Source organism: Rhinolophus ferrumequinum, chromosome 8 (assembly GCF_004115265.2).
Source record: "Rhinolophus ferrumequinum isolate MPI-CBG mRhiFer1 chromosome 8, mRhiFer1_v1.p, whole genome shotgun sequence".
NCBI classification, from domain to species: Eukaryota; Metazoa; Chordata; class Mammalia; order Chiroptera; family Rhinolophidae; genus Rhinolophus; species Rhinolophus ferrumequinum.
In genome coordinates, this window is record NC_046291.1 from 68,424,999 (window position 1) to 69,001,714 (window position 576,716).

Here is a 576,716-nt window from a genome sequence, read left to right on the forward strand (position 1 = left end):
GAAATTTTCTCTTGTTTTCTTCTAAGAGTTTTATGGTTTTAGCTCTTATAATTAGTTTGTTGATCCATTTTGAGTTAATTTGTGTACAGGGTGTGAGATAGGAGTCCAGCTTTATTCTTTTGCAGGAAGTAGTTACCCAACACCATTTGTTGAAGAAACTGTTCTTTCACCAGCCACTTTTTGACACTGCTATAACATACCCTAATGGTAATCAGTTCTAGGACCTAAGTTCTACAAACCGATGCATCAACCCCATAGCTGTATAGTTTGCAGTTCTAAGAGGTAACAGCCTTGCCTCATCTGACCACTTGTCACATACTGAAGGGGAGTCAGTGCTATCGTTAGTGTACAGCTCCTAGTGGTGAACTGATACCCCATGAACAGATATTCCATGTGTTAGGTGTCAATGGAGAGATGGTTTTTAGCTGTTACATGTATGTTTTCCCTCCAAGTAAATTTGGACAAGTGTGAAAAGGGCTGTGTTAAAAAGAAAACCAGGACTTAAACCCTAGCCAAAAATAATTCTATTTCTTTCCTGGGAAACCCCCGAGGGATTTTCACCTGCATGTCATTAGGCAAAACCGTGTCGTAATGCTACTCTTAGCAGCAAGTGACTCTGGGAAAGTATTTTTCTTTTCAGCTTCTAAATATAGAGAAGGGAGGGGAGAAGATGATTGAGAGTGAATGTGGAATGTGCCATTCTGTAGTGTCTGCTACAGAGACAGGCTGTCCAAGTGTGCTTCACCTATGGGAAGTATATTCAGAGTCAAATTGGTCGGTTGCTATTCCGTGGTCCAATCAGCAAGGTCTTGTTAAGATTCTGTAATGTAAGCATACCATAGTTTCTAGTCAATAAAGGCTAGAATTGATATATTTACATCTGACCTGATTGTTAAAACTGGGTCATTTTTTTAAAACCTTCTCAGGGGAGACAGCGAGGGCCTGCAAGTGGAGATGGGGATAAAAGCTTCTAACTGCTCCTGTCTCATCTGAATACTTTGAAATAGATGAAACAAAGATCTATTAGCAATCATTAATGAATTCATTCAATAACATTATTATTATGTGCTGGGGAATCTAAGAATTTGAGTTTCCAAACCTGATTTGTCTTTGTGGCTGCACCATGCACTAACTAGTTGTGTAACATTAGGTGTTGCCCTTGGACTTGAAAATCATTTTCATATACATTGTCACTGAATTCTCATAACACTTCCTAGAGAAGTGGAAGAGATTAATCTTCACAAGCTAGTGAGTGGCAACGCTGGGATTCTAAACGGGGTTCTGTCTGATGCCCAGGCACGTGCTTTTTCCCACGTCTGAGTGCCTATTTCCTAGAACTACTTTGTGTATTAAGGTTGTCAGGTAATATCCTATAACAGCTTCCTTCCCCCCAAATGGGGTCTCAAAGGGCTCGCCTATGTATAAAATGCCTTCCGATGTGAGACTCCTCATGTAGGAAGAGCATAAGAGTGGATGGATCGATTTAATGTGTGTATTATAGTACAATTCTCGCAGTCGCTCAGGTGGGCTGAGACCAGAGAGCTTGATGTACACAGCCTATCTTTTTCTAAGAACCTGTGAGGAGGACGGGTCAAACATCAGGGAACATAGGAGCTGAAGGAGGCTTAGAGTTCTGGGTTCTGTGAATGGAAAAGGACAAAATTCAAGGAGTTGCTCTGAGGAAACCAGCAGGTGACAACTAGTTGAGGCTGGCTTGAACTACTTAGGAGAGTAGTTCTGAGTTGAAGCTTAGGGACCCAGGGCCTACGCACATAGCCTGGTTTCTCCAAAGGTCAAAGTTACTCAAAAAAATCCTCCAGCCGGAACTCAGGGTTCTGTTATGTTCTGAATGAGGGCCAAACTCTAGAATTACATGTTAGGTAGGGTCTTCACGATTGCATCCTTGGCAGCCCTTCTAACCTTTTCCACTTTCCTGCATACACGCTAGAGTCCAACCCCCAAACCCAAAATGCCTGAGGTGCCAATTGTGCTTTTTCACACCTGTGTTTGGCCCTGTTGTTTTTCTCTGCCTGAAATTCCTTTGTCCATCTAACAAATTGTCTTTTCCGGTGTCAGCCCAGATTTCACTGATTCTGGCCCCAGACCCTGCTGCACTTCTGTACTGTCTTGCAGCCATGTTAGTTAGAGTCATTGCCATGTTGTATTGGAATGATCTGTCTCTGTGTCACAAGATACTATAGTTTGGCTCATTCAGTACGCGTTTCCAACCGCCTTATTTATAATCTTCTATGTGGAAATCAATAAACAAGATAACAGTACTTGCCTTCCTAGACTTCTTTGCACCCAGGGGTGGCAACATGACATGGTTTTGGTCGATGAGATACAGGTCACAGTTCCTGTGGACGGCTTCCTAGGATGAAAGAAAATACTTTGAAGGAAAAGGCTTTTGGCTCTTTCCCCTTCTCCTGGCTTAGGAGGCAGATGCAACGTCAGGAGATCAAGCAACCATGTTGTGACCAAGAGGAAGAAAGTTATGATGGATCAGGGAGATTAAAAGTACTTGGCTTTTGGGGAGGCCGGATGGCTCAGTTGGTTAGAGCACGAGCTCTGAACACCAGGGTTGCCCGTTTGATTCCCACATGGGCCAGTGAGCTGCACCTTCCATAACTAGATTGAAAACAATGAGCTGCCACTGAGCTGCCAGAGGGGCAGCCGGCTGGCTCAGTTGGTTAGAGTGCGAGCTCTTAACAACAAGGTTGCAGGTTCAATCACCACATGGGATGGTGGGCTGTGCCCCCTGCAACTAAGATTGAAAAACGGTGACTGGACTTGGAGCTGAGCTGCGCCCTCCACAACTAGATTGAAGGACAACGACTTGGAGCTGATGGGCCCGGAGAAACACACTGTTCCCCAATATTCCCCAATAAAATTAAAAAAAAAAAAGTACTTGGCTTCTTGATGAAACCTTTGAGTGGATATACCAACTCTAAACTCTCTTCCTCTGGACTTCTTCATATGTAAAATCAAACAAACTTATCTGTTACCCCTATTTGTCCCGTTGACTACTGTTGGTAGGTTTTTGCTATTTGTATCTGAAAGCGTTCCTCCCACCACTAGGTCTGTAAAGTCCTCCAGAACTTGGAGCTGTGTTTTACTCATAGGTGTATCCCCAGGGCCTCGCCTAGGCCACATGGAATGTTTGTGGAATGGAGAATACACATCTCGGGTGCGTGGCATTCAGGAAATGTGTGTTTTCTTGGACGTTTGCTTACCCTTGTGCTTGCTGCTTGTCATCATTCCATCTTAACGTGTGACAGGATGTATTTTATACTGGTTGAGCATGTATTGCAGGAGAGCATTTTATTCCCTTAAAAAGCTATTCAATCACCAATGCATCTTAAACTCCAAGTTGTCCTAGAATCCGGAGACTAGGACATTATTTTAACTATCAAGAGAAAAGGGGGCTGGAGTCCTGTCTAAGTGTCAAGAAGATCAATGGCTCTTAAAAAAAAAAAAAAAAATCTTGGTGTCTCAGCACTCATCAGATGATACTCATGGATGCTTTCCGAAGAGGATGCTCGTCTCTCCACTCTGAGCGGGGAGCCTGCAGCAGAGGCGGAAGCGCGGGAATGTTTCCTTCTGACGTGTGGCAGGAAACTGTGTATCACAGACCCTTGCTATGGGCTGGAAGAGGAGTGAGTGGTTATGAAAAACAATAAATAAAGCAGTCACCTAAAAGTTTGAAAAGTCATAGTCAGATACTTAGGCCGGTGACGTTAGCAAGATGACAAATATGCCTGGTAAAAGAAATAATAGAATAAAAAATTTAAGTTAGCTAATAGGTAGCATCTGAATATAATTTCCCTTTTACAACGTGTGAGTCATCTTCATAGTAAGTATACTTAAAACGTAGATTTTTAAAAATTTACTTCCATTATCATCTGAGTCGTCTGTGCCCTTTGTAGTTGTACTCAGAGAAGAGCATTTTCACTGGGTTTTATAGTGTATAAGTTTTTGAGGGTTAAGAAAGTGAACGTTTATTGGATCTGATTTCTGAAAATATAATAATCTTTAATATCCTGAAGCTCCATGGCTTGTGTGCCTTTGAACAGGTTTTCAAAGTTTGAAACAGAGCTTTGGGGGCCGAGGGAAGGGAGCGAGATAATTCCGGAGAGTATTCAGAACAAGAGAAAGGAGATCCTCCAAGACAAAGACTCAGAAAATTTACACTGGGGTTGTTTGGACATAAATGTACGAAGGTTAAATCCACGAACCCATAATATGCAATTAAGCACATGAGCCACTATTGTGATTTTGTATGCTCCTAGCTTAAAAATACAAACAGTATTCTCCTACATGTATGAACACTAGCCAAAATGTATTATGATTTCGTTTTTAACTATGAAACTCACCATCATCTCAGCATTCTGAGTTCTCTGACTTCTGCAAATCATGTCTTTTTTTTTTTTTTTAACAGCACCTTCGATAGGACTTCAGCTGTAGGAAGCACGTAACAAAATATTTATTAAATGACAGAATGAAGTTTATGAAGAGAGTATTTGTAGCTGACAAAGGGATTCAGCAGTGTTGAATGTTTTAGGAAAGAAAGTGGAGTATAATAGTGGTTACTGAGTGTGGTCCATTTGTCAAGATTTAGAAAACAATATTAATACATTATTATTAACTAAAGTCCATACTTTATTCAGATGTCCTTAGTTTTTACCTAACGTCCTTTATCTGTTCTAGGATCCCATCCAGGATACCACATTGCAGTTAGCTGTCGTGTCCCATTAGGCTCCTTTTAGCTGTGACAGTTTCTCGGACTGTCCTTGTTTTTGATGACCTTGACCGTTGTGAGGATTACCAGTCACCACTGCATTTGTACACTGTCCCTCCACTGGGATTTATGTGACATTTTCCTTATGACTTGACGGGGGTTATGGGTTTCGGGGAAGACGGCTACACAGGTTAAGTGCCCTTCTCCACATGTAATATGAAGGTTAAGGACTAGCAGCCTGACATCACTGTTGATTTTGATTTTGGTCACCTGGCTGAGGTAGTGGTTGTCAAGTTTCTCCACTTCCCCCTTTCTACATTGCCCTCCTTGGGAAGAAGTCACTAACGTGCAGCCCATACTTAGGGAGGGAGAGTATCTACTGTGTTTGCCTGAAAATAAGACCTAGCTGGACCATCAGCTCTAATGCGTCATTTGGAGCAAACATTAATATAAGACCCGGTATTATATTATATTACATTACATTGTATTATACCGGATCTTATAGTAAAATAAGACTGGGTATTATATTATATTATATTATATTATATTATATTATACTATTATATTATTTAAGACCCAGTCTTAAAGTATATTATATAAGACCTGGTATTATATTATATTATGTTATGTTATGTTATATTATATTATATTATATTATATTATATTATATTAATTTTTGCTCCAAAAGACGCATTAGAGCTGATGGTCTGGCTAGGTCTTATTATCGGGGAAACAAGGTACCTAAATTATTTGGAATTCCACGTAGGAGGTTTGTCTCTTCCATTTCTTTTATTTTTAAACACTTATTTTTATCAGTATGGACTCATGGATACTCTTTTTATATTTTGGGATATATTCCAGTCCTACCTTGTTTTATTGCTCAATTATCTCAACTTTGGCCATTGGGAGCTCTTTCAATTTTCTCCTCTGTCCGTTTGATGTACCCCCAATCATTGTTTTTCTTTTTTCTTTTTTTTTTAGAACACTTCTCTACTTTCTGGCACTATAAGATGCTCCAGGCTCATCTTGTATATTTCCTGCACCAGTCCTAGAATCAGCCATTTCTTCCAGATGCCTGGTTTTTGTTTTTTTTATTAGAGGATGGTATTAGAAACCATGACTTGGATACTAGATGTGTTTGTTGCTAACTGAGATGTCATTATTTCTAGGCCCTCAGTTGAGAGCAAGAAAATATATGTGTGTAGACTAACCTGTGTACATATCTATAAATATTTCTCTATATAGCGATCTATATTTATATTAACCACACTTGAGTTCACACTGATGATCTCTGCCTTGAATCCATTACCACATGGATCATCCGAGCCTTCCCTTGTTTATCTGTAACTGTCCACTGCAACCATGGAAAACATGGCTCTCATCATCCGCCATCCATTTACCTAATTGTTTAATTCCAGTATACATGTACAGTGATTTCCGAATTGTTGACCTCTACCTCTCAGGAAACCACTTGATGAACAGTTGCTTATGCACAGTTCCTTTTGCCTTTCGTCTTACAGACTCCACTAATTTCCAAAATGACTTAGGTCACCACCCTTTTCCCCCACCTACTTCAGTGAAGTTGTTTCATATATTTGTAATGCAGTTACATTTTTTGTCACATTCTGCATTCTATCCTGGAACCTCCTAACTTCCTAAATGATTTTTTTAAAAATTTGACCATTAACGTTCGCTGTTTGGGCTGTAAAGTTCTATAGGTTTTGACAGATGCAGTGTCATGTAGCCAACATTACAGCATCAAAGTAGTTTTAGTTTTAGTTTGACCACCCTAAATTATCCCGTGCTTCACTTATTCACCCCTCCTCCTCCCAAAACACTGACCTGTTTACTGTCTTTATAGCTTTGCCTTTTCTAGAATCTCATATAAATGTAATCCTGTAGTATATAGTCTCAGAGTAGCTTCCTTCACTTAGTAATACGCATTTCAGCTTTCTCTATGTCTTTTTATAGCTTCTTAACTCATTCTCTTTTATCACTGAATAGTATTCCATAGTATGATGTTACCATGGTTTGTTTTTATCCATTTACCTATGGAAGGACATCTTGGTTGCTTCCAGTTTGGGGCAATTATGAATAAAGCTATGATAAACATTTGTGTAGACATAAGTTTTCAAATTAATTGTGTAAATATCGAGGAGCATGCTGGATTGTACGCTAAGACTATATTTAAGTTATTAAGAAACAAGCACACTGTCTCCCAAAGTGACTGTACCATTTAGCTTTCCCATCCCCAATGAATAAGAATTTCTGTTTCTCCTAATTCTCACTAACAATTGGTATTGTCAGGTATAAACAAATTTTAGCCATTCTGATAGGTATGTAGTGGTATTGTATTGTCGTTTTAATTTGCATGTCCCCAATGACACATGATGTTGAGCGTCTTTTCATGTGCTTATGTGCTATCTATATATCTTTTTTGGTAAGATGTCTGTTCACCTCTTTTGTCCATCTTTTTAAATTGGGTTGTTTGTTTTCTTATGGTTGAGTTTTGAGAGTTATCTATATATTTTGTTCACAAGTTCTTTATCAGATTTGTGTCTTGCAAATATTTTCTCCCAGTCTGTGACTTGTCTTTTCATTCCCTTAACAGAGTTTTTCACAGAGCAGAAGTTTTTAATTTTAATAAAGCTCAACATACCAATTTTTACTTTCTTAGATCATGCTTTTGGTGGTGGTATTTATCTAAAACCTAATCACCAAACCCAAAGTGCTGTCGATTTCCTCCTCTGTTTTCTTCTAGAAGTTTTATACTTTTGTATTTTACACTAGGCTCTATAATCCATTTTGAGTTAATTTTGATAAGGTCTGAAGAGTTTTTTAAAAAATAACAGCTTTATTGAGATAATTCGTATACCATACAATTCATCCATTTGAAGCGTACAATTCAGTGATTTGACTACGTTCACAGGTATGTGCAACCATCACTACAATTAATTTTAGAACATTTTCTTCACCTCAAAAAGAAGCCCTCTACCTTTAGCAAGCACCTCAATACCCCAGCCTCCCCACCAATAAGCAACCACTAATCTATTTTCAGTCTCTACAGATTTCCCTATTCTGGGCATTTCATGTAAATGGAGTCATTTCATAAAACGGAATCAAAGGTCACAATGTATGACCTTTGTGATTAATTTCTTTCACTTAGCATATTTTCAAGGCTCATCCAAGTTGTAGCATGTATCAATCAGTACCTCATTCCTTTTTAATGCAGAAGGACATTCCATTGTAGAGATATACCACATTTTATTTATCCGTTCATCAGTTGATGGACATTTGGGTTGCTTCCACTTTGGGCTACTATAAATATTGCTATGAGCATTCTTGTACAGGTTTTTGCATGGACATATGCTTTCATTTACCTTGGCTATATACCTAGGAGTGAAATTGCTGGGTCATATTGTAACTCTATGTTTAACTTTTTTGAGGAAATGCCACAATGTTCTCCACAGTGGCTGCGCCGTTTAAAAATCCCATCAGCAGTGTATCACAGTTCCAATTTCTCTGTATCCTTACCAACACTTGCTATTATCTGACTTTTTGATTATTGCTATTCAGGTTGGTGTAATGTGGCATCTCATTGTGGTTTTGATTTGCATTCCTTTGACAACTGATGATATCAACCATCTTTTTCATGTGCTTATTGGCCATTTGTGTATTTTTTGGACAAATGTTTATTCATATTCTTTGCCCAATTTTAAAATTGCGTTGCCTTTTTATGACTGAGTTGCAAGATTTCTTTATATATATTGTAGCTAGGAGTCCCTTATCAGATACATACTTGGCAAATATTTTCTCTCATTCTGCAGGTTGTGTTTTTACTTTCTTGATAGTGCCATTTGAAGTACAAAAGTTTTAAAATTTTGACGAAGTCCATTTTGTTTATTTTTCCTTTCGTTGCTTGTGCTTTTGGTGTCATATCTAAGAATTCATTGCCAATCTGTCATCATGAAGATTTACCCTAGGTTTTCTTCTAATAGTTTTACCGTTTTAGCTCATGCATTTAGGTTTTTGGCCCATTTTGAGTTAATTTTTGTATGTGGTATGAGGTAAGGGTCCAAGTTGATTCTTTGAGTTTCTGTGCTGGGGGGACAGTGGTGCCCCTCTCTGAGTGACACCCCCAGTTTCGGAGCAGAGTGCTTGACAGGAAGGGACAGCAGTCCCAGGTCTCCTGGCGTGCCTCTCTAGGAGCAGTCGTGACCCCCGTATTCTCAGGGGTGCTGTGCCCACAGTACAGCCTCCATCTCACAAGTGGGGGCTGGGCTAAGGAATGGAGCCTCCACCTCTCTGCTGTATTTGATGGCACCTAACCTTCAGTAATGGGGACCTGGGGGCAAAATGAGAAATGCTGATTAGGGTTTCCGGGTGGGAATTCCCACCCGTTCCAATGAATGTTTTTTGCTTTCCCATTCCCGAAATCTGAGAAAAGTTGGTCGGGAAATTGGGAAAATTGGTTCCTTGAACCCAGGTGGTTGGTAGTATCAGCCATCACTTTGTGGAAACGATTCATCGTGGAGAACAGAAAACAGTTTATATTTACACAGAGAAATAATTATTTTCACAACCCAGGATTTGACAAAAATGTCATATCAAGGTAAACTGCCTTAGATTTCTTTAGTTCACCTGAAGATGACTTTGTAGTCAAATCCTGGGTTGTGAAAATAAATATTTTTCTGTGTAAATACAAACTGTTGTCTGTTCCCCATGATCAAATAAATGTGCTCGATTTACAAGCGCTAAAACTAGCTGGTCATTTGATATCTGATGCTGTTGTCAAGTGTGCATGTCTGGTGGCATGTAACATTGTAACACAATGTAACTTTAGATAGCGATAAATAGGAAAAATGTATAGGAGATACATTGTGACTAGTATGTTTATTTCCCATTGTGGGTATTACTGGGTTCAAGGAACCGATTTTCCTGATTTCCCGACCAACTTTTCTCAGGATTCGGAAACGGGAAAGCGAAAAAAATTCCTGAGAATGGGCGGGAATTCCCACCCGGAAACCCTAATGCTGATGTCCTGTTCCTCCCAGGAAGATAACCCTCATACTGGGAGCTGAGGAGAGATGGAGCCCCATGTTCAAGTCTGCACCAGTGTGGAGTGGAATTCCCCTCTTGCTGAGCTGACTCTGGAAGCAAGGAATGAGGAAGCAGGTCTTGTTTCAAATATCACAGACTCACTTTTCTTACTGAACTTTAGTGAATTTCCTTGAATAAATGCTTATTCCTTTGCTATGTTACCCGTAGGACCACTTTCAGAGATTTAAATGATTTTAAAAATAATAATTTTCACCAGTTTTGCTGTGGGGTAGGTGCAGAGAGGTCCTCACTGTCATACTGCTATAGATTCTTTTTGAGAATTCAAAGTCAGTGAGACTATGGGCAGTGGAAAACCAGAAAACTCAAATTTCGATGCCTACATAATAATCCATTCTCTATATATTAGGAGTCAACTATGAAAATGGCTCAGAACTAAAAATGGATTGATTTAATGGTAACCAAAGCAGGGAGTTCTGCATTGGCAGACACACCATTACCCACACACGTTATAGAGTATCTACTTACATATGTAAGGTAGAAGAATAGAAGATAAAAAGCTGAAAATCTATTTCAGAAACTAGGAGATTTTCACAAAAAGAGCATTAATAAACCAAGGCAGCCTAGACTAAATGCCTAGAGAATAAATGCTCCAGTTTTTCAGGAACACGAGAAATGATCCAGGACTGGAGTGGTCAGGAAGGATTTCTGTGGAAGAAGAGTGAGCTCAGCCAGATTTGGAGGACAAGTAGGATTCAGCTGTGTGTGTATGTGTGTGTGTGTGTGTGTGCGCGCGCGCGTGCATGTGTGTTGGGGGAGGGCGCATTCCAAGGCAGAGGTGCTGAAGTGGGATTGTATTTGGTATACTGAAGCAATAATGTGCACACCTACCTGCTTGCTGAAAGGTCTGTATGGAGAGATCAAGTTGGAGAAATGAGGTGGTGACCAGAAAAGCAGGGTAGAGGAGCGCTTTCTTGTTGGGCCATGAAGTTTGATCCCTATCTCGTGGGCTGCTGAGAGCAATGAGTGCTTTTTAGAGAAGGGTGCCTTGGGCAGAGATTGTAGGAAAATGGCTTTGCCTTAAGTGTGTAGATGGAATGAAAAGTGTGTGTGTGTGTGTGCGTGTGAGAGAGAGAGAGAGAGTGTGTGTGTGTGTGCGCGAGCGCGCGCGCGTGCATGTGTTTGCAGTAAGTAGCCTGGCTGCAAGGAGACTAGTTATTAGACTATTAAAAAGAAATGAAGTCTGGATAAAGTGAAGGGAGAAGGAATGGAAATAAGTATCTTGTGAATGGTAAGATATAATCAGGACTTCAATAAGGCAAACCAATTTATAAAACAAACATGGCAGTTTCTATATATATAAAAAAAGAAATCCTAGAATGCAAGGTGATTTGGGCTGATTTAGCGATTTAAGATACTATGCATATTTTAAAGATGGATTTCTCATGCAGTAACTATACTTGAACGGGGTCTTTTTATTTTCCAATTCGCATGTATTTTTCTTCCCTCTTCTTATTTCTTCAAATTCCTCCTCTCCACAATTCGCTTGATCTCAAATTAATCTCTTGTATGTATTTGGAGGAGGAAACCCAGGCTTGCAACAACGGCAAAGCTTGTATGTGGTTTCTTGGATGACTCTCCTCCCTTGAAAACAGCTATCCGCGCAGAAATGGGAAGCACGTGGCCAACTCTTGCTTTTTAGCAGGTCTAACATGACCTTCAAAACTCCTTAGGACAAGCTACTCTCCTGGGGGGCAGTATCTCCGGGCAGACTCAGGTTGGCAGGGTCTCCGAAGCTGCCCGGGTGTCTATGGCTCCCAGTTCTGAGAAGAGAGTTGGCAAAACAATATAAAAACACGGACAATAAACAAACCACAAAACCCCATCCCCTACCACAGTGGGCTGATAAGTGAAGTCGCAGAAGGAAGGTACGGCTCTTGCCCTTTTAAAATTCCAGTGCAGCAAACACACACACACACACACACACACACACACACACACACCGGTCGGTTCTTCCCACTCCTTGCCACATGGCACCAGCGTCCCTGCCCAAGTCCTGATTCATGAACCGTGCCACCTTTGTCTCATTTTAAACTGTGCAGACTATTTTAATCCTCCCACCCCCACCACAGATTTCCCCCTCCCTTCATCCTCTGGAAAGCTCTGATGTAAGGCGCTCGCTAGGTGGGAGAGCGCTCTCCTCATCGCTCGGGTGGGCGACATCCCGAGAAGTCCCACCGCCGGAACTTCCCCTGCGGGGGCCGCTGCCGGGACCCCGCTGCGGGCGCGGGGGCAGCGCGTCTGTCCCTTTAAGGTGTCGCGCTCCCAGAAGTGCGGGCCGGGAGCTGGGAGCTGGCGCGGTCCTGCAGCGGGTGGGGAAGTCCTGCCCCCCCGCCCCCCGCTTCCGAGCCTCCGGGGGCCCGTCGGCCCTCCGCCCATCGCGCTCGGGCTGGCCATGCAGCTGTGAGCCATGTCCTCCTCCTACGCCAGGAACGGAGCCGCCGACGGGCCGCCCTCGCCCACCGCGCAGGTACCGCCCCCTCCGCCCCCCCCCCCCCGGCCTCCGCTGCCCGGCAGGGCCCCGCCTTCGTGCGGGGCGCGCGGGCCCCCCAGTCCTGGGAGTGAGCGGCCTCTCTCTCCCACCCTCCTCCGCGGCCCTTCCTCCTCCCGCTCCTCCTCTTTCTCGTCCTCCTCCCCTCCTTCTCCTCCTCCCCTTCACCTGGTCGGTTCTCTGCGCTCCCGCTCCGGAGCCCGCAGCCTGCCCCAGCGGATGCCGGGGACTCGGACCCCGCGCCCTGAGAGTCTTTGTTAATGGATGTGGTGGGTGCTCGCCGGCCGCACCTCTCGGGCATCTTTTCAGCGGTGCAGGCGTGGAATGGGTGGGTGGGTGGGGGTGGGGGCTGGATCTGGGGACCACGGAGGACACTTGGGTGCGGGCTCCGGGGGACCCCGGGGCGCTGGTCCAGGGGCGGACTCTAGCCTGGGGTGGTCGCCCGACTCCACGCTGCGGTCCTTACCCGCTTCTCTCTGGCCCCGTGTGTCGAGTCCAGGTGGCCCGAGGCACCACGACCCGAAGGAGCAGGTTGAAAAGATCCGATGGCAGTACCACTTCGACCAGCTTCATCCTCAGACAGGTAGGAGGCAGGTGCGGGGCGGAGGCGGGGCAGCAGGTTGGGCCTGAGGCCGAGCGCCTGGTGCAGGGGTCCGAGGGCGGAGCGCAGACCCCACATGCGGGAGCAGTGCGTGGCGTCTCCACGCGCGGCTTTCCCGCGCCTGGCAGGATCTCCGGCTGCGTCCTTCCCTCTCTGCCCCTTGCTCGCGAAGTCTTCGGGTCCAGGCGTCTCTGCACCGCCCTAGGAAGTTAGTTTGTGCGTGTGGAGGCAAGTCGGCAGGGACTGGGTTTCGGGCAGGGCCATTTAATTAGAGACTGGAATATTTCTGGTTGCATCTTCGTGCGTGGGGAGACGTCTTTAAGTAGTGTAACTTGACTTTGAGTAACCAAAGCCCCTGTGGCCGGGCACCTGGTTTGATTCGGCTGAAAGTGAGGGTTATTTTCTGTTTAGCCCCATTTTGAATACTGTTTTCTGTCTAGGGCTTGGGAGAGATGTCCGAGTTCTGGTCAAAAGAAAGAAAAGACACTGAACAGAAAGTTTGGCCCCACTTTGGGACCGCTTCTTCGGGTCTCTTAATTAGGGAAAGAGTGCCGGATCTGGTTAAATTGAAATAAGGGAAGGCCGGCACTAAGTCCCCCGGGGTCCGGGTGGTATTACACTTACTGTTTGTTTCTTAGTGGTGGTTTTCTTCTGCGTGGTTCTCATGTGTGTTGTGTGTGGTAGAGAGAGCAGGTTACGCTGAATGCTGAAGTGCCTTTCATCTTGACCCAGGAAATTGGTCTTTAGTTTTCATCCTGTCCATGCTGCTGGGTGCCAGAGAGATCATGGAAAAGTGAGTCACCTTGATCCCTTTATTTTGGAATAGAAACTGTCCAGGTGTGTGCCTTTGGGTGACCTAGGAGGACTGCTCATCGCACCAAAACGCTTTTATTTCAGGCTCCATTATGGCCTGCTGGAGTGACCTTGGGAAGTTCTTTTCCCTCTAAGACATTCAGAGCGTTGGGAATGTATTTTTAACCTATGATGGCAGCTTTGCAATGGTTCTTTAGAGATTATCTCACCACTTTAAACCGGGTATCCATGACGAATGGGCATTCGACTCAAAATTGGACTCACACCTCTCCTAAAGGGTCCATAGAGCATATTTAGATAATATTTATTATGTAGATACTCATACTCCACAGAAACAAATTATTACTATTTCTCTTTAATTCAGTGAGCACTAGGCATGTGCATTATTAAAATACATTTAGGATTCTGAATTCATTCTAAAAGTGCATTCCGTCCCCTTTGTGCTTCGGTTATTTATGTATTTGATACAGCAAAGACATCCTCCATCTTTAAAAAAATTTTGAGTTATATGACTGTTTGAGATCTTGTTCTTGTTTATTTAGTAGGTGCCTATTTTGGGTAGTGTTTTATTGTTACCAAACTCGTAGAAATACTAATTATACAGCAGTGTATTCCATGAATGGCTTGACTAAAACTTGTGAGTTCATGTACACCATCACTTCACTAATGCTTCATTTTTTCCCAAGCACAAAACAAAACAATCAATATTCTTTCTAATGTTCTTTCCCCAATTTGCTCCAATAAATGATTGAGATAATACATGTATAGGTTCTTGTTGAGTGTGCTATGTATTGCCTTAAAAATGTAAAAAATATTGCATGCTAAATAATTTTAGGAGTAATTTAAACCAACGCAGATTTTTAGAATAAATATATTTCATAAGTCTTTCTGAAACTGGGATTTGGTAGTTTAATAAAATGGTCTAATTTACATTCAGGAGTTAGTTGTAATTGTATCGTATACACAATCTTCCAATTTTTTTCTGCAAAAAATACATAATTTTTGTGAGCATTTAGAGTTCAGTAAGTATCCTACACATAATCTCCTTTAAATGGCATAATGCGGAGTTCTGTAATGGCTACAATAAAAATGAGGATTGTTATTTCTTTGAGAAGAGATGAAAAATGACTGCAAATAAAATTTAACAGTGTATTTTTTGAAATAAAATGGAACAGTTTTCACCCAAATGCCAAAAAAACAATTGTTTTTTAGAACCACAAAAGTTTGTTATCATAGTCTCATTATTTGTTAAATGACCAGTAATTTATTGTTTTTGAGTTCTTGATACATTAGAGTGATGGACTTCCTTAGATATTTCCCAGTCTGTGTGATGCTTTTGCACATGAAGAAGATAATGGGGACTACTGATAAAACTAGTGCTGTTCATTTCTTTGTCATATTCTTTACAAATATACAGAAAGAAAGCTTTCACTAAAAAAAAATAATTGATGTATTGACTCAGATGGAGCTGGTGATGAAGAACAGAGGACAGTTGGCAAACTCACCTAATAAAACAATGTTTATTCTTTGAGCTGGCAAAAAAATTGTGTGTGTACATGCATGCACGTATGTGTGTGCACACACGTGTCCATACACACATGTGAGTTGGCCTGAAAACAAGCAGACTGAAAAAGAGCTTGCCTCTACTCTGAGGGATGCGCACAAAGTCCCTCAGGTATCCGTGACCTTGTTTCCTGGTTTACTATATTGCTGGCCTCCCCAATTTAGGAGGGGTGGAGGTTTTGGAATGAATCCAGGGATCAACTAAATGGTTTCTCTGAGGAAAGGTGAGAAGACGAAGTCTTCCGCCCCTGAAGGGAGAGAGAGCTACGGGTGATCAGTCATGATCTTTAAAGTGTACACAAAAGCCTGCTTTGGTAATGTGATGGACTGTTCTAGGTCTTCACTGAGGATAAAACTCAGGAATTGGCTACAATTCGAAAGGAATGCTTTTTTACAGTAAGGCGTTTCTCAGAGTGTTGCTATCATTGGAATGGCTTTCCAAGTGAGGCTGTAGAATTTTCTCCCAGATCACTTCTGACAGGCTATTTATGAATGGGTTATTTATTCATGTTTTAAATTTTTAGGAAACACTTATTAAACATTAGCTATGTGTCCAGCACTCTGCTAGCTACTATAAAGGGGGAACGAAAAAATGACTGAGACCCAGTCCTTGTACCCAAAGGATTTTATAATCTAGTTATGCAGACCTAGATGTGTAGAAAGAATTATCTATGTATGTCATAGATGTATAGCAATGTAGCAAGGAATGAGGGTGTGGGCAAAATGCCCATGTGTGTTGAGTATTGAAATACCCGTGAGTGTCAGTGCACATACAGTTTGTGTGGTGGAGTGCTCCAGATCACCGCACTGAGATCTGTCTTAGTTTTCTCTGCACTGGAGTTTGAAGAGAATATATGATCGGAGTGGGATTAGTTGATTGACCTGTCCTTGTGAAGTCTGCCCTTCTGGGGACTGCAAAGACTTCCAAGGCCTGGCCGCTACCAGCTTCCAGCTTCATCTCGAGCTCACCTCTCTTAGTTCTAGAACAGCTCTTGAATATACCACCCTTCCTCCTGCCATAGCCCCTTTGCACGTGCTGAACCCACTCGTGGAGTGCTCTTTCTCTCCCCTTTGCCTGGTTAACTTTCTCTCCCCTCTGCAACTTGACTGTATTTTTTTTCTGTTTTATTGTTTCTAATATTCTGGTGGAGTCGTTAGGGTTTTCTGTGTAAGGAATCAGGTCATCAGCAAACAGTGACAATTTAACTTTGTCATTCCCAATTTGGGTGCCTTTTATTTCTTTCTCTTGCCTGGTTGCTCTGGCGAGGACTTCCAGTACTCATTGAGAGTGGTGAGAGGGGACATCTCTGTCTTGTTCCTGAAGCAAAAGGCTTCAGTTTTTCACCGTTAATTATGATTTTACTAACGATTTGTCATACATGGCCTTTATTATTTGAGGTACTTTCCTTCTATACCCATTTTACTAAGTATTTTAATCATAAATGGATGTTGTATCTTGTCAAATGCGTTTTCTGCATCTATTGATCTGATCATATGATTTTTATCATTTATTTTATGTATGTGATGCATTATACTGATCAATTTGCGTATGTTGAACCCTGGAATGAAATCCACTTGATCGTGATATATAATCTTTTTATTGTATTGTTGTATTCTATTTTCTAGTATTTTACTTAGGATATTTGCATCTGTATTTACCAGAGATATTTGTCTGTAGTTTTCTTTTTTGTGTGTTATCCTTACCAGGTTTTGTATCAGAATAATGTAGAACTCATAAAATGAGTTAGGAAGTATTGCCTCTTCTTCAGTTTTTTGGAAGAGTTTGAGGAGGACAGGTATTAGATCCTCTTTGAATGTTTGGTAGAATTCACTAGTGAAGGCATCTGGTCCTGAACTTTTGCTTTTGGGGAAGTTTTGGAGGATTGTTTTAATTTCCTTACTGTTGATTGGTCTATTTAGATTTTCCAGTTCTTATAGACATGTTTGTCTGATGAAATGCAAAATTTTCTGCAATGAAATGCAAATTCATCAACAGAAGGTGTATATGCTTCGTTCACAGCTCTAAGAAAAGTCTTATGTCTAGAGGCATATATGTATATGCAAAACTTATCCATAAACTTAGAATTACAGAATTTTAGAACAGGAAGAGATTGCAAAGGGAAAGTACTGCAGTTCTCCATTTTCAGATGGATGAAACAGAGACCAAAGGTCATGCAGGCCTTACCAAAGTTACACCAATCGATAGTGGTGGGATTGAGACAGTCTCAGATTCTACAGTTTTTTTCACCAGAACACTCTTCATCTCTGAGTAATCATGACAGATATACAGACACACATAGATGTGCACACATGAAAGGGCATATGGAGCTTATTCCTCTTAGATCCTAGAAATATTCTTCATCTGTATGGTTACTGTGAAGAACAAAGCAACAACTAGAGACTAGGCTTTCCCCCCCCAAATTTTATCATGGGATGGATGGAGATTTTGTTTGCGTGGTTCATGGTTCATGGAGGTTTGTTTGTTTGTTTGTTTGTTTACTAGTGTATGACCCAGAATCTAACCAGGAAACAAAACTTGAGTTTTTACAACTGAGGGACTTGAATGTAGAGGGGCTTGAATGGTTAAATAGGTGATGGAAGAGACTAGAAGTTAAACCGAGACTTTAGCAAGAGCAGGAAGCCACTGTCACCTCTAGGCTAGAAGGACAAAAAGAAGAAACTGTGATTGGAGCCCAGGGTCCAGCATCACCTGGTAGATTCTGGATCCACTGGGGTACTGTTTTGCAGGAGCAAGAGACACAGAGGATATCACCTCACACCTGTCAGAATGGCTGTTATAAAAAAGACAAGAAATAACAAGTGTTCTCACGGATTGTGGACAAAAGGGAACCCTTGTGTACTGTTGGTGGGAATGTAAATTGGTGCAGCCACTACGGAAAACAGTATGGAGGTGCCACAAGAAATTAGAAATAGAACTACGATGTGATCCAGCAATTCCACTCCTGGGTATTTATCTGAAGGAAATAAAAACACTAACTTGAAAAGAAATGTGCACCCTCATGTTCATTATTGACAATAGCCAAGATAAAGAAACAACCTAAGTGTCCATCGATGGATGGATAAGGAAATTGTGGTATATATGTAGTGGAATATTATTCAGCCATAGAAAGAGGGAAATCTTGCTATGTGCGACAATATGGATAAACCTTGAGGGCATTATGTTAAGTGAAATAAGTCAGAGAAAGTCAAACACTGTATGATCTCATCTTTATGTGGAATCTAAAAACAAACACCAAACAATCCCCATCCCCCATCCCAATAACCTGAAGCTTATTTATACAGAGATCTGATCAGTGGTTGACCCGTAAGGCCAGGTCTTATATAATGTAATATAATATAATACCCTGTCTTATATAATATAAGACCAAGTCTTATATTAATTTTTGCTCCAAAAGACGCATTAGAGCTGATTGTCCGGCTAGGTCTTATTTTCGGGGAAACACGGTACTGCATTGAATACTTAAAAGTTACTAAGAGAGTAGATCTAAAAGTTCTCATTACAAGAAAACAATTGTAACTGTGCGGTGATGGCTGTAAACTAGACTTCTGATCATTTGCAATATATACAAATATCAAATCATTATGTTGTATACCTGAAACTAATATAATGTTACATATCAATTCTATCTCAATTTTAAAAAGGGAGAGACACGGAAGAGATGCAGCCTCTGCCAAAGAAGCTGCTTGAGGTGGTGAGAATGGGGGCAAATACTCTGGCTTCTTCCTTCTCTCTGCCCCCAACCCCAGTCTCCTGGAGTGCCTTCCAATGGCTGAGCCCAGCTGGGAGCCAGCTGACATGGGAGCCTGGGAAACAGCCCAGGGAAAGTGGAGGAATAAATCTGAGGGCAACAGGCCAGGACTGGCACAACCATTATTATATTTCAGTTGCGTGGAAGATAATAATGAATCATTTTTCACCAGCACAATTGGAAGTTTTTACTTGCTCTGTAAGTAGAACTTCCTTGCTAAGTGGTATAATCCAGTTACTATGAACTTGAAGGAAAAGTTTATACCTGTTTTCTTTGTGAAGTTTTCCAGAATGCACCTTCCCAAATTGAGACCTGGTAAAGCAAGAAAGAACTCTGTCTCTCGTGGCAAACTGCTTTGTGTTTGCTCTTGGGCTTGAATAAATAGATTTGAATGGATGAAGCTCCTGATTGAGAAATCAAATCACTGGGCAGCTAATCCGTGAACCAGTTGTTTTTACCTTTTTCCGAATCTCTGTTCTTGGCACACAGAGTTCCACATATCTCATTTTAGTAGGGAAAGAACTGTGTATCCTTCAGTTTAGGATAGTAAGATTTTATTGAAACTTGGATAAATTCAGATTCAAATTTTAATCTTTCTAGGAAATTATAGGATGCTGTGTGGAAACCTCAGCTGAAAATGATCTTGGCTTTGCTGTGGCCTCTGTCCTTCATGACTCCACCTGCTGCCCCAGACAGTGTGGTCCCTGGGTTTCACGGAATAGAGACTGCTGCTCAGCAAGGGAGAAAACAAAGATGGAGCTGAGAGAATGTAGTTTAGTCAAACCACATGGTGTATGTAGCTAGTTGGAGAAACCATTCTCTCCATTCCCGGTGAGTCTGCTAACTTGATGGGGTCAGTTGGGCCCAGCAAATCTAGTTCTGACCCATCTTTTCTAGCTGAAGTCATGGCATTGTCCACGCTCACCATCATCCCGTGAGTCTGTCCAGTTCTTGGTCTCATTTCTGCAGTTCAGACGCAGAAGAAAGCAGAAGCCCTAACCAGGGCGAGCAGGCTTGCTTGCAAGTCCCCACACCACTGACAACTCCAGGAACCTTCCACAGACACATGGGTAGTGGGCACGAGGGCCCATTCTGCTCTGTAGCGCTCAGGGTTTGGCCTCTGCATGCTTTTTCAGCAACATGTTGGAGTGGAGTGCTTCCTAGAACCACAAGCAGTGCAGTGCCATGCTCTGCTTCCTCCCACTTCGCTGCTGCTTCCTTTCCATGAGGAAGGTATTTGCCAAGGATGGGTCACAGGTCTCAGATCCATAGCTCCTCTGAGCCCATCCTTCAGCGGGGTGTGCCTGGTGTAGGCGGAGCCCCTGGACACTTCGTACTTCCGTAGAACCCAGGTGCTGCACCAGTATTCCCTCTGGGGGCTGTGCAGCGCACTCCCTTAACCACCCGCAATCGCATGCGCTCTTCAGAATACCCCTCCAGATTGGTGTACATCCAATTGATGTCACAAGAAGAGCTGGGCTGTTATTGCCAAAGAGCCCCCATCACACGCATGCTGAGTTAAGCAGCCAGTATTGTCTTGCCTCCACAGTTACAGGCCCTGGTCCTTCGTGAACCAGGAAAACACTGAGGTAGAATTCAGCACTCTTCATTCTAAAAGAAGTGTAAGTTAGAGATTACAGGGCAGCAAATCAGGAATTTTACATGGAAGTGATCATGTGAATTGGGGCAGGGAGAGTGGGTAGGATTAGAGCTAGAAGGCTGAATGAATGAAAAGGCTACATTGTAGATTCAATTTTAAGAGAATTGTTTTATTGCGTTCCAGTAGCAATAACAATATGCTGTGTGCTACGGCTGCCTGCTTTCTGAAATATTAGGTTGGTGCAAAAGTAATTTTGGTTTAAAAGGTTCAAAATAGGGGTGGCCAGTAAGTTGGTTAGAATGTGGTGCTAATAACAAGGTTGCCGGTTCCACCCCTGCATGGGCCACTGTGAGCTGCATCCTCCTTAAAAATAAAACAAAATAAAATAAAAGGTTAAAAGTAATTGGAAAAACCACAATTACTTTTGCACCAACCTATTAGAGAAGGCTGATTTCTTACAAACACCTGGCCTAAATATTGGCCATATTAAAATTCCTTGACAGTAGTTCTCATTTTAACTAAACATGCCCCTCTGCAAACTTTCCTATTTTCTTTAACTTAACCTTTCTTATTACACACGTAAACAGAGCAGAGGTAATTGCTTGAACCTGAAGGGATGGCATTCAGCACTTATACTTGAGGTACTGAAAGCATTATTCGAGAGAGGCTGTAAAACTTACGCCACATGTTATGATATTCTGATCATTTCACTGCAATCATTTGGATGACAAACCTTGCCTGTTTTATTTTTCATTTTATGTTCTTCTCTGTTGCTTTCTCCAGGGTTGCAATTTCATTGTTGTAGCAATAATCTTTGTTTTGAGAGAAAATATTTTGTAAACACAAACTTGAAAAGAACCTGCATTTTTGGGGTTGTCGAAATCACTAGAAATGGTTAACTTTTGTAGTGTTCTCTGTGTCTGAATATTATGATATTATTTTGAAATTAGGAGTTTTTTTCTGGAATTTCTTTCGTAATGCAGGAAAGACCAACAGTAGTGGAAATGCATAGTAATTTATGGAGATTAATTTATTATACTCTCCTTATACTTCTCGAGTGACCCAGTGCCAGTGTTAGGAACTCAAATACTGATTGTTTCCAATTCAAACAGTTGGGTAATATGATCATGTGAAGGGTTAGAGTGCTCTATATACATGACTCTATTTGGCCTCAGTGTGTGTGTGTGTGTGTGTGTGTGTGTGTGTGTGTGTGTAACAGAAAGGAGGAAGTTATTCTTTCAGGAATTCAGAGGCTGTATTCTGTTATAACCATAAAGTAATTTAGAACACTTTCACCACCTCCAAAAGAAACATTGTACCCACTGTCAGTCATTCCCCATCCTTCCACCGGCCATCCCCAGCCTTAGGCAGCCTTTAATCTCTGTCTCTATAAATTTGCATATTCTGGACATTTCGTATAACTGGAATCATGCAATAATATATGATCTTTTATGACAGGCTTCAGATTATTTTCATTAACATATTGTCTATACCATCCCGAGGGTTCCCAGTTGTAGCCCCTGGTCTAAATCTGCAGATGCTGGCCTGTGTGTGGAAAGGCACTTGTCTTTCCTTAAGAGTGTGTCCCAGACAAATTTTCAAGAGGTCATGTTGAATGGGGTGAATCATATTTGTATTTATTTTGGAGCTGCTGCAGTCTCAGGTCATAAAGCTGACTTTTTTTTTTGCGGAGGGAGCTATTTAACTTGCATGGAAATCAAACCTCTGACCGTGTTCTCCGTGCCCTCAGGATTGCACAAAACGGAGTGGCTCTCATCTATAGACGACGATTTATATAGGATGGGATGAGATCGACCGGATTAAAGAAAAGCGTCTGAGCATTATAGCTGGTTATTGCCATCATTCGCGATAATTTTTAGGAATAGAAATGTCTTGGGTGCTTACAATTCAAAATACTTCTCTTATTTTATCCAGATGTTCGTAATAACTCAGTTTTGGTAATTATAATCTTTCTACCATGAGAGATACAATTAAGAAGAAAGCAGAGGGCTTGAGTCCCAAGCTAAGTACAAGATTTGTGGGAATTACTGTGTACATAAAACCGTACCCTCTATGTGACAGGTGCTGCTCAATTATATTTGTGCACTTCCCTTGGGGACAAAAGTCAATTATCAACACAGTCGTGTGGAAGAGAAGTAGGGCAGCTGCAAACATTCTCTGCTCATTTCAGAAAGCTTGAGGGGTGATTTAGTTTGGGGGGATAGTTTTCATTCTTTTGGTCTCCATGTTGTGGGGAGACCTCCTGGTAGTGAAGGCTCAGGTTTTCATTTGGTATTGGTTGTAATTCTCCTTTACTTTAATATAACATATATATTTCTTTTGGTCCTGTAAAATGAAAATTAAACCAGATAGTATCTTTTTGAAAACTATGTCAAAGATACATTGTAAGACTATTGTGTATCACAGGTATTATTACTATTACTGCTATTTCTACATGAATAGAGGTGCTCCGGGTTTAAACTAACCCAATAAAATGCAAATATAATATTTCCAAATATTTTCTTTAATGAATAGCTCTACACACAAAGAGTAAAAAGTGTTAATAGTACAAAAAAAAAGGAAGCACATTGGTGGTTTTTTTTAAATTATTTTTTTTATTGTATAATATACAGAGTATTAACTTTACCATTTTAACTGTTTTTCGTGTATAATTCAGTGACACTAAGTACATTCATGGGTATCATTTTTTAAAATGATTGTGGCAGGTTATTTAAAAAATACAAGGGAGACAACATGTAGTGCAGGGTGTCAGGCAGGGTCTCTGGTCCCACTCCCCACATAAGAACGCAGGACATGGCGAGGCCAAAAAGGAACACCCACGGAGCCATAGGTAGGGCAGTCACACCACTATACTCTCACTGGCGACTGGGTTGGAGACACAGGAACCAGGAGCAACACAATTCTCAACCCTCACTGTGCCGCTTGCAGACTCAGCCACCATCTTCTTGCTAGCTCCCCCTTTTTTTTGCTAGCGTAACCACAGCAGTTATATTCGTGGCCAATGGCTCACTGGTTACAGCTGACGGCCAACTAGCCACAGCTGCTGGCCATTTACTGCCTGAGCCAGCACCTTTCTATGTGAGGCCGAGAGCCTGGAAACTGCTTTTTGGGGCTCTGTCCCCGCACAACACTTAAATATATTCAACTTATAGATACGCTAAAAACATCCCCCATGATCCGGGCTTCTCACCACAACTGTGGCCTTATTTAAAGCAACAAAAAACAAAAAACAAAAGCAACAGAAAAGAAACCCTGGAGTGTCCACCAGGCTCTTGGTCCCCAACTTGAGGAGAACCAGGAAGCACTGTGGAGGCTGCCTGCACCCTCAGGGTGCACGTACGAGTTGGGCCTGGGACGGGGCCCCTGCACGGCCTGGCACCCTGCCCCAGGATGCCCGTCCTCACACGCCTCAGTGCTTTGCTTTTCCCTGCACTCTCTGAAATCCGAACAGTTGCAAGATGATTTGGGTTACTGAGCAGCCTATTTTTAAAAATGTGAATGTTCCCAGGAGTCGTAAGGGGCTGTAGTCATTCATACACGATTGCAATTTGGCTCACTGCTCACAGATGCGCTCGTCTTAACCATCTTACAGACGCCCACCACTCAAAGCCGACATGGTCCCCAACGAAGATCCCAGTGTCCCTGGGCTGTTTGTCCTTCCACACAATGTCCTCCCCTTATGACCCTGTCGGAAAGCTTGTTGAGAAAGCCTGGAACACGGCCTGAACAGAGGGAAGCATATGGTGCTACCTCGCTACAAGCACATACAAGGTCGGACAGTTAAGTTCACGAACTCATCCTAGAAAAAGTGCTACATATCTCACTGTTGAATATCACTACAGTCACCTTCAAAGAACTCCCCTTGGGAAGCTATGCACCGACGTCAGTGCCTAGTCCACCCTTCAGAGCAATTCTGGAACTCTTTTTCTGGAATGGCCATCAGAGCTGTCGTCATATCACCCTTAATGTCCTGAATGTCATCAAAATGTCTTCCTTTCAATATTTCCTTGATCTTCGGGTAAAGAAAGAAGTCATTGGGGGCCAGATCAGCTGAGTAGGAAGGGTGTTCCAATGCAGTTATTTGTTTACTGGCTAAAAACTCCCTCATAGACAGTGCCGTGTGAGCTGGTGCATTGTCGTGATGCAAGAGCTATGAATTCTTGGCAAAAACTTCAGGTCGTGTTCATATAACTTTTTCACACAGTCTTTTCAGCACTTCCAAATAATAAACTTGGTTAACTGTTTGTCTATTTGGTACAAATTCATAATGAATAATCCCTCTGATATTAAAAAAAAACCCTTAGTAACATCGTTGCAACAAGTTCGCGAACTTAATTGTCAGACTGCGTATACTCAGACTTGGACTCTGTTCCAGTTTTCTTCCCTCCACCCCCTCAGTCCTGCCAGTCCTTCTCTTCGAAGAAGGTCTCAGCATTCCCACTTGACGATGACCTCTCCATCTATCTGTCAAGCCCTTCTAGAACCTCCTCCCCCACAAAGCCCATACTGTGTCTTCAGGTCTCCCTCTTTGGCACTCCTTGACATTCTGTTTTGACTGTTCACCTATTAAATTCTCCTTTGTGTACCTGGAGGTCCCCCTGTCCCACCAGCCTGTGGGTCTACATGGACATTGTCCCTAACGTATCATGTGAGACGAGGAGGGAGGAACAGGAAAAGAAGTTGTAAGGTATCAACATTAAAAATCCACATTCTGCTTGTTCACCTTTCCCACATATAGGACCTCAACAGCTTGTCTCCTATCGTGTTTCCCCGAAAATAAAACCGGGTCTTATGTTAAGGTTTGCTCCAAAAGACTCATTAGGGCTTATGTTCAGGGGATGTCCTCCTAAAAAATCATGCTAGGGCTTGTTGTCCAGTTAGGTCTTACTTTTGGGGAAACACGGTAGTATCTTGCCCACTGTGGAAACTGCCTGGACCCTCAGGGTGCACATGGGAAGTGAGGCCTGGGTTCGGGATCCTGCACAGGGTGGTGCCCTGCGAGCCCAGGGCTGCTCATTACTCTGTCCCTGGATGTCTGCTGCCACAGCCTGTGAGGGAGGCTTCTGCTGCAGGGGCTCTGCCTTTGTCTGTGACAACACCACTTCCTTCTAACTAAGATGCTGTTTCTCAGGCAAAACCTAGGAGGTGACAAACATCACCATATTCTTCAGCCTCTGTGTTCAAGCTGTGTGGCAGACTTCCTCCCCTCTGGGTCACATTCTGTGTCCTGGGTCCTCAAGTGGCACTTCCTGTGCCCTGCGTCTCACAGATAGATTCCCTTGTAAAGCCAGCTTCTGTGCCGTCAGCCTGCATCTCTCTGTCGGGTTACAAGGGGGACGGACAGCATGCTGTCTCTGCCCTGGGATGGTATGTATACAAGACTTGCTTCTAGCAGTGATTCCAATCCATGTTGACCTGCATAAGTTGATGTAGACACAAACTTGGAATTCCCTTTAGGCTCAGCTGCAACCTATAATTGTGTAGTTTTTTCAAATTTTTGTGTTAGGAATTTGTGTTGTTGGGGTGTGGAACAGAAGAAAGAAGAGGAAAAGGGAAGGTGATGTCGGGGACTGAACCACTTTGGGAGTTACTGCAGGCCTCCCAAGACCACTTTGGGAGGGTAGGGTATCCGAATGGAGATCTTGGAGAGGAGAGCGATGTGCCTGGGGAGAAAGACAGTGGCTGGTAGGAGGAGATGGTTGTAGAAAAAGAAGTGAATGGAGATCAAATTTGGTCTATTTCAGACTTTGTTCTGGAACTGTATCTGTTAGGAATCTTTCAGTTGCAAATAAACAGAAGCTCAGCACAAATTAGTAAAAGCAAAATATTGAATTATTGGCTCATGTAAGTGAAAAGTCCAGGAGTAGGTCTGGCTGGCTTCAGGTATGGCTTGTTCCAGAAGTTCATGCCTTCATCAGGTCTTCTGCTTTCTTTCTCTGCAGTTCTGTCAACACTACATGCTCTTCTGTGCTCAGTTCTGTGTGCAGGCTTAGGCCCCAGTTTCGCACCTGTCATGGTGGCAGCAATGGCAATAATGGTTCAGGATCTCCCTTCATCTATTGTCCTGACCGTTGGAAGAGAGAGCCTCTTTTATGGTAGCTCCAGCAGAATGCAAAAGGGTTTTGTTTTTATTTTGTAGACACGCTCTCTTCCCTTTGCAAAGCGCACACACACACACACACACGCTTGAATTTTACTGGCCTGAAATGGCTTATTAACCAACACTGTGGCCAGGGGACTGCCTGAAGCTGGTGGGTGGTCACTCCTAGAGATAAGATTGGGGTCAGGCTGCTATGGCTGAGAATAGGGAAGTTCCTTAAGGGAATTTTGGGAGCTAATGGTAGATGGAGAGGCATATGGCTATTGTAGAAAGAATTTGCCAGACGTTTGCTGGAAAAAGGACTCTCCTGGGACCCAGGCAAGATGCTTGGAGTTTCTTCTCTTGCTCCTCCTTCTTCTTGTACCACATGTTTCAGCCCCTTCCTGGGTTAAAAGGGAATTTTCAAAAAACTGTGTTAAAATACATAGAATATAAAATTTACCATCTTAACCATTGTTTTATCAGTGAACAGTTCAGTGACACTACATACATTCACTTTGTTGTGCTACCATCACCACCATCCATCCTAAATATAATTTTGTAGGCTAATCTGGGAGTCCAACTTTGTATTGTAACATTGTTTTTAATGAGAAAATATGTACCAAGTTTCAAGTAATTGGCTAAACAACAAACTTCTGGGACACCACCCAAGTGTTAATACAGGAGTACGTACCTGAATTAATATTTCTCAGGGCCTCTGTTTTCCTTTCTGCGAAATGGGGCTTTGAGTGGGGTGGGCTAGGTGACCACTGAGGTTCCTTCGAGCTCTAGTATTATAGGACTTTATGTCTTTGTCCACAGATGTGTGTGGTCAACTCATTTGTCTTGGTAGAAAACTATATTCTGTCATTTTTGTGGAAATCCTGTGACATTTAGTTGCTGCGATGAACTCATAAAACATAGGGTCATTCAATATCAAATATTATTGAAGGTGTTAGATGAAGGCATTCTTTTTAGAATGTAGCCAAGAGATGATGTGGAGAAGTTTACAAGAGGAAAGATAATTTGGGGTAGAGCAAAATCTATAACTCTTCCGAAGTATACGCATACAGAATGAAAGGATATGCAAAGAACGGAGTGGGTTGTCAAGAATGAAGCATTTGTGAAATGTGGCGAGATGGTTCTCAGATGTGCATCCTGGAAGCTATTAAGAGAAAGCTGGCTGAGGAGGGAGTCGTGTAGCTCCTGCTATTGTGATTATTAAACCCACCAGGAAGAGCAAGGAACTAATGGGGCTTTAAATGTATCATAAGAATAACAAAAGTTACCAGACTGAAACTCGGCTGAAGGTGAGTGGAACCACAAGATTGATTCTCATCACCTGAAAACACTGCATTAGGAGCTTTCAATCCTGACTTGCCTGCTTATCCCTAGTCTCTCAGGGGCATGACAGTTTGCATATGTAGTTCAGCATGGCTTCCTGTATTCCAATAAGTGTGGCAGGAATTTCTGTTTCTAAGTGATATTTAATAGGAGGTCTGGGGGATATTTGTATAATAACAGACCTTGTGTGTCCATCGTGCCTGGGTACGTTGGTTCACTTGACTATTTTCCTTCTCATCTCTCTTCCAGTCAGTGGCACATGCTCCTTACCCATTGTTTCAAAAAATATATTTTTATACTGCTTTGTTCTGGAAATGACTGAAGTAACCTTGTATGTTATCACAAATTACTAAAATGGACCAAGGAGAAAATAAGGGTGAGACTGTGTGCTGAGTACACAAAATGTGTGCCAATGAGTTTCTAGTCACTTGCTCACTGGTGGCCTCAAGTTTGACTCTGAACCTTCTAGGAACTACCCAGAGAGGAAAGCAAGAGCATTTACAAGGGTTACAATGTCTAAGGGTAAAAAGAAACCTGTTGTTTTCGGGAAGCACAGATACTTTCTACTCTGAGACTAGAGAAGAATTTCTCCCGTGTTCTCATAGAGTTGACACTGTGTAAGACAGTCCATTAAACCCCGAAGTGACACCTTACCATAATACTGGAGTTGTTGCTTATAATATCACTCAGTATGTAGATAATGTCTCTCATCATGTTGGGGTACAGTGCAGTAGAAGCAATTATTGGGAGCCACTGCAGTATTGCCCACAAATGTCTGCCATTCTTAACCTTGGCTGCATGTTGGAATCACCAGGGAAGTATATAAAAATCCCCAGGCCCAGGCCACATTCCAGCCTAATTAAATCCGGACTTCTAGGGGGTGGGACTCAGGCATCTAAATTTTCCAAAACTCCCTAGGCGATGAATGCGGTTCTCTGGTCTCATGTAATCCAGGGGAAGATTTTAGAGCATCTGCTTTCAGCCAGGATGTATTGGTCAGGATAGGTTAGGTGATGCTGCAATAATAAAAACGTCCTCCAAACGGCAATGGCAACAATAACAACAACGATGGCTCGTTTTGTACTCACACTCCAGGTACCTCCTGGAGTAGTTGGGGGCTTGCCCACTGTTGTTCTCCCTCCAATAGAACAGCCGCTATCTGGAACACTTCTGTTTGGTGCAGAAAAGGGACTGAAAGACATGGTGGATCATACAGTGGCTGTTGAAACTCTGCATGGGTATATGCTAAGCGGCTGTAACCAAAAGATACAATGTATATTTCTTTGTCACTTAACAGTCCAGAAGTAGGTGGGCAGTTCAAAGCGGGTGGATGATCAGTGGTCCAAGCTGGGTAGGCTCTGCCATTCTCAATATTTAGATTCCATTTTTGGGTGCAGTGTGGCTGCTACTTCTTAGGCAGCTCACAGGGGGAAGAGGAGAATAATTAACTTTATTTTTATGGGGATGACCTAGAAGTTAAAAACATATTTCTTCTGCTCACACAACCCATTGGCCTGCATTTCGTCATGAGGCTAGATCTAGCTTCAAAGGAGGCTGAGAACTGTGGTCTCTAGCCGGATAGCTATGTGAAGGCTAAAAATTATGATGGCTCTATTTCTGGAGGGAAGGTGAGAATGGGTATTGGGGCCAGTTAGGCAGATTCTGCCTTATTACAGTAGTGGTTTTCAAAGTTTGGTTTTAGCATGGAAACGCTATTTCTTTCAGATGAAAGTGCTGAGATCATTCTTGGTAATCAGCATATTTGGAGATGCTTTGATTGATGTGGGAGGGTACTGTACCTGGATCCCTCCTGGTTTCCCCCTCTTGCTGTCTGCAGCAGTCCTAGAGGCATCTTAAAGGATCCATGAAAGTCAATGATGTAGAGATGACGGTTTGTACATCCCCAAATACTGTTCTTCATAGCAGACCCTCAGAATGATACCGAAATGATGGATCTGAATAATTCTTCCAGTCACTTGGTTCTAGCTCAGAAAGCCATCTCAAATCCATCCATTTCTCTCCATCTCTCCTGTGGCCACCCTCGTTCCTACTTCGAGCCACCGTCATCTCTCTTCTCGTCTACTGAAGGAGTCTCCCTGCTTCCAGATCCACTCACTCCAGATCCAATCTCCGCGTGACTTCAGAGGTTATCTTTGTATTAGGTTGGTGCAAAAGTAATTGAGGTTTTTGCAATTACTTTTAACCTTTTAAACTGCAATTATTTTTGCACCAACCTAATAGAAAGGAAATCAGATCATGTCATTCCTCTGTTTCAAAACCTCCTATGGATTTCAATTGCGTTAAAATATAGTCTTAGTTTCTTATCGTGGTGTACAAGGCTCTGTAATGATCGAACCACTGCCATACTCTCATATTTCATCTCCAACTCTCCTGTTTACTGCTCTGCACTCCTTTTCCTGTCCATCCCCCAATCCCTGGTCTTCTTGAGTTCATTGAATCAGCCAAGATTAATTTTTGTCTCCAGGCCTTTGTACTTCTGTTTTTTTTTTGTCCTGGAATGCTCTTTCCCCAGCTCTTTACATGGCTGTGCTCTTTCTCATTCTCGTCTCAGCCCAAACATCTCCCTCTTAGAGAGATCTCCTTTGGATGCCCGTCTAAGGTAGACCCACCTTCTCCCAGGCTTACTTGCTGTCACATTCCATTGCTATTAGAAATCTCCTTATTTATGGAGTTTTCTTTTCACTTATTCATTCCTCTCAATTCTCCCTGGAATGTAAGGTTCAAAAACGTCGGGAACTGGTACATCCTTGTCATTGCACGTCCCAGGTGAACAGAATAGGCATCTGACACATAATACGTGTTTAATACATGTTGATTGGTAAGTGACCAGAATGACAGTGATTTTGAGATTCAGTGGCTGGGTAAGAATCTGAGTAGGACCCAGTCTCTGTTGTCACTTAAGTGAGAAAACGTGCTAAGGATAGACTTGATATTTTCCTTTAAGAATTGAGGTATCTAAGAAGAACATGTTCTTGAAAAGAAGGCTTAGAGGTGATCCAAGCCCTGAGGGTATTCTCAGAAAGTGGTTTGGAGTTTACTCAAAAATGCACGAATGGATGTTCATGGACCCATAGTTTCAAGCACAAAGACAGCTGCAATATTTTTGGCTTGGCAAAAAATTAAAGCAGTGGTGGCCACATGGCCCTTCAGCCCCTACCATGACACATCTAGTTTTGAGCAATTCCCTTCCTAATCTACTTTCCAAAAAGACCTGATGACAAACTATATTCCCCAAGCACTGAATAGTGTCACTTGATGTCAGGGATATTAAACTTCAATTTGGTGAAATGCAGGTGAGCAAATACTTTTTATTTGTTTCATTTGGGCACTCCATCGTGGATTTGCTTCAGGACAGTTTCTGCCAGAATTAATCTAAGAAGCCTCTTGGTCATCACTGACTGAGCAACTCCCGGCCTCAGCTCTTAATCTTCTTGTGGCTGATGCTTTGGTCTGGTGCCCGGGGTTGGACACCTGAGTTCCTGCGGAACAGATCCTTTTGTCCCAGACTTCCTCAGGAGGCAGCAGGATCCTTGGACTCTGGAATTTGAGCCAGAGTTCAGAAGGGTTGAGATAGGTGTCCGTGTGTATGGCTGAGGGGTGTATGGCTCTGTGGGTGTAAAGAGACAGCAGAGAATTTCTCCAGACCAGAAGGGAGGCTCTCAGTCAGGCCAGAGGTCAAACGAGGGGAAACCAGCAGAGCTAGTGGGAGTCAGGAAACTGCCCGTGTGTCTTTCTCACCTGCTCTGCTCACGTTCCACCTGGAATGCTCTCCCCTCCAGTGCTTTTTCTGGTGAACTCCTGCTTTTCTTCATGATTGTATAAATGTCATATCCTCCGGAAAGTCTTCTCCAATACCCCCAGGCAGAATTAGTTTCTTCCTCCCTTAGTATACTTCTCACATTGTTTTGAAAGGATACATGTACAGGCCTCTCCCATTACCACATCAAGGACTTGGCTGTCTTAATTTCCTTCAGAGAGGCAGCGCAGCAGCTCTTAATGGAATTGGTTGTGGAATCAGGTGGAATGGAGCGTGAGCCGAGGCTCCATCTCTTTCTACTTGTGTGACCTTGGGCGAATAATACCATCCCTGAGGCTCATTTTCCTCCCCCATAAAATGGGAATAACAATACCTTTCTTCTAGGGTGTGGTGAGGATTTTGAGAAATGAAATAATACATGCACATCTTGGATGGAAATTACTTTATTTCAAACCACAACCTGCAGTAGCTAGTGTGCTTTTTTCAGCAGGATAGTGGTCATAATTTGTGTCATTACTGCTGCCTTCCATTTTTAGAGACGGGTGGTCATGGATGGTGGTGGTAGTGATCGTGGTTGTGGTGCTGGTGGGGGTGGAGATATTAGTGAAAAGTGGTGGTGCTGGTGATAGTGGGGTGTGTGTTGGGTGGTGATGGTGAAGGTGGCTGGAAGTGGTGGTGGTGATTCTAGGATGGTAGTTGTGCTGACGGGAAGGGTGGAGATGATGGGAGTGGTGGGGATCGTGATAGCGATGGTGGTGATGGTGAGGATGGGGGGTGGTGATAACATGGTGGAGCTGGTGGTGACAGCATCGGCAGCTCTGAACGTTTTGGGAACAAGCTGGTTTCTGGCACTTATTCTGGGTTCCTCAACTGTTGCTCATCCTGCCATTTGGGATTCATGGTCCCCAGCTCTTGGAGTGATGCCCACAAGCTTTGTTTTCTTTTGTCCCCTGCCTGCCTTATTTTGAACTCAGTCTCCTCCCCATCGGCTTACATGGGGCTCTATGCCTGGCTCCCAGCCCTGGACTCCTCTATCTGGATACTGTTATGGCTTTGGGGGCAGTTTCCTGGATCTGGCATAGAATCGTATCCCTCCTGCGCCCATCCTCTACTCCATACAGACTTGCCTCCTCTGGTCCTAGATCCCTGCTCTTCACCCAGGAGCCAGGGGCAGAGACATCCCCAATGAACTTGTCCTTTGAGTTTGTCAAGTGAGAGATTTTAATGCTAGAGGACTACATTTCTTGTTGAAAGGAATGCTCCAAGTTCTGAGAGCCACCTCCCACCCTTGAAGGACATAGCTTGCAATGGAGAATGGACTTTCTTTTAAGCAATGACAGCAGATTGACAAATCTGGTCACAATTTTCTTTTTAATGTTTTTTCTCAAAATGTATCTTTATTTTCCCAGAGAGCTTTTATTATCCTGTACTGTGTTCCAGTCTCTTAACATGACTTCACTGTTTATTTATTTATATATATATAGCAGTTCATTTGTTTACAGTGCTAGCTCAGCTTGTTCAAAATTCATAATTCCATTCTTCTGCTAACTTATGCCAGACTTGGTGATGACACTAGAATCTGGGGGCGGTGGCTAAATTCTCATGTAAACACAGTGGAAACATGATTGCCAGCTTACTACGTGGGAAAACATTATTGAGCTGAAAAAGCAGCTACTTCAAAGGGGAGAACACTTCTAGGTATGCTGAATTTGGTGCAGGGTGGGATGGGAGACATTTTTGGCCTTTGATAACAAGGAAGAAGGTCACCTCTTTAAGGAAATCATTATACTGACGTTGTAACATTTGTATTTTCTGATGGCTGGCTGTCCTCAGCTTTCTGGACCTTACTCATTTTCTGCCAAGTGCACAAAGTAGATCCATATAGATTTCTTCCAAAGACCAATAGCATTTGCGATATATTGCTCTGTGGGAGCATTTCCCTGTTGTTTTGTACAAAACTCTTAAATTGACACTAAATTCTGGTCTAGTAGGAAGAGCACAATATTTACAGCAAAAGCTCAAGTTCAAGGTCTAGCTTAACCATTTGCGAGACCTAAAGTCACTTCTTTGAGTTTTAGTTTCCACCTCTGTAACATGGCGATAGTAACTGCTGTGCCTTATTATAAGGTTTTTATAAGCCTTGACTGAGATAATATCTGTGAAAAAGGTTTGTAACATTGAAAGTTTACTATCGCTATTTTTATATTTGACTTACAGCACTTATCTTGAGGCATGAATGCTCTTCAACTAGGAATTTTGCTGCTTAGGAAAATTAATACAGATATCTCTGATACTTGTGAAAATCATTATACTTTTAAATCATTTTGCATCCAGAAATTTCCCTGAAATTTAATATTCGTCAAGCCATTCTAGCCACACTGAATTTCTCAAATTGTCTGGGAGCTGTGAAATAAAGCCAGGTCGGTGGCAGACATTCTCCAGGCTTCTGCCTCCCCACTGTGCTCTCCTGGCCTGGAATGATTGTCCCACTTCTTGCCTGTTGTATTCCTACTCATCTTTCAAGCCCCAGCTCCAAAGTCACCTCTTCTGGAATCCAGCTGCTCCTGGCAGGAGTCATTTCTGTCCTTGTATAGCTCCTTGCTCTTACCGCTAAGCTGCCCCTCTCACTTCTTGTCATCTAATTGTAAATTGCACCTGAATGTAAGCTCCAGGAGGGCAGGGATCTTTTTGTTGCTGTGTGATTCCCAGAAACATGCCTAGCACATAGTGAGTGCTCAGTGAACCTTTACTGAAAGAATGATTGAGTGACGAACGGGTGAATGCATGAAGCAGTTAGGTCAGCTCCTTCAGCTTCTTTCAGGCCCAAACTGGTTTACGTTGATGGTTTTTGTGCCTTCATCTTGGTCAGGGCTTGGTGTCTACTCAGTTTACATGTTTGTTGAATGAATACCTTTCTGGATTAGGGACTCATATATCTAAAAAATAGAAGAGAAACGCTAAATATTATAAGGTGCTAGAGATGTCATTGTACTTCCACATTGTAATTATTTAAAATGCATGATTTTTATTTTGTTTTTAGGTTATCAAAGACCCTATTGCTATTTTTATAAGAATCTGTGATAAACATCTGGAACAGTTTTTAAAACCAAACAAAACAAATAATAGGCTTCCCAGGATTAGTTTTTAATACCAATTTTTAATTTTTTCCCTAAAAAATGGTATAAACATCATTAGTATAGGACATGCCAAAATGTTTTATATCTTTAGTATCCTAATGTGCAGATATGAATAGCTTACTCATAATAAGAATTACAAATCCATGGGTAGTATCAAAGTAATAATAGCCCAGACTTTTGCAAATGACCATTTGCCAGATTTTCTGTAACTCCCGCTCGCCTGCTGTGATTGAGGAAGTCTTTCTCATAGTAAGGTTTTTAGAATTCTACTTACAAAATTTTATATCCTCTTCAGCAGATGGGCTGACCAGCTTACAGTCTCCATGGCAACAAGCTTTCTGTATTCCCCACCCCCCAACCCTTTTAAAATAGCCTAAAGTCACAGAAGGGAACTTAGATATTAATAGCATAAGAAATTTCAGTAAACATACAGCTTTTGATTACTTGTTTCTTGATCCAGAATTATTTATGATATATAGCAACTATTACTAAGCATATATGAATATAATTTTAATACTCGCGCAAAGTAGGATGTGGCAGTTGGTATGCTGAAATGATTAACTGTTGGACCACCAGTTTAAATTAGCCTCTACTTCCCAGCTTCCTTTTTGCTAGCCAAATCAAATCAGGTACTATATTCAATTTAGGAGTCAACAACATAGTAATAATGCATTACATTATTTTAACATCTACGTGAAAGACAAAACCAGGTGCTGTGCAGTTTCTGTGGACACCCATTTATGTTAAACATAAGTGTGGTGTTTGTGCCAAATATAGAAAAAGCAAGGATGATTTTTGGGGGCTGCCAGCAGCCTCTGTTGACATTGATTGACACGTATAAAGAATTGCAACCCCAAACGCAGCTCATGCATAAATGATTTTCTAAGACTAGTACACTAGCAAAGCATGGACAGGTATTTTTAAAAGAGAGGTGTATTTGGTTTGCTGAAATTTGGGCTTTTTCCCAAGAAGTGCTCTGTTTTTGATACAGCATGGTTGGGTGTTACTGATTCTTATTTTTGGGACTACTTCTAAATGTTTATTTTTGAGAAATCATGATATATTGTTACTTGTTTAGCTGTAAACATTTACATAGATTGTTATTCCATTACAAGATCTAGAATAAAGGCTATATTTTTCTCTAAAAGAGCAGAAATGTATTAAGCCTATCTGGAGTGCATGGCTTTGTGATTGGTTTTTAAAAATATGTTATTGGAGCTAAAATCCTATTACAAGATTGTCTGAGAGTTTCATTTAAATAGCTACTGAAACTTTTTTCTCCTTGTTTTTCACTGTCATGTCTCTATATTTACTTTCTTTGCTGTCACCTGATTAGGTTGAGCTGTAAAAGACCCAGTGTGGAGGGTATGTGTGAAAGTAGCATTTGATTCTACTGAAGAAAAAGGGGGCTGGGGGTGGGGAGTGTTGCTTATATCCTTGTGATGGGAGATTATTTGCGGTGGGGATCTGCTGAGGAGGCTCTTGTCATCGCTGTGACTTCTGCTGTGGGACCAATTTCCTAGCAGGCTGAGGTTTTGAGCCGTGCATGGTGAAGCACTTCCTTCTGTGCTCTTCTCCCTCAAACTTTTGGGCTATGTTTTATGCAAGTTTCCTCTGAAAGCTCTTGGGCAGGGGGTTTATTTGGGAAGTGATTCCAGGGAGTAGGAGTGGAGAGAGTGAAAAGCCAATACCAGAATGTGTTAAATAAGTTGGCCGCGGCGGGGCGCATCCTGATTGGTGACACCATGCTCCCTAAGGAACCTTCAGAATGCATGTCAGAGCTGTCCACCCTGGACAACAAAAAGGGGGAAGCATTTCTCCATTGGCTTCTGTCCTCCATTGGTCAAGAGTGGCCTCCCGGGGCTTGGCTCCCTCACACTACCAGGCTGCACCTGCATGAGTGCCACGTATCCTGCACCTCACTGGCAGGGAACCCAGGAGACACACGGAGAATGCATTCAGTCTCCTGTGTAGGCCTTCCAGCTTTACAATTAGTTCCTGAGACTGATTTTCAACGTTGTCTGCCTTGTGGCTGCAAGGGATGAAGATCAACCTAAATGCTGTCAAAGAAGCCTTTTGCAGTGCGCCTTGTGTTAATAGTTGACTGACTCGGACGTGTAATTTTAACGTTACCTCCTCAAGGCCTCCAAAGCAGTTAACAAAAGCCAGACAACTCCGTGATTCTTACCATTATCACTGGCCCCCACATCATTCAGGGGCCACAACTAGCACTCAGTGCAGTATTTCATGTTCCATGTGCATCTCCTTCCAATCCATCACAGGTAAGAGTGTTAGTGAATGTGATGCTACCACAGGCCCGGGATTGTCCCCTGCCATGGGGTGAGTGACCTACCTCCATCATCCGCAGGGTCTGCTTTCCAAGTCCACGTCCTTATTAATTAGCTTGTGTCCCTAAGAAAGCAGAGCCTGAGATAAATGCTTGCATGCGGGTAGTTTATTTTGGATGTGACCCCAGTTGGAGTAGAGGACGTAGGAAGAGAAAAGGGAAGGAAAGAAAGCCAAAACAAGAATCATTATCAAACACCACTGCCGAGGGCAGCAGGTGCTGATCTGTTGCATTATTTTTTTTTAATTTTATTGGGTAATATTGGGGAACAGTGTGTTTCTCCAGGGCCCATCAGCTCCAAGTCGTTGTCCTTCAGTCTAGTTGTGGAAGGCGCAGCTCAGCTCTCAGTCCAGTTGCCGTTTTCAATCTTTAGTTGCAGAGGGCACAGCCCACCATCCCATGCAGGAATTGAACCAGCAACCTTGTTGTTGAGAGCTCGCACTCTAACCAACTGAGCCATCCAGCTGCCCCTCTGGAAGCTCCACAGCAGCTCGTTGCCTTCAGTCTAGTTGTGGAGGGGGCAGCTAACTGGTCCATGTGGGAATAGAACCGGCAACCCAGTTGTTCAGAGCTCGTGCTCTAACCAACTGAGCCATCTGGCTGCCTCCCCGCCCTTGTACTTTTTGAGGAGCCTTATAAAATGCATCTCTGAACTGGCTTGGCTGTTGGCTAAAATGAAGAAGCATGTAGCCATTGGTTTCTGCCACTATTGATCATGTGTGACCCATAGGTGAGGGCTCCCCTGCACTTCTGGGTGGCGAATGCATGAGAGTGGAGTGGGTACCTATGGCCCTCTGAGCCTCAGATGGCACCAGAAAGCTCTGGAGCAGGAGGGGTAGGGTACATGGAGGGTCAAGCGAGACAGAAACGAGGTGTTGTTGGATTACACCTGCTGAAGCTGGCTGAAGCCTGCATGGACCACGTTGCCTCAGCAGGGCTGGATTGAGACGTGGGGTTGAAACGTGAAGTGCTGGGTGAGGGATGTCTAATGCAGGCTTCATCCCACCTGATCCATTGATTAAACAGATTCATTTCTTACGCTCATTAACGGTATCCGTTTCCTCTTTACTTTCTGCTTTTTGTAACATGAATATATTCAACCTTTGTAATCAAAAATAATGTTATTAGAAAATATTACCCTCGGTGAGAGGGTGTTTCACAAAGTGCGAGGGATATAAATGATAAACGTCTAAGTATTACTTTGTCTTGTGCACCTGAAACTAATAAAAAAAAAAGAAAAAAATATTACCCTCGTCTTAAAAAGACAAATACTGCAGTGTTCAAATGAGAATATACAGGACTTCCTGGGGGAACAGACCAATGAGGAATATAGAGAAGAAAATAAATTATGAATTAAATTGCCGTTTGCTGTCACTTTCCAAGTGGAATGTAGGAAAGGTAAACATTATAGCAAAGAATCTGTGCACTGTGTGAAATCCTCAAAGATCTGGTCAGAGCAGCTCATTGCTAAGAACCCCTCTTTTTAGCACGTCTTTTCCCTCTTTAGGAGGATTACCTGTGTGTTTTTAACAGATTTAACCAAGCCTTAGAAATAGATGTTGTTATCAACCAAGGAATTTGCCAGAACTAGAACTCTGTGGAAAAAAATATATCACCCCTCTTAAAACTGGCACTGCCAATGAGGGTTAGAGGACAGATACGCAAGTAAACAAAATTTACTGCACCAGTAAGAATATATATGAAGTGCCCACTACTGCGCTGTGCAGCTGGCCCAGAAAGGTACGTAAGAATCAACCGTCGCCCTCAGGCGCTGTTCCTTCTGCTGACCCTGATTTCATGGCCCTGCTGTGAAGGACAGCTGACTGGGATTGATGGGTCAGGCTTTCTGATTTCACACTGAGTTTCTTGATGACTTCCCTCTGACTTACGTAGATGGGATTCCTTGGATTTCATGACTATATAGGAAGAATTTCTTCAATTTCATGGCCTAGTTTCTTTGCCTGAGTGTGTTTTGATACCAGCGTTGGTGTAACTATCATAGCCAATTATTTTGAAGAAGTCTTTCTTATGCATATCTATTATTTGAAGGAAGTTTAAAGGAATGAAAAACTGGAAATATAAATTTGAATATTTTCTTCCTGCACCCAGTGGGTGTTCTTGCATACCATGTGGAGTGCCCAAGTCCACTCTGGAGACACTCAGGTGTCTGTGGTACATTCACATATTACAACAGGGGTGCACCTTGAGAGATGTGTGGATTCATGTACTTGCCATTAGCTATAACCAGACCGAAACCAACCTCTGTGTGCACTAATAGTATACTGAAGACTGCCTTCTTAACGTTTCAGGACTTCCAGTCATTTCCAGTACTGCGCTGTTCAGAAAGCCACATTACACTGCCTGCTGAGAATTGCAATGCATCTAGGTCAGAGGTGGCAGCCTGCGTTTGCAGATAGGTATTCTCTGGCTCACCGTTCAGAGAAAATAATTTTGAATGAGTGCCAAGGTTTGAAAATTGGGGGGATTTTATATAAGATACCGAATTTTCAACTTGTCTTTATTTAAAAAAGTGAGAACTGACAAAACTAGCTCTGCCTTCTTCTAGGGAGATAATTGTCTGGAGATACTCCTTTACCATAGGTGTTGCTCTCTGGGTCCTGGGTCCTCACGAACTCACCTCCTGTACCCGCCTCCCCACCACTGACCATGTCACAAACCCAGCATGCTTCATTCAGTTATGCTATCAGTGTGTCTTCTGTGGAGTTTAAGTTGTTTCCTTTGATCTAAATTTTGCAAATGATTGTTAACAGAAGTTTCTTGAAAATACCTAGTGTGCAGAAAACGTGTTCAAACCTCATTCTGCAAGGAGTGCTGTTTACCTGGTTTCTTCACTCAGAGGCCCAGAATCTCGAAGACGTGTGCCTGTTGGAGTTAGCTTTGTATAGTGTGGTTTACTGTAGTCTAGTGGTTACAGCACAGCCTCAGGAACAGAGTGCCTGAATTCAGCTTCTGTGTGCCATTTCCTAACTGGGACCTCAGGCATGTTACTTAACCATGTCCTGCCTCAGTTTCCTCATCTGTAAAATGGAGATAATAACAAATGGATACATGTAAAATAACTGGCTAATAACATTGCTTAGTATGTAGCAAGCAAGTGTTGGCTGTTATATTATCTTTGATTTACCAATTTCTTTAATTAGGTATTTAATAATGATATAGAGGTCTGTAACTGTTAAATCTAAAACTGGTTGAGAATAACTGAACCCACAATGTGGAATGATCTTTACGCAATTTAGTGACCATAAATATGTGTGCAATGAGTTCCCAATAGCATTCTGGTGTCTCTGATCGTAAATCCAACACCTCCTCACTAAGGGATTCGTAAATGCCTTAGTGGAGAGCAGCCACAGGCGTTGTCTCTATTCTGGTTCATCTGGACGCTTCCCAACTCGTCTGCTGATCCTCTCCTACGTGACCGGATGGTCCATGCCCAATGCTGACCTGAGTCCAAAGGGTCACTGTCTTGTCCCAAAGCAGATATGCTAATTTCAGAGACGTGCCAGCCTTTGTGTCTAAAATTGCTCACAGTTCACACCTCACATCCTGCCTTCTGCTGTCTCTTTCCTAATTTGTCATTACACAGCTCTGAGCAAAGCCAGACTTGAAGGAAGTTTCCCCTCCTCCCGTGTCCTCTGCCACATGCCTGCAGTCCATCTTGCCGTGCTACTTCAAGTTCAGGGCTCCCTGACCAGCCTCCTTCACTGTTCAGAGATGAGGAAATGATTGCCTCTGTGGCATCTCCAGTCTGGACTAGCCACACGGGCTTGCTGTTTGCTTTTCATGCCCATTCTGGGTGGGTACCACCTTTGTTTGCTTTAGGAATGCATGTATCCGTCAGAAATGCTGTTTTGCTGAGTGTTTCTTTGCAGTGGTGGTTTAAAGCAAACTCCGCTATACAACTGACACAGACAGAAAGGGACTGACTGGATCAAGACCGAAAGAGGGGTGGTGGGGAGGTAGAAAAGGGTAACGGGGATCCAATATATGGTGATGGAAGGAGAACTGACTCTGGGTGGTGAACACACAATGCAATATACAGGTGATGTAATATAGAATTGTACACTTGAAACGTATATAATTTTATTAACCAATGTCACCCCAATAAATTTAATAAATAAAAATAAAGTGATTTAAAGGAGTGGTCAGTGAAGTGTTTGGTCAGTGTTAGTCTCAACTCTGCTGAGTTGTCAAGACCTGTGGCTGGAGGATAGGGACTTTTGTGTGCCCTTCGCAGCATTTCAACTCCCCGAATACCGTTTTTCTTAGATTTTCTGCCTGTTGTTTTTTTTCCCCTTGTCTTCATGCATTAGAAGTTCCATATATTGGCCTGTGCTTATTTGTAGGACTAATGAAAAGATTAGTTAACCGAAATTTTCAGAAATTTTTCCAAATAAAACAACATGTAAAATGAATTTATCTACCGTGTTTCCCCGAAAATAAGACCTAGCCGGACAATCAGTTCTAATGTGTCTTTTGGAGCAAAAATTAATATAAAACCCCGTCTTATTTTACTATAAGACAGGGTCTTATATAATATAATGTAATGTAATGTAATATAACATAATAAATATAATATAATGTAATATCATATAATACCAGGTCTTATATTAATTTTTGCTCCAAAAGATGCATTAGAGCTGATTGTCTGGCTAGGTCTTATTTTCGGGGAAACTGGGTAGTAATCTTCTGCATTTGCTGAAGAATTACTCAGGATATCAGAATATACACAAAATACTCTTTTTTAAAAAAAAGATTTTATTGGGGAAGGGGAACAGGACTTTATTGGGGAACAGTGTGTACTTCCAGGACTTTTTTCCAAGTCAAGTTGTTGTCCTTTCAGTCTTAGTTGTGGAGGGCGCAGCTCAGCTCCAGGTCCAGTTGCCATTACTAGTTGCAGGGGGCGCAGCCCACCATCCCTTGTGGGAGTCAAGGAGTTGACCCGCCAACCTTGTGGTTGAGAGCACACTGGTCCATGTGGGAATCGAACCGGCAGCCTTCGGAGTTAGGAGCATGGAGCTCCCACCGCCTGAGCCACCGGTCCGGCCCCACAAAATACTCTTAATCATTATTTTTATGATCACTATTTTGCAGTTTGAAATGACCAGCTGCACCTGGAACCATTCATAACATTTTTCTTCCTTGCTTTGGGAGTCAGAAACCAAAGCTCTGTATCTGGCTTTTTTTACTTTCTTGGTGTGTAACTTGAGCAAGTCATTTACTGTGTGTAAAATGTACTTAATAAACTCTTTTACTTCACAAAGTTTTGAAAGGCTCAAATAAGCCTACTTATTTAAAGTTGCTTTTAAAAGTAAAATGGGATAGATTATGTTAGGTGCTTTTACATGCCAGAATTTTAATTTAGTACCTTTTCGATTGGCAGTCCTTGTTTGCTAAATTAGGATAATATTAATTAATTCTTTTCTCTATTTTTAAGCAGATTTAAATATTTTTTATTCAAAAGAAATACATGCCTATTGCAAAACAGCTGAGAAATATAGAAAAGTATAAAGATAACCTGTAATGTGATGATTAACATTTTGGTGTATATCCACGTTTTTCTCTGCATATGTACGCAGAGATATGGGCAAGTGCACTTTTTGCAAACATTTATATATAATTTTGTTACTTGTTCTCTTCATATAAGACTATATTGCAGACAACTTTCTCAGTTAATAGATAAGGTCTAGTTTATCGCTTTTAATGCAATGTGTGGCTATACCATGATTTACTTAACTTGCCCCTGTGGCTGAATATTTGGTTTCCCAATTTTTTATTTTTAAAAATAATAGTGCTGTTTTATTTTCTTACGATAAACTCCTAGAACTGGAATTCCTGAGCAATATTTTTAATAATTATTTTAGTGGTTTCAGCTGTACGAAACAAGATAATTATTAGACATTTACACCCCTTACAAAGTGATAACCCCCAAAGTCTGCTAACCCCTGGCATCGTACATAGCTGTTACAATACCATTGAGTACATGCCCTATGCTGTACGTTATATCCTGTGACTATATATATATGTTTAGTTAGAGTTGACATTCCATATTATTTTATATTAGTTTCACGTGTACAGCACAGTGGTTAGGCATTTATACAATCTATGAAGTGATTCCCCCCAATACGTCCCGTATCCATCTGACACCCTACATAGTCTTTACAATATTATTGATTATATTCCCCATACTACATAGCAATTGTTTTCTAAGCTGAAAAATCTAACATACTCCCACCATGAGTTATAGAATATCTAATAACATGGAACATACTTTTTAAAAGAGTGTTAATTAATACATTGTGAGTCTCACAGCATACTATAGTACTGGATTTATCAGAGCAATAGTTTTTCTATTTAAAGGAGTTATAATTATTTGAAATATCTGAGGACCTTATTATAGTATAATTTCACTTGTGGCCCAGCACAGTGGTTGTTCTGTGCATTAATAATGTATTAATAATTAATTTTAAATGTAGATCTTTTAGTGTAATGGTATGTCAATGAATACACATTAAGCAAACATTTACTGTGTTCTGACTGTTTAATCAACTTTTTACCATGCACTGGGAATATAAAGCTGAATAAAACTCAGTCACTTTCTTTGCAAAACTCAGTCTAGTGGGGGAGACAGACATGTAAACAAATAATTATAAAACATCATGATAAGTTGTATTACATTTACTATATTATACTATGTCCTTGGAAAAATAAAAGTCCCTCTGCCCACTCTCTGCTCTAGACAGAGATTAGAGAGAATGGTTATATAATATATATAATATATATAATATATATATATGTTTTATATATATTATATATTATTATATATGTTATATATTATATATTTATATATATTTTATATATATTATATTTATACATTTATATATTATACATTATATATATATATAAAACATATAATGTATGTATTATAGAAGGTAAGATAGAAGGTGTCATGGAAGAGGACGGAGAGAAGATGGACAGAGAGGCTGAATAACACAATGAGTGGCCAAAGGATTCTTCCAAACTAAATGTCCAGTATTCAACATTCAGCTTTATGTTTTTAGGATTTCTATGATGTAAAGTCTGTCTGTCTCATGAACCATGAGTAAAGTCTTCTGTGTACACAGAGGTCCCAAGTGAATGGGGCTGTTGGTTTGTTATGTTTTTGTATTAGTTATCCATTGTTGTGTAAACAATACACATTTATTATCTCATAGTTTCTGTCAATCAGGAATCTGAGCATGGCTTAACTGAGGCCTCCGCTTCACCTCTAATCACGACTGCAGTTGAGGTGTCAGCCAGAGCTGGGGTCTCATCTGAAGACTTGTGTGGGGAAGAATCCACTTCTAAACTCACTTATATGGATGGTGGCAGGATTCAATTCCTTAAGGTCTTTTGGAATCAGGATGGCTGTTGACTGGAGACCACCATGTGGCCAATTCCTTGCCACATGGGTCTCTCTAATCAATGACAGGGAGTCTTCTAGCAAGACAAAAGTCGTTATCTTTTGTCATCTGATCATGAAGGTAACATCCCTCGGTGTTGCAGTTTCTATTGGTTAGAAGCAAGTTATTCTTGGGGAGGGAATCATATAAGATCAGGAATACCAGAGGGGAGGATCATTAAGGGGCCGCCTTACAGGCTGCTTACTACAGTTTCCAATGGACATCAGCATCAGGAGTTGAGGTCCATGTTTGTGGAAGCAAGATATAATCACATGACACAGAGTAGAGAACAAGAACTCAGTGGAGGTGGAAAGTCAGAGGTAACAGTGTCCACAAAGATGGAATACCACCCTCCCCTCGTCCTCTAGGAATTTCATAAATCTGGGATGGTTATTGAATTTCCCACAGGGTAGAACTGTAGTGTGGACCAATGGTAACTGGAGCATAAAAGGCAGGGTGACTCCATTTGCCATGTGAGTTATAATAATAGAACTATGAAGAAAATGCTGAGGAGATCACAAAGGTAGAATCTACTAATTGCCTGGCGAAGTCGGGATGACTTTACCAAGGAAGTGTAAAGTCTTCATGCATTTGTAGGAGTCTGCTCTGTGGAGAAGACAGAAAGTACATTCAAGAACAAAGGAGGGTTTAGGGGTCCAATGGTTTTTGGTAAACTGAGAGAAATTTGATAAGGCTTAGTGTGGTAAACACAGGAGATAAACATGGGAGATAATTGTAGAAAATGAGCTAGGGAAGCATTTGGAAACTGTCACATTTTGCCCAGTTTCTATTTCCTTCCTCTGTTCTAGTCAGAGAGAATTTCAGGAGGTTAGAGTTCCTCTGAAGAAATTTGTCTTTGTAACAACTTCTTAATTGTGTTCTTATCTGAGAATAAGGGGTTATCATTTTCATACCTATCTGTCACAGCTATTTTAAGTATTAATAATACTGAAAGCCTCCAGAAGCTTAAAAATGCTCAGAAGTATAGACTTGTGAGCATTCGATAATAATCATAGTTCTAATCAGAGAGCGGTAGGACTCAATGGCTGTGAAAATCCATTCATGTCTTGCATCACCTGTGGGCTGCATATATGAGGGAGTCAGGCCAAGGAGAGGCCCTGCCACTAACGTGGAGCAGAATCAATGCCTGAGACTGGGAAACACGAGCTGAAAACAGCTTGCTGTAAAAGGAAGTTGATCTTAAGATACGACGCCAAGGCACACGTCACCAAAGGAAAAACAGATAATTTGGACTTGATCAAAATTAAAAATTGTTTTGCTTCAAAGGACGCTATCAAGAAAGTTAGAAGACAGCCCAGAGAATGGGAGAAAATATTTACAAATCATATGTGTGATAAAGGACTTGTATCTAAAATATATAATGAACTCTTACAACTCAAAATAAAAAAGACAAAAAAATAGCCCAATTAAAAAATAGGCAAAGGACCTGAGGAAACATTGGTCCAAAGAAGGTATATCAGCGGCCAGTGATCACATGAAAAGGTACTCAATATCATTAATCATCAGGAAATTCCAAATCAAAACCACAATGAGATACCACTTTACAACCTCTAGGATGTCTCTAATCAAAGAGACAGATAATTTTTGGCAAGAATGTGGAGAATGCTTACGGGAACGTAAAATGGCCACGCCGCCTGGGAAAACAGCGTGGTAGTTCTTCAAAAGGTTAAATACAATTAGTTACCTTATTCTATTTATACCTAGCAATTCCATTCCTAGGTATAAAGCCAAGAGAAATGAAAGACTATGTCCATGTAAAAATCTATACAAGGATGTTTATTGCAGCATTATTCATAATAGCCCCCAAGTGGAAACAACCCAACTATCCATCAGAGAAGAGGGAGAGAGAGGGGCTGGGTGAATGGGGAAGTAAAATATTGTGATCCATACAATGGAATGTTATTCGGCAATAAAAAGGAATTAAGTACAGATGTGTGCTACAATATGAACGGACCTTGAAAACACTGTGCTAAGGGAAAGAAGCCAGAACCCCGGTCCCCCATGTTATATGATTCCATTTATGTGAAAAGGCCAGAATAGGCAAATCTACAGAGACAGACAGTAGGTTAGTGGTTGCCCAGTGATAGGAGGTGAAGCGGAGGCCTCAGGTAAGCCATGCTCAGATTCCTGACTGACAGAAACTGTGAGATAGTAAATGTGTATTGTTTACGCAACCATGGATAACGCATACAAAAACATAACAAAAATATAACTTGGGAAGTGACTGCTAAAGGGAACGGGGTTTCTTTTTGGGGTGATGGAAATATTCTAAAACTGTGGTGATGGTTGCACGACTCTGATCATACGAGCACCATTGAATTGTACACTTTAAATGGGTGATTTGAATAGTATGTGGATTCTATCTCACTAAAGCTGTTACCAAAAAAACGTCGATAGTAGAAAGCCAGAGGGAAAACCGGGCTACTGAGTTGGGATGGGGATGGTCAAAGAAAACGACTTTATTTATCAGTCACCTGTCTTTACATGATGTCATTACATATATGCCTACATTTTTCTTTCCTCACTAGACTAGACCTGGCGCCATTTGCTTTTTAAAAAGCCATGATCATTGGAGGAATATTAATGGTCCGAACTGCATTAACTTTCCATCTGGCTGTTATTCTCCAGAAGTCTCTTTTTATTTGATTGTGACTGATGTTTCATTTGTGCTGATTTGGCTCATTTAGAGTAAATCTAGCTTGTGATTTTCCTCCTCCCATCCTCCAGTAGTTCCAAAAGCCCTTATTTAGAGGCTGTTTTCTTGTCATAAATAGCAAGTGATGCTACTCGTATTTCTGATCAGCCGGTGTGAGATAAGGATTGAGGCGGAAGTGAGAGTTGGAACTGGGTGTGGCAGAGCCCCGAAACTTTCTCTCCTGTTCTCTCAATGACAGGCAGCGGGCTCAGCACAGTGTGTTACTTTGGAAAGTCATTTTCCTGGCTCAGCTGTGATGAGCTGTATTTCACCGAGGAACCCACGGCCCCCGCTTCACTTGCTGTGTCGTGGAGCAGGGCCAGCTCTGTCAAGATTCGTCCACACAGCACAGGCAGTCTCAGACTGGGGTTCTGCAGGCCAAACCCCACCTCCATATTGTGGCTTGGTTGTTTCAGACACAATTGCCTTGCAAACAAGTCCGACATTTGGCTGTCACGAGCAGTTCCTCACCTGAGGTTGATGACGGTCGTTTACAAACATAGCCATAACTCAAGTCCTATAAAAGTAATAAAATGGTTCCCTGTTTATCATTTATATGATAAAGCTGGAACTTAGCCTGTGGAAGTTTCATCCTTCAGGACACAGTTTGACTTTCTTTCTATAGTTTTGAATCTTTTAAGGAGATGGAATCTAGGGCTGTGGCTGGTAACCTACTTCCTTCTTACGATGAAGAAGGTCAGGGAGAGCGGGAGAAAGAGTGAAAGAGGGAGGCGTGGAAGGAAAGGAGGGAGGGAGAGAAAGAACAAGAGAGCCACAAAGGAAGGATCCTAAAGAATGAAGGGATCTGAGTAAAGAACAGGGAGAAATAGGCTTGTAAAGTGAGAGTGAAAGAGCATGCAGATGGAGGGAAGAGTGGTATTAAGTTATGAGCCAAAGAACAAGTCTGCATAGATAGGTACAGATGTAGGGAATGCTGAAAATGTACAATGCTACTTATTCATTCTCCTGTCTTTATGTTCTAGAAATTACATTTGATTGTTGGTTGCCTTAAGTCTCCCTGACTTTCCTTAAAAACCTGGCTCAGGCCCTTCCGTATGCATACCATGCAACCATGCTTGCCTCGCCAGCTTCTTTTATAGTTGGGAGGGCGGGAGGGGAAGGTGGTTTAGGTACTTCTTACTCTCTCGTTTCCTTTCCTTCATTTGGCTTGGGGATTGAAGTGGAGGCCAGTTGGTTTCCGTTTGGACAAATTCTTACCCTTTCTAACCTTGGTCCCGCTGGTTCTACCTGCTGATGGGCCTTCCTGGACCTAACACATTGTCTCTGGAGGGGTCGGGGGTGGGAGTAGAGAGGAGCGTTCAGACTGACATTTCTGATGGTGAGGAGCAGTGGGATGGAATCTCATTTTGCCCCAGTGGTTCTCAGCTGGGGTGACTTTGCCTTCACGAGGACTTTTAGCAATGCCTGGAGACATTTTTGGTTGTCACAACTAGGGGGTGCTACTGGCATCTATGGGGGTAGAGGCCAGGAATGCTGCTAAACATCCTACAACACACAGCCCCTTACAACAAAGAGTTATCCGGCCCACGCTGTTCAGAGTGGCAAGCTGAGAAACCCCTCTTGACCTAATCTCATCTTCACAGTAGCTCACTACCCACATTCCAGGACTGGGACCCTTTTTCCTACCTGGGCGGAAGTACCTGGGGACCATTTAGTCCGGATATCTGGGGCTGGGGCAAGCTGTCTGAAATGATCACCTGGCTAGAATTTCTGAGTTAAATAATTTAAAAAGCCAAAGTTTGATGAAAAGCAGGCAGAATTCTCATCTCCTTTTGAAATGCCTACAGCGTAGCAGGCATATCTTAACTGCTGTCATCAAAGGGCTCTGGCCAGGGTGACATCTTAAAAAGGCAGAAAGAAGGGCTGTCTTAGATGTAGCCTCCCCGTGGTCAAAGTGTGGCGCTGAATAGATTTAACTGCCAGTCATGGAGACTTAAGTGGGAAAGGAAGTGAGCGTGAGACTGTAGGGTGAGAGACAGATTTTTTTTAAAGAGCAAAAGAGATTGTCCTGTTTAGTTCAATCAAGTTGAAACCAGCCACAGCTGAAGGGAAGAAATGGAGGGAAGATTGTCATCTTAGAGATAGTTCTATAAAATTGCTCTAGGCCAAAGATGTTTGCTTTAACATTTTTATAACTTAATCTCTTTTTAACTTGCTGAGCCACAGAGTGATTTTGTGTTCCTAACCTACCTTCTTTCTCCACGAAGAAATTGTTATGTGTGACAACATGGGTGCTCTGTGTTCTGGGATGTTCTAGTCTCCACCAGACGTCCATGGAATATAGGGTATCTATACTATTATGTAATCAGAGTTTCCAGCCAGAAAGCTGTCATTTCCTTCCTGATAACGCTTTTCTCTTTCTATTTCATTAAAAAAGCTAATTCAAGTTGATCTTATTTATACATGACTTGATTTCTCCCACCCCCATTACAATAGAAGTTATTACAGAAAAAGTTTCCCATCCTTTCATTGTTTCTCAGTTACTCTGAAGATCATGATTTGTCAATTTCTAATGTGCCTACGTACTAGTTCATTTATCAGAACTTTTCATTCCTTCTATTCCAGGGTCTTTCAAAAAAGAAAAAGAATCTTTCCAACTGTTCATTATGTGTGGGTTTTTTTGTTTTGTTTTTTGTTTTCCCGTTTTCAATGAATCTGCAAATGTTTAAAAACACCAAACCCTGCTATGGCTGCCAGTCTCTGTTTTTAGAACTGTGGGGTCTGCAGTTATGGATAAAACACGACCTTAACTCTCTTGGAACCAGCAGAGGGAATTCACAGGACTGGGAGTCCCCAAGTATGTGTTTGCAATGGGATGTGTGAAGGAGAGGGAGGAGAGGTTACTTGTAAATCTGTGAGGCGATACGTCCTATCCACTTTCCCAATCCTTTTCGTTCTTTTAATTGTGACAAAATGTAGCATTTTGACCATTTTTCAATGTACAATAAAGTGTACAAATAAGTACATTCACAGTGTTGTGCAGCCATCGTCACTGTGCAGCTCCGGAGCTCTTTCATCCTCCCAAACAGAAATCTGTGTCTGTTAGACAATAACTCCCTGTTACCTCGTCCCTCCAGCCCCTGGTAACCACTCTGTGCTCTGTTTCTGTTGATTTGATAATTCTAGGTAACACCTAGAAGTGGAACTATACAATATTTGTCCTTTTGTGTCTGGCTTATTTTACTCAGCATAATGTATTCATGGTTCATCCCTGTTGTAACGTATATCAGAATTTCATTCCTTTTTAGGGCTGAACAATATTCCCTTGTATGTATAGACCACATTTTGTTGATCCATTCATCTGCGGGTGGACATTTGGTCTGTTTCCACCTTCTGGCTACTGTGAATAATGCTGCTATGAACACGGGTGCACGCCCAATCCTTTTCTTTTAAAGTGTATTAAAAAGCTCATCTGCTTTGTAAAAGCACTGAACAGTAGTTCGCAAATGATACCTTTCCATATCCATATATATCTCCACATATTTATGTATTTGTCTAGTTATATGCACTAGGAATCGTTACATCATGGAAATGAATTTCCTAGTGTCAAGTCTTGAGCTGGAACAATATCCTTTCATATACTTGCTTCAGATCCTCTCTTATTTCCACTCAACCTCTCTCTCTATCCCTCTCTCTACCACCATCTTTCCCTATCTCTTCTGTCTCTTCATTCAGATCAATGTAAGCAAACTTTATTATTATTATTATTATTATTTTAAAAATATTTAATTATTTTTTTTTAAAGTTTATTGGGGTGACAATTGTTAGCAGAGTTACATGGGTTTCAGGAGTACAATTCTGTAATACGTCATCTATATATCACATTGTGTGCTCACCACCCAGAGCAAACTTTTATTATTGAGAACTTTTTGGGTACAAGATGCTCGGGGACTTTTGAAGAACAAACTGCTCTTGGATGGCTCATAGTCTCTTACTGGAGACTAGACCCTCAACACCAGTGGTGTGAGCCAAACCATAAACCTGCCGGATTAGCCAGGCTGTCCAGGGACGGCAGAGACAGGGCAGACATGATCCAGCCAGAGAAAACGACCCTAGCGAAGGATGTGGCATGGGAAATGTTGGGGAGTTTTCATTTTAAGCTGATTTTATTTGTATGTGGCCTTTAACTGTTTTGCATTACTGTGATGTGCTTGGTAAGTTCTCCAAGCACTTACTTCTCCAAGCACTTATCTGGGAGCAATAGTGATTTCTAAACTCTGGTAGATTTTATATAGGAAGTTTCTCTTTAATAGTTTTGTTTTAAAAGATGTGCTTTTTTGTTTGATGTAATGTTAATAGATATTCTTCATGGTTCAAAGAGAGGAGAGGGTTGTGTTTTTAGTATATTTTACATCACTAATTTATGTTGATTTTTTTCCCGTATAATTCTACTGTGTTTGTTTTTTAAGTAAGTCTGATTGACTAAAATGTTTGTGAAGCCTAGAAAAAGAGAAGCCTTCTCAATTTAGTTTAATATTTGAAGAATGGATGTTGCTCAACTGAACAGTTTAATACTTGGAGAATGAAGACATTTATGTTGATTTATTTAACATTTAAGAAACAAGTGATTCTAGATATTTTCCCATAAACATGTTAAAAAGTCAAGTATACGTATATGTTTTTATGAATGTATATATATGTATATATGCATATCCACACATCCTCTCTCTTTTAATTCTAAGGGTGAAGGTAAAAAAGTTAACAACATTTGCAGTCAGAAGGGAAAACCTAAGATTTAAAATACCATTTTTCTTTCTCTTGATCATCTTCTAATGATTATCTGCTATTAGCAGATGGTCATACAATATGAGCAGTAAATAATGTAGTAAATTTGGCTGGTGTTTCTGGTCAGTGGTACTGCCAGTCTAGCTCCTTGGACCTCCGCCCGACTTGAAAGAGTAAGTCTCCTGGTGTGCAGGACTCACTCAGGAAACCTCAGGGACCTGAGACAGCCAGGCCTTTTCTTAAGCAGGGACCTAAGAAATATAGTCCAACACCCTGGGAAACCACAAACATCTGAGAACAGGGCCTAGAGAGGGAGTAGATGGAGGAAACGAAGTAGACTTGGACAGCATTCGTTGGGTTAGAAGGGGACAGGAGCAAGACGCTGCTTGGACATGGTGACTCCAGATTAGGTAGTAGGAGGACCCAAAAGGCTTTGTAGCCTCCTTCCCATCCTAGCAGCAAGTAGTTTGGAGCTTCTGGGACCTTGTCCCTTAAAAGGTCATCGACTTGGCCCTGGGTGTTGGGGAGACAGAGTACTGCTTCTGAAGCAGGGCTTGGCCCATTCCAGCCCTGCATTGGGATGAGGTCTGGCTAGAAGAGTGGTGGACTGAACACATTACATAGTTTACTCATTCATGCACACAGTCCTCTAATATTTACGGAGCACCTACTATGTGCCAGTCATTATTCCAAGTGCTGGTGATGATGAAGTGAGCAAGGCAGAAGCCCTATATGAAGTTAATATTCTGATGGAATTTTTAAAATTCGATATACGTGTATATTGTGAAATGATTACCACAATGAGGGAAGTTAACACACCGGTCACCTCACATAATTACAACTTTCTCTTTGTAGTGAAAACATTTATGATCTACTCTCTCAGCGACTTTCAAGTATATAATACAGTATTTTTCATTATAGCCACCATGCTGTACATTAGATCCCCAGAACTTATTCATCTCTCTGGTGGAATTAATGGGAGAATTGGTGCTAACAGTTGGTCTTCTGGTTTCTAGGTATATATCCTTCCAGTCATGCTGGACAGAACACGATCTTTTAATTACGTGCAAAATCTCTCCTTTGGATGGTTTTGGAGAAATGAAGAGAAGTCACACCCAAAGCTGTTTCTTGGGTTCGTCTTTTTCAGATAGTCAGAAGATTACTAGAGGGAGGTGTTTTCAGTGGTATAATCTCCAAGTCTCTTGGACATGGACTGATTGGCCCCAATTCTTCTTCCTGCAAAGTCTCTATGCTCTGGCCTCCTGTCAAATCTCAGACCTTTCATGTAGTGATTCTTGTAAATTCTCTTATAACCAGCAATAGCATGTATCCAGCCCCGCCCTGGCCAATGATTGCCTACTTTCTATGTTTCTTTCCCATGTCATATTCATTTTTTTTTTTTTACTGGATTTAGTCACTCGTGGCAAATTTAAACAGAAACACTTATAGTCTCCATTACAGATTGCCTTTTACCTTATTCTCTTGAGTACTCAGTTTATGCCACTAAAAAAACGATGATGACTTACAAATTCATGGTTTATTAGACATATTCTTAAACCTCAAAACACAGACCTGTCTATGCACAAGGGATTCTGCACTGAAAAATTCCAACAGGAGCGAAATACTTTGGGACTAGCTCATGAGAAAGGGAAAAGTCATCTGTCTGTCTTAGTGTCTCAGGATCATTGCATCGAATGCCAAGAGGTTGATGAGAGAAACCAGGAGGGCAGTTGAGATCCTTGTGTTCCTTACATGGAGTTCACAGATTCCCCAGCTGGTGAGTCAGACTCCGCCCTGAAAGACCGAGATGGGGTTACAGTCGTTGTTCTGTTGCCTTGATGGTTTTACCAAGATGATCAACAAGGAGGTTTGATCATAACGCAGTCTTGTTTATATGGACATTTTCCACTAGGAAATTGTCCTGAAAATACCAACTTGCTTCACAGAAAATATCACCTAGGGGTTCACCACCATCCCTGGGCACTGGCAATATGCATATTTTAGTGTGAACTAAAATAGGGCCAGATTTTTAGATAAGGCCTACACATTTCTCTGATCTTGAAAAATTCTCTCTGAATTTAATTAGCTGAAGGAAATATAAGTGAAATATGAGACCTCGGATAGACATGGCATCGTATGTTTTGGTTTAATTCTTATCTGATCCATATTTGATAACATTTATAAATTTGAGATTTATAAATTTGAAAGTTCTAGATGTTACTGAATTCTTTTTAAAATGTCGGGGTTGAATACCATGAGACAGGAGAATTATGAACTTTCTGATACAGCGGCGATATGAAAATCTACTTTTTAACTAATATATGGGTTAGACCTCTTGGTATTTTTGATACTTCAAAAAAAAAAAAAAAAACTCCAGCTAATTTATTCAGAATAACCCATAAACGAGACATTCCCATTTAGCTGCAAGGAAAATGAGGGGCCATCATTTATCACCCAGTATTATTTTTTTGTAGAAATAGAATGTGGAATTAGAATTCATATTCCGTTTGGATGTAAAGGATATTTATTTCCCTAATACAATTAAGAGACTTTAATCTTTGTCAATGAATTATGCCCAAAGTGTGCACAAGATAGCGTGTTGTCATAAATACCTTGTTTTCAGTCCCTATTAAAATAGATGCTGTTTGATATATGTTTAGGTTCAAGTTTTATATATATGTGCTTACTTCATGTCTACAACTGGGTAGCTAAGGACTTATTGAGTGCCCTCGGAGCTTGGCGTTGCTCGTCCAGTGTCATAAAGGAACTTCTGTGTTGCTGTGAGCACCACTGTTCCCACCCTGGTGCCTTGCCTTGCTTGGCTGCCATGGGCAGAATTGTCAATCAGATAGTAAGCGGTAGAAACAAGGCTCTTCTCCTCAAAGGGCAAATGGTATCGTTGGAAAGGTATGTGAAAACAATTAAGAATATTCTAAGGGCTCCGTATGCTGCTTGGCAAGTGAATAGAGTAGGAGAACTGTTGGTTGTCTGCCAAAGGCTGGTCAAGGAAAGGTGTGGATTCAGCATTGGGGATGATAAACTTTTAAGTAGTTAGAGATCAGAAAGCTGTATTTCTTGAATTTTTTTTTCTTTAAATACAAGGAAATATTAGTTTATAGAGCTAACCCTCTGAAAAATGCTGTGTACCCCCCATGTAAACTAAACAAGGGACTTCAGTTTTATACTAGTTTCTTCTCTTTCCTCTATACTGGTCCAGAGTTCTGACAAGGGAGTCATCTCTGGGGTGGGGCCCTTTTGGGGTGGGGACCTACAGGCCTGGGGAGACAGTGGGTTTCTTTTTGGCCCAGGGCGTGTCCTGGGCAGGGAGGCAGAGGCCTGGGCTCCTTCCCTCTCCACTGCTAACTTGCTGTGTGACCTTGGCCCGTCTGTGTGGCAACAGCCTCCAATTCTCACGTTCAATGCGTCTTTGCAACTGGCCCTACCTTTTATGAGACTGTCTGGTCCTGCCTTTTAGTGCCTGTGTCTTTCATGGAGAGAGATTCCAGAAAGAGAAACCTCAGCCTCTTGTGTTCATTTGCTGTAGGGGGTGCTGGGCTATGGTGAAGGGCCCGGCCCAGGCTTTCCTCTGCTGTGCTGCCAGCCGCTCCCTCACACCTCCCCACTTCAGTCCGATTCGGGGCCCGAGGTGGCAGCCCTAAGTGCTCATCATCTCTGCTGAGCGCACTCATTATCTGCAACCAGGCCACATTCCAGCTCCTGGCCTGCCATTTGCCAAACCCCTGTTGTGTTTAGTAGAAGCTGGATGGGGGAATATGCGTTCTGAATGTGGGCCATTAGGCCAAACAAAGGCAGATTGCAGAACTTGGAAAGGAACAAGCTAGGGAAAGCTTGTTTTCTAGTCCCAGCAACTCATGCATGCTCTGGTGCGAGAATTAGCAAACCCCAGAATTACATGCTCCCCGACCTCTTGCCTTACAAGGCTATTTGTTCTGTGTTCCCATTGCATGCGAGTGTCCTTGATGCTTTAAAGAATTAAGGAACTTTGCCATGAAAGCTACTGGCACTCTCATCGCCCGCCTCCAAACACAGCATGGTAGATCACAGGTTCCTGGTGTGCATTTCTTTGGGGACCGCTCTGATGCTCCCCAGGTTTTCCTGCCAGTGTGAACCCTGAACAGATTCCCTCGGCCCTGCGGTTTTATCACAGCCTCTTTGGGGGGCCTTGCCTTTAGCATCCAGCTGCTGGAGCCTGGCTCTGCTGTCCCTGAAGGTTGGGGCACTGCCAGCTCCCTGCTGTGGCATTTAGCAGGCTGCCCTGAGGATGCAGGGCAGGCAGCAGGGCAAGCAGGCCTGCCCCTGTCCTGCTGCAGGATGCCACCCTGGCTGACTTACAGCCGACTGGGAGAAGGAAAATCTGTCCGGCCAAAGCATCTTCTCTCTTCAGGTTCCACAGGGAAGCTGTGGCTGCCCTCCTCTCCCTCCCAGCTTTGGGAAAAGAAGAGTGTCATCCTAAATGCTGTGCCCTCATCTGGGGTTAGGTGCTTTTGGCCAAAGCAAGAAGAATGAGAAAAATGTAGCTCCACTAGGAGTCAGAAGAAGGTCACATATTTCAAAATGTGTTAGCATATCTTTCTTGCCATAGCACGTATTTCTTGCCTCTTTTTTTTTTTTTTTTTTTTTTGCTTTGAAGTACCTAAAACAAGAAGTCAGATATGTCATGATTTGCAGAACCAAAGGTTGTATAGACTCAAGAACAGCAGGATTCCTCTGTAATGTCTGCGGATGTATTTCTTTGTGGAGATGGAGATTTGGGCCCAAGCACGATTTATTGCTCTTGGAATGACTCAGTTTGTAAATCAGTGGGATGCAGAATGCCACACAAGCACCTTCTTGAACTTTTACTCAAAGGAAGGAGTCTTACATTATTAGGTATAGGAAGTATTTTCTTACATCTACCGTAGACCGCTCATCAAAGGGGGTAAAAAGGGTATTATCATTATTTCTGCCTAAACCAAGATTCTCAAATATGACTCACTGAGAAGGCAATAAATCAGAAGGTGAGGGGAAAAGACCCTAAGTAAGCACTTGGGAACTTCCTATTTGCCCCAAGAATTAACTCTAGCAGGAGCAGGAGTGCAACGTGGTCTAAGAGCGCCATCTTGTGGTGTGGGCATGATAAATATTTTGAGAGAGAAACATTCAAGTAAGGATTCTGCCCCAGATTCATTGAGTTTTGCAGCTGGAGTTGATGACAGCTGCTTTCCAGCGTCTAGAGCAGTTCCTAGCATACTCACTTAATATTTGTCAATTAAACTTTTTGAAGGGATCTCATGTTGTGATAGAGGATACTTCTTCTATGTTATAGGAGAATGCATGGCCAAGACATTGCTTGACATTTTGTCTTTCAGCCACAGCCCATAGGCCATTGGGTCTGTAGTAAGACAGAATACTCTAAATCCAGTCCGAGAAATCTAAAATATCCTGGAGCACCACTTCCTGTGCTCTGTAAACTCTGCTTCTACAGGTTGACATCCTTGTTGAAATTCATCCTTCTTTACGTTTAACAGTTTTATTCTCATTGATGTGCTGGGGTTTAAAAAGCTTCTGGAGATTTTAATTTATTTTTGAAGTATTAAATTCAGAAATGCTTAAGGGAACAAGCTTGAGGGAAATTTTTTCTGGATTAATCTGAGGTGGTCTTGTAGTTTGTCAACAAGGACAGTCATAATCCACCTCAGATAAATTCTAATATTCTCGTGTTTTTTAAAGTCATCTTAAATAAGTCATCTGGAGCAAGGAAGAGAATAATATACAAAGTAAAATAGTCCATTTAAGAAAGTTCTTGCCCCCCAGGATGCATTTGGAGATTGCTTTAATACGGTGGAGACAATGTTAGATATTGATCTTTCATTGGAATGTCAGACTTTCCATCTACCCGGAGGTTTGGGGTTTTGAAGGGTATTGGATTATAAACTAGACCAGCCAATTTATGATTAAGTCAAGACATTGGAAATTTGTTCGTTCAACACCAGGACCCACTTATCAACCACTGACAACGCTTTGCACGGCATTTCCTGGACTCCCAGTTACCCAAGTACTTCCTTTGCACCGTTTCTCTGCCTCAACCCTGCTATTGATTCCACTTCAGATGGAAATTCAAAACGAGTTAGTCCCATCTAAGCAGCACAGTAAAAATAAAAAGGCTAGCTAGTGTCACTCTTTCCCTATAACTTTTTTTCACACATGGTACCCTGTGTTTGGAAACATGTTGTGAGGGGCACCACTGCAGACTGCAGCAACTCGACGTGATACCATCCCCGGGTCTTTTAAAGCTAAGCTGCAAAAAAAGCCTAGGGAGCAAAAAAGTCACATCCTCCCAACTCATATGCAAAGCATTAAGTTAAAATTGGTGGTTTTGTGACGCTTCTCCTGAGAGGAGGCTTTTTCTGTAGGGAAGCTGCCTGCCGTGTCCCCGTTTTGTGCTAACAGGGCTTGAAATACCGAGGGAAGGCCGGAGCAGACAACAGCAAGGTCGGCTTGCTCTTCCTGCCTGATCCGGGTTGTCCTCACTCTTAATTCCCCCGTAGTGTGGCCTCTACTCATCATTGCTATCGCCTGTCACTGGAGCCCTTGGTGGCCACCCTGATGGAGACTTCCAGGGCATTCCGTCCATTTCGTTTTGCCGTTCAAATCCCAACCTCTGTTCCCACTTCCTCCGCAGAACTCTGCTGCCCAGCATGGGTGTGTTAAGACCTACTTTGCGAGACATGACTTCTGTTGGGATTTCAATTTGAAATGAAGTTTAAATGCACTGACCCTGTGCATTCTGGTAATTTTACGGCCCTGTTGGGAGACAAATAATGAGGAGAAAGTTGCTCTGAGTCCATCTTGCTCAGAAGCCTGATAGTTTTTTTCGGAAGAGCTGCCTGTTAGGGAGGGAGAGACACTCATTTTCCCCCCTGCCTAAGGAGCTATTGAACTTTATTTTTCCCCCAGGTGTTAGGAAACAGGAATTAAAAATAGTAGGTGACCCAGACACACTGAAGTTCTTTCTTCTCTTGTGTTGCCGATTATCTGCTTCTTGTTAATAAGGAAGAGAAAGATCTTTACCTAAAGACTGAAGGTGTGAATAATTCTATTCAGGGAAATTTCATGTATCAGAGGAATTAGAGTATTTCTTGCAAAAGGGCAAAAGCTGACAGTTTTCATTTTCCTCTTCATTCCCTGTGGCCATATGACCGTTGCCTTATAGCCTCCGCCCCACTTCCTCCCACCCCTACCAGCTAAAGGTTGTGTCAGATTATGTCGAAGTTTCGAAATAGGGGAGAAAAGAAATTCACCCAGCTTTGGCTCCTCTGAGCTTTGAGAATATACAATCCGTGGAGGAGAATTTATAAAGCGATGGAAGTTGGAGCTTCCTGGTATGTGTAGAAATACATGGTATTTCCCCGGATGACATTGGATCTGGCTCTCGCCCTCAGTGGCAGACACTAGTCCAGTGGGATCTTCATGTGCTGGCAAGCCTCCCCCAGGCCATGCTGAGACCCCGCTGACCCGCCTGCAGAGGCTGCCAGGCCTCGCCTGCAGTGCCCTTCTGGTGTTTTCGGTAACTTGAAAAGGGTGGCAGTCAATCCACAGCGCTCAGAGGAGGAGTTAACCAAAGAGATTAGTTTGCATCAGCAAGTAGACATGTGCACTTTTGCGAAAACGCAGCATAACTCTTCCTCCTCATGGTTTCTCCTTGGGGGTTATTTCACCAGCCACATGGGCCTTCTTTCTGGCCCTCCACTATGCCCAGCTCATTCCCCCCTAGGGCCTTTGCCCCGCTTGGCGGGGGGTGTTCTCTGGTCTGTGCCCGGCTCCCTACTCCTCACTCAGGCCTTAACCAAAGTGTGACCTCTGCAGGGGGCCTTTCAGCACCCACTTGGTCTGTCGTTTTTCTATTTGCTCTCTTCATAGCATTTTCAGTTCCAGAAATGACCTATGTGCCCATGAAAGCCGACTGGCCCCAGATCCCTTAGATGTATCTCAGCCCCACCACTTGTGGTGGATGTCTTCCTGTTTGCCCTTCCAGGTCCAGCTTCTACTCTGTCCCTCGTCCTTCTGTGCTCAACACCTCCCTGGGCTTCATACCTCCTGCTTCCACTTCTGCTTCCTTCTGGCTGGCCTCAGCCAGTGCGGGGAGGCCGGAGGAGAGCTGCGGTCAGTGCAGGCCAGTCCAGGGGCCTGCACCCTCTAGGGGAGGCCACACCTTCAGCGAGTGATACTGTCCACTCAACCACGCTCTCTGGTTTCGCACCTGCTCCCTCACCTGTATCCTTCTCACCTGGGTGGACATGGGCCCCCTCTGTTTGTTGCCTGGGGTTCTGCACTACCTTTTGTTGGTTTTCTGAAACTCTTTCCACACCTTTGTAAAAAGAACCTTCGTTGAACGCTCCTCAAATTATTCAGTTTGAGAATGTCATTTATTTCTCACAGGGGAGTATAACTTAACAGCTAGAAGGAGTTAAGTAATGTCTCTGTGCCTCAGTTTCCACATCTGTGAAGTGCACATAATAGAAGCAAATCTCTTCATAGTTGTTGTAGGATTAAGCAAGCTAACACCTGAAAAATGCTTAGCACATGGTAAGTACTACGTAAGCATTTGCTGTTTTAATTGTTGATGCTGTTATTATTATTATTATTATTATTATTATTATTATTATTATTATTATTATATGCTTATTGACCCATGTACTCATGTATTGCTTCCTTGGACCCTGCTAGAATGCGTGCTTGTTCGGGGTAGGGGTTCTGTCTCTTGCTGCATTCCAGGTTCTAGAACAATGCCTGCTCCATAGAAGCACTCTTATACATATATTTTTAAACTGGCTGTCAGATAACCAAAAACTCTATTCCATAGTGAAGTTCAATCAACAAACATTAATTGCATGTGTCAAGTCTTATTATTGGAAAAGTTCAAATCAGTTATTAATTATAAATGAATATTCATTGAATCAATAATATTTTAAAAGTGAGAATAATTTTAAAATTCTTCAAATACTAGTTTTATTAACTTTATGAGTTTCAGATTTTCTAATTTTTCAATTTAGTAAAAAAATTTTTCTTAAATTACCTAAGTTCTCCAGGGTCTTAATCAAACTTTTCTTTTAAGCAGGACTGTCTGGCAACTTGGAAAATGTAAAGTAAAGCTAAAAGTATGTTTTCAGGGGAAAATGTTTCTTTGGGGCTTAACATAATCCATCAGTGAGATATACAACATGTTACAAGGTTTGCTAGGAACATATTTTCCTGGGGGCGGGGGATGTAAGATTTAGTAATGGTAATATACCTAGCTAGTGAATATTGTCTTTTTTTTAACCTAAAATTAATCAGTTTAAAAGTACAATTTACAGCCTAATAAATGCATCATGCACTGTAAACTTCCATGTCTTTTCTTCCTTTAAAATTAGCCAGATCACAAATTTTCAAAGGATCATTGGTTTTGTGTCTTTTGAATGTCTCCTGATATCACATATTTACTGGCAGTGGTAATTGGACTATTTAGTAAATGCATTGAATAAGTCCTTTAAAAGTTTTCCAGGGGATCAAACCCCTCTTGGTATTTAGCAGGAGTAATAGGGCTGTAAGTAGCTGCAATCTTGGTCTGTAGCATTTATTGAACTGTAGACTGTACTAGGGTGGGGAGCAGGGGAAGTGGGGAGAAGAAAGGATGAAGAGGACCAAACATGAAATAAATTGGAGACATAATCCTTTCTTCAAGCAGTTTATAGTTTTATCATATATGTGGAAAAGGAAAAGACTTAAGGCCATGTAGAGATTAAATGAATATATATATATATATATATATATATATATATATATATATATATATAAATTGAATGAACGTATATATATATATATATACACACACACACATATATGTATTTTCTGTGTACACAAGGGGACTTTCAAAACAAGGATATTTATTTAGTTTTCTAGGGAGTTTGTGTCAACGAAGATCATATAACGTTGTTTTAGCAACACTAGTAGTTACTCACACAGTAGTCAGTGCCCTGATTATACAAGGGAAATGAAATTATGGGACTGATTCCAGTGAAGAAAAATTGACAGATATTACTTAGAAGATGTCTAAACTAATTTTGTCCAAATGGTGGTTGACTCAGCAAGATTCCAGTATGACAAAAAGAGTAGGCCAAACCCTTAAAGCTTGTAATGGGACTTAGAGAAGTTGTGTAGTGTAACAGCTCCAGAATCAGACTTTTGGTGTTCACATTCTGGTGCTGTCCTGTCATCTAGCTGAGTACCTTGGTCAGATTTTGCTGCCCTCAGTTTCCTCATTTGTAAAGACGGATAATAATGGCCGTGTCTCACAGCGTTGTGAGGATTAAATGAATTAATACTTGTAAACCAATAAGTTCAGTGCTAGCTGTTATTATTTGACCTGCTTATTAATCTTCTAGCAGAAATAACAAAAACTTTGTCAGGTGAAAAGATAGAAAATACATTGACATCATCTTTGGCAAGAGGAGATGCATTAAGTAAAAAAGCATTTAGATTTTTGAATTACCTATTATTAAAAAGTAAATTTTATGAAAGCATCTTGATAATAGGTGGTTAAACCATGGTCTTTGTTTTCTTAAGGAATTTGTAATTTATTACAGCATTCTTAAAATCGGGACACACTGAGTTAGATGTGCCATCTTCACTAGTTGATGGATTAAATTAGTCAATTGTTGATTTTTGTGGGCTGCAAAATATGTTTTGGTCTAAGGTGCTTTAAAGGAAGAAGGTTAAGCTGAGTATCAGAAAATCTGGCTTTTGCCCTTCGCCTTGCTGGCTGCGTGGTCTCTCGCAGTCCTTCCCCTCTGTTGGACCCATTCCTTATCTGTGGAACTGGATACTGGACCAGTGAGAAGAGGATTCTTTCCGGCTTTCACAGCCTGTGGATCTCTCTCTTTTGAAACCATCTGCAGGGCAGTTTTAACAGAAGGTCTGAAAAATCAGACTTGGTCATATGCCTCCAGTTCCTTTTTTCGTCCCCCTTCTTTGCCACAATTTTCCCACTTTGAGGGAGGCAGACACTTGAATCATCAAGGCTGTGCTGCAGTCTGCTCTTGCCTGAATATGAAACGAGGGAGTTTGCTTTCCCCTAATTCAACCTTCGCTAAAGCTCTAAGCCCCAGGCTTTGCAAGGCCATCCTCACAGTGTTTCCCTGACAGAGAGCTGGACGCCCATAGAAAGGGCAGACGTTAAGCATGGAGGGAAATACCCACTTTCTAAAATGGATGACTGTTAGAGCATTCTCCTCTTTTGTTTGCCTAAGTCCTAGTTCGTTTCCACTAACCCCATGTCATCCTTCGGGGTTTCCCAGAGTCTCCACTGACTCTCCTTTTGCTCCTGGGAAGGTCTCAGGACTGTGACACTTGAGGATGTAGTCCCCCCAGGAGGTGCTGTCAGGGAGGTGAGAAAGCCAGGATTAAGGATGAGGAGACCTGGGCTTGTCTGTGCGTCAGTCATTCCCTGCCCAGACCCTTCGGGCAAGCCCCTGGCCATCTGCCTCAGGAGGTGTGACCCAGGAGGACACTGTGGCGTCTGCGGTACAGATGGCAGCATCTGTCAATCACGGAAGGTCAGGAGGAAAGAAACCTCACCCATGCTCGGTGTCCTGTGCTGCCAGTTTCTGAGCTATCCTCCTACCACGCCAAACGACATGTCACATGTCACATATGACTGCGATTTAAATCATGACTCTTCGTCACTTTTATCCTGTCCTTATTTCATAATACCTCATACTCATTACTTGCTCGGCTTTAATAATTTGTGACGTGTCCTTTGTACAGTGACTCAGGGGTTTTCCAGGATGTGGGACGGATGTTAAGTGCTACACCCAGGAAAGTTTCAGGCCAACCAGGATGGATAATTAGCCTTCTGTTAGGTCCTCTCTTTCTGTCAGGCAAGGAGTTTCTCAATCCATTGTTATCTCTTCCTCTATAAAATATCTTGTTATCCCACAGCAATACCTTTTGTCTAACCCAAATGCCCTTTGCCTGGGACTGCTATCCCCTCTTTCCTGTCACTCACTTGTCCTGTGCCCGTTTCCGAGGCTGTGTAGTGAATAAGCCATCTTCCTTGGGCCCTGTTTGACATCAGTCTTAATCTCAGAAGGTGAGTGTGCTCAGAGTTGCCTTTGAAAGAAATGAGATGTCGTGAACTAGGGCTTCAAGGTTCTCTATTCAGTGCATCCTTTTCTGTGATTTCGTGTTTACTTATCATCATGATACATGCCTTTGCTTCTGTGTGACCCATACAATCCATCTTCTCGGCCTTAATATATTTCTCCTGGATGGAATGTCCTCTCCCAGACGACTTGGAATTTTCTCCTCAAAGCTGCTTAGTGCCATCTTCTGTGAAGCCTTCTTGAACAATCTCTGTCCTTCCTTTCACATTCTCAGCATTTGTTGGTGCCTTTTTTTCCCATGTATTTGTCCTTTCCTGGCTGATACCCACTTCTGTAATATTTACTACATGAGTTCCCTGTTGCTTATTAGATTTTAAGCACTAATTGCAGGGATCTACTTCTCCTTTTCTGTGATTCCTCTTCAGCTCACTGCAAGCTGTTCACCAAGTGGTGACAGATGAATATCTTTGACCAACAGATTGCTCATTTGGTCTCAGTCTTGGCCGGACGACAAGGGGAACAAATGAAAATAATACTCTCTTCTGCTTCTTTCCCAAGACAGATACAAGCGATATGATCATACCGATCACATCATACTGATTACCATGACTGCATCATCATCTGGAAATCATGTGGGTTAAGTATTCAAAGGTGAAGTAAAGGAGTGGTTTGTCTGTAGGCGACAGTAGAACTGGTTAGTTGAATTGGGGGCAGTGAGAAGCCTTGGGCTGTTCTGTGCTATAAAACCGGAGGTGTCATTAGGTGTCAGGAGAATGCGATTGACTCATGCAGGGCATGTATGAATCTGGGCCACAAACAATGAAGTGCTTGTTCATGTTCTATTTCTATGTTTAGGGTAGTTTTAATTTTGTAACACAACTTTTCCCACTTGTGCCCTTTGCTGGTCTGGAGGTTACAACAACACCCAACAAATCAGTAACCCTTTGGTTTAGCATCCACCATCCGAATGCCTGGAATTCCTAGTCCTAATTGATTTTCTTTTCATTGAAAAGGGACTAAGGATTACCCCCTCGTTTGTTCTTCCCTCATTCCTTCACTGCATTTAGGTCTAGCCTCAGATGACCCTTTTCTTGTGGTTGCTCCAGTGGGGTGGAGAGGGTCCACCTCTCACCCCAAGTTTGGTTCTATGTCAAGACTGATGATGCTGTACATGCATGAAGAGGGTATGAAGAGATCGATTCCTCTCGAATCGAGGTTCTCTGTGGAGAGCAGGGCAAGATCCCAAGCAGGTCTGAGAATGGCTTGAGACAGCGGAGATGCCATATTGGGTATGGCTTCGCTGGTGATTAGGGGTTTGGGCTGGGCTGGGGTTTGTGTAGTTTGAGCTTCCCACCAGAGCAAAGGAGAAGGCACATGGCTTACCTACCAGGTTTGCCTGACCTGGATCCAGAGGGGAAGAAAGAGGCAGGGGGCTTGAAATCTGTTGGCAGTCCAACATCAAAAATGGAGGCAGCCCTTTTATTACAGTCGTTCTCAGGGATGCTTCCTCTGACAACCACGTGGCATTACCTGATTTTATATTAAAAGTTTATTTATGTGATTGCTGTTCCCCCACTGGATTATGAGAGCTATGTCTGATTTATTCACCGCCCAGTTCCCAGGGTCAGGAACAGTGCAGTGAAGGTTCTCAGTAGATAATTGCCGAAAGAAGGCTGTGGTGTGACTGGGTCCCACCGCTGACGACCAGCCGCGTCTCTCCCCTCCCCCCTGTGAGATGCGTCTCTATTCCTTCTCATCTGTGGCTCCCAGGCCACTAAGTAGACTCTCCTTTGTCACAGCGAGTTCATCTATGTTGGCAACATTGTCAGAGCGGCATTTGTTCCCCTAAAATTTGGAGAAGTGATTAATCTTGGGGATTAGCAATTAGCCCCCGGATTTTCTAATGGTCAAGAGCCTACGTTTTGGAGTGAGATATACTTGGATTTGTATCTGGGCCGTAGTAGTAATTGTGTAACTTTGACACTTCACTTACCATTCCCTGTAGATGTTTTCTCATATGTAACGTGGAGATAATAATAGAACTTCGCTCGTAGGCTTGGTGAGAGGCTGAAATGCGTTAATACAGGGAAGTGCATAATATTGCCTGGCATATGGAAAATACTTAATAAGTATTATAATTATTGGCCTTCTCATTCATCCATTCAACTCCTGTCTACTGAGTCCCTGCTATAAGCCAGGCCCTAGTTGAGGTGCTGAGGAGCAGCAGTGAGTGAGCAAAATGGACCAGAATCCCTGCCCTCATGGAGTTTACATGCCAGCAGGAGAAGCTGAAAAGAAACAAGGTAAACAAGAAAAACACATACGATGTTAGCGTGTGATAACTGTCAATTAGAAAAATAAAGTAAGGTCAGAAAAGAGTTGCAATTTCAAACAGTGTTGGCAGGAAAAGACCTCAAGAAGATGACATTTAAGTAACGACCTGCAGGAGACAGAGAGCGAGGCAAGCGGTTGACTAGGAATAGTGCGTTCCAAGCAGAGGTTACTGCAAGTGCAAAGGCCCTGAGACCGAATCATGCTTGGTATGTTTGAGGAACCAAAAGGGCGAAGTGGAAGATGTGATCTAAGAGGTCACAGGGGCCAAGTCAGGTCGTGCCTTGACTTTTACTCCAACTGAGAAGGGAAGCCATTGGGAAGTTGGGAGCAGAGGAGTTACGCGTTCTTTCTTAACGTTTTAACAGGTTCTCTCTGGCTGCTCGGTTGAGACTATATGTAAGGTGAAAAGGAACAGCGGAAGCAGAAATACTAGTCAGGAGGGTATAGCAAGAATTCAGACAAGAGCTCACGATGGCTTGGACCAGGAAAGGGGAGGTGGTGAGAAGTCATATTCTGCATGTATTTTGAAAATAGAGTCAATAGAGTTTGCTGGTGGATTGAATTTGGGGAGTGGGAAAAAGTATGAGATTGAGGATGACATTGAAGGTTTCTGGCCTGAGCAACGGGAAGAATGGGTTGCTGGTTTTGAAGATCAAAAGAGGAGTAGGTTTGGTGGGGGAAAGGAGTGGATCAGGAACTTCGTTTTGGACATGTTAAGTTTGAGATGCCGATTAAAAATCCAGGTTGGATACATGAGTCTGGAGTTCAGGTTAGGACTAGATATATACAGTTGGGAGGCATCAGATGTGCCACCTCACTGGGGCACCAGTTGGCTCACCTTTGGTAGCGGCCACGGCTGCGTTAGGCAGGTTGCTGTGAGCTCAGCCTCACCTCAAGTACAAATTGGGTACAAATTCACTTCCTGCTGCCTGGCCTTCTCTGAAGCTTACTGCAGCCCAGAAGTAAGTGCAAAGGAGTTGCTGCCTCCAGGGAAATCCTCCACCAAGGGCAATAAAGCAAGTGGGTAGATGCTTCAGCATCCTGCGGTGGGGATAGGGAGGGTGTCTAACACTTTTCTGGAGGCCCAGCAGAATCTAGTCCCTATTACTATAACAGTGACCTTGCAAACACACTTTCACATTGGCTTTTCCTCCTCTTCTATTCTCCCCACACCCTCACTCCCGATGAATTGGAACACGTTCAAATGAACTCCCTGGACCAAGTCTTAGACTTTGCATTCAGATAAACCCAAACCTGAGATGTCCATTTGTGAAAGGTACCGTAAGGCCAGCTCCTGGATTTGAGACCTCCCAGGGAGTGAATGTAACCAGAAAGAGGACGGGTCTGGGAACCCAGCGTGGGGTGTTCCAGCTCTTAGAGCAGTGATCTTCAGTCCCGAGGAGCACCAGTAATTATCTGGGGGAACCCCATAGTCCTCCTGTGCCTGTCGCCCTCCCCTGAAGAATTCAGTCAGAATCGTTGGGAGTGGGCTGTGGTGTCCCTAGCCTTTCAAAGCTTTCTAGGTGATCCTAGTACACAGCTAGGGTTGAGAACACTGGTTTAGAGGTTAGGAAAATGAGGATCCAGCAGAGGAGACTGCGGAGTGGCCAGAAAAGTAGGAGGGGAGCCTAGAAGCCAGTGGAAGGAAGGGTTCCAAGGAAGAAGGAATGATAATTGTGTCATATGTTGTCAGTAGGTCAAGTTACGTGAGCCTGAGATTCACCAATAGATTTAGCCGTATATGGAGGCCTTGGGTGACCTGGTAAGACCAGTTTTGGTGGAGCAGTGGGCAGAAAAGCCTTCTTGAAATGGGTTCAAGAGAGGATGGGAAGATTGAAATTGGTGTCAGTTAATGCTGGCAACTCGTTCAGGGAGTGTGTGACACAGGGGAGTGGAGACATGGGGAGCTAATTGGAGGGAGAAGGGGGGCCAAGAGAGGGTTTTGTGCCAGCATGTTTATATGTTGGTGCCGGTGGGGATCATCCAGTGGAAAGGAAAACACTGATGGTGCGGGAAGAAGAGAGGGAATTGCTGGCGCCCAGAGCTTGAGCCCAGACTCAGTGCGTGACTGGAGGGGCTGGTCTTGTAGGGAGCCTGGACAGTTTGCTCGGAACAGTGGGGAAAAGGCAGAGTGCTTGGATGTGCAGGTAGGAGGGTCGATGTGGAAGTTTGTTTGCGATAGCTCCCAGCTATCTCTTCTGGGCACTCTTGCAGAGGCCCCCAGTGTCACCGGCCCTGACCCCGTGCCCTCCAGAGGTACCAGCTGCATTAGCACCTGCAACTAGTACCCTTTGCAGGTTCCATGCCCACAGCCTCCTCTTCACTAAGCACAGAGATAGATGGAGCAACACTTCTGCTGTAAACACAAGTCTTTGTGTGCATTTATCTTTTTCTGCAATGCTCTAGGCACAGCTATAATCACATTAAAAAACAAATGTAAACAAAAAATGCACCCAGGAAAAATGCAGTTTTTTTGGTGTAACAAATGTTGACTTCTGAGACCACGCGGAACATCTGAATTCTTGTTAAAAAACCACATGGGGGCACTATTTCTTTAAAACTCAGTATTTCCAATTTCAATGATTGAAGCAATGGCTTCTTTGAAGTTTATTTTCCTGTGAAACAAGAAGCCCTTGTGTCACAATAACAAATATTTCTGCACCTTATAGAGCATTTGAAACGTTTCAGAGACCTGGATTTTTAATTTAACCTGGCCCTTGAGCAATTATTCTTTTACAGCCACTTCCTTTGCACTTAAGGCACAATGCTTATTTTTTCTTATTTCAACTTTTTCCTATGCTTACAATACAGCCTGTAACAAATCCAGTTTGTGCTCATATCTGGAATAAGGTAGATTGAAGTCAGCAATTTGGGAGAATTTGGAGAAAATGTCCTTGTCTTTCTTGGTTCCCGCTCCCCCCTGCCCAGACTCATAGCTCTGAATCTTGCTGTTGCACCTGTTGTGGTGTGAAAAAGAAAATTCTGTTGAAGCATTTCCTGTTTTTGTGAAGTCATCATACTTGATTTATACAATTGAAAGTAAAGGTTTTCGAGCTGTCGTAGGATTGGGAGAACAGTAAAATTTAGAATTTGCTTACTGGTTTAGCAGTATAGAAACAAGTGGTTGCAAATGATTTACCCAAAAAGGCAGATTGGTTCAGAGTTAATATTGGGGTTTAGATTTCTGGTTTTGTAATTTTTAAATGAGAGCTAACTACCATATTGTTACGGTGACAAGTCACTAGGGTGGGGGGGCAGCAAACGCTTCAATTGTATAATGATATGCTTGTGGGGGAAAGATAGTGGTGCCTGTTATAGTTGGTATAGTAAGTTAATAAGCAATGACTACCAGTATTTCTCACCTCTTTATTTCACGGTTCAAAGCTAAAATGCCATATAATATTTTAATGCCATTTTAAGGACTATGAAATAAGAAAATTACTATATCCCTTACGTAAAGGCTTTATGGAAGCTGCTTAAATATAAAAGAAAAAGACAAGCAAAAATGGTGAAAAGTAGCCATCATAAGCTAAATAATTACAAAACTAGTGCCTGCAAATATTCACATTTAGCTACTTTGTGTTTTTGTTAACTTGAACTTGTAAACAGTTAGTTGGTTCTTAAACTAGATATTTTAGGGTCTTCCTGACATTTTAAATACTGCTCCATGGTCCATTCATTGTGCTGCTTCATCTTAAATATAAGTTGTCACAATGTAAGTAAACAGATGTATGTGTCTTTAAGCCACAGTTCTAACTTATTTGTGCTTTCAGAGGTTTTCTTTTTGGCTTTGTGGTAACAGAAATGCTTTCAGTTTTCTGAATTGTACCCTTAAGTTGTTTTTCAAAGCAGAGAGCCAACTACTTTGGTGGGGGAAAGCTATTTAAAAGTTAATCCCAGGACTTAGTATTAAATGTCAGTACTATGCCCTTCCCATCCCCACCACGATGGCCTTTACCCAGAGTTCATTCTCTCTTCTTTTTTCCATCCAAACTTGTTTTGGTTTTGCTTTCCTTGGACCTCCTCAACTTCTCCAAGTGCAAACACTGTCAAGAAGTAGAAATTCAAGCAATCGCAAAACAGCTCCCAGGTCCTTTGCCCTCCTTACCTGGGTCCCAATGATTACAGGTGTGAGGCCTGTACCTGATCTAACAGGTGAGTCGTGGTAACACTGTAGGTGATGGGTGCTGTAGATCCTGGTGTAGCATTAAGCTTTCTATAATTCTTTGATTTCATGTTATTTCATTAAGGAAAAATTATACCAAATGGCTTATTTCTAACTTTGCAAGGAGGACTGAAACAAATGTAGAGATTACAGATCATTAAAAATAAAAAGTCCATTCTTTCATTTACACACATTAAGCATGTTAAACAAATGGAGATATGACAAGCCGGCATCGCTTTGGGAAGGAATATTGCACTTCTTGTCCAACTTAATAAAACCAGGAGATTTTAGAAGAATCGTAGCAATGGATATAATTCTTGACGACTCCTCGTGTTTTTATATTGTACTTGGGCCGAATTCATTGCCTTTGGACTCTGACGCACCTTGCTCTTGTATGACTTGAGCCATTGATTATATTCTGTGTAAACTAGTTGCTGCTTTCACATTTCCTTTGCCATTTCTCTTTGACGGCTGTGGACTGCGTGATTCATCGCTGCCCTTCACTCCGAGTATAATGAATAGGGAAAACTCAACAAACTGGGTTGATTTGCAGGAGTTCAAATAAGAATAGTGGCTGGAGTGGTGTATGTTTGGATGAAGGTGATGCAGAAGTGGTTGGAGGGGAGAGACGCAAGGAACAAGCAGATTGCTGAAGAGAGGAGCTGAGTCCTTTGTCTCGAGTTTCATGTGGTGGCTCGTGCCGTGCAGTCACTCCAGTTGCAAGAGAATTTGTCTATAACTTTGGATCAAGATGGTATATTTGAAGATAAGGAGCTTATACTTCTTGAATGTACATAGCCTTAATTGTAAATAATTTTCTACTAGAGAAACTCTTTTCAGGAAGTAAACAAACTGTAGAAACCCATGTGCAGTAAGGTGAAGAATAAGCTGTATCCCTTCTTAAGAGGTGAGAATTGAAGAAAGGAAGTAAAAAAAGAAACATCCGGTTCCTTTCAGCTTTTCAGTTTTCTTCCGTTCAAGACGTGGTGTGTAGTTCCGTGTGTGTTGTCTCTAACCCTGTGATGTCTTTAACTCAAATGATATTTTTACACTTGATAAAACATACACTTTTTATACTGGACATTTTGCACGTGCTAAAAATCACCAATTAACAAATGAAAGCACAAGAAAGGAAAATAGGCACTTTTTAAATTAGTTTCAGGTATACAAAACAGCATAATGATTAGAAATTTACACCCCTCACAAAGTGATATCCCCAACTAGTCTACTACCCCTCTGACATTATACGCAACGATTACAAACCACTGACTCTACTCCCTGTGCTGTATTTTACATCCCATGAAAAATTCTATATGTAATATAGATTTAAATTATAGTTGATATTCAGTATTATTTTATATTAGTTTCAGGTGTACCGTGCAATGGTTAGGCATTTATATAATCTGCAGTGATCCCTCCAAAAAGTCCAGCACCCATCTGACACCCTACATAGTCTTTACAACATTACTGATTATTCCCCCATACCGTGTTTCGTATCCCCATAACTATTTTGTGACTACTAATTTGTACTTCCTAATCTCTTCACCTTTCAATAGGCACTCTTTTAATCTTTAGAAAGGATGTCAAATGTTCTCAAAAGGAAAACATTTTCATCGTAAGAAACTTTTCCCCTTGCTTTTACTGATAACCTACTGAAATTTCTAGGTGAACCAAATAGTATGAAGGATGGGTTGATGGCTTGATATAATTAATACCCTTTTTTCGTTAAGTTAAACTTTGGCTGTCTGAAGGATAACATCTTTCCTTACTTGTAGTTCTAACTCTCTTATGTATCAATCTATAATTCTATTTTAGTTGAAATCTTTCTAAAATGGGTTATGTACTTTTCTGCTGTACAGAACGTAATTTGAAAAAAAGTTGTTTTAGAGAAAGATAAATACCTTATGGTTTCACTTGTATGTGGAATCTGAAAAATAAACAAACAATTCAAATAAACTCATAGACACAGAACATTCCGATGGTTGCGAGTTGGGAGGGGGGTTGAGGGACTGGGTGACAGGTGAAGAGATTAAGTACAGATTGGCAGTTATAAAACAGTCACAGGGATGTAAAGGACAGCATAGGAAATATAATCAATAATATTGTAATAACTACGTATGGTGCCCGATGGTACTAGACTTATTGGAGGGATCAATTCGTAAGTTATATAAATATCTAACCACTATGCTCTACATCTGAAGCTAACTGAAAACTACTATGCTGTACACCTGTCAACTGTAATCGAGACATTACAAAAATTAAAAAGAAAAAAGTTGTTTTAATGTCTTAGAGTTGTTTAGTGCACTTGAGGACAAGTCAGAGATGCAGGTGGCAGATTAAATATATGCATTTATAGAAAACACATTTTAGGTGCCCCAGTTGAAGCTTTTTCCTCTTTTGCGTATTGCTTTCCTTTCCAGGGCTTCCTCCTCCATGTTTGTTCTTGATCCTCTAACCCCATCACTTGTGTCGTCATCTGCTCATTATCGCCGTTGGTTGTGCCCTTGAACTTCCGTCTCCCCGTGCCCTCTGGGAAATTCTCCTTTGGCTGCAGTGGTACTTAAGTATACTCCATTCTGAAATCAAAGCAAGAATAAAAACAAAAAACCACCAACTCCGTACAATTTTCCCCAAACTGCTGCCAAATCTCTCTCTCTCTCTGCTTTCCTTCACCGTCAAATGTCTTGAAAGAACAACATTTTATTCACTGCGTTTATTTCCTCATGTCCAATTTACTTCTCAGACAGGAGCATTTGGCTTCTTGCCCCCATCACCCTGTACTGAAATGCTCTCTGAAAAGCCATCATGACTTCACTGCCAATTTCTAAGTCTTCATAGAATACTTCTTATCTTCTCCGGAGCATTTCATCTTTCTGAAAACTCCTCACCCGTGACTTGTGAGACTTTCCTCTGTCTTGACTGTATTGCAACCCTCCTTGCTGCTTGTTCTGTTTCCTTAACTGGCTTCTCTTTAACTACTGGACTTTTAGTAGTTAGAGCTCTCCAGAGTTCTGACCTGATCACATTCTCATCCTTCATTGCATTGGACAAACACATCTATTTGCATGCTGAATACGCCCACTCATTTTTACTGTCCCCAAATTGTCTTTGGAAGGTCAAAGACAAAATGGTCTGTTGATTCCAGCACCCAAGTAATCATATCTCACTGTCACTTGGAACTGTCCTTCCAAACAAGACCATTCCCCTCTTTGAAAAGACTCTTGTTTGACAGGCAGCAGTGGATGATGATGAAACATTGTCACTATATGTTAGACATTGCAGTGGCTCAGACTCGTGTCACTTGATGTTGCTAAAGATATTTCATTGACCAGACTTCATCTTTTTACCTTGCTTCTCTTTTCATGTCATGTCCAAATGTTTTCTCTTTTAACTTTAACTGGTATTCTTATTTTGCCACCTTTATTCCTAGATGAAGTTTAGAATCCCATTTGAATAATGAGGTCTTTAATAACTGTTTCGTTATTGCTGCTTGGTTAGACCTTTTGTACAAGCTTATATTTTCTGTAGTGCAGTGTATGCATCATGGCTTAACCTATTTCTTTACTATTATGCATAAAGGGAGGCACTCTCTTTTCTCCTTGCCTTTGGAACCAAGAGGAATATATTCACCAGAGGCAACCAGAATACTTATGACATTGGAAGGTTACAGTCACAAGGACAGTTTCTGGGGCCACTTGTGCTCTCCATTTCTATTAACTTGTCAAAGCAATGTGGATATAACTCTCTCTCTTTCTGCTCCTGAGTCGCGATCAATTCTTATCCGGGAGTCCCAGATAGGAGACATCCTAGGAGGGTAAGGAGGAGAATACCACCCACCATCTTGATCTCACCAAAACGCAAGCGGACATGGAAATGCCTGATATTCTCTCTCAGTGAAACTGTCATGGCCCTGGCATCTCACATGGACACTCTTGGGTACTTATCAGTCTGAGAAGGCTCTCCTTTCCCAAAAAGGGTAGGGCTTTAATAAACAGGACCCGGACCTGTAATCCTGCAGTACTGTAGGCTGCAGGATTAAAAAGTCTTGACTTGGAGCCAAATAGAAGCATAGTGATTTTTTCCCCCTGAGTTTTCCCCTGGCTTTGTCCACTGCCTCCCTGGGCCCTCTTTACCCAATCAGCTCTCATCCTGACTGCCTTGTAGTCTAAAGATCCCTCTTTAGGGATCTGTATTGCTGACTCGGCCCACATTTCCCTGGCAGTGTACTCCTGCCTTTCTCACAGCAGCTATATGAGTTGTTTGACTTTTCCAGAATAGTAAGGGAAAAGAGGGAGAAAGCTAACTCTCTTGAGGAGGACCTCCATTTTTGGTCTTTTGCATAAGTACATATACATGTGTGTGCACACACATATATATTTGGTGGTCATCTGACGATATTCAGTCCACATGTCATTTTAACATCTTTTAACCATCATTCCCAATATTATTTTCTTGGGGAGATGCCATCTTCTGTATTGTCAGGAAATTCTTTAATTAATTTATCTATTCGTCAGTTCATCCTTTCACCTACCCACCTGTTCGTTTATCCTCCCTCCCTCCCTTCCATCTATTCTTCTCTCCATCCTTTCATCTGTTAAACATGTACTGAGGCACTGTGTTGTGCCATCACTGTTAGATATAGAGAACTCAAAATCCGAGAATGATTTCTGTTTATTTTACTATCTCTCTTCTCTTACACACACAAACATTTAACTGTTTGAATCAATTCTAACTGACCATGAGGAGAAGACGTGGGATTGAAAAGACGCTGGTGTATAAAATGATATTCCCAAGGGACAGAGGTAACCAGAAATGATCTGAAATAACTCTGTCATCCACTTTTACTAAAGGAAAAGGAGACTGGTTGAAAATTACCATCTAGGTAAGGGTCCCGAAAAGCCCGCACTGTACTCAAAAAATACTCCCCACGTGCAAGCACTAATGCAGTACTTGTCTTCGTTCAACATGAAATCTGGTCATTGTGCCATTGTCAATGCAGCATACATTTTCCAGGCAGCAGAGGGCAAACCACATTATGGTGGGTATATCCCCCTTTTCCAAACCCAGGTCCTAACCACCCACCTCCCCCAATAAATCGTCTTACATCGCTCTTGCCTAATAGAGAGAATGGTCACATACCAGCTTTTAAGCACCATATTTTTGTTTCAAATGGAAAGGTTCCTCAAATGTTTGATCCCACTGTCCTTTGAAAATAGTGTACAGAATAGAATAAATCATTAACCCCCCCCATTATTTTTGGATAGCTGAATGTCAACAATACTATTTTTTTCACCATGTTTTAAAAAACATAGTGCCTCCTCCAGATGTGTGGAGGAATCAGGATCTCAACCCTGATACTCGCCGGCCGCAGTGCTTCTTTAAGAATGTTTGTATTCTTCAAGTTTTCTTTCTCCTGCCTCCTTCCTCACTTTTAACCTGCTTCCATCCATTGCTGTCAGTGTTTCTGCCTGAGGTCCCTTATTTCCCCTTTTATTTTTGCTTCTACTCTTCTGTGATCTTGAAAACTAGATCGCTGTACTTAGACTTGTGTACTAAATCAGAAGAAAAGAGACTCTGATCAAAGGTCCGAGGAGAATTCTAAGGAATAAAGTACCAGAGATTTATTGTTTTAAGACTTTTGTTTTCTACTTTTCTGTCCTCTGAGGTTTTTTAAAAGGCTATCTTCTATTTTTCAGCTTCCTCTGGATAGCTGAAGTTGCATCATCTAGCTGCAGCTGTTCATCAGCTGATTTGGGGTAGGTCAGTGTTTTTCAAAGGGTGGGCTACAGAACACCTGTGTCACAATCACGAGGCGTGCTGTTAAAAATGCAGGTGCATGGTTCCCTCCCTTGATATGTTGAATCAGAATTTCTGAGTGAAGGGCCTAAGAATATGTATTTTTATAAAACAGCCCTGGCTATGTGTATGCCCTAGAGCTTGAGAGCTATTGGTATGGGTGTTATGCCTGTATTCCAAAGCTGAGCTAAGCTTGTCTTATATTTGTAGTTGCAAATTTCTGAGATGCTCGGAGAGGCAGAAAAGCTAGTGGTTAAAAGTGCAGGCTCTGGAGCCAGTCTGCCCGGGTTCAAATCTCAGTTTTACCTCTAACTGCTATACTCGTGTGATAACCTGTGTAAATGTAAACGCGTTGTGCCTCAATTTCCCCATCTATGAAATGGAGATGATAATAGGACCGACCTCATAAGGTTGTTGCATCAATATAGAAACAATTAAAAACAGTAAGCACACAATAAATGTTAACTATTATTACAATCATATTTTTGTATCAAAGTGACTGTATCACACACAGCTTTTACGGTTTATCCAAAGCATAGTGATTGCTGCTAGTACACATAAAAACATCTTCCCCACCCACTCTCAAGCCTGAGTATGTGTACATAGATACACATACCCGGTACCGTGGGTGACATATTATGACCTGGCTTCAAATTGCGCAACTTTCGGTCATGATCATGTTGACATTTACTCCCACCTCTTTGAAAGCAAAATATCTAAGTTTGAAGGAGTATCACTGTCATGAACCTTGATTTTTTTTATAGGTATTTAAGCCTCCAATTGTGAGACTCATCAAAGGATTCAAACCAGAGTCACGGCTTTGTTTTAAGTTGAGACAGTGAGATAGGATTCTTCTCTGCGCACGAAATTATGCAGCAATTATGATGGAATCCCATCCAGAATTCTATTGGTTTCTATGGCAACCTGAATTCAAAATAGGATCTTAGAAGCCTTTTCAGAGTAGAAAAAGCAAGTTTCATTCCTCCTATAGTTATGGAATATATAGTTTATGCAAAGCATTTTCTAAACGGAACTTTTGTCTTTTTACTTATCTTGCCATTAATAATTTTAACGTTGTTGTAGTACTACATTTCTAATTTTTTTCTGTAGCTCTGAATGAGAATTTTAAGCCTCCCTAAAGGGCTCATTTTGCTATGAATAGCTAATGTTTCACTTTGTTGCTCATAACAGATGCACTATGTATTTGCGACTTTTCTGACTAATAGTATAGTAATTAGTAAGAGGAGAGAGCAACTGCTACAGAATTCCCAGGTTAGCAAGTCAACCTATTTTTAGTGGGAACTTAAATAAAAAGCTTTTGAGTAAATGCCTCATTTGTGTAAAAGACGTATTTGAGCACGTATCCGTCTGAACAATTCCAAAATTGGAGCTTGTAATCACGAAGACCAAGTCTTTTGCAGATACTAAGTGACTTGGCAATTTTGCAAGTATAGCAGAGAGGATAGGTTAGGTTTTGCTGTATTAAGAAACACACCCAAAGTCTCAGTGGCTTGTGACAACAAAAGTTTGTCATTTGTGCTTCTGTCCATCCTCTCCTTGTCATCTTCACGCTGGGATCTGATTGACAGAACAGGCCCATTTGAAACAGTGCTGGTGTTAGGGTAGAGAGAACAGAGAGCACGGTGAAGTGATTTCTGACTCTTAAAGCTTCTACCCAGAAGTGACACACATTTCTGCTCACAATTCATTGTCCACAGCAGATCTCATGTCTGGGCCTGAATCCACAGGTTGGGGACATGTAATCCCCCTGTAAGGCAGTGAAGGTAGTCTCCCACGGCAGGGCCATCAGAGCTCGGAGATAGAATTTTTAAAGGGGTGATGGCAGTGGGGAGTAATGGTAAAATCACAGAAGTTCTGAGCTTGAGAAATGATCCATGAGGGTTTGTAACTAAAATCCTTGCTGTCATCTAGTGGCAGGGTACCACTAAACCCGGTCTCTTAGCGCCAAGTCAAGCCTTTTTTTTCTCTTTAGAATTAGGAGACGTGGTCTCATGATTTTGACAAATGAACTTTTTGTATGAGATAGCAGTGTAGTCAGCCTTGAGTTAAAGTGCTTTCTCTTCCATTTGTTTTTGTCCTTTTGATTAACGTTACTTTGGATAATTAAATTAAACATTTTAGTTTCTGATAGTGGGACACAGTGACTGCATAAATGTTTTTATAATTGGTTCTCGGAGGCACAGGACCTCCAAGAAATGCAAATGGTCCAACAAGACATTTTTCCAAGGGTAGTTTTTCTATATCGATTTGGAATTGTGATCCTTTAGATTGCACCCAAATCATCGGAAAGAAGAAAGCTCTAGAAAGAGACCTCTATTGGACCAAGACGTCCTTTTCTGAACCGTAAGGTATTGTTCATTCACATATATAAGCTGTACGCGATCAGCACTGAGCATCCAAGGGGCACCGTGTGAATCGTGGGATTAGGTGGAGCTACGTGACTAATTCTACATCAGTTTATGCCTGAACCATTTCCTTCCTGCGGTATCTCCCCAGGAGAAAATGTAAGTAAGTGGTCCATCATTGGCCTGCCTGCTTCTGTGGGGGTATCGACAGCAATTGAGTCCTCAAGGTCACTGTCTACCTGGAGGAGTCAATGACACTGGCCATCCTGTTGTCTCCCTGGGTCGTGTCAACGTTGGCCCAGCTAGTTTGGGAAGGCCTGATTTGCTTAGCCAGTGAACTTACCTACAGAACAGATGGGGAGACCAGCGGAAGAGACATATTGGTTCAGACGACTGTGGAAGTGGGCTGTGTTGTAAAACTGTATTAGGACAGTTGAGTCTTGAGTTTCAGGATCAGAAAGGATCTCCAAGTTTATCTAGAATTCTAGATCACTGTTCCTCTAGATCCTTTGGGACCTCTCACCTGGGGGGAGGCAGACCTCACTGCCCCATGAGGCAATGACTCTTGGAATAATTTTTTTTCTCTGTTCTTTATTTTAGTGAACTTAAGTCTAGTTCCGGCCTTCCTTAGCCCCATTTCTGCTTTCTTTGACCACCCTTTGCCTACCCAGGAGCCCTTCGAATGTGTGGAGGAACAATCACATCACCTTGCAAGGCCTCCTTTGGGGCCAAGTTTCTTCTCTCCATTTCTCACAGGCAGTGGTTTGAATTTCCCCTCCCTCTGGGTGCTGTCATTGGGCTGCGTCCCCTTGGGCCCTTGGCCCCACTTTTGACCATGCTGGGCCTGGAATAAAATGCAGGATTCCAGCTATGACTGGGCCAGTGCCGTCTTGGCCTGAGCAGAACGGTCCTCATGGAAGGGGCACCAGCTTGGCCATCGGATGCACCTGGGATCAGAATCCAGCTCTGCCACTTGCTGGCCGTGTGACCCATGTGTCGTTTTCTAATTGTGGAGTCTGAAGTGTATTCCTTTTGTAGAATGGGGACAGTAATTCCTTCGTCTAAGGGGTATTGTGAATAATAAAAGATGACATGTTTGAAGTATCTAACATTTGTGTGTGGCATATAAACTGTCCTCAGTAATGTTTGTTTTCCCATTGTTCTGAGCATTCTACTTTTATTAATTCAGGATAATATTATATCAGCTGTTCGGTAGCCATATCACTCTTTTGCCACACTGAACTGAAAATGATCCCAGCTCCGAAAGTCTTCCTCATGTGCTGTTGTTAAACCCGTCTCTTCTGTTCTGTTGAAAGTTCCTAACAAGGGTCTCCTGGAGATAACAGCATCTGCCTCATAGGATTGGTCAACTTTTAATCTCAGAAATGGATATTCAACCCAAGAAAGGCAGACAACTCAGTGCGGGACTATTTCTTAGAGTGTTGTGTCTTTAGTCCCAGATTCTTGATATTCGTTTAGCGGGTGGCTTCCCTCATGGAGTAAGATGAGGAGCCATTTAGATTGCAGGGGCCTGTCCCAGGCCCAGCAGAGGGAGGCTGACTGATGTCAGATACAGAGACAACCAGCTGCTGACCATTTTTCCTCCGGGTTCTGAAGGTGCCACTTTGATTACACAAGTGTACCGGATGTACCAACCTATTCCCAGTTGGAAATTAATGACACAAATGTTACATCCTACACATCTGTGGCTGACTGTCATTTTGACGCCCTGCCTATTCTCTGCCTCCTTTTTAAAAATAAACTTTTTATTTTAGAGTAGTTTTAGATTTGCGGCAAAATTGTGACGGTAGTACAGAGAGTTATACCCCGCAGCCCATTTTCCTCGTTGTTAACATCTTCCGTTAGTACGGTGCATTCGTCACAATTAATGCACCAGTGTTCATACTTTACTCAGATGTCTTAGTTTTTGCCTAATGACCTTTTTATGTCTCAGGATCCCACCCAAGATGCCATTTAGTCATCATTTCTCCTGAAGCTCCTCTTGGCTGTGACAGTTTTCTCTGCCCTATTTTTCAGCCTGCTTTGAGCTACATTTCAAGAGATGCTTTTGCACATTTTTGATAAGTGCCTGAGAGTGGGTGTTACCAGGGCTGTTAATTTTCAATGAGCAAACGTTCACAGAGCACACCTACCGGATGAGGGGCCGGAGCCTAATGACAGGATGCAGGTAAATTGCCTTTCCACATCTTAGTGCTACTCAGCTCTTCATGCGCTTGCACATTAATGTGCCCCTTGGAGATCTTGTTAAAATGCAGCTTCTGGCTCAGTAGTTCCAGGACAGGGCCCGAGAGTCTGCATGTTTGACAGGCTCCCAGGTGCATCTGTGCTGCAGGGGACCACACTTTGAGGATGAAGACCTCAAACGTGTGCAGAGCTCCATATTAGGTGTCGGTGGGAGCTAGGGTGCTGGGATAGAGGTTGAGAGAGAGTTACACAAAGTGTTTAAGACAATCTCTGTCATCCAGAAGTTTGTGATTCTGTTAAGAAAAAAAAAAAGACTGAACCAAACACGGGAGTAAAAACTCAAGTACAAAATGGAGACGAAGACAATAGAAAGTAAATATTTTACCACCAAGATGGCTATTATCTTAAAAACCCAGAAAATAACAAGTGTCATAGAGGATGTGGAGAAATTGGAAGCTTTGCACGTTGCTAATGGGAACATAAAATGGTGCACCTTCTATGAAAAATGATAGAGTGGTTCCTCAAAAAATTAAACACAGAATGATCATATAACCCAACAATTCCACTTCTGGGTATATACCCCAAAGAACTGAAAGCAGGGACTTGAACAGATATCTGTACACTCATGTTAGCAGTATTCCACTCATGGCATGATTCCAAATTCTCATTCACGTTATTCATTGAAAGGAAGGAAATTCTGACACGTGTTACAACATGGACGAACCTGCAGACATTATGCTAAGTGAAATACGCCAGTCACGAGAGGACAAATACGGTATGATTGCATTTATATGAGAGACCTAGAGTGGTCAAATTCAGAGACACAGTAGAATGAATGGTGGTTGCCAGGCACTAGTGGGAGGAGGGATTGGGAATTAGTATTTAATGGGAACAGTTTCAATTTTGGAAGAAGTTCTGCGGATGGATGGTGGTAATGGTTGCACAACTGTGTGAATGTGATTGATGCCATTGAAGCATACACTTAAAAATGGTTAAAATGGTAAATTGTATGTTATGTATATTTTACCATAATTTTAAAATGGTTCCTAAAAGACACAAGCACAAAAGTATAGTAGGTGGCAGAGTTGTCAGGTGAGGAGGACAAAATGAGGTAAGGCCTCATTTATGGGCCATATGTGATGTTAACGTATTTAGCCTCCAACAATTACCCTGTGAAGCTTATTAGCCTTGTTTATCAACGACAAAACCAAGGAAGGGAAAAGTTTACTGAAGGCTGTAACAGTCAGGGAGAAGTGTCCCAGGTGGAATTTAAGGGGGGCCTTGGAGGAGAGACGGGATTTTGGAGGAAAGACTTTGGGACGCATTCTAGATAGATAGTGGGAAGTGGCCGAGGAAAGATGCAGAGCCAGCAGGTATGATTGCACCGGGCGTGAAAGGTTCGTGTGAATAAAGCATGACTAGAAGGGCCGACCGTGAAAGGCCTTCGAATCCAGAATAAGAGATGTGGACTATCTTTTAGTGTCTAAACAGGGAGTATCACACTCAAGTGTTTTCAGAGCCAGCAGATGACATGAGCGGGAGAAGTGACTTAGTGCAAGGTGCCAGGGAGGGGTGTGGACTCTGGTATCGTGAAGGGCGCACATCCCACCCAAGACATTTGAATCTCATACATAAACAGCCAGCAGTGTAGGCTGTTGTGGGGCTTTCAGGCAGGCATTAGCTAATACTGAACTTCTCAAGATGCGGTCCCTGCTTCCCTGAAGGTATGCAGAGTAATGCTGAGGGCATGTAACACCACAGGATACATGAAGCACATCTTCCTGGCTGTGTCAATGGTACTGGAAGATTGCGGGTAAAAAAAAAAAATCAATGCAGTTTCCCTAAGTACTTAAACATATTATTTTTATGTTATGACAAAGACAAATGGAGTAGAATCCTAGTGTATCTAAACAATTGTTAGCATCAATTATTATGTTCCAAATTTTAAAAATACATTCTATCAATGAAAATAATGCAAAGCTAATACTAATGGAACACTCACTATGTGCCAGGTGCCATTCTGAGCACTTTGCATGTTATCTCCTTCGATCCTCCTCACAGCCCACGTGCTCAGTGCCATTATTGCCCTGTATACAGATGAGGAGATGGGGTACGGAGAGGTGAAGTCACTGGCCCCAGGTGATTGTGGCAGAAATCTAGGATGGTTGCCGCAGTTGCACCTATAATTAACTCTTGAGTTTCATTTCTATTTTCGTGGCTGTAGTCCAAGAGTAATCAAGAGTAATTTAAATAGGGACCACTAGATGTCACTACTGTGTGTTCCCTTAAAAGAGCCAAGGAACCCCATGACTGCACGTTGAAGAAAACAACAAAACACATAACCACTGGTATTTATGGTCTTCCTGTTGGAAAATGCTGATATGACCTAGTTGCCATATCACTTCTGTCTCCTTTCCTCCCACTCTTGGTCCAGTCCAGATATGGGTGCTATTGGACTCCCCACTCTCTCTGCTGGTGGATTTTATAATTTCAGGAAAACAGAAGGGGCTCTGTCTGTTCCCTCCAGGGGGTCTGGGTTGGTGAGGGATTTTGTGTGTGTGTGTGTGTGTGTGTGTGTGTGTGTGTGTGAAAGAGAGAGAGAGAGAGAGAGAGAGAGAGAGAGAGAGAGAGACAGACAGAGAGAGAGAGAGAGAAACTAAGTTGTTTTTTCCAAGTTTGAATAACCTGAAACATTTCGTGCTAATTGGACTGGTGCTTTCAACTAAGACTTTTTCCAGCACGGTGCTTGCACAGGGTAGAAGCTGGACAAGCATCTGCTGTTAAATAGCACAGAAGGGCAGGAGTGGGGTTGTGCACAGGGTGGCAGCGAATGAGAGGAAGATCTGGAAAGGGAATAGGGAGCGTCCTGGGCCTCTCAGGGGCTGTGGGGGTGGAGGAGAGGAGAATGTGCCAGAGTTCATCAGGGAAAATACAGGGCGGGAGCATGGGCCCTGCACCTACTTCCTGGCGCCCGCCCGACACTGATTCAGGATGTAACTATAGAACATGCACGTGCTACTTTAAGTGCGTAAAAGATGTGTCCAAAATGAGCAGATCAAACATGTAAGATTAAAGGATGTTTTTTCTTCCTTGATTTCAGCGTCCTCCAATTCATGTTGAAATCTTCCTTCTCTACTGTAAACTTCTTGAGAGTTCTGTACTTGTATCTAAACACAGTGAATAGAATAATGAAATTACGTTTTTATTTTTGTTCACCTCAGGCAGGAAAATGAAGTGAGGGTTCTCTACAACATGGTGCTCATACAAAAGTAGAGCAGAGAATTAGGAAAAAACTGCTGGAAAAAAAAGTGAAGTGTTCGCTGAAATATGTCTCCTTTCCTTTGGACAGAAGGTCAGCCCATAATAGACACATCAGGAGCTGTTTTGAAAAATGGGGCTAAGTTGTGCAAACGGCTGCAGAGATCTTTTTTAAAAATCTGGACAATAAAGCAACTAGCACAGGAAGAAATGTACTATATCAAATTAAATTATAGGAAGAAAATGTCGTATCAGGGAGAACTTGATATTTTCCGTGGGCCCTGGAGATTGAGATTCATAGGCACAGAAGTGGAATGCGTGCTTTGCGTTGTGGTCCTTGAGAGCATGTGTTTTGAACATTTGGAACAGAATAATGGGTGCTTGCAAGGAACCTTTCACTTTTACTATTTTAAATGGAGACTTTCTGCTAAACACAAAACACAAATGCTGATTTATTTTCAAATAGGACCACTGTCGACATCAACCTCTTTACTGTACAAAACTACACATGCTTCCATTTGAGTCCTGAGTTATCACCACCGCCAGAGAGAACGGCAGCAAGCTCATTTTGATGCTGCTGTATTCATTTGATAAGATTAATAATGGCCATAGCACACATTTGAATCCCACTTTATCGTATGTGATTACATTTAATTCTTACAGCAGCTCTCTATGGCATAAGGTACTTGTTGTTAATTATATTTGATAGATGACAGACAGATGAACAAAGCAAGGCTCAGAGAGGTTCACATGCCCAAGGCCACAACAAGTTAGTTGCATAAGTTGCATATTTGATCATGGAAGAATTCTTATTAAAATTCATTAGATCCCATTAATAAACATTTTGCTTTGGGGAAATATCTGCAAAATCTTCCACTGCAGAAATTGAGACTACAGTCACTGTGTAACCTTGGTAGTGTTTGTTGGATACGGAGAAATAGCCAAGCAGATATATCTTTGATCTCTGTTAACTCCATGTTATTTGGTCTTTAAAAAATTATCTTCCAAAAAAAAAATAATAATCAATCATATTCCTAGATTGTTGAATCAGAAAGCGCCATCATGTTTGTTATGTTTTGCTTTTCTTCCTTTTTTTTTTCATCAAGAGGAAGAGGTTTGAGGTAGGAACCTCCTCCCCTTTCCACTCCCCCCGAAAAAAACTTCAGTGTAAAATATTGCTACATTGCCAGTCAGCCGGTTACGAGACTCTGAAACAGTTTTGTTTAAAAAGATTCTTGGAGTGCTTGCTTTGGCAGCACATATATTTAAAAAAAAAAAAAAAATTCTTGGTACTTTCAGATAGTGAAGGTAGGTGCAGGCACATCTGTGATCATGTCTGACGCAAGCAAAGGACAGTGGTTGTAGCCCTTTTGCGGGGACACACAGTTTGCAAGGCTTTGGTGTGCCACAGACCACCCCTTGGAGGGTTGGGCATTGTCAGCATCTTTAGGTCTTTGCCTGGCAGGATGGCAGAAGCCAATTTTTTCAAACGACCTCTCATCAGTCTCCTTGGTGTCTTCAGCATTGTCATTCCACCTGATTTGAAAAGCTCCCACTGACCCTTCACACTGAATCACGTTCTTCTCAACAGCCTGAAAGAACCACATTTCCCACACTCCTTGCCCGAAATCCCGGCCTGATGTAAACTTCATCCTCCCAAAGTACTTACACTGGTATAACTCATTTTTTTTTTTTTTTAAGACTTTATTGGGGAAGGGGAACAGGACTTTATTGGGAAACAGTGTGTACTTCTTAGGACTTTTTTCCAAGTCAAGTTGTTGTCCTTCAAATCTTAGTTGTGGACATTCTTAGTTGTGGAGGGTGCCGTTCAGCTTCAAGTTGTTGTCCTTTCAGTCTTAGTTGTGGAGGGCGCAGCTCAGCTCCAGGTCCAGTTGCCGTTGCTAGTTGCAGGGGGCACAGCCCACCATCCCTTGCAGGAGTCGAGGAATCGAACCGGCAACCTTGTGGTTGAGAGGACGCGCTCCAACCAAATGAGCCATCCGGGAGCTCAGCAGCAGCTCAGCTCGAGGTGCAGTGTTCAATCTTAGTTGCAGGGGGTGCTACCTACCATCCCTTGCGGGACTCGAGAAGTTGAACCAGCAACCTTGTGGTTGAGAGCCCCCTGGACCATATGGGAATCGAACTGGCAGCCTTCGGACTTAGGAACACAGAGCTCCAACCGCCTGAGCCACCGGGCCGGCCCTCATTTTTTTTTTTTTTAACTGAGTGGACACTGCCTTGCCTGATGGTGGTTTTGTCCTGATGGTGGAACACACATAATTCATCTCCCCGACTTGACTGTTAACTTGAGGAGGGCAGGAGCTGGGTCTCAGGTCCCATTCTTGCTACCCACCTTTCCACCTCCCCTATGTACCCAGCCCTGGGCCAGGCCCAGTGCACCGAAAGGCAGTAGCTGTGGTGATGAAGAACCTGTACCTTGGGCCTGATTTCCTGGGTTTGCATCCTGGCTGCTGGTTACTGACTATGACCTTTAGCAACTCAGCCTCTTAATCTGTAAAATGGAAGTCACAGTGGTACCTGCCTCATAGGGTTGTTGAGAAGACTCAATGAGATACGGTACCTGGTGCACTGTAAACATGATAGATGCCTTAGCTATTGTTATTCTTCGGGAAATCTCTGCAGGTGAGAGGCTAGAGGCCTCTGTAAAGGGCTCTGGAGCAGCGCCTGTGGGAGAGCTGGCTCAGGGCGCCATGGACCTTTCTCCACACTCTGCCTGGGCTACAGGCACCAATCTCCACGTCGGTTTAGGCCCTTTTACCAGCACACGTGCTTACTGAGAGTGGAAAGAGATGCCAACTGCCATTGCCCAGAGAGAATTCTGAGGCAGAGCGGACAGGATTTGGTTCATGTCCGAGTGGACGCGCGGGAAGCACATGTGGAGTTACGGATGCCTTCCAGCTTGGACGACTAGGTCAACAATGATGCTGTTCGCTGGGAAAACGATCCCAGAGTGGAACCAGTGAGAGGCGCAGGGAATGAGTTCAGCTATAGACATGTTGGGCTTGCCGTGTCTGGATGCAGCCAGATGGAGCCACCCAGTAGCAATGAAAACAGATAACACTATTGAAAGAATATCATGTCCCATCACCATTCCAATGCCTTCACTGGTTCTAATCCACTTAGTCTCACAACCAGCCTGCGAAGGACATTGATGAGGGAGGAGACCAGGTGCCCAGTGGTTAAGTCATTGGTGTAAGGCCACACTGCTAATAAGGGATGGCGCACAGACCGGAACCAAGCAATCTGGTCTTGGAGCGCCCACATTTAGCCCCACTGTATGCCGACTGTGTAACTGTGGTTTTGGACGGAGTCGGGTCTGGCTGTGTCCATGTGGTGAATCCATGGTTGTGACGATACTGCTCAAAGAGTGACTGCAGAGCGAGGTGGGTGTTGGCTGAAAGAAGCGCATTTGCTGGTGTAAGTGAACAGCATCATGGGAGATACAGGTTCAACCGAAGGTGTGACTGGGCGGAAAGGTCGAGTAAGGGAATAAAACTTGCTATGACTGAATTTTTGTCCCCATCCCAATCCACATGTTGAAGTCCTAATCCCTCAGGTGAAAGTATTTGGAGGTAGAGATTTTGGGAGGTAATTAGGTCATGAGGGTGAGGCCCTCACGATGGGAGTGGTGCCCTTATTAGTAGGGACTCCAGAGAGCGCTCTCTCAGCCATGTGAGGACACAGCAAGGAGGTGGCTGTGTGTGTACCCCAGGAAGAGGGTCGTCACCAGAACCTGACCACGCTGGCACTCTGATCTTGGACTTCCAGCTTCACAACTATGAGAAACGAATGTGTGTTGTTTGAGCTACCCAGTCTGTGATGGTTTGTTATGGCTGCCCAAGCCGACTAATAAATACTCTTCTTAGAATCTCCAAGATAAAGTTACGGGCTTGATTTGACACAACACGTAGGTCGCCCATTTCAGTCAGCAAGGTTTGTTTAAGCTGCTCTCAAATTCCATAAATTAACACTCTTGTGAGGTAAGTAGGTAGTAAGTGTTACCATTGAGAGTACAGGAAGAAATGAATATGGAAATAGGATCTTAGCTAGATGCTCCCTGGCAAGATTTTATTTAACAAAGTACCACTGAAAGAGGGTTCAGGTTGCAAAGTACTAGTTATGTCCCGGCGTTAAGATAGTAATTTTCACTTCACTTTTAGGTAGCATGGCCTGGTACCTAAACAAAATGAAGTGGCTGCTAATGGCTTATTTTGTACATCGCAGGGGGCCTTGATTATACCAAGAGGTTTAATGCTCTCAGCTCTGGCTTCACGTCAGAATCACAGTTACCTCAGTACAATATAAAATAATACCAAATTAGCTCCCCAGGGCTGTACTACTAAGGGCTGACATCCCCCCAGTGCTGTGAACACCCTTTGTCGCACGTCTTCTTTGTACCCTTGCTCTTGTCCTCCTCTAAAGTTCTGTCATCCAAGTTGAAGTGACATTAAAATCTTAATTTGTATTTTCAATTGCAATGAGACTGAACCTCATTTCATGTTCTCTGACCATCCCTGTTTCTTCTGCGAAATGCCTCTGAATGTTTTGCCTGTTTTTCTGTTCATTAATTTTTCCATATTGATTTGTGTGTACAACATATGCACACATATAAATACATACACGTTTTACACACAAACACACACATAATTATATATATATGTATTATATATATATATATATATATATATATATATAGAGAGAGAGAGAGAGAGATTATTTAGGATATTAAACATTTGTTCACATGACTTGCAAATATATACTTTCAGTTTGTAGCTTATCACTTTGTACCTTTTGATGAATAAAAATTCAAAAGTGTAATGTAAAAAAAATGAAAGGATTGCTATCACCTCAGGAGCTTTAGGAAACTGCACACTTAGGCCCCACTCCTGAGAATTTCAGTTCAGATAAATCAGGGTCGGGGATAGAGGAGCAGACTAGTGCTTTAGTTTTTGAAAATAGGTGCTCTTTTTGTCAAGATGATGGAATGACATAGTAGTTCCTTTTCACACCATAATCTCATTGAAATGATTTCCTCAAAAGGTATAAGAAAGAAAAATAAATCCATAACCAAGCTGGCAAACAGGAAAGGGTACAATCACCTGATAGGAAGTTCTGAGGCCTTTCTGGAAGATACCAGCAGGTGAGATTGGATTTCAGAAGGTAGAGTAGAAAACTCAGAAAGAGCTGGCCCACCTTGCTTGAGGTGAGTGCTGTTCTTTGCACTGGAGCTGGGGAGAAACACCATGGCGCCATGTAGTGGAGGTCAGGAGTGGACCTGGGAGTGGTTGATTATCAGGGTAATTAATTAAACAACACCCTGTTCCCACGTGCTTCCACATGCCGAGCAGCTGGTGGCAGCATTCGTCCCCACACTAGAGCTGCAAGAACAGTTCTTTAAATAAAATTTGGGCTCTGTCTTGGGATGAGAGTTCCCAGCATTGGCACAGAGGTGACAGAGAAAAGCAGAAGGTGACTTTGGACTTTGAGGGGAGTGAGGCTCACCGCGCTTGTCCTACTTTGGTGGAGGGATTGATTGGTCACGTGGACACACACACACACACACACACACGGGAAGACTGACTGTCGGCCTGTCTGCCCAGGTACGTGCTGATTCTCACAGACTCGGCCAGACAGTGCTGAATTTAGGGGAGAGGCCACCTGTACAAATAGCCCTTCTGGGGTGTGTGCTGAATAAAATAACATCCTGATCCAGATTTGGCATGAGTAGCCAGTTATTAGCCATATTCATCGTTGATTCTCCTCAGTGGATTCCTCGGGGCTGTTTGCCTGTTTTGCCTGTTTGTAGAGGAGAGATAAAACAATGAGGGCAACTGTTGATTTCTGTAAGGTCTCCAATTACTTTCATATCTGTGATCTGAGCCTTGTAATAACTCTGAGAGGTATTGGTACTGTCATTCCCATTTTACAATGAAGACAGCTGAGAGTAAGAGAAATGAAGGCACCAAGTCAAGTTCATACAGGTAATACATGGCAGCGTTAGGATACAAAACTAGGCTTGGGGACGTCAGCTTATGTTCTCTTTCCTCTTATCACATAGTTTCCAATTAATTTCAGCTACTTGGTAAACATTTGTATCCAGAAGCTGAAACAGACTTGGGGATCTTTAGGTAGCACTTGCTATATGGGCCAACGTCGTTGATTAATGATGCTGCAAAATATTGAGAAGTATTCTCAAATGATGGCTCTTGTATGTAAGTGAGATGGCAGTAGTGCAAAGGACAGTTTCATATATTTAAAAGGGGTTGATATAGGGATTTGATTGTAGGTGGATAGAGTGTCTATTGGTTTCCTGAAGCTGCTGTAACAAATTACCACAAATTTGGTGCCGTAAATCAACAGACATTTATTTTCTCATAGTCCAAAATCAAGGAGTCAGGAGGGTCGTCTTCCTCTGAAGACTCTGGGGAGATGCCGTTTCTTGCCAGTTCCAGCCTTTGATGACTTTCGGCATTCCTTGACTGCTCAGCTTGTACACTTCCATCTCTGCCTCTGTCTTCACATCACCTTCTCCTCTGTGTCCCTTTGCCTTCCCCTCTTCTGTCTCTTCTAAGGGTACTTGTCATTGGCTTTAGCGTCCACGGGGATAATCCAGGATGATCTCTCAACATTCATAACTTAGTTGCATCTGCAAAGACCCTTTTTCCAACTAAGGCCACATCTGTGGATGTGGATGTGCACATATCTTTTTTGGGGTGTACCATTCAACCCACTACAGAGTGTCATATTCTATTTATTTATATATCGTTTCGCAGCGAAATAAAAATTCCTTGGCCCTTATACCCTGTGATGTCTATTTACACCACCCTCGGTGCACCTCATCTCTAAGGGGCGAGATCTGTGTTATTTTTTGGTTGAACACCAATAGCTAACAGCTACTGGTAGAAAAACCGGAGTTTTTCTTGAGCCTTTCCCATGCCTGTCTGTGATACTTCCTCTGACCCCGTCCCTCCTGCCCTTTCTTCAGCTTCCTACGCGAGGGTGGGATTTTTCAGTCTTGGAAACTGCTATTCAGACGAGAGACAATCAAGCAAAAGAAAATCAGAAAACTGTTCTGTGGTTTCTGTATTCTTTCGTAGTGGAAAGGAGTGGCTGGTTTACTCAGCTCCAGATGGGAAAGAAAGATAAAAGTCTTAGGAAGGGAGGGGATATGCTGGCCTATTTATTTGAGTCGCTCACATTCATCAGTTTGCAGATGGAAAACACTGAAGCCAAAAGGCTTATATAAGGTCACTTGGCAAGTGGGAAGCGGACCCGGTGTTAACACGGGGAGCTTCCAAGTTCTCTGCTCTGATGCCTTAAATCTCAGTGCCTCAGGGCTTCTTACTCCATTAATCTTTGGCTGTCTGGGCCGTCCATGAGGGTCTGGGCACTCACAATCAAACGTGCAGGGGAAGTTAAGCCTTAAATTTGTTGTGTTTGAGCCTCATTCAATAAATGAGGATAAAAACCAAATGCTGTGATTGCGTTGTCTGGGCTCTCTGAGCTAGCTAGTGGTACGGGGTCTGCAAGCAAATGGATTTTTAAAAATTTCATACCTTGGGCACTGCCTCTCTTTTAAAAACAGATGTATATTAAAATATAGCTAACATACAATTTTATATTACCATGTTTCCCCGAAAATAAGACCTAGCCAGACAGCTCTAATGTGTCTTTTGGAGCAAAAAAGAATATAAGACCCAGTCTTATTTTACTATCTTATATTAATTTTTGCTCCAAAAGATGCATTAGAGCTGATTGTCTGGCTAGGTCTTATTTTCGGGGAAACACGGTAGTTTCAGGTATATACACTTATATACCTAAAAAAGTAATCACCGTGATAAGTCCAGCAACCATCTGACATCGCCAATGCCTTCCTTGAAGCCAGCTAAACTGTAGGACCACCATGGCTGGAATCGTTGTTTATATGGTGGTGTGAGAAGAACAATAACAACAAAACAGAAGACAGCCTTTCTTCGTACTAAGGACTTGCTCCAACTATTCATCTAAGAGCACATTTTCCCTTTGCAGACTTTGAACTGCTTTGAACTTGTTTGCAAGGTCAGCCCTCCAAGATTTCAGTAGAATAAAAGCTATTCGGGGAGCTGGAGTAAATGTTTAAGTGAACCGGGCCAAAGAAAACTTTGCTTCATCTCAGGAGCAATTGATAGCTCTAACAGGTACTGGTGGGTCATGTTTTAACCTAAGGCCCCAGTGCCAGGCGAGATTGCCAGGTTCCTGGGATTTCTAAATGAGAAACAGACTTTCATGAAGCATGTCTGTTAGTGGTATTATGCTTTGAATCATTTTGTCTGTGAATTTAGTGCTTTGTTTTCTTGCTAATGCTTATCAAATCTATTGTACGAAACTTCCTTTTGTGGTAAGCACATAACTGAACAACTGCAAGCCACAAACCTTATACTCAGAAAGTTCACATATGATGTGTTTTTTCATTTGACCTCATGACTGCGTTGGCCTTGTGCTTCATTGTCACTGCCTGGGGAAGTTTTCAAGGTTCATTTTTACTTTTGTCATCTAAAATATTCAAGAACACACCTGGTGTGTATCTCAGGGCATGGTCATGTTGGCAGTTTTATGTTGGCATATAAGCTTGCCAACCTTTTAGAGGTACTCAATGGGCCAGTAATAACTTGAAATATGTTTTGGTGAGAATAAACTTCTGGAAAGCTCAGAAACCAAAGTATGTGCACATTTATCGAATTCCTGGTTTGATCAGCATATGGGCTTCAACTCTAAGTTTATTTTCCATTTTTGCTTGGACACAAAAGTCATTGCAAGAATTTGCAAGGCTAGTAGAAGTCAGTGGACTAAAATGAACCTGGCCTGAATAATGTTATCTACTAGATGGAGGCTAGGCAGGCAATAATGCTTAGAGAGCCACAAGGCATCCTACAGAAAAGGCACCCGTTTGCAGATTGCAGATAGTCAGATTTAGACCTCAGTATGACGAAGTTTGGTACATTAAAACTGATTTTCTACAAATGTGTTTCTTTGGATTTATACATTTCACCTTTAAAAGTGGTCCCTAACCTATGTCCCTTTGTTCAGAGAAGTAGCCTCTGGAAGTAGCCTATTTTTCTGATTACTGACCTGGCACCTCATCTAATTTGTTCGCCATCCCTGGCCTGTGGATTTCTCACCGTTGTGTTGTTTCATCCTTGCTTTGTCACTTTCGCCCTATGCTCCTTCTGTTCTGACTCAACTTTCATTGGTTCCCATGAATATCATCTCTCCTGGGCCCCAGGCATCTAGTTCCTGTCCCTGAAAGTAGGTCTGGGCTTCCTGGGTCAAACAAAAATGGTATCTACAAATTACTTTGTCTCAAAGAGTGTTTCTAGATATAGTTAGTGATCAAAAATGTGTTAAGAAAACACGGTTCAACATCTCTGACCCTGTCCTTATCCAAGATATTTTCTTGTCCTTTCTTCCCACACGTACCAAAAAAAAAAAAAAGGCACCAGAGTTGAGAACCTTGTGAGAGCCACTCAAGTTTAGCACTGTCCGTGGGTGTGAGGCAACAATAATTACTGAATTTGGAAGCCTATGAAAGTGTTATTTTGACAGTACTGAGAACTGAAGTTTTCTGTTTGCAATACTTACAAAATCATTCACAATTTAGGAAGCGGAGTATTTCCAAAGCTTCTTTAGTGACATGGCTTAACCTTGATTTTGTAGGGGTTAAAGGTCAGTCAAAACATGTGAAATGCTCAGCTTGCATCGACTAAGTGCTCGTAGCATCGGCTTTCTCTAGGGGTGACAGGATAGGTCCCAGATGGAATAAAGGAAGAACTGGTGCTAAGAGTTGCATCCTTGATTGGCACAGTGGCTAGGGTCCGGTTGCAGCTTTCCCAGAAACTTCACTTTGCTCCCCAAGGTGCTGGTTTGCATTCACACCTGTCAAGAACTATGCTGTTTACAGAAAAGGCTAGAGCTTGGTGTTGGTAAGGAGAAGCCCTCCAGAGTAGGTATTCACTTAGTGGTTCCTGCCAATGGTTATTGTATTTCTTTTCCTTTCATAGTTATGTACTTACCAACCTCCCAAAGCCATAGTTGCTCTTACATTTCCTTCTTAATTACTTGAAAGATAAACTAATAATGCAGGGAGTGAATGCACACCATTATTAATTAAAATCCCTATGAAATGGGACAAACTGAAGAGAAAAGGGCTTTTTAAAAATAGTAAGCGTAGCTCAGCGTGCACGGCGTAGAGAATCTCATACCCACATATAGCTGTAGCTGGCACTTCTTGGGCCCCAGGGCACATCTCCTCAGAGCACCTTGGGTTTCCACTGCAGCTGTGGCGCACAGTCCTCACGCATGAAACCTGTTTACCTTCCCTCTTTTTGCCTCAGAGTTTTGCCCTGAAACCTCTGGCGTTTACTCAATCCTTGCTAAAGCCTGTTCCAAATACGGGGAAGTTAACACTCTCTGAACCAATGGGTTAGGAGAGTTGACGATACATGAACTAACCTGTCATCCTTCAGAGGGGCAATTTAAAGGGCATTGTACTCTGTTGCTCATATGTCCTCAGTGGGATTGAGCTCCAGGTACCTGAAATGACAAGTTAGGAAGGCATGCTTCATTGTCTTTTCTTTCTTTCCTAATTCACTATCCTGTCTCCAGCTGAGATCACCTCCTAAAGTCCTTTATCTTAGGTTGTGCTTTGGGGGAAGCCAAATTAAGACAACTGTCATTGTGGAATGAATGGTGACGAGATCATTAGAAGCATCTCTTTCAGCATTTCCTTTTAGCTCCCTGTAGATAAAAATAACATTTCCAGATTTCATTTTTTTAACGTGGAAGCCAGAAACATGGAAAGATGAAGAAAAGTATTATTTGTTTCTTATGGTCATGTCAAAAAAAAAAAGCCTTTCAGAAGCCCTGCATTCAGATAGTTATGGCTTCAGAAAGTTAGAAGCACATTCTTCACACCCTGTTTTCAATTACGGGCATGTCATTTGACACATTTTCAGAGTTTGACACCTAATGGCTGCTCCCGGTTCAGAACCACATATGTGGGACTGTAAGATGAGACAAGAAAAAGTCATGTGGTCAACTCTTCAAACAGGGCAGGAGTTAAACCCAGTTGTCTTGTGATGGGTCAACGTGAAAAGATATTCCACAGTGAGCTTAACAACTGGGGAGAATAACTTCTGGGAAGTGTGGTTTCCCAGACTGGGCTCCATCCAATCTGAAAGTTTGGTCTTAAGGGTTATTGATTAATAGGAGCTGACCAAAATGGAACTCCAAATGGTCTCCAAAATGGGACTCCTGTGCTCAGACTCCTAAAGCTAATCTGGAGCTGAACTCGGAGTGAGAAGGTGATGAGCGGCCCAATTCCATTGTTTAGAGCAGTAGCCAAGCCTTCTTTCTAAAGAGATTCAGTAAATGCTTTTGTGATGAGAGCATGTGGAGATAATCTGAGTTTCATCAGGAGCAGGCTTTTGTCTGGTATTTTCTGATGTAACTTAAGGTTTACAGATAAATAGGAGTTAGTCATGTAGTTTTTGAAAGAACTTAAGTATAATTTGTATTCCATATGTAACTCATTGCTAATTTATTCCCACTAGATTATGTCACTTTATGTAGCTATTCAATTCACCATCCCCAAACTGGAAAACATTCTAACGTGACATTTAAAACAAATTATTATCAAGATTGTAAATGGACTTGTCATTTTATTAAACTAGTGTTTGAAAATTCTCCTCATATCTCTTGTTATATGTCTCCGCATATGGCAACAGTCTCTTTCTGATGCAGTTGACTGGCTGCTGCTTTGTTCTCTTTGCTCAATTGAAATCGCGGCTTCATCCGGATCAGTGGATGACATTGGTGTGTTAGGTGTAATCAGACAGTAAAAGGGATTAGAATGTGTTTCACGGAAATTGCTTTACCGAGGATGAGGTTAATCCCAGAATTTGTAGAACTCTTTCAAGTATTCACATAACTGGAGAGCACATTGTGTGTAACAGGCCGGCAGTGGTTGTTAGGGAATCAGCAGGGTAACAACGCCCAGTGCCCAGAGCTCCTGGAGCTCATGTTCTCACCTGAGTGGGGAGGACGCAGTGGGATAAGTGCCATGTGGTGGCACCTGGACCTGGGAGACCCTGCAGCAGGGACATGTAATCTCTGACTGCAGAGGGGTGTCCTTTTCCAAGGCTCCCAAGGGGTGAGATTGCTCAGGCTGACTTTTGAATGAGAAAATAAGGAAAATGGAATGCGGCAGTGAAACATCTTTTGAGGAAGAGGGTTCAATGTGTTCAGAAACACAGGTAGCAAGTGCAAGTACTTTAGGAACTATATTGTGGCATGGCTGGAGCAGATGGTGTGAGGAAGTCCTATGAGAGAGGAGGCTGGTCACATCAGGAAGTGGCTTGGACTTTATCCATGAAAGAATTTGAATTGTGTCACAACAAAAGGGAGGTGCTTTTGATGATGTTTAGGCAGAGTCATAAGATAACATTCGCAGAATATTTTGTTTTTAAAATAGAAAGGTATGTGGGACCTGAGTGGTGGCACAGGTGGTGGTAGGAAGACCAGTAAGGAGGCTATCACAGTAAGCAGGGAGAAAATGAGGAGAGCCCAAATACCTGGGGGCTGAGAAAAGACGAGGCGTTCAAAAGGTGTCAGGGGGAATAAATAATAAGGGAACACGGGATTCAGTGGGGAGAGGGGAGGGAAGCATCGAGGAGGATCCCCAGATTTCCAAATCAGACAACTGGGTGGAAGTGACATTCTTTTTATGGTCCAGGGACTCAGTTTCAAAGGAGATGGAGAGGAGTTCACTATTGGATATGTCAAGTCTAACATGTCTGGGCTGTGGGACAGCTGAGTGGAGGCATCTGAAAGGCAGCTGAATCTGTGGTTCTGGAACTCCAGACATACATTTGAATTGAATGTATTTGTTTGTGAATTAGCAGAAAATGGGAGGTGGTTTAAACTGACAGACAGGGGGAAGTGGAATTCTGGAAAATTGGTAAGGTGGCCAGAGAGTTTCCTTGGTAGCCAAGGAACAGGAGAGTCTCTAAGAGAAGGGAGGTGTCAGAGGTCATGAAAGATGAGGTGCTATTAGGTATAGTGACAAAAAGGTCATTGGCGACTTCGGTGAGAACAGTTTGAGTCAGAGATGAGAATAAAGAACAGATTATGAAGACTGGATAGTGTAGAAGAAATGAAGACTGAGAGTGTAGATGCTCTCTCTGGATGTTGGCTGTGAAGGAAAGATAGAAATAGGTTGCTAACCAGGAAAGGCAAGCCCAGGGAAGGGTTGTTGTTCTTTAAAGTGAGTGGGACTTCAGCATGTTTATGTGTTGAGGGTAACGGCCAGGTAGGTGTTAGAGTTACAGTGGAGAGAGCAAATGAGGGCCGAGAAACAGAGATTCTGAGCACAGGCAGAGAGACCAGCCTTAGGACGAGGGATACCTCGTCCACAGACATGGAATGGAAGGAGGTCCACTTTGTGGGACAGAATAGGAAATACAGGGAATGTTGATAAGTTTGCCTCCTGGGGAGTAGGGAAGTGACATAATCTATTAATGGCAAAAGAAGAGGGATAAAGTAGGAGTTTCAGATTGATGCCGATTTGTGTGGACTGCGGAGAAAAGCGGTGATAGCGACTGGAGTGCTGGACAGTTGTTACGGGCGGAATGTTTATGTCATCCGCCTCCCTCCAAATTCATATGTTGAAGTCCTGATTCCCAGTGTGATGCTATTTGGAGGTGGGGCCTTTGGGAAATAATCAGGTGTAGATGAGGTCATGAGGGTGGAGGCCCCATGACAGAGTTAGTGCCCTTATAAGAAGAGGAAGAGATAGTACAGCTTGCTCTCTCTGTCGTGGAAGGATATGGCAAGGAGGCCCTATGCACACGGCCTGTGGCTCTCACCGGACACCAGATCTGCTGACACCCTGATCTTGGACTTCCTGGTCTCCAGAATAATTTTCTTTTCTTTCTTTTTTTTTTTTTTAAATCAGACTGTATATCCACTCTGATGTAGGGTAGAGAAGAAGATTTTTAGATACCACCAGGGCGTGGGTGAAGTGAACATAGGAAGGGCTGAGGTATTAGATAAAATTGGAGGTGTTTAGGGTCTGGAGAGCTCGCAGGGCCAGAGAGCAAGCAAATGAATGAGAGACACATTTAGAGGAATACGTAGGAAAAATTGTATCTTTGGGTAGGGACCCTGGTTTGTCCATCCCTTTCCTGGACAAAACAGTCAAAATTATAGTCCACTTTGACATTCTTTGAAAAAGAATGGACAGTATCATTATTTGGTAATAAAAAGAGAATATAAAAATTATTTCATAGAATCAAATTTTCAAAAGGAAGGGTACAATCTCTAATAAATATATATGAAGACATTTTTCAGGCAAATTTATGCATATATATAAATCCTTAAGAATGAACACCAGAAAGTGATAACATAGCAACTGGGATATTGTCATTAGAAATGGAAATATACAAAAGGGAAGACATTTAAAGTGGTGGATCTCCTAGAAACTATGATTCACTCTCCTTGTGCATAGGTACTAAGTTATCTGAGTTAACAGCGTTTCTAATGGCACTAAATTTAGAAGAAAAAAATGAAGAGGAGGGAAAGTGCTGGCGTGGTGATTTACAGTGACACACAGCTAAATGCCTAGGTGTGAATGTGTGACCTTGTGATTACACTTTCGTATATGTGTCCTGGTTTGCTAATTCCAGTCACCACGTTTGGTACACTTATTAATGCTTTTTTCTTCCACTTGGTTCAAAACATCAACAAAGTCCGTTTTTTTCCGGATGCATCATCATAGCTTATTATGCTCAGTGGCCTCCACGCTTTTCTGTCCTGAGGCTTTTTTTTGAGGATGAGGTCCATTGCAGAAACAATCTAAAGACAGCAAAGTAGTCCCTGGAAACAGATGAACAGCGTGAAGCACAGTGTTCACTTCACTTGTCTCTGAACTCAACCAAACCCAGAGACTGAAGCGCCCACCCCCCGCCTGCTCTGAGCTGCAGTCGTAAACCATAAAGAATATTCATTGCCATATAAATATTTAATTTCTGAAGTTCAAATAGCCCATCCATCATTGTCAATTAATTTGTACCAAGAGCTCAAGGTGGTTGGCATGGTAATGCTGATACTTTGGTGAATTTATGTGCAGGACAGATAAAATAATTCATTTGGACTCATATTTTATCTTTGAAATCATATCCCTTGCTTTTCTTGTTGAAAATTGGAGGGAGTTTTCCACTTCTGGATTTGTCAAGGATAGGATTTGTCAAGGATAGGAGTTGACGCATTTTGCTGACTGACCTGGGTCTCAGCCCTTAAGTTGGTACCCTCCTTCCCTCGCTTCTTTTCAGAATGGTCTCTCTATGGTGGTAGGGGACAACCACTTGAGAGGGCACCTGAGAGGGAAGAAACAATCTCTGGAAAATCTCTTGCAGACCTTCTTGTTTGTGATCCCCAGTAGGAGATTAGGCTAAAGGTAGCGCTCAGGTCCAGGTAACGCTGGGAGTCTGATTGGGCCCAGGCTGTTCTTGTGCTAGTGTATTCCAGCCAAATGGGATTTACCAGAGTTAATATGGGGGAAACTTCTCTCTCTCACATCAGCTCTTCTTTTTGCCTCTCACATTTCCCCCATTATAGTGTTAGCTAACCTAGCTCTGAGAGTGAGATGAGGGCACTTGTTAAGCCCAGGTTATGACAGGTTGACAAGTACACTGAGACATGTGACACCAGTATTAGTAGCCATGAACTGTCCCAATCTGATGCTTCATAGTAGGTTTAACTGGTTGTTTACAAATGGAGTGGGGTTGAGGGTTGGCCCAAAGGTTAGCTGGGATCTCCTATTTTGGTAAACATCACCAGAACATAGTAAATAATGTGAATACTTATCCCTGACCCATGCAATACAGGCTGAAGCTCTCCTTGAGTTGGAAGAAGTACCATTTTGAAAATTCACACGAGATGCTTATCCTTTCTACCATGTAAATCTGCACTTCTGTCAGATGCTGATTGTATAAACAAAAGGTACATCAATATTTAGATTCTTTTCATGTGAAACAAGATCATTTTTAGAAATGAGACTAAGAGATATGGGCAGTGTTATGTCACTTGGCAAAAGTCTGTCTCACAGGGCGAATAAGTTGCTTTATGGATATAAGGGCAGCACCTTAGAATAAAATGGTAGTTTGGGGCATAACGCTCTTCGTCACATGCCTAAAGAATTGCGTGCAGTAGCTTATTCACCTGACAGGTGTGATATTTAACTGTTGCAGTTTTAGCCCAGGGGTCTTCTTATTCAATTGCCTACTTAAGTGGCAGTGGGATTTTTAGGAAACATAAATGGTAGAACCTCTACTGAGTGCGAGTTTCCCGAGTGTAAATGGATTGTAAAAGAGCTCCTCAAGCGGTTCTGATCATCTGCCATCATTAAGAGCCACTGTCTCAGATGCCATCTTTACAAGACTTTCCCCCAAAAGAGAAATAAGAACATCCCAGTCTCTGTCACTTAGATGTGGAAATTCCTCACTCAGAGACAGTAGATTTGCCATGCTTATAAAAAAATACAGCGTTTTGTGTATGTATATTTTCACATAAATGTATTCATTGGCAAAAGATGCAGAAGAAAGCATCAGTAGATGCCACTTTTTTGCATATCAAATTAACAGATTTATAAAATTAGACGCTTAGGTCCCTCGTTGCCCTGTTACTGGTGATAGGGCTAGGAAAATACATTTTGTTATCTTATTGTTTCAGAGTGGTGTGATGTTAGGAAACTTTCCCATGATTTCTGACCCTTCAGATCTTTCTGGTTGTGTTATGTTCATCAAGTATATGGTTAAGTGAAGTAAACACAACCAACAAGAACTGAATATGAAAGGAAATGAATGACTCTGCTTGCTATAAAATTAGCCCCGTCATCCGTTTTCCTACCAGACCTTTTTCTTCTTCTCTCCAAACTTTTAAATACTAGTTGATTTGCTTGATTGAAAGTAGGATAGTGATTTCCAAAGTTTCTGTGCTGGTTAATCTCTTACCATTCTAGTAGATAATCTTTTTTAAAACTAAAGTAAAAAAGCTTTATTAGCTGACACCCACAAGCCATGTGCCTGACACTAAACAGTCCTTTTCTAAATGCCTGCTGATAGTCCTCTGAGAGCAATGTGTTTAAGAATTCCCCTTGTTTTCTGTAATGGACTAGTAGTGTCTGTTATATCCCTTTCATATACACATATGCAGATTATGTTAAAACAGTTGTTCCTTGTTCATGGGATCCGTAGATTTAAAGGGACAGTTAAAGGAGCCAAGAAACCTAAGGAATATTGTGATTTGACATTATTTCCAGACTGACTAGTTATTAGTTGATTATCTTGTAATGCTTTATATTTATTTTGAGCTAATTTGATGTTGAAAGAGGAACTTAGAGGGACTATTAGAAATAGTTTGTTTTAAACTACTGTTTAGAAAATCGTCATACTATTGCCTTTCCCAGTTTAAAAGAAAATAGATTTCCAAGGTACACAAGACCGGAAGGTCAAGTAGTATTTATAGCTTCCCCTCCCACACAAGGTTCAGAGGCGCTGTGAGGCACATGGCATCTAAGTATTTGAACATTAGTATTTAATTTCCAATCTACCTTTCTTAAACATTTGATAAGTCACTTTCTGTTATTAAGAAAAATGCGTTGCTAAACAATTTTGCAAAGCCGTGTGTGTGTGTGTGTGTGTGTGTGTGTGTGTGTGTGTTACCAAAGTCTCTATGCTTAGTTTGTTTATACTTTTGGATTTCTGAGACCTGCAGATGTACGGGGTTATTGATAATTTTTTTACATTCTCTTCTATTTTCTGTCAATATAAATGCACAGTGTTTTTATTATTTGTCCCCAAATTTATACTATTTTTTATGGAGATGATTCCTATTTTCTTTGAATATTTGATGCAAAATCACTTCTGAGAATTAGAATTTAGATCAAGTAACTCAGCCTGTTTCTCTTTGTGCCTCTTGGGGAATAGTTTTAGACTTACAGCTCCAACTAATTTTCTATCCAGGACTACAGAGGAAATGACCAAACAGATTGGAACTAAGAGAAATTATACTGAAATTCCAAATCTTCATGAGGAAATCCTTATGGACTTTGCTAAAAGGTGGTGAATATTTTTCTCTTTGCAGTGGTCTACTTCAATTAAAAAACTCAATAGAGTTGAAGATTTTCTTTGAATTCATTTGGGCTTTGAAAAAGCAGTATAAAAAATTGGCAATTTATATGTGTTTTTGTTCACCAACATTTTGTTTTTGTCCCTAATCTTTGGTTTCAGTAAATAAACAGGCTTATTGTGGTTTCACATTTACATGACAATGTTCTGATTTTATTGGGAATGGAGGGGTGGGGGTTGGGATTGACTATAACTGACCACCATCTTGTTTTGGTGAGCATTTTGTGAGAGAAGAATTAAAAGAAATGACACAACCCAGCGAGGTGTCCTTTTCTGAGTCCATTGCCTACCTTCTGGGCATATTTTTCTGGTTGCCATGTTTCTGCTCTAATGAACTCTATATTTTAGTTACTTTTATACCTGGTATTAAGTAGCATAAGCTACTTCAACAAAGATTCCCCAAGTAAAGATGCCTAAGTACGATGGAAGTGTCTTTCTCTTTCACCTGGACAGGAGAGCAGTCCAGGACAGGAGAGGAGCCCTCTCTACAGGTCATTTACTGATTCCAGTTTCTCTAGCCTAATTACTTTTCATCACCCATCTGTATGGTAGAAATTGCTTCATCAGCACTACATCCAAAAGAATGGGTAAGAGAGCATGTGTTGGGAAATCAGTATCCTTTCAAGGATGCGATGTGTAAGTTGGACACATTACTTTCTCTCACATTCTGTTAGCAAGAATAGGGTGACATCTAGTGACAAGGGAGGCTGTGAAAAAATGTAGTTCCTAGTTGGAGTGTCATGTTCCTTGCTAAAATTAGGGGTGGAATGGGGTTCATTGCTAAAAGGAGGAAATGGAGAATGGATACTAGGGCTTTTAGTCATCTCAGCCACATAGAATAATATAGAAGTCAAAGCTCAGCACCAAAACCACCATTCTTTCATTACCACTCACCGAGTTGCATAAACTGAAAACTGTCAACCTGAAGTCTGAGACCAATTCATTGCCTGAGATAAATTTACCTAAGTCTAGCAGTACTCTAGAAAGCTCTAGGTCTACTGTAGGTGGGACCTAGAAGGAGTATTGCTACTTTAGGCTCAGTATTTTGGAATAAGTCAGATTTCTCTACTCCCCTGTTGAAGTTCTAGCATGTATAGTGCCTAAAGTTGCATGAGATATAGAACTTGAGACACCTGGTCCTCTCAGTGTTATGTAGTATTGTGGAGGTCATCTATATCATATGAGCTTATTCAGCTTTTCCCAATGTACTTATCGAACTTCTATTTTCCAGTTTTTGTGATGGACACTGGGTTAGAAAGGGATATATTAACAAGATGAGTAAGGCATAGTACCTGCCCTGGAGGTATGAGGTACTCGTTTCCAAAGGGAAACAGGTGTTTCCCCAAAAATGCATCCCGAGGCAACAAAGTTTTGGGAAATATCCCAGGACCCTAGTTACCATCCATTCGTCATCCACCAATATCCCCTCTGCTCATAGAGTCCACCCAAGAAAAATCTCTCCCACTGGCCTGACTCTAGTTCACACCTGAGTTCCTGCTACCCTTTTCCATTTTGTGGTTTGTTTTCTAAATCCACAGCAGCCCTAAAATTGACCTCATAGATTTCTGGCTCAATTCCTCTAGTGTCTAATGTCTGAAGGAATTGGGTAAGGTCTTGGTGACATTTGCGTTGGACCTGAAAGAAGGAATGAATTGACCATATAGAAAAAGTTGAGGGCACGCTGTGGCAGAGTGGAGGTGGCCTTCCAGAGAGAGGGGACATCGTGTGCAAAGGTATGAAGGTGCGAACGATCATGGGGTCTTTTCTCCATCCCCAAAAGGAAAAACAATTGCATCAGCACATCATAAATTATGTTTTCTTTGAAATAGAGGCATTGTTAAAACCATACCTCTGTGTCACACCTGGATTATTTAATTTGTAAGAATCTGAATCTGAACAGGACCATTCTCTCCCAGTCAGGGCATGCAGACAATTTGGTGAGGACCCTCTAGGGGTGTTCATGTTTTGGGTGTTTTTCGCTCTAAAAAATATCCACGTTTCACTTTATGAGCATGTGGTGTGTGTGTTTTTTTGTTAGTCACTGTACTGTTTTGGCAGCCACAGTGTGGAAGTAGCCAAAGAGTTCAGGGCCATCGTGAACTATTCACAGGTTCATTGAAAGCTGTCTATGTGCTAGGCAGTGGGGTATAAGGATGAGTAGGAAGCTGTCTGATTCCTCCTTCCATAGAACTCACCTTCTGGACACAGGTACTAATTCATCAGTCTCGCTAATGTGGGCAGGGTCGGGGGGTGTGTGGCATTAGGCAAAGGGCTCAGAATAGACACAGTTTGGTGATGGGAAGGCATGTGACGTATCCAAGAAAGCCAGGCTGGCTGTAGAGGAAAGAGAGAAGAGGACAGAGGTGCAAGATGAGAGTGGCCAGCTGCTGGACCCTGTTAAAAATGCGGGTCTTTATCGTAAGAGCAGTGGGAAGCCTTAAAAGATTTCAAATAGGAGCCGATGCAATCTGATCTTTTTTTTTTTGGAGGAGATATTAGTTACTCAATAAGCATTTGTGGGTGTTTACTAGGTGACTGAAGGGATCTATGCGTAAACTGTGTTAGCACATTAAAGAGAAAAACTACCACTAGGAAGGAAAATCATGAATTTCTACCTAAAAGCAGTAACAAAATAGAAAATAAAATTTTACATAAAAAACAAACTGAACCATTTACTGTTTGTAGCAATTTGGAACCATGGGAAAGTGGTTTGCCCAAGGCCATATAGTAAGTTGTCTCATTTCTGCCCTGGTCATGAGCGAAACTGGTCCCTTCCTTCCCCTTTTCCTACTTCTCACCCCTGCTGAATCAGATCACTCTCCAGCTCTCACTGGAGCTTCTCCAAATTGACAGCTTTGATTATAACCGTCTCCTTGGTTCAGTTTCTGATATCCTTGGTTAAGGATATCAAGTATTGCTACGAACCCATCCTTAGTCGGCTTCCAGGAGGATGCAGTCATGTCTTGTTGATCTAGTTCGCAGCCTCTCAAATAGTGCAGAGCAGTTGGCAATTGAAAGCTATAATTGTTAAATTAGCACTGATAATATTAGCTGAGTGATGTATAGGCAACAGGGAGGAAGTCAGCTGGACCAGTCTCCTCAGTTTATTTTGGAGAAGAGTGCAAAATAAAGTTGCATAGTGTTCATGAAAATTGTGGCTGTATGGAATGTTTTTGCCAAGAGATTGGCTTTTTTTTAAAAAACAGAAAGCTCATAAAGTGAGAGATTTCTGAGTAATACGTCAATCATGGGGAGGGATCTGTCATTTTCTGGCAAGTTGAATAGGCCATGGGAATTTTTACCTTACCTACGCTCACTCTTTTATGAATTATGAAGAATAATTTTTTTCCTGGGGCCTTTAAGAATGCAGGGAGGAGGGGAGCTAGTCCATATATTCATTCTTCCTTTGAGTATCTCTAGGGTTTTCTGTCTCCCTTTATCCCTTTATCCCTGTCTCTCTCTCTTTCTCTCTGTCTTTCCCACTCTCCTCTTGTCCCCTTGGTAAGAACCAGTAATGGCATGTGTTACAGGATTTCCATGGGGACATTTTCTTGGCAGTGGCTTGTGACAGGTTAGGGCAGTCCCGGAGTGGCTGGTAGGGGTGAGGGAGGTCAGAATTCTAGTTTGACCAAAGGCCAGGCTATTGGGGAAGCCAGTGTGGAAGTAGTAGGTACTTAGGGCACACAGGAAAGCGCAGCGTTCAGTGGGGTGGCTGAAGGGTCGTGGTGTTTGTTTTCAGGCCGTGGTGGTCCGGGCGTGCATGCCAGCTTCAGCATAAGGAGCAATCAGCCTGGCCAGATGAAGCAGGTAGGAAGCCGGGAGGAGGCTGGCATGAAGCTAAGTAGGGCAGCGGGAGGCAGGATGCTGGTCTCAGCTCTGCTGGCTGAGACTGGGGTCTCAGGTGGGGATTTAGAGCAACCAGGCCAGCATCAGGGGCAAGTAGTAGGAATCCCACCCCAGAAGCAAAGGGTACCAGGGATTCTGGCCAGACCCAAAGATAACAAGCAGCTGATGCTTGGGGAACATTGAGTTTGTGCCAGGCACCGTTCTGAGCCCTTTCTTCTGTCAAGGCTTTCAATCTGCACAATAATCTTGGGATAGCCCTCATTTTATAAATAAGGAAGTGGAGGCACAGAGAGGCAGCATAGCTTGCCGAGTGTTATTCAGCTGGGAAGTGACATAACGGGGCTGTGTGCGCATCTGGCTCCAGAGCCACCCTGCTCTGGACCCTTAACCACCCTGCTGCATAGTATTCCCAATACACCACGCCGGGGGTACCAGTCACACCGATGGCAGTGTGGGGGCTGCCCATGGAGGTGGGCGATGTAGTGGCCCCAATTCCATACTACTTCCCTTAAAGAAACGCTGATTCTTCCTCTGCTTTCTGTGTGCCAAGGACTTTCTATGTCCCTTTCATATATTAACTCCTTTAAATCTAGAACTCTTATCTCCATGTTATGGATGAGGCGCAGAGAGACGCAAGGACCCGCCTGCCTAGGTAGTGAGGTCTACGTTCAAACTCGGAGGACGACTGAAAGAGGAATCGATCATCTGTAGTGCTTTATTTTGTTCTCATTTCTTTACCCTGCGGCCGCCACCTGTCTAAAACACATCAGGGAGGAAGTGGGTTACAATATCAAAGCCTGCGATGCCACACACATTTCTACAGGCGAACGCACGAGTGGATTAGCTCTTGCAGAGCAGAAGAGGGAGAAAAATCATCTAGCACACTGTGGTCACTTAGCAAAATTTCAACAAAAACAAAGAGCAAAATAATGCCTGTAGCTGAATTGGCAAGCCAAGGCTTTGACTTGTGTTCTAATTCATCCTGACCTTGCAGAGTCTTGCTGTAGAACCCATAACTACACTGGCTTAGAAAAGTTAAATTCCAGAGAAACCTGGGTGGAAAATTGGATAATCAGGTTTCCTTTAACTTCCAAATCGACACCATTGTCTTGATCGTGGCTGTCTAAAACTCACAGCTGATCAGCACACTCTTGACTTTTCTCCGCCTCTTCTCCCTTTCCAAACAAATGGAAAAAAGGATTGCTTGTTCTTTGTATCCCACTGTCAATTCCATGGGTTTGCTGTACCACAAAGCCCCGTCCAGGTAAAGGAAAGCAACTCCTTGTCCCTACATTTGAAGCCGACAAAAACTAACTGAAAGTAGTAATCCCATGAGATACGTAAGAGAGCTTTTCTGATTGGTTGAGGACCATACCATTTCCTCTGCTGAACTGAGCTCCGTGGAGGCCTTTGTCAAATAGTGAGAAAAACCGCCCCACCAAGAATCATGTGTAATGAATGTATAACAGAATCATACAGGCAATGCCTTCTCATAGGGTTTTTGACTTGACATGTTGATCATAACGAGAGATGACTTGAAAGGAAGTGGGTCAGAAACAGAGTCAGCAGAGCAACCTCAAAATCGGAGGCAGTCATTTCGGGGCTATGTGGTTTTGGAGGCTACTCAGTGATGCGAGGTGTGTGGGTTACTGGGAAACACAAACACAAGATAAGCCACAAGGCTTTCAGACTTGTTCTCATTGAAACCTCCGGGAAGAGAAGTAGACCAGGGGAGAGGGTAGTTTATCTTTCATCTTCTCAACCAATCACGTCCCTGGAGAACTCTTAAAGTCAAACGTAAGAGGCGGCCGAGCCCTTAGCTACTTTTCACCTCTTGCTGCAGTGAATTATGACACCCTGGAAATTTGGCCCTCAGAACTTGGACCTGCTGGAATCCCGAGACCTTCTCATCTGAAAAGTCCCAGAAAGTTCCCAGGGTCCTCTCACTACTTGTCTCCCAACTTTCAGTTCAGAGAATAGTGGGACAGAGATGGTCAGTTCCAAGATCCTCTTGGAATTCTAAGTTCATTTTTCTGGGAACTCCTCAAAGTTCCTCTGGGGAAGTCCAGACTGAGTCTCTCACTAGGGTTCCTCTGGAACTCTGGGACCAGCCTGAGTATGGAATTGAAGCCTTTAGGTAATTTGCAAGTACAGTGCTCATTCTGTGTAGGTCCCAATGCTAGGGGCAGACTCTCCAATCTATTAGTTGATTTTCATTTATCAGCTTGTGGGTGACCACATGACTCGTAATTAGACCATTTTTAGAATGAAAGGCGTGGGAAACCATAGATCCTCCCACAACCAAAGTGACCTCCTTCTGTTTTACCAAATTTCTCCTGGGAACACATCCACTGCTCCTCATCCCTTGTCTTGAAGACCCCGTCAAAAAGGGAGTAGGAAGGAACATTCAACTATAGAAAATTATGGCTTTGAATACAGGAATTTAATCATTCTGCATATTAAAATGAGGGCTGGATTAGGTGACCTCTGGGGTTCTCCCATCTCCAACAACTCGTGATTCTGAGTCCAGCATCTTTCTCACCTCCTGGGGAGCAGGCCGAGGCAGCCTGCCCACGTTTCACATCGGTTCTCAGTCTGAGGGCTGGGGTGCAGGGTTGCAGGGAGTAACGACAGGCCACTGTGCTGGATCCACTGCCTTCCTCCCGGCATCCCACTCGGAGTCAGACTGGTTTACTGCAATGCATTAGTTTATCACAAAATGAGCCCCCGAAAAAAAATGAGCCCCTGTTCTTTAAAAACTTCCTTTAAACCCTCACATTAGCTATCGGGACCACTTTGAAGCAGGAAAGCACAGGAGAAGAATCGAGCCATGTACAGTTTTCCCAGTAGGGAGCAGCTTCTCTCATCTTGGTGAATTATGCAAGTGAACTGCTTCTCTTCCTCCCCAATCAGGATTTCCATTTAGAGACACTCAGGAAGTATCCATACTCTCAATTGAAGTGGTAAAGGAAGGAAATGATGTGGAAACCGGAAGGAGAAAAAAGACCCTCTTGCTTCCATTTTCTGTAGATTCTGACTAAAATAGCACATGGCTATATAGTTATAGAGGTATTAAAAATAACAGAATGGCATACAGGGATTTGAGCTTACAAATCCTTTGACCCGGTCCTCTCGCGTTATGAAGGGGAGAGCTGAGGTTCAGCCTGGGGCGTGACTTGCGTGACACACAGTTGTCAGCAGGTAGAGCTGGCACTGGGTTTCTTTCTGTGGACTCCTGCCGATTGCACCCCTCCTCTTTTGCCGTTCTCCCTCCGTGTAGGCACAGATGGCATCCTATATGAACCCTACCATCTGGGGTTCTAAAGGACTGATGAGTCCCCTTGCCGTCATTTCAATTTGAAAGCGACTAAGTAGTGGTGCTATTCCTAAGGTGTGCAACTGGGATTGAAAGACATTACTGGATCATTGTAGCCCTGGAAGAACTGTGCTCTGCTCAGCAGGTGTAGCTCTGGTGTTGCTTTTTGTGACCCGACCTTGTTCCTTTAGAAGTTACACTTTTCAGAGATACTGGCTGGAAGGACAGGCATCATTTCCTAGGTCCAGGGCCAGCCAGTTTTTCCTGGGCTGACAGCTCAGGAGCTGTAGCCAGTGCCTTCCAGCTGACAAAGCAGGGTTGTCATTGGTAAGTGTTTATGTTGCACTTTAGATTTGCAAAGTTCCTTCTCTGAGTTATTTTTTACCTCAATTTGGCAGGTGAAGAAACTAAAGCCTGTAGAGTGGTGATTGGTCCAGCCATCCAACCAGTAAGTGGTGAAGCTGATACTGGACTCAGATCCTCAGAGTTTCTGGGTCATTGTTTACCCCAGTGAGTCATTCAGCTTCTCTATCTTGTGCTCTTTGCCCCTCACCACCTTCTTTTTTTCAAACATAGCTGGTTCTTTTAGAGTAAGTTATAGAGCTCTCCTGTTGCAAAGCTGCAGTACTTTATTGGTTGACCAGAAAGCTGTAAGTATCTAAGTACGCTCCAGTGTGGGACCTGTCCTGGGTCAGACTGAGCTGTGGTGTGACAGGAGCAGAGGGAGGGAGTAGGACTTCCCTGTTTGGATTTTTGGGAAAAGATCAATGCCTTTTTAGGAAACTAAAGGTCCAAAAATTAAAAAGGGGATAAAGGATTTAAGGTAAAATATTGGCCGTTGCTTAAAGGTTGTTTAAAAATTAAAGAGACATTAAAAATTTTGCATCTAAATAAAGGCTTTTGAGAGCTTTGGGCTTCTTTTTCAAACTTCACTGATTGGGTTACAGAAGTATTTTCTTGCCAGTGAGGCAGAGAGACTTCAGCGAGAATATTGAAAAATTTTACAGTAGAAATTCCCACAAGAAATCTTACCATCTGTTTATTCTATCCATTTTTTTACCTTTTTTTTTTTTAAAAAAAAATTTTAAATTGCATCTGCTAAGTACACATGTTGGGTGGAGATTAGTATCTATTTGCCTGTCTTTACACAGTATTCTCTGAAAATAAAATTTCTCCTTCACTCCCCTACCTCCCTCCAATTGTGAATTTAATTAAGATGAGCAGTTGTGTTTAGAGTAGTCAGTAGTCTGCCTTTCCAGACATTCCAAGCAGCCTTTGAGATATTGATAAGTGTTTATTGCAGAACTACACAGTACGGGCGAAACAGGAAGCAGCTCTTTGCTGGGTAGGATGCTCCAGTCGCGCTCCACTCTCCCAGGGAACGCTCTTCAGCTGACTGAAGCAGGGAAGCCGAGCCAATCAGAGGCCGCTTTCCTAGCTCAGTCACCAGTCTGTGGCTGAGGAAGGGTTTTGCTTTTTTATGCTCTGTATTGGGAAGGCAGATAAAATGCCAGGTCTGAACTGCCTCTGGGGATAACCTCACCCTCTGTGATGTGAGTGAATAGCATCGTGCCTGGTAAACCCACAGGAATTGATAAGGCAGGCGCAGTTCTTCCAAACAGGCCTTTTCTATCTTTTGGCTCTAGCTGTGGCTTCTGTAGCAGTTTTGTTTTTGCCTTGAAAGAGGTGCTCGGGATTATCAGACCTCCATGTATGACAATCTGTATCTGCATGGAATTGAAGACTCGGAGGCTGTAAGTATTTTCAGAGATGGCTGATTCCCTCTCCCTCCTGTTCCTCCTCCCACTAACCCTCCCCCCCGACCCCCCCCCACACACTTCTTAGGCAACGCAGGGAACATGGAGCTGAAAGCGAACATCTTTCAGGTGCTTACTGGCTGCTCGGTCAATGTTCTCTGTATAGTTTAGCGTGAACGGAAACAATTCTTCATTATATAATTTCTTGTCTGGCCAAAAAGAAATTAGGGTGATAGCAAATGCATCTAGGAGTGTAAGCTGTTCGGATTTGTACATTACTTGGTCCACATTTGATCTCACCTGGGGTAACTAACTGCACCTTGTAGATCAGTTTAAACTATGCAGAAAGTGCCTGTGTTTCCCAGCAGCAGGGTTTATAGAAAAGGCTCATTCATTATATAATACACATTGTTTACTGAGCTGGCATGAATGGAAGTTCCCCAGCTGTAGCTGTATTATGTGGTTTCTGGCCATACAAGCGGTGCAGATCTACTGCTTCTTTGTTAAGGAAATCAGATGCAAAGGTTGTGGTCGTACAAGACCCCAGTGCAGAGGCAGAGGTAGTGTTCCTGCACTCTACCCTGGAGGACTGGAGTAGGCTCACGTGTGTGCTGCCTCAGAAAACTGGACTCCTTTCCCTCCACAGGTCAGGCTCACGTAATCTATGAAAATCCGCTTGAAAATGGTTTTCTGAAATCCCCTAAATCATACCATCAGAATGCTAGCTTTTGAGTAGAGGGTAAAGCTGATTCCTGACTCTTTCTTTTACTATTGCTACTAGTGGTTCTTTCATTTTAATCAATTATATAGAAACCATGCAGGGGAAAATAATTCGGGTAGCTAATGGGACCTGCTGTGGGGAGTCTGGATGTGTGCAATGCCATACATGTTGCTCCATCTGAAGCAGGAGGGTGTTATATAAGGTTCTCTGGCTAAACCGCCAAATAAACAGATTATAACAACAACAACAACAAACCCCCGATGAAATACGTCAGTGCAGACATATGTATCAAAGGATGTGCTATCCATGAAAGATAGACATCCTGTGTTCTGATAAGGCATTTCATTTTTCTTCCCCGTCGGTGTATTAGCTCTAACTCTAACTCTGTTTCCACAAAGTCTCTCTGCATGTTGCCCAACGTGCTCGTAAATGGTCAGACTGTTAGTTTACTGCAAGGGGCTGTAGTCAGAAACAGGGGTGGCTGAAATAGAGAAGGTCCGCACTTGGCAAGCGGGTAGGAGGGTGGAAAACGCCACGTATAGGAGTTCCGTAGAGCAGCTGCCCTGGCTGGGTTTGTCAGGAGGCCTGCTGCTTCCTCATGCCCCTTCTTTCCACATGCTCATTTATGAAACATGGGATGACTTCAGTGAATTGTAACTTTTAATTCTCTACCATTCAGCACTGTGTTGCCCTTAAGTGGATTGGTGGAGTTATCTTAGAATAACCGGTTATTTTAGAAACCAGCTGCTATGAACAGAGTCAGCTAGGAACTAATGTATCCAGCACCTTGTTCTCCAGAACTGTATAAATTTCTAAAACACTGTTTCAGCAAGGAGCCAGTATAAGTATGAAAATATATATTTTTTCCTTTTGGTCCAGCCTCACAGGACGGCCGAGCCTTTCTGTAGGGTGGGAAGTGTGCAGTGACCTGCCTCAGGGATGGTCGTGGATGGCAGGTAGTGCTAGATACTGCAGTGCTGAGCTCCTGTGACTCAGTGGTGGCCAGCAGGCTGAGCTCCTCCAGGCTCTGCACATCTGTGGAGGCGAGGAAGGTGGGAAACCCAAGGAATGAAGACAGGCATCTGGCTGATCCTCCGTCGAAAGTATGGGAGGCTTTCGGAAGGGTGGGCTCGAAAGCGTGTCACATAAATCAGAGGGGAAGGCAGAGGTGTTCGGAGGGGTGAACTGACTCTGAATGCTTATTTGAGTTTATTTGTTTTTATAAGGAAGAATAATGTGATGTGTTACCCAAGATGGTGTGAACAAAGCTTCAAGCCAGTGGAGAAGACTAGGCCTAAATAGCTGACCCGGTGAAGTGAAAAATAAAGCCACACCTGGAGTGCCACATCCCCAGCAGTCTTTCTCAGTGCCAATGCATTTATGGCTGTAAGTGTGGGGGGTTGCCCAGACGGAAGGAAAGCTCTCAGAACAGGTCCGGTGGATAGGCGTGGAGAGGCTTGTCTCAGAGGGTCAGCTGCAGTCCGAGAATATACAGGCACTAAAAGCTGAGGACGGCACTTCCTTTGGGGGGTCGGGGAGCCATCTGAATATGTCTACCGTTCTGTGCTGTGGAAAATGTCTCTGTGGGGTGTGTGGGGTTTAACATGTGATAAGTGGTTACATTCAGTGTGTTCACCCAGTAAGACTGTAATAAGCTCATCTTGCCTAGGGACTATTTTATTCGGAATAAGAATAAAGCATTATTAGCCACAGTTAGCACCTTACACCCCCGCAGTATGAGAGATATTTTGGTACCGTGATGGGACGTTTTTCTTAAGAATCTGGTCCAGAGGTAGATCGTATACTTCCGGCACCCTTGATTTTGACTTACAACCTCTGTATTTTATGTACTGTATATATAAAGGGAAAGGAATAAGGGCCGTGTTAGAATACACTTGAGTCTGGGTTCGTGAGTCCTATAGAGCCTTTTTGGGAAAGTCCATTAACTTCTGCTCTGGTTTCTAGGAGGGTCATTAAGTGTCAGCTTCATTCAGAATTACAAGGAAGCCTAAAAGTTCCTTCAGGGCCCCCACAGCAAGGTTCTACGTAGGAACAGGAGATTTCACGCATGCCACATTACCCCTTGTGTTACCTTGACAGGGATCGGGGTGTGTGCTCCGGAATGAGTCCATACCTAGACCAGGCCTGTTACAATCGATTATGCGCACAGAATCTCACTACATGGTCTCTTCTGTGTGAGGGTCGTCCCTTTCCTCTTCCACTGACCCCACTGGGTCTTCACACAGGTCTTGGTGGCCAACAAGCGGTTCACTGACTGAGCCCCCATTATGCATTATGCATTTTTTTTATCTGAATCACAATAGATTTTGATAGACCTGTTCCTTGTTTCATAACCTGTTGTTTTGATAGACCTGTTCCTTGTACACACGTTTCATAATTGGGTATTTTGACGTTTGTGGAATCATTATAAGAGTAGATTCTTTTTTCATACTGGAGGCTTGTTACGCAGACGATAGGAGGGATGATTTTATAGGGATAAAATGGAAGAAGCAGATAAGGAACTTTTTCTAAAGTTCCTTAGAATCCTCCCAGAGATAATCCCGGTTAACTATTGCTATGTATCCTTTTAGACTATCAATGCACATATGTCATTCTAAACCTGCTACTGCATGTTGTGTTTCTATGAAATGCTGTTTTCACTTGACAAAATATTGAGCACACGGGGACTAGAATGGCCTGTGCAAGAGATGCTTTGCAAAATTTAAAGCTTCTACATGGAGCTTCTGGAATTTGGGGCAATTTAAATGAAATACAGATTCTTGGAATATTTGGTAAAGTGAAGCCAGGGTTAGCTGCATATAGAATTAATAGTTGATTCTCTGATACAATTTCTTCCACTTCCAAATGCTTAAATTCTAAAGTATTTAGGGGGAAAGATCTGATTTTTTCGATGAAAAAGATGATCAGATCATAATTCAGGGCATTTACTAAGGAGTAAAATACCTTTTGCAGTGTTTTCAATCCTAGGAAAGGAGCCATAATAAATTTAATACTTTCAGCAATCTTATAGATGTAAAAGTTAAAGCAGAGTTCAATTTTACAAACTATAGTAATGTGTGTGTATATGTTTAAATTTGTATGTACCTGTACTTTATTATAACTATCTGTTAATTATTTAAACTATTCATTTCCTATAAGCTATGTAACTATGCATGTTTACCCAAATGTTTATGCACCGGTACGCACTTACACACTAAATATCCACATACACTAACACACATTCATATATAGACATGCCCCATGCTTTGCTAATTGATGGTTAATGCTAAGTGGGAGATTTCTGCCATAGAGTTTTTGGAGAAGGAAAATCAACTGTTTTTGACATAAAGAAAGATACCGAGAGGGTTGAAAGGCAACACATCCACAAGAGAATAAAGGATTGCTACTTTCAAAGGTATGATAAAGTTGCTTTAGGTAGGGAGATATGTTCTTGGGCTTGCTAGGGAGGAGAATAAACTTAGAACAGAAGGCTTTGTGTGTTTAGGGACCTTCAGAAACACACTCTAGGGATATTAAGGATTAAATTCCTTTTGGAAACGAGAAGACCAGAGGTCTTAATGGTACATTAGAGGATCCCTTCTGGGGCTAGAGAGTCTTTGTGGACTATTTCTAGAGAATGAGGTCTGTTCTGTAAAGGAATCCAAGGTCTGGATGTTGGCATCACAGGCCGGAGAGGAAAACAAAACGCTGCTTGTGGTTTGTGTAAGAAATTCGACTGAGAAAATCAAGTTGTGTACTAAGTTGAGTGATTTTGGTGTTTGTCCAGAGTCTAAGTAAACGATGAACAGAAACTTCTCTTCATCCAATCAATTCTTAGCAACGATGGTTTCCTAAAATATATATTGAAATGATTTCTAGATGTAATTGTCATAGAGCTAAAGAGAGAAATTTCTCAAATCTTATCAGAACCCATGAATTTGCCTCTCCAGTTATTCTGTGGTACAAGATGTTCTGTAGGAAGGTCAGCAATAACTATGAAACCATATGCTTTTGCGGTGATGGTGGGGAGGCATCCCATTGCCTTAGTCCTTCCTTTTCTATCAGATTTCAGCTAGAATCGTATTCCCTTGTGGATAGTTCTCTTCATTGTATTGACCACCTCCCTGTCATATCCCACACCGAGGTAAACTGAGCCACCCGAGGACAAGAAGGCATAACAGGACTGGTTATCATTTTTTGTTCTCTCTCTTCCCTTTCCTACTCGTCTTTTACAATAATCAAGTCATGAGCTCAGATATTCATGAAGCTAAGTTAAAAACTATACGAAGAGATCTCTGTAGACTCTGTTTTCTTATCTCAATAAGGCTGAATTACCGTGTTTCCCCCCAAATAAGACCTAGCTGGACCATCAGCTCTAATGCATCTTTTGGGGCAAAAATTAATATAAGACCTAGTCTTATTTTACTATAAGACCAGGTATAATATAATATAATATAATACAATATAACAAATACCAGGTCTTATATTAATTTTTGCTCTAAAAGATGCATTAGAGCTGATGGTCCGGCTATGTCTTATTTTCGGGGAAACACGTTAGGTGCCTTTTCTGTGGTTGCATCAGGCCAAACGGACTTTAAAACAGCAGCAACTCAACCTCCCACACTGTCAATGACAAGATGTTTAAATGCCTGTGACCTCACTTATTGAGGATAGGGCATTCGTAGGCCACTGCTTCGTGTGTAAAGTCCAGGAAGTTTACCGTTGATATAAAATAATGGCAAACAGATTGGGAGTTGTCGATTTTTATGCCTTGAACTTTCAACTTTTTAAAACTTTGAAAAGTGTGGATCTAAGATAAAACTGTGTGGCCCTTTTTACTGTACTTATGGGTATGCGTAAAGGAAGATGGCTCAGAAAGCTCACGTGATTGTTTTTGAGATCTAAGGAGACAAATATTTGTTCTTGCTCTACATGTATGTATTTTTCTAAAAACATAAGTGTGTAGTGTTAGTAATACATATTTTTCTCTCTTGTGAAATGGTGCTACAGTATGAGTACTTCCTACATCCTATTTTTTTCTTCTGCATCTGTTCTCAGAAATATTGAAATGGCTTAAACTTAAAACAGGATGTTTTGAATTTGTTTCCAGCCTTTCTGTGCAGAAGAATTGATCAAAGAGACGCATCATAACTGGAATATTGGCAACTGTCAGTTATTCAGCAGCTGGATTGTATAGATTGTGAATAATTCTCTTATTTTGCCTTTTTGTCCTATTCCTCTGTAACTCGTTCTTCTTTTTAGCTTGAGCATAATATAGGCAAAGGAATCTGACCTCCAATTTTACTATTGTATTAGCAGATTTGTTGAAAAGTTCAGTGAGTGATACAGTTGTAGTTAAAAGTGTTTCTCAATCTTTTTTAACCTCTGTAAAACTTTGACAATTTTATCTTCTACTAAGAGTATCTATCAACCAGGGAAATGTCAAGTTTATGTTTTTGTACTTTGTATTGTGAAACAGTAACACAGTGTGACAGTGCTGTGAATAAAAGGGGATAGTACAAAATTGCTAGGGATTAAGTCCTCCTTCCTAGTTTGCAGCCCTGGGTACAGTTCTTAAATTTTCTGTGCCTCAGTTTCCACATCTCTGAAGTGTCAATAGAACTTGCTTCTTGGGTGGTTTTGAAGATTAAATTAGTTAACATGTGTAAAGCCCTTAAAACATGTGTCTTCTGATATTATTATACATATAATGAATATATTTATACTTTGGGGGAACTAAACATGTCCCTTTCTCTGTAGGTTTTGATGTTTCCACCAAACACTTTAGTTTATTTTCAGAGTATTTGCATGGTTTTTGACAGTGATTTCCAAAAATATTACAGAGATTGGCAAGTAAAAGAACACACTAATTTCCTAAGGCCTTGTGAATAGTTTGTTGAATTTTGTTTCAGAAAAGAGTCGGTAGAGTATAATTCAAAGAACATTAGGAGTTGGAAGTCTTGGTCTTTGCCATTTATTAGCAGTGATCGTGGGCTGCTAAAGTCATTTAATCGCTCTAATACTCAATTTCTCCTCTAAAACGAAGAGGTTTGACTTAGATAATCTGTAATGTTTCTTTATATCCAAAATTCTACTCTCTTGGCTGATAAGCAGTTTCTTCAGTTGGGATGCAAATACCACCATAGGCCATTTGCTTTTTTGAAATGATCAATTACCATGGTGTCTTGTGCATACTGAATAACGTGTTAGTATTTGGACCTTGAATCTGGATGTTTGGCCTTTTCAGAATCTTTGAAGGAGGAAGGTGTGTGTGGTGCATATCTTTAAGAGGACTGGGTATTTGAAAATGAAGATATTTCATTTAAGATTTTTAACTCCAGAAGCCATAAAAGGATGCTTTGTGTATTGCTCATTTGCTTGCCAATACCCACGGTGCACTTCTAGCCCACAGCGATTTGAGTTGGAAACACTTGAGTCTCATCTCTAAGGAAGAAAAAAAAAAAGCCTAAAGCTGTCTGAGAAGTAAGTTTCTCCTAACTCTTACTGATGATCGAGGAGAGGTATTTGTTCTTTAAATTATCTCTCTCTTTCCTTCTTGACTAAGGTAATAAGATGCCTTAGCAGTACACTAGGAGAATGTTAACCAAAGATATGTTTAAATAATTGTTTTATGATTATTGTGATGCTTAATCATCAAAAATGTTTATTGTTTGGTGTTTTCTTGCTTTACGAAATTTTCTTCAGTTCGTCATTATTATCTTTTGGGGTGTAATAAAAAACAATAATCAATCAATTGGAAAACCACAGGAATATAATAAATTATAGGAGACAGTCATTATTTTTTAAAAGGCATTCATTACTTTTACAAAGAGTAACTGTGCCTGATGTGTTTAATTTTCCTCTGATAAAATGAAAGGCCACAAAGATGAAAGGGGCAATTACATTACTGTAGCCCAATCTCTCAATCATTCTCTAAATGTTATTTGAATGTAGTAAGAGTTGGAGGCAAATTTTTATCATCAAGACAGAAAAATATGGTGAACGTCATGCGAAAATAGAGAGAGTAAACGAATTAGTTCCCCAGTTTATTTTCAAAGAGTCATTATCGACAGCTTAATAGTGTCTGATTTCTAATGATGTCCCAGAGATTAATGACTTGGGGCTTATTTGACAATGGCTCTATTGATCCAAGGAATGGAATTAAAAACTTACTTGTCAGATTTCTAAGTCATCTCACATTTGATCATGTGGGTAATGCTAAGAATATAGGAATGGAATTAAGGTGAAGTCGGTAAGGAAGGGAAGCACAGAGTATTTCTGTTATCCCGGTGCACAGGGCCCTTTGTGAAGTGCTAGATACCAGAGTAGAGTGAGGAATAAAATCACACAGATCAAAAAAGGCTAGGTCGACATTAGATTTAAAAAAGAAAAGACCAATGATGGTAATGTTTAATTATTAGTTAAGTGAAAACCACAAATTTGCTACATAAAACATGTTGTATCTTCCCAGAGTGCCGATGTTAGTTTTTTTCTATAGTGTAAAAATTTAGGAAGTCCTATATTAGAATGAGGGGCCTACACCCCTCATTTCCATGTATCTAAAATGGGGTTACATCTTAAAGTGAATGGTATCTGGTAGTTTTATTGGCAGTTTTCTTCCCTTAGTGGTACATAATCTAAGGTTGAGTCTTAAAATAATTGGTATCTTAAATTCAGTGAGATGAGATATTTGGGAAAAAATATTTAAACAATACAAAATTACATAGTGTGAAAAAGTGGTCTTTCTTTACAACTTCCCAACCTATTCCCCTCCCCACAGGTAGCTGTTCTTAACAATGCAATGGGGATCCATTCAGACCTTTCTTCTGTACTTTGACAAACATGCATATTTAGAAAAACATTACTTAAAAACGCACATGTCTTTTCTGTAGGTTTTAAAAATACAAATAAGATTGTAATAAATATTATTCTGTGACTTGCTTTCTTCACCTAAAAATGTCCCATGGATATTTTTCCATATCAATGTATTCTTTTTAGTAGAATGAATTACGGAATGACTGTATAATGTAGATGTACCCTAATGAATTTAGCCCAGTAATGGATTTACAATATTTCCCATTTTTCAATCCTATAGATAAGTGCTACACTTAACATTCCTGTGTATGAATCTTTGCACACACACAGAGCATTTCTCTGAAATAGCTTCCTAAAATAGCTGGATAAAGGGTTAGCTCATTTTTAAGATTTATATGTATTGGTGAGTAAGTGAAAACATTTTATATTAAAATAAACCTTTTTTGCTTTGAGAATAAATTTTTAAAAAGTTCAAAATTTTAATCTGAAATACAAGACTTCAAAGAAGTTTTTGGTTGTGGAAAGCAACTTTGGGCTATGGCCTCCAAGTTCCATAAGAATTTATTTACTCTTTGTTGTAATACTTTGGTTTAAAAAAAATAAACACAAAACCTTGAGAAGTTGCATCTACCCACCTTCATTTTATACATGAAAAAAACCGAGGCCCATAGAGGTTGGGCAACTTGTGTAGAATGACCCAGACAATGTGTGGTGGAACTGGGTCTAGAAACCTCTTCAGGTCTCTGTCTAGAGCAATGTTCTTTTTATGATGACAATTCCAAGAATTAATATTATTAAAAACTAGAATAAACTACTAAAGGGTGGTATAATCCTATTATTTGTATGGTGCTTGCTTGACAGCTTTCAAAGCAATTGGGAGTTGGGAGGATCTCCAAAACAAAGAACAGATTGCTCTCGGACCCAAATGGCAAGACCTTTATCTACTTGGAATCCAGATTAGAATCCCAATTTCTTTCAAGCTTTCTTGGTTGATGTCGCTTTCTGATATGGTTTGAAGTTCCCAGTCACTGATAGACTAAAATGATTATCCATCCACAAAACTTATATGAACATAAAAGCTCAATGCTAGAGAAAGTTGGAATTAGGTAGGTGTTAGGGAAGTGTTTTTGTTATTTGAATGCAGATCTTGATTACAGTTGCACATTGATGCTACATTTGACTTTAGCCACAAGTGCCTAAATTCCATTTTTATTCTGTCTTTCTCATTTTTGATTCATCTCCATGAGCTTCCAGTTCTGGAAAACATTTGCATGATTCAATAGTGATATTTTTAAAAGGTAAAAAGGACAGCAATATTTGCAAAAGGTAAAAGGGACTGTAAGTTCTGAGTGGAGAATCAGAATCCCTACAAGAAAACAGGTAACATCCTCACACAGGATAATCTGAGAGGGTTAAATACATTGAAATTGTGTTGGTACGGTGTAAGGACAATACCAGCGATGGTGCAGTACCCCCAGGGCTGGTAACTGCAGACCTGTTCCCACCTCTAGGGCCTAATGGGATCAGCAAAGGGCGTGAGTGCAGGAACCTGGGAGGACTGTGTCTTGTCAGGAAGGCTACCTTGAGAAGGATGCATCCTTCCCTGTGGAGGGATACAGCCTTCCTCCCATGGGGAGGAAGCCAAGGGATAAATGCCCCAATCTCATTCCCTTTTCTCTCTCTGTGCTCTGTTACGGCCCCCATTGGCCGAAACCAAAGAGCAGAGCTGGTTGTTCAGCCAACCACATAGTGTAAGAGCAGAGTGGGAAAGGGTGGGGGGAAGGGTGATCTGGAGAGGCAAATGGAAGCTGGTCCACGTTTGATGGGTCCTGTCTGAGTCTGTTGATGTCAGCAGATGAAATCACGCTATTTGCAGGCATTCTTAAAACACACCTCTGAAAATGCCAGGGAAACTGTGGAGGAGATGCTATTGGTCCTTTTCTATTGGAGATGTGTGTTGTTGACTTTCGTATGTGAAAATAGTCCCACTACAAATGATGACTTAGATTTTAATTCCTGTACTCTTCTTTTAAATGAAGATTTGGAGTACTTGAACAAGTTCTTACAATGGAAGAGAATAATAGATCTAAATGTTAGTTTTATGGAGAAAGCTTGAGAAAAGCTATGCTCTGTGGGCTTCCCTGACTGCCTTCAGATACACAAAGGTCTCTGCAGATAATGAGCACATACAGAAAAGCATGGAGCATACCAACTTGTGGCTCAGCTGTGTTCCACTGTCATGACCAGATCTTAAGAATTTCTCCCCAGATGTCATCATCATATCATAATTCCCAGCACATAAAATAGTGGGGGGATTGCTGAGAGGATTAGCATCATGAGATTTTTACGGTGCTGATGACAGCCTCCTTATTTAAAGGTGTATTGATTGACTGGAGGTGGGAATGCTAGCAGAACGTCTCTTTTACAGTGTTGAAAGCAGAACTTCTTTTGGAAGCTATAGGAAGCCCATGGAAAGTAGCAGCTTGGAGACTAGGCCTTACCATTTTTAGAAAAGCTAAACAGACCTCGTGTGTCTCTATTAAAAAGTCAGTTTTGACTGGTGGCTGATGACAGTGTGGGAAATTGGTGAGAATCCATTGAATTGTACACATATGATATGGGCAAGTTACTGTATGTGCATTATACGTCAATTCGAAATTTTGGAAGTCTCTTTTGGGGAAAGGAGTATAACTTGTGGGATTCTGGAAGCTGGGATTGAGATTAGGAAGGACATAATGAAGGCTTTTGCTTCCCATTGTTAGGGTTTTGTGAAATGTAGAAGGGAGTAAATTCATACACTGACTAGACGCCAGAGTCCTGAGTTTAGACAGAGCACTAATCCTTGACTGCTGGGCACGTTGGCCAAGGATGGGACACATGATTCACCACCAGGAGACTGATATCCTTCCAGTGCCTGGAGCAGGAGGTTCTTTCACTGACTGATGCTTTTTGGCCTTTTGCTTCACTACCCTCCCTGGGACATCCCTAGTGTGCTGCTCACATGCCCATGCAGTGCAGGTGCCTCATCTTTCTGAAAACCATGATTCTTAAGGTAAGGCGGACTCTGGGGAGGAGAGGTCGTACCTGTCTCCAGCACTGTCTGCAGGGTCAGGGCCAGGCTCTTCTCAGTAGTGAGAGCTGGTCTTTGTGCAAGAACCGTACCGGGGCATCAGCAGAGAGCCAGTTCTGGTGATGAGGAATAAAATGATGATTGCCAGGAGTCTTGGTGGGGTTTATTTTAATAAATTTTTAAGGTCTGGATGTTTGCTCCTGGAAGGTTGTGTGCTTAATACATGGTGGGGGGGGTACATAAATACTCAATAGAAAGGTAGTGCATAAGTCTTTACGTATATGTCAGGAGCTGTCTTAAAGCTCAGCTAAGCATACATATTACACGAACACTGTTTGAATGTTTTCATTTTCAAAATTTACATACTTATGAAATAATGTGTTATTTTTTAAAGATTAGTTTCTTATATTATTTTTATAGCTCTAATTCATAAATTATTACTACTGCAGAGTGCAGTGTTGTAAGAAGGGGATGGTAGATCTTATCATTGAAGTACATAATTACTGTTTGCTATTCTAGATGCTTTCTTCAGCTGTGGCATTTTGCATGGTATGTGTGTTAAATCCCTTAAGTCAAAACTATAATGTAAAGAACTGTGCAAACTATGCAAGATATTATAACTCTCAGGATTTTATTAGGACTGAACAGTATGCTGACAAATATGATATTGTTTTGTCTTGCTTTTGAAATATGCACTGGTCTAAAGGTAGCTCAAAGAAAAAACAAAGTTGTTTGTGCTGCATTCCCAACGTAGTGTCGGTGAATTATGCCAAAAAAAAAATTTAAGAGAAAGAAAAAGGGAGAAACATATAAATAAGGTAGAAAAAGGGCACAGAAATACATGACCTAGATTCTACGAATGTTTTGATTCATATCCCTTTTAACGAAACATATTCTGGCTGTAAGATGTGCAACTAGTTGTTGGAATTTTCACTTGAGTGTTGCATTTACATAGAGAAGCTGGCTTTCAAAATGCCGGCCAGCAGCCAATGCAAATACTGAAGATTTGTCTGACTTAGTGACTAGTTTAGTAAGATGACATCTTGAGGACATTGCAGGGAGGGAACACATCAGATACCTCGTACTGGAAATTCAGCCAGAATTTTGTCCATTGTGGTCTACCCGATTCTTAGGTTATTTGAATTTTCAGTTCTTAATTTGGGGCGTACAAAGGTGCTAGGCCTCAGTCCTCCAGCTGTTAATCTTGATTCTAGCTAAGAAAATTACTGGCTTCATCCCAAGTTTGTGAAACAGTTTTGTTCTGGAGAGCCAGGACCCCCAGTGACCAGGAACTAGCTACAGAATAATTACATTCTAGCTTTCTCCCTTCTGAGCCGTGTACCCACCCTATGATGCGATATCTCGAAACCATAGAGGAAACATGTCGTGCTCCGCTAGTCTCTGTCTTGAGAGACTTCTCAGTAAAGAAATCTTCAAATTGATTTTTAAACATCCCCTTTCACAGTAAATGAGTATTACTCCAAGTGACAACTACACTACAAAAAATTGTATTTGGGATATTGCTCGGATAGTAACCAGGAGGAAAACTATTGTTTTTAAATCTTATTCTCTTATATATGTTTTTTTTTCTTTTAAGAAGTAAAAGATCATAATATATTTTTCCAGAGTATCTCCTATCTCTTTAATTTTGGTAGAGGAGTTTCTAGCCATTAATTTAGTATGCCCGTTGATATACATGGAAAAAAAAAATGACCCCTATCCAAATAAGTTTGGTAATGACCACATTCTGTGCCTCCTTCTCAAAGATGCAGAGCACACAGTAGGCCACTAAAGTCTCTTAACATTTGGTAATAAATAAACCAATTACATTTTGTTTAACTGAAAGATATCCTAAACTCGTTTAACCTTAACGCCCCGCCCCCACTTTTTTTTTTTTTTGCCTGAGGAATACCTATTAACTACTTGAAGACCTAGTATTCTGCAGACTTCAGTTGAGGAAGTGCCGGTCTAGTTATTGACAAAAGCCTTATTTGCTGCAAATAATCTCGGTGTCTTAAGTTGGTTGGATTTTGTGGGATAGAATGGAGTTAACATTAGATAGATAGATGTGTTTCTGGGGCCTTCCTCTTAGAGACTTTGATATACAGTTAATTTGGGATGCAGTTAATTTGGTTTAGGATTGGCATTGTTGGAAAACACTCCCAAGATGATTTTCTTGTAGTTACTTTGAGTAGTCCTGGGTCAACTTCCGGCCCTCCTCAGCCAGAGAGGTTGTGACAAGGCACAGCGCTTACAGTTGCCCTTTTCCTTTGGTCCGCATTTCCTTGTCCTCTCTCCCTCTGGGGTGGGGAGCCCTTTGAAGTAGGGATGTCGTTCTTCTTCACCTCCCCACCCTTGCATAGCCTCGCTTGCGCTGTGTGCTTGCCCGCGACAGGTACTCAATAAATGGTTGCTGGAATGAATTGAAACGGAATCATTTCGATTCCTCCAGAAATCGAGAGGGACCCCGGGAATGGTCAGAAATGACTGAGCAATGATATATTTGCCAGGGATTCCCAAGGGACGCGTATATGTATCCATGATCAGCCGCACGATTATTTTTTCTTTGAAAAATGAAAGTAACAATTTTAAATGGAAGTTAGCAGGTTTAGGAAGTTAAAAGACCTCTATTTTTAAAAGAGCCAGAGTGTGGTATGGGGAACTCAGTCTTTTCTCCTTATGTTTCCCATGGAGCTATATCGATGGTAAACAAATTGGTGACAATATAAGTCTCCCGCTCCTCCCCCAGACTCCTAGACCCCACTTTCTTGAGTTCATCTCTCTTAACAGTTTGTTTTTTAAATAACAGCTTTATGGAGATATAATTCATATACCATACCGTTCACCCATTTAAAGTATATAATTCAATCGTTTTAGGATATTCAGAATTGTGCAACCATCACACAGTCAATCTTAGAACATTTTAATCACCCCAGAAAGAAAGCCTCTACCCATGAACAGTCACTCCCCATTTCACCCTAACTTTCCTAGCCCGAGGCTGTCCCTGTGGATTTGCCTACTCTTGACATTTCACACATATGGAATCGTACACCATGTGGCCTTCCAAGAATGGCTTCCTTCAGTTAACATAATGTTTTCAGGCTTCATCTATGTTGTAGTACATATCAGCATTTCATTTATTTTTATTCCTAAATAATATGCCAATGTGTGGATCTAACACATTTATCCATTCATCCATTGATGGACATTTGGGTTGTTTCTACTTTTCAGCTGCTGTGACTAATGCTATCAACATTTGTGTACCAGTTGTGTGTGTATTTGGAACTTAACAGTTTCTTGACCAGTCACGTCAAAATGTAAGCCATTTGAGATACACTAACGACATATGGACGATTCAAGGTATTTTTGCATCCCACTCTGGTGACCTGTATCTCAGCTATTTTCATATGACCCTGCTCTAGTCAGTGTGGTCCTCTCACTATTGCGAGAAGGTAGTGTTCAATCTCAAGTATAAGAACTGTGGACACCACTCCCCCGTCTTGGAAAGCTCTTCACATTGCACAAGGTCTAGCTCTTACCCCACGTCTTCTGTGAGGCTTTTTCCATTCTTTCCAAACTCTTCTGATCTCACATAGTAGCCTCTACCCCCCTCACCTGGGCGTGAACCACCTGCAGCTTCTTGTGGCTTCTTCAACTATTTCTATGTCTGTGTCTTATCTCTGCAAAAACAAGATGCTGAAGGACAGGGATCAAGTGCTGCCATTCTTTTGTGCCTTCCTTCCCTCATCCGCACCTACGCAGGGTAAGAGAGATGAATAAGAAAGACAGGTAGCGTGATGACACACACATTAGTACTGGATGAGTGAACGGGTGCTATGGCTGAAAGCCTCTGTGACACCGATGTCCTCAGTGCATAGTAAAATGGGACTGGTTTGCACCAATCACGGAGGAAATGACGAGAGTCGTCAGTTAAACCAGGTGCAGCTCTGAAATTGCGAGGGGCTCATTTAAAGAGTTGCTGACTTGTCACAGAAAATGCTGAAAGGCATTCTGTTTAGAAATAATCCTGTCTGAACATCATATATTCTCTTCATTTCTTCGTACTTGTTCTCATTTGCAAGGACACGTTGAGGAACATTGTCTTGAAAATAGGATCTTTGCAACTTCCTCTCTTTTATTTCTGAGCTAGGATCATAATTTGGCAGCTCTGTCATTATCAGAGCCATTATGTCTATGGTGGTCGTATCCGAAATTTCCATGGCTTCACAGACAAGGTCAGTTCTTGGAGTGAGCCCCACACAAATGGACCTTCTCATGTTAATCTCGAAAGCCAAATGGAAAACAACAACAAAAAATCATAGGACATCAGACAGAAAGGTCTAATAATTCGAAGCAGAATAAAGATACTTTAGTTTTTCCGGCACTTGGTAATGAAAATTTCAACCATTTTTCTATAAAACGTACTCTTCAGATAGTTCTCTGTGGATAAGACTATTAAGCAAATATTCCCAGTATTTTATGAGCTAGTTATGAAAAATTCCATGGAAATAATTCTGCCTAAATACAACTAATCTATTAATTCATAGCCTTAATTTTTGTGTGATGCTGAAAAGAACTATGGACCAGGATAGTAGCCATTGGTAACTGCTGCCCTGGTTTAAAACGAGGGGCTGGCTGATGGTTGAATGGGTAGGTTGTCCAATGTAGTGAAGCTGTGGCTGGTACTTAACACTTCAGAGCCACGCTGATTCGCGTGGGCACAGCTGTAACAGGTAGAACAGTGATAGCTTCCTTCTGTAGTATTGTGTACTGGCATCCCCAAGGTCATTCATGGAAAGACGGGTCACCTGGGCGATTTCCTTAAGTTTTTACTGTGCACGTATATTGACATATTTGTTCAACAAACAGATGGAATTCTTTTGTTAAAGCATTAACTCCGTAAATGAATTCTAGATCTATCTATTGGTGGCCTTTGTACAGAGCCAGTAAACAAGTCAGAATGTTATCAAAGAATTGTTTACATAAACTTTTTTTTCCTGGGCATTTAAACAAACAGTGAGTGAGTACCTATGGCATATCCAACTTTTATAAGGGTAGTAGCTTTTATAAGAGTAGGAGGAATAGAAGATGTTTCCAGTTGAAAATGCTTAGAATTAAGTGAAGAGGACCAGATCCATGTGTATGAAACAAGAAGGGAGCATAGAATAGTGGGATGGACTTTATTTTGCAAGAAGACGTGGATTCATCACAGTGCTTGCCATTTACCAACTGTTTGAATTTTGACAAATTACTTACCTTTCTGAGTCTATTTTCTTATCAGTAAAATGGGAATAATAATATCCTTATATAGTTATTGTGGTGATGAAATTAATTTAGATAGCATATATAAAGAGCTAAATACAGGGAACTGGGTGAGAAGGATGAAAACCAGTTTATGGCTTTGCTCATCCGTTTGCTCGCACAGTTTTCAAGGCTTTAGACCTGGTTGGATGAATAGCTGAATGAGTGAGTGAGTGAATGGCTTGTGGAGATGAGAGGACAGGGTATGTTTAGAGAAGACACTGAACATTAGGTGGGGTATTAATTTCTACCCTCAACTTAAGAAAATTAAGGATGTCTCAAATGAGAGCGTCTGCTCGGATACAGGAAATGTATGTTTAGAGGTTCAGTCATCAGTAGGAGCTCAAAAAGGGAACAGGTGCAGTAATGTGAGACCACCACAGTCCCAGGATTCCTCCATGGGCAAAGGAAGCCCCACGTTGAGAGGGAGTGGCTCCTTTCTGCCTACAGATCAGTCCAAACACTGGGGTCCCACAGCCATGTCTGATCCATCATCAGTAAGTCCCCGTCCTTATTCATCTGCCACTATTTTGCTTATTCTTTCTCTTGTTGTGCTGTTTCTCCATTTGATCTGCCATGCCCTCCTTTCTGGCCATGCAAACCCCTCACTTCCCTGTTTTAAATAATGTTTAGATATTATTTTTATAACTTGAAGAGAGCTTTGGGTGACTAAAATCAGATTCAAGAGGTTTGGTATAGAGTTTAAACATAGACACAAAGGAATTGGGAATCACCAAAGGACTTTGGAGGCATGAAATTAGTCAGTATAATTTCATAAAAGTAATAACATTAAAACCAGACTACTGTAACCATACTTACCATGTGTTGTGGGTCAAAATTGTTCTAAGGGTTCTACATGGATTCTTTCCCTTAATTTTCACAACAACCTGATGTTGTCATTTATTTTCTAGGCATATGAAATGTTAAGTGATTTGTCCAAGGTCACGTAGCTAGCGAATGGTGGAACTAGGATTGGAATTCAAGGGTATGACTCAGGGCCTCTTCCTAAAACAGGGAAGTGAGGGTGGCTAGACAGGAGGACATGGCAGATCAAATGAAGAAACAGCACAACAAGAGAAAGAATAAGCAAAGTAGTGGCAGATGAATAAGGACGGGGACTTACTGATGATGGATCAGACATGGCTGTGGGACCCCAGTGTTTGGACTGATCTGTAGGCAGAAAGGAGCCACTCCCTCTCAACGTGGGCCTTCCTTTGCCCGTGGTGGTCTCACATTACTGCACTTGTTCCCTTTTTGAGCTCCTACTGATGACTGAACCTCGAAATGTACATTTCCTGTATCCGAGCAGACACTCTCTTTTGAGACATCCCTAATTTTCTTAAGTTGAGGGTAGACATTAATATCCCACCTAATGTTCAGTGTCTTCTCTAAACATACCCTGTCCTCTCATCTCCACAAGCCATTCACTCACTCATTCACCTATTCATCCAACCAGGTCTGAAGCCTTGAAAACTGTGCGAGCAAAAGGATGAGCAAAGCCATAAACTGGTTTTCATCCTTCTCACACAGTTCCCTGAAATTTGCCTCCTATGCCTAGGAATATAAATGTTTCAGATATCTTTGAGTAACGGTGCCAGAATGTGAATCAATTACATCATCAAACATGCTGTTAGTTCAGCTGACATTTTCCACCCCACCCCCGTAGCAATCCTTTTTCGGTGAAGGAATCAGGGCATTGATTTGCATCTGGCGCAAGCTCTTCTCTCCTTCGGGGGCAGCCCTTCAACTCCTGGACTAGCTGCTTCTGAGGTCCTTCTATTTGGAGCCTCTAAGCCAGATTTAAATATACCTCATACATATTTACATTCCCTTTGTGTATTCTTCTTAAGATTCTGGGAAAGAGGATCCATTTCCCCCCCCTCTGTGGAGATCACCTGTCTATAGAAGGGAAACGTGAGGAAGGGGAGGCCCCGGGCAAGGCGGACCTTCAGAGAGCTTTTCTGGTCTGTACTTGCCTTTGTCCATCTTATACTTAGAGCTGTCCAAGAGTGGTGTGTGTTTTACAGCAACAATGACCCCCGAAATCCTATCTGCCTTTTCCAATTACTTGTTAGCCTCCATTGAAGGCTCATTATGAACCCTGGACTATTTCAGGGCTGATCAGTATGTGATTTGTGCAGTGCACCGGAGGACGTGGCTGGTGTCCATTCTGATTGGATCGCTTTTTTCAGTGTTAGTTTAGTGTTTGTTTCGATTGGTTATCAAACAATTTGAGTATTGCCGTGCACTTTCAGTAGGCTCTACATGATGTGTATCATTTAATTCTCACAAGAGCAGATGAAGTACGTGTTATTATTATCTCTGTTTTACAAATGGAGAAACTGAGGCGTAGAGAGGGTAAAGAACTTCCCATGCTCACACAGTTAGTCCGTGGCAGAGTCCACCTACCTTGCCCGAGCCTCCAGGCCTTTCTACTATGCTCTGCTCCTTTCCTAGAAAGTCCTGTCTCAGCTCTCAGTGTGCCTAAGCAATGCCTCGCAGCTTTGTTCTCTAGGGGAGGTCTCTCAGAATACCTCCTCCTTGAGGACCAGGGGAGGAAGGTGTAATCAGCTTTCCTGGGCACAGCACTCCAACTCCTCAATAGGCTTCTCTATTAGGAAGAAACACAGGTACAGCCGTGGCAGAAGCCAAATAAGTACTGCGGTCTGCAAGCATCTCTTGAGCTACTTTCCCCAAAGCCTTTTGCACCTGCTTCTGCGATGGGACCTAAACTTTCTTCCCATGCGTGGACCTCATCTTGTTACCCGGATTTATGACATATCTCATTCCACCTCTCAGAAGAGCAAACTGCAACCTGTTCTCTCCGACCTCCCTGATTCTGCTGACTCCTCTAAACTCTCAGCATCCTTATGAGAAGTTGAAAAATGTGGTCATCTGTGGCTGCGTGCCAGCACTGGAGGTCTTGCTCTGGTCAGCTCCAGCTGTGTAACACTTCAGTCATCAGGAGATTGATTATCAGGGAAGAGGGTTGGAGAAACAGGAGAGTGAAATTAGGCTTTTTTTAAAAAAAAAAAAAAATTTTTAATTGAGGTGAAATTCACATACCATATAATTAACCGTTTTAGAGTGAACGTTTCCGTGGCATGTAGTACATTCGTAATGTTGTACAACTGCCACCTCTATCTAGCTCCAAAGCGTTTTCACTCCAGAATAAAACCTAGTACCCATGCAGCACTTATTCCCCACTCGGTCCCCTCTCCGCTCACCCTGGGCATCCACCAATCTGCTTTCTATTTCTATGGATTTGTTCTGTTCTAGATATTTCATACAAGTGGAATCATACAGTATGTGACCTTTCATGTATAGCTTCTTTTGCTTAGCATAATGTTTTCACGATTCATCCATATTATCGTATGCGTTAGTACTTTATTTTTATGGCTGAATAATGTTCTGTTATATGGATATGCTACATTCATCAATTGATGGACATTTGGCCTGTTTCCACCTTTTGCTGCCAGGAACATTTTTGTAGTGTTTGAGTGTTTATTTGCGTACCTGTATTCAATTCTTTGGGGGTATATGCCTAGCAGTGGAATTCCTGGATCATATTGTAATTCTATGTTTAAGTTTTTCAGGAACTGCCAAACTGTTTTCCACAGGGGCTGAAGCATAGGTCATTAGCTTTTTTTTTTTTTTTAAAGATTTTATTGGGGAAGGGGAACAGGACTTTATTGGGGAACAGTGTGTACTTCCAGGACTTTTTTTCAAGTCAAGTTGTCCTTTCAATCTTAGTTGTGGAGGGTGCCGTTCAGCTTCAAGTTGTTGTCCTTTCAATCTTAGTTGTGGAGGGCGCAGCTCAGCTCCAGGTCCAGTTGCCGTTGCTAGTTGCAGGGGGCGCAGCCCACCATCCCTTACGGGAGTCGAAACCAGCAACCTTGTGGTTGAGAGGACGCGCTCCAACCAACTGAGCCACCCGGGAGCTCAATGGCAGCTCAGCTCAAGGTGCCCTGTTCAATCTTAGTTGCAGGGGGCGGAGCCCACCATCCCTGCGGGACTCGAGGAATTGAACCTGCAACCTTGTGGTTGAGGGCCCACTGGCCAATGTGGGAATTGAACCGGCAGCCTTCAGAGTTAGGACCATGGAGCTCTAACAGCCTGAGCCACTGGGCCGGCCCCAGGTCATTAGTTTTCATAGAGAACTTTCGGGCAGACATCGTGAAGACAGTAAAGGACATATGACTCTGTCTCTACAGAAAGTCTATGCATCTGGGAATAAGGCTAAAAATGTACATTCGGATGTCTTCCAGAGACCAGTATTGAGTAATACAAAAATATGGCTGTATATGTATGGGAGAGAGCTTTTCTTATCTCCCTTGGTCCACCTCCCACTGGAATTATTCACATAACCTCGTTGATGGTCATTGTCCATCTGCCAATGTGCCTTTCTAGTCCTTCCCTTTGGAGGGGTTTGCTCTCAGAAATATCTTTTTCAAATGCAAATCTCTTCTATTACTCACCTATATAAAATCCTTAAACTGTTCACCATGGCCTGCAGAATACATTACAGATCCCTTTCCTTTGCACATCAGCACCTTTACACGCTGGCCCTTGTGGCGTCTTTCACTTCAGCTTCTCCCTCTCTCCCACAGGCATCCTCATACCTAGACCACATCATCTACCTGTACGGCCCGAGAGAGCCATGCTCGTCCATGCCTTCTTGCCTTTGCACGTGTTCCCTCCTTTGGCCCCAGGGTTGTTACATCTTTTGCAAGGCTCGACTCAAACACCGTACCTGCCAGAAGTCTCTCATGACTCCCCAGTCTGAACTTTTGGTACTCTCCCCTGTATTTCAGTTACTTCTCTCTGTCTTTCACTAGGCTCCACGAGGACAGGGGCTGTTATGCTGTTTAGTTCATCGTGCATCTCAAGCACCTGCAACAGTGCTTGGTACAAAAGAGCTCTTAAATTAGGTGTTGACTGAATGAATGGGGGACGTCCCTCTTAGGTCAGGCCAACATTTTTTATTTTATTTTTCTATGATCTGGTTGATAGTAGGTATCAAATAAATGTTAGTTGAATGAAAAAAAGAGTGGAAACAAAGGGCAAATGAGCGAGAAAGCTAGGAGAAGGAGAGGAGGACAGAAGAGAAAAGAAGAAAGAGCAAGAGAAGCAAAGAACAAGACAAAAGATTTTTAAAAAGAGAGGGGAGAAAAGAGGTGTGAGAGGGAATGAAATTGTGGAAGGCCAGGGTATAGTTAGGCCAACAATGCCTCGCTTCAAAAAATGTAGCCATTTATTCCACAAATTCTAACTTGCTACATTAAAACATGTGCTTGCACATGAGAAGGGTAGAGGGAGACAGACTGAAGGAGTGAAAGCCTTCAAGTCGTGGAATGAATGCCTCCGGATCCCAGGCCATTCCGTGTACATTCTGCGCTGTGACCAGAGGTGGGAAAACTAGTGTTTTCCAAATCCCTGAAGGTGTAAGACACTTGGCAGGCATAACTGCTTTCATGAGTCCCATCATCCCTAGTCTATTTGGGGACCTCTGGGTCAGAGCACATACAAGGACATTCAAGAACACGGTGGGAGTGGCGGTCTTCTGTCCAGCCTAAGCGTCTGCCCTTTGCTTACGTAGCACACGTTATATAATTTGTACTTTGCAAGCAGCTACTAGGTGATGCCGCTATCTTCTGGCTCTGCAGCTAAACAGGAAAGGCTCACTTAGGAAATGCTGGCGTGCTACTAGAAGGCTTTTTAAGTTCGGGTCTCCCCAGAGAAATGACACCCGGTTCATTCCTAGTTTCTTGTAAGGGATTTTTAAGCAGACACTCTACATGCAATAAATACACTAATGACACTATCATTCCAACCCACATTGCTTTATGCATGCTTTCAAAGAGTGGAGGCAGGCCCAAGAAAGATTCTGAGTGAGTCATTGGTCTCCTAGAGCTCCTAAATGCAGCCTTAGAATGTCCTCACCTACCTCTGGCAGCCCCCAGCCAAGGAAAGGCTCTTCAATACACCACTTCTGGACTCACTCAGTGTCCTTTTCTTCCCTTGTGAAGGCTACTGCTGCTTGTTTCTATAAACCAGGGACTAGTCAGCCAACAAATCGACATTCTCATAGCAGTGATTAAATCTGATCTCATATGTCTCTCTGCTGGGCTCTGTTGGAGCAGGTACCCACAGGAAGTGCCAGGCAGGCTCAGAGAAGGTGAATGTTGCTGGCAATACTCACTCCCAATTAGAAGGCCCCGCTGCCAGAGCCAGAAGACCTCACGGCTTTTTGCAAATCAAAGAACCTTCTCCTTACAGAGGGAGCCCTGCAGGAAATGTTTCTAGAAGCACATTTGGAAAGTGTATAGACATTTTCAGGTCACTCAGGAACCATTTCTAAATGTGTTTCGTCTTTAATCTACATGAGATCCAGAACCCCTGCAGCAGTGATTCTCCAGATATGGTCCATGAGCCTCTCTGCTGTGCATTCACCTGGGAAGCTGGTTGGGAGTGCAGTTTCTGGAACCCCACTCAGGATCCTCTAGGGAAAGCAAGGAGCACTGTCTTTATAAAGCACCCCAGGTGATCCTTCACGTGCTGTAGTGCCAGAACCACAGTCTGGCAGGTTGACAGAGCAGCACATCTGGAAAAGGAAGCCCTGGACATCTATTTACACACCTGCAGAGCTCCTTCCCTGTTGTCTCACCTGGGTGAGACATGACCCATCCCACCAGGCATCACCTGTAAAGGCCCCTTTTGCAAATCTGATTGAATTCCTTCTTTTCAGCTGGGTTGCTTTTTCTGATGACTGCTCTTTTCTTCACATTGGCCACATACAGGATGGTTCTCATCTGGTGCCTCTCCTTGGGAGGCTGGACTGAAATCAAATCTCAGGCTGTGAGCACATGTCACACCAGGATTTGTGGCACAGGGCAGCAGGATTCACTTGGATTTTGTTTTCTAAAGGACTCAGAATTGCCACAGTCCTTTAGAGTCATAATGTCATTTTTATAAGGATCCATAGAAGAAATCCTTACCAGTCTGGTAAAGTACCCTTCACTTAAGGATGGTTTCTGGCAAAACCGTGTGGAAGAAACAGCGTATCTCCTGGGACTGTTGTTTCTTTCCTTCTTTCTCTTCTCCCTGTTTACCTGCTGGCCCCCTTTCTACCTCCTGAGCACTTGGCTGGTCAGGACACACCCTGAGGGTCTGATCTTTTTCTGATGGCTAATTATCCACCAGACCTCATCTGTAATGTGGAGCGTGTTTTCAGAATTTTGCTAGCTGCGTTGATGATCTAATTGTAAATTAATTATAGCATTAAGGAATGCTAATGGTTTAAACCAGCACAGCAAGTTCTGAGATAATGTTTGCATCTCAATAACAACCTTTAGTGAAGTGAATGATGTAGCACTTTGAGGCCCCTTTGGGTGACCCCATCCAGGTTTGCCTGGGACTGACCTGCATCCTGGGAAACCCCTGAGTCCCAAGCAAACGAGGAAGGTTGGTCACCGAAGCCACATTGGGGAGCAATTTTATAATAACAATAGCAGCAGCAGCAGCAGGAAGAGCAATAATAATAGCTAATACTTGTACGGTGCTCTGTGCTAGGTGCTCTTCTAACTTCTTTACAGACACAGAGGGTGCCAAGAAAAAGTCTACACATTTTAAGAAAGGAAAAAACTATATTAAAATAGTAACACTCAATATATACTGATAACAAAAGATGAATACAAGTCAGGTGTATATGTTTTTTTGGCACTACTGGTATTAACTCATTTATTTCTCTCAACAACCCTATGGCTCTCTACTGTCATTATCCCCATTTGGGTAAACTGAGGTACAGACACACTTGCCCAAGTTCATGCAGGAGATCTTTCTGGAATTCGTAAGTTAGCCATGTGCCTGCCTGTTCTACCTCTGTGTAAGGCCACCCTGCAAGAAATAGTCCTGGGATAAAATTGTCTTCAAAACCTGAATATTTTCCCTTATCCCATGTGGCCTTTTGATGAACTTTCCTTGTAGTGGGAAAGTTGGGAAATCATTTTAACAAACAAATACATTGAGGCAGCTGCAGAAAATTTCTTGGTGCTTGCAGTCTGGATTTCTGTTTGTTGAATTTCCAATAAATATTGTCCTAGTGAGTGACTGAGACCCTGGTTATGGCTCCTGGAGCAGAAGCAAGATCTAAAGGAGGCCCGTGATCTGTGTGTTAGTCTGATTGGCCCGCCATAACAAAAATACCACAGATTGGGGGGCTTAAACAACAGAAATTTATTTTCTCACAGTTTCGGATGCTAGTAGTTCAAGATGAAGGTGCTGGCAGGTTTGGTTTCTGGTAAGGTCTCTCTTCCTGGCTTTCAGACGGGTGCCTTCTCCCTGTGTCCTCAGAGCCTTTCCTCTGTGTGAGTGCATTCCTGGTGTCTCTTCCCTTTTTATAGGGACACCAGTCCTATTGGATTAGGGCTCTACCCTTATGACCTCGTTTAACCTTAATGACCTCCTGTAGGCCTTACGTCCAGATACAGTTACACCAGGTGTTAGGGCTTCAGCGTAAAAATTTTGGAGGACACAATTTGGCCTATAACAATCTGGAAGGCAGAACTTCCTACTTCAGGGCTTAGTCTGTCACTGGTTTGCCTCCTGAATAAATGATGATTCTAAAACTTCTTAAATAGGTAATTCTGTACAGTAACCTGATAAAATGGTTCTATTCAATGGAGAATGTGGTATAGTCTAACTTGGGCTCATCTTACTTAATGCTCAGGTTCCCCAAATCCATAACTCAGACTGGGGTTTTTTGTTGTTGAGTGTGTATGTGTATGTGTAACTGCAACTTCCATCCATCCATATAACATAAAGTAGTTATAGCAGAGGAAACTTCTATGGGGAGCAGAGCGATTATAGAGTGATACAATGGGTGGCTTCGCTACCATAAATGCTTCTTCCACTCTTGGTGATCTTGGAACGTCAGACGTTGGACCCCAAGGACAGCTGTGTTTGGCATGTTCGCTCCCCGTCCTCGATATCTTTCCTTTACTGTTTTTCTTGACACACGATGTCCAGGGCTTTACTCCTCTGATCCCTCCTACATGACCATTGCTGTCATCTCTTCTACCTTGGAATCTCTAAGTTGCTCTTTCCTAAGATTTATTTTAAACTTTGATTTTTTCCCCTCCTATTTTCTTCCTGGAAGAGCGCTTCTATTTCAAGCATCATCTTTATTGCCGTAAATCTCACTCAAGTCTTTATCTCTATCGCTGCTTTATGACCCAGTTTCTAGTCCACAAGCTCCAATGGACTACTAGCTATTTCCACTTGAGTATCTTGTTATCACTTCAGTTCCAGTATCCTGAATAAGCTTATGCCTGTACCCCATCTCCCCTAAGTAGCGAATGACTAAATCCTGATAACTTATATTACGTATTATACCATTTCTTTCTTATTCCTGTTAATATTGACCCAATCCAGATCCTCTTGCCTCATAACTAGATTCCTGCCACGGCCGCATTTCTGACTCCTGAGCACTGGTCTTTCTTCTTTCCATTCCATATCCTCCTGCTAGAACTGTCTTTGGTTACAATTTTTATCAGGCCTCTCTCCTGCTTAAAAATCGCCTCACTTTTATCCTGCAGATCAGACACTAACTTTGACCTCTGTGACACTCTAAATCTCTGTGAATCATACTCAGCACTGAAAAGGACCTTAGAAAGTCTAATCCTGTATGTATCTGATAATCAGTGTCCCACACAAGCTGTCACTCAGGAGCAGTTTTAACACCTTCAGTGACAGGCGACTTCCAGAAGCACATTCCCTTTTGACACACATTTTAATTGTCAGAAAAGTCTTTCCTGAATACAGATAAAATGGAAGTCTCTAGAATAAGTGCCCACTGTCCTTAGTTTTGCCCGTTTTTCATCAGCTAGCCTTTCAATATTTGTGCATGGTTAGGGACCATGTGTTATCATCCCCAAATGATACATAACCAGTTTCTTCACATGATCCTCCAAAGACTCCTTACCCTCCTGCTTGTCTTCTGGAGGCCCTCCTGGTTGACACTGCTTCTCCTAACATGAAGCCCCTAGAACCAAAACTCATATTAGCTTCTGGGGGCAGGATGCTGACATCGTTAATATTAACTTTATAGCCAGCTAAAACCCCAAGCTTTTCTCGTTGTTATTTGTACTACTTTTAATTCACGCCTTCCTACTGTACTTGGGTAATGCCCCCGCCCACACAAATAAGTATATTTATCTAAATTAAATTTCATCTTGTTCAATCTGGCCACCATTTCAGCCAGAAGAATTCTTTATGGATTTTCCGTCTGTCATTCAATGAAGGAATGTTCTCTCCCAATGTCACAGCCAACTATAAATTTGAACATCAATGCCATTTATGTCTTCAGCCGAGTTTCTGATAATGATATTTTGGGTAGGACACGTTTTGGAACCAGCAATACAATACCGGAAACCATCCTCCTGCCTGGTATTTGACACATTATTATATGATTGTTCAGACACTTGTGAATCCATCTTGCTATCTGACAGTGTCCATCTTGTGGACAACTGTTAGATGGCTTGATGAATTCCACATAGCATTTCTTGTAGCTGTATCAGAAAAGCTGTATCAGCAAAGCATTGAAATCAGGGTGGTACCTTATTGTCCCCCTCCATGCCATGGTCAGGGTCACTTTTTTTCATCCTTTCTGCCTAAAAGCTCTCTCTTTTTTACCTTTTACTTATACTCTTAATACTACTTCATGGCCAGAATAGTTCCAGCTCCTCCAAGAAGCCAGCACTCACTTTGTCGCCAATAATTCCAGGCATTCATTTTTGCTGTGGAACACAATTTAGCACCTGACCTTAGGTGCTTTGTGTTGTTTATACATTGCTTGGCATGACCTGTATGCCCAGAATGAAACACGCACTCAGGAGATATTTGTTGCATGAGTGAAGATTAGTCTTGTCGTCTTGATCAGAACATAGCCGTAAGCCTCTTGAGGGAAGTTGCTAGTCTTACAATCCTTCCCCCTCTTTTACTGAGGTGAAATTCACATAACATAAAATGAACCATTTTAAAGTGAACAGTTTACAATTCTTTTAAACCCCTGCATGGCACAGAACTGGGCATACAAAAGTGCTCAAATAGGCATTAGCTAACAATAACCTGATGTAATTAATTTATCGGTTTCCTCCATAAGCAAGCTGTGACTAAATGATTACTTACCCAGATCCTTTGAAATGGATTTATAAACATAGCCAGTGTTTTATTTTTGGAAACTAATCTGTGGACTAAAGGAAGCTTTATTCTGAAAATATTACACTGTCCCATGCTATTATTTAAGAGACAAAGAAGTCTTCTGGGTAAGCAAGTAGCACTTAGAAAGTAGATTTCTGTTCAGGATCTCCAAGGAAATACATCAAATGAACCAAGCCAGACTAGGGGTGATTTAGAAAGAGAGACACTGCTCCAGCTGATTTCCTAGTCCATTTTGACTCCTAAAGAGAAAAGTGCCACCGCTAAGGTGACAGTAATGAAATAATTCATTCGTGCATCTCTTGTCTAAGATCCTTTGTTATTCCACCACTAGTATTAGAAACACAAGCATTTGGCGAAGGTATTTTATCCCCAATTAAATAGTTAATACCCCATAACCCTCTCTTCTCTTTTTTAATACTTTATAGTTGACAAAGCATCTCCACCTCAAGGATATCACCTCAAGGTGATAGTGGTATTGTGCCCACTTTACAGATGAAGAAATCGAAGCTCAGCTAGGATGAATATCTTGCCTGAAAACCAATAGTTAGTAAACACTGAGCCCGAGGGACTTAAATTCCAGCCTGTGCCTCCCAAGTGTTTGTACGCCCCGAAGGCACTCCCAGCCCTCAGATTTGCCCCAAGTCGTAAGGAGTTAGTAGTTGGAAATCTGGCTTCCTATTCTAGAATCCTGTTTTAGAGAAGCAGTTTAGCTAAAACTTTCTATTTGCTCAACACTAATAATACCTTTTCACCTTTGTTCACACACTGCTCTCTCCTGGTACCACTTTCTGTCTAAATCTTACTCTTTTTGGAGACTTTCTTGAGATTTTTAGAAGGCCCACAGTCATGCTGTATGGTTTGTGCTTCACGCCTCCCACACGTAAAGTAAGGGCTCAGAACACTATTTGTTTATAAATGTCACATTAACCAGAAAGAACCATTCCTCTTAGGAAAAAAACTGGATTCCATTGCTTATTAATTTAATTTTTCCTTGTGCATAAATGTGCGCATTAACACTGCTAATCATGTAGATAAATTAGGGGTCGTTGTTTGGGCAAATTTGATTAGAATGGAAAAAATGTTTTTCTTGGGTCGATTTAAAAACTAACAAGAGTATAACTTAGGAGTAGTGATATAAAACTTACATAATCCTCAGCCAATACTATCTAAGAGGTTTGGCTTTTTTTGCTTTAAGAAATGAGTGAAATAAGTGAAAGAGTTCTTTTTCTTATTGGCATTTTAAATCCTTATGTTTGTATAGTACTTTTTTTCCTCTCTCCAAGAATTTTTATGTCCTAACAGGATGAGTTTCACCATTGTCTAGGCCCCTCAATCTTTTTTTGATAATGGAGGCGACTGATAAGTGCCCCCGGTCCTTGAGAACAGGATTCCTTACTTGGAGCCATTTGGACGGGGCTCAGCTAGTGGCTGGGCCATGGATAATGACTTCGGCTGGCTAACTCCCAGAGGAGGCGCCCACATCTGTGGATGGAAATTCCTCACCTGTCAAGAGAGAAGAGTCCTGCCTAAGGGACCCGTTGTGATCCATAATCGGTAATGGATTTGGCTGTGTTCAGTGGCTTCCAGACTTTGTCATTTGTTCAAGGAAAGGCATGAGCCGTTTCCATCTATTTCCAGTGGGCCCTCAGTCCCGATCTCCTTGTCTGAGGACCCCTGCAAACCTTGTCTAAGGTCAGGCTCCCTGCTACCCATCCCTCTCTCCATCCTCAAAATTCAGGTGACCATCTGGTTTCCTCTGGCCTTCTCCTTAAAGATCTTCCCTTTGATTCTCAAGGGCACACTCTTCTCTTCACCAAACCTGCTTCTCTGAAATAAGCATTTTGACTTTCAAAGCTGTTGTTTCTCATGTAAGTTTTTTTTTGTTTGTTTGTTTTTTAAATCTATTTTGGAAGTCAAAACTGAGGATACACTCGTTTCTCACCGCATTCCTGCTGTTTGGATGCCAGTCCTAAATCCCCTGGAGGCAATGTGGATGGCGCGGACTGAGGGGAAAGGACTCCAAAACAGGAAGGGCAGAAAGCTTACTGTCTTAGAACAGCATACACTAGCTTTATTTGCTTCTCTTAGGATAGACATGGATATCATAACCCATGGATAGACATCTTAGAAATAATCTTGGAAAGTCTATAGGGAAAGTATCATGTCTACTGTATAGATGAAGAAATGAGATGTAAGGAGAGCCAATGAAGACCTCAAAGCAGAGCCTAGAAAGAATCTAAATTTCCTGGCTCCCAATCCAGCTCTCCTCTCATCAGAAAACATTGCCAGTTCTAATCTTTGACTCCTTGCATTGTATTTACCACAGTGTTGGACAACTGAAGCTGTGTTTACAACTGTGTCCCTTCCCCCTGATTCTCCAAATGCAAGAAGAAATATAGATTATTCTTATTTTTATGTGGAAGAAGAAGAGTGATAGTTCAACCTTGCTCATATTTCAGATGTCTTTTTTAAAAAAAGTATTTTTATCTCACTGACATTCTGACATCCAGGTAAAACTCTGAGAAAATAGGGAAGGTCTTATAGAAATCCAATCTAAGGTGAAAGTAAACATGGATGAATTTCTAAGCACCCATGAAAGATACTCTGTGCCCATCTAGACCCAAGAGAGCAGGCCCCATTCCTTGCTAGCCTCACTTCCGCACTTAGACACAATGCCATCCTGGAAAGACATAGATGAGAAATGGAGACTTTGGGGAGGGTTTTATGTAATCAGTCAGAGACTTGTTAGTTGGGGCCGAGATTTCAAAATGTTCTACATATAGTCCTTCTAAAAAGAAGATGCACATATATAGCTATAAAAGAAGAAACCAACAGTTAAGAGAAATAAATAGGTTGAATAGTCTCCAATTTCTTTTGGATAGGCAGGGATATTCTGTATTCCATGTCTGCTACACAAAGTTGACATGGTTTTCCAGGAGGCCATATTAGCACATTTGTATACTTTGAAAGAGAACCTCGAACAAGACGTTCACTCTCTTTACTAATTCACATTTGTTGAGAATATGCTAGATTTTCTTTAAATCAAAGCCAGTGTATTTATTATTCCCATTTCTGGTGCATAAAAGACTCACTGAACATGACATCTGTCTTCAGATATTTGAATAACTGTCATGTATGTCTAGCATGTTCTGTGGTAACTCAGGATACTGGATTAGAACCCATGGATAGACATTTTAGGGAGGTAGACTTTTATAAAACATAAGAATAAAATTTCAGAACTTTCTGAAAATTGAATGGGTGGGTTCCCCAGCCCTGCAATGTTCAAGCGGAGACTGGAAAACCACTTGGCATTTATTGTTTACTTGGAATTCAATTTTTAAATTGACAAATGAACTACAAGATCTCTAAGATATCCTTCAAACTTGAAATGAGGTAATCCTGTTTGTAAACTGGAAGTCAGACTTTGGAATTTGGCCATTACATCATAGGCCATTTAGCCGTCATCCAATATGGTACCATGACATAAGATTCCATTGTTCGTTGCAAATTCTGCAAGTCCCCATATGTCCACTCTCTACAGAAAAGTGGACCGTGAATGATCCCTGCATAGCATTCCCCAGACTATAGATACAGAAATGATGCATTGATTCCTTAGGAGACCTTCAAGTTTTTTTCTCTGACTTCTGATCAGGTACCATTCCAGAATATCCTGTTTATCTTCTCCATAGTACACAAAAGTACATAGAAAATAGAAACCAAATGAGAAAGGTCTCCTTCCTTTTGAGGGGCCCTGGCACCTCAGAGCCCTCTCTTTACCATTCTCTTTCATCTCTAGCTTTGAACTAACTCTTGGGCAGCTGGGAAGTAATCTCTGAGCTGATAGCTGAGAAGGGCTTACTGTAGCACCACTCCCAGAGGTCTTTGCAATTTCATAGGAATTTCTGGATGATCAAGACAAAACAAAGCAAAACTCTAACACTGAAAAGGAAAAACTCACTTATGGTAGAATTTGGTCCTAGGACTGGCAGAAAGAGATTTTTTGGGGTTGAGGTGGGGGGTTGGAATTAAAAAGAGCCTATCCGGCAGATAGGTCATTATCTAACCTAGCCACTTACAAGGCCTGCTCGGATAGGAATTTACTGAAATGTGTTAATTGTAGTGGTTTCCAAATAAGAAACTAAAAGTGTGGAATGGAATTCATTCATTGCTGAAATTGGGTTGAAGGGTAATTTGTGGCTTTCCCTTGACTCCCACCTGTCTCCTCTGACAAGACCTCCTCCATCCCTACAAAGAAAACCTTATTCAGTGAGCCATATAAAGATACCAAATACACTGTCATGAAATGACCTCCATAAATCAACTGAAACATCTTCAGTGATTTATGCTGTAAGAGCCCAGAGAACATTTATAATTTTGAAACATAGGAGGGCTTTTAGAGGTTTTTAGTGGCAGTTCTTCTGGTTCATATTAGACCAAAGTATATTAATGTGTAGGAAGAGAATCTGCTTTATACCTGATGATGAAATAGGCATCTTGTTCCCTAATGAGAGGTGGTCCAGGCCCCAGGGCCTTCCCAACCACATATTACTGGGAGAGAAAGGAGAAATGAGAAGCAGACTTTCACTTTCCAGTGTCAGACTTGCTCCCAGGAAGACTGCTTTTTATCCCTGAAGGAGGCATTTGATATACAAATGACCACAGAATCAAATACCATAGGACATCCCAGGCACAGAACACATTAATTCTCAGAGCTGAAATTAAACAACATGATTCATTTTCAACAATCATTTTCACAGCAGGACCCAGAGCCTTTTTACTATTCTTTGTGGAATGGGAACCACTTACGCAAAGTTACTTGCACGAAATTTCTTTGGAGGTCTGACTGCCATTTCATGCTTCTTTGGCCAAGGTTTTTGGCTAAGATTCCCTGAAGAAGTGGGCAGAAGCAGAATATACTATGATCCCTGAATGTCCACTAAAACGTAAATGTGACTTCATTGCAAGAAAGCTACAGCCCTCTGTGTAATAAACAGAGTTGGCTGCTCCCCAGATTCTTCAGTCAAGGATTACTTACAAATTGCATGCTGTTTGAACTTCCACTCCTTGGAAAATTAACATGGGCTTTCTGGCACACTGCAAAACTGTTTACATTTCTGTTTCAAATAGCACAAACTCAGGAATTGTACTTTACTCCACAACTTCCGATTATTACCAGATTGCTTAATTGACCAAATCTTGGGAATCTTAAGGTTAAGTTGATATAGTTTTGTATGTTCGTTTCTTTTGTTTTGGTTTTCAGAGCTGGCTTAAGAGTTCCTGCATTAATTAGCACATGTGAACTCGATGCATACTAGTTTGGGAATTTTTGAAAAATGAGTAGATTTGCTCATAGAAAAAATTATTTCAAAAGGATAAGAAAAAATTATTGCAAATAGTCTTTCAGACTATTTCAAATCTTTCAGGTCATTTGTATATCAAATCCAGATCTTCCTTTTCTTGGTATTTCACATTCTTTTAAGGAAAACCTTTTTGAAAATTTGACATTTCAGTTGAATAAATGAAAGCTAACAGTTTAATAAATTACTGTGTCTTCAAATATTGTAACAATTTTCATATCGATATTGGCATCACTTATTTTGATAATTTGTAATGAAATGTGATGAGTATAAAATATTTTGAATTTTCTTGAGTTCAGCATTTGCGTTCAAGAACAGGGGATTTAGATCCACATTTGGATTCGTCTATAGTGATGTGCTACAATTACTGTAGTGATTGTTTCCAAATGTTTATTAATACTAATATAGTTTCTCTAGGTTTAAATAGCTAGGTCTTATTTAAGTCATTCTTATGTTAAAATAAGAGTCTACACAAACGCAAAATCAAAGCATCAATTTCACATGTTCAGAGATGTTACATTAGACCCTATGGTAATTTCCTTTGATTCAACCCCATGCTAAGTACATTGATGCGTCTTCTCACTTTTACTCTAGGAACGAACCTTTTGGGATGGATTGATATATATATGTATTTCCATGTTACAAATGAAGCAACTTAGAATGAGAGAAGTAGTCACCTACCCAAAGGGCACAGATGATACGTAGCAGAGCCCAGGATTTAAACCAGTCTCTGATTCTAAAACCTCTCAATTAATCTCTTCATTTTGAGAACTTTCTTTCCATCTGCCCAAGAAAACCTTGTTTCAATGCTATGCAAATGAAGACATTATTTTGAATTTCTAATGGTTCTAAAAATTCTACATTAGTTAACAACTATCAGCCAATCAACAAATATTTATTTTTCACCCACCCATGCTGTTCCAGGTAAATCTTGGGAAGGTACAGAGGTCTTTATTAACTACACAAAGGAGAGTATCACTGGTAACTTTATTTTGAAAACATGGAGCAAATACATGTATATTTGGCATAGTCATACTGGCTATGTATGTTTAGTTATAGCATATATTAATCAACACTCAATCAAGAAACAGTATTGAATTCCTATATGTAACATGGTATCGTAGAAAGAGTAAATATGGATTTCGTTGAGTCTTAGATCTACCACTCGAAGTTCCTTCCGTTTTTAAACCTTTGTAAAGTGGGAATAATACTACCTGCATCATATTAAATGAGACAATGCCTATTAAGCACCTAGCATACTATCTGGTACGTGGTTCACTAAAAAACAAAGCACTCTGCCCTACTTCGCTCACCTCAGTCTTGCAGAAACCTGTGTATCCAAACAAGTGTATATCTACGTGTACGCACCACTTCTCTTGAACACCCTCTGACCTCCACATCTGACCAAGTGGCCACACTAACTTCTTTGGCCATTTTTCCATTCTCCAAATTTACATAGTTAACATGACATAGGAAGAAAGCTATTGGTTTGACGTAGGAAAGATGAATTTTCCTTGTGTCCCTGTGAACACACTGGTTGGGGACAGTGATCCCAAGTTCCAGTTGTTCAACCCACCAAAACAGCTGTTCTTTCCCTCGGCATCTTACAACATTTATATAGTTTAGTTTTTCCTTCCTCCTCAGTCGCCTACTAACTTTACGTAGAACAGGAGCAGAAGAATCTACACCCCTCAGAGGGGCCAAAAGCCCAGCTTCAAATTCTGTAGCTGTGAGACTGCAGGTTTCATATTCCAAATCAATTCCTACTTTATCAAATCTGATCATTGAAATTTGTATATTTGGTTGCTATGTATTAGGGATGACTGTCCTGATAATCTCCATAAATTAAAAAAAAGCCCTCAATAGGTTATTTTAATGGTGACCCTCTGATTAAAAAGAATCTCAAAATACATAGACTTGGATTTCAAGTGTCATTCACTGCAACTTAACTGAAGAGCCCAAATGTGTGAGCCTACCCTTTGCTCAACATAGTGCCGTGCTTTGTGGGGGAAGCCTGAGGAGAGGCAGTGGGGTTTAGCGGTTCCAAGGATGGACTTGGAGTTACTCAGACCCAGATTTGGGTCCAGGCTTCTGCCTGTGATCTTGAGTATGTTGCTTAGTCTTTCTGAGCCACAGTTTATCTGTAAAAAGGGCAAAGATGATAACCTCAAGGGTTGTGGGGGTTTATGTAAAATACTGTATGCAAAGCACAATGTTTAATATTTAGTAAGGAACCAAAAGTATTAGGTCTCATTATACAATAAAATATGGTCAAGGTGCTTTCCTATCTTGTTGCAGCGACAACATGTACCCACAGAACCATCAGAGAATATAATCCTCTTAGTAGCACACTAAATTGGGTGCAATATGTGCTAAGGCTAGCATTGAGACACTGAGGTTTTCAGTTTACCTTGTTAGATACTATGTTAGTTTTTGGGGGCTGCCATAACAAAACACCACAAATTGGGAGGCTTAAAACAACAGAAATGTATTGTCTCCCAGTTCTGGCGGCAGGAAGTCTGAAATCAAGGTATTACGACAGCCATGATTGCTCGGAAACCTGGGAGGAAAAGACCCTTCCTTGCCTCTTCCAGCTTCTGGTAGCCTCAGCTGTTCCTCGGTGTTCTCCACGTGCATGTCTCTTCACATCATTTTCCCTCTATGTGCGTCTGGTGTTGTGTCCAAGTTTCCTTTTTTATAAGGACACCAGTCATATTGGATTGGGGTCCACTTTAATGACCTTATCTTATCTTGATTACTTCTGTCAAGACCAAATTACCAAAAAAGATCCCATTGGGATTTGCTGGGGGTTAGGACCTCAACATATCCTTTTGGGAGGACTCAATTCAACTCATATTGGATACATATTCTCTAGTGTTGTCTATAACCTGGAGCTCCACTGGTGAAAGTCCCTCATTTGTGGTGTTTATTGACTGCCATGCATTGGATATTTCCACACTTGGGACTCATGTCTCATCTATAGCTTTCAGATACGGTAAAACGTAGTCATTTTAGTCATTCTGTAACTTTTACGGTGTTTTAGAAGGGCCCCTGAAACACCTCAAAAGATTTGGCATTGCGCGGGAAGTGTTGTAACATAAGTGATGAAAACTTCTAGGGTATGTTGTATGGGTACACAATGGTCGTCCGTTAAATGACTAGTCGGGACTTTGGGAAGCCCAAGGGCACCGCTTGGTCCTTCCCAGCTCCCTGACATCAGCATGGTGCATTTAAGGCGTCATCATCGATGAATGAACTATGAACTGACATTACTGAAAAGGGACGTCTTACAATATGGCCAAGCTCCTGAACGTGTATGAGATCACTTTCAGTACTCTTCCTGACTTATGTCAATGTTTCACTAGATACCAAAGACAGAAAAAGTGAGACAGAAAGCAAAACTCGGATCATGATAGTTCCCAGGGTAGAAAAGATCCAGAGTGTTTTTTTTTTGTTTTGTTTCTTTCCGCAATGAAAGCCATAGACCTGACTACCTTCCATTTACTTGCCCTTCCCTTTTTGGGAAAAATCTGAGCTCAACTCAGATCCTATTGTTATTGTATTGCCCCAGACCCAGTGGTCAAGAAGACAACATCAGTACTGGGAATTCCTAGGAATGAGGCTCCTTAGCTCTCTGAGACCACACTGTCTAACCAAAAGGCTGGTCATCAATGCGTCCTTCGGATTGAGTTACGACCAAAAGGGGGAACTGTGGATGAAAAAACAGGTTATATGGAAAGTATCTCCACAGGATGATCCAATAATGAATTCCTAACTGAGCAGGACATGGTGGATAGTCACTTCCCATGCATGTAACTTTTTAGTAAAAGGTTTATCTTTGCCTTCTGCAAGCCCCGGCTATTGTTTCTGTGCATCTAGATTAACATACCTTGGAAATAAGTCATAACCACCCTCGAGAGAGCACTTAATCTTCCTAACTATCCTGTAATCCAATGCCCACCTTGCTTTCTCCCAGCTCTATGCAGTCTTCCTTGCATTCCCTCCTTAATTTCAAATGCGTAAAAGCAGCTGCTGAACTGTTGTTCTCCAGAGAGCATTTGAGATCTTGCTTCCCAGTATATATCGTTAGTTTAGCTCAAATAAACTCTTAAAAAATTCTCTCTCAAAAAAAAAAAAAAAGAAAGAAAGAAAGAAAGAAATTGGTCGTTCTAGCACAGATTCTTTCTTTCAGGATGTAGACTTGTTCGGTGTTCTATTTTACTTTCTTTTAAAATGTTTCTCCCCTTTATCTTATAATTTTAAAATTGCAAAAGTATTGTGTACTTATTGTAACAATTTAGATATATATGAAAGCAAAAGTTAGCCATCTCTCCCTAGCTTTCTTCCATTTTCATCTCCTCCAATGGTAAAATCAATATTAGTAATCTAGTGTCCATCTTTCCACTTATTTCTCCCTGTTCAATCATGTGCAAATGGACCTTGTTTTTTTGGGGGTTGCTTATTTTTACAGGAAACGGGATTATGCTGTATTCATCATTTTGCATCCAAGTCAATAGATAAAGAGCTGTGGTGTTTTTTTTTAATAGTTGCATAATATATGAGTATACTACAGTTTTTTCAAAATTTGTGTAAAGGTTATTATTTGTGTAAAAGAAAACGATTGGTTCTTATATGTTAGTAAAGTAACCAACAATTAGCTCAGTTGATCCTCTTGAGGTTTCTAGATATACAGTCATATCATCTTCAAATAATGGTAATTGTTGCCTCTTCCTTTCGGTTATGGAGATTTATTTTCTATCTTGATAAAAATATATTTGTATGCTTTTACCGAACAGAGAATAGTATGTTTTGTTTTCTGATTCACATAGGTTATTTCACATCTTCAAACTGCAGTTCATGACCCATTTATGGATCACTAAATCCATTTAGTATATCATGACCAGCATTTGTATAATCTGAAATAAAATAGAATAAAAATAGAATAGAAAACTATCAGAGAGCAATACATCTAGTAAGGGTAATGAATCTTAGGTTTCAGTTTCGAGTGTGCACATGCATGCATGTTTACTTTATCACAGGGATAAATTAATGTCTTACTGTAGGTTGTGACTTAAAAAAAAGTTTGACATACACTCATATAAGTGATTCCATTTCTGGAGCTTACTAATACTTTTCCTCTGGCAGTTGGAGGACACCCTCTCCTCTCGGCTGCATCTAGCCTCGCCTCCCAGGAGTAACACTGAGTGGTGTTATGTAAACACTGCCGTGGCTTGTTAGCCTTTTAGTGGAATGACAGTGGTGGCAGAAGCTCTGGGTTAGAATGTGATACCTTCTGCAGAATATCCAGGAGATAGAGACTAGAACCAGTTTGCTGAAAAAAGCCAAAGGTAAAGGAACTATTTGTTGAGTTCAGACAGAATCGTGAGTCCGTCTGCATTGCCTTTTTTGGAAAACTATGAATTATTTGCCAAATAAAGTGCAGGGATTGCAAATCCATACTTGATTTTTCAGCTTCCTTTCTGACCACTTAGGCAACTCAGTTTATCAAGGAGGCAGAAATAGGTGAGATATAATCAGGGCATCATCCCTTAGGTGTGATTGTGCCTACGCATTTGTAGGCCACCTCTCAGGCACAAAGGGATGTCCCAAAAGGCACAGGAATAAATGAGGTGTGGTCCTTGCCTTCACGGGGCTGCTTTTGCTTCTGTTACATTACACGTAGTTACTCAGATATTTCCATTTAGCCTAGTATTCACATGTCTCCATTTGAACACAAAATGTAGAAAAAGTGCTGTTAAGGAGGGCATCAAGCAGGTCAAAAGCTCCCATTTGTAAATTAAAAGTCATTCAGTAATAAAAAAGTATTTTTTAAAAAGCAGGTAACAAATGGCTCTCATTTACTTTTATACCCTTTCATTCAGATAGCTGTAGGAACTCAGAGCCCGAAGCAGCTCCAGGGACCAGGTCCTGAGCAGGTCATGCCCTGAGCGGCAGGAGCTGATGGTCTTCACTCTGAGGCTCAGCTGTTCACCTGACCAAGTCTTCTTCTGTACCTTGTTCTCACCTCCAGGTTCTGGTCACTTAAGACGTACTTACTCACCACCCGCCATGCCTCTCCACTCTACAGCTTTGCAGCCTCTGCTCCGACTGCCGCTGGCCTGATGATTTTGCTTTCTCTCGTGTTTGACTCCCAAGAAAGCGGGAGACATGGCACCGCAGAAAGAGCAAATGAATCTGACGGACCCACTCACCTCTTTTGTATGAGAGCACTTTGTGTGCTAGCCATTGGCGCTCTCAGCGACCTTGCCATTCTCTTGCTTTGGCTTCACTTGCACAACCCTGGTGGTATCCAATTCTCTACAGCACTTGCACTGCTGTAGTGGCATAAGGTTAGCGTAGAGCACACAATCGTGCTGACACACTTGAAATTCATGATCATTAACCTCGTGAGTCCCCGATGTTCTTCTCCAGCCGTGCTCCATTTCACGCGCCCGTTTGCTCGCCTGCTCTTCTGGACGACCATTTCATGCACACTTCTGCTCTCTCCTCACTGTGAGCTGATGACTTTGCTTCTTATTTTGATGAGAAGATGGGAACAATCAGAAGAGAACTGCCATAGGGTCTCATGGGCACCTCCTCCCACCTCCCTGCTTCTCTGTGCATCCCCTAGCTTCTCATCCATCACTGCACAGATGGCCGTATCTGAGGCCAACCCATCCACTTGTGTATTGGATCGATCTCCTCTTGGCTACTCAAGAGTGTTACTTTAGTAATTCTCCCTATTCCTATATCACCATGTCACCCCTCTCTACTGAATCATTCTCATCTGCATACGAGTATCTTTTTATTTCTCCCAGGTTAGAATACTCTCTGTGGATGCTTCCTCTTCATGCATTTTTCCCTTCTATTTTTCGCAGGTATTCTTTACTTTTTTGTGGAATACCTTTAATGGTCTGGTGAAGACGATGGACTCCTCTTCAGAATAATGTTTTTAAATGCTTGCAATAAAACATAGGATTGCAAAAGAGACAGATTATATTAAAATATGGTTATCGAAATAACTTTTAACTGTTGTGATATGGTAATGTGTTATTCTTTATTAATGCATTAAATAATACATTGAAAATATAGGCAAACTAAAGTTTAATTTTGTTTTTGAAAGATGTAGTGCTGCATAGGTTCTCTCCAATCATAGCTCTTGCCCCTACCCGTGGCACAAAAGGTTGTGCCGTCTCATGAGAGTTAATAATTCTCATTTAATCTGTCAAGTTTTGTAAGATTTAAAGAATGAGAATCACACATGTCCTTCCATGTATTGATCAACAGGTAACTATGGATAGAAAAGGAACTTTGGAAAAGAACAAAGATGCCTGGCTTCCCACTGTGAGAATGTGTACCTTCACCACCAGGTAGCGGCCAGCCGTGTTTTTAGGCGCCCTTGTACAGCAGATCACAGTCCTGTGAGAGCTGGTGATGGCTCCGCTAATTACTGTAAATGTGAACTAGTAGTGATCATGATGTTTGGAGATATCTGTGACGACTACATTGTGATATAAAGATATCCATCCTTTCTGATGGTGACCAAGAAACAGACACTGATAATTTTACATTAGTAATTAAAGAAAATGTTAGGTTAGCTGGAAAATAGTGAAAATTAAGATGTAATCCTTTTCCCATCTACATTCATGAGTTCTCTGAATTCTATTCACACATTTCTTAGGGACCTTAACTTAAGAGGCCTTGCTTTTGATAGCAAAATTCCCTTTAAGAGTTATATTATATTCTCTGCTGTCTACTTCTCTTTCCCCTGTATCTAATGAGTCCACTCCAGTCACGTTTTTCTCCCCTTAATTCACTAAAACTTTTATATTGAGGTCACCAATGACTTCTATATTGTTATAGCCAACCATCGTGCTTACTTCATCAGCAGTATTTGAAACAATTGATCATTCTGTCTTCTTTGTATACTTTTCTTCACATCAAGAATATGTACTCTCTCAGTTTTCCTCTTGCCTTTCTGGCCACAAGTTCTCAGATCCCTTTTCTGGTTCCCTGTCTCCTGCCTGCTAAATCTTGGAGTGACCCAGAACCCAATCCTCAGACAGCTTCTTTTTCTAGCTATACACATTCTCTCGTTCATCTCATCCAGCCTTGCAGCTTAAAATATTCATTGTATTCTAGTGTTCCTTCCCAGTAATTGTTAACTCCAACTGTGACCTACCCGCTGAATTCCACACTGCCTACTCAGTGTCTCCACCTGGTTGCCTAATAGGCACACAAATTCATCAAGTTCAAATCTAGGTTACCGATGTTCTCCCCAAACCTGCTTTTCTTACCGTCTTTCTTATCTCAGCAAGTGGAAGCTCCATTCTTTCAGTTGCTTTGATCAAACCACTTGGAGTCAGGTGTAACTCTTCTTTCTCTCACATCCCACATCAAATCCATCAGCAAAACTTGTCAGATCTAGCTTCAGAGTATAATCTGAGTGTTACCATTTTCCACCATCTCACTGTCGCCACCCTGACACAAGCCTCCAAGGCCTTTCCCTGGAAATACCATAGTCTTCTCACCGCTCCCTGCTCCTTTTTTCTATCCCGAAAGTTGGAAGTTCAGAAATCTTACAAGCAATGCATCCACTCTACTCCTATGAACTCAGAAGCAATATGCATAGTTTTTTAACTACATTGAAAACTCTTCTAAGTGCCAGGTACTGCTAATGTACACAATTCCAAAATGATGGCTGTTTTTCCATGAGTAACTTATAGAATTATTCAGTTCACTCATCGTTTACCTGATAGGATTTTAAATGTAGCTCTTCGGGTTTGAAACCCATATTAAGACAATTTAAAAAGCATGATACCTCAACTTTAGAAGCTTATTTTTAAAGGATGCTCAGAAATTCAAATGAATTTATGACCTGTATCCCCAAATTATTATGTTATTTTTGTCACGTGACTGCCAAATACACAACATGTGTTAGTTAATAGCCTCATTCTTCTACTCTTCATTCTCTGCAATGGAATCAGAAAATAGTAAAAATACCTCAGGTACCTTAGAGTGCTAGTAACCTTTCTTAGCCATTAATTACATCTTTCACTCAATAAACACTATTGAATGGCTTTTATGTGCCAGGTATTCCAATGGGTGCTGGGGATACAGAGATGAATAAAATCCAGTGAACGTTCTCAAAGGGATCACAGGCAAATGGAGGAGGCAGAGGAGTAAATAACCAGGTACAATGCAATATGCTACACACCCTAACAGAGGTGGTAGGTATTAGGTGCCGCAATAGCACAGAGAATGGAATGATCAGCTTGGTTTAAATGCCCCAGGAAGTTTCATCCGTAGGCGTTGTCTGGGATTCCTTGAAAAATAATACACTCTTGGTTACCATGTGTAAAAGAGTACCTGTCCCTACCACACCCCAACTCTGTTCCAGAGCTTGGAATTCTAAAGGATGAAAAATGGATATCTTAGGTAATGTAAACATGCTGGATTGGAAAAATGCCAGCCTGAAAAGTTCCAGAAAGTGGTTACTACTCTGAAACTTCCTAAAGCATGATAGATATTTTCCAGAATCTCTCTTATTCATTCACAGATTGGAAAAGTTTCTTAGGGATTCCTACCTTATAAATAATTTACCTTATAAATATATATGTATATATGTCAGAGAGTCATATTTTTAAAAAACAGCCTTCCTGAGTGGAGATAAGATGGAGACTCATGGAAAATTATTAGAAATTTCAGAATTATAATAGACCACCTGAGTACGTTAAAGTATCACCTTGCTCCCATCGTACTTTACTAATGAGAAGTGCGTGGAGCCAGGACGTAATCCCCCAATCCTCTTCATATTATTTATTAGGAAATTGAGACCAATTTGGGGGCGAGGAACTTTCCTGGAATTACTCTGCTAATCTGTAAGAGCCTTGGGAATAGAACCCAGGTGTCCTGCCTCAGTCTGGTGCTGCTTTTTCCACTTGATGAGATTTCATTGGCTGATACACAGAAACAACTTTTGCCTTCAGGATTCTGTAGGCTGACCTGAGGTTATTTAGCCAAGAATACATTTGTGTGTGGGGAGGCTGGAGGGGAGGGGATGGAATACCAGCTAGAAGCCATCCATTGGCCCTTGTCCAGGCTCTCCCTCATCCCCCCAGTGGCTACAATGGAAAGGCTGCATGAATAGCTCTAGTAGTCCTTAAGCAAGGGGCCACCTAGCATGCATGGACCTGATGCCAACATTCTGGAGCAAAGCACAGAGAGGTTCAGGGTCTGGACAGCGACGTGTCGAAAAGCAGGCTAATGCATGAGAGATCTAGTACCTAAATAGAAGAGCAGAATGGGATGTCAGCGTCTTTAAGGGCAAGAAGGAATTGGGGGGGCAAAGAGACGTGCAGCTCTAACGGCAAAGTGATAGTGACGGGTCCTGTGGAACTGGAGCGGTTTGGGCCAGGTTCAGAGTGGAAGCGACCTCTAGCAGACATAGCAAACTTATAGCCTGGCAGCTAAACCTGACCTGCACTTGTGTTCGGTTGAGAGTAGTTATTATTTTTTTAAAAATTCCTTTAAATACTTTTAGGCAGGTCCCACGCTCTCCACAGTCCCATCTGTTGTCTCGCACCTACTCAGCCATGTCCTTAATGAGCCCAGGCTGCTGTTTCTTTAGGGGTCCAGGTGTTGCACAGCTGGATGGGAGTAAGCACCGCTCCTTCACACAGCCTGACAGTGCTCATAGACTCACAGGTATGAATGTGGGTACATTGCAACGTGAAGTTATTTCACAGTAGGCAAAAATCAACACATCTAGACCTGGTCCTTAGGAATCAACTCAATACTTTATGCAGCTGACTCACAGAGTTCACAAGGTCTCAAAATAATGGTATGAAAATAACATTTGTGATTGTAACGGCTTTGTAAAATACCTTTTTTGAAAATTCTGATTGTCAAGAAATTCCAGAGTGTACATGCCAAAGGTCTGACACGTGAAATGTCGTGAATCTTACAAACCCCTGCCTCACCCAGGACATATTTCATTATAAACTCCTTGTGGTATAAATGGCTTCCCAAAGATGTCCATTTACTAATAGTGATTATGTTAGAGGACATGGCAAAGGAGAATTAAGGTTGCTTGTCAGCTAACCTTCAGATGAGGAGATTATCCCAGGAGACCCAATGTACTCACTAGGGTCCTTGTAAGGGCAAGAGGGAAACAGAAGAGACATAACCCAAGAGTTGGCAGGATGAGAAGGGATCAAGCAGACATTACTTGCTTAGAATATGGAGGAAAGCGTCTGTGAACCAAGGAACACAGGGGGCCTCTGGAAGGTGGAAAAGACAAGGAGATAGATTCTCTCTCAGAGCCTCCAGGGGGAGTGGAGTGCATCCCTGACAACACCTTGGTTTTAGGCCAGCACGACTTATTTTTACATTATCTTACCTCCAGAACTATCAGATAATAAATTTGTATTGGTTTAAGCCACTGAGTTTGTTGTCATACAGCAGGAATATAAACCTGATCGGTTGCTAGATGAGGAAAGTATGAATGAGTCATGACTACCTCGGTGTGGTTCAGCTACTACTATTCATGGTGATTGAAACCAAGATTCCGCATCTGATATATGTATATTATTTGGCATTTACAACAATCATCATGTTTTGATGAAACTGTGACTTGTTTCCAAAGGATAATGTTCGTGAGGTTCTTTTGACTTCCTAAACCAATCAAGGGAATTTTAAAAAGGCAAAAGCTGAGGATTCCAAGGCCAGCTCTCAAAATTTTGAAGACCCATCATAACTATTCATTTAACACCACTTGTCACGTGTGATTATGATCATAAAACACCGTTGTATGTTTAGGTGAAATTTCTCCTTTGATGAGTAGAGGACCAAATTTCAAATTACATTAGACTGATGTCTGAGTTTACTACAAAGACTCTAGACTTGTAAAGTAAAAAAGGAATATAAGAGGAAGTCTTTTTACAATTGTTCTACTTCTATTCATTAGTATTCACGAAGGGAAAACATATTCTGACCCCTGGTAATTTCTAAATTGGTGTGACACTTGATGCGTTGCCATCATAGGATTACCAAACATAGAGGAGGAGCTAATAATAACAAGGCATTTAATTTGGACATCACCACCATTGCAAAATGGCTTTAAAGCTGGATTTTTGTGTGTGTGTGTGTGTTCATCATGGACAGGAAGAAAAATGAGTTAGTTAGGAATTCAGTCCTGTCTTGTCTGAACTTTCCAAGGTGTATTCTGGTTTTTAGTTGTATGAGGAAAAAAAAAATGCATCTTGGTAGTTTTTGTTTTTCAAACTTTCACTTAAGATGTGCCTCTTTTATGGTGGATCTGGTCTTAATGTTTTCTTTATGCATTGCTAGATCCTGGTTCTTCAAAGTGTGAGTAGAAGACCCGTGTACAAATTAAGGGGGCTCCAATTGGGAGGGAGGAAGAAGGGGAGAGGTGAGCAGTGTGGAGCCTCGGGTACAAAACTTCGGAAGGCGCTCACTCTCTGTAACATGCGCATGCCAGCCTCCCCTCGCATGACCATGAGGGTGGTGCCTCCATGAGCGAGAGGCCCCAGCTCACGCATGTAAGGAGGACTCAGTCTCAGCGGCGTCCCTGTGCTGAGTCAGCACTTGCACCATCCTGAGGATGAGTGCCTCCTTATATGTTGTACCCAAGGTGCCTCTCTTGTCTCAGTAGTCTCACCCTGGAGGTGAGGGCATGGCCAGTGATGGCTGTAATGATAAATAGATGCCAATCTTTAGCTCCAGAGTCAGGTTTTCGTCCTGGGACTCCTTATGCATTCCAGACCACCCCTCTTCGGCAAACCCTGGACCATTGAGGAGATTATACAGAAGGTTTACCTTGGTATGGCTCCAGCTCAATCCAGAATTGGGCATGATCCTAACCATACCTTTTATGGCAACCCTGGTCAAGGAGAGCTTGACTCCACAGTTAACCCTGATCTAAAACACACCTTCCAAGTGTTACAGAACCTCAGGGAGCAGGATTCGTTCAGCTCTCCTATACGCCTTTTGATTTCAAAAAACTCTTCAGTCAGTGGTTATCTGAATCTATTCTGTACGAATAGAAACATTTCAAGTTTCAGAAAATCTGTGCAAAGTCGGGATGTAAACTGTAGAGATAGTTAACATGATATTTGCATCTCTGGACGTGCTGCCATTGCCAATTCCGCCTTTTATGCAAGGTGTCGCTTGCATGGAATGCTAATGCTACATAGTACCGCTATAATATGGGTTTTATTTGGAGAACAATTAATAAGCAGACATGTAGCGGCATGCACACAATCGTTTGAACTCTCCTCCCACAGCGTGGGCCCGGCGTGGATGTCTGTGTGCACCGTTCATAGCCGTCGCTCTGGTAGAGAAGGCTCTATGCACTTCTAGGGTCAGTGGTCAGGGCACCTCTGTGTGATTGCGTAACAGTGGAAGCTCTCTGGTCAGGGAAGTGGCCTTATTAGAAAGAGAAGGCCTCTGGAGCCCAGTGCTTGGTATCAGCTTATTTTCCATTGAGCTGAGCCAGTTTTCTGCTCAGCTAGTGAAAGAGGAAAGGAAACAAGTCTCAGGAGCCATCCATATTTATATTTGTCTCTTGCTAACAATAGGTTCACTGTCCTCGTCTGATTGTGGAGCAATTTGAGAGAAAAGACAAAGTCATATGGATCTTTGCAACTCCCATGGTGCCCTGCCTGTGGTTGAGTGCTTAATACATGCTTCTTGATTGAATGAATGAAATAATAGATTTCAATCAACACTGAATGAATGCTGTATTAAAAAAATAAATAAATGTATGCTTTCATGGCAACTTGAAAGCATGGGCTATGCCTCCACAATGGCAAACCTCATATTTTGGCAGAGAACAAACCAGTGCATATGGTTGAGGGTGGCTGTTGTGTGTTCTTAATGTGGAAATTGGTAGCCCCATTTCTCCCCCAGCCCTTTTCACTTTTGTTTCATAACATTTGTTTCTGCCATATTGAGAGGAGGAGTTAAGACAAAAGATCTCCTTTAGTCATCAGAGCACTGAGGATTACAGCCAACTTTCTCTGTAATGCCTTTCTAGTTGTGCATAGATAATGCATAGGGAGGGGAGAAGTCTGGGGATAAACAATAGTTTTCATTTCTTGGAAATACTTTTTTGAAATATTGAAGATACTCTTTTGTGTCGATTTGGTATTCACAACAACAATGACAATCCTCCTCCTCATTATAGCTACTATATTTTCAAGCATTGTGCTCTGTGTCCTACGGTGCACTGAGATCTTTACGTCTTTATGTCCTCAGTGCTATGTGGCGGTTACTCTTTATTAAACCTGTTACTGGCATCCTCCCAGACCCGAATTGACCTCGGAGTCCTTCCAGGTGTTTGTTTTATAGTTATATTCCTTATACTCCACAGCTGTCATATAATAGGATCCCACTGAGATCCAGTCAAACAAGTTTTGCTGGGTCTTCCCAAAGCCTTTCAAGTTGGCAGTCATCTTTTCATCCAGGATGGTTTCATTTTTTCATGGGAGGGAACTACATCCTATTCTGGATATTCAAGGGGTATGTGATCAAAATTCCAGCTTTATAAATATTGGCTAACATTGTATTAGTGTCCCTATGTCCTAGCTATCTTCTTATTGAAGTATTTGTTTGAAAGTGAAGCTATAGTTGGTTGGCTGTTAAATAGTTTTCCTGTTAATCAGAAAAACACAACCATGTTTTTAAATATATCTACTTAACTGAAAAAAAACATGCTGGTCATTAAGGAGAACTGATGATTGTAAACGAGAGTTTCTTTTTTCTTTTTTTAATATATACAGTTTGATGAATTTGGACATAAGCATTTACCCATAAAACAATCATCATACTCAAGGCAATAGACATATCCATCACCTCCAAAAGTTTTCTGTGTCCCTTGATATTCCCCCCCCCCCCCACCGTGGTAAAAACACTTAACATGTGACCTACCCTCTTAACACATTTTTAAGTGCATAGTACAGTATTATTTTTTAACTATAGATATGTACTATATAATATAGCAGATCTCTATAACTTACCTCACGTGACTGAAACATGATACCCATTGAACAATTCCCATTTACCCCTTCCCACCAGTCCCTGCAACCACCATTCTATTCTCTGCATCTATGAGTTCTATTTTAGATACCTCATATAAGTGGAATTATGCAGTATTTGCCCTTCGCTGACTGGCTTATGTCACTCAGCATAACGACCTCCAGATTTACCCATGTCACACATTTTTCTTCTTTTCTTAAGGATGAGTTATATTCCACTATATGTATGTACCGCATGTTCTTTATCCATTCCTCTGTTGATGGGCACTTGGGTTGTTTTCATATCTTGGCTGTTGTGAACACTGCTGCAATGAACATGGGAGTGAAGCTATTTCTTTGAGATCCTAATTTCAATTCTTTTGGCTATATACTCGGAGGTGGGATTACTGGATGATATGGTTCTAATTGTAGTTTTCTGAGTAGCAGCCATACTGTTTTCCATAGCACAAGCCAGAGTTTCTGAACATCAGCACTGTCGCCATCTTGGATCAGATAATTGCCATGGGAGCCTGGTCAGTGCATCCAAACATCCTAACATGTTTTGCAGCATGAGTGGCCTCTACCCACTAGATGTCAGCAGCATCCCCTTGTCCCCTAATGTGACAATCAAAATTATCTCTGGACATTTCTAAATGTCCTCTGGGGAGCAAAATTCCCCCAATTGGGAATCACTGTTCTAAGCCCATAGTTTTTGAAAAGGTTGACCATGCACCAGAACAGAAATTGGTTGTTTCCTGTGCCTCTGCAGGCAGAGTGTATGCAGTTTCTGAATTTTGGCTTTTTTTGTTGTTGGATATGAGTAATCATTAAGTACTTTATAGTCCTTAGATAAATATAAATATGCATAATTCCTTCTCTTCAACAACTTATAATCAAGATTTAAGGTTTCTTTAGTTAACTATTTTAAACCAGTGATAGATTCTTATGTTGAATGTTTTATTCCATGGGAAGCCTTTTTCAATGGAAAGCTTTTAAAATAGGCATGAGTAATTTTGTGCTTTAAGCACTTTCATCCTTCCAAGTGTTCCTATATAGAGTAGACTCATTCAATTTATATTTTTCTTGATCTCTTATATTTCTGTTTCTTTTTCTCTGTAACAAATAGAGAGGGGTTATATCAGGAAATCGTGTAGAAAGGGGGCCTTCTATATTTTAAAAAGGAGATAAGAGGAACTTCCATAGCAAGGCAGTGTGGAGATTCCTCAAAAAATTAAGAATAGAATTACTGTATGACCCAGCAATCCCTCTCCTGGGTATCTACCCAAAAAGTCTGAAAACATTTATCTGTAAAGGTATATGTACTCTGATGTTCATTGCAGCTTTATTTACGGTGGCCAAGACATGGAAACAACCTAAGTGTCTTTCGACAGATGATTGGATAGAGAAGATGTGGTACATATATACAATGGAATACTATGCTGCCATAAGAAAAGATGAAATAGTACTATTTGTGACAACATGGATGAATCTTGAGATTATTATGCTAAGTGAAATAAGGCAGACAGAAAAAGTCGACAACCGTATGATTTCACTGATATGTGGGATATAAAACTGAAAGCAAAAAAGGATGAAATATTACAGAATTGTACACCTGAAACCTATGTAACACTAATCATTGTCACCCCAATAAACTTCAATTTTGTTAAAAAAGGAGATAAGAGAATGTAATCATTGTAAGAGACCGGAAAACTTACCTAAAGTTTTCTTCCTAAATTTATCCACTTACCATTTTTTAAGCATAATACCCATTCCCCCTTTAAAAAACATTATGCTTAACAAAATTCAGAGGTCCTTTATGTTGGCACTTTTGCTTTTTATTTCATTAAAGAAAATGGGAAAAGAGCTAAAACACCAACTTATACTCATTTAAGTAAACTCTCAGAACTCTAAAGGACCTTGAGAAAATAGGACATGAACGTCTATAATCTGTATTAGAAACCTAGTCCTGTGCATAATAACTCTTATTGTATTGGACAAAAGAAATGTGTTCTTATGTCTGACTTAAATCTCTCATGCTGCAAGGAAGCACATGTTTTCTTTCACTCTGTCTGCACTGCAAAATGACTTTTCCCCAGCCCTTGACTTCGAGCCATTCAGATTCTTAAAGCGTGTTATTTAAAATCTTCCCTTGACTTTCTCTCTGCAGATTAGTTGATCCGAATTCCTTTGTCATCATCTGCCATCATGTGCCACCCGCCACATGCTTCCTGCAGGATCTCTGCTTTCCTTTGCAGAGCAGATCGCTCACATCAGGCAGGGTTCAGGATGCCAGGTATCCTGATTGGCCTGAAGCTGCTGTTCTCACTGGAATACAGTCCTCTCTTCTTTGGCAGCAAGCAAAAAGTTTAACTTCCCTTTGCCATAAAAATAGCCCCCGCGTGGTATCTGCTTTCACACTTTACAAAGTGCTCCAGTTCACCACCTCTACCTAAATATAATGCTCTATCTTATAAGGCCTGGGAACATGGAAATTAGCAACAAATGAGCCCCTTACTTTCTGCTGTTAAAGCCCAGTGGACCTTGAAAGTCCCCTTTGCTGCAGTAAGGCTCCCCTGGTTCCTTTGTTCCTTTTCCCATGGTGGCCTTCCTCTCCAGCCTCCCTGCCTGTTTTTGGACAGCAGCAAAGGCCCATTGCATTCTCATATTCTCCGCCTGCAGCTCTTTATTCTATCCCACAGCGCCAAGCTAAGCTACCAGACAAAAGCCTCTTGAAGAATATTTGAGAACTTTTGATCCACATGTGATCCCTTTGAAAAACCAACTCAGGACCTGCTTTATTACCGGTGTCTCTTTTGCTGTCATCCCCACTCTGCCTCAGTTTCTTTTATTTAGAAACTGCCTGCTGACCTGATTGAAATATTCTTAGCCCACACGAGCCAACAGCTGTGCCCGGCAAGTGAAGCAGGACAGCGTCAGCTGGGCTCTTCCTGGCTGGGACCAGGACGAAAGGCTGCCCGCCTGGTCATCACGCATGAGATGGAGGAAATAGGAAGAATGGCGGAGATGTTTAATCAGTCTGTGAAGCATTTTTTCTTACTCATCATCAAATCAATATTTGATTTAGAAAAGTATATACTAATGGTACTGTATATAGAAGTATATACAATATGGTACTGTTTTCCCAAAAATAAGACCTAACCAGAAAATAAGCCCTAGCATGATTTTTCAGGATGACATCCCCTGAGCATAAGCCCTAATGCGTCTTTTGGAGCAAAACTTAATATAAGACCCGGTCTTACTTTTGTGGAAATATGGCAGGGCTTATTTTAGATTACGAGCATCCTGAAAAAAAATCATGCTAGGGCTTATTTTCTGGTTAGGTCTTATTTTCGGGGAAGCACGGTATCCTCCATTGTATACTAGAACACAAAAAAGGACATTAGTGGAAAACTGGTGAAATCCGATCATATCCGGAGTTTCGTTAGTGGTAATGTTCCAATTACCAATGTTAGTTTGTTAGTTTTGACAAATGATGACGGTTACGTAAGATGTTCACATTAGGGGAAACTGGGGGAAGGATATGTGGGAACTCTGTAGTATCTTTGCAACTTTTCGGTAAATCTAGAATTATTCCAAAATAAAAAGTTTATGTTAGAGGGCTCCAGCTGAGTGCCAGACCCTCCTCACACTCACACAGACTGTCATATGCACCGGATGGAGTCGGGTACACTGAGGCAGGAGAATTGCTACACTGGACTGGAAATCACAACAGCTTGCCTTGGCCCCTTAACATTCCGTCCCTCCGAAAGCCACTTCTACTTTTTGAAGCTGACCGTAACATAAAACTAAAGAAATAGAAAATTAGTGTAAAAAAAATTTACTTTAAAAGATAGCATATATAGGTTGTTCATATCTATTTCTTCGATGGTCAGTATATTAAGGAGCTGATTCAAGGAAAAAAATATTAAGATGCAGTGCAGCTTTAGCACTGTATTTTAATCGTTTAATTGTTAGGGCTATAACTCATCCATGTCCCTAGGGAAAATATCTGATCATATATTAGTTCCCTTGCTTGCGCTGTTTTCCCTATCTTCTGTTCTTGGCTTATCTATAAATTATTTCCTCATTTATGTGTTCCCTCATTCAATAAACATTTATAAAACCACATAGGGCACTTAACCCTGAGGGGGAAAGAAGAGATAAAGAAAGCATGGTTCCTGCCCATCAGGAGTATACAAGCTAGTGGGGAATAAACATGCAGATAGATAATGATTTTTAAACTGTAAATGCAGTGATAACAAATACACCCAGCAATAGTAATGGAAACTAAGGGAGCCCACAGTGGGTTATCAGAAAAGCATCCTGAAGGTGACACACCTCTTCTTCCAGGATGAGGAGGACTGAGGAGGAGCACACTGAAGAGACACATCGGGTAGGAGGCTACATGATGCACTCAGGGAACTGGGGAGCTACACGCTTTCCGCTTCGCCTGTGGGGTGGGCGTGACGACAGGAACGGGTGGGACGTGAAGCTGGAAAAACAGACAGGACACTGTCTTAGGCCATCACTTCTGTGGCTGGACAAGACGATGGTTGAAATGATGAAATAGTAAGAAGGCAAAAGATAAAAGAACAGAGAATCTGGTCTTCCCCTTATTTCCCGTCAATTACAGTGGCTCAGGCATTTCTTGAAAATGTGGCTGACCCTGAAGGAGCAGTTTTCTCCATGAAAGGAATTGGTGGCTTTACAGATGGAATACTTAACTCTTAGGCTCTTGCCCTCTGCCCTAGCAGTTGTTTATTTTTAGTGTTTATATAAGTACTAGTGCTCAACAATGATTGCTACTTAAATGAAATATAATGCATATGATAATTATTTTTTACCCCTGAAAAAGAATGAAGAATAAAATCCTTGGCTTTTATTCAAAGGGCAACTAATGTCTTCGGTTATTTCTCATTTTAAAAGCTCATGTGATGCAATATAAGTTATTCAAAGAAGCTGATAAGTTGTTTCTTTTAAAATATTTTTACACTATTGATCACATTTGAATTGAGGATTTCTAAGAATAAAAAGACATCTGAGTAGATATCTTATTTGATACCTAAACTTTTTTGGTCCCTCGTTTTGTGGCGAAAAGCCAGTTTTTATAATTCCTGGAGGCTGTTGAGTAGGTAGATGATACCATGGATGTGTGAGTGTGTGTGTGTGTGTGTGTGTGTGTGTGTGTGTAAAAGGATAGAATGAAGTAGCTGCTATCTCCTCAGACAAGGGAAACAACAGGAAAAAATAAATTGGGCTACATCAAATTAAAAAGCTTTTACACAGCAAAGGAACGCATCAACAAAACAAAAAGACCGCCTACTGAATGAGATAAGACATTCGCCACTGATACATCTGATGTGGAATTAATATCCAAAATTTATAAAGAACTCATACAACTCAACACCAAAAAACCTCCAAATAATCCAATTAAAAATGGGCAGAGGACCTGAGTAGACATTTCTTCAAAGAGGACAAATGGCCAACATACATGAAAAGATGCTCAATGTCACTAATCATTAAAGAAATGCAAATTAAAACCACAGTGAGATATCACCTTGCATATGTCAGATTGGCTATCATCAATAAGTCAACAAACAAGTGTCGGTGAGGATGGGGGAAAAAGGGAACCCTGGTACAATCGTGGTGGGATAGCACAATGGTGCAGCGACTATGGAAAACGGTTTGGAGGTTCCTCAAAAAATTGAAAATAGAACTACGTTATGACCCTTCAATTCCACTTCTGGGTATTTATCTGAAGAAATCCAAAACACTAATTCGAAAAGATATATGCACCTCTATGTTCACTGCAGCACTATTTACAGTAGTCAAGATATGGAAGCAACCTAAATACCTATCAATAGACAAGTAGATATATAAGATATGGTACATATATACAATGGAATATTACTCGGCCATAAAAAATAAAATAAAATCTTACCATTTGCGACAACATGGATGGACCTAGAGGGTATAACGTTAAGTGAAATAAGTCAGACTGAGAAAGACAAATACCATATGATCTCACCTATATGTGAAATCTAAAGAATAAAACAAATGAACACACAAAACAGAAACAAACTCATAGATACAGAGAAAAAAACTGATGGTTGCCAGTGGGGAGGTGGTGGGGGAGCTGGTGAAAAAGATGAAGAGATTAAGAAGTACAAATTGATAGTAGCTACAAAATAGTCACAGGGATGTAAAGAACAGCATAGAGAATATAGTCAACAATGTTGTAACAACTATATATAGAGCCAGGTGGGTACTAGACTAATTGGGGGATCACTTCATAAATTATATAAATGTCTAACCACTATGCTGTACACCTGAAGCTAACATAAAACAATATTGAATGTCAACTGTAAGTGAAAAAAAAATAATTAAAACAAAAAAGAATGAGGTAGCTGCTTAGGCAGAGCTAGACAGAAACCAAGGTAGGGTTTTTACTTACGTAAAAGGGTCCAGCCTAATCTGGTTTTACGCCCATGAGGTTGAATCTGAACTTGATGTAAGAAGCTGAGTATTCTTTCAGTTAGTAAACAATTTCATTAGGAAATTACTTCAGATGATAAATGATGTATTCCTCTTTTTTTTTTTAATTATTTTATTTCCCCTAAAATATATATATATATTATTATTATTATTATTATTATTATTTTAATTTATTGGGGTGACAATTGTTAGTAAAATTACATAGATTTCAGGTGTACAATTCTGTATCACATCATCTATAAATTACATTATGTGTTCACCACCCAGAGTCAGTTCTCCTTCCATCATGGATGTATTCCTCTTTTTAGTCAGTGCATGATTCTTGACGTCTAGCTCTCCTTGCTCTAGTCTCTCTGTTTGGGTTTGTGGAGATCCCAACCACACTTGGTCATCTTTCCCCTGCTGAGGCCAGTGAGGTTTCCCTGGGATGTGAAGAATAACCATTTGTTTGCCAAAGACCCTGCCCTGATAGACGGCAACTGATACTTAAAGGAGCAAACTGAACTTAATCCCCACTCTGCACTGCAAGGAACAATATACATATTTGTGGCCATTCTGTCATGTTCTTATTTTCTTTAGGGACCTGAATTAAAAAGAGCAGGTTGTCTACCCAAAACCGCAAGCACTTGGCTTTGACAATCAAATCATGTACCTGTTCAGCTTATGAATTGTTCTTCTCTGTTACAGACAGAGCTAGATTTTTAGTGCACATCTGGAAGCTATGTGTTTGGTGGAATCAATATTCAGTGCACATTATCTGTGGCATATGAGAAACTGTACATTGATAATACAGTATGTTAGCAAATTGAATGATAATGGGTGACGAGCAACTGGCTAGTGAAATCTCCAGCGTGGGCGAAGGAAATATTTGGGCATGGTGGCTGAGGATTTTCTTTCCTCCTTCTTTGGTGAATGTGTTGAATATTTTAGATTCATCTGCAGTCCTATATTGCATTTAATAGCACAGTATCCTGGCAAGTACTTGAACCATGCTGAGAGGCTGACAGCCAAAATGAGCTGGATCACGTTCCCACTTCATCATTTGATTGCAGACTAGAAGGGGAAATGATAGTATTCTAGTTCTTCTTTTTGGGAAAGTTTCAGAATGTTTCACTGCCAGATATTACGTAGCTTTTAAGTGTAGTTCCTCTCTTCCCACCCAGCTAAATAAACTTTAAAGCCAAAGAAATGTATTTACTTCCATTTCAGTCATTAACATGTCACCAGTTGTTACTGTCTTTATGTTTAATGTCTCAGGGTTCCCTGATTTATGGGATATATCTGGATTTTTTTGTAACCTGGTTAGTAGAAGAAAACAGGAGACTGAGTGGCATCACGTTTATTATGACAGTAACCAACAGTGCAACTGGAGTTGGCAAACATGTAGCTTTTGTAAATTACTCAGTTGTTTGTCAATAATGGAACAGGTCATTACTTGATTGTGATTGGCTAAGGAGTAACAGTAACTCTACTTCACTAGATAAATACTGAGGATTTGAATCTTTAGTAAAATTAATGACAGCTGGAGGAATTGCCAGCTGTACGTGTATCTGGAAGTGCTTAGCTACCCAATTAATCCTAAATGGATGGATTCAGGGAAACACAAAATTCGATCTGCTTTTGCAGGGATGGTTTTGAGAAATTGGAGGCAAGTATCTTTCGCTATTGAATGCAACTCCGTGTGACTAAAATAATGCTATATATCTGGTTTTTTTTAAAGAGCAATGCCAATAAATGTTTGTCCCTTCCTTCCTCTCTTCCTCCCTTCCTTCGTTTCTTCCTACCTGCCTACCTACCTACCTACCTGCCTACAAATATTTATTATACACCTACCATGTGCCAATCCCATGTTTGGAGCACAGAAATGAAAAAGATTCCGCACCTGTCCTGATCAGTTATTGCCAGAAAGATAAAATAGTTACACATACAAACAATTATAACATAGTAGTTGATGGATAAAATGGAGTTTTCCAGATGGACAGTGAGAAAAAAGTGTTTTTCAAATAAGAGTCAACACCCTACCCTGTACAAGGGCGGGGAGGCATCAGAGCATTCCCCCATCCTTAATTCAACAAGGATTTCCTGAGCGCCTACCATGTGCTACACACATGCCTACTATGAAGCATGTTTGGAAACACATGAGATGTGTAATGTGACTGGAGCATGTTGGAGGAGAAAGACGAAAGACGAGCCTGGATGTTGGCAGGGACAATTTAAAATATCATTTTAATACTGTTGCTCCCAGTTTTGTTCTTCTTTTCAAAGCAAATGAACAACATTTTCTTATTTTTCTGTTCTAGCTTGTTGTTGATGAAATAAAGAGTACTGTGTTGGGACAAAGATTTTGAGTTGATTTGGTACATGTTTATACCCAATCTTAATACAAAGAATCATACTGAGTGAATCACAAACTCAGCATTCAAGGGCCAAACTAGGCCAAACTGAGGCAAAGTAAACTATTTAATTTCTTATTTGGAAACTTCCAAATGGATGGCTAGCAGCAACCGGGGCAGACAGCAAGAGAGGGATTGAAAACCTGTCTGAAAAGAGAGACTATTAACATCTATTTTAACCAGAGCGCAGCAACCAAGGGTCAAAATAACTATCTGTATACTTCTGTAAAGAAAATGGAGAAAAGTTTCATTTATCACAAATGGTAGAATAAAGTTTGGTGAAAATTATTGTGTTCTCTTTTTCTTATTATTATTTCTACTTGTACTTCATCCAGCAGAGATTTTGAAGTGGCTTGAAAGACTCCGTAAAGCCCCCCGCCCCTCCTAAAAGTTAGTAACAAGCAAAGTATCAAGGTCATGGAAAATATAAATTAAGATAGGAGATCTGTACCAAGAGGAAAGTTAGACCTTAGCTCTGAGCTTCCTGGTGGCCGAAGCAAAAGACAAAATATACTCAATTATAGGCTTTTAGTTATCCATAGGGAGGACATATCTCAGGACAGATGATGACTTAATTTTTATTATACAGAACATAAAAGTCTAATATTTATGAAGAGCGCTTCTTTAGTCATCGGAGGTAGAAGCTGATTGTAGAGAACCTTCCATGTCTTGGGGCGTGTTTTCAGGGGGAACTTTGTCAGGGTATGCATGGGGCATTTTTGCTGCAGAGTTTTCACGGGAGCTTTAATTGGCGTTCCACTGACAGACACGTCATAATGGTTTCCACTAAGAAGACATTGCGACTTCAGCTACCTCCTCTTTATTCTCCGGAGGACTGCTTTTTGACAATATGCATAGTGATTCGCTTTCTGGCAAAGTTTGGGTGTCCTCCCAGTGCGAGCCTCATATCTCCTTCATATTCAGCATCTTCGCAGCGTTTCATGCTAAATGATGATAGGTTTTATTGTAGTTCCAATTTTGTAATGGAGTCATAGAATTTGCAGTAAAACCAAGTTCCCTGGAACCCGTTCAGTAAAGCAGTGATTGCTTGAAATGAGAAAGGCTTGTTTCTTAACTTCTGATTCTCAAAATTAATATAAGCCTCAGCCTCTGTCCGGTGAGATGTTTTGGTTTCCATCCTTGTCCATTTCTATGCAGTCTTTGGTTATAAATAACTTCTGGAACAAGTACCAAACCACATAACAATAACAATGCTCAAAACTCAATCCACATTCCTTTTTAAATCCTTTGTGATCTCTTCTAGGAGGGAGGATTATTTACTAATTTTAATTTTGCCGTGTGGTAGCTAGTATTGCCTAAAACCCGCACCGCTCAAGTTGGTGAAGAACCTGGTCACAAGATACGAAGTTAATATTGAGGACTTATTGGACTCGTTAGATAAAGGGCTCCATATATTTTAAAACTTTCCAAGCTTTACTACATTTTCTCTCGTATCAGCTGTGATTTTTGTTTCTTCTTGTCTCAGCCGGACAGAAGATAGATAAAATGCTGATAGTTTGTTGGCAGATTTAACACATTAAAAAAAAAAAAAACCCAAACAAACAATGAAAACCACTGGCCTTCAAGTTGAAATGATTAAACTAAAAGATGTTTTTTACCTCCTTTATCACCTTTAGTCTGCAACTAATATAGTGCCCAGGCCACACTGAACAGTCCGTAAGTTGCACAGCCCCTGCATCCTGTGAACTGTCTGTGAGAGGTGTTGGTGGTTTACCTTTGCCGCCCTTTCCCTACTACCATCATCCATGGGTCTCCCCATCAGTGTCTCTGAGGGTTCTTTCATACTTCCGGGCACACTTTCCCAATGCTCCCTTTTCCATCTGAAACTCTCCCACTCAAGCATAGCATCGACCAGCTCCCCACAACCAGAGGGCTGCAAACACGTCATCCTGGCTTCCCCAGTTTGCTGTGATCTGCATTGACTCCACTCGACAATTTTGTTTCCAATTACTGCTCAACATGAACCTCTGAACTTCTCGTTCCCCAACACGTAAAGCAAGGCGCTGCTTTCATGCCTGTGCTCACACCGCCTCGGCCTTTTCTCCAAATGCCTCCCCCACATTTTTCTGACCCCAGCCAGTCCTTAATATGCAGCACAAGCCCTGCCTGCACCACGCAGCTCACACAGCTCAGACTGACCTCTACCTTGCTGCAAGTCCAAGAGCAGTAGCCCTAATTGCTTTTTGTAAATAACATAGTTCTAGCACTGAATTTTTGTGTTTCAGAACACATATCTGTTCAATTTGATTGTAAGCTGTTTAAAGGCAAGAAACATGCCTTTTACACCGTTAGCGTCCGCCACACCTCCCACCCCTATACTGACTGTAGAGTTGCCAAATGTCATCATTTTCCAAACATTTCCGTTGTTTTCCTGCCCTTGGGCCTGGCTGTCCTCCCTCCCTGGGATTCCCTGTCCTAATGTCTTTGGCAGTACAGACTATTCCCAACAGCTCTGTGTAACATCCCCCACCTTCGTCCAAAGTTCTTGCGTTCCTCCCAACTGAATTAATCTGTTCTCTCCTGTCATGGCTGGACTTCTCATGCTCTCTTTCATAACTTTCTGCCCTATCCGATGAGGAGCCCCTCTGATGCAAGGACCATCTCTTACTCATTTTTGTGTCTACTGTTGCACTTAGCACAGGTCTTATACATACTCATTTTGCAGCACGTGTTTCAGTTTGAATCCCATGTGGGATAGTAGACAATCTGACGTGACTCAGTATTGTTGGGTCATAGTATCTTTTGTATGAGTATCCAGTCCACTGACCTGCTCAGTTATCGGTTAGGTTCTCCTGCTTCACATATACAGAAGGTGCCAAAAGACTGTTTTAGAAAAAAAAGAATTTTAAGAAAGGAATAAACTGTATCAAAATTACACTGATGGTAACCACTTTGAGCACCTCTTGTAATTGCCGAAGTCAAATGTAACTTGTATTCATCTTTTGTTATCGGTATATATTATGACAATTTTTATAGTTTTTTTCGTTTCTTAAAATGTGTATCCATTTTTTGGCACCCCCTGCATATTTTTAACAACACTTGTAGGAATTCTTTTATTTAGAACGTAAGAAAGACAACAAAATGCTTAGTATGAGTGACTAAAGCTAAACTGTGGAGTTAGGGCCAAACAGGGAAGCATAATTTCACCACTGTGCATGCAGCAAGCTGCACAGACTCTGCAAGGTCGCTGAGTACTGATTTCTGGTCCCCTGTCAGGAGGAGCTGGTAGTTCCCACACCTTGGGGAACATAAGGAAACTGTCTCTGGGCTCCCATCTTTCCAGGTCCTTGTGCAGCACTGTTTACTGGTCCAGTAGCGTTCTGTTTCTCAGGCTGCCTCCCCTGGAACGCTCCTTCCTCATCTGCAGCCTGTGTATTCCCTGCTTATTGTTAGGCAGAGAACTCTTAGTGTTTGTGTCTCCACGTGCCCTAAGTTTCCTATTAACATGCAGAGTCTCCCTGGATGGAATTCCTTGGACTCGGCTCTCCTGGTCCCACTACCCAGTGTGTGGGTACACGCAGCCCCGGAGAGCTGGAAGCGCCTCTCTCCTCCACTTCAGCCTGCCCAGCACTGGCTGCGTTTCTCGGGGTCGTCCTCTTCTGCACTGTGGGTCTCTCTGAGCTTTGTTGTAGCAGCATGGAAGGAGTTTTATGTCCCTTGAAACATTGAGGGGAGGACCAGAGCTTTCATGATTTGCCCAATGAGGAAAAAGCTTTCCCACTGAATGCACAGCACCTCTCTTGTGTGTTGATAAGAACTCCCTACCTCTCCTCTCAGGCTCTTGCCTTCTCTTGGACTTAGGATTTGCTCTACAGCCGTCATCATACCTAACAATAGAGACTATAGGACCCTGGTATTCAAACATTTGTTAACTTACTTCAAACCCAGCCATTGGGATTATATAGGTTTATGGTGCATGATTTTTTTCCTTATCAAGTTGTAAGTGAGAGTGATAACAAAAGACCTATGTTTAATACATTTACCAGAGCTTTTAAATGGGAGTGTTTTTGCTTTTTAAGCATCTATTTCAGGGAAACAAAAAGAATGAGAAAAATTGATTAAAATGTAGCTAATTAAAGCATTGCTACCTTATTTTCCTCACTGAAATGACAGAAGGGCATACGCTATGGTCAAAGTGCCTATATTCTGCTTTTGGAAGGGAAAAGAGTTGTTTCTCGGAGGTGACCCCTTGAACCCATGTAGGAATCCAAAAGTCTCTGATGGATCGGCTGGTTTTGTTGCCAGGGCTGGCCTTGAACCCGGGGTGTGGGTGGGGTAGCAGAGGACACGAATGTGCTTGCTCTGTGACTGGTGACTGCACCGAGCCCTGGGCCTCTTGACCCGGGCACTGGAGTCTTACAGAGGAGGGCTGCCATGTCAGTCGGGGCTAATGGGCCTGTCACCTGGCGCTGCCACGCAGCTCAGAGGAAACCGTGGGCCAAGGGCAGCAGCACCATAGGCAGAGGACACAGCCCTGTCCATCATGCTGCTCTCTGAAAACGAAAAACCTGATCAGGTTATTCCCAAAGAGGAAATGCCTCCTGAGTCAACACAGCTTTTGCAGGCAGAAAAAATATGGAGGAATAAAGCCAACCCGATTCCTAAGTTTCATTTCAGGTAATCCCTTTAGTTTTCTCAAATGTTTTACCGGAGTCTTGAATTTCTCCTCACCTTGATTAATGTAAGCTTTACCTCTCTGTCCATTTTTTAGAGAGGGGTTAAAAACAGCAAATTGGGCTCACCCAAGACACACAGGGCCAGGATACATCCATCAAGTGGAGTGTACTTGCTAACCCGTACTGTGCGACTCCTCTGCTAAGTGCTTCCACTGTTTGTTCTGAGTACATAATCTTCACAGCAGTTTCATACGTTGATGTGCTCCCTTTTAGAAAGGAAACTGAGCTTAAAAGACTCATTGTCTTGTCCAAAAGCAAACATCTAATGAGTGGCAGCCTTAGGATTGCAGCCCAGGCAGTCTAGCCTCAAAGCCCAACTCTGAACTGCTTATTCTATTCCAGGTCTCATATGAATAACCATTCTGTCTCCTTACGTTCCCTAATGAAAAATACAGGTGATTAGAATAAATTGAATTGCAGTATCTCTCCCAAGCTCATTCTAATCAATAATTTTATGTCTTAACTTTTCTTTATTTGGACCAAGAGATTCTAACAAAAAAATGAGCTGGGGTGGATTTTCTCTCTGACCCCTTTAGAGACATTTATGAGCTAATGGGTAGATAGGCCTGAAGGAACGGGAGAGAAAATCCTCAAGTTTGATAGCCACGTGCTTGGTGATAGTTGATTGAATGTATTTTGATGTCAGTTCAAATGAATACGCCATCACCAAGTACTTGAAGACCTAATTCCTGGCACTATGCAGACATCTTGAAGAACAGACCTCAGAGAAATCTTTGAGATCATTCAGGAAATGCTTTTGCCTCTAATGCAAGTCTTGGCTTCACCAGCTAATGGCTGGGTGACGTGGGGCATACAGCTTGACCTATCTGTAAGGTCTCCAAAGAGCTCTGGAGAGAAATCAAGTTAATGTACTGGAGAGAATACTGCATCCTCAGTAATTGTCAGTTCAGTGTAACCTAAAAGAGAGAAAGAGAAAGACAAGGAGGCAGAGAGAGAGGAGGTTGGTTCTGCTTTTTTTATGCCTCCAGTCCCAGCAAGCTGCTCGTCCAGCGGAACCTACCAGCACCTCTCCGGGGCTTAGGTACTGGCTGGTAGCAAGGACTTCAGAGTCGGCCAGTGATCGTCTTCACCACATTTCACCACATTTCACCAGCTGCGTGGCTTTGGTCAGATGACCGCTATCTCTACGTCAGTGTGAACAGTGAACTCTACCTCTTCAAGTTTTTATGGTGACTAAATTAGATCACGACTGTAGCGTGCTCTTTTATTCCAATTAAAGCCTCATTTCCTAGTAGTTCCAAAGGTTGAACTAAGAATAAGTTTTTTCCTTCTAACCTAATGAGCTCTAACACAGAATTATCAGATGGGAGTCAAAACACAAGGCTTGCTTTCATCTCTGCCCACTTTCGAACCCACTGGGGAGGAAGAGCGTGGCCCCAGGGAGGGGTATGGGCTGTTGCCACTCCAAACTCTACACGGGATGGGTCCATGCTAATGGGAAGGGCCGGGCACTGTGTCAGTTGCTACCAAGGCACTAACGAGCTCAGGAGGGAAGGCAAGTGTGGAAGGAATCCAGCAGCCTGGAGGACAAGTGTGCTAACATTAAGCTGTGGCAGGTTTCTTCTTCTGTGGAGATAACTAAGGGTAGGCGTGCCTCTTAGCTAGAGAGCAAGCACTCTCTGTGTGCAGAAGGGACCCACCAAACCTCTCAAATACCCTCGAATCAAGTCACGGTCTTGTAATTCAAAAATAGCATTTGTACCTAAACTTAAACTACTACATTAAGTTACATCATTATGTTTTTAACCTAAGATCTATTGGCCTCACAAATATAGGAGATTGTCTGGGGACAAAGACAGAAATTCATGCTAAACCAGCTTCTGTTAGGGGCCCCAGGCCTTTTACAGGGGATATTCTTCTCCAAAGAGCACAGTTAATAAAAGTGTTTGACACTAACGATGGGACATAGTACGTGCTCAATAAATTATAGTGGTTATTATTTTTGATATTATACTGATTACTGATAATTAACGTTGCCTATCAAAATCATCATTTGAAGTTAATGCAGGTCATTTCAAGTTATTTGATTCTTTGTGAAAAAAAGTACATATTTATTTACATTATATATATTTTTGTTTAAGAAATGAAATAGGGATCTACTCTTTTCTCCCCAATTGGCTAGTTAAGTTTCCCAACAGTGTTTGTTGAATAGTCACTCTTTTCACATTGATTTGAAATGCTTCCTATATCATATTTTAATTATCAATTTGTATGGGTTGACTTGCAGACTCTGTTGTGTCATTGATCTGTGCCAGTACCAAACATTTAAAAACAAATTTTTTTTATTTTTCAATTACAGTTGACATGCAGTAGTACATTAGTTTCAGGTGTACAACATAGTGATAGACAGTTATATAACTTATGAACTGATCACCTCAATAAATCTAGTACCCATCTGACACCATACCAAACATTTTTAATTTTTGTAATTTTATTATGTTTTAGTGTCTGTTAAAAAGGCCAATTTTTCTTTATTCTTGTTAAAACATTTCTTCTGAGAAATCTTTGAAAACGAATTTTTCCAAATGAACTTTAGTATCATATTGTTAAATTAACATTGGTTTTGGTTTTCACAGTTCTTTCCAACAGTTTCCAGCAAAACCTGGAGGCAGGAAGTGTGTACTGTACACAATTTTGGGTGAGGTCTCAGCATTACTGGGTTATCTATTAATGTTTTTCTCCCTCCCCTGAGACCTTCTCACTCACTTTTTCATTCAGTAAAATGTTTTGAGCTCCTATAAGGTGCAACACTTTGTGCTGGGTACTGTGAGGACAATGAAAGCTGATAAGACATGGTATCTGCCTGAAATGAAGCAGATGCTGCACTCTGCCTTCCATTATGCCTACAACCATCTCTGGGGAAGCATTGCTGTTCTTGATGACACACCTGGATTCTTTCAGCTGTCATCACATATTCCCTTACTGAGAAGCTTTACGAACAAAAACTATTTCCAAAGAATTAAAGATAATTTTTCATCAGTTTCCGTGGCTACAGAAATGATACAGGAGGGGGTTCAAGTCCTTTCCCACTTTCTTCTTTTCTTCTAACCCAGCCTATATTATCTCTCCCTTTATATGCCCAAAGGAAAAGTCTTTTTTTTTTTTTTTAAGATACAAGTGATTGCCCTAAGCTACTTTTAGGAGAAACATATTTACTATTATTGTATCATTAATAGGACTCTCAAGAAAAGAGACCACAAAATAAACGTAGTGATTTGTGTGCTACTTTGTACACTACTCTGGGGAAATGGGAGAAGGAAGCACTTTTTAGTCAATCACTTTTCCAGAAGGGTCATAGTCTATTCACAAGAGATTGTTAGTTGTCTCCTCAGTTCGTAGTTCTGCATCTATGAGCAGCACATTCAAGATATCCTGAGCAAATACTGTCCTTACCTCGTGAACATCTCTGCTGAAAGTAGATTAGTGCAGCTTGAGCTGCTGCCCTTGAATGAAGACCTTGTGCTGTGGCTCATGCTTACGGTGCCAGTGCCGGGATCAGCCAGGTGTAGCCACCCAGGCACTCACCTGGGTCACATGGATTGGTCAGAAGTTCTCACTAAGTTGTGACCAGGCAGTGCTGGTTCCTGGGGAGGCTGCTCAATGTCCCATGCCTGATGTTATTCTGTGGTGTGTCCATAGTAAAGCTTGATTGCTTGAGGCCACCTTCTCCCAGCAGGTGATCACTTTCTCTTACCCAGAAGGAGTGTGAGCTCCGTAATCACACCATTCCTACATTTAGGATAAAGTTCGTATTGAATGCAAAAAAATGACCATGACTTTTTTTCAACTTCCGTTATCCTTTAGTCTCACAGAAGGGTTTGGCTTTATTGCTCATTGTGTTCATCGATGGAGAACTTCTTACATACTTGTTCAGTATTATCCACGGATTATCAAAGCACTTTTTGCCAGATAGCTTCTATATAAAGTAATCTTCGTCTTTTGTTCATCCCCCCATGTATTAGGTTGAACCCTATGAAATTGCAATTATTATAGTAACTCAATATACGATTTACTATAAGTAAAAGAAATCTGGTCCACTGTTACCACCTTTGCCATCGATTTAACTTGCAAATCTAATGTTAGCCTACATTTCAACTTCTTTTTCACAAGTGCCTAACAATGGCCCTGGCTGATACAGATTTCCCTCCCATCTCCATCTGATCTTTTTGTCACCTCCATCTTTTTTTGTTGTTTAAAAGTCTTTTTTTTTAAAGGCTACAATATTATCGTAGTTATATTAATTTCAGGCATACAATAATAGTGGTTTTTATACTTTCACATATGATCGCCCCACTAATTCTAGCAATCATCTGTCACCATGCAACTGTCACTTCCTTCTTTGTACTTGTGCGATAAGTTGAAATTTTTCTGTCATTGTATCTCCATTAATGGGTCCTTGGACTGGAAAGAAATACCTATTTGAAATCAAGCAGTTACAGTAATTGCCAAACCAGTCAACCTAACAAGAAGGGTAATGTTGGCTAAGTTTTCTAAGTGAAGATTATCACTTCCTTTTAAATAAATTATGTAAAACAGTTACAATAGAACCCATTAATTTGGATTCCACTAATGCCATAATTCACACAAAGCATGTACTTTGTTTTTAACTATATTTTTATATATAATTATAATTTAATGATAAAAAATAATCTGTCAGTAAGTAGTATGAACATAATTGGAGGAGTTATCACTTAAGAGAAAAAGAAAATTCTCAAGGGTAGTTGAATCTCCGACCAATAATTAAAATCCTGAGGAAAAGCCTGTCATTAAAGCAGAAGCTCAAAGAAAGCCACAAGCCAAAACCTTACTAAATTGGAGATATCACATGGAGTGAGAATCAGCAAACATGTCTTTTGAGAAGCAGTCTGCAGTTCACTTTCCATGATCTCAGATTGCCATTTCTTGACCTACATGCATTATTCCAAATTAGTGAAATTTTGGTGTATGAGCAATGTTAACAAAATATTGCAGAATGTTGCTCTGTTTAATTGAAGGCAACTGAAATCATTGACATTTTAATGTAAGTTTTTGCATCAAATTGTGCAGAGGACGTTTTTTTAAAAAAAGATTTTACCTATACTCCTGCCTCCTGCACAGTGCCTTCTGATGGTGGCACAGAGGGGGTCTCTTACCGTCTGTCTGCGCCTCAGATGCCTCCTCTGTGAAATGGGGATAACCACAACCTACTTTGTGAAGTTGATGTGATCATTTAATGTCTGTAAGTTAGTGATTCGCATAAAGCAGGGGATGAGTCAGCATTTATTTTCTTCCCCTTCCCGTAGGGCCTTTCCTGAGCACACTCCTTTTTCTGCCCTTGACTGTTCTTTGAAGCCTATGTGCGACGCTTAATCCGATTAATGCTTGGGGCTGAACTGTAGGTCTTCCATCCAATAAAAAGTGGGCTGCAAAGCTGGCCTTATTCTTTCATCCAACATTTTTGGAAACCTCCTATTTACAAGAAATGGTACAAGGTACCTTAGAGCAAAGTTAAATTGTCATCGCTAAGGCATAATTTCACTTTTTTTTTTTTCTGCTTAAATGATGGCCGTGGGCATGTATTATCCAGGGCTCTGAGTTAAGGTATTGAAAACCACAATTCTAAAAGAAAAAAAAAATTCATGTCATAGGGGTGGGATTGCTAACATTTCACATCCCTTCCAGTAAGCGTAAACCTTGGCCAATGAACCAGTCACTTGAGAAGAACTTAAAATCATGGAACAAAGAATAGATTGATTTAGATTGATTTTGGTAGGTGTGAGAGTATCTTTTTTGCAACAAACTTGAGGTCCTGCTGGGTGGCAGACACTACCCAGGCCTCTATATTTGGAGACACAGCCTGAACCCTGCTAGCTGGGTGCCCTGGCAAGGAGCTCTGGCCACGTTTAGTGAAGACGGTTGAAGGAGTAAAAAGTCTCTGCAAGAAAGCAAGGGACTGGCTTGTTGCCTAAGAGACTTTTTTGCCTCGGGCAGCCTTGTGAGTGGCCTATTCACCCATCTACCCTGGGAAATCTGACAGACTGCTCAGGAAAGGGCTGTGTTCCTTCTGCAGTGTGGAAAAGTACGTTGTCAAGTCATTACAAGCTCAGTGGAGAGAAACAAGCTCAAACCCATTGGAAGTGATATGTTTCTCGGGACATTCCAGAATCAGTCCACTTGATACAACCATTGAAATACCAACTTGACACCAAGTGTAGCACTCCCTTGTGAGATCCGGAAGCGAAATTGACATCTGGAGTGTCTGCTACTTCAAGGCCCAATACGGCAGCCATGAGTTACATTTAACTTAATTAAAGTGAAATAAAATTTTGAACGTTTAAAAATTAAAGGAAAACTTCAGGTCTTCAGCTTCCTAGTTACATTTCAAGTGCTCCATAATCACATGTGGCTACCATCTTGAATAGCACCCATATAGACCATATCCATCATTGCAGTAAGTTCTCTGGGACAGCACTGGTTTAGGAAATGCCATTATTATGCTTGTACGCTATGTTGTACTATATTATCTTCTTAATTTTCCAGAATGACCATGGAGGGTTTCATTCCCATTTTGCAGATGAGGAAAGACTCTCAGAAAAGTTAAACAATTCTCTGCTTACATAGTGGCCACGACAGAACCTAACAGATATCTGGTCAGTGTCTGGTGAATATCACAATGTCCAGTGTCCCAGTGAATGTCCAGCTAAGCTAAGAAGTGAGAAACCTGGGACTGTTTGACCATGAAGTCTGAAAGTTTGAACAATAACAAGGTTCTTTTCCACTATTAATGCATTTTGAAATCAAGCATTTGTAAACTTTCCCTTCTCCTGGCTCTAATTTAATGACATATCTAAATACTAAAATTACTCATAAAAAGAGAAAGTATATTTCAGTTTTAAAAGTACAAGATAAGGAAGTGGATGCCCGGGTCTAGCAGTGGAATTGGAGAGTGACTACAAATTGGCACGAGGTTTCTTTTGAAGTGATAGAAATGCTCTAATATTAGATTGTGGTGTAAATTGTGTTTCTTAAATTTACTAAAAATTATTATACATTTAAAATGTGCAGATTTTATAGTATATAAATTATACCTCACTAAAGCTGTTTTTTTAAATAACAAAATATAAATCCTGAAACTCTAGAGCAGCCAAAAATTTAATGTTGAAAAGCTGTCAAAAAGCTTAATGACTGAGTCAAAGATTAATTGATGACATTTCCTGAATTTCACTCATGATGGTAAAAGAAATGATGTTTCATCTCAGATCAAACACTGGGAAGCTCTAAAAGGTATGTATTATTACCCTTATTTCACAAGGGAAGAAATTGAAACTCACAAAGTTAAAATAAGTAGCCTAAGATACACAGCCAATAAGAACTGGCAAGTGTCAGAACCAGTACTATCTGGCCCCAAAACCCATGGTTGCTCTACAAGGTTGGACAATTAGGTTCGCGAACTCATCCTAGAAAAAGTGCTACATACCTCATTGCTGAATATCACTATGGTCACCTTCGAAGTACTCCCCTTGGGAAGCTATGCACTGACGCCAGTGCCTAGTCCACCCTTCAAAGCAATTTTGGAACTCTTTTTCCGGAATGGCCATCAGAGCTGTCATCGTATTACCCTTGATGTCCTGAATGTCATCAAAATGTCTTTCTTTCAATATTTCCTTTATCTTTGGATAAAGAAAGAAATCATTGGGGGCCAGATCAGGTGAGTAGGGAGGGTATTGCAATACAGTTACTTGTTTACTGCTAAAAACTCCCTCACAGACAGTGCTGTGTGAGCTGGTGCATTGTCGTGATGCAAGAGCCATGAATTGTTGGAGAAAAGTTCAGGTCGTCTAACTTTTCCATGCAGCCTTTTCAGCAATTCCAAATAATAAACTTGGTTAACTGTATGTCCAGTTGGTACAAATTCATAATGAATAATCCCTCTGATATCAAATTAGGTTAGAAACATTGTTGCAACAAGTTCGAGAACTTAATTGTCCTACCTCGTACATCATGTCTCCTCTCTTTGGGAATAAGAAACCCTTCCATTGTTTGACTTAAGGTAACTTTCTGTGTTCCAGGACAAAAAAACAAAACAAAAAACAAAAACAAAACACCAACTTTCCAGTATTGTTATCAGCATGTAGTATTTTGTATTCAAGAAAATCCATGAAAGATGTGAGGCTGGAATCTGTTTTCAGTATTGAATAAAAGTGGGGGAATCGGAGCCGTATGTTAGTGGAAAGATATGTGTTTCATTCTTTTGATGTTCACTGGGATACATTCTTTTGTGGCTTTTTAAATTATACATATGTGTGTATGTGTAATATGGATGTATGTAATATTATGTATATGAGAAGACTTGTAGCAATTGTTTCCATTTTCCCCCCTGATTTAGTCGGTTCAGTGGAGACTCTAAGATGAGACTTGCCATGATGTCTGTTTAGGAACTTCTGAGGCACTGTCCTCTGTCATGCCTCTCACACGTGGGTTCACATCCCAGGATTGGCTCACTCAAGACGTTGGATGGCTCACTTTTTGCCCATTTTATGAAATGGAATTCTGAAAAATGACAAGCTGATGGGGCTGCCTTTTCCAGCTTTGGACGGCGCTGGTAACCTTTACATCTTCCGTTCTGTCCTCCTAGCATCTAGCGTTATTTCCTTACTCCTGATCATCAATGGTTAACTGGACATCTGGGCCGTCGCCCTCCAACCCTCCAGTCTTACGAAGCCGCTGAACCCCCGGTCTTCCCTGAGTCCTTCCTTTAGTCCAGCCCAGACAGTCTCCTCTTGCCTCTCCGTGGCCCTCTTGTTTTTCTCTCTGCCTTTGTAATAACCTTTTCTTTTCCTTTTCCTTCCTTTCTCCTGGGATATGTCTATACTCACTTGTTGAAACAAAACAAAATTAAAATAAATAAAAACGAGAAACCAATTCTGTACCAAGTCAGCAGATCATGTGGCTGGGCCAAATTCGGGCTTTTGATATTGGCCCTCTGCTTTCTCGAGGACCTGGAGAGACCACAGCAATGATTTCTATAGTCAAATGTAGATGTCATCCTTAGAAAAAACAAAAATGTAAATGTTGTGATGATATAACACTGTAAGTATAAAAATGAATATCATAGTGCTTTATTATTCCCTCTACGGATATTCTTAGAAACAGAGAAGTCAACAGAAGCTTCTGCTTTTACATATTTGGCAATAGTATAGCTTATTAAGTAATTTTGAAATTCTTACAATCTTGGTCACGTTTCAAATTGAAGTTCATTTGCAGGAGTCCTTGAGTCCCTTCTTGTGTGCTCAGAGACAATTGAATGCCAGGATTCGAAATGTCGTTAAGGTAGTTTCAGGAAATTAGCCATCTCCCAGTGTCAACAGTAGGTTGTGTATTTTAGCTGTTCGACTCACTGCTTCAGTGGGCAGCCTGCTTTCTTGTGAACTGTAGTCATTAACCGTCCCCAGCACATGTTTTCCAAACAAGGCACGTGCCTCCTTCCTGACTGCGGTATCATAATCACTTTATGGTCCAAAGATCCTCACACTCCCAGTCCAACACCGTGAAATGGTCCACCGCACACATCGCGCTTCAGCAAAGCATCTCGTGGGGAGGAACAAACGTTCCTCTACCCTCAAGGTTCTTCTGGCTGTTCTAATGATCAAACAGACACGAGGCAAATTCGCCAATTTAATACATCCATATGTATGAGAACCCCATATCCATATACATGAGAGAGTCAGAGACCGTACAGTAGATGCAGGAGAGGTTCAGAGATAGAAAGGGAATATGGGAATATAAGAAATCCTGAGCTAGGGATGAGTAAGGTGCCTTGGGGGCTTCAGAGGGTCATTGCAGGATGACAAGAAGAGGGGTCCTTCAGTAAATAGAAGTTTGCCCTGCCCTACAAATAGATCAAAAGATGTTATCTCTGATGATCTATATGGGCAAAGCCTATAATTCAAATTCTTCTGAGTAGGTAAGGGTTGTGGAGTGGGGACAGAAGTTTCTTTTGAGCCTGTACTTAAAGTCTTTAGCTCAAAACGATCTGCATACCACAGAGGCACATCTTGAGCTGACTCTTTCTTGACACCCCCAGCCCCCACCCCAGTCACCTAGGACTAACTCAAAACTGTTTTCATATATATTTTAGAAACATCGTTTCCTTTCTATCTTACTCTGGACTTCATGCAGGTGTTCTGAGAGAACTCTCTGTTTCAAAGGATTTCAAGGTAGCGCTTTTGAAAGCAATCTATAAAACAGTCATCCTGTATTTATCCTTTTGTAGGTCCAGATTTTTCCCCAGTAAATTAGCACCAAAGAATTTGGTTATAATTAGGTCAGCAAATACATTTTCTCTGTGAAGGCGACTTTCAAAAGTGCTACATGAAGTGCTTGCATTTGGACACATTGCAGTTATCAAACTTACAGTGTATCCAGACAATAGTTTAGTGGTTACCAGAGGGTAAGGGGGGAGAGGGGTGGAAGATGAGGGTAAAAGGGATCAAATATATGGTGATGGAAGGAGAACTGACTCTGGGTGGTGAACACACAATATGATATATTGTTGATGTTTTACAGAATTGTATACCTGAAACCTATGTAACTGTACCATTGTCACCCCAATAAACTTTAATTTTAAAAACAGTGAAAAAACTTATAGTGTATCATTTTGCAATATGTAAGTGAATGAAAATCAACAGGTTATACAATAAGAAAAACAGATACCTTTCAAGATGGGCTATTGTGCACATATAAATGAATTGAAAAATGATAGAATGTGTGAGTTATGTTTTTAAATCAATGTAGAAATGTTAGCGTTGGGAAGGAGACATCGGAGAGGATGTGAATGACTACTCTGTGCCTACTACCTGCCAGGTCCTGGAGAAAATATTTTAATATCAAGTGCAGCTCAGTGTGGGGCTTGAAACTGCGGGCTCTAAGGTTGAATGACCTGAGTGTGAATCCCAGCTTCCACAGTGCTACAAGGATTCAGTGACGTAAAGTGTGTGAAGCTTCTGGCCCATGCTGGTGTAATAGTGGGGTTTTAATAAATATTGGCTATTCATTATATTTTATTCCATATAATCCTTTGATGTCATCAGTGTCCCCATTTCACAGATTAAGAGATTGAGTCGGGAGCAATCTAAGTAACTTGCATAAAGTTTTCAAAATTAGGTTGCAGAGGCACAATTTAGAACTGGAGTTCTCCTGGACACTCTGATAATAAAACTTCTCACCAGGGTACTGTTCTAGCCTTCCGGGAAAATCTGTGCTGGGATTTTTCATTTGTTTTGTTTTGTTTTTAATGGTGGGAAAAACCACACCAGCTATTGAGAATGACACCCACTACAGAAAGACAAAGTTGCCCTTACAGGCAGCAAATTCACAAATAATGTATAAACAAACAAACATTTCTAACTTCAGAAAAACTTTTCAACAGGCCCATTTCAGCAGTCAGCCATTCTTAGAATTCTTTTTTTTTGCATTGGATAGAAACTTCTCAGCTACATGAATAGGTCTACGCTTTTCACAGATGAATAGAATCTGTGCATGATGGATAAAACATGCCAAATACAAAAGTCCTGTCAGGACCTCTGCTATGTAAATGTCATCATCTATGCAAATATCAACCTGTCATGTCAGCTTGAGGAAATTGGAAGGGTGATGTTCTGTTAGCAACTGGAAGGTAAACGTCTAGGGTTTTTTGGGGGTGGGGTGGGGTGGGGTAATTTTTGAACTGCTGTGGCTTTCATCTCTTCTTATGTCATGAGCGGTAAGTGATGCTGGCAGGGCGTCCTCAATCCCTTGGCCACGTCAGTCAGGCTGGATTTCAGTATTGTTCAAATAGCCCTTCTAGGCAGGGGCTTCAGTGGAACACATCCTTGTTTTCATCGTCAAGGGTCATGACTTAGTGGCCATCATGACCAAGGATGGCTACTACAGGACAGTGACTGACATTTTAATCGTGAAAGAGTTCAATGGTATTGACACTGGAACTGGAAAATCATTTTACTAATGCCAGATTCTGCTTTGCTCTGTTGAAACCCTAAACCAATTTGTCACCTCCAACCTAAGACATAGGATGTTGCTCTTAACGATGGCCGCATCTCTTTTTCCTTTAGAGGCATATATGTGAAAGAGAAAACGGAGTGAACCGGCAGTGTCACAAGCGAATATGGGTTTAATATAAAGATAGCACAAAACTAGATGAACTGGGGCCGAGTATCACGTAATTTTCATTGCAGTTTACTTCCTAGCACTTCATCGCGTCAAAATATTTTCTTCACAACATTGCTACCTTTGGAATTACTCAGACACTTAACTATATTCTTAACTGTATTCTAAATTTATATCCGCAGTAAGGCCCAGAGTGTAAGCATCAAATTCTATGCAAATGGGAAGAACTCACTTCAGGATACTGTTCTGGATGTGACAGTTTAAGAACCTCCTCATCACCTCATTTAAACCACCCTGGGTTTTCCTTTCCAGGGTTCAGCGGATTCCTACACGAGCAGGCCGTCGGACTCCGATGTCTCTTTGGAAGAGGACAGGGAAGCGATTCGGCAGGAGAGAGAGCAGCAAGCGGCTATCCAACTTGAAAGAGCAAAGGTGACTTTCTTGCCCTTCTTTGGTTCCAAAGTGGAATGTTGCTCAGCAGGTAACAGCTGCTCTTCCCTGGCCTCAGATTTCCCTGAAAAACTTATTTTATGATCATTCTGAATAAGGCACTGGATGGCAAGGCTCCCAGATCCATTCATCCCTCAGAGAAGTTAGTAACACTCCCAGGCGGCCGTTACCTGAGACACCCTTCACCCTTTTGTGTTTGGTTTGGTGGTGATTTTTTGGTCCTCTTCAAACTTAGTAGTTGTGGCCAATACCCATCTTGCCACACCCGGGGTTGGCAGAGAGCCCCCTGAGGTGTCTGTTTGCTCCATCCATTCTTGACCCCTCTTTCTCCATGACATCAGCCACTACAGGCCACACGTGCTCTGTGGTTCTCTGGGCCTCCCTGGTGGGTCTCTCTGCTTCCCTATTGGTTTCAATGTCCCACCTCAAGTTCCGCAGGAAGTTCAGAACTTAGAACGAGTACTAGCATTTCAGCAAAGACGAGCAATAAAGGCTTTGCCAAAGTAGATCTTCAGATATTCCCCAGGGAGCGGCCCCCCTAAGAATCTCTGCACCCCAAAGAAGCAACAAATTGCGTTTTTGAATGTTAGAATGGGACGAGTCACTAGAGAGCTCCCCTTCTATGTCTTTCGAACTGTTTTTTATATTTTAGCACAGACACCCTTTTTGTCAAATGAAATTTTATGCACAGTAGCAAAATCTAAAGCAGGGATCATGGCCAGCCTTTCCTCCTTGCCCTCGGTGACAGACTCCTGAGGCATATTTGTCAAATCTTTCTCATGTTTAGAAGAAGAAAAACTGAAGCTCACATAAAGGGAATTCCATTTCCTGTTTTTCCAGTAAAATTTTTAAAAGAGCAGTAAAAGGAGAATGATGCAGGTAATAAGGGGTCTTTATTTGCTTTGACACCTGGTTGTGTGCGTGGGGGTTTGGGGCAGGACCTGTGAAAGGACATCAGTGAGCCTCACTCAGATCCTGCCTTACTTATTGCAGCCAGTCATGCTCCCAGCATGAATGAAGCTGCCAATGACAAACCAGCCCGGGATCACAGGATTGGGGATCTGAGTTGTGGCTCTTTTTTGTTTTCGTTTCCTTTCAAAGCCTGTTTTGTGGCCCTTGCGGTCACCCAAATGTCAGCGGCCGTACTGTTAGTGGAGGTGGGTGGTTTGCTTAACTTCTGCGAGGCTACACCAGCCCAGGAGCACTTTGTTGGGAAGGAATTTGTCTAAAAAGAGTTCGGAACCAGATTTTATAGTTCGGGAGACAATGACGTATGAGCAGCTCTGCCCTTCGTGTCTCCCCCACCACCTGGCCTTCCTTTGCCCTGGCAGGACGGGGTAGTCTATTGAACGGGATCCCACAGGTTTTCAGATCTGAGCTACCCTCCTCTTACCCCCGCAACAACCTTTTTATTTAAGACCCAGCACACACTTCCTGTACTCAAAGGGGTGAGGGTGTCTGTTATCATTTAAAATAAGAAGCATAAGTTGTATCAGGAGAGTACAAAGCAGACAGCCCCTCCTGCCTTTCCATCTCTTTCTAGTACATCAGGGCACATTCTTTGTTTGAGATGTTGGAAAGTACCACAGGAGGGAGGGGGGAAATGTGTGGGATGCAAGGACTGAGTCATTTGCAGCGTCATCTCTGCAGTGATGCCTGAGAATGTGAATCCCATTTGAGATCCCCCTTTGGAAAGTGATTTCCCTTACTGCCTGGTACTGTTGTCTTATTACTATGTTTCACTATGAAAACTCCTCTTCTGACTTCCTCCCTCCATCCTTATTCCCCAATTCTATCTCCAGTCCAAACCCGTAGCCTTTGCTGTGAAGACGAACGTGAGTTACTGTGGTGCCCTGGACGAGGATGTGCCTGTTCCCAGCACGGCCATCTCCTTCGATGCCAAGGACTTTCTGCACATTAAAGAGGTAAATGTGGGGCAGTCTGTGTCCCTCAACCTCCCCCGTGGAATCTGAGCCAAATTGTACACAGAGGAGCCCCGAGGAGCTGCCAAGGTGTTATCTCATTTAATTTGCTTGGCCTTCCAAATCCATGCGTGCTCACTGAGATTTAGAAGCCTGCGATCATTGCTTGCATTATCACACATTTAAGACATTGGATCACCGTCCTCATAGGATGGATTTAGGACAGAACTGTGGTTCTCTGGTCACCTTTTAATCACCTTGCATGACCACTGAACCATAGACCTGTGGTTCCAAGTTAGGGAAGCATGAGTTTGGTGGCGTGGCGCCTACCCATGAGAGACCATTTCCAAGGGATGTTGTCATTATAAACATCTGGGCTATAATCCTGTGGACCTTGGCCTTGGAAGCAACACTAGAGAGTATGATAATTAAAGTGCTCAACCTAAGAAGAGGGCAGAGGACTTGGGGAAATAGAAAGGATTAAGGGATTCAGCCGTATCAGGACTTGAGGCGTCTCACCTCGAAAGGTGGAAGAGTAACATCCAAAAACTTTCATTTACTCAGCTTAGGTCTGTTGACATCCTGCTTCCTCTCAGACATTGTGCTGGGCGGGCATTGGGGGATCAGAGAGGAAGGCTCACTTTCCCCGCTGCCAGCGAGCACCAAGTCTGGTGGAAGAGACTGACAAGCACCCAGTTCCTGCACGGGATGACAAGTTCTCTTACAGTAACATTGAATGGGTATAGTGGGAGCCCAAAGAAAGAGCAGAGGGCCCACTTGGCTGGGGAGGAGGAAAATGAGGGCTCCGTAGTGCGGAAATCGGAGGGAGTTCAGGCTGGGGTTGGGGGTGGGGTGGAGGTGGCGACAGGTGGCAGGGACAGCCAGGAGCAATGCCTCATGGGTGCCTCAAGTTGGGAGTAGTACAGGGGATGGTCCAGGGCAGAGAGGCAGGCGCCTGATAAAAAAGGACCTCTTAGGCCAGGGCAAAAAGCCAGGCAGTGGGCTGGAGAAGAATTTTAGATAAAGGACGGATGTGACCAGCCTTGTATCTTAGGACGGATATGATAAGCCTTTTATCTCAACATGATAACTCTGATGGTTGAGGGCGTGTCACAGAGACTGAGGAATCATGGTAGGTCCGGACAGTGGCTGTAGCAGAGAGCATGGAGAGACAGAGCAGCTTGGGAGACAGTTAAGGGGCAAATAGCCAGGATTGGGAGATTTCACATGAGCCAGGATATTGGAGAAAGTGAGATAGAGAGGAACGAAGGGTGGAGGCCAGTTTTTCCAGCTTCCTTAAAAAGGTAGATGGTGGCATCAGCTATCAAAATCAAGAAGTCAGAGATGGGAGAAAGCTTGTTACAGGGATAGCTGTGGTTATAAATTTCCTTTTAGGTATACTGTGTCTGGGGTGCTGTGAAACTCCAATGAAGATACTTAATAGACCTTTATCGATATAATGTGGAGGCCAGAAGAGAGGAATTCCAATTTTCTCTTCCTAAATGCTTCAGGTTCTAGCCAGAAGAAGATGGCGTAGAGTTGAAGGATTGCTTTTAAATTTTGATTTGCTTTTTTAAAAATTATTATTTTTAGGATGGGAAAGATTTAAGGATGTTTTCCATGCTGAGATGTTGAACCCAGTGAAATATAATGGAAGGAAAAGGTATAGCAGATGGAGTAGAGGCTGGAGTAGATGGGAGAAGATGGCATCTGGAAAATGGGCACGAGAATTAGGCTGAGTCAGAAGGAAAGTCTTGCTTTCCTTGAATGTCTCTGTTCTGCACATAATTTTCCAGTGGGGTTGGGGGCATACCCTGGAGGGCCTGCTACTTGCTGGTCTCCATTAGGTCTGCTAGGAAGGAGGCATTGGAAACTGGATCTTAGGAAAAAAGAGAGTGTAAAGGTGGAACAAGAGAGTGAAACCTGAGAATGGAGTAGCCAGAGGAATGTGATCAACATAAACATATCACTTAATGTCAGTCAGACACCCGCATGGTAAACATATAACAGTTTTGAAAGTCCTTGTCTTTGAAACTCTGCGTTCTATAAAGGCATCAATGGCGCTAAGACATAGTTTTAACATTTCCACAATTTGATACCATAGATCAAACATCTGTATGTCTACAGATGTCTCACTATCTTTGTGTGGTGCCCATGTGACCTGGGTGAGGTTCAACATTTGTTTGGTCACTCATTCGAAATACAGTTCTTGAGCTTTTAGTATGTGCCAGGCCCTGGCAGGTGTCCAGCAACTGAAAACAAAGCAGGCAGCGTCCTCTCCTTCATGAACTTAAATGCTAGTGAGGAGACAGATAATGAACAAATAAGTAATTCCAAATTGTGAATGCTTTGAGGGGGGAAAATGAACCAGATGCTGAAATTTTTTAAATATAAAGATGAGGGGGTTATATATTTTTAAATATGGGGTGATCAGAGAAGGCCTTTCTGAGAACGTGACCTTTCAGGATGAGGAGGAGCCAGCCTTAAAAAGAGCACGGTGGGAGAGGGGGACCTTCTAGGGAGAGGAGTCTGCATGTGCAAAGGCCCTGAGGTAGCACAATGGCCTGGCACAATCAATTAACTGGAAGATGGTCATATGGCTGGAATGCAGTGAGCCAGGGGCCGAGTAGCAGGAGACAGAGTTGTAGAAGTAAGGAGGACACAGGTCAAGTAGGACCTTCAAGTGATGGTGAGACTTCAGGTTTTATCCTAAATGTAATGAGAAGCCATTGAAAACTTTCAAAGCAGAGGAGTGGGATGAATTTTTTTTTAATAGGTTCTCTGATTGTTTTGGAGACAGTGGATTGGAGTGGGATAATGTGGAATCAGGAAGACCATTGGAATCATTCTAGGTGAGAGAGAATGGCATTGAGCCAGCATGGTGGTAGTGAGATGGAGAGAAGTAGACAGATTTGAGACACATCATGGAAATTCAGTGAGGAGCACAAGTGATGGCCCATGGGTAGGAACTAAGATTGAGCAACTGGGATGGAGATGACTAAGGCGGGGAGAGAGGCTAGGGAGTGGACGTTTCAAAGGAGATACCAAATAGGAAGTTAGATATAAGAATCTGGAGCTCAGAGGAAAAAACTGGGCCAAAGATATAAAGTTGGATCATTAGTTTATGTGTGGCATTTAAAGCTGTGACAATGAAGAACATCACCAAAAAGAGAAGAGAGGGAGGAGAGAAGGCAGCCCTGGATCAAACCCAAAGGAATTCCATCCTGCAGAGATGAGGTACGTGAAAAGATTCAACAAATAAGGAAACTGAAAAAGGGACGTCTGAGATATAGGAGGAAAACCAGGATAGAGCAGTGCATGGCCAGCAAGAGAGAAGAGTGTATCCACAAAAAGGAAGCAGTCAGCTGTGGCAAGTGTTGTGACATGTCACCTAAGATGACGAGTAAAGGAACGGACGTTGGATCGGGAACATGGTGGTCAGCATCACGGAAGTCATTAAGACCACTGTCTGAAGTGTGGAGATGGAAGCCGAATGAATGGGTTGATGAGGAGGGAAGGGGAGGTAGAAAGTGTATTTAGCAAGGGTAGACCATGCTTCCAAGGAAGCTGACACTGACCAGGCAGTAGTCTGAGGAGGGTATGAAGTCAGAAGAGGTTTTCTTTCAAGACAGAAGCTACTGGAGCGCCTGTGCGTGCTGACATGAACACACAGGGAGAAGAAGAGATTAATGGGAAAGAAGAGAGAAGCAAAGGAGTAAAGTTCTTGAGTAGGCAAGCAGGGTGAGATCCAGACCCTGAGTGGAGGCACAGGTCTTTGACAAGAAGGGGAATACTTACTCATTGCAACATGCAGGGGAAAGATGAGTGCATGCTCGATGGCCTTGCTAAAAGGAAGCAGAGGAAGCATCAACTTGATGGTGTGTAGTTTCTCGATGGTGTATGGGGTGAGGGTATACACATCAGCCTGCAAGGCAGCCACCCTCAACCTGAAACATGGGCCCTGGCATTTGAATGGTTAAGTTGATTTGTCTCACGATTTGCACCAAAAAATGACCAAACCATATGCATTAGTTGCTAACACTCATCGTTTCCAAGGGGAAGCAGCACTTGCAGAGGTAAGAGAAGTTCTCACATATTCCATGCACATTGACTCACACCAATAGACCTGCCTTGCTGCGTGGTATTGCTTTCCTCCCTTCCATCAATAGCCCCAATTTGTCCTGTTGGTTGCTTTTTGAGCTACGTGCTCCTTGATCGATGACTTTCTCTTCAGTCTGACAGTTTGGTGTAATGGCATTGGGCTGGTAATCCTCTGTGGATCAGAGCCACTTGTTTCAGATCTTGAAATATCGGATAAGAAAACATCTTAGAAAGAGAAAGCATTAATCATTTTAGGGAAATCAAAATGAGAATGATTTGAACAACACTGAGGTGACCTTGCCAGAAAGCTGGCACATGCTCCCAGAACATCAACACAAATGAACACATTTCTATAATTAGATTGTAGCCTTTCCTCTCATCCATCGCCTAGGAGGCCATCTATTATGCACCGTTTTAAGTACTTTCTCAGTAATGAAAAGGCTCAAAGACAGAGAAAAGCCACAGCTCTCCTTATCACATACACTAAATGATGAGCAAATTAAGCTCTTGAATGTGTATGGCGACTTTCTCACAAGTAGCTCAAGGAGCTTTCATTTAGGTTGAGTCAGATTCTCACTGTGCTTCACCTATTTCCTAGAACTAAGTTAAGTATATCGAGAAGTTGCAGTAACCATTTCAGGAAGCCCTGTAAGGTCATTTGGGTACCATTTAGTAAATTAGTGTTCCAGTGGACTAACATAATTTCAGGAAATAACTAAGCCCTAGGAAACCGTGACTCATGGTCAGCTTTTTTCCCACCACAGTAAAATTTAAATACCAAGCCTGTGCACCAAAGATTCTAGAAAGGTCCCCTTGCCTTTTGTTAATTCCAAAATGAAAAGGCCTGTTATCTTGAAATAAAAGATGGGATGATGGAAGGAACTACGACCTAGATTGTTCAAGATGTTACATCAAGTCAATTCACATTTCTTCAGTGCAGTCTCCTACTACATGCCATACCAGCCTGTGTAGAAGCGTGCGTTATAAAGGCCAAATCGCTAAACCATATCCTTTTGCTTTTGAGTGTGAGGCTGTTTCTCAGAATTACTCAAAGTTATGCAGAATTTCATGGTGGGGATGATTCAATGAAAGCATCCATTTTTCCATCACAGTGTGTTCCATGTTATATACATATAAATTCCACTTTTCTCTGAGCTAAGCAAAATGTGCTACCTAAAGTTATTACATTTTGAAAAAAAATAGATACTTTTGGATCAAGTTAGAGAGTTGTCTTGCCCAACACTGGTAAAAACAATAAAGGAAGCTTTTGGAATCATCTCTGGAGGATGTAAACAATAGAATTGATATTTGCTCTCTTGAAATCACTTAACTGAAGCCTTCCCTTGAGGCAGGTGGGTTGGATTAAATGTGTCTTCTACTCTAGGATTCAGCAAATCTATAATTATAAATGCAGTTTTGCTGACCCATCAAATAGGGCCATGTTGACAGAGGCTCCCCACATGTTGACTGAAGCCTTTGTGTGGGTTTGTTTTTCAAGTTTACATGTCATGGAACTTTATTTAAATGGAAATCCTGGTGTTCCTGTTGGGCTTCAGGACATTTGGGGATTATTTCAAAAAATCCACATACGAATACATAATGTGCTTAGCCTTTGTCAGAGTAGGGTTCTTTTTCTTCAGGTAGTAAGGTGGACCTTACTTTGCAAACTTATACTTGGAGGTGTGGGGGAGGAAAAATAATTTTCCTTCTACCCTTGTAAATGCTTCTGGCCAATCTAATAACCCAATTGAATGAGACAGATTCACAGAAGAAAATAACCAAATTTTTTACATATGTCCATACAGGGGTTCCTTAAGAATATGTGACCCAAGGACAGATTGGGCAGTTAAGGTTTATAAGTCATTCTGGAGCTAAGGAGAAAGTGTGTGTGGGGGTTTGTGGGGTGGAGGGGAACGGTAGGGGGGACTTCAAAGGGCAGGAAGACACTTTACATGGGATGGAAAAGCAAGTGTTTGGTGTTTGCTGGTCCACTTTTAACAATGGGACACAGAGAGGACTTTGATCAAATGGCCTTGCTAGGTTCCCCGTGTCTATCACCTTTAGTTCCTATTAAACTATAGGTACCTATGACAATAGCTCCCTTCCCGGAGAGGGTCCTCTAGCTAAATTCTTTTAGGTAGTTAGGGGGAAGATTAAAGGTTTGTCCTGAGTCTTTCGTTTCTTGACAATAACTAACTTAAATTAATCAATATCCCAAAAGGCATATTTTGGGGTGGCAAACTCTGCCGGTCCTCAGAGGATTATAATTCTTCCCCAATGAGTAGTTTACAAATTCATGGATTCAATACAAATCCATAGATTCATGGATTTTTTTTTTTTTTACAGAAAGCTTTTGACAACTAACAGACTATTGAATATATTTTGTTTCTAACTTGTCTATCTTGTCTTCCAGAGTTGTAATTACGTTGATGCATATATATTCTTATAAAATCTATTCCTTAAGAATTGGCTAAGGCTTTTCAATAAGGACCAAAGGAATCCAAAGGTTAAGACCTGACTTTAGTCTAGGGATTGACAAACTGTGGCCCACAGGCTCAATTCAGCCTCTGCCTTTTTGGAAAGAAAAGGTTTATTGAAACACAGCCACACTCGTTTACATATTGTCTATGGTCTCTTTCACCCAAGGACAGCAGATTCAAGTAGTTGCAACAGAGACTATGGACAGCAAAGTTTAAAATATTTATCATCTGGGCCTTTAGATAAAATGTTTACAGACACCTGCTTTAGTCTATGGTCCCCCCCATATATAGAAAGATGTAGGTATCTATATATAGATATATCTAATATAATACGAAATTGACAATTAAGTTTGCAAACGCGTCCTAGAAAAAAATGCTACATACCTCATGGCTGAATATCACTACGGTCACCTTTGAAGTACTCCCCTTGGGAAGCTATGCACCGATGTCAGTGCCTAGTCCACCCTGCAGAGCAATTTTGGAACTCTTTTTCTGGAATGGCCATCAGAGCTCTCATTGTATTACCCTTGATGTCCCGAATATCATCAAAATGCCTTTTTTCAATATTTCCTTTATCTTTGGGTAAAGAAAGAAGTCATTGGGGGCCAGATCAGCTGAGCAGGGAGGGTATTCCAATACAGTTGTTTGTTTACTGGCTAAAAACTCCCTCACAGACAGTGCCTTGTGAGCTGGTACATTGTCGTGATGCAAGAGCCATGAATTGTTGGCAAAAAGTTCACGTCATCTAACTTTTTCACACAGCCTGTCAGCACTTCCAAATAGTAAACTTGGTTAACTGTCCAGTTGGTACAAATTCATAATGAATAATCCCTCTGAGATCAAAAAAGCTTAGCGACATCATTGCAACAAAGTTCGCGAACTTAATTGTCAGACCTCGTATACTGTAAATAGTGTTTATATATATAGTATTTATATAATACGAATAGTGTTTCATTCTTCTAGTCCCCTGAAATTAATTAATGGAATGTGAAGATAAATGAATTACTATTGATAGCAGTTTTATTCCTGCATTTCAGAAATATAACAATGATTGGTGGATAGGAAGGCTGGTGAAAGAGGGCTGTGAGATTGGCTTTATTCCAAGTCCACTTAGATTGGAGAACATACGGATTCAGCAAGAACAAAAAAGAGGACGCTTTCATGGAGGGTAAGCCTCTTTCCTTTCTATAAACTTCTCTATTTTTTTTTTTCTTTTTTGGCAGTGGGATGGGAACATTAGGTGATATTTTCAAGTTTGCTTGTTGGGTTCAAAATGTATGCTTTCAAAGTAAAAGAGATTTTTCTGTGTACAAGGTGTTTCTGAAATTGATACAAAGGTTTCAGATAGTTTACTCTTCCTGCAGCCAGGTACCACTGGATCAACATGAATTCCGCAGTCGTCTGCTGCCTCAGCAAACCCTCCATGGGACCTAAGTTGTCCTTTATTAGAGTCACATAGGACATCCTTGCTCAGTGCAGGAAGTGGGAGCGTGACCTGACCCGGCATCATGGCTCTTCTTAGTTATCTTTCAGAAACTCTCTCTTAAGTCGGCACAGAATACGATGGTGCATGCAGGCCCCAGTACTAGCAGCACCTTCTCCACCCGGGGCTTTTTGTGACATCTGCCATCTCTTAGTAATGGGGTGAAGACTCTGTCTAGCTTAGGATGAATCAGCCTCTAGTGAAGTAGCCACATAGATCTCAGAGTGCAGGTATTTAAAGTCCCAGGAATACACTAAAGCTTAAGAGAAATCAGAATCATATTGAACCGACACATATGGTGAGCCTACGTTGAAGCATTGATTTGGTATGTTATCATTTTTTGAAAGCCCTAAAATAGAAGCAGTTCTTTTTTTTTTTTTTTTTTTTTGACTCTCAACCTCATTTTTCTGTTGGATCTTTTTCTATTTCAAAAACTTCTCTGTTCTTTAGGAAACCTTTTGCCTTTGCCATATGGGAACTTCTTAAACGGTGATAGGAAATCACGAAAGTATAGTCAGCCCCACTTTTAGTTGTCGATCTTGTTTAGTATGTAACATGCCTGTAATATCATTAATGATTAATCCTTCTTGTTCCATCTACTCTAGACTTTTTGTCTCTTTTGCTGCTCCTTCAACACATCAGGAACACATGTTTCTGCCTCAGGACCTTTGCACTTGCTGTTTCCTCTTACTGGAACCCTTTCCTTCACTTTTTCACCAGATCATTCCGTCATCTGCTTCAGATCTTTGTTAAATATCACCTTTTCAGTGACCCCTTTCTTGCCACCATATTTAAAATTGTACCCACTTTCCATATCTCTGCTGACTTAGTGTTCACTGTTGCATTTATTACTATTGGAAACACTATATACAGAGGGTACCAAAAAAATTTATACACATTTAAAGAAAGGAAAACTGTATTAAAATTGTAATACTCAATATATACCAATAACAAAAGATGAGTGTAAGTCACGTTTGACTTCGGCAATTACAAGAGATGCTCAAAGTGGTTGCCATCAGTGTCCAGACACTTCTGATTATGGCAAACTACTGCTTGAGCAATGTTGACCAAAATGTCCACATGTATACATTTTTTTTGCACTGCCAGTATTTATCTATTCATCTGTTTGATACTATCTCCCACTAGAATCTGTCTCAATACAAGAAGGGACTTTGCCAGTTTTTTTTTTTTTTTTTTTTTTTTTGCCCCCACTGTTGTATTCCTAGCTTCTAAAGAGTGGATACTCAATAAATATGTGTTGAATGAAATAATAAGTGAATTATTATCATCATTTCTGTAGTTAGTTTATTGTTATAATTATTATTCCATAATATTATTATGTGCTTTTGAACTAAAAGCTTACTTGGTGGCAGGTGCAAGAATAAAGCCAAGAGCTACAGACATGGTCTTATTTTATCTTTATTCCAACCCTCTGAGGTGTAGCTTCTCCTTCTATAGATAGGGAAACTAAGGCTCAATGATGTGATATGATGTGCCGAGGTCCCACGACTAGTAAGTGGCAAAGCCAAGGCAAGAAATCAGATTGTTCTGACTCTGGGGACCATACTCTTAGGCACAGAAAAGGAGAGACACTGGAGAAGTAGGAAGGTGCGTTCCCGAGGTCCCCCGTGAGCTCTAGGAAAGCTTCCAGAGCCATGTGAAGAGACCAATGGTGACAATGTTCCATTCCGGGTCACAGTTAACATTGTGACCAAATCCTTCCTGTCAGTTCTTAATTCTGACCCTCCCCCCTACCCCCGACCACACACACATAATTGCTTCTTAAAAGAAATGCTTCTTTTAGGTCTTATTGCTTGTTTTGAACTATGTTTGACATCCACCTAGTGCCCTGGTGACCGGTGTTAGTTAAGTAAACCACTGACAATGTTCCTGTCAGTTGTTTTTTTCTCCCTAATTTCTGCCTTGAACAACTAGGAGAGAGATTGTTGCAAAGTATTTCCAGGTCTCAGTTAATTCCCCACTTTCTCTGAGAAAGGAAATCAAAGAAAACATTTGGACAGATTCTTGAAGTTCTTGTCTATGACAGGATTTGGTGTGTTTTGAATTATTTAGTAGGATTAAGGCCAAAGAAAGCGTGGTACTCTCAAATTCTCTTTTCAAGGAATCTGGAGAATGAGTCTTAAGTCGTTTTATGTATCCTAGGAAATCCAGTGGAAATTCTTCTTCAAGTCTTGGAGAAATGGTATCAGGGACGTTTAGAGCAACACCCACATCAACAGGTAAGGGTTTTTGTTGAACTCTTTTTAATGGTATGTATCCCTTGCTTAATATTTGAACATACATACATGTAAGTATTTTTACTAATTTGGAAACAATTTAAAAGACACGATTTGAAGATTCTTCTGCTATTTCATTGCTCATTTGTCGTCCATAGTAATTTGATTTGATTTAAAGGATAGTTGTACTAAAAATTCAGAGGTTTGTAATATAATTTTGAAAAATCTTACCCACCATCTGGTAAACCAATCTGAAGCAAGTTTATTATTCCATTCAAGAACGCTACGGACTTTAAAATGGTGAGGGCCAAGGAAAGGGGAGAAAAGTTGTAGACTCTTAAGAACATGCTGTGTTCCAGTTTCCATGGGAAATTTTAGGATGTGTTGGTACAGCCCGGGCTGTGGAGATTGGGAGGCTTGAAGCAGAGAATGAGGTTGGGCCCAGATGACCTCAATTCTACTTAGACAGCAGATGACTGAGCCCTTGAAGTAATGGTAGTGAAGGAGACAGTGGTGGCCCAACCGGGAGTGGTTGTTCCTTTGGAAATTGTAGAGATATTCAGGTAGGAATTTTTCTGCGACTGCATTCCCTGACTCCTATAGGCTAATTTCATAATGAATTCTGATTCATGCTGCATTAGGGCATCCAGTATTACCCATTCAGAATGACAAGTTGAAGATCTATCCTGGCCTACCATAACTGCGGGAAACTGGATTGGTTCTGGAACAATTCTGAGTGTCTGGGTGCTTTTCCATGTGAATCCTTCCTTATCTCAGGGCTCTGAACCAAACTAGGTCTCTGGGTTGCCCCCACATGACCTGGACCTGCTTGGATGACCACAGAACCACTTTTATCAGATGTTGAGTACATTTTGCATTATCCCCATTTGCTGAACATTTAGGGCATTGCAGATTTTCACTATTACAAACAAGAAAAAACAGGAATAAGTGGTTATAAACTGAATTGAAATTAAGGGCCACATAGTAGGAAAAATATGTCAATATCATGGAAAGTGACCCAAAAAAAACCCTTAAGAACGCATAAAGGCTGCAGAATTTCTTCATGGTTCATCAAAATTACAAATCCAAAAATAATGAGTGATTGAGGTGGTCACCCTTTTTGCCCAAGTTGTCATTCTAAGTTTATTTTTATGACATTTTACTTGTCCCCGTTGTTCTCAGCCACACTGTCTGCTGTGTTTGGCAGGGAATAACCCATGGCCCATGCTGGCCCAGAACTTCCAGTGTTGTTATTTTGTCCACTCTACCCACCCAACGTGAAATCAGGATACAAGGTGGTTTGTACAGGGAGGATAGTGTCTGTTTTCTCATGTCTTCAAAATTGGCCTGTCCTGAACGAAATAAGAGTACAGTGTTCTACAGAGTGGGTGATAGTGGAATGATGAGAATTAGAGGGACAAGGTGGTCCATTCTTCCATCTTTTAAAATCATGTACTATTATTTACAGAGATTACATATTTTGATATGGCTCTCATTGTTGTCTTTTAGCAAAACAGAAGCAAAAAGTGGTAAGTTGTGTTTCCTTTTTAAATCTACTGTTAAGGTTTCTACCCATATGTGCCTGCAATGCTCGATGTCAGTGACTTTGAAAATAAGGGATGAGCCTTGTCCGTGGGGACTTGTGGTGATCGTTTTTTCACTTGACCTGAGAAGGATGAGTGTTGTGGCTGTTAAGAGGTGTACTTATCCTCACCTTGTCACGCGTGTCGAATCCTCTCTTTCAGACGGAACATATTCCTCCTTACGATGTTGTGCCATCCATGCGTCCGGTGGTGTTAGTGGGGCCGTCACTGAAGGGTTATGAGGTACAAATACCCGTCTGTTATGCGTCAGCTCTTGATCAAGAATCTAGGAGACAGACATTTGGAGCTGGCTCCTCCGGGGCTTGCTTACATATAGGTACCGATGGAAGCCACCTATCAGCAGTGAGGCGGGTGGTGCAGTGTGGGGTTTGCCTTGGGGCTAGTGAATACTGCTGGGTCATTCCTCAACACCTAGGAGGAGAACCAAGGGGGACATTTTAGTAACGGAAAGTGTTTAGAATGAAAAACACCTTCTACAGTGACCTGCCCCCTCGGAGAGGACTAGGCTATGATAAGGTCTTTGCTCGGTCACAGTACCCTTCCCTTCCACCTCTCTCACTTTTGACCTCTTTCTCTCTCTCTTCTCTCTCTCTCTCTCTCTCTCTCTCTGTTTGCCTCATTCTTTTTTTCCTCACCTCTGCAAAGGTAACAGACATGATGCAGAAAGCCCTCTTTGATTTCCTGAAGCACAGGTTTGATGGGAGGTGAGACATATAGATATTTTTGTATTTTTATTTTCCTTTAACCAAACATGTATGATAGATTGCTTTGTGGATCTATGTTTCCAGTGATTGCAAAAGATCTCTAAGATAGATTGCTTTGTGGATCTATGTTTCCAGTGATTGCAAAAGATCTCTAAAGTTAACTCAGTATTTAGGGAATAATCTGATAATCTCTGAAAATAGGAAGTTATAAAGTATAGCATTGACTCTCCAAGGGAAAAAGGACTTTGAAAAGGAAAATAATCCTTTTGTTTTATTTAAATGTATGTGTTGGTCTTTATCTTCTCACTTGTTAGTGAATTCATACTAAACTTGTTTTATGAAAATTATTCATTTAAAATATAGAGTGTTTCTGATAAATATGGCAGTTTGCTGGATAAGCTGGTCATTATCATTGGGAATTACACGTGTGTATGTGTATATATCAGATGAAGGTATAAATAGAAAGTACTCAACTTCCTCAAAAGAAGAGTACAATAAATGTTTTCCTCATAAACCATTTTGTAGAGAATAGTATGTCTTTAGATGTTTTTTAGATGTTTGTTTTAGTAGAAATTACCTTGTGATTTTATTGGTTTATTTTGTATCCTACCCACTGTTGATATGGCTCAGTCTTTAGCCATCAGATCAATTCATCACTTCAGTTTTGTGAAAAATACCTAGAATGAGCTTCCGTATTTTGCAGGGAAATTGTAAAAAATTCATACTGACTCAATACTAAGTACAAAGCTCTTTCACAATGCAGAGTGCATTCCTTGTTAAAATAACCACCTTCAAATATCTGAAGACTTATCAGAAATGAAGAATACTAAAATAGCATGAACTGAAAAGTATCGTTAAATGAATCCAACTTACCAAGATTTAATAAATACTGTATTTTAAGAAAAAAAGCAAACACAGTATTGCTTTAAGTATAAATTGTATATGTTTGTCAAAAGAAAAGGCTTCTGGATAATTGTGTTAAAAATATTCATTGCTGGGACAATATACAAAGAAATTAAACTGAGATTTTAGTTCCAATAATTGAGATTTAGTTTAAGAAACCAGAATGCTTCAGTGCAATTATGTGAATTTCTAAGCACGTTGGTATAGGACAGGCTACCTTAATAAATCCCGAAATGTATGATTCAAACACAATGGAAGCTTACTATTGCTCATTTAACAGTCTGAGGCCAATGTTCCTCAGCTGGGAGGGGGTGAGAGTGGGGGCAGGGGAGGACTGGGCAGAAAGTTTGTTCCACTCATCATTTAGGGCCCTCCGCCTGAGGGTGGTCTCTGCAGTCAGCTGGTGAGAAACATGCTGGTCTGGAAGTGACACACATTGATTCTCAAATTTCATTGGTTAGAACGTGGTCACGTGGCAACACTTAATTGCAAAAGGGGCTGGGAAATATATAGTCTAGCTATGTGTCCAGGAAGGAACGGTTATAAATCTTGTTGAACAAATAACAGTGTGTGCCGTGTTCATCTAGTGGACCCAAAGAGCTATAAAAACAAAACAAAACATGGGTTTATCTTATTCCCCTCTTTTTTTTAAAAAAAGGTAGGCAAAGAATAAAGTAGTTAGAAAGGAAACACTAGTTAGAATAGCACTGAATACTAGAATATTGGAGTTGGAAGAAAATGTAAAAGTTATTTTATTCTAATTTCTTTTCTTCAGTGGCCACAAACAAATGGATAATCTGCTTCTGTTTGAAAACTTTTGGCTATTGAGAATTCACTCCTTAAGAAAGCAATACAAAGAAACAGCTGAACTCTGACTCTTTCACTTCATAGTTTTAGTTGGTCCTGCCTTCTGATGACCTTTATACTTATGCAGCTCTCCATGGATTGGCCTTGGAGGCAGCTCAGTCTTCTGTGTTCTTGCTTGCACATGCACATGTCCTTCAGCTATGCTTGAAATCACATGGTCTTAAACTGCGGTGCCATTTTGCTAAGGAAGTTCTGAGTAGTGCCTCTCCTTGGGGCTGCATAACAGCCCTTGAGCTGAACAAATTCCATCCCATAACACAGCCTCAGTTTGTGTTAGATTGCTTTGGTCCCCGCATAACATCCTTACACATGATAATGTTAAAGGTTTGGAATGTTTGACCTATGGTAAGCAAGAAAACAATGATAATTTAGCAAAGAGAAAATGAGCGACTTAATTACTGCTTTCACGAATGAAGAATCTGAGGTTCTACCTCAATCCTCAGGCCCAGAAAGAGAAAATACATTTAATTGTAACAGCAGAGATTTGTTTTGAATCAGGTAGAGTTGTCTGCATCAAACACTTATCCACATTATTGATGATGGTGTTAGTAGAAATAGAATTGAAATGCAGTGTCTAGTGTTCCTTGGTATCTGATGACACAGCAGAGGATCTGCAGATATGAGGAGGAATCCAACAGTAGCAAAAGCAATTGCTAGAGAAAGAGATTCAGCCACAGACAGATCTGATGTATGGCAGAGTTGGAGAAAGACAGAAGTAGGTGAGTGGACTTGCTTTCAAATAATTAGGGTCCAGTGCAACAGAAAAACCAATAATGAATCCATTGGTTGAGTGTATGTAGAGACTTTGAAAATGAAGAGATTTGCCAGTAGCTTCACATCAACTCTGACATGTCCGTCCTTACGTTTTGAGCTATGCCAATCTGTTGCATCATGTTTTACCAATTAATAAAGGAGAGAAAACAACAAATAGCCTTTAATTGAAACCAGCCAAGAGAACAATTACACAGAAGGCTTTAGCACAGTGACACAGCATAAACAATATGTTCTGCCGGAAACCTACTCAGAGTTTCGTTGGCTATGAATGCAGTAGGTTAGACAAAATCATTAAGAGAAAGTCGTTGTTTTCAGAAAGAGCGAAAAAGGGATCCATTGGCTAAGAGCCTTGCTTCTTCAATAGTGTTTTTCAGATCTTGGTTAGAAAACAATCCAACCAACGGGGTTAAAGTCAACGGCTTGACTATTACAGAATCATATACTTGCCTTTTCTTGATACCTCAGAAATTATTTGAGTTATTTTAGAGCTACTTATTACATAATTTTATTGCTATAACTGCTATTGTAGGGTCGAACTGTAAGCTATGTAAGAAAAATGAACAGCACAGTATGAACTAGTTCCTGAGGGATCCCTGTGCACAGACCATAAACTAAGTAAGCCTAACAAGCCGCTACCATGGCATCAGCCTGGTGAGGACACCATGGATGCGCACTGAGTGGCACAGAGCTCTTCTCTCTCCATTTTACACCACAAACGTCCATTGGGGATCACCCTTTGCGATGAGGTTTGTTCAGCTGGTTGAATCTACCATTCATAGGCTGAAGAGCAAGCAAACTAAGTGCAATTTGTCGTTCTATGCTAAGAATTTCAAATCCCAATAAAGGTGTTACTTTAGGCTTTTTGACCACTGGATCAGATCAGCTCGATGGCCGTTGTGGGAGACTTGGTCACTGAGTGGTCATAGCCAAAATTCCTAAATGAATAGCATGTAACTTATACAGATAAGATCTGAAGCTAAAGGAAGTGATTAGTTAAAGGGGAAAGAAAAGGATTTGAGAAAGAATTAAAGAAAAGAGACTGGGAATACAATTTAGGTAGACTCAGAGAAGTAGTAGATATTTATAAAAGGAAATGGGAGCAAGGGATGCTATCCCAATGTAGCCAGGCCATGGAAGAAAGAAAACAACTTGTAATTGCTGTCAACAAATGGAAAAGAACAACGTAGTGCCTTCTGTTTCATAATCAATGTCATTCTCTTGCCATCTCCTCCTATCATTCTTCTATTCAAACGGAGACTCATCAGTGGACAATCAAACCCCAGAGATAGTTAATTGAATATTTGAATGCGAAACATGAATATTTCAGTTGGCAGGTTTTGATGATAATATGTCCTACCTGATTGTCCTGCCCTTGAAGCATATATAAATTTCACTGACTCTGGGGATTGAAGAGTTCATCATAGGCTGCTAAGTTTTGAGGATAGGATATAGAGGAACTATCCTTTTCTAGTCTTCACATCTCCAATAATTGTCTTACATATATTACATATGTGCCTATTAGCATAGGATACGATGAATAACGATTTAAGAAAACACTTTTATAAATTACCTTGTTTGCTCCTAATGAAAATCCTGTGAGATAGTTTGGCAAAGCTACTATCACTATTATATTGATTACAATACTCAAGTTCACAATATAGCATGGCTTGGCCATGTGACCAGCAAGGGAAAGATCCGGGAAGAATACTCAGGTCTATGTATGCCTTTCATTCCTGTTTTGACAGTGCACTGTCTGTTCTTTGGAACACTTTTCTCTATGAATACTAAGACTTTTAAAAAAAATTAATATACCAGCAGGGCTGTATATTAGTTGTAGCAAGGACCGAGTATAGAGGGAGCTTACAGCTATTCCATTACCAACATGGAAATACTAATTATTTTTGAATGAATGTGTCATAACCGAAAGTAGTATCTTTCTATAGAAAAATCACAGAAAACTAATACTCATAGCTCACGATGAAATGCAGCAATTATGATGAATTCCAAAACAGAAATAAGCAAGAGTTGGGGGTTCAGATTTGCTAGATTTAGAGAATGATTTTTGCTAGTTTTCAATGACACTTGCTACTTACTATACCCAGTCTGCTGAGGAACCGAACTTCTCTTAGTCTTTTATCTACTGACTAGTACATCAAAGGAAAGTTTCCAAGGGAACTTTTTAGAGATGTATGTCAAACAAGATGCATAGAAGTGCTGAAGGACTCTACAGGATATGAGTATAGCAAGAAAAAAAATGTAGAAGGGTATCATTTTAAGAACAAACAATGTATATAAACTAGATAGCATTCAATGGTGAATTGCTGGGAAGCCTTTAAAAAAAAAGTTCACATTTGGTGTCTGATGTTGATAACAGTAAGCATTTTTCCTTGAAAGTAGAAACTCCTGCTTTGTCTTATTAATGGGTTGTTGGGGCTGTGTATATCTTCTCTTGGCCTCTTTCATGCATGCGCAGTTTTATTAAGAAATAACTTAGTATTAACAAATTAGCTAGTATTTTGTTAACCAATAAAACAAGAAAAAGAACCCTGCATTGGCCACACCTTTTCCTGTTTTAGGAATGTATGAAGCAGTTTCTCTCTCTCTCTCTCTCTCTCTCTCTCTCTCTCTCTCTCTCTCTCTCTCTCTGTGTGTGTGTGTTTGGTAAAAATTTGGATGTGTTTGAAAATGGCTTTGTAAGTTTTATAACCCAGAAAAAATTAAAATGTGCATCTGTTGTTAATCTCTTAAAATTGTAAAACCGAGGGTCACTATTTCGCTTCTTTGGCACTAGAAAATTTGATTTTCACTTAAGCAGAATAGACTCTTTGGGCCTTTCCAAAAGTAATTATTCTAGAAAGTTGAATTCTGCCCATAATCCAACCCACTTGTCTCCAATCATATGTTTGAATTGCTGTGGAACTTGGCTGTGTGTTTCTAACTAGCAACTTCATTCTTAAAACAACAAAAAATAATAACAACAACAACAAAACCAGAAACAAAAATCAACAAGCAAACCCTGTTCTGTAAGTAAAAGGAGCTATGGCCGACCGCAAGGACTGCCTATGAGATTTCATGCCTCAAGTTGCAGCAGGCAACTGAATAATGGTGACTCAGATATGGAGCTCGCGTGACTCGAGCCTGAATAAATCCTGACCATCTAGCAACACATGGCCGGGAATGACCGTGCATCTGCACTTGATGACCTGGCTCACATCTGGAGGTCTGGGGTTGCTGGAGAAGAAGACTGAAACTGTAAGAACTCAATTGTAAGTCAGGTGACTAAGGGTTGGCCTGCTGCTCGAGGCCGTGGGTTTTAGACCTTCTTGGCCACTACTTAAATGAACTGTGTGGAACTTCCTCTCTGTGTCTCAGTTTCTTCTTGGTAAAATGAAGACATTTTACTTGACTGGTGTTTCCCAATGTCTTTTAGCCGTTGAACATCATTTTTACAATGAAATCATATAAAGCCCCGATGTAGAAAACGGAAATGCAGAGGTGTTTGCCTGTTACTGAGGGTGGAAAAACCCGGAGCCCCAACGACTCAGCCTGCCTTTCGTGTTCTCCGTGGCCTTGGAGGGAGTTCACGAAACTCTTGGTTTCTACAGAAGACAATTTGAAGATGTCTCAAGTAATTTATTAGGGCCTAAAAGTTCAAAACATTTAAAACTTTCTGACCATCTACACCTTACACATACAATGACACAAGCAAGGGGTACTTTGCTTTCAAATAGCAGCAGAATTTTTGCTCAGCCTGGTACTTTAAAGAAGCTATTTCCAACCATTTGTGGAAAACGAATATTTTTAATTCCCTGGAGTCAGGGGAAGTGTCTCCTGAGAGTTCTGATAGTGTTGTCCCAGCACTGGTGTGAGCTGACATGTGACTCAACAATTGTAAGTAACTCCGCCCCTTCCCTGCCCCAACCCCCAAAGGAGTCTGGAACTCTGCCACACTGTGAAGACAAGAATGGAGAAAGGTCCATGGTGGTAGGAACGGGCTTAGGAAGGCAGTTTTTGCATTCTACAGGTAGACAATAATCTGAAGTTGCACAATCCCAGTTTAAAAATAAAGAATTTTAAAATGCTGAGTTCCAGTGATTCTCATTTGATGAATCCTATGCAGATAGTCCCCTCTCTGCATTCATTTGCAGTGTCTTTACTTTGTGCTTCCCTTGTGCCATTCCAGAATATGGTCTCACGTACTCTCCTGGCATGATACTCGCACTGTCCTCAGTTATAGTGTCTTCTGTCGGCCCATCTGCATTCAGAGTCATGCACATATGCCAAAGAATGTTGTGCCTGCAGAGAGAAATCGTATTTTTCATATTCTCAGACATAAAAAAATTCCTTTTGGCCTGTGGAGAAATGCTTCATGTATCATGAATGAACTGTTGAGCACCAGGAATGCAACACAGCTACCAACTGGTTGATTGTCTTTGATGATCAAAATGAAGAGGATTTCCCCCTTCAAGGAGCCCCGTTTATATGCCGGGGCAAAGGATTTGTAGTTCCTGAAGGTCTTGTTCAATTGCAACTCAACTGTGAATTGGAGGGAAATTGTATTGCTGCTTCCTAGAAAGAGCATGGTTTATTCATAGGTTTTGAGTCCCTCCTGGTATGGTATGCATTAAAGAGAATTCAGCAAAGCAGACAATAGTGGAGGGAGAGCTGCATTTTTATAGTAAACAGTTTTTGTTAAATAGCCCAAACCTTCCCCCATTCTGCTCTGCTTGTGTTTTAATACTAGCTAAAGCCTGTTTAAAATGCTTGTGGCCAATGTTTATTTTACTGGGGTTGCACTGTAGTATGTAAAGTGGGTATTAAGTAGTATGGTGATGAATCACTTGGAGAGCCCCATAACGTTTTTACTGGCTTGTTTTGTTCTTTGTTCCTATTCATAGGATATCAATAACGAGAGTGACAGCTGACATTTCTCTTGCTAAGAGGTCTGTCCTAAATAATCCCAGCAAGAGAGCAATAATTGAACGTTCGAACACTCGGTCCAGCTTAGGTAAGGTTTTCAAATGTCATACTTTTTCATGCTGTGCTTTCCGACTGCCATGACGTGTTGCTTTTGGGAATGGCTTTTCCAATTTGCTCCCCATTCTGAATGGGGAAGCGCTGATTAACTAAAGAAAATGCCGTCCATGGGAAAGAAGGGAGCAGAGTCCTGCAGCAGCCAGAGCCTCCTCTCTTAGCTCTAGTCAATTAGCTAATTAGTAGTCTGGTGGGAAGAACCCTCAGGGGGCTCTCCTAGTCTGTTACTGCCTAACCACGTGAAGCCACTCACCTCCACTTTGCCCAAGTTTCTCATGCAGCTAATGTTATGTGTCATACCTGAGTCACCACTGACATGAAAGGAAATGACATGTCAGCCCTCTCAGGTCTTTAGAAGAAAGCTGGATCACCGTGTTCTTAGTGTTGCTGCTGATGCTAGCTGGTAGCACCCAGAATGGTCACATCTTTAAATGCACATAGTAAGCACCAGTAATAACATGAAGGGAGTTTAAACATCAGCAGGTAACTTTCCTGGAACAATGGTTAGAAAGCATCCTGAAATTCACCATGATGGAGACAAAACAAATGCCATTATGTGGTTAGCTCCATCAAGCCGTATACGGACAGGGCTGTGGAAGGTGAAATCACCACCCACAGAAGTAAGCCCGTGCTGCTGGTGAATCATAACATTCATCTCAAAAGCCTGTTTGTGGTTTCCATGCATGCCAAGAGTGGTGTGGTCCACTTATAACTTTCTAGGAGTCTCTTTTGTCTTCACCACTGAAGGCAACTTGTTTTACTGCCCTCTTCCTCATGGGCAGGGTAGGAACGATAGGGGTCTTCGGTGCCCCTACATTTTTTAAACTACTGAAATGAACTCTATAGATGATAGGAAACTTAAAAAAAAAAAAAATTCAAGAAAAATTGCTTGTCCCATCAAAAATTCATTGAAGGCTGTGCCTTGACCCCGAGCCAAGAATTGTGCAGGTTGGAAAGAGGCTACAAAGTATAATCTCTGTATTCCTGGCATGGGAATGGCACGTGCCAGGAATGTTTGTTGGATGGCTGCTTTGTGAAAGAATGCTAAACATACCAAAGGGATAGTTGTCAGCGCTTTTGAAGACAAGATCCCAGACATCAGTGGGTTTTAGTTTTCAGTCCTGTATTTAGAGCTTTCCACATACAGAGCAAAACAGTCTGAAAGGCACAGTGTTTTGACATTGAGGAGGTGAAAATGGCAGAGTTGATGATGGTGAATCAGGTTAGCAGCTGTCTAAAGTATCATGGGTGAGAAGCATGCCACATTAGATCGAAGATTTCCCAAACCAGCACCTGTTCTCTGTTCTCTTGTCTTCCATTCTTTTCTTGCTCCTCACAGTGACTTTGACTTTTAACCACTCCTTCCTCTGATGTATAATGAGACGCTGAAGGAGACACTTAAAAGCATGAGCTAGGTTGCCTGACTCTAACCATATGCACCAGCCAAGGGTTTCATGAATATTCTTTGAAGTCATTTGGGTAGTCTAGTCAGCTGTTGTCAGAGTCAATGGAGAAGGTCGGGTGGAGTTAGTGTAAATGCTGAGAAAGAAAAAGGCTAGATGTCAGTTCACTGGTTTGGCCCTTTACTCTGTAAATTCATATACCACAACCACTGGAGTTAATTTAATGGTAATCTCTTATAATAACCCCTCCGTGAGCCACTTATGTCTGTTTGCCTGCTTGTTAATGGCGCCCATTTGTAGATTCCTTCATCCACTGTTTAGTGAACTCTTGTTCTGTGCCGTGCATTATGCCAGATTTAAGAAGTGCAAAAGCGACTAAGACAAAGTATCTTACCCATGAACAAACAGAAAGAGGAAAGAGATGGTTAAAATACTGTCTGATGATAGAATCATGAGCAAAGAGCTAGGGGTATTTAAAAAAAAAAAAAAAAAGGATAGAGTAAGAGGGCCTGAGAAGACGTCACAGAAGTTATATTTGAGCTGGTTCTTCAAGGCCGACAAGAATGTACATCAGCATAAAAAAAAAAACCACATCGTGTGGATGAGGAACAACTAATTTTGTACAGAGCATGCTTAGAAAAAGGGAGTGGGTGGCATGGTTTGAGAGCAACAGAAGAAACTGAAAAAGCAGATTGAGACCAGTACGTTAGGGCTGTGCTAAAGAGATCTCCAAAATAGATTCCATGAAATGTTAACTGTTTTTTTGACATGTTAATTTTAAAAGATAGGAAATAGTTGCTACATCCAAGATGTTTTCCGTGGTCAAAAAAATTTGAACTTATGAATTAAACAATTGGCAGGTTTCTTCAGTGCAAGACTTCTTAGAGCCATTAAGATACAAAGGGTAATGCACGTTTGAAATCCCAAGAGAAACTATTATGGTATGCAGTATTTCCCCTTGCAGAAAACCCTCTTCTTCCCCCCATAGGATAGCTTAGGGGATTAGTGTCCCAGGGTACTCTGGGAAATGTTGCTTGGAGTCCTAGGGAGCTATTAAAGTTGTTCAAGCATTTGGGTAGGAGAAAGATCACAGGTGGTAGAGATGCTGGAGAGCGGCGGGTCCACATCAGTCGTGGTCAGGTTATAGAAGTGTTCATTGAGATGTCTCCAGCATCACAGTCCATACTTAGAGCTTCATTTGTCTGGAAAAAGCTCATGACGGAACTTCCACTGGAACCCTTCTTGAGACTCAGCCAAGGTAGTCAAAACTGTCAGGTTTGATTAAAGATTTTTTTTTAAGAAAATGAGCTATTTTCTTAAATATACCTTTCTCTTCTTCACACATATAACTTATGTATTGCATTCTATCTACATATTATCCAAATGTTGGTCCCACTCCATTATATTCGCGTGGCCCCCTGCAGCCTCCTGGCTTGCTCTGCCCAAGCACCTCTCTGCGCATGCCAGAGTGCCCATGGATCATGGTTAAGCAGTAGGTGTGCCTGCCCTCGGGGCTTGTCAGAAACCACACTCCCTCGTTGCTGGTGCAGAGTAAATAAGGCCATTATTTCTGAGTTATTTGCACAGAGACTTACAGGTTCTCTGTACGAGAGCAGTCCAGTTTCATCACTGCCTTTTTCCCACTACAGAAAACAGTGTATTCAGATGTGACGCTTTAAACAATATAGACTTGTTCTAGTATAGGCCTGGCCAGAAGTTACATTAAACCAGTGGCAGTTTAATGAAAACAACAAATGGAGAGCATACCCCAACCACCTGAGGCTGAAATTTACTGCAATAAAAATCGACTTTATTTTTCAAACTTCTCTCATAAGAAAAATCTCTCTTTTTTTGAAACTGTTTCTGACACGTGAGAAAAGGGACAGGTATGTTATTATTACTAACAAATCTAGAATGCGATTTCAGAAGAATTTTGCAAATAAGCCTAATTGTCTAAATTCTTTACACTGATATCTTGGAAGCCAGTCACCTTTCAAAGCAACATGAAGTATTTCAGGCCATTGGATTGGGTAATATGAAAAATGATAGATATGTTGATTCGTTAAATTAATACTTCTAGTACAGGTCATACATTAAACGTCAATGAAGTTGTGGGAAATAAGAATTTTATGCTATTATCCAAAGCCCAAGAAAGTAGAGTTGCCTGATAGTCTTGAACACTCAAGATCCCACACACCCTGTCAATCCGTTTGGTTATAGAAGGGAGAGCTTTTCGATGGGTGACGTGAACTCTAATTTATGTTGGACAAGCAAAACAAATAATGGATTCTGGTACAAGCCCTGTTCAATGAGTATATTTAAAGCAACATCACCTTTTCCTGGGCCATCTTTGAAGTAATTTAAATTAGGTAGCTGTGTCTACTCTGTGCAATTTGGACATGATTACAATGTTGTTAAGTCACACCTATAGCCAAAAAATAAAAATAAGTAAAAAGCAAAACAAGATCATCTCTTTGAAAATTAAATCGCCTAATTTAGACTTTGGACATGACCCAATCAGTCACATGACTTATAAAATATATATTAAAAAGTTCAGAAAGCCACGTTATGATTTTATAGATAATCTGTTTTGCTTTTAGAAATAGCTGGATTGCTTTAGATATTGACAATAATGAGAGTTTTCATTTGACCAGATTCACACATAGATTCGGGTAACTTGGCTATTACAGCCAGCCAAATAGATTTGCATCTGGAAACATTGCAATAATTTAATCTAATCGGTCTTAGTGTTTTAAATAATACTAAAGATAGTTATGTGTTAGACCACTGGCCCTAATGCTTGAATTAAAACTTAGCAAAGCGCTAGTTATGAGAGTAGACTCAGAATGTTTGACCTGGGGTACAAAAATGTGCACATCAGGAAAATTGTAGGAATTTTTTAAAAAAATCCATAAAATATTAATACTTAAGTAGATGGTTGATAGAAATATTTAAGGGCAATTTGCTTTCCATGTGAGGTTGCTCTGCATGTGTATTTCAGTTATTTCCTAAATGTGGTTTCAAGTTCTACAGTTAAAATAAAAGTTCTTTAGACAAAGCAACAATTAAAAATAACATAAAGATAAATAAAGAGCTAAATATTAGGCTGAGTGTGAGAAACAAATCCAAAGGGCCATCTTAATTTTTTTTCATCAACTGTTTGGTTTTATGAAAAACTCAACCCATCTCTCCTTAGAAAAGATCTTAAGTTAGATAGGAATATGTAAATTTGAAATGTTCTCTTTTTCAGTGTAGACAAACATATCTGAAAGGGGTACTATCCTTTAAAAATATAAGAACTACTTAATAAAAATAACCATGACCTGTTATGTATGACTTCTCCTTTTAGCGGAAGTACAAAGTGAAATTGAAAGAATCTTTGAGTTGGCAAGATCTTTGCAACTGGTGGTTCTTGATGCAGACACCATCAATCACCCAGCACAACTTATAAAGACTTCTTTAGCACCGATTATTGTTCATGTAAAAGTCTCATCTCCAAAGGTAAGTTAGCTCATTTCTAGCTTAAGGATCAGAAGCTCTTTTTTTTTTTTTTTTTTTTTTGTTCTATGATTTTTTTGTTAGTGGGCAAGGAGACTGTCTTGTTGAGACCTTTTTTAATTAGCACAGATTTTAATTCCCACAGTTTGTACAGGTTGTAGAAATTCTGAGATAGCAAGTAAAAAAATAGCACATTCCTTCAAAAATCTCACGTCTGTTGTGGTTCCCTAACCAGGCAGTTATTCAAGAGTATAATAGAAACAGAAAATTAAGAAAGGTGAGGAAAAGTGAACTCTGGCTTTTCAGATACTAGCTTTTACCTTGGTATGTGTCTTGGGTAATACTGATTCTTGTGTCACCAGTTGAGAGAGTATATAGTTGAAGAAAAAAGGTATCTATATTTATCATATGTAAAGTCAGACATCACCATATAAAGTCTCTTATGGAAACATTATAGACCCTTACGTTTGTGCTTAGGTTGGGTACTTCAAGGAACATAGTTATTCTGTGATTAAGCCCAATGAGATATAGTCCATGTATCTTCATGCCACCATGGAAGAAAAAAATAAAAAGTGTAACAGTTTCAAATTGGTCACTTTCGATTTGGGTGTTCTTTCATTTTTAAAAAGTGATGATGTTCTAGAAAATGAATATCAAATAGATTGCCTTGGGAGGTACCACCCTAATAATCAGTTTCTTGTCAGTGCCTTCACGATTGTATTTTAGTACTTAAATGCCAACTCAGCGTCCAACCAGAACAATAGTGTCTCCTCGCACCGGTGGACAGTGCCTAAAGAAGCTGTGGCCGTCTTCTACCCTTCTGACGCCCTGAGCCTTCCCTCTCTGGCTCTAGTTCTGTGCAGGATGAGCTTGACAAAACCGGGACATTTTGGAAATCATTAGAAAGGACTAAAATTGCCTTGACTACCTGGAGGTCTCTTTGACCCAGAACTGAAGGGGATTCAAGCACCCTTCACTGCTGTGGAATAGATTTCAACCCTTCTCACCCCCTGCCCCAGTCACAATGAGGCTCACAAATGTAGGAACTAGAGCTCTTGTGGACATATGTGCCAAGGTCTCGTAGAACCTCATACACTAGTACTATTTTGGGGGCAGGGCCCTGTTTCAGCCAAAAAAAAAAATTAAGGAATAGGACAATATATAGCAAAATGCAGTTACAGCAGTTCCCAAAAGACACATATATCACTGGTTTGTATGTGACAATATACCAGTGCAAATGTTTTGCTTAGATTTCTATCATGAAATTATCTTATTAATGTAAAAGTAAACTGGAATGCCTCGGTAAGTATCAGCGACAAAAAGGACCAAATATATAAATGACTCTGATATTTACCTGACATTGAGATAGTGAACTCCAATATTACTCAACTGAATTTGGACATAAATGACCTAGTATAGAGCCATTCTTCCAGTTTTGCAATTTGAAATCTCTGGGTAAAATCTAGGGCAGGAACTCAAGATTCCACCGAGACCTCACGTGGCACGAGAATAGGATGAACACATCAAATCCACTATAACTGAAAGCTAGTGGAAGTGGATGATGTCCTTGCAGAGTTTATACATATATATATTATATTTCCTGTCTATTAATATGCAGTGCTACACAGGCTATAAAAATGGGCCTTGGTTTATTTGGTTTCCTTTCAACTTATTGACAATGTTATCAGATTCATGTCTTCTTCTATCAGGTTTTACAGCGGTTGATTAAATCTAGAGGAAAGTCCCAAAGTAAACACTTAAATGTGCAACTGGTGGCAGCTGATAAACTGGCACAGTGTCCCCCAGTAAGTACAACCATTTTTTTTGTCCTAATCATTCTCGACTAGTTAGGAGAGGGTGGTAATTTTTATTTCCTATTAGCATTGTCATTTTTATTCTAGAATGATGGTGATATTGGTATGTGGTCATAAACCTAAAGAATTTCTTGGAGCACGCTGAAGCTGTGTGTGGGCTACACGCAGGCCTCCAGACCTGGGTGGTGTCTGCTACGTCATAAGACATGAACTTAATGTCTGGTGCCCAGTGTCCTTACTGCTGCCTTCGTAACCTCGCAAACACTCAGCAAGCTACTTAATTCAGTCACGTGGGCACTTTGATGAAAAGAAAAGAAAAAGGAAACATACTGGTTTGACATCCCTTAACTTTTCTGCCTGAAAGTTTGGATAGGCAGAAAAGATTATGACATTGAAGGTTGAGCATTTGTTGGAACTAGAACAGCCCTGTGGTTATAGCAGATGAAGAGGTCATGGTTAAGTAAGGTGAAAAGCCACGTTATAGCAACTTGTTTCCTCGTGCCATTGCCAGAAAACAGCTGCTGAGTTGGAAGCCAGGCAAATGGCTGGGAAGTGAGTGGGTGGGGCAAGGTAAGTGCTGTCACGTGGGTCACCAATGGCTGGTCAGTGTACACCTGGGCAACTAACTTCCTAGTTCTGTGCCTGTGTTTCTCTAAAGAAAACTGATTTGATTCACTACATTTTTTTATGTATTTGCATAAGGAGCGTTTATGCTCTGTGGAAACATAAAATCCACTTCAGATGTTTAGACAGGCAACACAGCATAGCTGTTAAAAGTATAGACTCTGGAGCCAGACTACCTGGGTTTGAATCCACACTAATCCACACTACAGATTACGTCCCTAGTCATGTAGTCTTGAGCAAGTGTCTACTTCATGGTGTTGGTGTAAAGACTCATTGAGTGAATATATGGTAAAACTCTTAGAACAGTGTCTGGGACAAAATAAGCGTCCTGTAAGTGTTTCTGTTATAAGTACTAGAGATAGTTTGCACTGTGCTATGCCTAACCTATCAGGTTCTGTAAGGATCGGTGCCTCCCTGGTTTACTATTATATCTCAAATTATTTTTTAAAATATTTTTATTAAAATATAGCTAGCATACAATATCATGTTAGTTTCAGGTGTACAACTATAGTTATTCAACATTTATATAACTAAAGAAGTGATCACCAAGATAAGTCCATCAACCATCTGACACTGTACCACGCACTCACAATTTTATTGACTAAATTCCTTATGTTGTACATTAAATCCCCGTGACTTATTTGTTTCACACCTGGAAATTTAAACTTCTTATTCCCCTTCACTTTTTTCTCCTTTTTTAAAATTTTTCAATTACAGTTGACATTCGATATTATATTAGTTTCAGATGTACAGCATAGTGGTTAGACATTTATGTAATTTAAGAAGTGATCCCTCCTTTTAGTCTAGAACCCATCTGGCACTATACATACTTATTACCATGTTAGTGACTATATTCCCTATGCTTTACTTTACATCTTCATGACTATTTCATAACTACCAATTTGTACTTCTCAATGCCTTCACCTTTTTCTCCCTGTTCCCCAAACCACCTCCCGTCTGGCAACCATCAGCGTGTTCCCTGTATCTATGAATCTGTTTCTGTTTTGCTTGTTCATTTATGTTGTTCTTTAAATTCCACATATAAGTGAAATCATATGGTATTTGTTCTTGTCTGTATGACTTATTTCATTTACCATAATACCTTCCAGGTCCATCCATGTTGTTCAAACAGTAAGATTTCATTCTTTTTTATGGCTGAGTAATACTCCATTGTATAAATGTTCCACCTCTTTGTCCAATGGTCTATTGATGGGCACTGAGGTTACTTCCATATCTTGGCTATTGTAAATAATGATGCAATGAATGTAGAAATGCATATCTTTTCGAATTAGTGTTTTGGATTTCTTTGGATAAATACCCAGAGGTGGAACTGCTGGGTCATAAGGTAGTTCTATTTGTAATTTTTTGAGGAATCTCCATACTTTTTTTCTTAGTGGCTGCACTAATATGTAATCCCACCAACAGTGCACGAGGGTTCCCTTTTCTCCACATCCTCACCAACAATTGCTTTTGAATTATTAATGGTGGCCATTCTGAAATGTGTGAGGTAATATCTCATTTTGGTTTTAATTTGCATTTTTCAGATGATTAGTGATTTGGGGCATCTTTTCATGTCTATTGGGCATCTGTATGTCCTTTTGGAGAAATATCTATTCAGTTCTTCTGCTTACTTTTAAATTGGATTGTTAGTTTATTTGGTGTAAAGTTGTGTGAGTTCTTTATAAATTTTGGATATTAGCCCTTTATTGGATATATCACGGGTGAAAATCTTCTTCCATTCAGTAGGTTGTCCTTTCGTTTTGTTGATGGTTTCCTTTGCTGTGCAAAAATTATTAGTTTAATGTAGTCCCATTTGTTTATATTTTCTTTTGTTTCATTTGCCCAAGGCAACGTATCAGAAAAAATACTACTAAGAGCAGTCTCAGACAGTTTATTGCCTATATTTTCATTTAGGAGTTTTATGGTTTCAGATCTTACAGTTAAGTCATTAGTCCGTTTTGAGTTTATTCTTGTATATGGTATAAGAAGGTGGTCTAGTTTCATTTTTTTGTATGTATCTGTCCAGTTTTCCCAACACCATTTATTGAATAGACGGTTTTTACTCCACTGTATGTTCTTTGTAATAGATTAAATGACCATACATGCATGGGTTTATTTCTGGGCTCTCTGTTCTGTTCCAGTGATCTATGTGTTTGTTTTTATGCTAGTACCATGCCATTTTGATTACCACGGCCTTGCAGTATTGTTTGATATCAGGTAGTGTGATACCTCCAACTTTGTTCTTCTTTCTCAAGGTTGCTATGTCTATTTAGGGTCTTTTATAGTTCCAGATAAATTTTAGGAATATGTGTTTGGGTCCTGTGAAAAATGCCATTGGCATTTTGATAGGGATTATATTGAATCTATAGATACTTTGTATAGTATGGACATTTTAGTGATGTTAATTCTTTCTATCCATGAGCATGGTATATGCTTCCATTTATTTGTATCTTCTTCAATTTCTTTCTTCAATGTCTTTTAATTTTCCAAGTACAAGTCTTTTACCTCTTTGGTTAAATTTATTCATAGGAGGGTTTCTTTGTGCAATTGTAAATGGGATTGTTTTCTTAATTTCTCTTTCTGATAATCCATTATTGGTGTATAAAAATGTAACTGATTTATGAATATTAGTTTTGTATTCTGCTACTTTATTGAATTCATTTATCAGTTCTATTGGTTTTTCGGTGGACTCTTTAGGGTTCTCTCTATATAGTATCATGTCATTTGCAAATAAGGACAGTTTTACTTCCTCCTTTCTAATTTGTATGCTTTTAGAGAGCCTCATGCTGGGCAGTAATGTCCAGGCTCCAGTCCCCAGACTGTGCTCAGCCACTGGCTGGGAGTAGCCCGAGAGAGCATGACCTTGGCTTGAATGCTGTGAAGGATCCAGAAGGTGCAGCAGCTCAAGGCTGTCTGCTGCCTGCACTCATCACAGCAGATTCTCACTCAAATGGAAATCAGAGCATGCACCTCTATGAACACCCTAGTAGATAACATTATTCTTACTTTTCTAGAGGAGAAAGCTAAGTTCTTGCTTAGGAAACTTGTTGGAGGTAGGAATTAGGAAATGAACCCCAAGATTCTACCCTAGATCTGTCTGACTCTGACAAACCTCTGTGCACTATGCCACCCCACCTCTCCACATAGCTTTGTAGTGTGGATGAATCTATGGTCCCCAACTTGGGCATGCAGGATGTAGCTCATTTTCTACTTTGACCCCCACCCGCTGGCAGGCAGGATATTTAGCCATGCCCATAGCTACCTTTAACCTAATCTGTGGCAGAATAAGGACCCTGAGTCCTAAGGGTGGGGATGGTGAGGAAGTTGAGGGAGTGATGGGGAAAGTCCCAATTTAGAAAATCGTTCACCAACTCCATGTAATCCTTAGGAATGGATGCCCTGCTACACCAGACTGCGTCTGGAACAGAGGCTCTTTGGTCAGGCAGGGGGACACATAGCCCCTCCTCTCTGGGACATTGGCCAGGGAGCTCCCTATCTTCTCTGCCTGAGGGAGAGGAGGTGTCTCTCTCTTTTCCCCTATTGTTGCTGTTAAAGGAACTTGTTCTCTGCTTTGGTTATAGTAAAAGCATTCGCACCATCTTTTGTTTCCAGAAGCAGTTAGCAAAACCTCTCCAACCAATTTAGGCTTTTGGGAAACAGAACGCAGGAGGGGAAATGGAGAGCTGACAATTTCCTGCCACAAACTCCCTGTGTGACAAGGGAACACAGACCCTGTCACCTGCTTGAGTGGTAGACAAGAATGGGGGAAAATACAAAAGGAAAAACACAGATTACTGTCTCAAAACTTGTTTGCCGTGTTTGTCTTCACAAATGTCGAAAGCTTTATACTGTGAGGGCGGACTGGTTCTGTGAGGTCCCGGAGGTGGCACTAAGATCAGTGGGAGTTTCGAGGAGCAGGTCTGAGTGGACGTAAAAGCAATTAGGGTGGTCTAATTTCATTTGACAGAGTGATCAGATTGACCCACTCGGAGGAAGGCATTTCACAAATCTTCCCAAACGCAAATGCCACAAAGAATGAAATGACTTTCTAAGTAGCGAGCTCTTTGTCTCTAACTGCATTCAATCATAGGCGGGGGTGTGGGTGGAGCAGGCTGTCTGAACAGATGTGAGAGATATTGTGAAAGGAATCTCCTCTGGTGAAGGCTATAGATATGGCATGCTATCTAAGATATGGATGTGGTATGTAAGATTCCTTCTCCACTCTAAGGCTCTGATTCTATCTAGATGTTAGAAGTAAGCAGCATACAGATATTGAATCCATGAGAGTTGTGGAGCCCAGGGAAGAGGAGAGTATGAAAATAAGATACATCAAGTCAGATGAAATCCTCATCATTTCAAAACATCATCACTATCAGATACGCCTGCAGGTCAACATGTGGGCATGTCTGAGGACATGGTATCGCTGTGGCTAAACATGACAAGTTCCAAATATTTAGTCATCTCAGTTCCATGTGGCTCACCTACAATCACCTCTCTCGGCAAGAATTAAAATACATTCAGCGAACATTACGTAAACATGAAGCCTGGTACGTTGCTAGGTGCAAGAGATACAAAGACATGTTCCTGCCTTCAAGGAGTGCAGAGTCTAATAAGATTACATTTTGCTAAGTCAACTCTTAGCAAACAATTTGGTAGGTCATAAATATGCTTACAGATACTACTTCATAAATCTCATAGATTAAAAGAGTGGTTTAAATCAGGGTTCCCTCCACCTCAGCATTATTGACATTGTAAGCTGGATAATTCTTTGTTGGGGTGGTTGCAGTCCTGTACATTGTAGGATGTTCAGCAGCACCCCTGGCTATTGGCAACCCCCAAAGTGTGACAACCAAAAACATCTCCAGACATTGCCAAATGTCCCCTGGGGGTGGGGGGTGGGGAATCATTCCTGATTGAGAACCACTGGATTAGATTAATAGGTGCACAAGTTTTAGGGAATAATGTTATAAGAAGTCTCAGTAATTCCTTGAGATATATGTTAGGTGAATTGAACTTGTTTCTTGTTAATTTGATCTTTTTATGAGAATGAGTTTATTAACATTTATTCTTAATAATAACTAGAGAAAATACTTGTGCCTTTTTAAAATTGAGGTATTTTATTGCTGAGAGGGTTGATAATTGAGTAGTTGTGCATATAATGCAACTTGTTACACCTGAAATGCTGGAACCAGGAAAAGATATGTGTGCATTAAATGCAGATAATACTGTGAGCTGCTTAGGACTCGTCTGTACATCAGGGATTTCAAAAAGCCTCATGCAATGGGGAGACAGCCTTGTCCTATCATTATGTCTCAGCAGGATAAATACTTCCTTGTTTTATATAATTGGTCAGATAACCTGGAGTTTTAAATAAGCAGTCTGGGTAAGAACGGTTACCTTGTAATGAATATTTTCCAAACACTGTTTGCATTATTAAACATGTTCATTTGATATTGTGTGAATAGTATTTGTAATGCTAAGAAGGAATAGTACACTCTATTTTGGCGTGCATGAAGAAATCTCTGGATTATAAAAACTTGTAGTAATCTAAAAATGTGTCTGCATTTGTCCCTGCTTTATTTCAAGACCGTAATTATAATTGTCATTCCAAAGATTGATGATCACTGTGTCATTTTAGTTCTCCGAGAAGCTTCTCAACTTGCTGAATTGGCCACTGAATCTCCAATCTGAAAAGTCAGCAAATTACTCCAGCAGAGTCTCACATTGCTAAGAAATTAAAGGCAGCATTCTTTGGGAAGGGAAGTCTCAAAGAGTGCTGAAAAAAGTGGACTCTCTGTAACCAGAAAATGAATCCTAGGCTCCAGGACTGTGGAAGCAAAAAAGTGACAGGAGCACCTGGTGTGGTATTTCCTGGAGTGCGCTCCTCCTAATATGGTTCCCATACGATGTCCACAGATGTGACGGGGAAAAAGCTCTGATCCCAAAAATGTTTGAGAAAACACACAAACAAGGATAGAATGCTTTCTTGACTGCAGAAGCCTTACTACTGAGCATTTTATATGTCCATTAGGACGGATAGTATGCAGTGCTTCCCCTACATTTTGATTATAGAACCATTTCTCCACCGAGCATCCTATGGGTGTTTCATGGGATACTGCTAGGCAAAGACTGATGCAGTCCAACTTCCTCATTTTATGGAGGAGGGAACTGATACCAAAAGAGGTGAACTGGCTTTCCGAAAGTCATTTGCCTTGGCCCAAGTCAGCGTAAAATCTCTGTCCTCTTTTAGCAAGACTTTAGATAGTGATTAACAACAGGCTAGTTATTATATATTTTCCTAGAGAGAGAATCACGGGTTTTGTGAGAGAGGGGATAATTTCCTCTTTTTTCCCTTCTAAGTTTTTCTGCCTGGTCTAATAATCAAATTGACATGAGACAGATTAGCAGGAGAAAAGACCCAAATTTGATTATGTATGTACATACCGAGATACTATAAAATATCGAACCCAGGGTCAGATCTGGCAGTTAAAGCTTCTATGCCATTTTAAGGTTAGGAAAAAGAGGGGTTGTGGTTTGGGGCTTCAAAGGGCAGGAAGACAATTCACATGGATGGAAAAGCAAGTGTTTGGTATACAGATGTTTGCTGGACCATCTTTAACCATGGGACACAGAGAGGACTCTGATCAAATGGCCTTGTAGGTTCCCTCTGTCTATCCCACTCTAGTTCATACTAAACTATAGTTATCTGTGATGACAGCTCCCTTCCTGGAGCAGGTCCTCTATCTGAATTCTTTTACACAGCTAGGGGGAAGGTCAGAGGTTGTTCGTGAGACTTTTGTTTCTTAAAACTAAAGAGCTTAAAATAATATCCCAAGAAGGCCTATTTTGGGGTGGCAACCTCTGCTTCCTCTCAGTTTCATGCGGCGGGCTTCTTCTAAAAGAAGGTGGCAAGCTTTTTTCAGTAAAGGGCCAGATAGTAAATATTTTCAGCTCTGTGGGCCATTTGGTCTTCTTCACAAAACTACGCACCTGTGCCTTCATAGCAGGAAAGCAGCATAGACAGTAAGTAAATGAATGGGAATGTTCCAGTCAAACTTGATTTCAGGAGCAGAAGGCAAGCTCGATATAGCTAGCCCACCAATGTTGCCACCCTTGTTCTGGGACAAGGTTCTAATTATCTGTTACTGTGCAAAATTCTACCCCAAACTTGGTGACTTCAGACAACCACTAGTTGGTAGGATTCAGCTAGCAGCTGACCTGGTTCCTTTGCAGGGATAGCTGGAAGGCTGAATTAGCCAGCTCCTCTCCCTCTCTGTGTAGTCTGAGGGCTGTTCCATGGGAACTCTCCAGCAACATTCTGCTAGTCAGAGGAGTCACAGAGGCTGCCCGGATCCAAGGAGTGACAGAGGCTGCCCGGACAGATCCTCCATCTCGATGCAGGGTGCATCAAAAAATTCGTGGCCATTTTTAATCTGCCACAGACAGAAAGACGAGCTGGGAGGACGGGCTCCTGAATAGTTCTGCTCTGGAAGAGAGAGAACTTTCCTTCATTGCCCACCCTGGATTCACAAAAGAAAAGGTGGATGAAAACAGAAAGGGGCCTAGGAGATGAGGACCCACAAGCCCATTTCGTATATACTTTTGATATGACCAGCCTGAGTCTGTATTCGTAATACACATCTATACGGTATATTGTTAGATTTCATTTGCCTTCTACCAGGTATCCATTTCCTTTTCAGAGAATTTGAAAGTAGTACATTTTAAGAAGACCAGTACCCCAGTACTGTGGTCATAAGCCCTACATAATGCATAGTGAGAAAAGCAGATAGGCAGACAATTGAATATATAAATGAAATGTAATCCTTTAATCCTACTTAGTTACAGGCTGGCTTGTATTACCAAAAACTGACCCTTAGGCTCTTTGAACTATGTTGTGTGTGTGTGTGTGTGTGTGTGTGTGTGTGTGTGTGTGTGTGTAAAATGACATTGATTGCTCTCTCTGCTAGAGGGAAACTGATCTCCTCCACAGAGTTTTGCAAAGCTCTAACATTACGGTAACCATAGTAGCTCTCTACTATCACCCTCTATTTTCCATTGCTGGATGGACTCGGATTTATTCTATTAAACACAAGAACTCTGAATTGAATGATAGTGCCCAGTATCCTTGATCGTATTGCTGTCCCAGTAGAAATTTTCCACTGCTCTTTTCCAGGCTTTATTTAAATTATTTAGAGTCATGTGGATTCACCCATCTACTTGAAGTGCCATCCCCACCGGTGCTTTCATTCTTACAGAGCCTCTGATGTTCATATTTGAATTTGTAACACCGCTTTTGAAAGAGAGAATAATCGATTTCAGATGCCTCCATCACGAAACAAGGCCACATGGGAGCTTGTTTCTCTCAGTCCAAAGGAGACTGTTCTTGCTGCAGGGACCTCAGCCACCCTGCTTGGATATGCGGCGTTAGGCATAGTTCACTCCCACCAATGCTGATTTACAGCACTGGATGCATATGGACTTAAAAACACTGGGTGCCTTTTCTATAGACAACAGCACTGGTAGGTCGTGTTATGATCTTTGAAGGCGAAGGATGGAGGGAATGACAATAGACCAGATGGAGCGGTATAGGGAGGAAAATGTGGTTGGGTTCATAATGAATGTCACAGATTACTAAGACAGAGGAAATCGAAGGGATCAAAGTCACTGATATTCTTAGCTTCTATGTGTTCCCCACCAGAATTCTGATTATCTTTCCAGTTTAGCTCATTAAGGTACGAACTATGCCTGAGAATAACTGCTAGAACCCCACAATATTAGAAGGCTTTCCTTTATCCCCATAGCACCTCTTAAATCTTTCATAATCCCTTTAATTTACAGTCCAGTTTCTGATCACCAGTTGACCAGTGAGTTAAGTACTCAGGACTTCAAAAGCTTTAACAATATAAAGAACGTAATTTCGATATGAAAGAAACATTAGTAGGTTATTTTATAATTAACATTACATGTTTGCCATTCAACCATTTTATTTCACTGAATGGTATTTGCCAGTTGGTTTTTTAAAAGGTGGAGATTCAGGATCTTTATTTTCCAGTAACAAAGAAATAAAAGTATTCTCACCCCTATTATTCCTTTTTTCTACTTAGAAATAGGAAAGATGCCCCACATGAGGTTTTTATCTATGCACAACAAATAAATGTAAAGCAATGCATATACCATAGCAAAGTTTTTATATATTTAATCTGACTAGCTAATAATCAGTAATGCACCAACTTAAAAAAAAGTTAAAATTAAACTGCAAAATTAATTTCTAAGTTTTAGAAACTTTTTATTAATAATTTGTTCAATAGCAACTTCCCAAATAAAATGTATTAGAAATTATGCTTAGTTTTTGTTTTTAAATTAAAGTTTATTGGCGTGACAATTGTTAGTAAAGTTTTATTAATGAGATTCTTCTCTCTATGGTAGAAAGTATGTCTTTCATAGTCATAAAGAAAGACTTGCCCACTCCCTCTCTATATCTAAAGAAATAAGTAGAACCTGTTCCAATCCTTAATGTAGGAACTCAAAAGTGCTCTATCTGCTCCAGAAACTAGGGTGACCGACCATTCCAACTCTTCCCAGTTTTCCAGATTTTGGCACTGATAGTCCCAAGTACCCAGAAACAGTTGTGGGCAAACCAAGAGCTGATTGCCTAATTCAGGTGCCTTCCCTAGGAAAGTTTGTGATACTCTGTGAATGCAGAACCAGACAGTTCGTTAAGTAGTTACAACTTTTTAAAAAGATACAGCAGATCTTCTTCATTTCCGTTGGATTCAGCTTCAATCTTTCCCTTGCTTTCTTCCCTGTCATTTTCATTCTCTGGACCACTGGATGAGCTAGAGGCATGTTTTTCACTCTTGTTATTTATAATGCTTTAATTGTTAATTTTCCTGAAAGAGCTTATCCAGAAACGGATTGGTTTCGTACTGGTTTGTTTTGACACCTCTGTTCACTCCTTCTGCACTTCAGCAGCCGCGTTCGTTCTTTCTGCCCACTTCGCTGAAGGAAATAGCCCATCAGAGAATGTCGGAGGCGTTTGCTGTGGCAATGCTTTGGAAAGAGGTCAGCACTACCCTTATCTCCGACAGTCACCAAGGACATGATATCATTGAGTGGGTAACTGTTCATGGCTTGTGACTGTCCCATTACCCACACCTTCTTATGCTTAGATAGCTCTCTGAATCCATATACCATGCTGGAGGGCTCACGCACTGTAGTGCACAGTCAGGAGCGAACTAGCCTTGAACTTTTAAATTTATGAAAAATTGGCAAAGCTTGTTTGCATAATCCGTTGGGCTGCTTCTCTTTTTCATGTATAAGTTAAAAAAAAATTGTTTTTCCCCCATTATACTCACTTTCTAACATCCTGGTCTAATCGGCCGTGTTATTTCCTAAACAGTTCAAAAGAAAAATTGTCACCAATATACAGGCTGTGAAATTCTTCTTCATTGAAAATAAGTCGCATATGTCAGTATTTCATTCAGAAGCTGAAATTTGCTTTCCTGTGTGCTTTTGAAAGCCTAAAAGTAGTTTCAAATCATCTTCCATGATATAGCTGTCTTTTTAGCAGTGCAAAAGCATAGTTTACTAGAAATGATTGAGGCTTAAGCAAACAGCTATATGCTGATATAGACAAATGCTATCCATTAGCAAAGAGAAGTACTTTATTAAAATTACTTGTAATTAAGTGTATGTTTAACTGTCTGCAGCCATGACAATGTAATATCTGGGGCAGTCAAGTATATATAAACCTCATTCAAATAACATTCTGCAATGGGGGCTGTTTACCTGGTTTTGCCTTCTCCTCTCTAGGCTTTGCTATCCTGGCTGTGATAGTCAGAACCCTCTGTCCAGGGGTGGCCGGAGGCTTTTTTAACTTAAGACTTTATGAAAGCAAAAAAAATGATTTGTTGAAATGACACACTGGTGAGAACCCACATTATAGAATGAAGCCTATGTAATTGAATTATACAGTTAATATAAATACAATTGTATCAACAGCTGACTCCAAACAACATATAGCCTAGAATTTGTGAACAAGTTTAGCCTGGAGTGGCTGGTAGAGTGGTCCTTTGTTCCAGTGGTGGCTGGTTTCCTCTTTCTTTCTGAGTCTGTGGATGCTTTTTGGGGTAGAGCTGTTCTCGTCCGTCTCCAGTAAGCACTACAGTGCTATCAGAGAATGCAATGTTTACATCAGAGCATTACGCACAGATTCTATATTTGTAACTGTTAAAACTTTACATTAATGGGGGGGGAAACTTCTGATTGCAAAAGACAGAAACTCTCTTGAGTTAACTTTAGTGGAAAAAGGGATTTCCTGGAAGGCTATATGTTCATGAAACTGTAGGCACTAGCAGTTTTCCCCGGCTCTCATGGGTCATGTGGTGATCTTCCAGCATGCTTTCGCTTCTCATTATGTTTTATTCTCTTCTCCCTACAGATAGAATTCTTTGACTTACTCCTAATTTCCCCTCCCTCATAAGTTCAGCTTTCACACGTCATTCTTAGCCTCCTCCTAAATCCAGAACTTTAAGCCGCAGCTCCAAACATTAACTGGCTCCGATTCTTTATCATTCTAAATTAAAGACCCAATGTGACACAGATGATTTTGGATTTTAATACTTGTCTCTCCCACCACACTGTATGTTTCTTGAGTGTAAGGGTCACGTCTGTTTTCTTTGTCATGGTATATTTACAATGCCTAGCACAAAATAGGTACTGAGTAAATATTTGATGAATTAATAAAATATGCAGAACACCATCTGAAATCTACTAATAAATGTTCTTGTTGGGTAATGGCTTCTTCGTGAGTTGAACTGGCTGAGCGTTGGACGGAAGTCACCTTACTCTTTTCCTAGTTGCTAAACATTTCTCTGGGCTCCAAAGACTTTCAAACTGCTTTGCAAATTAAGGTCAAAATGTTCAGTAAAGACTCATGCAATGAAAACATTCACACAGTCAATGTTGGAGGAGCAATTGTTTCCATGGTGATGTCTGCTTTAGGCAGCCCTCACCCTAATGAGTGAGTCAGCTGACCCACCACCGACTCAGTCACCCAGTTGCCACTAATGTACAATCCAGCCACAGTATTAGTGCTGATGGCAGTAACCCTGTATTTGATTCATTACTGAAAGGTTCTTATTTTGGTAAAAAGAGCTCATAAAAGCAGGTGGGTGGTGGTGGCGGTGGTGGGAGAAAGTTCGGATCCAGCTTTCACTTACCCGCGGAATGGCTTTTCTCTTTGTGAGGTGCTGTGGGTTTCTGACTGTCCCTCCAGGGAATGTGTGTCCTCGGTATATCCTGTCTGTATTCCCGACCACACTGCAGTGACAGAAGGGCCACTCGGCTGCTTTGGATGGAAGAATACTTCCTGATTATAGGACAGATGAAGTTGTTACTGACAGAAACACGGACACCAGATACTTCATGTGTGACGCTCATTCCCTCCCACAATTAAATATGTACTCCTTTTTCTTTTCCAACCATTTTACACAACGATCTTCTGTTAGTGGAAATCACTGCCATGTGGTTTTCTAGACTTAATCCCAAACCTTCTTTCCATATTGTTTTACTGTGAGACGGATAACGTCATTTTCGCCAACATTCTGAATATGATCTAAGTTAATGTTATTCCCTTCACTGCAGTTGCTTGGAAGGTGAAATATTTATTCCCATGATATGGTCATTGCCCAAAACATTTTAGAACTCCTCTAAATTAATCGCTTCTCTCATATTCTGAAGTATAATTCACCTCTGTAGGACTCTATGGATGAAGACGTGAATGCATGATCTTTTCCCTCTAGTCTACTTATAAGAGTTTTACACTTACCTTTTTCTTCGACATAATGAAAAATCTAAATATTTAATGAGTACTCTCATTTTTGGGTCAATGTCCATGTTTGCCCGTGGTTAACTGTGCAGCTCGTCGTTTGATTTTTAACTTTAGAAATTGCCAATATGACCCCTCACATCTGATATTTGCTACTACACATTATCACGCCATTATCTGCATTAAGTGGAATTGGAGATTTCATTGCCAAAAATGTAAAGTGTGAGTAAAATGGATTTCTCTTGTCATCTGCAGGAAATGTTCGATGTTATATTGGATGAAAACCAGCTGGAGGATGCCTGTGAACACCTGGGAGAATACCTCGAGGCGTACTGGCGTGCCACCCACACAACCAGTAGCACCCCCATGACCCCGCTGCTTGGAAGGAATTTGGGCTCGACAGCACTCTCACCCTACCCGACAGCCATTTCTGGGTTACAGGTACTGTCACTTTTCACTGGTGCTTTTACAATCGTACTTTAAGTTTCTATGGGGAACTCAATTGGAAGAGAGACCGATTGTCCTTAATCTAAAGAGGGAACCATGTGTGGGCATTATAATTTTAAAAAATCTAAATATTACTGCATCATGACCTACCCTAAACGAAGGTACCCAGACAAGGACCCTTTCCTTAGAACTTTGATCCCTGTTAATTCATAATGGCTTTTACTTAGATAAGTTGCCTCTATGTCTAGACTCTGCTAGGGAACTTAACACCTACTCGGTGCAACTGTCCATTACTTCTCCATGTCACTTCTTAAGAACTGGCAATGGTGGCAGAGTCAGGCACCATGGCAGCTAAGGTATCTGGGGATAGGTGGACCTTTTAACTGCCCTTAATGAATCCTGCCCCAGGTGCTGGGTCCCCTTGCTTGCCCAATGCAGAAGGTGCACATGAGTAGAGCTCCTCTGTTTGCAAACAGTGACAGATCCCTCAGTTTTCAGTGGTCGGGGGGTGTGGAGGCCCACCTTGGTCAACAACTATGAAAAGTATCCTTTAGGGAAGCCGGTGATGAACACAGGTTCTCTCTAGCTGTTAGGTGCTGCACTCAGAGCTAGATGTGGGGAGCCAGAAGCAGTATGATACAAAGTGAATCTTGTCTGCCTCAATTACTATTTGCCATTTATCAAGCAGCTGCTGGAATGTGGCCAAATCCCTAGCTGACCGAGGAACAGGTAGTCAGTTGAGCGCCTTGCATCACGACTAGCTTTGTATTCATGGGTTTTAATGACAGTGATAATTGAAGATTATGATTCATTCTGGAATGCTATTATAACTGGATTACTCTGCTACAAAATCACGTCTTTGTAAACAGGAAAACTGCCACCGAAATGAATAGCTTTTGAGGCTGGAAATGAACGTGGGAACTATGCTAAATATAACATACATATATCCTGTATGTAACATGTAGTACATTGTATACAGGACTGTTCCTTGCCTCATCTCACTGCCTGTGTGCTGATCTGAGTGTGGCATTTCCACTGACTAGTTTGACTTGGCTCCAGATTGTACATTGTAGGATGAGAAATGGATGCATGAAGCAGTATGCTTCTATAATGTACACAGAAATGAAATGTTGCACATTGTTTCTAAATACAACACTCCTGACTGCTCCTCTCAGAGACATCCACCTCCAGTGGTTCTCCCAGTGTCACTTGGGTTAATATGGTACCTTTATCCTGTGGCCTATTTCTCCTAGTAACCATGACATTTACTTGGTAGACCCTGGTTGAGGTTAAAGGCACAGGCTGTGACTGTTGAATGAGTTTCCTTCTGTGTGAAGGTGAGTGTACCTTTAAGGGAAATGTCTCTGGGTCCTTGGTTTTATCAGGAGCCGGTACCTTAATTGAGGTGACCCACCTAAGCAGGTAGGTATAGCTATGTGTTTTCCATGATTTGAAGGAAAAATGCTAAATAACATTTTCTAAGACATTAAATAAGTGTCTGAAGATATTTATTTCAATTAATGGTATTAAAAGGATTTAGTTAATATCTGAAGATTATTTTTGCAGGACATTTCAGTTGAGGAAGCAAGATTCATAAATGTATCAGTTAGTTGGCTCCACAACTGTTGTATACAGAATGTATTCTTTTCCTTTGGAAAGAATAATGCTGAGTCTTACATTTATGTACGATGCAGAGACAAATGCAGTATTTTGTGGGCAGCACAAATCATAATTGCATTAAAATATTTTTAAAAGGTATAAGACACATTTAGCTAGTTAAAGGTGAAGTGTGTGACTATAGGAAGAAAAAGATTTTATCAGTTCAAGAGAGAAATAATAGATGCTGCCCTGAATTTGAAGTTATTTCCCAATAGTAAAATAATCCTCATTTTTTGCAATAGACAGAATTATTAGGCCTTCCTAAATATATTAAGTTCCATTCAGCATTTAACTTTCTAGTCTGCATTTTTACTAGGTAACATAATCATGCAGCATTATGTAATTAAATTCACACACTATCAGCACTTTGGCATCTTTGCATGTTACATGCCAAATAAATAAGATCAGATATTTCAAGCAGACCATTTGTGCATCAAAATGCTTTATTACACTAGATATTCAGCATCTTGTTGTACAGAGCCAACTGTTGTACATACATTTACATGTTCTAGGTGAATGAAGCTGACGTTATTTAATCAATCAACTGTCTGATATTTTTAGAGCCAGCGCACGAGGCACAGCAACCACTCCACAGAGAACTCCCCAATTGAAAGACGAAGTTTAATGACCTCGGATGAAAATTATCACAATGAAAGGGCTCGGAAGAGTAGGAACCGCTTGTCTTCCAGTTCCCAACATAGCCGAGATCATTATCCTCTGGTGGAAGAAGACTATCCTGACTCATACCAGGACACTTACAAACCCCACAGGAACCGAGGATCTCCTGGGGGTTACAGCCATGATTCCCGACACAGGCTTTGAGTCTGCAGAAACAAACAAAAAATTCATCTGTTGACAATTTGCCATAGCACGGCTAGGATAAACCAATCATCTTAACTTGGCAAGTACAGCGCGGTATTTACTGTGCTTATGGGCTGCTGTCATTTGATGCTAAGTAAGGGAAAAAAAAAAACAAAACCAGAAATGTACATTATCCCCTTAACGCTAGATGGATATTAGATGCCCAATCATATAGATATTTTTAAGTGCAACATTTACATAGTAGTTCCTTTTGTTTTCTTCATTAGATTTAGACACATCAATTTGTAATTTAGGGTACTTATCAAGGCACATATAAAATAATTTCCCATGCTGGAAATTCCAAATGACCAGTTCCAGTTGGAACCAATTTATAAACCAATTCCTGTTGGAATTTGGGTGAATCGACTAGAAAGTCTACTTGAGCATGTTGCAATCAATTTAAAAATCTGAAAAAAAAACCACAACCAAACACCTAATTAACGAGAATATCAAAATACTAATAAAGGCCGAAACCAGCTATGGTATTTATTTTCTGGAAGCTAAATTTACACTTAAAGTTGGAATGTATACACATTTGAATATATGTTCATGTTGTCAGAATGGCTTTTCAAACTTACCAAATGTATTGATAGTGCCAAAAAAAAAATAGTCAAATTAATGCAGAAATTATACAGTCTCCTCAGATTTTAATATTTTTCTTTCTTTCCTGACACAGCTGTTGTTTCAAAGTGTTTTGCTTTTTGTTTAGTCACTACTGTTCATTTGAAGCTGGCAAAAAAAAAAAAAATCTCAAAATTTCTTTAGCAGTGAGAGAGAAGCGTAACAGGAAGTCCGTTCATAGCTGGTTATGTGAAATGGAAAATAGGATGTTGTTTCCCCTTTAGTCAGTCTGAGCACAACTACATACATCCAGGAATCTAGAATCAGATAGTAAACATGGGCACAGATCCTCCTGAGTGCAAAGCTAAACGTCTCCAGGAAGAAGTTTATTTATCCAACTTACCACAAACATGGGTCCCATATTTCCCACTAGGCACAATTTAGTATCTTTCCATTGCTTCACTCAGTCTCTGTCTTTGAACATCTGAATTTTCTAGCCCTTCACCAAATTCTTTATAATCATGGTAAGGATTTTAATTTTACATGGACGCATTCAACTTCGATATTGAAAGATGTGTTTATACAAAACGATTACTTTTTGAAAATGTGAAAACAAACGATGGCTTTCAAAGCTTGAAATAAAAAGTAAAGTCATAGATTCAGAATATGTTTGTTCACTAAACTTACAGCATTTTTATTGCAAAGAATTATAAAGAATGTGGAGCTTGAGCTGCCTTATTTCTAATCAACACTCCTCTTCACCTAGTATTAAGTCTTCACAATTTTTCCAGTGGCTTATAATTATGGAATTGGTGACCTCCTCTCTTATATTATCAAGGAAGCCTTAGCTTCACTATTAACCAAGACACTATTGAAATTGACCCTTTTATACAACGCACAAATGTCTTTGGGAAAAGACTCTTGTTTCTAAAAGTCCATAATGCATGCATTTTTCTAAAGCCCCAATAGGACCTGCATAAAAATCCTTTTGTACTGGTACATGTCATAAGACCTATTTTTTGAAAACAATAAGAATTCATTTTCTATTATCTTATTTTCCCCCAGGCCTTTCAATATTTAGGCTCTCAAAGCATGCATCAGTTCAATCATTTTCCTTACCATGAAAGTAAGTTTCATATTCTTGATTACTGATACATACCTTAAACCCCATGACGACCTCCCACATTCCCTCCTCTCATGTTCACAGTACAGATCCCATTATGAAGCTGTTTAGCTGCTAAGGAGGGTGCCTGTAATTATATAAGTTATCTCAAATATGTGATACAATGAAAAACTATGGGCTCAGTAAATTCAAACAGTGATCATGCAATACTGGCGTAGGACGTTATTTGTCATCTGGTAAAGCTTACAGAACTTTCAGTTAAGACATTTAAAAGAGGGGTATCCATTAGGCACTTTAATAAACATATAACCTGCCATTACTGAATACTTTGTTAGAGCACAGAGAGCATTTTCCAGCAAACAAAAATATATTTATTAACATGTACAGCACATACTTGCATGAGAAAGAAAACATTAGCCAAAACATTTTTCTAGATGCTTTACTGGTTTCTTGTTTGTGCGCATTAAAGTATTTAATTGCAAAGAGTGCACCACAGTGTACAAATTTAGACTTAGACAGCTGTTCAGCTTTTTCTGTAGTAGCATTAGCAATCTGATCATTTAACTACTTTAAGATACTGACATTTTATGGCAGGTCGCTATAACAGCATTGACATATATTTCCTATTCAGCAAGATTACCATTCTTTCAACTTTTAAAAACCACTTTTTTCTAAAGGCCTCTCAAAGCCTTGTTTCTAAGTCTTCCATGCTGATGAAGCGAGAGGTCCATTCGATATCTGTGCACAAAACCAGTATGTCATTTACCATCCAGTGTCCATACCTGTTTTGCTTTGCATTTTTATTCAAAAGCTAACCATCTTGGAAAGGGTATAATGTATATTTTCTTGATGGAGATATTTAAAATTTTACTTTGAGATGACATATTCTTCTCCCTTCCTTTTGTAATAAGTTTATCTCCTCCAAATAGTAGATAATGCATTTTCCTTTCTTTTAAGCCTTAGAGTTTATTGTGTAAATGATACTAAAATACAGATATATACTAAATAAAAATTTTTATTTTTGCCAAGCACATCAAGCACCTTTGAAAAACACATACTCTACAAATACTCTGTTTTTAACTGATTTCATTTAAAAATAGCAAACACATACTCTACAGAGACTTTGTTTTTAACTGATTTCATTTAAAAATAGCAAACGATAAGCAGGAAAAACAAGTCTTACAATGTTTTGAGACTCTTTTAATTTGTAGTGTAAACCACATATTCTGTAATTTCAGTCATCGAACATGTAACAATGTAGGCTCACGTGACAATGTGGAAATGTAATCCTGGAGAAAAAGGAATGCAATTTGCCAATACTGATGTTAATTCTCAAGGCTATATAATGTGACTCCAATATTATAATCAACAGTGTGATCTTGTTTACTCCAGTACTTAAAGCAACACTTAGAAATGTTTATAAATGACTGATGGTTCTCTCTTATCTTTATACAGTTCTAGGGGAAAGAAAACTGAAATTAACAATTTAGACTGAGTCTTTCCTAAGAGAGAGTCTTAATTATGTGATGATATTTCACTGCACTTAGTCCTTAATGAAATGAATTTTTTAAATACAAAACAAATTCTGAGAAAATTATTTGTTCCCTTTAAATAATTTGTTAATTTATTATTGTTGTTCGCAAATGTATTTTTGGAATGTTAACCTCTTTTCATACCTGCATACTTGAACTTGTCTGTTGTGTGGGGGCCTTAAAATTCACAATAGGAAGCTAGGGCAGTGAAAGGGAGGGAGAGAAGAAAATTATGCCAATAGTTGATTTGCAAATTTAAACTCTTTGAACGAACATATCTTAAAATGTTGTTGAGACCCAGGATGTCAATTAAGAATGTTTCTAGGCAATCTTAATTTGCATGCTAGTATATTTTCTTAGTTATACAATTTTATTTTAGTATTTGCTAAAAATAAAAACTATGTAATGCCACTATAGAAATGGCCCTATATGTTGATATTTATACTACCTCTTCTCTAGAGAAGACAAGCTGTCTTTAAAGAGAAAAACACTTTTCAATAAGTAGTGATCAAATTTACTACTATTCCTACTAACCTTGCTGCAAAGCTAAATACATAAATTGTTAAAATATACCTTCCTTTTAGATTTTAAACTAAATGCTCTTGTCACAAATGCTCTTGTCACCCTTTCATTTCTTCCATGTTAGTGAAGTTTTCTTTGAATTGGTTCACAGTTTATCAGGAGGCAAGGTTAATTAAATAAATCATTCATCATAGGGAACAAAACAAACTGCAAGGGAATTGTCTTTGTGTGCAACTTGTTAAAATATCTAGTTCTAAGTCTGAAAGAGAGTAGATCTAGAGAGGATGTTTAAGTGCATCTGGTTTGAAAATTCAAATTTTGTTGAACCGTGACTTCTCCTATGGATACTTAGGCATTTACTGGGTAAGGATATACATTCTCTTGGATGCCCATGTTATTGAAAAAAAAACTTCATAAAATCTTTCAAATAAATGGGAATGTACCCCTTATTTCTTTTCTATTTCTGCCTTTGTCTTTCATGACAATGTTGCATGTTCTTTTCTTTTTAATTATATAAAACTCATCTTTAAATGACTATATGAATGAAAACATTATAGGAAATTATATAATAAAATTGTTGCGTTAGCTCCTCATACCTTTGAATACGGTTAACACTATAACTGTTACTAAGTTACTTACTCAAGCTGGTGTTTGTAGGTCAGAGAACAGTCCTGCTCTTTTAAAAGGCAATCGTGATCAAACCAGTCAATATAAAAGCTGTCAGACAGAAAAGGATAACATTTTCGTTGTTAACTTTACAGTCAAGTTAGTTAAAAATAGTAAAATTGGCTTGTATGGACAGACAGAGCTACAACATTGAAAAATTACTTTTTGAAGTTTTCTTCTTTTCTTAAAACAAACATTCTCAAATGAAATTCATTCTCTTATAGCAACTATATCTACTTGTGGCTAATTTAATCCCAAATGCTTCATATAATTGAGGAACATTATGCGAAGGCTAGAAAATATCTCATCAGATAATCTTGACTAAGGGCTGTAACTCCCACTTACCTAAAAAAATGTATAAATAAGTGAATAGCAATGAGTTTGGGAGAGTCATAGTTACATATGAATCTTTCCTTTGTTTCTTTTGATATATGTAAAATGTTTGCGGAAAATGGTAAAAAATGTTTCTAGAATTTAGAGTGGTTTGGGGAATACACTGATGCTTCCTCTTTGAAAATTATAAGGAGTTAAAATGAGAACTATCTAAGAACCAAAAGTGGCTGGCCTCTAGCTTTCCAACACTTTGTAAGTGTTCTTGTTTATGTTTTGAACACTTAAATTTCTCAACAAATGGCTATGTCTACATTTATGTAGGGGCCACTCGTCCTACTTGCATGCCACTTTCACACAATTTTAACTGAAATCAGTGTGAATTCTGTATGCATAAGGGATATATTAAAGATGCAGGATCATTAATGCTATATTGTTGCATACTGTTTTTCATATGCCTTACAATATTTTCTGGGATGTTATTAAAATGAAAGCATTTTATTGCCAAAACAAATCTATGTTGTTCTACTCTGCATTCGCAGTAGAAAAATAATGTAGCAAAAACATATATTGTACAGTACAAAATTAGAAAAGATATATATTTTGCCAATAATATGAAAATAGATTGAGGAGAAAGAAGCACATTTGTTATAGCACAAACTTGCAACAAATCCACTGTTAAATTTGGCAGTTGTATTTTTTAAAATTATATAGATTTAGTTATAAGTTTTATCAGATTTATTTCATTTATCATCTTTCTAACTCGCTGCTTAATACTTTTCCAGCAATTTGCTTCATAGCCTTGCAATCTGTGGATGTAATTTATTTTACTTTATCCCCTTCCATAAACTTATTAAATTTTATTTTGTGATAAGACTCATACTATATTTACTGTTCTTATTTCTTCTTCAATCACAGTTACAAAAAGTAACACCAAATGAGTTCATAGGGCTACTATGAATTTTGGACATATTTGAAATGTTATATATTTTTCACAGCCTAAAGTCAGAACAATAAAAAATGTCCCAACAACAACAAAAAAGTATTTAGGGATTCTTCAATGTGTTTTGTACTGAATATGATTTTGAAACATAAGTTAAAGCCATTAGCTGTTTTTGTTGAAGGGGTGGCGGGAGGGAGAAAGAGAAACTTACGAATGCTAAAAATAAAATGGGAAATTGATGAAAAAAGATTTCCCTACTATCCTGGGGGCTGTTGATATCCCAAGCTATTGCTATATCTCCAGCTACAAAGTGGAAAAAAATAATCACCTTTGTCAAGTAATTTTTTTCCTTTCTTTAATTTTAATTACTTATTTTGATAATTTACCCCTTTTATTTGTCTTCTATAGGTAAATGTGTAGCATTCTACAAGGCATGCTGGGTAAAATATACTATGCAAATGTGTACAGTGCTGCATGTTTTGTTCTCCCTCTGCTTCAGTGGCTTTAAAGGGAAAAAAAAAAATGTGTTGTTATTTTTGTGAACCAAAACATTTAACAAAGAAAATGCAGAGTGCATGCATATAGTATCCTAATTTCTATGGATTTGTTTTATGGAATTTCAATGTGTACAAATCAACTGCATTAATTTTTTCTTTTATATAATAAATGGAAAAAAAACACACTAAAACCAGCGTTATACCTCTCCTTTATATTCTAGAGATATAAGGAAGAAATACTGAAGATCAATAGGTATATTTCGATACCTTTTTTTAAGGAGAGCGCAGCTCACAGAGGCTCATGCGGAGATCAAACCGGCAACCTTGGTGTTATGAGCACCTCGCTCTACACAACTGAGCTGACCGGCCGCCCCTCTATACGTTTTCTACCAAAAGAAAAAGTCCACATTCATCCTCAAAACAGATTCAATTAAATGATGATTTCCTGACTACTCTGCTCTGTGCAATGAGCGATCACAATAAAAAAGAAAAGTACTATCGGTATACTAGTCTTAGGAAAGAGCTTGTAAGTTAAATACACACATGAAATAGAATAGAATATATGTGTGAAATAGGGTTGAATACAGTGTAGAAAAATAAACTAGATAAACCTTATTATTCACAAGAAACCCTTAAGTGATTAATGTAGCAGTTATCAGATGTTTCTAAAGATATTCTGGACCCATAAGAATTCCATGGATGGCATATGGCTTGTGACTTGAATTTCATGTGCTCATTGTCAGTTGACCATGCTTTGATTTGATTGACATTTGACTGTTCTCTCATTGCAGTGTACAAGAAATTCAAAAGAAATGTGTATTAGGTTGATTATTATCGCTGCATTAGAAATAATTATATAGTCATTTATTACAGCCAACTTATCTCACAAGCTTCATCACATGTAATCCATGTGATCACCCTGGAAAATAGGCAGGGCATAGATTATTATTAGACCCAACTTCAAATGAGGAAACTAAAGCTCATTGAAACTTTTCTTTTTCTCTAAAGTACTTTTATCTAAAAATACGTATGTTAGATGCTTTTAAGCTGGTAGTCATCGGAAGCATACAAAATAATGTCTGGAATACAATGAATGTTGACCGAATGAACGGTACCTCAGTTACTGGAGTTCTACATGAGGCTTTTCCAACTATCAAGGCATTGCAACCAACAATCCGAAGCTCCAAACTAGGAGAATTGCAATCACTTTGTGGACCCGGCCAAGTGCCTGAAGCCACCTCTTGTCATCAGCACCTCTCCACTAATAAGATGGATGGTAGAGAAAAGCCATCTTGTTTGTCCTGCCACACTACAGGCAGATCAGCATAGTGGTTAGACTGGGGCCTCTACCTCTCGCCTGGGTTCAAAACCGAGATCAAGCAGCAACTAGCTGTGAGCTTGGGGCAATCACTTAACTTCTCTGTGCCTGGATCTGTTTCTGCAGAGGGATTTTTCTTTTGGCTGTGGGTCACCCTTTCCTGTTTTCTTAAATAATCAAAGACCTGATTAATACGACATAACACAGAAAATTATTTTGATAAAAAAGAATCTTTTCCTGCTCGGCAGAAAATGTTCGTAATACCTTATCAGGAGCAGACCAATAATCCAAGAAAATTTTGTCTTTTTAGCAGATGACAGAATATTAAGTTTTAGTACACTATTGATATTAAGCTTAGGTTTAAAACCCCTTCTAACAAATTTATTCAATCTCATCCAGCTTGATCACATATAAAATTTTTTCCCCAAGATTCCTTTTTACAAACCTACAAATTTTCTGTATCTCTTAGTTTGCCTCCTCTTATTCTTTCAGATATTACCAACTTATTTTAGGATAAACCATTTTCTTTTAATTTCCTCAAAAATGCATTCCATACCTTATGTCTTCTTTTACTGAAAACACATATCCTTCCATAGTAATTAGAATTCTAAACCCTTAGAAACCTTAATTTCTAATGACAATTAAAAAGTAAGCAATTAGCATTCTTTAGATTGGCAAATTTATAAATACATTTTATAATCTCTAGGAATACTGGCAAATATATTTCATAATTTTTAGAAATGTCCTTCCTCAACAAAGCACAAAACATTCATTAACAGATCCAAATCTTTTAGTATCTCTGTAATATGAAGTTAAAAGTAGATAAAGTTATTTTAACAATGTTACAGTATTTTATCTTATTTGGAAATGATCTGTATATTCAATGAATTTAACCTGGCTCATCATTTCATTTGGCAAAACTCTTAAGATTTCAAGTTACCAAAAGATTTTGGGAAACTATTTAAATGGATATAGCATAAACATACCAGTAAATAATGCTGAAAAGTTCACTCCAAACACTTTTTATCCCATCTACATGTATTTATTTTACTTGTTATTAATAATTGTGTTTGGGTTACTTATGAAAATTTCATCATACTGAGTTAATTTTTCTTGCTGACAAATTTTGCAACAGATGAACTTATTTGACTAATAAGCCCAAGTAGAATAAAAGTATTATACTTAACGCAAATAACTCTAAAGTCATGCCTATTTAACCAAAGCAAACTAAAACCAACTTTAATATTAAATATTTTCTAAGATCACATGATCCTGAAAAGCATTGGGGTAATTTCTATTATATTTTTGAGAATTTTTAGATAAATGCTTAATTCCTTTAAATCAATTAAACAGTTTTTTACAAACAATTCTAGCAATATCCTCTGGAGATAAAACATACATACCGTGCTGTACACGTTCATAAATAGATGCAACCAGAGACCTGATAGTTTCATTGTGAATTTTTGGCCCTGAGACAGATACAATAAGGTAAACAAACAAACAAAAAAGTTAATTTATAACAGTTGGAGTAAGTTAAGTTTATTCATTCAGATGGCTAAGACTTTTTCTTACTACTATTTGTGGTGAAGACAAGATTTGTATTTTTCCTTGACAAGGAGCCTTGGAGACAGAACAGCAATTTGTTCTCTAAAAAATGCTTCTTTCCTATTTTTTTTTCTTCAGTCAGGAATTGAGGATGGTGAAGATAGGTGGGATTTGAAGTACTTCTAGAGTTGCATTTCTGATTTAGAAAAGATTTATAAGAACAGTTGCTTTCAATTGCCCCCCAAAATTAGGTTGTAACTTAAATGACACCGTAGGTTGATCTACCTGTCCAACTACACCATTCCTAATTTTCTTCTTTTGCTCTGGGTACTGTTTTAACTTAGGAGAGGCAGCCTTAAAATTATTCCTAACAGGCTATGAATCTTTAGCTTCCAATTTTGCCAATTTACTGATCAAAATTTAAATACCTTTACAGGTTTTAGGCAGAAAAAACAGTAAGCATCTGCTCAGATGGCCACAGTTTCTTTTAGATTCCCTTTTGAGCTGTTTTTTAAATGTCAGTTTGTCTTTTAGAAGCTTCTGCATATCAATCAAAAAATGCATTCCATTGTCCCTAAGAGGTTTGGAATTTTTTCTTTAAGGGAGGCCCCTTAAAGTGGACTTAAAACAAACTTTTCCTTAATGGCCATTAAAATTTTTAATTATTTTGGCTAAGTTGGCCCATTTTATTAAAAAGGCACAAAAGGAGGAAACAAAATGTTTGTATACATGAATAGCTAGAGTTCCAGGGAAGGAACTTCTTGAGAAGTTTTTAGAGGGTCCCATGTTAATGATAAATTCCCCTGTAAGTTGTCATGGCCAGACAAAAAGACATATTAGGGCTATCTTTGGATCATTGAATTTCTTAGAGGCCTCTAAATACCAATTGAAAAATGCTTTTCATTCAGCTTGTTTAACATTTCTAAGATTCCCTAATTATGCTCATAAATATATTAATTTCAGAATCTTGAAAGATCTCCAGAGTGGCCACTGCTAATTCCAAATTGCCCTTCATTTCAGAATCCATCTAGACAAATACTTAGCAGAGGATGGACCATAAATCCAGTTGTTATTCCAGGACGGGACTGTCCCTCTGTAACAGACTTAAAAATAGGGCACCCCACTATGAAACCAGTATCAGAGGACCCAACAATAAAGGTAACCTCAAACAAAGGAAGGAGGGGCCAGAACAGAGAGTACTCACAACTGGAATCCCGGAGCCTTTGGGAAGGTGACAGAACACAAAGGCCTCGAGCAGGTACTTTGCTTGAATCCAACGGTGGCACTGAAATTGAAGTGGAGCATTCTTTGGATCCCATGTTAAAACCATAAATGTTGAACAAACTCAAAAAGAGTCTGGAGGCTTTGCTAGAAATAAATGAGTAAGATTTCTTCAAGGGTCCTAGGATTTGCAAACCAGAAACACAACTAGGCAATACCCAGTGTTCCAAAGAAGAAAAAACAGCTGCGAGTTCTTATAGCAGAAAGTATATTTTTGAGAAGAATCAGCCCTGCATTCTTAGCCTTTGGATGAGTCTGAGATGGTAATCCTCTAAATGACTAGTGGTCTGGATAATGGATGTTGGGTGGTCTGGATATGTGAATATTCTTTCCTTTGTCCTTCAAGGGGTAATCAGAGGGTTATCTAGAGGTTTGACGTATATCCAGGCATTGACACAGGACTGGAAAGTTCAAAAGTTTTAAGTTTCCAGGCTAGTTAAAACTAGAATAGCATTATTTCCTGATACCTCAACCTACTTGATTTGAGTATTGTAGCAGCTTGACAATAGTGACTCCTTTTTACGAGTATTTCTTCACTCTATTCCTCAGTGGATTAATATAAGTTTCTTCCCCTTCGTGTGTCTTCTTTAAACTTTGGCTTTTCAACCATAAGCCCCCAAAGAAATCAAAGACTTTTGCTTGCACAGATGTTCAAAAAGAGGCACTTTTCACTTATCAGTGCTGCCCTTTGTGTTACAGATACAAGTTTTTTCTAGCTCAGACAACTAAGAAAAACTGTAGACTCTCTTGCGGTTTTACTCACATTCTCTTCTTTTCTGTGTGTTGAAAGAAGATAGTGTACGGCTGAGAAAGATGCGGTACAAAGGTGTAGTTTATTGTAGATTTTAATTTCATTCAGCTCTTGCAGATGGGGGTCAAAGCAGTCCAAAATGCATTTTACAGCCCCCCTCCCCTTTCTTTCTCTTCCTTTTAACCAAACTCAAGTAGAATAGAAGGGGATGGAGCCTTTTCAGGTTTGTAGAAGAGAAGTAAACAACATTCATTTCTTTTTTTCCATCTCTTGCCTCTAACAAGATTAGAGACTAATTATTGTAGTCATCAGATGACCTAGAATCAAAGACCTCAGAGACAAATCCTCTGCTTTTACATATGTGAAAAATGAGGCTTAGAGAGGTTAAGTAACTTGCCCAGCTTAAAAATAACACATAGAACGAGAACTCTAATATCAAGTTAACTAATGATTCACGTATATTCTCATTTTCAACTAAATATCCCACAGTAGAGCTTTGATTAAATACAGTGTTAACACTCGATACAGTTGTTCAAGCCGTACAGGTAAGAAGACTGGAGAAAGAGAGAGAACATTTGACCAGTTGTTACCCAGCTTGGAATAACGTAAGTTACAGCTGGAAAGGACAGCTGGGGCCATATTGTAAAGTTTGAGTATTTAAGGTGTTTGAATTTCTGCTCAGTTTTAGTGCCCATAAAGATTTTAAAACATGGGAGTGACTTGATCAAAATTGTCGCTGAGGGCAAGATTGACCTGAAAGCAGAGGGAGATTGACGAGAGAAGAGCCCTGAGGTACAAAGGTGGCCATAAGGCTACTGTGTAGGTAAGGCCACCCCGCTAGGTGTCGTGGGCAGAAAGGTTCGAGAGAGAAAAACGCTGAGCTTCTCTCCAAGACCCTGCTGGAACGCCATGTGTTTGAGAGCCAGGACGTGGGAGTTTTGGTCCTGCGTATGTGAAGCGTTGGGGATGGGCAGTGGGCATTCCATAACATGTTTACATTATGGCTCCGTGGAAGCAATGCAGAGAAAAACAGAACGGCAGCGACACTCCAGCTAGCAGTTGAGGGCCATCTGCCCCAAACCCGCAGCCCGCATTGCCCGGGTCTCCGGGCTCAGTCTCGCCGCCTACAGGTCGCCTGGTTCAGCTAAGGGCAGGCGGGCGCCCTTTCCCAGGCCCCGCCCCTTCGGCCGCGCGCCTGCGCCCTCCCGCCCCGCCCCGCCCCGCCCCGCCCCTCACCTCCCCCGCCCGCGTGGTCTCCGCCACCGCAGCCGCCCGAGAGGAGCTGGGGGAGGACGGTGGCCCGCGAGGCTCGTCGTAGACAACGCGGCGGCGATGTCCGCGAGCCAGGAGAGTGCTGCGGCGGCAGCGGCGGGGCCTCGCGCGCGGCAAGGCGGCCTGGGCTTCGGCCTCCCTCCGGTTTCTAGGAAGCCGGCCGGCGGCCAGCGCGGGAGCAGCGGCAGCAGAGGCGGAGGCTCCGGCGCGTCGCTCTCCTCCCCGTCAGCCTGAGCCGGGGGAGGCCAGGCGGCCCGGGTGGCTGTAGGGGGTCCGCTGCCCGAGAATGGGAATTCTCTTCACCAGGATATGGAGACTGTTCAATCACCAGGGTGAGGGGCTCAGGCCGAGGGCCTACGGGTGGGCGAGAGGGTCAGCCCCGGGCGGGTGGGTGGGGGGTCCCCGAATACTTCCGGAGTGTCGGCGGCGTGGTCCCGCGCGTCTCTGCGCGGGGTTCCGGCTGCGGGGATGCGGGCCCGGCTTGTTCAGCCCCACTCCCGGCTCGGGGGTGGTTCCCGACTCGCAGCTCTTTGTCTGAAGGTACCTTCCTGAACATCCATTCCGCAAATACACCCATTGCTCCGATTTCGGTTGGGAATCGCAAAGATCGGTGTAACGTCCCTGAGGGGCATAGCCTTGCCTACCTTTCATCCCTTTGCCCTCCAGCAATTGGGTTTGCACACCATGGAGAAATGCTGGGGTTCTCTGGGATGAAGGTTATAGATTGTGGCCCCAGCCGCACCACTGAGCGACCGAGGGTGGCAGAATGCGGAAAAGACGAGGAATCGCTCTCGGCTTGTCCAGTACACCTCAGGTTTATGAGCCTCCCCTTCACCTGCACCCTCCTTTGGGGACACTCTTCTGCATCCTGAGTAGTGGATGCATATTTCTTTCTGGCATATTTATTTATAATTGTGTTTAAGGTTAAGCTTAAGGTCATTTTTCTACTTGTGTTGCTTATTTGAGGTGTTTTTTTTTTTTTTGGTGGGGAGTTGGTTCGTTTAAAAATGGTGGTGTTTCACCGAAAGCATTTAAAAACCGTACCATATGAAGCATTGTTGATCGTCGGTAGCTAGCAGGTCCCCCACAGAATGTATTACTACGAGGATGCTTAAGTTCATCTAAATTCACATGTTACCCTGAAACGCACATCAGGTTTATTAAAATTTGTTACAAAATGATGCATAAAACTGGGAAAGAGGATGCAATTTTAGCAAAAAGTCTCTATGGTCATTAAGATCCGATGTAGTTAGTGGTACACTTTTGTTTCTTTTCAACTCAAGTTGGGTGATTCATCATTCCTGCTGTCAGTAACTTCATTTGTGTTTTTCTCTTGTGTATGCTGGTGGTGGTGTCACATCCCAGTTTTCCAATACTGAAATGAATGCTGCCATCTATTATGTACAACCATTAACCCACCTCCTTCATGATTCAGCTGCACGACTCTAAGAAGGTGATGGGAAGGTAGCAGAACTGGAACGTGTGGTCTGTATGGTATCTTTTTTTCAAAAATAAAGTGTAGATTACATGATACTAAATGGAAAAACAATATTTCCATTTATTTTTCGGACATGGGGATTTTTCATAAACTGGAGAAAACCAGTTCTAATCCCCACTGCCTCCTGCTAGCTGTTTCTTTTGGGAAAGGGGGAGTGGGAACCAGTCACTTACCCTCTCTTGCTCGGTGTTCTCACCTAGAACTTCAGGGATCTTGACTATGTGACTGTTGAGCCTACAAATCTTGAAAACTTTAGGTCTCAGGTATTGAAACTTACATTGCAATAAAGCTGGTGGTGCTTATAGTAGGTAAGATCTATTCTAGTTTTAACATTCATAATTTTGTGTTCTTTTTAGTGAAGCTAGTATTTCAACTCTGCTAAGAGAGTTTAGAAAGACTGCTTGTAAATTGATTCTAATACTGCAAGAAAGTTGGATATCTCCACTTTGTATTTTGAGTCAATGATAAAATTATTTGTCTCTGTAATTTAAGAATGAATCAGAGATTTGCCAACTACTTGCCAGTAGTAAGTAATAAGGATGTGTGCACTGTTATCACTAAAAGTCTACTAATTGTAGTGTTCTTATTACCTGTATTTCATTGTAAATTTTGACTGGACATTTATTTCAGGGCTGAGAAATTACTAGTAAGAGGAATTAATCAAGTTAAGTTCTAGAAGTTTAGATGTTAATATTGTGAAAATGTGAATAAACTGTTTCTCTTCAGCTAAATGATATGATTGTGTTATCAGTAGGGTCACTTTTCAAAACAGTCACCATTAAATCTAATGTTAGATACTTGTTGGTCTTTTTGGTTCTCTATTAAGTTGGATATATGTAAGTTAGATGTATCTTAGATGCTTATTTTACCTCCAGTAGAGACAAAACAACCCTGTGTTCTTTCCACATGAAGTCTTGGAAGGAAGATTTGGGGGAATTACGGAGTTTGCTATGCTGATGAAACTTTATGCCATATTTCTTTTTTCTGAAACCCCTTTAGAACAACTTTTTCAGTTTAAGCTTAGATAGGTTGTACAGTGAAAGCTGTACAGAAACTGCCCAAACTTGAAAAACCAGAGTTTGCATTTAGGTGATCTGTATTTAAATAAAATAGAGTACAAACTGTTCTAGATGCTGTCGTATACATATCACTTAAAATATATTTCAGTAGTCCTTTGAAGTAGTAATTCTTTTCTATTGAAAAGAGGAAATTGAGGTTCCAGTGGGGTGATTTTCCTAGGTCATACAACTGGTAAATCCAGGCAAGTTAAAACACTGAAGGAATATGTCACTGATACTTGTCTTCTTCAAGAAGACATTGGTATCATTTTTTCCTTTTTTTGCCCCGTTGACTCTTAATCAGTTACTAACCTATAAGTTTTTAGGACTTGGAAGCGTTGCCATTAGTATCTTTTAGTATTGAATGGCATGTGATCAGTGGTTGGTTTCCAAATAATGGAGTATTTTTGAGCACCTATTTTGTGCCAGGAACTGTAGCAGGGGATAAGGCAGGGGAGAAAACAGAAGATAACACCTGCCTTTATGGAGGGTTCATTCTTGTGTGGGGAGACAGGAAATAAGTTAACTTCATCTCTATAGATCAAATAATAACAGTTAACATTTACTGACTATGCAAGATTAGATCCTAAGTGCTTTACACAGATTAGTTGATTTAGTCTTCACTTAATTGATTTACTCTTCACAACAACCCTAAAAGATAGATATTCTCCCCATTTTATAGGGCAAAGAAACATTAGGTAACTTGCTTGCTTAAGGCGCTGCAATTAAAAGTGACAGACCTGGGATTTTACCAATCGTCCAGTGCCAAGTTAGCACTTTAAAAAAACACACACACACACACACAAAGCTTTCTTTGAACTAGAAAGATTCATATTAGTTAAAAGGAAGAACTTTCTGAAGCTGATGTGAACTACAAAAGAAATTACGAAGTTTTCTTGTTGATAACCTTGTGTCATTCTTCTGATTGGTCTTAGAAAATGAGTAAGTAGTAAATAAGTTCTGGAGAAGGTGTTTGTGCTGCGGGAGCCCGGTGCTGGGAAAGCCACCTCTACTTCTGTTGTTGTTTTGTTGTATGGGAAGTCACACGTGTAGAAGAGTGCACATAGAAACTGAGTAGCCCAAGCGGTGGACGGTGTCAGTTATTAAATATTGTAGCTCCACATTCACAATTTGTGCATGCTCTGTGGATATGGAGCTGGGTCCTTTAAATAGTTTTCTTTTGCTAGCTGGCACAATGTTAACCTTTGTCAGTAGACAGCATTGGAGGGACACTGCAGAAGGAAAGGGTTTTTCTTTGTGGGTAAAGTGTGCTCTCAGCAGGATGTGTCCTGCTCTTGCATTGTAAATACCTCCAGTGGCTGGTTCTCGCACTGCATAGTGGTCAGCAGCAGCCAGCAGCTTCCCTAGCACCCCCCACTTCAGTTGATTTCAGAACGGAGACCCTCCAGCAGAATACCTCCCAGTGAACAGCTTTCCTAAGCACCCTAGAGCGAGAGGATTTTCAGCTACTTCTCTGACATTCAGTGAGCCACAGTCAGGCCCTCCAGCAAAGTCTGCATGCCAGTCCAGGAGAATTGGAGGAAGGTCTTTGTCAGCCTCAGGGATAGTCAGTGCTCCATATATTTGTCATTCCTACAATCTTTAGAGTTATTTCTTATGAGCCAATCCCTCATTACTCCAATCCCCTGTAATAGTTATTTTCTTTAAATTAAACTTCGCAAGTTCAACTTATTGTGTCATTTCTGTTTCCTGATTAGGTCTCCACTTTTGCCATGTATAACCATTGCTTTTCATTCAGCAACCTCTTACTGCAAAAGAAATGGGGTATTTTCCTAAAACTTGACTACCATTACTATAAGCAGCAAATTTATTTTCAAATTTTGTTTTATACTGATGATATTTTTAGATTTTGAAAATGGAATTTTTAATACATATTAATTTCATCAGTGATCTCCCTTCTAACCTTTATATCATCTAGATTCATTCATTCATTCCTACGTTATTGAGCACGTGCTTTATTCGAGGCTCTGTGCTGTGGGCTGAGAACTACCGCACACACGACGGACATGGATGTTTTGCTCTATGTGAGAGAATCGATAGGGCTTGGTGATAGTTTGGGTATGAGGTGAGAGTGGAGAATCAGGATGACTCTCAATTGATCTGCATTAGTATTTGTGTTTTCGGACTTTGGTATGATTCCAAGAGAGAGAAGGTTTCCAGGATGACAATGACCATATATATATATATATATATATGCACACACACACACATATATGTATATATGCTTAATTTACTCACTGGTGGTTTGAAGAATATACTGGGGGTGCCAAAAAAAAATGTATACACATGACCTGTATTCATCTTTTGTTATCGGTATATATTGAGTATTACAGTTTTATTAATACAGTTTTTTTCCTTAAAATGTGTATACATTTTTTTGGCACTCTCTGTATATTGACTCTTAAAAATTGGTAGTAATTGGAACTGGTAGGCTGCCTGGGTGTATCAAAAGGGAAAGTAGAAGGATTTTCATGACTAAACAGTAAAGTACTGATTAGGATACTAAAGCCCAAATGATAACTCAGAATTTCATCGAAATATTGTAACAGTGCATTGTTGTTTTGGCTTATCTGGATAACTGCAAGAATGCTGTGGCATAGATATTCTAAAAGGAAAATCATACTAAGCAGTGAACTTGTAATGAAGCACATACATCAAAGAATTGGAATAGCCAAAAATTTTATTACATTTGCCCATAATAACATTACCTCTTAGTATGCATATTTTATGTTCTATGGAGTATTTGTTTTGAAGTATATTATAATACTTTATGGCTACACATTTATGTTTTGTATAGAATGCTGTTGCATCTTGGTAGTGCGAGGAGACTGAAATAGTGCAAAAGCCTAAGGATGGTCGAAGGAAGTTGATTTAGTATAGGCATACCTCGTTTTATTGCACATCTCTGATACTGTGTTTTTTACAAATTGAAGGTATGTGGCAACCCTGCATCCAGCAAGTCTCTCGGTGCCATTTTTCCAACAGCATTTGCTCACTTCCTGTCTCTGTGTCAACATATGTTCACTTCATATCTCTGTCACAATTCTAACAATATTTCAGACTTTTTCATTATTATAGTTTTCATTATGAACAAGCTTATTCCTCTTTGTTGTGGTGATCTGTGATCAGTGATCTTTGATTTTACTGTTGTTATTATTATCTTGGTGCACCACAAACAATGCCTATATAAGATGGCGAGCATAATAAATGTGTATGTTCTGATTGTTCCACTGGCTGGCCATTCCCCCATCTCTCTCCCTCTCCTCAGGCCTCCATGTTTCCTAAGACACAACAATGTTGAAATTAGGCCAGTTAATAGCCCAACAATGGCTTGTAGGTGTTCAAGTGAAAGGGTCACCAGTCTCTCAATTTAAATGTTAGAAATGGCTAAGCTTAGTTAGGAAGGCATGTCAAAAGCCGAAATAGGCCAAAACGAGGCCTCTTTTACCAAACAATCAGCCAAATTGTGAGTGCAAAGGAAAAGTTCTTAAAGGAAATTAAAAGTGCTACTCCAGTGAACACATGGATGATGAGAAAGTGAAACAAACAGCCTTATTGCTGATATGGAGAATGTTTTAGTGGTCTGGATAGAAGATCAAACCAGTCACAACATTCCTTTAAGCTAAAGCTTAATCCAGAGCAAAGCCCTAACTCCCTTTAATTCTATGAAGGCTGAGAGAGGAAACTGCACGAGAAAAGTTTGAAGCAAGCGAAGAGGCCATTTCCATAACATAAGAGTTCAGGGTGAAGCTGCAGCAAGTTATTCAGAAAATCTAGGTTAGATAATGAATGAACGTTGCTACACTAAACAGATTTTCAATGTAAACAAAACAGCCATATATTGGAAGATGTCATCTACCCTGTTTCCTGGAAAATAAGACCTAACCGGACAATCAGCTCTAAGTCTTTTGGAGCAAAAATTAATATAAGACCCGGTTTTATATTGTTACATTATATAAGACCCGGTCTTATTGTTACATTAAATAAGACCGGGTGTTACGTTAGTCTTCGCTCCAAAAGACGCTTTAGAGCTGATTGTCCATCTAGGTCTTATTTTCCGGGAAACAAGGTAGGACTTTCGTAGCTACAGAAATCAATGCCTGGCTTCAAAGGACAGGTGACTCTTGTTAGGGGCTTATACAGCTGGTGACTTTAGTTAAAGCCAGTGCTCATTTACCATTCAGAAAACTCCATAGCCCTTAAGAATTAGGCTGAATCTATTCTGCCTGTGCTCTATAAACAGCATGGTTTACTGACTATTTGAAGCTCACTGTTGAGACCTACTGCTCAGAAAAAAAAGATTCTTTCAAAATATTGCTGCTCGTATGTTACAGTGCACCTGGTCACCCAAGAGCCTTGATGGCGATGTACAAGGTTAATGTTGTTTTCATACTTGCTAACAAAAGTTCCATTCTGCAGCCCCATGGATCAAGGAGTAATTTCGACTTTCAAGTCTTAGTTAAGAAGTAAGGACAAAGTAAATTGAAAAATTTCTGGATAGAATTCACCATTCTAGGTGCCATTAAGAATATTCATGATTAATGGGAAGAGGTCAAAATATCAACATTAACAGAAGTTTGGAAGTTTATTCCAACCATCACAGATGACTTTGAAGGGTTCGAGACTTCAGTAGAGGAAGTAACTGCAAATGTGGTAGAAATAATAGTATGAGAAGTACAATTATAAATGGAGTCTGAAGATGTGACTGAATTGCTGCAATATGATGATAAAACCTTAATGAATGAGGAATTCCTTCTTACGGATGAGCAAAGAAAGTGGTTTCTTGAGATGGAATCTGCTGGTAAAGATGCTGTGAAGATTGTTGAAATAACAATAAAGCATTTAGAATATAACAAAAACTTAGTCGATAAAGCAGTGGCAGGGTTTGAGAGAATTGACTCCAATTTTGAAAGAAGTTCTGAGGGTAAAGTGCTATCAGACAACATCACAGACTAGGAAGAAATTGTTCATGAAAGGAAGAGTCAATCAATATGGCAGACTTCATTGTTATTTTAAGAAATTGCCACAGCCACCCCAACCTTCAACAGCCATCAAAATCAAGGCAAGACCCTCTACCACAAAAAGATGACTACTCACTGAAGGCCCAGATAATGGTTAGCATTTTTTAGCAATAAAGTATTTTTAATTAAGGTATGTACATTTTTTAGACAGCATTATTGCACACTTAATAGATTACAGTATAGTGTAAACATTTATGTGCACTAGGAAGCCAGAAAATTTGTGTGACAAACTTTATTGTAATATTTGCTTTATTGTGGTGGTCTGGAACCAACCCTGCAATATCTTTGAGGTCTACCTGTATTAAAAAGTATGAATAATCTAACCTCATTTGGCTGGCTTTTTACCATTGAGTTACATTTCTGTCTTCAAGCCCGTTATACAATTATGTCTTAATTGTGTAGTTCTCACTGGGACCCACATGCTGTACTACTTAGACTTAGGAAGCTGTTAAAAACAACCACGGGTACTTTATTGTAAAAACACATGGAAATTCAAATAGAGACAAGTCTTGGGAAGGAGTGGATAGAAGTTGGTAATGAATGTGGGTGTAGGTGTTCAGGCAGGATGAAGAGATCAAGGTCTTCTGGATCATGGATTCCTCATTGAAATGTCCTCCAAAGAGATCTCATACTGCTCCACAGAAGTGGGAGGGGAAGGCGAGATTAACGGAACACTTCTCCTGGTCTTACAGGATGTTCTCTTGAGTTCCAAGAAGGTGTAAAGTTCCATGCACTGATTTATACCATAGCTGGAAAGAAAGGGTAAAATAGGACATTTAAAAAGTTTGTTTTTAATTAACAAATCATTGGTGTTTTCTTTATTTCAGAGCACAAAGTTATCATTGTTGGGCTGGATAATGCAGGGAAAACCACCATCCTTTACCAATTGTAAGCATTAACTACTTCAAAATTTTTATTTTATTGTTTATAGTGACTTTTTCTGCCTGGGTGATATATTTGTAATGAAAGCAACAAATTATATGGAATCTAAATTATTTTGTAAGAAGTCAGGTCAGCCATAAACCAGGAGCCAAATTTAAGAGACTGTTCCTAGAGGAGCGAGAAATTTATATGGCACTGAGCATGTTCAGTTGTTTTGCTTTTAGAAAGTAAAGAAATGTGTGTTTATATAGTTTCCTGGAATGAATCTCGAGTGTTCTAGATAGTCTACTTCCTAGTTCCACCTCTGTTTAAACCCTTAGCTCACTCTTATGAGGTACTGGAAAAGACACATTTGGGTATATAACACAAAAGGAGGACATGCTGATTTATCCTTGATTGAAAAATATTCAAACAATCTAACTTCCTCGCTAATGGCAATGTATTTGAACTCTTTTTTTTCAGTTCTATGAATGAAGTTGTGCATACATCCCCTACAATAGGAAGTAATGTAGAAGAGATAGTGATTAATAATACACGTTTCCTAATGTGGGATATTGGAGGCCAAGAATCTCTTCGTTCTTCCTGGAATACCTATTATACTAACACAGAGGTAATGTTTCTTAATATACTAAAACTTCTATGAGCAGAAAGCTTGGAAAACACTGTCTAGATATGAACTCTTATAGTTAATCTCTTTGAAATATCACTGTATGTTAACATAAGTAGAGTTTAAACAGTAGAATTTTTGATTCCCTGTTTCAGAGTTATTGTTCTGTATGTCTACTCTCATTGAACCTCTATAGAGAGAATTGGTGATTGATTAGTCTGATTGTGTATTGATCCCAGAATATGTCTTAAGTAGTTGTTTTTATAATAAGTTCCATCTCACAATTTGTAATTTCATTTCTTTTTTTTTTTTGTCTGTAGAAGAAATCTACTTAAATGACAGATCTCTGGTGGTTTGAGTCCGGGTTAAAATTTTACTGTGGATTTTCTTTTATGCAACACAATTGCACATTAAAGAATTTTTTTCTTTTTGGTTATAAAACTATTTATACAGAATCGTGTTTTTATTTACATGCTATTTCCCGACAGGAAATTTCAGACCTATGACATTTGAGAACTTCATTGTATAAACCTTATAAATTGAAGGACTGTGACAATTGTTTTTGTAGTGCTGATTAAAATTTAACTCCAAATGTATATAAAGGTGAATATTATGCCATTAAGACTCTGTTAAGTGTTTCTAATGACCCAATCCCGTAAAATTCCATTATACATTTAATCATGTTTTTTTAGAGAAGGAAATGTATATGGTTACTATTGCTATATATAATGCTGCAGGTAGCAAATTCATGGTAACACGTTGAAAATTAATACTTTATTAAAGTGCCATGAAATAGAATGGGTCTTATAGTAATAAAGCCACATATCAATATGGAGAAAAGTGAGAGAAGAGGTGAAATAGCAGTTCTCTTATCCATCTGCCTAATGGTTAATGAAATCTGAACAATATGAAGAATAGAACAGACCCTGAAAATTACAGTTTTTTTGGAAATGAAAAGCAAATTGTACAAAATAAAATAGTGCATGTCAATAACAAGCCGTCAGAATTAATTTGGGTATCACAAATGCCATCACAAAGTGACTATGTTTCTCTGTTTCTCTGGTGCTTTTTGGTGGTTGTGGCATTGAGGAAGAGGTGCAGTGTAGCTGAGTCCTGCACAGCTCTTCCGAGTCTTCCATTGCATCTTCTGATACTAGTTTCATCCTCAAGTCGGGACAGAGTTGCACTTGCAAGTAGCAGGTTGGAAGAGAGCATGGCTTTAGATACAGATACATTCTTTCAATGTGTTGGTTTTTAAAGATTAATTTCTTTATCACATTACTTTATTCCCATACACATGCCCTTTCAGATTTTCAAATCTACTAATAAATAATATTTATCTGGAAGTAACTTAAATTTAGGACTATAATGTATTTTTTCTTATTGACTTATATTGTAAATAGATAGATATAGGCCTGTTATTCAGATATTAATTTAGAAAACAAATGTGTTATAAATGTGTTATATTGGTTAGAATATTAGCAGAATATTTTAATAGGATGTTAGTATCATATTCTCTTTTCTTGTATTTTCTCTTAAAATTTAGTAAATAAATTTGAATTAAAAATGGATCAGAATTGTAGGCTTCATGATGTATAGCACGTAGCTCTGGTTTTCCAATAATACCATATAATAAAGTTTTAATTTCTTGATATTTGTAGCCTGTAAGTCAAATAAGCACTTTACAAATTTTTATAAATATCAAATTATGTAGTCACTAATGATTTTTTTTTTTGTAATTATTTTAGTTTGTAATAGTTGTTGTGGACAGTACAGACAGAGAAAGGATTTCTGTAACTAGAGAAGAACTCTATAAAATGTTAGCCCATGAGGTAAGTAGGAGTCTGGCAGGTATGGGGGGGATATTTCTATCACATTTCTTCTTTCTACTTGTCATGAGGATACTATTTCAAATTTTTTAAAAAAATTATTTATCTGCTGGCCATGCCTGCTTTATAATTTTGACACTTCTCAAAATGGAAGTGTATCTGAAAGCAGCAGAAAGATTGTGGAGTCAGTTGTAGAATTTTATTTCATTTACCCTAGATAAATTTGATCTGGAAGTTTTCCTGAGTAAAAGACCTAAATTGGCTTTCATTTTGCATTTTGAATAGATTAATTATACAAAGGATTATCATTGGAAATGAGATTTTTAAAGTCTCACAGACACATAGCGAGTCTTGATTTTAACTCTGTTCTGAGACTAATATTTAAATATTGTTGCTCTTAGGTTAATCGGATATTGTCCTTTGACTAAACAAAACTATGTGACTATCCACATTTTTTAGTCCTTGAGAAATATTACTAGTAGCATTATTTAAAAATTGAATAAACTGAATAATATAGTCAATAGTGATAATAGTAACTGTAAAATCGGAATTTATAGTGGCAGTTGATTTTTTTGCATGCCTTTTACTTAACTCATTTATAGGTAGAAATAGAGCAATGAATATTTAGATGTATATTATGTAATTTTTTATTTTAGTGGAATTTTAATAAAGCTTAAGAAAACTGAGATACCTTTGTAATAAAATTTTATATTAATTTTAATATTGATTTTGAGATTAGAAATTTGGTATATTTCAGGCAACTATTCAAAACTTAAGGAAACCTAGTAAAGTAGTTCTGTAAATTGAAGTTCCTGTTTTTCTTAGTGATCATGCCCAGCACATGTACTTTCCCCTGTTTTGGAGTGATTTTGGGCAGTGGTGATAAATACTTCGGGTTTTTTTAAAAAAATACATCTTGCCATTGTACATGCTTTTAACAAGTTCTGATTCTAGTCTGGGAAACAGACTATATAAGAGAGGCAGAAGGTTAAGGATTATTTTTCATTTCCCCTTTGTATTTTACAAAAATGCAGCATTTTTCAGTTTATACCAAAGGGTTATTTTGTTGTTGTTTATGAAGACTTGGGAAAAAGAAAACTAAGAGATGTATATTTGTGTCTTGGCTATATTTTTTATTCTGTTAACAGGTAGTCTCCCTATCTTGAGTTTTACTCTAATTGGCCAATATGTAGCAGGATCAGTAGATAAAGAGCCCAGTCAATAGTCGGGCTCAAACAAAGTCACTTAATTTTACTTGGTAGGGGCATTAACTTGGGCAGGTCACTTGACCTCATCTGTTCTGGATGAGTACACCAAGGCCCAGAGGTTTATGTGACTTGACCAGCATTTTAAGAGCCAGGATTTGAATTCAGGCGTTCTCATCATTCAGGCTTCTTGCTTGGGGGGGCGGGCGGGGGAACAGAAATAGGGCCTATTTGGAAAGTGAAAGGAAACTGAATGGGGGGATTACCAGAGAAGAAAGGAATAACAGATGAAGTTGGGAACTAGAGTTAGTCACTTAATAGGGTCACGAAGAGTCAAATAGAGTTCTGGAAGGAGAGAGAGAAATGGATCAAAGAATAAGAATGTGTTAATGAAAAACAAATTTTGACGTGGGGTTAGTTGGATGTTTCATGCATAATACAATAACCAACTAAATCTTATCATCATTACTGATAATGATTCTTTACAGGTATTACTAAGTATAAAACTTTAAAGTGTTTTAAAATACTGCTGAAAGCTTCATCTTAAATGAAATGCATAACTTTGAAGCTCATGAATTTTAAAATAGTTCCAAACACAGGACAGATGGAACTTTATTCAGAATGACTCAACTTCTAGGAATTATCTTCACAAATGAAGCTTTGAGGAACAGATTGACAACTACATATGGCACATAGAAGATGCTAAGTAAATATATCTTGCATGTGCTATTATTCATCTTCTTGACTAAACTAAAATATATTTTTAGACTCTTAAGACCAGAAATCTGTAATACACAGTAGAAAGTTTTTCAAAGTGTTTTAAAGTGGCTAATGTACAAAAGATCACACTGAGTACTTTGACCTGTTGTTAAGGCAAGTTAGTGAACAGCTTTAATCCAATGTCACATAATTGCTTCTGAGGTTCTTTAATAAAAAGTAAAGGAAGATTTTCTTTCCTTTCTTCCTAAATATTTAAGAATAGGTAAAATAGCTGGGGTTTTTTGTTTTTGTTTTTTTATCAAGAAACTCCAATAAAAAAGTTTGAGCCTATACGATCTAGAAAGATTATTATACTCAATATGTATGGGTTTTATTTTGTTTTTTTGAGACCTTTCAATATATGGCTTTATTTCTTATGCTTTCCAACTTTTAATTTGGGGGCCTCTCCAAATAATTTCATCACTAAAAGTTATGACTATAGATTGTTTATAAATAAAATAGTACAAACTTACGTTTCCTAACTTGTGCCGAGTATTTCTGTTGTCAAACATTTGTTCTTTGAGCATGTCAGCATTATCAATACTGACCTATATGAAAGATTTCAGCTGACACTAGCAAGAGATATTGAAAACTGGAAGATAGGAATTAAATCCCATGGAAAGTCCATCGACTCAGTGATTCAGCCACATATCAACTATTAATCATCATTCCATTTCTGTTTAGGATAAGAGAAAAAAATATGTGTATCCTTGATTTTTTTTTAATATATATATATATACACACACACACACATATATATATACATACATATATGTGTGTGTGTGTGTGTGTGTATAAATAGTAGTCCATTCAGATTTTTGTCTTTTATATAGACAGGTGAATGAACTATAGGTAAATTGAGTATGAAATCTTAAAAGTTAACATTCTAGAGGATCCTTTTCTGACCACGCTATTCAGGTAGCTGCATTCACTGCAGTTGCATAGCTGCCATCTGCAGAGGGCACTGTACTAAATGTCAGTTTCCATTGTTATGTAAAACATTTTACACAACTCCTTTTAACCAAATAAGAAATTTACTACTATTATTTTTATATCAGTAAGAATCAGAGATGTCAATGAAATTATATTCTAACAAAAGTAAAATACTGTGGAACAATGTCATTTTGTACCTATTGAAGACTTTCTTGCTTCAAACACATGTACACATGATTGAAGACAAAATATTCCACTAAAATTCCTAAGAAGAAAGATGGTATTCAATACAGTTGAGAATACTTACAGGCATAGCACCAAAACCTCAGTACCTTTTAATATATTTAGGTAGAATTTTAATCCACTGAGTGCATCCATCATGGATTCTTAGCCCAGGATCCATGAATGGACTTTACGATATCTATTAACACCTTAAAATTATACATAATTTCTTTTTTCATGTATGTGCATTTATATTAGGGAAGGGTCTGTAACTTCCAATAAATTACTAGGGAAGTTCCTGGCTATAAAAATGGTTGGGAGAAGTGAGAGTGGAGTAGAGTCAAAGCAGACTAAGAATCGTAAAACATCATACCAGTCATTTTAGGTAAAGGTAATTCTTATCATCGGGGCAGTAAGTGAACTAACATTTGTTGAACTGTCACCAAAAACCAGGTACTAAACTGAGTGTTTTACATGTATTAATAGTAATTCAATGAGTCATTCAAATAACATCTCTAGGATGAAGGTGGTGGAAAATTATACATAATTTCTTTTTTCATGTATGTGCATTTATATTAGGGAAGGGTCTGTAACTTCCAATAAATTACTAGGGAAGTTCCTGGCTATAAAAATGGTTGGGAGAAGTGAGAGTGGAGTAGAGTCAAAGCAGACTAAGAATCGTAAAACATCATACCAGTCATTTTAGGTAAAGGTAATTCTTATCATCGGGGCAGTAAGTGAACTAACATTTGTTGAACTGTCACCAAAAACCAGGTACTAAACTGAGTGTTTTACATGTATTAATAGTAATTCAATGAGTCATTCAAATAACATCTCTAGGATGAAGGTGGTGGTCTCAGTATTTCACAGATGAGGGACAGTAGCCGTAATGAATGGAAAGATCTCAGCTCAAACTGGGTCCTAATGTTGAGTAGCTGTATCACCTTGTATAAGTCACTTACATGTGAGTCTTATTTCCTCTTCTGTAAAGTGGGACTAGTAAAGCTTACCTTACAGCAATCTTGTGAGGATTAAAGAGATTTTGTTTGGAAAATCGTTAGTATGATGGGTGTCTCGTGCAGATTAGACACTCAAATGTTGGTAATGAGGAACAAATTCAGAAAGGTTAAAGAACTTGCCTCGGAGTCAAAGCGTAGAAATAAAACTATCTGACTGAGAAGTTTGATATGTTTAATATAGTCAATCCAAGATGGTCCTATCAGATATTCAAATCTAAGAAATCTGCGTGGACAGAAATAGAGGAGCAAAGTCTCAGAAGATGAATAGGATTGGGTTAGATTAGTACCTCTCAACTGAGAATTAAACCCTACGGTTCTAAGGCATGCATTGTGTAATGAATTAGTTTCTTTCCTATGCACCTTGAAGGTGCCACCTTTAGGTATAGGTACCTAAGGTATAGGCTGCGGTAGAATTTTGAAAAGCTCTTGAGTGCCGTGCTAGAGTAGTTCTTAGTAGCCACAGAAGCCTAGTTTGGCGTAGGGGGCATAGAGGATACATATATGAAGACATGACTGTTTGTTAAATATAGCACTTAAAACTATAAATGTAATCTAGGACTATAAGAAATATGTAAATTCATACAAGTATAGATTGATTTATTTAAAATGTGTTCAGCCTAAGAACTGTGAGATGCTTTTATGTCAAGTAGTTGAGAAATGCTGTGTTACAAAGATTATCAAAAATACTCTGTTGTTGGAAAACCTATGGAAAAAATACACTGGCCCTTATGATTTTGTTTGTTTTTATAGGACCTAAGGAAAGCTGGATTGCTGATTTTTGCTAATAAACAAGATGTTAAAGAATGCATGACTGTAGCAGAAATCTCCCAGTTTTTGAAACTGACTTCCATAAAAGATCACCAGTGGCATATCCAGGCATGCTGTGCTCTTACTGGCGAGGGGTAAGAAGTCTTCCTCAGGGATAACGTGTTTCGCTTCGAAACATGCATTCTTAAGATCAAATATTTAAGGTTACCATGTACAGAATGTTGTAAGGGAGAGATGTAAGACAGAATCCATGTCTACAATGAGTTTTTAGCTTGGTTCTGTAAATAATAAAGCACACAACATACATATAACATATAGTACACATAAACATAAATGCTTGTGAGCATATAGATAATAAATAGTTGCTGTTGGAGTTCAGAGAAAATTGTAATGTCATGGAGAGCTGGAGAAGTCAGGAAACAGTTCTTACTGGAGGTGGGACTTACACTATAAGAAAGGAACTAACACTTGCTGAGTGTGTCCTGTGTCTTCAGTGCTTTTCATACAGTGTATCATTTATTTCTAACAATTATGTAGGCCAGTTATTTTTAATTCATACTTTATGCATAAAAAAGCTGAAATAGAAGAGGATTCATGTGTAAGACTGGATTGGGGATGCTCTGTTTTGCCATCAGTGTTGTCATGATGGAGTTGTTGCACTTAGAAAAAAATGAGTTAGAATTGGAGAGAGTGTGGCATGAGGGTCCTTGGTTCTGGAGAGAAAGGTAGGTGCCTACAGTAGAATTTTGCCCTAGTCTAATGCCTAAAGATGAAAGGACTTAAAGAAGGAAGTGGTTGTCAGCATTTTTGAATGTAAGGTCAAGGACCAGAAAGATGGAGAGAGTGCTATTAGGAGAGATGGAATAGAAGAGGTAATAAGTAGGATAAAGAGCTGAAAGGGTGAGCGAGTTACATAACGTTGTTGTTGTTTTTCCGAAAGATGGTGGGTCTGTATTTAAAAGCAGAGAAAAAAGAACTAAATTAGAGATGAATTCTAGAGGTCTTAAATTTGGAGTTGAGGTTCTTCAGGTGCTAGGAAGGGCAGAAGAAACTTGAGGCACAGACGGATCACTTCAGGAACCCGTGTTGATTGACCCTTCACCACAGTCTTGAAAGACAGAGAGTTTCTCCCACTTCAGCTAATTCATCAATTTATGCCCCAAGCTTCTGGCCTTTCCTAACACCTGTAGAACTTCAACCAAAGAGTAAGGCCTCTACTTAGACTCGATTAGGTATGCACTATTTAAAAGCAGAGGAAAAAGAAGTACATTGGAGTGAAGCTGAATCTTGAACGAGAAGGCACTATTACCTGGTTACATACATTTGGAAGAGTGTAATTAGAACTTCACAAAAGCAAATCTGTTTATTTAAAGAAAAAATCATAGATAATACCAACTGTCAAGATATATATATTGTATATATATTATATATGTTATCTTCGTCTGTGAAAGGTCTTTAAGCAAAAGCACTGATTATAATACCAAATTTGACAACAAAGACAAATCATCTAGGATTGATAGAATTTTTAACTTACATACTTTGAGTAATAAGTTAGAGTAGATATGAACTTAGTTTCATTTTGCAGTGCCATTCAGTTAGCAGTGCCATTTGCTAACCTCTAAGCCTGGCTGCCCTCTAATATGGGGGAACTAGTCTTAATGTTGTGAAGAAATACTAAAATAATGAATACTAAGTGCTTAGCACAGTTTCTAGGTTGCTATTAGGTAACTACTCTTCATTTAATAATTTTAAGTTAAATAATTTATTCATCTGTTATTATTATTTTGTGCCATTTCCTATCAGTAATTTAAAAGTAAGGAATCTAGTATCAGTAGAAAGTATGGACCACCATGAAAACAACCATTTATGTACCTCATTGCCTTTTCTTTTTTTACCTTACTTCTTCTTTATATTGTTCGACTCATGACGGTGGGGGCAGGTGGTGAAAAAAGTATTTTAAATAGTCTTGCTATGTATTGCTAAATGACTTCCTCTGGGCAGTCAGTGTATAATTATTGAGCTGTTGTTATGTGTTAGGCAGTGTCAAAACAAACAAAAAAGCACAGATATACTGTGTATGAGAGTGTAGCTTCACCACAATTGCACCAACATTGAATATTATTGATTTTTAAATCTTTGTTGTTTAGGGGAATGAACAGTGATGATGCCTTCTTTTAGTTTGCTGTTCATAGCTTTTTAGTGGAGAATTTAATCAAATGGTTTTATTTTCTGTCTAGATTATGCCAAGGACTTGAATGGATGATGTCACGACTTAAGATTAGATGATCTCTACTGATCTCTTCTCATAGACTTTGTATAAACGAAGTGCTGGACTTTACCTGAAAGCTGCAAAAATGACTGGTTCAGATATATTTATAATAAACTGATTTAAACTTTTTCTATAAGAAGAAAAATTGAGACCACTTATTTGAAAACAAAGATGAAGTCTCATCTTCCCATCTGCTTTCTTGTTACTTTCCTCCAAAGGATTAGTTTCTTCCACAGGTCTTAAAGCTGTGATCGACATTTTTCTCATAATGAATCCTCTCAGGACGTTGTATAGCTGTGGTAAGTGCAAAGGGAGAGGAAGACATTTTTAACTTCAAGAGCTTTATTAATCAGTATAACCCTCCTTAGTCGAATGTTATTCTCTTCTTGTTCCATTAAATCAAAATACAAATCAGCACAGATACTCAGTTTCCAATATTTTAAAATATTATGTTACTTAAGAAAAGTATTTTGCATAAAGTTGTGTATGTATTGTGTATATACCTCAAGTTCAAGTTAATGACTTTGATTTATGTTCTAAAGAAAAGTGAATAACAAAAATTAATGACCTTAATTATAACCATAATGAGATAAGTACTGACATTGGCGTTAAGTGCCAATTTGTACTTTTCACCTATGTACTCTGTATTGTACTAACCAACCCCTAAAATTGTTGAGCTGCTCTTCAGAAAAGAATAAGAAAAAGTTTGACATTGTATACCTATTTTTTTGTTGATCAGAGCACATATGGAAACGTATAATATAATGAGTGGAATATCATATTCTTGGCTTAGTATTACTAACGGGCACAGTTGCACAGTGAGCAGTGACCAGTTATCAGATTGTCCCCTTTCGTGGACCTTACGCCATCTAAATTACTGAGTAAATTGTTAATCCATTAATCAGTCTTAATTGTGATTAAAATTACCAACTGATTTTTTTCAACATTAATTGAAAACTGTTGTGTGAAATGTCTACCCAGAGAAGTGTCACCTTATAAATTTTATCAAATAATTTCGATAGATTCTTCTTAGGTATTAAATTATATATTATATGTCAAGCCTTTAAAGTGAATTTGAGATTAAAAGTAAAGTATATTTTCCAAGCAACAAAGATAATTTCTTAATTTGAAAAATTTTTATTTCTTGAGTTGAAATAGTTTGAGATTTTTTTGTTTCCTGTAAGTTTTCTTTTATATCAAATGAATACATTGTTTGACGATTATACAATGTAAATTTTTTTCATGCTTTTAAGAATTTGGTTTAAAAATGATTGAAGTGATATTTTTATTAAGAAGTAACCTTTTATGTTTGCTTAGGCTTTTTTTTCAGTATCTGAAAGTCAAAGGTAATTTCTGTTGTAAACAAACATCATAAGTGTGTTAAAATGTATTCTTGGGTATTCTGTATCTTTTATTCCCTAAAAATCTGAAGGCTAATCCAAACTGGCATATTCAAGAAAAAAATTACTACTTTTAGTACCAGCCTTTTAGATTTCATGAAGATTTTGATGAAGAATAATAGTACATACTATAAGCACTGACAAAACTTTGGAAGTTCCTTTCTATAAAATTAAAATATTCAATATCTGAAAATCCAAGTCGGACACGGGAGATCGGTGTTTAACATTGGGTATTTTATGTTTTATATTTATATTATGTTCAAAATGCAAGTATAATATTTTATTATTTGTCAACTTTTACAAAGCAAATCCTAAATTACTAAGCTTTATTTGTTCGTATGTTCTCAGACTTTTTTCTTTCTTTTTTTTTCTCATCACATTTGTCCCAAATTATGATTTAATGAAAAGTGAGCTGCCTTTAAAGATTTGAGTGGTCATAAGGATACATTATTTGAGACTGAAATATTTCCATATATAAATCAAATTGACATGAATATCAACAAAATTATACCAACTAAAATGTGCAAGAAGCTACCGAAGGAAAGGTGCTATTGAGGGACAGCATCTACACTTTGGTCCATCTGGGAAATCTAGAATTCAATCCACTAAATTGAACCTTAATTTCCCAAAACTCTTTTGAAATAGCATTTCCATTGATCTGCTTCATAATGGTATGACACTGTGGTGACAGAAAGATTAAAATTACTGTTTTAGCAGTACACGACTAAACTGCTAATATCAATCTATATCTATTAACAAATTCTACCTTAGAATTTTAAGGGCAAGAAAATGTCTTTCCTCAAAGTGAAGCACCTCACATGTCTAATTTTTATTTGCTGGATACAATGTATGTTTTTAAGTTGTTACAGAAAATACCGTTGTAGTCTATATATTTTTAATATTCAACTACATTCAACATTTCACCATCATCAAATATCTGAACCCTGAATTTTCTTTCAGGAAATTTGAAAACCATCTTTCTGGATACTTCTCTTTCTTCTGATACAATATTCTTTAAAGTTACTGAAGTCATTTATTAGCTCTTATTTCTCTCCTGCCGTATATGACCTTCTTTTTGAGTTCTAGCTTGAAGAATTTTTATGTCATGATGCCGGCCTCTGATATTAATCACTCTTCATTATTGTGATTATTTTAGCAAAGATCTTCCAGTTGCTGTCGAAACAACAGATTTTCACTTTGTAGCTGAGAACACATCTCCTCTAGGGATTCCAGCTTTCCATTGTATGTGTTCACTTTTTCTCCTTCACTTTGATACATGTGTTCAATTTCCTTTTTTTGACACTGTGCTTGGCTTAGGTCTCTGTGAACACGTTCTAAAACCGAAGTTGTTTCTCTAAGAGCAACTCTTGTGTGATGGCACTCAGTTTCTAGACAATTGAATTTACTTTCAGCTTTAGAGAGTTGTTGAGAAAGAATCAAATTGTTATGTTTTAGGTTAGACATATCAAAATTGATTTTGTCCCAAAAACAAACCATTCATCTCTTGCTCCCTGTCAAGCAAGCTGTAGGTCTCTGTTGGATTTCTGCCTTTGCTCAAGATTATGGATAGCAGTAAGCAGTCTGGAAATGTAGGATTCAACTTCTGTTTCCAGTCTTTCTTCTTTTGTTTTACATTCTCCTGTTCAGAGGTTAGCATTTTATTCTCAGCTGTCTTATGTTGAGATACTGTTTTTGTTAGTGTTTCCTCATTCAGTTTTATTATCTTTTGAAGACGGTCATTCTTTTATTTTAAAATGGCAATGTCCTCAAAATACTTGCTTTCCATTTCCTGATTCTCATTTTTGACTGTGCTTAGTTCCAGTCTTAGTATGGCGATTTCATGCAACAGATCTTTTTCTTTTTTATGACTCAGAAACCTCAGAATTCATTTTATTAAGATCTTTTTCTTTCTCCCTTTGGTTGCAAAGATCATTGGTCAGAATTGTATCTTGTAATATTCTGTCATTGTGTTCTCGAGAACATGGCCTCTGAGTGTCATTTTGTTCTAGTGTGACGTGAGGGTGGTTATGTTCACTTCCATCAAGCCTCACTTGCTCTTTCTCTGATGTCATGCCTAAGTGTAGTTCTGCTTCTCCAGTAAGAATGTATTTTCATCTTCGATCTGCAGTGTCAGAGAAATGATCAACATACTTCTGTGGACGTCTTGCAGAGAAACTCTCAGAATCCCCAGGTGATTTTGCATCATCTTCTCCTAATCCTAATGCTGACATTTTAACTTTTTTCTTTCCAATTGCCGGCTTTGTTGCTTTTTCCTTGGCATCAACATTGAAGCCTTTATTCTCTGATGTAGACCGTGAACCATCCATGCCAGGTTTGCAGGAAAGACGCTTCATCCTGTCTCTGTCATTCAAGCTCTCTGAATAGAGCTCGAGAAGTCTCTCTCTGCACTTGTGGTCCGTTCCCCGTGCAGGCGGCTTTGTGGATCTTTCTGAGATCTTTCTCTCGAATGTAGTAGTTGTCTCCAGTCTCAGGCATCCTTCCAACACCATGGCTCTGCCAGCTGTTTAAGGAGTCCAAGGGCAACACACGCATCTGACCCCCAAAGTGAAAAACGTTCCTAAGGGCTCCGGAACCTCCTCAGCACTCCCCAGGCTTTTCAGTCTCCTGAGCCCAAACCACAGTGGACTCTAGAGCAGCCAGCTGCCTCTCCCAGAATATCCCAGCAGGGCAGTTAGGCAGTTTGGAATCTCTCAGCCCAGAATGGCTGTCACCAAGCAACGGTGCACGGGTCAGAGGCTGATGTCATTGTGCATGCGCACAGAAGCCCCGTGGCCAAGGGCACCCAGAGGTCACGTGCAAGGCCCAGGCGTCCCCCATCTCAGAGGGTGCTTGCGGGCAGCGCTGGGTTCCTTTTGCCTCGTGATTTCACCCATTTATTCAGTCGAGAATGGCCAGAAAAGATGTACCTTTCTCATACTTTTTTCAAATCACTCTAAGGAATTATTTGTTACATATTAAAAACTCCCTTAAAAACTCAGATCTGTTTTGTAGATAGTGTGGTTTCATGAGAGACAAATAGTCTGTCCAGTAGCCCAGCAAATCCACACCTTTCATCCTTTTTATTTTTTGAGTAATCACAGTGTAGTCTCTTGGATTGCTGCCACATCCGTTCGACAATATACCAGCACATACCCTTGTCATGGTGTGGGCTAACGTTTATTCTCAACTGGATGATTAAAGCATTCACTACATTGTTGCGGTTGGTTAAGTGTAGTATATTATTGACATGGCATCATGCGAATGCATAAACTCTTATACTACATTTGCAAAATATTTTTTTGTTATGTTTTACCCTTCCAGGCTAACCATTAGAAATAACATGTTATCTATATACTTGTGCATAAAAGCAAAATTACAGTGGGGAAACATTTTTAATTAATGCATGAAAATGCATTGAAATAATTTTAACAGTATTCTAAATAAGATGGAGAGGCAGATGAATAGTCATATTGGCAATTTATATGTAGTTTAAGTGGAATTATGCAAAAGGCAATGCTTTTGGTTTTCAAATATGCTACTTTTGGATATAAATAAAGATCTTATTCAGGGTCATTGTGCTCAGCTTTAAAAAGAGCAAAGCTTCATACCTCTGTCCATGTGGCTGGATTTAAATATCCTGTGTTTGACACTAATTTTGAAAGTCACATGACTTCTCTTGATGTCTCGGTAAAAGTCACCATATGCTATAAGCATTTAAATATGTTTAATTTTGTCCTAATAGCATTTATAAGCATATCTTACACATTATATTGAGGATTCTTGTTTGAAATTTTCAGCTCTATCATCTTTGGCTCTCATGATGGGCAAAGAATAGATTGAAGGGAGGTAGTTTGGAGAAGGGGTAATTGGGTAGGGAAAAATGACATTTTGCCTTAAGAAAAAAAAAGTGCTTCAGCACTGCTTACTGGCATTTTTAATGCAGGTAGTTAGAGTGAGTTTAGAAGTGTGGCATGGATAGAAGTTTTCTGGCCTTTAAGTAAAGTGCCTGGTAGAAAGTTACACTGAGATCACAGAGAAATGCAGGGTGCTTGAGGAAAGTCAGGATGTCCCTGCGATACTCTTTTCTTTTTTGTCTGAGTGTATAGTATTAAGATGCCTAGAAGTGGGATCCTAATGCACCCTCTCTTACAGGCGCTTAACATTTCTTGCTGTGACTACAGCAACCACATACAGTACAGACAACCTCAAAATCTGTTTATATTAGTGTAAATAGAAAAACGATAGACAATTTTCTAGCTTTCTCTGCAGGCATTTTGGGGAATATATCTTTAGTGTGTCCTACTTTGTATATAGCGGATAGCAGCACATCCCAGATTATCTATGGACTTTGGGGTCATCTTCTTTCAATCGCCCAGTTGTATCTTGGCATCACTATGTCTTTCAGGGCTGGGTAGAGACAAGGTTTCTTTGCATGACTTAACTTTGATCCCTCCTACTGTCCAAACATAATCTGAAACTTCTTGCTTCAGGATCAGCTTTCCCATAGCTCAGCCAGCCTTTGCTCTCCTGTATCTTCATTCACCATCAGTGAAGATATGTTATCTCGGTCCTAGAGGTATTCTAAACTTTGCCTATATCCGTTGTACCCCAAACAGTTAGTTTCTAGAACATTTTCTAGTTCTTTGCCACCCTCCCACGACTGGCTTGATTCATTGACTTTGCTCATTAGAGAGTATTGTCAGAGTTGTTGAGTTCATCAAAACACTGGCTTGCTGTTATACGGCATATAATGCCATAGTAAAGTCTTTTAAATTATACTCTATTTAACATTTGAATGCTTCTTAATTTTAGCTTCACATGCAGGAAAGTAGATTCAGAAAGATAAGAGAACTACCTAGACTCTGCCAGGTCCTTGAGCTAATAAGTTAGATGTGGAAAGGACTCAATTATGTGAGTATTACCTTTCCATTACCAAAAATGGGTTACATTTTGTAAAATACCAATACAAATAATTCCAGTTGGGAAAAGATGTCAAACCAGATTTATATGTAGTCTTTAACCTGAAGACATCTTTACATCCTTAAAACCATAGACCACGTTCCATTTTTTTCCTCATGTTTACCTAAAGACAAAAGATACTAGATACCTAAAGGAATTAGTAATGAGAAGCATATCTTTACAAAATAAACCTGTTAAAATGGACTTTAAAAGATATTAAAATCATCAACTGTTAATGTGTTTACTGTGCAGATGCAGACATAGCACAGTAAGTACTTCTTTCAAGGTCCACTTACACAAAAATAAAACTTGGATACCGTTCTCCCTCAAAGAATTGATGACAATTTGAAGACCATAATGGTGGAGTAAAAGAAAGAAAGACAGAATTTAAAAACTGTGGATGCTAAAAAGAGTAATTGCTTCTACTCTAAAATTGTGTGTGGAATTGTAAAGAAATTGTACCAGGATACAGTTGGGTTAATTATGCAATATTTTTTATCAATTGTCCAGCTCCTTATATTCTAAAAACTAAAGCTTAAGTCTTCATGGTCTTGCCTGCTAGATAGATCTTTGGTAGAAAACTCCTATAGTCTGTACTCAAGAAGTGCCTAAAATTGATCTGTATTGATTTTTAAGTCCTCTAATAAATTATATGTGTTTTCTATGGTATTGTATGTGCTTGGCTTACTGATGGGACAGTGCTGAGGGTTTCTGAGTCACTATTTGTGCTTAATTTGAGTAAAAAGCTTTGAAATTGAAAATACCCATCATAACCCTCAACAAACCATGGTTTAAAGAACATGAGTGAAACCATTTTTATTCCTTCCTAATACAAGTATTCCGTGACCCTGATGTTAGTTAATGCAGAGACTAGAAAACTGAATTCTCTTTCTTTTTTTAAAAAGTTTTAACAGAAAATTATATTGTGTTTTGTAAGACCCTAGTGAAAGTTCGTTGCTTATGTAAGAGTAGCCTCTTAATTCTCCTCATAGTGATTTGTAATGTTGAGTCATACATAGCATTTAGTTCTTGAGCCATTTCATGTGTGTGCATGCCAAAATCCTTCCTCTTTGTTTAAATTCTATGTAGTAACCAAAATATTTGATAGAATCCTATTATGTTTCTCATATATTCTTACCCTTTCTTTCTTTCATTCTGTCTTTTTTTTCCTATCCCCTCCCTTCCTCCCTTCCTCTTTCCCTGCCTTCCTTCCTTCCCACAGAGTGTGACTGGAAACTCCAGGGGCAAAGACTTGACTGTATTTTCAGTGATTTACAATTACATTGTGTTCATGTTTTAAATCATTCTGCATGGAAAATGTATTTTGTGTATATGATTTTCAAGTATTGTAATGTATACTCCTTTCTTCCCCAAAACTGCTTACATTGATGATATACGTACAGAATTCCTCTAATAATTTTTGCTTGACACTAGTCCTTTAGATTCAAATAGTCTTTTCTTACATATGTCCCTGTATGGTTCCTTGAGAGGAGGTGATAACCTGCAGAGCACTTTTAAAGATATTTTCTGGGTTAATGTTCAAGATAACACGTTGAAGAGGAAGCTATATAACTATGTCTAATGAGGGTTCTTCTGGTTACTAGAGATGAGAAAAATGTATACTGATTTTAACTTGTGCTGAAAATACATTTTACTAATGGTATTGATTTTAAATGTGACAGATTCTTCTTGTAAGTACTCATCTTCCTTGCTTATTGTATGTTCCTAGAGAAACCTACATGAAAATGTGTTCCAACTGGTATCTTTGTATAACTCCTCCTCCCCAGTTGAGCTCTGTGTACACTGACATAACTGAAACTGCGTTTAATACAGCAAACTAGAAAACCCTTTGAAAATTTTTAGGTTTGTTGTATTGGAATTTCTAATATGCTAAAAGGTTTTGACTCAAGCTTTATATGTAAGAAGAGGTAGAAAATTTGTCTTATCTCTATCATTTTATGAACTTTCTGTTTCTCTATCCTAGGAGAATTTTACACTCAAGGAATATTCCAAAAAGCCATGATCTTAGAGCACTTGGGTGCTTTTGTATTTCATAAGTGCTGATGTGTTACGTGCTCAGGGAGATCATGCTTCAGTACCTTCTTGATAAGACAACTTCCTGGATGGCGGGGGGGATATTTACGTTTGTGCTCAGGTTGGGAGGGAATGGCCAATTGGAGCAGGGACCTCTCCATTGATAAAGCAGTACAATCCGCTGCTTTACAGGTGTGTTAACTTCATTCTACTTGTAACAACATTCTTGTCTCTGTGACTTATCAAATGGCAAGCTACAGAGCTGTAAGGCATTGGTCCAGGTGACCGATAGTAGGACCTTGTTTATAATAAAGTAAAGAATAATGTTAAGATATGTTTTGGGGGAAATGAGAAATAAGGTTTTACTGGTGACATTCTATGTTTAATATGTACACTTACTTTTTTTAAAAGTTGCATGTTAATCTGGGATAAAGTATTGTCTCTGCTTTATGCTTTACTGAGTAAAAAGAAAAAGAAAAAGACAAGTTAAATTGTTACTCTATTATGTACTATTACACGCATACCTTTTCTTTTCGAAAGGGCTAATTATAATTACTATTCACACGTCTCTGTTGTCAGTGTTTTTATTCTGGTTTATTCTCTGAATGTGTGCAGATGTGATGGTGGTTCTGGTAACTGTCCAGGGCTGGGGTCTGTCAGGGCACTTGTAACGGCATGACAGCTGCATTATGCAAATGGAAGAAGGTTGTCCAGATCGTCTCTGTGGAACTGATCTTTTATGGAGCTTAATTAATAGAGAGCATTCTATTATTTACTTCTGCACATTTGAATTGGACATGAAACCTGATAAATAGTGACGAGCGTGTATGATCAATTTGTCTTAAAATGTAAGGAAAATCGAGTCATTTAAAATGCATAGAGTTAAAATGAATATTCATAAGAATGGTTGTTAGTAAACAGAAAAAAAATGAGGGAAAAACGTTGGGGATGATTACTCACCCTCATGCACACCTCCCCTCCTGTAGTTTATAAGCTCCGGGATGCCAGTGACCGTGACTGTTGTGCTTACCACTTTATGTGTCTCAGTGCTGAGCACAGTGCCTAGTATGTAACAGGTGTTCAATTTATATGTGTTGATGAATGAATGAATGAACGAACGAACTACTAATGTTTTTGTGGGGTTTTTTCCCATAGCGATAGGTTTTTCTTACCTATGTGACTTTAGCACACTGCCTCATTTAATTCTAATGTCAACTCTTATTTAAATCTGCCTTACTTCAAAAGGGATTCAAAGTGATTACCGTGTATCACCAAAAATAAGACCAGGTCTTATATTAAGGTTTGCTCCAAAAGACGCATTAGGGCTTATGTTCAGGAGATGTCATCCTGAAAAATCATGCTAGGGCTTATTTTCCAGTTAGGTCTTATTTTCAGGGAAACACGGTATATGTTTTTCTCATTAGTTCTTGTAGTAGAAATCAGACTTTTTCAGGCCTTTGAAGTGGCCTGAAAGCATCATTCAGTACAAATCAATATGTACAAATTTTATTTCTTTGAAATCTATATGGCTCTTGTCTCTAGAAATGTCAGGAATGTACCACGTTTGTTGTAAGCATCTGCAGACATTGAAAGAGTAAAATTGTACAACAGCTCTTTTGGAAAAAGATCTGTGCCATCTTCTTCATCTTTTATGCCTTTTATTTTTAGTTTTCGTATCTGGAATATCCTCTTTTTGCTAGTAAATAACCTTTGTCCCATGAAAAGAATAAGATTTTTACAACATAAAATAGCCTTTGGTAGTCCTTTCAACCATGTTCCTTATGACTGGTACTGTGTTTCCCCGAAAATAAGACCTAGCCAATCAGCTTTAGTGTGTCTTTTGGAGCAAAAATTAATATAAGACCCGGTCTTTTTTACTGTAAGACCGGGTCTTTAATATAATATAACATTATAATATACTATAATATATAATACTGGGTATAATATATAATACACTGGGTCTTTATAATATAGAATAGAATATAATGTAATGCCAGGTCTTATATTAATTTTTGCTCCAAAAGAAGCATTAGAGCTGATTTTCCAGCTAGGTCTTATTTTCGGGGAAACACGGTACCAACCTTTTGAGATTCCATTAGTTGGCTGCCCTTCACTACACGCCTTACATCCTAGCAAGTCATTCTGTATCAAAGTGGGCAAAATCTTTTTGAAATAGTTCCAATGTTTGTATTCTAGTGTTTAGATCCCCAGGTAATATTCCACTGTATTTCCATTTATTTTTTTTTGTACATACAGTCCCTGACTTAAAATGGTTCGACTTAAAATTGTTCAACTTTAGAATGGTACAAAAGCAATATGCATTCAGTAGAAACTGGCTAGGCTATGGTGTGGGGTAGGTGAGGTGTACTAAATGCATTTTTGACTTAACGACATTTTTGATTTACGATGGGTTTATCAACGTAACCTCATCATTTTAAGTCAAGGAGCATCTGTTTGTAGAAGGAACATTGTGATGGGCATCATTCACTTAAAGCTTTTTTCATAGTTAAGAGTATTTCTTTTGGCTAGAATTCCAGAAGTGAAATTACTGGATTAAATGGTATGATGGGATTTGAGAATGCCTATTATTCCATATTTTGTTAATATTGCATATTTAAAAAAAAAACCCTTCCAACTTTAATAAAAGGATAAGCATGTCTTATATTACACTTATTTGATTGAGACTTTCTATGTTTCAGTTTCCTTTTAATTATTATTTTACTTTGTTCACTTATTAGAATCCTAGTGTTTTTCTTGTGAATGAAGTAAGTTATTTAAATAGTAAATATAGTAGCTCTTGGTCATGTTTTTGCAAACTTCCCAGTTTGCCCTTTAATTTTTATAATTTTTAGCATATACAAGTTTTTATTAATGTACAAAATTACATAAGAAATACAATTTCTTTGAGTGAAAATCAGAAAAGAGACATAATAAGCGAAAAGAAAATTAAAATTGTTCGTTGTCCCACCATTCTAAGCAAACCAGTATCAATACTTTGGGATGGAGATACGTACATTAGAGGTGTGACAATTAAGTTCACGAACTCATCCTAGAAAACGTGCTACATATCTCACTGTTGAATATCACTATAGTCACCTTTGAAGTACTCCCCTTGGGAAGCTATGCACCGACGCCATCTCCTAGTCCACCCTTCAAAGCAATTTTGGAACTCTTTTTTTCTGGAATGGCCATCAGAGCTGTCGTCATATTACCCTTGATGACCTGCATGTCATCAAAATGTCTTCCTTTCAATATTTCCTTTACCTTTGGGTAAAGAAAGAAGTCATTGGGGACCAGATCAGGTGAGTAGGGAAGGTGTTCCAATACAGTTACTGGTTTACTGGCTAAAAACTCCCCCACAGACAGTGCCATGTGAGCTGGTGCATTGTTGTGATGCAAGAGCCATGAATTGTTGGTAAAAATTTCGGGTTGTTTTTGTCTAACTTTTTCACGCAGCCTTTTCAGCACTTCCAAATAGTAAACTTAGTGAACTGTTTGTCCAGTTGGTACAAATTCATAATGAATAATCCCTCTGATATCAAAAGAAGGTTAGCAACATCGTTGCAACAAGTTCACGAATTTAATCATCAGACTGTGTACATATACATTACATGGTGTGTATGTATGTCTGTATACACATTTAAGTCAAATGTTTTGAATGGAATTTTAAAAAGCCCTGAAATTTTTCCACAATATACTATAAACATCTTTTTACATATAAAATCATTATTTTAATGGATGTAGTTAGTTTGGACTGTCATCATTTAACCAGGCTTCTGGTGATGCACATTAAGTTGTTCCTTGTTTTTCTCCATTACAAACAATACTGCAATCAATACTTTATTTTTCATTCAGTTTACAAGTTGAATTGCTGTGTTAGTATATGGATTTTTAAAAGGCATTATTGGCATATTTTACATTGTCTTCCCAAAATATTACCCACATCCTGGTCAATTTTTTCCTAGTTTGAACATCTTCATAGATATTTGGTCATTTGTATTGTATACATTTTCTACTTGTACATTTTGCTGCTGGCTCTGTGAACGTTCTTTTAAAGAATATTAATCTTCTGCACTGCCATTAATATTTTTACCTTTTTATGATGCTTAAAGTTGGTCTCAGCAGAATTTAAAATTTTAGTTGGATATATTAGTCTTTATGGCTTGTCTCGTTCAAAATTTTTATGATGGAGAAGATGAAAATATAGCTATAACTAAGGGTCATACGATGTGTTTATTTGTACCCCGAGTGGATGATAGTGACTTTCTATTTCTACCCCCCAATCAACTTCCCCCCCCCAATAAACTGTTTACAGTTAGTGTGATAGAATCAATAAACAGGACATGATTGACTTCTCAACCTATTGGAATATATGTGTTTTTAAGAGGTTGCAGGACCCTACTTAAGCCATATATTGAATATAGTGTAAAGGTAAAATGTTGGAAGGCTGTGTTAATTCATTCAAAAATATATCCAGTGTCCATCCATCAATATTAAGGGATTTGTTTAAGATGAAACATGCTGCCATTAAATTTTTTTACAAGATTTTAATAACATGGGGAAATGATGATTGTGACATGTTTAGTAGGGAAAAAAAGGTACAAACTTTTACATCTAATATGATCTCAACTATGCTTGGGGAGAAAGCATTAAAAAATAGGAAGAAAGTGTGCTATAACATTATATATTACAGGTTGTTGTAAGGCAACAGCATTATGTTGATATTTTTTTGATTTTTCATGTTTGTATTTCACATATTCTACATTGAACACATTCCATTGATAATTAAAGAATAGTATTGGATCATTTTGTTTGTTCTAAAGAAACTTGAAGTGGGAAAGAATACAAAAAAGTTTCTAATTTATAAATAAATAAGGTACAGCTTGTTTGTTTTTCTCTTCATCTAACACTGCATTTGGGGGCATTATGAAGAGAGCAAGATGATTAGTAAAAATTAATTCACGGATGTAATACCATTTGCAACCTCCAGGGCAAAGCTCAGTGAATTTGATAAAATCCCCATCAATCATTGTGGATATAGAGACTACTCTTTTAGCTTATTACTTGATACTCGACCACTTTTGAAGGATTCTCGAGCATAGAGAATCTCCATTTAGGTGGTAATTTTAAAAAGATACAAGCAAAATGCAGTGAGTTAGAAAAGTGGTATTTCCAGTGGGGGATTAAGAAAGCTTTGTATAAGCGAGATGGTACAGTAAACCAAACGCTGGATTGGGAGACAACCTGGGTTATAAACAGGTCTGCCATGAATGTATGCACGGCTTTGTTCAAATTTTCAATGCTTTAAGCCTTCAACTTCATTTTTTATAACTTTTTCAAGAGTGGAACCCTTTTTCCATAAGTGATATCCTGTGTTTTACCTGTATGTAAAATAAACAAAAATATTCTTTTTCTGTGTATGTTCTGTAAGTTCCCACAATATTACTGGGTGAAAACAGGGTTAAATTAACAAAGTTAATTTAATATTTTACATTGATTTTTAAATTTATTGTGTTCACCTCTTTAAAGTGGGAATATAATTGACCAGAAGTGGAAAAGATTAATTAACCTAGATAGAAATTATCAAAATGCTTAATGGTCTTAATGTACATATAAATGGTTTTAACATTTTGGCTTCATTTTATAAAACTTAATTAAAGGAAGTATTTTAGAGAGAGTGGTAATATTTTTTAAAGAAAATGTAAAATGTCCTTCCAGATTATAAAGTCACCTGCTTTTTTTAGAGCTTGATAAATGAGAGCCAAATTAAAATTATTTATAGTTTAATGAACTTCTTTACTAATATATTTGCCAGATGAGAAAGTTACTTCAATAAAAGTTGTAAGATAAATTTATACATTTTTAATGGTGAATATGGCTCTAAAATATTTTATTTTTTACATTACTATTTGATTAAATAACAAAGTCATTTGATTCAGACAAATCATTTGCTACCACTTAAAATGAATATGAGCCTACCCATGAAAAGCAAAATTGATATGTGAATAAGAGTCAGAAAGGAATTACAGTAGATGGTTAACAGTGGCTTTTTGTAGGAAATAGGATTGTGGGAATGCAGTTTAACTTATGCCAAGTATAAAAATGACTTAGTTACATAACGATTACATTTTCATTTTTATTTAACTATTGTTATAGTTAATATCAAATTAATTATAATTAAACTGTGTTATAATTTGGATATTAAGGTGGAACAAAGAAGTATAAGTATATCTAATGAATAATGAATATAAACATAATTTTTAATTCTCTAGTCTGACTTAATATTATCATTAACATGCTGTTTGAATATTAGAAAAGCTAGCACTTTAAGCATTAATAATAAGTGCATTACAATTAAAAAAACTTTTACTTTAAAAAGGGATTCAGGTAATTCATGCTCAGCTCTCTTTTGACTTAAGTTGCCAACTGATAGAGTCTACAAGTGATAACTTTCTAAATGCCGTTTCTGTAAACAAGAATATATTGGGTTCCTGCTATGTGAAAAAGAGCCAAATGTAATGATTGTGGTTTGATTCAAGGACAGAGTACTGATGACATCATTTCCATAGACGGGACAGTGGCACAGCTGGCTGTGTCAGTCTAGGAAGAGAGCTCACTGAAAAAAGACCATGAAGTAATTTGCAATTCAGGGGCAATATTTTAAAAGAAGTAAGCTGGAAGTCTTCTCGTGAAAGGCAAAGGAAATCTTGTGCTTTTTTTCTTTTTAATATTTTTGTTTCTTCAAATACAACCACACCAGCTTGTATAGCCCATTAAGAATTCAAGAAAAGGTGACAGTATTAAGAATTCTGCTTTTGGAGGGAGAATGTTGCTTTGGAGGGAGACCTTGGGGGGAAAAATATATGTGTCTGGAATTTAAACCTACATTGCTCATTTCATTTAAGACATTTAAGAGATTTGTTCCAGAGATTTTTATTAGTTACCTGTTCCCTCACAGTGTCAGGTTTACAGCATAGAAGTGCATGAATCCCAATGGCATGAAAGCAAAAAGTCAGAAATCCCACCCTCCTTGGCTCAAAGGAAACAAAAAGTGAGTAGCATTCAGTGGACCAACAACCTGGCCAAACATCCATTAAGTTCATATTAAATTTTCTTAGGACAACATTTTCCCTACAAATGATTTTTTGATACTGTGTATCTATCTCCTCACTCCCCTTTTCTAATAACCCCAAAATGTGTCCTTTGGTTTCCTATGTACAACAGCAAAATAAAATTCAACAGATACCTGAGTATCTACCAAGTCTTAGAAACTGTGCAAGGCGTCAGGTGCAGAGAATGAAACCATGTCTGTTCCCAGGTTGCTTAATTTGGTGGAGAAGATCTATGAACAAATAGCTTGTGCAGTGTTAGAAATGTAACAGATGTAAGTATTTCTGCTTTTGGTCATAACATATCTGCCCTGTGTACTCTTGGAATGGCCCGAAGATCTGTAAGAAATAAATCTTATGCCAGGGCATCCCTCCTTTTTTATTAGGTATCAGTTGTAAGTTTCGTTTTCTGTTGGGGTATTTTTTTTCGTGTTTGTGCCTGCGGCCTTCTCTTTCACATCTGTATTGCCGGCATTCCTTGAAACAGGCCACCACCCTGCTACTCCAAGTCAGTCAGGGTTTTACCAGACTTCCCTCTCCATCCCTGCCTGACCTTCTGTTCTGTCTTTAGACTCAGGTCACCTACAGATTCATGTTGCCTATGTGATTCTTCAGATGATGTCTGAAATGTGATGTCGACATCAGAAAGAATTCACCTTCCCTACCACCCACCTCCTGCTTCCTTCCCAGTTTCCCAAATTTCAGTACCATTGATCCTGGTGCTGCAAAGCAACAACCTCCTAAAACAGAATGGTATCTCCTTTCTTCCCCTTCCTCTCTCCCTTCCACCTTGTTTACTGTTTCCAGTATCTATGTTTCTTTCATTCTTTCAAACCTCAAGCAAACAAACTTTTGCAAGGTTCTTCTGGTTTGAACTCAAAACTCCTTTTCCTTCCTGGAGTCTGTTCTTTTCAAAATTACTGCTCAAGTTACTTAATACTAACCAGTTACATTTTTACAAAACTACTAGGACACTAAATATTTTTCAGACAATTTTAGCAGAACAATGGTAACATTATTTCAAACGTAATTTCAAATTATTAAATGTTAGTAATTATACATTTAAATTAATTTTCCATATTCATGTTTCTTGAATTTACTGTCCACTCAACCACAATGGTATTAAAATTAATTCTAATATATTGTTCGAAAAGTAAGTTGATAGGGAATAGCTCTGAGTTGAACTTTACCACGTAGTTAGAGATGTTCCCATTGTCCAAGCCTTTATTTTTTCTTCCTTCAAATGCTGGAACCACATAAATAAGCCTATTGAATCTTAGAGAATACAAAAACCAAAACCCCGTAAAAGGATCAGATGCTACTGAATTCAACTGGCTAATTTTCTACACATTTATCTACTTATCTATAAACCAATACTTTTCTTTTTGCATTATATGCTTCTTAATAACCTGACAACAAAATTAAGTTGGAGATTCCTTGAAGTTGTTTATATCTCCCAAAATGGCAGGTGTTCCTGTTTGATGGCCAGGTACTTCTGTCTTCTGGTTCCACCATCCCCAAGGCCTGCTGTCATCTGCATCAAGCCTGAGGAAAGGGACAGAGAGCTTCTTAAGGCCTCAGCCCTGGAAGTGGCATGCCTCTCTTCTGCTCACATTCCATCTGCAAGAGCTAGTCACGGGCCATCCCAAGATACAAAGGAGGCTGGGAAATGTCATTCCTGGCTTTACATACTTCTCACTTATCACCTTATCATAATTGATAAGGAGAATAGGGTTTGGGGGACCACTGCTCTCTATCATGTAGAGTGTTTGGACAAGTTAAATAATTATAACCCGCACTGTAGAGAAAACATTTAACTCAGTTAACTCAGACTGAGGGATAGAGCAAGAAAGGCTTTAGGGAGGAAGTGGCATTTGAGCTGTGTCTTGAAAGAAGAGGGTAGGCTAACCAAGGGAAGAAGAGGAAAATGATTTTAGGTAGAGAAAACATGGCAAAAGATGACGTATAAAAGAACATGGTCTATTAGGAGGATGAAAGTAATGCAGTGTAAGTTGGTTGTATTGTGAAGCCATGATAAGCAGATTAGCCAAAAGATGTGGTTGAAGAGCCATTAGATTATAGGAAAAATTATATATTCAAGAGATTTTTATAATATATGAGATGTGAATATGGTGAATGTTTAAAAATTTTTACAGTAAAAAAACGCTTTGTCATTAATCCACCCTCAAAATACTCCCCCTTGCTTTGAACACACTTATCCCATCGTTCTTGCCACTTTCTGAAGCAGTTCTGGAAGTCCTCTTTTGTGTGTGTCTTTACTTCATCCTCCATTCTCCATCCTCCATCGTCCGTGTCACACATCGTTTCTGATATGGCAATTTCTGTCAAATAAAAACATTACGGTGTGTCCTCATCCACTTTATTCACCAGATCTGGCACCATGTGACCTCTAGCTCTTCCCCAAAGTCAAAATGATTCAGGACACGGAGGCAGCCACAACAGCACAATTAACGACACTCACAAAAGAGGACTTCCAGAACTGCTTCAGAAAGTGGCAAGAATGATGGGATAGCATGTTCAAAGCGAGGGGGATTAATGGCAATGTGTCTCTTACGACAACACATTTTTAAAAAGTATTCACTGTATGCTTTGATCACACCTCTTAGAATGCATAGGTTTGGAATGAGATGTGACCTACACAACAAGAAATATCCAGGTCAGTGAAGATCTGGGGCCACCACATCCCAGGCAGAGGGGAATAGGAGGTGCAAAGCCTCAGGTGGAAATGGGTTTTGTTGGCTTGAAGAAAACAAAGGCTTATGGCTGAAAGGTATGTGGTAGGAGAGGAGGCCTGAGAGGTGATGAGAGGCCACATCACCTTGGGCCTTTTAAACCATGGTGGAAATTTTGGATTTTTATTCTAAATCCAATGGAAAGTTATTGGAAGATTTTAAACGGGAGTGATATCATTCGGCAATAAGACTAAGGACACACAAGTATTCATTCAATCACCACCAGTATACTCTGACTACTCTCCCAAATATAACATTTTAAAAATTATTCATGCCAACGTAGTATACTAATAGGGCACTCATTATTGTAGTGACACTGACATGCTTATTTGAATTCATGCGCTCAGCTGTTCATGGTGAGAAAAATATCACACGGAACAGGAATAGAGAAAGAAAACAGTATAGGGAGAGAAGTGAAGGAGAAAACAATGCCGAATGCTGCTAATCTTAATTTTTAAAATATGAACATTTTGGGTATAGTTTTGCAAAAACTGAGTCAAGATTCAGCATTGGGGGAGGTAGCCAAAGAAAATTTCCCTCTCTTGTGAGATAATGGCATCATTTACCCGAAAGGCTGTGTCCTGATTCTCTTGGGGTCCATGAAAGGTGCTGGCCCAACAACATGCAGAGGATTCTGGGAAGAGTTTAAGAGAAGTTCAAGAGAATTGTAAATTAGAAAACAAGTCCTAAATAAGAAACTGAGACATGCAAGTCTGCAAATATACTTTTCAAAAATGCCCTCATTAAACCCAAAGAATAGTTTTAGGAAAGGGGAAAGTCTCAGTTACAGAACAAACTTTGACACAGTTGCCTATAGGATGTGATATGAGAGGCATTTCTGAGAGGATTTTCTGTTCAAAATGCCTCCCCACAACCCCTCACTGACCCCCAGGAACTTTCCAAAGGGCTTGGTAGTAAAATGTCATTCTGTTGGTTGGGCTGAGATTTTCATCTCTTATCCTCATCTGGCAGATGCACTAATAATTGAGCAACAGGAGCTTAATCTTATACGCAGCGTCTCCTGACGCACCTCACTCAGCACACAGAAGGTGCTTTTCCTTGGCGACATGAAGGTCTTGCAATAATTCGATGGACAAGTCAGGTTTCCTCCTCCACTTTCCTTTCCCCAACCTTGGCAGACAACCTTGCTTCAGAATTTAAAAAAATAAAATGAAATCCAGGCCACAGGATGGTGTACACTTCTTGGTTTTCCTTCCCGCTTGTCTACACATTTATCTCCCTCTGCCCATTTTCTGGGAATTACATCCCCTCAAGCACCGAGGCTGATTCAAGCCTCCTTCCATAACCATACTCTTGGTTCTGTTTTCTCTTGCATTAGTTCCTTCATTATTTGCTTCCTTCTAAAGCATTTTATTGAGCTCCTACTGTGTGCAAACCGTTGTGCTTGATGCTGGGAATTTAGCTGTGATAATTAAGACGGCCAAGATGGTGTTTCCATTCTAGCAAGAATTTTCCTTATTGGATTTTCAGTCTCTTTCAAGTGGCTCCATCTCTACAACCTAAAATTGCGTCCAATTCTCTCCTGTTAAAAAAAAAAGTAGAAAAAGAAATTAGAAGTCTCAGCTTTATGCTCCCTTCTTGATACTACCTCTCTCTCCTCTTCCCTTGTCAATATGAGGAAACATGTTACAGTGTTTCTAAAACATGAGTTCATATGTACTATTTTAGAGAACATTGATCAATATCTTGCACTCTATACAAAAATAAACTCAAAATGGGGTAGAGACCTAATTGTAAAACTTAGAACTATAAATCTTCGTTAAAAAACAAAGAAGAAAGTCTTTGGGACCTTGGGAGAGGCAAAGAGTTTAGATATATTACCAAATCTGAGCCAAAAAAGAAAAAAAAATGGACAGATTGGGCTTTGTCAAAATTAAGAACTGCAAAAGAAGCTGATAGGAGAATGAAAATATAAGCCATACATTAGGACAAAATATTTGCAAATCACATATCTTAGATAGAACTTATATCCAGAATATACAAAATGTTCAAAACACAGCAACAAGAATATAAACAATTGGATTAACAAATAGGCAAAAGGTATGAACAGACATTTCACCAAAGTAGACAGACAGGTGACAAGCACATGAAAAAATGCTCAACAGGATTGGTTATTAGGAGAATGCAAATTAAAACTACAAGGAATTACTATTAAAAAGGCTGCCTAAGCCAAGTGTGGGTGAGGATGAGGAGGAGCTGGAACTCTCATACAAGGCTGGTGAGAATGGAAACTAGTACAACCCCTTTGGAAAACAGTTTATCAGTTTCTCAAAAACTGAAGCCTACACCTAGCATATGACTCAGCCATTGCACCACTAGTTATTTATCGACGTGAAATAAACATATGCCCATACAAAGACTTGTACACAAAGGTTCAGAGCAACTTTATTTGCAATTGCCCAAAACAGGAAACTGATGTCCTTCAGCAGATGCATGGTAAACAAATTGTTTTAGAGCCATACACATATAGTATGTGGAATACTACTCAGCAATAAAAAGGAATGAACTATGCATATGCACAGTAACATGCATGGGTCTCAAAAGTATTATGCTGAATGTAAGCCAGATGAAGATTGCATACCGCATGATTCCATTTCTCTTAAATTCTAGAAAATGCCACATAACCGAGAGTGACAGCAGATCAGTAGTTGCTTGAGGATGGGGACCAGGAGGCATGGGAGGTAAGATTGCAAAGTGTCATGAGGAAACATTTTGGTTTCATGAATGTATACATATGTCAAAACTCATCAAATTGTGTCCTTAAATATGTGCAATGTAGATGTCAATTATACCTCAACCTCATATACCTCAATGTATATGTCAATTATATTTGTTCAATTTTTTTAAAAGGCTGTGTAATATTCAATTCCATTAATATGACATTCTTGCAAAAGCACATAGATAGGGACAGAAAACATCAGTGGTTTCCAGGAGCTAACTAGGGGTGACAGCAAGAGTTAACCACAAAGTGGCATGGGGGACGCTTTTGGAAGGATGGAACTGTTTTATATTTTGATTGTAGTGATTGCTACATAACTATATACATTTGTCAAGATACATAGGACTGTACACTATAGAGAATTAATTTTACTGTATATAAATTACACCTTAAATTTTAAAATAGAAAATTAAATGATTCTGTGAACACCACTGTTGTTCTCATTAAAATTCCACATAGTAATATACATATACAATCAAGTATATTTTTTCATAAATCAGATTTATCGCATATATTTAAACCAAAATACATTTACAAATCAAATTTTAAAAACTACGAATTTTAAAAGCAACATTAATCAACAAGATGGACAATGTTATTTTGCTGTGTACATTTGTGGGTGCAGAATCTTTCTCTGAGACCACCTACCTAGCCACCACCACCATTACCTATGTAGCACAGAATGTACTCTCTCTCAGGTCCTATCTCTCCTCCTGGATGGTCCCTCCCTTCTTCTCCTTCCCTTCTCCATCCTCACAGCACTCCACCCCACAAGTATCCAGCTTCAGTTATGTCTCAGCCCCAGGCATCAGTGGCCAGTCATTTTCTGTTCCCCATAGATCTCCTGTTAGATAAGAGAAAATGGGAGCTTCTGATCCTAAAACTGGAAAAAATGGAAGAGAAAGCTACCACATGGGTTTGACCTGAGGACAGAAAATCCGAACAACAAACTGAGAAGGTGACACACCTGCTGACACAAATCCTTTTCTTTATGTCGAGAATGTCTCTCTCTGTCACAGGAGAGAAGGACCCCTTCTCTTACCTTCGCCTTGGAGGTGCCAGGCTTGAGAGGGCAGAGAGGAGGGAAAACGTGCCACCCTGTCAAGCCTATTGTGCCCTTGTAGGTGTGCCTTGTAGGTTCAAGCCTATTGAACCTCTTGAAGACCAGGACTTGAAGTCTCTTATTAATCTTTGTGTCTTGCAATACCTGATATATGTCAGCCAATCAATGAATGAATAAATGAGTAAATGAATCAATCAATCAAATTCATTCAATTGTAATGAATTAAATAAAGGTTCAACTATTAAATGGTACAACGCAAATACAACTTAATTTTCACCTTAATTGATTAGTAGGTATAACAGGCATCTGTTTTATGCACCAACACTGAATAACAACCCCCAATTGATGTTTGTCTTTTCCAGATGCCCTGTGATCTGGAAGAGGCTTTGAGGACTGACTTTCACAGAGGTTTCTGTCCAGTTTATCTTACTAAAGAGCTTCAGACATCCACATGTTTTTAAAAAAGAAGGTGCAGACTTTGTTATCTTAGGCAAGTTTGATCATTTCTCTGAGACTCAATTTCTATACCAGTAAAATGGGGATAATAACAGCAACAACTTAATAGAGTTGATGTGAGGATTAAATAAGTCAACCCATCTGAGGAGACTGGCCCTGTACATTCCACAAAGTAATGGTGAATGTTGACTGTTCTCCCACCCCCTCCATTACTACAACTGTCACCACCACCCCAGCATTTGCTAGTATTTTTACTTTCTATTTCCCATTAAGATCTGAGGATAGCTTTGCTTAACTGGAGGAAGTATTATGAACATTACCCGGTCTCTCTTTCAGCTCACTTGGGAGAGACTATAAGGAATTGTCGTCTGGCATAATTTCACTTGAGATCTCCATAGGAAACTATTGCTTTTTATTTAAAGTTCAATAAAATAAATTTAATGACTTGCCAGTTCCTGGGCACATGGAATTTGTCCTTAAGGGGCCAAAAAAAGGACAATCACTTTACTCTCAGGAGGAAAAATGACACTAAATTAGAATGTTATTTTGGACATACAGATTCTCTACAATCTGTTCTTGGCTCTCTAATCAGCTAGGTAACAAGTGGATTTCCAAAAGGGAGGGGAGAAGGTGGTGGTGTGGTGAGGAGAAACATGACCTTGCCTTTGGGACCCATCTCTGTGGAAGAGGAAGAGTAGGCTGGTGGTGGTCTGCCAGCATTTAAGCTGAATTCAGTTTTGAATTGTCTCTCCATTCCTAACAGGTTGTGTGATTTGGAGCAAATTATTTCTCTGAGCCACTGCTTTTAGCCTTGCTTTTCTTCATAAATGGGAATAAATTCTACTTCATAAAAGGACTAAATGAGGTCATACAAGTGTGAAGGGAAAAAAATGTAATTTAAAAACCTTGTTTCAGAGGCTTCCACGTGAAAGGGCCTCGACAGAGGAAAATTGATCCTTGTATTTAGGAAAGGATGTTGATGTGCCATCTACTTCTGAGAGGCAAAGCCCCAGACCCATCTGGATGGCAGAAGTTGACATGAAAGGGTAGTAAAGGTTAACAGAAGTAATGAAATATTGGGACTTACACATTTTCTCCTTGAGGCCTGAGAAAAGGAGTTTGGATCCTGGAACTAGAGGAAAAAGAGATGGGGGAACAAACCCAGAGTGCTCTTCAGCGTCAGGCATTTTGGATAGTGAAGTGAAGATTGCTTTTCCTTTGGTGCTCGGTTTTTTGTTAGCCTTTCCCGTGTCTTCAGGGAACTTTTACGCCTCCCGTAGACTTGTCTTAACACCGTCTCAGGAAACCCGAGAAAGTCATGTTCACAGCAAGCTGGGGCGGCCCACAGGACCAAGTATTGAGTCTAGATTAGGGAGCAGAAGCAAATAGTGAGAGAACCACCAGGAACATCTGACTTCCTCTCGGGCACTCCTCGGAAATATCAGGGAGGAAGCTGGCCTCTCCCAGTTATTAATTTATTTGCATTTCATTGTGTCTGTTTTCCTTTGAGCCCTGAAAGCTAGAGGACTCTGGGACACGTGAAACTGAGCGCTTTCTGCTGCCACCGCCTTAGGACAAGCTGCCAAGCCCTCTGGCCTGGACAACCGCATTGCCTCTTAACTTGTTTCCTTGTGTCTGTGTTTGTCCCTTCCAGTCCATTCTTTACTCAATTACCGGAAGAACTTATTTTAAGCATCAAATGGATTACGTTGCCACCCCTTTCACATCTCTTCATGGGCTTCCTATCTTACCTTGAATGAAATCCGACTCCTGATCTTGACCTGTCAGGCCTGCATGACCTGCCCCTGCTCCCACGAGCGGTGTCACATGGCACCCAGTGGCCCCTCACCCATAGTGCTCAGCACCCTCGTGGTCTGTCCACCCTGTCTTCCCTTCTGAAATCTTCTTCCTTCTGGTCTTCACCTGTTTGGCTCATCTCACGTGCAGGTCTCAACAACCAGTGTCACCTTCCTGGGGGACCTTCCCTGGCTACTCTGGATACATAGATCTCACCCACTGACCCTTGTTATAATCAGTTGCAACATGCTGGCTGTTTCTTCACCACAGTTTTATGATTATTCGTCTTTTTGCTTTCTTATTTACTATCTGTGTCCACGAGGGCACAGGCTTTATTTCACAAACCCCACTATGCATCTGGCATCTGCTTTAGTGCCTGAACCTTAGGACGCCCTCTATCAATACGTGAAGGATTAAAGTTTTAATGAGATAGTTTGCATTTTTCTATATTAAGTCTTCATACTCTTTTACGTGTTTTCCACTGACTGCACATTTCAATTTGAACGCGACACATTTCAAGTGCTCAAGGGACGTCCGTACTGGACAGTGCAGGTCTGGAGCATTCTATCTTCAATATGTGGTAGCTGCTAGATAAGGAAAATCATGCAAAGCTTCCAAGGAAGAAAGGCTTATCCTGAGAACTGTGGGAAAGAGCAGTCAGTGGCCCCTGGCCAAGTCCACCGGGTGAGTCTCGGTTTGCCGGCTAGGATCTGGAGCGGCAGTGAGACCTTGTGTTTGCCCTGGGTGGATGAATAAGGCCAATGGACCGGGAGTTTAGCGGACATCTATGCAGAAGCCCTTGCCTTCCAGACAAACACGGGGAAAGTAGAGAGCAGAGGACACCCAGAGAGCACCAGGCTTGTTGCATGGGTGGGAGGAGATAGGTCGGCAAGGCTTCTGCCTCAGAGTATATCAAAATGCAACCCATCTAGACACCATGGCAGATCTTCCAGAGACATGCTGGCACTGGAGTTTGTTGGTGACACAATATGTAATGTGGGTTTTTCTTTCCTCCCTCTCTCCCTCCCTCCCTCCCTTTCTTTCTTCTTCCTTCAGCTCATTTGAGACCAGCTTCCAGCTGGGAGGCTGGAATGAGCCAACCATGCTGTCTAGTGAAAAGAATTTTACCCAAGTCTCTGGTTAGGAAATCCTCTTCTAAAAAAGTGACTTTTAGATGTGAGCCACTCACTCGATAATATTCACCATCATATCTGTGGCACAGTGCTTGGAAGAAAAAAAATCCATCGTGTATATTTAAAACTCAGTTTTAACACAATGAGAGTAAAATGTGTGTAGGGGAAAGAGATAAACCAGTTACTCTGGTATCCAAAGCAAGAAAGGTCTCCCATTCACATTTGACTAATGATTATGTTTCATCGCTCAGTGTCACCACGAGTTGCTGAATCAGATGGACAAAGGGCAGTTAGTGCCAAGTCGCCAAGCCCATCTTTTTGCTCTTAAGGAGCAGTCTGGACGGTGGGTTCTGAATCATCTTACACAGACAGTTCCCAAAGACATCGGTGGGGATCTGTAAGTAGGAGGGTGATTAGAGTATTTAAGGAAGAATTCTGCTGTGCACATCTCAGAACTCAGCCTGCAGCTCAGAATGAACAATTTTAACATGTTGACGTTTCCAGAAAATGAAGACCCCCCCACCCCTGCCCCCAAGTTTCTAGTTATATTTTGTTGGAGATCCATGACTTACCAAAGGTCCAGTGATTTTGGTGAGAGCTTTCCAAGGCAGGGGTGAAGAAGGTAAGGGACTGTTTCCCCAGCACTAGGAAGCCTGCTAACTTGATAAAATATCAGCTGCTGTTTGACAACAAACAGAAACACACCATGAGAGCGCAACTGTTCTTTTCAGACTGTATTAATAGAAAAATCTGGTAAACAAGAAAGATTAGTACAAGAATGTTCTACCAAGTAGATCCAGTTTCTCTAAGGAAATGTTAATTCCTTCTCGCTACAGGCTTTCACATTTAAAAAAAAAATGAGTCATCACTATATCACTGATTATTTTAAGAGATCTTATAAAGGTTAAAGCACGTTAGAGTCAAAGGAGCCTTTTACATTTTTTTTTTGCCCCTTTAATATTTTAAAAGAACGTTACAGATACATTTTTAATGAAAACATTAAAATATAAAGATTTTTATGGGCCTTTCGCCAACTTCATTTCTCTTTCTCCCTAAACTTAAATTATACTATTATGTCTCAGTCCCATGCGTATTTTCTACCGGGGTGCCAAAAAAAATGTATATGCGTGACTCGTATTCATATTTTGTTATCAGTATATATTGAGTATTACAATTTTAGTATAGTTTTTCCTTTCTTAAAGTGTGTATACATTTTTTTGGCACCCTCTGTATATATATGGATATATATGTGTATATATATATATATATATATCCATAGATGAAATAAAGTATTGCCTTTGCGTATTTTAAACTTTAAATAAATGTAAACTACTACTAATAGTTTATGTCTTCTTGAAGAAATATCTATGAATACACAAGAATGTATATATTTTTACATAAATAAGCTCATACTATACGCACATTTCTACACCTTGTGTTTTTTATTTACGCTATCATAGCTATCTTTTTATATTCACTTATATATTCCCCTCATTCAATTTAACAGCTGTAAATATTCCATGTCAGATGTGCCTTTATTTATTGATGGGCATTTGAGTTGTTTACTTCCCCTGTTGCAAACATTCCTCTATTACTAATACTGCTGAAGATACTTCTGTGCACTCATAAAAGTATATCTATGAACTAAATTTCAAAGGGTGTGTTCATTTTAAATTTTAATAGGCATGACTAAATTGTTCTTCAAAAAGTATGAGAGTGTCTGTTTCCCCATATTCTGAGTATTAACAAATAATTAAACGTTAGTCAAGCATTGTTGAAAATGGCATTTTATTGTGTGAATTTGCATTTCTTTGTGTGTGAGAAAAACCTCTTTTCATCTGTTTATTAGTCCTTTATTTTCACTTATTTATTTTTCTTTAAATTAAAATTTATTGGGGTGACAATTGTTAGCAAATTTACATAGATTTCAGGTGTAGAATTCTGTACTACATTATCTATATCTCACATTATGTGTTCACCACCCAGAGTCAGTTGTCTTTACATCACCATATATTAGACCCCGTTTACCTTCTTCTAGAGCCCCACTCCCCCCCGCCCCCTTACCCTTTGGTAACCACTAAACTATTATCTGTGTCTATGAGTTTTTGTTCTTTCAGTTGTTTGTCTTTTTCTTTTGTTGTTTTCGGTGTATATACCACATATCAGTGAAATCACATGATTCTCTATTTTTTCTGTCTGACTTATTTCGCTTAGCATTATAATCTCAAGATCCATCCATGTTGTCACAAATGGTCCTATTTCATCTTTCTTACCGCCGAATAGTATTCCATTGTGTATATATACCACAACTTCTTTATCCATTCATCTATCGAAGGACATTTTGGTTGTTTCCATGTCTTGGCCACTGTAAATAAAGCAGCAATGAACATTGGAGCACACGTGTCTTTACGGATAAATGTTTTCAGATTTTTTGGATAGATACCCAGGAGAGGGATTGCTGGGTCATATGGTAATTCTATTCTTAATTTTTTCAGGAACCTCCACACTGCCTTCCATAACGGCTGCACCAGTCTGCATTCCCACAGTGTATGAGGGTTCCTTTTTCTCCACAGCCTCTCCAACACTTGTTACTATTTGTCCTGTTGATGATAGCCATTCTGACTGGGGTGAGGTGATATCTCATTGTGGTTTTTATTTGCATTTCTCTGATGATTAATGATGCTGAGAATTTTTTCATATATCTATTTGTCATTTGTATGTCCTCTTTGGAGAAATGTCTCTTCAGGTCCTTTGCCCGTTTTTCAATTGGGTTGTTTTTTTGTTGTTGTTGTTGAGTTGTATGAGTTCCTTGTATATTTTGGATATTAGCCCCTTATTGGAGGCACTGTTTGCAAAAATCTTCTCCCATTCAGTTGGTTGCCTCTTTATTTTATCGATGGTTTCTTTTGCTGTGCAGAAGTTTTTAAGTTTGATGTAGTCCATTCATTTATTTTAGCTTTTACTTCCCTTGCCTTTGGAGTCAAATTCATAAAATGCTCTTTGAACCCAAGGTCATAAGTTTAGTACCTATGTTTTCTTCTATGCAGTTTATTGTTTCAGGTCTTATGCTTAAGTCATCATGTGCCAAAATTAATTCAAAATGGATCAAAGACTTAAGTAGTTTTTCTTTTGAACTGTCTATTCATAGCCTTTTTTCATTTTTTAAAACTGGATTCCTTTTTCAAATTGCTGTGTAAGTGTATTAGGAAATTAACTACATTCTCCTATGTATTGAAACTTTTTTTTTTTTACTAGTTTTCTTTTGACTTTGTTTATGGTATTGTTTAAATTACTAGACCCTGCAGAATTTGATTCTTTCTTTCTTCTCTTTCTTATTCTAGTCTGGCTCCTTGCCACTCAAAGATTGGATAATTACGGAACTAATGCAGGGTATTGCCAAAAACAAAAACAAAACAAAACAAAACAAAACAAAACCTCCCTGGCCCAGCTGGGGAACGAGGAGTTGGTTTGTGTGACATGTGAGACCTCCAAGGGCTGTGGTGGGACCATCTGTTGATCAGGCAGGATGCAGCGTATCCATCTATCCCCCTTCCCAGCCCACACACACTGTGTTTGCTAGCTTCTTTTCAAAGACAGACATATTCCCTTTTCTGTTTACACAATAGACACTCAGTAAATAGCAAATGTTGGTAGTCATAATAAACCATGGTTGATTCAGAAAACAATAAACTCTCAAGTAAACGCAGCAATAATGGCCTCCAAACAACGGTCCCTCTCAGGCGCCGAGCAAGCTTGCTATTTGGTAGCTAAAGATCTTTCCGTACGAGCCCACTTCTGGGTATCACTGGAGGACGACCAACTACTTTTCCAGAGGGCACAGGGATGGCTTCTGACAGCTGTGTAGCCCAACTGTTTGATGTCACCTCTCTATTTAGTCCATGGACTAGGTCTGAGAAAAGAAAACAACAGCAAGTTCTAAACTGTAAACATGACGTGGCAGTGAAAATGGCTTTGCTTAGGTATTGGGAACGCTCCACAGAGGCTTGCTGGAAAGGGAGGCTAAGCCAAAATTTGGGGTCCCCATTCCTCAATTAAGGCCTTCAGAAGTCTGTGTTAGTTTAACAGGTAAATTCCTCAACTGATGTGAGAGTGTGAGTCTGGGCTGCTGACAGGGGGAGAAGCTATTAAAGAGAAGGCGATGGGTCCTATAGAGTGATTAATCATCTCAGATTTCTTCAGCGCTGGAAACAAAGATCTTCCTACTTGGTGGTGTGGTGTAGTGGTAAGGAACCTGTAGTATCTGGACAATAGCCACCGACTTCTGGCTCTACCTTGGCCAAGACATTTTTTCTTTAGCCTTAGTTTATCTCAATTTGCCCATCTGTGTAATGGGTGGATCAGACTTCATTAGAAGACCCCTAAGGTCTTTTCTGGCTGCTGATTCTAAGAGCTTCAGTAACCTTTGCAAACTTAGAAACCAGAAACTATCCAAGAATCCTTGGCTTAGTCCACAAATAGGGCGTATGAACATTTTTTAATGACCTCTGTGAATTTTATGTACATGTTGCTACTCCATAAATCTTCTCCATGTTCCTTGGACTATTTGGACTCTGAAGAGGGCTAGGGAGATGGTACAATTTCATGGTTTCAGTCATTGGAACAAAGGGAGTTTGTTTGACATGCTGGAATCATTAGTCAAACTTTTAAGTTTCAAGTCCAGTACTTATCTATCACTGTCATTGATAACAAACACAAATACATATTGAATATTCACAGTGAGGCACTGATTCTGCCAGGAACTTGGGTAAAAGGAAAATCAGCCCTATGCCTGACAGGCCACACTGGTGTTGTAGAGGTATATTTTAAACAATGGTATCATTTTGTGGATTTCAGTGGAAAATGCGATCAGGATGCTGTATGGATAGAGAGAACCCTGACACAAGTCTTGACGGAGTAGGTGCCAGTGCAGTGAAGAGTTGGGAGGTGCTTCTCTGGGTGCCGCAAACCTTTGAGAGACCCTAGGAAAGTCTGCAGCATGAGCTAAGGTAGGCGGTTTGTATGAAAAAGAGGCTTGGGTGTTGCCTGAAAGTTGGACAGGGAGGGGTCTCCAATCATCAGGGAGTAGTGAACAAATGGCGTTAGCCAGCCTTTTGGAGATTCAGATATGGCAGCTGCCTGCGTCTTCACTCTTGGGAAAGAGGAGGGCTCAACAAAGAAACAATGGCCTCTGCCAGTTCCTCCATCCAGGAGAAAGACACCTCTCCAGCCCCCGTCCCAACCAGACAACTCAGTTCTCCACGATATGTCCCTGCTGCCTCTCCAGCCACTGCCCCAGCACTGGAGCTCAGAGCCAGTGATTCTGTTGGTAAGTCTTTGCATGGGCACTTTAAGAGGAGAGGCTGGGACTCCAACTGCCCTCCGTCTCATTCAGTCACAATCTCTGCTGGTTTTCACAACCAGAAATTGTGGGGACTTCTCTCCCCGGCACTGGAATCATGGGCTGGGGTAGAGCTGGGACCTCTCACTCTTCTGGGGAACACCTCCACAGCTGAGATATCTCTCCTGATTTTTAATGGTCACACGTGGGTGTGGGACCAGCCCCTTCTGTGTCTCCGTCCCTACTACCAGTTTCCAGGTGGCTTTTTCTGCATGTCCTTAGTTGTACGGCTTTGGTTCAGCAAGATTTTAGGCAATTCCCAATAATGTTTTTTTGTGTGTAATTTAGTTGTAATTTTGATGTGGTCATGAGAGAAGGTAAGCACAATGTTTACCTACTGCAACATCTTGATCAGAACTGTATATCTTTCTTTCTTTCTGCTACTTGGAATACAGATGGTGTGGCTGGAGTTCTAGCAGCCACCTTGGACCAGGAGGTGACTTGAGAATGAGTATCATGTGTTAAAGTTTATAGAGAAAAAAAAGGAAGCGACTGAGTCATTAATAATGCTTGGAAGCACACACTAGCCCAAACCTGCTTATCACTAGATTTGTTTTACACGGGAGAGAATTTTAAGGCCCAGTTCTTCAGTATTTTTCTGTTACATTTTCCTATCTGAAAAAGAACCAGATTGTGGTAGGTGTAGGATTCTAGAATAAACTGTTTCAATTTAATCCTTTAGAATCTAGGAAACTCTACAGATTTTCAATCAATCAATTATATAAAGGGTGCCAAAAAAGTGTATACACAATTTAAGAAAGGAAAACTGTATTAAAATTGTAATACTCAATATATACCGAGAACAAAAGATGAATACAGGTCACGTTTGACTTCTGCAATGACAAGAGGTGCTCAGAGTGGTTACCATCAGCGTCCAGACACTTCTGATTACGGTGAACTACTGCTTGAGCAACGTTGTCCAAAGTGTACATACACTTGTACACATTTTTTTGGCACCCCTGGTATTTTGGGCATCAGACACTACGCTAAATGCTGGAGGGATATTAAGCTGATTTTTGGAAGGCCATAGTCAGAGGCATTTTTGTGGCTCATCTGAATTAGAGCTTCCTCTATAGTAAGATACTCATTTTACTTTTTGGCTTATGTACCATCAGAAAAACAGTCTTGATTATGCTTTCACTGCCCACGAGCACCTAGAATCTGCCAAATTCATGGGAATGTTTGGCTGAAGTGGGGAAGCTGGAGCATTTTAAAGGAAACTTAATATCTTTAATGTTCACTCAAAAAATAAACCGGGAGCAAATATAAACTCCCCTCACTTTCCCCCAACACACACACTAGCTGCTAAATCAAAAATGTAGGGCTGTGCCTCAAAGCCGATTTCCTGACCAGCTTTCAGATGCTCCTGGTCCACAGACCACGCCTTCTGTAGCAAAGTTCTACGAAAATTACCTGTCCTAGGAAGTGCTTTTGTTTAGTTTCTCATGAGCCCGGTGCCAGTAAGGATGACCCCCGAAGCACAATAAGGAAATTGATGACATATAATGTTTGTGGTGTTCTAACGCTAAAACGTGGAGCATCCAGGATGGCAGTCCCATGTGTCTAAGTATTCTCTTTGTAGTAAGAATGAAAGGTCATGATAAAGATGATGTAAATAATAGTAAGCATAATAATGGTTTTGAGGATTTACCATTTGTCAGATATTGCAAAAAGTATATTACACGTATTATTTAATTCAATGCTAACAGTAACTCGGCGCAGTAGGTATTATTATACTCTCCATATTTCACATGAGGCAACTGAGACTCAGAGAAGCCAGGTAACTTTCCCAGGGTCACACAGTAGGTTCATAGTAAAGTCGGAAATACTTCCCTACTCCTTTGAGAAAGTCAGTGAGTCCTCTGTATCAACCCAGACAGCTGCAAGCTGAGTCAAGGGTGCTGAGCAGCGATTTTTAGGCTAATGGGAGGATTTATCTGGCTATTTCAGAGATCAGAACATTAATTTTGACTCCTTGGGCTTAGAGAACATTTTGACAGTGCCATCCAAGCATACTATCTATAGTGATAGTCTAGTGATGTTCTTGTTAAATGTATCATAGGAAGAGAGCGAAAATATTAGAAATATATGTAAGTTATCTTTGAAAGGCAAATGTTAACTAGCTGTTTATAAATTTATCTTGTTTCTTAAAGATTCAAAATGAGTGCATTTGGGGTACAGAGATAAGAAGCTTTCCTCATGAACCATGTATGGGTCACAGTGATTCTAAGAAATGATGATTCAGCAAAGTGATTCAACAGAAGATGACAGTAAGAGAACTATTTCAAGATGTCTTAGAGCCTGGGGGCTAGAAATACATGAGATGCTGAGGTCCCCGACCTCCATGATGGGAGGCTGTGCAGCCATCTTCTGTACCCTTTGAGTGATAGCAGCTACTGCCTCACCAAGCAGGCTGCTCCTTTTGTGGGCAGCTTCAGTTATTATAACATCTCTCTCTCTGTTAACCCCAAATCTACCTCTCTGGAACCACCTTTGCCCTCCCTTGAACTTTATCCTGCCCGTTGGACCTGCTTGGATTCTTCCAATAACACTAACACATGGTCCTGTTTCAGAGTTCCAACTCTGAGGTTGCCTACCTCTCATGAAAAAAGAAAGCTGTGTGTGTGGCATGTGGTGGGGTACGGGTGTTGGGGGAAGGAAGGAGGAAAGACAGAATCTGGTAACCACTCAGGACTAACTGGTTCACTCTGGTGCTTGAACATGTGTGCTGAGCCCACCTTTGCTAAGTGCTAGCTGGACTTGCCCAGTGGTCATCTCTAGCTCTTTCTGTTGCCTGTGAGTTAACAAATGAGGGAGAAAGGGAGAGACTCCTGGGGAAAGCAGGTGCCCTTGAGCTTATCCGAGTCCTTGGAAACCTCAGAGGATGGGCATCCAGAGGAGCTGTCCTTCCAGAAAGCACCTCTATGCCTACAACAGTGCCCTCGGCCCCCAAAACACATACCCTAAGCTCTGAATCAAAGGTCAGACCATTGCCCCGAAGCTGATGAGGGACAACTCAGTGGGCTCATTAAGAACCTGAGAGACTACAGTTCTCACTGTAGTCCCAGAGGCATGTATCCATGATGGCGACACCCATAGGCAGACCTGGAGTCTGGTGGAGGCAGCTTAGTGTGGGAGTCCGGCAGTGCAAGTGGGAGAAAGGGCTGTGGCACCAGCACTGCAGCAATTCGTGATAGCCAGTGTGTTCATTTGTCAAATCTGGGTGGGACTCCCTAGCTCGCCAGCTTCAGCATGTGATGCTACTCAGGTCTCTACTTATTTCCTTTCTTGGCTCAAATTTTGAGTGCTGAGACAGGAAGCCACATTCTGAATATCATTTACTTGAGATGCCCCTTGTGGTTCGTTAGAAGCAAGAAAAAGGGAGAGAAAGAGCAAGAGGGTAGGAGAAGGAGAGAGGGAGGGAGAGACGGAAAGAGGGAGGGAGGGAAGGGGGGAGGGAAGAAAAAGGAGGGAAAAAATATGGAAGGCAGCTGGGCTTGGGGCTTAGAAGTGTGAACACTGTCCAGAGTGAGTCGTGACCCTGCACCCCTAGCCCCAGTGTTACTGCTGACTGGCTGTGGAACCCGGGAAAGCCATTCTGCCTCTCTGGCTGGGCCTCATTTTCCTCATTTCTAAAATGCAAGCCATAAACTAGGAAGGAATTGCTCATGTATTATGCCACACAAAAATTCTGATCCTTGTTCCTGCTCATTCAAATTTATTACATACTTTACACATGCCAGGAGCAAGCCCCGGAGGTCCCTACTCTCCAGGCGCCTGGGGTCCTGGGGAGGGAGACACATAATAAATAGACAAATCATAGCAAGGTCAGATAGGGATGAGCACCACGGAGGGCAATAAACGTGGCAACGGAGACAGACGGGGCTAGTGGGCGCTGGCTCACGCAGGTGGAAGGAAGTGGTTGCAGGTCAGAAGCCTGGAGCCCCCAGCACAAAGGCCAAAGGACTGGAGTCCACTCGGGGGTGACAGTCAGCCTAGAGGGACAAGAAGGGGGTGATGGAGGAGACTGGATTTCATTCCAAGTGTGAGGGCTTTCATTTCATTTCAGCTCTCAGAGCTGTGGTTCAGTGTGGTAAGAAACTTCTCCCAGCTTCCTTCCTGTGGCGAGTGGTGGTGAGAGGTGAGAGGTGGCGGTGGTGACAGGGGGAGGTTGGGATGGGGAGGATGGAGAAGCATGTGGGCCCCACAGAGCTCCCTGGAGAACTTAAGGGGTCGATGACTGTCGTGCAGGGCGTCAGGCGGGGTCTCTAGTCCCACTCCCCACACAAGAACGCAGGATATGGTGAGGCCATAAAGGAACACCCATGGAGCCATAGGTAGGGGAGTCACACCACTATACTCTCACTGGCGGCTGGGTTGGAGACACAGGAACCAGGAGCAACACAATCCTCAACCCTCACTGTGCCGCTTGCAGGCTCAGCCACCATCTCCTTGCTAGCCCCCATTTTCCGTGAGCCTAGCCATGGCAGTTATATTCATGGCTAATGGCTCACTGGTTACAGCTGACGGCCAACTAGCCACAGCTGCTGGCCATTTGATCACAGTCGATGGCCATTTACTACCTGACCCAGCACCTTTCTATGTGAGGCCGAGAGCCTGGAAACTGCTTTTTGGGGCTCTGTCCCCACAATGACTGAAGGAAGGAGGCTGGAAAGGGAACGCATCCCAGTTCATCTAGTATTTTCAAACTCGGAATTCACTCTTTAGAATGAGGAGAGAAATCCTGTTTCCTCCCACCTTTCCTTTTTCTCCTGGAGCTAGAACACAGTGATAATTGATGTCAATGCCTATGCTTTGTGTCTTAGCTAACTTTTAAAATATTTTCTACACTGAATAATTATGTGTTGTGCAGAAATTGTTCCCATATTATCTTCCAAAGTCATTCTCTCAATAAAACCTTTTGAAAGCAAAGAAGAAGAAAAGCCACTACTTTCCCAGCTCAGGCTTCTCCTTAAAGAAATAATAACGTAAAATAAACTGATGAATACATGAGAAGAGCCAGTCTCGGGCTGGATTAGTGACTGTAAAGTAACGGGCAAATACCAGTGGTGGACACGGCGCAGCCACTTTCCAGACCTCAGATGAGCTGTTGGCTCACCCTTCCTTCTCTAAACTCGGACCAAGTTGAAGGACCTGAATTGACTGATTTGCAGTTTGCATTTTGCCGCCCTCCCAGTTCACCTTTCCTGGAACTCTGCTGATGAGCAAAAGCTCCAGAGGCTGGGTAGCAGGAGGAAGGGAAGATATAGTGGGCAGAGCGATGCCCACTCCCGAATTAGCCCCAAGAGAACTTGGATGGGAACCTACTCCCTGCAAGTAAAGGTGGCCCTCTAGCCATCCCTGAAAAGTCTGCCAAGGATACCGGCTCAATCCTCAGAACTAAGACCCTTTCCAAGATTATTAACGTGACCCACACTGCACATGGATGCCACTCCCCTACTTAAAACCTTCCAAAAGCATGCGAATGGCCGACGGACTCTGACTCTGACAGGTATTCCTGAAAGGTCCCCTGATAATCTCCTCCATCTCTCCCAGCCTCCTTGGCTTGGCTTTTTCTTGAACACATCAAGCACATTCCTTCCTCAGGGCCTTTGCACTTGCTGTTTCCTCTGCCTGGACCTGCTCCCTCTCTTCTTTCACTGATGCAGTGTTCCAGCTTCGCTGAGCTTCTGTGGCTCTCCCAAAGAGCTTACCCCCTGCCCTTCCCTCTGCTGTTAAAATATCAATCTGTTCCCATGTTTACCGTCTGTCCCCTAGCTAGGATGTTAACTCAGGAGGGCAGAGTTTTAGTCATCACCATGTCCACATCACATTTCCTAGCACATAGTTGGCACTTTGCTCAATGGGTGCTTTGATTTGTGGAGCAGAGTCACACTTGTTGGTCCACCCAATGTCTCCAGCACAAGCTTGGCTCGTGCGCCTGTGAATATCATTTGGATTAATGATTAATGTGTGTGTGTGCGCGCATGTGCATGCATTTGCATGTTAAGAATAGCTCTAATAAAAGCGCCGCTTTTGTTTGATTTTTGAAAAATGGTAAAATAGGCATGGCTGCAAGTTCAGGAGCCAGTTTAGCCAGCAAACAGAAGAAGCACTCAGAACTTCAGCCTTGAAGGCCTTCACTAGTGCTCCGGGAGGGGTGGCAGGCATGCCTACCTGCTGTCCCGTCCTGCTGTCCCGTCCTGCTGTCCCGTCCTGCTGTCCCGTCCTGCTCGCACGTAGGGGTGATGCTGTCCAGGACGTGCCTGGCCTCTGGGCAATGCTAAGGACGGGATTGGTCTCCAAGAGAGGTTCCATGTAAGCTGGCGGCTATAGGAGCTGTGACATAGAGACTCAGATCTTTTTGGGGTCCTCATTTCTCCCACACAGCCCCAGGGTCCTCTGTGGCTTCAGCCACTGTGGGTTGGGAGTTTGATTGCTTTTTTGTTTGGTTTCTCTGTTTACGTGAAGCAGTTAAAGCTCATGGCAGGACCTTAAGATCTCTGAATTCTCTTTGCCTGGATTCCTCTCTCTTCCCTCAGAGGAAGAGCCCATGCTGTATGAAATACCCATAAGGCAGTGCCAGGAGGAGGGTCGTTACCTGTGTGTGATTCTGACAGCTTTCATGGACGAGGTCTTTTTGGTCTGGTTTGCATTCGTAAGTGGTGACATCATGTAGCATATGCTAACCCAAAATTCAGGAAGCGTGTATTTTGGATCTTTAAGGTCATTCAGTAATTATTTACCGAGTTCCTGCTATAATGCATTAAAACAAAAAATCAAATTCTGCCCTGCTTTTCAAGTGCAAAATTCCAGTGTGGAAAGGAGGGGGGAAAATGGAGCAATTCTATGGTAAACTATTTGGGGTAACCCCAAAGGAACTCTTACAATGACCAGGGCTCTGAAGACCGCGGTCAGAAAACCTGTAGACAAGAGTATTTTTGAATGTTAAAAAAACAAGTATTCCTCCTAGGTCTATCTCAATAGCTGGTTTTAATTAACATGCTTCCGATTTTAAACCACAGTCTGGTTAACCCTCTGGCAAACTGCTGAAATTCACACTGCATGGCAGGTAGGCAGACCTGAATGTCCATTCAGAGAAAGACAGGTCCCCAGTAACCAAGTGTAGCATCTAAAACACTTGTGCCCAAAGCTATGCATCTAGAAGGATCAGAGTCCTCTTGATTTTCTGACCTCTTATTGTTCAAACTGTACCATACAGTCGGGATTCTGAGGATTCAATGTGAGGTATCTTCACTGGAGGGTGGTCACATTAGAGGAAGCATTTGCCTTTCTGGCGACTGATTTGAAGGCGAGCTGCCCTGAGACCTTGGATTTTCTGGATGTTTTCTCAGGCAATATGGGAAGCAGCCGGCGAGCACGTATCTTTCCCGTCTGATCCTTGGGGCAGCTATTGAAATGGACTGGACTGTTCAAATGTTCAAGTCATGATGGTTCTCTGTTAGAAATAACTCAATTTTCATCTGGGGATAAATAACAAAATGCAACTTTGTCTAGTGAGGTATAAATTGGATATCTTTGAAGTTATACATTTTGAAGAATTTAAAATGCCCAATACTTCTGAAAACACATAAACTTGAATGAGTTGATTTTTGTTTTACTGTTCCTTTTCCTTTTGTTATATATCTCATTTTTTCATAACTGGTATGTTTAATGATAACATGATTATTTTCAACCAAATGGCTGCATATACAGTAAACATTGCATTAGCCCCATTGTAAAGGTTGTAATGTATCCAATCAAGTGGTGCTGACACCACTATTAGAAATTTATGCACATACCTACTCACATGTGTAGATGTGTGTGTGTATGTTCACATGTGTGTGTTGCAATGTATAGAGAGGGAGAAACAATGAATGACAGCTTATATCACACTTAACATTGACGCGATATTCATTTTTAATTTCAAGGAGTTGTTTTCCAGGCAAATCAGTAAGGCAAGCCAATTGTCGATTGCTTACTTTTAAGAAGACCCCAACAGACTAAGAGTGTAGCTCTAGGCGGCTCAGAGGTAAGGGACAGATCTGAGGTCAAGGCTGCGTGGCCAACTCAGTCTTAGGTCCCACAATGTCCTTCAGGTCCATTTTGCTGCTGCTCTGGTTTCTCATACCTGGCACCTCTGCGTACTAATTAAGTTGGAAAGTAGTTCTATATTGGAGGTCTGGAGGGTGGATGTAGACCAGGGCCATGGTGAATCTCAGAGGCTCTTTAATATTCATTCATTCATTCATTCAAACATGCATTTACTGAGCAACTACTATGTGCAGAGTTACAGGTAAATAAACATCGCTCCTGCTCCACACTTAGTGAGGAAAGGCAAACATAACGCAGCCCAGGGGATCCTGTTCTAACAGATCCCTCTAACAGAGGCTGTGGAAATAGAGGGAAAAATGTAACCTTGTGTGACAGTTTCCAAGGGCTGCTGTAATGAGGTACTGCAAGTTGGGTGGCTTAAAGCAACAGACATTTACTGGCTCCTGGTTTGGGAGGCTGGAAGTCTGAAATCAAGGTGTCAGCAGGACTATGCTCCCTGTGAAACCTGTAAGGGAGAATCCGGTCCTGCCTTTTCTAGCTTCTAGCGTTTGCCGGAAGTCCTGTCATCCCTGAGCTTGTAGATGCGTCATTCCAATCTCTGCCTCCGTCTTCCCAGGGCCACAGTCTGCTTTGTGTCTCTGTCTCTTCACGTGGCATTCTCGATATCTCTCTTCTTCTTACAGGACCCCACTCAGATTGGAGTAAGGCCCACCCTATTCCAGCACGACCTCATCTTCACTAAGGACAACTTCAGTGGCTCTACTTCCAAATAAGATTACATTATTGATCCTGGGGTTAGGACTTCAACGTACCTTGGGTGGGGAGGTGGGGGGTGGGGGAGGGGAAACTTAATTCCTCCCATAACACCCTGAGGTTTATTCTGTAAAATTAATATAAAGTTCCAGGAGACCCAGTGCCCGGCCTATTCCCCTTTCTCTTTGGAGATTCCTAATCTATTAAAAAATAATTAAAAAAAAATTTTGTAACAGAATTGGCAAGATTGTAAACATTGTATGGCACCTGAAATGTTTTCAATCAACAGATTAATGTATAAAACAAACACAGAGTACAATATAGCTATGTTATTCACAAGATAATTGCAGAATTTACTTTAAAACCTTCATTAATACTGTACTCTGAGAAATGGGATCTTAGTTTTCAGTTCCCTGATGAACGGCCACTTATTTTAATCCCGTTGTTTTATCTCAGTCTGTGACTGTGTAACCTCATTAGACATAACGCCTTCTCTTGACGCTCTTGGTGAAAATGACGTTGGGCCAAGGGACTCGGACTCCCCACAGATAGCACTGCCCCCCCCCTTGGAATGAAGCCTTTTTTGATCGGAATGTGCCCGCTTCCTTCCCTTCTACCCACTGAGGGGGCAAGCACACGCTGCCATTGCTCTGGATTAGCTTTCCTCACACCCTCATGCCCCTGACTCAGAGCCGGCCTGCTGTCCCCTGTCTTCTCCTCGGCTGTGTCCTGCCTGCTCTTCGCCAAAGGGCCGGACATGTTACTGTCCAGCCCACAGGTGGAGGCTATTTGCAGCAATGAGCTCCACAGTCAACACTGTGTTGAGCCCAGGACTTCAGCCTGTTTGCTCTTGTCTGGTGATCCAAAGAGTACTCCAGGGCTCAAGATCATTTTCTAAGTGCTGCAAGCATTCTCCCGAGGCATTGGGATTGCGCCTATAATATGTTCTCCACATTTCGATGGAGAGGGATTGTTTTGCTTTCCTGCATTGCTACTGCCCTAGAGAAATGATAAATAACTAACATTTATTGTACGGTCATCATCAATTTGGCCCTGTGCTCAATGGTTTACATGAGTTCCCTCATTGACTCGGCACAAAATCTTATGAGGCCAGTACAATTGTCTTCCTCATTTTACAGGTCAGGAACCCAAGGCACAAAGCAGGTAGGCTACTTGTTCAAGGTGACACTGTTAGTATTTTTGCAGAGCTGGGACTCACACTCAGGTGCTCTGACCCCTGGGACAAGACCCTTCCCTACTCTGGCCTCCTGTGGAGGACGAGGATGGAGGAATGGTGAGTAGCTAGATGGATGGATGGACAATAGAACAATAGATTGCTCCCTGCACAGTGAACTTGACTAGCCGGTCCTAGGATAGGTCAGGTCCTTCGGATAATGTCTCATATCCGTAGTCACAGGCACGCTCGTAGGGCAGTAGCTCACAGGGTTTCAGAGTTTGGGCTCTGGAGTGACACTACTAGGGTTTGAATCCAAGCTCCATCGCTTTCAAGTTGTGTAACCTTGAGCAAGCTTTTTTCTACATCTGCATGGCTCAGTTTCCTCTTCTGTAAAATGGGGGGATTATCATAGTATCTTACTCTTGGAGTGTTAATAAGATTAAATAAAATGATGCATGTTAAATGTAGGTTAGGGCCTAGCAGATAATTAGTGCTCACTAAATGTTGGCTAGTGTAATTGTTTAATAATAGTAATACCTTACTTTTGTTACTCAAAACTTTTAAAGTTTGTTATAAACGTTTCCTCATTTGAAACTTAATCAGCCATCTGTGATAGACAAGCAAGCATTTAACTCAAGTTTACAGAGGAGGAATTCGTCTCAAAGAGTTTAGGGTCATAGGAAATTCTAGAGCCAAAAATAGTAAATGCAGAAGGGGCTGGAGGCCACAGGGCTTGACTGGGCCCTGAGGGGTAAGCCCTATCCTGAGGAAAATTGTAAAAGCAGAGAAAAATCTAGCTTGGGCCCCTCACTCCTTCTCTCTGCTGCAGCCTGAATTGCTTTAGGCTTCTGATCCCCTTCAAGACTTGATATTGCCTTGAAGGGTTGTTCTTTACGTGCCTCCGGCTTGTTTAAGGAGGGGCACTGGAGTGGTCTTTTAGACCCTAAGGAATGCATCTGTGTCAGAGATAGTTCAGGCCCTCCTTGAGGGGATGAGTGGGGAGGTGGGCTGCAGATACTTTGGTGAGTCTGTAATCCAGAAAAACTTAGGCAGGAAGGAGCCAAATCACAATGGCTTGTATGCAGAGCCTAAGGGTCTTCGACTTAACATTTAGATGACAGGAAAAATTTGAAGCACTGAGGGACATAATACATTTTCATTTAAAAAATATAAATCTAGGGGTAATAACTTCATAACTATCAACCATTACTTTCAATGTAAGTGGATTAAATGTTCTAACCAAAAGGCATTGGGTTGTTGAATGGATAAGAAAAGAAGACCCCCACCCCCCCCCAAAAAAAAGAAAGAAAACAAGACCCTTACATATGCTGCCTACAAGAGACTCACTTCACATTGAAAGACACACACAGACTGAAAGTAAAGGGATGGGAAAAGTTATTTCGTGAAAATGGAAACAAATAAACAAAAAACCTGAGGTGGCAATACTTACACCAGACAAAATAGACTTTTGAAACAAAGGCTATAACGAGACAAAGAAATATCCAGTAATTCCACTTATGGATATTTATCCAAAGAAACCCAAAACTCTTAACTCGAAAAGACATGTGCATCCATATATTCATTGCAGCATTGTCTACAATAGCCAAGATATGGAAGAAACCAGTGTTCATCAACAGATGATTGGATAAAGGAGATGTGGTACATATATACGATGGAATGTTACTTGGCCATAAAAAGAATGAAATATTACCATTTGTGACAACATGGATGGATCTGGAGGCTATTATGCTAAGTGAAATAAGTCAGACAGAGAAAGACAAATGCCATCTCATTTTACTTATATGTGGAATCTAAAAAACAAAATAAACAACAAAAAACAGAAGCAAACTAGATACCAAGAACATTTTGATGTGGCCAGATGGGAGGGGGGCTGAGGAGATGGATGAAAAAGTGGAAGGGGTTAAGAAATACAAATTGGTAGTTACAATATACAGAGGGTGCCAAAAAATATATACACATTTTAAGAAAGGAAAAAAATTGTATTAATATATACTGATAACAAAAGATGAATACAAGTCATGTTTGACTTCTATAATTACAAGAGGTGCTCAAAATGGTTACCATCAGCATCCAGACACTTCTGATTACAGCTTGAGCAAGGTTGACCAAAGTGTTAACATCTCTTAAAATGTGTATACAGTTTTTTGGCACCCCTGGTAGTCATGGGGATGTAAAGTATAGCATAGGGAATATAATCAACAGTATTGTAATAACTATGTATGGTGTCAGGTGGGTACTAGACTTATCGTGGGAACCACTTTGTAACTTATATAAATGTCTAATCACTGTATTGTACACCTGAAACAAGTATGGTATAATATAATATAATAATCTATTGAAAAAATAAAAAAAATTAAAAAAAAAGAAGTATAGGAAACTTCAGTAGAGAAAGGCATGTTATACAGGGAAGAAAAAGCAGAGCTATTAAGTCACAGTGCAAAGCATGGGCCTCAAAATGATCTCAGCCAGGGCGGGAGGGAACTGGGGTATTTATACAAAAACTCCTGACAGTCATTGGGTGTGGTATCTGGTGACAAGGCGGGGTGTGTTAATTGCTTGGTGCTCTGTTCTGCAGCTTGCTGGGCTCTTCAGTTTCCCTTAATCCTGAGGAAAAGAGCTTTAGAGATGTGACTTTAGAAGTGGTGGAATATATTCAAAGGACCAAGGGAAAGACTACACCGATATGCCTCTAACTAAATGCCAGAACTGGTCCCAGTAAGGCTCCTGGTCTGGGTCTGTAGGCAAAACAAAACACAGCCTTGTGATTCTGTGTTCATTTCCATACTGTGCATCTGGAGAAAGAAAATCACTAAGTTGAATTGAGGTGAGATAGGGAGATGAATTCTTTTTTGTTTTCTAAGGACGCCTGGTACTTAGCCTCTGGGAGGAGTACATTTTAGAGTTAATATTCTTCACCCATTCCTAACATGTAGGACTATTCTTTACCTATTCCTTATCTGAAGAACTATTCTTTGCTTCTCCCAGGAAGCAGAAGTAAATTCCAAACTGCGAAGGTGGGTAGGATTTTGTTTTGGATTGTCACTTGAGGTTAATACATTACTAGTTTATCACATAGTTTCTCGCTATTACTTTTTCTTGATGAAACTACGAAGCCTTGGGAATTTCTTTAAATAGTCTTCCCTGAAAGGCATATTTTCCTGGCCATTCAAATTAGATTTGCATTTTATTTTCGGTCCCTGCCAGTCTCTGCAGCCTCGGATTCAGTTGGAATGGTATTCCTTTTGTCACCATTCAGAGTTAAGGAAAAGAACAGAGCAACCCAAGGTTTCTGCTCCTTGTTAAGCTCTTGTGGTGGTTGAATGAGGCACACCTGCAACCAATCCAGAACTGTGCCAACCACATTGAAAAGGTATTTTATTGCGTTTTACAAAAAAAGCAAAAAGAAACAAATAGGAATTTTCTAGGTAAAAAGCCATTCTTAACCCCCTCATGGTTCCTTGCATAGCTTTAAGGTGCATTGGCTTGCCTCTTGGATGTTGTCCTGTCCAGAGAAATGGCTCTGTAAGTACTGGTTAGCTTTAAACTTATTTTTTTAAATAAAAATCAAGACTATAATTTGGATTTCTTAAATAAAAAATATACCATTGCTTTATAATGTAATGTAATGGTTTAAAATAGTGTAAAAGATGTTTTCTTGGCAGGCAAAATGGTCTTGTTTGAAAGTTGCTACGTGTCAATCTTCAGCTATAAATTCATCCTGAGACCCAAGATTTGGAACATCTATTTATGGAGGATTAGCTGTGGTGTCTGTCAGTCAGTTGCCCAGGGGGCAATGGAGAGGTCAAGTTCTAAGGTAAACCTCACACATGGGAAGATATTTCATGTGATGACAGAGCTGAAAGGGTCATACAGCTCACGCATTTTACAGATGACGACAATGAGTCCCAGAGCAGGGGAATGATTTCCAAGAGTAACACATTTGGGTGTAAATCAAATTGCATGAGTCAGAGATGAGGAGGAAGAGAAACTGACTCTCTTCACAGCCTTGGGGGCCAGTTTTTCTCTGTGTCAATCCCAATGATTTGGGTTTAGACCAAGGCAAATCTGGAATTGCCACTCTGGACAAGTGTTCACATAGGGATTCACAGAGTATGTTCAATGAGACAAAATTAACTGATGTTACTTAAAGATATTGTTCTGTGGTTGTGTAATTTTTAGACATGCGAGGTGAAACAAAAGAAGTTGGTAGGTTTCTTTTATTTTGAGGCTCCGTTTCTTGGAGCCATTACATTGAATGTGCCAGCAAATCTCATAGACTGGTTATAACGCCCAGCATTTTCCACACTTGTTGACAACGGAACCCTCTTCTGATGGACAAAGTTGTGAGACTAGTGATTCTCAAGAACTCATATTGAGAAAGTCGAGTCCCAATTTCCTTGTTTACTTATGAGGAAAGGAAGCCACACAGGTTTTATGGGACCAGGCTTTCATTTTGCAAAAAACTATTCTCAAGTTCAAGCAAGGGCCAGACCATGCCAACTCTAGGCAGCTGTCTACTGAAACGATAATTCCAGGTGTGCACCAAGTTAGGCTACGGTTTGGATCTGAGATTGTCTGTTTAATTCAGGGCCCATAGGATCATCTTGGCCCTCCCTAAAGTACATCTTAGGTCATTGGAGATAATAGAATTGACCCAGTGTTTTGGTGGCCTCCATACCACTTATGTTCAGCTAGACTGTCCGTCCATGATGAGCTGGATTTCAGGAATACACCTGCACTTCAGGGATCTTCCCAGGACTAAATTGCACTTGGGACTCAGTGGAACAATTATCGTCTACTGTCTACTCGCCCGTATTTGCTATATTGTCACCCATTCCAATGCCCAGTGCTATGTGACCGATTATGAAAACTTACTGCTGACAAGCTCCCTCCTCTTCACCTTCCTCCTTGGAAAACAACCTGTTCTGCTTCCAGTGATAATGACAGAGATGAGATAGGTATTAGCGCAAGCTCTGTCAAGCGAGTAAGACCTTGTTGAACTGCTCATTACCTTATACAGAGCATTAGAAATGATTTAATCAATTTAAAAAAGAACTATCTAATAAATCCTTGTCCAAGGATGGCATAGGTGGGTTCGTTTGGCATATCCGGGATCTCATAAAACGCGACCTCCTCCGTACAGTCTTCTATTGCTAACCAGAAGTGGATACAACAGCTTCCTCCCCCCAGACCAGCTCATATGTAAAGTCATGAACATGGAAATATATATTCAATTTAAAAATTGTCTTCCGAACTAGAGGCACCTTTTATGTTGTAAATTCTGTGGCTGCCTCTATGTTCATATTTACATATGAACATATATGTATACATGTGTATATAAGTACATGTAATGAATAATTTTCAAACACTAGACCTTATTTCTCACAACAATATAAGGACTTATATACTCAAACTAGTATTTGAAAAGTCATTTTCCTGGGAAAAATACACACCTGCATACACACATATACATATGAGTACACACACACATGTACACATACACAATTTGTGTGTGACAGTGAGCGTTGGAGGTACTGCCTATGAAATTAGTTCACAAGCCATACAAGAAAACCAACTTTGCTATCTTACATTTATATCTCATATGGGAAACTCCTTAGAAGTCAACAATGTAAGGCTGGCATTTTTTGAGACCCGTTCATTTATGAAGTCTGGTTAGAGGTGGGCAGTAAGTTCCTGTAAATAACAATTGAATAACTGGATAGTGGATTAAAAGAACAATTTTGGGCTGGACTGTGCAGAGGGGAGAATAAAAGCAAAACACAGAAAACCCTTGGCTCTTCTCATTTCAATGCAGAGAGCAAGAGAGATGCTGCTTCAAAGTCAGCAACTTAATGAAGAGCTCACTTAGAAGATAAACCTATGTCCAAGTCATAGAAGAAAGCAGGGACAGGAAAAAAGAAAGCTAGAAATGGGTCCAAGGGCAATTTAACATTTTTAAATCGCCCTCTTCCATGTTTATCTATTTTTCATTGGGTCTGATTTTAGGGAATATTAGTGGGAGGAGTACGAGGAGTATTTAGAAAAATGAGTAGGCATCATTGATGAAACTTACTGTGTTTGACATGGATTTTAGAAAGCAGATAACACTTGGCAGTTTTGATAATGTGAGGAAGCTCTTGCTCATATCTATATATGCTGCTGTGTTACTGAATCTGCATGTTTCACAATTGATTATGTTGAATTGTATACTGTATAATGTGTGTTGCTGATGTAATTCTACTTTGCTAATGTCTGATTGACTCAAAGCTCCACACTATGTAGAAAGTAATAGCAATACGACAGTGTCAGAATATACCATTTTCTACTGCTTAGCTAGGCATTCAGGGCCCTCCACAGAATAGCTTAAACTTTATAGTCTTTCATTACTTCTCTCCATATTCCTTACTTAATCTAAACCAGATCCCAACCATTCATTCCCCAACCATGCCACACACTTTCCCACCCGTATGCAATTGCTCAGAATATCTACTAATTCTGGCATGCTCTTTCCCCTGTTGTTTCCAGCTCTTACAGTCCTCTCCAAAATTCACTCAAAATGCTATGTCCGTGCTTTGGATTCAAAATAACAGCACACACACTTATTTCCACCTTTCTCAAAATCCTAATGAATTTTATGAAAAAGTTCATAGTAATAGTAAACAAGAAATCAATGATAACAATAAAAAGAAACTTGATAAATAGTGTATATTAGAAATTCTACACAAAATTTAATCTACAATGAAAATAATGCTTCAGTATACCTAGGAGTATATATACTACTTAATGTGCAAGAGCTATGTAAAGAAAACCATAAAACTTTATTGATGGATGTAAAAAAGGATCTAGATAGAAAGATTATATAATAGAAGTGTCAATTCTTGTGATAAATCTACAAATTAACAGCAATTATAAAAAAAAATCCAAGGATAAGTCTCATGAAACTTGATAAGCCAGTTATCAGTATTTCTAAAAGAACAGAAGTATTAACAATAGCCAGATGAATTTTAGAAAAATGGGGGCAGCTTGCCCTACAGATATCAAAATATACTAAAGACCTACGGTCACTAAAACATTGTGATACTGACTAAGGAAGATCAAATAGATTAATTAAAAAAAGAAACTACATTTTTTAGGGAAATTGATTAGCTGCTTCTAAAATTTATATAGACTATTCAAAAAAAGAAAAGCTAAAACTCTCTTTAAAGAGAAAGCATAAGATGGGAGGACTTCCTCTTCCAGACATCAAGGCAGATAATAAAGCTACAGAGTGACAACAATGAGGTATTGGCAGGGGTAGACAAGTAGACCAGTGGATAGGATGGGGACCCCAGAAAGGACTCATACATATCTGGATAAGGTTAAGAGCAGAGAAGGAAATTCATCCAGAGGGGAAAACAATGGAATTTTTGATAAAAGGTGCTGGCACAATTGGCTATTTGTAGGCAAAAAAATAAAATTAGGTGTCTTGTTCATAGTACAAAAAAAAAGTTTCCAGGTAAATCAAAGACTTAACTGTGAAAGGGGAAACTCTAAAGCTTTTAGAAGAGTGTGTAGGAACATCATGACCTTGGGGTAAAAGGATTTTTGTTTTATTGAAATCACTAGTCACAAAGGAGAAGATGGATGAAGTTGACCACGTGAAAATTTAGAGCTCCTATTCATCAAATGTTAGTATGAAAATAATAAAAAGATAAGCCACAGAAAGGGGGAATATATTTGCAATACAGATAATTACCAAAGGATTAGTATCTAGAATAAAGAGGGCTTATAGATCAATGAGCCAAAGGCCAACAACTCAACATAAAAACGGGCAAGAGAATGAAACCGACGCTGCTCAAAAAAAACAGAAAACACCCAAATGTCTATAAACATATAAAAAGGAGTTCAACTTTATTAGCAATCATGGAAGTGCAAATTAAAACGTCGATATTATACTATTCCACATCCAGCAGCTAGGCAAAATTTAGAAAGTTTGACCTTAAGTGGTGACCAGGTTAGGAACATACATGAGAATATAAAGTGGTACCAACATTGGAAACCAGGTAGCATTATTTAATAAAATTGAAGATAACACACCCCTTGACCTATAACTTCCACTTTTACTTAACATATTCAGATCATCAAAGTGTCTGTGAGCACCAGAATACATGTGCGAGAATGTTCATTTCATCTTTGGTCTTAATTGAGAAAACCTGGAAATACTCAATTCCTCCGCAACAGTAGGATCGATAAGTAGAAGTGTAGTCATACATAGACTATTATGCAATAATAAAAATCAACAAATACAATATTAAGTGAAAAGTTAAGTTACAAAAATTGCATATAACATACATCTATTATATAAATTTTAAAAACAGACAAAACTAAACTATATTGTTTAGGAATGCAAACAGAGGTGATAAAACAAAATAAAAGCAAGGAAATCATCAGAATAGGGATGACCTTTCTGTACTTGAGTAGTAATTATATGGATGCTCACTTTAGCACCATTTGCTAAACTATACACATACCTTTTATATAGTTTTCTGTATATTATACTTTACAATAAAAACAAAATCAAATCAAGTAAAAAATAAAAACAAAAACACAGAAAGGCAAAAAAATGAGACTCTAGAAACAGACATATATATTAATTCAATATGTGCTAAAAATGGCGTTTCAAATTCAATTCATTCAATAATTAGTGTCAAAATTGGAAGGAAGGGATTGCCAGATTTGACTGCAAATGAATTGAAAACACTTCCATGGCCACAGACACCACAAACAACTTGGAGAAAATGTTCACAACACATACAAGAGACAAATGGCTAATATCCATAATATATTAAGGACGCCAATAAGTCAATGTAGGAAGGGAGACATGGGCAAGAAATACACATTAAAGGTACAAATGGTCAATAAACATATGAAAAAACCAACTTTATAGTTGGTAAAGTGCAAAATAGAAAAAATTAACATAAAATATGCAGGGAAATTTAAAACAATCACAACATAATTATTTGTACAATTATATATTACTTATTAAATTATAAAATAACTATAAAATATAAAAATTAAAGAAGTCATTAAAGGTAAGGCTCCTTCTAGCTTTACCATTCTTAGTGTATGACATACACTCTCATAGTCTCAAAATGGCTGCTGTGCCTCAGACATCGTATCTGTGTTCCAGGAATAGAGAAGGGAAGAATGGCAAGAGGAAAACAGTACATGCCATCTGAATTTGACCCTACTCATCAGTAAAATTATAGCGTTCCCAGACGTCTTAGTCCCTAGAATTACATTTAAATCTTACTGGCAAACTGTGTCACTTTTAGGGAACTGAGGAGTGGATTTTTTAAATGAGCATATTTCTGTTCCAAGCTAAACTGTGGTTCTGTTAACAAGCAAGCAGAGCATACATATTGCTTAGTTAATTAGTGGTGCCTACTGTGTGAAGGGAGCACCTAGAACACTGCTTGGTACACTGTACATACTCATCAAATATTAGTTAAATAAAGGAATTGGAATTTTCGTATTGTAATATGCATAATCTCCAGAATGACAGTGAAGGCGAATCAAGATGAAAACTGAGCACCAGCCACAGAGGAAACTAGTCCTGATGAAACAAAAGTCTCCCTGAGAGATCTAAGATGTCTTTCAAAATACCAAGAGCAGATTTTGACAGAAAGTTTGAGGTAGTTAGTGATCAATGTCTGGAATTGTTCTGCTCAACACCATAGCTGCCAGCCACATGTGGCTTTTTAAGTTTAAATTAAATAAAAAAATGTAAAAACTCAGGCCTAAGTCACGCGAGTCACATTTTGAATGCTCAGTAACCACATGTGGTTAGTGGCTACCATATCAGATGGTGCTGGTAGAGAGCATTTCCCTCATTGCAGAAAGTTCTAGGGGATACTACTTGTCTAGAAAAATTAAGCCAAGGGAGGGAGGGAGGGAGGAGGGAAAAAGGGCGAGGGGGAGAGAGAGAGAGAGAGAGATAGAGAAAGAGAGAGAGAGAGAGAGGAGAAAAATATCAACTCCCAGACAAACAAACCCTTGTGCAGGACAAGAAAAATAATCATAATATATGGGGTTCAGCTATGAATAACCTTTTGCTAATCACAACAATGTAAGCATTGCATCCTGAATTGCACAAATAAAACTTTATGGGGGGTAGTGGGGATAGAGGGATGGGAAATGAGATTTGTGTCTCATGAGAGTAGGAGTTTTTCAGAAAGAAAGCTAGACACGTCTTCCAAGGTGGGAACTTAACAGATAATGCCTGTGACTGAACAAAATCAGAAAAGAGCAACATAGATGTTTTGTTAAATACAAAACAAAACAGAGATAATATATTGTTGTTAGCAGATAACAACATGTTCAGCTGAAAGAATTAAAATGATTGTTTTCAGGCAGGGAAAAATAAAGGAAAAATGGGAACAGGCTTTCACTGATTTTAGTATCAAGGCTTGCAAAATTATTTGCTTCTTTTGTTTATAAGTTCATTGAGATGACACTGGTTAATAACATTATATGTTTCAAGTGTACAATTCTATAATACATCATCTGTGTACTGCATTGTATGCTCACCACCTAGAGTCTGATTTCCCTCCATCAGCATAAATTTGATCCCCTTTACCCTCTTCATCCTCCCCCACCCTCTTCCCCTCTGGTAATCACCATTCTGTTCTCTGTGTTTATGAGTTTATTCGTTTGTTACTTTCTGTTTTATATTCCATATATGAGTGAAATCTTATGGGTGTTGTCTTTTTCCATCTGACTTATTTTGCTTAGCATGATACTCTCAAGATACATCCATGTTGTCATCTATTTGATTCTTAAACAACATGCAGATATAATTTAATTAAAATAATTAATAAAATCAAATAAATTGCAACAACAAAAATGGTTACAATACCATCGTCCACATCAGATCTCTTCTGGTCCCCAGACACAACACTTCAATACTTTGATCTTTTTTTTTTTTTTTTAAATAACAGTTGGCATTCAATATTATTTTACATTTGATTCCGGGTACATAGCATAATGGTTAGACATTTATATAATTTACAAAGTGATCCCCCTGATAAGTCTAATACCCATCTGGCATCTTACATAGTCATTACCATATTATTGACTATATTTCCTATGCTGTACTTTACATCCCTGTGACTATTTTGTAACTACCAATCTGTACTTCTTACTCCTTTGCACCAGCACCCACTCCCCACCCCCACCTGGCAACCAACAGTTTGTTTTCTGTATCTATGAGTTTGTTTCTGTTTTGTTTGTTCATTAGTTTTCTTCTTTAGATTCCACATATAAGTGAGATCATATGGCATTTGTCTTTCTCTGTCTGACTTATTTCACTTAGCATAGTACCCTCTAGGTCCATCTGTGTTGTTGCAAATGGTAAGATTTCATTCTTTTTTATGGCCAAGTGATATTCCATTGGCTATACTTCGATCTTTAGGAAAGCATTGCTTGAGGGTGTGCTGTTGGCACTGAACTGTACCCTGCTTTGCTTTGTAGTCAGTTATACAGGCTTCTCGTCAAACTCCTAATGACTCCTAAATTCTTAAACTAACTAAAATCTGATTTTAGAAGCTTTGCAGTATTTTGGTATTTCAGTCTAATAGAGAGTAAAGAGTAAGGACTTTATTAAAATGTAAAAAATGGTAATAATAATTCGAAAATTATAATAGCCAACATTTATTGAGCACTTACTATGTGCAAGACATGTGATAAAAACCTACTGATAAATCAGGGTGTCAATGTATTCTTCTTCCACAGAAGAGACTATAGAAAGGCCAGAAAAATAGATAGAGTTGCTCTTTCATCCCTAGAAGGCATAATTCCAGATTAGCATTAGAATGTATATATTTATTTTTATTTTATATAAGTTTGTACTATGTGTTTTTTTTAAAAATGGGGCCTGTATTATTTTTCATTTTTACACTATCTTTTAAAACACATAATGAGTAATAAGTCACATTCTTTTTGTATGTAGGAAACAAATGAATGTTCTCATATTACACACGTATCCCTTGGTCATAAGATCTGTGAAAATATACCAAATGAACAGGCATAATTAGTAAAGATGACAAAATGGTGTTCAACTTTATTTACCACCATATGGATCACGGAAGGGGGAGAGGCACGTGTGTTCAAAATAATATTACTTCCTAACATTTAACCAAAAAGAACTGTTACAACATGTGTAGTCTCAAATCCATATCAAATCCATATGGTAACCTATAGGGTGTTTGCCTTCGTACAGAGGAGTGAAGACAGATTAAATCAGTGAAAATTGTCTTCAGGTAGGAAATTGTCAGATAATTTTTACAAAGTCAATGTCTTACATTCTGACTTGCCTAGCAGAGCGTTATCTTCTAGTAGTTTACTGATACGGATTTCTATTTTATCTGTTCTTGCTGGTGAGAAATTGAACTCTTTTGGGCCTGCATTCCCATTTTGCTTCTAGGAGCCATCTGAGTAAATATTAGAAAGTCAGTAGTAACCCAGTTACATATGGGAGACACTCTGTATCCCTAGCAGCTAGCCTTTCCCAGGGAGGGAGAAAATAAGGAATATGATCTTGGCACATCCCCCTGGTTTAATGATAGGAAAACGATGGGGCCTAATCTCTCCGATTACCTCTGTGAATATGTTATCTACTGTCACCATCAAATATTTTCACCTATCACTTCATTTTATTACATATTTAAAAATTGTTTTTGCCAACTTGATTTTTTCTGGATTTTATTCCTCTGTTTCTTTCACACCAACACCTGTAACTTACCTGTAGCTCACCTGGTGAGCTGTACGAGAGTGAGCATGTTTACTTGTGAAGATTGGACAAATGATGTGAAGAAAGTAGTTACAGACATGTCAAAGCCCCTCAAAATCATGCTTATTTTCTCCTAAACTCTTTTACACAAATATGGTATTAAACAAGGCTGTAGTAAATGAGAGAATTAACATAAATTTGAATCCCATATGCTGGAAGTTAGGTAAAATTGCATTACATTTGAATAGTTCTAAGCAAGCAATTTGTTACCCTTTATGCTTTAGTGAAATTGATGAACAGGTGGTTTTCAGAAGATCACTCTGTATATTTAGCTTCTGAAATTTGAGCAACTCAAGATCTGATTGGCTGCTCTTGCCACATGATAATTTGGAGCCCAGGCAGCACCCTGGCTCTTGCCTGGGGTTCTCAGGAGGGGAGAGTTGGGAGAGGCTTTGCTGCTGAGGAAATTTGTTTGATAGATTGAAGGTAAGGACAGTTCATGGCTTTTTCTGTAATGTTTTTTTCAGGAGATATTCCACAACTTCCCTTGAAGTACTTTCCAAAGTTTTGGGTCATAGCTGGGGAAGTTAGTGATGGAAACGATGACTAGGCAATTCTGTAACCCCATTGCCTTACTCAGGCTCTACTAATATCGGACATGTAGTATGTGGCTAAAGTCAACTCCTGTACTAACCAATTTATTGCTTGACTGAGTTGGTTCTCTTGTCCAACAAATTTTTTTTTTCTTTTTTGCCTTTGATTTTTTTTTTCTAACTATATTAGTATGAAAAACAATCTATATTCTATGTTCCTATATTTATCCTTTTCCACTGGGCTTCATTTGCCTCAGAAGGAGGGGCATTTTTGCTAGCTTAACAAAACCAGCCATGGCAGGGTATTGGTTTACATGGCAAATATCTTTGGGTGAAGGGACAGCTGTTCCAAGCCATCATCCCCTTTTATCAAGAGAGAGTTCCACTCTCTGGTGTCAAACTAAGAAGGCCTTGGGAGATCCTTTCGTTATTTCCTGAATTAGAAGCTTAGGCCAAAGACCCACAATCTTATATGTCCCTCAATCAACGCTTCAAAACTTTGTTATTTTCCAGGTTTGAACAAGAGCTACAGACGCGAAAGAGAAAAATCCGTACAAGCCAATGGTGTTCGGAAAGAAAATAACCGCATTGCCTTGAGGTTTTTATTTTTCTTTTAAAATCTGTTGACGGATTTATTTTTATATGTTCTCATTTGAAGCATAAGATATACTGTGTACCACGTATTAAAGCGTACGGAAAACTAAGGCAGCCCTCTTAGAAATTGGCTGCTACAAGGAAATATTCCAACTGCTTCTGAAAGCTGAGCTGACTTTCACTAAAATTTTTGTTTAAAAATGTTCCTCTCCAAGTATTTGGACATTTAAATACCCTGTTCCTTTGAATGTAAACCCTCTCACCAGCTTACCTCAACTTCCTTTTGCAATGTGAACTAAGTTGATCTGGTAGCTACAGGTAGCAATCCCCAACATGTTCCCGAGGGAATCCAGAGACAGAAATTTGAAGCTTCAGTTTTTCAGACCTGTATCTGAATGTTTTCTCTCACTTACCCTGCAAACATACATGAATACACAGAACAGATACGTTTCAAAGTCTGTTTTTATAATGTTATACAATGACTTCAGTCCTGAAGATAGATGCTAATGTATTTTCGTTTGTCTGGAATATGAAAAGTTTGTAGGTGCCACTACTGCTCCGGGAAAATGGCAGATGATGAAGAATATGAGGAAGTGGTGGAGGTAAGACGAAAAAACCGACTCTTGACAGCAGAGTATTCTGTGTAGCAACCATCAAAGCCATGTAGGTGAATTAATCAGTCGAAAAATACATTGTCTATTATAACTTCACGAAGATTTACCATTAAAGCATAAGAAAGGAGTATTTTATGTTCAGTTTCACTATAATTATGTGGGATTTAGACTTGAAATATCACTGTTTCCCACTTTTGCTTTTCTTTAAACTCTCAAAAACAAAAAACAAAAAACACAAAAAAAACACCAAAGTGTGGGATAAAGACAGATTTTAATTTGTCTTCTAAAACTATTTTCTTTCCACCTCCCAACCCCCATGATCAAAGAGACTGAGAAGATGGAGAGAACATTCTGGAAATAGAGCTCTATTTCTTAGTGTCTGCATAGAAATAGAGCTACTTTTTGCTTCAACGAGCTGATTATTTATAGGGTGATATGAATTAAATGTTCAGAATAATATATATGAGATTATATGCTTATATGAGATTTTTATGTACATGGATATATGTGCACACACACACATATGAAAATAAACCCATGATGCTCCCAAGTGACAGTTGGAGCCACACTTTCCCACTAACTTCATTGTATTTACTCAGGGAACAAAACTAGCTTTTGCATTTGAATTTTGAAAAAGAGCAGACCATCTTGAAAAAATTCCCTCCAGATTATTGGTGGGTGTCTGACACATTTTACAAAGTTGTCAATTACTTATTTTATATTTATTTGCTATAATTTTTTTATCATGTTATGATTTTCTTCACCAGTTCTTGCCTTTAGCTTCACATCCATATGAATATACTGCCATTGAATCTGAAAGTGCTGAATAATTACCAATTAATGATGCTCCTCTAAATACATATGTGAACTTGGAGGCAGTTTTGAAAATCTGTGCTTTTTAAAAAGAATAAAATTAAGTTTAAGAGCTAACCAGAATCAAATTCCAAATGAAAGTACCAAAATTTGTCTTTGGAAGATTATTTTATGGACCAGTCTATGTTTAGATGATACAAATTTTATTTTACTCTACAAATAAAATTGCTTGTATTACTGCAGGATATATGTTTTTGAAAAAACCCAGAATGAATCTTATACAATATAACCTTCAAACTCTCTGGCTTACATGCCACAGGCCACATCTTCAATGTTCAAAATCATCACTAGTATGCATTTTCCAGATGTCCCAAAGGGTCAAATTATCACTATCAAACACTAACACAATTATAAATTAAATTGCCTTCCCTATGATGGTAAAACCAGGAATACTTTTTAGCTTCCAACTTAAATATCCCTTGACTTTCTTAAAATAATTGTGTTCATCTGTCACTGGAAATTGTCCTTAATGCTAGACTTGATTGATTTAACTAGATGTCATAATAATGGAGGGGGCTATTTTTAGGTGTCTCCTCCTTGCCATTTTGTTCCCATTACTGCTTCTCGGTCTGACCAGCAGGTGCTAAACTAATAGACTTCCTGCCAGAGAGTGTTGAACCAAGGTCTCTCTGACCTCAAAAAATATGACAGGAGAATGGGATCGTGGCAGATTCGAGAAAATAGTGAGGCAACTGTTCACAAAACACACAGGAACTAGCTTTAAAAATATGTGTCCTAAGGATCTTGGACATCTAAATAAAATTGTACTGTCACTTTCTACTCTGGTTTAAACAAACTTGGAAAGAAAGGAAAAGAAGCAAGGATGTACTATCTAATTAGTGGCAAAGCTCTTTTTAAAAAGTGAGATTTGGCATACGAGTTAATGCCAACCATTCGGACAATGTTGCGTTTTTTATAAGCTTGTTTCTAAAATACATTTACCAGTCATGAGAGCACAACAAAGGTAAAGTTGGATGGTTACCAAAGAGCTGCTTTTACTTGGATGCTCACAAAATTCAAAACAGTTGTGAGTCATTCACTTTAGTTTAATATTTCTTCTCTATTTACTGATGTTTGTGTGGCCAGAGGAACGGTTCCATGTGGATCAGCATCAAACAGTATTTTTAAAAATGTCCTAATGATATTTTCCATGTGATGAAGACACAAGCATGTAAAAGAGAAATTCTGTGTCCTGTAAGAACTTGTGACTTCTGTTGCCATGTATAAAGACACAGAGATGGAATTAGATTTCAAATTAAAAAAAAAAAAATAGTACAGGAGCAAAGAAAGCTCGAGTGAGGGACATTAGGCATGTTTTATAGTAATTTTACTGCAAGTGAAATAGAGCATGTGGCCTATTGACAACGATTAAATAATTTTTGAAGGTTCACTGAACCAAGGGCAGAAGAAAGGAGGCCACTGAGGGAAATGTTGCATGTCAGTGTTTTTCCCTTTCCCTGAATATATGTTTTGGAGGCAGAGAACATAAAAATGAAGCATACAATGTTATACATTTGTTGACTGAGAAAATGAGCCTAGTGTTTCATTTTTATCCCTTTTTTTTTTTGTATGCTTTGGCCTCAACAAGTCTTTCCTCCTATTCACCCAGCTTTGCTGGGTGATGCAGGGGGCAGGATTCCACTCTCTTTACGCATCTGAAACAAAATGTCAGCCAGTTCCTATCCATGTCTATTTATTGCTGGTGATGTCAGAAGTAGAACAAAAGTAGATTTGATTTCAGGTCCAGCCTGCAGGCACCTCAGAGCCATCAATGGCGAACCGCTAACTTTCCCACATTTTGTGATGAGAATCTTCTCTTTTTTTCCTTCTCCTGTTGGCATTTGTAAATTTTCATCTTAGGACACCCCTTTTAGGACTACCATGCTATCGGAAAGGATTCACCCATCACTCCAGAAGAAACTCTTAGTTCTTATTGACCAGGGTGATGAAGGGTTAATTGAGAGGTGTATATGCCTTTGGATCTATCATTTCCATGATACAATCCTCTTAAAAATTTATTCACAGTGAGGTTTCTGTTTGTTTTATTGTTAGTCAGCAAACTGGGTTTTATCACAGTTCCTCTCTGCCCAACCTACATACTCAAGATATGGTGATTATATTCTTTTGTTAGCAAATTCTACTTTGGGTGTCAGAAGAAAAAAAATTTAACTTGTCCTAAGTAAAATAGCATCCCGTGATTAATAACCAGCCTCGGACAACTTTCTCATCCCTGGACATCTCCTTGTCCAGTCTGATGGCATTCATTCACTTTAGACTCCCTGGTTTCACAAATTTAAAATCGGGTCCAACATATGAACAGGCTCCTTCATTGGCTTCCTTCCCACAGATATAGCAAACCAGCTGGGCTAGCGAAATAACCCAAGTGGTTCAGCTGGGGCAGAGGAGAGGTGATTTCTGCTTTAGTTCTCATGACGATACTTCTGTGCTTTATTTACAGTACTACACAGAGGAGACCATCTACGAAGAGGTGCCGGGTGAGGTAAGATCCAGCCCACCCCTGCACTCACTGTATGCTGGTTAAAGCAGGAAGAGGCTTTTCTCTCACACACCTAGGGCCACAGAGCTGGCAAAAGAGAGACTCTGAGGGAGGATCATTGACCAATGTGTGCTCAGCAGCTGGTGGTACAAGAGTAAACGTAACCTGTCTGTCAGGTTTTATCACCGTTTTTGCTATTCAGCATATCCAAGGTGGCTGCAGGATGGTTTCCCCCATTGTCCATGTGGTATTGTTGGTGTAGGTGATGCTACTTAGAGTAACACCAGTGGCTGTCACCATTCTGCTTGCAGCAAAGACATGGGCTTGAACTTGGGATCTGCACAGGAACCCGCAGTTTTATTGTGTTGAGTTGTAACTTGTAGGGCACCATCTCTGCCAACAGGATGGTGCCTCCCGGCCCTTGTCCTCGATGGTGCCATAAACTGCTACTTAGATTTTAGCATATAAGGAATTCCGAGAAAGCCATTCCCATCAGTATTCCAAGTTGGAACTTTCTTTTTTCCAAGATTAAATACCTCACACATGCTTCATTTTCTGCCGAGTTGTTTCTCTTAAGCCTGGCAAACGCTGTTATGGATGGCTAACCCTGAAGCTTACTCACACAGCCTGTGACTGCATGGAAACTAACATATGTAGATACTATAAATTGGTTAGTTTCTCACAGTCAACCATTCATCACTAATAATGAGTAGAAAGGAGCCTATTAGCAATGCTCTGACAACACTAGGGGGAGTTGTCATAGATATACAGTGTCCTTATTACTTAGGTTTCTCTTTTCAAAATTGATTAGAACTATTCCTTTGATATGGGTGGTATTAGCTGTGAAGGAAATTAAACTATGAGATGGATTGAAGATTTGGCTGCTTATCTTCTTTCCTCACATACAGTTTTTTGTTTTTTTGGTTTTTTTGTATCTTACTGTTTTAATTTGCATTCCTTTGATCTGTATTGGGGTTGACTTTTTTAAAATTAAATTTAGTGGGGTGAGAATGGCTAGTGAAATTACGTAGGTTTCAAGTGTACAATTCTATAATACATCATCTATATATCACATTGTGTACTATTTTAACCTTGGACGAGAGCCAAACTTTTTATAAGAAACAGTAATTTCCCACTTACCACATGCATAGGAATGTTGGGGGGACAATTGCCCCATTACATTGTCACCATCATGCTTGCCCACCTGAGCGTTTATCAGTGTAAATGGCCTCCAATTCACATTAATTAACTGACTAAGGCAAGAGAATGGTAATCACTTGTCATATTGAGTGATTCATTTTTTTTGTTTATTATTCTTTGTCTCATACTACAAGAGAGAATGCCTAAATTCCTGAAGAATAAGCAACCAACTTCTTAGATTTATTTAAAAGTTAATATTAAAAGTCAAGAACTTAAGCTTTATTTGACTGGCTTAATCTTTTGTTCTCTGATCCCAAGGTTGCTTTTATTTTAATGCAGACAATTTAAGAAGCTTTTTAAATGTTTAAGAATATTTTGCTTCTGATTTTTGGCTTACCTTAAAGTTTTTTTTCTTTCTGCAAATGGAATTTTAAGACAATGTTTCAAATTAGTTAGGTGCCACCTTAAACAATTAGCATTAAGATTTATGCAACAGACTGCTTTCAAATGGATATTGTGTGTGATTTTCCGCTGTGACCTGTTTTAGTTGTGGATATGGAACAACAGGAATATAAGTCTGACTTAAAGTCACAATACCAAGATCCTGGTCATCATCATTTACTCTTATAACCATGTTGAACTACCTGTCACATTTTCAGACAATAACAGAAGTCTATGAAACTACGACAAGGACAACGTCTGACTATGACCAATCAAAACCTTCCAAACCAGCGCTGGCCCAACCAGAATCGGCAAAGCCAGTGGAGAGGAAGAAGGTTATCAGGAAGAAAGTGGACTCTTCAAAGTTCATGACCCCCTACATTGCACACAGTCAAAAAATGCAGGCTCTCTTTAGCACAGTAAGTTTCAAATGACTTCTTATAATCTGGTTTTGTTATGGAGAAATTACTGATCTCAACCAACTCTGTTTAGGATGCTGGCTGGGTTTTGTTTCTCAACCTTGTGTGAGACAAAACTTAGTTTGCAGAAATATAAACTCTTGTGAATCTCGAGTTGTCATTTTCCTGTAATTTATTTGTATGATTGTGCACCATCAAGGAAAGCATCCAGATTGAAATTATACCCACAAAATAAGTATACGGCCAATTATAGAGCATGTACTGATCTGTAGTCACTGTTAGTTAGCCAATCTAGAATAATGAAATCATAAATACAGATTTAGTTGAAATCGGTTCATGGAAGCTAAATGGCATCTACTTAAGCTATGTCTGAGCAGGATGCCTCTGAAGTGGACCAGCTAACAGTATGTAAAAAGGTTTCTAAGAGATGGATAATGGAGAACACGTAGTTTAGAAAACCAGGATTATACTAAGAACTCATCTGCAATGGAGGATCAGAATGTTTATACCCTAGAACAGTGGTTTTGAACTGTGGCTGCACATTAGAATCTCCTGGGAGCTTTAAAACTACTAATGCCCAAGCTATTCTGGTTTAATCAGTCTGGGGTTGGGGCTGGTGTAGAAGGATTTTTAAAAACTGCTCAGGTGATTCTAATGTTCAGTCCAGGTTAGGAAGCACTGCTCTTGATGGTCCCTAGTCCTTAAAGTTCTGTAAGTTACACTGATTGGTAGCAGATTCAGACCCATTTGAATGGACCTAATGTGTTCATTGTCCATGGTGGGCTGAAGGCTCACAAGGTAGCCTGATTGCATGTCCTCTGGATGCTTCAAAAAAATGAAAAGTATCTCAGGGAACATTGCTTATGTCAAAAGCATCTTGTTGTGGTTGGCCAATAAATATTCATTTTTGGTTGAGTGTTAACTCTTGGGGACTTTTTGGTAAATTTCTAGTTCAGATTCTTGAATGATCTAAAATATAGGCTTCTGAGACTTAGATTTCTAAAAACAAGATTATCTTGTCTCTTTTATAACTGCAGTATTCAGCAAAGACAGAACTTTTTTTGTCAATTCATTACCATAAAATCTCATTAATTCAGACACTAATATCCTAGAATTTCTGATAGACTGAGCAGAATGATGGCAAAGGTTTATAATATTTTTAAAAGGGTTAGTAACTAAATCAATAATATAACTTAGATCGTTGACTACTCCACTTCAAGAATACTCTTGAAACATTTATAACAGTAAATTATGCACATTATTTTAAAGGCAAGAGCTCATTGTAAATTTAGCAAAAATAACACAGTTGCATTACTTTTCAAAATACTCCATAATTTAGACTTTCCATTGATTCAGCTGGTGTCTCAGCTATCCACACCACTGAGATTTAGCTGCAACTTTTGAATTGAATATTTTTTCATTGTATGGCAATCAAATCTTTTCACATTTGACTCAATTTTTCTACATTTATTTTCTAAAATTATTAAGGTTCAAGCTTTTTATGTGTGCACTCAGACAATAAAAATATTGAGAGAGGGAATTTCCAAGACAATAGTCTGTAATAATAACATTTCTACTGTCTCCATTATATAACCATGTTTAGAAAGAGCAATTAACAAATCTATTTTAGTGTTTGCTGAGAATCGGGACAGAGGACAAAATGAATGCTATTTATAACTGATAATTGTTATAACTTGCAATATATTTTTTTATCAGATGGGGATGAGTGCATTGCCTGAAATTTCTGCTGCTGTCTTATCAGGTTTTAGGCTAATATCTATATTGTTTTCAGAATAAATACAAGGAGAACTATGAGAAAGGAAAAGGACAACCATCCACCATCACAGCCGATACCCCAGAACTTCGCAGAATCAAGAAAGTACAAGATCAACTTAGTGAGGTGGGCTACATTGCTAAAATGAAAAAGAGACATTTCAAAAATATACCTACCACTGGGGATTGTGGGTTCTAAATTGGTGTAGAGACTAAAGGGTTGAATTACACTGAGCCAGTCCAGAAATCTAGAGGAAGCACTGGCCACAGATTATGTTGCTCTACATGTGAACCCAAAGAGGCTTCTAAAAGTGTAATTTAGAAATTCAGCTTAATTGGTGATGTGAGATGGAAGTTCCAGCTCACTGTGGTCCTCCATTCTGGAGCACAGGTCAACTGAGATTCAGCCGTGAAAGCAGACAAACAGTAAACGCAGATGCTGTGCAGATGTCCGGAGATTTTCTCCCTAAAATGAAGAAACTTTGCTTCTGATGCAGATGTAGAGTGATTGGATCAATGCTCTTTGGTTATATTCTTTACTGTACTCACATGGTCATGCCTGTTGTGAACTCTAATTGTGCATTATTTCTGCAGGTTAAGTATCGAATGGATGGCAATGTTGCTAAAACTATCTGTCACGTAGATGAAAAAGCAAAAGACGTTGAACATGCAAAGAAAGTTTCGCAGCAAGTCAGTAAGGTAAGGTCATGCTATGGATGGCCAGGATACAAAATAGAATGTGTATCCCCTCCGCCTGGCCTTAGAGGACAAAACTGGACAGGCCTGATCCTGCTCACCAGTCCCACTGGAATCGCAGGCCTGTGAGTTCTGATGCCCACACGTGTCAGGGAGGCTACACCGTGACTGGAGTGTCCGTGGGAGCTGTGGTGGATTGCACATCCCGTGCCTTGCAGTTCAGCTCCAGGCCTTTTCTGCATAGAAGGCAGTCCCAATGTCCCCAGAGTTCCTTATTTATTTTTTAAAGAAGTTAGAAGCTGAATTTTTATGATAAATTCCAAATTTCAAAGGTAGGAAACTCATTAAAAACCTTTTTGAAAAATACCATGGAAGTCAAAAGAAACATGTCTATCATCTAACTTTAGTCAACGACTGATAGGTTGCAAACTTTGAAAGGAATCTGTAGAGCATCAGAATCATGACTGAATTTTTAAAAAATTAGACTTTTCAAGTGAAAGTTTACGAAGTCAGGCAAAGTATTATGGCATGTTGACATGGTCAACGTTTTCATAATGGCTGCTAGTAACACACTGACACCTTGGCAGCCTCTGTGTGAGGACACCTATGAAAAACTCTTCACAGTGCTCTCCTTTGTTCTCTCAGCGTTAGTGCTCTTGGAGAAGGCAGCAAGCCACGGTCCTCTCTTCTTTCTGTCTAGGTTTTATACAAGCAGAACTGGGAAGACACCAAGGATAAGTACCTGCTTCCCCCTGATGCCCCTGAATTTGTCCATGCCATTAAGAACTCAGCCTTGTTCAGTAAGGTAAGGGCCCCTGCTCTGTCACCTCTTCTATCCTCCTCTGTCCTCCTGACACATCATGTAGTGAGCGGAATACTCAGTAAACCCTTGATAATCTGAAACACAGTTCAGATTTTAGGCTATTATATGAATAGCCTTGTGAATAGCCTTGAGACGTGTGGGGCCGCAGGGGTAGTGCTTGGCAAGGAGGAACTGAGAAGAAAGTTCTTGGGCAGAGCAGAGGGAGAAGGTGCTATCAGGAACTTGGGCAACCTGGGGAAAGCGTGTGTGGGGAGAACACAGATGCGTCTGAGATCCAGCTCTGGAGACCCACAAAGTAATATTTTTGGCTCTTCTGTTGACCCTCTGCTACACTTTAGATGCTCCTGGCTGTCACTCTTATTAAAGCTCTATTTTATGGCAGAAACTACACTAAGTAGTTTCCCGGCTCTTTACACTTGTGTTAGTACTTGATGCGGGAGGTATGTAAAGTCACAGAGCGGAGAGGAAACAGAATCAGATACATCTGCTCTTCTCTAAGTAAGATTTGTCACGAGATGCAGGAGAAGATATTAATAAATATGACTTGGATTGGATGGGAAAGGAGAGGTTATTTGTGAGTTCCGTTTACCTTTGCTCTCCCCTTGCCCTGGGTTCTTTATGCCACTGATGAATTAATCGAAAAGTATGTATTTCATGTAAGTGTGATTTCACTTTCTAACAACTTTTCACTCTGTGCTGCTTAGAAACTGTACACTGAAGACTGGGAAGCAGACAAAAGTTTGTTTTACCCATATGACGATAGCCCGGAGCTGAGGAGGGTTGCACAAGCCCAGAAAGCTCTCAGTGATGTAAGTAAACTGCAATCAGCACCACGTTAGTGTGGAATCAGGCAACTCGAATTATATCTTCTGGCCAGATGTCCGTTGCAATTCTTCTTTAATACAGACTACAACGCCTGTTATTATCATTATTGCAAAGAAATAGATCTAGAATCATTATAATTTTTGGTGTCTAATTTAAATTAGATTTTAGAATTTATAGTAGATGGAATTTTGTCCAATCCCCTATTCTTACTGGTGAATAACTTGGGTCTAAGGTCACATAGGTAATTAGTGGCAGAGCTCAGACTAGAAGCCTGGTCTTGTGATCCCAAGACCAATGTTCTTTGCACTAGTGCAAGCCCCTCCTGTCCCCTTGGCTGGAATTGAAGCTTTTCTGCACAATAGAGTGGCATTTTAAAAATCTATTGGAATCATAGCCACCTTCCCAAATTTATTAAGTGAATAATGTTATTGAAAGATTTTGATTTGCTGTCTCAATCATAAAGTCTGAATTGTGATGTGTCCCCCTTTTCCGCCATGGGGGAACTGACTGATGCACTTGTCCAGATATGTGTATGTAGTAATCTCACAAAGAACCTTTGCCACTGATGTACATAGAGGACATTTCAGAGTTAGCAAAACATCAGTGGTCCCACTGGCTAGAATACTAGTATCCTGGGCCTTGAAAACTGTTTATTAGAGAAACACAGAAAGCCTAATACCATCCTTAGGGTTGAAAGCAGCAGCAGCACCGAGCCCTGCATCGGCCCAGCACTTCCCCTTGTTTTGAGGTACTTTATTTCTTGGGCCCTGGATTTGCTAGGGGCCATGTTGAAAATTCAAAGGCTACTGCTTTAGTCTTCAGGCGAGCACTGTATTATAAAATAACAAGTTATTTTTCATTCAATGTCAGCTAAATCCCTGGGTCTTCTTACATTCAATATGGACTTAAGCCAGTTGGCATCTTAAAACTTACTGGGATTTACTTCTAATGAATTTTAGGATTCTATCTTACCCTGAACTGAAATTATATATTAACTATCTGACAGTATATCCAACATTTGAGGTCTGATTTTTGTTGTCTCTCACTTGATATCACCTGCAAATTTAGTAGACATAATTTCATCCTAGTTTGTGTGTAATTGGTTAAAATAAGGCACAGATATATTCCTATCCTTCCAAAGCATAAGTTAGGAACTAAAGAAGGTACAACAACATTCTAAGGCCATCTAGTGCATGGCACCAATTTTAATGTGTAGGGGCCTTCTGCTTCTTTTTTAAGATTAGCTTTTTGGTTCTATCTCTCATGAATATTAACATTGTGTGACCTTTATCGTGTGATTAATAATAATTTATTGAAAGACCATTATGCATTCATACCTGGCAGGACAGAAAAGTACAAGAAGTTTTCATTCTTTTCCTTAAGAATTTAGAATCAAGCTGGTCAGATGAAAGTTTTATATATTAAACCACAAGAAAAAAGTTAAAACAAAGAACCCCTGCAGTCTAATACTTGCTAAGAGAAAGACAGGATACATGTGTGTCATCAGAAAAGGACATGTGAAGGTGGTGATTCTGAGGGAATGGGCAGTGATGAATAGGAAGTGCATTTCAGGTAGAGAGCACTTGAACAAAGGGACAGAGGAGAAGTGAGTCTGGGGCTTTAGGGAACAAAGAAAGTGAATGCTATGGGTGCTGAGGTAGGCGGGCACTTGTAAGAAATTTGCAGTAGGACCTTGATCAGACAAAATAGATTTGACATGATACGATCGTCAATAAGAGGCATCCTAAGATTTTGGAGAAATCTTATTACATGATAAGAGTAGACTCTAGAGAAATTTTGATGGACAGTATGGTGGATTAGGACTAGGACAAATCGTAATAATTTGTAGAAGACTATTTTGGTAATATAGATGGATCAGAGCGATGACGGGGACAGTGGATATTGGAGACAAAAGAGTGAAAGGAGACACAGACGAGTTTATGACCAAGACTGGCAGTCCGGGTGGATAAAGGTATAACTGGTAAAACTGCTTTAGTGAATGAGAAAGAGAGTTGAGATAAAGGAAGGAACATTCAGATCTAGGCATCCTATGAACAAATTAGAAATTTAGTGCTATTGCATAAATGTGAAATGAGGAATATTTGAGTCATCAGGATATAAGTGACAGCTGAAGACGTGAAAATGTATGAGGGAGACAGAACAGTGTGTGGCCAAGGGCAGAGTCTTGGAGGACACCCACACTGAGGACATCTGGAAAGGAGCCAGCAAAACAATAAGGGGACAGACGGTTGGAGAAGTTGAAGGGGAACCAGGAAATACATGTCCTGGAAGCCCATGGAGAGGTTTCCAAGAAGACTCTTAATCTCCTAATGTCTCCCTTTATCTGTAAAGTGGAGTTATGAATGGGTTACCTCCACGCCACTCTAGTGCTATGGACTTTGAACAATTAAAGTTGACCACATTTTTTGAAATACTCTATAGAAGACATAATGAAGGAGAATTGTAATAATGAAGTAAAGTCTTCCCATGCTTCCTCAGAAAGACTTGGCAGTTAAGATCTGCTTTTGTTTTTATTGCAGCCCAAGTATGCACTAAGTATCGGATTACCAGCATGCCTATTAATCCTGTTGTCAGCTCCATGAACTTGTACAACGATTGGGCACCGAGCCCCAAGCAAGCTGTTGTTCACAGAGCATACCCCTGGGGAGGCGGGTAGATGTCAAGCTGGAGGCTTGGGCTCAGAGGCTCCCTCTCCCTCTCCTGTACCTTCTTCCTGAGTTTTTCTGAACCCTAATTATCATGTTTTCTTTTTATCTAAGTAGAGACTGAAGACTTTGCAAACCCTAAGAGAGTCTTTAAGCTAATGCAGAGCACAGAATTCTAACTAGACAGAATTCTGACCAAGGTTCCTTAGAAATTAGGACATCTAGATCTGATTTCTCTGCAAGTTCGTGACAGGATGTCCTACTTAATATCATTTCTCCTGCCAGGATGTTGCTTTCTCCTTAAGGATATAACCAGTCATGGAAAAATACAGTTTGCCTTATGCCTAAAATGTCTTCACTTATTTAAAAGAAATTAAGCAGTCTAATTAAATGAATACATTTTAAAATCTGTCCGTATCCCAATTGATTTAATGTCCATGAAAGTTTTTGTTACAGGCACTAGATAGATACTGTTAGGATAAGATACAGGTGGAATTGGCTAAAGCATAAAGAAAATTACTGGGACCTTGGAACTACCATGTTTCCCGGAAAATAAGACCTCACTGGAAAATAAGCCCTAGCATGATTTTTTAGGATGCTCGTAATATAAAATAAGCCCTACCATATTTCCCCAGAAGTAAGACCGGGTCTTAAATTAATTTTTGCTCCAAAAGATGCATTAGAGCTTATTTTATGTTATGAGCATCCTGAAAAATCATGCTACAGCTTATTTTCCGGTTAGGTCTTATTTTCGGGGGAAACACGGTATTAATATATACGACGTCTTTACTTTATAAATAAGAATACTGCCGCATGGAAGGGGATGTAATTTGTAGAAGTCTCACAGTTGAGTGAACGAAGAATTGGGTGGATGAGTCTCCTCTTCAGACTTGCCCTGATGGTCTCAGTGTGAAAACCACACGTTGAGAAATCAGTCCTTGAACCCTCACTCTAGTCAGGTACTGCACAGGCCACACGCATTCCCAATGAGAGGATATGTTCTCTGCCATCCCAGAACTCACAGTCTAAGGAGGGACAGACAGGTAAACAACCAGTTGCAGTGTCACCTGATAATTCCGTTAAAAGAAGTAAGGTCTAAGTTGAGTGAGATCCCTGGAGAAGATCCTTGAGTCAGGGAGGGTCCAGGAGGGGAAACTGAGCTTGTCCTGAGACCTGGAGAATGAGTAGTAGTGTGCAGGCAAAGGGGGAGAAGGTGGAGTTGGGGCATTCTGGGGAAAGCGAGCAGTATGTATGAAGTCCAGAGACGTAACACAGCTTCCTGTGTCTGGGGATCTATGAGGATTCTGCATTGTCGGGAGGCAGGGGTCAAGATTGGTGGAAGGTAAAGCCTGAGGAGTCAGTAGTGAAGAAAAAGAGTGAAGAGGATGCATGATTAATGAACATACTTATTTCAAGGTGAGAGGTCTTTTATAAGTGAAACGAAAGGAGCAAATGAAGAGGGAGAGGAGCAGTGACTGATAGAGTTAGGTACAGAGGGCTGGTGGTGGGAAAAGTACCCTGAGTGCTGGGCTCATGCCCTGCCAAGGATGCTTCTCCTCAGAGCCGTGTGAGGGAGGGGTGGGAGAGGCAGGGATGAGTATGGAGAAAAATCAGTGTGTAACCTGTCTTTACTCTATGAAAGAGGAAGCTGAGGGGCAGGTAGAGCTGATCGGGGGCTGAAGGACAGTGTTGAGGTTTTAGATGAGCCACTAGCAGTAGAGACTGACCAGAGACACATAATGGGATGTTCAAGCTTCATTGAAGGCAAATGGCAATTGGATAAATTCAGAGGATTGGACACAGAGCCCCAAGCAGGCTGTTGTCCACAGAACCTATCGCCGGGTAGGCATGTAGATTTCAAGCTAAGGACTTGGGATCAACAGTCTCCCTCTCCCTCCTCTGGACCTTCTTCCTGTGTCACTATTAACCTTGCTTATCATATTATCACTACCCAACCCATAGAGCTGTGTGATTTTCTTCAGAAGCATTCAGCATCCTGGATATAAAAACACAGATATGGAAATGTGTTAAGTTGATCCAGAGCTGGCAGTTTGTTAACAGATGTGATGTAAAGACAAGAGGTTAGGAGTCGAGGATGCTGATTAAGAGAATAATTTTAGTTGCAGATCATGACATGAAAATAAATGGAAGGAAACTGACCTAGGGACAATAATGTTGGAGAAAAGAGAAAACTCAAAGAGAAAAATCACCAGTAGTGCTGAGAGAAAGGGCATGTAACATCTACAAGCATAAACTACGGTTACGTGATACACGGAAGATTAAGACTTCAAATAAGATGAAAACACAGTCTTTTAAAAAAATGCCAACAAATGAAACATGAGATGTAGAATAGTTATCTGTGGCTCATGGGCATCCCTTTTATTTTGTCAGATTTCCTACAAAAAAGGTCTTGTTGAACAGCATACCCAATTCACATCTCTACCAGATCCTCCTGATATAGAATTTGCCAAGAAAGTGACTAATCAACTGAGCAAGGTAAGTAAATAGGGCTGGGACATTGCCGTCCTTGAAAACTATGCTGAATAACCTCAACCCTCAGAAAAAATAACTAAGATGAACCTAAAGACACAATGTAAACACTGAATATTTTTGCATATGCCCCTAAAAATGCTACAGCAAAAGCAATACATCCATTAACATCATGGTACAATGTTACATGTTCAACCAGCTCGATGACTCAGTGATTGTTGATACATGTGAAAGCTGCATTTTGAAAACAAACCCATGTCCTACTATCCTTTGACATTTCACTTATGAAATGTCTCTGTTAGTCTCACTAACAGAGAACCAAGTAACCACACCTTTCCACAGAGGATCTGATTGTTTTAATTCAGTGTGAAGACCCAATATAGTTTGATGCTCTCAGTCACACTTGGAGAAAATAAGAATGCAGGAGTGGTCTCTCAGACAAAGCTTAGTTTGGCAGGCATAGGAGGGCACCTAATAACTTTGAAGGCCCTGGCAAACAGCCTGGACTGCCTATATTTAGGCGGGTGAAGTAGCTCTGAAGAATGCAGAGAGGCAGATGTTCAACTGCTGAATAGACCCATGTTAAATTCCTTTTTAAAAATTGGTCCAAATCAGGCCACTTTCTCCTGGGATACTGCTATTTTTAAATACTTTTCTTTGCGCTTTGTGGAATTGAGTCTCAGTTTGGTCTTCTGCTTAAATTTTGATGGAACCTCAAGATTTCTATCTTGTTCTAGTGGGTTTTTTTTTTTTTTTTTGAAAGGCTATCTCTAGTAAAGGAGAAGGAGGAAGTTATAGAAGATGAAGTCTATTCAATGATGTTTTTTAGTGTCTGGTATTGCAGATTACCTTACGATCTAACCAAAGGCTAGTTGGATAAAAGATCCAGTAAATACCGTCCAATTTCACTAACAGGAATACCATGAACCTGAAATTTTGCCCAGGGCTAAGCAGAAATTAACTTTAGAACTGTCTATAAAGAGATGGCCTTCTATTTAGTATTGTAGATAAGACTGGAGAGCAAGGATGATTTATCATTTTGAAAGAAAAAGCTCTATTTGAATAGTCACTTAGAAAGAAAAATAAATCTGTTTAAAAATTTTATTTAAAGCATATTTTAAAAAATATGTTACTAAGGCAACATTCTTGTTCCTTATTTGAGTACGCAGTATGGGTACCTGAAAGTGATTAAAACAGTCACTTTCAACCCCCCGCCCCCACACAGTCAGCCTCTCACTAAATCAGTCTTGCTGATTAGTTTAGAGTTATACTCTTCAGTATAATAGCTACCAGCCACATGTGTCTATTGAATACTTGAAATGTAACAGTATGAACTGAGAGTCCTATATGTGGGAAATATCCACTAGATCTTGAACACTTATGACAAAAAGAAGGTAAAAATAGCTCATTAATTATTTTATGTTGATTGCATGTTGAAATGGTAATATTTTTGGATCTATTGGGTTAAATACAATACATTATTAAAATTAATTTCCCACCGGTTCCTTTTCACATCCTAAGATATGGCTACCAGAAAATTTAAAATTACAGTGGTGGCTTGCATTATATGCCTATTGGATTGCAGTTGGATATGGTGACATCACTGGGTATTTTGAAGGCATTGCCAGGGCGGTTTGCCCTTGGGAATAACAATATGAGCCGAGGGGAAGATGGCTGTGGATGAAGGTCACCAGGTTCAGCCATGGTGAGAGTTATTCATCCCAGTCTTACCCATATTTCCAAGTTCTTAATGGCTGTTGCACATCCCAAATAATAGTCACCTTGAGAAGAAATGTTTGTGGTTGGTTTGCTGGTGCAGCCCATTCAACAACAAACCATCCAATAGGAGAAGTGTAGGGCTACCAGGGACTCGTTTCCTTTCTCTTGAAGTCTTCCCCATGGTCAAGCTGCTTTGACCCATGCTTCAGTATCATTTTCTTTCTCTACAAAATACGTACAAATCTCTTTTATCTATTCATTCTCATGAATTTAAATTCTTACCTATCCTTGTTGAATCGTGTCTTCCAGATTCATCCCTTTGTCTTACAGCCTTCCATCCATATAATATAATGAGTACATATCTGTAACAATTATATTGCAGTTACATTCTGTTTACCAACCTTCTCTCCTATTAATATATCTGTCAGAATCCATACTCTTACCTTTGTTTTTGGCCAAAGCCATCAACTACATGCCAGCACCGCCTCCTGGCTCAGCTTACTTTGTAGCTCTAGCATAGATGGGCAGGCAGGCAGAGCTGTCCACGTAAGCAGGCATTCCAGGAGAGGAAGCTGTGCCCACGACAACCAGCTGCAAGTGGGGTTCTGCAAGGACTGAGAAGTCCTTTTGGTTTCTCTGTGCCTGCCTCTCTGATTTCTTCCTGATTCACAATAGGAAAATATAAGATTTCAGGTTGGGATTTCCAGCTGATACCCAATTGGGATCTAGAATTGAAAGGAAACACTGTGTGCTATACTCTCTACTCATAAAACTACCGGTCACCATGTGGTTAAGCAGGACGTTCGGATGCCTGATTTATGGCCCAACAAAAGCACCCTCAGCCGACTTCTGGGGAGGAGCGACTATGGTTTGGTGGAGAAATCTTCCTACATCTATCGACGTGTGGTTACCACAGAAGGTGTCCCAGAGCTCATAATTGACCTAATGTACTTCCCTCTGTTAAATGAATGAATACAAAATCCTAGAAAAAGTTAAATTGATTCTTGCCTCCAGGTTTCCATTGATCGACTCTAATCATGACAGAGTTGGAGAGTAGGGTTAGGGCGAGGATTGGGGCGTGTTGGACCCCTGATGTGGCGACTCCATCTCCGTGTATCACACAAACACTCAGGCCTCACTGCCAGACATGCTGAGTGAGGCCCCTTGGCTGGCAGAGGGGGGGTCCCACGTGGACACATACTCTACTCTTCATTCCTCTAGCTGCAGACCTTTATTTTTTTCAACTTCTCTCCTACCCCAAATGAAGGGGAAGGCCACAACTTCCTCAGCAGTTAACAAGCTCCAGCCTTCTCCCTTGTAGTGAACAGATTCTCAGACTTGGGAGTACTCAGGAATGGACTGAGAGGTCCATCTCTATCCTGACCCATTTCAGCCCTGGCCAGGGGATTGGGAAGAAATAACAAACTTTGGCTTATGAAGAGGAAGACGAGATGGGGGAAGATCTCTGGATAAGGGGGCTGGGTGGTCTTCCTCTCTTGTTTTGCATCTTGTTTTGATCTTTTTAAATATCAGACATCTGTCTCTCACTGTGAGAATTCATCTCTTACTCAATTTTGCTTAACAAATCTACATATCTGATTCTTATTTCTGTATAATAACCAACTTTTGGTCCTCATTAAGAATATCTGCTGGCTTCTCAACTTTAAGTTATATTATAAAGTTTTCTATATCTCAATTTGGGGGTGCATCTAGGCCAGTTGCTCCCCATCCCCAATCCTAGAGTTTTCTTCCTTTGAGAGCAAGCAGAGGATTGGCAGTGTCTCTACAAAAAAATGTAGATTAGGAGATCTTAAGCTTGAGTGTGTGTACATCAAATACCTCTGAAGTTATAAGTATGTATGGGTATTTTACGGTTTTCTCAGATTCCTGATGTGGTCGTTCTCCAAAAAGATTAGAAACACTTCTATAGGCTATCTTAGGAAATGGAAAAATCAGTTTGATTGACTTCAATTCTTTAAAGCTTCAAAAGAGGATGGTGGGCAAATTAATTGGCAGTATAAACTAAATTTTACCTCAGCAAGAATTTCCATTGAAGAATACACACACACACACACACACACACACACACACACACACACACACAGTTGTCTTTTCTGTAGAGTTTCTTACTCTTTGTTATGTTGCAATTATTATACATTACATTTGTTTAGCATTGTAGAGTTTACAAAGCACTTCTTCAGTATATGACCTTATTTGATCTTCCCCAAATCCTCTGTGTAAGTACGATTATTACTGCCAGCATGTGTGGTTAAGAAAACTGAAGCTTAGAAAGGCTAAATCACAATTTTGGAAATAATGGAGTTAAGTCTTCGGTCCAGAGCTTCTGAACTCAGGTCCAGGGCTCTATACTTTATAGCCATGGAAACCTCTTGGCTATTAATTAGCATATTAATCTTTTGGGAAGAAAGAATATAGGGCATTTGAAGGAGGGCTGGGCTTCCTTTAACTTTGACATAAACTCACTAGTTCTACCGATCAATCACCCCTGGTACTTGTTCTGTTGAAGATATACCAGAAAACCACTTTCTTTTTCCTTGAAGAGTATGATGGTGGTTTAGGCACGAAAACACCTTGAGACATATTGGTTATGTTGAACCCATTTTGTGAGCCAAAGAGGGGAAATTGGTCTAACCTAGCTCTGGCTCCAGCTCGTGTGCCCAGGTGTGGGGTTGGCTAGGGTCATTATATTTCAGTTCTAGGTTGTTCAAAACCACATATCATGGACTCAGTTCAACTTAGTGTAGCTGAACAAACCTTTATGAGGTAAATTCTGCATGCTGCATTTTATGTTAAATGCTGAGAATACAAAAACGAAGAAGACATAATTCCTCTCTCCAAGGAGCTCACAGCCTGGAATTTAGATGGTTTGGTGTTTGGGAGTAAGATAGGGCAGCAGTTTAATTTTTGAATTACTTGCCAGTTCTCACTAAAATTTCTTTAAGTCTAAATTAGGAAGTCTTATTCACTGGTCTGCAAGCCAATTTTGTTTTGGTATTGCCTTCTGTGTAACTAGGAGTTTTGGTAAAGCTCAGAAATTAATGGTTAAGGTTATCTGGCACGGAAATCTGGGGTTGAGTGGTTTTATTATAACTATGAGTTACAAGTGGAAGATGCTTCTAATTCTCTCCTTCCTCAAACATCAGGAAACAGCTGTGAGTTCTCAATGAACTAAGTACCCAAACTCAGTAAGGGAGCAAGAATTAGGACCTCTATCTCCCTCACCCAATTTTCTTGTTGGATAAATTGACACTATACTAGAAGATTTGAAGACATCTGTTAAGGACCCAAGAAGGGTCTAGTCAAGATATTTTTGAAAGTTGTCAGTTACCGCTTAATTTGCTGTCTTATTTGTCAAGTCCTGGGTTTTGCTAGTCCACTTTCTTTATTTTTTCCTCCTAGCAAAAATACAAGCAAGACTATGAAAATAAAATCAAAGGCAAATGGAGTGAGACACCCTGCTTTGAAATTGCAACTGCCAGGATGAATGCTGATAACATCAGCTCAGTAAGTAAAAAGGATGGCCGGATATTCTTAGGTTGAAAGGGGGACCCTTCCTTTATGATTTCTAGCCTCCTGCTTCACCTGAAGTGGTACGTGAACATTCAGAAGTCCTGGCACCTCTTCTTGGGAGCAAGACTTGTGTTGACTTCCCTTTGAGAAAGAAATCTTACAATCTTTCCTTACTTTTGAGAAATATTGTTTTGATTAGATTCCATTACTCTTGCCTCGGTTTTCATAGAAACAATATGGTTTCAAAGTGAGTACAGGTTGAAGGGGCCCTTCTTAATTTATTCTTTGCTGGGAACCCAAACAGTACATTTATGAAACTGATTAGTTTCTTCCTAGACTTTTCCTTTGGAAAATATAAGTCCTCTTTTTCTTTTCTCTTAAGTTCTCTGTGACTGGACTTCAAGAGCTCCTTCTTGGAGTCTGTCTTTTAGCCCATTGTAATTGCTCCAAATCTCTGTTAAGTTGTTAATCGTTTTTGTAATGACACCACATGCTTTCATTGTAATTGAACTTGGGTAGCGAAGAGGAGCAGGCTTTGGGTAACTCTCCACGTGGCCTCTTTGTGTAAAAGCCTTGCATAGTTTGTTGCCACTGCAGTTCTTCAGTATGTTTAATGTCTTACAGAGGAAATACCAACAAGACTTTGAGAATATGAAAGACCAGATCTACTTCATGCAAACTGACACACCACAGTACAAAGTGAATAAACAAGCTGGATTGGCAGCTAGCACGGTAGGAGGAAATTCCTTCAGTTATCCCAATGGTCTCAGTGTGAGTGAATGTCTTACAACTCTTGTTTTTGTATATTTTGGAAAAAAAATAAAAAAGACATTTCTTAGGAGACAAAAAAGTACTTTGGTGTTATCATAGGGCTACCAAATTTTTTAAAAAAATTTTGCTGTGTACGAACATCAACAACTCCCAATTACCATCTTTAGTATTTCATAAATGACCTTTGGTACCCAGAAGTAGAAAGGCTATAATCTCAGAAGACAGAACAGGGGTTTTGAGACCCCTTAATAAAAGACAATTGGTAGCCTTATGTGAACATAGATACTCCCATACTCATTACTACCATTATTTTTCTTATATTCCTACTAACTAGTGAAAATCTAGTCACAGACAGAATACATGGATCCATGGATATGCTCATATACTCTATAGAGTGACTTTGGTAAATCTTCAGACTCCTGGGCATTCTAAAGCAGGTTGGGCACTAGAAAGAGTATAAACTTCAAAGCCAATCAGACTTGATTCTAACCCAGGCATTGCCTCTGCTGGAGGAGTGAGGCCAGGAAGATCACATCACTTAGGAGGCTATTTCAGCATCCAGGTTCAAAACAGTGATATTTTGGACCAGGAGGGAAGCAGGACAAGTGATGAGAAGTATTTTGCAAAGTAGAGCTGACGTGATTTGCTGCTGATGGGTTGATGTGGGATATGAGAAGAGAGTTTTGGTTTAAGCAGCTAGATGGATGTTGTTTCCTTTTATGAAGATGGGGAAGACTGTGGAAGCAGTGGATGCTTTTGTTTTGGCGGAGTGACCTGAGCTTAGCTTCACACATGTAAGATTTGAGATGCCTTATTTAGACATCCAAGTGGAAATGTCAAGGGGGCGGTTGATTATATATGAGTCTGAATTTTCAGGGGAGCTATCTGGGAAGGTTGTATAAATTTGGGAGTTATCAGCATATGAATAGTATTTAATGCATAAGAGTGGAGGCCATGAAGGGAGCGAGTGCAGACAGAAAGCTGTCAGGACTGAATTCTGGGGTGCTTCCATGTGAAGACATTAAGGAGATGAGGTAGGAGCAAAGTCACGAGAGAGTGATTTCTTGGGAAGCCAGTGAAGAGAGAAGGAAGTGACCAATGATGTCAATGTTTCTGAAATGGATTTATCAATGTATGGTCTCTGGTGAACTGAACAAGAACACTTTGGTTGCGTCTACGTGGAGAGGGTTCATGAAAGGGATCATGAGAGAAATATAAAAATACGAGCATACTCAACGCTCTCAAAGTGTTTTTCTGAAAAGGAAAGAAGAAAACGGTATAGTAGCTGCTAAGTAAGTGGGGATATTTTAAAGACAGAAAACAAAAACACTGTGTTTCTATGCTGATGGATAAGAACTCTAGCACAGAGGGAAAATGTGTTGACGTGGGAGGAGGCAAGAAGGGTAGGAGCAACGTCCTGAAGAAATGAAAGGGGAGGCGATCTGGTGCTTACGAGGAGGGGATGGCTTTGCCACACACCCTGACGGTTCATCCACAGACAGGACAAGAGGCTGCAGAGCTCAGATGCAGGTAGGGGGATAGAAAGGTCTGTGGGATTTCCTTTCTGCTTATTCCCACTTCTCAGTGAAATATATAATTCTATGAGACGGAGAGATTCTCTGTGTTTCCCCTTCCTGTACCTCATCCCCTGTGAGTACTCGCTGTGAGTTGCAGGGGATCGCGCAGCTGCTTTCCAGTTGTGTACATCCTGCCTTTGGATACCAAGCTGATTGTATTTGTTTTCTAAGGTTCTTAAATGTTGGTACATTATCTAGGATTCTTTGAACTTGTCTACATTGTATAGTTATATTTGCTGAGTAAATGGCTGGCCCTGGGGATCATGGTCAGCACTAGAACCAGTTCCTTCTCCTCCTGCAGGTACGTTAAATACACACACACTCACACACACACTCACAGATGAGGCATACAAGGGTAGATTCATGATGCTTCCAGCTTTCTTTCTTTAAAAATGTGTTGGCAGGTAGGTAGGAGCTGAATAATGGTTCTTCAGCAGCGTGATGTGCTGTCATTATTTGTGGATCTTTCTCTCTCCCATTATTTATGTATCTACCTATTTCTAGCTTTGAAGGCAGGGACTATGTGTTATTCTTTCTTGTATGTGTCCCAGTGCCTAGAATATAATAAGTACTCAAAAATATCATAATGAATATTTTTGAATGAGTAAATGAATGGTAACAAAAAGATATCTTGGAAATTTATACAGTTTCTCTGCTACTGTTATGAGTTACTATGAGTATTTTGTTTGTAAAATGTCAAGCTGCCATTTTTCTAAAGAGAAAATTGATTTGTGGAACTATGTTATAATAGTCGTAATAGAGATGAGAACAAAAATAACCCAGAGAGTTACTTTATCACTTTATTTCACACCTACAGATAAAATACAGAGAAGACTATGAAAAGAATAAAGCAAAAGCAGATTATAATGTACTTCCTGCTTCAGAGAACCCACTGCTTAGGCGGCTGATGGCAGCAGGAAATACCCTAAGTGATGTAAGTATAGTCTTGTCAAAAGTGTTGTTTTAACCTTAGCTGCAGGAGAGATGAAATCTATCTCCTTTTATATTGACTAAATGCAAATATAACTTTGCAAATACTTTAAAATTATGGTGTAGCAGTCCCCTGGAACCATCTAACCACAGGAAGGTATTAGTGCCTCTGAATATGATGTGTATCATTTTTTTTTGGGGGGTGGGGGTAGAGGTGGGGGGTGCTGTGGATTTAGTTCAACGAGCAGAGAAATCCTCATTTCCTTGTGGGCTCCAGGCGCCTGTGCCTCCAAGGCTAGTGTGCATTGTAAGAGATGTGTTGCGATGTTAACAGAGGCAGAAGGAAAACTTTGAAAGGGGAGGAGAAAGAGAGATGAAGCAGTGTTAGCTCTCTGGCCTTGTGTCCGTCAGGCCCGCTGCTGGGAGAAGAAGGAAAATGTCCTGTGTTTTACGACTTCTCTCCCCATGGCTGCCCTTTTCTCCTCAGATCTTGGCCCCAGAAACCATCATTTGCAGAGACCAGAACTTGTAAGATGCTCCCCAAGTCTTCACAGGAATTTCTACTTGTGGAATTGTTAGAGCCTGACTAATCCATTAGATTTCAAATAGATTAGATAAGTGAGAGCTGGGCCTGGCATTAATAGACTAACAGCCCAAGACCACTTTGCCTATACATGGAAAGAGACTGAACTTGTGATCAGTTGAGTTTTTCCCGTATGGTTAGGTTGAAGTAAGCTTTCCCAATATTTGAGGATTATAGGTGGGGCTCTCTGTGTGGGTTCGTTATCGTTTCTGTGTCCCTTGGATTACGTCAGCACCTGAGAAATGAGCACATGTGACTTAGAAGTGCCAGGTGAGAGAGCGTAAATGGATCTGTTTAAATAGCTCTGCAGAAAAATCAATCCACAGCACGTCTCCTGCTTCCTAAATGACAGCCTTTTTTTATCAAACATAAAAGCCCAGGTGTAGATCCACTTTGCTGCTAAAGACAGGAATGGGAAAATATTAAAAATGAAATGTAAACCATTTACAATGTCAAAACCCAACATAAAAAGGTGACAGTGATCTGCTGTCTCAGTTGTGCATTTAACATCCAATAATTGTTTATTGTTATTGCTAGAGCTAAAGACAAATCCTAGCAGAGAAGAAGAGTTAGTAGGTTCACGATCTGAGTTCTTGTACATTCTTATTTTTAAAGTACAGTAAGGAATTTTTCCTCGGTCGAAGGAGGAAGAGAGAATATGTATTTCTTAAGGTTTATTAAAGTTTTTCATGAAGGTTTGTTTTAAAAAAAAAAGAAAAATTCAGTGCTGCTCACAATATTCCTGTTTGTTGGGACACCATCAGTGAGGGAAGAGTATGTGACCTGGGAGATGGAGAAGGCCGCATTTCAGAGATAGATGCGAATCTCTGCAACTAAGGGCTTGGTCGGAGGCACCAAACTGGTTTCTGATTTTTTTTGAAGATTGTTATACACTTTGGCTTTACCATAATTGCTAACAGAAAAGGTTTATCATTCACGACACCCACATATCTGATTGTCAGTTTTTAAGACAGTTGACAGGCAGTAACTTTTTTTTTCTTCTTTTGTTTGGTGTTGGAAAATACAAGTGTTATAATCAGTGTGGGAGTGACAGCAATCTACTTTCACTGAGTTTTTTTTTTTTTTTTGCAGAAATTGTACAAGGAAAACTATGAGAAGACAAAGGCAAAGAGCATGAATTACTGCGAGACCCCCAAATTTCAGCTTGACACGGTTCTGCACAAATTCAGCAGTGATGTAAGCCATCCTAGGATCACTCCCTGCTGTCAAAGAAAAGACACATAATTTCACACACAAATAAATGAAATATGTTTTGTCTTTCAGACTAACTACAGAGATTCCTATTTGAAGAATGTTCTAGGACATTATGTAGGCACCTTTGAGGATCCGTATTATACACACTGCATGAAAGTCACAGCTCAAAACAGTGATGTACGTTCTAAGACCATTGTTTAGCTTTGCAAATAACACATTTTTTTTCGGGTATGAATGCAATGGTTGTTGCATCCTTATGTCTGATTACTTTTCCTCATAGAAAAACTACAAAGCAGAATATGAAGAGGACAGAGGCAAAGGCTTCTTCCCCCAGACGATAACTCAAGAATATGAAACTATCAAGAAACTGAATCAGTGTAAAGACGTAAGTCTATAGTATGAACTGTGAACGTTACTGCCCTCCACAGTATCTAGTGACCAAGGTGTGTTTAACGTTTTGACACTTTTACAAATAAATGCAAGCAAAAAAAAAAAAATTGTAACACAGCAAATTTATAGTAGATGTACTATTTTTTCCTATTATCACCCAAACATTTCAAGAGCTAATTCTAGTTAATTTTCCCCAAGAAGAGTTCACATCTGAAAATATGGGAAAGTTTCTTGTACGGATAAGAACATCTCTCAAAGACACTGCAGTCTAATTAGAAAAAAAACAATGTGGTTTACTAATTATAGGTACCTTTTCTTAGGGGGAATGGGGTTCTGCTCACTTCTCCTATAGATCAACGTGGTTTTGACGAGTGATACAGCTAAACCTGTTTCCTTTTCTCCCTCACAGCATGCCTATAAAGTCCATCCAGATAAGACAAAATTCACTCAAGTAACCGACTCGCCTGTTCAGGTGCAAGCCCAAGTTAATTCCAAACAACTGAGTGACGTAAGTTCCTCTAAATATCCAGGAAATCCAATTATGAGGGATAATGTAGCATAACTCTATACAGAAAATCTAGTAATTTGTCACATTTACCAAAAAGGCAACGTGAGTTTTAGCAAGTTTAACAAGTTTAATATGTGTAATCACCTAAACTATTTTCCTATTTAGATGCCTTGCATCTTCTTGGGTAGATAATAATTATAGTAAAATGGTTTTATAAGGGAAACGAATGTAGCTTTATGCACTGGAAAGAACATGAGTTCTCAAGTCAGATAAAATTAGATTCAAATTCCAGCTCTGTCTGGGCAAATTATTTAACCTTTCTATGCCTCATACGTGGTTGTTTTGAAGATAAAGTGAAAGGAGATAGCACACACCCTGGCCCAGAACAGGTATTCAACATATGGGATTTCTCTCTCAAAAAACATTTTTGGAAAATGGAGTGTTTGAGATAAGTTTACCATATGAGTTTTAAGTATGAATTTCCAAACTTGTGTTAAACTAAGAAAATAGGAATAAATGTAACCTCAGTAGATTTATGGCCAGAAATGAAGGCTTTAATTAGAGTATCAACATGTATGTGAGAGGACATAACCATTTTTGTTAGACAAGATTCTCCAATGAGAATTGACAATGAAAAGGAAGAAAGGGCTGTCACTCTCAATCCATAGGGTTCTGATATGGGTGATATGAGTGAAGGGGACCGTATATGAAAGAGCCACTTCCTTCCATTAGGGTCCCACCGTGGTAATAGATGTGATAACAACAGTCACGTGTCCAGCACACAAGTTGTCAATAACACAGCGTGGCCTACCCTAGCTCTGGATTTCTGTTTTAATCTTAACAACTTTGTCAGTTGTTATTTAACAAAGTGTATTTTATAATTTATCTTATGAAAACTGCCACTCAAGTTTTTATTTTTAGAACAATTCTTCTTTAGAACTAATGGTTCTCTCTCTCTCTCTCTCAGCTAAATTACAAAGCGAAACATGAAAGTGAAAAGTTTAAGTGTCATATACCTCCAGATACTCCTGCCTTTATTCAGCACAGAGTCAATGCTTATAACCTAAGTGATGTAAGTTCCTTACGCGTACTATGCCATGTGATTCCCTGACAGCATAGACTTTGATTTTTGAATTCTTTCATTGAATAACTATTTCAATGTTAAAGATAGGAAGAACAGTTAACATTTGTGTCATGTTCCTAAGCTGCTGACAATATAACTTTGAATTCACCTTATAAAATGTGTGTGGCAATCTTGTAAGTAGATCCATACAATTAGACAATCTTAATATATTTTAACCAACCTTAAAAATGCCACCACTCATGTATGTTTAATTGCGAATCTTTTAAAAATTTTTATTAAATGTATTGGGGTGACATTGATTAGTAAAATTACATAGGTTTCAAGTGCACATTTTTATAACACACCATCTATATATCACATTGTGTGTTCACGACGCAGAGTCAGTTTTCCTTCCATCATCGTATATGTGACCCCCTTTTCATTAAACTGTTATCTGTGTCTATGAGTTTTGGTTTGTTTGTCTTGTTTGTCACTTTCAGTTTTTTATCCCACATATAAGTGAAGTCATATGGTTCTCAACTTTTTCTGACTTATTTTGCTTATTTAGTGTGGCAATCTCAAGATCCATCCATGTTGTTGCAAAATTGCAAATCTTAATGTTAGATGTTTCAGTCACGTATTCATTTATACTATACTATAATTAATTTCTTTCAGAATTTGATATTTTTAAGATTCAATTTCATTTCATTTATTCCCCGAGCCTATAATGTTCCTTATTACGTACAAAATGATACTTATTTCTACATGTAAGAGTACTTGCACTAATGAAGATACAGGGTATTCAAAAGGCATAAGGCCAGTTATCCATTACTATCTTTCATTTCCAAACATAATTTTATAGAAAAGTCGAATTACTTTGGGGGTTTCAATTTCATCAGCAATTCTACCTTGTTCCCCCGGAAATAAGACCTAACTGGACAATCAGCTCTAATGCGTCTTGTGGAGCAAAAAATTAATATAAGACCCACTATTATGTTATATTATATAATATAATATAATATAATATTATATTATAAATACCTAATCTAATATTATAGTAAAATAAGACTGGGTCTTATATTAATTTTTGCTCCAAAAGATGCCTTAGAGCTGATTGTCCGGCAACGTCTTATTTCCGGGGAAGCACGGTGTAAATAAGTATAAATTATCCAGCATCAATGAGTATTGTAATGATTCATGAAATAGCATTTGCAGAGAACTTTGAAATCAAATGAAAGTGATGTCTTTATATCATAAAATTTAAGTCAACTATAAAATATTTGTGCCATTCTATAGAACATTCAGTATTAGAAATCAAATATTATACGATAACTAGAAGTATCTTAATTGGTGAAATATTCTAATAGAGAGTAGAGAAGCTTAATCTTGGAGAGTTAGAAGCTTCAGCTTGAAGAGAATTATCTAAAATATGCATGATTTCGTTCACAAGAAAAAAGGTCTATTTATTTTATATTAAGACAAGGGACTGGGTTACCCTTTAGTCTTTAAAGTGTAATAACATGCACACCATTTTTACCAATTCCTTTGCTGAAATTTCCCTGTCCAGAATATTTATAAGTACGACTGGGAGAAAAGCAAAGCTAAGAAGTTTGACATTAAAGTGGATGCCATTCCCCTACTGGCAGCCAAAGCCAACAGCAAGAATGCCAGTGATGTGAGTATGGCCTGGGGACCTGGGCAGGGGGGCCTCAGTGATGTTTCCTGAGGAGCGGGACCTGGCACATGTGGTGTCTTTGCAGGTGATGTACAAGAAAGACTATGAGAAAAACAAAGGGAAAATGATTGGAGCCCTCAGCGTTAATGATGATCCCAAGATGCTGCACTCTTTGAAGACGGCCAAACTCCAGAGCGATGTGAGTGCTTTTGTAAATCTGTCTTGCTTTCAGATGTGGTCACACTTGGTGTTTAATGTAACCTTGGATGGGAGGTTAATGCCTAAATTAAATCTCAAATTCAGGACGACAAATCAAACGTGAGAGCCCTGCGATGAAGGATGATTAACTTCCTCATTTTGGTGATGTTTCTGTACTTTGCGACACCAGCGAATGTTGTAAAGATTCCCTTCATCTCTTTAATGCCTTCTGTTTTATTAGGAGGGAAATCATACTAGCAATATCATTTTCTTTATTGCCTTTCCTGGAAATGGGCTCGAAATCTCAGTATGTATAAACGTGTATTCATTCCATGCCATGACCTGACTTAAGGTACTTTGCAAAAGTACATGTAGAAAAATAAAAGGCAAAAAGTGAGAAAATCAGGCGAAAGACAAAGTAGCAAAACTTAGATGAAGCATTATTTCAAAAACAATGTATTTTATTTTAAGAATTTTATAAAATACTGATCTCATTTAATTTAAATTACTTGTTAAAAATAAAACAAAACTCTACAAAAATTGCTGTTCTAATTCATACCAAAAACAAATACTCCCTATTAATTTACAAATATTCCTATCTTTATTCAGTATGATTTGGATTTCCATATGGGAGAATTTAAAGAGAATGTAATGAAATATATGATACATTCAATAAAACAGAAAAACCTATCTTTTCATGTATTATTGCTATAAAGTAAAATATTAGGTCTTAATGATAAAAAGCAATTTCCGGAGGTGTTTCAAAATATGTTTTCATCAAGTACTGAACTGAACACTTTTCTAAGGCTGTGCCTAAGAATCTAAGGTTCACCTTATCCATTTTACCTCATTTTGCACCAACGCTTAAAAAAATTTATTTTCCTTCAGACATTCAAGTGGAAGGAATTATTTTAAGACAAAAAGTTGCTTAGGTAGCAGCATTCGTGTGCTCTGATTTATTCTGGCTGAGAAATATTAGGATAAGTAATGAAAACATACTTATGATCAGCAGACTAAATTATGTAAGAGCACCATATTCATCCTGCTTTTTTGCTTTGTGGGAAATAAATGCTGAAAAAAAATGCAAAATTTGCCCTTTCCATTAAAGTATAGCAATGATATGAATGGCTTTTTTTCCATGAGATACATTTTTTTCTTTTCTTTGTTTGATTTTCTTTTACCGTTGACAGAGATTGTACAAGGAAAACTATGAGAAGACAAAGGCAAGAAGCGTGAATTACTGTGAGACCCCGAAATATCAACTTGATACTCTGCTGAAGAAATTCAGTGAGGTTCGAAAGGCCACAGTTACCTCTGGGCTTTGAGGGCTTTCCTACTGTTTGCATATAACTGTCAGTTTGAGTTGTATATGTTTTCTTTTTCAGACTAAATATAAAGATTCGTATGTACAGAATATTTTGGGACATTATATAGGCAGCTTTGAGGACCCATATGAAGTACACTGCATGAAAGTTTCAGCTCAAAACAGTGACGTAAGTTTGAAGACAGTTGCTCAGGCCTCACAGTGACCCTGTTTGGGAACAATAACAATCATCATCTATTTTTGTTCTTTCTCATTATAGAAAAATTACAAAGCAGAATATGAAGAAGATAAAGGGAAGTGTTATTTCCCTCAGACAATAACACAAGAATATGAAGCAATCAAGAAGCTAGACCAGTGTAAAGATGTGAGTCGACTGCTCTGAATTCTCGAAATTGGGTTTGGGATTCTTGTGCCATCTAGTGGTAAACTTAGAAGGAGTTTAAATGCTAACGTCTAAAGGTTAGCTAACGTTAAATTTTAAATTTTGGCTTTTGGGTAGAATTGGGGAACACAACAATTACTGTGAAGAAGACTGTTACAAAATAATTTCAGGTTTTATAAACCTTTGTTTCCACTAGTTTATACATACATGGCTTCAGGAAAAAGGGAGGACATAGAGATTTGTGAGAGATGGGTGTTTATTCACCTAACAATTTTACATGAGGGACTAGCTTATGCCAATCACTTTCCTTGGTGATGGGAGAGAAGAGGGCACAAGGTGGGCTGCCTCATGAAACTTGCATTTTCGAGGGAGAGACAGACAATAAACAAAGAGCACAGAAGCAAAAACGATGTCAGGCAATGATAAGACTGCTGATGTAGAATGATGCTACAGAATCACAATAAGTTGATGTGGGAGAGAGAGATTCGATGGGCACTGTAGATTGGGTGGTCAAGGAAGGTCCAGGGCAGGAGTATACAGCCATGCCTACATCAAGATAAGGGCAGCAGGAAGAACAGCCTAAGGAGAGTACAAGCGTGGCATTTAAGGAATTGTAGGGATGAAGTGGCTGAATCGTATTGGGGGGTGGCGGGGCAGTAGTAAGAGGTAAAATGGTAGGAGATGGAGGAGGGGATGGATTCTGTAGGATAGGGTTTATAAGCCAAGGTAAAGATCGGATTGAATGCCGAGTCCAGTAGAGAGAGAGCCATGTAGGAATGCAGCAGGGGGAAGATTAACCTGGTTGCTGATTTGGTGCAGGGAGACCAGTTTAGAGGCAACTTAGGGAGAGAGACTGAGAAAGAAAGAGAAAGTGAGACCATATCAACCAAGTTTTCAGGAAATAAATTATTTTGGCTGGAAACTTTTTATATGTTCATGTATATACAAATGAGACTATAAAGATATATTATAAAATTTCATTAAGGAACATCTTCTTTTCTAGCATACCTACAAAGTCCCTCCAGATAAGACCAAATTCACGGCTGTCACTGATAGTCCTGTACAGTTGCAAGCCCAGCTCAACACGAAACAGCTTAGCGATGTAAGTACCTTGATTTATGCACACATGGGGGACCCAGACTGCTTTGCTTATTTGAACCGTAAGCATTTGCATGCTTAATCTTCATGGGCACATCTATCATCCCAACAATGTCGTTTTTCAAGATTTGTTTAATGAAATACATATGTAACTGCTAGATTGAATTGCAACCTCAGGAACAATGATGTTAGACAATAATTAAAATAACTAATAGTTCTTCAATAGCTCACCGATTTTTAGTGTGAATTTAGTCATTAGGATCATACTAAAAATAATGCATATTGAAAATAAGGCATGCTAAATTTTCATGGCAACTTAAATAAACAACAAAAGCATATATGTACTTGAGTAGCTAACAAGGCTAGCATTTCCCATTCTTGAGTTTCCTAATAAAGACTTTACAAGAAGAGAAAGAGCACAGAAACAAGAAAGATACCAGACAATAAGAAGAAAACTAACATAGGATAGTGGTACAGAATTAGAATAGGATGATGAGATACAGTGACTGAGTGAGCACTTTAGACTGGGTGATCAAGAAAGATCTATGTCAGAATGATCCAGCCATGTCGAGATCAGGGGAAGGGCAACAGTGCTTCTCAGACATTCATGGTCATATGGATCACCCATTGACCCTGGTAAAATGCAGATTCTGATTCAGCAGGTCTGGAGGGACCCAATATTCTGACTCTCTAAAAGCTGGTGGTGCTGGTGGTGCCGATAGGTAGAACCCATTTGGAGTAGCAGGGTGCTAACACAGCTAAATCCTGAGGACAATAACATGTACAGTGTGTTCTACCAGGAAACATGTCTTAGTAACTCGAATTAGCTCATGAGCAATTGGGAAAGAAGAGAATGGTGTTAGTATAACCAATGTAAGTCATATTGGTCCACATGCAATGCTTCCTAGCACATTCATATTTGGTGCCCCAGAAAGAACAGCTAACATTGTTGACCCCGCTGAACCTGGTAAGCTGCAGAGGAATGTCATGCTGTTTCCACTGTCCAGTCCCCACACGCTCTTCTCGTTGGCCTGGTGAGGCCACGGGCTCTGTTTTGGACATGCGTATTGCACATTCCTTCTCAGTCTGGTCCATTGGCCTTTAGCTCAACAATTCAACAGCCCCGTTCCCTCTTCACACTCCTTTCCTTCCACCTAATGTTATTTTAAAAAAATGTTAAATCAAGTCCTATATTTTGTAGGTTTAATAAGAATTTACATATCTTTTCAACTGTGCTAGTATCTTATTTAGAATTGTTATTATTTTTGTTAGTGCTCTGATTACAGAATTTCTTAGGTTTTGGGTGTTCATGACTTCAAGGTTCAGCCTAGAAATTTAGATCAAACAATAAGTTCCCCATATATTTGTGATAGTATTTACAAAATGACCACCCAAAGTTTGGTTGCACTACAATCCCAGAAGAGGGACTGAGAGTCTGGGCCTTGTACTGCACTTCTACTGGACTGACTCTTTCTTTGAGGCATTTACCTAAGAACGGTAGTAATGACTTAGCTATATATATGCTGCTATGTGCATTCAGCAACATTCCTACCCTGAACCATTTGGCTACCCTCTGTTCTGTTTTCAGCTGAACTACAAAGCAAAACACGAAAATGAGAAGTTCAAGTGCAGCATACCAGCAGATGCTCCACAGTTCATCCAACACAGAGTTAATGCCTATAACCTGAGTGATGTAAGTACCAAAGTCACAGCATCTTATGTGTGTGCGCCTGAGGAGAGGAAGTGGTATAGGTGTTTACAAAGACCAGACCGGGAGTTATGCAAACAAACGGCCCCTGAAATTGTTAACCAGAGTATACTCTCAAGTGGAGCTTTTAAGGCCTAAATACGCTTAAGGTTCTTGCTTAGCTATCAGATTTTATTTTCCACAGTCTCTGTTACTATCAGAAACATTCTCTCAATCACCCCTCTGCTAATCCCTAGAGTGTTACAAGATCTTTCCTAGGCAAATAGTGCATGTCATCTTCTCCAAGTGGTTTTCATTGTATATTATCATTTATAGATCAGGATAGTGGAGTCTTTAGAAAGTTCACAGAATATTAGAAAGAGTATATTATACTTATTGGGTGGTGGTGGGACAAAGCTGAATGACAGATAAATCAGTAGTGATACTACCATTTGGTAAATACAGTATAGTATTATCAGGTGAAATAAGTCCATATCTACAAATTTTCAATGTTTTGGTTTTTTAAAAATTTTTACTTGGTGACTCTGTTGTTTTTACAATTCCTTTACTAACATTTCCCTGTCCAGAATATTTATAAGTACGACTGGGAGAAGAGCAAAGCTAAGAAGTTTGACATTAAAGTGGATGCCATTCCCCTACTGGCAGCCAAAGCCAACAGCAAGAATGCCAGTGATGTGAGTATGGCCTGGGGACCTGGGCAGGGGGGCCTCAGTGATGTTTCCTGAGGAGCGGGACCTGGCACATGTGGTGTCTTTGCAGGTGATGTACAAGAAAGACTATGAGAAAAACAAAGGGAAAATGATTGGAGCCCTCAGCGTTAATGATGATCCCAAGATGCTGCACTCTTTGAAGACGGCCAAACTCCAGAGCGATGTGAGTGCTTTTGTACATCTGTCTTGTTTGCAAGATGGTGTTCCTGTGAACATGCCCAAGGGTAGAAGCATGTAAAAGGATTCCAGATCCATGGGTTTTCTCAGGTTCACAACAGCACACTGCTGGGGAGTTTAGAAGTGGAATGATCCCCTCCAGATTCTTGCGCCTCTCACAACTGAGGAGAGAAAATACTGATTTCTACTTTATGCCCATTTCACTTTGAAAAAATGTGAAAAATGTGTTAGTATTTAATAGAATATCGGTTGTAATTCTCAAAACCTTTTGGAAAACATCACTAGATGTTTTCATATTTTCTTCTAATTGAAAAATCACCTTTAAAATGATGGTTTTTAAAATTTTCTTTATTCTAGAAGAAAATCATGAGTCACAGATAAAAATCTTAGTATATCATTGTTGTTTATTGACTTTGGTATTTAGTATCGGCATAGGTCCAAGAATTGATGATAGGCCCCTTTGAGAATCTGATAAAAGATTTGGATCATCCATCTAGAAAAACAAAGTTTTTTCATGCCTTGTGCCTGAATTTCAGAGAATGTATGGATTCCTTTAGGTTTGTCTATGGGCCATCTATTATCTTTTGGTTAAAATTCTTACTATAGAGAAGCAAGCATCTACTATTGCAAATTGCAGTATACAGTGTGTTTAAAAATGTTTAGAGAGTCACTTAAAAGTGGTAAGAATGTTCAACCTAGCTTGCAAATATTACTTTTTTATAACTAACGAGAATGTTTATATCATTAGCTTTCATTTTACCCATGTGCTCTTTAATTTATTTTGCATTTACTATATAGTGATATGGCACTTTAAAACATCCCACTCAGTTACTTTGTCTAATAACTTTACATTGAATTATGTCAGTATATAGTGCTTACATACATAAAACTATCTTGTTCTCTAGTTCCTTATCCCTTCTCAACTCGAAAAGGTTATAGCTCTCTGTTGACAGCACATGTATCTTTATCTTTTGTTTTTCATCCAATCACAGAACATATTAGAACACTAGGCACATAATAAGTGCTCAGTAAATACTTTTTAAATGATTGATGTTGGCAACCAAAAGAGATAGTCAATGATGAGTCAGTCTCACATAATATACAGGCTAAATGCTAAGCTGAGATATAGAACATGCACAGCTTTTAAAAAGAATCTCTTAAAGCCATTTGGACCTTTGACAACATTTTACATGTGCAGGTATGTGTGAGCTGGTATAAACATGAACAAAAGAGTCAAAACAGTTTGGTCAAAAACACTTCCATACACCAACTGCTTTTGCAACATTGCTTTATCAGTTTATTTCTAATACAGACAAACTGTCTTTATTTTTCCAATGGTCTTGAATACCATCAGAAAGTTTCAATATTTTATTCTTGTAAACTTAGATCTAGATTTTATAATTAAATGATAAATTTATTCAGTGAAAGTGACTACCCACAAAATATTGGAAGGAAGATCACAGTCCCTAAAAATGCTGAAAGATTAAATCACTTGCAAAAGGAGTTTCTACAGAAGATTTATAATGCGTATCCGTACTTGCTAGCTTGGGTCACTGTCTTTAATGCTTATATAATATTGGGAGATATAATGGATTTAGAATTTTCCTAAAGGCACCAGGTCAGAATTTTCTCTCTGTTCAGGTAATTGGTGAATGGAACTGATGAAGCTGGGATTTTGACCTAATTATCAGCCTGTCTAACCTTATTCCAGAAAACTAGCAAATGAAAGTGCCTTCTGAGGCTCAGTCAGGACATTTGGTTTATGAGAACACTGTACATAATGGCCGAGGTTACTTTGATGGCTCAGTTTCACAAACTTTTCTCCTCTGAGGTCTTATAACTGCTGCAATCTGAAGCTTCATTTTGTTACCAAAATTAAACTCGGTATGAATTTACCTTTGGGATACTCAGCGAGGCCTATCTATTATCAACAGGAGAATGGTAAAGTTGAAAAATCAGCAACTATCCATTTAAAAATGACTTTAGAAAAGCCAAGAAGTCAAGTGTACAGATCTACTTGTCAAGCAGTCATTTTATTAAAATCAGAAGTATGAAATGATTGTCACACTATTTTTATAAATCAAAAAATACTTTTTTATTGAAAAACTCTGCAAAGGGTAGATTACCTGAGTAGCAATAATGCTTATTAGTCTTTGAAAACTCCTGTTTTAAAATAAAGTAGTACTTTGATCTTAAAAGAGATTTGAGAAGGGTTGTCCATGTATGATTTTCAGAGATATTTCAACGGTGAGTAACATATAAACAAATTTTAGGGATAAAAAAACTACTCAGATGTTTGGATCTGCTGTTTTCTAACTTATATTTGTCATTTATGTGAGATGTCTGTGCTTTTCTGGAAATCCATAGAGGATCTCTGATCATAAATGGTAATTTCCTATCCACAGCGTGAATATCGTAAAGCCTATGAAAAGTCAAAAACTGTCTACACGGCACCTCTTGATATGCTCACAGTCACTCAAGCCAAGAAATCCCAGGCAATTGTCAGTGACGTGGACTATAAGCATCTCATACACACTTACAGCTACCCGCCCGATAGCATCAACGTGGACCTTGCCAAGAAGTCTTATGCACTGCAGAGCGATGTGAGTCATCAGATTTTCTCTATTCCCTCTTTTCAATAGGGAAACTGAAAAAGATTGCTAAGTTGAGTGACATTTTGGGCAATTCTCAGAGGTATTTGCATTGTGTTCTGTATGTAGCAAGTATGTAATGGGGAAATTACCCTTGTGGTTCAATAAGAACACACTCTGAAGTTAGAGAGACCTGGGTCTAGCATGACCCCATCCCTGCTTCCCTTTGGGAAAGTTATCAACTTTGCTGAGTCTAATGTCCTTGTAAATCTGGAATAAAACAGAAGAATTATTTTGAGGATTTGAATGCATGCAAAAATACTTAGCATGGTGAATGACCTGGTGAATTCTCAATAAACGTTCACAATTATTGTCACCATGACTACCATAACAATCACAGTCATCATTATCAATAAGTTTTTACATAGATTGCTAAATACAGGACATGATTTACAGCATCTGTTTTTATAATAGCTGGGTTTTTTTGCAGATCAAAACTTCTTTAGGCAAATTAATTTTCCTGAGCTACACAATCAAACACTTTATCCTAACAATCCTGTTTTCTAAAAATGTGGTAAAATGCACATAACGAAAGTTGTCATCTGTACCATTTTGAAGTCTGTAGTTCAGTAGCAGTTTATTACATTGTTGTGCAACCAATCTCCAGAACTTTTCCATCTTGTGAAACTGAAACTCTGTACACATTAAACAACAACTCCCTAATTTCCTTCCTCGTTCAGCCCCTGGCAACCAACCACCTTTCTATTTTTTGTTTCTATGAGTTAGACTACTCTTGAGACCTCATATAAATGCAACTATACAGTATGTCTTTTTGTGACTGGCTTATTTCAATTCGCGTAATGCCCTCAAGGTTCATCAATGTTGTAGCACATGTCAGTTTCCTACCTTCTTGAGGCTGAATAATATTCCATTTTATGTTGTACTACATTTTGTTTACGCATTCATCTGTCAGTGGACTTTTGGGTTGCTTCTAGTTTTTGCCTATTGTGACTAATGCTGGTATGAACATAAGACGCTGCATTTCCATTGCTAAGAATTCTGTTCTATGCATCATTATTATCTTATTTATTTGTTGAATTTTTGCTATATTTCTTCCTCCCAAATAGATTGTAAGCCTCTCAAAGGCAGGAGTCAAATGGTTTCTTGATTTTTTATTCCAATTAAAAGGTCCACACTAAAGAACAACAAGTTGAATTTTGTATCTAGAATGTAAGTTTTAGGTACCATCTATAGCCATACAACAATAGTAGCTCATTATTTTGATATCATTAGGTAGGACTAAAATAGGACCAATGCCAAAGGATAACTGTTCTCTATAAGCAAATTAACCAGTGCAACTGTGTTAAACTGCATTGTTAGCCAAGATAGGAACACTCCTAAGTGGACCATTGCACATGAAGGGCATTGTGTGCAAACACTTAGCACCAATAACTACTATCAAGTCTTATTTAATCAAAAATGAGCAAAATCATCCACCTTCAACGTGGCCTCCAGTCCTAATTTGACCATGGAAGCATAATACTTAGAATTCCAGTGAGCAAACATCTCACATTTGATTATCTAAACATAACACTTGTATTCCTGTATTCCTTGAGATATAGCTTTGAATTTAGCATTTTTTTTCAGATTGAACTTAGAATTCCACATTCTTCCATTCAGTTTTAAAATAAGGATGAAATGGAATGTATGCCCACTGGAAAAACAGTGAAAACCTAAGGGCTGTTAAAATCTCTCACCAAGGATGTGTTTAAAATAATCTTAACGTATGGAGTAAGGAAGCTCGTCAGAAATCTTAAAAACATCTTTTCGGGTAAAATGTTAATGATTTTACAAATAAGGATGATGCTGAGCCAAAGAATTTTAATCTTTTTCTTGGTGTTTTAGGTCGAATACAAAGCTGACTACAACAGCTGGATGAAAGGTTGTGGCTGGGTGCCTTTTGGGTCCTTAGAAATGGAAAAGGCAAAGCGAGCTTCAGACATTCTTAATGAGGTAAAGCCAGTTCCTGTGTCACAGAGATTTGTGCGTGTGTCATGTTAAAAACCCCCAAACCATGGCAAGTGCCTCCTTCACTGCTTCATTCTCTAACAATTGCTGCTGAGGAAAAAACTTACCATGAATTATTCTGGTAGATAAATGTATCCCTTTACACCACCAAAATCATGTACGTTAACAATTCATGATAAAAATATTTTTAACAACTTTATCAAGATATATTTTGCATACCATAAAATTCACCTGTTTTAAGTGTATCCCTGACAAGTTTTAGTAAGTCTATATGGCTGTACAGTCATCCTTACAATTGAATTTTAAAATTCTGCTTATACCCCAAGAAGTTTCCTTGAAAAATTCCTGCTCCCATTTTCAGTGCCAGGCAACTCCTCATCTGCTTTCTGTCTCAATAGTTTTGCTTTTCTAGAAATTGCCTTTATATCAGGCTTCTTTCATTTAGCATAATGTGTTGAAGTACATCCATCACCTCAAAGTGTCTGCCATTAATTCCTTTTTATTATTGAGTGGCTTTCCTTTAAGTGGCTATGTTGCGTTTTGGTTATCTAGTTAGTGCACATGTGGATTTTTTCCAATTGTTGATCATTATGAATAATGCATATATATAATGAACATTCTAGAAATTTTTGAAGTATTAATACCCTATGTCATATTCTTGATGACTCTGCGGTAGTATATAAATTGTTACTCAGTCTAAGAAAAAATGATGATCTTGCAGTCTTACAGCAACCAGGTTATCTGTCCCTTCTCTGCCAACAGCAAAACATTCCCACCACTGTCAGGTGAATCCATCATCAAGGTTGAGACCCCATAAAGAAAGGACAGAGGTGCTCAGTGAACAATGTCTTCCACAAGATTTTGTTGTTCTTCTTGTTTTGTGCTTTTATTTGTCTTGGGCAAAAAACCATTTTATCTACTCAGATTTCTCAGAAAAAGTTCTTCTGAGTTGGTAGTTGTCAGAAGTCTGAAGTTGAAAGAGCGATGCCACTATGTACCTAGGGATGTATGTATAACATGCACAAAGGAAGAGACTGGGAGAACAAATGGAGAAGGAGATAGGAATTTGGGTACCTAGAAGTTGCCAGCTCCCAGTTGGAGCACCTTCCAATGTTCTCTCTCCTGTGCCTCCTTTGTGCTGTCGTAACAGTCTATGTACTGATCATATTAAGGCAAAATCCCTCCCTCTCTTCGTAATAATCCTTATCTGTCGTCCTAATTTTTCAATTCCTCCTCCCTTAACCAGAGAGATTCTTGACTTCAGCTCCTGATGGAGTGACAGGGGAAATGAGATCCCTGAGAAGTTGTTTGTGTCATGCAAAGACGCTCTAAATTGTTTTTCTACATGGTTTTCTGTTAACCTTTTAGAAAATTTTGTGATGTTTCTGGATTCTGCTTAGCTGAGAGTGCCCTCTTCCACATTATAAGTAAGAAATTAGAAGAGTAAAGTCTGGTTCCTGAAAGTTGTGTGGGTCAGTAGTGCCCCTCAAAATTTCAAGGTTAAGCAGATTTTTTAAACACTGGCTTTTGTATTGAATTCATTTTTTCCCCCTCAAGCCAGCCAAAAATCTACTGTTTTTACATTTTAAATCAGGAAAACACATGTCTCTCCAAAATAATTTTCAAGGATTTTTATGTATTAGCCTCCAGTGAATTCAGTAATATTATTGTTTTTCTTTTTTTTTTTAATTCTCCAAACAGAAAAAATATCGCCAACATCCAGACACTCTCAAGTTTACCTCCATCGAAGATGCTCCAATTATAGTGCAGTCTAAAATTAACCAGGCCCAGAGGAGTGATGTAAGTGTTAATCCTACCAGTGTTTTAACAAATGTTAACTAGTACAAAATTTGTTTGTGTTGCAAATGTACTGATTACCTGTAGTTATTATGCAATCAAAGGAGACTCAGTTACACGAGCAACTGTGTAATTCCCCCAGCTTTTCATTGATAAAGCACACCGAATAGTATCTTTAGAGGATGATGTATAGTGTCCTGACTGTCCTTTCAGGATTTTGACATTGCTTTCCAAGGAGAAGGTACGAGGAGCTTCTCTTGGTGATAAGAAACATTACAAGCCTATTTCTAGGAAAGAGCACGAAAACGAACATAGCACTACATCATCTGGAGTTATATTTTAAGTCAGAGCTAAGCCAAAAATCTTATACAGTGAAATCTACCCCTCAGTCCCTCTAGTAGCCCACAAAGTATAACACGGATGGTTGGTGTGATTCCCACCGTATTAGCCTTTCCTATGCCCAGGAAAGTGTCTGCAGGTTAACATTGTCGTCGGGTCACCTTCCTGGACTAATTCCCTCCCGGTGCCCCTACCTAGGTCCAGAGGTTCCTAGTGCATACATACCAAGGGACCTTTGTCAAGGTTGACCCAGCACAAAGATAGGACCCTGTGCGATGGCATCTGAGACCTGGAATGCCTACAGATATTTGCAGGCGAATATGGGGACAGCACAGAGAGTCTTTCATGAAAAGCACCTGCTCTGAAAAGCAATGTGATCTGCTCTGAAATTCTTTTCCTGTGCCGTGAAACCCTTTTTCCTACTTTGTTGTTCATTTGTGCATACATATTTTTTTTCTCTTTCAGATTGCCTACAAAGCCAAGGGAGAAGAGATGATCCACAAGTACAGCCTGCCGGCTGACCTGCCCCAGTTCATCCAGGCTAAGGTCAATGCTTATAATATCAGTGAGGTAAGCGCACGGTCTAAGCTGCTGAGTGCATGAGAAGCCTTTTCTAAGTGAGGACTGAGTTACATTTAAGTGACATTTTTCCTTTCAGAATATGTACAAAGCAGATTTGAAGGATTTGAGCAAAAAGGGATATGACCTGAGAACCGATGCGATTCCCATCAAAGCTGCCAAAGCTGCCAGGCACGCGGCGAGTGATGTAAGTCCAGCTGGCGGTCATCTGTGTGACTAGAAAATGGGGTGGGGTGGGCTTGTTACCCCAATTGTTACCACATCTACTGTCCCTGAACGGAAGCAAGTCTGGTTGAAAACTATTCAGGAAGGAAAGTTCCCTGAACAGATTGAATTTCTCGGGGATCAGGATTCATATAACTTTTACTGATCAGTTCTAATCAAGCACCCTAATTTAAAATTCTCGTCTATATTTCTGCACAAATTCACAGGATTCCTTCTATGGAAATAAATAAGTTACTTACTATTTAAGTCGGAATAGCCTCCTGATGGTAAAATATTATCTCAAAACTTGCTTAATTTATATGAATTCCCCCTTTCCTTACTTCTCTCTTTTTCCTTCAATGCTTCTACAGGTGAATGAATTGGACTCAAGTTTCATAGCCCCTAATAGTCACTTGGTTCCATTAAAGTTAGGCACTTTGTTTCTTTTGCTATCTTACCTAAACCCAGCTGTGAACTGAAGTCACTTTGTTCTTTGAGAATTAAGGAAAATTGACTCAAGTCTTTACCTGTTGTCCTATAGGAAGTGGGGTACCCTCCCTGTGATTGCTGCGGGTGTTCTGCCGTTTTCGTTTTTCCATTACCTGTCTCCTGGTTTGTACATGATGGGGTTGCTCGGCTCCCCTGGGCTCTCCTCCCCTGGATTCATTTCTCTTTCCACTCTGCATGATCCAGGGATGGAACACAGCCCCTTCCTTTTGATCTCCGCCCAAGTCCCAAGCACAACTTTACTGAGTATTTGCAATGAAGTGGACAGTGCACCGATGTAAATATGCGACAGTTGAATAAATAATGGCTGTGTCTTAAAGGCCCTGCCATCCAGAATTTCTCACTGATCCCCTTTCTCTGTGGGTGCTCTCCTCCAGCCACCCAACCCCCACAAACGCACAAAACTTTCCTCACATCTCTGCTTCTCAGTTTCCCCCAAGGGAGCTCCATTCTCCTCGTTTTATTTTTCAGAACCAGTTAGTGTTTGTACACTACTGGCTCAGGGTCTCCCTTTGAATATGCAAAGAGTCCTTAAAATTCTACTGCTACTATCACTACTACTACTACAATTCTACTACTAATCAGATAGCCAGCTATTTGGGATCTTCTTTAACAACACAATGTAATTGGTAAGAATTGTGAAATATTTATCTTTTCATTTGTCTTTACCAGTATCTAAATGGGAAGGAACTTATTTCACTTTGTCACTGATATGAATTATGCTTACACCCCCACCCCCACCTCTCTCGAGTGGCAGAAGCAGCTACACACAATCTAATGGGCTTGAAATAACATTTTAATTTTACCTGGCTACATTTCAAAATATACACAAGCAAACATCTAATTATTTGTTTATTGAAGTCATTTCTGGGAAGCTCCATTGCTTCAAGTCATGGTCTCATTGTTCAGTAAAATCTTCATAACTACATTTAAAAATATGCCCACCTTTATTTCCAATAGGTTCAGTACAAAAAAGATCATGAAAAAGCCAAAGGGAAAATGGTTGGCTTCCAAAGTCTCCAAGATGATCCTAAACTGGTTCATTACATGAATGTAGCCAAGATACAATCGGACCGGGAGTATAAAAAGGACTATGAGAAGACAAAGACAAAGTACAACACGCCCCATGATATGGTCAACGTCGTGGCAGCTAAGAAAGCTCAGGATATTGTCAGCAACACCAACTATAAGCATTTGCTGCATCATTACACCTACCTGCCTGACGCCATGGACCTGGAGTTGTCTAAAAACATGATGCACATACAGAGCAATGTAAGTGACATTTAGTCCACAAGACAGTCCGGACCCCTCTAAGGTCGGAGCCTGTATGAGAGAATCCCTTGTCTTAGGCGCTCACCCCTCTTTTTTTCCCTTTGCTGTAGAATGTCTACAAGGAAGACTTCAACAACTGGATGAAAGGTATCGGCTGGGTACCTATTGGGAGTCTGGATGTAGAAAAAGTGAAGAAGGCGGGTGATGCCCTGAGTGAAAAGAAGTACAGGCAGCATCCAGACACTCTCAAATTTACCAGCATCGTGGACTCGCCAGTGATGGTTCAGGCAAAACAGAACACACAGCAAGCCAGCGATGTGAGTACAACGAAACGGAGGGTATAAAGGACGGGGGGAGGTTTTAATAAAATAAATATCAGCTCAAAGTTTGTTATTCTTCTATGCCAACATCTTTTCCCTTTGAAATTATTTTATTTATTTAATTTAAAATTAATAATTATAATTATTTTTAGTTCGGGCACTAATAGTTTCTTTGTTTTCTGTCTGTGTTTTTACCTTCCTTTTTAAAACCTCTTCCTTTTTAACTGCCTTAAAATACCATGTTATTGGAAAATTTGACATGGTGCACAAAATTCTACGCTAGTACTACACACACACACACACACACACACACACACACACACACAATTTAAACTTATATCCCAGACATTTTATTGTGACAAATTCATCATATTCAATTCTATAGTATATAATTTTACCCCTCAATCATCATATACAATTATTATAGACTTTTTTAAAAACGTATATCTTGGTGGAGATTAGAATATTGTTTGCCTGCCTGTCCATGAGCAATGTACATGGTCTGGCTAACGTCAGATAAAGGAAAATTTGGTGTATAGGACAGTTAAAGGGACATCAAAAGCATTCATTCATTCATTCATTGAATGAATGTTTTTGAACACCTTCCTTGTGCCAGGCGCTGTATTATGTGCTGTTGGTATAAAGATTAAATAGATGAGGATTAGTGGGAGATAGGATATAACAAGGACATAGGACAACAGTGTAAGACAAAGGCATAGACAGAAACAGCGTTGCCATTTGGAGCAATGAATGCTCCAGGAGAGGCATGTGCTAAGTACCAGGGAAGAGAGTGACTGCCTATCAGAGCTTCCCTGGCAAATAAGCGAAGGACACATTTCTGACAAAAGGAAAAACATAATGACAGTCAAGAAGCAATGAATGGAAGGACAGTGAAGGGTTCAGGATTGTAGCCTGATCACTGTGAGTCTTGTACGCTAATTTATAAGTCTGGACATTATAGGTTAGGTAACAGGAGGTATTGAATATTTTTAATCTATGGAGGTGCATTATCAGGTCTGAGTTTTAAATGATAACTCTGCAAAAAGTGCAGAGGCTATACTGGAGAGAGCAGAGACTGGAGGCAAGGAGATGAATTAGAAAGCTGTTCCAGTTATCCAACAGAAGGCTTATTTGCACTTGAACTAAGGCAACAGCAATGGGAAAGGAGATGTTTAGAAGGCACAATAAATGAGATTCTGTGACTGCTTAGGTATGGTTTCTAAGCTCTTGGATTCCTAGAAGAAATCATTTAGTATTTGGGTATTCATTTAGCTATCAGCCATTTCAGACTTCACTTGTGATACGTGCACACCAGTTTTCATGTGGTATTCCACATAGACATGCTGGGAAATGGGGTGTGTATGATAAACGACAATCAAGAGATTGAAAATCTACTTGTGATTCCAGTTGTGTTTGAGTTTTAGAATTTAAAGCAATTTCCTTCTATTCCATTAACAAGAGAATACAATACGATTTTCTACATCATACACTTATTATTTCTCAGGCATCTTTAAATGACAAAACAGGGTACGTATGAGACGGTAAACCTTTTTATAATCCAATATACTGGATTTATGTATAAGCACCTTCATAGTATAAGGAAATTATTAATGCTTTTACTGATACAATTATAACTGGAAAGTTTTTAGCAGAAGTGAAAGACTCATTCTAACTACCATTTTCTCTCTAAGAATAAAAATTCAAAAGAAAATAAAACACTTTAAGAACTATTAACTCCACTAGCAAACTTTCTGGCTTTGGTGAATTCTGTTATTTATGTTAGTGTTTCCCATTTGAACATATCTTTCATTTGTCTCTGGCAAAGATTTCTATTTTCTTAAGGATTTTTTTTTATTTTAATTCACAGAATTGTTGGGTCTTCTGAAAGACAGCAAGATACTTGAGTTTCTTAAAAATAGGAAAATGCCTTTGATACTTTTTTAACAATAGAAATAGTGGAGGATTGTGCTAGGAATAACTCCTTTAAGCATGCAATTAATGTATTTCCCTTTTGGTGCTATCCTTAATGCACTTTATTTTTGTGACTATATGTTGCAGATATTATACAAAGCTAAAGGAGAAGATGTGAAACATAAATATACTCTAAGTCCTGATCTTCCTCAGTTTCTCCAGGCCAAGTGCAATGCTTACAATATAAGTGATGTAAGTAGCGTCTTTGATGGGGTGTGAAATCCAGACCTGATGATAAAATAATAGAATGTGAAGAGTCTGATGAAGCCTTGACAGCTATTTAGGTCAATTTCCACATAGCCCCCGGGAGCATATCCCATGATGATGGTTCTGTACTCTGAGTTGGACTTTTCAAGTTTAGGACAACTCTCAGGGGTCTAGCATTCTTCCTTGTGTGGAGCTCAACGTCTAGTTCTCTACAACTTCTACTTAGTTTTCTTGTTTTTGCACACGGAGGAGATTATCCTCCAGAAAAACAAGATATATCAATCCCCTCCCCCCCTTTTTAACAACAACCCTAAAATTTCTAAGGCTAACTACCAGATCTTCCCTTGACCTTCTTTTCATGAAACTGAACAAGTTAATTTTCTCTAAGTGGTCCTTACACACCATGGTTTCTAGAACCTGTATTCGGCTCCTCTGGTTTCACTCTGGTTTCTCAATATCCTTCTTCAATATGTGCCCAAACCAGATGTGGGTGAATAATTAGTGTAGAGTCCAATAATTTCATGCTATACAAAGTGTGACATGTAGCTACCGTGACGTCCTGAAACAGTATGTCCTATAGGAGATGCTTTGAGCTTCTGTCTGGAAAGGAACAAAACAATCCCAATAGTTGAGGAATCATTTGAGCTGATGAACCCTCAGCATGCTGACATCCTTTTTATTTTTCTGTCCCAGGTCTGTTATAAACGGGACTGGCACGACTTAATAGCCAAAGGCAACAACGTGTTGGCTGATGCTATTCCCATCACTGCAGCCAAAGCGTCAAGAAACATTGCCAGTGACGTGAGTAAACATTTTAGGTGAAATCCGGGTGGTTGCCTTTTAAGAAAAAGGAATCAAATGTGTGTTTGTTTAAACGATACCACATTGAAAACAATACGTTGAATTAATGACATTCAAATTCTCCACAAAATAGTGTTTTGGGAACCTGTCACTTTTTCAACGTTGTGTGATTCTTTTCTGTTGACCCCACTTGGTAGAGCTGTCATAAATCTGACAGCGGCTGTCTCCCCTGATTGTGAAGATGACCCTCAGTGACACTTTTCCTGACAGCCCATACTTATTTCCAGTGAGAACACCCTGACTGACAGTAACACGTGAAATTCAGGTGTCTGCCTACATTATAATCGTATGAAGAAGATTGAAGAGATGTTATATATAATGCACAGATTTTATATGCCACATGCGCAACAGCCTGCTGTTCTAGAATATAATTTTGATTTATATGAATTGATGCCCATTTCATCTATAACAGAAAACGTATACATGTCTTCTTCTTTCCATCATTGAAAAACCAAATCTTCAAAAAGCACGCATGCTCTGCAGACTGCACTGTCACACACTGTTTGTTACACACTGTTCCAGGGGCTACAATCTTGGTTTGAGAAGAGAAGAAAGAAACTATCCATGTGTAGACCACATGGGAGATAGGGGTGTAAGAATTCTACAGCTGGTGCTGAAAACGCATTCTTCAAAGTTTTGCACATCACTATGAAATGTATTTCTAGTTTAAGGAGAAAGTGAAAGTCTACAGTATGACATTATCTTTTTTTTTCAGCACTTACACAGAGCTTTTTCTAACATGCCTAGAGATTACTTGATAATTTGTTTGCTTGCTAACTCTTGTTGTTAAATCAGTGCTTAAACGGCAGGAACATAGTGTTTGTAGAGTTTGGGTGGACTTCAGTTCTTTTATGTAAAAATAGATGTTTGGACCAATTATAGACAATATAGCTCAATCTATACCCGACTGCCGATTCCAGCAGTAAGATCCTGGACAGCAGAGCTTTTGTGGTTAGGTTTTTCCTGATTGGGAAAGTTCGCAGCGGTTCCTGTCCTTACTGTACATCCTTAATTCATCTGCCGTTGCTCAACAGTGAGCTTGGAGAGTCGCTGCTGAGAAGTGGGTGGGTGAAGACCTAGCTACCTGCCTAGGCAGCATCTAAATTGACACCACCTAAAAAGAAGGGGGGTTTTGTTTTAACTCTATTAGGTCAACCTGAGGCAACAAACACAGTAATGTTTTCCACCCCCCACCCCAAGAAGGTATGAGTGCAAATGTCTCACGTGTAGTGTTCTGTAGGGTTTCTTCTGCACTTGTTGCATACATATCACTAGGCTAATCACAATAGATAATGGAAAGTTTTCTCAATAATTTATAAAATGCCATGATGTGAAATAATATAATGGACTTGGAAAATTCACCTCCCTGGAAAACCAAGAGCTATTGATTGGTCTTATATTTGGAATGTGTCATGTTTATATTAAGTGTGACAATTTAGTTGGCTTTAAATAAAGTCCTACATGTAAATCATCTATTGGATTAATAGCAAAGAAAAGAAACTGGTCCTGAGTTTATCATGACACCCATGTGTAACACAGCAGTGACGGAAATAAATGCTCTGTCTCTGAACTTTCTGGGGTGTGTGTGAGGGGATATGGTTTGCATTTCTTGTACCATCTTCCAGAAAGCCACAATGTTCTGAGTACTTTTGTGTTTGAATGTAATTGCTGCACCTAATATTACCAATGAAGAGGACTTTGCTAACCAAATTCTGCCTCCACAGTATAAATACAAGGAATCTTATGAAAAGTCCAAGGGAAAGCATGTGGGCTTTAGAAGCCTCCAGGATGATCCCAAGCTGGTCCACTACATGAATGTGGCAAAGCTGCAGTCTGATCGTGAATACAAGAAAAACTATGAGAAGACCAAAACCAGCTACCATACCCCTGGGGACATGGTTAGCATCACAGCTGCAAGGATGGCCCAGGATGTTGCCACCAGCATCAACTACAAACAACCAACACATCACTACACATACCTACCTGACGCCATGAGTGTCCAGCACACCAAGAATGCCAATCAAATTCAGAGTGATGTAAGTATGTGCAACAGAACCGACCCAGAGATGCTGGTACTTAAGGGTTGATCATTTCTTTCTATTTTAGTAGACTTCACATACAGTAAGGTGTTTGAAAAATGTACTTTAAAAGAAACAATCATTATTGCAAGACTAACAAAGGACTGGCGGATAAGCTGTGTTTTGGCCCGTTTCCTGTGCTCCTATTGTAATCATTGGCATTGTCTTTATTAACTTCTGGGTCAAAGATAAAACCACATTTCACTAAGCATATAAGCCACCTTCATTCCCAACGAGAGGAAATGGTTGCTCCTGGCAGGCCTGCTTCAATGTGTATAAGGCAAAATAGGAGGCTTCTCTATTCTTTCTGAATTCAGGAAAGTTATTTTTGACTTTTTTAAACTTAAAGTCACACTCTCATGCATGTAGTGAGTCTCTAAAATGAACCAGGAAGGCTCTGTGATTGCGGCATGGTCCATGGAGAGCTGCACGGGGAGGGCGTTTGATAGTCAGGGCCTTTCCCTCTGCAGGAGACAGATTTCTATAAGACTCTTCCTCTGTAAAGGGAAGAAGTGATGTCCGTTTCTTGTTGCTCAATGAATATGTCTCACCTCACCTGAGGTCAGGACCAGCCGAGGTGGACAGCATGGGTGAAATTCAAAGTGGTGGAGCTTTCAGTGAAATCAAAAGGAAAGCCCAATTCATTGTCAAAAGAGACGCAATATTTTGTTGCAATACTGTGGAAATATGCGGCTTCGATACCTTCTGTGTCGTATAACGCACTCTAACAACAGAACTACTTCTTCTTGTTACTAAATTCTGCATTAGAAGCTCTGTGACAGACATAGCCAAAAGCTCCCTTACAGACATGTGCATGCTGGAAAGGTTGCTCTTCATCTCCCCTGGAGGGAATGGCAGATTTCTGAAACATGCCTAGACTATTCTCTAGGATATCTCCTCATATGAGATTCCTCTTTTACAGAATGTGTATAAAGATGAGTATAACACCTTCTTGAAAGGCATTGGATGGATCCCTATTGGTTCTCTGGAGGTTGAGAAGGCCAAGAAAGCAGGCGACGCACTAAGTGAGAGGAAGTATCGACAGCACCCAGATACCATCAAGTTCACCAGTGTGCCTGACTCCATGGGCATGGTTTTGGCTCAGCAGAACACGAAGCAGCTAAGTGATGTAAGCAGTTTCCCTTCAGGGAGGTTTGCTCGTGAGTAACCCCGTGTCAGAGCCTCTCAATTATCCTTCTCAATTCAACACGTGACTCTGCATCTATGTCACCCAATCAACTGCTTTCAGAGGGTAGAGTCAAAGGTTTTCCTTTTGAGGCAACTTGTCACATCAACATAGGAAGAACAGGGAAGGGAGAAGGAGGATGTTCCAAATTTGCTTTATTGTCCAAAAGCAGAGTCTGTGCTATTCATAAGCAGACCCCTGTCTGCTACATATATATGAAATGAATTGATTACTGTTGTTATCCAGGACTGTCTGAATTGCAGACCAAGCTAGTTATCGCTCTGAGTTGCAACATTTCTACTTAGCTACACAGGCAGAGGCATGATAATGTTCTAATACACTCGCTCAATAGCTCAGTGTTCTGAGAGGCAATCTAGAAGGAGGCCTTTGGAGAGGAGATGAAGCTTACTTTCAGAGCCATCCGGAGTCTCATTTCTGAGTCCAGGTCTATTTGGACCCTAATTCTTAGTCAGAGGCTAATTACAGTGCTCCCTGCATCACCTCATTTGGCAACTTCAGAGTTCTGTTAAAGTACCTCGATCAGAAAGAGGTAAGTAAAAAGCAAAGAAGGGAAGCCTTTGTGATTTTAGCCCCAGATATCGGGAGGTGGGGAATGCTGTGCTGGGCTCAGCTTTGAGGATTATTTATGGATTTTATTTACCAGGCCAGTCCTTTTTCCCACATTACCACAGGTTTTCAAGATTATTTCTACTTTAGTGGTAATAAGCGGTGTAGATCCTTCCGATTTCTTTTGTACTGACCGAAGTGTCACTTCTCACTGTGTTTTCCCAGTTAGCTAGGAAAACTGTACACTCACTAATTAAGTTTGCCCCGCCTCAATAAATGCCATCAACTTCTAGCTAGTCACTCAAGCCAGAAACCTGGCTGTCACTGCTGAGGCCTCTCTGTTTGAACCCCACATCCAAAGCAGCTGCTGAGTCAGCCCCTTAAATCTCTCATTGGAGTTGGAGCAGCTCTCTGTCTTTCAGCGGCCACCGAACCTAGTTCCATCTTCCATGTGTCTCATATGGACAATGGCCACAGCCTATTATCTAGACTGCCTGGCTGGGTGCACGCTCGATGACCAGAGAAACCATCTTCAAACATAAATCAAATCACATCCCTCATGTACTGAAAACCAATTGCTAACTTCTCCTTGAACTGAAAATGAAATCTCAACTTGTTCACTTGGCTGACACGGCCCTCAGCTCCGTGGCCCTGTCCCCCACCCTGTCTAATCCTCTGGCCTCCCCAGCACAGTCCAGGCCTGTGACATGGGCTGTCTTCTGTCCCTCAGGCTGGCTGTACCCTCTCCAGACTCAGGGCCCTGAATGCTCTTCTCCTGCCTGGACCCCTCCCTTTTCTTCAATGTTCCATCCTTAGAGAGCCTTTGCTGACCACCCTTGTTTCTTTCCTTAAGTCATTTTATTTACAACACGTCACAAATTCTAGCTCTGTCTTATAGTTTATTTGTTTATTCTCTGTCTCCTCTTTTGGTTTGTAAGTTCCAAAAATACGGGCCTGCCTTTTTTCAAGCCTTTCCACGCAGAATCTACCACCCTACCTGGCCCATAGGGCTGTCCAATAAATAGTGATGAAATGAGTAAGTGAATGTGTCTACAAAGTCCCTCTCTGTGTGACAGTTTAGGTATGTGCCCTGTACAGCACACCTCCTTCTATTGTGCTCCACTTTTTTGCGCTTCTCAGATGTTGCCTTTTTTGCAAATTCACAGTAATACCCTCCACCAGGAGTAAGATTCCATCTCCCTGAAGGCTCAGATATGATGGGTGGCGTTTTTTAGCAAAAAAGTATTTTTTAATTAAGTTACGAACTTTTTTTTAGACATAATGCTATTGCACATTTAATAGTCTATGGTATAATACAAACATAACTTCTGTGTGCACTCTCAAACATATTCATGTGACTCGCTTTCCTGCAATATTCACTTTAGCGCAGTGCTCTGGAACCTAACCCGCAATATCCCTGGGGGAGGCCTGTGGCTGGAGAAGCACAAATAGCCTTCCTTTTTAAAGGAGTGTATGTTTGATGACGCTTACATTGTCAGTGAATGACATTTGCATGCTGTCGCCTCTGTTTTTAGTTGAACTACAAGGTGGAGGGAGAGAAACTGAAGCACAAGTACACTATAGACCCCGAATTGCCTCAGTTTATTCAGGCCAAGGTCAACGCCCTCAACATGAGTGATGTGAGTATTTGTCCTGATACCAGTCTCATATGGCTAATGTGGACCGCTCCAGTTCTGGGTAACTGTAGCACTGAGAATTTTAAGGGGAATAAGCTGAGTGTGGCCCCTTTGAGTCTCTGTTGGAGGGGGTCACAGAGACGTGAGTACCAGTTAACCCGAGAGCTGGATGTGGGCAGTTGCAGGCTCCTTGCCCCCTTGCCCCGCCTTGGAATGTATGTTCTGCCCACTGTTTTCCACAGTGGGAGCCATTTGCAGGGCTCCGCCTTCAGAAAGCAATGCGTTGTTGAGACCACCTGGATGGTCTACATAGCCAAGCCACGTTAAAGCCTCTCTGTAAACTTTTAAGATGCTGTCAGGCAGGTCAGAGAGCTCCATGAGGCCATCTAAAACAAGCCCCATATGTAAGTTCTCTTCATTATTAAACCTGCACCTACCAATCTGGAGTGGCCTGCCTCTTTCTTCGGTCTCTCCTTGCCCTCCGTGTACAGGGGCCAACCAACAGTCTTCAGATTGACTCATATCATTAGACGATGAGATGAGAGGCTACCAGAAAATTTTGCTTAATGCAGACTTTTCCAAACTGGGGGCTATGACTGATTAGTGGGTTATAAAATCAATCTAATAGATTATGTTCCATTTTTTAAAAAGTGGAACAAACTGGGATACACACGATTGGGAAAATACGGTAGTGCATAGTCTGTATTAAGGATAAGTATTACTTAATTTTGTTTCAGTTATTTATTAAAATTTCTAAAAAAGTTTACTGTAATTTTCTTAAGAAACTCTTTTTCGTATGTAACTACCGTAGCCTCTCTCGGGTAATCTAGGTATGTAATTGGTGGTGATATTTAAATTCACTGTTATGGATTGTTTTCTTTTGCTTTTTTAAAAGAAAAAGTCAGTAAATTCTCATTTAAAAACGTAATCAAACCTGGATAAAATTGTTCATTTCTTAAAAGATGCCTTAGTCATTCTTCCTAATATTTTAGGCTCTATTTTTATCTCCACATAAACAGTTTTTTAGTATTTATTTCTATGCTTTTGGTTTATTTAAATTTTTCCCCTGCTTTTGTAAGTAATATTTAAGCATTAATGATAATTAACACTGGGTGATACTGCAGTTGAATTATTTATTTTAGTATCCATACCTTTCTGTAAGTTTAAAATGCTTTATTATAAAAAAAATACAAGAAAATAAAAATATCACATGCTATTATAGAAGAGTTGGAATATAGAAAATAGAAAAAAATTAAAATCTGTTGTCGCACATTCAAAGCTTAGCATTACCTTTCAGATTCTTTGTTATGCAAACATACATTTTAAAGCAGTTGAGGTCATACTGTGTATTATTTAATGATGTTTTTTAAAAAAATCTGATAGACACACTACTGCTAAACTAATAGCAGTACCTCCGTGAATTGTCTTAATAGAAAGGGGTACATTATGACGGGTTTTATAAGAAAGATTTTGGCATCCTGTTTCATTCTCCTTTTAATTATATCAAATGATAAAGTAAGCTTTCTTTTTTCCAAGGCTTATTATAAAGCAGACTGGAAGAAAACCCTTGCTAAGGGCTATGATTTGAGAACAGATGCTATTCCAATTGTTGCTGCAAAAAGTTCGAGGAATATTGCCAGCGATGTAAGTCTAATTTGAAAGTAGTAAACTTTCTTTCTCTATATTTAAAATGTCTTTACATGGTGTATGCGGCTATATGTGTTATATTAGGAGGCAAATAAAAAGTTCTAAAAATATTTTGTACTATCCTAAGGTATAATGATTTTTTTATATTGCTGTACTTTAAAATCTTGAAGAACTCAATCCAGTTGTTACAAAGAAGGAAATTGTTTGTTTAAACTGTGAAATATTTGGAATGCTCATTAGTGTCATTGCTATCAACTTGGAAACTGCTTTTTCTTTGAATTTTGTGAAGAAAAATAGCCTTGGTATACCAAAATGTCACTAAACTGGAAACGTCTCCAAGTATTTTTAATAATGTAATTTCCACAAAGTAAAGGTTTGGTGAAATATGGAAAACCAGGAAGAATTATAGATTAAATAACAGGATTTTAGTTAATTAATTACATTTTACAAATTAAGTTATAGTTTCTATATGAATTGATATAATACCCTAATAGAGTAAAAAGTCATTCATTTGGAGTCCAATACACTAATTTGTATAAGGGCTTTGCTGCAATTTACTCAGGATTATGCAAATACTTAATTAGGTAATACAAATTAATAATGGAAACAAGTAATTTAAAAATACACCAAATCCTTAATAAACAAACTTTTCAGGAACATTTGAGTATATTCAAAGAACCTACTTATGAATAATCTAGATATAAACTACAAATTATTCCACTCTTAATTATCCCCAGAGCAGATATCAAGACCATCCATCAGAAATATTTTGCTCGTTGTTTATTTAAAAATACTAAAACACTATATTCAGATTGCATTTGGCTATTGCGAAATTTGTTATATAAGTTCAATTGAACACTTCAGTGTTTCCTGTATTCCACCCTATCAGACTTCTGTCTGCCCTTCTTTTTCCTACAGTTCAAATATAAACAGGCCTACGAGAAAGCCAAAGGCAAGCAGATTGGATTCCTCAGTCTTCAGGATGATCCTAAACTGGTGCACTACATGAACGTAGCCAAAATACAGTCAGATCGAGAGTACAAAAAGGGCTATGAAGCCAGCAAGACCAAGTATCACACTCCATTGGATATGTTCAGTGTGACAGCGGCCAAGAAATCTCAGGAGGTGGCGACCAACATGAACTACAAGCAACCCTTCCACAGCTACACCCTGCTGCCGGATGCCTTGTCTATGGAGCACTCCAGGAACGCAATGCAGATTCAAAGTGATGTATGCCACGGTCACCTGATTGTCGGGGCAGGATTAGTTATTCATGTCTAGCCAGTGGGAGAGAAGAACAAGAAATCAGGAATTCCACTCACTCCATCCAAACCCTGACTAGACTCATTGCAACTAGGGATTGTCTCCAGAATTTGGAGTTTTAAGATTTTACTCATTTGAGCTATATATAGCTTCTTTCAGGAGTTAGTGTGTGTGTGTGTGTGTGTGTGTGTGTAAATATATTTAAACTTTGGGTGTTGGACCCAATGTATGATGTATTCTTTAAAAACTAAGAGGTGCAAATGGATGCTATATAATATGCTTTCCGGTGCAAAATTCTGTTCACTTTTCCCAACAAAGTTAATTTTTTGAAGGAATTATTGAGCAGAATTTTCTGTTCAAGCCACCATGAATGTAATCATTTTTTATAAGTAAATTTTTTCCAAAAGATGATAGGACATAAATGTAGGTTATTCTCCCCCATCTCCTTTTTATTTCTCTTTGATAATGAGTAAATCATCTAGGCAAGGAAATCCAAGCCCTGACTCCTTCTGAAATGAAAATTTTGCTTTTTTGTTGTAAAGAATCTATACAGAGCTGACTTCACCAGCTGGATGAAAGGGATCGGCTGGGTCCCGATAGAGTCTCTGGAAGTGGAGAAAGCAAAGAAAGCAGGAGAGATTCTTAGTGAGAAGAAGTATCGCCAGCACCCCGAGAAGCTGAAGTTCACATACTCCATGGACACAATGGAACAAGCACTTAACAAAAGTAACAAACTGAATATGGATAAGGTAAGAGCTCAACGGCTGGCCTCAGCCCGAGAACCCTCACAGCGCTCATGCCACTGAGCTTAGCAGGGCCACTGTGATCTTTGCCAGCATTTTAATCTTTTTAATCTGATGGTCCTCCTAGTGGTGGTGGTGGTGGTAGAGGATCATTCTATAACCTTTCTCATATCTAGAGCGCTCTCACACCGACCCTTGGGTATGAGAGGGTGTGACATGCTGAGGGTGTGACAAAACCCACACAGTGTGAGGTTGGGGCAAGATGGTATTTGTTGTTTCAGTGGAAAATGCCTCCCTTATTTGGTCATTTTTTCCCCCCATCATGTGTCTAGTCTCATCAGTCCATTTTGCTGTTTCACCCATTTTCCAGTATCAGATTTAACTTCTTCTATCATGGAGTTGTGAGTCCTTCTTGGTAGCACTATTACAAAATTGTCCTGCTGTACAATCATGTGCCTGCCCTTCTTGTTGCAGAGGCGCTACACTGAAAAATGGAACAAAGACAAGACCACCGTTCACGTGATGCCTGATACACCAGACATTTTGCTCTCCAAAGTAAACCAAATCACCATGAGTGATGTAAGTAGATTAACAACAACAACAACAACAAAAGTGGGGTACAAGTAGAAGGGAACTAATATTTATGGAATGTCTGTCTTCTACATGCCAACCACTTTGAAATCAGAATCCCCGTCTTACCCAAATAACAAGATACTGGTGTTTTTCAATTTCATCATTTAGAAACTGTACAAAGCTGGCTGGGAAGAAGAAAAGAAGAAAGGATATGACCTGAGGCCAGATGCCATCGCAATAAAGGCTGCAAAAGCCTCTAGAGACATTGCCAGTGATGTAAGTGCTTCCACTGGGCCTTTTTTAGGCTGAGTAAATAAGAGCAAATGAACCAAATCAATGGTTTTCAGGAGCTGCACTCAGCCATACCTGGTGTTGGTGGGACCGTCATCCCATGTAACATAAAAGACACATCCCTTCACCCAGTCCAAGGACCCTCTAATCATTTGTTCATTATTTAATGTAAAAAGTGACCAGGTCTTGTTAAAACAAGTGCTTTTAGAGTATCATTTATAGGCAATTCTAAGCAAACACAAGGATGCAACCTATAAATTTTACCTTGGAGACCCGTTAAATTTTACCCTGCAAAATCATGCCTGCAGCCTTTTCTGCTGATTAGACAGCTGAGTGGGAAAAGCTGTTTCCTAAAGCACCCTAAAATAACTTATTTCCACGTCTCTTTGATTAACTCAGAGATCATTTCCTTTCCATGGTCTCAAGTCTGGCAAGAAATGTGAAGTACAAAGATTTTACTTCCTGCCCTCTCTGAGTTCCTCTCTAATTTTAGAGTAGCTCTAAAACTCTACACCAATGACAAAGCTAATGGCACCTAGGGAATTATATTTTGTTCTCTTCCCTCCACTATGTTTTCATCACCATGCTTTCTTTTCTGTCCACAGTTCAAATACAAGCAAGCCTATGAAAAAAACAAAGGGAAACACATCGGTTTCCGGAGCCTAGAGGACGACCCCAAGTTGGTGCACTTCATGCAGGTGGCCAAAATGCAGTCGGACCGGGAATACAAGAAGGGCTATGAGAAGTCCAAGACGTCCTTCCACACCCCGGTGGACATGTTCAGTGTGGTGGCAGCCAAGAAGTCTCAGGAAGTGGCCACCAACACCAACTACAGGAATGTGATCCATACCTACAACATGCTTCCCGACGCCATGAGCTTTGAATTGGCCAAAAACATGATGCAGATCCAAAGTGATGTACGTGACAGCTGCACCATTTGCAGAGCGTTTACTCTGGCTAATAAGCAAATCATGAATGACCATAAGTAATGACATTTTGAAAATCCTGAAAGAAATTCATGTGTAAATTCCCAATGAGGTGTTTCATTTTTTTCACCTTAAATTGAATTTATTTCTTTCTTTAAAAGGGAGATCGATTCTAGAAACTAAAGTCTTATTTTCTACTAATACTGCTTTGAGCATTGTTGGATGCTGGGTTCAGCAATAGCACATGAAATTTGGCTTCAGAAAGAATGTGTTGGAGGAAATACGTCTAACAAAGAAAGTCAGAAGCATAAGAGGCCCCTGATAAAGGAAGAAGAGGGAAAGCAGAAAGTCAGATGACTTGATAGCTCTTGCCGCTCACTCCCAATCAGCTTTCGTTTAACTACGTCCAACTTTGTAACTGCGTATCTCATGTACCGAGGAGATATTGAGGAGGTGATGGCTGAAGCAGCTATTTGAATGACTGTGAGGAAGGCACAGACAGTAGAGAGCCAAGAATTCAGCTATAGAGGACATTCAGTGGCTGGGGAAGTGAATTTAAATTATGAACCAAAGGCAGGCCATGCCAAGCCTATTTTTTTCTTTGGGAATGTAAGAGCTAAGATAGGCACTTAAGTGCACAAACGGAAGCAGCCTGTACAGTTGTAGAGGAAAATGTCAGAGTTGAGGGGAGAAAAATGAAATTTGCAGAAAACACCAGTGAGGTTTCTGGTATACCTGAGAGAGGTGAAACAATGGTGGCTGATCAAAGCCACAGCAAAAGACAGAAATGGGGTCTACATAAGTTATCTATTAACCAAGGAAACTTGGGAATTTTGGTAAGAAAGTTAGGCCAGCAGAGTCCCCTTTCTTGAAGTAATAGTCACGTGGTAGATTAATCTATTTCGTATTTATCTATTAGTACTTTTTCTTTATGAGGGCATTGAGAAAAACAAATCACAACGATATTACAGCTTATTTATTTTTTAAAGACTATTTTTTTTCTTTTTAAATTGGGGAATATTGGGGAACAGTGTGTTTCTCCAGGGCCCATCAGCTCCAAGTTGTTGTCCTTCAATCTAGTTGTGGAGGGCGCAGCTCAGCTCCAAGTCCAGTCACTGTTTTCAATCTTAGTTGCAGGGGGCGCAGCCCACCATCCCATGCGGGAATTGAACCGGCAACCTTGTTGTCAAGAGCCCGCGCTCTAACCAACTGAGCCATCTGGCTGCCCCTGTACTGCTTATTTTTAATTTCTCATGCAAAGAAATATAAAAAAGATAAAAGTTTAGGAATAAAAATTGCTGAAATCCAATATACTATTGGTTGAAAACTGAAGTGGAACTTACTGAATATTAAATACCCACTGGTGGTTCTTAGAAGTTTTGGTTTCTTCTCATCCTGAACTTTTCCTTTTGCAGAATCAGTACAAAGCTGACTACGCTGACTTCATAAAGGGTGTTGGATGGCTCTCTGTGGGCTCCCTGGAGGCTGAGAAAAACAAGAAAGCCATGGAGATTATCAGTGAAAAGAAGTACCGCCAACACCCAGACACTTTGAAGTATTCCACATTGATGGACTCGATGAATATGGTTTTGGCCCAGAATAATGCAAAAATTATGAATGAAGTAAGTCTTTAATAATGTAGTGTTTCATATGCATCAGGGGAAAGCCAGGCATATCTTACATTTAATCTATAGGTTTTGCTAACAGTTTTAGGGCATCATAATGTTTACTCTACCTTGAAAAGGGGTTCTATAGTTAAAGATAGGAATTAGTCATAACTAGTGGCCCTCCACGTGTCCAATGAACCACTCTACCCCATAGACATAACAAAATAAATATGGGCTCCCTCTTTTAATGCCAACCTTGAGAATGAGTCCCTTTTGTCGAAGGTGAGGATGAGTAGAAGTTCACGCTGCTGAATCAGCAGTGTTTGCCTGGTAACAGCTGTGTGTTACAGCCCATCCACCCGGCTTCCTAGCTGCTTTGATGGCATCAAAGCCGACTCCCAGATCACATGTCTATAAGCAGCACTCTGAGCCCGGACCTTCCCTGGGCAATCATGACACCAATCGTTCTCCACCAGTAGCTCCTTGGATCATTAATTATTCCAGCCTTTAGAAAAGCCATACTGTATTTATACATTCCTTAACCATAAGTTGATATCAGGACCAAAAGCACATCAAACTTAAACATCTGTTTCTAAGTTACAGATACTAGAATAATTGCCAGCAGCACTGGTTATATTGTGTGGACAGCAATTTAAAATGCCATTGATTAGCAAAAAGGGAGGAAATTATTTGGACTTTAACATTAAGCAGTTGCGGAAAATGATGGTCCTACTTGCATGAGAAAGATAAAGCTGTATTATGCTAAGTCCCTGAGTAAATCCCCTGGAATCTTCTAAGAGAGAAAACAGATTTGTCAAGAAGACCAACCTCCTTGAAAGGAATTTTCCTAAACGACAAGGCACAAATCTCAGGGCCCCGTTTAAGATTTGTAATTTAAATTACCACAAGCATGCATTTAGTTTTTAAATAGTAAATGAAAACTTTCATTTTTTCCCAATGTTAATGATTACCATGTCAGAATAACGATGCCAAGATGAGAATCATAGAAATAGCAAATGCTAACGCTGAGAGATATCTTGGTGATCATCAGGTTGCTTCCTCTCAGCAGAGTTGAGGAAATCATGGCCCAGAGAAGCAAGGCACCTCCCCCAAAGACACACAGCAGGTCAATGATTGGGTCTGGACTAGAATTAGACTCTGATGCCTGGCTGTTGCTCTTTTCATTAGAATTGTGCTGTCCGATACTATAACCGCTAGCCACCTGTGACAATTTACATTTAAATTAATTAAAATTTTGCATATCATCTATGGCTGCTTTTACACTACAGCAGCAGAGTTGAGTAGTTAATGTCAGAGATTCTCTGGCCCACAAAGCCTGAAATATTTACTATTTGGCCCTTTCCAGAAAAAGTTTATACACCCCTGGTCTAGAAAAAGGCTCTGGAAGAAGTTTTGTTTGTTTTCTAATTAAACTTGTTTAAAACAAAGAAAGCATTTTTCACCTGTCAGATTTACAAAAATTAAAAAGTTGTATTATGTACAGTGTTGGCCAGGGAATTTATGCTAATGTGAACCTCTAGTAACATTTTGTTAATATTTGTTAAAATTAAATATTCACATGCCCAATACCCTACAAAAATCCTTATACATGTGCAAAGACATATATACATACATATGCACAATAATATATTTTGGAGGTTAAAGTCTCCAAAAGGAAATGCTGAGATGGAATTTGGAGTACGGGGCATTTTTGAGGATTCGATACCTGTGGCAGGAGAACTGGGTAGGATGAGTCTAACCATGATGCAGGCCCTACAGAGCTTTGGCCTTTCCCACAGAGGGCTCTCCAGTGGACATGCCCTGCCGGACGTGTTCTGCATTCAACTGAATGGCCAGCCCTTTATACTCATACGTTGATGAGTCACTGGATGTGGCCACCAGGGTGCACTCTTTAGTGAGGCAGCAAACCCTGAAACAAGTGACAACTGGAGGTTGTCTGCCAATATTCGGGGCAACAAGTCCTTCCCTGAATGGGTGTCTGGGTGTCACGCCTTCACGTTCACCACAAAGATCATGGCACCGTGGCTTTTAGTAGAAAAAGACTGGAATCAATGAATTAAATGTCTGTCAGTAGAGAACTTGTTAAATCAATCAGGTTACACCTCTTCATGGACCATTACAGCTCCTTAAATGAATGAAGTAAATTATTTTAAGACGCTTAAAAGATGTCGAACTTATATTATTAAGTAAGAAAAGCAAGATATGAAACATTATGCTTTCTATGGCCTCACTTATATTTTGAGAGGAGTATATGTGGACTTTAATATGCATAGAAAATTTTAGATCCTAGCTCCAGGCTGTCAAATAGGAGGATGGGACATTTTGCTTTTTTTCTTTACATCCTCTTCACCGTCTTGTTTGAATGAGTGCCTTTTCCATGTAAATTTTATAAAAATTTAATAAGATCTAGCTAATAAAAATATGTAAAATATTGATATCTATGGACAATGATAGCTACGTATTAAGTGAGTCTTCTTTTAAGGTTTTAAATACTAACTTGTACGGGATTTTGTTTGTTTGTGTGTTTTTACTTCCTAGCACCTCTACAAAAAAGCATGGGAAGCTGACAAGACAAAGGTCCACATGATGCCTGATATCCCGCAAATTGTTCTGGCAAAGACAAATGCAATTAATATGAGTGATGTAAGTGTAATCTCCCTGTGGCCATCTTCCCCCCCCCCCCCCCGTTTGAACCAGTAAACAAATTAACTAATTAAAATGTGTCAATGTGGAGTGTAACTCTTTTAAAAATAAGAGTGGGAATCCACAAATGAGAGTTTTCCTCTTTCTTTCTTGCTTTGCTAAGAGTTGGAGTCAGCCTATCGATGGGACTTGGGCCTAGAAATTAGGAATTTGAAGGGCATGCGGATCTTCGCTTTAGGAGTAGGTCCTCCTTCTCAAACTAAGAGACTTGGCAGGAAAAGAAGGGCTTGGGGGCCAGAAGAAGAGCAAAAGGAAGTGATCATCCTAGGACTTTGTTTTTAGCTCCTCCACCAAGCTTTTGAGATGGTTCTAAAGAGGGGGTCTTTAGAGGAAAAAAACCCCCTTCCCAAGAGGGGGTCTTGGGAAAAGCTAAATGGAAAGAGAAGATGAACATTTTGAGGAAGTTGGGGCAAACCTCACAACAAGAAATGTGCAATAGTGTTAGAAAATGCAGGGGGTGGTTGGCTAGCTCAGTTGGTTAGAGAGCATGGTACTGGTAGCACCAAGGTTTCCAGTTTAATCCCGGCATGGGCCATTGTGAGCTGTGCCCTCCTTAAAAAAAAAAAAAAAAAATGTAATTAAAAAAGAAAACGCAAAGGTGTTCTACTTCACTTCCTTTCTCATCCTAACCGGTTGCTAGGAAATCTTCTAATCCTACCAGTTTTTTGTTTTTTTCTTTTCTTTGTTTCAATTATGTAGGGATTTGGGGTTGCTGACTTTTTTTTTTGGATTTTGGAATCCACACAATTAAATAAATAAAAGTGTCAATTGCAAAACAATATAAAGTTTTCATATAAGAATATGGCTGTTTTGTAGTATATGGCTATTTGATAAAATGCATCAATAAGAATCCACTGGGCTTTCATATTTTTAAAAAGTATATTTACAACCTAATAGAGATCAGGAACTTTTACTTTTTCTGGTGGTCTCTTGAGTTTGTAATGGATTTTTTTCCAAACACAATTATGTTTTTGTGAGAACATTCTGCCATTGAACCACCAATAAATCATTCTGCTCAAAAATAAAAATGATGCCACAGTGCTAATTTACTCTTTCAAAATAAATCCAGGCTTTCCTATTTAGAAGAGAACTATTCCTTTGCCTCTCTTTACAGAAACTCTACAAACTTTCTTTGGAAGAGTCGAAAAAGAAAGGCTACGACCTCAGAACAGACGCAATTCCTATCAAAGCTGCCAAGGCCTCAAGAGATATTGCAAGTGATGTAAGTCTGAAGGACAGCCACCTTGCTGGGGGTGGAGGGGGGGGGGGGAGGGGGTTCTTGTCTATCAAATTAATCAGGGCTGAGTTCTGGAAACACTAAGTGGATAAAATATGGGAAAATGTGTGCCTGCTAACAATAGTCTCATTCTATTCTGTGAATGCTTCTTACCTCGCTCTTTTGTTTTCTCTGGCATTTCTGAAGAAACAGAATGCTAACCACAGTATGACCACATAGATGTCTGCTCCCTGACTCATGAGACCTAGGTGAATTTACTTTGAACTCCATCACCAAGGCTGTGGCCTATAGAAATCCAAAACCCTGCACTAGGTTTTCTTGGTGGAAGACTTGTGTGGTTCTTGCTGACTCTTAGGATCTGTCTTCCTAACAGGATGTCTCATGAAGTGGTGTGCTGGAAGTACTGATCTTTTGGGCTCGTAACAGCTGTTTATTAAATAATCAGAAATTTTGGAAATCAGCTGTTAAACAGTTGGTGGCTTGACATCAGCCTTGGTGGGAGTATTTATACCACAGAAATTGACAAACACTACAAATTAGGGCTTTTCCCCCTAGAAAGCTGGTGTGCCAACACATCACTGCCATAACACATCACCTATTTGAAACTCAATTTTTTCATTTGGTTGTTGCCACAAGAAATCCACTCACAGTGAGTATTTAATGATTCAGGTGTAATGGGAGGAGTACATTTCAGAGTACTCTTTCCTTAGCCACCCCAGTTATACTTTGTCTCTCCTCCTCTATCTCTGTTCTTCATCTTTCCTACGTATCCATCCCTATTCCCGAGAACGCCACATTCTTCTTTCTCTCTTACACTGGAAGGATTTCGCTCTCCCAGCTCCTACCCCCTAACTTGCACACTCAGACCCACAAGAGATAGGCAGATGTATCCATGTATCAGTATCTCCCCTCTATTGAGGAAAGTTGGGCGATACACAGTAAAATTTCTTCCCAATTATAGAGTCTTCAAAGAAAAGAAGCTCCATAAATATAAAGCTACTCTAAAATTATACCGTGTATGTCATAGCTGAGCCTATTCTCATCAGTAAAAGATGGGGTGATTTGTCATGGAACCATTAGCTGCTTAGAACATCCTACTTTTTTCTTTCATTTGCTGGACTCTTATTACCTACTGAAGGTCTCTTTAAAAGTAACAGCAGCGTATGTGTGGAAGTCAGTGTGGTGTATCATCACAAGACCCGGGTTCTAATCCTCAGTGACCTTAGCAAGTCACTCACCTCTCTGGCTCTCAGCTTACTCTTCTATGAAATGGGAGAAGTAATAATAACTTTGCTATCTACCTCACAATGTATAGTTGTAACAAGTTACACAAACGAATGTGAAAAATGTGTCTTGTGAACTGTAGAGTTCACTAGAAATACAACTTTTTATGAAATACAGAATGTTGACACTAGAATGATTTCTAGTCAAGAGAATTGCTCTGAATAAATATGCCCATTTTCTTCACAGTATAAATACAAATACAATTATGAAAAAGACAAAGGGAAAATGGTTGGTTTCCGCAGTCTTGAGGATGACCCCAAATTAGTCCATTCCATGAAAGTGGCTAAGATGCAATCGGATCGGGAGTATAAGAAAAACTATGAGAAGACGAAGACCAGCTACCACACTCCTGCCAACATGCTCAGTGTCACAGCCGCCAAGGATGCCCAAGCCAACATCACCAACACCAACTACAAGCACCTGATTCACAAATACATCCTCCTTCCAGATGCCATGAACATCCAGTTGAGCAAGACTATGAATCAGATACAGAGTGATGTAAGGCTCTCTTCTTTCTGGGTGATGGTTGGATTCCTACCATGGGAAGGGAGATCGCGGTCTCCTACGCCACGCTTTTGTGTCTTAATTGATAAGGTAAAGTAGATTTGCCTCTTCTCTGTATAGAATGAATACAAACAGGACTACAACGAATGGTACAAAGGGCTTGGCTGGAGTCCAGCTGGTTCCCTAGAAGTGGAAAAAGCCAAGAAAGCAACCGAATATGCCAGTGATCAGAAATACCGTCAGCACCCGAGCAACTTCCGGTTTAAGAAGCTGACCGACTCCATGGACATGGTTCTTGCCAAGCAGAATGCACAAACCATGAACAAGGTAGAAGAGCCACCCTTCCATAGCCCTGGCTCCCAGCGAGGCAGGGCTACCAGCCTCTGGTTCTTGTTTGGGAAATTTAATTTGGGTCCATCACTTCCGGGCAGTGGCAAACAGTTCCAGAGAATGTCCCTACACTTATCTTCGGCTGCCTACTGTTTTTTATTTCTCCTGCCCTTCTGATTGAGTTAGAAATTACTTGTTTTTAAAAAATTATTATATCTTAAGTACGTCTGGTCCATTCTAGAGGACAGAAAATACCTAAAAGATTATTTTTTAAGATCTGAGTTTGTTTTTTCTGAATTATATACTCTATTTTAGTTACTAAATTAATTTAATCCCATTAAAATTGTGTGCATTCAAATACTCTGCTATATTTTTTTCTTTCTTGTTCGTCCTAAAAAGTTTTTCTGGTTTGTCCTAAGAAGCTATTCAAACTTCAAATGTCTTTTTTTTTTAAATTAACTTTCTAGCAATTATACACCATTGATTGGAACAAAGACAAAACCAAGATTCATGTGATGCCTGATACACCAGATATTTTACAAGCCAAGCAGAATCAAACACTGTACAGTCAGGTAAAGCTACATAAAACTTTGGCTTCAAACTGATTAAACTTATTAAGTGATGTAATGGTAAATAATTGATGTAAATGCTGAAAAAATGGAAATGAATGACTTAAACCGTCTAGCCTAGGGATGTTGCAAAATATGCGGTTAAAAGCAAGAGCTTCAGCTTTGACTGTATGTTCCATGGAGGCAGGTGCTGTGCCTGCTTTGTTTTTCTCAGTACTCATTGTATTTGGCACAGAATAGAAGATCAATAAATAATTGTTGAAAGAAAATATTGCATCAAACAGAGGTACTATGAGATTTGGCTTTGCCATTTGTAAGTTATGTGATATAGGGTCTTAGTTTCCTCATCCCTAAAATTGGGACTACAAAAGTGCCTATGACATTGAATTGCCATGAGGACCAAATGAGAAATTCCTTGTAAAGCTCTCAGCAGAGTGCCTGGCACATAGTAAGTACTAGCTGACTTTTAGCTGTTTTTATTATCACCTGGTTTTCACACAAAGCATCCATTCAATGAATTTGACTCCAAAAATGTAACTCATTTATCGTTCCTTATAAAAGGTATTTCATCATCTATTACTTTTATCACTTAGATAATTAATATTTTGTCACCTGACATTTTTGGTTATCAATTATTTAACATCTGTGCTCAAAATAGTGAGCCTAGACTGTACATAGCAGGGGGAAGTTACCTGACATACCTGATATGCCCTTATTGTGTTTGAACAGAAAAGGCCATCCTCAGTTATATAACTGGGTTGGGGGGGGGGGGGGCGGGGGCTGCGGTTCTCAGAACCAAAGCATTGAAGCCAGAGCATGTGATGCTAAGTCAGGGCCCTATTAAACAGCTTGTTTTCTTTTTATCCCTATCTTTAGAGATAAGGTAGATGATGTTAGAGTCTGATCTCTATTCTCTAGGTAAATTTTTGTTCAGCAATCTATTGGGGTTTTAATATACACTGAATAATGCTAAATGGTTTCTTTAATTTTCAGAAATTCTATAAACTTGGATGGGAAGAAGCCTTGAAGAAAGGCTATGATCTCCCAGTTGATGCAATTTCTGTACAGTTGGCCAAAGCTTCAAGAGACATTGTTAGCGATGTAAGTACTACTGTGACTCCTATAAGGATATATTTTTATCTGAATCTTCATGCTGGTAACCATTTTTACAGATGAGCCTTACCTTTCAAAATGTAATGACCTCCCCTTCGTCTTCTCCTGCATTCTTTGTTTAACCAAAATTCACTCTTCTGTCTCACTGATCAAATATCAAAAAAGGGCTTCTTCAATAGAGTTTGAGCCAGAGAACCTGTAAGATCCATTACACTAAGATGCTATGTTTTTAGACATTATAAAAGAACCATAGATTTCAGTTTTCCCCAATTTACCTGAAAATAACTTTCCTATTATCTTTTTGTCTTTTATAGACACACTCAAAGTGCTAGATAATAAATAAACCTCAACAACCTGATAGTGATAGATAGTTCTAATGCAAATATTTAAAATTTAGCTGCCAATTATTTTTATTTAGCCCATCCTTGCCTTTACATAATTATAATAAACCAGCTTGGGGCATAGAAAATATAGGAAATTTCAGGAATTTGGGTTTAAGGCCCAGAGGGCTTAACTTGTCTGGTCCAAAGTTCATAAAATAAGGGTATTCTCTCTCTAAGGCAAACGTCTCCAATCTTCTAGTTATGATTGGAAAAGGTAGTAAAGTTGATGAATAAACTGGGTATATTTCCTATTGATTAAATTTTTACAAATGTTTGGCTTAGACATTCTGCATGCTGATAAACATGTTGTTGTTTTTTAAGCCCAAGAATTAACCACAAAAATTTCAAGGACCTTGGTTATGGAAAATAAGTTACCATAATTTCATAGAGAAGCACAATCTCTTAATCTAAATCTTTAAAACAAAACAAGGATTTGGTTTAGAGAGAAAAAATGTCTGAAGACAGGATCTGATAATAAATCCTAAGAAGATAAGGATTCTCCCTAATTCAATTATTTTCTGGTCCTCCAGAAGTACAGGAAAATTAATTAGATGATGTATTATTACCCACTCCCTGGCTTGCAGGTCAATACCACATTAAAATGAATCAGTGTGGTGATGAGCCTAGAGCAATGCTTAACGATGCTTGCATGTCCCCCAGAAAGCTAACTTATTTTCATTTCATGTTATATGTTCCCCATAAAGATAGTTTAGGAATCAGAGAAATAGTGTCAATAATTTCCAAAAACAACACAACACTTGATGATACCTAATTTCTTTTCATGTGAACTATTAGTTTGAAACTTTTGAAATTGTACCCCAAAATTAAGTTAACTATAAGTGAACTTTCCCACCATTGTAGAGATTGTGTCTCCTCTCAGTGTCAAATGGTTCTTGTATCTATAAAATTTAAGGAAATTAGACCTATTTTTATAACTACTTAAAATAATAATTATTTAGTTTAATAAATTAAAATCATAGAATTTAGAGTTAGAAGATAACTTAAAGTTTATTTCATCCAATATCCCACTCAACATTCTATCTTCTCTTCATCTCCAGCAGGTAGTCATCCAATCTGTGGATTCTTACAAATATGAAAATTTTTGTGTCTTTCAGAGCAGGTCATTTCCTTATTGGATCATCCCTAATTGTCATTGTACATTTTTTTATTTTGAACTTAAATATGTTACCAATCAGCTCACGGTCTATGTTCTAGAGCTCCCCAAAGTAGCTCATTTCTTCTTCCACCTGACATCTTTAGACATTTCAAGTTTTCTTACTCTTCTTCTTTGGTTTCAGTTTTATAAGTCCTGCAATCTTCTGATCATTCTACTTGTGATTTACTCTATCTTTTCAAAGCCCCTCTCAAAATAGAGTACCTCAAAACTTAGTGTTGTTTTCCTGTTACAGGAAAGAGTAAATGAGCTTCTCACTTGCCTTTATCTGTGCCCCTACAGAATCTCTGACACTATTTTTTTTATAAGCAGTTTTTTCAGGTTGCCAATATTCAGCTAATAGTCAACTTAAACTCTTGAGTATTTTTAATATACTTAACTGTGAAGTTGGGTGGCAAGAGAGAGTAGAACCTACTTCTGTGAGGAATAATGTGTGCTCAGCATCTAGCATCATGTAAATGCTATTATTACTATCATTATTATTATCACTGTTGTCATTGTGATCTACTACTAATGAAATTTTTCCCAATTGAATCTAAATACTGGATTTCACTTTTACTTTCTTAAATTTATGTAGTTCGTTTTGACCCACCTTGGCAATAAGTTGAGCTCTTGTGAAATGTTCTTTCTAATCTAACATAGTTAGCTGTTTTTAGCCGTATGTGCATCCTGAACAGGACAAATTTATATGACATAACTATATGGCAAACCACTAAACATCCTGCTGCTTAATAACTTAATCTACACTATTAGGTTTGTTCATCAAGTCCTGAATCTTCCTAATTTTTCTGCCATTCAACCCATAGTTTCCATTATTCCCATAAGGATATCACAAGTGCTTTATCAAACACTACCCTGAAGTCAGCATACACAATGCCAGCACATCCCAGAATGTATTTATGCCTCTAATTGGAATGAATTTCTCACCACAACCTCTCTTGATACTCAGCTACATCACATTTCTTTGGGAGCCTCCACTTCAGTTTTTACATTTCTTACTAAGTAAACATAAGCATCCCTTCTCTCATTTCAGTTTTGAAAAACAAACATGCAAACAAAGCAAACTGAACTTAACTTAACCTCTGTTTCATAAAAGAACTGTTTCCTCTGATTTCAGTTTAAATACAAACAAGGCTACCGCAAGCAACTCGGCCACCATATTGGATTCCGGAGTCTGCAAGATGATCCAAAGCTTGTGTTGTCCATGAATGTAGCCAAAATGCAGAGTGAAAGAGAATACAAGAAGGACTTTGAGAAGTGGAAAACCAAGTACAGCAGCCCAGTGGACATGTTGGGGGTGGTGCTGGCCAAGAAATGTCAGGCATTGGTCAGTGACGTGGATTATAAGAACTACCTGCACGAGTGGACATGCCTGCCGGACCAGAACGATGTTATTCAAGCTAAAAAAGTTTATGAACTGCAGAGTGAGGTCAGCTTCTATTAAATCTAATAGCTTATATATTATTGTCTATCTCATATGAGTAGCCATTTAGTCATGGAGCAACAGAAACTAGAAAGAGGAGTTATTATTGAGTATGTAAATGTATAAAATCGCTTGAGTCAAGGGTCCCGATGAGGAGGGGATTTTGATGGCTTACTTTGTATTTTCACAGAATCTGTATAAATCTGACCTTGAGTGGCTGAGAGGCATAGGATGGAGTCCCCTGGGCTCTTTGGAGGCAGAAAAAAACAAGCGGGCATCAGAAATCATCAGTGAGAAGAAATATCGTCAGCCTGCAGACAAAAACAAGTTCACCAGCATTCCTGATGCCATGGACGTAGTTCTGGCAAAGACAAATGCCAAAAATAGGAGTGATGTGAGTAACTCTTTGGAAATAAATAAAATAAATTATAGTGCCTGATACCTGGTAGATGCTCAATAGCATTTGTTTAATAAATTAGTAGAATAGCATAGCATCACACCACACAGCAGAGCACAACACAGAATAATGTTTTATATTTGGTTGCTTCGTTGGAATTATCAACTATTCTGGATCATGTAAAAATGGGTTAGTATCATTTTTGTCACCTAAAGCTTGCTTGCTTATTTATTCATCCAAAATGTAATGAGAAAACTATTGAACATACTTTTTTTTTCCTTTGAAACTTGAATGCATTAAAGATAAAATGTTTTGTTGTTGGGATAAAGTGTATGAGAGGGAGAAAGATATTCTGAGTATCTTAACACAGGTACAATGTAAATGTTATAAAGAGTGTGTTTTCTGCCAAGTGATTATAATGCATTTTGTTTAGCTGAGTCAAGATAAATAGAATATATGTATATAAACAGTTCATCTTCAACTTATTTCCTTCTTCAGTGTCTGGCATATAGATAGGTGATCAATAAGTATTTATTGAATAAAATAAGTGAAAGATAACAGTGTAGAGTAATTCAATGAACAGAAGGGAAAGATTACTCATTATTGCTCAGAAACATAACCCTGAAAATTACAGAAAGTTGAATTATATGCACAGATTCTGAAACTGGTAACAGTAAGGAAGTTTAAATAGATATTTAACAATAACCATGTGGGTCTTAGAAGGATATATATATATATTTTACAGATATCATATATATTAATTATATATATGCCCATAATTAGCTTAGAGTATTTGATAATTTATATGGATGCATATATTAGTATATATATGTGCAGACCAGTTGTTTTGTAGGCTCTCCCTCAATTTGGGCTTGTCTGATGTTTCCTCATGATGAGATTCAGATTTTGTATTTTTAACAAGACAACACATGTTGTAGCCTCTCCATACGTCATATCAGGAGGAACATGATATCAATTTGTCTCATTACTGATAACTTTGGTCACTTGGTTAAAATGGTGTCTTCAGGTTTCTCCACTGTCGTCACTATATTATTGTTTGTAATTGGTAAGTCTTTCGTGGGGAGATTCTCTGACAATGTAAACATCCTGTTTTTCACCTCCTAGTTTTAGTAAGTCAATGTGATTTTGTTTGTGCCCCTTTTTCTTCTGAGAAGAAACACAGAGGATGGCTCTGGGACATACAAGAGTTTTTGATAAATTCTCATACAAAATTCTTTTAGGAATCCTAATCCTGCCAAATAATTGTGCGGTATAACTATAAAAAAAATTAAAACACATAGGAAGTGAAATTCCCTAATTCCTAGATATACCTTGAATATGTCATCTTTTGAGAAACCACCATCTCCCAATTTAACGCTGAGGAAGACTCTTACATTCCAAACGATGAAGAACTCCTACTCCATTTGATGATTTTGGCAAAAGCTCCAGTTACTTGGGTTGATTTCTTATAGGTGGGATTATCTGTCATTTTGAAAAAGTAATCCAAAAAATATAGATTTTGAAAACCATTTATGTCCCAGATAAGTCAAGAAATACGGTGCCTGTGTTCTGCTTATGTTATCTGCTCACGCTATCAATTATAATGCTTCATTCCGATGAATTCAGGAATCCTGTTTGAAGTTAACTGTGTCATTCACAAGAATTAACATCACCACTGAAAACTCTTATTTCTCATTGTAGAGACTTTATAGAGAAGCTTGGGACAAAGACAAGACTCAAGTCCACATCATGCCGGACACACCCGACATTATTCTGGCTAAAACAAACTTAATCAACACAAGTGATGTGAGTTTCCAATTCAGCATGTGTTTTCGGAAAGCTTACTTTAATTTGCTTCTAAGGCAGTGAATTGGAAAACAGCGCCTAAATGATATTTCATTTCATTTCTCTATCAATTTACTTTTGCTTCATTCTCATAAGCATTTGGAAAGAGCTGACATTTAATTTTGTTGATCTATGTAATTGAAGAGCTTTAAAGTTTAAAATAAGATCATTAGCAACCAACGGGCATAATTTCCAATCACATTGGAGTATTCTAGAGCACAGATACTATTCCCATGGATTCTTAAAATATTAGCATGTTGGATTCATTATGCGGCGGTTGTGTATGGAAAACAATTTTTCCCAAAGTGGTCTTCATCTCTTAACAGAAAGTCTACCGAATGGGTTATGAGGAGCTGAAGAAGAAAGGCTACGATCTTCCCCTTGATGCCATAACAATCAAAGCAGCAAAAGCCTCACGAGAAATTGCCAGCGAAGTAAGATCTTATCCCCTGTTTATATTGATTTGATTGCAGTTTATCACTTCGAAGGCGTCTCAATTTAATTTTATGTTGAACAAAATCTTTCAAGTAGTTACAAATTAAAACAGTGACATGATCCCAGGCATGCAGTGTGGGATGAGGATAAGCTCAAGGATGCATTTATTATGTAGGAATTTGTGGCTGGATTTAGCTTTTAATCTTTCCTATCAAAAAACCTTAAATCCATGGCTCTCCAGGCTTAGTGAAATATTTGGAGTTAATGTGCTTTGTAATTTGCCACAGACATTGCAACATAAGTTAATCTTGAAAGAAAGGAGACATGTGTTTTGTTTTCCCTTTAGTACAAGTACAAAGAAGGCTATCGTAAGCAGCTCGGCCACCACATTGGAGCCCGGGACATCAAAGATGACCCCAAGATGACGTGGTCCATGCATGTGGCCAAGATCCAGAGTGACAGGGAGTACAAGAAGGACTTTGAGAAGTGGAAGACCAAGTACAACAGCCCAGTGGACATGCTGGCGGTGGTGCTGGCCAAGAAGTGCCAGAGCTTAGTCAGTGACGTGGACTATAAGAACTACCTGCACCAGTGGACGTGCCTGCCCGACCAGAACGACGTCATCCATGCTCGGCAGGCCTATGAACTGCAGAGTGATGTGAGTCTAATATTTTCCTTTGGCCAACATAAAAGCATGTATGCTTTCCAAAGTATCAAAGTTCCCCCAAAGTGAGGGGAGCTGAGCTTACACAACTGAGTTCTACTTCCCTGGACTAATGCTCACACTCGATCCAGTCACCCATCATCTGAAGGCACCCTTTGTCCACAAAGAAAGAGACAGCAAAGCCCCCACTGCTTGGGTGGAAGCCCCTAGGTTGTTGACCTAGAACTGGCTTGTTCTCTAAGCGCTGCTGTTTAAAATGTGTTTCAAAATATTGCTTATAATCTTAATATTTTGTTGATTCACAAAACATACCAAATTTTTTAATTTCCCAAGAATTCAAGCTTTGAAATATAAAGTGTAATGTAATCTGATATTTTATTTCTTTAGAGGCATAGTTTTATGCTTATGTTTAGTGATATGTCACTTACAATTTCAGAATTTGTATAAGGCCGACCTTCAGTGGCTAAAAGGCATTGGCTGGTTACCTACTGGTTCTCTGGAGGCTGAGAAGAACAAGAAAGCTATGCAGATTTTGAGTGACCATGTTTACCGCCAACAACCAGATCAATTCAAATTTTCCAGCCTTATGGACTCCATCCCAATGGTTTTGGCAAAAAACAATGCTATTACCATGAACCATGTAAGTCCTTTCTTTACTTGGGAGGAGTATTGTTTGTCTGTCTCTCTCTCTCTCTGTGTGTGTGTGTGTGTGTGTGTGTGTGTGTGTTTGTAAACACCTAAATCTCTTTCTATAAAAGAAAAATCATATTAAATTATTTTGCTTTGTATTAAAGTAGTTTTAAAGTGAGTTGCTTCTCACTGACATGAGACATGTAGACCTCAAGGTTTCACAGATATTAACTCACAGAGCAGATTCTCCTTACTCTCATTAAGAACCAGGTTCTTTTTATGTATCTACTCATTATGGGTCTATACGAGTCATGTCTTTTTTTGTTTTTTTTTTAGCGCCTCTATACAGAAGCTTGGGATAAAGATAAAACCAGCGTCCACATTATGCCAGACACCCCTGAAGTTTTACTAGCTAAACAAAACAAAATAAATTACAGTGAGGTAAGCAATATATTCATGGTGCATGATGTATTTTCCTTATACTGTACTTTATAAATCAAACTTATGATTTGTGTCTATTTCAGAAACTATATAAACTTGGCCTAGAAGAAGCCAAGAGGAAAGGGTATGATATGCGTCTAGACGCCATTCCCATCAGGGCAGCCAAGGCCTCCAGAGACATCGCAAGTGAAGTAAGTGCACCTGAGAAGTTCTTCGTCTTAGCTTTGGCTTAAAGATTTCTTTCTTTCTCTTGGGTATACAGTACAGCAACTAATCTATGAGGTTAAAGTTCTTGCTAACAGTTTTTCCTCAAAAACAGTTTAAAATAATGATACTAAAATTCTCAACACAAGGGCTAAATCCTAGCTGTGCTTGAGGTCATCGCAACATGCATTTCAAAATATGGTCCATTTCCTATTGAACGAAAGCATTGGATACTTGACTGCAGTTCAGACAAAGTTTTGGCTTTTCCACATGATGTATTCTGATATATAACCAAACTCATTGTAGGATTCCTTCAAAACCCAACCCATGCCTTATGAACCAATGAACCCACAAGAGCTGAATGAATGGGACACATTATTCAAAGTCCAACCATCCATGTGACCCATATGTTTGTCTCTGTCTCCAGTGATTGGCTGCAGATATTTATGTTCTTTAAAAGATGAGTTTGCTCGAAAATGTATTTTTTTCTTTATTTCCAAAATATGGAAGTAGCCGTCATAATTTAAAAATAAATGTTCAAAAATCACAGGATGGTTAAAAGTATTAATATATACCAATATGATGGAATACCTGCTGTCATTAAAAATCATGTTTATAAAGAATAATGACATAGAAATGCTCATATAATAACAAAAAAGCAGGCACAAACTCATATACAGTATGACTCCTATTCTAATTTTATTCTTTCTCTTTTACTCGCATGCACGCACACACACATGCACACCACAAAAAGCAGTTTTATCAGTGCACTGAATGGCAGAATAATGTCTTGATTTTTATTTTCTTTTTTGTATACATATATATGCTTTATTTTCTAAATGGTTGACAAGATGCATGTATATGTATGTTTATGTATTCAGTGGGAAACCATTATACATTTAATGAATAGAAAATATTGGCCTTAATAATTGCTTTTTACTAAAAGTTAAAATAGGTGACTATCAGCATTTTTCTTCTTCTAGTACAAGTACAAAGAAGGGTATCGTAAGCAGCTCGGCCACCACATTGGAGCCCGGGACATTAAGGATGACCCCAAGATGACGTGGTCCATGCATGTGGCCAAAATCCAGAGTGACAGGGAGTACAAGAAGGACTTTGAGAAGTCGAAGACGAAGTACAGCAGCCCAGTGGACATGCTGGGGGTGGTGCTGGCCAAGAAGTGCCAGAGCTTAGTCAGTGACGTGGACTATAAGAACTACCTGCACCAGTGGACGTGCCTGCCCGACCAGAACGACGTCATCCACGCTCGGCAGGCCTATGAGCTGCAGAGCGATGTGAGTACCTGAGGATCATGATAACATGCAAGTGCGGGAATTCAATGAATTAACAGCCCTGGGAGAAAGTAGCAATAGGTGGCACCAAGTTCACCAGCCCCTGCAAAGGAGGAAATATCATTTCTTTTATTTCCTAATTATTTAACCCTCCAAAACAAAAAAGAATATTGTCTGATACTCTGCCTGTCTACCAAACTGTATTTTCAAGAATGAGCTTACTTTGTTTTATATCCTTTAGATGAAAATATTTTCCAAATATAGGGATACATATTTATTGACTATGTGTATTTACAGAATATGTACAAGTCAGACCTCCAATGGATGAAAGGCATTGGCTGGGTTCCCATTGGCTCTTTGGATGTGGAAAAATGCAAACGGGCAACTGAAATTTTAAGTGATAAAATCTATCGCCAGCCTCCAGACACATTCAAATTTACCAGTGTTACTGATTCTCTGGAACAAATGTTGGCCAAGAACAATGCCATCACTATGAACAAGGTGAGGTTTCAAAATTCAGAGAACCAAGGTAGGACTCCTAAAGCTAAATCAAAGAAAAAGAAACATAATCAAGAAAAGAAATAACCGAGCATTGAACAACAAAACACATTTATCTGTCTATGTACACATTCATCCATCTGTATCTATCAATCTGACATATATGTCATTTATACTTTAATATTTACTTCAGTCATTGCTTTATGGTGTTGATAAAATGACATCTTTTTATGGAAAATCATCTTTAAATAAAGGATATTCTCAATTTCCTTTTGTTAACATACATTTCAGATTATCAGAACGTACTTCTAATTATCTGTTTTATTATGAACTGACTACTTCACTTGAAGAAGATGTGTGTAAAATACATAATGTGTTATAAAGTGTATAGCCTTTTGTTATGTTTGTTCGTAAAGCTCTTGTGGCCCTAGAATTCCTATTAATTTTACACTGAATTCTTTTCCTGATGATATTATATATTTTCTTTGATAGCGTTTATATACGGAAGCCTGGGACAAAGACAAAACCCAGATCCACATCATGCCAGACACACCAGAAATTACGTTGGCAAGAATGAACAAAATCAACTACAGTGAGGTGGGAACAGATGCTAATTCTGTGCCATTTACATGCTGTTTCTTACTTCAATTACTTTATTCCATGGTGATGTCAGCTTTATAGAGAACCTCTTTTCTTGCTCCATGTGAATACCGACTCTGGCATTTCTTAATCACCATCCTAAACATCAAACTTCCAGTAACACAAATCATCATTTAGGAAGTACAAATTATAAGAATTAATGATTCAAGCAGTAACCATAAGATTAATTAGACCTTTTCCTTTTATTAATTTTTCTTAAGTTAGGAAATTAGCCATGGACCAAATATACATTTGTTTCCTCCTTATGCTACAAAGCTGTGCTAAATATATATTTCCCTGTATAATTTGTTTTTCCTAAATTATAGTTTAGGGTCAAAATTTATGATTTTTAATGTATAAGATTAAGTCAAGGACTAAAATCGCAGTGGTAATATCACATAACACAGAGAAAGAGAGAGACAGAGGCTCTGTCAGTGCAGATAATTAGCAAGCCCATTTCCTTTTCACTTTCTGTGAGCATAGGGCCATCTACCCCCATTTCAAAAGCACAGGTGTTCAGGAAGAGAGGTCAGCCTCTCTTCTAGTACAGGAGGCCTCACCCAATAAGCGGTCATCCTGCTTTTGCTTAAAAGTGTTCTCAGTGACAAGGAGCTTATCTCACAAGTCAACCCACGTGTTCTGGAAAATTCTATGAGAAGGTGCTTCTAATGTATTGAGTCAAAGATTTCTCTCTGCAGAGCCACATAGTCCTCTGAGGCGATGCAGAACAATCTGTGCCAACTCCACGGAGATGGCAACAGCAACGAGGGCGCCTCCCCTGCCACCTCACCCCAAGTTCTCTTTCAATATCCAAGTTCCTAGGCATTCCTCACATGACATCCCTGCTAGAATGTGACTCTCTGAGCCAAACAAAATCCTGCGAGTGAGGAATGAATGATCAACGTAGAGTAGGGCTAACGTCCTACTTCCTTTTCTGGACATTTGATGTCCATTTCTGCACCTTTTGTGTCAGGGCACGTTGGCAGCTGTGTCCCGGCTGGTGGACATGGAACTTGGGGTCAGCTGAAACCCTAAGACGTCTTACATGGGCTTAAGCTAGGTTTCCTCTAACCTGTATTTATACATCTGGCAATTTAAATCTTAGTTCAAAGATCGACATTTATCTCTCTGTAATTTCTTTTTCTTAGATTGAGCCTATTAGTGTAAGCCTATAGAGATTTTGGTGACTCTAAGATTCTGTCAGAGGATGTATTAGTTATTTCTCCCAGCTTTGTGCTACCAGCAAGGAAAATATTGTTTCTTTGACAGCATAAATCAACAGCATATTACTCTTCGGCAGAATATAATTTAGAGGATTTAGATAGATTAAGTCATTTTATTTGGGGGGGGAGGTGCAAAGCAAAATTTTAGTGCTTATATAACTAGCTCTTAATTGTCACCAAAAACTAAAAATGCAGAAGCCTTAGAACTCTCGAAAGTAAGGTTATTATAGTCACCTGCTTGTGTAGAATTTAGTGCATTATTTCAGCCCCCTATCAGTTGTTGGATATGAATGTCAACATCTAACTGATTTCTTTGCCCAAATTTAGAGTCTGTATAAACTTGCCAATGAAGAAGCCAAGAAAAAAGGTTATGACTTGCGAAGCGACGCCATCCCAATCGTGGCAGCCAAGGCCTCCAGGGACATCGCCAGTGATGTGAGTTGTCAGTTTTATTCCAAGTGTGTGAAAATAGTCACAAGTGACATTGTCCCTGAACTAAATCTTTAAAAAGAACTTTCCTGGCCCTTTAAAAATATATCCTGATGTATTTGTGTGGGATTTTTCAAACACCTAGTTTTGAGGGAAATGAAAAATTGTTCATAAAATGGGTTTGTAAACTTCAGGATACAGTATCTTCAGTTAAAACTGGTCCACCCAGAATAGAGAAAGTTCCATTCATGTGTTAGAGTGCGGCTGCAGGCTTGGAGATGCTTATATAAGAGTTATCACAGTGCTTATAGAGAGTGTAACTCGAAAACATAAGTCCTTCCAGTGACCTGGTTTATGTAGCATTTTAATATACAGTATTTTAAAAATGCATATGACACTTGCATTACAATTCACCCTGTAAAATTACGAAAAGAAGGCAGTTGATCAGCACCAGTGGTGATTACTAGCCCGGGCTCCTGGCTGTGCAGCTCATACTTCCCAGAATAAAACCATCATCCTTTCCTGGTGCCTCAGGGGATATTTGAGGAATAGATCACTGCTCTAAAAATGAAGGCCCACTGTTTAAGAATATGGTAAGACACCGCCCTTTATACCTGAAAATCATGGTAGTGACTCACTTTAGTTTATGTATGTGGGACCTTCCCTACAAATGGATTTATGCCAATAATTACAAATAATGAAATGATAATAACCAAAAAGTATTGAGAACTCTATGCTAAGAGGTTCACATGTATTATTTCACTTATTCTTCATATTGTCCTCACATAATAAACCCTAGTAAATATCACTATTATCCCTGTTTTGTGGATTGCATAAGCAACTTGTCTAAAATCAGACTTTTAGTGGGTGGTGGAGTTGAAACTCTGGGCAACCTCTGTTCTTTCTACTGTACCATACTGTCTCTTGTTGACTTATCTATACTTTCTCAGACTTATCTTTGAGACTAGAAGCATGTTATTTTGGATAACTGGATCAGATTATCGAATGAAGCCATTAGACATGGAATAATAAAAATACTGTTGGCCAGTGGGGAACGCTCTACCTAGTTGGGCTGCTACATCAGCTTTACTAGTTCAATCAGTGTTCAAAGTATGCCAAACATTTCCCACCACCACTGAATGCATGGATCTATTATGAAATAATAAGTTCTCCTCTGTTGCTACTGCAGGTAGCTCATGACCTAGAGTACTTCACCCAAGCAAGAACCAGTCATTTCATTACTTACTAAACACACCAAGCAAGTCACCAAGTGTATCTCTTTCCAAACATATTTTAGCACATAAAATCCATTTCTCCAAGTTTCTTGGTTCAAATTTCCTCTCCCCCACTTCCACAGGTGACCTCTCCCCCTTGTGTGTACTTCCTGCGTCCAGAAATATTCCTTATTTCCAGGATATAGGTGGTTTGGGGTACACACCACAATTATACTGACTACATCTATTGAACTACCTGTAGAGTAAAGGTCAGGATACTGGCTTGATTTAGTGTTTATTAACAAAAGTCAGTTTACAATGTACAACTGTAATGTAAGCAAGATGATTTTGTGTGGAGGACCTCTGAGGGCTTACAATAAAAACCTGATTTGTGCATTTTTCATCTCAGTACAAATATAAAGATGGTTACCGCAAGCAGCTCGGCCACCACATTGGAGCCCGGGACATTAAGGATGACCCCAAGATGATGTGGTCCATGCATGTGGCCAAGATCCAGAGTGACAGGGAGTACAAGAAGGACTTTGAGAAGTGGAAGACCAAGTACAACAGCCCAGTGGACATGCTGGGGGTGGTGCTGGCCAAGAAGTGCCAGAGCTTAGTCAGTGACGTGGACTATAAGAACTACCTGCACCAGTGGACGTGCCTGCCCGACCAGAACGACGTCATCCATGCTCGGCAGGCCTATGAGCTGCAGAGCGATGTGAGTACAGCATCTGTATCAGAGCTGTGTGCAGAAATAATTTAAACTCCACAAAAATTATCCTTTGTGTACAATTGATTGGCCTACAGAAGCTAGGGTTTATTGAATGATATTTGACATGTAAATCAGTGTATAGTTTTATGGCTTTATTGTGAACATGTTAGTGGAATTTATAAGGTAGTGAAGTTTACAAACCAAACTTGATCTTATAAAAATAAAACTGGAATTAAGCAATATTAGAATTCAGGGTCCACCAGAGGGAGACATTTTCTTTTATTCTTTTAAGGGGGAAAGAAAGAACACATTAAAAAAATTATTCTGAAATTGGGTTTTAGCTCTTCTTACAAAAGAAATGAGGTTATAATTAATGGACTACTAATGTCCGCTACACCACTAAATGTTATTCTTATGAAATACAAACACGTCACTGCACCTGTAAGCTATTGCATCATTACAGTGACGCGTTCTCCCCTTAGCACGGCTCTCTTTATGGAGGGGTCATGTGGTAATGACAGAATCTAGCACCTATGGGAAGCAGATACACCATCTCAAATCTGGGTGTGAGAAGCACATTTCCTGCAGCATATATTTTATAAACATTTAAAGGAATTATTACACATTAGGGGGCTCTGGAGTATAAAACAAATTAATAATAGTTATATATTAATTGGTTGTTCCTGGGAATTGTACAGCCCACCTTTAAAAACTCCCACATCGGTTCTGCAGCTTTCGACATACTGAACCCTGTGTTTTGAAATTCTCTTCAAAAAGAAAGGCTTTGCCTGCACAGAAAGGTAGTTAAAAATGGTCAATGTGACCCATAGCGTGACAGCGTTGATAGATTGCTTGCATTCGTCTATTTGAGCACCTTTCAAAAGTCGCTTCCCTCTCACCGTGACATCATCTTGATAATGTAGGAAGCATTTGAAAGTTACAAAGCACTCCAGAGGTATACAATGTTATTGTTTTCATTCTTGCTGCTGTTATTTAGGGGGCAATAACTGGTCAGCATAGGGCAACTCCAATAGGCTGTTTGTCTAGATGGCAAAATATCAGTCTATTTTTTCTACTTCATTGCTGTTACAGGTAAAATCCTTCAAATGAGCTGGGCAAAGTTTCAATCCCATTGTTATGAAGTAGTTACAAATATTTAATAGCTACACAAAACTCATTAGTGGAAAAAATGATTTATAATAAAGTGAGAAATAAAGATATGGAAAGATGATTCTGGAAAGGAGTCCATGCTTCCCATCCTGAAAACTTGGTGGGGAAGAAATTGGGACCCAGACCAGCGAAGTGGTCACTCTTGCCCGAAATCTTAGTATTACAGCCGTCAAAGCTCTGCCCCAGGGTTTCGGGGCTTCTACCTCATTATTATATATTTTCTCTGTCTCTTTTTTTAAAAAGAGTATTACAGATATTCTGAAATGTAAGAGAAAATACATAGAAGACAATAATAATCCAACACAATCCAACCACTGAAAAAGCCCACTCTTGCTTATGTAATTTATCCACCCAATTTATGTTCTATTTATTTCATTTAATATTGTATTAATGACATTTCAATGAGTCAATATTCTTTAAAATACAGCTTTTGATAGCTGCAGAGTATTTCATTTGACTAGGGCTAACATTTATTTACTGATAGCCTGCTATTGGATATACGTGTGGTTTTGCTCACTCTGGGTTGGCATTCTTTTCCTGCGCACACGGACATTAAAATAACATTGACTAGCAGAAGATACTAGTTTGGATCACTCCTCTCCTAACAACCTGAAGTATCTGATCACTTTTTGTTATGGCGAGGAGATGTTTCTGGGTCATTTGGGAACATGGTTCCTCTCTTCGTCTGCCTAATGCAGTGAGCTTGTTTTCTATGAAAACAATAATAACCAGAATTGTACTTTATTTTTTATTCCATTTGCATCTTTACCCTAAATCTTTTGGTCTTGCTGAAGAGTGTCTGCTATTTCCTCTTCACAGAACATATACAAGGCTGATCTCCAGTGGATGAAAGGCATTGGCTGGGCCCCGATGGGGTCTCTGGATGTGGTCAAGTGCAAGAGAGCTGCAGAGATACTGAGTGACAACCTCTACCGCCAGCATCCAGACAAGCTGAAATTTACCAGCGTGACTGATTCCCTGGAACAGGTGCTGGCCAAGAACAACGCCATCACCATGAACAAGGTGAGCCCCAGCTGCCCAAGCTTCTCCAAGATGCCAAAAGACATTATTATACTTTAATGACTAGCAGAGTTACGATTATCCATGAACATGTGGGGTCACATTTACTGGCTGATTTATTTGTACGTACTTGAAAGCCTCTAAATAATTTCAATTATTCCCAGTTTGAACCTTGTAAACTAGCATTAAAACTCAAACCTTCAGTTGAATACTTTATATCCCAGTCTGGTTCATTTAATGGATCAATAAAAATCCTGCTTTGATTTGACTTTTTGTAATTCCTATGTCAAATTGTTTTTCATCAACATCTTCTTTGATAGCGTTTATACACAGAGGCCTGGGACAAAGACAAGACTAAAATCCATATAATGCCGGACACCCCAGAGATCGTGTTGGCGAGGCAAAACAAACTCAACTACAGTGAGGTAGGGGCAACATCCTGTGGGATTCCACTTATCTTGTTGTTGTTATTGTTTGTTTTTCTATACTTACTTTTATGGAGATGCTCGGGCCCCCGCTATCATGGTATGTGCTGCTCCGTGATATGAACACTCAACCCATTCAACCTTTCATCTCTGGGTTGCATATTATATGCTGTAGGATGCCACGGGCAAACTGAAATCACGTTATCTTTTCAGTTTATGGCCATTGCTGGTTTAAGTCAGTAGGACTGAGTAGCGTTTTTGACATTTCTAAGAGGTAGGATAGCCAGATAAAATACTGGCTCAATGTTTATACTAAAACATTATTTGTTGTTTATCTGGCATTTAAGTTCAACTGGGCATGCTATCTTTCTATTTGCTAAATCTGGCCACACTGTTAAGGGGTCCTCTAATCATATGTACCTCTTCTCCACCTGGATCCTGAATAAAATTGAGAAGTAAAACAAAGGAATAGAAATAGAAGTCCAAATCTCCCATTTTTTACTACAAAAATTAGATTCAAGGACATATTTGTATGAAAGCCAAGCAAGCTGCTAAGTGAACCCCAGAATTGGTTTCCCCATCCAGGCACAGGTCACACTAGAGCAGAACAATCATCTGCATCCCATCCAGGGGTGAGTTCCTGCATGGAGGCCAGAGAAACGGAGGAGGGCACTGAGCTTCTTCCTAGAGGGAGCAAGTCTGAGCTGAGCTGGGCCTGCCCACGTGTCCCATCCCCACCAGTTAGATAAATCAGTAAATCACTGCCCGTCTCCAGGGGCAGAGAGCGTAAAGGCACAGAGAAAGGAGTAAGGCCAGAGATAAAATAATTGAGCTCCTTTTGTAGAAAGAAAACCTCAGGCATAGAAAGAATTGTTATCCATTAACAACACTGATTACTGTTGTTGTTTCTTAAGTAAAATGCAATTTTATAGGTTCGTTTTACTAATATGATATAGCTAAAATTAGAATCAAGTTTGTGATTATGGCCAAGTTATCTATGTTTTAAATTGTACTTCAATCTTTTTCTCATTTTTTAAAAACATTATAAAATATTACATGACTGTCAAAAAATTTTAAGTAATAAAGAAATGAATAAACGTATATATTTATAAGCAAATAAACATTGTTCTGCAATTTCTTTTTCTTACTTAGAAATATGTATAAATTAATGCTTTGTCCATCAATCTATATTACTAGATTATATTAATCTGTGTCGATATGCATAATATAGCATATTAATCTACATAGATATATATTAATCTGTTATATATAATTAGAGATTAATAATAGATAACTATATCAATCTATATTAATACCGATTGATATCGCTCATTTGTTTCTAATATAATGTAGTTCTTTTGGGAAGACATACTCTATTTACTTTCCAATATTGCTAGAATTTTAAGTTGTTTCTAGAGCCTATCCTTTTTTTACATGAGATGGTAGGTCTCTTGATAATCTCCAAATGACTGCTGTCAAACCTTTTGCTTTAACTCTGACTTTCTTTCTATAGACTATGTATAAACTTGCCAATGAAGAAGCAAAGAAGAAAGGCTACGACTTGCGAATTGATGCCATCCCAATCGTGGCAGCCAAGGCCTCCAGGGACATCATCAGTGACGTGAGTAGCAACCCTCCACGTATGTACATGGCTGGATGTAGAAGGAGGACACGGTCATTATCACAATGGGAAGATGCATCTGGGTTGCACTTCAAGGACACTTATTGTGGTTTAAGAGAAAGAAATTTTTTTTGTTTGAAAAAATTCTTTCATGTTTTTAACACCAAAAGACTTTAAAACTCAGGTCCCATAGCTGGAGGGGTGACCTAAACTTCAGTATAAAAAGTGAATTTGAATTTCCAGTTATTCATATCTGTAATTATGAGACATTCACCTCCATATTTTGACAACATAGCCCACACAGAAATAAGAAAATGCAGGAAGGTTACAAAAACATAATTTGGTTACATGTGGTTCAACGTCAGAAAAAGACCTGGAACAGCCAGGTCCAGGAAAAGGCACCTTTCCCCAAACCTACTCTGGAGTTTTGCTGGCTGATTCTTTGAAAAACTACCTTAAGTTCTCCCTTTTTTTTTTAAACAAAAAGAGAAAAACAAAGACAAACCAAAACAACAAAATGGTGAGCCTGATTTCTCTTTCCACTGTCTCTGAAGGAAGTGTGTCCTCTGGTGGAGAATTCAGATTTCCATAAATATACTTTAGGATTTGTATGATGTTATTCCCCAAAGTGGAGAGAAAATATCCTGAGTCAGCGCTTACCACCACCATCACCACTATGCTCTCTTGTAGTCATATAATCTGCTTGTTCCCTCAATTAACTCCAACAAACCTCAGCCAAATTTGATCTTGATGGAGCAGGGTATGCAGGATGGAAAACACAAGCCAGTCTATATCAGGGAGTCAAGTGACCCAGTGAAAATCAGGAGAGTGAGATTTGGGAGGGGTGATGGGTGGGCTGGAGGCTGAAATGTTACCTGTGGACTCAGGAGTAAATCTCAAAATCATATGTAAAACTTCTGGGTTAGTGATTTGATTGGTTCAAGATGAAAAAAAGGCAACGTATAATTCCGATTGATTTCTCTGAAAAGTGTTGCTGCTATTTCCAAGGACTTAACGTCTGCAAACCATAATATGTACTATGGTTGGCGCATCTTCCCATTAGAGGGTTGTTGTGAAGTCTAATCAGAGTTTAGGATAAAGAGATAAATTGGTATTCAGATGATTTCATTTCTCTGCAAAACTTATCAATTTTAAAATAATGAAGTTTTAAATTAATAAGACGTTTAACTTTTTTAAATTCATTTTTATTTTTAAAATGACTGCTTTTATTTCAGTATAAATATAAAGATGGTTACCGCAAGCAGCTCGGCCACCACATTGGAGCCCGGGACATTAAGGATGACCCCAAGATGACGTGGTCCATGCATGTGGCCAAGATCCAGAGTGACAGGGAGTACAAGAAGGACTTTGAGAAGTCGAAGACCAAGTACAACAGCCCGGTGGACATGCTGGCGGTGGTGCTGGCCAAGAAGTGCCAGAGCTTAGTCAGTGATGTGGACTATAAGAACTACCTGCACCAGTGGACGTGCCTGCCCGACCAGAACGACGTCATCCACGCTCGGCAGGCCTATGAGCTGCAGAGCGATGTGAGTACTGAGACCTGTTAAATACCTTTGGTGACCACACTTATGATAGTAATACTTAGATAACGATCTCGGAGTAGGTAAAGCTCTCAGAAAGAATAACGTTTTTTTCTCTCCACCCCTCATTCCCTGTGCCTTACTTTTCTTTTAGAGAGAACATAATACCATAAAGCTATATCCAATCGGGCTTCATATTTTAAAAGACGTGAAGTTTAGCTATCCAAGTTTTCTAGTCTTTTTCTTTCATTTTTGAAATCAAGTGTCCTAACAGATTTAGTAATACTTGCTTTTGTGTTTATCTCACCAGAACATTTATAAGTCAGATCTCCAGTGGATGAAAGGCATTGGCTGGGTCCCCATTGGGTCTCTGGATGTGGTCAAGTGCAAGAGAGCTGCAGAGATACTGAGTGACAACCTCTACCGCCAGCATCCAGACACGCTGAAATTTACCAGCGTGACTGATTCCCTGGAACAGGTGCTGGCCAAAAACAACGCCATCACCATGAACAAGGTGAGCTCCCAATTTAGGGGAAAGTAAAACAGGGCTGTACGTCCTAGAGAATGTTCATGATTAATTAAGTTACTTTTTTTTGTTTTATCCACTTGCCATCGTAGGTGTGATGATTTAGCTGAGTTCTCTATTCAGTTACATTAGGATTTCAAAAATATATGTGAGAATTTCTACTTTGACATCTCTTGTGAAATAGCCAGAGTTAAGAATAAGACAGACAGCTTTTTGGTGTGCAAATTGTTTGAAGTCTCTCTATGAGAGTAGTACATGGTTTGGTATCAAGGTTTCTTCTTTGTTGGGTACTTACCTAGGTAAGTATAGAACGAACAAGTCAAATGCAAATCTCCATAACATTTATCAAAAAGAAATCTAAAGATGGCGTATCCAGGTGTATTTGCAGTTAATAAACAAACAAACAAACAAAACCATGGGTAAGGTTTGTTTATATAGCCACAGCACATATCGGTGTACTTACATGCTTGGAAAATACTTGCTTTTAATTTAATTGGAGTGGAGGTGATCTTATAATGAAACACACGTTTAATGGTCATATCTTAGTCTACACTTCTATCTAGTGACAATAAATACCTTGTAATATCAAAGAGATTAAAGAGTGTTGGTATACAGCACACAGCACAGATAGTGAGATTTGGCTTTCCACTTTGTTCTGATCTCTAAATTGGAAAGTCCTGTTTACAGCAAATATTGTGTTTCTAATTCAGTAATCTTTTTATCCTTCACAGCGCTTATACACAGAAGCCTGGGACAAAGACAAGACCCAAATCCACATCATGCCTGATACACCTGAAATTATGTTAGCAAGACAAAATAAAATAAATTATAGTGAGGTAAGACCATTTTTCCTTGATTTGACCACACTGATTTTTGCTGATGTAATAAAAAGATCAGATTTATGGATTTAATTCACATGTGAACCGTAGTTTAGTTTTGGTTTTTTATGCCCATTACCCTAGCCTGAATGTGTGTATTATTGTATTCAAAAAGTAGATAGATGGAAAGATAGAGAAATAGAGAAATACAAAAATATGTCCATGTCAGGAGGGGGAAAAAGAGCTCTCAGTCAGCTATTAATGATTGAGACATATTGTATTTTAATTAAAAAATAATTATTGCTATTTATGAGATTAGTACTTATTTCAAAATTTGTTCTGTAAGGTTTTCTTCAGTTACCACATCTGTAAAATAGGATAAAAATGCCCATCTTGAAGAATTTCTGGTGGCTAGAGGGGGGGAGGCTGGGGAGCTGGTTGAAAAAGGTGAAGGGATTAAGAAATACAAATTAGTAGGTAGTTACACAATAGTCACAGGGATGTAAAGTACAGCATGGAGAATATAGTCAATAATGTTTTAACAACTATGTATGATACAAGGTTGGTACTAGACTAACTGGGAGGAATCACTGCATTAATTATATAAATGTCTGAGCACTAAGCTGGACACCTACAACTAATATAAAATAGTACTAAATGTCAAGTGTAACTAAAAATTTATTGAAAAAATAATAATGAAAAAAAAAGAATTTCTGTAATAATTAAATGGGGTCATATATATATGACATGTCCAGTGTGGAGCCTGGCACAGAATAGTTGCTTAATAAACTAAATTTTCCCTTCACACTTGAATCACTATGAAAATTAGATTTACTTCATATGCTCAAAATAACTCGAGGTTTATTTACAAGAACTGAAATGGGAATTCTTAAATTCATCCATTTCAGAATTGCCCAAGGACAATAAAATACATTCCTTAATGCGCTGGCTCCAGCTAAACTTGTCATCACATACCTTTGCAATCCAGAAATACTGCTGCAGAAACAGCTTCCTGCCCAATTGTTCTTGACAAAATTATCTTGTTTATCCAAGAAGAATTCTGATTTCCTGTGTGTGTGTGTGTGTGTGTCACCGTTTAAAAAAAAAGAAGGGGTACGCAGACTTTTCTTCAGTTTGAGAACAATGGAAAATTTAAGCACTCATTTTCAAGACTTGGCCATATTCATTATTTTACCTATGTTAATCACGTTTGCCTATAATAAGGTACCCTCAAAGAAAAGGCATGCTTATATCAAAACCCATGAAAAATGAAATGAAGAGAATATGGTTTCCCTTTTTCCAGCATTATAAAGCAGACCCAAGCCTAATCAGAAGTATTTGATTGACCTGGGGTACAATCATTTTTGAGTGGACAATTTTTCTCTTGGCCACAAAGCTTCTCTGTTAGATTAAATTTTCCCAGGAGGTCTGTCTCCCCCCAGGCAGTTGAAGTCAGTTTTTTTCCCAAACTGTAAGGATACTTTGAAGTCTCTCCCTTGTGTTAAAATTAGGGCATGAGGTAGGTTTTTTTCAGAATGCTGAGAGAAAATTGGGCTCTTTTCATTTCTAAAATTTTAAGCTGGATTTACTTTCTTTAAAATTGCATGATAATGTTACTTCCCTAAGGACTGTCTTCTGAAGATTAGATTTCAGAATGGCCCACTTGAATTTCTTCTTAACCCATTACCATTGGTACCTTAATTCTATTCTTGGCTCAATAAATGTAAACAAAACCAAGCAACATCATCTTATTTTTTCCTCTTCAATTCCCATTTACCTGTTGTGGTTCTCTTGAGTAAATAACCTACCAGACAAGCTTTATAATGTAGCTTTGGTGATAACTAAAAATATCCTCTTCTTTCAAGTTCTGCCTCTTTTTCCATTGTTGGAAGAATGAAAAAAATCTATTTGGTCTAAAGCCATGAGATGATTCGAGCACATTTTTTCCACACTTACTCATAAGGACAAATTCCTCAAAGGAAAAATATAATAGATAAAGTACTTGACTCTCCAGTTACAAAATAAATATTTCTAGAAATTTGTAATAAGAACAAATACCCTTGACATTTTATCTCAAATATATAAAATTTATTTTTATTTTCCCTTTTGCTTTTCCTCGTAAAATCTCATCTTGAATGTAAAATGTCACATATTAAAAACATACAATAACATCCCTCTAGGACTAAGTCACTTAAAAATTAAGCACCTCTACATCATATTTCAAACCAGATATTATTACTGTATTTTCATTTCAATCTAATTTGAGAATGGGACATACTAATAAAGCAGTTAGTTTTTATTATTTCTGCCACACTTTTAAAGGATTTTCCTTACCTTTAAGATTTTGTCTTTACACAGCCTCAACAATGGGTGTTTTCCAATTCACAGAAAAAAATGAACAAATGCAAATTTTATCAGCTTTGTGTTTTTGACTCATGAATCTGTTACCTGCTATCCCTGTGTCTGCTGGCAATTTCCAGCAGTTGACGAATAAATAGGAACAAATCAATATTAACAAAGACATTCAGAAACAATGGATTGATTATCTTTAGTTCAGCAGTGTTTGATTATTCAAACATAGTGGTTGTATCATTATTGCATATCATTATATAATTATATTCCTTGATAGTAAAATTGTTCCTAATTCAAATTTGGAGTTAAATAAATCAACATTCCTTGGTTGCTTCATGAGAAGAGCAAGTGCTAAACAATCCAAACACATTTGAGAGCTATGGAGTTAATATCTAAAATCTATAAGGATTTATGCAAAGAGAATTTACGGTGTTAAAACCTGCTGAATGTAAAATTTCAATTTAAATATATAGCTTGGATAAATAGTAAAAGAAAGACATCTCTTTTAAATTTATTTAAAGCTGAATATACTCATGCAGTTCTGCATCCAAAACTAGTCTTCCTTTGATGAAAATACATTTTTAGAATGAAAACAAGTGCCTATCTAAAAGCTACTACTTCTTTCCTCAGAGCCTCTACCGCCAGGCCATGGAAGAAGCCAAGAAAGAAGGCTACGACTTGAGAAGCGACGCTATTCCCATTGTGGCTGCCAAGGCCTCCAGGGACATTGCCAGTGATGTAAGAGCTGATCAAGTCCCTACATTTGTTATCAACAGGCCAGCCACTGCTGGAATCACATTGCTGGAACACATCTGGAAGTCTCTTTAGTAATCATTCATCTTGACAACCTTCACTGTATAGGCGAATAAATTGAGGCGTTGAGATAGTAGGTAACCTGCCCAAGATCATAGGACAAAGCCTGGATTAGAATGTGGTTCCTTTGACTCTTGTCTTTTGATCTTTGCTTAATAAGACTGAGTGCCTTGATTAAAGTTAGATGGACCTGTATTGAGCTACTCCTAAAACCTCATGAGAGCTCGCCTTAGGATACACTCAAGGCAAAAATGCCAGAGAAGAAGTAGGTTTAGCTGAGTTCTCCCCCATGGCTTGAAGAAGGACATGGGACAGAAAAAAAGTTGTCAATTTCCTTGCTGAGGGGTCCACAAAATCAATATTCCTCTACCCTAAAAATGAAAACATCAGATTCCTTGACAACTTAAACATGAATCCAAGAGTAGCAATATTGTCCATTCTTTGTAGGTTTTTCTTTTTTATCATGATAAAAAAAAACCACATAATATAAAATTTGCTATCATAACAATTATCAAGTGTACAGTTCAGTAGTGTTAAGAGTTTTCTCACTGTTGTGCATAGACCTTCAGAACTTTTTAGTCTTGCGTAAACTGAAACTTTATACCCTTCAAACAACAAAAATTGCCCAATTATAAACTACCCCCCAGATTATTTGTGCAGAAGAAATTATTTCTCAGAACGCCTCAGAAAAATAAAATTAATGAGCCATGTGAACACATCTCAGATGTGCCCACCCACTTCTGAGACACTGGTTATCACTGTAGTTGAGCTCACCCTTTCAATGTTCACGATTTAATCACTTTTTGTCAACATACAATTTTTAGCATAATATTATATAAGGAATCATTGTGGAGTTATCCTGTGGACGTGTGAAAATGAGCACACCACCCTCTTCTTCGGGAGTCAGCACGCCCCAACGTGCAGCATCCCGGCAGCATGTGATGAAACTCTCCTGGTGTCTTAAGGATTTCTTAGAAAAGCATCACCACAGAAAGAGCAACAGGGAACAGCTCTTCGTGCTTCCTCACATTTACTGGGTTCTCTCTTTCAGTACAAATACAAAGAAGCCTATCGTAAGCAGTTGGGTCACCACATTGGCGCCCGAGCCATCCATGATGACCCCAAGATGATGTGGTCCCTCCACATCGCCAAAGTGCAGAGTGACCGCGAGTACAAGAAAGAATTTGAGAAATACAAGACCAGATACAGCAGCCCAGTGGACATGCTTGGTATCGTTTTGGCCAAGAAATGTCAGGCTTTGGTCAGTGATGTGGATTATAAGCATCTTCTGCATGAGTGGACGTGCCTGCCCGACCAGAATGATGTCATCCACGCTCGGCAAGCGTATGACCTCCAGAGTGACGTGAGTATCCCTGACGCTGGTTATGCACGTGAAAAGCAGATCTGAAACATGTCCGTGGGTTCGGACTAGTGGCAATGGACTGGAATTAGTTTGTGTATTTTCAATCATATACAATTGAATATTTGAAAATAGTTTCTCATTGGTAGCACTACAATTTATTTCAAAATTTTTCTTCCCCAAAAGTTATATGTAAAAGAGGAAATAAAATATATCTTATCAATTTTGTACAGCTATATTTCTTCCTGGTGATCGGGCTTCCTTTGCCTGAGTTAGATGGAAACTTAGTTCTCCCAAATACATAGCTGCACATTTTCGGCTCAAGTGATAGAAATGTATGTGTATGTCAATGGATGGTAGTGTGGAGAGAGGGAACAGAATTATTTTCTGCTAAATTGTTTTTAAAAATATTCAAATTTAATTCCAACTGACAGGAAAATACTAAGACATTCTTGTCTTTTTCAAAACAAATCATCTAATTCTTATTAACGATCAGCATGTCCTATTGAGAGTAAAATAAAATGAATAACTAGTGAAATATTTAATAAATTATCTTGTGTAAAAATTTTGTAGTATCTTCAAGGGCTTGACTGTGTCTTCTAGTTTTTAAAAAGATCTCTCATCATTCTCGGTACAATCCTCTGTACCAAAAAAAGGCTTAGGCAAAAAAAATATACTCAGGAGTCAACAATATTTATGAATGAGTGATTAGCTGTGCTAGTAGCCTTGTCTGTTCATCTATGCTCTTGTATTTCTCTAGTATGAGCCATTTTGTGACTATGAATCTGAAATACTAGTCAATAAATACATTTTTTTATCTGTTGATTTGCAGAATTTATATAAGGCAGACCTTGAATGGATGAAAGGTATTGGCTGGGTTCCGATTGGCTCCTTGGAAGTTGTTAAAGCCAAGAGGGCCACAGAGATACTGAGTGATACTATCTACCGTCAGCGTCCAGATGCACTGAAATTTACCAGCATAACTGACACCCCGGAGCAGGTGTTGGCAAAGAGCAATGCTATAAACATGAATAAGGTGAGTCTTCACTTCTCACCATTAGATATCAGAATTCACTATAGAACAAGGTAAAAATTCTGACATATCACATTTTAACTATTCCTATAGGATTTATGATACCTTTAAAAATGATTTTTCCATTATAATACCATAGTTACTTAGTAATACTTCAAAATATCAAACTGATGTTAAAAATACTATGTGCTGTTATATTTTATAATTACAAAATTTGAATACCACAACCCAATTATACTTTGCAGAACTGTTAAATAATTTTAATAAGAAAGAGTGAAAACACTAAATCAATGAAATAGTTAATACTCTTGATAAAAGTAATTCATCTACATGAAAGGTAGGAGTTTTTGCAACTTTAATAATTTTATTTCTACTTTGTATACAGGAGAGCTGAGTGGCACATTATCAAAAAAAAAGTCTGTGAGCTCCGACATAATTTTCTCATTTTTTTTTTCTCTTCTAATAGCGCTTATATACAGAAGCCTGGGACAAGGATAAGAAAACAATCCATGTCATGCCTGACACACCAGAAATCATGCTAGCCAAACTCAACCGAATAAACTACAGTGATGTGAGTAAACTATTGATCTTATAATAAACAGAAATGCAAAAATGAACTATTGGAACTGTTTCCTTAGTGAAATGTTTTTACTAATTTATTATACATACTTCAAATTAACATTGTCAGCAAAAGAGATAGTTGTCTCTTGATTCAGTTTTGGACTATGTGGTAGGTCCTCAAAGTAGGCCAGCCTTTTAGCAACAGAATATCAGGGAATGGAATGCTTATGGAGAAATATTGCAATAGGAATTATACTTCTAAAGCCTTCCCTTACAGGTCAGTGTGGGTATCAAGTCATTTTTTTTTAATTCATCTATTTAGTAGGTAGGCACTGGTTTGGACCCTGGGGAGTTATCATGCTCAGTATTGTTTTCATTAATGTCCTGGTTACCACATAATATTATTTGCAAGCATTTTTCTAGGCGTCTCTTTCAGGATCAACATTTTCAACCGGGCGATGATTCCGAAATGCTACTCTATCGATCAGTCACAGTGTGTTGTATTAGTCCACAGCAAAATGAGAGAGAGGAAAAAAAAGGACAATGCATTGAGTTTTTTATGAATCTAAATACACACGATTCTAAAATACTGCCTTATTCTTTCCCCGTCTTTAGTATTAAGATGGCCTTTCTTTCATATTATGATAGTGATAGTAAATAGTTGGTATTTTTAAATATGTGCTTATTTGGCAAAACAAAATTTTGGCAACCACATGCTGATATTCTCCCAAAATTTTTGAAATTTTTCAATGAAAATCCCAAAGTTTAGAACATGTTCCTCAAATTTCTTGAGTGCCTGCAAAGCCAAGTTTTATATAAACCCACCCTAATACTTGACTTTGTAGATTTGCAGTTTAAATGAGGATGGAAAAAATTTAATAATTAACAGATTTAATTTTTATGAAAGGAGGAATGATTTAATGACTCTCTTTCCTACAGAAACTCTATAAACTTGCTTTGGAAGAGTCCAAGAAGGAAGGCTACGACTTACGTTTGGATGCCATTCCAATCCAAGCTGCCAAGGCTTCAAGAGATATTGCTAGTGATGTAAGTTGATGTTTTTGGAAGAGGCATTTCTTATTCAAAGATGTTCAGAAATGGAAGATTCTGTAGTTTTTCTTGACAGAATTTTTATTGTACCTAAACATCTCAATTTCGTGTAGGGATTCCCTAATATACAAAGTTGCAAATAAAAACAAAGAAAAGCACAAGATACTATGTCCATTATACCTGTTAATCAGTCAAAGACAGAGGTATATCTTTTAAAAGAAATAAGTGTTTTATGGACACTAAAAATGGGTCCATATTTTTGAGTGTCAGAAATTGAGCAGCAGTTGACCCAGATGTTTGTTAAAAAAAAAAACAAAACAAAAAAAAAACATTGATAGCACATGCAAATCAGCCAATGTAAACACTTTCATACTACTTCTATCCATTTATTTTGGCATCAAAGGAAGACTAGGTGATGGGTGCGTTTTAGAGTTTTGGTTCATCCTTTGTAACTTTTAGTGAGGTTTCCCTACCAAGATCCCCTAACTGATTACAAGAACAAACTGAGAAGTAAGTGAAGCTTTTTCTCAGTACCCATTTGTCTCTTCTCTCTAGTCTTTCCCTTCTCATGAGAAACATTTCCTGAGGACATCTAATGCCCTAATTTTGTACCAGGGCTGCTTAGAACCCAAATACAGACTTTCCTTTTTCTAGGAGGACCCCATGCCCTAGGATCTCATTCCTTCTGTTACATGAACATTTTCTGGCTCTTAAGCTGGGGAAGCTTAAGCTACAATCTTAAGCTACAATCATTTCATGGTAAAATGGACCATAACATGTTATTCTTGAGTTTTAAAAAGCAGTAGAGTGTTGACTCAAGACATGGGCCTCTCATGGTGAAAGATCAGTAACACTGACAGGCTAATAAGGGAGGTAATTTCTGGTGAAACTATCTAAATGTAGCCCATATCCTCGACCAGGGAATTCATTATAAATTCTAATTACAAGGGATCTATTCTAGAATATTCTAAATATCAAAGCATTTTCAGGAAAAAATAGCTACATCTTTAAATTGAGCAGATCCTCTTTTAGATTACATAAGATGTTTTACCTTTACTTGTTAAGCAATCAAATGTAAACTAGGTAGTATACTTTAGGAGAAGGGGGAAAATATTAGGGACCACAAGCGACTCCATTCTAGTCTCAGCTCTGCCACCTACTTATGATGTGACCTTGAACAAATAAATCGCTTAACCCCTCTAGGTTTTAGGTTTCTATTTTATACGATGGGGTTGAAAATAGTAACCCTTCTCCTTCACACTAGTGGTAGGGAAAAATCAAAAGAAATACGTGTGTATGAAACTATAAAATGTGATCTACGTGAGATGTTCTTATCATTAGACTCATACCCCTTTTGTTTTTTCTCAGTACAAGTATAAGGAAGGCTACCGGAAACAGCTCGGCCACCACATTGGGGCCCGGGACATTAAGGATGACCCCAAGATGATGTGGTCCATGCATGTGGCGAAGATCCAGAGTGACAGGGAGTACAAGAAAGACTTTGAGAAGTCGAAGACCAAGTACAGCAGCCCAGTGGACATGCTGGGGGTGGTGCTGGCCAAGAAGTGCCAGATCCTTGTAAGTGACATAGACTACAAGCATCCGCTTCATGAGTGGACCTGTCTGCCAGATCAGAACGACGTCATTCAAGCTCGGAAGGCCTATGACCTTCAGAGTGATGTGAGTGGACCTAGCATTCTTTTGCACATGTTTAAAAGATTTTAAAAAGAGTTTCTAACTTTTTTTGTGCCATGGAATCTTTTGGCAGCCTGGTAAAACCTATGAGCAACTTCTCGGGACAATGTCATGAAATGTGTAAAATAAAAAATATATATATATACTTATAGACATATATCTGTATATATATGTATATATGTATATATATAGGTATGTTTCAAAAGAAACCAATCACATCAAAATATGGTTATCAAAATATTAAACTAAGTCTGTGATGTACTAATATATATGTTTTTTTTTATTAACACTCTAAAAAGATCTAGCAGTGGGTATAATAACTAATTTAACTGCAAAGAATTGATTGGGATAAATATTCCAAGATGTCTGCAACAACTGTAAGAGGATAGGAAAATATTTGTGATTTCTTTGCTGGCTAAGTCCCATGTAGTGTGTCTACTATGACTCTTGCCTAAACTTATAACTGAAAGAAATGCTACATTTCAGTTAAAGGTTAATGAAAATAAAGGTATGTTTTTCCTATCCAAGTTCATTGGTGCCCGGTTAAGAATTCCTCGTTTAACACCCTAATTTTCCAAATGAATTGATTGCATTATCATTTTTCTGACAACTTATTGAAAATGTCTATTACAACATGTGAAAAGAAGTTTAGGTATGAATTATACATTGAGATAATTAATCTAAGAAGCTGAAAACAATAGCTCCTAGGAATATGTTAGGCACTTTGTTGTCGGCCAATAAATTGTCCTTAGGACTCAAATCCTACCTCATTGATTTAGTAGCTCCTTGTTTTTTACATCAGGCTCTCACAGGTTGTCACTTTTGAAACAATGATAAAAGTAGTGGCATTGTAAAAAAGAATTTCCCAAAAATCCATAAAAATAAAAAGAACTGTTATCCTTACTAATGAGAAAAATTCTCCTTCAACCAATTATTTAAATTCAAAGAAGAAAAATGGAACATAAAAAAATATTTTTTACTTGAATTATAACACAAAAAGGGGACTGAAAAATAAGATAAATAAGAGGAAAAATATATGTACTCTTTGGCTTAGAAGCATGTATACAGAATCATATGGAAAAAGACTCCCGTTTTGTTGTCTCCAGAAAACACATTAATTCAACATGTAGTCAGCCGGCAGTGGTCATCCTTTCTTTATATTACACGACTGGCTGTGAAGGCCATTGCCCAATGAGATAGGAACAAAATGTATTCTATCATAGTATTATTCCCACACAAGGAGTTTTGGGAAATTAAATCAGAAAATAAACTCTTTATATCAGGAGACAGGCAGTAATTTCCTTAAAATGGTTTTGTATCAGTGAAATCACGTATTATTAGAGAGATTTCATGGGTCTTTAAAACAGCAAACATTGGCTACCTTCAGGGACAAAGTGTTTACCTAGCTATTCTATACCAAAATAAGGCAATCCTGTGGGTCTTCCCAGGAATTTACACGAGTAAGATTCAGAATTACCCATCATCTGTATATGCTAAATCAAGATCAGACACCAGGCGGTCAAGATAATGTCTATAAATATTTGCATTATTTTATTTACCAGGCTATTTACAAGGCTGATCTTGAGTGGCTGAGAGGCGTTGGATGGGTGCCCATTGGCTCTGTTGAGGTCGAGAAGGTGAAGAGAGCCGGAGAAATCCTGAGTGACAGGAAGTACCGCCAGCCTGCAGACCAGCTCAAATTCACATGCATCACAGACACCCCAGAAATTGTGCTGGCAAAGAGTAATGCCCTGACAATGAGCAAGGTTAGTCTCCAGCTGTTTCCAGTTGCTTGAGTCAGACCTCCCTCTGATGCAGGTCATAAAGTGAGAAATATATAACCATTTAGCATTTCATTCTAACGTCTGGGAAACAGTGTTTATAGCAGTGCCAGGCACAACTCGGATTAGTTGCTTGGTTTACTCTTCTACCATAGGTGTGGAAATCAATTTTGAAAAGTCAGCTGCTAGTGTTGCTTTCAGTTTTGTTACACAAGATAGATGATCACTTCTTTTTTTCTGAGTTCTAGCAATCTGTTTATTGGGCCTGGGTTAATTTTTTATCCAGTGGGTAGGCCCTCAATATGCACCTTTTAGATTGAATTGAACTTTTCTGAATTCTCCCACACCTGCCTGGACATCTTCCAAACATTCAGATAGTAAGATTGAATGCTCAATACAGAATATGAAATTGGCTCCTGAGCAAACTCCAGAGTGAGGGATATTAAAACTCCAGAAATTCTATTCTATACCACACCCATTCACAGCAACCGCAGTGATACTAACAATAAGAAACACCATAAGATTTGTTGAGTGCTTACTGTGACTCATGCGTTTTACATGCTGTGGTTTAGCTTCAAAAAAATGTGCAATAAAAAGAGATATAATTATCCCCCTCTAAGAAATGAGGAATGTGGTGCATTATGTACCTTTCTCAAGATCACACAGTTTGGCCATAGTGGAGTTGGGTTTGAACTTGGGATTGACTTTGAGGTCTAGGGATTTCTACTGTACTATAGTTCTACAGCCAAGCTCCACCCTGGGAGGTCCTATGAGTAAACTTGAGTTTCACTGGATGAAAAGAATAATAATTGATATTATTATGTGGTGTCATATTAGCTATGAAACTATCATACAGCTGTTTAAATATTGCCATGTTTCACTCTCCACACTACCCTTTTGCTTCCCTCACCTCCAAATAACCTTTAAAAACCTATTTTACAGTTAAATTTGATAATAACTGTAATGTATTCACTTTAACAAAGGGTTTTACCTCACCTTCCTCATAGCATTTATACACGGAAGCTTGGGATGCTGACAAAACTTCCATCCACGTGATGCCGGACACCCCAGAAATCATGCTAGCCAAGAGCAATTCTGTCAATATCAGCCAAGTAAGAGACTTCCTGATTGTTGTGTAAGCCTTTCCAGGAGCAATGAAAGTACTTCTTCTATCTTACCACCTTCCTTTCTGGGATTGGCCTATTAACTTTTTGTAACACTTTCATTTCTCTGTTGTATATTGTCCCTCACATAGAAACTTTACACCAAGGGATGGGATGAATCAAAGATGAAGGACTATGACCTGAGAGCTGATGCTATTTCCATCAAAAGTGCCAAGGCCTCAAGGGACATCGCCAGTGACGTAAGTGCGCTCCATCTAACCCCTTGGTTTCACATTGTTGAACAGCCATAGTGCGGCTGGTGGGCCACACTCAGTAACTGCCTGCATGTGCATCCCTCCAGTCCTGCTTCCTGTCTCCGAAAGCCTTTCCCTTTGTTGTCATAGAGAAGAAAAATACACTTTGGAATTGTAGTTAGAGTTGCTGCGGGAAAGGGTTCCACCAATGAAGATGTATGATTACACTGCAGTTATGTTTATGATAGAATAAAATGTTAGTTTAAAATTGTTCAGCGATGCCAAAAATATTTGCAATACAAAATTCTTATTTTGTATCCGTTTGCTTGTGTTTGTGTTGTCTGTAATTGTCAGCATGTATATGGTCTTAGAACTGGGTTTCTAACCCTGTATTCCTGACATTTTAGTACAAATACAAAGAAGCATACGAAAAACAGAAAGGTCACCACGTTGGAGCCCAGAGTGTTGAAGACGACCCCAAGATTATGTGTGCGATACACGCAGGGAAGATTCAAAGTGAAAGAGAGTACAAGAAGGACTTCCAGAAGTGGAAGACCAAGTTCAGCAGCCCAGTGGACATGTTAGGCATCTTGCTGGCCAAGAAATGTCAGACTCTAGTCAGTGACATTGATTACCGAAATTACCTGCATCACTGGACATGCTTACCTGATCAAAACGACGTTATCCAAGCAAGGAAGGCCTATGAACTGCAGAGTGATGTACGTAACATGAACTCTGGGAAAGGCGGAGCGGGCGGGCGTAGATTTACTAATTGTCCTGTCAGTGCATCTGTGGAGAGACCCATGCGTTGTGTGCTACACAACCCCGGGGGGTGCCATTCCTGCGGTTTAATTGTAAAACCCCATATTTCGGAGTTATTTTATGGGAGCAAAGAATATAGATAAAGAACCCTGCTTTGGCCATGTCCTTTATTCCCTGGCCTAGATTCCAGACTATTTACTCCATATCGTTTTTATTTTCGGGCAATGAAAATATATTTCAGATAAACATAAATTATATAAAAGTTAAAAAAAAAAAAAAAACACTGCAACTACTGTATATCCAAAACACTCAATGTACTTTCCTTGGGTCAGTTATTACAGGATGAAAGTTGAATGAGATCCAACAAAATTTCCTTTTTAAAATGTTTCGGTCATATAATTTTTAAAAATATCAAATAGTTACCGTGCAATTGAATATTATGACTGTTTTATTCCTATTCATGGCTAGAATAAAGAATTGTGCTTTTACAAATTACTCTGTCATTGATATTAAAACCCGACGTCATGTAAAATCTCAGGTCCTACTTTTTTGGAACCACCCGCTTCTGTGTTTATCACTCCCTCAATCTCATGAACTTTATTTTTCAATTAAGGAATGGTGTGTCTAACATCGGAACAAAATTTCTGCTATCTTTTTAGAATGTGTATAAAGCAGACCTGGAGTGGATGCGTGGCATTGGCTGGATGCCAGAAGGCTCAGTAGAAATGACCAGGGTAAAGGGTGCTCAAGACCTGCTGAATGAAAGACTTTACAGGACACGACCAGAAGCCTTGAAATTCACTTCCATTGTTGACACTCCAGAAGTTGTCCTGGCAAAAGTCAATTCTCTGCAAATCAGTGAGGTAAGAACCGTCCTACTACCAAGCTTCCCTTTTGTGGGCCTCTGTTTTCAGATGAGTCCACCCACACGGAGCAAGTGGACTGTTCCTGTTCAAAGACGGTAGTGATGGGAGCAACTCCAGGAATCTCTTGACTAGTTCAGTGAAGGCACACGCAAAGTAGAGATCTGATGAATGCCAACGTGCTTTTCCCCGACTACACACACATACTTGGAAGCACTAAGATGAAAAATGTCACTCCATTATGATTCAGGAAAACAAATATTTATTTAAGTCCTGTAAAATACTAAAACCTGGGGCGTAGTGCTACGTATTCAATGGTATAACATTGTATTAGTCAGGGTTCTCTACAGAAACAGTCAATAGGATGTGTATGAGAGACACTGGTTTCAAGGAATTGGGTCACACAATTGTGAAGGTCATTACGTCCAACACTGGCGGGGTGGCAGGGTGGGGGGGGGGCAGCAGGCTGGATCCAGGAAGGACTTGCAGTTCAAGCCCATAGAAAGTGTGCTGGCAGAATTCCTTCTTGCTCAGGGGAGGCCAGTCTTTTTTTAATGAAGGCCTTTGACTGATTGGACAAACCCCACCCACATTACGGAGGGGAGTCCGCTTTACCCAAAGTCTACGGATGTGTTAATCTCATCTAAAAATTACCTTCACAGAAACATCTAGAAGAATCTTTGACCAAATAGCTGAGTACTGTGGCTTAGCCAACTTGACGCATACAATTAACCATCACCAACATCTATAAAAACATTTTTCCAGGTTAAATAGTTGCTAAGATTGAGTATTTCAGATATCCATTCTCTATTGCTGTATTAAAATACTATTTCCCGTCTCTCCACAGAAACTGTACCAAGAAGCCTGGAATAAAGATAAAACCAACATCAGCATTCCTTCTGATACGCCAGTCATGCTACAGGCCCAAATCAATGCCTTGCAAATCAGCAATGTAAGAGGCATAAATATGAAGTATAAATGTCTTTATGGAATGATATCTGTCAGCTTATGGAGTGTGTTATAATCAACAAATTACCTGTCTTAGAAATACTTATAGCTTTTGGTTCTAGGCAATTTTTTTAGCTACCATTTCCAATACAATATGAATGGAAATTCTCTTTTAAATACGTGGCTGGGTGCCTGGACTGCAAGAATTGGGATTCTCAAATCTTATTGATACTCCCTTTCAACCTTGAAATCATTGTCCTATATGCAGTGTTTACAACTCAGTTTCATTGTATATTAATCAGGAATAATGAAATCCCTAGTTAAATGCCTCTTACACAAAAAAGTATAAGAGGTTACAGTTTCTACTGTCTTTATAGGTTTTTGATTGATCAAGAATTTTTCTTGTTTGTCATTTCAAGGCCATAAGAAAAGCCAAAAGACAACTTTTAATTATATACAAAGTGCAGGATATGTGTGATAGCTATGTCACATCCCTTTAGCAAAAACCTCTAAACACTCAAAGGACAACATGAGGAAAAAATCTTATCAGATCTTATATTGTACCTTGTGAAGGTTCTCTAACTTCACCATTGGGTCTCAGTTTCCATGTATGATGTAATGGGAATTTTTTCCGATGTGGACCCTGTTGTGATAAATACAAATCTTCAAACATTAGTTTGAATTCAGATGTTTACATTTAGATGTTAGATTTAGATGTTTACCTTTAAAATTTTAATCAGAAGTCTCCTGCACTCCACAAAGTAGCCAATAACCAAAAGAAGAATTCAGCAGTGACTTTCTTTTCTTATACTGCTGTCATTTACATTATGATTCATATTAGGACTACTTCGAATATATTTGCTCTATTTTCAATTCTTGTAAACAAATCTGTGTTTTCCCTCAACAGAAACTCTATCAGAAAGACTGGAATGAGGCCAAACAGAAAGGCTATGACTTAAGAGCAGACGCCATTGAAATCAAGCATGCCAAAGCCTCCAGAGAAATTGCCAGTGAGGTACAGCTCCTTGTGTTTCCTTGTGGTTTTTCTCCTCTGTACAACAAATAGGGAGAGTATTTTTCAAGAATTTTTTTTTTAATCTATGCAAACAATCGCATTTTGTTTTACACTAAAGACTTTATTTAAAAACATTAAAATAGGATGCAAAACATGAAGGTAAGCATTGATGAGGTATATATGTAAATAACTCCTAAGTTGTTTCCAAGGAGAAGTAAAATATTGTAAAGGGTCTGTGTAAAATTCTTGGGAAAAATTCAGGAATCAATACAATGTGATTTTATTCCCAAAATATTAATGACATTCTCCATAAATATAAATCACAGATGAAAGTTTCATACAAGAAGACTTAAGATAGAAATCACATTTTATATATAAGACTTTTTCCTGGAGGCTTCTGTATAATGCTCTTAGTAACCTTTGAAGCTCATTTAACAGTAATTTTAAAACTTACTAACAGTCAAGCTAATTATCTTATCAAGCTCCATGCCCCCCAGCTCCAAATCTTTAAGGCACTTTTGTTCCCTTTTTTCAGGCTCTTCTCTGTTTTTTATCTCATGTATGCAGCTGTTTCTTCCTTCTTATTTCTCATTTTTATCTCTAAAAGACATGGTCGAGCCATAGTATCAGCTTTATTCCTGGTTCTTTCTTTCTCCCTTGTGTCCAAACGTTCCTGTGTTATCCAAATATAAGAAAGAAAGAGAAACCATCTTACTCTAGTCCTAAGACACTTAGGATAAGTGTGGACAATATGGAAACTCTTGTCCACAGGCCTTTGTTATGATTTTCTGATTCAAACCAGCAACCTTGCTTTCAATTCCCGGAACATGCACCTTTCTCGTCTGTCTCCTAAACCACACACATGAGTTTTTCCTACCTGAGGTACCTTCAGTACACTTGAGGGCCTATCTGACCTAAGTTCCACTTGTCAGTCAACTTTGGGTCACCCTCAAAGGTCACGCTCATTGTGCCTTGTTTTCCCCATCTGAAATATGTGATAATAATAACACTACCACTTAGAGATGCTGCGAGGATTCAATGAGATTATAATTACCACTATCAACTATTTTTAACTAAAAAAATCTCAGGAATTTCATATGGATCAACCTAATCCATTTGAAGCACTCCTAATAGTGTCCGGTGTATAGTGATTCCTCGGTAAATGTTAGCTATTATTATTTTTTTGTTACTCTTGTTCACTATACTATTTCCCTCTTGGTTTATTCACATCCTCTATAAAACTACCTAAATAACCCTATCTAATGTCCTTAAAATGAACTGAAATATGTAATGACTGCCAACGTTGAGCCAATTTACATTCAAGCTAAAAAAACATTCTGACAATGTTTAATGGAAAGTACTCTTAATATATTATTTTCCTATGTCTCTTTATCTGATTTGTCTCAACTTTAGTACAAATACAAAGAAGGTTATCGTAAGCAACTGGGGCACCATGTGGGTTTCCGCAGCCTACAAGATGACCCCAAATTGGTATGGTCTATACACGCTGCCAAGATCCAGAGTGACAGAGAATACAGGAAAGTATATGAGAAGTCCTAAAGGAATCTACCATACACCGTTGGACATGATGTCAATTGTTCAAGCCAAGAAAAGCCAGGTCCTGGCTAGTGACGTTGATTATCGCAATTATCTGCACCAGTGGATATGCCTGCCAGATCAAAATGATGTGATCCAGGCTAAGAAAGCCTACGAACTGCAGAGTGATGTATGTATATTATCCCCAGACCCTTGGAGAGATGTGTGTCTAATCACAGTGTTTCCCTAGGGATACAATGTAAATGGTAATCTTAATAGAGTCTACCATATTTGTGCACTTCATGACGTGTAGAATTTTTCTACACTTTTTTTCCTACAGTAGAATTTTCTGAACATTTTTTATCTTATAGAGAATTACTTCCTATGTGGCAAGGCCTTATTCATCAAGATGAAAAATCATTGTTATTCTGTATAATTAGGTAAACAATTTCAGTCCTAGCTGTTCTGATCTATTACATTTACATGATCAGATATCTAAATGTCAGAAACAGATCAAGCATAAGGAAATGTGGGATTTCAAGTTTATCTGATGCATATAGAAAAAGATATTTGTATTTTTATAGAGAGAGAAAAGTGTATATAGATATAGGTGTGTATTTTTTTTCTCATTGTATGTGCATCTCAGAGCCTTTTTCTCCTAAATTCCTACAGATGTTATTCCCAGTGGTACATAAAAGACAGATTTCAAGTGGTGAGCACAGAAGCTCAACTTCATATAAAAACAAAATTCTGTGCCATTGCTGTCTGTTATTCTAAAAGTGTCACTTGTCAGCTCTGCTCCCATTCCTGTAGGATACTGTGAACTTCTCCCAGAGATGCGTGCCAGAGATGTAATGCCCAAATATTAACATTTAATGTGGATTTTTGAGTTCCACGGGATTGGGCAACAGATGATTTAAACAGAGATCTTGTGCAGTTTGCTGGCACTCTGCTCTAGGAGGCTAATTTGACTCTTCTCTACCCTATGATCTTCTCTTTCCTGTAGAACGTGTACAAATCAGACCTGGAATGGATGAAGGGTATTGGATGGTTAACAGAAGGTTCTGTGGAAGTGGAGAGAGTGAAGAATGCCCAAAATCTCCTGAATGAAAGGTTGTATCGTGTAAGACCTGAGGCTCTCAAGTTCACCAGCATTGTTGATACTCCGGAAGTCATCCTTGCAAAGATCAATGCTTTACAGATCAGTGAGGTAAGCCGGGTTCACGATATGTGCGAATTGAACAAATCTCGGTAAAAATTCTGTGAACTTGAAACTGCTCACACCAGCGTTAGAATCTTGAAGATACGTGTATCCAGACAGAATTTCATATAGTCGATCCATTAACAGAATCCACGTTTCATTACTTAGATAACTCTTTGGTCGATATCAGTCTGGTGGGTACCTTCATGTTCCACAGGTTCAGATACATACTTTGAACAGTTTGAGCCCTCACCTGTAATATAGTCCACAAGTTAAATACCAGGATCATAAAATTGCCACCTTTTTATTGGTATTCATTCATGAAGTGAGTTGAAAAGTCCAGGGACAGCCCCAACATTAGACATTATGATAGTTATTTGGGCCAAGAAAGCCAGGACTTGCTTAGCAATGTGGCTGTCATAACTACCTGCCATGTGGGTTTACCTGCCAGATAATTACATGTGAGTAAATAGAAAAGGATCCATGTTCCTACCATGTTCCTGACTCATTTTACATGTACATTATGTCACACGTGAATGTGTTCTTCTTGTTGAAGTCACTACTGGGACCTTCTAAATAAAACCAAAATGCGATCTACATTTTTATCTGAGAACATCCAACGAGAATTTTAATTGTCCGTATCATTTTATTCATGTGGTTGTTGACTTACTTACTAATCAGTCATTCTTTGTTTTTCATTTTTACCAGCCACTGTATCGTGATGCCTGGGACAAAGAGAAGATGAATGTGAATGTGCCAGCTGACACTCCAGGAATGCTACAGTCCAAAATCAATGCCATGCAGATCAGCAACGTAAGGCGCTCCACAGCCATTTGCTTTACACGTGTTTTCTGCCTAACCGAACCTTTCAGCAACAAGCTGCAGAGAGAGTTTAGCAAAAGGCATTTCCCTACCATTTCTTTTACTTCCAATCTTTAAGCTAGTGATAAGTGCCGTGTGTGTATGTGTGTGTGTGTGTGTGTGTGTGTGTGTGTATGAAATATAGAGAGATGTGTGTCCTTATCTTTGTTGGAAGGGAAAATGCAGCTGTTTAACCAAAAAATACAACGTAAAAACATACATATGCATGTGTAGTAACATTTAACGCTGTTTTTAGTAGTACATCATGGATTTTTTTCTTTTAAAAGCCAAAAAATACATGTTTTTTTTCTCATTTTCACAGGATTTACTGTCTGCTAAATTTCCTTCTTTAAAAAGTTATTGGGAGAGATTACAAAATTTCGTTAAAAATCTACTAGAACTTAAGTTCAATATGAAACTAGCCTATTTTATAAATCTTATGAGGAGATTAATTTTCAGTGTAACCAAGTGTATTCTTGGACGCATCAGTAATGCTGACTCCGTAGCTCCCTCTTCAGTTTGACTGTGGCATTGCAATCTCCATTTGCAGAAACAGTACCAGCAAGCGTGGGAAGACATCAAGATGACAGGTTATGACCTACGAGCTGATGCCATTGGGATCCAGCATGCCAAGGCTTCCAGGGATATTGCCAGTGATGTAAGAACTCCTCCTTGCCCAGCTTTAACAAACACTAAGTAATGGACACACAGGGAGATAATAGTGTACTAATCTTTAACTTAATTCCCCAAGAGTTATATTTAAGTAGAATGGAGTTATTAGTGTCTTGTTTTAATATCGTGAATTCAAGAACAACTTTTACAACAGCTTGACATCCCTCATGCATCTCTGCTTACTTCTGCTCTCCTTATGTTTAAGCACAGATTTCTGTTTCCTTTCCAATACCTTCTCAGTATCAGTTACTTTACAAGCACTTAGAGGGATTTACGGTTAAAAAGAATTCTGTTGTTTCTCAAAATGCAGCATGCATGGATGGTTTCTGTGTAATTTTATGAAGTACATGGACAAGCATTGTTTCTAAACGGTTACATATTTATTGTAATGTGTGCTTAAAAAATACTGATTTTGTTTCATTTAGATAGAATCATGAATTTTAAAATAAAAATTTAAGTAAGTTTACACTTTAAGAATCAATTTATTGAAACAAAGAATCAAGTTGACTTTACAGTATGAAGTACAGGAGGTACTTGTTTGTGGCAAAACATGTGAGGTGACAATGGCTGAAGTTTGGGAAACATTGGACAAGCCTATATTGGTTGGAGGGTCATCTAGAAGCGCAGTTCTAACCTTAGAGGTCCTCACAGTGCCCCTAAAAGGGTAATCTAAGGGAATGGAGTTATTTTGAGCAGGCTGCCTAGAGAAACTGAGTTTAGGAAAACAACTCATCTTTCTTCTGTTCACATCCCCCAGTATCTATATAAAACTGCTTACGAGAAACAGAAAGGCCATTACATTGGATGTCGCAATGCCAAGGAAGACCCTAAACTGGTTTGGGCAGCAAATGTGTTGAAGATACAGAATGATAGGCTGTACAAAAAGGCCTACAATGACAACAAGGCCAAGATCTCCATCCCAGGGACATGGTGTCCATCAGTGCCGCCAAAGAAGGCCAGGCGCTAGCAAGCAACATGGACTACCGCCAGTACCTGCACCACTGGTCTTGCTTACCTGACCAGAATGATGTGATCCAAGCCAGAAAGCGTACGACCTGCAGAGTGATGTACGTGTGTGCTTGCACAGGAGCAACCAAGCTGGGTGCCTTGGCAGGGGTGGAGGAGCGGCTACTCCCCAGGAAGGAAGCCTTCCACAGCTTTGCCTGATCACTCCTTCCAGAGCTTGGGGAAACACAACATCTCCCTACAATAGCACTTCTCTTTAGTATCTTCACGTTTATTAATTGCCTTCTTTACTGCTGGGTTTATTTCATCCTCCATGAGGATGACCCAGAAGACATTCCTGCAGAATGACCAACATATGGCAAGGGGGCTGTATGCAAACCACAGACTAAAAGGACACATAGTCAGAATGCACAGTTAAAAGGGAAGCACATATAAGATGAGGCTGGAAAAACAGGTAAGGACTGGTGCTAGATCATCCCTCACCTTCTAATCCATGTTGAGGATTTTGATCTTTATCATAAGATAAATGGGAAACCATAGGATGGGGGAATATTGTGACATCAGATCTGAACTGCAAATTTTGAAAACATTGCTCTGGCTGATTTGTGGAGAACTTACTGGAGAACTCATTATTATTGCTTTCAAAGTCCACATTTAGTAGTATGATGATTACCTAATATTATTCAAACATTTTCCATGCATCCCCCAATCAGAGGCTCCTTCTACACCATTCTGCTTTTTTAAAATGGACATAGGCACCCAACACAGATGTCCTGCCACAGAAAACAAGCAGAACAAACCCTGTTGTACATATGAGGAATTATGTTGGTCAGGCCAAGTGCTTGGTTTTTATTATTGTTTGTGGAACATAAAATATAACATAAAAATGTTTCCTATTTTTACTACAATTTTAAAAATCCTACTTTCAGCTAACTTTGTTTTTCTTTCCCAGGCCATCTACAAATCTGACTTGGAGTGGATGCGTGGCATTGGCTGGATGCCTGATGGGTCTCCCGAAGTACTGAGAGTCAAAAATGCCCAGGAGATCCTACGAGACAGTGTCTATCGGACACCTGTGGTGAATCTCAAGTACACTAGTATCGTTGACACACCTGAAGTTGTCCTTGCTAAATCAAATGCTGAAAATATTAGTATTGTAAGTCACCTTTTTCTCTATATTCACATTGGGTTAATGTTATAAGTAAATGATAAATAATTAACCTAGTAATCTAATAATAATAACATTGATGATAGCAAAGATTTTAATAAATAATATGGAGAGGGTTGTCTTATTATTGCTTATTACTGTTAAACAAAAATGCAGGCATGTTAATTAAAGTTTTTAATACAGATTTCATATCAAATTTGAGTAACTTATGTGAAAAGATTCTAGAAGTGTTTTTTCACCTTAACCTGAAAAGATTTTTGGATCAGAAAAATTGCAAGTTACGCCCTGAAACTAACAAATTACAAATTATGAGTAATTGTGTTATTATGGATTCTTTCTATAGCCAAAGTACAGAGAAGTTTGGGACAAGGATAAAACTTCCATCCATATATGCCGGATACTCCAAAATTAATCTTGCCAGAGCCAACGCTCTTAACGTGAGCAATGTAAGTACTGCAACAGCTGTCCTTCTGTTTGGAAAGTCATCCAGGTGGTATTGCAATACCACCAATGGAACCCTTCATAGCCAAGGAGGGAAGATTGACTAATGGAGTGAGGGAAGCCTCTTTCCCATCTGCCTGGCCAGGAGTGAGGAGAGGAGCAGGTCCCCTGAGTCACCGGCAAGGCCAGTACTGGTGAGCCAGTGTCACCATGACAAAAGGGATAGAGGAATAAGGACGAGAGAGATGAAAGAGGAATGAGGAGACATACCAACAACAAGGGGGAATTAATGATAGATTCAGATGATCTCAAAATATGAGAATTCTTTGCAAAACTCACAAATTAATTTTATAACCTGCATTATAGAGCATTTTCTCGGAAACTACACATTACCAAAAATGGACTCCAGAAAAAGAATAAAAACATATAGCAAGAAATTAAGAGGGTTATTAAAGACTTTCATTCCTCCTCTCAAATGCTAGGGTCACCCAGATGATTTCACAGGAGAATTCTCTCAGAACTTCAACAAATAAACAAATTACCACAGAGCCCAATGAAAGAAGAAAAACGATCACAGTTACCAAAACTTGTCAAAATAAATGAAGACTAAACCAATAATAAGTAGACTTCTCATTAGAGCCAAATAATTACATAAGAGTAAGAATAAGAGATGAATATTAGAAACAAAAAGGCAAAATTATCATTATTGGCAGAATAAATCATTATATGCATGGGAGAAAAAGGAGAATCAACTTAAAAATCTATTAGATAAAATGAGAGAATTCAGTTATGTGGCTAGCTACACAACTCAGCAAGTTCAAGAAGGTACCGCCTTCATGGATCACAGAAGTTTTTTGTGTGTAGAATTAGTATGACTTTAGAAGAAGGATACTACATTAGTGCAATTCACCGTAGTTTGAAGCTTTGCATCTTTCAAAAAATAATAAATCTCTGTGAGAGAAAGAGCCCACCACGCAAAGATTCCTCACCATGTGCCAACTGCACCTTCAACTCTATTATAAGGAGCTACTTAGGAGCTACTGTTGTACAAGGGTTAGTGAAAAACCAAACTTTTAGGGCACTGATACATGTTTTTCCAGAATCAATATTATGGTGCAGTGCACTCTTATCATCAAGTGACTGGAGGGAGAGGCAGTCAGTTCTTTATTTCGGCATAGCCTCCTCAGCCTCTTTCATTTGATCCAGAGGCAAAGTCTCATGTGCAATTTCTTTTCCATGATATATGTCTCAGCTGGAAATACCAGAACCCTTCCATTGCTATGATGATGTAAGCAAGACTAATATTTGAAACTATGCCTTCAGTGAAGTTTTTAACTTCACATATTTAGATATCTAGATATTTGGCTATATTAGATATTTAGATATAATGAGAATGGCTTGTGTTTTGGAATAAATCAAACATCCCATTTGAATGTTAACCAAAATGTATGTTTTCTTTACACAGGGTGTCATCCTTACTATTATCTTTACATAACCCACTATTTAAAACTCCACCATTTAAAAAGCATAACATTTTTAGAATATTTGTATACAGTTTTATAGGTAACCAAGCAAATTTATGTTACATTGACTCATTTAATCTTCAGCCTGACCACACGAGTAAAATATTATTATTTTGTTTTTTTTTTCAGATGAGAACGTTAAGACTTAAAAAGATTAAGTAATTTGCCCATGTTCTCAAATTAGTAGATGAAAAGTTCATCTCAAGCCAGATTTTTTGTAGTTCAAATAAAAATATATTTGACCACATAAGCAAACAAAAATTAATACATAAGAAAATATAGTGGAACAATATATGTCATAAAATTAAATAAATAAAAAAATTAAAATAGCATAATGACAAGTTTGCATTAAATATTCTCTAGCATAAACATTGAAATGTTGAGAATGTTTTCTTTTGTACAGAAAATAAGTCAATTGTTGTAATAGGACCATCCAAAATTCAAACAAAAACTTGAATGAAAATTCATACAAAACTTATCCATACTTACAAACACAAAACTTATCTGGGCACTCATATTTCAGATATTCAAAGGCCATGAAACTATCCGTAATTGAAATTTACCCCTCATTTCTGTACTGTTCAAGCTCCCATACTGATTGGTATGATTTCTAAATTATACATTTAAATTACTGTCATTTCTGAGTCTTTTTGACATTGCTGATACAGAATGTGTCTGTTTAAATATGAACATATATTTAAAATGTTATCTGTAAATCTGTTACTCCCTTAACTAACTTCTTTTTACAAACAAAAAACTGCTATATTTTAAAAACTGACTACTAATATCTAATTGTACTTCTAATTCAACATCTAACATTCCCAAACAATAATTAATGAATTACATAAGAAGATCTAAGAAACTATATTGGAGGGGGGGAACCCACAAATATAAAAGGTTTATAATTTTGAAGATTACAAAATTGAATTAAATTTAAAAATTAGAGAAGTTGAATTATTGAATTAAAGGAATCAGTAATCACCCGTTAATGTCTACATAAACTTATCCCAAAGCTACAATGCAAGAAGCAGCTTTTACATAAACCATGAACAACTCTATCCAAGGCTATGATTCAAATGAAAAAGAAAGGACTCTTGTCAAGCCTGGGTCTTTGAACTCCAGACAGGATTTCCTATTTCAATACAATGTTGCAGAATGATCCTTTCACCTACTTCCCTTTCTTTACTGGTTCTGGGACTTCAAAAATTGTACCCCTCTATATTAATTCCACTTGAGCCTGGGAGTGATTGGTAAAATCTGGAATGATACCTTATTTTTTGCCCCTTCAGAAAATTTACCGTGAAGACTGGGATGAAATGAAGATGAGCTGCGACATACGCTGGATGCCATCCCCGATCCAGGCTGCCAAGGCCTCCAGGGAGATCGCCAGTGACGTAAGTAGGGCCGTGTATGACTTCCCAGTTTTGTAAACAAGCGCCCTACGTGCATCAGAGTCCATCCTGTGATCCATCTGCTTTGTTTTCCTGTCTCCAGTATAAATACAAGCTTGACCATGAGAAGCAGAAGGGACACTATGTGGGTACCTCACTGCCACGGATGACAACAGGATTCGGTGGGCCCTCATCGCTGGCAAGATTCAGAATGAAAGAGAATACCGGCTGCAGTGGGCCAAATGGAAGACCAAGTTCCAAAGCCCAGTGGATATGCTTTCCGTCTTGCATTCTAAAAATAGCCAGACTCTGGTCAGCGATATCGATATCGCATTATTTACACCCGTGGACATGCCTGCCTGACCAGAACGATGTGATTCAGGCCCAAGAGAGCCTACGAACTGCAAAGCGATGTGAGTGGGCTGCGTTGGAGGATGAGCTCTTCTTTCTTTTTCTGCCAGGACTCCAGAAAGCTGATTGTCATTAAATCCTCACCCTTCATGTCTTTACACAGCCCAGGCATTTGGTAGCTCGTTACACCTTATAGCGTGGTATCAAAATCACCAGAGCCGGAAGGAGCTAGACTTTGTGTCAGGAAACAAAGGGTAGTGTGAAATCTAATTCTTCATTGTTACAGGATGAAGACAACTCTCGTGAAAATATATGCTATAGAATTTAAGTAAATGAAGTAGCAACATGGTGACATCCTAAGTAAAATATCAGCAGGATGTAGGCACAGATATGCTTTTTTTAGTTGATGCAGTGGTTAAAAATTTTGAATTACGTTGCCAAGGTTTTTAGAACAGGAATTTTCTAAATCTAGGATTTTCCATTTCTCTTGAAAAAATTAGAGAATGAAGCTCTGGGTGTGCATTAACCCTGGCAGCAATCACCTGGAGCTGAATAGAAGTTAACCTTTTAATAGAAAAATATGTCTCTCAGTTTGTCATACTACCTGGCCTCCCGAATTCCACTTACTTATATTACTTGCTGGCTACTTGAGTATTTCATCTTTAAACTGTATTTCTCCATCAGTCTGATGGATAGAATAAACAGGACCGTGTGGCTAGGGTTGCTGACTTCATCCTCACCTTTTCCACAGGCTATTTACAAGTCGATTTGGAATGGCTACGTGGGATTGGGTGGATGCCAAATGATTCTGTTTCCGTCAATCATGCCAAATATGCTACGGATATCTTCAGTGAGGTATTCCAGATTTTATCCTACCCTTCGGTACATTTCCTAAGAGACTGACAAAAATATGCGAACCAAAGTATAGTCCTTCCCGATCAGTGATTTTAACAGTTTCAGTTGCTGTCCTTTAACCCAGGCATACATTTTCCAAATAACCCTGTACCGTCACTATGACATTATGGGACCACATCCATAATATATATCCAGCACACTCATGATGATTGGCATTGTATAAATGAAAAGTTTTCTTTTTGTCAGCAATAGCAATACACTTGAGAGAAATTTGTCCACTTGAAAAAATGGAGAGTGCATACACATGATACATTACATGACTTTGGGAGCTAAATAAACCTGCTACTTTAAAATCTGTGAGTGGGATAAGAAGCCAACCCATTTGTTAAAAAATTAAATGCTAAGAAAAAAAGCCAAATTGCCAAGAAGATGCCATTCAACTATGACGCTCTACAGTTCTGATAAAGAAGGACCCTTAAATTTAGCACATCTTTCTTAGCTCACAGAGGACCAGGGAGGGACTAAGACTGTCTAAAAGATATTTTCTTTCCCATAGAATAAATATCGCACGAAAATAGAACTCTGAACTTTACTCCTGTGGATGACAGAGTTGACTATGTGACAGCGAAACAAAGTGGTGAGATCCTGAATGATGTAAGTACATGGCTGTCATTCTACAATTGCCCAATCGAGAACATGTCATTTCCAAAGCTTTGCCACCTACTTACACTTGGCAATGCAAGCATTGTCCGAGATACAGATTGTAATCAGTGAGATGATTGATGTTAGCATTTGCTTACATTATGTTTTCTTTACGTCAAGTAACTTACCCCCTTGCCTCTTGTTTCTAGATTAAATACCGGAAAAATTGGAATGACACCAAATCAAAGTACACTCTCACAGAAACCCCCCTGCTGCACACTGCTCAGGAGGCAGCCCGGATACTGGACCAGGTATGGGTTTTACCTGGATGCCTGAGACTTGGTGTGGGTTCGGAGGACCATAACGTAACTATCGGATATGTCTGCACACGACGTATCCCTCCATTCTGCCTGTTCACTGTAACCGTTTGTTGTGGCCCTCTGTCTTCTAGTACCTCTACAAGGAAGGATGGAGAAACAAAAAGCCACAGGTTACATTTTGCCTCCGGATGCTGTGCCGTTTGTTCATGCCCATCATTCTGGTGATGTTCAGAGTGAGGTAATTCATCTCCATATGAGTGCACTTGGCAAAGGCTGGACCTAGCCCGTGGGGGAACTCAGTTGAGCTACGGCCTAACACGGTGGAGTGCTCCTTGTTGGCTCAGCAGGCCTGGCTGGGCTTGGGGATGGGTGGAGTACCTGCTCCCTTCTGGTCCTTTCCCCATGGGCTTTGGGCGTTCTTTTTTTTTTTCCCTGCCTTGTCTTCTTTCAAAGCTATTGTGTGAGTTCTTACTTTTTTCTTGTTTATTTATTTATTATTCAGATATAATTGACATGTAACATTTTATTAGTTTCAGGTGTACAACATAATGATTCAAGATTTGTATATATTGCGAAATGATCACCAGAATAAGTCTAGTGAACGTCCATCATTATATTCACTTTTTTTCTATTCCCTGGCTAGAACTTAAATAAAATATTGCCAAAATTTAGAAAACACATATATTTTTTTTCCATTTTTAAATTGATATTTTTTCCTTTAAAAAAATGTTATTTCAGTGCTTTTTGTTAGTTATTCTTGGGGTGGCGGTGTGTGACACAAAAGGCTGCGGGTTGAATTTGCTGATGTTCAAAGTCCCTTTTGCCCTGTGTACTTATCAAAGCTGATGGAGTCTCTATGCTTCTTCCCACCAGCTGAAATACAAAGCTGAACACGTAAAGCAAAAAGGTCATTATGTTGGTGTTCCAACGATGAGAGATGATCCTAAACTGGTTTGGTTTGAGCATGCGGGCCAGATCCAGAATGACAGACTCTACAAAGAGGACTATCACAAAACAAAGGCCAAAATCAATATACCTGGTGACATGATGTCAGTGTTGGCCGCCAAGCAGGGGCAGGACCTTGTCAGTGACATTGACTATCGTAATATCCTGCACCAATGGACGTGTCATCCTGACCAAAATGATGTTATTCAGGCAAAGAAGGCCTATGACCTGCAGAGCGATGTAAGTGATTTTTCCCCCCGAATTATCTAGACACGTATGGTATACTCAGAGAATTATAAACAGCATTCCGGAACCACCCGTCTTTGAAGCTTGGAGCTGTAAACGTTTAGTGTGTTCCGAGAAGGGAGTTCACGCTGCAGATGAGGAGAGAAAGATGGGGATCAACAGCTGAGTGACAGACAACTTTGCCTTCTGGCTGCATGTCTGAATAGCTTCCAACGTCAGTGTTTGAAACTCTGCTGCTTCTGTGCCATCAGCACCAGCAACTCCTCACTCACGTTTGCATGAAAAATGTCAACTGATTTAAAATAATAATGGGCTGGGGTGGGGGTGAAGATTGAGGTGGGATTTTGACAGCATTGCCTGATAGCATGGTCGGGGACCCAGGACTGGCGCGTTCTTGCTTTGAGATTCAAGCATCTCGTTCCTCGAGGCCTTTATGAAGGAGTTGCTTACAAGGGATCAAAGCAAAAGGGACACAAAGTACTGATGAGCTGCAGGAGGGCCCCGAATTCCTCACGCAGAGCTTTGGGAAAGCTAGGCAGAAAATAAGATTTAGGCCAGCTCGCACTGAAGCCTGAATCAAGATCTCTCCTTGACACCAGCGGTCTGTAGGGGACAGAACACAATGTCCCCCTGTAAGGGACGGACACTCAGGTGCACTGAGGAGCTGACCCTACCTGGATCTTCTCATCTTTACCTAAACAGAAACAGGAAGCCAAAGACTGCTGGTGGTGCAGGGGCTGAACTTGAACCTCCCACCTCACTGGTTGCTGCAGCAGAAAGACCGTTGTGGAACTCTAATCAGATTACTAAGCCCCTTCATTGGGTGTGGGTGCGCTGGGAGAATCCAGAGCTAGGTGGGGAAGGGTAGGCACAGGCTTGCCCTATAATACATGAGCAGTTACTTCCATAATTTCCTTTATTCTAAATGTCCCACATACTTTTATACAACTAAATAGACTAAGCCCGTCTAAAGTTACCATCTCCTTGGTAAAACCTCTGTTTATGCTCCCAGCTAAAAACAACGGCTCCCTACCCTCAGCTCCCGTAGAACTTGAGTGGTCTTGATCTCATAGCACTTACCAGCTTCCACTTCGTAAAGGACTTCTCTCTGGGCCCAGACTCCTTATTTGTACTAATCTCTCAAAGCACCTAGCACAGTGCTTCGTTCATAGTAAGAGGTTCAAGAAATATTGCTCAGGTGAGCAGATGAAATCATGATTGGGTCAATGAGACAATAGCCGCAAGAGGAAATCTTTTGAAAGCTTCTGAAAAAATTATGTCTAATCTGCTGTCGGTAGCCCCATGTCTCAGCCATTTATGCTTTCATCGTATCTCTCTCTCGTTTCTCAGAATGTCTACAAAGCCGACCTGGAGTGGCTCAGAGGCATCGGCTGGATCCCCCTGGATTCTGTGGACCATGTGAGGGTTACTAGAAACCAAGAATTGGTGAATCAGGTACACAAAGTCTGTTCTTCTTACCTGATGCCTGGCCTCCATACCTGCCATGTGGGGATAGGTGCCCTGTAGGGGGAGACCTCTCTTAATCATCTCTATGTCTTTGCAGGTAAAATATAAGAAAGCTGCTCTTGACAACTATCCTAACTTCACAAGTGTGGAAGACACTCCAGAGATTGTTTTGGCCAAGTTTAACTCAGTCAATCAAAGCGATGTAAGTTTGCTTTGTATGTAATAAGGTACCTAGGTTGGGGAGCTAGTTGTCTATCATCGAACAGATTGACTTAACTCCAGATAATTGTTTGTAAGAAAATGGGGGTGGGGAGATTATAAGATCATCTTTGGGAGAGAATGTCTTAAATGCCACTAGTAGGTGGTACAATTGTACCCACTTTTAGAGACTATCCATATTCTTCTCCAGATTATTCTACTACTGAAAGACTAAAATTCAACCAGTTAATCTTAATCTCTAAATGTAGACTATTTATTATGTTGCTAGATAGATCCTATGAAACTTTAAATATATATTTATAGTAAGGTTCTGTTTTATTCCGTTTTCTCTCCTTAGATAAAATACAAAGAAACATTTAATAAATTACTAAAGGGCAAATACACATTTTCGCCAGATACACCATACATCACCCACGCCAAAGACATGGAAAAACTCTACAGTACCGTAAGTTCTATATTTTGTGATATACAGCCCAGTTCCTAATTTTACACTCTTGTCACTATTCATATTCTTGGATGATTTTGTGAACAACTGAACTTAGGAGGAGATCGATTATTTTTGTTGTATTTAGTCTTGTTTATTAAAAGTAGCATATTACTGAGAGTGAGTAGCATTTATCCAGCTTGTGTTTTTTGAGCGGCTGTGATGTGCTAGGCACTGAGGAATTAAAGCTCAATGAGACAAGCCTCAGGAGCTCATGCACGTGAGAAGGACAGACATACCGATAAATAAATGGGTCATAATGTTAACAAGGGCTGTATCGACTCTGGGTGCACACAGGCCGGAGCAACTAATGTCAGAGAAAGAGAAGAAAGGCCGGTCCCTCTTCAACAATTATGTACAAACTTCTCCAGCCCACAAATGGAGGACTCACCCTCCAAATTTTCATTCAGCTAATTTAAGGGATGATGTATGTGTGTCTGCTCAATGGGAAGCAATCTTTGGTGATTCTCGCCCTATGTGCAAATTTGTTTTCACTTTTATCTGAACTGTAAATATAGTTAAATTTGGTTATAAAATGCCTCAGAGCCTGTAGATTTCATTTGCAACAAGATAAAAGACTCTCGCTTGTCCTTAGATAGGTACACGGATGGCTGTAAATAAAGATTTAAGCCTTGCCTTTCAACATAAATATTTTACCTTGATTTTATCATTTTCTCTTTAGTGGTACCTGAAAGAAATTGCAAGCAGACTTTTGTTGACACGTATTTCTTTGTTCTAGATACTGTATAAAGGGGCGTGGGAGGGAACCAAGGCCTATGGCTATACCTTGGATGAACGCTACGTTCCCATTGTTGGGGCCAAGCACGCCGACTTTGTGAACAGCGAGGTCAGTAGGACTTTTCCTCTCATAGGTTTGAGAGTCTTTACTGGAGAGTGGGGGGCTGGTTAAAAAAATCCCGGTGATCCTCAGTATTGTACCTACTTCACAGCTTAAATACAAAGAGACGTATGAGAAGCAGAAGGGTCACTACCTGGCTGGAAAAGAAATCAGTGAGTTCCCCAGTGTGGTTCACTGTCTGGATTTCCAAAAGATGAGCAGTGCGGTAAGCAGAGTCCACTGGAACTTTATTCCTGACTTGCCCTTTGTTTTGAGATTAGCTGGGGGATGGGTCAGTCTTGAGACTGTCCGCCACCCCTGCCATTAGCCTTGTGTGTGTTTGATGGCTTTGAGTTCCCGCCTTTTCCCACCCGCCTCCACTACCAAACACTCAGTGAGGGTCCTGTCTAATTAGCAATGTTTAATGTCTAATCGGACAACAAGGTCACTACAAGGATGGGACATTTTAAAGAAGAAGAGTATATTAAAGTATCATTTTTTTTAACCTTGGTGTGTTCTAAAGGTACTGATCTATATTGGAAATAAGACTCTAAACGAGATTGCTCTGAATAATTTACATTTCCTTCTTATTTTTGTCTTTTTTAAAAAAATAATATTCTTTAGTTGAACTACAGAAAACATTATGAGGACACCAAAGCAAATATCCATATCCCCAATGATATGATGAATCACGTGCTGGCTAAGAGATGCCAGTACATTCTCAGTGACCTGGAATACCGACACTACTTCCACCAGTGGACACCTCTCCTAGAAGAGCCCAATGTCATACGGGCCCGGAACGCACAGGAGATCTTGAGTGATGTAAGGTGCCTTTCCTGTAGCTTGACTTAACGACCGGCTTCACCCAGCCCTGCCTGGGCCCCTCTGCTCTGCTCATCCCTGTATGCATAAACCCTGCTGCTTGGCAACACAAAGTACACTAGTAACCCACCAATTTTTGGTGTAAGAATCCCCTCTGAGCCATGGGACACCTATGTTACACAGTTAGTCTGTGTAACACTAAACTGAAACGAAGCTACTGCTCTCCTCCTACGCTTCGTTAGGCCAGAGAATGAAAGGCCTGCCCGGAGTTTGGGAGACTCACCGTCTGACCTCTAAGCACCAAGCGCAGCATGAGCTAACAGGAAATCATCAGAATGTTCGACTGTAAGTTCAGTGAGTACCTATCCTCTTTCATTGTCCCTTCTTTCTTGCAGAATGTGTATAAAGATGACTTAAATTGGCTGAAAGGCATTGGATGCTACGTTTGGGATACACCCCAGATCCTCCAGGCCAAGAAATCATATGAACTGCAGAGTCAGGTGAGCCAGTCCAGTCTTCTGGAACGAGCAGCTCACCGTGGGTCAGCGGAATCCGTGGTGTTCTCAGCGGGGTATTGGCACGGCTGGCCCAGTGCCCAGGCAGAGGAAGCTGTTCTAACAGTGCATGACCAAAGGGAACCACAGGCCCGTTCCCCAGTCGGACCACTCCTGGGACCTGCTAGGTGCTGGACCTTCTCACTTTGAGTCTTTCCATAGGTGAAGGCATAAACATTTCTAATGGAAAGTTGTCTGGCCCGTGTTTTCCAGTGAACGACTCTCAAGCATCAATATCTTAGTTGATCAGGTTAACTTGTAGAGAGGAGAATGCAAATGCATACTTTGACCATAAATAGATAAGTTTTGAAGTGGAAAAAAGTAGATATTTGGAAAAATCTCCCAGCACATGGTTCAGCTCTGCTAGGACAGACTGATGGAATATCGAAAACCGAGCAGCTGCCGTCAGGGGTGAAGTATGGGCATGGAAAAGACAACAAAATGAGGAAGGGGACCTGGCAAAGATCCAGACCCACGCTTGGTCAAGAGAAACGATTAGTTCTGGCCACCACACAAAGCCTGCAGGACTATAATCTAAGTTGGCACAAACTGCTAAAGCTAATGGCAGCCCTGGATTTTACCATTCTCAGTGACTTTTGTTTTTCTCCACAGCTACAATACACAGCAGCAGCTAAAGAAAATCTACCAAATTACAATCTGGTCACAGATACACCAGTTCACGTGACTGCCCTTCAAAGCTACATTAATGCCAGTGAGGTGCGTCTTTCTTGTTTTCTCTTCTAGAACAAGCCATTCATGTCGTTATGTATTTTCAAACAACAGAAAAGAATAACCCATCTTTTGTCTTTTTGTCTGTAGGTGAAATATAAAGAAAATTATCACCAGACTAAAGACAATATACAACAGTTCTAGAAACAGTGGATTATGACAGGACCAAAAGTCTGAAGGATCTTTACAGCAGTGTGAGTTGTTTGTTTTGTGTGTTTTTTCTTTCTGTTGCATTTGAGTTATTTTTTTTTTTCCCTTTAGAAACAATATGAAAACAATAGGGATAGGTACTGTGTCCCCAAATGTTTGTCCAGTTTTTTCCCGGACCTTCCAATTCCTACTTTACCTCATAAATCCTCCTAGTTACAATTAAATAAGCCCCAATTTGAATGTTGCACTATTTCACATAATCGACACAAATTCAGCAATGTCTTCCGTATTGCAGGCGGGTTCCATGGAAGCTATTCTTGTTAACCCTGAATTTGTTCTCTGGTTTCTCCAGTGGCCAGTGGCTTACAGACCAACCGAGGCACACTTGGTTTCCTCCTCTGAATTGATTCATTCAACACACATTTTTTTAAAACTTCATTTTGAAATAATTGAAGATTTACAGAAAAGTTGCAAAAATAGTACAGAGCAGTCCCGTGTCATTTTCTCTGTAGTACAATTATCAAAACTAAGAAATTAACCTTATTACAATGTTAAGTATAGACTTTATCCAGATTTCACCAGTTTTTCCACCAAGGTGCTTTCTGTTCCAGAGGCCAATCCAGGATCCTACATTGCATTTAGTTTTCATGAACTCCTTAGTCTCCCCCAATCTGATCATTTCTCAATCTTTCCTTGTCTTTTTCTGATCTTCACACATATGAAGACTACTGGTCAGTGATTTTGTAGAATGTCCCTCATTTGGTTTTATATGACGTTTTTCTCATGATTAAACTGAGAGTATGCATTTTTGGCAAGAATAACACAGAAGTGAGGTGCCCTTCTCAGGGCATCACAGCAGGTGGTACGTGATGTCAGTAACCGGGGATGTTGACCTTCATCACTTGGTTAAGTTGCTCTCTGCCGAACGTCTCCACTCTATTGTTACTAGTTTTCCCTTGGTTATTAATACATATCTCAAAGGAGATCTTTTGGGACTCTGCAAATATCCTGTGTCTCCTCAAGCTTTCTCTCATATATTTTAGCATCCATTGATGGATCTTGCCTGCAACAATTATTACTGTGGAATATGCCTACTGGTGATTTTGTTTCCCTAACTCCTTCCACAGTTATTAATTGGGATTATTCTATAAGGAACACTGTTCCTTCTCTCCTGTTTGTTTACATCGGTATGGGATCACAAATATTTGTTTCATTCTATGGGATACAGTTTAATACTATTGTTATTTACTTGGTTGCTCAAATTGTTTCAGTTTTGGCCGTTAGGAGTTCTTTCATGGTGGCTTCTATGTACCCCTGACATATCCCATCATTGTGTGTGGGTTTTTTTTGAGCACTCCCTTACTTCTTGGCACCACAAGATGCGTGAGGCTCATCTTGTATTTCCCCTGTGCCAGACCTAGAATCGACCACCTCTCCAAGAAGCTGTAGTTTATTAATTGGAGAACAGTATTTCAAAACCAAGATCTAAGCGCTAGCTGTGCTCATTGCCCCTGGGATGTCATTGCCGTGCGGCCCTCTAAGTGGACAGAGCTTAGAAATATATTTTTTTGTTATGTATACTAACTCATGTATGCATACATATCTGTATTTCTTTCTGTACTTATCCAAAAGTACCTATATTTTAAAACTGTGTGTTCATACTGATACCTCAATGCAACTCAACACTACAGGGTTCATTCTAGCCTTCTCCCTTTCCTTATTATTTATAACTTCTTTTTCTAACTTGTAACTTTCTTTTTCCTTACCAGCGAAAAGCCTGGTTCTCATTATCTACGACATTTGTGCAAGCCTTGTGTGCACATAAAGTATTTTCAGAATTACTAACCTAAACCCCTGTGAGAAACAAATTCAGTAACTGGAGTACAGTATTTTGTATAGATGTAGGCGAATACCATTTTCCAAAATAAATTAGTTGTTTTCCTCCCCACTTCCTTCACTGTAGGCTTGTTATGCATATGTAATACAATTAGATTTACATGTTACACTTTGTATTCCATTTTAGTCCCCTCCCTCATTCTGATTGATTCTGTTTTAATTTATGTACAGTAAATGTCTCTATCTGTAGTATGTAGTACTATGGCTTTGGATAAATAGATAAAATCATGTATTCGCTACCACAGAAAAAAAAGAATTTTTCTGTATCTGCCCCCAAATTTCCCTCTTGCTGCCCCTGCCCTCTTCCCTGGCCTCCATAGAGATGTTTCCTATCCTTAAACTTTTTTCCACAATGTCACATAAATGAAATTATATAGTATGTAGCCTTTAGTTGTGGCTTCTTTCTTTTGGCAAAATGCGTTTATGTGTTATTCACATTGCTGCATAAATCAGTAGTTTATTCTTCTCATTGCAGAATGGTATTCCATTGCATGGATGCACCACAGTTTGTTTACCCATTCACAGTTGAAGGACATTGGAGTTGTTTTCAGTTTTTGCCAATTGTGAATAAAGCTGCTATCTATGTTTGCGTAGATGTTTTTGTGTGTACATAAGTTGCATTTTCTCCTGGGTAAATAAATACCTAGGATAATATTTTGAGCTCCCACTAGTGACATAAAAGTAGGGAAGAGTAAACAGGTTTTAAAAAAAAAAAAAATGTTAGTGGTTTTCATCCTCCAGGAATTCTTAGACCTATGGGGAATGAATAGCATCAAAAATTCTGATGCCTGTCAAACTGTGATAAGTGCTACGGTAGAGAACAAAATAATGGACTGTGAAATTACGGTCGTGGTATTAAAGCAGTTGTTCACTTAAGGGTACTGAGATCCTACAGAGTGAGAAGATCTGGGAGTTGTTAGGACATGTCTGAGGACAGAAACAGAGGGAAAACTCTGCTGCTCGGAAGCTAACCAGAATGCATTTGTCCGTATTCACAAGAAGATTTTTAACCCCTACAGAACTTGTACAAGGAGGCCTGGGATAAAGTGAAAGCCACCAGCTACATACTGCCTTCCAACGCCATGTCCCTGAAACACGCCCAGAACCAGAAACACCTGGCAAGCAATGTAAGTCAAATACAAATGTGATAGATAGCCTTCCCACTGACTCTCTGCCCCCCCTGCTCTCCACTCCCAGGATTTTTCTGGATGATACATAGGTTGCCCAGAAGTGCCCCCGCACTCCCACAGGGTGTACCAGCAAATGATTCCAGACGCTTAGTTATCACGGACTCTGTGCCCGTGTTTCTTCCTCTCAAGGGCCCTGCAGTCCAGAGGGGATCATAAACCCTTGCATGAAGCATGCAGATGTGGCCTTTTACGCTACCTGCCTGCAAATGACATGGATGGATATACTATTTTGGCCAGGAGTCGGGATAGGCAGAAGACATAATATACCATACAAAATAGACTTCTTAAAAATAGAATTATGTGGGCTGTAGTATAAAAACAAACCAGTGAATGTGGTAACTGGTTATTATACCATCCCTGAATAAATGATTAAAAATAAAATAATTAGCTTTATAACTATGAAATATAAAAATTTTAAATCTTTTGAAATTCCTCTTTTTAAAAGCAGAACTTTTCTTAGGAAAGACATAATTGTAAAGAAACTTAAATCACATGAGCTGTTTAAATATATCATAAAGTCTTGTGACCTTTACCCCTTTATGCCAAAAATGTTCTTCAGTAAAACTTTTTATTGCAAAATTCCCTGTAACCTTCAGTGCAGTTCCAATAAAGCCAGTTCTGTTTTAGAAACTTGACCTCTTTTAGAGACTTTTACCTCTTAATGATGAACATTTTATATAACATTTTAGACCAGAATTTCTCAAACCTTTTTTTTTTACCAAAACCCACAGTGAGAAATGTATTTTATATTGCAAGTCAACACACACACACACACACACACACACACACACACACACACACAGAGACCTGAAGTTTATGTAAATTCTTTCTGACATAATATTTTACAGAAGAATACTAACTGTTACACTAAAGACAATGCACTCTAATTGTTTCAATTCCATTCCACTTATTTAAAAAGATGATGACCCGGTAAATTGATTTCACTACCCTCTAGTGGACCTAGAGATGCGGAGTTTAAAAAAAAAAAAAAAAGACTTTGTTAGCTAATATATGAAATCAAATTCTTACCTGGAGAAAAACCAGTAGATATGATTTTGCCCAGCCCCAACTGTTTGGAAAACTACAGACTAGCCCAAAGGAATCAACTTTTCATTTGAGAAGAGAAGTTTTGTAGATCAGATTTTTAAAAGCTCAGCAGAGGCTTTTTCATTTAGTTATGAAAAAAGTGAGAGGTAAAATTCTGGGCAAGTTGTTTTTGGAACAAGGTGGGACACAAGGAAATTAATCTTTTAAACCAAGCATTCTACTAGCATTTTTTTTAACTACCTTTGAATACTATCTTCTTTATAAGTGAGGAATATGAAGAGCATGGAAACTAATATTCTGGAAAATTCTGATGGGAATTTTAGTTGGTGTGTAGTTGGTGAAGAGCTTTGCAAGAATTCTAACACAAATACTCCCATCTCTCCCTTTTTTTTTCCTGAGATGTGGACCTCTGAGTTGTGAAAGAATTGTTATTTTACTATGTGCTAGGAGATTATATGTTAATCTTACAGAGGTAAGGACCTTCCATGAAATTATGCAATATTAATTAAAAGACAATATGGCTTACAAACTAAAAGTTGGTTTTCCCAAAGAAGTTGGTTGCCATGTATTTTTGGAAAACCTTGTAGAAACTGAAGCTCAAAAACTGTGTCTCTTAAGCGTCAGGCTTATCAGTTATTAAAAACAAAGAAGTTCCTGAGCACATTTCTCATCTTTCACTAATAATTAAGAAAAGCAAAGCCATTATCACAAAAGAGATTTTTAAAAATTACATAATCTTTGAAATGAGTTGTAGTGGCAGTACAGGTACTAGTATTGGAATAGAAGTATTAAAAACAGTGATGAAAACGTCATAGCTCTCTTTAGTTTAAAAAAGTACTTTCTGAGATAGTCTGATTTGAGCCTCAGGATAACCTGTGGCAGGTATGACTGCTGTACCCCCTACCTCTGTGCACAGATGAGGAAAGAATCTCAGAGAAGTGCTGGCCCCAGGTGGGCTGCATCTCAGAGTCTCGTGCTCTAAGTAACATAGATCTGTTACTCTCCAAAACTATGTTTCTTCCTTTATACTTTCTCTCTATAGATCAAATATCGGGAAGAATATGAAAAGTTCAAAGCTCTTTATACTTTACCAAAAAGTGTCGAGGATGATCCAAATACAGCACGATGTCTCCGAGTTGGCAAGTTTAACATCGATGTAAGTAATTTCACAGGACATACTTCAGAGTGAAGCCAAGTTACAAAGCCATCTATTATAGCCAGGACATTTGCTATTAAACATCGTGTATGGCACTGATTGTGCAGATGTGAAGAAGCTAAGCATTATTTCAGCCCCTGCTGCTTCTCCTGCCCCCATAAATCTGTAGAAAGTGTCAGAAAATTCCAGTCCACCCGGTCCTAGACCGATGGCTGTAAGTTGGTTATCCCGGCTTCTCTGGTGCATGAGAAAGTCATGCCATGCTGCCGCGCATGATTTCCTGTGTAACTGGCATGTTATTTTAATGTCACAGCGCCTGTACAAGTCAGTTTATGAGCAGAACAAGACGAAAATCCACCTGGTGCCTGACATGGTAGAGATGGTTACTGCTAAGGATTCGCAGAAGAAAGTCAGTGAGATCGATTACCGCATACACCTCCATGAGTGGATTTGCCATCCGGACTTGCAAGTCAACAGTCACGTCAGGAAAGTCACAGATCAGATCAGCGACGTAAGCCCATTGCTTGTGACGGTCCCCCCTCCCTGGCCCTACCTGCCTGCCCTGAAGAGAAGCAGGCTCACCTATTTCTTCTTCCCCTCAGCCTTCTTCGAGTGCTGCTTTCCTGTACACTCGTGGGTCTGACTAGAATTCAGAGCTGACCCGGGGAGCAGAGCCCTGTGTGGCACCATGGCCTCCTTGCATAATGTGTTTTGCTTTTCCCCCCACAAAGACCTTCTTGGTCCAGAGAGTGCCCGTGTCTTTGGTGTGAAAGTTACAGTCAATTTTTATCTTGCTGACCCCCTTCACTTGTTTCAATTCTCTAGATTGTGTACAAGGATGACCTCACCTGGTTGAAAGGCATTGGTTGCTATGTCTGGGACACTCCTGAAATTCTCCATGCCAAACACGCTTATGATCTACGCAATGATGTAAGTGTACCTTGTCTTTTGGTTTTGGCTATGGAAAGTATGTTTCCTTCTCTACGTAGTCTGGAGTCAAGGAGAGAGTATGTTGAGTGTGGACATTTTCACAGACCAGCGGTGTCTGAAGCGATCGTTAGGATGGCTGAGCTGGAGAAAGATACTAAGGAATAGAGAGCAGCCGTTGCTCAGCGATGCCGTTGAGCTATCCCATTGTTCTCTGGGGGAGATGGGACTCGGGGCTGTTCTCTCCACCTTTTGAACTAGTTTAGATATATTAATGAGCACGTAATTCTCATTATCAGAAAATCTCATTTGTTAGCAGTTTGTGATGCTACAGATAGCATCTATTTGTCAAGAGGGCATTTGCTAGGCAAATTAATATTGTAATGAAGATTTCAATAAGCAAGCTTAAATGTTCCTAGAAGAGCAATTGTCAAACCCCCTAGAAGACTCTAGAAGCTCCATAGGACTGTAAGCATTGATTACGCTGATTGTCATAAAATTCAAATGCGTCCTGGTCTGTTGAATAAGTGCTAATGTATGTGCCACGCGTTAAAAACAACCAAGCCCTCTGTGAACACCAGCGGTTTCTAGGACAACGAATGGGCTAACACAGGCTTATTTTCTTCCTCTCGGCAGATCAAGTATAAAGCTCACGTGCGGCAAACAAGGAATAACTACAAGTTGGTCACAGATACTCCAGTCTACGTTCAGGCTGTCCAAAGTGGGAAGCAACTAAGCGATGTAAGTGCCCTTTGGGGAACTTTCCGTGGACAGTGAGAAAGACAGGGGCCGCCATTCAGGCAGAAGCAACAAAAACAAAAAAAAGACTGGGCAGTGTCTGGCTTTTTCTCGTTGGAAAGCCAGGGTGCTAAGTGGGAAACCCATCTTGGTGCCTTACAAAGTACTTAAGATTCTGCTCTTGTGTCCTTAAACCTGATGTGTTCAAGGTGCTACCTACGGTGGAGTTGTAAGTGCTCCAAGTCTACAAAATACTGGGTGCTTTAGAGCTTCCAAAGTTGCTTTTTGTATCATTGTATCAAGAGCAACAGTTTATGTGTCACCATCTAGGCCTTCTAATAAATGAGAGCTAACTAAAGTAACATGAGAAGGAAGCAGGCTCTGAAGTCAGAGACAGGGATGGAGTGCAGCCTCTTCCCCTCATAATCGGTGAGGTTTCGGAAAGGCATGTAATCCCCCCCGACTAGTGTCAGCATCTTTATCTGTACGGTGGGACAATGGATGGAAAGCACCCACTACAATGCCTGACACAGAGCAGGCGGGACAGGCGGAGAGCTGCTCTTTTGTTTTGTTTTTAATTAACCCCACAGCTTAATAAATACAGAGGGTGCCAAAAACATGTATACACATTTTAAGAAAGGAAAACAATTGTATTGAAATTGTAATACCATGAAATTGTAATACCACGCGAGCATTCACCTGATAAACGTCATCTTTGGAGCGAATGTCATACAGCACAGTGCTACCATAATTCAATTCAACTTCAAAAAGCAATACATAGATAACATCTCTTAAAATGTGTACATTTTTTTGGCACCCCCGGTATTATCCCACCAGCGAGGTAGAACTTGGGACCTGTTATTTCAGAACTTGTGGTGGTAAAATGCCCACTCTTCCTCTCCTTGGGCCTGAGCTGACTCTCCCACTTATTTCTCAGTGTGGAGCCCACACCCTGGCTCGGCTCCCAGGGGACAAGGCGCACAGTATATCTGGTAGAGTTCTCCAGGCAAAGCGAAGCAGGCTCATTTTTAAAAAGAGACTTGGGTTTCCACTTCCTTTGCTCCTTCCCAACACGGCTGGCCGATTGCCCTCTGTCTGCTTCTCTCGGCATTCAGGTTGTGTACCACCACGATTACGTGCACAGCATCCGAGGCAAAGTGGCTCCAACGACGAAGACCGTGGATCTGGACCGGGCCCTTCATGCGAACAAACTCCAGAGTGAGGTGAGCAGTGCGAACTCGGCAAAGTGCCTGGCGGAAATCCCAGACACGGCTTTCAAGGATAGGCCACTGGCCTCTGTAGAAGCAACCTCAGCTTCGGCATCTTCTCAGCCCTGACCTTGTAGATTCTAAATGCTGTTTCTTATTGTCAATGCTGTTCCATTCACATGAGTTTAAAAAGAAAAAGAAAAAGAAAAAATCCCAGTGCACAGCCTGCCTTCCCTCTTGGCTGGCAGGATCATCTTTTCAAACAATCAAAGAACAAATGGGCATTATAGGAGCAATGTTTACAAGTTACAAAGAAGAGGGGCCACCTCCTATCTCTGCTCTCAAAAAGCTTAAAATCAAGATGACAAAGACGAGGCACATAATCGCAAAAGACTGCTAACAAATGAGAAATAAAGCTAGACATTGCTGTTGGAATTCAGACAAGAGAGACCCTGGATTCCACTTGCATGCTTGATGTCTCCCGGCTGTGATAACTGATTGGCGCTACATGGGACTCAACCGTTAACGCTACCCTCCTATATTGAGTTTTAGAAGTAATGTGCTTTTTGACATTTTAAATACTATTCTTACTCCTGTAGCTCCCTGAGAGACACACTCTTTCAGGTCACAGACAGAAATTCCTTTCCACCTTCTTCCAGGAATATGAACATCCTGCCCACTTCATAGCCTGATGGCAAGACTGTGTTTACGGAGGGGATGGGACTCCAAAAGATGTGCCTTATAATTATGACTGTCTCTGGAACTGGTGATGGTTTGGGTATCACCTAAGGGTGGCGTGAACAACAGAGGTGGCACTTAGCTGCCTGTTTACTCCACTTTTCCCAAATTCTTGCTAGATGCGTGCAGTCAAGTGGGCGTGTGTTCAGAAGCATGGAAGAATTATTTGCTATCAGCCCCTTCACTCATTGCGCTTTTTTGAAAACAATTGGTGAACAGTAATCTGATTCATTGCCTGACTCTTAGAACGTATTTAATTTCTCCTGAAATCAATTAGGTACATTAAGTACCTAATCGAAGACCTCATGTGAGCTGGATATGACTTGTTTGACTTGGATCAGTTATTATTTAACCCGCTCTTCCTCCTTCTGGCAGAATCTGTACCGAGGAGCTGGCCGGCGCTCCCTGGCCACTGGATATAGGCTTCCAGTCGACACCCCTCACTTCAAACACTCCAAGGACACCCAATACATGAGCAGCTATGTGAGTGCTGTCCTTTAAGATGGGGTCTGAAGTGGGAGGGGGCACGGATATTCATTGGAAGTCTGTTCTCATCCCTCCAGTCCCACCCTGAAGGTTCAACATGGTATGATGATGGGAGCCGAGGTGGGGAGACAGCACATTTTCTGGGGGTGCTGGGGAATTGGCTTGCTCCTTTAGTTCGGCAAAGTGCCTGGACAGCCTAGTTGGTCAGCGTAGGACTTTCATGGAATTGCAACTGCGTGAATCTCAGTTACCTTGGCTCAGGGTTCATGGCTGCCACCATGCCTCTGTTTCTGCTGACCTTAAAGCCACAGAAGCATCCTGCATGATCCCAAGCCATACACTGGAAATGCAAATTTATACACTCACTACTGATGCTAGCAATGATATTGTCTTCCTTCCGCAATGTCTCATTGCAAAAGATATAACATCATTGTGTGTTTCTTTGAAAAGAAAGGACTTCTTTCCTAGCCGCTGGCTCTGATTCCTGTCTCACTACTTACCCTCTGTACCCATTTCACAGAAAGCTCAAAGCAGTAGATAGGCTCTCACTACCTGTAGCTTGCCAGGCATTAGCTCTGACACCAACCCTCCCCCACTTTTTAAGAGTGTCAGGTTGGGACTTGATGCATTTACCCCAAGGGCAAGGCCTAGGGACGTTTTGGCTATCCCAGCAACTTTGGCCTGCAGACCATACCCACGAACCAGCCATCAGCTGAATAATAAGCTCTCCCTTCCATGTCACCCTTCAGTGTCCTGGGACTCAAACCTTCTGGCCAAGCAGGGTCCAATATCCAGTGGCCCAATAAAATGGCTTCCAAAGCAGAGAGTCACAGATTTAATGATCTAATGTGTCATCCATTAATCAGTCCATAAAGCCATTCATCAGTCTTTATTCTCGTTTCTTCTTTGCATTTCCTGCTTTCCTAGCCATATTGGAGCTAAAAACATAGGTTTTTCTTGCACTTTGCGTACCTGCCTACAGATTTCATCTTGGCAACCTTGAATTTTATTTGTTTCTGGACCTGGCTTTCTTAGCCAACAAAATAATTTGAAAGACTTGGATTATTATCGAAATTTTGTCAGTGATTTGTCCTTATCCTTAATGCTTAGAGAGTAGTTTTCAGAGTTGAAAGTGACAGCTCTCTTCTACTTGAGAAACGTAATGCTTCTCTTTGTTTAGCCATCAGTGATCTCTTTCTGATTTTGCTTTGCAGTTCAAGTACAAAGAAGTGTATGAACACATCAAGGCAAATGGGTATACCCTGGGCCCCAATGATGTGCCGTTCGTTAATGTCCGGAGGATCAACAGTGTTACCAATGAGGTACTGTGAACGCTAAGTCTGTGGGGGAAATACTACGTTTCAACGACCAAGGTTTTGCTTCAGCTACATGAAGAATTAGTTATATTTCAGCTATAAATTTATGCATCAAGGAGTAAGAGGTCTTTTTTGTCACCATTTTGATACTGGTATCCCTTGGTCATGTTTTTCTATATTTGGAAATGCCGTTGTAGAGACCCCAATCCATAGATGATAAAGCAAATTAATTCCTTCTTTTGACATTTATATTCACCAATCTTTAATAAGATTCTATTTTAGTCTGAACTCATGACCCTGGTTTTCTACCTGAACTGTTATTGGTTTGTATATCTGATCCTGCTATCCAACCATCTGAAAGAAAGTTGAAGACTTTGCTCAAAGTTCTTCACCTAAATAAAATAAATATGATTTACTCTTTTTTTCTAATCTCAATCATTTTCTATATCTTCAATCTCTCCTCTCATGGCTCTTTATGTAAAATATTTGATTTTTCGTTAGTCAACAGATGCTCTTATCATCCTGTATTAAACACCTGGAATGGCTTTTTCTCCAATGTAGAGGCTGTATCGGCAACTGTACCATAAACTGAAAGACAAGATTCACACGACCCCTGACACGCCTGAAATCCGACAAGTCAAGAAGACACAAGAGGCTGTCAGTGAGGTAGGTATTTTCTTAGGAGAAGGAACAGGCCATCCAACCCAGGTCCACCGATCGCTCTCTAATGTGTGTGTTTCTTGGCATTTTTTTCTATAGTTGATCTACAAATCAGACTTCTTCAAGATGCAGGGCCACATGATCTCGCTGCCGTACACACCCCAAGTGATCCATTGCCGCTACGTGGGAGACATCACCAGTGACGTAAGCATCTCATAGGGTCTTTCTGGGGTACTCTTTCCAAGAGGCCACTTGCGTTCAGTATTTAAGCCAACCAGTGGTTTTTTAACAGCCTTTTCCATTGAGCATTTCTAAACTGATTGTACAACTTGGAGGTGAAAGAGCGTGGAAGCACATCCCTACTCCCACTCCCTTAGGCAACTTCCTGCTGCCATTTTTTTTTCGTCTCCTTTCTTCTCCTAAAAGACCACTCCATTCAATCTAGGTTTTTCTTCCATCAACATAATAAAATAATAGCTGGGTTCTATTCTCAGCACAGTGTTAGAGATTTAATTAAAAAACCTATGATTTATTTGATTGCAAGCAAACTAAGAGTACAGGGTGGATATATTGAACCAAAATGAAAGTGACATCAATAAAAATGTGTCACTACTCTGTCTTACGTATTCTTGATTTGTCTGTTCTCATGATCAGCTCTATTTCTATTTTTGCCATACAGATTAAATACAAAGAGGACTTGCAGATTCTGAAGGGACTGGGCTGCTTCTTGTATGACACTCCCGACATGGTCCGCTCCCGGTTCCTGCGGAAGCTCTGGGTGAGTGCCCGTCTTCACAACCGGTGTCTTCCCTTGCCAGCTTCAAGAAGCTGGGCAGAAAGAGTCTTTACCTGCAGCTAATTTCAAGGGCACATTTGCCCATAACCCACTTGGGCAAGTCATAACCGACTTCAGATGATCTGTGCTTCCTATCAAAGGTGAGGAGCTTAGGAAAATGACAGTTGTTTCTGTTGCTGCCTGGGAAGACATCCAGGACAAAGGGAGGGTCAGCTTGACTTGCACATGCCAGCCATTTGAAAGACAATGTGTGACCCTGACATGCACACATTGTTCCTTAAATATTCCTTAAATGATGAATCCACTTTTTGTGTTGGGTTTTGTTTTGTTTTTTCAGTCTAATTACCTGTACACTGATAATGCAAGGAAGATGCGGGACAAATACAAAGTGGTGCTGGACACTCCAGAATATAGAAAAGTGCAGGAACTGAAGACGCATCTGAGTGAGGTAAGGATGCTAAGGGACTCGTTCCTCTAGTGATCGTTTCTCAGGCGACTACACTAGGCAAAAGATGACCCCTCCGACTTTATGTACAGAGTGGCCACCATGTCTAAACAAGTCAAATGACCTCAGTTTGCCTCAGTTTACTTATTTTTATTCCTTTTTAATGAGATGAAAATATCGATACTTATCTTACCTATGACTATGGTGGCTGCCAGTTTACATGATTATATAGATTAGGAAGTCCTTCTGTCTTACCCTATTGTTGTAGCCTCCAAACTGTATTTATTTCAAAAGTCTCTCTCTCTTTAGTTCCTGCTAACAGGAACCCTAATCATGGCAGTGCCATTTGAAAAGTCTTCAATGGCTTCCTGCTCTGCTTCCCACTCAATCAAATCCAAAGTACTTAAATGTAAAAACCTCTGATTTGTTTGACTACCCAACCCTTTCATCTGCGCCACCTGGCACTAAGCTCCTGATTTATTGGAGTTAGTTTTGTATAAATCTGATGTTCTCACCTAAACTGTTGGTTCCTTGAGGGTTGGACCCCATCTTATTCAGATGTGTATTCCATAGTGCCCTGACCATCATAGAGGTCCATGTTGGCCAATAACTAAACCTGCTTTGTAAAGCTAAGGGCATTCCACAGATGTCAGTGGTAGCTCTTATTACAGGTTAGCTGTCCATTCTCATCCAACCCTCAGTTTGTCTGTAGTCTCATCCATCAGACCTCACCAAGCTGAGCCAAGCACTGGCTGTCAGGCCACTTCATTGACTCCCCATTCTCAGGAGTTCCGACGGCTACTGATAAGGAATCATTTATGGTCTTGGTCTTAAGAGATGCCCTGGAAAAACAAATGTTGCCCTCAGTGGAGGGGATGTACAGCTTCCTACAGTCTCAGTAGCCAAAAGCAGAGGATGATAAATTCCCCAGCTGTTACAAGTGCTACAGTGAGCCCGTTTGCTTTCCTGAGAGCTTCCCTCTGTTATTCCAACCAGTGCTAGCACTCAGATAGGAATGCTTATGTTCCTTTTTATCTCGGTAAAGGCACTTCTCCACTCTGGCTAAGTATCAGAATCATCTGTAAAATATTTTTAAACTGCCCTTCAGTAGGCTCTGACACCGAGCCCCACACTAGACTCTGATTCTCTATGTCTGCGCATGTGCGTGTTTTTAGCTGCTTCATGGATAATTCCAAAACCCCACCAGTGTTAGGAGCCACTGCTTTAAAGTATCACATCACTCCTCCAGCTACCAAATAACAAAACATTGGCAACTTAAACTGCTTATCTGTAAAGGTAAGGGCATTCCACAGATGTCAGTGGTTGCTCTTATTACAGGTTATCTCTGAAATACCTTTACTCCTCTTGAATACCTGGGTTCAGAATTATCTAAAACTTTCATTTCTCCTCTTCGCAATTTCCATTGGAAATTTTATACATATTGTGCATCAACATTAAGAAGAATAATAGTTATTTTTCAGTAGTGCAGTTTCTCCCACACTTGCCTCACCATAGAGTAACCTTGGCTTAATAAAATATTGATCCAAGCTACTCTAGCCTGGATCCAGGCAGTCTGGGGCAGAGACTATAAATCTGTTTTTAATAAGGATTTGGGGAGTTTTTAGGATCAGGAAAGTTTGGGAAACACTGGCTTAGAAAAAAGTTTGAAGGAAGTTTAAGTTATTGACTTTTGAATTGTCTTGAAACATGGTCTTGACACGTATACATTTGTAGTACCAGGAAATAGGGATGCTGTCCCAAGACATAAGCAATGCCTACCTAAGTGCAGGGGAAACACAGTAAAAGAGAATTATACAAATGGCTCAGGAGAGTCGGGTCTTAGTCCCAGATTTACTTCCAGTTTGCTGTGTGACCTTGTATAACTCACAACATCAACACCCCAATTTCAATTGGACTAGATAATAATTTGGGCTCCTTTTACCCATAATATTCTATGAGTTTGTCAATTTTCTTTATTTGAAATTTAGCCTGGAAGAAACAGTAAATTTTTATTTTGTTTATCTCCTTTCTTTCAGTAGTAACATCAAAAATAGACCCAAACAGATAAGCTCATCTTGTTTCAGCTTACACTTGGATATGATTTATATTTTTTTAAATGAACATGTACATACATGTGTATATGCATATTATTTATTTCCTACATTTTATCTGTCCAGCCAGCATTTATGTCCATAGTTAGAATTTATTTGTTATCCATTTGTACTTTTGAGCTTGCCTCATTAGATTAAATTCCCTCAACATTTATTAGAAGACTACTATTTTTCAGATCTTTTATCTAAGCACAAGGTGATAAAAGGATGACAGGGCAGAGCCCCTGCATTCCATGGGCCCATAGTCTGTAAGAAGAAACAGACATCAATGTGATAAATGGGATCCCACAGGACTAATCAAGATAGTATGGACTCTCAGAGCTTTCCAAGAGGATAACAGGGGGGGAAGAACACTCTAGGCAGAAAAGACAATATGTGACAATGGCTGTAATGAGTTCTAGAAATTGGAAACAGTTTTAAATAGTACCTGGGGAGTGTGGAAAGCTGTTGGGAAATGAGACTAGAAACACGGGACAGCAGCTAGGTTATGAAAACTCATAGGTGCTATATTAATGATCTGGGGCTTGATGAAAAATCATTGAAGAATTACTTCTAAGCAGGATAGTTCTGAGCATTAAGATCTCCTTTCTCAGACTTGTGAAGATGATGAGCCATGGGGAGTGGTCCAATAGACAATTAGGGAGAGTGACTTAGGAGGCGCTTACAGATGTGTAGAGAAGAAATGATATAGGAGGGTGAACCAGGGCAGTGGGTGTGGGAAAGGAGAAAGATCAGATCTAAGGATTATCATGAATAGGAGCCCAGGATTCACAACCACTTGGATGTGGGAATAAGACAGAAGGAGACTGGGATGTCTCCTCAAGTTTCTGGCCTGGGTGACTTGGAGATCAAGGAGCCTTTTAGCAAAACAGAAAAAATAGGAGAAGCAGATTGGGGCAAGAGACGGGAGTAATATACAGGATCCTACGTTGAACATAGTAAGTCACCCAGGTTTAGAACATTGTTGAAAATTTGGGTCTGGAGCTCAGGGAAGACACTGGATATAGAGATTTGGAAGTCATCGATCTCAAATTGATGGTTGAGGCCCTAGGTACCAACAAGGTCATTCAAGGAAAATATATAGGGTGAAAGGAGCCAACCCTGGATTCCAGCTAATAGCAGTCATTGGGGGAAGGCAGAACCATAGAAGGAAGCTGAGAAGGCAGCTGTTCCCTAAGCACCTAGAGGAGAATGGTGGGATGGAAGGGAGTTTTCAGGAGTGAAACTGCTCAGCAGTTTCATTTGTTACAGAGACGCAGTCTTGGATTTGGCAATTGTAAAGGTTTTGGTAGTCTTACTGAGAGTGACTTCATTGGAGTGGTTGGGTGGAAGCCAAACTGTTGCCCTGAGATATTAATCAAAAGAGAGAAAAAGGGGAAGGAAACACATAGTGTGTTTGGTTGTGAAAGAAAGGAAGGAACAAGACCATCTGTAGAGGTTGGAACCTAACGAAGGGAGAGATCTGAGTCTGTTTTCAGATGATGGGAGAGGGCTGGAAAAATAGGAGGGGTGAAGATATGGAGGGGAAGGGGATGATTGCTGGAACAGGGTCCTGGGAGGGACAAGTGAGAAGGAACACAGCAGGAGGCTTGAATCTTGGAAAACTTACAGAATGTCTCTTATTTTGATAGGAAAGAAAAAAGGAAAGGAGGGTCAGGGAGGTTAAACAAATTAGCGGCTTATGGGGCAGAAACTGAGATTGTTGCAGTGGGAGGGCCAGCCCCTGCTTCTTCTATGAAGTAATCAATAACGGCATCTGCAGAGAACATGTCAACGAAGCAGAAATGATGGTGATGATTGTTTTATGTGCAGCTGGTATACAGAGCGGCAGGCAAGAAGCAGAAGTCCATCTTCACTCCGGTTCCTGATACTCCTGATCTTCTAAGAGCCAAACACGGGCAAAAGCTTCAGAGTCAGGTAAGATTAGACAGTGAGAATTCAGAAGCCTGCCACGCTGGTGTCACAGAGGATGGTTATGTGGACCACTCCTGGTCAGTAGCAGCCTCTCACACGTGGGTGTCCTTGATGCAGCCTCAGGCCCATGAATTTCAAGAAGCAGTTTTTGTTTGGGCCATCATAACCATCATTGTGTTTTACATGAGCAGGTAATGGCATGTCTACTTTTCTAAGTTCTGTACAACTTTTCTCATTGGATGAGTGGTCTGTGGACTCTAGGTAGTGAAAATAAATTGCTTGATTCGTTCCAAAGGACGTATCTATTGTCCACAGACAAATGAAACCACACTTCATGCATTTGGACAAAAATGGGGGGGAAATATGTTGAGGGCCCTATCAGAATTCCCTTGTTCTTCTTATTGGCATTCTTTATTACGTGGATTTAGGTTGAACTATACTCAGCATTAAGAATATTAGACAACTGGAGTGCAAATAGGTGTTTCCAAATGTGAGACACAGAAAGAAACAAATGATCAGAAACACATATAACAAACAAACAAACAAACAAACAAATCAGGACAACAACAAGTAGACACTGCTCTCCATTTAAGGGTTATAAATGAATCAAGAAGACTGAATACCAGATAAGGCATGTTTTATCTCCATAACATCTGACCCCTATTCTCATTATTTAGTATCTGTATGTTGAACTTGCCACCAAAGAGCGACCCCACCATCACGCTGGGAACCAGACCACAGCCTTGAAGCATGCAAAGGATGTGAAGGACTTGGTCAGCGAGGTAAGCGGAGAATTTGGCATGGAAGCGCTAGGTTCCAAGGAAAGATTCTGGAGTGGCCAGTTAGTTCAGTTGGTTAGAGCGTGGTGCTGATAACACCAAGGTTGCCGGTTCGATTCCCCCCATGGGCCACTGTGAGCCGCGCCCTCCTTAAAAAAAAAAACAAGAAAAAAAATAAATAAAGGGAAAAATCCTTTTTGAAAACCATCACCTGCTGCCTCTGATCAGAAAGCTCATTTCTATAGATCGATGGTCAGCAGCTGCCGAGAACAGAAGGCATGGCCGTTCTCCTAACGAGCGTGAGACTCTGTCTCCCTGGGCAGGATGTGTGACATGGCTGTGAATCGGAAGGGATAAAAACACTTGAACCTAAATGTGCCTCTCTCTTTCGTCTTTATCTCTTAGAACAAGTACAAGGTGCAATACGAAAAGATGAAGGACAAGTACACCCCGATTCCAGACACGCCAATCCTCATCAGAGCCAAGAAGGCGTACTGGAATGCCAGTGATGTATGCATCCCTTCCTTCTTTCTTCCGCTGTGGTTGAGGTTGAGTTACCTAAGAAACAGAAGGTTGTATAGCCCTGGCCCACAACATGGATCAGAGGGGAAAAAAAACAAAAAACGTTTAAAAAAAGGCACAAACAATACCAGTTAGGCAAAGTAGCTAAGAATAATGCTGAGAGAGTCTAAAGGCCTATTGTTCTTCTCATTGCTCTTCTGGGAAACATATGACTCCTTCTTTTAATTCTTTGGTAGCATTTCCTAGAGATACTTGACAACGAATGGTTACTTATCCATAAAATCATGTTCTTGGAGCCAGCCAAACGTGGTTTCAAATCCTGATGCTGGTACTTGCCTAGTGTATGACTATATAGTTTTCCTAATTTTTCTGAGATTCTGTGTTCTTGTGTGTGGAATAAGGATAAGAATTGTGATAATTAAATTAGAATAAACAAGATAATATATAAAGGTTCCTAGCACAGTGCTGGGCTGTTAGTTGACACTCAGAACACATTTATTCCTTTTCTTCACTTTATCACCTAAATCATGCGAATGGCACGTTTGTTAGAATTAGGAGGGACAGACTTTCATTTACCATACCACATGATCAAGAACAGACTGCTTTTTAATGGCAGTGGGATTATCTGTTAATAAAGATAGGAAATCAATCAACTCAGGGTAGGCGGCCAGTCCTTAGCAGTTTTGTGTCTCAGAACCCAAATGTGAAAGCATTGCATCCATTACCAGAACAAGAATCCCTTGAGGACTGGACATGTTAGGACTTTAATTCAGCCAAAAGCTCAAGCAACTTTATCATCCCTCAAATTAGCAACATTGCTCTAGGATTTCGAGTCATGTTAGAGAAATGACAATGATCCCGAAACAGAAATGTGAAAGCATGCAACAAATTGGAACGATATCTCAGTTCCGTAATTTTATCAAATTTGCATTTGGAGCTGAGAGGAGCCTGTTAGTTGGAAATCGGCAATGCCAGTTTGCTTCCCATATAAGCTGAGACAATGGTGTGCTGCCCTCAAAATCTATCCCCTGGCATAGTTTAAGAATTCTTGTGACACCCCCATCATTAGCACCTGAAGGTTATTATTAGCTATTACTTTGAACCCAGCTAACTCTGCATCACCACTTTTTAGGGGTGGCCACGCAGTGAAATAGGCCCCTGCAGCTCCTTGTGCCATCGGACAGCCCCCTCCCTAGGGCTTTGCCAGGACCGATACTGATATGTCTAATCTTTAAACTAGTTCAGTGTAACAAGGGTGGCATCTGGCAGTCAGCTCAGCTTATCTATCCACAAGGAGAGCTAGGCGAGCTTATGAGATTATCCATCTGAAAACACAAAGTTGAAGTTAAAGAAAAGACATCTTTCATTATGCGTTTGATCAGCTACCCAAAAAGAAAAGATCTGTTGGATTTCGAAAACAGACTGCTCGGAAAAGTCCTCGTCTTGTGTAGATGAGGTGAATCTTCTACGTATTCTTAAGTTAAAGTCAGAGCTGTTGTCTCCTGAAATAGACAGAAATATTAACCACAAAGATAAAGATTACAATGAAATAAAATGTCAGGACTGCTGCGTGGAGAAGGCATTTTAATACCAGGAGTTAGAAGCTGAATTTTCCTCTCTTCCATGTACATTAGTGTGTCTTGGGCTCAACAAGGTTATTTATTTATTTATTTATTTATTTATTTATTTATTTTTTCTTCCTCCCAAATGAGCTTTTGTTCTGTATTGTTTTACATTTAAATAATTTTTTTTTATTTAAGTAGTTTTAGATTTACAGAAGGTTAGAAAAATGGTACAGAGTTTCCCTATGGCTTATACCCAGTTTCCCTATTGTTAAAATCTTACATCACCATATCATACATTTGTCACAACCAATGATCCAGTGTTGAAACATTATTATTAACTAAACTCTGTATTTTATTCATATTTTATTAGTTGTCTCCTCATGTCCGTTTTCTCTTCCAGGATGTGAAATGAGCTTCTTAATTTCTTCTAGATTTATTCATGGGAAAACCTAAAAGAGAAGACTCAAGAGAGTTTAAGAGCTCAATGATTTAACTCAGTAGTTTTTCATAATCCACATGCGGTTTCTCTTTCCAGCTACGCTACAAAGAAACCTTTGAAAAGACCAAAGGGAAATACCACACTGTGAAGGATGCTCTGGACATTGTTTATCATCGCAAAGTCACAGACGACATCAGTAAAGTACGTTCCCTACGTATTTCTCCTTGTGTGGGGCTCAATAACCAACCATCATTTTAAAAAAAATATTCTCCCTTTCCTAATACTCTCAGGAGACAAGTACACTTTTTTACATTAACTTTGGGTAAGATGTCGCAGCTGTCTTTGTGTCTCTACCACAGGTGAAGTACAAGGAGAACTACATGAGCCAGTTGGGGATCTGGAGGTCCATTCCTGATGACCCAGAGCACTTCCACCATCGGGCAGTCACCGATGCTGTCAGTGACGTGAGTCTTGAAATTTTCCGTTTTTACATATAACTTCATCTGCCCATACAACTTAGGAAATCCAACACTGCACAAAACTGATTAAACACTTGCCTCAATTTCAATTCTTATGTACGGATATTTAAATCATAAAACTCATTGCTAAATGAGTGAGCTTCAGTTTGGGAGAGAAAAAAAATATATTCAAATTTATAAACCTAATCTTTCTTCTCAACGTTTTATATCATATTACATGACCGGACGTGATCTACTTCATCGGAGCAATAACCTATTTTTTGAAAAGACAACTTCATGAAGCAATGAAGATATGTAACAATGCTCACTGAGAAAGAAATTGCAGCTCTCTACGTGAAAATACAGCTGCCACGCTAATGACATACTCTCGAGGAAAACATGCCTGTTACATTTGAATTGCTTTAATTAGTATTAGAACTGAAAGTTTCCATGTATCATACAACACGACACCATAAAACGAGCAGACATTGGAATTAGTGGAAGCTTTTTTTAAATAATTGTTTTAATACTTTGTTATTCTGTATGCCTCAGCGGTCGGAGCTTCTATCTGCATTCATCCTAACCTATAGCTATTTGGAGGTAGGTTCTTAAAACTGTCTGATGTTCTTTTCCCAGGTAAAATACAAAGAGGATTTGACCTGGCTTAAAGGTATCGGCTGCTATGCCTATGACACCCCTGACTTCACTCTGGCTGAACAGAACAAGACGCTCTACAGCAAGGTATCCCCTCATCCAGTCAACCTACTCCAGTGCCCACAGAGAGCCTTAGCCCTGAGGATATAGCTTTCATGTTTCCACCCTTATCCTTGCTCCTAGCCCCTGTAATTGGACTACATGCTGAATTGTTCACTCTACTTAGGAATTCTTATTGCCTACAGCCATCATTTACGTAAATCTGATCAACAGTTCTCTCAGTATAACTCCTCACGTCCCTTCCAGAAGTCCCTCCCTATGAATATATCTCTGGGTGATTTACACAGTTGGCATTGACATGGTAGCAACTATAAAGTGAGATTATTTTAATCCACACACTTGATGTGTAACTTGAGGCAAATACCTTTGTTTTTTTGGCCTTATATAGCGGTCGGATTAGCTTCCTCTGAGTTCTAGAATAGGAGTCAGCAAACTTTTATGGACCGTGCCAGATAGTTAGTATTTTAGCCTTCATTCTGTCACATATTCTTTGTTACAAGCCCTCAACATAGTGTGTGTGTGTGTGAAACATTCTTAGTTCATGGGGCCATTTAAATACAGGTGGTGGTCTAGATGTTAGCCCATCCCTGCCCCAAAATATTATGATTATCTGAATAATTACTGGAAGACTATTTCAAGTTAATAGACTAAAACATACCTTCAAGTATACATGAAAATACTTTCAAAGTAAAATAATAATCATTATAATATATAGAAATAAATAAGGAACTGGTTGGGATTTTTGCCTAATTTGTAAATAGATCTATTATTTGTCTTCCATTCAATGAAGTTATAGATTTTGGGGTGAGTTTTAAAGAAATCCAGGTGGGTATTCCCTTTGTTGCCTTGGAGACAGAGTAAGCATTCAGTAATTACTTGTTAGCTCTATAAGTGAATTGTCACAATTGCATGATAAGATAAGTGGCATGTCTCATCCTTAAGATAATCACAGCCTGCTATCAAGTAACCACTTTCTGTTTTCTCTAGTATAAGTATAAAGAGGTATTTGAAAGGATGAAGTCGAATTTCAAGTATGAAGCTGATTGTCCAATCAATAGGCATTTCAAGTATGCAACTCAATTGATGAATGAGGTATGTGTGACCTGGTCCAATTAATCCTGTTCCATTTCCTTAAGAAGGAATAACTTCTATAGAGTTATTTGATTATAACCCAATACATAAAATGACAAGAAAGTCATTCTAAGTGTTAATTCAAGACAAAGATTTGGAAAGACTCTAATACTATCACCATCTGATGGACTCTGCCAAAAGCACAGATAAGAACAAGTGAAGGGACTATATCGAGTGGTGTGAGGACCCCACAGCCATCATCACCTTTGTTTGTACTAGCATAGGGCAGCACACCACTTTGGGTGACGAGAGCAAGGAGGTGAAAGATTTTGTTGACTACCAGCTGAACTCCCTTAAACGTGATATTGTGTAGAGTTGGGAGACACAGAAGTTCAAGGTTAATTTAGGATCCCTTACAAAGGCACAGACATGCACATGTGGTCGGAAGAGCCATCCCTAAGAGGATAATTGTGATTCAGCATTCAATTGTATTGCCATTGTTACTCATACGTTGATACAGAGAAGTATCCATTTGTACCCAAAATATTCCTTTATGGGTTCTACCAAGCCTTTCCTGGAACTGTCTGCAATCATTTAAGTTAAATTGAGCTTAAAATGACTGACATAAGAAAGCTACGAATTAACTTATGTTTGGATATTTTATATTTAATTTCCTATCTTTGGATTTCCCACAGATTTATGTAAATTCAAAAACAAAGTTAGCAAATTGGTAAAATGTGTCTAAAAATGGAAATATAGTCAATGGTATATTTATTTCAATATATGACTTTTTTGTTATTTTTGTCATTTTTAAATTTGATTTTGTTCATTTTCAGTAGATTTCCAGGCAGGACAACTGTGAAGAATTACTGTTAGTAGCTTCCTAGAATGCAGTCTTGATATATTTTGTTTCTATTTTTCAAATTTGCAAAGGATTTCCAGGTCTCTTTTATAATCAAATAAATTACCTAGTATTAGAAGACTATTAGAATTTGTTCATGAATAATCTTTTTTTATTCTCACAGCCTTAGACAGTAGACCTGTAAGGTATCAGTGCCTTATTTTTAAATACAATGTAATATGTCATAAAACCTGACGCAACTAATGGCATCATATGTAGAGACGGAACGTGTGTAGGCACAAGGTGCCCCCATTTGGTGTCATAAATGAAATCTATCCCAAGCCGCAGCCTTCTCCAGGAGATCTCCCTTCATTTGATTGTCTTTGCTGCCTGTTTTTATTACCCTGGAAGCTTTGGGAGCCCACCTCCCAAAATGATGTATTTCTTGCTCTCTGGAGTATTTATCTTAGGACATTTCTGTGTAGCCTTGAAGTTGTACTCTTGCTATAATTTGATCTGATGTCTGAGCAGAAAAAATACAGAGCTGATTATGAGCAGCGGAAAGATAAATACCACCTGGTAGTCGATGAGCCTAGACATCTGCTGGCTAAGACCGCAGGCGACCAGATCAGTCAGGTACTGTGATGGGGCTGCTGTGACAGCCCAGGCAGGACTGTGCTCCAGGTTTCGTATGAGATGTTGTCCTGTCTGCTGCAAGGATGTCATAGGTTCTGCCTATGATATTGGGATGTCCTGTTTCAAAGTATCTGTCTAGCCACCCAAAGAGCCCATGAGCTATTTGAGTGTGCCAGTCCATGCTCTGTGTCCTCACGTGTACCGTGGTGAAGACGAACAGAAAAGCTGGAGCCTTCCACCCTCTAGTCTCCTGGAGGGCCTGTTTGTAACCTGCAGTTGTAAACTGCTCATTGAGTTGCAAAGCAGAAATAAAGAAACAAATTAATGGAAGGGAAGAAGACTTCCTACGGTATTTTTCTACTCCAATGATGGCTTCTTTTCTATAAGGCAATTCTATAAGGCACTAGCTATACTATTCCCCATTCACAAGGACTGTGGATGGTCAGCTGCGAGTGTTGCAGTCATTCTGTTTGGCATTAAAATGTATTTGGTGTCTTCACCCACACGTATATGTGAGCACATAAAGTGCATCTGCCTACATCTCTTCACTCAGTGGTGACTGGGATATAGAGCCATGTTCTTAAGTCTCTTCTGTGCTTCACTGCTCTTTGCATGAACAGAGAAAATATAAATCTAATGCCAAGATGATTCTGAAACAAGGATGTAATGAACTTCTGCGTCCAGATATGTTGACTGCTCTCTACAACTCGTACATGTGGAGCCAGGTAATTTCGGATGTGATGTGAAGAGATTTTCGAAGCCTTGGGGGCATTTACCTTCCGCTTCCCTTGATTTCCTTCCCCTGCCCCCCTGCCCCCTGCCCAAGCTGGTGTCTCATGATAAAGCTGCATAAATATTTGTTCCTTCTAAATGAACTCTGGCTGTGGCCCACTGTGATGGTCCACCAGACGTCATCTGTATATCATCGGACACCTTTGAAACTCTAGTAAGATTAACTGAGACTTTTTCAAACTTGATTTCCAAATTGGTGTAATATCACCTTATATTTTTCAATATTTCCCCCCCAAAAAATAAACTCCTTAGATATTGGAGATATTAAGTAGATTCAACAGCATTTGAAATACCTGAATATTTAACGTCTTCATCTAATGTGACCATTGTTCAGTGGTCACTACAACTGTTTAAGAGAAAGAAGGATTACAGAGCAGCTCTTTGAATATTGTACATATTCATGGCCCCTCTTGAGTTTGAGGCTGAATCCGCTAGGTTATTTCCAGCACATCGTCTTCTCACACACGTGTTAACAACGTTGCTGATAACATTACCTTCCCACAAGGTCAGTGGAAGCACACACAGCCCTTCCATCATTTGCTGAAAGATGAGTTTGAAGCAGCAAAATCCAGGGATAATTGCTTCACTACTAGATACAATGTTAATAAAATGCCATTGTTCCTCCACAAAAAAGTTTTTAACCAATCTTTAGTATTAGCAACTTGTTTAATACTTTAGTTTGACATCAAATCAACACATGAAATGAGGGGGGTGAGGACTCCCTGTGAATATTCTATTTGCCTTCTCTCTTTTTTTTTTTTGGTCCTGATATGATCTTCTGATAGTTGTGCATGGAATTTTGTTGTGCTCTCTGTATCTGTACTGCTTGAAACAGCTTATATGCATGAAAAAAAAAAATCACGACTTGGACATTACAAAAATAAATGTCTTTTTTTAAATGATATATACTTTAAACTATATATACTCGTTTTTTATTTTATATCTATTTCATCTTTGATATGGAAACATACCTTAAGAGATCACACATATTTGATGCAGTATATTGTGAGTGAATAATTACTTGTCAGAGTCCAGAAACAAGGGTCTCGTCCTGGCTCTGAGATTCACTTTATATGTGCCCTTAGCTCAGTCTTTTAATACTTCTGGGCTTCGGTTTCCATATGTAGAAAGCATATTGAAAATATCATTTTTGTTATTGTTATTATTTGCTACTCCATTACACGATGGCTGTCAAATACAGATTTATATTAAGCATTTTCAATTAGGATTTTAAAAGAAAGCATGACACCTTCCCCCACATCTGTGGTTTATATAATCTACTATTTGCTGTGAAACTCTCTCAAGAGGAAAATTAGATTCTGTAAAGCTCTCTGATCTACTTCTTAGAGTTAACTTGTTCTTCTCTTCCACAATTTAGATCCAGTACAGGAAAAAATATGAAAAATCTAAGGACAAATTTACCTCAATTGTGGACACTCCAGAACACCTGCGAACTACAAAAGTCAACAAACAGATCAGTGATGTAAGAACAAGAAACACTGCATGGATTCTCCAACGCAGGGGGCATTTGCAAACATGGAGGGTCATTTTAAATTGTCACAAGGTCTGGAAGACTCTACTGCCATTCACTGGGAGCAAGGCAGAGATGCTAAATGTCATGCTACGCTCAGGAATCTTCCTTTGCAATAAAGAACTGTTCCAAGCAAATTGTCACACGCCTCCTTTTAGAGGCGCTGGGGCCTTAGCAGAGAGCATGAAAGCACCTGTTGAGTGTATAGAATTGTCTTTCCTTTATATACGCTCAAAAAACCAAAACACTTTTGCATTTATATTTTTATGTTACATTGTAAATTAAGATACCTAATATTGACCCTTTCTGCTTTTTCATCTCCTCTAGATACTTTATAAATTGGAATACAACAAGGCCAAACCCAGAGGCTACACCACAATCCACGACACACCCATGTTGCTACACGTCCGAAAGGTCAGGGATGAAGTCAGTGACGTAAGTACCGGAAGAGCATTGTAGTCCTTCTCATCTTGGCCTCTCTGATGTGATATAACAAACCCTGGTCCGATGATCTATTTCTGTATAACAGTCTCCTTCACACTTGAGACAACAGTCATCTCTTTTTGCTCATGATGCTGTGAGCTGACTGGCCATCACTAAGTGGCTGTTCTAGTCCACGTGCTGTTGGCAGACAGGCGAGGCTCCGGTGGGCCAGGCCATCAGGATGGCTCACTCACATGGCTGGCAGTTGAGGGAGCTTGGCTGTGTACAGACAGCAACCCCTCCATGTGATTGGGACATCTCGTAGCCTGGTGGGTGGGTTCCGAGAGGCTGGAGTAGAAGCTTCCAGCCCAGTTCAGGGCTTTTCCGAGAGCTGACATGAGTCGCTTTTGCCATATTTGACTGGGCACAGTGGACACCCAGATTCAATGGGTGAAGAGCTAAATGCCACCCCTGGATGAACAAATGACAAGGGTTACTATGTAGAAAAGCATGTGTGTGTGTGTCTGTGGGGGGTGTTGTAGAGACCATTCTGAAAAATGAAACATGCCCTAAACGCTATTAATACTCAGTAAGCGCTTATCTTAACTAAGAGAAACAAGGTAGCCATCAAATTCAAATACTCTGAATTTGAAGACAAATTGTACTTATAAATTTTCAGATATATGGCTAGATTCTATGGTTGAAAACGATCACCATTGCTGTGTAAAAAAAAAAAAAAAAAGATTAAATATTTTAGAGAACTCTATGGCTACAGGGGTACCAGAAGGAATAGCAACGGCATCTGTGGAAATCGCTCATCACTACCCCAAAACCTTGACTATGGCTGGTGCGCAGGAATTCTTTAGTAGATTAGGAAACATGTTCACAATGTTGACCCTGAGTTTCCACGAAAAATGTTAAATACATTCAGTGCACTGTTTCTGAAGGCAGAAATGTGTAAAACATTTTCAAAACATTTTTTCATATTTTTCATGTTAAAATAAGTGACCATCAGGTATTCATAAACATCTCTCAGATAAGTCCTTTATGTGGTGCAGTCCACTTCCTCTCACTGTAGGAAAATGAAGGATTTCTGCATCCATGTATGATTATAACAATAACCTGAGATATTGATGAAACATACGGATTTCTAGGCCTTTTCCCTAAAGATATTGATTTCCTACGTCTGTGGTAAACCACAGAAAATTGCGATTCTTATGATCAAGCAAATTTAGTAATACCACCAGGTTTCCTTAGAACAGTTGTACTTCAGATTTAACCACATTAAAGCCTAGGGTCTTTCGGCAACAATTAGTGAGAAGGCCCAGATGGGGCTCCAGGTCCCTTCTATTTAAGGGGAGCAAAACTGAGCGAAGCTAGAATTCCCAGGGTCAGGATGGGGAACTACCTACTGGTCCTCAGAAGCGAAGGCTTCTGTGCCCCTCTCTCTCCCATCCAAACCCACTATGCTCAGACTTGCTACATGTGGCCCTAGCAGTCACGATAGGAACGGCTGCATCCATTCGTCCGTTCATTCGTTCATCAAATATTTATGGGGTTTCTATGTGCCTGACACTAGGAATGAGACAATAAGTGACACCCAACTGTTGTCCTCTAGTGGTTCGGCTTAGTGGAAAGAATAGACAGAGACACAAATAAGTACAGCATGACATGACAGCAGCTGGACCTGTGGGGGCACAGAAGGCAGGCGAGATCGTTCCATCTGGTTGGGGCAAGCTTCTCTTCTGTCAGCAGTTTTCAAGATGTTCTGAACTTAAGATTTTGTGATTTGGAGAAGGGAAAACACACAAGAGTAGCTGTGCCACTGGCCCATTCAGCACAAGCTCAGGGGACATAAATCCTATGGTGACACTTGTGAACATTCTCAGTGTGTCCAGGGGAGCGGTTTTAAGATCTGAGACAGGAAAGTGCATGTCTGCATGACTGCATTGCTGCATCCATGCTTCACACCGATTCATTCTGTGTTAAGGAACGTTGTGTACTATAGTCACAGTTTTAATTTCTTGTTTTTTAAAAATGCTTGGTAGGCTGCTATAAAAAAAAAAAATTAACCTTGTCACTGTGTTTCTTCACACAGCTGAAATACAAAGAAGTTTACCAAAGAAATAAGTCCAACTGTACCATTAAGCCAGATGCTGTTCATATCAAAGCAGCCAAGGATGCCTACAAAGTCAACACCAACGTAAGTTCTGGAACCTTCCCCAAGGCTAACAGCGCGTTTATCAGTGTCTGCAGGACACGTGACCTCTTCCTACTCTCTTTAGGTGACTGAGCTCTAGTGAGTCCACATCAAGAGTTAGACCCCGGACACGGGAGTAGTGACACTGAAATCTAAGTGCTGCCTTTGGTTCTCACAGAGGAGAACAGGGAAGAGCAAGGGTGACCTAGCCCGTGCCACGGATGTCACCTAGTCAGCCTTCATGCTAGGTAGCTGAGTATTAGGAGATGTAATTCTGAAATGAAAGTTGCATTTTGGAAAGTGACTCAGCATCTTTCATTCCCTCCATCCTCCATATTCTCTTCTTGTTCCAAACCCTAGAACCTGCTTCTTATGGAAACAAAAAAATTATTTTTCAGTCACTTGGTACTGTCAGGAGTTGGCCTAGACCTTGCTCCTGCTTGGATCTCCCAGTACTGACTCATTTCTTTGTATTGGAGCATCTTAAAGCCTCAATCACAGAAACATTTTTGTCCATTTAGATGAATATTAACTTTTTAAAAACACACAAATAGTTATATAATGAAACCATTATAACCCTACTAGTGCCCACTAGTGCCAGAGAGAACATATATTTATTAGGGCCAGCAAACTGAAATGCTGCTGTTGGGGGCTGGCAGGTAGCTTACAGGTGTCCTGAGGATGGATTGAGAGATGGGTAGCAGGATGGATGTGGGGAAAAGTAAATGCAGCAGTAAAGTGTACACGGTAGAATCCAGGTGGTGGGAGTACGGGTAAGCTCTGCAGGATTGTTGCAACCCTGCTGTGTGTTTGAAAAATTTAACAATGACATCAGGGGAAACTTATCAAACCGTACACATAGATGCATGCACATTTTATTGTGTGCAGGTTATGCCTTGAGAAAAAAGAGAGAGAGGAAAAAAGAGTGAGGAAAGAAATGTGCTTGATAGAGAGGGCTCTTCCCCAGGACTCTCAAATTAAATTATAGATACTCTGGGCCTCAGATACGGCTCGAGGCAGCCAGTTCTCCAGGTCAGATGAAAGCCTAACGAGTGCACAAGCACCTCTAAAGCCAGATTGCCTGGGTTTGAATGCCAGCTCCACTTTTTAACTGTCTCACGTTGGGCAGGTTATTTAACCCTGCTAGGCAGTTCCTCCGCTGTCGATTGCATGCAATTGTGATGAAGATTAAATGAGTTAATATTTAAAAAGCACTCAGAAAAGTGCCTGGCACAAAATAATTTACTATAAATGTTTAATATTTTGTTTAAATTAAGCCTGAATTTAGTTAGCAATTGAAAGTACTTGATGCTGAAGATGGTTAAGCTACCCTGGCAGAGTTAAAAAGACTGTAGCACCATTTCAGCTGGAGGCCTTTGAATTTTTTCACCCCTAATTTGAGACCAAAGGATCTCATAAAATGACCTCTTGAGTGGCTAACAAGCTGCATAAATTGTAGAGAAATTTTAATTTGGGCTGTGTCTTGCATAAAGAACCATAATTTGTTGTGTGTTAAAATGCAAGATGAGTCCCTCTGTGTGGTGCGTGGGGTTAGGCATTCAGCTCGCTGAGTAACATGGTCTGTTTTCCTCTTGTTTAAAACAGCTGGACTACAAGAAGCTGTACGAAGCCAACAAGGCCCACTGGAAGTGGACCCCTGACCGACCGGACTTCATCCAGGCTGCCAAGTCATCCTTGCAGCAAAGCGATGTGAGTTGGACAGACATGGATGAGACCAAACATTAATAATCGCTGCCCCGGGTGTTAACCCTAGCTATTTGAGAGCCAAGGAGGACAAGAGGCTTGCGAGGAGGGGAAGACACCTCAGGAAGCGACTGGCCACAGAGCCTGGTCTCCCATGGCTGGGCCCAGACACAAATGGTTCAGAGTCCTGAGCGAGGCTGCGGTGGGGGGTGAGGGGCTTGGTCTTCGCCTGGGGACTGGAAAGGTGGAGCCCAGCGTGCTGTGAGGAGCCAGGAAGCCCCTGCCCGCATTCTGGTAGCAAGCCCTCTTTCAAAGCAGGACTTGTTATGGATTTAATCAAACACTGACTTTCTCCTATGCCCCGTCTACCCTCTCTTCCTCTGCCTTCTGTCACAGTTTGAATACAAGCTGGACCGAGAGTTCCTCAAGGGTTGTAAGCTTTCTGTCACTGATGATAAAGACATGGTGCTGGCCCTAAGGAATTCCTTGATAGAAAGTGACGTAAGTATCCCATCCCTTCCATGGTGCCTAAGCCCACTCAAGGCCGTGTTCTGCGGCACAGGCCCCAGGGGCGCCCAGCGCAGGACAGAGGACGGCTGCTGCTATAGGAGCTCAGGTGTGGGTCGTGAAACATGCCCCTGCCCCCAGGGACACCGGTGATGTGGCAGCGTAGGGTGGCAGCCGTGGGAAGCTATTAAACCCAGGTGACCGACCTGGACTTATACTGTACCACAGGATAATTCACACAGCAAGAATTGGGGATCTAAAGGCCTGGCTGGATTCTATAAAGAAACGAATTCATTTCTGTGGGATCACATTCCTCCTATGCCACAGTTTTCTTGTCTGGAAAGAAGGGATCGTCATGCCTCCCGGGGTTTGGGGGAGGGTCCAATGACACATTTGAAAGTGTTTTGAACTAAGGCTGTCTGTATGAAGATTCATCCTGAGATCCATTCTGATTGTTATTACAACCTCAACTTGCCAGAGAGAAAAGTAAAATCCTTTTTGCATATTTCCCAACGTCAAATCTTTTTTACTGAGTTTAATGTTTCTGCTGTGTCAACAGTGCTGCTCTCCCACCTTAATCTAGTGACTTGGGAGCTTAATAAAAACATGCGGGGGACCCAGAGAAGGTAAAGCTATGCTTGTTTCACCCCTGCAGCTGAAATACAAAGAGAAACACGTCAAGGAAAGAGGAAGCTGCCATGCTGTGCCTGACACTCCTCAGATCCTTCTGGCAAAGGCTGTCAGCCACCTGGTGTCCGAGGTAACCCTCCAGCAGCCGTGTGCGCTCCTTCTCCCATCCTGGGCTGGTGCCCAGCCAGACACTCTAACAAGGTCTCTGTGGATTTCCTCAGAACAAGTACAAGGACCACGTGAAGAAGCACTTGGCCCAGGGCTCCTACACAACACTGCCAGAGACCCGGGATACCATTCACGTCAAGGAAGTGACCAAGCACGTCAGTGATGTAAGTGGCCAGCCCCCGGCTCTTGGCAGCAGCAATGCCACCGTACCTGAGCACCCAGCCAAAGGCCACAGGCTGCCTTTCTACTTACGAACGCTTCCCTTTATGTCCCTTCACCCTTACCGTCAACACCTGTCTGTGAATTTTGAACTCTGGTTTCAAGGATGACCCATTCGTTATTAGCTTTCCAATCACGGCAATGATGGCAGATGTGGGTTTTGCCACAGGACATGTTATCTAGAGATATGAGATGTTACGAACCTAGGGCTACCAAGGGGAGGACGTTCTGCGGGTGAAGACTGGCCTCTCCTACCATTAAACTGCCAAACAATTAGAGGTGGAAATCACCTCTTGGTACCTCAGTCATCTCTGCCCTCTATGGCCTTCCCAGTAAGGCTTGAATGATCATAGGGTTATATTTTATGAGCCCTACATAGTTCCACATATTTTGGAAAGGTAGAAATGGTGAATGAAAGAGCTTAATTTCCTTATGGTCAGTTCTCCAAAGATTGGTGTGTGGTTCAAGTGTTGGATTCCAGGACAGAAACGACAGGGAAGAAGTGGAATGTGGATCAGAGACCCGAGTTCCAGACTGCTGCCAAAATGGGAGGCCATGGGTTCTCCTGGAGATCTCCTCAAAGTTCTTCAGGTACATCAATTCTGTTCCCAGCTTCCTCTGCTCATCTACATGACTCTGGCTCTTTTTAGACAAATTACAAAAAGAAGTTTGTCAAGGAGAAAGGGAAATCCAACTATTCCATCATGCTGGAGCCTCCAGAGGTGAAACATGCTATGGAAGTGGCCAAAAAGCAGAGTGATGTAAGTTTCTCCTCTCAACACTCTCTCGGGGCCCACTGAGCCCGGTGAGCCTCAGTTGGTGCATGCTGAGCTGGTTCCAGGGAGGGGTCACCCTAATTTCTATATCTGATAGTTTAAAAAAATATGGTGGTAGAATTGGTTTAGTTTTAATAAAAAGGCTCCCGGTACTTAATGAGGACTTTTGGAAAGATAGCCTCTCTCTCAAATGAGTAAACTTTTTTTTTCTTTTCCCATATAAAGGTCGCCTACAAAAAAGAAGCCAAAGAAAACCTGCATTATACCACAGTGGCCGATCGGCCAGACATCAAGAAGGCCACGCAGGCAGCCAAACAGGCCAGTGAGGTAAGGGTGTGGTTAAAATGTACCTGGTCCCGGTGGTCACGGTCAACAAGTAATACACAGCACTCACCACCCATTTTGGTTTTCTTTGATTCAGGTGGAGTACAGAGCCAAGCACCGGAAGGAGGGCAGCCATGGGTTAAGCATGCTTGGTCGTCCGGACATCGAAATGGCCAAGAAGGCCGCCAGGCTGAGCAGCCAGGTAACACAGATGGGCAAGAGGCAGCTCTAATGTGGGGAGATCTAAAACAAAACAGAAAAACAAAAACAAAAAGCCTTGCAGGAAGAAATGATCCCCCAGAAGCAAAGTGCAATATTAACAACCAAAGAGATATTGGGTCTTTGCTAGCACTGTAGAGCTTTGAAAAGCTGTATCATAAAGTGTGCTAAGGACCTTTCTTGTTTCCACCTAAATCTCTAGGCCTTTCTTGTTCTCCACTTTTCCATTTAGGGGAATGTGTCTAGGTATTTGTGTGCTTAGTTATCTTCATGTGACAAAAGGACCAGCTCATGAGGTCCTTTTGGAACCTCTCCCCAGGCACTGAGAGCTACATCCCGAGGGCCTGACTTGTACTTAAGTCCCCTGTGGGATCTTGTTAACATGCAAGAGTCACAGAATTCTAACTTCTAGAACACAGCCTGATGCAGTAACCTTTATCCTTTCACTCAGCATACATATACTAAGTGCCTGGGCTAGGAAGTAAGGGTGATTAGATGTCCTCAGACTATATGCCTGCGGAGAAACAAGTACAATTTGGGGTGATAAGTATTTGATCAAGGGATGCACAGGGTGCTGGGGGGAATGTTTCATTTTAGGAGATTTCATATTATTGAGAAGATGGACTCAGAAATGTGTTACCCAAACCTGATTGCCACATTACCTAATTTCCCTTGTTAGACTACCTAGAATACCCCCGAGCTGTAATGGGGTTTCAGACTTTAGCTCAAGACCCTGTGATCTACCACCAGATCTGTCAGAGGGCAAGTTTTAGTCCTGTAGGACTTTACCTCAAGAATAGCTTATTTCTTCTCCAATGTAGAGGTCCTACCTTCTTCAATGTGTGTTTTCACAAGTATTTGTTTGATATATTTAGTTGTGTGTATGACTTTCAGCAATACCACATGTGGGTTTCCAATCTCTTGGAAAATATAAAGTAGTAATATCAAGTGACACAACAAGTTGGAATTATGAAGAAGTTCAGATGACTGATGACAAGCAAATATGATTCTTTTTTAAGTTTGTTAACTTAAAACTCCTATGCAATATTTTTATTTTAAATTAATAGAATTACATAAGCATTTGAGACTACGATATGAAATCACCAACAACAAAAAAACAGTCTAATCTCTAAGAGTAATGAAATGTAACAAGAATTTTTTAATGTAAAAAATTTTTAATAAGCTTTTAAATTTCCAAGGTCATACCATTATCAAGTTAAAAACAAAGAAATGACTTTGATGTTGAAATTTTAAAGACTTTCCTATTTTTCAAAATCTAAAGGCTCATACTTCCGATCCTAAGTGAATGCTATGATGTGGAGAATGAGACCCAACCAGCTCCTTTTATGAGCTTCCCGGCCTGGGTTTACTTCCTGTGAAGGGCTTGCCTCAGGATTTACAGCTTCACGGTGTGGCCCTGGGCCCAACGGGGCTTCACTTATGTGTGTGCTCTCCCCACTCTGACTTTGCTGTCTTACTGGCACTCTAGGCAGAATACCTCAAAAGCCAAAGGAGAGGACACGGGCACGGCGCCGCATCTTATGACACCCCTATGATGAGGCATCTTAAGAAAATTAATGCACTCATTAGTGATGTAAGACCGGCACCAGCAAGCTGCCATCTCTGCCCTTCTCTTTTTCTTGTCTACTTTCTTAGCCTTGGTCAGGGGACTGACCAAGTTGCACTCTTTTCTGTTGATTTTGTGTTGGAATGTGTAGAATGCTGTGGAAATTTGTCAGAGGATATACTTTTGCCCACACCCGTCTTTTCCTGCATGAAGCTTTCCCTCTGGAACATGCCACTTGGAATAGGAAGATAGACGACTTGGGTTGCTGACGATGATCAAATTAAAAGATGAAATGAAAACAAATGGAGATGAAATGAAAGCAAATCTCATCTCCAACCACACAAAGGAAACATCTGCCGATTACCATTGTTAATGTTTAGTATATGTAAGACTAGTAATTCACGATCTCTAGGTTTGGACATACTATACATCAACAGAACAGACTACTTAAAACGTTTCACTCACAACTCTTTTGCCCTGTTTTATAATCTTACTAGTAAGAAATTTCCTAATTCTTGGGCCTGTTCGTCAGTCTTCAGGAGCACCAATTCCCTGATAAGGAGCTGAACAGTTAGATGGTAGACCTTTCAATTCCATTAAACCTTGAAAGAATAATTGATTTGAATCCACTTTCCTAACTGCGTCCATATAAGCCAATATCTGAGCCTGATTATAAACACTGGTCTTGTACTTGCTGATACATAGCATTTCATGGTTGCCTCTCAAGCTTTCGTGATTAACAGGAAAAAGAAAGCTTTACCCTTCCAAAATGCCACATGTATGTGGTTTTACTGTACTTACTGCCTAGTCCAATACCAAGAATGTACTATATTTACTACCTTGTCCAAGAATTCCTGGAGTCCTAAATCTGATGTGTGTCCATATCTTTCAGAAGGTAGTAGTTCTTCAGAAGATCCAGTCCGAAATGAAGGCCTTTTTGTGCTGAACCCAGATTCGCATTAGTTGTTGTGGAGGCCTTTGCTTGGGGGCCTCTCTGTGGAAAAGAGAGACATAACTTTTCTTTTTTCATTAAAAAGTTAAAATTTAAGTTTACTTGAAATTCACAGAAGAAACTGAAGTGAGACCAGTGGACTTGCTGCTCTTCATATAAATATTTCTTCAGAAACGAGCGATTTCTAAAAGACAGAAAGAGGAATTTAGCATACTTCTAAAAGGCGCAGATGTTGCTGTCATCCGAGTTTTCCAACTTTTCTTCCTCAGTCTGACTCTGCACATCTAGTTTACTTTGCTCGTCTTTGTTTTACAGCTGTTGGGATCAACCCTAGTCTTCCGGGTTTCGGTATCCCTTCGAAAAAGTTTCCTTTTGGTCCAGACACCAGCTCACTACCTCTGATTTTCTTCAGAAGGCTTTTCATTTCTTCATTGTGAGAATGAATTTTTTTCCAGAGACAAGCCATTGAAGCATTTATATTTACATTTCATTCTCCTGTTATGTTGTGTTTCTGCTTCCTCCTATGTGTGTCTGTCTCAGCGTGCCTGCATCGTGCGGTACTGTCTGCATGCTGATGTTTTCTCTGCATTTCCACTCTAGATTTATTCCAAATATATGACTCCCAGCATTGTGAATGCATTTTCTCTGACGTGGCAGATTTCACTGTTCTTAGCACTTGAGTCGTCTCATTTTGTGTCTGTTCTGCTGGGTATGTAAAGTTGTGGGGAAGTGAAGTAGAGTGATGAAGCATGAAGGGTACTGATTTTAAATGTCTACAGAATGAAATATCTAGGTGACTGGATTCTAGTGTGCTAACTTTGAATGAGTGGGTCTTTCATCCCACCAGTAACAAAAATTCTAGGTTTCCCGGAGAGTTAGATATTGCCCTTTTAGTTTGCTAACATCTAGAGAGAGCTAATTTTTCATTCTTCTTAGAGTGAAACTTCTAGGGGAGTTCTACTTCTGGACTTAATCCTAGAGTACTCTTGAAAAAGGCATCAGTCTATTTTTCAGTCAGAAAATGTTTCTATCACTTTCAGTTTATTCTGTTGAATTTTCTTATAAATAAAACATCTTCTTTAGCTATTTTACCTAACATAATGACGGTCTCTTCCTTTTATTGAATCAACTCATATTTATTGAGCAACTATTAGTGCCTGGAGTTATACTTATTTTTTAAATTGAAGTAATTTAGTCCTTTGCATAGTCTTATTTTTTTTTAATTTTTATAAATATTTATTTGAGTCAAACAGAGGATATGCTTTGGAAGCAAGATCTCAACAGACTGAGATTGCATAGTACTACTTTTATGTATCCTATAAGTATATTGAATCTTATTTTTTTCATGATTCTAAAGTATCTCTTCTTTCTTTCTTCTAGCCTGAAATAATATGGAAGAGCTTAACTCCCAAACTCTATTCTTTTTTCACTCAGAAACTATGCCATTCTTTTGCCAAGTTTAAAAAACTAAAATGATACAGCCAAAGTACTGTTAAAATAACAAGAAATTCTCCTAATTTAACAGATTCTTAACTTCTCATTCTTCTTGAGAATCTACAACTCCTCTCAGAACTCCTTCCAATAGAGCTAAATGCTTCTAGTTTTGCCAGATCGGAGGGTCAAAATGCTCCAAATCATAAACTCGTACGTCAGATCACTTCTCTGAATTTAACCTAAAGCCTTTTTCCACTTATTTTTATTTTGTATTAAAAAGATGTGATTATCTTTCATACCTCTGGATAATATAAAAGTGAGCAAGTCAAATACTATATCACTGAATCTTATTCTTGATTGTTGTCCCAACATAATTATTAATAGTGCCCCTTTTACTATTAAAAGTATCCTAGATTGGATAATAGACCATATAATCACTTTATGTATAACACATATTCTTTTGCATTTAGATTTCCTCCATTCCTCCGTCTTCAAATTAATGTATGTTCAAGAATAATTTGGATTTTTGCATTTGCTATTAGGTTAAATACCGAGAAAATTTTGACAAAGAAAAGGGCAAGACACCAAAATACAATCCGAAAGACAGCCAGCTCTACAAAGTCATGAAAGATGCTAATAATCTCGCGAGTGAGGTATGTTTTTTTTAATTGTGGTAAACTATGTACCATAAAATGTGACTGTTCTTAAGTATACAATTCAGTAGCATTAAATTATGCTCACAATTTTGTCCAAGTACCACCATGATTTCCAAACCTTTTTCATCACCCCAAGTAGAAACTATTTGTATTAAGCAAATAACTCTCCATTCCCTCCACAACCCAGACCCTAGTTACCTCTAATGTACTTTCTGTCCCTATGAATTTGCGTATTAGAGTTTTCATATAAGTGGAATCATACATTTGTCCTGTTTTCTGTCTGGCTTATTTTACCTCACATCATGTTTTCAAGGTTCATCCATGTTGTGGTATGTATCAGAACTTCATTCCTTTTCATGACTGAATAACATTCCATATTATATATAAACCACCTTTTGTTTATCTATTCATCTGTTGAAAGTCACTTGAGTTGTTTCCACTTTTTGTCTCCATGGATAAGGAATAACTGGTTTTCCATCACCATCTCCAGCACTCGTTTCAGGATGGCTTTCACTAGTACTATTTCCCATTTCCTACTTAAGTGACTTCCCTTTTCCCCCTTCACCTACAGGTTAAATATAAGGCTGATCTGAAGAAACTTCACAAACCCGTGACTGACATGAAAGAATCTCTAATAATGAATCATGTCCTGAACACAAGCCAACTCGCCAGCTCTGTAAGCTCAGGCCTTTGCTCCAAAAACAGCATGTCTGCCCATTTGCAACTAAATTCCTTCTCTGAGTTCACATGCAACTCCTCTGCTACTGAGATGCTAGATTTATAGGAAAGCTCTTCTCTTGTTTGAGTGCATTCTTGCAAATTACAACATTAACCTACCACTTCTCCAGACTGTAACACCTCTCAGAGTATAAAAATGCCTCTGTTTGTAGAATATTTACACTTTTTCTTTTTTTCTTTAACAAATCCCTTTCCTTCTTCTAAGGACATAGAATTACCACTTGGAGTAGGTTCTTTCACATTTCACTTTTCACTCTTAAAACCTGCTTTGAATAAGCCACATAACCTAAATGTTTACAGCCTGTGTTAACTGACAGTGCTGAATGCGGATCTTCATCCTTTAAAAGTTATTCTTGACCCCCTAGTTAGTGTTTGTTCATTTTGATTTGGTCTTGCTGCTGTTGCTGTGTACATATCTAACCTAAAGAGGAAAAGTAGGACTAGCAAGCAGCTCTGCCATCAGCGTGCCCTTTCTGCCACCTTCCCCACAGTACCAATACAAGAAGAACTATGAGAAGAGTAAAGGCCACTACCACACAATCCCCGATAACCTGGAGCAGCTTCATCTAAAAGAGGCCACAGAATTACAGAGCATAGTAAGTTGATCAACACGGACCTTTTTCCTGATGCACATTTATCTGCAATGTCAAAAGCCTTCATGAATTGCCCCCAGGATCGTAGTTGTAGTTTTAGTAACCATTGTTTGAAAAAATGCCCAAAATTATAAGGGGCTATGAATTTATTAACATTTGGAAACAACTGTTTATGCTATAAATGATAACGGCATTGACATATACTGAGAAACAGTGCACATACACGCAGGACGTGTGACGGCTTCCTGACAGGGGCTGGAAGCCTCGCGATGACATTGCAAGGGGACAAACCCTTTACTGTGACTCCTGTGGACCCCCATGAGTCTGCACCGTGGGTCAGGAAACATCGCAATGGGTAACAGGGCCACTTAGGAAGATTTGCAGCAGAGAAGTGATATGATCAGATCTACCTTTGGAGTAGTCTCTGGGTATTTCAGAAACTGCAAAATTGGTAAAATAATTGGTAAAATAATTAAGGTGCTTGCTATCACATGACCCTCTTGTATCACAAATGCAGGATTATTTAGGTCCCTTTGGGCATTAACCAAGAGGGCTAAAATCCTGGGAATGTCCTCCTATCATCTGTAGAGCAGTGTGTACCCCCAGGCCTCTGTACTGATGTGTCGATACAAGAAAAACAGCGGTGCTGAGTGCTGCCATTAAGATGCTGCATGTACCAGGGCCTCTGCCTCTTGATCCTGTGAAGCTGAGGAGACTGGGTTTATACAATAGTGTTGGCGGTTTTAGAGAAGGTCGGGTTTCTTAGTAAGTCAGTCAACACGCAAACTCATTTTCATTTTTATACCAGTTTATGTTGGTTGCATTAAATATATGACTGGTTATGACCCAGAAAGAGTTATTGACATGAATAAAGTTACATGCATTATCTAGTAAATCAAGATCTCGGGTCTCTGATAGCAATTCTTATGAAGCAAAAGCTGGATATTTTATTTATTTATTTATTTATTTTTGTGTGGATTCTGTTCGACAGGCCATAGGTTGGTACAGCACTGCAAACCCTTCAAAACCAAAATTAAACTTCGGTTTGCACTATGAGTCCCTGGAGAACATAAACTGTGGAGGATAAGGAGAGCATGGTGCCTTCTCAGGGGTCCTGACACATTCTGGAGAAGGAGCAATTGTTGAGCCAAAGCCTGTAGATGCTGCAATTTTGGGAAATGATATGTAAAGGGGGTGGAGTAAAAGCTGGAGATTTTTATCAGAAATATCAGCTAATGTTATGGTTAAAATGTTCCCATCTACACATATCAAACCTTGGCCAAACTTATCTGTGGGCAGTTTTTCCCATGCATTTCCTAGCCTCAACATTTCACTTTGTTGATCTTTCTACAGTGATTCTTTCATCTCCTTGGATTGAACACAAATCGTGATTATGCCTCACCTATAGCAGTGGCATTTTTTTACCCCCGGGCAGCAACAAAAAGGTTCTGGATCTGAAACACACTGGGAAACTCTTTTAAGTGGCAGAGATGACACCCAGTTGGATATAATGTATCAATTAAAAAAAACAAACTATCTTTAAACTGGTCTCTGTCTACGAATTGACCAGAGGAGAGATTCTCTAATAATGCTTTTCATCACCAGGTGAAATACAAAGAAAAGTATGAAAAGGAACGAGGAAAGCCCATGTTGGACTTTGAAACACCAACGTACATCACTGCCAAGGAGTCTCAGCAGATGCAAAGTGAGGTAAGTTCTACAAAAACACACCACACAACAAATGCACCATCAACCTCATGAAAACAGACTCTGCCCACAAATGTATCCAGCCTCCTGTTATCCACAAGTGGTAGATGGTGGGACTTTTTAACACGTGATCACTAAAATCATTTCCATCTCAGAAATCCTAAGGTTCAGTTATCAAAAATGTTCTGAATAGTAAACACTCACCATATGTTTTATTTCAACCATCATTTTCATAGAATTAGAACATAGCTAACTATTCCTGACACTGAAATAAATTATATTGAATATCATATGAATTTTTCTTTGATGAATGAAAAGCCCCCTGTGCACAGACCCACCCACCATGGGCTTTGGACCGCTCTTCTCTTAATTGAAAGCCCCAAGCCAAACAAAAGGAGATTAGTGATCAAAATGTTTATCAAAACATTGAAAGTCAAGATGCCCTATCTCCTATTTTAGAAATGTAAGCAGAACCATTTAAAAATAATTTTGTCTATTTTATCTGTTCAGTGAGTTAAGATAATAGGTCATGATTATGAAAAGGGCCAAGTTTGCATTTGGTACCCTCAGGCTCTGCTTCTTCTAGGTTGTTTTTTAGTTTGTTTGTTTTTTCTCTTGTGTCACTTACGTCTAATTCAGAAGTAGAATCTTTTGTTGCCTTAAGAAAAATATCAGGAGAGATGACAGTGAATTTAGAATCTTGATGGCACATTGGTCTTTCCTCTTAGAGAGCCAACCAGTCACAGTGTTAGACAATCATTTTCATAGAATTAGAACATAGCAAACTACTCCTGACACTGAAACAAATTATATTGAATATCATATGAATTTTTCTTTGATGAATGAAAAGCCCCCTCTGCACAGACCCACCCACCATGGGCTTTGGACTGCTAAATGCAGGGCCCATCAAAGGCTTCTCAACCTCTGCATTTCCTTGGGGCCATTTGCTCTAGACAAAATATTTCCAGAACAATCAGACGTGTTTCAAATGTATGACCATTAGTAGAACTGTGATCAAGTTAAGAAGCCATACATAGAAAGAAAATGTTGTAATATTTTTTCTACCTAGGATTGAGCAATAAATTGTAATAAAGGTTCTTTGTTAACCTGTCTTTCCTTCCTACTCACATTAGAAAGAATATAAGAAAGAATATGAAGAGTCCATCAAAGGCAGAAACCTGACTGGCCTGGAGGTCACACCAGCTTTATTGCATGTCAAATATGCAACCAAAATAGCCAGCGAGGTAGTACTCAGTTGGTCTTTTCTTTCCCTCTTGATCCAAATAATTGCACTAATGCCACTCATCAATGTGTTTGTTCTACCATTTTTCACCACCACCTAACTTTGTGGGTTTTAAGTTGGGTTCACATTTGGTACTACCACCTAATATATTACCCGTGTTTATTCTTCTAATTTTTTAACCGAATACCTGATAAAATGTTCTTACCTTACCATTCTATTAATTTCTAGTTTTTTATTGGATGTTTAATATTAATTGATGAAGGTTATACCCTAACTCATTTGTTCATAACTTTCTTTACTTAAAATTGTAACTGTTCAAAATTGGGAGGTTTTTTTTAATTTTATCTTGTGGTTTCTTGGCTCTTTACCTGAGAGGAACAATCCAGGCTTTCTTGTCAGCATTGTTGCTTTTATTTTGTGATATAGAAAGAGTACAGAAAAGATCTAGAGGAAAGCATCCGTGGGAAGGGACTCAGTGAAATGGAAGATACACCCGACATGCTAAGAGCAAAGAACGCCACTCAAATCCTCAACGAGGTGGGCCCACAGCCAAGTGCATGCACTGAGTTAACACAGCGTCCTCTCCTTTCTAGCCAGGTTACACACACACACACACACACACACACACACACACACACCACACATGGGAAGAGAGTTTTAGATTTTCAAATTCCATATCCAACATGATTATTACCATTAAATAAAAAATATCTTAATTTCTAATAAGTTGATAGTATAACAGCCAGTATCTACAGTAGCTATCACTGTCATAACCTGTTATCTAATATTATTTGATTTAACCTTGATCCAAGTGGTGTGCTCGTTTAAATAAACACACCACACTGGAGTGGTATGCACCTAAGTTTAATCCTAGTTGTGTACCAAACCAGATTTAAAATTCCCTTTATAGTTTAATTTTCAAAATAGAGGATGCTAAACTGGTCCAAAGGAGGCCTTACGTTGAGTCACGTTTCCTAAAATGGGCTTCAGTGGTTACCACTCCATCCTATCGTAGGGAACGGTGAAGGTGAACACTTGCAACTAAGGTGGTCTGTTACGTGGCTTTATATTCACTCTGTACATTTATTACCTCATCGTGGAAGTTAGCTAACTTTCTTTTAATGCTACTATAGAAAGAATATAAGAAAGACCTCGAGCTGGAAGTCAAAGGAAGAGGCCTGAATGCCATGGCCAATGAAACCCCCGACTTTTTGAGGGCCAGAAATGCTACTGATATTGCCAGTCAGGTCAGTGTTACTACTTCATATCAATCTTTCAGAAAAGTACCTGTGATTACAGTGACATGATGTTGTCCTTCTATTATCTTACTTGTTGGTCAATGAGAATCAAATGCGTTTGTGGCATTCGTAAGCATCTACCTGGTGGAATCCATTCTAACAAAAGGATCAGGAACCCTTTGCCAGGCCTGCTTCCATCGGCCTTTCCGAGCCTATAGCCACAGAGATGTTCAGAGCAAAGGGCAGAAGTTGGGGAACCAAATACCTGCCTGGAGCTGGGAGCGACTCCGACATCCCAGGCCTTGTTTCTTAGTGAATACACTCCTCACTTGGCACCAAGAATTCCTTGCTTAGCATGTTTTTGGAGTTCTTTCTTTCCCTCCTTGCAAGGCCTAAGTTTAAAACACAATTTTTAGGCATCCTACATTGTCTAATACTAATTAGTAAGGGTCTGTTGCTTATTTGTCCTGCTCCCAGCTCTTATGTTTGTAAACAATCCATGCCTTACTATCTGTTTATTATCTCTCTCCTTTCCCTTTATCTCTCCCTTCTACCTTCCTCTGCACCCAGGCTCAACTAGAGAGTAAGTTTTTAAACTGCTAGGAATCAACCTTTTTTTCTGAATCTTACTCCTTAGTATAAAGCTATAAACACAATAGGAAAAAATGTCAGTTAAATGGCAAATGAATGAATCTTTTTGGAAAAGAAGTATTGATCACCTCTTAATCAAACTAAACCAACAAATATTGTGCACATTATAAACATTTATCCAATTGTTGGGTGTCTTTTTACAGATTAAGTATAAGCAATCAGCAGAAATGGAAAAAGCCAATTTCACTTCTGTGGTTGATACTCCAGAGATCATTCATGCCCAGCAAGTCAAGAACCTTTCAAGCCAGGTAAGGACATGCATCAGAGTATCACTCACTGACCGAAATCATGAAGAACAAAACTCTTTCCACTAATACCAAAGTTGGTTCTTTCAAATTACAAGTTGGCCCCATGAAAAAGAAGAGATTCATCTATGATGCAAGTTTGAGTCAAAGTTGAGATTTCTGCATCAGAATTAAAATAGATTTTATGAGAGAGTTTTAAGGTACTGAAGAACTCTTACATGGTGCCACCCATAATGAATGAATCAATATCCTAACATGTAAAGCCTCTTACAATGTGGATATAAAATTTGTGTTAAAAAAAAAATGGTGTTCAGTCTAGAAGAAACAAAGTAGACAGTCCACATTTGGATGATTAATTTTTTTAACGAGATGGAGGTTATGCCATCAACAGTAACCACACAATCTAACCTGTCCCTCCCGCGGTAAATAACAAACTCTCCATTGTCTCAGAAACAGGGAGATGAAGAAATGTAGGCTGTCATGCATACACCAGGATATGCCGTCATTTGTTTTAATCTTCAATGATATCAGGGATCTGCAATTTAGTTGAGTAGACCCAAGTTAGAATTTTTGCTTGCCTTCTGATCAGAGAGTTCTAAAGCAGTAGATAAGCACGTGGAACTGTAGATTTTCCTGGCCCCACCCTGGAATTTTGAAGCTAGTAGGTCTGATGTAGGCTCTGGAAATCTGTTTTATTTCTTTTTTGTTTTGTTTTTCATCTTCACAGACGAGCTCTTAATGACAATCAGGTTGGAGGCATCATGAATATAAACCCTTTATGAGCAACATATAATTTTATATTATAAAGTTAGACATGAAAAATATAGTTATCACCAGAGAGTGGCTTAATTAGGAAGCAGATATATTCAAATGTGAGAAATGAACCTTTTATTTGGGGGATGACATGTGGGGAAGAATTTTGTTACCAACATTATATGAGCCCCAGAGTACCGTGTTGTTGGGGGAGCCAGGAAGGCCAACAACATTTCTGGGGCTGTGAGAGGCTCACCGGTCAAATAACCTGCCTTGTGACCTTGTTAATCTTTAAAGAAAACCTCAGTACGCAGACCTTTTCCAGGGAAGGATTCATTCACTTATTCTGCCCTCTTAGACCTCTCCTGGGCTAGTTCCCCAAGGCCTAAAATATGGCCAGGCAGATTACTTCCTTCCCAGTGCAGATCAGTATTTTCTGGAGTGATGGAAAGGTGCTTGTGCTTTTCCACAAAATTGCTTCTTGGTTTCCACTGGCGAGTTTTTATTTTGTAACTTCTAAACCTCACACTTGGGGGTGAAGGCAAGCAGTGTGAGCTGACCCACAAATGCGGGATCATATTCTGAATACTTCTTCATGCCAGGAAGTCTGGGACGCCCGCCTCTCAGGATAACTCCCAGTTCCATGTGCAGACTGATCGCCCCTCTTCGTGAATAACACGAAGTCTACACACCAGTTAAAACAGCTTCTGCTTAACCTTTAAAAAAAAAAAGATTTTTTTTTAAAGAAAAGGAGGACTGGTTCTATTCTTTCTCAAAACAATGAGAACTCTTTGCCTTATATTTACATAACTAAGAAGTCATTCAGGTGACTCACTCCCCCACCCCAAGGAAATCCAGAAATCTTTGCTTTAACTAGCTTCCTGTTAGACAAACAAAATCCAAGCTGAAATCTCTTATTGGTTGAAACTGATTCTTGTTTGTTGTCTTTGAGTAGATTAAATTTTTCAACACTTATAAATGTAATTTGTATATAATAATATTTAGATAGATAAAGAGACATAGAATCATTTTATCCCCTTACAAAAGTCCTCTAAAAGTGGCAGAAACTAGAACTAAATACACATAAGCTAGAGAGAAAAGTGGAAGGACCTGGTGACAAGCAATAGAAGAAAAATCAGGCCCTAAGGCAAAGTCTTTCGCTTTTTAAAACTGGACATGGTTAGTTTAGTCGGTGATTAGTTTAGTCGTGGGGGATTGATTGCATAGGTGTCTGGGAGAAAAGCACCCACTGTGGGCCGTCTCTGCAACCAGTCTGTGCAGGGGTTGGAAAGCCCAAGAAAAGTGATGGCTGGCTCAGAGCTATCCTTGGCCACTTGGTGGGCCAGTTAATTTGATCGTGGTGATGGCCCCAGGTCAGTTTAGTAATAGTAGAGCCACCAGTCCTGCCAGGCCAGTTTCTGCAATGTCAGAGCTGTGCACTAGAAAAGCCTGCTGGGTCTGCCGGCCTGCTCATTCCTGTCGTCAGCAGGCCCGACCACACCCGCTCATGACTGAGCAAAAATATCCTTATCACCAGCTAAGGTGAGTTTGGGGAGGCCTTGTTGATGACTCTCAACCCTCTCACTTCTCTCCACCTGCCTATTAAATAGTCTGGCTCCATCTGTTACTGAACTCAGGTTTGGTGCCGCTGGCTGCCTGAAGAGTCCAAAACACTAGAGTGACAAGGGTTGGTGAGGAGAAAAGCGTCCTTTACTCTAGATGCTGGCAGCTAGGGAAGACGGCAGACTCATGTCTTAAAAAAACACCTTCCCCCAGCCAAAATGATTAAGAGGTTTTACAGGCAGGTAAATGGGAAAGAACAAAGGACAGCAGACCTGAGGGCTAATAGCCGAGAAGTCGTCTCCCAGGGTCTTCTGAGGCCTCAGGTCTGTCTTAGAGTCATCTTAAATCTCATTGTCCATAGCCGTCTGCGGAAAAACTGCTAGGAGTTGTGAAAAAGCTAGGGAGTTGTGATCTTGGGTCCTGACATCTGTCTGGGTGTCTGAGGATTAAAGAAGCTGCCCTGTTCAGGTTAGGATGTTTGTTAATTAACAGGGTCTGGGTAGCCTTGAGAAAGAGAGCAGAGTTCTTCAGTTAATCAGTGGGAAGAGAAACAAAGAGGAGACACCTGAATATCAGGATGGCTCAAACTGCGAACTAGCTAAGTTTAATTACATTATTAATCTATGAAATTTCACCCTTCCACATCCAGTTCACTGTAGGAGGCCCCATCTCCCTCCCTGCCAGGACCCTTGCTGGCTGTCACCTCCCTCTCGTGGAACAGCCAACAAATGCCTCCCTCTGCCAGCTTTGTGGTGAAAGTGGATCCTGTTAAATACCTGGGCTCAGTTCTCTTCGGGCCCAGGCACTGGTACTCACTCACCAAGAGGGTTCTGCTGTACAACTCCCTAACATCCTTCAACAGCCAAGAAAATACAAAGGACTTGCCCTCTGCTGAGCAGAAAGGGCTATTTTAGGTCGCATTGGTTCATATCCCTGTGGTGTTCTCCATCCTGATTTTTGGAATCTATTCCCAGAAAAAGTACAAGGAAGATGCAGAGAAAAGCATGTCATATTACGAAACAGTTTTGGACACCCCAGAAATGCAGAGAGTTCGGGAGAACCAAAAGAACTTCAGCCTCGTAAGTTTGTATTGAATCGACGACACAGCCCACTGATAGCTGGGATGAGGCAGGGCGGGGAGGCTTTGGTACCTCACCTGCACTGGGGACGTGGAGCAGTCCCCCACATCTCCCACCCTCCAGGCTCACCTCAGATTTCAATCCCAAACCACAGCATGAAAGACCCTCTGTCACTTTGTTGGTGGCTTCCTGTCCCTGAATATGAACTACCAGCATTTTCCATGAGTGGCAACTCTGTCTTTTTCAAAGTTCATTCTAGGCGAGGGATACATTTTTTAAAAACCTAATTTAACACATGATAAGTTTTAGGGTTTTTAAAAATTAGTTTGTCCACAAAAGTCTTATTAAAGAATTTCTCTTTGGCTGTCACACCGTGATTACTGTAGCATAGACATTTTTTAAAACATAGGATTTTAACCTCCTTCACACTGTCTAGAATTAAAAATAAATAAAACAATGTTGAAATCTTAACAAGATGTTTACTTTTCTTCATAGCTCCAATACCAGTGTGACCTTAAAAACAGTAAAGGAAAAATTACAGTTGTTCAAGACACGCCAGAAATACTGCGTGTTAAAGAAAATCAAAAGAATTTCAGCTCGGTATATTTATTATTTATTTTCCATTTAATGCTAACCTAATAATTCCATTCTCCTCTTTAAAAATATAATAGCCTCACGTTGATTCAGACAATTAACATCTAACCTCTCCAGTTAATATCAGCCATTATTTGTTAAAATTCCCCATACTTTGCTCTAAAATAGTCACTCCAGAGACCATTTGAATAACAACTTAAATCTGCTAACAAAGTAACTTTTCTTTCTTTACAATTTTTAAATCCCAGAGCAGTAACATATGTTGCCTTGCTCCAGGAAGATGGATTTCTTTTTGACATTATGATTTCTTTTATTATCCCTCCCCAAAACAACTGACTTCACATTTCTTTAATGGATTTTGTGTTTTGTATAAGTGTGGTCTTTTTAAATCAACATTTTCTGTTGTTTTTTTTTCTCATTCCGTATTAATACAGTATGAGAATCTTAAAAGAAATCTCAAAATCTGGAAAGTGACCCATGTTGTATGTTTGAGTTATGGAGGCTGACGTGGAAGACGTCACATACTCCAGCACTTGCCTAAAAACATTCTCTAGTGTCCTGTTTTCACAGAAGCCATGTTTCCTAGTCTTTCTCCAGGAATTGCTGGGTTTTTCTTTCTTCTTTGTAACACTGCTCTGATTCTGAATGTCCAGGTTTTATACAAAGAGGACCTCTCACCAGGAACAGCAATTGGAAAGACACCTGAGATGATGAGAGTGAAGCAAACACAGGACCACATTAGCTCGGTAAAGACGCCCTCCGTGGACTCATTTTCAATGTTTTCTGCCTCCTTTTGATATTTCACCTGTTCTCGGGCTGCACTCAAAACATTTGTCACTAGAAGCAGCTTAAGTTGCTAAAGTTGTTGTCTGTGTTTAGGGCCTTCACATAGTGCAGTGTTGTGGCAGTTTTCAAGAGGGGAGGTTAGATAGGGAAAATGGAGAGACCTGTGTCAGAGCAAACCAAACCTGCATGATGGTTAAAGTAGTGGGGAAAAAAAACACCACATTTTATTCGGGACTATTGCAATATAGGAGAAAGATCTATATAGAACTAGACTCAATTTCAAATACAACAAGGAAAAGTGAGAACTTATAGCAGGGGATGGGAGTTGGGGTGAGTGGGGAGAGAATCAGTGGATAGAAAAGTACTCAGAGAAAACATCAAGGGTAAGGAGGCATGTGGCTAAACCCACTTCACGGGATTCTTGCTTTAGGAAGGGTGATTTGATTAGACTTCACTTGAGGGGTGGTTGGGGATGAGGAATTTGGTCAGATATCGAGGGTGATGAGATATAGAGGGTGGAGCATTCTGGTTCAACTGACTTAGCAGGACTCTTGGTAAAACTGGGCAATGCAAAGATGGACAGTTAAGTCCAAAAATCGAGGCCTAGTAGGGAGGAGGATTCAGAGGAAACTGACTAAGGTTTGGTCAAGGCGAGACTCAGGCACCTGTAAGGAAGTAGAATGCATATGTTAGAGTCAAAGAATCAGCCTTCCTGGATATATGTATGTCAATGTATCTCTCCTTGTCCAATGAGCTGTTGGGTATAAAAACATCAGAGGGCACAGGAAAGACAGGGGCTGCAACTGAAGTGTGGACCCCTGCCCGCAAAGAGACAAGAGAGAGACCAAGTGTGCTTGTTCCTGGCATTGTTCCCCTCTGACCCAATATCAGAATGTGGCCCCATTCAAACGAAGTATACAGCTTCTGTGATTTCATTGTGGTTTCAAAAATTGTGGGACTACTAATGAAACACATGTACATGTTCCCTTTTTATATCTGCAGGTGAAGTATAAGGAAGCAATTGGACAAGGAACCCCCATCCCTGACCTGCCGGAAGTAAAACGTGTCAAGGAGACGCAGAAGCACATTAGCTCGGTAGTAGCCCATGTGCTCAGCATGAATTTGTGCAACCAGCCCCCTCCCAATTGCTACCTAGCTCCAGGATCTCACCCCTTGTTCCCTCTACTCAGGGCTTTCCATGCCCTGGGGATGGTGTGAACCTTCCCTCGGTCCTGAGAGGGGCACTGCAGTTTGCAAAAGTATGTAAGATACATTTGTCTTCACAAAATCAAGGCTTCTTGATGAATTGTCACACCTACAGTTCCTAACGTAAAATATTCCAACAGCAGTAATTAGGTTATTGGGGTGATCTCAAGTTAGTCAACAAAGCATGTACCTATAAACATAGAAGTAATATAAAATACATTTTTATATGCCCATATCCACATATCCATATATCTGTATCTATCTATCTATCTATCTATCTATCTATCTATCTGTCTATCTATCATCTATCTATCTATCTATCTATCATCTCTCTATCTGCATGTGTGTGATATCTCAGGACATTCTTTACCATCCAGAAGACCCTAGGTAGACTTGTGATGTCTCTGCAGCCTCCTCCCGTCCCTTTCAAGATTTCTTGCCCTGTATTGTCCGCTCTTTCCTGATAAATGCAGTGCATGTTTAAGGTGCTGGCTGTCATGTACCCACAAGGGTATATTATATATTAAGCATCTAACAGGAATTTCAGGCACCTGTGCTCAGTGTGTGGTATGTGTGTGTGTGTGTGGTGGAGAGGGTGCGTGGGGGGTGTCCTCCATGCCTGAAATAATCAGGTTAAGTCCACATTTCTCCTGATCCTGTGTCCAGCTAACCCACACTGGGAAGGGACCCGTTTCCCAGTATGTGTATGAGTAGTGCACACGCGCCCGTGCACACACACACACACACACACAAATACACAGTTTCTCATTCGTAAGCAGATTCTAAGCAATTCTAGCTACTAGCAAGAGACTGTGTGAAGTTTGGGAAATAGTTTGTGGCCAATAAAAGCTGAAGACCTTGTTCTTAGAGATTTTCCTGGTCCCTGAAGGCCTGAACTCGTCATTTAATTTCCATTAGAAGGCACTTGTTATTGGTCTTTTATGTCATTCACATTATTTAACCTCATTCCCTTTTCACTCCCTGCCCACCCTCTGGCTTTCTAGTGATACAAACTTCATTTAGAGTTTTGTGTCCACTAATCCACGAAAACAGGCCCTTAGCTCCGTTGTCGCCTTTGATTTCAAGTTCCTGTCTTTCTCTGATTTTGTTGTGTTCTGCTCTTCACGATCAGTTCTGCTGCCTGGCTGGGTAAAGAAACACAAGTTTGTACGAAGACAGTAGATTTTTAATGATCCTTAAAAGTTTCCTAGCAAAACAAAGATGTCAACACTAGTTTGTCAGTGATTTCAGAAATTCATCTGTGACACAAATTCCTATGTTCTTCGTGGTGCTCCTACCCCAGGCTGTAGTACGCCATAGAATCTATCCACTTAAAAAGAGTACATTTATTCTTTTAGCCTAAAAATTCTTACCATTCAGAGGGAAAGAGCCTAGAGGTTCAGGGAGTTCTTTACTCTTCATTAAAATGTACAGTCCTTTGATACTACCCCTAACAAATAGGGACATCCCCCAGTTAGAAAAACACCAATTTGCATGATCCATCAATCACCAGTAAAAATTTCAGGAAAAGATGCTCTTCTTCCTGAAAAAATAAATTATGTGTCTCCTCACATCAGGGGTACTTACAGACGAACGGCCAGCTGGGAATTTTCAGTAGAAAATACAGGACAGACAGAAAATTCTCAATAACTCTGAAGGAATGGAGTATCACGTGATTAGAAAAATTTAAACCAAGCAACATATTTTACATACAACAGATTTATTGTGGACCTACTATGTTGAAGACACTAATACTAGATGTTATAAAATGGAGAAATTTTCCTCATTGTTGAATTCATTACTACTGTTTAATGCATTTTAGGAATGTATTAAGTGTTTACTATAGAAAATTCATAATTTAGTGCTCAATTTTCAAAGTAGTGAAAATTACAACTTTTGAAAAGAGAACATAAATATTCGTAGCATTGCTCTCTCTTCTTCCTTGAGTGTCATGTTTGAAAGCGAGATTGTTGTTTATGAGTTTCCACCAAATAACACACCTGTAGCTGTAATCCAAAGGATTTGTGGTCATTTTACCTTTTTGGGTATTTTAATTATCTCCTACAGGTCATGTACAAAGAAAACTTGGGAACAGGCATTCCAACCACTGTCACTCCCGAGATTGAGAGGGTCAAACGCAATCAAGAGAACTTTAGCTCGGTATTTATAAATAATAAATAAGAAACTCCATTTCCCATTAAAAAAATTACCAGAATAACCCATCATCCTTTTTAAAAAAGTAACATCTTCATAACAATTTTGTGTGTGTCTCTGTGTGGGTGTGCGTTATTACCTGACCAAAACCATCTGGACTTATTTATATAAAGTGACTCACTTTTCTGATGGTACTTTAACACTTTCAGCAACTCACAAGTGTGAGTACTTAGATGTGAAATACTGTTAGTAAAATTAACACAAGATTCCTCATCATTTTACTCCTCTCCTATAACTCAATGCTTTCTATCGTATTTTTTCATTCTCAGAATTAGCATTGTAGAGTTCATTAAAATTGTGCAGTAAAAAGTAAAAGCACTATTTTTACTAAATATTATTCACTAAAAACTGTCCCCTCACACACACCCCTGCCTTTAAATTTCTCCCTTCCTTAATCTTTGCGCTTGTTTTGAATGTCTTCTGGGTACTTTCTTGTATCTCACAGGTTTTGTACAAAGAAAATTTGGGGAAAGGAACCCCAACACCTATCACTCCAGAGATGGAGAGAGTCAAACGCAATCAAGAGAACTTTAGCTCGGTATTTCTTAGGGGACAAAAAATAAAATCCCTTAATTCCTATTTAAAATAATATTTTAACACATTACAAACATCTGATTTTTCTTCCTATAAAATTACTAAATTTGTATAATGAAAATGATACCAAATATTACGTCAGATTTCAATGCAAATCTAATTTAGTATTTAGTTCTGGTGTGAACTTTTAACTGTGTTTTCCCTAAAACATAGCTATTGATCACTTTCCTTAAATGCCTATAATCTTCAGTGTCTCCCTCCTCAGACCCTCCTGGAATAGCAGTAGGTATTTCTAACTGGTGTGGCACATGTCAAAAGTAGTATCTAACACCCCTTCAAGAGGTCAATGTTGATTAGAATTTTATTGGTATTTATTCTGGCTCTGTTTGATGTGTTTGTTGTCTGTGTTTGCAGCTTTTCTTAAAAGAATGTGATTTTAAACATTTTCATTCAAAAGATAATGTAGCAATTCATAGTAACTCAGAAATACAAATTTCCTTGACTCAGCTATTGTTGCATACCATGCAAGATATAATTGAACTTTCCTTTGGAATAGTTTCAGGATCATTGAAAGCTAATATTTATTTAGCTTTTAATATTTATTTTTTTTATTACTCTAAGACCCCCGTTCCCTAATTTAGAGTTACCGACAACTCATTATGGGTATTAGTTTCAGTTAATTTGAATGCTATTTGATAAGGCCTAGTCTTTCCTTGAGAGAAGACCTATGTAAATAAGTGACTCCTGCCTGCAGCCTGGCAGCTGTGTCTATATTAATGTCACTTACAGACATCATACTGTGTGTGACTAAATGTCCAAAGGTGGTCTATAGTTGTTCTGTTTCTTAAAAAATTATGTAGGCCTATTTTACATAATTATGAAAACAAAGAAGGATAATTTTAGAGATTATTTTAAAGGCTACGGTTACTTAAAAGATGAGTCCAGGCTGATTTGATTGTTGGTTTTGTGCACACAGATTTTGTACAAAGAGAATTTGAGCAAGGGGACCCCCCTACCTGTCACTCCTGAGATGGAGAGAGTCAAACGCAATCAAGAAAACTTTAGCTCGGTATCTGCCAGAAAGCTCCTTTAACTCCATATTAAAATGATAATAACTTTCTATAAAACCAAACTTCTCTCTATGAGTCCCTTTAAAATAATCAATTTAACAAACCCTTGTTTTAGAATCTCATCTACTGAATCCTGTATTCCAGATCTTTAACCACCATTTGATTCTAATGTTTTATGCTTTCTATAATAGTCCCTTAAAACTTTTAATTGGTTCCTTTCCTTCTTGTTTCACCTTTTATGTTACTACTGGGACTTTTGAAGTTAATTGATGTCCCCCAAAACCCCAAATACTGTAGCTATTTATTTATTTGGAACGTTTTTATTTGATCTTTCTGCAAGAAAAGACACAGGGTGGAGGCCACATGTAGAAATAGTGGCTCTTGCTTGGAACAGGGGTTCCCTTCACACAGATCCTATCTGGATGAACAGAAAATGGTGGGGAAGAAAGCAGCTCAGTATTGGGATCCAAAGCAATTTTATCTTGGTACTTGTCCTCAACAAGCCATTCCATGGATAGAAATCCAGACCTTCTGATTTTTTCTTAAAATATAAAAATCAGATTATAAGCTTATATTTAATGTTATTTTCTCTTGTGTTAACATTGTTGCTGAAAACCTCTATAATCCTCAAAGAGCCTGTGAAACTTCTAAGATCTTAGATTCAGATCTAAAAATCTGAATCAGATGTAATCAAATGTCACTAGGAAAACTTAGCTGGATTTTTTTTTTGGGGGGGGAGGGAGGGAAGTTTGACCCAAAATGTTTTCTAATTGTGTTAAATTGTCTTTAATTGTCTTCAAAAATTGTCTTTTTAACTTAAATATTTTCTTAAATTTTGATTCTTTCACATAATTAGATCAGTAACTTTCTTTGGTCCCACTGTCTTCAGTTTTTTCTGTTTTCCTTTGTTTTTGATTACTATTCACTAACAACCTTTCAATTTGTTAAATTTTCAATATAAGTTAATATTACAATTGGAATGTTATAATTACTGTTTTCCCTTTGGGTTTATTATTATTATTATCCCTTCTTTTGGAAAGGTTTGCATTAATTTTCAAAATTATTTTTATTATTTTCTTCTATATATTATTTATATCTATTTGAAATCTTAATAACCTTGATAATCCTGGACAATTTCTTTCTTTCTTTCTTCTTTCTTTCTTTCTTTCTTTCTTTCTTTCTTTCTTCCTTCCTTCCTTCCTTCCTTCCTTCCTTCCTTCCTTCCTTCCTTCCTTTTCCTTCCTTCCTTCCTTCCTTCCTTCCTTCCTTCCTTCCTTCCTTCCTTCCTTCCTTCCTTCCTTCCTTTCTTTCTTTCAAAACGATTTGTAATTTTTACACAGTTGCATTTAGGCAAAATTGTCCAGTGCATAGAATCTTTATGATACCATGGGAAATAAACAAGTCTATGTTTTAAAACATTGACTTTTAGACTTGACTACCTCTATACCTTGAGTTTACTCAGCAAAGACCAATTTTGCCATATTGCATAGATTTGGCCCGGGGTTTTAAATATCTGGTATTCTGTGAAACAGATGTTCTGTTTAAGGAAAATATGTATTTGCCAACCTAATTTAAAAATAATCTTTCTATTGTACACGAAGCATTTTGGTGCCTTTATGAAATTAGTATTTCTATTTTTTTTCCTTATTTCCTGATACAGGAAAGAAACATTTAATATATGAGTTAGACTAAATTTTGAATATCAAATGGCGATTTAGCTAAGGAACTATGGAGTGTATTCTCATCCAGATCTGTGCTTGAAAACACAAGTTAACTTGGTGAATTTGTCTTTTTCTGTTTGATGTCTGTGGTCTCATACTAGGTTCCCTACAAGATACAGGAAAGGGCTGTGTTAACTGCTCTTGTTTTTTCTGGATGCTTTCTTGTGTCATACAGGTGTTGTATAAAGAGAACCTCGGGAAAGGAATCCCGATTCCCATCACTCCAGAGATGGAGAGAGTCAAACACAATCAAGAAAACTGTAGTTCGGTATTTAAAAGAGAAAAAAAAATCCCTTAGCTATTTTTAAAATGTTTTAAAAGTATTAATGGCTATATTTTAAAATCTAATCAACTTATCCCAGTAAAAACTTTGACACATCTTTTTCGCAACTTAACGCTGCCATTTCCTATGATTAGTTTCCCCATTTTGATTAAACATTAATATAATCACTTGACTTAAAAAAAAAAGTGTTCAGTATTATATGCCAGCCTTTAAAAGCATAACATTCTCAACGTCTAAGCACCCACATTTATCCTGCTTTGGCAAATTTGATCTGAACGTAAGCTTACAAAAATTTATTCTGCAACAATCAGACTGTTGGTCTTATTTACTATTCTAAACTCCTCTGTCCCCACTGATACTTGCACAGATATTTTCAAGTTTCTTTCTTTTTTCCTTGCATCTTGTCATTGCTCTCCATTTGCCTTAAAAATAATTAATTCTTCCCAATATGTTCACCCAAACTAAAAATTAAATACTTGGACTTCTTTTGAAAGTCAACAAAAGAAAATCTGTACATACATGTTTGCAATGTTTATAAAACCCATCTATCCTTACATGGTTTATTAATAACATTTCCAAATCAAAAATAACTTCCTTCATTCACTCTGTCTCTTGCCGTTTTTATTTTTCCCCCTCCTCATAACAAGTGGGGAAGGTCTAATTGTTCCTTTTCGTGGTGGTCTCTCCCCATTGCTCAGCCCTGCAGAGATTAACTCAAACAACACAAATAATAAAACGTTCCTTTCCTGTCTCTTAGTTTTCGCTGCTCTTTCCTGCATTCCCTTGCTTTTCAGGATGTCTGTAGGCTCACACAGGTTGGATCTAGAAGCTTGTGGAATTTCCCTGTCTCTAACTAACCCTCCTCCTCTTTGCCCTTGATTTCCAGGTGCTCCTCAGAGGGGGAAAATGGCTGATGGCTCTTTGTGTTCTGAATGCTTTCTTATTACACAGGTTCTATACAAAGAAAACCTGGGGACGGGAACTCCAATCTCCATCACTCCTGAGATGCAGAGAGTCAAACACAATCAAGAAAACATTAGCTCGGTATTTTGGAGAGAAAGGGAATAGTAGATGCCATTTAACCTCATAATTAAATTGATAATAAACATTTTATCTTTTTTAAAACCCACTCCCCCTTCCTTTGCTTCTAATATCCCTCACTTAGCTAAAGAACATACATACGTTTGCATTTCTATGATACTGCTATAAGTTCTATTTTTTTAATTTCGGTTAATAGATTTCTATCCCATCTGGTATTTAAAAAAAATTTTTTTTTTTAAAAAACCACTTGTCTTTTCGTTTGCTTGGATAACAACAAAACTGAAATCTAACAATCTTAAATCCTCACGTGATTGTTTAGGAGGCACCGTTGTAATAGACATGAAAAAATAACACGAATAACTCTGACAGCCTTTTCCCAGCAGCTGAGGTCCTTGGCACCCTAGAGAGTGTCTCCCCCTCCCAAGAATGGCTGTCATTAAAGTAGTTTGTGGCATTTTGTCAGTATATAACTCCTGGCTTCTAGGGACTACTGTGTCTTTTGGTAACAAGAAGTTGAACTCACCTTTAAAATCTCACAACAAATGAATTGTTACTTATGGTTGTTTTTCTGGATGCTTTCTCATCCTACAGGTGTTATACAAAGAAAGCATGGGCAAGGGAACCCCTTTACCTGTCACTCCAGAGATGGAGAGAGTCAAACACAATCAAGAAAACATTAGCTCGGTACTTTGTAGAGAAAGGGAAAAGAAGATGTCGTTTAACCTCATAATTAAATTGATACTAAACATTTCTTTTTTTAAAACCCACTTCCCCTTCCTTTGCTTCTAATATACCTCACTGAGCTAAAGGACATACATACTTCTGTGTTTCTACGATACTACTGGTGTTTTTTTTAATTTCAGTTAATTCTGATTTCTATTCCATCTGGTATTTTAAAATATTTTTCTAAAAACTACTTGTCTTTTAGTTTGCTTAGATAACAACAAAACCGAAATCTAACAATCTTAAATCCTCACGTGATTGTTTAGGAGGCACCGTTGTCATAGACATGAAAAAATAACACGAATAACTCTGACAGCCTTTTCCCAGCAGCTGAGGTCCTTGGCGCCCTGGAGAGTGTCTCCCCCTCCCAAGAATGGCTGTCATTAAAGTAGTTTGTGGCATCTTATCAGTATATAACTCCTAGCTTCTTGGACTTGTGTGTCTTTTGGTAACAACAAAGTTGAACTCACCTTTAAAAATCTCACAAGTGAAATGTTACTTATGGTTGTTTTTCTGGATGCTTTCTCATCCTACAGGTGTTATACAAAGAAAGCATGGGCAAGGGAACCCCTTTACCTGTCACTCCAGAGATGGAGAGAGTCAAACACAATCAAGAAAACATTAGCTCGGTACTTTGGGAAGAAAATTAAATTAAAAAACAAAACAAAACAAAAACTACTTCTTTAATGATTTCAAATAATACATATTAATCCTGCTTTTTAAAGACAACTTAAATTTTGTGAATTTCTTGATCACATTTATCCTTTTTTTCCTATAGAGCTGCTCCTAGCCTTAACTCCATAATAACAAGATTGCTTTAATCCATAATTTAAAATTCTAATATCAGGAAGTGACAGATTTTCCAATAAAACATTGTTTTGCTCATATCTCCCCAAACTGACTCTCTATCCACTACCCCCAAGGTCTCTTCGTTTTACATACTCATGATATTTGGGGTGGGGGTGGCATAGTAGGTATAACGGGGCTCTTTCTGGAACATTGGTGTTGTGAGTTTGCTGTGTTTTTGTGCCTATGACTTTACGTTCTAATCTACCCGGTCAGACATGGATGAAGAGACCTTGGGAAAAATAACCCCTGATCCTCTCCTTCAGGAATAATGACATAAATTGAGATCCAGTAGTCGTTTGGGCAAATGATTATCAATTTACTTAAAAAAGGAAGGCATCGCTAGAACTGTGTTTGTTTTACCCATTTTAGTTCTTTTTGTTCCTTTGTCTTTATTATGGTCTTCAACTGTTAACTTAGTAAACCATTCTATAAGCCTGTGCTCTGTGATATTACATATGTTGTAATATGTAATATACATATATATGTGATATACATATGTTCCCCCGGGGTTGGGGTTTGTGTCGAGGTGACTTTAGCTTACGGAATGAAGGAGCTTGTGGCCCTTCATGTTAGCACTGTCTCCAGGTTTCTCTAAATAGTTGAAGGTAGTGTTTCTAAACCTCCAGAGTGCAGCGGAACCACCTGGAGGGTTTGTTAAACCGGATTACCGGGTCCTGCCTGCCCCCACTGTTTCTCATTCTATTAAGTCCCATGTGGGGACAGAAAATGTGCATTGCTAGCAAGTTCTCAGGTGATGCTAACCTTGCTGTCCAGGGGCCCCACTTTGAGAACCACCATTTTAACAGAAGTCTTCCTCTTGAATGGCATTTCCAAAACCTCCCATCCCCGAGAATGACACTGAGGGGAGACACTGAGGTTGAAGATTTGTCATGACTATATGTTTTGTTGATTTATCATGATCGTAATGTAATTGCTGACAATGTTTCCTACTGAGAAGTTTGCTGTTCTACTGCAACGCAAGAGGCAGAACACAGATAATAGCAAGGAAAAGAGGGAGGAGAAATCTTTTGCTTGTTTGACGGCCCACGATTTCACGGATGTGTCTATATGAGTTTAAATGCCGCGAAAGTTCTGGTCCCTCGTTGTTTAGTTAGGAGCAGCCTCAACCTTCTCGTTGGTATTCAAATCCAAGCCTCTAAGTCCTGTTTGGATGATCTGACAGGTGCTTGCATTTCACAGACTAGGGTAGCAAGAAGGAGGTCCTCATCTCTTTGGGGCACACTGCAGTTCTGTCTCGCAGGGTCCTACCCCGGAAATGTGTGTCTTGTAACTATATCAATTACCTTTAGAAGCATATTGTGTTTCTTTCCATCTAACCTCATTGCCCAAATGGTTTAGCACCCTGCCCTCCTAACAAATTCTCTGTTCCATTGAATCTTTTGGTAACTGTAATTCTTTTTTTCTTTTTGGCTTTTTGGATCCATTGGATTCGCATAGGTTTTGTACAAAGAAAATGTGGGAAAAGCCACCCCAACCCCTGTCACTCCAGAGATGCAGAGAGTCAAACGCAATCAAGAGAACATTAGCTCGGTATTGTCTTGAGAAACGAAAGTGCTTTTAATTATGCAAAGTAACCCCTGCAGTTTGGCCTCCTCCTAACTCCACCCCAGGTTAAAGACAAACAAAATGCCAGTTTTTTAGAATCTCCTCTAAATGACACTTACCGTTGCCATTAACTGTTTTTAAAGCTTTCTTCTTTGAGAGCTGTTCTCACTAATGGTAATAGATTAAACATGGAGTTTTCGCCCCCAAATTGTGTGATATTTAATAGCCTGGAAATTGCCTCCTGGTGACTCTCAGGTCCAACTTTGTATCTCACAGGTATTATACAAAGAGAACCTGGGGAAAGCGACCCCCACACCCTTGACTCCTGAGATGGAAAGAGTCAAACGCAATCAAGAAAACTTTAGCTCGGTATTTCAGAGAAGAAAAAAGAGATTGTTACATTTTTAACAAGCCTTGGTTATACCACTAATTTATCTCACAGTTTTCCCAAAACTTGTTTATTAAAATTCTTCTTTACCTACTTAAAAACAACACACCAACCCCTCCAGCCCAAACTGATTTTACTTCTCTCTTCATCTTTTGCTTTATACAATAACATTGTAATGGCTTTATCTTCCTGAGGTGTTTCCTATAGAGTGTGATATAATTGAGTGATAACACCAGCTACATGATGGTTTCAGAACTGGTTTTCTGCTCTCTGACATCTGGATGCTCTCTTGGCTCCTCTAGGTATTGTACAAAGAAAACATGAGAAAAGCAACTCCGACACCTGTCACTCCAGAGATGGAGAGAGCTAAGCGCAACCAAGAAAACATTAGCTCGGTATTTTCTAGGACTAAAAAAAGAGGAATGCAACAACTTGGACAATAACATTTTAACATCATAAAAACGTGCTTTTCTCATTCAACTGAAAAACACACTAAAATGAAAAATGGGAGGGAAAATAACATTTTAACACCATAAAAATATGCACTTTCTTATTCAACCGAAAATTGATACTAAAATTAACACAACTGTGCTTTTAAATTCCAAATGATCATACTAAGACATAACAAGTTACTTGGCGATGTTTCCTTCCTGAGGCTTTTACTTTACTGTGAGGTAGTCTTCTGTAACCATCTGTAACAAATTGACCTCCTAACATCCTCAATCGTCAGCTCTCTTTTTAAGGTTTTTTAAGGTACTCTAGGAAACGGGCAATACTCTAAAATGGATGCCTTCTTTGGTTTTGATGTTTCTCATGTCTGGAGGATTTTGATTTCTGTATTCGCATATTGGTTTATGCAATCTGGACATAACCCTATGAAAAATGATCACTTGTTTTAAAAGATAGGTCTTTCAAACGTCAGTATCACATTTAGTACCAAATACCATTCAATCAATATAATGGTACTGGTGCTACATACAATTCCCAGAAAATTCAAAAGACTTCTTTCTTTCCCTTTCTTTCAAAATTATACAGCGCCCCTTCCTTCTTCTTTGAAAATGAAAGTTGTATTTTCAAAGTCAAATCCTTTCTCTCCAGATGCGAGCCCTGCTCGTCCTTCCTCATGTTAGTCATGGGTTTTGCTGGGTCCTTTCAGTTGACTCCAGTTTCCCTCCCTGGCTCCTTTCATCTCCATCTGTTGGAAAGGTTTTGAGGCTTCAGAATCAGGACAGTACAATGACCTGTATTCATTCATTCATGGTCTCTCCTCCATCAGGTTCTTTATTCTGATAGCTTCCGGAAACAAATACAAGGCAGAGCTGCCTATGTCTTGGACACCCCAGAGATGAGACGGGTGAGGGAGACCCAACGCAACATCTCATCGGTGAGTCAGGGATTCTTTAGGATTGGCTGGCTGACCTGTGGGAACACGTGAAAAAGGAAATGATCCCACCATCATAGTTTCACAAAGCTACTTCATGAAATTTCAGGTGAAATATCATGAAGACTTTGAGAAACACAAGGGTTGCTTCACACCAGTGGTGACAGACCCTATCACTGAACGAGTAAAGAAGAACACACAGGACTTCAGTGACATTAACTACCGAGGGATTCAGAGAAAAGTGGTAGAAATGGAACAAAAACGGAATGACCAGGATCAGGAGATTATTACAGGTATTTGGGCCCTGGGAGCAAAATCAACTTTAAGTTAAGGGGGTAGAAGAACATAAGTGACATATGTATACAGCAAGGCAAAGGATAGAGAACCTCAATCTGTGTTTTCGGTAGGTGTGAAAGAAAACCTTTATTTATGTCACAGTTTGCAAAGCTGCCATCTCTTCTACCTTATGCTTTATCTCCTCTGAGAAGACATGGCTAGACCCTAAGCTACATTAGTCTTATTCCGTCCTCCTGCAGTTCAATTTGTACCTTGGTGTCCAAGTTATTGAACACCAAGTCTGTTCTGATCCTGAATCTCACTTTCAGGTTTACGCGTCTGGCGTACTAATCCTGGCTCAGTTTTTGACTACGACCCAGCAGAAGACAACATTCAATCTCGAAGCTTACACATGATTAATGGTATGTTATGCCACAGAAGGCTCATGACAAAAATGTCACCATTTGGTGGGCTAGAGTTGATGGCTTTCAGTCTCTGAAATTTTCAATTCCCTGAGTTGTCCATTCAGCATAAAAACACCTCCTTGACGAGCGGGCCAAACTCATTTTCTAGACAAGTTCAAGTTAGGGAAAGATTGTTTCACTGTCTCAGTCTAAATCTCCTTCAGAACCCATCATCATTATTTTTTTTTCCTAAAGAAAAAAAGGTAGTAGATCTTTCTATTGGAGAAATAATGAAAAAGAATACATAGGCAAAGGGAAGAGAATAGATTTGACCTTTAGCAACTTTCGGAGCTGTCTTATGTCAAGGAAGCGACAACAGAAGAGACTGCATGCCTTCATGCCTTCTATTCATGTTAAAAAGGAAAACAGTATGTAATGCCTCTCCTCAAAGGATTTCTACTCTAGTCGACTGATGAAGAGATGAGTAAATCAGTGGTTACGACCCTCACAGTGCAATTTTAAAGGTCTGCATACGGATTGTGGGAACACAGAGGAAGGGCACCTAAACCTATTTGGAAGTGAGGGAAGACTTTCTGGAGATGTCGAAGGTGGAGTTTGAATGTAAATATTACTATCTGTTCATTTTTAGTGAGCCAGGAAAATGGGCAAGGTGGGTAGAGGGAAGGAGTCATCTCAAGGATTGGCTGTATCACTTAACTGTTATCTGCCCTTCCATAATTTACTTAAAACTCTTCTCTGGAAAATGAGGATGACACTGTATATCGTAAGAGCTTTGAGGCTTTCTTCCATGGAAATGTACTGAAGACTGTGCTTGGTAACAAACAAACAGTAACCAACTGAGATTCAGTTACGGTCAGGCGTCACGGCCGTGGAAGTTTCATCTCTGCTCCGTCTCACAATCTCACCTTCCCCAGCGCAAGCCCAGCGCCGGAGCCGCGAGCAGTCGCGATCGGCCAGCGGGCTGAGCGTCAACGGAGGCGAGGAGAAGTCTGAGCACCTGTCCTCCTACAGCGACGGCGGCGTCTTCTTCTCCGCGACCTCAGCAGGTACGCGGGATGGCGCGGACTGCCAGCCACGGCCGGCCAGCTCCCCAGCGGTTACTATAAGAGATGCTTTGAGTAACAACCCCCTCCCGCCCCATCCCCTACCCCCCAAAAAAATCTGGATTCTTTCTTCTAACGAGAAAAGGCTAGAATTGTGGAGAGAGGTACATGAGTTAGATGCTCCATTTTCATTCTTCCTTTCTTGGAAATCATTCTTTTTAAGTTAGGGGAAAAGATAGTATTGCTCAACTGCTAAACGCACATTAAAGGACGTCTAGCCATGGTTTCTTCTTATAAACTCTTCGTTTCCTTCCGTTCAGCTTACAAACATGCCAAAACCACCGAGCTCCCACAACAGCGGTCATCTTCAGTCGCCACCCAGCAGACCACGGTATCCTCCATCCCATCTCACCCGTCCACTGCAGGAGTAAGTAAACGGGCAAGAACTTTCCAAATTAGGCTCATTTTCTGATAGGTGCAAAAATCATTATAGATATTCTGTTTTGTTTTTTTTAACCAAACCTTCTACTTTATATAATGCTCTACACATCTTAGGTTAATAGTAATACCCGAAAACCTTCGTTACTAAACTCAAACCAATTACAAAGCATTATTCAGTGATTTAAAACAAACAAAAAACTAAGGCAAATGATTAGTTTGGGATATTTGACCCCACTCACTATCATAAATTAAACATTTTCTGCTTGGAATCATTCTTCAAGAATACACACACACACACACACACACACACACACACACGGCACAAATATAAACATGTCACATCTTAGACCTCCCCAATTAACATATATTGAAGAGTTAAGTCAAATCATGTTTGCAACGCCCCAGAATACTTTAAAACTCTGTTTAAGACCTGGATCTTATTCATAATATCACAAAAACATAATTCTTTAGGATTGAAATGAACTTTTTATGAAGAAAACTATCCTTACTAAAGGACATAAATGAAAATCTGAATAAAGATTGAGACCCATTATATTTTGGGAAGGGAACCTGGTAAAGTTGTCGTTTCCCCTAAAACAAATCCATAAATTCAAGGCAATTCCAATCAAAATCCCAATAGCATTTTTAAAAAAATTTGTATGTTATTCCTAATATTTATTTGAAAGAGTAAAGATGCAAAAATCACCAAGTAAATTTTGAAAATGACAATAGGAAAGGACTTAACCGTGTTAGAGCAAAACATATATAAAACTATTATAATTAAACAAGGACTTAGCATGGCAATAGATTTTTTAAAAGATAAAGTCCGAAAATGGATCCTAAAAGGATTACAAATCAGCAGGAAAAACCAAAAATTGTAAAATACTACAGCATACAACTGGTTTGCTCCCAAATTCCCAAAATGAGAGCTATCTGCAATGTTGTTATGGTTTTTCAAATTCTTCTCCAAAAGACAAAACCGACCTCCTCAAAAGAAGGGAAAAAGGCCAGATGGAAAATAAGTACATTCCTCTTTCACACAGACACAAATATGTGGTTTTATGAATATATTATTAACATTATAATATTAAGTTCATCATTTGAAGTGTACAATTCCAATAATTTTTAGTTCATTGCAGTTATTCAACATCACCATAACCTTAGACATTTCCATCACCCTAAAAAAAGTTTGTACCACCTGCAGTCCCTCCCCGTCCTGAGCTTCTCCCTCCGCCCTCCGCAACGCAGGCACCCACTAACGGTACTTTCTGTCTCTATATACTGACATCTTGCATAAATGAAGTCACACAGTATTTGTGGTCTTTTGTCACTGGCTTCTACTTAATGTTTTGAGGTTCATCCATATTGTATCATATATCAGTACTTTATTCCTTTTTATTACCAAATATATTCTATTGTATGGAAATACCACCTTTTCTGTATTCATTCATCTTGATGGGCATTTGAGTTGTTTCCATTTTTTGGCTGTCATGAATAATGCTGCTATGAATATTGTTATTGTGTTTTCATTCCTCTTGGATGTGTACACACACACACACACACACCTAGGAGTGGAATTGCTAGGTCATATGGTAACTGTTTAACAAGGGAAGAACTTTCCCAAAATAGCTGCACATTTCAAACCTCCACCAGCAGTTTACAAGGTTCCAATTTCCCCCACATCCTTCCCAAACACCTGTTATTGTCTGTCTTTTTGATTCTCACCATTCTGGTATGTGAAGTGGTATTTCAGTGTGGTTTTGATTTGCATTTCTCTGGTGACTAATGATGTTGCAGCTTTATTCCTTTTTATTACATGTGCTCGTTGGCTCTTCGTCTTGTCTTTTTGGAGAATTCAGGTCCTCTGCCCTCCATCCCTTTCTTTCTTCAGTGTTAAATTGTAGTTCTTTCTATGTTCTGGATAGTAATCCCTTATCAGATATACGATGTGCAAGTATTTTCTCCTGTCTGTGAGTTGTCTTTTTACTTTCTTGGTGGTGGGTGCACATTCTCTTGTGCAACTTAAATGTACGGAGCACGTCTTCAGAAACCTTCCGATGAGGGGTTCAGGTTAATTGTTGCAAATCGAATATAACTTTCCCCTTTTCCCCATCCTCACAAATAGAAAATCTTCCGTGCCATGTACGACTATATGGCCGCTGATGCAGATGAGGTGTCCTTCAAAGACGGAGACGCCATCGTGAATGTCCAAGCGATTGACGAAGGCTGGATGTACGGCACCGTGCAGAGGACTGGCAGGACTGGCATGCTGCCAGCCAACTACGTGGAAGCTCTTTAGGCATCTCAGAGCATTGCGCCTGTCCACAGGACCTACCGATCCTGCCGGCAGTGTCAGTCAGCGTAGACGCTACTAGTACTCAAGTTCTGCAGCTGCCTAATGGTTTTTCTGTGTCAATATGATTTATGGTTGCACCATCCCTTCATTTCTTTCTAGATCAACCTAAGCAATTCTTCAGTAAAAAAAGAGTTAGCATCGCTAACCATTAAACTGGCTTACTTCATTATTTTTTGGACTTGCACATGAAACAAGAAGCCATTAAACCCATTGGGTCATTATTTTTTAAATTGTCATTATCAAATTTTACTTTAGGTTTTAAAATGTTTAATTTCAGAATAGACATTTTAAAAAGTTTCTGCCATGTTATATTGTTGTTTTCTCAACCCAGTGTTTCTCTATTATGAAAATGTTTAACATTATTTCTTTGCTAAAACAAAGAATTCTGAACATGTTAAACACATTTGAGAAAAATGGCACAGATGTTCACCTTTTCCTTGCTTACTGAATGCTGATGCTTTTATTTCTAATCCAGTTCTGAAGTTATAAAGGTGATAGTCGATATAAACTGATGATAAGCAACTAATAAAATCTATAATTCTGCAACAAACACCACTGATGGAATAAGCCTTCTTTATTTTCAATAGTTTTAAGATCTACATATAAAAAATTTCAGTAAAGCAAATGCTTTACACTGGACTTCACTAAAAAAAAAAAACTTTAAAAAAACATACTGTTAAAAATGCCCAAGTGTAGACTTTCTCAAAGCTCTACCCATACTTGTGCTCAGCAAGCTTCCCTTATGGCTCAGTGTATAGTTTTAGAAACATTTGTAGGATCCAATCCTAACTTCAGGGGACCTTTCTCATCTGTATCCAGTGGGTTGGCAGTAGGGGGCAAAGTGCCAACCAATAGTGGATTAATGCTTAAGTTTACAGAATATCCTTTCTGAAAAGCAAAAGATCTGTCCACGTTACTTTAGAGCTGTGGTAATACCGCTGTCCTCAGACTTCTCCATGTGTGTCTGAGACTCAGGGAGTGCACGCTTGTGAATGACCAGACCACATGCTAGGTCTGGAGTCAGGTGATGAACAAGACGACAGTCGGTGTCCTTATGGGACTTAACAGACCCAAGCATCCTAATTGTGGGAGAGAGCCACTCTCCCCCTCCCAAGTCTTCAATCTGGGTTCCTTTAAACTGGGTTAAAACCCCAGGTAAAGCTGGGCAGCAATCCCCTGGTGGGCTGGAGATGTCACCCTAAATTTTGGGGCACACCCAAAGTATAGTCTGTTACAATGAATGTTTTAGTTTTTAAATTTCCTATTCACTTTATAAGGCTGCCAAAGCACACTTGATAGTTGCTATACAAAGAAAATTAAGACACATTTAACTAATTCTAGGTGTTTTTTTTGTTTGTTTTTACCAAAAAGCTTTGTTTCAACATATACAAATATAGAGAATCCTACTATACTCACCTCCCAGCCTCAAGTTATCAACTCTTGGTTAATCTCGTTCCATCTCTACCCCACAAATGCCCTCCTCCCATTACCTTCAAGTTATCCTATTGGTCACATTGCTTAAAAACTAATCACAATTGACACGCCTTAAAACACTGACAATATCTAGTGTTCAAGCATTCCTGTTCATCCAACTTCCAAGCCATCTGTTTGGGTCCCCATTTTTCAGTCCAATGACACTGGGCAAGTCCTTAGTATGTATCTAGAGCACCACCGACTCACAGGACCGAAGGCGGCACAGAACCTCAGTGACTAGATATTACTGTCATGTTCAAGGTAATAAAGGAGTTCAAGAACGTCTCTAGATGACTCAAGCCAGAACTCAACCCTCGTTCTCCATGACCAGCGCTCACAGTCCTTACTGGTTGCTTGGTGCCACTCTTGTGAAAAGTTATGGGTTTTCACGCTCCCTCCTACCCGCCCCTGCTCACCCTGTGCCTCAGAATGTGACCTGGTCACTAGGGGCATTGCACAAGGTATTAGTTAAGGTGAAGTCATTAGGGCAGGCCCTAACCCAACGGAACTGGTGCCTTTATGAAGGGAAATTTGGACAAATCAACAAACACACAGGGAGAACATCATGTAAAGATAAGGCCGAGCCTGGGGAGATGCTTCTCTACCCCGGGGAGGCCAAAACTGCCAGCAGACCACCAGGAGCTAGGGGAGAGGCATGGAACCATCTTCCTCAAACCCTCAGAAGGACAGACACCTTCCCTCAGACTTCCAGCCTCCAGACCTGAGACAATATATTTCTGTTCTTTCAGCCACTCCGTTTGTGGCTATTACAGCAGCCCTAGTAAGCTAATCCAGTGTCTTTCAACATAACCAAGTCTTTTTTTTGTTTGTTTAAAAATATGGATTTTAAGTGTGGAACCCATAAAATTGAATAAAAGGGAAACTATAGTTAAAAACAGGCCATAAAAGGGGACAAGAATATGAGTGGTTCCTTTGTTTATGGAGGGATACAATATTCACTTTAAGTTGGTATTTGGACTATGCTCACTGAAATTAAAAAATAAAATAAAAAGACCAAACCAAACAAAAACAAGGACCATAATTGTTTAGTTTTCAGAGTTTTATTTCAGATTAAAGTGCATTTCTTTAAAATATCTCAACATCGAGTTTCAATCGGCAGGAGGTAACAGTCAATTCTCAGGTCACCAAGTTTCACTGTGCAGCAGAACATTTTCCCTCCCTCAACCCAGTCATAATGAACCTGAAAACACACTTGGTAAAGGCCTACCTGCTGCAAACATTATATAAAGCATTACACAGATCACTGACTGCACCCTCATTTCCCATCTACTAGTGCAGTTAGCAGGAACGAACGGGTACTTCTGTGAAGTTCCAACTTAATCATTTGAATTATCAAATATAAATACTTTCTGAATGTAAAACTATGTTCTCTTAGTTTATCAAGTGGTGAGAAACAAAAACATTACAGGGCTCATAAACGACTGGTTTGGCTTCTCTGTTTTTTTTTTTTTTCAAGTGCATATCCATAGGAGGTAGTTTAGATTGAAAGCAGTCATTACTCACCAACACAGAAAGCAAACTGGGACTTAACCAGTGCCCGACACCTTCCCTCACTCATCAAGGTCCCTTAAACAGCCATCAACACACATCTTAAGAGTTTAAGTAGGACAAAAAAGTGTTTCTAAAAAGTAGTAGTATCTCCTAGTATACGTGTAAGACATAAATGGAATCAGTGGAACCTATTTTATAAAGTAAAATCTAACAGCAATAGAAATTAAGGAAGATAACCCTTCTGTCAGCTAGAAGCAAATGACCAAACTGACTACATGCCATGTATGAACAAAACTATCCTTTCTAACAGGGATCCGCCAACCTTACATAAAGGGCCAGGCAGTAACTGTTGGGTGATACAGGCCGCGGTCTGTCAGACTACTCAACTTTGCCGTTTTAGCAGGACGGCTTCCTGCCAAAGATACGGAAATACACAGGGCTGTGTCCCAGTCAAACCTTATTTACACGGAAATTTTAGCTTCCTATTATTTTCACGTGTCACAAAATATTTTCAACCATTTAGAAAATGTAAAATCCATTCTTATTTCATAGGATGTATAAAAAAACAAGCTGTAGTTAACACCTGCTCTATAAAAATGTACTAGGTAGGACTGCCATCTGTTTTTATACTCAAAACTGATTCATTCCATTTTTCTTTTAGAAAGTTCCCATTCTGTAAATATAAATTCTTTAGATACGTTATTCATGTATCAAAACAGCTTACGCTATATTCCATTTTCAGTTCCATGACACTATTTTGAAGGTATACTTCCTATTAGGTTGGTGCAAAAGTAATTGCGGTTTTTGCAATTATTTTCACTCTTTTAAACCACAATTATTTTTGCACCAACCTAATAGTTCTATGCATTTTATCCATTTAAGAAATGCTGCCTTTTGTTGCAAATTATTTAATGCCGTTTAGAAGGCAGAGTACTCAATAAAGCCTACATTAAGTAATTACTCAAGGTAATTATGACATTTTGTTATGTATAGAATAATTCTCAGGGACCACTGGTTGCCAGCTATTTTCAAAGTACATAGGACTGTTTGTTCCTATATTAAAACGGCCTAGTTGCTCTATTAATAATTCAGCTCAATCTGTCTTTCACTTTCTCTTCATTTTATCACTTATTACCGGTGCATCAGTGTCCATCAGCATGTTTGCTGTCTAATAAGCTTAGTTTTAGTCACAATTATAAATCAGTACACTGTGGCCTAAAGATGTTTCCTCTGCTATAAGGGAAAAAAGCTATGTAGGCTTTTTCTTTCACATGACATCAATTTAAAACATTGCCTTCAATTTTATACTCTCAGGTAAAGAGATATGTTATTGTAATGGTATATTTCAGGGGAGTAAGCATTTACAGCTTGGCACTTCATGGTTGATTTTAACTATTCTTTGGTGAAAGGCTTGGTAGATAAAGAAAAAAAATTTTAAGACCACAATGTAAAATTTAACTTTCTATTCCAAGAACTGAGTAAATACTAATTTACTCATAAAAATCATAATTCGGTTAGACTACTATTCTATTAAATATCTATTAATATACATCTTTAATTTCAAGTAACTCAGAGTTAATGGATGCTTTCAAAAAGCAACATATAAACCCTGGTATATAACAGACATGTCATTAATTGGGTCATCAGAAACCACAAGGTCCAGATTTGTTTTACAGATCAAGCAGTCAATGAATTCTGATAAAACAATTGTAAAAAGTTATTACTTAACTTCTGGCTACATTTTCTTAAGTGCTTTGAATAAGGGCAGCTCTTATAAAAAAAGAGTATTTAAATATTAGAAGGAATTGCAATGTCTTCACAGAATGCCAGGAAAACTCATTTTTAGACAAATTATTTAACTGTCTTTCAATCTCCATTTTACAATGAAATAGGATTTTTCAACCATGTAATAGCAAAGCAACCAGAGGTCTTCAGTACAAGGCGCATCTGTCAGACGTGAATTCTTTTGGCACTGCCAACTTTACAGCCAAATCAATCTTAGGGGTACTCTAATGCGAAATATTTAACTCTCTGCCTACTTAAAAACACAAATCTTCCGTATTTAAAAAAGGTTCCAAATGAGACAAAATTGTACCTTTAAGAACTTTCTTTAAAATTGGAATTTGAAGGCTTCCAGACCAGTCTGCATCTACAATTCATTAATTTGAAAGTTATTTTAAAAAATGACTTTTTTTTTGGTGGGTGGCAATCATTGCAAGTTGGGCTATTAAAACCTAATTCACAGCCCGAAGCCCCTGCGGCATCCCTACTACAGATGCAGCCCAGACATCAGTGCTTGTATGGATCATGCGGAAATTTTCAGAAATGAACGATGAGGCCCCACCACACACCCACTGAATCAGAATGTGCATTTTCACACATCCATGCAAGTCTGAGAAGCACTGAGTTCAAAGTCAAAACCTGTCTGTATACAAAACACACCACCTTTCCAATGGCTTGGGAATAAAGCGCACATGGGCTGTACTGATGAGCAAACAGCTGCCCCGCCCACCCCACTCTGAACCTAAGGTCAGTAACGATCTCTCTAAAAATCGATTATGAAGAACGAGGTGGAACCCCGGCCTTTCTTAGTGGATTATAAATCAAAGTTGGAAGAAATGGCATTAAAGGAAAATGTCCCATTTCAACTAACCCAGCTTTTTAAAGAGCACTTATTTTTAATTATTCTCATTTCTTTACTAAAAAACAAAACAAAATAAAAAACTCTACTTGATATACACCTCCCATTTTCCCCTAATTTTGTTTCTTGCCCTGCCACTTTTATTTTAGACAATATGTAATTTAACTTTCGTGACATTTATTTGATCTTTAGATATGTAACAGTCCCTGACTACTTTCAAGCTGTGCAGAAAAGAAGAATCCATGGGCAGTGTCAGGAACCATCATGCTTTTACTCTTCAGATTGAAGTCTTTTTTTTGACCATCCATATTAGCATTATTACTTCACCTGAATCATATTACACTATATGGAATTAGAGTAAAGCGCCTCATATCCTTCAACAATGGCTTTCACACTTGGCAAACAGCAGAGCACCTTCAATAATGGACTCACTGAAATACTGAAAGTTTCAATCCACTATGAAATTCATTTTGGAACATGAAGAATTATACTATGCTTCTGCATGCAACTAGATTCTTTTTATAAATGCGTAAGAAAAGAAGTCACATTTGAATGTTATTAACATTTGCCAGTTGTTTTATTAACCATTAGGAAATATTTGAAAAAACTGATTTCACTTGAACAGTGAAACAACACAGTGGAGCTGATCAAGGAACATTGATGCATTTTGCTATTAAGGAATCGGGAAAATTTGCAGAAAATTTTAAGGCAAGAATATTGAAAATAAGGTGCCTCAAATATATGCTTATAATTTTATCAACAATGAAGATTTAGCAAGCTGGTTTTTGCCCTCAAATATTTAAAATATATCTTTGTTGAACCACAGTGTTTTAAAATTAATACCTGTGCTTGTATCAAATTCAGTGATTTAAGTAAATAGTAATCATTTTGGTCCCATTTCTGCTATACTGTTCACCTTCTCTGGAACTTTATTCCACCAGCAAGTTTAGTTCACACAAACATTAAGATATGCAGTCATGAAATGAGCTAATTTTGACCCCTCCAAACACACATACACACCCTTTACTCACACCTGTTCACTAAAAATTTATGTGCCTCTTTACTGTCAAACATAATTTGGGAAATAAATGGCAGACAATGTAAGCCTCAATTATAATTCTGTTAAAAATATTCTTAGTTTTCCATTAATTATTTCTTCAATCTACATTCCTCGGTTCAAAGGTACCAGAGTTTCTTTTAAAACCATCATTTGTTATGTATGAAACTCAGAGCCCAGAATACTTAATAATATGGATTTACGATGATGAAAAAAACACCAACTTTTATTGTGGCTGGTGATCCCCTTCTGAATATAGGAGTTAATGAGACACACAGTTAAACTTTCTGTAACTTGCTGAAAATGTGTGCCTGTTTAAGTAGGGGTTAGCTCCAAATAAAGTGTGAAACTGAGATTATTCACTCTTCCTATTCAGACAGCAAATGAGATCTCACTGTTAAGAAAATGAAACAAATATGGGAAGTCAGGCACTAATACTAGTTGGTAAAATTTACAAATGTTTTAATTATATAAACCCTATTTTTTAAAACTAGGCAATACATATATATTTCAAAAGAAGTTTCAAATTTCTTCTAAGTTTGCGTTAGGTGTAGGTGAAAAGAGCAAATAAACTCAAGATTTCTTTCTTACAGTCCAAGTTGTAATGAAAATAACTCTCCACTAAAGAGCAATGTGGTAAGACATGTTTTCTAGTGGTTGATACCCTCTTCCAAACTAAACAGGGAAAAAAAGGTATGGATATGAAATAGCTAAGTTGTCATGTAATACTTTGTCATTTCTATAACTTTACTCATTCTGGTTACTTTAGGAAATAAACTCATGTTTTAACTAAGAATATTAAGTACAAAACTATCTGTTGTTTTATTTGTAAGTGGACTCCTACAAACATGTGCAGCAAGCCCACCAAGTTCTTCTCTCGCCCATACTGATACTTCAGTATTTCATATATACAAAATACGTTTCTGTTAAACAAAACAAAGGTATTCACAAGAAGCTGCAGAAAACTCATGCAATTAATGAAAGTGGAAATGTATAAGTTAAAAACACTGTAATCTATACATAATGTACAAATAGTTGTGCATTTTAAAATGAATACTATCTGTCTCGTAAGAGTAGTTTCACAGGCAAATGCTGCTGCACATATATTTGCTAATGCAAATAAATTAATGGAATCTTAGTAATTTCTGCTTGAATACTTTAACCCCAAAGGCTAAAATTTTTGTTATTTTCCTTAAATGTTGTCCAAAGTTGACATCTGTGAAAAACTTTCCAATTCTTCTACATCACATTTGAGGTGGTCTACCAAGAACAAATTTCTTAAACCTCTGTCACAACAAATATAAATTAAAAAAAAAAAAATCAAGTATAAACATCTTTATCAGTTCAGCAAAAAAAATTCAAATAAAAAAATTTCAATTTTACTTAAAATAAGGTATTTTACATAAAAGACTTCATCGGAATATGCATGAGTTTAAGTGAAATAAAATGTATGCTTTTGTTTCTAGTTTTTGCTTTCACATTTCAATATTTAAAACTTGGAAAAACCACGCGTAGCAGCCAACAGAATATGTTACTATGGAAAAAATGATCTTACATAATGAACTTACATAATACGTCATTGCCCTTCAGGGTCTGAAATGTTATCATCTTTGCAAACATTCAGTCTGAAATTGTGCTGTATTTCAGAACTTATTTTATGAATCAACAAATGATGTTAAATTTTTTTTTTTTCAATTTTCTCTTAAAACACTACACAGAATTTTCATGGGCTGGTGACCTCCAACGTGACTGCAGATTTCTCATTATAGAGCTGGCCATGCTACCAAGTTTCTCGTGCATTTCAAATAGCTGGCTTCCTGAATAATTATGGAGATCTTCTGATTCCAGCTGAAGAGCAAGTGCACTGATCTGTGCCACCAGGTTTTTAGATAACGGAGTTTCTAAAGCAACAGGATCAATCAAGTCTAAAAAAGAAAAAAACCACAATGAGACCTATACCTATTTCAGGTAAAACTTAAATCTAAATATCTCCTTTTAAGTTAATAGCAAGTTTAAGTGCCTAGGTTTGAAATTAAGAATGAAGGCTGAGGTATGAATCCCCGCTTCTCAAAAGAACAAACAGGCGACGGAAAAATAGACCTCGGCTTATTCTGTGTCATTCAAGAAAACACAAGATTACTTAATTTTTATTAAAAACGTAACTGGAACACAGTATTTAGTTCATATCCTTATTTGAGACCTTAATATGGAACAGAAGTTGACAATGAGAGAAAGCAACTAGACATACTTGAAGTTAAATCAATTGTTTTTTCATACTTGGCAACTAGCACACACAAAAAAACCAACTTGTTGAATTCACAAGGCATGGTCAAATTAAAACTAAAATGATAGTAACAAAATATTTCAAGAAAGTCAGCTTATCTTATAACTAAAATTATCCCACTTTGCTAAAATATACCTGAGACAAGTCTTTCTTCATCAGAAGAGAGAGATTTTTCTAATCCATTTATTGTTTTTTCAGAAATATCAAAAACTGGAATCTCTTCTAGTCCACGAGACTTCACCTTGATTATATATTCAGGCCAGTAAAAACAAAATCAACAAATTGAAAGTTATTCTTAATAGGACTAACAGTACTAACACCAGAAAAGAATCTGACAAAGCCTATCACATTATTAGCTTAGCTAACACTGCTAAGAAACTATGTTCTAACAACACACAAAAAACTACATGTGAACCTTGAAAACATCATGCTCAGTGAAAGCTAGTCACAAGAGACCACAGGTTATATGACCCGCCTTTTGTGAAATGTCCATAATTTTCTCTATAGGCAAACCTATAGAGAAAAGGATTAGTGGCTCCCTGGGGGGTACAAATAGGAGTGACTGCTAATGGCTATAAGGGTTTCTTTCTGAAGTGATAAAAATGCTCCAAAATCAGACCATGGTGGTGGTTGTATAACTTTATGAATACACTAAAAAAGCTCTTAATTGTGTGCTGGGGGGGCGGGGGAGAAGCGGGCAATTTTATGGTATATGGATGCCCCAGTAAAAAAGCAGTTTTTAAAAAATTTAAATTTCAGGGATAATTCCCAGGGCCCATAAATTACAAAAAATACTTCAAAAACAAAATTCATGAGTATGGGACTGTAAATTATTAACATAGTTTTTGAGTTGTTTAAAACTAATAAATGTTTTTAAAGATTACAAATTAATATTAAATCTAGGACTTTCAAGACTACAGCAGAGTCTTCGGTACTCAGTAGTTAGGAAATTTCTGTCTCAAAAATCTAATATGGAATGCTGGTTTTCATCCTGAACATACCCTATTTCTCATTTACTCACAATTTTGCATAATGTCACTGGATACATAAAGGGTCTCTGAATGGGTTGCCAGAGTCTGTAAACCCTTTTGAAATTATATTCAAAATTTTCAATGTGTATTTTTATGGGGGGAAGATCTTGGCTTTTATCAGCAACTTTGAAAACATCAATGACCCAAAATGTTTATGTGCAAAAAGGTGACAGAAGGAACAAGTAAAAAAATCAGTCATAGTTGTGTTTAATATCAAAATCAAAATACTGTTAATTACAAATCTACCACATTTTGGTAAATGTTTAGATTTGAAGATCAGGATTTTAAGAATAGCAGCCAGAAAACAAATCGCCAGTTTGGTACAAATGAAAGAGAAGGGGCAGAACAGAATTCAGATGCCCTGCACAGGAACAGTAAAAAATAAATGAGCAAACTTTTCTGTGGAATTATAGTGTGATCTTTTCAGTTGCTCTTGGCTGTGAGGGAAGGAAAAAAAAGGGCACCATAAAATGGGCTGTTAAATATGAAGTTTAAGAACAAACTTCTGCAACTGTATTGCTACATCATTTACAGTCAGGCACCGCTTAACGAGGAGGATGCCTTCTGAGAAATGCGTTAGGCAATTCTGTCGTCGTGCAAACATGATAAGAGTGCACTTACACAAACCTAGATGGTACGTATAGCCCACTACGCACCTAGGCTGTATGGCATAGCCTACTAACTCCTAGGCTAAAGCCTGTAAGCATGTAACTGTGAAACAACACGAGATTACATCAAGCACAAGGGGAAATGACGCAATCAAGATATGTGGTAAATGTGGCACATTGGAGGCTGCTGACCTAACACAGCACACTGTTTTACAGCAATATTTTTAGTAAGTAGAAAGAGTACACTCTAAAATAACAGTCAAGTTTAGCGTAGTAAATACATAAATCAGTAACAGTCTATTGCCATTATCAAGTATCATGTACTACACACAACGGTAAGTGCTACACTGTTACATGACCAGTAGCACGGTGGGTTTGTTCACACCCGCGCACCCACCACACGTGACTAACACTGCGACATCACCATGTGACAGGAACTTTTCAGCTCCATTATAATCATATGGGACCACCGCTGTGCATGCAGTGTTTTGCTGACTGAAATGTCATTATGCGGCACGTGGCTTGTACTTATGCATGCTCTGTAACTGACAACTAAGTCTTTACCTGCTGCTCATGATATAGTCTGAGAGCCTTTTTTACGTTGGACACTTTTGGAGAACGGATCGGAAGCGTTTTTATTTCAGATGCCGTAAGAGTACTCAGATCACCAATCGTTCTTATGTTCTTGGCTCTAATGAGTTGTCCCAGTCCTCTTGCCCTACACAGACAATGAGAGGAAAAGGCAGAATGTCATTATATAGTTTTACACTATTTATTCTACTTGTGAGGGCCTATCCAGTTGCATTTCCTGATTTAAGTCTAATCATAACTGAATTTATGCAGGACCACCTAACCCAGTCAGAGGACAGGCACACATTTAATCTAACGTAAAACAAGAAATCTGAATCTGCTATGTATGCTATGTATGTCTAAACAATGGCACTGGAATCACACTAAGCTCTGTGTGCCCCATGCTGCACTGACATTACGACTTAGAGCTGTGTGACTGGTGGATTAACTTTTGTAAACTTCATCTTATAAAGTAAAATAATACTACTGCTCATTACAGGGTTTACATCATGATTAAATTAAGATATCTATGCAAAGAGTTCAGCACAAAACCTGGCAAATAAGCACACGATTATCTTAGCCATTATGATAAATGCTTCTTATTCCCTATCTGGCCCTTCTTCTCAGCTGAATTTTTATTTATTTCTAAACTAAAATATGTGCGAAAGTCATATAAAGCAACCCTAAATATGAAAACCTTGATCATTCAGTCCTCTTTAATAAGAGTAAGCCAGAAGCCTTAATAAAAACTTACCACATGTTTGATGTAATCTGAGGTAAAATGATATCGACTGGTGCCACACAGTTCACCAAAGCTGGGTAAACACTTTCTGTTGGGCATACTCCAGATTCTTTAGCCATTTCTGCAATCTTACAATAAATTTCAAAAGCTGTTAAATAGAGGTCACCTGACTAAACATGGAAGAAAAAAAAAGCTGCATGAAAATTAAATCACTTCTTACTAAGCATTTCTTTGAGCTCTTAAATTTAGGGCTACGTGATCCTGGGGACAGAAATCCTTTGCTTGAAGTGGTATTATGCTAGACAGAAGAAAGGAGAGAAAAAAAACTCAGAACCCTAGATAACTATAATTTTACAACTTTATTTTCACAACTTAAGACGCAACAATTTCTTAAAATTTTCAGAAAAATCTAAAATGTAATGTACTACGTAATCAATTACTTGCTGGATCGTCACTGCGTCTTACACCTCTTCTCTTCATGTCTGTTTACCAAGAAGCAGACAGAAGAACAATATATCCAAACCAAAGTTTTGTTTCTTAAATTGTTAATTTTAAGACAAACTATGCAATACAATTCTGTGTCTGCATACCTTTATGTGCGTTTTAAAGCCTACGGCTTACCTTAGATTGTGCAGTAGGTGAAGTTTTAACACTTTTGACTATGGGAGAACTATTTGAAGAATGGGCCCTGACAACAAGACACCGCCTATCAATGTCATCTGCCAATCCTGCTTGATATATTGGATCTGCAAAGGAGACACGGCGAACCTGAAAACACAGGTCATGGTTTTATTGAACAAAATTAAGGTTTTTCAAAATAATACTATAAATTCTCATTGTAAGGTTACCCAAAATAGGATGTGGGTTTAGAAGCTTAACTGATTTCCCTAGAAACCAACTGTACATGGTTGTAGTTCTTTCTAGTGACTGCTTTCACAGGTATTACCCAACATCACACGTCATCCCAATAACCTACGTTCAAACCTGTTTCTGCATAATAGAGCAACAAAGAGAATGAAAAAGGGACAGTAGCAGAAATATAACAAAAATACATGTGGCAGTTCAAACTGAATAATCAAATTCTACTAACTTTATGAGCTTACTACACTGAGTGTAAAAAACAAAGTAAAGAGGTAAGCACAGCACTCACTGGCCTCTGGTGTATCTTACTAATCTCTGTTCTAAACTCTGAGGGTACTGGACTCACAGCAAATGGGTGGCAATTTTTGTTTCTTAGCCCCAGCTTAAAGTCATTTTGGCCTCTTCTAAATTATTATACGTTCACTTATTCAGCTATTTGATATAAATATACAACAGAGAACTTATATCATTAAATATGTATATGTTTTCTGCTATTGATTCCCAAAAAAGTGGGCAGATTCTGTACATACCTGCTATAGAAAACTAGAATATGTTGTACTGCTGCCTAAATAAAAATGAAATGAGTTACTATCAAACAAAATGTAACTAATTTGCATTAACAATCTAAAGCATACTGAAGACCCAGAAACAGATCCTCACTTACATGGTCAATTATTTGCAACACAGGAGGTATACAATGGGGTAGAGACAGTCTCTTTAATAAGTGGAGGGAAAACTGGACAGACACATGTAAAAAAATGAAATAGGAGGACTTTCTTACAACACATACAAAAATAAACTCAAAATGGATTAAAGACTTAAATAAAAACATAGGTAGTACCCTGACACCAGTCTTAGCAATCAGTATCTTTTAGGTTACATCTCCTCGAGCAAGGGCAACAAAAGCAAAAATAATCAAATGGGAGGGCTTCAAATTAAAAAAATCCGCCCAGCAAAAGGAAACCATCAACAAAATGAAAAGACAACCTATTGAATGGGAGAAGATATCTGCAAATGATACATCTGATAAGGGATTAATATCCAAAATATAAAGGAACTCATACAACTTCAGAAAAAAACCACACAGAATAAATAATCCAATTTAAAAACGAACAGAGGACCAAAATAGACATTTCTCCAGAGGACATGAAGATGGTTAACCAACACATGAAAAGACACTCAACACCACTAATCATCAGGGAAATGCAAATCAAAACCACAATGAGCTATCACCTCACACCTGTCAGAATGGCTACCATAAAACAAAACAAAACAAAACAAAACAAAACAAAACAAAACCTCAACAAATAACCTGGTGGGAATGTGGAGAAAAGGGAACCCTCATCCACTGTTGGTGGGATTGCAAACTGGTGCAGCTACTATGGAAAACAGTATGTAGATTCCTCAAAAAAATTAAGAACAGAGCTGCCATATGACCCAGCAATACTACTTCTGGGTATTTATCTGAAGGAAAAAAACACTAACTTTTCTGCACCCTACGTTCATTGCAGCATTATTTACAATAGCCAAGATATGTAAGCAACCTAGGTGTCCATTGAGAGACGAATGGGTAAAAAAGATGTGGTGTATATACGAGGTATAATCAAAAACAGTGAATGCTGAGTGCCATCTAACGGAAAGGCAGGAATCTTCAATACGGGAAGCGGCTCACTGAACCTTAGTGAGTGTGTGACAAGACAAAACTTGTTTGGTGCAGCCAGTCGGTTGTGAGCTACAGTTGAGAGCTGGTGTGTTTCAAAGTGTTCCATAAATCTACTTCCGTCATGACAACACTCCGTGTCCACATCACTTCTGGTATACGGCAATTTCTGTCAAATAAAAACTTTACAGTGTGTTCTCATCCACCTTCCACCTTATTTACCTGATCTGGCACTGTCCAACTTCCGGCTCTTCCCCAAAGTCAAAATGACCATGGAAGGTAAACATTTTGAATCGATTCAGGACATTGAGGCAGCCACAACAGATCAACTAAAGACACTCATGAAAGAGGACTTTCAGAACTGCTTCAGAAAGTGGCAAGAACGATGGGGTAAGTGTGTTTGAAGCAAGGAGGGGCATTTTAAGGGGGATTAATGGCAAAGTGTCCTTTACTGTAATAATTTTTTTTTATTTAAACATTCACTGTATGTTTTGATCACACTTCATGTACAGAATGGAATATTACTCAGCAATAAAAAATAATGAAACCTTGCCATCTCCAACAATATGGATGGACCTTGGGGGTATTATGCTAAGTGAAATAAGTCAGACAAAAAAAAGAGAAAGACAAATACTGTAAGATTTCACTTACTTGTGGAATCTAACAAAACAAAACAAATCAGAAACAGACCCACAAATACAGACAACAAGCTGGTGGTTGACAAAAGGGAGGAAGGGAGGAATGAATGAAAAGAAAAATTTTTTATAAATATGTATTAAGAAATAAAAAGTATGCTAAGTAGTTCATAGAACTAATAGGAAGGTTGGGGAAGGCATGGGGAATGAAAACAAAGTATACCCAACATTATATCTTCATAAACTTTTCAAGAACTTCTATGGCCTATATAATTAAACTTAAGATACTTTTTTAAAAAAACAGTTAAGATCCTCAAAACAAAAGCAAAACAAAACCAAAAAGGCTCAAGTGGTGTCAAGCCTTTCCAAGGACTAATCTCTGAATTCTCAGTATAAGAATTTTTGGTATACCCCTGGGAAATCTTCACAATGTGCTTGCTAAAGGCAAAATTAAGTGTCAGTATCATATTTATATATACCTTTGTATATATAAACACATGTAGTTTACCGTAAAATGGTAGGTTTAATTTTAGAATTAGTTTAAGAAATGCCCGTATCATGCCTTTCAGAACATCTACTTTGCTACATACAGGACAAGCTGAGCTTTGTAAGCACATGTAACTTTTTCTTTTTTAATTTATTCAGTCAACAAATTATTTGCAAGTTACAGGGCAAGGAGGTAAAGCATATATATAATCCATATTTATAAACTAAAGGAGTTATACTCTAGTGAAGATGGGAAAATAATTATAAATGGAATCACATCCAGAAATTGATGAAGGCGGTGCCCAGGGAGATTTTTTATTAAACAAGGGTGGGATATAAGAGTTTATATAAACACTTTATATGTTTATATTACACTTAAATGTAAAACAGGCAGCTTAATGTCCTAGTACAGAGTAAGTGCTAACTAAAACTGATTATCAGATTCTAAATCTGTTTCCCCAACAGTGTTCATGGTGTGTAAAGACCATTAGTTTACTGCCCTCAAAAAAAAGGAATATGTGTACCTAAATTAGAGGGCTGCAGTCTCAACACCCTTCTACCTGTCCTTTTCACTAGCTGCTATGGTAAATATTCAAAACGAGTAGTCATATAAGTCTAATCTTCTGTCATTCACCAGATTTCACTATATTGCCAAAATATTCCAATTAAACACGGATCATTAATACTCAGCTTCAAACCCCTACCTTGTTAACAGGTGATGAGATCTCATCCTCTTGGGGTCTTTTTAGTCCCCTCTTTAAAATGCTGCTGGATGGAGAAGTCAAAGGAGACCAGATGCAACGTGTCTGCATGCCACTAGGACTGTCATTTGCTGACAAAAGCAAAGGATTGAATTCACTGAGTTTTTGAGGAGATGTATTATTGTCTTCTGCTATCAGTTCCGAGACAGCAATTTCAGATGTCAGAGATTGTGATGCTTCCTCCACTTTCTCTGACGTACGATGAACTTCCTGTAAAATTTCACCATAATTTCCCATTTTCATTTGATTGTCATCTAATTTTGCTTCTTCAGGTTTACTAAGTACAATGCTTGTTTCAGCTTTATTAGATTTAACCTTTCCTTCTTCAGTGCTCATTTCAAGTGTGTCAGGAGCAAAGTTGTCGACTGCTGTATTCGTTCTGTTTGTTTGGGCTTCCTCAGGCTTACATGCTTCGGTGGTCAAGTCCCCACCCTCTATTTCACTGACATGGTCAATGTCAGCATTCACCTCACCAATCACTCTTTCTTCACAATTTTCCATTTCTGCATTCATTTCAGATGAGCCTGCATCAGATGCATCATTTCCTCCATGTGGTCCCGCAACTGAAATTTCATTCTGAGCTCTTACTTTTACAGGCGTGGTACTGTCAGCCTGACCAATAGCTAAACTAAATTCCTCAGTTATTGCTTCTTCGGCATTCAGTACTTCAGCCTTATCTGCTTCAGATTCATCACTTCTTGCACTGTTTTCCTCTGTTACCGCTTCCTCAAAAATGCTAGTTTTGGCACTCTCTTGTTCAGAGAAGCTAGCTTCACATTTAACATGTTCTACATCCAATTTCATAGCTTCCACTTCTGGAGTGCAATCTTTTACTTTACATTCATCTGCTTCAACATTAACAATGTTTTCTGTAATTACTTCCTCCATTGGGACAGCCTCTGACTTTTCTTCTTTGGTCTCCAAAGTAGAACATTCCAGTGAAATGTCTTTGGAATCATCTAAACATGGGCCAACAGTTCTACATTTTTTATTGGCTGGCTCTTGGCTTTTAATAGACATTCCTTCCTCAGAATCTCTATCAAAAGTTTCTTCCTTAAAATTTACTATTTCAGAAGCAAGAGAGTTTTGAGTATTTTCTTTCAACTCAGTTTCAGATACAATGAATGAATCATTAGTATCATTCTCCTCCTTGAGACCCAAATGAAAATTCACACTGTGATGTTCACTTAGAAGTTTAACCTCAGAGTACAGATTAGTTTTAGAAGTTTCTGATATAGTTACAGGTGTTTGCACATCTCTCATTTTTGCTTCAGTGACCTTTACATCGTAATATTCTGTATTCATTAACTCAGTGGATGGCTTTTCCTGAGGTTGTGGTTTTTCTCCACAGCAATCACAGCCTTTAGATCTCCTCACCCTCCTGCTTCTCTTATGCTGGCATTCAGGGTTTGGGGAAGCTTTTTCAGAAAGCAAAGAAATGTCTGATGTCTCTACTTGTGAGCATTCTCCCACACTGTGGTTTTCTGTAGAATCTCGCTTATGTAATCTCTTATTGGCATTTCTAGTCCTTAGATTTAATTCTGATACAGGAGAATTTGAAAAGGAATGTTCTGCACATTTGTTAGTTTTACTTTTTCCCTCATAAGCATTTGATACATCATCAGAAACTTGTAATAAATCTGAAGACACTGTAGCATCTCGAAGAGTTACAGTATTACTTTCATCATTTTCATAAATCTGAGATTTTGTATTTATGTCCACTTCAGAATTTGCTTTATAATCATGTGTCTGATTTTCAGGTTTTACACAATCCTGTTTTACCCTTTTCTCTTCTCGATCTTCAGTGTCAACAATGTCGCTGTTTTTGTTTTTCCATTTTCCAGATCTCTTCTTTCTCGAACCTTCTTCTTTTACCTCAGAACTATCAGATTCTGAGTTTTCAATGCTGGAAAGTAAACCCTGGGATGCTCTTCTTGTTTGGTACCGTGTTCGTCCCCTTACTGGTTTCTCGGAGGACTTATCTGCAATGTCCTGGGCACTGTCTCCCTCAGATTTAATATTTTCAAGGTCTGGCTTTCTTCTATTTTGGTCAATTTCAGCATTAGTGCTGGTTTCCCCCAAAGTCTTCTCATGTAAAGTATCTTTCTCAATTAAAGTTTCCTGTACAGTTTGCTCTGAAGTCAGTTTTTGCTTAGGTAACACATCATCTTTTACATGCAATGGACTCTTCTGAAGAGTCTTTTCTTCTTCCTTACGTCTTTCCTTTTTTTGATGATTATTTTCTTTATCTTGGCTCTCAGTAGTAGGCTCTGCTATTTCTGAACGTCGCCTTAAAGATCGTCTAAGGGTTTTCTGATTTGGAGTTATCTGAATCTGACTATCCTCATTTATCATTTGGTCTGCTGGTATTATGGCTGGGGGTGTATTTTCTTTGGATTCCAAATTACTTCCTATGGTTTTCTCTTCTACAGTATTATTTTCTAATAATATAGTATTTTCAATTGTTGGTTTAAGCACTGTGTCCTCATACTCCACTGTAGGTTCCAAGAGATGAGCCTGATTATCTAACGCACATTCTGTTTGATTAAGCAAACGAGGGGGATTATTTTCTAAGGCTACCATGCTATCAATAGATTCCTGAGTGCTTTTCTCCTGATCAGATCTCATTAAGGGCTTAGACCTTTTATTCCCTGGTTGTTCAGCTTTACTGGACCTTAGGCCTGATCGCTTATTTCCATGCACTAGTTTTTCAGAGTCAGATTTTGAAGGAGCCACTTCTCTTTTCTTTGCTTTCAGTGGAGTGTCCGTTTTAGTCATGCCTTCTTGATTATTTTTCACTGTAACAGCTGATGACATATTATCCAAGGGGGACGGACTAAAAGGTCTATTTTCTGAACCATCAAACTTCTCCAAAGTAATAAAGGTTTGCCTTCGACTCGTAGGCTGTGGGGGGGTTCCAGAAATGGTGGCATTAGACAGTGAGCTACTACTGACACCTGAAGTGCTTTCTGTATATTCAGTCGACATTTTCTTTGATGAAATTAAAGATTTTTCTCTGGCATCGTTATTACTGCCCGGTATTTCTGGACTGGTTTCAACAGAACCACACACAACATTTGAAAGGGAAGCTTTCTGAAGATGTTCATCCGTACCACAGTTATCCGTGACATCTTGAGGAATGGCAGTGTCACTCTTCATTTGTTCCACCTGGACAGAAATGTGCACATATACAGATTAACTAGCAAACAAGTCTGACTTTCTGGGGAAATTTTAGTATAAAACGTTAGTACCTCAAACGATAATCACCAACTTTCAAAGGTGGTGGTAGATGCCCAGTAAATTGCATTTCTAATGGTAAATATTCAATAAAGCCTAATACATTTAAACACACACACACAATGACTACAATTCTGCTAATATCTACTAGTGAGTTAACAGATTATATAATAAAATGAATACAAGAGACTCCAAAATGGAAAGAGATTTTAAAAACCCTGAAATATGAAATAACAAATATACCTTAAATATCATCTTGGAATCTTCCTCTGATTTTTCAGTTAAACTAGGAATTTCCCTGAAATAAATAAATATAAATTAGAATATTGTTTTGATTAAAACTTAGAAAACCAGTTATTTCAACAGCTTCTATACTTACATAGACTCTTCCTGACTGTACTGAGAAAATAAAGTATCTTGTGAAACATCCAGATTGTTATACATGGCAGGAATATCGCACCTGAAAAATAATTTACAAGTTCAAAGCCTGATACTCCTACAGCGAGAAATTAAAACTCACAATTATACATCTAGTTCTCTCTTAAAAATAATATAAAAATCAAGACTTAGAAATGCTTATTCCCCATGAAACCATCTCTCTTACCTTCCCCTCCCCACACTACCTCAATAAAGGAATATAGTTTAGAAACAACTGTTACATTACTACACAGCTTCACGTATTATGAAACATAGTTATATACAGTGCATCTTTTTAGCATTAAAATAAAGTGTAGTATACACAGTATCTTAGTTCTGAACACAAAGTTATAGTTTGCTGCGTGAAATCTAAGTGTGACTACAGAATACCCAATTCAAAATAAAAAGACTATAAACCTTTTTGTTTTGAGTACTTCTTTCTGGTGTTCAGTTAGTACTCTTTCCTTTGCTTCTTTTCTTTCTGGAGGTATAAAGACAAAGTCAGTAGAATTTTCTTCTTCCAAAGGCATTTCATTCTTTGCTTTTGGAGATGAAGAGTCTAGTTTCATCTGCAAATTTTAAAAAAGTAAATGTACATTTGAGTGGCCAAACTATTTTTCCAATACTTCAAAAAAATCTCTCTTTTAGCACACTAATAAGTTTTCTGATAATAACTAGAAAGTTTTAAGTTCAAACCCATACAATATTCCTGGTTAATAACAATTAGTACACTGTCTTTCACTTTCATTTTGCCTCTAATACTCAAAAAATACAAAATTAGTACACTCTTTAAAAAGTAGGTAAGTGTGTGCTTACCAACAAACAACAAAGCATGGGCAAATACGTTTTTTAGGCCAACACACAGAAATGAAGTGGTTTGGCAGAAGAGTGCATCTGTAGATCTCAAGGTGAAGCATGAAGTAGTCAAGTGTAAGTTGCCAAAATAATATGCCCTACATACCAGTAACACTGGTATTATAATGCTATTTTTAGAAATTTTCAGCAAGATTATTTGTTTTCATTCTACTTCACCGTTGCTACAAGACTACGCTGGATTATTTTTTTTAAATAACATTTTTTTCTTTCATTTTGTCTGGGCCATGGTCTCAAGATTCTAGAATATCCCTAATGGAAGACAGAATTATTGTCCAAAAATCAGTTAACTGGTAACTAATAAGATATTTAGTTTTAGATTTGAGGTTAAAATAGATTTCTTACCCAGACATTCTGTTTCCATTCAGTAACAGAAGTTCTAAAATAGTCTCCTCTAATGTTATGCTGTGGCTATTCATATCTAGTTTCCTTCCACCTCAAGGGGGCTGCCGCCTGGAGTAACTATATTTAATGGATGCTAAATATTACACAGACTTAACTTTCCTAAGAAGGAATCATCTCCCAACGTTTCTAGATTGCCGTGCCATCCTAACAGTCTTTCCAGACCAAACTCATATATTCTCCTGCAATTCCATCTTTTATTTAGTCTTGTGTTAACAGCTTTTTTTCCCCAATTAGAAGTTGTATGTGTTCGACATACCATACACTTTAATTTAAAAAATTATATGAAATAAACTCTGGAAAAACATACTTTGGCTGCTGGTTTCATATATTCTTTTGTATCCTTCGGTTGTGCCAAAAAGGAATCTCTTTTTCCACTTGATTTTCTTTCCATGCCACTTATCTTCATATTTAATTGTGAATTTTCTGTCTGTTTTAATAAAATAAAACAATTTCGTTAAGTGCAAACTGTTCTATTTCTTCTTTTCATGCTTTGAAAATTCCAACGTAATGAATACTCATTTCAAATTTTTGGTTATTCAAACTTACTACAATCGTGTCAAAGAAAGGCACTAATTCATTAACAGCAAATAGGTTTGCTGTCTCCAACATATACAGTAGCTGTTTTGCACCACTTAATTTTATGAATCCTGAAATTTAAGATATACCACATAAATACTATAAAAAACAAATCAAATTACTGGACTCAAATGACCCTCCTATTACTGGAAATAATTCTAAGAAAAATCAAAGCCTTAAATTTTAAACATGAAATATAGCATGCATGATAGAAAATATTAACTGTCATGTCCCTCCCACAATAATACAAGGTTTTCCCAGGCCAAATTACAATGAACGAGTATTGAGAAGTCTATAGGTAATTATCTGATAATTTTTATTTTAGCCAAATACCAAAACTAAATATAATTATTGGCTACCTATAACACCTTTTCTCTTATAGGTTCTAAACAAAAAACAGCTAGGTTCAATTTGTTGTTGAAGAAAGTTGCCTAAGGTATTCTACCTCGTGGGTACACAGTATCCATACCTTTAGTCCTTAACCTTCAGAGAGTAATCAAGTATCATTAGCCAAAGTAACCTTGGTCAAATGGTGATATAATAGCAAAGATGTGTTTGTCTGACAGAAAGAAGGACTCAATGGAAAGAAAGGAGAAAAAGGGCAGCTCTTCTTAGACATCGACTAGTTAACTACTATTCCTAGTTTATCTAAAGCAACATTTAACCATGTATTTTAATAATTACAGCCTTTGCAAAATAATACATGAGGTGCAATAATAGTTCAAAGATGATCATCAATGTACACGAACCAAAGGTTACTTATGTAACAATCTATGGTGGAATTTATTGTCCTTAATTCATAGAAACATTTTAAGCCAGACAACTGACTATTGGGAAAAATCCTGTGTTATGAAGCTCCTCTGTTGAGGATATACTTGCTTATCACTTCAATAAAGCATTCTAAGGTGTTGCCCTTTTAAAAATTACACTGAAATCCAATAAACAAACACCATTCAAAAGTAAAGAAAAAACAACAACAAACTTACTGAATCTGCATACGGTCCACTGGATTCCTCCATAATTTCAATATTTTCCAAACCAGGCAACAGGAGCAGAAATTTTTGTTTGGCTTGCCTTAGTATTGGTCTTTTAAAAAATACATAAATATATATACCTTGAGTCAAGCAGTACTGGTGGCTACTGATAATGTTAACAAGAACATTTTAATTCTATTTTAAAGAAGCAAAATACCTAGCTTAAAGACTATTTCTCATTCTACATACACAAAGCTGGGAGAAATTACTAGCAATATTTAAAATTTTTTTGCTAAACTTTTCAGTTCCCAAATTTTCATTTTTAAAAACTTTTCAATTTTTCCCAATTTTTATCATGAAAAATTTCAAGCAACAGTAAACTATTACATTAGGTACCTATATGCACATCACCTAGATTTAATACCATTAATTTCCTGCCCTTTGCATTTCTTTTATGAAGGATAATTTCAAATTGTTTTTATGTCCCTAAAAGCAAGAGATTACTACTCTAAGGACCAAAGGGTCAAATAGTTTAATAACTACCATGCACTCCAAATAACAATATTTCAACTAAGAAATCCTCTACAACGATTCCTCATAAGATAAATTTATCTTAAAACCAAAAAATGCATTACATGATCACAATAGAATAACTGTATAAAAGAGTTTTGTTGTTAGCATACTTTAACTCTTCAGGATAAACCAACATCGCCACTTTAGCAAATGTAGCATTCCAGAACTGAGCAGTCTGCTTTCGAATCTGTTTATTCTTGTGCAAAAATATTATGCATAATAATGGGGAGATCTGTTCAAGAAGTTCACTGTCGTAAGTTCCAGTGTAGCTGAAGTGTAGACATGCAATAATTTCTCCTAGAAGCTTTTCTAACTAGGAAAAAGAAAAGTTTATTAGGGTAACACTTGGAAATGCTGCTTTTAAAACAGGAAAAAACAAAAGCACAAAACATACTGAATTAAACAACTCACAGAGCATGTAACTATTTCAATTTATAAAATTCAAATGGCTTTAAAAAAACTCCCATCTATCACCTTAAACATATACCCCCCCTTCATAAACTGACAAATTATCAGTGAGTTTACTTTGATTATTGATTTTACAATCTTCTTTCAGGCTTATTTCCCATTAACAGAAAAAATTATATTTTCACATCAATTCTAACACAATATTGTGTATACAAGTTGTTCATATAAAACACTGAAATCATTACCTCTTGTATAAAGGAATAAAATAGGAGTTGATCAGTTATATGAATTTAAAGCAACATTATTAAATCCTTCTTTTAAAAACTATCCTTTGAAAACAGTGAAAACTTTGTTGTGAACCAGCGGAGAAAAGAGTGGTCCAGAGGATACAGATCAGTGCTTCCCAAAGTGCGGGCCTCAGACTATCGGGAACTTGTCAGAAATGCAAATTCTCAGGCTCCATGAAACTCTGAGGCTAAAGCCTAGAATTTGTTTTAACAAGCTCTCCAGGTGACTCTGGTGCAGACCAAAGTTTGAAGGCCACTGGTATAAAGCATACAAATTTCAGTACAGGGAAAGAGGTCCAGAGAACCTGATTTAACAGGCCTGGATTCATCTTCACACTCTGTGAAAAACAACATTTTTTCCAAACAAACAAAATAGATAAACTATTCTTTGTTTCTATGTCATGTTATTAAAATGTCCAATAAAGCTGAAGTCAAAAGTTTTAAAATTAGAATTATATTTAAGAAAGACAATTATTTAAACCCAAAGCATTTTTTTCATCATGAAAGTATGTTTTATCAGTAATTGTCTATTTTTACCTTGTTGTTCATACAACTATACACTTTAGGAACTTCACCAAGCCTGGGAAGAAAAAAACAGTATAATTTATGCTATACAAAGTTAAACCTGAAAGTGTCTTAATGCAGCCATAAAAACAAGACATGTATAGCGATATAAAAAGGTGCCCCAAGACTTAAAAAACCGTCAAGTTGCCAAAGGATACAAAGCTACCTTTAAAAAATGAATCACAGAAAAACATCTGGAATAAAGTATTAATAGCAGTTACTTATTTCTGTACCATTTGTGAAAGTATGAACTACTTCTGATAAAGATCAAGAACTATAAAAAAGATTTGCAAAAAGCTAATAGATTTGGGGTTCTAATTTGTACTTTATAGTCTGTTCCTAAAACTTTCTCTGTGAATTTAATTTATACAGGTCCTTTCAAAATGCTTTTAAAAACTATGTTATTTTTCAGGTGACTGTTTTAAGGCACTTCTTGGCTCAATTCAATGTAAATTAATACAAACTTTAGAAGGGTGATTCATAAATTTAAATGTACATAGTCTTTGATCCAACAATTTCACTTCTAGGACCTTGTTCTACAGAAATAGTGGCAAATGTGGGCAATGATTTATGTAGTTCAACTGCAATATTATTAGTTATGAGGGAACAGGCTAGAGAAACATACCGTGTTTCTCCAAAAGTAAGACCTAGCCGGACCGTCAGCAATAATGCATCTTTTGCAGCAAAAATTAATGTAAGACCCGGTCTTATATTAATTTTTGCTCCAAGACACATTAGAGCTGATGGTCCGGCTAGGTCTTATTTTTTGGGGAAACATGGTATATATCCACCAACAGGAATTTGGGTAAAAAGTTTCATGGAACCCTATGCTTACATTAAAGAGAATAAAGATTCTTAGGTGTATGGTACAAGCAAGATCTACACCAGTATTTAGTGCAAGCCGTACACTTAAGTGTAAAATATACATCAAGTATGCTTTCATATACATCACACATTTAATAGGTATGCTTGTTTGTATTAACCAGTCTAAAAAGATATGCACAAAAGGGGGTTGGACTAGAATGCAAAATAAAATGCTTGCTTCATATTTAGGTATTATCCTCTCCATTAAATTGTAAAAAATTACCACCTGTAACAACAAAGCTGATAAGGAAAACAATGCAAGTTTGCTACCTAGATCTAAATTATATTAACTTCAAAACTACTGGGCCCAAATACTTACTTTGAGTTTTTGTAAAATAATGCCAGAGGGCTTGTTAAAGTTGCAAATATTTTTCGAATCATAAAAGGCAAAGAAATATGTCCGAGCACACTGGAAAGAATGCTGAGGATGGCGTTGCCCACAGTGAGGAGAGTATCAGAATGTGCTTCCTTGAGGCTCAGAGTGTGGAAAGAATAGATGACTCTCACAATAAGTTTAAATAAAGAAGCCAATTTCCCTAAGGGCTCTTTCTTCTTTTTGGACCAATCTGAAGGTCTCTTCGGTGCTAAGATAAAATTTAAAAAACAGAATCAGAGACAAAAGAAAACTGTTTGGCAGATCTTTAAGAATTCCAGAAAAATGAATCTACTTTCTCTAAGGAATTATAAAATGCATTTCAAATTTTTATTTTATAATCTCAGAATTTCAACAACTAATTTCTAAGATAGTACTAAATTATATGACAGGTTCCAAAATTAAATTTTAAGTCAGTTTAAGAAATAAGCAACAAAATTACCCTTAGAAATTATTGCTTCCTGGCTCATCAATATAGTATACTGAATCCCCAGAAATAATACTAAACAAGCCAGACATCCAAGTCCTTAGAAAGAATACAAAAAAAGGCCTAGATTTAAAGAAAAAGGTATATCTTAAAAACACTATCACTTTTATTTTGCACCCTTCTTAGACTCCATTTCTCTTCAGATACCTGCCTACAGGAATAATCCTGTATTTGTCTTAAGAAAATCATACCCATTCCAAAAATACCTTTGTTTCCCTCAAAGAATCCATTTTTTTAAGGTAAGGTATATCAGATTTAAGAAAAAACTCTAATTCAGTGCTTGTTAATTAAAAATATCTTGTGGTGAAATGAAAAACAAGTGCTGCTACCAAAAGGAAGTCAACTTCCCTCCCTAGAATCGATTTCACAAACATTAATATAAGTTGGAAAGGCTGCCCAGAAATTTTGGCCAAGATGCTGAGGCTGAGAAGACAGCCAGTGAGTCGAGACTGATTACATACAAGAAACTGATCAAACGGTAAATATATTGAAGGTAAGATTTGCTCTGACAACAGTTCAGACAGCCATGTTTATGAAATATTGGTTGAACAAATAAAGTTAAAGAAAATACTTACATTTAACTTTGGTCTGATATTTAATATTATATGGTGAGAAGTCGATGCAGTCAACCATTACAGTAATAGTATGAACGATCCTATCCAAGAACAACAAATTCTAGGGAAGAATGGAAGAACAGTTACAAGTATTGTACTAGAACCTTACCTTTCAACTACTAGCATAGTTCTCAAAAACAGTAAGCAGCAACCAAAACAAATATATAAGACTTTTAATCCCAGATGTAATATAAGAACACACATATCATAGCTTATACCATACAAGCTACATCAAGTACATGGTTATGAGTATTTCCCCGTTAACTGCTGTGCCAAATACTATACTTTTTGTTATTCAACATTTAGAGAAAAATAATTCAGCGTTAAGATGTCCATAAACTCAGCATACAAACCAAAAATTGAGAATGAAAGAGCTAGGGAAGGCAGTGCTCCCTGATTAACCTGTGAAAACCACATGGAGGGCCAGTACAGATGACAATCTACACACTCATGTAGAAAAAGGGCTTCCTTCTTGATTACAATTACAAGGCAAAGGATGCCTGTGACTACTACAGTTTGCTAGCAAAGCCAGAAAAGAGGGGCTCTCTCTCCTGGATGAGAAAACACATTCTAGCTACAAACACTGTTCAATATTAACACCTTTATTGACACATAGGAACAAACGTGAGGACCATACTGTGAAGGAGTGCCAAATACCAACAGAATTAATCCATGAGCAAAAGAGCTAATAACACAAGGAACCTCACATCCTCAAAGGTAAGAGGAAATCATATCCATTTAAAAACATTAAATGTAAAAACAAAACCATTTTAACATACCTCAGAATTTAAACTACAAAGAAATGGACACAGAAATATCAAGCTCCCAGAAAGCAGTACTGAAAGCAAAACAGATATAGAGAAAGAAAAGGTAAAGGACACAGAAGATAAAACCCAAAAGGTCTAAAAACCATGTAAAAGGGTACTCAAAAGGACTGAGGAGCACCACCAAAGCAAGGAAATTTTCCTGAGATGAAGACACAGCTCTTTAAATTGAAGAGCCTATCAAATATTTAAAAAGATAATTTAAAAAGAAGCCCCAGGCCATACCCTGGTGAAATGTTTACAGTCCAAAGACAAGAGAAAAATTCTAAAACTTTAAAGAACAAAAAAAGACACTAACTTACGAAAAAAAATTAGTATCAAACGATGCATTTTCAACAGAAGCCGGAGTTAATGAACAATAACTTTACTTCAAAGGTCTGTGACAGAGATTTTCTGGAACCTAAAAATCCTAACTAATGAACTGATTACATATTAGATGAGGAGATATCAGTCATATAAATATAAGTTTGCTGACAATTAGTCCTTTTTATCTTAAAGAATAAAATATGGTGAAGCAAAGCCAAGGAGGAAAAAACTGGGACATAAAAAACAAGAGTAACTAAACATCTTCAATTAAAAAAAAAATTTCCAAGCTTTATGATACCCTATATAAATAAATATAACTAAAATTCAGATTTTTAAAAAACCCGGAAGGTGGCAAATATAAAAATGTGTGGAATAGTGATATATCAATATCTTCACTGCTGGGGTAGAGTGTTATAGAGCTTAACGCTTCGAATTTGAGATTTAAGAGTAGTATCTGAAAAAAATAGGATATGTAATATAGAAAACATTAGAAAACTGTAAAGTTTTCTGTAAAGCCTGATTAAAATGTAAGAGGAAAAAAAAAAGATGTGGGTTGGCCAGTTGGCTCAGTTGGTCAGAGCGCAAGCGCTTAACAATAAGGTTGCCAGTTCAATTCTGGCATGGGATGGTGGGCTGTGCCCATGCAACTAAAGATCGAAAAGGGCGACTGGACTTGGAGCTGAGTTGCGCCCTCCACAACTAGACTGAAGGACTACGACTTGACAAAAAAAAAAAAAAAAGTATAAGAACATATACTCTTATTTCTTATTGCATGAGGATTAAATATACTTATTAAGACTCCCATGTTTACTTATATGCTACATAAGACACAAAAAGGTTAAATAAATCGATAAATATATACAAAGAAAATCCTAAATTCATACAATGGAATATGTAGCAATGAAATTGAATGAACGCAGTGAAACATGAACCTCCCAACTGTAACAATGAGCCCAAAAGACATACAGTATGATTTTATTCCTATGAAATTCAAAAAAGGAGCAATGCTAAACAAATATATATAGTACGTGTCTATATAGTAAAAATATAAAAACACAGAAATTATTATCAAAAAAAGTCAGGATAGTAATTCATCCAGGGGAGAGGGCATTGTGATTCGAAACCATGCAATCAGGAGAGCTTGAGGTGCTGACAATGCTCTGTTAACAGTCCTTGTCGTGATGGCTACACAAGTATTTCATTATAATAATTTGTTAAACTTAACTGTTTAATGCAATTTTCTTTACAATGCTTAGTAAGTTAAAAAGTGTATTAATTTCAAGTTGATACAATTGAAGAAAAAGGCACTCACTCAAGAAAAGAGGAATTCACTGCAGCATTATTTACAATAGCCAAGACATGGAAGCAAACTAAATATCCATCGATTGATGACAGGATAAAGATGTGGTAAATATTTACAATGGAGTATTACTCAGCCATAAAAAAGAAGGAAATCTTGCCATTTGTGACAACATGGATGCACCAAGAGGATTTTGTGCTAAGTGAAATAAGTCAGACTGAGAAAGACAAATATCAGGGGTTCTCTTACATGTGGAATCTAAAAAACAAAATAAATGAACAAACAAAACACACTCATAGATACAGAGAACAAATTGATGGTTGCCAGAGGAAAGGGGTTAGGGATGGATGAAAAAGGTGAAGGGATTAAGAAGTACAAATTGGTAGTTACAAAATTGTCACAGGGATATAAAGTAAAGCACAGAGAATACAGTTAATATTGTATAACTATGTATGGTGTCAAATAGGTACTAGACTTATGGAGTAATCACTTAAGTTATATAAATGTCTAATCACTATTGTGTATCTGGAACTAATATAATATTTTTTGACAACTGTAACTGAAAAATTAAAAAACGTGAAGACGTAATAGTTACGAACATTTACGTATGACAATATTGCTTCAATATATATAATAAACATGTTTAAATCAAATTTACAATCAAGGAGACACTTTAATAAAAAATCACTTAGAAATGGTCAATTATAAAACTACAGCAAAGTTATAATGTAGAGGATGGATCTCAAAATTACAAGTCATACAGAAAATCCTCTGATCACAAAACCAGAAACATAAAATAGCCACACACCAATAAACTATTCTCTTGAATGAAAAAGCACCCTTCTAAATAACCCTATTCTAAAAATGACATCAAAATTAATATTCTTCTTTTACTAATAAATAACAGTCTTAGATACCTATAGTGGAAAAGATTTTAAAAAGTCAGACAAAAAAAGCTAGAAAAACCAGAAAATAGAAACAAAAACATGCAGTGTGTATAAGTAATGATGATAAGTAATATTTAAAATATCAGCATATTTCTAATTATATTTTGATACGATTGGATTTGTCAGTGACTTTTAAAATGTAATGATCAATAAAATATAACTGGGTGGCCAGTTCTCTCAATGGTTAGACAGTGGTGCTCATAACACCATGGTCGCCAGTTCGATTCCCACATGAACCAGTGAGAAGCAACAGCTTGAGCTGCAGCCGAGCCGCCGGTGGGTGGCTGGTTGGCTCAGTGGCTGGAGTGAGGTGCTTATAACACCAAGGTTGCTGGTTCGAATCCCACATGGCCAGTGAGCTGCGCCCTCCACAACTAGATTGAAAAACGATGACTTGACTTGGAGCCGAGCTGCGTCCCCCTCTCCCCCCAAAAAAACACAATGACTTGACATCCTGGAAAAACACATTGTTCACAATTAAAAAAAATAAAATAAAAAACAAAATAAAACTAAATGCTACTTTTTTAAGACTTAAAATAGGCAAGCCTTTGATTATCAAGTACAACCAAGAAAACAGGAATGAGATTAGAACAAAAAGAGTAACAACTATAGATACAGCATTCTTCTTACACTATTTAAATTAGTGAAGAACAGAGCAAAAGTTACAACTTTCTAAATCACCCAAGAGCTTGTACTTCTTCCACAATACAAAAATTGGACAGTAAGGAATTCCAATCTCACTAATAAAAGATGTATGCAAAAATCTTAATAAAATAATCTGCAACGTTTTAGAAGAATTTCACTGTGACCAAGAAGAGTATCCCAAGGACACAAGATTAGTTCAATATAAAGAAATGCATATTAGCAACAGCTTTTATATACAGTCATACACCGCTTAACAACAGGGATACATTCTAAGAAAGGTGTCAGGCGATTTCATAGCTGTATGAACATTACAAAGTGGACCATACACAAACCTCCATGGTATAGCCTCTTACACACCTGGGCTATAAGGCATACCACTGTTGTATATGTGGTCCATTGTTGACCAAAACACTGTTATGTGGGCACAAGATTATACTCCAGCAGCAACCAACTATTGGGGGACAGAGGTATTGGAGTGGGGGTACCATTTATAACCGCTGAAGAAGTTTTAAAACTACCAAAAATCAAGCAAGTTAGGTTAACTTGAGAAGAACTAAATATATGAACACAAATATTCCTGGGTGGAAAGATTCAACATTATAAAGGTGTAAATTCTTTTACACATTAATTTATGTGTAACCAACCAATGCCAAGCAAAAGCTCATCAGGGTATTTTATAAAACTTTACAACTTCTAAATTTCTTCCAGAAGACAACAAAGATGTGAGCCTAAGTAGGACAATATTTAAAAGGTGAAAACAGCGTCAACCTTCTCCCTAACAGTTATGAAAGCATTCAACAAATTCACTATCTATGTGCCATACAAAAGCCAGGAATACACATCAAGACAGTATGTCCCTAACCTCATATAGTGTGGGTGAAGTAACATACTGAAGATACAAATAATATTGAGATTATTTGTGCCTTTTAAGTGCCAAAAAGGAAATATCAAACTATTACATATGATAAAAATAAGCCTAATTAAATAAGATTCCTCAGAGGCACAAGCCTCATGGGCAGTTATAAGCTCTTCAGATATTTACTCCAAGTGCAACAAAAAGCTACAGAAGTCTTTTAAGTGTGACAAGTTCAAATTTTCATTTTTTAAGTCACTGACAAATTCTATCATATCAAAACTACAATAATCAGAATGGTGACAATATTTTTTAAAAAGAGACTATTATAAATGCATTGAAAAAGCTGAAAAGACGGATTTCTAGCTCTTGGTAGATAGCTGCACTCTTCTCCCCAGTGGTAACCACTAGCAAAAGCTAGAAATCCATCGTTTCAGATGAAAAAGGAATGCTGCAGAGTAATAAATACAATTGGCAAGACCACTGTATTCATGCACATATCTGAGTATTAATATGTAAATTATGTGTAAATTAAAAAAAGAGGTCTGTTCTAGAATGGTACAGACCAAACTGTTGACAGTTGTCCTTTTCACAGAGTAAGGGAAAGAAAATGAAAAGGGACCTATGTAAGTCTCCCAACTCCCAAAGGCCTGACTTTAATGCTCTAACAGATGTGACCAGCAAAGTCCTTCTATTGATAATCTAGGTCACAGGCACAAGTAGATACACGACAGAGTAGTAAAAGCCCATCACTGTTAGTGGTCCTGAAACATGAAACTTAAGAGTCCAAAAATAAAAAATTTTCCCCCAAAGCTGTTACTTGTTTTATGTATTACCTTAGTCATTTACAGACTAGAAGCATTAGTAAATGATAGTTTACAAATGTTATCGCTATTTACTTGAAAAGAATCCTTTAAATACAAAAAAGGTCAGTATCGGGATAAACTCACTGAAAAGCCTTCATCTTCCAAACTGGACATTATCTTAGACGAAAGCTCCTCACAGCACAAATTCTCTTCTGCAGTTGCCACCAAAGCAGCACAGCGGGCAAATGATCTATATAATTCTGACCAAGTTCTAAGTAAGGTCTTCATGGTGGCCTGATAACAGCAAAAAAAGTTTTAAATGTATATCTACATGTCAAACACTTAATAAAATGCATCTTTAAAAACAGTGTCATGTAAGTGTCATAGAAGGGACTAGCATGAGGTAATAAGTTTGCCACCCTCATAGAGTTCTAATCATAATAATGCCACAAAACCAACAATTACTTAGGGTTAAAAGGAACTTCTTCTTTCACCATTTCCCTTCTCCCTAATTAAAAGTCATAAGCAAGTCTTATTTTAAGAAAAATTTCTGTCGAAATTCATTATAAAGGGTGAAATATTTTCCAAAACATGCAAATCCCTGAAGTAAAAATTTGAAATTGCCTTACCATTGGGAATTTCTGTACGGAAAAAATATGGTTTATTGGTAAAGTCAATGCACCATAGATGGCACTAAAATTATGTTCTAAGGCATCACCTTGATTCACTTCATTGGTCTGAAACAAGAAAAATACTGGTTAGACAAATTACCATCTAATTCTAGTGTCATAAGTAGTAACATCTTACTATATGTAGTGAGTAGAATTGGGACCCCCAATGTTGAGACAGATGTTCAAGAGATGATGAACTACTAACATGTGGTAACTATGAATGTGATCTTCTGTGGAAATAGGGTGTTTGCAGATGTAATCACGTTAAAAAAAAAAGTGATTACTGGATTACGGCAGGCCCTAATTCAGTAACCTGTGTCTTCTAGGAAAAGGAGGAAGACACGGGAAAATGCCATGTGGAGATGAAGGCTATGGAGTAATGCCTATACAAGCCAAGGTTAATCAAGAATTGCCCGTGACCACCAGAAGTTAAGCGAGGCATGGAACAAGATCTCCCTCACAGATCCTACCAACACTGTGATTTTGAATTTCTGGCCTCCAGAGCTTTAAGATAATAAATTCCTGTTGTTTTAAGCCACCACTTTGTGGTAATTTATTACAGCTCCTCTGGGAAACAATGAACTGTTTTAAGTCCTGAAAAAGAATCGCAGAGGTGACTCCAAAATCTTTTTCTATATACAGAATGTAGCACTCAAGCAAGGACTTATGAAAAGGGCCTTGCTAACTTGCGAATAGTGGGAAACTATCTGGGAATGTAAACTTATTTTCTTCCAGAATACGTTTAATGGTGCACTGCCTGAGTAGCCAAAATAAGGGCTACTGCACTATCACTTAAATTCTTTGGAGTCTTTACTTCACTTGAGAGCTACCGTGAAATATTTCCCAAAGAATAACACCACTTAAGGATTGATGAAGCAGCTGACAAACTACTAATAGTGACAGAACTTGAGCTCCATATCCAGATTACTGATTTAGGGACTACTATATGGCTTCACCAACATGGATTCATTCACCACGGGAATCCTTACACACAGTCTAGTCAAAATGACCATTATTAATCCCCACAGTACAAATACTGAAAGACACCTCGATATAAATATGAGAGTTTATATATATGTCACATGTGAGCCTTCTGGCTTTATAACGAATATTGGAGAAAACAGTCCGGATTCCCCCTTAAGTTATATTTTCTTGAATAAGGCAGAAATGCAATGAAGAGAAATCAACTAAAGAGTAGAAAATTAACCAATTCCACAGGAAAGAATTACTTAATATCTTCTATTTAAATTCAAACTTCTATTCATTTCCCCATGTGCTCTAACAAGAAAAAGAAATTCCTTAAATTTGGGGGGATATATAAATATATAGCAGGCTTTTATACCATACCTGATTAATCAATTCAGTTAATGGTGTGACTATAATACTCCACATTCTCCAGAGATGCTCCTTGTTTTCCAACTGCTTTGCATTTTGATTAATAACATTTAAAACAGAGTCACTGAAAGCTAGTGGTGAAGTTGGACCAGAAAGAACACAACCTACAAGTGTCTCCAGATTAAGAAAAAACCTGAAGAAAAAATTTTGAACCACACATTAACCTGTACTTTTTGCCAAAATACATTAATTACACTGTAACAAAATTCTAAACATAACTGACATGGAAAGAAGGAATGCATGTAAAATCTTATTTTTGATTTTTTTAATTTTAAAAAAATTTGATATAGTATGTTAACTCAAAAGAATCTTGTTCATCACATAACCATCTTTCCAAGATAAACACAAATATTTTCAGTTTAAATTACCTCTCATCTTCTATACCATATTCCAAGAAATTACTGTTGAAAATTAATTGAATTAGGAACAAAGCAGGAGTTCCCTAAAAAAAGATGAGAATGTAGTCAATCTTCTTGTTACAAAGAGTGCAATCTTGTTACACTTGTTTTCTACAATCAATTATGTGAAGCTTGATCCTTTTAAGCTTGAGAAATTTAACTTCTGACATTACTTAGGATATGACAAAAAAAGATAGCAAATATATTTCCATAAACCACACATAAAAATCAAGCTCTTTATACTTTAATATAGCTGTTCCACCCACATTGAGAAATGCTGAGGGATTCCAGATATACAAAGAATGCTAACTTAAAACGTGCTGGACCAACAATACCTATATTCTGCAGATATTAAGTACATTTCACCATGATTAAGCTCAGTACGTTTAGTAATGAGCTTCCAAAGTTTGTCAGAGTAATCAGCACTACTATTTCGTTAAAGGAAATAGAAACCCTTTATAATCCCTGAAAACAGTTCCATTAATAGTGCCATATTTAATTCTTTACATTAATCTATTACTGTCTATCAATTTTGTCTTTTAACATCAGCATATCCAAATCTAATTTAATTCTCTCAAAATTTTACCATCCAAGTCTCACTATTTTAAGAAAAGGAAATCATAGAACTTTTTTGGGGGGAGGCTAATTTTAATCATATCATTACATCTGAGATACTTGCATTCAGAATATCCATATTAGCAACCTGATATGCTGGTGAACCTAATACTTTCTGAGGAAGTCCTTTAACTGTAATTTCCATGAGGACCTAAGGAAAGATAAAATGTTTTACTATAGGTTAGCCATAAAAACACTACTTTACTTAATAAAAATCTAGTAGTACTTACAGCATTTTTAAGTTTATTACAACATTCACTAAATACACCCTCATTAGTTCAAAAACTTCAAAAACAGTAATGTTTGTATATTAATGTGAATACATTTGCATTAGTTTAAAAAAGTTCAAATACAGAAATATACAAAATAAAATGATAAAGTCCTTTGTTTCCAGGGATAGTCAATGTGATCAGTTTTGAGTTTATTTTTCTAGACCATATAAATTTTCACATATATAAGTATACCAAGGAACATTACCTTCCTGGGTTGGCTGCCATATTCTTTTACACCATTAGCAATATTATACTGTGAGATACTATGGAACTGACCTTCTTCATCTGATTGTTTGTACTGAGTACTCACATCAGTACGTGTAGACACATTCTTAACTGCTGTATGAATGTGTAGTTTATGCAAACATTTTTCTATTAATGCCCTTTAAGGCTGTTTCTATCCTTTTATACTACAAAAAGAAATTCTTCGATGAATTATGTACTTACTAGTGCCTGAAGCAAATTATTTCTAAGGATTGCTAGCTAGGAGCTGTGTCTAAGACACACCTCTCAAATGTGACAGAGCTTACCAAACTGCTGTCCAAAAATATTACTATACCCATATTAATCTGGACTATATATAGTGACATAATACGACAAAAAGAGTTATGTTAGTGAAAACATGCATTCACATATACTCATTTGAAGCAGACACTAATGAGAATAATGAACGGCATTTGTTAACTCCTTTTGTTACTGGCCCACAGTGCTCTGCATGTATCAATTCATTTAGTGATAAACACTGTGTTTTCTCTTTACAAAGAGATAAGAGTAGATAAATTGCCCAACTGCACTCAGCTAATAAATAATTAGGCTGACATTCAACCTAGTCAGCTCCAGAGCCTTTGCTACTTAACCACTATGCCCTACTGCCGTGATACACACTGTGACGGTACTCTGGAAACACTTAGAACTTACACAAGGAAGGGTATAGTTTCCTTCATCTGCAGCTTATTTTGGGAGATTTATTACTACAAAAAGTATATTTAATTATCTTTTCCTTTCTCTACTATATAGGATAAAAAAGATGTTTAATACCAAAGTCATTGTGTTGGTTAAAAAGGCGTTCATTTAAAACAAAAAGTTCCACAACATTACCACCAGATTTTCAAAAAAATGTGCAAAGTAGCAATCAGTGGAGTTTAGCAATCTTATCATAAAATTAGTATTCATCTGAGTTTCTTCAGTTCAAGTTTCATATCCTTCACTCCATTTTCTGTGTAGCTTATATTTTTTTTATCACACTGGAAAATTTTTATAGTTGCCATCATAGCCATTTACTTTATTAAGGTTTCAAATGACTCTAAAGTCAATGAATAGCATTTATTACAGGGTCAAACTGCTGATAAATACTTGAATGCTTTCCTAAATCCTGGTGTGTGCAAGAATCTTTAACAGAAAATTCAATTTCAGAGTGTTTTTTAAACTCCAACATATAGGTATTATACTTACCAGTGTTTTCGATACAGGAAATACTTCTGATTTCACTATGGCTTCCAAAGATTTTAATAAAAGAGTCAAAACTTCAGAACCCGGTCTCTCTTTTTTGTTACCTATAAACAAGCAAAAAGAGGGGTGTACTTTTAAACATACAAGTACTTTTAGGGGTAAAAATATACACTTATGAACTATGAGAATTAATTTTTTACTAAATCAAGAAAGTGCTTTGTTTAAAAGTAAAGTCTGGAAGATATGTTTCAAAAAGATTTTAAAATAAATTTTATATATTCAAGCCAAACAATTCACCGAGTGCTAGTAAGTCAATGAATCAATATTATAGTACTTACCTGATTCAACAACTGACTTCACCAAGCTAATTAGTTCCTTCCAAATAGCACTGACAACTGCATCTGTCAAAAAAAAAAGTAACGAAACAGATATAACTAAAGGCACCCACTTTCATCCTTATACTAAAGAAATATATTGAGCAATAATTTAGAATATAATTCTCCTTGTAATCAGTTTATAAAACCCTATCACTTCATTGTTAAAGAAATGTGTTTTTTCCAAAGGACTGAAACATATTAGCACTGTTTTTTAAAAGGACTAACATATTAGCACTGGGTCATGTAACTACAGTTAATTATTTTCTTTTTTTCATCATCTGTATTTTCTCTATTGAACAACTTTAACTTTTTAGACAAGGAAAAACAAGGTTCAGAAGGATACCTGAAAACTATTAGAAAAAAATTTCCCTGCCAGTTAAATAGCAAACTATTTTATGTATGAAATTTCTCCTCTTCATTTGATAGGCTATAGATCACGGGAGTTTAGGTGTAGATGTTAGTGCAATAGCGCCTGGGACTGAATCACAGCTCTACCACTTACTGGGACTTTGCACAAGTTATTTACTTCTCTGCACAACGGAATTTCCTTATCTGTAAAACTAACATAGGAGGTTACTATAGGCATTAAATGAATTATATGTAGAGCTCTTGCAGCACAATCTAGCCAAAAGGTGGCACCATATAAATATTTGCTATTTTATTTGCTTTTTAAACAAATAATTTTAAAAAATTCTTAAAATATTTACCAGAAGCATCTTTTCCAACTGCAACAAAGCTATCATGAACAGCACTGATAAGTGTATTTGCATATTTGGAAAAAAAAGAAGAGCTGCTGATTAACGGATGTTCAAGTGGCTCTAAAAGAGGGAGGGAAAGAGACAATTATGCAAAACAAACGCTTTATGAAATCAACTTCTCAATATAAAATTTTAGGTGGTCTGACATGTTTTGTATTAAAGACATACTTATTTCATACAGAATTACACAATACATTGGCTATGGGGAAAATAACACCTCTCACTCAACCCAATATACTATGTTCTGAACTATTTTAATAACTGAAATATTTTTAAAACAAGTACCTAAGTTCAATACAAGTTTGTTTTGCTTAGCAAAATTCAAAACTTCTGGACCCAACAAAAAATGAAGTAACATTTCAAGTCCTAAGAGTTGAATTGAGGGGATTGTGGCCATTCCACTAAAATTCGAACTCAAGTTCATCCGGGTAGTTACAGAGGCTCCATATGGGGAAGAACCTTTAAAACAAACAAATGAGAAGGTAAGTTACGTAAGCTTACATTAGCTATCGAAACTACTAGTTTTTAAATTCTTTCAATAAAATATACCTTTAAAAGTAAATAGTGTATTTCTCAAATAAAAGTTGAAAGTTTTTCTTTAAAACCCACAACAGAGTTCCAATTAATCCTAATTAGGTTAGGAACAAGATTAGTGTCACACACCATTAAAGTGAATGTAATTCTCAGGCATTAATACATACCCTGAATTACTAATATGTGGGAATTCCTGAAACTTAAATATAAAAATATGGCTCAGAACAGCCAATAAAATAATAATAGAAAATACTTTTCTGTCAATGGTATACATACTAAGCCACATTTCTTACGTTTAAGATCTGTTGTCTTTAAGAATAGCTTGAAGATTCTGGTTCTGAAACAAATAGAACTGTCTGTAATGTACCTCACACACGTACTGGAAAAATGTTGATCTTTTCCTACTACAACAATGCAATTATAGCAGTAACATTAACACATACAGAAAACAGACTATCAAGAACATATAAGGAACTGGAAAGGAAAGACAAAATTATGAAGTGCTTCATTTTATGTAAATAACACTGAGCAAAGCCTTCACTCCAAGAATTTTGTAAAAAAAATAAAAAACAAGTATGTCTCTTACCTTTGTTTATAGGGGTCATAGGACTTAAGCCTGGAGAAATAGCTATACGAGATGAACTGCCTTGAAGTGAAGTATTACAATCAATGTTTATTGTGCTTTGAATTAGAGGCACACAAACCTGTTAGGGTAATAAAAGAAAGTATCTGTAAACTGCATAATTTTCTTTTTTTTAGTCTTGCATGATATAGTTAAATTTCTTTAAGCAGTTTAAATTCTTTTAATATGTTGAATTTTATTGGCTTTTTCAATGCATAAGCGAAAACTGAAATCTGGAAAAGTGAAAGTTGTTATTGCTGTGTTTCCTTGAAAGTAAGACCTGAAAATAGGCCTTAGCGTGATTTTTCAGGATGACATCCCCTGAACATAAGCCCTAATGCGTCTTTTGGAGCAAAAATTAATATAAGACCCGGTCTTATTTTCGGGGAAACACGGTATAACAGTATTTGCCTGACATGCATACTATCTATCAATTTCAGTTCTAAATTCCAGATGGAAAATGATACGCATGATTTTTGCAAGAAAAATTTATCCGAGTTTTAGTGCTATTGGTAGACAGACTCACTGTAAACTTTTTAAAAACACACTAAAAAATATGAACTAAAACAACTTCAAACTCTTTTCTAAGATCATTTTAGTACCAGTCAAATCTAGCCAATGAATAAATTATGCCAATAAATTTCACACAACTGGGTAAGATTAGCCTACTAGGACCTTATAATGGTAGAATTTGAAATAATTATGATCCCGATTATACATTACTATCAATGTACTATTTCAATTAGTTCATATTCTATTAAGTTTAAAAGTCTTATTAACGTATTCAAAATTCAAAATTTAAAAAGAACTTGCTAAAAAAAAAATCAAGTATATTTAAAGCCCCCTTGCCAAGAATACACTCAGTGCTTATCAGTTATTCATACAGACTAGAAGACAAGGACTAAGGACTATACCCAACAGTAAAATGTACTCCAAGATGCAAGATAAGCAATAAAGAAATTAAAAAGATAAGAAGTTATCAGAGCTGTCCATTTTTACTTAACTGTAAAAAAATTCAGAAACCAAGGATGTATTAATTGCAAAAACAAGGAGGTATAGATAAGATTAAGCCTTACAGATAAATGCCAACAAGGATATAAAAATCCAAAGGAATTTGTAAACCCATTTTTAACAGTATTGAAAAGCCATGATAGGATTGAAATGATTATAAAAAATACAAAAAATAAGAATCCAATTTTGTATCTACCCAGTGTAGCACTTGACTTCTATTTCGGTTATATTCTAGGCCCTGTGAAATGCCTTTTTAGAAATCTTTCATAATGTCTCTCAAGTAAGAATGGGTATTTGAGTGCTTGCTGATTGAAAAGACTTTAGAGGCTCCTTTTCAGACAACTGGAGACTATCCTTTAAGGGAAACGAACTCAAATTCTATGCCAGGAGAAAAAAAAAGATCTTTTATACATTGTGGCCTGCTAACACAGCAATAACACTGAAATATTAGATTTAAGAATATATTTGGAAAAGTATTATAGTCAACACTTGTAATGTTACCTGTTCAAAATTAGCAGGCAGATGAGGTCCAAGTCTCATTAATAAATACCACCAGACTTCTAGTTTTGTTAGCGCTAGAGCTTCTGTTCTTACATGGATGGAACTCAACGGTTGCATTAACAATTTCAGTCTTTTCGCACTACATAGTATTTCTTTAAAAAAATGAAATAGGCACCCAGGTTAAAACACTTAAGAGCTAAAGATCAAATTTTAAGAATGAGTGTGCAATAGTCTTGTTTTATCATAGCAAGAGAATAGATTTTTTTAAAAAAAATTCTTTTTTTTGAAATCACCAGCTCTTGCCATTCCACCCAAAATTTCCACTTGACAAACTCCAGTACAGCTAGACCACAACACTTCAGAAAGTAACAACAAAAAAAGGAATAAGTGATATTTATTAAATGCTGTGTGCCAGGGGTGATTTTCCCATAAAAATTAAATCCAATTCTTTAAACGAAATATTTGTATCAAAAGTGTGTACTACATGTGAGACTGGGGATATATTAAAAAAACAGTCTATGCTCAAGTAACCTATCAAACCTTGACAGATTTTTGAAACATCTAAGCCACGTATTTGGTGAAATGACATTCAACATTTCTTACAACTATTCTGCCACTTCACTTTCAATTAACCCTTCTGTAAGAAATAAAGTTAGACCACTGTGGAAACAAATTCTCTAATCCTTTTTGAACTCCTACTTATGATTGGAACTCCACAATAAAATCCCTATTGCAAGATTGCCAATTGCCATACAATAATCCATTCTCTTAGTTACAAGACCTGCTTTCACTCAGGATAGTAATGGGTGCACAATTTTGACTTCTTATCTAGTCTCCTCTTTAGCTATTCTACCCAATGAAATTTAAGTGGCAGTGTATACAGAATTTCTGGAATGCTCATGATAGATAGTTGGCTCAGCTAGGAAGAAGTTCATTTCTGCTCTTCTGCCTTCCCTCCTTTCCGTAGTCTGCAACTAAGGCACACTGAAGATGACAGAAAGACAGATATCTGATTCCTTAATGACTCTGTGGATCCAGTCACAGGCTCTATAGCTCTGGCCTTAATCTTCTGTAAGCCACTCCTCTTTTATGCTTTAACACTCAGCCATGTATAATTCCAACAGATTTAGTCCTGAACATTGCTTATAGTTCATAAGCAACAACAACACAACAACAAAGGGGACTTTCCAATTAAAATTGGTGCCTGGCAATGCACTTTATCAGTATTTTCAATAAAATTATAGTTAATGCAAATAATCACCTTATAAAACACATTAAAAAGAGGAAGAAAAGAGATTAATGATCTGACAGGGGAATGATCCTAATGATCCTCTGACAGGAGAAAATGAAAAATCAACATTACTTAGCAGATCTGGTAAATATACAGTGTCAATTATACCTAAGATTAATTACCCAGTTAAGTAGGTACTAATACTGACCCACTTTGGGGCCAAATACTCTTTCTTGTATATCTACCAAATACCTCCAGGGAATACTAGGAGGATATGATTAAAGTAAATCAAAAGGAATCACCACTTCTATATATTAATGTTAACTCACTATTATTAGGTACAGTTCCAAAGGTCCTGAAAGAAAAAAGTTCATCAGTCACTGATATTTTTATTCCATAACAATCACAATTGTTTTCTATCATCTATTGGCTATGTGACCCTGGATAAATTATTTAATTTCTCCAAAACCGTAATAAAACCATCTCAGGTCTATTGTGATGATTAAATGAGATAAAGTGCTCCACCAAGTGTTGGCACATTCTAAGAAAGCCACAATGTTATTTTGTCACTTTGTGTTTTTTTTTGAAATAGCTTACATTTTACATCTGTGATTTTCAGTAATGCCTAGCCTTTGAATTGTGTTTTTAGCTATAAATTTATTCCCTTGAAAAAAAGATATTAAATAACAAGGTTAAGTATCAATATAAACTAATCAGAAAAGCTTTTCTCATCTTGCTTAAATAAAAGTCATTTTAAAAAATCAAAATTCTAAAATATTACTTACCAGGATTTAAAGCAAAATTATCTATTAAACTCTTCCAAGCAATAAAAGCTATTTTTTTAATTATGGGTGCTCCACTACGAAATCCCAGTTCTTCCAGCTGTAATAGAGAATTAATGAAACTCCCACTTCGATGCAAGGTCTAAAAAGGAAAAATCATTAAAAAGTTATTCACCTGCCTGAAACAATACATACAGCAGAATTATGATTCATTGGTCTAATTCAGGTTTAGCTATGTAAAGTCTTAGGAATTTAAAATTTCAAAAAATATTCCGTATGAATTCTGTATACACATCCAACATTCAAGATTACAAAATAGAAAGCTCCATGAAGCAGATAATATATAACGCAGAACATTTCTAAACAGAGAAAATTAGGAAGATAAGATAAATCCCAAATTTAACCAACATAATATCAAAAAGTGTATCTATATTAAAAAAACAGAATATTAAAGAAAAAACAAGAAATGTTGAACCCTAAAACTAATAAAAACAGTATTTTCAAATATACTGAAAGAGGCAGGAAAAATGGTTAAGGGGAAAATGGATAAATGACAGGTATACATGAATCCCAAGAGGAAAAGTGCATAGAAAGATAAAATATTAACAGTCATAAGTGGCTATAAACCACATATAATCTGAAGAATATAAATAATAACAAACAAAAGAAACCCTGGCTTAGAAAATCACAGTGAAGCCACAAGACAGCTACTAGAGCTAATAAAATCAATTCAACAATGTTGCAGCGTACAAGATCAACACACAAAAATCAGTTGTGTCTCTACACATCGGCAACAATCTGAAAAGGAAGTTAGGAACGCAATTCCATTTACAATAGCACCTAAAATTACTTAAGAGATAAATCTAATCAAGGAGGAGAACGATTTATGCAATAAAGGCTATAAGGCATTGCTGAAAGAAATTTAAAGAGACCTAAATAAGTAGTAAACTATCCCATGTAGATGGGTAGAAAGATTTATTATCATTAAAAGGTCAATATTACCCAAAGCAATCTACAGATTCAACACAATCTCTCTCAAAATTCCAACAGCCTTTTCAAAGAAAAGTCAATCCTAAAATTCAATATGGAATTGCAAAGAGCTCCAAATAGCCAAAATCAATTTTGGAAAAAAAACCATAAAATAAAGGCGGAGGACTCACACTTCTTTGACTTCCAAACTTACTACAGAACTACAGTAATTAAAACATATGGTAGTGGTACAAGGACAAACAGAACAATGGAATAGAGAAGCCTTAAAAGTAAACCCTTGTATATACTGTCAACTGATGTTTTACAAGGGTGCCTGGACCATTCAATAAGGGAAACACAGTCTATTCAACAAACAGTGTTAGGAAAATTGAATATTCACATGGAAAAGAAAAATGCCGGACCCTTCCTTGCCCTATATACAAGAACAAACTCAAAATGGATCAAAGATCAGAATTTATGAACTAAAACTATAAAATTCCTAGAAAAAACATAGGGAATATTCATGACACTGGATTTGGCAACAACTTCTTGGATATGACACTAAAAGCACATTCAATGATACTATCAAAAAAGCGAAGAGAAAAAAAAGCAAAAACAACCTACACTATGGGAAACATACTTGCAAATCATGTTTCTGATAAAGGATCGATGTGGTGCATGCCTGTGTACTGTTGATTCACTAACACTGATCTCATGGCCAACAGCATTCTAACGCATGCCTGGACAACCCATCATGCCTCTAACACCCATCTTTTCTCCATAAGGCACATCAGTCTTCCTGTACTTTGGAAACATAGACGGCACTTCAGCACTACGCTTAGGCCTGTGTACTGTTGATTCACTAACACTGATCTCATGGCCAACAGCATTCTAACGCATGCCTGGACAACCCATCATGCCTCTAACACCCATCTTTTCTCCATAAGGCACATCAGTCTTCCTGTACTTTGGAAACATAGACGGCACTTCAGCACTACGCTTAGGGGCCATTAAAAATCACCAAGAAAAAACACAAAATGTCAAAAACGTGGCACTATATGAATCATGAAAAGGACATTTGTTTAAAGGACACTGAGAGCTGAAACAAAAAGAGCAGAGCATAATCTTACTCGATGTCAGCTGGGAACATATGCACTGGGGAACTCAAATTTTTTTGCCACTCTACATGTCTGTTATACACACTAGTAATAACTTTAGGAAATTATATAGCACAGGAATGTATGTTCGCTTTACAAATAAATTTTAGTGAGCAGGTGAATTGGTATATATGGAATGACGAATGAGAATTGACTATACTATGTAGAATTAAGAAATGAAAGGGTCTGGCATGTAATACTGTGATCTGCTCTTTAACTGTGGACTTACCTTCCCAAGAAGTTTGACAAACAAAGGCCATAATTTTAAAACGTAAGTCTCATTTTTACTCATAAATAGCTTTTGGAGTTCTGAAAGTAATTTCTGCAAATAAAAGCAAAAATATTTACCAAAAGGACTCTTGAAAAGAAAAAAAAAAATGTATTATCAAATTGGCTGATTGTCTCAGCCAAAAAATGTTTACCCAAATAATACCCAATGTTTTATTAGGGAAACTTGCATGCATATAGGAAAGCTAAGAGTTTTATAATAAACGTCCAAATATGAATACATTAACATTTTACCGTGTTTCCCCGAAAATAAGACCTAGCTAGACCATCAGCTCTAATGCGTCTTTTGGAGCAAAAATTAATATAAGACCTGGTCTTATATAAGACCCGACTTTGTAATAAAATAAGACCGGGTTTTACATTAATTTTTGCTCTAAAAGATGCATTAGAGCTGATGGTCCGGCTAGGTCTTACTTTCAGGGAAACACAGTAGTATGCTTATCTTATCACATATCTGGCCATTCTTCCATCTATCAATCCAGCTTAATTTTTTATCTACCAATATTCGTTCCTCTAAAAACTCCAGCATGCATATCATTAAATAAAGTTCAAATGATAATGTTTTAACTTCTCACTCTAGTTAACTTTAAAAATACATTAATAGCTTCATGGATAACATACCTGAGAAAATTTTAGTTCAAATTTGTAAAGAATTTTACATATGCTCTTAAAAAATAAACTTACCAGCGTAAAAAAAAAACTTAAAGACAAGGGAGACACTTTATTAGACTCCAAATATAATCATGGAGTAATTTTAAAAAATGAACAAACAAAACCCCAGGTTTTAGAATCTGGAAGGCTCCCTTGCTGCCTGCATTATTATGGTATCCCCTGGTTTCCCTGCTCCTATTCAATCCCCTCTAGTGTTCTCTCGATATAGCCAGAGGGATCTCTTTAAAACCTGTGTCAGTACATAATCACTCCTGGCCTCAAACCTTCAAATATGGTTTTCAATGTAACACAAGTGAAAACCAAATGCCTTACAATGACCCCCAAGGCCCTATATGATTTGGCCCTGCTTCGCTGAAATCATCTCCTACTCCCCTCACCTTCACTCTCATTATCATACTGCCCAGTGTTCACTGAACACAACCATCAGACTGGGGCCGTTTGCTCTCATGGTTCCTCCATATAGCTAACTCCTGCATCGTCTTCAAATCACTATTCAAATATCCCATTTGTTTTTCTTCCCTGACCGCCTCATCCTTCCTCCCCAATGACACACTCCATCCAGTCCCTGCTGTTCTCCATAATCCTCATCACTTAGTTACTACGTGCTTCATTATCTCCCCCATTAGAAAATAAGCTCCACAAGTTCTCTTTGTTAATATACACTGGTATGGTCAGTGTCTAAAACAATGCCCAGAATATAACAGGTGCTGGATAAACACTTGTTATAAGAACAAAGGCTGAAAACCTAAAGCCCAATAACTAGGAAATTATGCACACTAGATGCACTTATGTACATTAAATTTGTATCTATTGGGATTATGCTACCATCACCGAAATGGCACTGAACTAGTTAATGCTCGCCCTTTTCCAACAATGCAATCCCTTTCAATCACCATTCATTGGGGATGAAGTAAAATGCCTGGACCATAGTAATGCTGAATAGACAGTTTCTCCCCTCATTGCAATGTAGGAACAGTATGCCTACACTAACTTAAGCCATTCTTTGTTTTAATTCAAAGAGGAATTTCCTAGACCATAGTACATTTACTCCAACATGAGCCCTAAGCTTGATGCAGAACATTACAATGCAGTCCCCAAAAATTCCTTACATAAAGTAATACTTACAGTAGTCATAAGCTGCTCCGTGATAGGTGCTATTTCTTGTTGTTTCTGAAGCAACAACGGCATTCCCATCTCTAGAGCAGTAGCTCCCCGCAAATGTACCTTTTGGGCTGAATGAACCACTAAAGGTATGACCAGTTTTGCCCACCTAATTGACTCTTCTCCCATTTGAACTGGGGCTTGTTCAATTAACCTGTAATAGAAAAATGAATGAATAAATGAATTCGACTTCACCTTCTGTATCTAAACTACCAGGAAAATAAGCAACACACAGAAATATGCATCGTTTAATCCATTTACTTTAGAATATACATATGTATATATATACATATATATATATACATACGTGCAAAAAATATCTAAGTTTTAGATTTCTGTACTATTTTTATAAATTTTTAAAATAACATTTTGTCTTCATATTGAAATTTCTAAATACTAATGATTTTATACAATTAAATTCAATGTTCTCATAGGAAACGACAGCCAGAGAACTATGATATAATGTGAGTATCAATCAGGGCATCAAAACACTAAGTAGTTAAAGCAAAGAGCAAACTACTAAAGAAAACTTTAAAACAGAGGTAAGACAAAGCGTATCAATAAATAGTTTGTGCTGTTAGCATGTCCATTACAAAGAACAGGAATGGGGAGGAAGGTAGGGGATTTTCTTATTCTCCCATCTGCTGCTAGGCACTGTTAATAACTTCTTAAATACCCCCTACAGCTCGCCTGGGAGTCTACATTATTTTTTAAACTCTTGCAAAAGCTGTAACAGAAATAATTTTTAAAACCAGAACTGTGTTAGGAGCGGCTTAACCAAGACTTGATTTTTTTAAGACTAACTCAGTAAAAATAAGCAAAGAAACTTACTAACTAATGCACATGGACTTCCTTCTTCTTCCTGTTACCTTTTCTCGAGACTTTTAGTCTAGAAGACTTTTCCTTCTTTTAATGTCTAACTCAAATTTAAGTCCCAAAAGTCCACCCATTGAAGTAAATTCTAAATTTACTGACACTATTCTTCCAATGTACACAGCATCCAAATTCATACCTTATGATAACATTTAATGCTTCATAATCAACAACAGCAGAACGCATCTCTCCTTTATTAAATATTACTTCTAATGAATCAATTATATTGGATACCTAAAAGACAGAACCAAATAAATACAAATCAAGTAAGCCTGAATTTTTTAAATGGTGTATAGTTAAGACATATATAAAAACTGTACTCACTGCTTTGCCAACAACTTCAGTGGGAAATGTCTGCTTGGATATCACCCAAAGTGCCCTGGTACGTACATTTTTGTCTGAACTCTTAACAATATCACTCAATTTTGAAAGCAGTCCTCGAATGTTTGTCTCTGAAAAACAAGCAGCTTTAATAATGCAGAACAGTTTACATCCTTTAAAATCTCAAACATAAAAATAAAAATAGAGAAACATACTATACTCTTTACTGCAAAAAAATAAATGCATATCCAGAGAGAAGGACCAGAGAATCGATGCCGATTATCAAACTTCTTCCCAAAACACAGAAATAGCTAAGATGGGAAGGTATATTGAGAGAAAACAGATAGTAGGCTTCAAATCAGATATTTTGTACAACTGAAGCAATTTTATAGGTCTCGATAATAGGTTTGAACACACAAGACAATTTTGGGCAAGATATTATGAACTCTACATCACTGCTCCAAAATGAACTCTTACCTTTGTTGCTAACATTTATACATATAAAAAAGAACAAAAGAAAAAAGATGGTAACAACTTTCTGACATCTTTAGTCCCTATTCCCAATTTCTCCACTCTAAAGATCACCTCTCTAGGTCCTTTACTAACTACAGAGCAACAATTAAGATTAGTTGAAAACTTACGAACTATCATGTCCTGTGTTTTCCTTATTGCTTTTAGTTCCAAACCATCCCACTTACCACTACGTAAAAGAACTTTTTAATTCAGCATACTCCTTATGGCATATGCTTAGAGTAAATGACCATCTTAATTATTAACTTCCAAAGCTAATGTGTTTTACAAAGTTGTTTTCAGAGCAATTATTTTTAAATAGACTCATTTTCTTTTAAAGCAAATTTTATAATTAAAGTTAGAGCAATGCCTAAGAAAAAGAAATTTTCCAACGATGGTAATCTAAATATTTCTCAAAAGCAAATCCTAAACTGTTATGAAACTAAGAGGTAACAGTACTTTTAACAATATCAAAAGTTTATACTTACAAACTCCTAAAAATATTAAGTCAAACTACCTGATAATCCTGTAGCAATTTTGGGATTATACAAGCAAAACCCCAATGCTTGTAGAGCAGCACAACTGAGCTCTGAGTTTTGACTGGAAATGTGGGTCTACAAAAAAAAATAAAAATCACATTTGTTACAAATGAGTAGATTGTGAATCAACTTGAAGAGCAAAATTTGATTAAAAAACAAAATTACATTTTAATACAATCAATGAACAAATCTTTGAAAGTAGATAAAGTAGGAGTAAGATAAGGAAGCCATGTATATAGCTTAGCAAAGGAAGAGGGAAACTAGATAGACATCAACTAAATAAAGAACATTTTTCTTAAAAGATAAACAACATCTCCACAGATCTGAAAGCAAAGATAAAGCAGCCAGTGGAAGATGCTAAAGACACTAGACAGGAAATAAATAATAGGAGCAAAGCCCTTCCAAAAGGTAAGCAAAAGACTCAAACACAAAAGCTGACAAACTAGCATTAGACTGACATTGCTAAGATAGAGAGAGGGAAGGGGTTGAAATGTAACATTACTAAGTATCTAAAGTGCTAGGAGACTTAAACATCTTTTTTTTTTTTTTTTTTGGTGGAAAGAAATGCAAATTTAGTCAGAATGCCGGCATTCTGTGAGTATGGTGGAACCTGTCCAAAATCCATCCCCCACATTATCTCAATCTTAAAAAAAAATCCCTGCTTCATAGACAGGAATATTTGAATTCATGCCCATCTGGAATTCAAAGCCCAATCCATTTATGTATGTAAAAGCTATAAAATCCAGAACCTGTCAAAGATAGTCCTGCTATATCCCCCAACACCACGTTACTTGCCATCTTGTGTCATTCGTGGTACCATTTCCCATTCCAGTGATTTATGTGCAAATCCCCTCATTTCTCTTAATCAGATATCTAAGGGGTCCTCAGCTATTTGTTAGTCTTGAGCAGGAAGAATAAATGTTAGTAGTCAAAAATATAAATAGGCACTTCCCTAAGGCACCCCTTTTATAATTAATCAAACAAAAACCAAACTCTGGAGTATAATGGATATTCAGTCAGTCAGTTCAGACAAGCGACAGTCTTAAATACTTAAAGACTTTGAAAGCTACTACTATCGCGTGGATAATAGCTAGCATGTCTGTGATCAACTTTTATTAAACACATATTGCCTGGAAGTGTTCCTTAACAGTAGTCTTTTCTTCAAAAATGCTGTGGTTTTATAGAAACAATACTAACAGAATTCTAAACAGCAACACAGAAATATGTTATATTTCACCTAGTATGTATGGTTCCTGTTCTGAAGGAATTCAAATATCCTTTCAGTGCTTAGTAATTCACACAGAAAGCTTGTTGATTGTCCTATCACTAATCACCCAGGTGCTTCTAAACAGTTAAATTTGCAGGGAGTCAAAAGTTATACGTGGATTTTTGACTTCGTGGGGGAAGAGGGGTCCATGTCAACCGTAATTATTCATCAGGCATTTTATCTACAAACTCTATTAACAAACAGTGCAACTTGACTCAAAATGCATGCAACTGAGTTCCTGATCCTATACACTGTCAAATACTAAATACAGAGAGTGCCAAAAAAATGTATACATATTTTAAGAAAGGAAAACTGTATTACTTGTAATACTCAATATACACCAATAACAAAAGATGAATACAAGTCACATTTGACTTCTGCAATTACAAGAGGTGCTCCAAGTGGTTACCATCAGCGTCCAGACACTTCTGATTATGGCGAACTACTGCTTGAGCATAGGTAACATCTCTTAAACTGTGTATACATTTTTTTGGCACCCCCGCTCTATGAAGATGCATGTCTTCATCACATCCACTACAGCCAAGCGCCGCTTAACGACAGGAATTATACATCCTGAGAAATGCGTCGTTAGGTGATTTCAGTGTGCAAACATCATAGAGTACACTTACACAAATCTAGATGGTATAGCTTATTGCTCCTAGGCTACAAGCCTGTACAGCATGTTACTTGTGTGAAACACAAAGTTAAATCAAGCACAAGAGTAGATGATGTAATCAAGAGACGCTGTAAGGGCAAGATGTGTGAGGCTGTTGCTGGCTTAACATGGCGGCATAATGCTTTACAGGAGGCTTTTCTTAAATGAGTAGAAAGACTACACTCTAAAGTAACAATCTAGTATAGTAAATACGTAAGCCAGTCACAGTCATTTATTACCATTATCGAATATTATGTACTGTACATAGCTGTATGCGCTATACTTTTGCACGAGTGGCAATGCAGGTTTGTTTACACCAGCATCACCACAAACACGTGAGCAATGTGCTGAGCTATAATGTTATGAGGGCTATGATGTCACTGGGCCATAGGAATTTTTCAGCTCCATTATAATCATACGGGGCCACTGTTACACATTCGGTCAGTCTGCAATGTTCACCAAAACATCGTTACGAAGAGCACGACTATACTGCTGGAATGCAGAACGTGATAATGAAGAAAAATAGAGTAATAAATAATACCATTAATACTATTTAATACTACTGTCTTGAACTACTTACTATACAGTCAAGTCCCTGCTTACATGATCAAAAAGCACTGATGACTGTAACAGGAATACTTAAGGGCAGACAGTTCCTCCAATGCCTCAACATTTAGTCAGAAATCATGATAAAATGTGTATCTTGATAGATTACTTCTGTTTAAAAGCACAAAAACAGGATCATAAAAATAAGAACTCAAAGGGACTTTGGAGATTGAGTTCAACCTCTTCATTCTACAAACAAGGAAATTAAATGCTAAGGAAGGTCACAAAGCCACCGCAAGTGAGGACAACACAGGTTCTCAGTTTGAGGTTAAACTACGCCACCTTCCTACAAATAAGCAAAGAAGCTTAACAACGGTTCTTTAACCAAGCAAGAGTACCAAAAACTGAGAGAGTGGATATTTAAAAAATGAATGTTACCCTCAGGGTACATCAAAGACGAAATTAAATTAAGAGCAAACGTATTGGATTCAAATGGCCACGGGCAACTTTAGGCAATTACACCAATCTCTTCAGCAAAGAGTGATTAAAGAGTAACCTCACAAGGACATGCAGGATGAGGTGAGAAGAAAAAATGGTAAGGTAATTGAGAAAAACTGATACACTGTTTAAGTTTCAAAGAGTATTAGGTTGGTTCAAAAGTAACTGCGGTTTTTGCAATTATTTTCAACCTTTTAAACCGCAATTACCTTTGCACCAACCTAATACTATAATAATCCTATTATTTTATTTTAGGTTCAAAACTTTTAAGAGTAAACTGGTAAAAAACTTTTTTTTCACAAGTATAAAACTATTTAATAAACAACAGAGATACATACCTTTAAAACGTTATTTAGCTGATGAAGTTTTTTCTCAATTTCTGCAATGACTTCTTTTCCATCTTCTCCAGTAATACGGCTTAAAAGCAGAAAGAACATAAATTTATGCAAATAGCAGACAAGAAAAAGTATCATCACTCCCTAAAATACCTGCATAATCTTTTTAAAGTTTATGTTACAATCTTGGCAAATTAACTACCCAGTACTTAAGACAGTGAAGAATATATAGGACATATAACGCAATATACAGCTGAAGCAAAAAAATCCTCAGAATACCTTTTGCATCCACAGTGCACACGTTTCGTTAGTTTCACTATGTGAAGAGGGAACAGAGAAAGAAATCTATCCCGTTACAAGCTTACTAAGTTTTTATCATTTTCTACCACTTGTTATCCTATCCCAGCAATTTCCCAGTAACTGCAGAAAGTTTTCGGGGGGGGGGGGGAATATCACGAAGCATTCACAAATAAAATAAAACTCGGGTTATTGCTATTTAAAAAAAAAAAATCTGGGTTGCCACATCGTCCCCGATACATAAACGACTTACATAGAAAACCACTCTTCCAGCATGCCTACTTCCAACCAAACCCTTTAATCCTTCGATTGCAAAACAGAGAAGCAGGCTTCCTCATTCCCCTTGTACACCTTAGGCAATGCAGCAGCTGCAGGGAACGTCACTCAGCAGCACCCACCCCCAGCCCTCGCCCAAGCCCGCGACCCCAGGGTCCTCACAGCTGCCCGACTTCCAGAATACACAAACTTTTTTGGTGCCCCACCCTAACCACCTCCTCCCCAAGACCCCCCAGAACACACCCCAGCGCCACTCCCAGAGTCCCTCACCTGGTTAGAGTAAGGTAAGCGTCGGTCTGCTCCTCATTGGAGGCGGAAGGGTCTTCCAAAGTCTCCAAGAGCGGCGCGAGGGGGCTCTGACCCGGGGCCGTCATGTCGGCCACCCTGAGGCACGGACCGGAAGAGGGGAAGAGCCAATGACCGATGGAAACAGCCCCGCGGTGGCCCAGCATGGTTCGGGGTCCCAGATCCCCGCGTCGCCCCGGCTTCATAGCCCCACCAATCACATCCACGCCCCTGGCGCACTAACCCAAGACCCTAACCTCCTCCTACGCCCCGCAACACGCATCCAGGCCCACGCAGCGCTCCGGCCCAGGCCCTCTCCCGCCACCACTTTCCCGGGCAGCTTTCAACAGGGGGAGGAGACCGGCGTGGGGCGGGAGGAGCCGGGAGAACTGGGCATCTCGCCACGAGGGGGCAGAGGTGGCGCAAGACTGAAGGTTCCCCGCAGCCTAGCACCGTGCCCCGATATTTACCCGCACGTATGAAGATCAGAACTGCGTCCTCTCCGCCGCCGCCTCGCAGCACCCGGATGCAGCCAGAGCTCTACTTTCCCGGCCGGGACTGTTTACTCACGCGTGCAGCCCGCTCCCTCCGAGGCCAAGATGGCGGCGGGGGCGGGCCCAGGAGAGCGCGGGAGCCGGCAGGCCTGGCGGGAGAGGCTCGAGCAGGTCCGACAGGCCGCCCGCCGCGCGCCGAAGTCATCGATCGCCTCCCCTTCCCGCCCGGGCCCGGCCCTGCCGCGCAGGTCACACCTTGAGGGAGGAGGGGTTCTGGCCTAAATTTAACCGAGGAAGGACTTGAAATTCGAAACTGTGAATGAGTCGCCCACGTTCAGCCGATTACATTTGGCGGATCCTCAGACCGTTTTCAAACTCCAAGTCCCCAGTGCTTGTTGAAGTATTAGCAACAAATCATGTCTCACGAGGAGGTGGTAACTGCACTGTAATGTTTGACGAAGAGTGGCGTCTAGATTGGCCTAGCTTACAACCCTCTTCTGGGTGGCCTTAGCAAATTAGTCAACCTTTCTGTGCCTCAATTTCCTCCTCGGTAACGTAGGGATAATAATAGTACCTCGGTCAGGTGAAAGTGAAGTAAGAAAAGGTAGGAGAGGCCAATAACCTCTCAAGTCTACATAACCATGGCCTGGGGGTATGCACGATTAAACTTGAGATTTCTGGGCCCCACCCTTAGACATTGTGATTCAGTAGATTGGGTGGCTCCTCCCAAGGATCTGTTAGGTTGGTGCAAAAGTAATTGTGGTTTAAAAGGTTAAAAAGGGCAAAAACCACAATTGCTTATGCACCAACCTAATACATTCTATTAGGCCCCAGGTGTGGAAGGGTGGGACTTGGCTGGGACTTGACTCTGAGAGAAACTGCTGTAAACCCTTAAGGAAAGTCAGTTCTGACTATCAATATGCTGCTCCTCTTTTCGTAGGTGTCGGAATGTTCCACGCAGCGCACAGGACTGTATCCACTTTAAACCAGGTATCTAAGGCCCCGCAGCAACTGGTCCGTACACTCTGGCCTCAGGGATCCCTGGCACCCGGCTTGAGTCTCCGCTTACCCACACACAGTACAACTGTCAGCTCCAAAGTTCAGGGCTGTGTTTTGCTCTTTCACTGTGTTATCTGCACCTAGCAAAGTGTCTGCTGCACCAGCGCTGGATACATAACCTATTTCTGAAAAGCAAAAACCAAGGACGAGAGGGAAGGAAATATGCAAGTTCTTGTGAGCCAAGCTATGGACGTTCCTGCTGCAGGGCTTAAGGTGTATGTTTGGAATGAGGAAGCCTGCATGTGGCCACCATTATTTCCAACCTTACCCCCACTAAAGCCGGTTTCTGAACAGTCTGTCAGGATCTCTAACTTTTCTGTCTTTGAAGGTCTATGTTTTTCCTTGTGTTTAGCACATTGATTCAAATTTTCAAGTGTGATGAAAGAGTCAACTAAAATCATACCTGTTTCTGAAATCCTTCCCTCTACTCTAGCCTCATAGAGAATTAACTGCTTCCTCCTCCATGCTGACATAGCTCTTTGTACATAAATCTGTTAAAAAGAATATCTCATTAATTCATTACTGTTTGGTTATATACCTCTACCCCTACAGTGGCAGCCTTGAATTTAGCCTGAGGGGAATTAGTCACAGCCACAATCTCATTCAGTGCCCCTCCCTGTTCTTTGGTATTTTCTCAAAGTGCTAAGAGATCTAAAGTGCTAAAAGAACAGTCAAGACGCAATCCGCTTCCCTACAGAGACCCTTCTCCATACCCTTCCAACCAGATTGCTACTCCCAAACTTCTCTTTTATAGAAATTCTGGAAGCTGCCATCACCATGTACTTGCAATAGTTTCATAGTATCTGGCAGTCAATAAATATATTTTGAATTAATTCACGTATTATTTCATCCATCTTTTCATCTATTCGTTTAACTAATACGCAATTTCTATCTTCTTTGCCTTGCCAAATCTTATATCTCTTTTTCTCCTCAGAACATTTTCGGGAGGAAAAGCCTTACACCTTCAATCCAATGCTCCTTTCTAACTTCCCCATTCTTGTCTTTAACCACATGTCAAATATCACAGCAAATATCAAACTTATAATCATACGTCTAGCAATGACTCCTTTTCTCCTACTTGTGCCCTAATAGTCCTCATGAGTCTTCCTACCTAATAATTCTTGGATCTCTCCACTCAGTATCTACCTAGAATCCCAATTTATAGCCTAAATGTATCATTGCAAGATTATAACGTGTTTTTTTTAACTGCTTTGTATTGAGTGCTAGATGCTTTATATACGTTATCTCATTTATTCCTCACAAAGGCTCTAAGATAGAGTACTTTTCCAGGTTTACAAATAAGCATGTGAAGCTTAAAGAGTAAAATAGAGAATATAACTTTAATATAGTTATGTGTAACTCCAAAACTAATCTATTTAAGCTATATTCATTTATCAATGTTAATGAGCTCTACCATGCATAAAGCACTGTAGTGGTATAGTTTTCATGTATATTTACTCTTGAACATTGTAAAAAATATTCAATATAAAGAGTCCTATGGATGCTCGCTACCTGAAGGACTCCTATAATAATTCATTTAGTAAAATAAAGCATCCGTCTGTAATCCAAATTACAGGACTTAATGCAGTGAACCCAGCCTTGGAGTCAGATACATGAGGATTCAAGTACTGGCCCTGCCACTGTGTGACTTAAAATCTTTCAGGAAAATGCTTAGCTTCACCATGTCTGCATCGATAAAATGAGAAGAAAAGCACCAGCATCAAAGTTCGGTAAATGATAATTATTATTATCCAGTGCCTAACACAAATCCTGGCACATAGTAAGTATTTAAAAAGTGTTTGTTACATGAATGAATCAATAAATTGTAATAATTGAAAGTCTCAAATCTTTTTCAGAAATATATGAATTAGTTTAATGTTTGTCATTTTTAAATTGTGGAGTATAAGGGTTCTGAGAGACATTTGTAACATTACCCAACATGATAACTACTTTACTAGATTTAAAGAAAAACCATACTTGTAGGTCTTTTTAGCTTTTTAATTCTGTATTGCTAAAAGATTCCATGATGGGCTTCTCAATAATTAATAGATGGGAAAAAAATGGTTTTAAAGATTATTTAATCCCATCACTAGTCCACATACAATAAATATACACAGCTAATAATAACATGCCCTATGACTAACATGAAATCTGTTACCCTTACATTCAGACTTACTCTACAATGTTATCAAATTGTATTAACTAAGTATTAACTAATTGTATTAACTTAGTATTAACTAAGAGGTGCTTTAATCCTTTAACAGACCTTTGGTCTTATCAGGACAAGAGAGTTTCACTCTTTCCGCTGAGCTATGTAGAGAGTTCCTACCATTAATGACTAAGCCAACTCATTTTTAGATGAGAAAAATGAGCTCTTTCAAGTTCAAGTGAAAAGAGGGAAACAACATAGCATAATGGCTAAACCTGGAGCCTGATTGATAAGGTTTGAATCCTGACTCTATAACTTTTTAACTGTACGACTGGAAAGTTATTCAACCTCTTCTGTCTCAGTTTCCTTTGCTGTAAAATCAGAATTGTTGCACTTACCTCATAGACTTGTGATGTATATGTAAGTTAATACATGGAAATTGCTTAAATAATGAGTACATGTTATAAATATTCAGAAAATGTTAGCCATGGAAACGTTGATTTCTCAGATTCAACTTAAAACAATATGTTATAAAACCACGAATGGTTTTTTAAAATGCCAATTATTCATTGAAATAAGCTTCCTAGCCCACATTAAAAATATGATACTACAGGGGCAGCCAGTTAGCTCAGTTGGTTAGAGCGCAGTACTCTTAACAAGGTTGCGGGTTTGATCTCCACATGGGCCACTGTGAGCTGTGCCCTCCACAATTAGATTGAAACAACTACTTGACTTGGAGCTGATGGGCCCTGGAAAAACACACTTAAAATAAAATAAAGAGTTTAAAAAAAAAAATGAGACTACAGCCAATCAGCAGTAATTTAATGCTATATTTCTCAAAGTGTAGTTCCAGGATCATTGCCTCAGAATCAAAAGGGAGCTTCTTTATATGCGAATATCTGGGTTATACCTCTCAGACCTACTGAACCAGAAGTCCCAGGGTAAGCCCAGTAATCTGAAATTTTAATATGTACCCTGAATGATTTGTTTCAGTACCAAAGTTTGAGATTCCTACTGTGTGCAAGGCATAAATTTTCTTTAATCTCCATAGGATAGCTCTTAAACTATTAATTTTATTGAAAATTGAAATACAAATATCTATTTTTGAAAGAACCCACCTATGTATTGCAGAAATCCTTTGCCTGTATATCAAAACATATTCATGGAGAGAGAAACAAAAGTCTTTTTATGGCCAAATAATACTCCGTTGAATGGATATACCACATTTTGTTTTTCCATTTATCAGTTGATGGATATTTTAAGTTAAAATCCCAGCCTATCAATTATGTCTCAATTTTTAAAAATCCTGGTCTAGAGTTAAATTAAGGGCTATAGTTAAAGAATTTCCTAATCGTTAGAGATATAGTCATGATCTTGTTTTATTCATCAGACTTGTGAAACTTGGTTCATGGTTGTGGAGTACATATGTCCCTCTCCCTTTTAATATTGCAGGTACTTCTGGCTTTACTTGTTTGTCTCACTGTTGTTCAATGTGTTATCCAAACTAGTAAATGTTTTCACACAGCCACTGCACTAACAGTGATTTATGATTCAAAGACAAAAACTAAATTTTGATAAAGTCACAATGATCAATGTGCAAATTAAAAACCATTATCTCCACAAAGGAAACTTCATATTTAAGAACAATCAACAACAGTGGTTGAAGATCTGGACTTGTCGTCTCTGTTGCAACTTTGGTTGAATGAGGACAAAAAGAGGACTGAGAATAAAAGAGTCCCCACAAATGTAAAAAAACACTGCTTATTAAGAAGCCATGACAACAAGTAACCATGAGAACTGGTCTTAATCCTGTTCAATTGATCAACAACTCACCTCAGAGAACACAATTTTAAAAGCCAACTCATCAGCATCAGCTCATCACTTCTGAAAGTCAGCCAATAAGGTATGAACTCACTCCAGCAGACATAACCTTGGAGGACCAAACAATCAACTACCCTTGAACTGATGACATTAATTCATGTATGCCTGTGAAAATCTGCCAGTCCTAACAGTCCTATATAAAAAAAATCCCTTTCTATAGTAAACAATGAATTCAACATTATTTTTTTACATCAGCTATTGAGTGTTGGTCTTACCATTTGACAATATGACCTGTTTTTAAAGGATACATGTGAAGCATTTAGAGTAAAACACATGATGCCTGCAACTTAAGATGGTTCAGAAATGTTCATTTATATGAAAGACAGAGATAAAGCAAATGTGGCAAAAATATTAACAATATTTTGTTAGTAAATGTAGGTGAAAGTTCATTAGAGGAGTCTATAACTTTTCTGTAAGTTTAAACTGCTTTTCAAAATTAAAAAACATGAACAAGAATGGTGACATAAGCAAGATGGTGGAACAGGAAGCTCCAGGCCCTTGTTCCCCCATGGAGATGCTGACTTAACAACACTATAGATGCCAAAATTGCCTTTGTGGGAATTCCAGAAACCAGTTAAGAGGTTGCAGCACCCCAGGTGAGTGCAAAGCCAAGCAGAGACCCATGGTCCTAGCCTTCATCCTCCCCAGCACAGCATCACACCAGCTATCAGAAGAAAACTGCCAACTCCCAGCTTCTCCCTTGTGAGGAAAAGAGAAGATGGAGTGTACATCTAATGTTCTGGCTTTTCAGAGGGCTGCCCGAAGTGTTGGTCTGGATTGCCTGACTCAGAGTACTGATGCGAACAGAAGGGAAGTGTACTTTGGATGCCATGTTGGGGGCAGCGGAGAACACTGGCCAGCACCACAACTTGTTGTAGCACCAGAGAGACTTCAGTACTGCAGATAGACACAAGGAGGAGAAAGAGATTATGGGCTCCTGAGATAAAGCAAGGCAAACCTCTTTAACTGGGAAATTACATCCACAAACCTGGAGAAGAGGAATCCCCAGAAAAGGTTTGAGTAGACTCCAGAATTTCTAGCCAAGTTGATTGGTTTTCAAATGCCTAAATCTCAACAAATGAGGGTAAAGCATACAAAGAAGCAGAGAAACACGGCCAAATCAGAGGAACAACACAATAAAAAGAGAATAGCCTAAACAATTTTGAAAAATAAGCAGGAATTTGCAAACTTTCTATTTTTAAAATTGTTATAAAGCTACAGTAATCAAAGGAATGTAGTATTGACATAAAGATAGACCTATAGGTCAATGGAACAGAATAGAGATAAGAAATAAACCTACACACATACGGTCAATTGAATTTCTACGAAGATGCCTATGCAATAAGATGCTGAAAAGGATACTTTTAAAAAAAAGTGATGCTAGAACAATTGGATGTCTATATGAAAAAAGAAAGGAAAGAAAAAAATGACAATAATTGATCTAAATATCAAAATAAAACCTATGAAATTTTTGGAAGAACACATAGGAGAAAATCGTACTAACTTTGGAAATGGGTAAATGTTTCTTAAATAGAACTTTAAAAAAATACAAACTTAAAAAAAGATAAGTTAGACTTTATTAAAACTTAAAATACTTGCTCTTCAAAAAACACTGTTAAGAGAATAAAAGAATGGTCTGATAGAAATATTTGCAAAACATATCCATCAAAGGCCTTTTATCCAGAAGAAAGAACTCTTACAATTGAATAATAAAAAGACAATAAAATTTTTAAATGCGCAAAAGATTTGACCAGACTCTTTACCAGAAAAGGTATATGGGTGGCAAATAAGCACATTAAAAGATGATCAACATTATTACCCTTTAGGGAAACACAAATTAATACCACTAGATATATTTTTGAATGGCTAACATTTTTAAAATTTACCACACAAAGTTTTGATGAGGATATGACCAAAGAGAATTTTTATTCATTGTTGGTGGGAATACAAAATGGCAGGCATTTTAGAATATAGTAGGCAGGTTCTTAAAAAGTTAAATATAAATTTACCATACAACCCTGTAATTTCCATCCTAAGAATTTACCTAAGAGAAATGAAAATATCTGTCAACACACAGACTTGTACGTGAATGTTTATAACAGCATTATTCATAATAGCCTAAAACTGGAAAAAGCACATGTCCATCAACTAAAGAATACTAACAAATTGTGGTATGCAACGAAATACTCCTCAGCAATGAAAAAAGAATGATACAAGCCTCATCATGAATGCATATGAAAAGAATTGTGCTAAATGAAAGAAGCCAGTCACAAAAGAATAAATAAGATGCCATTTATATTAAGTTCTAGGGAAGAGAACTGTAGTGATAAAAAGAAAAAGTTCAGTTATTGTCAGGGTCCAAGGGACAGCAGGAGAGGATTGACTGCAAAGAGGCAGAAAGTCACAATTTGAGGAGATAGAAATAGTCTACATGTATCATGTTTATGGTGGTGGTTATACAAATGTATACACTTATGAAAGCTCATTGAATTGTACACACATTTTGTAAATTGCATTTTATGTACAATATATCATGATACAGCTGATGACCATACATAAGTAAAATTAAGGTAGAGAGGAGTGTGTATAATATGCTGCAAAAAAAAGTGGAGTGGGGAAGGGAAAAAAGGTAATATATATGTGCACTTATGTAGACTGTCTTTTGAAGGATATCAAGACATTGAAAATAATAGCTCCTGAGAAGTAGATATGGGTAGATGGAGAACTGGGATAGGAGAAAGAATATTCATAATACATCATCTGTAAATTCTTTGCAAATATGTAAGTTTTGTAAATATGAGCAGGTAAACTAGCCAAAAATTAAATGGAAAGAAAAGAAAAACCTAGTTGATTAGATGAATAGGTATACAGGTAGATGGTCAATTGTGCTAAAGATACTGCTGTTAAAGCACAGAACACTTGTTGCTTTCCCCTTATAGCATTAAAACTTTAGCTAGGATGCTAATATTTGTCTAGCATCATCTTCTATATCACTTTTAAACTTGACAACCTATGACTTTTAAATTAAAAAAACCAAGTCATCACAGCTCTAATAATTTTTGCCTTCTAACCTTGTTCTTTCTGGTTTTGTAAGAAACAACTCATACACTGGAGCAAGTTTTCCTACTTCTGCCTACAATATGTGGAAAGAACTATTGATAAGATATACTTATCTGGTATATAAATTTATCAGTAATGTGGGCAAAGTCGATTTCAAATGCGACAAACCTTCTAGACTCAGCCTTCTGAGTTTTGCCAATGACTCCCCTCTATGCACCCCTCCCACACCTGATTCTCTGTGGCATTCTCTATGCTTTCTTATATTTTCAGATTGACTTCAGGGCAGAAGCTATGTCTCATATGTCCTGAATAAACTGTTATAAAGAGGAAACTGTGGGGTTCCCCTGGGAAATGGTTTGAGTTGTAACTGTGATTGAGAGCCCTTGAGAGAATGTTTAGGAGCTGTGTCCAAGAACATTCTGGTCATTTGGGATTAAAAAGAAACACAGCAAACAAAAATTTAAGTTAGGAGAAAATAGGCAGTTTTCAAGCCTGATGTTTTTCTAATTGACCTACGTTTTCTTAGACTTGCTGTAACTTAGACTTCTGTTTAAAGTACCACTTAATATTTTAAGCAAATCTGTATTACTGCAATTCAAATATGGATATTTCACACAAAAAATGACAATATAAGACATTTTATAATTGCTGCAGTTGACATTAAATGCTTCTAGTTCTAAACAGTCTTCTTTTTATCATTTTATCTTTGAATTTACCATTCTTGAGCATCTCATTAATTTATTAATACAGCTACCATTTGTAATATTTGAGTGAGTTTGTCCAGCAGATTCTGAGCACAGATGGCATTTTCAATTTAGGAAGTCCAAATACTCTGAATGCCTGCATGTTTCAGATGGTACCTCTGTGGAATAAAGTACTGACCTGTACCATGTAGTCCTCTAAGGATACATGTCTAGGGTAGGAAATACACATTTTCTCATCTATTGAAGGGTATGTAATATACTATAGTATTATGATACTTTCTGGACATAGATATTGTGCCAGTACTCAGATTGCTTCTCACCTCTAGTATTTCATTGCCTACCCTGTGAAAAAGGAGAGCCCTTTAAAATTTATCCTTTATTCATGTTGCACAATGTTACACTTTGTCAGTAGAGGGCAGTGGAGAGACGGGTGGGGTCAGGAGAGGGCTTTTTTTTCCTGGTTTCAGTATGCTTGTTTAGCAAGTTCCTGCAACACACATGGCTTCTTCAGCACCCAGCTCCTGCAATACCACCGGGTCAGCAGCACCCAGCTTCCCCTGGCACCCACCTCAGGTGATTTCGGCAGTGAAGGGTCTTCTGTGAGACACCTGTCTATGAACCGCTTTCTCCAGAAGGGTGCTTTCAGCATGTTCCACCAAAGCCATGTCACAGAGACTGCCACCTAGGAGCCATTCTTACCCTCTCCAGCAAGATCTGGATCTCAGTCCTGGGGGAACTCTTTCTAGGGTTCCCCTCTCAGCCGTAGAGGTTGTGGCTGCTGTACACGTCTGCTTTATATCTCTTTATATGTTTACTTTCCACTAGTCAATCTGTTGTTGCTCCATTCCCCTGTAGTAGTTAATAATTCTTTATATAAACTTTCCCTGTACAAGTTACTGTGCGGTTTCTATCTCCTGACTGGACCCTAACTGATGCAGATGTAAAACATACATTTTCTATCATTTAACTCTTGGCAGATAGTAAGAATGTTTACGATAGCTCATACCTTAACAGTTTTTCCACTTGGCTTTACGATTTTTAAGCTAGTTGTATTTTATATACCATATTTTATTCTAAGTAAAAGGCTAATGATAATCTGTTCCTTCATTTAATTGAGGATATTCTATGTGCCGGTTCTATTGCAGGGGCTGTAGATACAACAGTGAGGGAAAAAAAAAAAAGTAAAAATCACGGTTTTTATGGAGCTTACATTCTAATAGGGGACCAAACCAAAGTAAATAATTAAAATATATAGTATGCTAATGCTGACCTTAAATTAATAGAGAACCAGATCTCTAGCAGAATGGGCTTATTTGGGAACAACAAATAATTGCAATTCAAGACATGTGATCTAATGGCGAACCACAGCACAAATCAAGAGAACAAAGGAAAGGAACCTTCTTTTATAGAGGAAAGAGAGAGTTCAGAGGGCCTATTGTAAACAACAAATCCATTGGAGGAAACTGGGAGTTTGAAGTATATTGTCTTTTCATTGCCTGAGTTCTAACAGTCTTTCTTTGGTTGAGGGGTTGCTGGATGGGGAAAATATCCTCCTTCTTTCTGCTAGAGTACTAAAGAAGGAAAACAACATCTTTCTGTTGGAGATGAAAAGTAGGCCTCTTCCTGTTTGGGATAATTGACAATGAGTCGTAGGGTCTGAGAGCTACCCCTACAGGCCCTCCCAGCTCCAATTCAAATGAGGTTTCTGTTTAGTAATGTTCACATTCAATAGTAATAAGCTCTTAGGGTAATAAAATAGGGAATGGGGATATGAAATGTTAGGAGAAGATGGTTGAAATGAAGGGCCCAGGAAGACTTTACTGAGAATGTGACTTTTGAGTAAAGATCTGAAGGCAGGAGAGAATGAGCCATGTGGCTATCGGGAGAAGAGTATTCCAGGCACAGTGACAGCGTGGATAAAGGCTCTAAGGCAGGAGTGTGCTAATATGTCAAAGTATAGTGAGGACACCAGTGGGGTGGAGGTAATGGTGAAGGAGGGACTGAGGGGAGAAATAGGTGATGAGATGAAGAGGCCAGATCACGCTGGGTCTTCCAAGTCACAGGAATGACTGGCTTTGCTTCTGAGGGAGCTAGGAGGCTATTGTCATTATCATCATCCATACACTATTAATTTAAATGCTGTTGTTTGTGTTTGGAAAATCGTGATTACTAAAATTGGTATTTTAGAATAGAAAAACGATTGTTTAAAGATTGTTTTATAAGTGATCCCCATTCACTCTCACAATGAGAGCAATGTGAAAATTAGTTTTTGTCCTGTATTGTACATATAATTTTATTTTAAATGAATGTCTTGATCAATTAAATGTAATATCATGTAACTTTTCCTTATCATGAGGACCACTGTGAGGTTATTAATACTTAGGCAAGTAAGTCCTATTTACAACTGTTTGAAGGTCAAATAAATGCTCAAAAATTATGTTTTGTATTTTGTAAATACTGTTAAGGATATGGCTCTTCTAGTGGAATCCGAAGAGCCTGTGTTTTTAGGGCGTTTACTTTTATACATTTAGGTTTTTGGCATATGATTTCTTCTAGTGGTTTCCTTCACTGAGCATTTGTTCAGAAGGAAATTAAACAGCTGTGGATAGATGTTTTAGAACTATTTAAAGCAACACAAGACATGAAAACAACTTGCCTTCACAATAACAGAGCCTGGACAAAATGGTTTTTTTTTTGAGGGAGCTGAGTTATAAAGCATATTCCTAAAAAACTTCCCATTCAAAAAATGTTCTTCCAATAAATGTGAACTCGAGTGTCATATTAAATAGGACACTGAATATATGATGAAAAAATACGTTGAATGTTTAAATAAAAACAAACTTATTACAATAAAAGACATATTGCCATTAATTCCCCTCAGAATACTTCCCTTCACTTCGAACACACTTATCCCATCATTCTTGCCGCTTTCTGAAGCACTTCTGGAAATCCTTTCATGAGTGTCTGTAGTTGTGCTGTCATGGCTGTCTCGATGTCCTGAGTTGATTTCAAAAGTTTACCTTTCCTGGTCATTTTGACTTTGGGGAAGAGCCAGAAGTCACACGATGCCAGATCCAGTGAATAAGGTGGATGAGGACACACCATAATGTTTTTATTTGACAGAAATTGCTGTACAAGAAGCGATGTGTGACACGGAGCGTTGTCATGATGGAGGATGAAGCAAAGACACTCGCAAAAGAGGACGTCCAGAACTGCTTCATAAAGTGGCAAGAATGATGAGATAAGTGTGTTAGAAGCAAGGGAGAGTATTTGAGGGGGATTCATGGCAATGTGTCTTTTACTGTAAGAAATTTTGTTTTTAAATTTAAACATTCACTATATTTATCACACCTTCATATATACATATATCAACATCAGTACATTTGTTTTATTTTCAGATAATGATACTGAAAGAAAGATCACATTAAACTGCAAGTAAGGAAAACTTAAAAAAAAAAGGAACCTCAGAAACCCACACATAAACATGACAAAGAAAAAAAAGAGAAAGAAATTTTATAAATACATCTGAGTAGGTATTAAACTGAAAACATTCAATAAAGTGGAATTACTAGAACATAAAGAATACTAAAGTAGACATACAAAAGGATGTTAAATTGAATAAAGGAAGTTAAGTTTTAAAAAATGTTCTACACGGTCACTTAGCAATTTACTAAAGAAAACTATACTTACTGGAGGTGTCAAAAAATGTATACACATTTTAAGAGATGTATCTATGTACTACTTCTTGAAGTTGAATTGAATTGCAGTAGCAATGTGTAGCATGGCATACGCTCAGAAGATGGCGATAATCGAATAAATGCTACCATTGTGTCACCATGTGACAGGCAGAACAAAGAAATTGGTGGAAGCACGGTTGTGGTTGGAGGAGCACAAGACCATTTTGAAGTGATATATGAAATTTGAGAAAGTGGAAGTACAATGACAATGTACAATGACAATGGGGCATGAGGATGCAACAGAACCTCTAACACGCCTAACAATTGCACGTGTTCATAAGTTTGAGATGCATGGTGCTGTATGTCATGTGCACAAGGGAAGATCTGGAGGCCTCGCACAGCAACAAGTCCTGCTGCTTCTGCTGTGGTGTTGGAATCGTTTACACACTCACCACAAAAGTCTACCAACAATGTTCACCATAAGCAGAAGTGTCTGAGCGCAGACAACTGTTCCTGATTTTCCTCCTCAGGAGAACCTCCATCTATGGTGAATCACCATCCCTTGGGAGCTTCCCATAAGTCAACCCATACCTCTGTAAGACTCAAGGAAATTCCTCCAGCATCTCTTCCCTCCTCTAAGTTTATATGTACCAAGACAGCCATCTTTCAACCCAGTTCCTCTGACAGATACCACTTCTTTGACAGCGAGACTCAATATTCTCCCATCCTCTCCTGTAGATCATCTTCGACAAACTGCAATTGGACGTTTGCCTCCTCCGCACTGAAATTGCTCACCAAGGTCACCGATGATCCAATGATCTTCATATTGTTTAACCAATGGCCATTCTCAGTACTCATTTGTACATCTACTGGCAGTGTTTAACACAGTTGATCACTCCCTCCTGTTTGCTGTGTTTGCCACTTGGCTTCTAGGACCCCAAGGGATTTTCCTCCTAATTTACCTTCTACTCCTTCTCAGGCTTCTCCGCTGACCTTCCTCTTCCAGAGCTCAGTTCTTGGCCTTTGTCTTTTTGGTTGTTGTTTTTAAATCTATACTCATTCCATTAGTAGTTTATTGAGCAACACTTTATTTCTAACGTAGTTTACCAATGTATCATGTTATTAGCTGTTGTTTCTCTCCCCCCACAGAACAGAAGCTCCCCAAGCCCAGGAATTTTTGTTCCTTTCATTCTTGGATGTTTCCCAAGCGTCCTGAACAGTGCCTTGCACATAAATTTTTAATTACATTTAATTGGATGGTGACTGTTACCCCTCATATACAGAGTGACAACTATGACTTTTTCCTTCTAAAAAAAAACGAAGTCATAAATCAACAAGAATAAAATATAAATTAATAATATCTGAACTTTGAGAAATAGAGTGACGATATTAAAAAACCGTGTAACTGTGGTCAAGGTGCTCAATTAGTAAAAGAAATTAGGCTGTGACATAAGGAAACAGTTCTATTCTTGCTTTAACTAGTCCAGAAACTTAAACTTCTCAACTTTCCAGTCTTGTCAGTAGTTGGATGCATATCAGAGTGAGACAGGTTAGTTAGCATGTTGCCAGGTAGACAGGGGGTCCCTGATGGAATAAACAAAAAGCAGCCATATCCTGAAACTCCAGGACCAGGAATGTCTCTTTCATTCCAGGACAGAGACATGAGAATACGCCTTGAGGTTACTAAATTATCTCAAATCCCTTTTGGCCGGACAAAGGAGCAGATCTGATAGACAGGAATGGGTTATTTCGTTAATCCCTTCAGGATGGACAAACAGGACAAACCTGATAGATGAATTCCATTAGAAGGCTCCAGCCGCCTTCCCCAAGCGGGCAAGGGAAGGTATAAAAGTAAGAGCTTTTGCCTCAGTCACTGGGCTTTCCAGTTTTGGGTACCTCCTCCCGCTCGGGAGCTGCAACCTCTTCTCCATCTTTTAATAAACTATCTTCCTTTATGACTCTTTGCTTCTCCCTGGTCCGTGTGTCTATTCTTCGGTTTCACGAGACACGATCCTGGCCTACACCCAGAAATTGTCGACAGATCCTCCATTAAGGTCACTGTGCATTAATGCCTGGATATGCATCCCTCCCTCAGATGACCATCTGAATGACCACAGGAAGAAACTGTTTCGTCATCCAGACCACTGGACATTTAAAGTTTACCATCTTGGACAAACCCTGACACTAAGAATGCAAGACTGATTCTTCTTAAGAATGTATAATACTTTTTACTATAAGAATCTTCACCTTTTCTTTCTCCTTCAGAACACTTCTAGGTTTTGCTTAGCTGTGTTTCCAGGTTGCAAACTCTAAGATCCTTTAATAAATCTTTGTCATTTATTTTCTAACAAAGCCCCTTGACTCTTTTTGAGGTCATTCGACAACTTGTAATTGGAATATCCATCCTAAACATAAAGACAAAGGACTGCAGCAAAACCAGTAAGTATGACAGCAAACAAAATTTAACTTTCAGTACATTAAAAACATCATAAAAAAATCAAACAAAACTAAATTGCAATATATATGATAGACATGAAATTATATACCTAATATGTAATGATTTCTTATAAATCAATAAAAGAAAAGATGAAAAAAGTTTTAAAAATTAGTGAAAGATATGGAAAAATAATTCACAAAAGAAATAAAACTGGATAAAAAATATGTAAACCAACCATCAAATTCAAACCACGGTGTTACGTCATTTTTGCTTATCAAAAAAGAAAGTTCTATTTCAATTATTCTCTGACCCAGTAATTCCCCTTCTAGGACCCTATCCCAAATAATCAGAGAGCTGTACACATGCATATGTTCAAGGATGTTTATTGAAGCAATATTTATGAAAACCTAAAATTCACATAATACAGACAGGCTTATAGAAAGTATGGAACAATTATATCATGAAACATTTTACAGCTATTCAAAATCATGTTTTTGCAGAATACTCAGTGAGAGGGGAAAATGTTTAAGCCATGTATTTCCAGGTTTGAAAAAAAAGATACAAAGTTGTACATAGAGCAGAACTTAAAAATTTCAAATACAAATACATATAGATACATAATATACACATATCACAAATCAAAAAATGACTGAAAGAAAAATATATAAATGTTAACACTTGTTATTTTTGTGCAGTGGGATTATGAGAGATTTTATTTTCTCATTTGAAGTTTTCTGTATTTTCCAATTTTCTAAAAATTATCAGGTGTTGCATTCACATTTCAAAAAATAATAAATAAATGTTAATAACAATAATAATAATAATAATATAAAAGTGAGATCCAAGGGCTTCCGAAAGATACAAACATAAATACTAAATGTCTCTTTTTAAAAAATTTTTATAAATGGCTAAATCTTCCAGCTAAAAAGTTTTTATTTCCAGTAGTAGTACTTGTATTTTTTCCTTGACTGGATTTCGATATAGGATCCACTGCTACATATCTGATTTGGAAACCTCCTGCTGTCACTGAAGCATCACTTAGAAACTTCAAGGTCATGACATTTCCTGGAAAGGAGAAAGATGCAAAAGAACAAAGATGTTACTCTCCTTCAATTTAGCTGACAAAAAAATGTCACATTTCAGGCTGCCTTTTCACTCTCCATCTTTTTCTTTTCTCTTTAATAGGATTCTCATCCCCCAACTACCTCCCATAGTTCCTAAGACGTCTTCTTTTAATTTTCTGTTAGCAGAAAATATGTTCTCAAGAAAAGAACAAGAGGTAAACAAAAAGTTTAATAGGTTACCATTCCGAGGGAGATTGTAACAGAGTAATGAATTAATAAGTTTTAAGCATTAATCATTCAAGAATTGAACTAGTAGTTCCATCTCTTGTAATAATGACACATAAATGAGAATTGCGTGCACTGCAATGCTAGCGGGTGGGAGTAATTTA

At 39.3% G+C, this 576,716-nt stretch overlaps 5 protein-coding genes and 1 long non-coding RNA gene across 12 annotated transcripts in view; 3 read left to right on the plus strand and 3 right to left on the minus strand.

Annotated features, from left to right (window-relative positions):
• Window positions 1-12,190: 12,190 nt before the first annotated feature.
• Window positions 12,191-238,068, plus strand: CACNB4 (calcium voltage-gated channel auxiliary subunit beta 4). Of its 4 annotated transcripts, none has more exons than XM_033112161.1 (14): window positions 12,191-12,326; window positions 12,847-12,930; window positions 186,335-186,454; window positions 188,275-188,397; window positions 196,013-196,143; window positions 198,622-198,698; window positions 200,205-200,224; window positions 200,441-200,521; window positions 200,945-201,003; window positions 208,446-208,555; window positions 213,334-213,485; window positions 215,192-215,287; window positions 229,005-229,190; window positions 231,417-238,068. In XM_033112161.1, the coding sequence occupies exons 1-14, from the start codon at window positions 12,267-12,269 to the stop codon at window positions 231,675-231,677; spliced, it is 1,560 nt and encodes a 519-aa protein (XP_032968052.1). In that variant the 5' UTR covers window positions 12,191-12,266; the 3' UTR covers window positions 231,678-238,068. The 4 variants fall into 4 exon arrangements, with proteins under 4 accessions (XP_032968052.1, XP_032968053.1, XP_032968056.1 ...); XM_033112162.1 differs by lacking the exon at window positions 12,191-12,326 and adding an exon at window positions 12,479-12,616; XM_033112165.1 differs by lacking the exons at window positions 12,191-12,326; window positions 12,847-12,930 and adding exons at window positions 111,440-111,747; window positions 113,698-113,857.
• Window positions 238,069-244,020: 5,952 nt separating this feature from the next.
• Window positions 244,021-271,109, plus strand: ARL5A (ADP ribosylation factor like GTPase 5A). 2 transcript variants are annotated; one of them, XR_004423642.1, is made up of 7 exons: window positions 244,021-244,389; window positions 252,483-252,543; window positions 253,000-253,147; window positions 254,893-254,976; window positions 259,862-260,013; window positions 262,117-262,447; window positions 264,705-271,109. XR_004423642.1 is itself a non-coding variant. In XM_033111724.1 (6 exons), exons 1-6 carry the CDS (start codon window positions 244,344-244,346, stop codon window positions 262,163-262,165), a joined length of 540 nt encoding a protein of 179 aa, XP_032967615.1. In that variant the 5' UTR covers window positions 244,021-244,343; the 3' UTR covers window positions 262,166-262,830. The 2 variants fall into 2 exon arrangements, 1 of the variants encoding a protein (XP_032967615.1); XM_033111724.1 differs by lacking the exon at window positions 264,705-271,109 and having other exon boundaries at window positions 262,117-262,830.
• Window positions 271,110-276,879: 5,770 nt separating this feature from the next.
• LOC117025696 (uncharacterized) lies at window positions 276,880-288,392 on the minus strand. The gene is made up of 5 exons (XR_004423643.1): window positions 288,165-288,392; window positions 285,750-286,025; window positions 281,290-281,946; window positions 280,970-281,037; window positions 276,880-279,195 (listed from the first exon to the last, which is right to left on the minus strand). It is a non-coding gene; the product is annotated as an uncharacterized LOC117025696 (long non-coding RNA).
• A 27,772-nt stretch (window positions 288,393-316,164) lies between these two features.
• Window positions 316,165-506,433, plus strand: NEB (nebulin). Its single transcript, XM_033111682.1, is given in 176 exon segments — window positions 316,165-316,251; window positions 316,872-316,956; window positions 317,490-317,554; window positions 320,898-320,939; window positions 322,736-322,936; window positions 324,729-324,836; window positions 325,304-325,408; window positions 326,106-326,210; window positions 326,933-327,037; window positions 332,111-332,215; window positions 337,349-337,453; window positions 338,084-338,191; window positions 340,625-340,741; window positions 342,413-342,517; window positions 342,605-342,712; window positions 342,816-342,920; window positions 343,335-343,433; window positions 344,401-344,505; window positions 346,064-346,171; window positions 346,257-346,370; window positions 347,560-347,661; window positions 347,755-347,862; window positions 347,953-348,057; window positions 349,079-349,177; window positions 350,762-350,866; window positions 351,448-351,555; window positions 351,641-351,754; window positions 354,174-354,371; window positions 356,265-356,372; window positions 358,089-358,187; window positions 358,989-359,093; window positions 359,182-359,289; window positions 360,774-361,085; window positions 361,196-361,402; window positions 363,464-363,568; window positions 364,277-364,384; window positions 366,169-366,480; window positions 367,445-367,651; window positions 369,811-369,915; window positions 371,449-371,556; window positions 372,478-372,789; window positions 373,365-373,571; window positions 374,040-374,144; window positions 374,307-374,414; window positions 375,035-375,346; window positions 376,771-376,977; window positions 379,522-379,626; window positions 380,801-380,908; window positions 382,394-382,705; window positions 382,832-383,038; window positions 383,509-383,613; window positions 384,604-384,711; window positions 387,398-387,709; window positions 387,894-388,097; window positions 389,802-389,906; window positions 390,272-390,379; window positions 390,727-391,038; window positions 391,481-391,684; window positions 392,011-392,115; window positions 392,199-392,306; window positions 393,303-393,614; window positions 393,909-394,112; window positions 394,602-394,706; window positions 396,299-396,406; window positions 398,024-398,335; window positions 400,319-400,522; window positions 400,840-400,944; window positions 402,458-402,565; window positions 403,801-404,112; window positions 404,417-404,620; window positions 405,364-405,468; window positions 408,433-408,540; window positions 409,667-409,978; window positions 410,808-411,011; window positions 411,475-411,579; window positions 412,509-412,616; window positions 413,988-414,299; window positions 415,877-416,080; window positions 417,103-417,207; window positions 417,351-417,458; window positions 417,860-418,171; window positions 418,874-419,077; window positions 419,925-420,029; window positions 420,933-421,040; window positions 422,454-422,597; window positions 422,599-422,766; window positions 423,583-423,786; window positions 424,486-424,590; window positions 425,189-425,296; window positions 426,068-426,230; window positions 426,233-426,355; window positions 426,358-426,377; window positions 427,229-427,432; window positions 427,788-427,834; window positions 427,836-427,890; window positions 430,698-430,802; window positions 430,903-430,951; window positions 430,954-431,125; window positions 431,127-431,184; window positions 431,186-431,216; window positions 431,902-432,005; window positions 432,562-432,580; window positions 432,583-432,659; window positions 432,857-432,958; window positions 433,099-433,117; window positions 433,120-433,205; window positions 433,841-434,152; window positions 435,509-435,613; window positions 435,723-435,827; window positions 436,182-436,289; window positions 437,068-437,175; window positions 437,279-437,392; window positions 437,791-437,988; window positions 438,384-438,488; window positions 439,155-439,259; window positions 439,362-439,395; window positions 439,398-439,465; window positions 442,337-442,444; window positions 444,597-444,710; window positions 445,024-445,221; window positions 445,536-445,640; window positions 446,274-446,378; window positions 447,491-447,598; window positions 448,697-448,804; window positions 450,022-450,129; window positions 450,685-450,789; window positions 450,883-450,987; window positions 451,463-451,561; window positions 451,917-452,027; window positions 455,948-456,052; window positions 456,727-456,831; window positions 457,234-457,338; window positions 459,451-459,555; window positions 459,714-459,818; window positions 460,449-460,553; window positions 461,514-461,618; window positions 462,970-463,074; window positions 463,695-463,799; window positions 465,245-465,349; window positions 465,725-465,832; window positions 467,919-468,023; window positions 469,626-469,730; window positions 470,121-470,225; window positions 470,887-470,991; window positions 471,083-471,193; window positions 471,899-472,009; window positions 472,250-472,351; window positions 472,446-472,550; window positions 477,063-477,173; window positions 477,748-477,852; window positions 478,406-478,510; window positions 480,113-480,217; window positions 481,348-481,458; window positions 481,884-481,994; window positions 482,591-482,704; window positions 483,490-483,594; window positions 486,882-486,986; window positions 487,482-487,586; window positions 488,234-488,326; window positions 489,369-489,461; window positions 491,640-491,732; window positions 492,232-492,324; window positions 493,297-493,389; window positions 495,287-495,379; window positions 496,346-496,438; window positions 497,027-497,119; window positions 497,695-497,787; window positions 499,466-499,558; window positions 499,850-499,942; window positions 500,264-500,356; window positions 501,238-501,345; window positions 501,452-501,635; window positions 501,948-502,040; window positions 502,958-503,089; window positions 503,407-503,513; window positions 505,653-506,433. Coding segments are annotated over 174 exon segments (22,629 nt in total). The 5' UTR covers window positions 316,165-316,251; window positions 316,872-316,956; window positions 317,490-317,518; the 3' UTR covers window positions 505,827-506,433.
• A 7,828-nt stretch (window positions 506,434-514,261) lies between these two features.
• Window positions 514,262-560,422, minus strand: RIF1 (replication timing regulatory factor 1). 3 transcript variants are annotated; one of them, XM_033111808.1, is made up of 36 exons: window positions 560,273-560,422; window positions 559,788-559,901; window positions 558,948-559,026; window positions 555,622-555,718; window positions 554,598-554,725; window positions 554,413-554,507; window positions 553,365-553,554; window positions 551,509-551,601; window positions 549,157-549,295; window positions 547,141-547,292; window positions 545,593-545,710; window positions 544,758-544,931; window positions 544,422-544,532; window positions 543,676-543,738; window positions 543,341-543,441; window positions 541,681-541,767; window positions 540,972-541,045; window positions 540,556-540,736; window positions 539,167-539,274; window positions 538,682-538,831; window positions 532,818-532,917; window positions 531,702-531,966; window positions 530,492-530,534; window positions 529,370-529,572; window positions 528,699-528,798; window positions 527,444-527,563; window positions 526,276-526,427; window positions 525,821-525,901; window positions 525,685-525,739; window positions 522,148-525,372; window positions 518,423-518,569; window positions 518,022-518,099; window positions 517,814-517,929; window positions 517,054-517,207; window positions 514,986-515,091; window positions 514,262-514,491 (listed from the first exon to the last, which is right to left on the minus strand). In XM_033111808.1, the coding sequence occupies exons 2-36, from the start codon at window positions 559,889-559,891 to the stop codon at window positions 514,277-514,279; spliced, it is 7,404 nt and encodes a 2,467-aa protein (XP_032967699.1). In that variant the 5' UTR covers window positions 559,892-559,901; window positions 560,273-560,422; the 3' UTR covers window positions 514,262-514,276. The 3 variants fall into 3 exon arrangements, with proteins under 3 accessions (XP_032967699.1, XP_032967698.1, XP_032967701.1); XM_033111807.1 differs by lacking the exon at window positions 560,273-560,422 and adding an exon at window positions 560,060-560,155; XM_033111810.1 differs by lacking the exons at window positions 518,022-518,099; window positions 560,273-560,422 and adding an exon at window positions 560,060-560,155.
• A 15,210-nt stretch (window positions 560,423-575,632) lies between these two features.
• TNFAIP6 (TNF alpha induced protein 6) overlaps window positions 575,633-576,716 on the minus strand; it is a 12,309-nt gene continuing 11,225 nt past the window's right edge. The window contains exon 6 of the mRNA XM_033111394.1: window positions 575,633-576,328. Coding sequence (XP_032967285.1) covers window positions 576,162-576,328 — 167 coding nt within the window. The 3' untranslated portion in view covers window positions 575,633-576,161. The remainder of the gene's footprint in view (window positions 576,329-576,716) is intronic.

Excerpts from the sequence above, each read along its gene's own strand:
- ARL5A (XM_033111724.1), top strand. The coding sequence starts at position 244,344 with ATGGGAATTCTCTTCACCAGGATATGGAGACTGTTCAATCACCAGG. Across the intron at positions 244,390-252,482 it reads GAGACTGTTCAATCACCAGG|AGCACAAAGTTATCATTGTT; the intron begins GTGAGGGGCTCA and ends TCTTTATTTCAG. Across the intron at positions 254,977-259,861 it reads ATAAAATGTTAGCCCATGAG|GACCTAAGGAAAGCTGGATT; the intron begins GTAAGTAGGAGT and ends TTGTTTTTATAG.
- CACNB4 (XM_033112161.1), top strand. The coding sequence starts at position 12,267 with ATGTCCTCCTCCTACGCCAGGAACGGAGCCGCCGACGGGCCGCCCTCG. Across the intron at positions 186,455-188,274 it reads TCCAACTTGAAAGAGCAAAG|TCCAAACCCGTAGCCTTTGC; the intron begins GTGACTTTCTTG and ends TTCTATCTCCAG. Across the intron at positions 200,522-200,944 it reads CGTCACTGAAGGGTTATGAG|GTAACAGACATGATGCAGAA; the intron begins GTACAAATACCC and ends ACCTCTGCAAAG.
- RIF1 (XM_033111807.1), bottom strand. The coding sequence starts at position 560,085 with ATGCGTGTTGCGGGGCGTAGGAGGAG. Across the intron at positions 525,740-525,820 it reads TACAGTCAGGAAGAGTCTAT|GGAAATTCCTAGTTTAACTG; the intron begins GTAAGTATAGAA and ends TATTTATTTCAG. Across the intron at positions 514,492-514,985 it reads TGAAGAAAGACTTGTCTCAG|ACTTGATTGATCCTGTTGCT; the intron begins GTATATTTTAGC and ends TTTCTTTTTTAG.